The sequence below is a fragment of the Ambystoma mexicanum genome, chromosome 2p (genome assembly GCF_040938575.1).
Source record: "Ambystoma mexicanum isolate Mex_15411 chromosome 2p, UKY_AmexF1_1, whole genome shotgun sequence".
Taxonomy (NCBI): Eukaryota; Metazoa; Chordata; class Amphibia; order Caudata; family Ambystomatidae; genus Ambystoma; species Ambystoma mexicanum.
Window position 1 is genome coordinate 116,254,221 of NC_090923.1, and position 576,716 is coordinate 116,830,936.

General features: G+C 46.5%; 1 protein-coding gene across 1 annotated transcript; it reads left to right on the forward strand.

The window, feature by feature from the left end:
- Positions 1-40,932: 40,932 nt before the first annotated feature.
- On the forward strand, positions 40,933-437,572 carry RUVBL1 (RuvB like AAA ATPase 1). The gene is made up of 11 exons (XM_069643365.1): positions 40,933-41,292; positions 44,118-44,204; positions 90,565-90,697; positions 134,259-134,410; positions 234,109-234,198; positions 255,850-255,999; positions 263,920-263,983; positions 271,939-272,137; positions 364,503-364,605; positions 409,141-409,232; positions 436,803-437,572. Exons 1-11 carry the CDS (start codon positions 41,149-41,151, stop codon positions 436,960-436,962), a joined length of 1,374 nt encoding a protein of 457 aa, XP_069499466.1. The 5' UTR covers positions 40,933-41,148; the 3' UTR covers positions 436,963-437,572.
- Positions 437,573-576,716: the final 139,144 nt, after the last annotated feature.

The following is a 576,716-nucleotide window of genomic DNA, read 5'->3' on the forward strand; positions in this document are numbered from 1 at the left end:
GATATATGTATCATAATTGATTGTCTCCTCGCATGTGCAACTATCTGTCACCTATGTTGTTCTCAAGGATAATGTGCCGAGTTACTCCAGGGTTTGGCAGCGCTATACAAATAAACAAACTAAACTAAACTAAATTCTATTAGCCAGGGGTAGAGCAACCCCCTTTTCTTCGGATAAAGTACTTTCCCGACTTGTGCGCGCCAAAAGCTTTGACCCTGTATGGATAGGGTGTCGAAAATAGATGTAGGAAACACCGCTGAAAAACTGCTGAAAAACCATAATTTCATTTTTTTCAGTAATTCTTTACTAAACAGATCAAGTCTGGAAGAGTTCATGCCCACGAATCTTCATTGTAACCCTCCATCACTGAGCTGAGTGGATTCCCACACACACACCGTGTTGAACGAGAAACACACGTTAAGCAATCTCGTTGGGGATTCTCATAATGATAAAAGCATTAGGTGCTTATCACAATATTATAAATATTTAACCAAACGACCACATAGCATCTCATACAATCTCATCTGTTCTATTTTTCTACAGAAAAACAGAGGATTCTGCATTCAATGCTTCACTGCCAAATTTATTTCGTCTGACCTGCTGAAGGCCGCCCAATCCTTAGCACATTAGATCAGCTACCTGTGGCCGAAACACACGTGTTAACATCCTTTTTCCCAGTGTTTAATGTCAACAATGTTGTACTTTCAGTTGTTTAGATCAACCTGTTTAGAATTAGATTGTATGGTCCCATACGTCTGTGTGGGACCAATTTGTTCTATTGTCTCATACAATATGTACTGACAACAATGTCTCAATTTTATGTACCACATGTACAGTTAAACATTTTGTCCCGTGTGATTCTGATTTGTCATCACTCCATGTATCAAACTATTTTTGTTTTTTGATCACTAAAATGAATTTGTTAAACTCTATAAGAGTGGTATTTACTATAAGATTCCTTGAGTCACGGGCTGTGTGATTTCGTTTGGACGTCCTGATCAATTGTGTTTTTTACTATGTGACCTACCTGGGTAGATCAGGGAACCGCCAGGAGCCTTATTGACTATACTGTATTAGTACAGCCCGTGTCTGCAGGCTTTTTCTTAAAGACAGGTTTTTTTCAACCTTGTTGTACTCCTGAGAACCACCATGGAGAATGTCAACATTGTATCATACACAGATGAGCATTACCAAAGACTACTGGACACCTCCACCACAATGAATACTGACCAGGGAGTCCTGGCCCAAGGTCTCTCGAGAGATGAACTCGAGACCATAAATAAAAAAAAGAAGAAATTAATAAGAACTGAGATGCATGGCAAGTTCATGCTTGAACACTTGAAGGTCGGGATTATCCCAGAAGGTTTGCAAGTAAGGAGTTAGAGAGGCCTTTCCTTGAAAACCTTACCATCCAAGATGCCAAAACGAAATTAGAAAACTTAGAGGAAGAAATCTACAAGATCAAGTGCATCACCTTGGACAGAAAAGCACAAAAATTCAAGAAAGATCTCCAGAATTACAGAGAGGAAAAGACATACTCCTACCTGCGCGACACCTTCTACACCAACCAACAACAGGGTGACCTCAGTAGGCAGAACATATATGTCACCTTCTCTGGTATGTCAGCGTCATCCAGTGACAGCGATCCCAGCACCTCAGAAAATACTAGCAATAACTCTGGGCCACAACAGCACCCTTTTTTTAAAAGGGGAGGGCAACGGGGGCGACCCAAACAGAGAGCAGCACCATCAGGTCAACGCATGAGGGCGAGACAGTGGTACACAAACCAATGAATGATGACAGTATCCCGATTCTTTATTTATCCACATATTCCATCATGGGAGCAGAACGTCAACTACTAGGAAAAGGCCTATCTTTTGTCCCGTTAACCAGCTAGCCTTTTGAGACAGAGTTGGAATTGAAGAGGTTTTTCAGAAACACTGTGCTGAAATGTTTCTTTGGCATGTATCTCCCAGAGCGTCGCACAAACGTATCCGGTGAGGGTAACACTGCCACCGAGCCTTGGATCAACATGAATGGCTTTAAAACCAAATCAGTCTTCAATACCCCACCTCAAACCATTCCAGCCGAGTTTGATGTATTTGAGATGCTAGTCGCAACAACCGTTTTGGAAAATTTGAAGAAAAACAACTATTATCAAGATAACCTATCAAAAGAGAAGAGACCTGCTCTTACTTCCCTTAATAACGAGAAGGCAATCACCATAAAACCTGCCAACAAAGGCAGCAGCATCGTGCTCCTGAACACAGACAACTATGAAACGGAATGTCTTCGGCTACTCTCAGACACGTAGGCGTACCTGAAGTTAAACCATAATCCAACTGTGCAACTTCAAGATGAGATAAAAAGCTTGACGTGTCACGCTGAGCAAGAAAGCTGGATCTGTGAGGAAGAGAGGGTCTTTCTGAACAACACACATCCCATAATCTCAGCATTCTACATCCTCCCAAAGGTCCAAAAAAAAAACAACCCTTCCACCGAGATGTCCGATGGTCTCGGCCTGCGATTCACTTCTTGAACCACTGTCTCTTTACACAGATTTTTTCCTAAAACCATTTGTCAACAAACTGACATTGTACATCAAAGACACGACTGAAACTCTTAACATCCTGAGCAACATCAATCTACCAGAGGACTGCATTTTAGCAACCCTCGATGTCAAAGCCTTATACACATCATCCCTCAGCATGAAGGCTTGTAAGCACTAAGAACCCTCTTAGACTCAAGACAATCAATTGGTACCAACGTGTTTTATCTTGGAATGTGTCAGGCTCGCCATGACTGAGAATGTCTTCCTTTTTTCTTTTTTTTTTTTAAACTGTTTTTATTAACGGTTGGATCATGGAAACTTATAGCACATGAAATAATCATAGACAACATATACAGAATGTCCACAGTCAAGTGCATAAATCAGGATGGACAGTACTCCCCCAATTAAAAACCCACCTCAAATACCAATACCCTCCCCAACACACTGAGGACACCTCCACCAACAGGGAACCCCAGTCCGCAAATATAATCTGGCCATTCTGGGCTTAAATGTTAAGGCTGGAAGGTTTTGGTCGTAGTCCAGCAAGGGTGCCCAAATGTTCAAAAACTGGTGGTGTTTGCCTTCCTTTGTGGCTGTGACCTTCTCTACCACCAACACATCCCACAATTTAATCCACCACAAAGAGAGAAATGGGTGGCCCAAGTCAGTCGAACAATGGTTCATTTATGATGGACGAACAGACAGCATAACATACAGCATATCGGCTCTCAGGAGCCTATAGAGTTTAGAAACCCCCCGGCTCGGTCCCTCTGAGACAGTTAGCTCTATAGGGCTTAACTTGCGAAGCTGAGCATGTGGAAACCTATCCATCTCCGAGAGCTGGAATGCCGATTTGCAGTCCTCAAAGGAGCATCAGCGATCCCCCTCAAACAGCTGAGCCAAAGTTAGCAGCCAACCCAAGTCCAATTTCTGAACGCCTCTGGGTGCAAACCTGGGGAGAAGGCAGGATTATGGATAACCGGGGAGAGAGGGCCCAGACCTCTGGGGATCTTTTTTTTGACGCTTCAGTGCCCCATCCCACACCTTTAAGGTCACTTATGTTGAGGAGAGCAGATTCTGCCAAGATTTTCGTAGCCCATGGGAGACGTAAGGCAGAAAACAGAGGGGGACCGGGAGTTTAGATTGTTCAATCTCAGCCCATTTTGGGATTGGGCGAGGGGACATCCACGTCAGATGGTGCGAAACGTGAGCAGCTTCCATATATTTATGTAGATTTGGAAACCCCAGCAAACCCAGTCGGGCGCCTCCCATTATCACCCTCCCAGGAATCCTAGACCTTTTGCCCAGCCAAATACATTTCAAAATATTAAGTTGGAGACGGTTTCAGGAGTTTTTGGGGATTTCCTCCGGTATGGATAAACACATGTAGCGAAAGCGGGGGAGTAGATTAATTTTGACTGTCGCAATACGGCCCATCAAGGAGATATCCTGCTTTACCCACTTTTTCAAGTCTGTTTCCAGCATGTTAAAGAGTGGGGGGAAATTAGCCACAAATAACCCCTTCGGTGAAGCTGTGATCCGAACCCCCAAATATTCAATGGAAGTAGTATCCCAACAAATTGGACAGAGAGATTGAAAAGAGCTGATGTCTGACTGAAAAAGGCCTACCCCAAATGCAACCGATTTCCTACAATTCATTTCAAAACCCGCTGCCTGGTCAAAGGACTGCAGCTCTTGAAGGGCCACCTGTAGTGAGGGTCGAATGTTAGTTAACGAGAGTAACAAATCGTCTGCATAGAGAGAGACCTTATGTGAAGAGCCCTGACCCATAAACCCTGGATAGCTGAATAACTGCGTATTTGTTGTGCCAGAGGCTCCATAATCACAGAGAACAAAAGGGGGAGAGTGGGAGCTCTTGTTCAAGTCGGTACGTGGGAGGATGACACAGTCTTTTATGAAGGCAATATATTTGGGCGCACATAGCCAGAAGTCTATGCGGGAGCTTGAATTATGAGCAGAGGAGTGGAAGGTATCTCCTCCTCTTGGGGGTGCAGTTCCCGTCAGGCATCGGTGAGAGGTAAGTATGACATACCCTGAAGAATCATGTGTGCAGCTTTGGTGAGTGCACGGGGGTTCTTGGTGATCCTGTCCCTTTGCGGATTGAGAATATTGTTGAAATCGCCACCCCATATAACTTAGGTGTCACCAAGTGGTGATATCAAACCAATAATGTGTAGATAGAAATCATGTTCGTCAAGTACAACTTCCTGATTGCACATTGAACCCCAGACAATCACATACCGTCCCAGTGTGTCAGTCATGGTTTATGAATAATCTGTGCCCAACCGTAGTGGGCCCCAGATATGCGATGATTGAGATGAATTTAAAGAGACAGTGGGCCTCATTACGAGTTTGGAGGCAGTCATGGTGCTGTTAGCACCATGGCTGCCTCCAAACCGGGCTCCATTACCGGGTTCCTGCAATGAGGACTTACCAGGTCATTCCGACATAGGAGGACCCGGTAATTCCTCCTTGCAGGAACCATTCCCCATTCCCATTTGAGCCCCCATAGGGCTGAATGGGAATGGGGAGGGAGGTAATAATGGGCACATTACCAATGGCCTGTTATTACCTCCCTCTTCCCCTCGCGGGACCCGGAAAAGCCGTCTGGTTTTACCAGACGTCTGAGCCGGGTCCCGCAAAGCTCGTAATCGGCACTCCCCTAATGAAGGGGGCCGGTCCCGTACCGGCCTCCTTCATTACGGGAGCGCCAGGGTTATAATGAGGCACAGTATTTGCGAACAAAGTGGAAAGAGCAAAAATCAAAACACTTTTGGATAGTGTGGAAGCAAAGTGGTAACCAGGAGTAATACCACAAAGGAAGTGTGTGAGAGTCACATGTTGATAAAGGCAGGAAGCCGTTAAAGTGAACCAGACTAATACGTGGAATTATAACACAGATGCAGAAAGGAAAAGTGTGTTGTCAAGGAAGTGCTATGAGAAAGAGTGAACTGTTGTAAAGTGCACTGGGTTATTGGTTGCGTGGCCTGTGATGGATGGACTGTGTGGTCTGACACCTGCTCCCAGACCGAGGAACCCTTCCTTTAAAAAAAAATAAAAAAAATCTATGTATTGTTTTCCAATAAAACTTGTAACAAATGGTAATGTCAGGCAATAGTTCCATCCTATACGCAGTGGGAAGGAAGCCACCCTCCAGCACGATACATTGTTCATTGTTCAATCCTCACTCGTCTCCTACCCATCCTCTCCACACTTTGTGGAATTTCCAAGGACAACCTCTGGCATTATAAATTCATCTTTCCAGGGTTGCACATCAGTTAACCTCTGCGCCCCAGCGGCTGAGCCTTGGTCTTTCTGCAGAACCCCACTTTGTAGCTATGAGCCTCTTCCCCAGCCCCAGCCCCAGCGCTACAGCAAGGAATGTTTTCTCATGTCTGGTGAACTCCACTTCCGTCCCGGATTCCCAATAGCACCATTTTTGGGTCTTGCGGAACATGAGACCCCAGCACTCCTGATATCTTACGAATGCACTTTCGCCAAACGTCCTGAATTGAGTCGCAGCTCCACAACATGTGGAATAAGGTGCCCTCTGCCCTCCCACACCTCAGGCACACCCCACTGTCCGCCACCCCCCACATGCCATCGCTGCCTGGGAGTAATATGCCTGGAGTAGTATTTTATATTCGATTAGGCGAAACCTGGCAGCTAATCTGATGTCCTGCAGAAACATGAGTGCTTCCACCCACTCCTCAGACTACAGGGGACCCATATCCCTCCCCCACTTCTTTTTAAGTCGGGACAGCTTCTGAGACCCGAAAGCTGTTAGTACCTGATACAGCGTGGAAATTTACCTTAGTTGCAATTTGTTCTGGGAAAAGGCTAGCCTCCAGGGGGGAGCACATTGGAACCTCCTCTAACACAGGGATCTGAGAGCCGATGGAGTGCGTTAATTTCCGATGTCTGTCGTATTCCTTGTATGGTAACTTACATGTATCCTGTAGTGTCCTAGCCTCCAAACTTTGGAACACCCTCCCCGCTGCCATCAGAGCTGAAGACTCCTTCATCGCCTTCAAGAATAAAACCAAATCTTGGCTCTTTGACCAGCAATAGCTCTTTCAGACATCGGTCCTACTTACCCAACCCGCCTTGTTCCCCTGCACGATTTCCGGTCTGCTACCTTTCCCAACTACCTCAGGGATACTTACTTTGCAGAGCCTAGGGACACTATACCATGTGTAAGATATGTAAATATTAAGTTTGTTTATTATGCTGTTTTGTTATACTTTTTGTAATTTATTCCCCTGTATGTTCTTTTCTTGCAACCCTGTACAAATTGCGCCCTGATGCCCCCGGGCCTGATGGTCTGCGCGTTATAAATAAACAAATACAAATACAAATACCAAATGAAATGAGATGCCCCACCCACACTATGTCTGCAAGGTTCTGAACACCCTGTTCTTCCTAGCTCACAAAATGGCCCATTTTCAGGATTTCAGGGATTTATCTATTGTTTCAAAGGGGCTGGTCCAGCCTCGGTTTCCCTCCCAACTGAGGTAATGGTGATCATCCTCCCAAATTTGCTGATGTGCTGTGTCATCCCAGGCAATTATGCGATCCCCTTCCCATCCCCGTACAGTACTTGCAGGGGCGTTTTAAGTCCCATTCTCCTTCTCCCCCACCCTATATGGGGAAGCCTAGGGTCGCCATGAAGCCATTCATTCACTACCCCCAGTTGCGCCGCCCAGTTATACCTACGGAGGCAGGGCAGACCAATTCCCCCCTCCAAAACTGAGCGCTGAAGGGTTTGTAGAGAAATGCAAGTCTGTTTCCCCCCCAGAGCTACCCCCGGAGAATGCCATTGATGGATGTAAAGACCGCCTTGGGGACAAAGAGTGGGGCGTTCTGGAGGACATACAGGAACCTAGAGAGTGTCAGCATCTTATAGAGGGATGCCTTGCCCAACAGTGTTAGTGGAAGGGATTGCCAGAAAATGGTGTTGGCCGAGAATCTATATATCACTGGTTGTAGGTTGAGGTGAAGGAAATCCCTGGGGCTCAGGCCCACACGGATGGCTAGATATTCGAAGCCCGAGATCAAGTTTGTGCACTACCTAGGGATCGCCCCGTCCCCCCGTGAAGATTAAAAAGAATGTGTTTTTCCACAAAGCCCCTGATATTCTGTTAGCATGCATATCACCGCTGGGTTGGAGGTGACAGTGTTGCTTATGTAAATGAGAAGATCATCCGCATGGAGCGAAACCCGGTCTCCCTCCCACCCCACATGGCCATGTGAATCCCGTCCATTCCAATGCCGTCCTGAGTTTTATAACCAGCGGTTCTATGGCCTGCGTGAATAGCAGGGAAGAAAAGGGACAGCCCTGCCTGGTCTCCTGCCCCAGAGTAAAGGCCCTAGAAGACACCCTGTTCACACGCACAACTGTCCCTAGAGACTCATATAACAACCTGACCCATGACATGAAACCGTCCCCGAATCCCATTCGGCCCATAATGTCCCATAAGGCCTCCCACCCTGTTTAGTCGAAAGTCTTCACGAAGTCCACAGCTAAGAGTGTTAGTGGGTTTGGTATCTCTGAGGCATGACTGATGACAGACTGCACCCTGCACAGGTTTATCCGTGTGTATCTAGAGGGCATGAATCTGCATTGATCTGGGTGTATTAGGGAGTCTATCACCCCAGTAGTCGATTAGCTAGAACCCGCGGCAGGACATTGGTCTCCCCATTAATTTGTGATATCGCCTGTAGGAGGCACAGAGTTCCAGTGGTTTCCTGTGCTTGGGGAGCACCACGATACATGCCTTCCTAAGTCCGGGGGGAGGTATCCATTCTGTTTTCTTTGTATAAACATGCGGTGCATGGGGCCTACCACCGACTCTCCCAGTTGCTTCTAAGTTTCCACCGGGAAACCATTCGGTCCCAGGGTCTTGCCAGATTGAAGCTGGGAAAGTGCGGACGCCACCTCCTCCTCTGTGATCTCAGAATCGAGTCCCAGCGTCTGCTGTTCTGAGAGACGAGGGATCAATATTGAGTCAAGGATATTTGGGCCATCTACTATGGGCCCCACCAAAGGGGGGCAGTGCAGCTCCACATAAACATATGCGAATACCCCAGCAATGTCTGAGTCCTCCCGAGGAACCCTTCCTTGAAGTAAACCAAGGGAAGTCATGAGGCTGAGGCTGGTCGGCCTAAAGTTCTTCAAGTGATAAAAAGAAAAGGCAAACTAAACAAGTTGATTTGACTGTGAATTTGAAGTCTGAAGAGCTGCAAACGTGGGGAAGGGAACACCAAGACCATTTTGTGGAACTGTATTTAACTTGGGGGGAGGGAACCACGAGACTATTTTGTGGAACTGTGTTGAACTTGGGGGGAGGGAACCACGAGACTATTTTGTGGAACTGTGTTGAACTTCGGGAAGGAAAGCGAGAGACCATTTTGTGGAACTGTGTTGAACTTGGGGAAGGGAAACCTGAGACCATTTTGCTGAACTGTATGGAACTTGGGGAAGGGAACCCTGAGGCTATTTTGTTGGAACTGTCTTGAACTTGGAGAAATGAGCCTTGAACAAGCTTGGAGCTGGAAGAAGCTCAGAACTTTAGTCTTAACAATTTATCTTTGGTTGCTGACATCCCTACACATTGGTTAGCTTTAGTTGTGAGGGCAAATATAGGTTTTGGACACAGACAGACTTTTGAGTTGAACTAACTGACTCAAACTATCCATAGTTTATTTAGGTTGGGAAATCCCACCTTAGTATAGGGCAAGTTAGGCCTTATACCATCCTGACATTTCAGTTAATAAAAATCTTTTGTTTGAACTTTGAATCTGTTGTCTGTGTCTTGTTTCGTAATGCCTTCACAGTACACACACCTTAGCCGTACATGTTGTAATAGGTCACCTATCAGATGGATGGCATCTCGGTGCATCTGTCACCTTAATAGGACATGCACAACTGTAAATACATTTCCAAACCAGGATTGGTCAGTCAATATTGGTGACGGTACATTGGGGTTGTGCACAATGGTCCTGTATACCAAGGTGCATCTTGTAATATTTTGGTTGTTGTCTGGACTACAGAAAGGGTGGGGTGGGCCACTCGGCAGATGGCTGTGCTTTTGGGTGTAGTGGCATAGGAAGTCGGATAGGCATTTGTTTTATTGTGATTTAATAATTATGTTTTGTTGCCTGTCCAGACACCGATCTCACTTATTGTTGCGTGTCACAATAGGCAAGTAAGAAATAGGGCATGGGTTGTGTTGGCTGGCAGCATGTAGTGTCACAGGTGGCCTCACAAACACACCAACTCTCGAAGACAGTTCACGTTTTTTTATATTGGTTTTGTATTAATGGGGCTCTCTTACTGTCTTCCCTCTCTATCTTGTCTAGATATGGGCATTTCCTTCCCTAGAGATCGGTAACCCTACAGCTACCATCGTTTGCCTCTTACGGTGATGGCCTAAGGGAGAATGTCTTATCTTTCTGAATCTATACGATTACTGCGACCCCCATCACTGCGAGCCCGAAATTGCAGACTTTATTTTTATTTCGATCCCCTTTACATCGCAAATATATGCGGGGGAGACCCCCCGCAGACCACCCTACTTGCATTATATACATTACCCCCCCCCCAACTTATATATGTGGTGTAAATGGGTCAGAATAAAAAAGAATCAACATTTTCGGAGGTCGCAGTGATGGGGTCGCAGTAATGGTATAATCCCATCTTCCTAAGTCTCCATCAGGGAACGATCTAGGTGGTGCTAACTCTAAATCCCCAAGATGACTTAGGTTATCCATTTTGTGCCTTTCAGACACGCAGGCTCCAGTTGAATATATCTTACATGCTACACTATTCCTCCTCCTAGCTCTAGTTATTACTTACCCTTATTGCCTCCAACTCGCCTCCCTCCTTCTCCACCCACCATCTCTCCTATCTCTCCCTGACACTTAATTATTCTGTCCCTCCGATGTTCCTCTCTCTACTGCCTCCTCTCTATGAGGGTACTACCTACTACTCTCTCTCCCCGATCTCAACTACTCTCCCTTCTCCATCCCATTACTATCCTACCTTTTCCAATCTACTATTCCCCTCTCTGCTCTACTACTATCCTCGCCACTCTGCCGTTACTCCCCGCTCCACCCTATGATTACTCCCTCTCCACACTATTACTACTCACTCCACACACACTCTCTCCCACGGTCGTCCTCCTTTCACTTCCCCAGTCACCTTTCTTTCACTCTCTACTCTTCCCATTCTAATCTCACTCACACACCTTTCACACATGAATGTTATCTGTGGGGGGCATCTTTGGACAACTTTGAGACAACTTTGTAGCACCTAGAGTGAAGGGCGAGGGGCTCTGCTCTTGTGAGAGAAGGAGTTTGTCAACAGAGAAGGCGACTTTAAGAGGACGCCTGTAATCTTATGAATTGAACATGTGGGGACTTCAGATGACTTAGCTTGAATATGCATTTAGAATATTATGATGTTATGAGTTCTACCGTCTGTACATGAACACTTCAAGGATTACAGTCTGCTTTAGGCCTTGTAGTTATTGAATGGCCATTGAAAATAAGCATAATAGATGCTAGGGAGGCCATATGATTTACGATGGAAGTTGCATGAGATGAGGTTAAGGAATGCTGAAGGGGCAGTTTGGGATGCCAGCTTGTCTGGGGCGATACAGAGGTTATTGTGCGATCAAAGGAATGGTCACTGTTTTTTCCCTCTAATTTAGCAAATCTTATCAAGGCTATGCACATTGTGTACTGGGTTAAAATTTTAACTGCTGAATTGATTGAGATAATAAACCAATTACATTTCAAGGAAGTCATGATTGACTATGTAATGAGACCACGTGGAAAGGGGATTGTGTTTAGAAAATGTATCCAATGGGATTAGAGAATGTAGGGGATGATTAGATTTCTTGTCTACAGTAAGCCAATGGGGATTGTGGGATGACGTTGTAACTGGTATGTGTAATTATGTAAATTATCTAATTTGGTGTATAAGAACTGCAACTTTGTTGAGCACGGTAAGGAATTGTTTGTTTTCAGCTTTACTAAGCTGACTAACCACTTCTGGCCATTTGCATGTAATAAACTCATATTTGGTTTTGGGTTTAGCCTTCTACACATGATGGGGAGCTTGTGGCAGACTGCAAATATTCCTGTCAGGCATTCCTGGGCTGGTTTTGTGAGGTTGTGGCTTTGACGTAGGAATGATATGATATGGCATTCATAACGTGCCTATACACAAGTGTTTCAAGGCGCAGCGAGGTAAGGTGGGGGGAAGAGGGAAGACAGAGACAACGATCCAACTAGGTCAGGCGACATTGAGATTGCGCAAGTGCAAGGGATGGTGGAAGGGGAAAAGTGGAGGGGGGCAGTGCAGAACATAGGATAACAGCAAGTAAATAAATAAATAAATAAAGACAATAAATAGGAGTGCAGCCAGCTGGAGGCCAGTGCAAGGATAAGTGCAGACATCAGGTGTCAAGTGCTAGTATGGGCTGTAGGAATACAGAATCAGTCCCCGGGTGCAAGGGAAGCCAGAGGGCAGTGGAGGTGTGCAGCTGGCAGGGAGGGGACCTGGGCCCGAGACCAGAGGGTAACCAGGTAACCAGGGCAAGTTCAGATTCAGCCAGGAGATCAGCAGGGGAGAGGAGGAGAGAAAGCTGAAGCCAAGAGGAAGGTCTTGAGGTGCTTCCGGAACCAGAAATGGTTCTCTTCAAGATTCAGAGAGGCATGGAGGCTGTTCCAGAGGGAGGCCCCAGCAGAAGAAAGATATCTACCACCAACTCCCTGCTTGGAGAAGCGACTAACCCTGAGGAATTGGAGGCGGATGAGCGAAGAGCTCGAGAAGGAAGATATTTAGGAAGAGAGAGTTGAAGGTAAGGAGGTCCCAGGCCCCAGAAGGCCTTGTGGACAATGCAGAGGGTTTTGAACTTAATCCTCGCTGCCACTGGGAATGCGTCCCAGACACAAGACATTATTGCGGCTTTGACGATGTCACAATATGAGTCTTGGAGGGTGGCTTCTGCAATACCTGAAAGGCTGATGGCCTTGGGTTCATCGTGTCTACCACCAAGCAGATATGTTTCCTCGGTTTCCGTGGACTCCTGCACTTCCGTCACTGTAGTGGTTTGTGGGTGTAACAAGAGGACGTCTGTGGGGTTGCTTGCTCCGACTTGGTATGTGAGTTCGAAATCATACTGTTGCAGGTGGAGGAGTCATTTCTCTAGCTGCGCTAGTGGGTGGGGCACGGAACTGGTGAAAATAGGGATCTGTGGTTTGTGTTCTTGTATATGTGGCGAACAGTTGACCATATAGGTCGAAATTAAAATGGCGGCAAACCCAGAGGACTGTGATGGCTTCCTTTTGAATTTGCGAGTACCTCTGTTCGGGGGTGAGTACTCTGGATGTGTATGCTATGGGTTTGACATCCCCGACTGGGGACTTTTGGACTACCACTACTCCCAACCCTACTGGGCTCGCATCCACGTAAAGTTCTGTCTGTAGTTCGATGCTGTAGTAAGCCATTGGGGTATCAGCAGACAGGGATTCTTTGATGGCTTGGAATGATTTTTGTCATCTGTTGTCCCAAAGCCAGTATGTGAAAGTCTTTGTTAAGTCTCTTAAGGGTTCTGAGATTGGGGCCAGGTTGTTGATGAAACAGCCACAGTACGTTGCCATTCATAGGAAGCTTCTGACTGCTGTGGGAATTTTAGGGGGCGATGCTGCTTTTATGTCTGCCACTTTGAGCGGGTCTGCTGACACTCCTAAGCTGTTTTAAACCTAGCTGAAAAAAGATAGCTCTTCTTTGAGGAACTCACATTTATTGCTATGTAGAATGAGGCCTGCGTCATCCAGACGGTCTAGAACAGCTGGCAACCGCAACAGGTGTGCTGCTTTGTCAGCTGAGAATTTCAGTATGTCATCGCTGACATTGAGGACTCTGGGGAGTCCTTGCAGGGCTGTCTGTATGGCATGTTTGATGACTTTGGCTGCCAAAGAAATGCCAATATTTAGCCATTTGTATCTCCGTAGGCCGAGGTGCTACGAGAAGGTGGTAATGTAACGGCCGTCCTTGTGAAGTATCAACTGGTGGTATCCACCGTTGTTTAACACAAAAAGGGGATGGAAACCCAAAATCCTACTAGAAATATTGTTTTCTACTGCCTATTACTAGCTATGTCACCCTCACAGAAAGGATAGTTTCAATATATCTCTCCCTAATGATGGTGCTGTGCCGCCTATCTATGAAGAGGGGATAGAGGAAGAGTAGCTGAACCTGACTCTCCATCTAGCCTGAAGCACAATTCTGTGCAAAATACTGGGTAAAGTGCACCCTGATAGATGGACTGGTGTCTAAAGGAGAGAACACATTCACTGCTAAAAAATGCAGGTAACTGTCATGAACTACAGAACACGCCCCTTTTGGACTTCCTGGGCCTTGTCTCAACGGGGCTTACACTCTCTTGTACTCCCAACATAGCCGTCCACTGTGAAACACCTTCCTCGCTCTACACCTTGGACGTAGCGTGTTCTATTTATAGAACACGCTTCCCGCGGCTCCGCGCGTCTCAATGCTATTGCGAAGTAGCGACCTGACGTGTGCTCCGTAGCTCGCGGTATTGTTTTCCTTGCTTCTTTCCAACCAACCCCATTCCTAGTCCCTTTCCTTCCTTTCTTGATTCCTGGACTCGTGTGCTAGTAGCACACTCTGTATATTTCCCGGATTCCTGGATCCTTGCATCCCGGAACTTTGAACGCACGCTGGAGTCGGAAGAGACTCGTGCAGCCTTATTCAAGATTCGATCCGTCCGCAAGAAGGCATCGATCAAGAAATCCAGCAAAGATCGAACTCAGGTGAGAAGGGGGGAACTCCTTCACAGTTTGAGACGCCACCCAACGAACTCGATATGGACATAGAAGCGGCCGTCCAGTACTTGATGCGTGGCATGCAAGAGCTATCAACCGAGGTGCATATTCTAAAGGCGGAAAACGCTGCTCTCAAACAATTAGTTCTATCCCGTGATTCTGCCACAAAAGAAAGTGTGTTGCTGGGTGGTATAGTGGACAAATACGATGGGTCGGCAAAAACCCTTCACGGATTCCTGGATTCGTGTTTGGTCCATTTTACTTTTAAGCCGTACTACTTTTCAACTCCCAGGGCTAAGGTGGGGTTCATAATTTCCCACCTTTCAGGAAGCGCCTTAACCTGGGCTACGCCCCTCGTTAATTCCGGCGATGCTCTCCTAGATGACTATGATGGCTTCATACAAGCCCTTAAGACCATGTTTGACCGTCCAGAGCAGGTCTATAGTGCCCAGGAACGCCTGTTAGACTTTCAGCAAGGATCCCAGGATATGCTCACCTACGTTACCCGATTCAAGCAATTAGTCAAGGAAGCTGATTGGTCCCCTGAGGCGAGTTTTACCCTTTTCAGGAGAGGACTGAATGAGGAGATTAAGGATGAGTTGGCCAGAGTGGCTCGCCCAAACTCATTCCAGGCACTAATGGACCTTTCCATGCAAATAGATTTCTGTATCCAGGAAAGGAAGGCAGAGAAGAAGAAATCCAGAGGTAATCCTCTGAAGCTGTCTTTTGAGAGTACCACCAAGACGAACACAAACCCAGGCTCAGACTCTGAACCAGAACCCATGCAGATAGGAGCCTTCCGTGGACCTATATCCCCGCAAGAAAGGATGAGAAGGATTCATACGGGGTTGTGCATGTATTGTGCCTCAGACAAACACTTGGTTAGGGAGTGTCCTCTAGTCCCTCCTCGGCGTTCGGGAAACGCCAGCTCCCGATCCTAGATGGAGCAGAGCTTCTGTCGGGAGAGAGATGTTTGCTCTACATCAATTCCATCCTTGAGCTCTCCTGGACAAAACAATTTGGTGATACTACAGGCCTTCCTGTCGCCCTCCAAGAATAAGACCTATCCCATTCTGGCCTTGGTAGACTGCGGAGCTATGGAAATTTTCATTGATCAAGACTGGGTTGTTAGTCATTATATTCCGTAAGAGACATGAAGCACCATGCAGCCGGTGGAAGCAATTGACGGAAGACCCCTCACTTCAGGACCCATGAGCCTGTGAGACAAAAGAGATCCAGCTTTCCATAAACCATCACCAAGAGCAGATTACATTCGACATCATTAAGTCAGCTCATTAACCCATGGTATTGGGTATGCCCTGGTTACAGAAGCACAATCCGTATATCAATTGGACAGCAGGATCACTATTCCTAGGCTCAGAGTTTTGTATGTCCCACTGTCTATTCCTGGATCCCTCCTCGAAATCCCCTAAAGAACCACTAAGAGCCAGCAAACACCACTCATGGTTTCCAATATCATACAAGTCCCAGAGGCCTATCAGGGATATGCTGATGTATTTTCAACTGCCATAGTCCAGGCCTTACCCCCTCACAGACCTGAAGACTGTGCCATAGATACAGATCCCTCAGCAGTGATTCCCTTCGGCAGAATGTTCATCCTTTCCGAACCAGAGAAAAAGGCCCTCTGAGAATACCTGGATACCAACCTTGAAAACGGCACCATAAGACCCTCAAAATCTCCAGCGGGTGCTTTGTTGTTCTTTGTTCCCAAGAAGGACACTAAGGAACTCAGACCTTGCCTCGGCTATCATGGCTTAAATCAATGCACCCTCAAAGATCGGTACCGACTGCCCCTGATCTCGGATATCCTGGAAGCTGTGAGAGGTGCTGTAATATTCACGAAGTTGGATCTCCGGGGTGCCTATCATTTGATCCGTGTCCGGGAAGGAGACGAATGGAAAACAGCCTTTAGAACACCCTTTGGTCACTATAAATATCTAGTCATGCCCTTTGGACTAACCCCCGCAGTTTTTCAACGTTTTATGGATAGGGTGTTTTCTGACATGTTATTCCTCTTCGTCATTGTCTATCTGGATGACATATTGATCTTTTCCAAGGATCCTCTAAAGCATGAAGAACATGTAAAGGCAGTATTACAACGACTCTGTGAACACAAACTTTTAGCCAAACCCAAAAAATGCTTCACGTTACTTCTGTCCACTACCTAGGATTCATCCTTAGCCCAGAAGGAATTGGTATGGACCCTTCAAAGGTAAAGGCCATACTGGCATGGCCCGCTCCCACGTCCGTGCAACAAGTTCAATCCTTCCTGGGGCTTGCCAACTTCTACCGGAAGTTCATTTCTACCTTTTCCGAGATCGTTCAGCCGATCGTTGCCCTCTTGAAGAAAGACACCCCCTTTATCTGGTCTACACCGCAAGATAAGGCATTCCAACGTTTAAAGACAGAGTTCACGCAAGCCTCCATCTTGGCCCAACCCGACATAAATCGGCCATTCCTAGTGGAAACGGATGCCTCTAACTACGCCATAGGAGCGGTCTTGAAGCAGGAACTTGAGGATAAACTGGAACACCCCATTGCTTACTTCTCACGAACCCTTACTCCCAGTGAGGCACATTACTCCGTCCTGGAAAAGGAACTGTTAGCCATCCGCCAAGCCTTCACTGAATGGCGACATCTACTTCTGGGTGCTAGATATCCAGTTCAGGTCCGTACGGACCATCGGAATCTTCAAATTCTACAGTCATTGGAGTGCAGGAACAGTCGTCAGGCGCGTTGGGCCTAATTCTTTGCTCAGTACAGATCACAAAACCTGATTGCTGATGCCTTATCTCGACGTCCTGACTATGTAACTACTGAAGACAGGGCCTATCCTAAGATGTTTCCCCACACGATCTTTGTAGCTCAAGCAGTCAACCTCCTGGAAGAAATTCGAGTGCAAACCCAATCCTCTGACCTCTGGAAGGATATTTCAAGGAAGAATCCATGGAACCTAAGAGTTAAGGAAGGATATTTATTCAAGGACAATGCATTGGTCATTCCTGCACAGAAATTACAACAAAGAATAATAAACCTCTGTCATGATACCCTCCACTCCAGACATCGTGGCATAACCAACACCCTCCGTCTCATACAAAGACAGTTTTGGTGGCCTGGAATGAAGACCAACGTACAGCAGTACATCAAAGCTTGTACTATCTGCAGTCAAAATAAACATGATAACAAGAGACCGGCGGGTCTTCTACTGCAACCTACACTGCCAACAAGGCCATGGGAATTCATTGCTACAGACTTCATTGTGGAATTACCACCTTCCCGAGGATACACGACCATGAAGGGTTACCATAGACTTGTTCACTCATATGGCTCGTTGTACACCCCTGTGTAAGCTACCATCATCGTCCGAGCTTGCTGGAATCTTCCTGGAACAATATGTGTTCCTGGAACACATATTCGTTTACATGGACTTCCTTCCAAGATCATATCTGATCGAGGACCTCAATACGTCTCTCAATTCTGGAAACATCTCTGTCTCATTTTGGGAATCCAAAGCGCCCTCTCATCTGGTTATCATCCCCAAACCAACGGGGCCACTGAACGTGCTAATCAGACCCTGGAGCAGTATCTTCGATGTTTCGCCACCAAGGTTCAGGATGACTGGTCGCTCCTGATATCCGTGGCTGAATTCGCCTACAACAATTCCGATCATTCAGCACTTAAGACCAGTCACTTTTACTGTAGCCAAGGTTTCCATCCATCAGTTCTACCCTCTGTTCTCCCTCATCCTACACCAGTACCTACTGTTGACTCCTGGATAGAAACCCTCATCAACATACACCAGGAGGCCAAAGAAAACTTAGAGAGGGCCAGAACACAGACTAAGAGGTATGCGGATTTCAAAAGAAGACCAGGTCCTTCTTATGCAATTGGTGATCAAGTCTGGTTGTCCTCGAAACTACTACCCCGACATCTACGGCCAAACAAGTTGGCCCCTCGGTACTATGGTCCATTTCCCATCAAGGAAATGATCAATCCAGTTTCATACCGGATCAAACTACCAGACTCCTGGAAGAAAATTCACGTATTTCACACATCCTCATTAAAACCCTACACCCAATCCTCCCGGAAATCCTGCCGACCTCCTCCTCTGCTGGTCGACAACCAATTGGAATATGAAGTATCCCGAATATGTGACTCCAGGTATAAACAGGGTGAGTTTCAATACCTGGTTGAATGAAAAGGATATCCTCCTAGTGAAAAGACCTGGGAACCACTTTCTAATCTCAAGGCCCCTCGACTGTTCAGAAGATTTCACCTTATACACCCGGGCAAACGCGGAGGAAAGGGTCTCCGGAGGAGGCATGCTGTCATGAACTACAGAACACGCCCCTTTTGGACTTCCTGGTCCTTGTCTCAACGGGGCTTACACTCACTTGTACTCCCAACATGGCGGTCCACTGTGAAACACCTTCCTCGCTCTACACCTTGGACGGAGCATGTTCTATTTATAGACCACGCCTCCCGCGCCTCCGCGCGTCTCAATGCTATTGCGAAGTAGCGATCTGACGTGTGCACTGTAGCTCGCAGTATTGTTTTCCTTGCTTCTTTCCAACCAACCCCATTTCTAGTCCCTTTCCTTCCTTTCTTGATTCCTGGACTCATGTGCTAGTAGCGCACTCTGTATATTTCCCGGATTCCTGGATCCTTGCATCCCGGAACTTTGAACGCGCGCTGGGGTCAGAAGAGGCTCGTGCAGCCTTATTCAAGACTCCATCCGTCCGCAAGAAGGCATCGATCAAGAAATCCAGTAATGATCGAATTCAGGTGAGAAGGGGGGGAACTCCTTGACAGTAACTAAAAAAAAGACCCTCTACCAATAATAGAGAGCTGACCATTACAGAAGGGTATATCAAACATGGACCTATTTTAAATAGGGGTAATTTTCTGGCCCTTTGGGATAGATGACAGAGAGTTATAACGGATAAGATGTAACTTCCACGTGCACAGCTCTCTATTATTATTTATTTATTTATTTGTATGGCGCCGGTAGCCCGCGGGCATCGCGCGCAGCATAAAGACAGGGAAACAAAACAGGAATTACATATCAGACGGGACACTTGGCAAGCCAAACAATGAGAGAGACAGATAGACGTAAATTGCCATCATAAGACTCAGTTCATTTGAACAGATGTGTTTTCAGGCTCTTTCTGAAAGATAGATGATTAAACTCTAGTCTCAGATTTAGTGGCAGACTATTCCAGTTGAGGGCTGCACGTGTTTGAAAGACTTGGCCTAAGCCCTTTGCTTTCTTGTGTGGTCTAACCACGATGTGCCCCATATTTTCTGATCTAAGCGTCCGTGCTTGTAGATATCGGACAATCTTAGATTTCAGGTATGATGGTGCTTTTCCGTACAGGCATTTGTGGACTAGTATCATAGATTTAAAGAGGACTCTGTATTCTACTTTGAGCCAGTGTAACTTCCTCCTAGCTTCACTGATGTCCTCAGTCCTAGATTTCCAGATTTAATGATTCTCACTGCGCCATTTTGGATAGGTTGGTCTTTGGCCATAGATTGTTTGCTTGCCCCAAGCAGAAGCGCATTGCCATAGTCCAGGCGCGATAAGATGGTTGCTCTTGCAATGGTGATGCAGTTGGCTTCATTTAGGAGGGGTTTAATTGCTCTTAAGAGTTTAAGATAGTATGTGCAGTTTTTGCTTGCATACGACGCCTGAGCCTCAGAGTTCACAGATGCCTCCAAAGTCATGGCCAAGGTCTTCACCTTGTTCACTACTTGGATCTGCGTGTCTTTGATCTTAAAGGTGTTATATGAGGGCGATAGTTTGGCCAGTGCCTGGTATAAGCCGAAGGTCATCAACTCAGTTTTGTTACTGTTCAGACACATCCAGTTATGGTCCATCCATAGCTCTATGATGTTGTATAAATCTGTCACTGATTTGCTATCTTTAGTGTAATCCATGCTCAGCTCTATTACTAGCTGCGTATCATCAGCGTAGTTTTTTAAATACGTCTTGATTTTGTCCAGGACTTCACATAGGAACCTTAAATACTAATTAAATAGGAGCGGGGATACGCTTGCTCCTTGCGGAACTCTGCAGAAGATATTGGACTCTTGGGAGAATTTGTCTCCCCAGTGTACCCTGGATTTTCTGTCCGCGAGAAAAGAGACCAGACAGCCTATTGCCTCCTTGGAGCAGTTGGCTACTTTTTCAAGTGGCTGTTGGAGTAATTTATTGTCTAAGAGATCAAAGGCGGCACTAAGATCGGGTAAGATGAGTAGACCAGCCTTGCCTTGTCAATAATGCCCAGCATATGCGACTGTAAGTCAAGCATAGCCATCTCAGTGCTATGTGCAGCACGAAACCCTGACTGCTGAGAATGAAGGATCTCATTAGGCTCTACAAATGCTTGTAGTTGCGCAGTAGCGACCTTGTCAATTTTTTAAGGGTGAAATTGCAATTTGTAATGGGTCTATGGATCCCTGGTTCTCGTTGGTCAAGGTTGGGCTTCTTCACCAACGGGGTGACCGTCACCTTTTCGATGCTATTTGGAACCATTTTGTCCCGAAACGAGGTGTTAACTATTCGCGTGAACAGGGGCGCGAATATATCAGCGTAGTCGAGGATAATATTCAGTGGTAATTTATTTTCTGAACAGGATGATGGCCTCATTGAAGCTAATGTCTTTAGCAGGTCCTCTGTGGTGATCTCATGGAAGGAGAATTTTTCTGATTGTTCTGAGTGTTCTTTCATGATGGTTTGTTCCGAGTTGGCTTGCTCAGAGTTGATATTCTTTACTTGGGCACTTATTATTGATTCCCTTGCCTTGGAGATTTTGTTTAGAAACGCTACCTGGGTATTATCTCATTCTTCTTGAGTTGGAATGAATGTGGAGGTTAGAGCGGCAGGTTTCTCGATAGATTTCAATATCTCAAAAAGTTTGCTGGGTGCATTTGCAGCTGAACGAATTTGATCGTTGTAGTAGTTGCTCTTGGCCTCTTTTTATAGTCTTTCTCCAGCTCCTTCCAGCTTTCTTTATTGGCTTGTGTAGGGTTCTTTAACCATCTGGTTTCCCTTCTCCTTTTTTCTTTCTTTTGGACCGAAAGTTCGAAGTGGAACAATTTTTGGTGTTTCCCATTAGGTCTAACCGATTTAGTCAAAAGTGGTGCCTTTAAATCCACTAATTCCGCAATATTTTGGTTGTATTTAGAGATAATAACCTCACATGTGTCCTCTGTCTTAAGATCTGTTAGGATTTCCTTGATGCATTGCTCTAGGTGGGATTTTTCTATTTTCTTAAAGTTCAGACATGATACTCTTTTTGACTCATTGTTGTTGTGGCTAAGCCCGTGCCTCGGGCCACCTCACTCGCACGCACACACGCACTCACACATGGGGACACGGAGACACGTCTGCTGCTCGTGAAGTCCCGGCGGCAACTGCCATACGGACCGTATTTATTCTTACAGCGCATGCGCGGCCGGGAACGAGGCTAGCGCATGCATGCATTTACTCTACAATGTAAAATTCCTCCTTTTCTTTAAACAGAAACAACATAACCAAAACAACTTTGAACTGACCCAACGTGAGTCACTGATCTGGACAGGCCTTCGGCTCAGTCTCCTGAGTCCAGGACATAGTCTTTAAAACGCACAGGTAGTTGGCGGCCTTGTCTCGCCGGGTACCGGCTGCTACTCCCTGGGGTCGGCAGCAGTATCACGTCAAGGGGTGGTATGTCCTCTGGCGTGTCGGCTTTGGGGGTCTCTGCCCTTTCCTCTGGTACGGGAGCATCCTCCTGTCCTCCTTCCCGGTGGCGTACGTCTACCTTCTTGAAGAAGGACTTGCTGCGAGTTACGGTCCCTCTTTCGCTGGCTGCTATTACCATCGTCCCTTTTACGTGAGTGACTGTCCAGGGTTGCGGCTCATACGTGAGTGACAATTTGCCCTCCGGACGGCGATTCCTGACGAGTACAGAGTCCCCTACTGCTACCTCCTTTTCCAGAAGGCCTCTCCTCACGCTCTCCTTCTCGTTTCGGGCTGATCTCTCCTGTCGAACCCTGTCGTCGTCAATCACACCTGGCTCGCGGCCCTCTATTTCCGGAATGAGCCCCCTGGGGCAGCGTCCAAACATGGCCTCGGCCAGGGCGACCCCTGTCGACTGGTGTGGAGTCGTTCTGTATTTACGTAGGAACTCAAACATGTTCTTCTTCAGCTCGCCTCCTCCATTTGCCGAGATGCGGAATACTTTATTCAATGTTTTCATGAATCTTTCCGCTTCCCCATTGGCCCGGGGCCAGAGTGGTGTCACCTTTCTATGCTGAATCCCCCTCTCCTTCATGTATTGTGCAAACTGGTTCCCCGTGAAGGTTGGCCCATTCTCAGAGCACAGAACCCTTGGGAATCCATGAGTTGCGAACATCTTTTCAAGTGCTAAAATGGTGTGGTCACTTGCCGTTGAGTCCACTAGCTCACCTTCAGGGTACCTTGACCACTGGTCGACTACGGCCAAGAAATACATATCCCTCCCAGTCGAACCAAAGTCCACATGAACTGTGGCCCAGGGACTTTCGCTCCTCTCCATTGAGTTTATGGGCGCAGCCCTCTCCATTGGGCTTGCGGCTTGACACTGTAGGCACCTCCACACATGTCCCTCCACCTGGCTTTCTAGGTCAGGAAACCACACCTTTGGTCTCAGCCGTGCTTTCATTCTGGCGACACCCTGGTTGCCGGTGTGCGCTAGCTCCAGGACCCAGGATATAAGCGAGTGCGGGATAACAATCTGTCGCCCTCGCAGTAGTAGGCCGTCATCAGAGATCGAAAGCTCATCTCGTACCTTCCACAGAGCTTGTAGATCTCTCTGTGCCCTGTCCTCTCGCCTGGTGTTGTTGTTGAGCACCTCTTTCTATTCTCCGCTCTGTATGGCTGACTGTATGATCTTGAAGACTTCGTCATTGGTGGATTCTTTGGCCACGACCTCCCTTGACAGAGCTACTGGCATGGCTCCTTAGACAATATTGTGGACGAACTCCTGGCACTCCACCAGTACTCCTGGACCTTGTCCCCTTTCACAGTTCGGGTGGCGGGACAGGTAGTCGGCTGGGTTGTTTGTCCCGGGCCTGTACACCAGTTTCACTCCATACTCAATGAGAGCAAGCATCCACCATTCGATACGAGGTGGGGATTTCGACGACAAACCTGGCAGGATTGGTATCAGTGGTTTATGGTCTGTCACCACCACTACTGGTTTCCCCAGGATTTAGAGGCGAAAATGCCGGCATCCCCACAAGATCGCTAACGCCTCCCTTTTGATTTGTGAATAACGTCTTTCAGTGTCCGTTAGGGCTTTGCTCGCATAGGCAATTGGGCGCATGTTCCCTCTGACATCCGCTTGCACGAGTACGGCACCCAACACCCCCTGGGCTGGCGTCCACTGCTATCTCCAACTCGGCAGTGGGGTCAAAATAGGCCATGTTGTCCTGGTCTGAGAATGCTTTCTTTATGTCTTGAAAAGCCTCCTGCTCCCTTTTTTCCCATGTCCATGGTACATCGTTCTTAGTCAGGGCTTGGAGCGGCTCTGATAGTGAAGCAAGGCCTTTTATAAATCGTCCACAGTAATTGACCATTCCGAGGAAACTGCACACCTCGGTGGGAGATTGTGGCGCAGCGGCCTCCGGGATGTCTCGGATTTTCTCTGGGTCAGGTGATACTCCATTTGCATGAAATTTGAACCCAAAGAATCCGATGCAATCCCGAAAGAACTTGCACTTTCCACGATGTAGCGTGAGGCCCAGATCTTTCAGCCTCTGCGGAGTCATTTCTAGCCGCTTCATGTGTTCCACCTGGGATGCTGCAAAAACCAAAATGTCATTGCTCATGTTGAGCACTCCCTTTAGGCCAGCCAGTGCCCCTCTTATGGCATTCTGGAATACTTTAGCAGCAGAAGACACGCCAAAGCGGTGGCGTTTGAACTGGTAGAGTCCTTCATGAGTAGTGCACGTTGTTATATACCGCGGTCCGGGTGGAGTTCTAGCTGATGATACCCAGACCGCAGGTCAAGCTTAGAAAAAACCTTGGCCCCCTGCAGCTCGCCCACAATGTCGTCCAGCGTCGGCGTGACATGGTGTTCCTATTTGATGGCAGCGTTCGGGAGACGCATGTCCACACAGATGCGGACGGCACCAGGTTGTTTCGGTTTTGGTGCTACGACAATAGGCGAGACCCAGGGAGTTGGTGTAATGCGCCGCCTCCGGTGGACGTTATGGTCCAGGGTGTGGCTTGGGGGCCGCCATTGCAGCGTTCCACCACGTTTTCGAACGTCGCTGTAGCAGTCTAGTGTTTCCTTCACTGCTAGCCGGGATGCTTATCAGCCACGCCCCCCCGGCACACAGTGTGTTGCAACCCACTTGGTCAGCTCCCTGACTGCTTTCTTTCGGTTGCAGTTACGCTAGTTTTTCTTTCCTTTTTTCCTCTCTCTCCTCTGCCACCCCTTGAGCCACTTCTTGCCTTCCCATTTCCCGGTCCTCTTGTTATCCTTTCCTTCTTCCTTCTGCTCTCTTTCTCTCTTCGGTTTGCCTCTTTTCTCCGGCTCCCTTCCGGTTCTTTCTCCGTACTGTTGACTTTTGCTGGCCGTCATTATCGGCTACCTCTCGGTTCCTTTGGAGCCTACCTTCCACCTGGAATCCTTACGACGGACCTCCGCTGCTGCTGTTCCACCTCTGGGGTTTTTTGTGCCGGCTGGCCTTTTCCCCAGTTTGTCCCTCTCGGAAGAGGGGCCGCAGGTAGTGCTATTCACAGTAGTACACTGTGGCTTCCTTTCGTGAGAAAGACACTTTCTCAGAAAAAAAAAGAAAGGAGAAAGAAGAAGGATTATTGTGCTAGAAGACCACAAATATCATCCATTCAAGACCAATCTTCAGGTGAGGAGGAGGAAAGGGGAGAAAGGTTAAGGGTGGAGATTGAACATTCTCAGAGGGCTGACAGTTTGCAACGCCCAGTGGTCAGGATGGCGACCCCTGAACAATTGCAAGAGATGGTGGCCGCTGTTCAAAACCTCTCAGCAGAGGTTCGAAATTTATCCATGGAAGTGCAAACTATAAGGACTGAAAATAACATGTTAAAACAACTGGTTTCTAATCGTGAACCAAAACCAGTGGACTTGCCTCCCATGGCACTCCCATCAGGGAAATATGACGGGGCTTCAAAGAAGCTCAAGGAATTCTTGGAAGCTTGTAGTATCCATTTTGCTTTTAGACCTCATACATTTCCCACCGGTCATACCCGGGTGGGATTCATGATTTCCAACATGTCTGGTATTGCCCTGGCCTGGGCCACTCCACTTGTGTTGGGAACAGACCCTATACTGCAAGACTACGAGGCTTTTGTAGGCCGACTAAAACAAGAGTTTGAGAGGCCTGAAATTTCGTTTTTTGCAGGCGAAGACCTGTTAGACATACGACAAGGCCAGACTGATGTGCACACCTATCTAACCACGTTCAAACGCTTAGCCACAGAAGCTGGTTGGCAGGAGCTGACCCAATATGTCATCTTCAGAAGAGGATTGCGGGAAGATATTAAAGATGAGTTGCACAATCTCCCCGGCCTGCATCCTTTACAGAATTGACAACCTCAGCTTTACAAATTGAACATTGGCTCTACGAACGCCGAATAGAAAGGCGACGGAATAGGAATACTACCTTTCCCGCCCATATTCCTCCTCCTCCAGTTGCAGCATTGGCACAATCAGAAGAACCTATGCAAATTGGAACCACACGTTCGTCCTTAACTCCAGAGGAAAGAAAGCGAAGAAGAGACTTGGGGTTATGCGCCTATTGTGGATCAGACCAACATCAAATAAAGAATTGCTCCGAGATTCCTTCACAACGAGCGGGAAACGAGAACCCTCAGTCCTAGAAGGGACGGGAATCCGAGGGGAAGTAACTAGTCCCTATGTGTCGTTAGCAGTGGATCCAGTGAATCCACAGGAAGATTCGAGACTAATGGTACTCAAGGTACAATTGTTTATAGACCATCGGAAGATTGAAGCATTGGCCCCACTGGATTGTGGGGCCGCCGGCAACTTTGTGGACACCATCTGGGCCGATGCTGTCGGCTTACGACGCATGGACCGCAAGGAGGATCAGAAGGTCGAGGGGGTGGATGGTAGTCCCCTCAGTTCAGGCCTTATTACGCAGACTACTGAGTTTCTTCAAATGTTCATACAACATTCAGAAGCCATACAGTTCGATATCATCCGTGCGGCCCATTTTCCACTCATTTTGGGCATTACCTGGCTGCGCAAACACAATCCGCAGATTAATTGGTCCACCAACAATATTACCTTTGAATCAAACTTTTGTCGACAGACCTGCTTAAAGGACCTAAGGTTTATGGAAGCCAAGGCCCATACCGTTCCTCAAGCCAGTACCGTGGGTGTCCACTCTCTTCCCATGGACTTCTCGGCTTTCGAGGATATCTTTGCAGAAAAGAACCCTTTGGAACTACCTCCTCACAGGCCAGAGGACTGCGCCATTGATCTCCTTCCCAATGCCCTAGTTCCTTTTGGTCGAATGTTTTCCCTATCACAAACAGAAAAGAGAGCCCTCAGGACCTATTTGGACGACAACTTGCAGAATGGCCTAATCCGTCCCTCCAAGTCCCCAGCAGGTGCTCCCTTGTTTTTCATACCAAAGAGGGATTCTCCTGAACTCAGACCATGTATTGATTATCGTGGTTTGAACAAAGTCACGATACGGGATCGCTATCCCATGCCCCTTATCTCTGACATAATAGAGGCTGTACAAGGAGCAACTATTTTTTCCAAGTTAGACCTACGCAGTGCTTATCACCTTTTGCGCATACAATCAGGGGACGAATGGAAGATGGCATTCCGTACTCCATTCGGGCTATTTGAGTACCATGTTATGCCTTTTCGACAGGTCAACGCACCGGCAGTGTTTCAGAGATTTATTGACCGGGTCTTCTCAGATCTTATGTTTGTTTCGGTTATAGTCTATCTGGACGATATTCTTGTATTTTCTAGAGATTCCGAAAAGCATCAGAAACATCTCACCGAAGTCTTAACACGTCTGAAAACACATAAGCTTCTGATAAAAAAGGAGAAATGTCTGTTTGGGGTCAGCACTGTGCCCTATCTGGGGTATGTACTCTCATCACAGGGGGTTCTTATGGATCAAAGAAAGGTGGATGCCATTCTAAGCTGGCACTCTCCCAGATCAGTCAAGGAAGTACAGAAGTTCCTGGGAGTAGCCAACTTCTATAGGCGTTTCATTCCCTCTTTTTCTGAAGTGGTGTTACCCATTACTCAGTTGCTAAAAATGTCCTCGTTACCATTCTCATGGAATGACCAAGCTGAAAGAAATTTCAAACACCTGAAAGAACTGTTTTGTCAAGCTCCCATTCTGCGGCACCCGGACCAGACTAAACCCTTTATTCTAGAGACTGACGCCTCTGCTGCTGCCGTAGGAGCAGTCCTACTCCAGGAACTCAACGGAAATGAACATCCCATAGCCTATCTCTCACGCACCCTCACTTCCAGTCAACAGAATTATTCGGTCATTGAGAGGGAACTCTTGGCCATGAAACTCGCTTGTGAGGAATGGCGACACCTGCTGCAAGGAAGTAACTGTCCGTTCACCATTCGAACAGATCACAAAAACTTACAAGTCCTTCAGTCTATGGACTGCGTCAATTCTCGCCAAGCCCGATGGGCCCATTTCTTTTCCCAGTATGATTTCCGCATTACATACTTTCCTGGAAGTCAGAATCTCCTTGCTGATGCGCTATCTCAGAAGGGTGGATTGGAAGCATCCCATTTACCACCGGCAGAAAGACTGTTTCCCAGAAATCAGGTTTTCCTCTATGTGACCAGTTTTCTCCAGCAGGTTAAAGAAGCTACGATTCTGGCTACCCCCAAGGAGAAGATAGCTTTAATTGACAGAGAAGGGCTTTTGTTTCAGGACCATCGATTGTTTATTCCCCCAGGTCCTCTTCAACGACAAGTTATTCAATGGTGTCATGATCACCAGACGGCCGGACATAGAGGTCAGGCTGGCACATTGGATCTCTTCAAAAGGAATTTCTACTGGCCTGGAATGCGATCCGGAATCAGACAGTATGTCCAATCCTGCAGGATCTGTAACAGCAGCAAGAATCGCACTACCAAACCTTTGGGTTTACTTGAACAGAGTGCGATACCCTTACGTCCATGGAGCCACATCTCCACTGATTTTGTGGTGGATCTACCAGTTTCAAGTGCTTGTACCTGCATCATGGTAACAGTGGATTATATGTCCAAGATGGCTCATTTCTCCCCTCTTCCCGGATTGCCCACGGCATCAGAAATGGCAGAGGTATTTCTCAAGGATATCTTCCGTCTGCATGATCTTCCCGACAAGATTACGTCAGATAGAGGCAGCCAATATGTCTCCAAATTTTGGACAGCCTTATGTCATCGGTTGGGCATTGAACGGGCATTATCATCCGGTTTTCACCCCCAGACCAACGGGCAGACTGAGCGATTAAATGGCACTCTCGAACAATACTTACGCTGTTACATAAACCAGGAACAGGACAATTGGGTGTCTCTTCTTCCGACGGCGGAGTTTTCCTACAACAACACTCGTCATTCCGCTTCTGGGCTCACTCCGTTCTACTGTACTTATGGGTTTCATCATTGCACTATTTTCCCTGTTCCATCCATTGAATCCAACCTACCCGCTGTAGAAGGTGTGTTGTCCAAGATTCAGGAGGCTCACAAGACTGCCTAGTCCAGTCTTTTAGACAGTCAAGTGGCGAATAAGGCTCAAGCGGATCACCACTGTCAAACAGTGCCGGAGTGGAAGGTGGGCACCGGGGTGTGGCTTTCTACGAAATATCTTCCCCGGTGGACTCGTCCCTCCAAACTTTCCCCCTGTTTCATTGGACCCTATCCTATCATGGCTAAAATCAACCCAGTGGCTTTTCGCCTGAAATTGCCTCCCTGTTTGCACAGGGTCCTTCCTGTCTTTCATTCCTCTCTTCTTAGGGAAGCTCCCGTGGGATCCTCTACCCGTTCGGTTCCACTGAATCCACCGCCCCGGAAGGAAGCAGAGTTTGAGGTATCTCAAATATGTGATTCTTAATACAGGCGAGGTCGCTTGGAATACTTGATACACTGGAAGGGATACTCGAGGGCAGAAGATTAATGGGAACCCTCTTCCTTTGTTCATGCTCCCAGGTTGTTGCGGAAGTTTCACAGGGCTCACCCTGGAAAGCCGGGGGGTTGCAACATTGGAAGGGGGAATACTGTCATGCGCCGCCTCCTATGGACGTTATGGTCCAGGGTGCGGCTTGGGGGCTGCCATTGCAGCGTACCACCACGTTTTTCGAACGTCGCTGTAGCAGTCTAGTGTTTCCTTCACTGCTAGCCGGGAAGCTTATCAGCCACACACCCCCGGCACACAGTGCGTTGCAACCCGCTTGGTCAGCTCCCTGACTGCTTTCTTTCGGTTGCGGTTACGCTAGATTTTCTTTCCTTTTTTCCTCTCTCTCCTCTGCCGCCCCTTGGGCCGCTTCTTGCCTTCCTGTTTCCCGGTCCTCTTGTTATCCTTTCCTTCTTCCTTCTGCTCCCTTTCTCTCTTCGGTTTACCTCTTTTCTCCGGCTCCCTTCCAGTTCTTTCTCCGTACTGTTGACTTTCGCTGGCCGTCATTATCGGCTACCTCTCGGTTCCTTTGGAGCCTACCTTCCACCCGGAATCCTTACGAAGGACCTCCGCTGCTGCTGTTCCACCTCTGGGGTTTTTTGTGCCGGCTGGCTTTTTCCCCAGTTTGTCCCTCTCGGAAGAGGGGCCGCAGGTAGTGCTATTCACAGCAGTACACTGTGGCTTCCTTTCGTGAGAAAGACACTTTCTCAGAAAAAAAAAAGAAAGGAGAAAAAAGGAGAAGGATTATTGTGCTAGAAGACCACAAATATCATCCATTCAAGACCAATCTTCAGGTGAGGAGGAGGAAAGGGGAGAAAAGTTAAGGGTGGAGATTGAACATTCTCAGAGGGCTGACAGTTGTCCCCTCGACTCTCTCGATGATGTCCATCTCGATGAGCGACTGGAGCTCCTTCTCTACTTGTGATCTGAGGTGAAAAGGTATTCTTCTGTGGGCCTTATCGTCTCATCAATATGTAAACGTACTGGGGCTGCCTTTAGTTTGCCCACCCCCTGGAAAATGCTTGAAAACCTGTCGAGACGTTGTTCAACGTCCGCTTGGTACACTGCCAGTGCAAAATGACAATATTCAGGGCCTCTGATGCGGCACAGCTCAGCAGCGAGTGCGGACTGACGTCAGTGACGTAGAATCGTGCCTTAATTGCATTTGTCCCATGTGTCACAGGCGCGACAAACACACCCTGAATCGGCAGTGGTGTGTCGGCCCCAAAAGTGTAAATTCTGGCCTTCGATTTATCCAACGGCAGTGGGCCCGGGATGGCTTGGTAGTGCTCTGTGGCTAACACACACACGGAGGCCCTTGTGTCGATCAGTACTGGTGTGGGGGCGCCCTGAATGTCAACGACACATGTGGGTTGCCTCCTTTTCTTGGCTCCAGTGGCCAGGTTCGAGATAAAGAAGATCTCTTCATTGTCTTCTTCTTCTTCCGCAATGTTTAGCCTCTGAGCTTCCTGTTCCAGCCTAGCGATGCTCTGCTGTCTCCTGAAACCGCTTCCACTTGCTCTTGCAGGCCCTCTGTGCGTTGTCACTGGAGCGGCCGCACGACACATCCTTGCGTAGTGCCCCGGTGTGCTGCACCTCCCACAAACCCTTGTCTTCGCCGGACAGTCCTCCGAGTGTGGTAAATCGTACCCACAGTACTGGCACACTGCAGGGGAGCCCTGCGTAGGTGATACTTCTTGGTGCTTTTGGCTCCAGCGGGTTTTGGACGGGGTCGATTTCCATACGGCAAACTCTTCTTCTCCTTTGCATGTGCGTACTCCAGCGTCCATTTTAACGCCTCTGCTCTCTGCAAGCTCATACACCCTGCCATTGTTCAGTATCTGTGTCAACGTCAGGCCTGGCTTTCGCAGAATCTGCCTTTGCAGTTTGCTGGAGCAGCATCCCTGTATAACTTGGTTCCGAATCATTACCTCCTCATGTTACCACCTGCAGGTGTTCGCTAGTTGATGCAGACGTGCACAAAACTGGTACAGGGATCCGTCATCGTGTTGTTTCTCCCCACACATTACGAATCTGTCGAAATCAACGTTTGACAGTGGGATGAAGTGGTTTTGGAGCGCAGTTTTGACAGCAGCATAAGTCACTACTTGAAGGTTCAAGGATTCATATATCCGCAGAACTTCCGTACCTGCCGAATATAACAACGTCGCAACCTTCGCGTCATCATCGTCCTCCCCTGTCACTCTGAAAAACATATCCAATTTCTTTATCCATAAGAGCCATTTGGGGCCCAGCTTGGAGGGTGGGCCGGAGGTGTCAAACTCTTGCATGGGTGGCAGTGATCCATGCTGTCGCCGGGCCACTCTTGCTGGTGCGGGCGCTTCGCCGTCGCTGTCGCCCATACTCGCAGTTCACACCGGCACCTCCCTTCAAGATGGAGGCCACAAACCTGATCTTCCTGAGTGCAGGCGTACCTGGGCGTGTAGACGGTGGCAATGTGGTGGACCCCACCTTCAGTATAGTCCACTGGCTGTGTTTCTGGGCCTGGACAGCCTCTCTACCACCATGCCGTGAAGGAATAGCCCCCAGGGACCAGAAGCGCGGCCCTCCGGACTGGAGGACCACGAGGGTTCCAAAAATTGAGAAACATGAATTCTTTAGCACGTGGGCAGCGCACGAGCACCCTCGCAGGCCGCTACTGCGTCACGAGCTGAAATTCAAAGATGGCCGCCACCAATCGTGTCGGGTCTGGACTGCGTCGGATGAAAGATGCGTGTTTGACACGCTCACGCGTATGAGTTTGCTTTGTCGTGGCAGCCGTCCTCGTCACCAATCTTGTGGCTAAGCCCGTGCCTCGGGCTTCTTCACAAGCACACACACACGCAGTCACACATGGAGACACAGAGACACGTCTGCTGCTCGTGAGGTCCCGGCAGCAACTGCCGTACGGACCGTATTTATTCTTACAGCACATGCGCGGCCGGGAACGAGGCTCGCACATGCATGCATTTACTCTACAACGTAACATTTGACATCTTTCTGCTTCCGGCATGATATGATATGATATGGCATTTGTAACGCGCCTATACACAAGTGTTTCAAGGCGCGATGAGGCATGGAGAGGGGAACAAGGGAAAGACAAACAACAATCCTACTAGGCCAGGTGTCATTTAGATCGCGCAAGTGCAGGGGTAGGGGGAAGGGAAAAAGTGCAAGGGGAAGGGGAGGGGGAAGTGCAGTACAAGGTAAGTAGAATAAAATAATATATAGGGCCAGCTGGTGGCAAGTGCAAGGTAAGTGCAGGCAAGTGCTGGGAAGGGGGGGCTGTAGGGATACAGAGACAGTCCCGCAGTGCAGGGGTTGCCTGGGAGGCAGTGCAAGTGGAGAGTGGCTGGGCCCAGGACCGAGGTCGGTGAGAGTGACCCAGTTGCAGATTCACTGCAGTTTCAGTGAAGAATTTAGCAGGGGAGAGGGAGAGAGAAAGCAGAAGCAAAGAGGAAGGTTTTGAGGTGCTTCCGGACCCGGAGATGGTTCTCCTCAAGTTTCAGGGAGGCAGGAAGGCTGTTCAAGAGGGAGGCCCCTGCCGGGGAGAGAGATCTACCCCCAGCTCGTTGCTTCGAGAAGCGGCTGACCCTGAGGGAGTTGGAGACGGATGAGCGAAGGGCTCGGGAAGGAAGATATTTAGGAAGAGAGAGTTGAAGGTATTTAGGCCCCAGGCCCCAGAAGGCCTTGTGGACCATGCAGAGGGTTTTGAACTTAATCCTCACAGCCACTGGGAGCCAGTGTAGAGATTTCAGTCCTGGGCTTGAGGCCAAGGACAAGTCTCGCAGTTCTGTTCTGGATGAGTTGAAGAGGGCGGAGAGTGGAGGCAGGCAGATTAAGATAGAGGCTGTTACAGTAGTCCAGCTTCGAGAGAACCAGGGCTCGGGAGACAGTGAGCTTCTGGGGGAAGGAGAGGAAGGGAAGAATACCTCTGAGGAGGTGCAGCTGGTAGTGTGACTTCTTAGAGACGTCCGATATATGAGGAGAGAAGGTGAGTGTGGAGTCGAAGATGACCCCGTGGTTTTTTGCCTTGCAGGTAAGAGCAGGAAGAGAGCCAAAAGAGGATGGCCAGAGAGCTGCAGGGAAGGAGGTAGTGGGTGAGCCGATGAGTAGAATCTGAGCCTTACTGGCATTAAGGCAGAGGTCATTGGCGGCACACCATTCCTGGATAGCAGACAGACAGTCAGAGATGAGGGAAGGAGAGGAGGAGGCCGAGGGTAGCATGAAAATGAGCTGGGTATCGTCCGCATAGCACTGAAAGTTTGGGCATAGAGCGGCGATGCGGTGGGCAAGGAGTGCCAGATACTGGTTGAACAGCCAGGGAGAGAGATTAGATCCCTGGGGGACACCACAGGTGGAGAAAAAGATGTCAAAGAGGAAGGACCCCAGTTGGACCTGCGAGGGTCGATTGGAAAGGAAAGAGGTCAGCCACGCCAGAGCCTGACCAGTGATACCCAGGTTGACACGGAGACGGTTGAGCAGGATGGCATGGTTGACAGTGTCAAAGGCAGAAGAGAGATCGAGCAGAACGAGAACACACGGAGTGTTGGAGTCGAGGTTCAAGAGCAGGTCCTCACGGATGTTCAGGAGAGCAGTTTCCGTGCTTCTGGCAGCTCTGAAGCCAGATTGATGGTCATGAAGACTACCAACAGATTCAGCATGGAGGTTAAGCTGGGAGATGGCCAGTTTCTCCAGGAGCTTGCCCAGGAAGGGAGTGATGGAGATTGGGCGATAGTTAGCTGGGCAGGAGGGGTCGGAAGAGGGTTTCTTAAGAAGAGGGTGCACAAGGGAGTGCTTAAGGGGGGATGGGAAGACTCCAGAGGCGACGGAGTGGTTGCAAAAGTCAGCCAGGGCAGGAGCCAGGGAGTCGATGTGGTCCTTGATAGTTTTGGAGGAACAGGGGTGAACCTGTTTAGACGAGACTTTCATAGATCGGACTTGCCTGGAAACCTCGTCAGCAGAAAAAAGGGGAAAGGCAGAGAAGGAGGGAGGAGCGGAGGCTGCAGAAGGGTCAGAGGAAGAGCCGGGAAGAGAGGGAGGGAGGTGATAGGAGGAGAGTGAGGACAGGATGTCCTGAGTTTTAGAGATGAAGTGAGAGGCCAGTGCAGTGCAGAGGGCCTGGGAGGGGACAGGAGAGGTAGAGACTGCAGCAGGGTTGGCAAGCTCCTTGCAGATTTTAAAGAGTTCGGCCGAGTTGTTGGATGCCGCAGAGATGCGGGCTTGGATAAGGGCTCTCTTCTTGGTGAGAACGGAGAGACGGTATTGCCTTTGGAGCAGGCGGCAGGCCAGTTTGTCAGAGGATGAACATGAAGCACGCCATTTCCTCTCTGCCACCCTGCACTTGTGTTTTAGGGTGACAAGATCCGAGTCATACCAGGAGTTACATTTGGCTTTGGGCTTCAGGCGGATTCTCATGACGGGGGCAAGGATATCAAGAGTATCAGATATAGCAGAGTGGAGCATGGAGAGGGCTGTGTCAGGGTGGGAGTCAGCCGAAGGAGGAGGGTGGGGCGAGAAGGTGGCAGCGAAAGCCTCAACTGACACGCGCTTCATGGGTCGGATGACCGAGAAAGGTGGGTGGCAGTGATAAGTGTGGCTTTGCCTGTGGGGTAGGGAGGGTGAGGTTGGAGGATAGGAGAAAGTGATCACTCCAGGAGAGAGGAGTGGAGAGAGGGACGGAGAGGGGAAGGTCAGAAGAGATCAGAGCATCAGGAGTGTGCCCTGCAGAATGAGTAGGCCCAGACAGGAGAATAGAGAGTGGGAGAGAGTCACAGAGGTCACGAAAGAGTCCAGAGGGGGGACAGGAGGCATCCAGGTGGATGTTGAAGTCACCAAGAAAGAGGAGTTGAGTGGTTGAGGACAGGAGTGAGGAGGAGAGGTCAGCCCACTCGGAGAGGAAGGAGGAAATTTGACCAGGTGGCCGATAGATAGTAGCCACGGTAAGGGAATGGCTAGAAGAGAGAGAGAGCCGGCAGACAAGACATTCAAAAGAGGAGTAGGTCTGCGTAGGAGTGACAGTGGCAGGAATCCACTCAGGGAAGATATGGGCTACACCCCCCCTGCACGGTTGGGCCTGGGCACGGAGAGGATCTTGTAACCGTCAGGTAGGAGTGTGTCAAAGCTGGTGACAGAGCTGGCCGTGAACCATGTCTCAATGAGACCGAGGACGTCAAGGTCCAGTTCCTCAAGAAGGCGACAGATATCAGAGGAATGTTTGATGGCAGAGCGAGAGTTAAGAGTGGCAATGTGGAGAAGGTTGCCATCCTTGAAGGACTTCCGGGGAGGGTTACAGATCAGAGGTACGCCTTGCGGAGGTGTAGAAGAAGGAGGTGAAGAAGGAGCACGAGAGGGGGCAGGGAGGGAGGGTAGAGGCAAGGTAGCCGAGGACAGAGGAGGGGGGACAGCAGGAGAGGAAAGGAAGTTGATGAGGCGTGGGAAGCGTCTATCAAAGAGGTGAAGGTTGGCCTGAAGGCCTTGTATCAAGACGGTCCCATTAGCGTAGACATTAATGATGGCCTTAGAGGAGCGGAAGGGGGCCAAGAGGACATCCCAACGGGTGCCATCATTAAAGGGAGAAGAGGAGAAAGGAGAGAGCACAGAGACCATATGAATGGTCCATAGGTCAGGCAAAGGCACGAAAAAGAGGATGTCAGTGAGAGTTTCCTTGGAGCAGGCACTAGTGTAGGTGTCAGCGATAGGGAGGCCTGGGTTGGAGACCAGGATGTCCTTTTTAAACTTTTTCCTACCAGATTTAGTGAGGAGAGCAGGATAGTCAATAGAGAAGCAGTTAGAGAAGATAGGCGAGATAGAGAGCACCATGGAGTAGGAGGGAGTGGGGGGGGAAGACAGACGATACGAGAGCACGCAGACAGGAAGTGAGCGGCAAGCCCAAGTTTACCACATTTCAGAAAAAACAACAGTAAATGGTATTAGGTACACAGTGGAGAGGCCACCTAAGTTTCAGAATCCTGCGAGGGGAGAAAACCCTAGTTTACCACATTTCAGAAACAACAGTAATGCGTATTAGGTACAGAGGCCACCTAGGTTTGAGAATCCTGCGAGGGGAGAAAACACTAGTTTACCACAACTGTGGAACACAGTGAGGTGAAGACACCATGCGAATGAAGTGACCAGGTGTAGGTGGGGTGGGCCGGGAGAAAGTGGAGATAGCAAAGTGAAACTGGCGCCTGGCGAACCCCTGCGGACACCTGCAGACACACAGGGAGCCGCAGTCGTATGAGCCGCCCTTTGCCTAAGGGGCCCTTAGCCGAGGGGGCTGCCGGGCAGGGGGCTGCCCAAGGGGTCAGATTTAATCAGAAGGCACCCAATGGGAGGGGGACCAAGGGGGGGGGGGTGTGGGCGGGCAGGTAGGCGGGAGGGAGGACCAGGAACTGGCTGCAGGGGGAGGGAGGAGGAGGGAGAACAGAGCTCGGAGCGCGGGCCGGTTAATAATTTTAAAAGCACACAGAAATACTCACTGGAGGCCCACAGGGGCCAGGCAAGGATTAAACCTGCAGGCTGGGCACGGCTGACGGCTGCTCACACCCGCTCTGCTCGTGGAAAAAAGAGAGTATACTCAGGGAGAAAGACACTGTATAATGATCAGACCACATGCAGGGTGTTGTCACAATGCTATTGGTGTTTAAGTTATTGGTGATTACCCTATTAGTAAATAGGCTATCATAGTCCTTTTATCCACCAAGTGCATCCATAGAGAGAAATGTGCTCTCACCCACTGAAAACAAAATCTTCTCGTTTCACCCACCTTATTGACTCAGTCAAATGGCTGTTATATATAGTCTTGTACATTGTCACTGGCCTGGAGTGATTGCCAATAGAATGTGATGTATGATGCAGCTCAGGAGAATGTTGAGTGCATCAGTGTATGAATGTTCTGAGTGAGAGAGTTGGGGGCCTGAGCTGGAGTGAGCTGGAGTGAGTGGATGGCCGGTGGGTCTTCTCCCTCATGTGTACTGTACTACCCATCCCTGTCCATGTCCTGTCACCCATACTACTGCATATACCTAAGAGAAACTGGAACTGTATATACTGTATCAATAAAGCATACCTGGATCAACATCGGTCTCCACAGCTGGTCTGTGTGTCCTGTGTGACTAATAAGAGACTTTATTACATTGGCGAGGAGGAAAACCAGAAATATAAAAGGACATGGAGAAAGGGACTGGTCAGCGTGCACTGAGGAGCTGCATCAACATAAGACTGTACAGTAAGGAGTGCGGTGGGGGGAAGCAGCAGTTGAAATGAGTGACCCACCGTTCCCCCAAGGCTATAGTATAACCATCCTGCTCAGAAAAACAGAATTAGAAATGACATTGGACTGGACTCTGGGAGGGAGGTCCCCAAAAATTATAATGCCCCAGAGATCCCCGCAAGGTTGTAAAGGACCTGCTTGTAGTGTGACATCATCACATGACAGCAGAAATCCACCTGCTCTGCTGGAAATACAAATAAACTTTTAATGACTTTGAACTTAGATCCATCCTCGTCGCCAATGTAATAAAGTCTCTTATTAGTCACACGGGACACACAGACCAGCTTTGGAGACTGATGTTGATCCAGGTATGCTTTATTGATACAGTATATACAGTTCCAGTTTCTCTTCGGTATATACAGTAGTATGGGTGACAGGACATGGACAGGGATGGGTAGTACAGTACACATGAGGGAGAAGACCCACCGGCCATCCACTCACTCCAGCTCAGGCCCCCAACTCTCTCACTCAGAACATTCATACACTGATGCACTCAACATTCTCCTGCGGTGGTGGCTTTTCCAGATACACTTGCAAGGTTGTGAAAAATAATTTGAAACTTTAAACTAAGAGAAAACATGCTGGCTGGCCAAGCCACACATTTCTACATTTCACTTGTCAGTGTGCAGCGTTTGAATTGGCAGCAATATGCCACAGCAGTGTATGGAGCGTAAGGAAAGATAACACAGCAATGGATTACTGGACAACATGGTGACCTTTTATACTAAACTAAACGGAACTATGCATCCTGCAGATAATATACATACGGTCATATGATGCAACATTGATCAAGGTTGTGACAATTTTTTAGCATTCCCAGCGGGAGCATCGGAAAATAAAATAACTATACACAGTGGAATATAATTTCTTTTTGTTGCAATACTATGATGCTGACAATAACAACATTTTTATATATTTTTTTTTTTAAAAAGCCATGGTTTCAAAAATGCACAACTATTGACTGATGAATATTAATTGTGTGATATTACATTTTAATGCTGCTCAAGGGTTTTGAACACATGCTTAAGCTACACACTTTAAGTGAAATGTAGAAACATGTGGCTTGGCCAGCCAGCATGTTTTCTCTTAGTTTAAAGTTTCAAATTATTTTTTCACAACCTTGCAAGTGTATCTGGAAAAGCCACCACTGCATCTTGAGCTCACAATGGTGGACATAATGCAAAACATGAGTATTTTAAATGGAAATAACAATTTACATTCCTAAAGTGCAAATTAATTAAGTACAAAGTCAATGATGAATGTTAAAAAAAATATATTTTTTCAATGACAATTTATCACCATCACTAAGAAATGTTTACGTGATTGAAAAACCTATGCTATGGTTATGGTGTTTAGGGTCATGTTTACCCTTTGAAGAGATGTTGAACTACACATTAGATACCCTGCAATTGACGTTGGGCCATTGTCTTGCTCAGCTTGTGTAATGTTGTGGCCCACTGTTATGTGTCTCATCCCGACCATGACGCACGTGTTGCAGTCCATGGTCGCGGTGCAGGGTATTCCTGTTAATGTGCATTGATTAACAAGTCTTGGAGACTAGAGCCATAAAGGAAAAATGTGGCGGTATGTATACTCTTGTTTGAGGTACATAATATATGTGTGCGCTCTGATGTGAGGTACTGTGTTTGGGCAACTGAATAAGGGTTGCGCCAAAAAAGGAGATTGGGCAACTGACTGAATAAGGGTTGCGCCAGAAAAGAGTTTGGGCAACTGACTGAATAAGGGTTGTGCCAAAAAAAAAAGTTTGAAATTGCCAGCGGATGTACATAACTTGTATATAGTGCGCACTTTAGCATTAGTTATTGTTAAGTAATATACCACTGTCCTTATAGTAATAGTTTTAAGTTCAAGACCTCCAGTGCTGCCAGGAGCACCCCTGTGTTAGATGTAGTTTATCTGTGTGAGATTCTGGTTGTGTTTAGATTTCCGAGTGGGCGAGTGATGTGTGTTTGGCTGACCTTTACTGCATTCTGTATGAAAGCATGGTGTTGTGCCTATGAACCTGATACAAAAGGGAGATGTTATGCGTGGGTACATCCGGTATGAAAGGGAGATGTTATGTCGTAGTTGAATCTGGTAAGAAAGGGGTGCATCAGTGTATGAATGTTCTTAGAGTTGGGGGCCTGAGCTGGAGCGAGTGGATGGCCGGTGGGTCTTCTCCCTCAGGTGTACTGTACTACCCAGCCCTGTCCATGTCCTGTCACCCATACTACTGTATATACCTAAGAGAAACTAGAACTGTATATACTGTATCAATAAAGCATACCTGGATCAACATCAGTCTCCACCGCTGGTCTGTGTGTCCCATATGACTAATAAGAGACTTTATTACAATGGATGACAAGCATGAAACACAAATTCAATCCTATGTATATTACAGTGAACAACTGCAAAAGCACAAACTAGTGGCGTTGTCAATGCTTTTTTAATAATTATGTGCAACAATTCTTTATCTTGTTATAGACTCGTTATGCACGTTTTTTTTTTAATTCCAAGCTGAGATGGATGGAGAGAGGATAGACACATATGGAGATTTAGAATACTTTTCAGAAGGGTGAAGGGGAGGTGCTTGAGTGGTACGCTTCGGGAGCCTAGGTAACACACAATGTAAACTCACGGCATTGAAAGAAAGACTAAGCGAATGCTAGCTCATTGCCCAGTATTGGTGAACAGAATGTAAAGGAGCGGCCATCTTACAGTGGATAGTGTCGCCAAAATCCAGAGAGAAAATAAAATATTTTAAAGAAAAGCATTGAACAAATATATAAAAGACCATAATATACGATTTTATCTACCTTTAAGTAATAAATAATCATGAAAAATATATGTTATATCTCAAATATTTTTTCGGTAACATTCATTAAATAGTAATCTACAAAAAACAAGGTAAAAAGTTGCATAGATGTTCATCACAAATATTTAACCTAAAAATAAAATAAAAATGTATACATATATTTATGCTGGATCCATAATAAGAACGTCACGCTTTCACAAAATGGCCTGCAGCTTCGCCGGGTAACTTAGCAGCATTCCGCAAGCAGTCTGTCTTCGATTTCTTTGCCCGGTCCCGCCGCACACAGCCTGGCTCCCGCTTCCATGCTACCCTGAGGTTGTGACAGGTCTTGTCTACAGTCAGCGCGCACGGTTCAGGTCACCTCCTGTTATAGGTTATAGCTCATACCCTGTCGGCTTTTATTTTGTACTTCTAAGACCCCCAGCTATGAAGATCGAAGAGGTAAAGAGTACCACGAAGACACAGCGCATTGCTGCGCACAGCCACGTGAAGGGGTTGGGGCTGGACGCGGACAGCGGCCTGGCCAAGCAAGCGGCTGCGGGGCTAGTCGGGCAGGAGACAGCACGAGAGGTGAGTGGCCGTAAGAGGACTGCGCACCAAAGAGTCGGCAGGCAGCGGAAGCCATGGTAGAAGTCGAGACCACTGTGCCCCCATACCTGTGGTGCCATCACTGTGCCCACCAATGTAGTGCCACCACCATTCCCCCCACTCCGTGGTGCCACCATGCTCCAGTCCCACCCTGTGCGCCGCCTCCCCACACCCATGGTGCCATCTCTGTGGCTCTTCCCCCTGGTGCAATCTCTATGCCCCCGTGGTGCCATTTGTGGTGCCCCATACAGAACATGCCCACTAACTGGTACCATCTGTGTTCCCCTGCCCTGTCTGTGGCGCCACCCCAATGCTGCCACACCCCTGTGTGCCATCCTGGTATGCCCCCCCCCCCGCCGTGCCACCCCGTGTGCCCTCCATGGTGCTTTCCCCATGGTGCTATCGCTTGACACACTCTACTTCCTCTGTGCACCACCTCCTGTGGTGCTGTTTCTACGCCCCCCATGTCATGCCACCCGCTCCATGATAGAGAATTGGGTGGACTCAGGCTACCTCTCCCTCTAAACGCTTATAGGTGTATTACACAACACATCTAACAGATTTTAAAAGATTAATCTGTATTTTCATTGTCGATCACCACTATTTTATGGTACAATATTTTACTTTATTTTCCAAAAAAGGAAGACCATTTTTACCTTAAAAACATCCTTAGACTTATTTACATACTTTGTATATCTTATCGAACTAAACAACCAGTAAGTTTAGTGCCCAAGTCTTTTCATTATATTGTGCAATCATATAATGCCACTGCAGTATATCAACAGATAGTGTGAGGGTTAGTATTGGGTGACTTAGAGTGTAGTTCCTTAAACAATACACCTATCAAGTCGACAGGACACATTTTGTGTTTCCAGCATTGAACATAAACGTTGTGTTGTTGTAGTTCTAATGTTCATATGCCTTCCTCAGGACTGGTATACAGGAGGGGGCATTGAGTGGTGACTAGCTCATCCACACTTTGTCTTGGTTGAACAAATGACTCTATGGGTCAAACAAAATTAAAAATTAGGTGTATCTACATAAAAGTGAGGACTCGTTTCTGATATGTGTGTGTTGAAAACATACCTGTTCTTATTGCTTTTGTGTTTCGTGTCTGTGACTGATTTTTGGGTCCTGGCGTACCTCGTCTGCCAAGGGTAAGGAGCTGTTCTATAACTCAGGTTGCTGCCATCTTAGTTTATCTGCAACACATCGTGACTCATTTTTAATTTTGTTTGACCCATAGTTATTTGTTCAACCAAGACAAAGTGTGGATGAGCCAGTCACCACTCAATGCCCCCTCCTGCATACCAGTCCTGAGGAAAGCATATGAACATTACAACTACAACAACACAACGTTTATGTTCAATGCTGGAAACACAAAATGTGTTGTGTCGACTTGATGGGTGTATTGTTATAAGAACTACACTCTCACCCAATACTAACCCTCACACTATCTGTTGTTATACTGCAGTGGCATTATATGATTGCACAATATAATGAAAAGACGTGGGCACTAAACTTATTGATTGTTTAGTTCGATAAGATATACAAAGTATGTAAATAACCCTAATTAAGGGTGTTTTTAAGGTAAACATTGTCTTCCTTTTTTGGAAAATAAAGTAAACTATGGTACCATAAAATAGTGATGATCTACTGAATTAAAATACAGATTAATCTTTTAAAATCTGTTAGATGTGTTGTGTAATACACCTCTAAGTGTTAAGAGGGAGAGGTAGCCTGAGTCCACCCAGTTCTCTGTCCAGTGAGTTTACCCTCATGACTCAGGCCCCCTTTAACAAAAAAAGAGGGCCCCCCTCACCCCTTTTTTCAAAAAACCGGCTCCGTGATACCATATCTGTGCCCCCCTTAGCTCTGGTGCAATCTGTACCCCGCCCTCGTGGTGTCATCACTTCCAACAAACTGGTGCTGTTTCTGCACCCTCCTCCTTTGGTGCCATCTGTGTCCCAACCCGTGCCAACTAACTGGTGGCATCTCGGTGCCCCAGGGTGCCATCTGTGCTCCCATGCAGTGCCAACTATCTGTACCTTCCTCTGTCGTCTACTAATTTCAACTCTGTTGTGCCAGCTCGGTTGACCCGTTTTTTGTACCAAATCTGTGCTGCCCCCTCTGTTGTGCAACCGACCTCTGTGCTTCCAACCATTGGGACACTGGTGTGCCCCTCACCCCCTTGTTCCCTCTTCGATTGCACCACTTCTGTGTCAGTTGCGCCATCTGTACCCTTCACTCCTGCCATCTCCCTGCTGCCTCCATACTCTTCACCTTTGTACCGTCATGCGACATCTGAGCCCTGCCATTATGCCACCCCGGTGCCTCCTCCTATGGACTCATTTCTTGGTTGCCCAGTCCACCCCCCCCCCCCCTCTGTCAGGCTACCTAACCCCTCCCCCTGCCGCATCATCTCTACGGCGCCCAACCAAATCTTCGCTCCTTGTGTACAATCTGAGGGCCACCTTTGCACCTCCCTGTGTATTTCCTTTTCAATGTGCCTCGAGTGATCCCCATGGGTTTATGCCACATCATTGCCTCTCCTTTGCACCTCAGTGCTATGTGATTGTTACCCCCCCACCCTCTCGTATCCTCCTATCATGTTGTTCTGCACATATCTGTAAATGCTCGCTTGCTTTTCAAGCCCATTTGCTTGATTTCTGCTCCTAAAGTAAGGCCATCGGAATCTTGCCCTTCGATGTTGGTGGTTAAGCATTCTCCTATGCCTTTGTTTACTGCAGTTTAACATGTAACTGTTTTGTCTGTAATGAGTTTCTCTTATTGTTGATTTCCTTTAGGCATGTGGTGTCATAGTGGAACTCATAAGAAGCAAGAAAATGGCAGGTCGAGCTGTGCTTTTGGCAGGACCACCTGGTACTGGCAAGGTATGTGCTATTTTGCATGCTGCCAGAAATCTCCATTGTTTGGCGAGAAAAAGTGGAACAAACTATAGGAGATGACGAATTAGATTCTCCTATTTTGTTTAGGGGTATTTATTTTTACCCAAAATAATCCGTTTTTTTCTGTCAGACCTCGGGGTTTATTGCCAATAGATTGCATGTATCAACATCAATATTGTATAAGCAGGAGCTGAAAGCAGCTCCTAGGTATCCTACTTTAACAAGTAACCAAGAGCTCCCACTGGAGAACGAGGAGTTAATACATATAATTCTGCAAATCTAACTTCCACATGAGATACAAACGTATGTTTTCTGACCCCTTGTGCTTCTACATATCTTATATAAGTGTCCTAATGTTTATTTATGATCCATGATGGATTGTAACATTTAATAGCAAACCCGAAGTCTTCAATAATTCTTACTGGTTTCTCTCTAACATTTGGAAAATCAATTGCCAGGCTTTCAAGATTCTCTCTAGGTCCATCATTTTGTATGGTAACTAAATTGACCCCATCATCGGTATCTAACAGTAACCATTTTAAAGTTGCTTGATGTAAAGGTTTGTGGGGCCACGTTTTGTTCCACTTCTGGTATTTGACGGATTGAGAGAGGTAGACCCAGAGGTGTTGGCCCCCTTCCATCCAGTACATGGAGTGGGAGAGTGGGGAAAGAGAAAGAGGTCTTGCTTTGGGCCTTAGGTCACGGACTTGCAGAAAGCGATTGCTACAGGAAATGAATGTCTTCTGCCCATTTAACAAAACAGAAACTAAGAGGAGACGGCAGAAGTGGTTCGGTGGGTGGTCCTGAGCAGGCCCGACGCCCCATAGCCTTTTCCTTAAAATCTTTTACCCCCCCTTACTTGAGGCTTGTTAACACGTTTATAGGCTTCTCCATATCAAACAAGTTAACTTACCTATTTTCTAGGCACATTTGACCCTTTTTGATTGAAGTGTTTTCACCTGCACTAACTTGTTCTTATTGATGGTGCCTTCAACCAGGAATTCCAGTTCAAATAAACATAGCTACCCTCCAAAATGTTAGAAATGGCTGTTCATGGATGTTGGTGAGAAATTCGGTAGCTCTTTTTTTTCTTTTTTACCCTTTTCCCTAGCGCTGCTCAACACTTGCGCCAAAAAAGTAGCAGCCCGATTAACATAGAGCATTTGATGCTCTCAATCAGATGCGCTTTTCCACTAATAAAGGGGCGTGTCTTCACATTTAACTGCGTATCCCAAGTTCACAAATGGGATGCGGTTTTTAAATGATCAGATGAGTGGATCATCCACCTCCGGCTGTTGTTAACGGGGGCAGGGGAAATCATAAATCTTGGCCGGGCCATTTCTGATCCTGCCTAAGGGTGAGAGCCGCAGTTTAAACGGCAGCTGTCATACTTGCGCCGTCATACTTGCGAACCCCCTCCCTCCACTCCCCTGCACCTCTCCCAACAGCGATGGAAATGCTTCTGGTATTTTTCAACTTTTCAAGAGTCAGTCACTTTCCTGTGAAAAACTCTCCCAGTAGCTGTATGGTTTCTGGAAGCCTTTCATACATGTCACGGGAGAGCCCTCCGGACACTGATGTATGCAACCAGGCTGGACAGCGCACCTTTGTGCTACAGTCCAGCTCCTCCTGAAATTAATGTGCAGGTCACCTTTGAGAATAAAGCGACCTGCATATTTCTAACAAATCGCAAATGAAACGAGCGCCTTCTCTGCATCCTTCCGTTTGTGCTACTTTTTAAAAATCTGGCACTAATCAGTCTAGCTATGCTAAAAGCGTTTCAACATGTTGAAACTGTTTAGCTTAAGTCTGAACTTGTTTTAGATTTCTGTAACAATTTCAGGGTAATTCATGGAATAAATGTGTGCCCAAAACAGGCGCTTACACGGGTGAAACGCGCGCAAGCGCCTGTTTTCGTGCACATACGTATTCATGGAACACATTGCGCGTGGCTTACCTGACACCTGTGCGAAATCCGTGCGGGTCCAACACGTCCTTGCAACATCACGAACGCTGTGCGCGATAGGCCAATGAAGGTGCACACAACTAAAACGGGGACAGAACACGTGAAATGGGGAACAACACGCGCGAATGTGGGCGTTACGGGCAAAGCACCGCAGTAAAATCCTCACAACGCATGCTAACAAAACTTATTCATGGAATCGAACAGGGCTCACCAGAGCGTGGGAAAAGACGCACAAACCCAGAAACACGTACGCCAGGCAAAGTAGGCAGAAGCTCCCAGCGCGCCAATGCATAAAAGCGTGCGCAAACAAATGCGCGTATACAGCTACGATGAATGTACCATTCCTCGCAGCAGTGATCGTGGGACACCGCAGGAGGAGGATAGCCAGGACCCGCATTTATTTTACCCAGGACCAGCCTTTTTGGGATGCCTGATGACCAGGTCTATGGCAGGTATAGGTTTCAACCTCATATCATCCTAGACCTGGTCACTGAGTGGGAGGATGACCTCACATCACACACCATGTGCTCCCAAGCACTGAGCCCCTTGGAAAAGGTGCTCAATGTCCTGCATTTTTTGGCCACTGGGTCATTTCAGGAGACAACTGCCATAGTTGGTGGAGTCTCACAGCCCACGTAGTCACGCTGCCTACACCAGGTGTTGGCAATTATGACTGCACCTCAGTCCGCAGGCACATACATGCCCAGAACACCCACAGAAAACCGTGGTCCAGGACTTTTATGGGGTGGCACACTTCCCCAAAGTGCTTGGTGCCATTGATTGCACCCATGTGGCCCTAAGTCCACCTAGGGCCACTTATCACATCTATCGCAACTGCAAGCGCTGGCATTCCATCAACGTGCAGGTTGTATGCGATGCCAAGGGAATCATCCCCTCTGTCTATGCAAACTATCCAGGGTCCACCAATGATAGTTTCATATTCAGAATGTCACCCTTAAACCGGGACCTGGAAGCTGAGAGGCATGGCAACACATGGCTCATTGGTGAGTACAAATGCCTCTGTACATGCATGCATGTCACACACAGACAAATAGACAAACCCAACTAATGACAACCATTATCACCACCCCAGGGGACAGTGGCTACCCTCTTGAGCACCTATATGATGACGCCAATACAGAACGCCACCATACCACCCCAGGTAAGATACAACCCAGCCCATATTGCAACCAGGGCCATAGTGGAGTGCACATTCGGAGTGCTCAAGTCACGTTTCCGCTCCCTTGACCCCTCTGGTGGACAGCTACTATATGCACCCCCAGTAGTGTGCAGGATCATTGTTGCAGCATGTGTCCTGCCCAAAGTTGCAACACAGCGGGGCGTACTGGTGTACATGGTGGAGCCCCCACATCTGCAACCACATGCATGCCCACTGCGCATGGGAGGGGAACGGACACGTGGTGAGGCAGCCCGTACACAGCTTGTGGCTCAGTTTTTTACCTAAAATCCCACCTCTGTGGAGTCCACACAGACCTGCCACATTCCAGGTGACAATCGATGATGACAAAGGGACAGTCAACTGTCGCAACCTTACCACCCTGAGAATGTGTCCTTGAAAGTGCTACATTGTGTGCATCCCTAGCTACTTAAACCCAATACTGTATGACCAAAAGGCACACATTCATGGTGCATAATCCACTACCTCCTTGGAAAACAGCACATCCAAATCGTGGTATGTCACCTAAACCCTCCCAAACCCCATGTCACCTGCCCGACACGCCATGGCATGCAATGTGAAAACAGCAAAAGGAAATGCACAACACATGACACAACTGTCATAAGTGCACTGTGACAAATGGAAACAGGCCAGAGACAATTCCCTCTGACACATCAAAATCAAACCGTGCACATGAACATATATTTACCAGCATAACGTATCATGAACCCAGGACCCAACAGTGACAACGTCACACAGTGACCAATCACAGTACCACAAGTGTCTGAATGTGACAAAGCCACCACATGGACCCCTCCCATCCTGAGTCTGTCGCTACTACCTAAATGTGGCAGGGTACCACATACAGCATGAAGTGCATCAACAATGGAGACTGGCAAGTTAATACATGAAGATGTAACATTTAAACATGCACAATTAGCAATATACAAATGAAAATGCATGTCAATCATGCACTGGTGAAACCGCCATGAATCCCCACTAGGGGTTTATATACAGTTTGGACTTCAGACTGGTCACATAACTGATGGAAGCCCAATGCCTCTGTGTAAGTTAATGTCACACAGTGCCCTCCTTGCAAGCCCATGGAAAGGGGAAGCAGGAGTGGCATATGTGTCTGGACCCCAAGCCTCAAAGACGTGACAAGCCTGTATGGGCCCAGCCGGAACACACAGTGGATGCCTTCGGATGTCACACAAAGCAACACACTGTTACATGAATGCACAACAGACAAAACATAAAATAAAAAATGGCCGTGGTTGAACAGAGGGGTGGGGGGGAGGGACACCACCCAGGAGGGAGGAGGTGCAGGGTGCACCTCAACACCCACATGCATGCATGTTGAGAATAAAACAAAACTCCATGGACTCATGGCCTGCACGGCTAGCCTGTAGTAGTACTGTCGTCGCTTGTCGTCACCCCCTGGTGCAATATGAGAAGGTGTGCGTGGTATGGGAGGCTGACCATGCATAGCCCTGGCATGCTCCTCCATGGCAGCAAGCATGCAGGACTGAAAGGTCTGGTTCTGCAGGATGATGGTCCGGGTCCCCATGCAGCACATCACTTGTAGCACGGACTTCCGCCTACAAGGCCTCCCGTGACACACGGGTCTCCTCACGGCTTGCCTGGAGCTCAGCCGAGATGTTCTGTGTCAGCTGCTCCATCTGCTGTTCATCCCGTCTACTGTGGACCATCTCAAGTGCACCCAGAGTAGCTCTGAGGCAGGTGTTCTCTTCTCTCAGGGCATCCCTGTGGGCCTGTGCCTCTGCAGCCATGGCTGTGCGCAGAGCCCCAAGTTCAGCCCATCGGTCCCTGTTGGCGGCCAACATGTCCTGCCTGTGTGAGTGACACGTGGCCCGCATTGCCTGCTGCTGGAGCTCCACCTGCCTTTCGGGTGGGAGAATGGAAGTGGCCACCCTTTCCACGGCCTGAGCCATCTCACATGATGCCCCCTGTTGCTGTGCAATGGCATACATGGAATTCTCCCACACAGTATTACCTGGTGGCGCACGGCCACCGCGTTGCCGGACACCACACCTGTCAGGCCCCAAGGAGACGTGGTCCTTGCTGTGCTGGCGCTGCAGGACTGCATTCCTCCTTTTGATCTACTGCCCCAGGAACAGGAGAAAATAGTGTGGAGTGTAACCTTGCATCCGTAACCGCCACAGGCGGACATACCAACACTGAATGGACCCTTGAGCGGTCTACCCCCATTGCAGGTGTGTCGGACAAAACAGCATCCATGCCAGAATCGCTCACCTGCGACAGGACATATGGTTCAGTATCCGATTCCGCACCAGAGGCATAGAGATCCTCAGTGGTGTACGCGGAGAAACCCCTGGCCAAGATGGTCTGTAGCACCAAAGGATTTTCTTGCGCTACCACCCCACGGCCTCCACTGGTGCCTGGTTGGGACTCTGAAGACGCCATCTCCTCCTCCACTGCTTCCAGTGCCTCATCACCTGTACAAAATCAAAAAGAAGACATGACCACACATGTTAACAGCATAGGCCACACACATAGGTATTACAATGTTGACATCCAACCCATGAAGCAGATATCTCACACTTGAAACAAACTCGGGCATGCACGCAGTGGCAATGAAGTGGAAGGGGACCCTGAAAGGAGGACCTGGGTGAGTGTTAAATGGCAAAACAACACATGTGCTGCATGGTGCATAGCACCTGCATCGCACACAAGCCTGTGACTGGCATGGACCTTCAACAAACATGACAGATGGCAACACACAGATGGCACGTAGCATAGCCATGGCAGAACTGTGAACCAGCCCCAGATGGGAGTGAAATACTACTGTCTGTGATCCATGTAAAATGCATGGTCACCAGACAGTACGAAAACACATGTCACAGGATGCAACAACGCTAGGGTGTTGAAATACAGTGAAGGGAGGCACATGGATACATTAATGCTAGGTCACTTAAACATCACACAAGTGAATAGGCATGTTGAAGGGTGAAACAGGGCTCAGAAGTGTGTGGGTGCAGTGCAGTACATGTGTAGGGCCTCAACTATCAACAAAAAGACAAAAGCAGTAATTTCAATGTCGTGTTATGATGGCAGTGTAAGGGCAAGTGCAGTCATCATGTGCAAAGTGTTGGCAGTGGGTTGTAGGGATAGTGAACCTCAACCCCAGGGCCGGGGGATGGCTTGTAGGCAGTGCATGTGTCAAAATGGTCACTCGGAGTACCCTGTTGCAGCAGACAGTGTGGGCAGGTGTCAATTGCATTCTCAGTCATCTGGGACTACAGCAGGGGAGAGGACAGAAAGCACAACACATGAAGAAGCATCAGAAGTGCCCCCAGATCCAGAGAACCCACAACACCGGATGCATAGAGGCAGGAGGCTGTACCAGAGGGAGACATCCGCTCGACACAGACGAGAACCCCAAACAAATGGTGATGACGATCAACTGACCCTGAGTGAGCAGGAAAGGTATGATCAAATACCATGAGAAGGAGGAAATACCGGAGATGGAGTCGAATGAGGAGCTTGGGCCGGACCCATAGGGGCTTCCTTCCGTCAGCACAGTCAGAGTGAGAGACCCTGCATCAAGGCCAAAGGATGTCCCACACAGTCCATGTCTGCCACAGTTGCAGAGTGAAGAGTGTATATTCACAGTAATTTGGGAACATGCTGTTGCAGTAGTCCGCCATGGGAATCACCAGTCCCATGGAGACAGTGAGCTGCTGGGGGGATAGCGAGGCAAGGAAGGATGCCTCTGAGGAGGATCAGCTTGCAGGGTGACCTCACAAAGACGTCAGTCATGTGACGATAGAGGCAGAGTGGGCAGTGGAAGATCATTGCAGGCTATCTGCAAACATATTTTGGAGCAAGAATATGGTCAAGAGAGGCTGGCCTGTGATTGACATGGAATGAGGGTGCAGGTGTGGTGATGAGGATTCTCTCTGTGTGCAGCACATGGTCTATATGCAGTCTGCGGCACAACAAGCACGTATCAGTCAAGCATTGCATGGGTCACACATGGCATTCATGACTACATGACCTGAACTGGCAGTTAATCACAACACATCACCCAAGCAAAATACACATAGCCTGCGCGCACACACACACATGAACACTCACTGGACACCGTCTCATAATCCCGGAGTCCTCCCACACCTTGGATCTGACCCTCTGTAATGAACGCTCCAGCGATTAGCCTCATGTTCAGTGAGTTCATCGTCCTCTGGTGGTGACCCACTGCCAGTCACCAGAGTAGAGGTGTAATAAGAAGCCTGCTTGGCATTTGCTTAGCGTCGGAGGTCATTCCAACGAATTTGAGCAATCATCAGCTGTGCACCTCTCACATCCCAAGGCACTAATACTGCCTGCGATGCACTGCTAGTGGGCCCTATGCTGAGCAGGCGTAGTTTTGAACCCTGCCATCACCAGCATGTTACGGCCGCGTTCCGATACGTAGCCCACAAGTGCGTCCAGTTCCACTTCATTGAAACTCCGCTTCCTTGACGTGTTGGAGGCCTGAGCCGTGTCTGGGGTCCAAGCCTGTTCCGCAAGAGCACGCTTCTTCGTCTTGGGAGGTGGTGCGGATCCTGAGTGGCTTCTTCCGCTCCGTCAGTATGGGCTGAAGCGCAGGTGGACTGGCCACTGGAGGCAGGCAATGGCATGACGACCGAAGGTCTGACTGCAGGCATTGGCTGCTGGGTGCTGTCGGCAGGACCCAGCGCCACAACAGCCTTGGTGTGAAGGGCCGGGACCAACACAGTCCCAGCTGGGTGGCTCAGAGCCGGGGTGGTGTCAGCTGCAGCTGCCCCTGCATCTTCCACACCATGGCTGCTCGGGGGAACAGCAGATGACATTGCTGCCCCAGATCCACGTGGCCTGGTGACAGTAACTTTCACCACCACATGTGGCTTGGACTTCCTGACACGGAAGTCTGCCTGTGAGTCATCCCGTACCTGTTCCGTGACGAATCCGGGCCGGGCTAGCAGGCCCTGAGCTGGGGTGATGTCAGCTGCAGCTGCATCTCCCTGACCTGCTGTGGTGGGGGCATAGCTGTCCCTGAATGGGCCTGGACACACTTCCCTTGTGGGCTACCCTGCCCACGTTGCCCACCGCGGCCACCTCTGGGAGGTCGCCCAGCTTTGCCTCCCTTACCCCTTCTTGGCCTCCCAGTCATGGCACTGATGTACTCGTGCGAATGGGAGGTGCAAACAATTGTCCTGGGCAATTGGGGTGAAGGGGGCAGGGTATCTGATGGAAAACGTACCCCTCCAAGGCTGTCTGTGACCCCTGGGGAAAAATGACGGGTCACGCAATGCTCAGGCACCCCCAAAACATGCACGCAAACCCTCGGTAGCCCACATGTGTGGAATTAACGTCCCGCAGTACGCTGTGGCACCCAGAAAAGCAAAAATATGCATACGCGTGAATACGCAGCCTACTATGACCTCAAATGGGGTACGCGACACACACGGGCAACCACAGTGGGGAAAAATACGCACGCGACTCCCCGTCTGCCTGGAAAATTATGAACAATACATGCGCGTCGGCAACTCCCCCGCCAAAAGAAGTAAGCACTGCCGCTGTAGTGAGCAAATCGCGTGTGAACCCACAAGAAGAATCTCGCGCGTCGGTCCACACGAAAAGCACAAACAGTGCACTGGCTTCCTACGCGGACCTTTTACCCGTACTGAGCGGCAACGTTCCACATGTGTCACGTAACTTGCATACTTAGGTCCTTTCCTCTGATTACACGCTAACGTGCTGTTTCCGCATGGGCAGAGTCACTCTGCATCCGGCTGGCCACGCTAAAGCACACGGAAGACCCACGCTCTTGCCCACAAGACCATTTATCTGCCTCAGATGCCCCGAGCTGCCTCCTATGAGCCATCTGCTGCTGCCAGCCCACTCTGTGCCTGCTGCCCACATGGCCTGCAATTTGGTGCCTGCACATCAGCCATTGCCAGAAATCCTGTTGCTGAGACCACCTCTCCTGACCCAGAAGACTGACTGTCTTTCCATCGCTCCACAGCCCAGCCCCAGTACCCGGTTGCCCACCCACATCTGCCTCGGGGGTTGCCATGTCGGACCAAGCAACATCTGGGCAAGTGGCAACCCCCCGGCAGAGACGCAGAGAGCTGCCAGCTTCTCTTGCAATGAAATTGGCATCCTGGAGGAGAAAGCCATGGGGCATTATGATGCCCCCTTCCCTGGACCATTGCGACTCGACAAGGAAGGACAGAGTAAGATCTGGGCAGACATTGTGGGTGCCATCAACGTGGAGGGGGTGGCACCCCGTGACTATAAATATGTACTGAAGCGCTGGGAAGACTTCAGGTCCAGGACCCTCAAAAAGGCTTGTTGCGTCTGGTGATGGAGTGGGGCGCCAGGGCCGGTTGACCAACAATCGGATGAGGGTCCTGGAGCGCTGCACACCCAGGTCTTAGAGATGCAACTCCGTCCGGAGTTGAGTGGTAAGTGTCCATGTGTTCTTGTCCAGCATAGTGCATGTTGAGGTGTGGATGGAGTGGGCACCTTGGCCTTGTTTGGCATGCCTCATGTACAGATGTATGTGTGCATGTCCATGACAGTGCTGCATGTGAGTCCAATCAAGCGTGTTCCACATCAATGGTGTCTGTGTTGCAATGCATGATGTGCACCAGCATGTGCTGACGCACACATGTTTGCATGCCTGTGTATGGACTTGGCCATGCGAGAGTGGTGAGACATGGATGCTTATGTCGCCTTCATGTACGTGTGTGTGTGTATGAGTGGTGAGTGTTTGGCCAACCCCATGGATGCATGACGCATGTGCATCTTGATGCGTGATTGACTCGTGCGGCCCAGTTGTCCACAAGTGCGCCATGATGGGAGGTCTACATGGATGCATGACTGTCGGGTGATGCGTGTGCATGTAATGTGCCTGTTATATGATACATGTGAGGTTCAGCCCCTCTTCTGATGTGCCCGCAGTGCCTTGTACATGGATGCTAATGTTTGTTGCTCGTGGCGTGCATGTTTGTTGCTTGCACTAACCTGTGTGTTGTGGAGAGTGATGATGATTGTGACGTTTGACAGTGCCACTCTTGTGCATTTGCTTTGTGTCAAGCACATATTTGTTTGGTACACTGATGCCTGTGTTCAATGTCTCCGTATCCGCAGCGGCGATGGAGGAAGAGGGCGGAGACGGCCCCGCGGAGCACCGCTGCAGGGATGCCTCCACCAGGTGGAGATGCAAGGCCCAGTCATCCTCCCAGGTTACATCTTCCGGGAGCGAGGAGACTGGTGCTGCATCCACAACTAAGGCTGCAGCTGCTGAGGGGAGGCCCAAGAAGGTGAAGTTGGACGTGGGCTCTTTGACAACGGGGGGGACAGGTGAACCCCTAAAGGGGCAATCTGATGCGGAAGATGGTTCGGAGTCATCCAGGTTGGTGGTGGAAGAGGAGGCCGCATCAAACCAGCACATGGGGCCTAGCAGGGGTGTTGAGGCAGGTGCAACTGGTGCAGTCCAGGGGCAAGAGGCAGTGCAGGTCACCGTAGAAGGGCCTGTGCCTAATACTGTCCCTGAAACTGTGCCTGCATCAGAATGCACCTGCGGGCATGCCTCAGGCCAGACCCGTCCGCAGGTAGCGGCTGAGTCCACGGTAACTGACCTTTCACTACTTGCGGACCAGGCAATTCGTGACAGGGTGAAGCCCATGCTAGCCGGGATGGCGAGGCGCACAGGCGCCCTTCGTGATAATGTGCATGCTTCCTGTCAGGTGCTTGCACGTCATCACTAAGAAGTCTGGGCCCTCTTGACCTGGCTAGCTCAGCTCATTGTCGCGAGCTTGATATGTGTGTTGGGCACTGCTGCCACCCCACCCCCCTCCTCTTCCTCCACTAAGCACCAGTCATCCTCCCTGCCGTCTTCCGGCCCAGATGCCACCAGGGCCCCCTGTGGACCTGTCCCAACCACGGCGGTCAGACTGGTGGAGACCACATCCCTGCCACAGTGTGGAGTTGGAGGTTCAGCAGAGGTGGTCGCCCTAGGAACAGTGGCAATGGAGGTTGTGTAGGCACCGTGCAGAAGGGCACATGCACGACTGCCCTGGGGGTTGTCGTCATCCCGCAGGCCGTCCTGGAGGCACAGGGCTCAATGGCAGCAGCAGGCTCGACCTAGGGGTTCAGAGGGGCAGGTATCGGGCAGTAGGGAGAGGTGGACCTTTAGCCCAAGGATGTCTTCAGTGTTGCGGCAAGTGGGCCAGCAGATCGGTGCAGAGCGGCAGCGGGCACGGGAGGCACGACTCGCCATGGCCAGGGCGGGGAACATCCTGCGTCGGGCAGAGAGGCGGAGTTCCTCAAGGAGACTCGCAGGGAGATTGTGAGGAGCACGATTGAGTCCCTACGGGCCCTCGAGGAAGGCACACTGGCCCGCCTGTGGGATATTGACGCCGAGTTCGATGATGCCCTGGCCGAAACCCTTGGGGAAAATGGGGAGTCGTAGGACTCGCCCGCTACCTTTATACCTAGTTATTTAGTGGTAGGTTTCCTTTTTTTTATTTAATTATTTGGAGATAATGAACTTTGCTCCACATTTTGTTAATAGTTTTTAAGGATGTTTATTTGGGTTTTGGGATCATGGACCCTTCAGACTTGTACATAGTTGGACATCTTTTTAATTTTTTTTTTTTTTTTTCACCATGTAGGAACGTTTTTTTATTATGATTTTGATTTTCCTTTGGAGGACAAACATTGAACATGTACCACTTTTTGGAGATTCTCATTTTTTAATATCACTTTTTTATTTTTGTTTTGGATTTCGTTTTCATTGGTATTACTTTCATTTTCAAGGTTATGTTTCAGTTGGTGTGGTTTTTTGTTCTTAATACATTTTTATTCATCCCAATCAAAGTGGTGTCTGCTCTCAATGGTTTGGTGCATGTGTCACACTCTTCATGGGCTCTGTTACGTGTCCCTGCTGGTGAGCGATGTTGGTCATGTGTTTGCAAACATGCATGTGTGCATTTGTCATTCACATGCCATGGGGCAGGTACTGGGGAGTAGTGAGTTGCACTGTGGGGGGGGGCAGCGTGTGGTTGCATTTCGGTGCACATTTGATACATGATTGCATGTTGGGTGTTTGGTGGGGGGACATACGTCGGGGCCTGCCTGCAGGTTTCCGTCACTGGCGGGGGTGGGAGGGACATGAGTCGTAGCCTGCCTGTGGTGTATGGTCATGGGTAAGGGGGAGTGGAGGAGGCTCCTTTGTGGTGTGGGCTGACTGTGGGGTATGGTCTCGGGTGATGGGGGGGCTCCCTTGTGGTGTGGGCCGCCTGCGGGCTACCGGCCCACACCACAAGGGAGCCCCCCATCACCCATGACCATACCCGCAGCCAGCCCACACCTCAAGGGAAAACACCATCACCCATGACCGTACCCGCAGGCCGCCCACACCACAAGGGAGCCCCCATCACCTGTGACCATACCCCGCCGGCAGCCCACATGAGACTGTACCCCGCAGGCAGCCCACACCACAAGGGAGCCCCCCCCCCATCATCCGTGACCATATCCCGCAGGCAGCCCACACCACAAGGGAGCCCCCATCACCTGTGACCATACCCTGCCGGCAGCCCCATAAGACGAATACCCCACAGCCAGCTCTCACCACAAGGGAGCACCCCAACACCCGTGACCATACCCCGCAGGCAGCCCACACCACAAAGGAACCCCCATCACCCGTGACCATACCCCGCAGGCAGCCCACCCCACAAGGGAGCCCCCATCACCCGTGACCATACCCCGCAGGCAGCCCACATGGGACCATACCCGCAGGCAGCCCACCCCACAAGGGAACCCCCCATCACCCGTGATCGTACCCGCAGCCCGCCCACACCACAAGGGAGCCCCCCATCACCCATGACCATACCCGCAGCCAGCCCACACCACAAGGGAGCCCCCCCCATCACCCATGACCATACCCGCAGCCAGCCCACAGCACAAGGGAGCCTGTCAAGGGATGGCACTCTGTTAAGAGTGGCACCGGACACCCAGGAAGGGTTTGTGTAGTTGTGCCGGAGTAAGATGGACAGATAAGTACACACACACAGATGGCTGAAAGTAAAAGAGAACAAAGAATAGGCAAGTGTAGCAAGGGAATAAGGTACAACAGTTTGGATTCCCTCTTGGGGTGTATGCAGATATAGGAAAAGAGTATTCCACGGACCTTAGGAAAAACTCTAGCCTTCTGCACAGTTTGCTATAACAGAGGCCCACGCTGTTTGCTCATGGCTTGGAACAACAGCTATGGGTGTCTGTAACGCAGAAACAAGACGAGGGAAGGGGCAGAGGTTGCCTGACGGAAACCAACCGACAAGCTCTGTACAAAGGGGCTGCAAACAGTACAAGAGAAGACACTAACAGACAAATCCAGGAAAAAGGAAGTCGATGAGCAAACTAGCAGAAGGAAATGAAAGGAAAGCCATATAACAGGATTGGATAGGGATAAATAACAGAGGGTTGAAAACAAGGAAGAAAGCAAGGGAGCATCAGTCAGGAAACAGGGGGACTGCAATAACAAAGTAAGTAATGTAGGTAAACTGTTGTGGATAGCAGAGGACGGTAGGGTACAAGGTTGAGAGCTCAGAGGAGCAGGGAAGCAATGAGCAAGCCCAAAGGAGCAGGGCTGTAAGGAAGGGAGCCCAGAGGGAAAGGGCTTAGGGCAGCGGAGTGAAGTAGGTTGCACGGATAGGAGCCCAGAAGGGCCGAGCAGCAAGGAATGAGCCCAGAGGAGCTGGGCCGCTGACTGTAGAAGGCTGCAGAGGACTATAGAGGGCTGCTAGGCTGAGAACCCAGCGGACAAAGGCTGTAGGTAGCAAGCAGCGGAGCGTGATCGGCTACAAGGTAGGAAGCCCCAAGGACAAGGGCTGTTGGCAGCGGAGAGAAGCAGGCTGCGCGGCAAGGAGCCAGAAGGACCGGGCAGCCAGGAGTAAGTCCAGAGGAGCAGGGCCGATGACGGTAGCAGGCTGCAGAAGACTGTAGAGGGCTGCTAGGTTGGAAGCCTAGTGGACAAAGGCTGTAGGTAGCAAGCAGCGGAGCGTGATCGGCTACAAGGTAGGAAGCCCCAAGGACAAGGGCTGTTGGCAGCGGAGAGAAGCAGGCTGCGCGGCAAGGAGCCAGAAGGACCGGGCAGCCAGGAGTAAGTCCAGAGGAGCAGGGCCGATGACGGTAGCAGGCTGCAGAAGACTGTAGAGGGCTGCTAGGTTGGAAGCCTAGTGGACGAAGGCTGTAGGTAGAAGGCAGCGGAGCGTGATCGGCTGCAAGGCAGGAGCCTGGAAAACACAGGCGGAAGGTAGCAGCGGAGCGTGATCGGCTGCAAGGCAGGAGCCTGGAAGACACAGGCGGTGGAAGCATAGCTGATCCCTAGGGCTTCTGGGGATTGTAGTTCTGATGATGACAAATAGGAATAGTCAGGAATAGATAGTTATAGCCAAGTGCATTGTGGTAAGTGTAGTTTGTTGGGAAAAATAGAAAAGCACCAAAGTCTCGCAAATGGGAAATAAGGTCCAAGAAGTGAATATCGATTGATCCAAGAGTTTTCCGCAGATAAATGAATAACAATTAGTCCATATTGATCGCCAATGTATGCGCCCATGGCGCAGGCATGACAGAGCCCCCCATCACGCATGATCATACCCGCAGGCAGCCCACACCACAAAGGAGCCCCATCACCTGTGACCATACCCCGCAGGCAGCCCACACCACAAGGGAGCCCCCCCATCACCCATGACCATACCCGCAGGCAGCCCACACCACAAGGGAGCCCCCACCCCATCAACAATGAACATACCCCGCAGGCAGCCCACATGAGACCATACCCCACAGCCAGCCCACACCACAAGGGAGCACCCCATGACCATACCCATAGGCAGCCCAAACCACAAGGGACCACCCCAACACCCGTGACCATGCCCTGCAGGTAGCCCACACCACAAAGGGATCACCCGTGACCATAACCCACATGCAGCCCATATGAGACCATACCCCACAGCCAGCCCCTGTGTGGTATGCATGTGGTGCGCCAAAATCTCGCTGGGCTGTCCTACGTTCCTCTGTGAGCTTTTTGACTGCTTCGCTTTTTGATTATCTTGATTCGTCTTGAGCCCAGCCTTTTCTCTTCTTCCCAGCTGCTGGGGGGTACTTTAGTGGTTCTACCTCTAGGCTATGACTTTCCATTTTCTTTCTTTAGGTCTTGTGGGAATTTTCTCTGTACTTCACACTGTTCTGGCTTTACCATAACCTGTTCTGGTGGGTTTGAGGCTTGTGTAGGTTCTTAGTGCACTATGTCCCTAGATGCTTTTGTTAAAAATGTAGATGCTCTGCTGTTGGATGAAACTTCTTGCCCTGTCTAAACTACTATGGTATATCTCAGGGGGCAGAAATTCAAGTTGCAATCTACTTGTCAGTCCACCACCTCAATTCTATACATGCACACAGCACACCATTTCGTGCTCGCCAAGACTCGAATATCAGAAGCCAGTGGTGAGTGCAAACTTTGCACCCTGGTCTATTATTAATTTAACAACCGCTGCTTGCACTGTTTGTTTGAGACACCATTATTTTTACAACCTTGAATCCTAACCAAGTTGTGCTTGTTACTATGGGATGCTTTACCCCACTAGTCTATGCCCTGCAACATTACTGTGCCCTGCTTGAATCAGAAACATCAGAATGGCAGCCAAAAAGATCTATGTGCCAGAGATCGATGAAAGTGCGCAGGAAAACCTGGGAAAATAGGCCGCCAATCCATTTTTGCCTATGTCAGTGGTAACTCATTTGGCTGCCCACAGAGGAAAATGAAACTACTTGAAAAGGTAGTGCTGCATTGCAAGAGAAAAACAGAGCTGCTTGAAAATTCGTTTTTCCTTGGCTGTTAAATTTGCAAAAATCATGGTTCCCAAACCTCACAAAAGATCCAACCTTCTTGTTGGGTGTTAAACATCACTTTACTTCAAGAATCAACCCAAGTACAATGTCAGCAGAAGTACATTTATCAGAAGAAAATCCACATTTAAAGATGCTTAATTGAAAAAATATGTTAAAAATGGACGCCGGACCGCCGCTCGCCTGTCAGAAGCTGGCGATTACTTAACCTGTCTTTTAAACTGGTACATTAAAATCAAAGTGTGGGGAAAGAAGAGACTTGCCATCAAATGCAATATAGGTTGCCACTATTTAATTTCTATGTTGAAAAAGACTGGGATTGAAGTTATGTTTGCTTGTTTTTAAATTTGTAACTTTAATTTTCACAAAGAACAATGTCACAATTTACTGTAAAGTAACCTGATTCAGCTAAACTTCAAAGCGGTTTCCCCCACTGAGGAACACACCACCCTTCTCCTTCCCACCAAAAGAACAGGAAATCTCATTTGGGTGCTGATGAGAGGAGGAGGGAATTTGCTCTGCTGCTCTGGTAAAGAGACAATGGGCTTCTTGAGCTGAAAGGGAATGCTAATTTGGGGTGTCAACAGAAACCAGACCAGGCAGGAACAAGCTCATGTTACTCTCTGGCTCAGCCAAGCCTTGGAGGCGGGGCTAGACTGAAAATGTGGATTTGGAACTGAAGAAACTATATGTTTGAGAAAAAGACTTATAGAAAATTGTGCCGAACTGGTAAAAATATGGAATTTAGATGTTATTAAAATGAAAATGTTGCTCACAGTTTAAAACTACTCTGGAATCTGTGCGATATTCAGAGACTGAAGCACGAAAATGTTGATATTGTAGCTATTGTGATTATGCTAGGAATATGAAAATTTACAGGAGTATGCCCAGATGATACGTGCATGTATGTTGAAAAATGTGTACAGATCCGACAATGGGTAACCAACCAAAAGCGCGACAAACTGTCATTTGTGAACCAAAACTCTTAGGAAGATGAGACTTTGACAGATATGTGCCTTATTTAATCTGTAATGTAAATATGTATAATTAACAAGTTGGTGATATTGGAAATATGTTTTATATGAAAAATAGATTTTCTGTACTGAAACAAAGGGGAGGTTCTTCCCTGGATTGTAAATGGTAGCATCACTATGTCACATTATGCCACTCTGGCTGCTTCTCAAATCAGGGGAGAGCAAATACTCTGACCTATCGGCTTCTTAGGGGGTTGGGCATAGTATAATCAGCCTCTCCACCCTCTTGGGAAATACATAAATAGGGACTGTTGAGGGCCCAGAGGACACATTCACCCATCAACTGATATACCAGCGAAGCCCTCTGAAGGAAGGATCCAGACTCCAGAACCCTGAAGCAGAAGGCCCAATCCAAAGCGGAACCCTTCTCAGCTGGCCTTTAGAATCTTGCAACCTGATTTTTAACCCCAAACTTCCACGGGGCCAACCAATTCAACAGCCTGGCTGTGCTGTTTTGCTGCTTCTTGCCAAGAACCTTGATAGAACCCAGAGATCCAAACCGGTAGAGCAGAGCTGTAACCCAGATCCAGTCCAAGAGGCCGCGCAGAGACCAGAGTGCCTTGCTGAGTGCAGAACCAAGCGCCTGAATCCTGTCCGGTGGCAAGCGAATTCCAGTCCAAACTTTTGACCAGATCTTGACGGGCCCATTCCAAGCCATAGTTTTGAGTATTTAGCATAGAACTGTCCATAGCCATCTCTTAGTTTTAAGTAATCCTATCCAACCCATTCCAACATATCCAGAACTGAATTGTAGAATCTCTTGTGCCCATCCTGAATCCTTCTCTCATCCATATAATTCTGTGATGAATCATCTTTGCGCTAATATAGTTTTGTAGAAAGGCAAGCATCTCGGCAGGCCCAATCAACCAGTGGCGCCACTGGGCATGTGGGTGCGCTGTCGTGTAGCTTGTGGGTGCGCTGTCGTGTAGCTTGCGGCTTCATAGACTCTCTGGGTAAAGAACCTGTTTGTAATTCAAAAGCGCATCTCCCATTTGAAAAATTTAAATGTCAAATTGAAGCTAACACCCTCAGCTTTCAAACTAAGAACTAGTTTTTCTGTAATCGCATTTCTCAAGCGCTGAAAAGTTTGCTGCGATTCTGCATTTGGCTCAATTTCATCCCATAAATTGCTATTTCTTGCATTCAACCTCTGAATTCAGTTTCCTATCTGCCAGTCATTCAAACATCATTGCTAGTTTCTACATGAACCTATCCAAAGCGACTCCCACTAGTTTTGAATCCCTTTTAGTGAATTAGTCATTTTAGCATTTTACCCATTCATTTCAAATCACATTCAAAAGCATTTGACCTGTTTAAAATCATTCCTGTTCTCTAAGCCTGCTGGGGGGATTGGGATTGAATTTGCATTTGTTGATTGTATATTCCTGAAACCTGTGTGCCCTCATTCCATCTCTTCATATTGCATATTAGGGGGGATTGAGTAGTAACAGGAGGAAAGAGTGATTACATTGTCTTTGATTGAATTCATATCAAGTTTCATTTCTGTGCTGCATTAATTTCATATCATTGCATTTCATTGAACCCAGTTTTATTCCCTGCTACATTATTCTTCTCACCCATACTCCTATTGATTAAAGAGATTCTTGATTGTTATATCGCCCATTGCTGATCAGTGTATAAATATTAAGTGCGATATCTATATATTGTTCATATTCATAAGTGTGATTTTATATATATAATACATTTAGTTCATCAAATCTTATCTTTGCAAAACAAGCCTACTTTTTGGTTCAGTGAGACCGGGGGGAGCGGGGATTCCAAGAGATGGGCGTGATATAAGGGTACTCCATTCAGAAATAAAAGAACTTTTGACATAAAAATATATATTAAGGGTTCCAGCTGGGCATCTCACACTAGGCATGGACTTAGTTGGAGTGCTGGGTTGAAACCACTTACAGATTGGGGGCTCGTCCGGGATTCCGGGATTAGATATACCACTTGTGACAGCTTAATACAGTGTGCTAACTGGCAGGGTACATAAATCCTGTTGGGCTACCACGCTGAGTTACACTGTAAAAGCACCCCTCAAAAGGGAACGCTCTAAGGAAACGGTCTGTTTTGCAAAAATAAAAGAAAACTTCTGTAAGTCAGGAAGGAAATCAACATTTCCAGAATGGGGACAGTGGTAAAGATCAATGTGGCTCGAGAATACCTTTTGCATACGTTATTTGTGAGAGGTGAATGGACACAGCAGGATCAGAATGTGTGGTTGCAGGCAATCACACAACAGATCACTGCAACAGGGTTAGATATATGGAAAGATCAGGGTCCCTTACATATGGCCCTGACTGAACTATATATGACCCCCAAGGTAAAGGAAGAACAAAACAAGATTGCAAACATAGCGGCATATCTATACCTGCATATTGGAGCCATACAGGATAAATATGCTGAAGGCCAAGATCTGGCAAGTAAGCAACTGCAGGCATTAGAAAAGGCCCAAACTGATCTGGACTCTTCCGAGCAGAGGCTGCAGAGGAGCCAGGAGTCCGAAAATGAAACCAGGCAGTATATAGTCAAAATAAATAAAAGAGGACATGGGTATCATCCTGCAACAGGAAAAGGCAGAACAGGATACCAGAATTCTGGCCTTGCAGAAGGAGTACCAAGAAAGTTTGGACTCCCTACTGCAGAGCCAGAAAAAGCTGGAGCAACTTTTCAACAAGGCATGCGCAAAGCAGGTAGTCGACCTGCAAAGCCAATTAGATAAAGAGAAAGAGGAGAGCAATAAATTGACTTTGAAAGACCTGGGTACCCAGGCAGAGTTTGATGAAGGCGCCAGAAAGCTAGTGCGCTTCAAAGACAGAGGGACGACCTGGCGGCACAGAGGCAGGCTCTTGCTCAGGAAAGGGACACCTTAGGCCAGGAAGTCTGTTATTTAAAAGAGAAACTGGAAGAAAATCACCTGGCCCTCTGGGGACCGAGTGACCCCCAAAAAGACCATCAAAAACTGTTAGAGCACACCAGGAGGGTGGAAGAGGCTCTAGCAAGGAAGGACCAGGCCAGTCTGGGCAGGACTCGGGAGGGAACCCTCCTGCAGCAAAGACTGGCCCAGTACTCAAAAACAACCCAGGAAGCACAGAGAAAATTAGGCTCTCTGTGAGAACAATGACGGGCTCCACAGGCTGGTAGCCATGCAAGAGAGACTGATGGAGACTAGTAAGGCCTTGATTGAGGAACAGAAAGCTCAGGTACTTGCATGGCAACAGGGAGCAGGGGCTGATAGAGATGAGGTTCGCTGGGAAAGGGAAACACCTGAGCATAACTTCAGGAACCCTAGTACCAGAGGCCTTCATCTCTCCCAATCCCTGGACTCTGCCAACCCCATGTCCACTGGCGCACATGAGCACAGGGCCACGGGGATGGCAGATTTCAATCCAATCCGAAGTATGGGGCTGATAGACCAGCACCTCCCAGGAATGGATGGGTGGGAATCTGGGTATGGGTTGCCAAGTACTGTAAGATTAGTGGGGAACCCCATGAGATTAGGCCCACTAAGGGCATCCTGAAAACCTCTGCCCAGCTAGGACAGTGGGGGGGGTACCCATCAAATCCTGGGAGCAAGGAGGAATCAGAAGACTCCTCTGAGCGTCCCAGGACACAGGAGACTAGGTCCCCACATTCTGCCAGCCATTCCAAGGCTTGCAGAATCCAGGAAAACCTAGATCAGACGGGCACCTCTGGGAGCAGTGCCTCTTGAGTCAGAGGAGGAATGGACCAGGGTTACCCGAACCAAGAAGGCCAATAAGGCAACAAAGAGCCTTGCTTAAGGTCCCCTTAAAGCAAATCAAGGCGATAAGGAGCGTCATCACACCTTATCAGAAGAACGCCAAATATTCTGTTTGGGAGCACTTGGAGCTCTTTGAGCAGATGATGGAAACTACCCATTTGAAAGACAGCAGTAGCTGCATTCAGTATGTGAAATGGACCTTCTCATCAGAATACTCCAGTTTCTTTGTGGGGCTGGAACACCAAAATCATTCTAGATGGTCCACCTATAGGGCGGCCATCTTGAAGCATTTTTCTGTTCACAGAAATCCCCAAGAGGTCCGCAGGGCAGCCTACAATTTAGAATGTGGGGAGGATCAGGCCCCACAAGAATTTGTGCAGACTACCAGAAGGGTGTGCACGGACAACTAAGAATTTGCCAATACTTTTTTCCATGCTCTACCAAAGTACATCATGACCCAGCTAGTGTGGGATTTTCATGGGAAAAGATCACTAGACTGGGTCATTGAACAGACCACCCGAATCTATGAGGTGCAAAAGCCCATAGAAAACAAAAATACTCAAAGCCCCAAAGCAACCAACACCCCTGCTGCTGCTAAGGTGGCAGAGGTGAAGGTTGCCCCCATTTTAGATTTGGAGATGGGGGAGGGCTAAAACCTGCCTGCACAGCAGAATAATCCCAAGCCCAGAAGGATCTCGGACCAGTCACAGGCATGGATCCAAGGAGGTAGTCCCACAAATGGGATCCCTCACTCCCCTGACTACATAAGTCCCGCTACAAGGGGACCCGACCCATCCTGGGTTATGTGTGGATTCTCCAGCCCAAGGGGGGGGGGGAATCCAACCAAGCACCAGCTAACCCAGGGAGCTTCCCTCCTCACTTCCCCTAGGAAGGCAGAAATTCCCCAAATCCTGGACAGAACCTTTTCCCCAGGTACCCACAAAACTTTCAACCCCAGAACAATCCATCCTTCTTTCCCCACTTTCCTGAGCCCAGACCACCCAATCCGGAAGAGGGGAGGCCAAGGGTGGAGGGGTAACCAAATCTTCCAAACACGGGGTATTTTCAGTGAAGGCATAGCTACCCTTCCCGGGATCAGCCCAGGGGAGACAACGAGTCCCCGTCACAGCTAGAGCGCCAGGTCCAAAATATGGCACAGGATCTGGGTCGCATGCTGAGGGCTCAACAGAACCCTCAGATGAGCATGCCAGCACAGAATACCCCAAACTCTGGACCTGGTGCTCCAGAGCAATGACGAGGGCAGAACCCCAACAACCCACCGGTTCCCAGGGAGGAGGCACAAGGGGAAGGGGGGTGTAAAGCCTTGGAGGAAGCTTCCTTCCCCACTTGTAAAAAGCCCCTGGAAACCCAGGAACCGGAACCGAAATCTCCTGCCCCAGAATGTCTGCCACCCAAGGAGCAGAGAGGGGGTAGGAGAAACAAAGAACAAATCTTCCAATTTGAAGGAGAGGGGTCCTCAGGGGATCCTGGGAAAAGGATCTTCTCCTTCAGAGATGGGGGAACTCCTCCCAAAGAAAAATGGGTCCCAAAGGATTTAAATCCAGACTGGGTGGATTTGGGGACTGAGGTAGCGCCGCCTATCATCCAACCCCAGAACCAACAACACGAAAATTCCCTGGTTCAAACCCATCCTGGTGACTGCCTACAAAAGGGAGGGGGGGTCGGCACAGAACCAGGGTGACCCAAAACTTCTCCATCTCTAGTTGCCACCTTTTTCTTTCAGATTCCCTAGGCTCCCCACAGAATTATGCTCAAATCGCCTCTCTATCAGTGTCCAAAACTAGAAAACTAACCCACCAGTTGTCCACAAATGTACATTCTCTGTGCCCCCTTGCGGAGAAAGAGGGAAGATACTATGCCCCGGTTCAAATACAGGGGCAGGGTACAATTTTGGCACTGGTGGACACTGGATCCCAAGCTACCCTTCTGTCCAATAAGGCCTTTGACAAAGTGAATTCAGGAAGGGGGGGGGGGGCGGATACCAAATTCCTCTCACCCCTCTTACTGGATAACTTCGGAACTTTGACAGGAAGGAAATTCCCATCGAGGGGACTGCGGATTTGGACATTGAAATTGGGCGACACAAGGTGAAGCACCCGTCATAGTTGTAACTCTCGAGGGCACCCCTTGTTTACTATGGAATGACCTCATGCGAAGGTTGTCACCCCTAATGGACTGTGTCACCCAGACTAGCCGACCGATAAAATTAAAACAGAGTGTCAACCATGTTAGTTTAAACGGCACCTGCCACATGGTTGAACAAAAATCTGACCAAGTAGAATTTCACTTCCAGAACAACCAAATTCCAGACGTGACCGTAATAGCAGTAGGACAACAAACTGGTGATTGGGTGGGGGGGGGGGTCCTCTCTATTTCTGGAAATCAACCTTCCAGTTTAAGGTGGCATTCCACACTGGAAGGAAACACTCTGAAATTCTTTTCCAATCCACAATCAGACATTCCCACTCCTATAGTCCAGAAAGGTGAGAAATCAGCTCAGAGCCTGGCTTATATTCAGCAAATTGGAGAGCAGTTGTTCATCCCTGTTCAGTTAAATGGAGGGAAGGATTCTGTTTTCGCCCGAGTATATGTGAACAACGGTAAGAGCTTCATCAGCGAAGCCATGTTCCGCCAACTCCCAAAAGATCCAGACGTTCCCACATTTAGACTGATAGACAAATGGGAAATGGATCTGGAAAAGCCCAATTCCAAACATCTCCTGCCAAGCAGGTGTATGCTCAAAATCTCCATAGACAACAAGAGCATAGTCCATAATTGTGGGGTTGTGCGAGACGTCACTGCCGCCTTTTACTAGGCAGTGACATTCTCAATCGCTTTGCCATTAGTTTGGACTTAATAAACTCCAAAGCTTGGTCCCAATTGGTGGATAATCCCATGGGCTTTGATGATCCAGAGAAAGCATTTAGGTCAGCTCAACTGCTGCCTTATGCAGTTGAAAATCAGATTGGAGAGGAAGTCGCCGTCCCAGAAAGGACACGACAATTCTCCCTGGAAGTGAAAGTTAAAAGAGGACAGAAATTGAAGAACCCTGATGCCTATATTCATCTTAATGCTTCTCTCCAACAGCAAGGGTTGTGGGTAAACCCAACACCACTAGTCAATATAGACCATGACACCATTCCAATAGAGGTGGATAACAACGACTTAGAGTATCACTCTAGCCGCAGGCACCATTATTGGAATGGCGGTTGATGACCAACATTTTTCCATAGATGGGAAATGAACTGTTAGGACCAATCCCCAAGGACTGTTTTGACAGTGATCGTGACGACAACACAACACCAGACCAGACAGGATCTTTACCCGGCATGGGGGGAACGTCCTGCTGTACCCTTCCTGCCCTTATGGTAAAGAAGATGTGACCTGTGACTTCAGGAGGGATGAGGTGATTTTCCAGGTCCATGAGGGCTGCCTTCCCCACCTGAAGCCACCAGTCCAAATCAGCACTTTGACCAGGGACTTCTCCACCCAGCTGGAGGAGGCCGCTGAGATGGCAAAACCAGAAGTCTTTCCAGGCTTCAGGCAGATGGTTGAAGAGAGAGTCAACCTAGCTGATGCCTGTGAGACTCTGGAGCAGAAGCAAAAGTTGAAACAAGTTGATTTTCAAGATCTCTTTGCGGTGGACTCATGACTGTGGTCGCACCGACATCCACACAACAATTCCCACGGACCATGGCATGACTCCAGTGTTCAATGGAGTCCCTTACTGAAATAATTACGAACCTTGAGTCCCGTGGGATAATCCGTCCAGTCCACAGCACCTTCAATAATCCGGTGCTGGGGATTTTGAAACCAAACGGCCAGTGGAGACTCTGCGCCGACCTTAGGGAGCTCAACAAACTGGTCCATACTTCCCGATGGCCTCTTAACTACATTGACCAAGGGCTGGCCCAGATCCAGGGGTCACAGGTATTCACTGCAATAGACCTGACCAATGGATACTGGACTGTACATGTCAGTAGGGAGGACCAAAACAAGCTGGCCTTCACCTTTGGGGGGCAGCAGTACACATGGACCTGGACTCCCTTCGGATACATCAACTCCGGCAATGAATTCAACATTTTTCTACATAAGGCCATGCCCGATCTGGGTGAGAGGGGTAACCTGGCCTATGTAGATGATGATGATCTCATCAAAAGCTCAACTGTGGAGGAACACATAGTGGAGATCCGTTATGTTCTGACACAGTTGAGGGCTGCCGGAGCAAAACCTTCCTTTCAAAAGGCACAGCGGTGTAGAACCCGTGTCAATTTCTTGGGGCATGAGATTACCCCTCTGGGTCTCTGTCCCCAGGAAAAGAAAGTGGAAGCGTTTCAGATATTGAAAGACCACACAACTCTGTGGGAACTAAGGAGCCTCCTTGGACTGACTACAGTAGAAAGTTCATTGAGGAATACGCAGAGATCACAAGACCCCTGATTCATCTTTTTAAGGGGGGGGGTCAAGTGGGAGTGGGGTCCAGAACAAGCCGAGGCAGTAAGACGACTCAAAAGAAGCCTCTTACCAGCGCCTTGCCTAGCTTACCCTGTCAGAAACAAGGAGTTCTTCTTGGAGACAGGGTGCTCTAATACATGCTTGACGGCAGTATTATACCAAAAGCATGACGAGGTCAATAAAGTAATCTCCTATGCGAGTAAAACATTATCCTCTGTGGACGAAAAATTCAACGATTGTGAGATGGCACTCCTGGCAACGGTGTGGGCATTGAAGAATTACCGCCCGTTCATCCAGGTGGAACACAGCATAGTGGAGACTCCACACCAGCCTCTGCAATATCTGCAAAGTGATAGAATCCGGGCCGGAAATGTGGGTAATTCTCGAATTACTTCCTGGATTCTGTCAATGAAAGGCTTTCCTGTGGAGATCAGAAATGACTGAAACAAGAAGCGTCCCCTCGCGTAAGGTCAGGCTGACTTGCACGATTGTGCCAGAGAAAACTGTCTCGAGGACTGGAGTCTAAAGATCAAGGACAACATGGAGGCATACCTTAATTCCCCACACAAAGTCTTTGAAGAAGGCAGTGTGAGGGAATGCCCACTGTCTATGTGGATGGATGCTCCCACCATGTTGACAACGGGGAAAAATAACTTGTGGCCGGCATAGGGAATGCATGGGTGAATTGAAACCCCAGAACCCTCCGCTGGGTACAAGATTGGTCTCCAAAGTAGTCAAGAGGCAGAGTTGATGGCTGTGCATCAAGCCATCCTCACTGCTGTTCAACATCAACTCCACGAACTGGTCATAATCACAGATCCGGATTATGTACAGAACAGGTTTGTGGAGCACCTGGTTAACTGGAAAACCAGAGGCATGTTATGTGCTAATAATAAACCCTTGAAACATGGGAAATTAATCCAAAATATTGATCTGCTAACCTTGAATGGGATGACCATCTACTGGAAAAAGATTAAGGGACATTCCAAAGTAAAGGGACCAGACAAAACTGGAAATTACTTAGCTGATCAGCTGGCCAAAACCGGAGCCATCCAAGGGGATCTACTAGAGATCGAGTCCCTGTTGGGGAGATCCAGGTCACTGCTATCACTAGGTCCCAGACAAAAGCTCACAATGAACTCTCAACTGCACAATGGAGTGAGGAGACCCCAGATGCTGATTTGATTACGGCTCAAAAAGGGGATCCAATAATTTAAGCTCTATCAACACATTGAGGACCCTGAGAACTTCCCCTGATGGATACCGATTACATAGGGAAAGAGGACCTCGGAGTGTTGATGAAATGTCCAAAAATGTTCTGAATCCAAGACTATTTGTTGGTAAGGAGATCCCTAGCTGGCCATGATCAGTGGGTGGTCCCTACCTCATTCCGAAGCCTGATGTTAAGTCACGCCCATGATGCGGCCACAGCCGGTCATAGGGGGTTTCATACAACACTTGAGATCTTAAGAGAGGTTGATTACTGGCCACACATGGGGCAGGACCTCGACCAATACTTGAAGGGGTATCTTGTGTGTGCACAGTTTCAGCCAACATCCCTCACACACCGTGCGCCTCTCCAAAAGAGGGGGATAACACTGCCACTGTCAGCTTTACGAGTCGATTTCATCGGGCCTGTGATTCGCTCCTCTAGGGGAAACAAGTACATGTTGACCGTGACATGCTTGTTTACTAAATGGGTGGAATGTCTTCCGGCCCCAAACTGCAAGGCAGAAACAGCAGCTGCCCTGATGATCAACCACATCTTTTTCGCGTTTTGGACTACCCCAAAGGATCGAGTCAGACCGAGGTAGCCATTTCACCAGCGAAGTAATGACAAAGATGTGGGAGATACTAGGGGTAAAAAGGAAGCTACACATTGCTTACTGGCTAGCCTCTAGTGGCTCAGTAGAGAGATACAACAAAACAATTGTGAGCATATTAAAAAAAGTTTGTGGCAGATTCGGGGCCAAGTTGGGATATTTGATTGCTTCTTGTCCTAATGGCCATCAGATCTACCCCTTCATCTGCAACTAAAATGTCAGTTTTGTTGACTGGACGCAGGATGGTGCTTCCCCGGCATCTGCTCTACAGAACCCAAGAGCAGACATTGATCAATGCCTCCACAACTCATGAGTATATTGACAATCTAAGAAAACACCTTCAACATGCTTTTGCCTATGCTCAGCGAAATCTAGAGAGATCTGCAGACGGCATGCAGACCCACTATGACTTAAAGACTACCAGAAAAGAATACAATGTAGCAGACCGGGTCTACTTATACAATTTCCAAAGGAACCAGGCCAAACAGCGCAAATATTTGCCTTCCTGGAGGGGTCCTTTTGAAATTGTAGACAAAATCTCACCAGTCACCTATTACATCCCTGTCAGATGTCCCAACATGTCAGTCTGAAAAAAACAAATCCCTAACCATCATCTTGCCCCACCCCCCTTTCTGGGCAACCATGCACCGGTATGGACACTCTTAGACAACCTCCTAGGGGGTTATGGATCACTATACCCCCCACCCCCTCTTTGCTGCATTCGTATCTCAGGCCCTATGTGCACTGTTACTCCTATCTTACTACTGTGGACACAAATAACATAAGACACAAAGAAAACACTAAGTCAATTCAATTATAACAATGGGATACTTTTATTTATGATCACACAGCTAAGCATAATGCAGGCAATGCTAAAACTCTAGCTACTCTCGAATTTGTACCTTTTATGCTTCTGGTGCAAATCTACCATGCAATAACTATAAGCTTTTCAGGTCTCTAATCCAAGCCTGTAATGTCTAATGCAGTCTAAATGCAAGCGTCAGCATCCATCTCCTTCATGGACAAATCCACACCAATCCTTCACACTCTCACTCTAAAACAATCCCATTCTGGTTTCCCCTTCACCTCTTATGTGAGTGTCTGTTCTAATCAGTCAGTTAGTCTAGGCCAATAACCATACTTCCCATTTGCATGTCTCTTGGTCTCCAGTTCTGTTTTTGCCAAGTCTCTCCTCTATGCACGACTCTGCAATCAGTCAGTCAGTGGCAGGCCTCAAGATCTGGTAACTGCCAGCTGCCATGCTCTCTCTCTCTCTCTGCCAGATCAGGTTCTGCTGCACCAAGACACTTCTCTCTCTTTCATCGCATCTCGTACTCCATCTTGCACCATCTCTAGCCAACAACCTCAGCAACTAACTCCAGCCAATTCCAGCCTCCTTGGTTATACTATTTTCCTGACACACTCATCCCTATGGTTACTTGCATTCTACAAGCTAAGAATGTCTGTCAGCGTATAGCAAAATGCCTGCTAGTCTGTGTTATGTTCTTGTCGCGTTCTGGTTGCTGTGTCAATCTGACATTGGACATCATATCTCTCCCATGGCCATTCTGTGTGCTGTGAAAAACACCACCTATTTCCATTCACTGCACTGTTGGCTCTCTCTGCATTACGAAATACTCTTAGTGCCCGTTTTCAAAGCAACTCCTTGTGTGAAAAAGGCTTCCCTCTCCTCTCTCTACCCACTCCATGGCCCCAACCTCTGTTGTCTCAGCGTCACACCAGCTCAAGCTGATAAGCCTGGGCCGTCTCTCCACTCTGAGAAGGGTGACTTCTTATCAACCAAACTGTTTACAAATTCCTTCTTTCACAGTTCCATAACATTCTTCGCGCAGAGCCCAGTGGCGCAGGCAACTTCTGTGTGTCTCCATCAGAAATGGCTTTCAGATGCCTCGTGCTAAATGCTTCCTAGCGTTTACACTATTCTCTCGCAATGCAAGCGCTAACTATATACAAACTAATTCTAAGTGCATAATCTACATACATACATACATACATACATACATACATACACACATACATGCATGACAGTCTCTTCATGTGTCTCTACAAAGCATAACAATGCCATTCTAAATGGCTCTTCATGTCATTTCAAATATACACTGTGTCATTTCCAGGCCTCATTCGTTCTGCTCTCCTGCAAACAATACATTTCTCTCTCAGCCTAAGCGCTATAATGCATAATATGGATGCATAAATATACAGCGTCTCTGAAGCACCATCATGGCACTTTAAAATATGGTGCAAGTGTCATTCTATTGCAAATGGCAAAGTGTCTAGCATGTTTCTCTCCTAATGGCAAGCACTATAATCATAAAATGTCAATCTATAAGCAAATTGCAAATGCCTACAAAGGTGGCAGTCTAATATATGGGTAACTGTAATGATGCAACTTCTGCAATGTACAATGGATAGCTAAACAGGATGAATGGTTCTTAAACAATGGGTACTAATTCTCTCCAATGGGTCTTATGATTGTTCTAATGATAACAATCCAGGCTCCTTATATCAGATTCCACAACCTATAAAATCTGCATTCCCAAAGGCAGTTTGGCGGTGGGGGGAATAAAAGTGGGTCCATATTAACCAACTAAATGCTGCCATCCTAGGCACACTCTCCAGCAACTGGAGGAGTCGTCTGGAACCCCAGAGGGGGGGGGGGGTCACTCCAGCTCCCTAGAATTCCAACTATAAAATATTCCATCTTTAGCCCATGATTTACCATAGAAAGTGTGTCTTGATTTATCAAAATGTATGTGTCCGCCCCACCACATTAATAGTGGTGGGGAAATGTCTACAAATATGCTTTTGCTTTGTCATCATAGTTGATTGGAAACCATGGAGACTAACCAAGGAGGACTACCCGGGGACCGGGAGGAAAGATCCAAGGGGCCCGGAGTATCGCTCAATACTCACATCAGGACTGGGCCAGGAGAACTGGTTGATCCACCCCTGATGGAAGAAAAAATTATGCGCTTTGCCATTTTGGAACCAAAAGAAATTAGGCTGACATCCCAGTCGTGTGACTTCCCATTGATGGACGATCAACGCCAAATCGCAAGAGAGGGGCTTGTGGGATGCTTTAACCCACTAGTCTATGCCCTGCAACATTACTGTGCGCTGCCTGCATCAGAAACATCAGAATGGCCGCCAAAAAGATCTATGCACCAGAGATCGCTGAAAGTGCGCAGGAAAACCTGGAAAAATAGGCTGCCAATCCCCTTTTGCCTATGTCGGTGGTAACACAGGAGACCACTGCCAAAACCTATCATTTGGCTGCCCGCAGAGGAAAATGAAACTACTTGAAAAAGTAGTGCTGCACTGCAAGAGAAACACAGAGCTGCTTGAAAATCCGTTTTTTCTTGGCTGTTAAATTTGCAAAAATCATGGTTCCCAAACCTCACAAAAGATCCAACCTCCTTGTTGGGTGTTAAACATCACTTTACTTCAAGAATCCACCTAAGTACAATGTCAGCAGAAGTACATTTATCAGAAGAAAATCCACATTTAAAGATGCTTGCTTGGAACATTTTTAAAAATGGGCGCAGTACCGCTGCTCGGCTGTGTCAGAAGCTGGCAATTACTTAACCTGTCATTTAAACTGGTACATTAAAATCAAAGTGTGGGGAAAGAATAGACTTGCCATCAAATGCAATATAGGTTGCCACTATTTAATTTCTATGTTGAAAAAGACTGGGATTGAAGATATGTTTGCTTGTTTTTAAATTTGTAACTTTAATTTTCACAAAGAACAATGTCACAGTTTACTGTAAGCTAACCTGATTCAGCTAAACTTCAAAGAGGTTTCCTCACTGAGGAACACACCACCCTTCTCCTTCCCACCAAAAGGACAGGAAATCTCATTTGGATGCTAATGAGAGGAGGAGGGTATTTGCTCTGCTGCTCTGGTAAAGAGACAATGGGCTTCTTGAGCTGAAAGGGAATGCTAATTTGGGGTGTCAACAGAAACCAGCCCAGGCAGGAACAAGCTCATGTTACTCTCTGGCTCAGCCAAGCCTTGGAGGCGGGGCTAGACTGAAAATGTGGATTTGGAACTGAAGAAACTATATGTTTGAGAAAAAGACTTATAGAAAATTGTGCCGTACTGGTAGAAATATGGAATTTAGAGGTTATTAAAATGAAAATGTTGCTCACAGTTTAAAACTACTCTGGAATCTGTGCGATATTCAGAGACTGAAGCACAAAAATGTTGATATTGTAGCTATTGTGATTATGCTAGGAATATGAACATTTACAGGAGTATGCCCAGATGATATGTGCATGTATGTGGAAAAATTTGTACAGATCCGACAATGGGTAACCAACCAAAAGCACAAAAACTAATTTGTGAACCAAAACTCTTAGTAAGATGAGACTTTGACAGATACGTGCCTTATTTAATCTGTAATGTAAATATGTATGATTAACATGTTGGTGATATTGGAAATATGTTTTATATGAAAAATAGATTTTCTGTACAGAAACAAAGGGGAAGTTCTTCCCTGGATTGTAAATGGCAGCATCACTATGACACTCTGGTTGCTTCTCAAATCAGGGGAGAGGAAATTCTCGGACCTATCGGCTTCTTAGAGGGTTGGGCATAGTATAATCAGACTCCACACCCCCTTGGGAAATACATAAATAGGGACTGTTGAGGGCCCAGAGGACACATTCACCCATCAACTGATCTACCAGTGAAGCGCTCTGAAGGAAGAATCCAGATCCAGACTCCAGAACCCTGAAGCAGAAGGCCCAATCCAAAGCTGAACCCTTCTCTGCTGGCCTTTAGAATCTTGCAACCTGATTTTAACCCCAAACTTCCACAGGGCCCAACCAATTCAACAGCCTGCCTGTGCTGTTTTGCTGCTTCGTGCCAAGAACCTTGATAGAACCAAGGGATCCATACCGGTAGAGCAGAGCTGTAACCCAGATCCAGTTCAAGAGGCCGCGCAGAGACCAGAGTGCCTTGCTGAGTGCAGAACCAAGCGCCTGAATCCTGTCCGGTGGCGAGCGAATTCCAGTCCAAACCTTTGACCAGATCTTGATGTGCCCATTCCAAGCCATAGTTGTGAGTATTTAGCATAGAACTGTCCATAGCCATCTCTTAGTTTTAAGTAATCCTATCCAACCCATTCAAACATATCCAAAACTGCATTGTAGAATCTCTTGTGTCCATCCTGAATCCTACACTCATCCATATCATTCTGTGATAATTGTAGTGATAAATCATCTTTGCGCTAATATAGTTTTGTAGAAAGGCAAGCGTCTCGGCAGGCCCAATCAACCGGTGGCGCCACTGGGCTGGTGGGTGCACTGTCGTGTAGCTTTTGGCTTCATAGAGACTCTAGTGTAAAGAACCTGTTTGTAATTCAAAAGCGCATCTCCCATTTGTAAAATCTCTTTTTGAGAAAAATTGACCTTTACTAAAACCTTCATAACTTTTGAACAGTACGTGCTAGGAACTAAATTTAAATGTCTAACCGCCTCAGCTTTCAAACGAACTATGAAGCGCACTCCAACTCCTTATAGTTTTTCTGTAATCGCATTTCTCGCGCGCTGAAAAGTTTGCTGCGATTCTACATTTTTCTCCATTTCATCCCATATAAATTGCTATTTCTTGCATTCAACCTCTGAATTCAGTTTCCTATCTGACAGTCATTCAAACATCTTTGCTAGTGTCTACCTGAACCTATCCAAAGCGACTCCCACTAGTTTTGAATCCCTTTTAGCGAATTAGTCATTTTAGCATTTTACCAATTAATTTCAAATCACATTCAAAAGCATCTGACCTGTTTAAAATCATTACGGTTCTCTAAGCTTGCTGGGGGATTTGGGATTAACTTGCATTTGTTGATTGTATATTCCTGAAACCTGTGTGCCCTCATTCCATCTCTTCATATTGCATATTAGGGGGGATTGAGTAGTAACAGGGGGAAAGAGTAATTATATTGTCTTTGATTGAATTCATATCAAGTTTCATTTCTGTGCTGCATTAATTTCATATCATTGCATTTCATTGAACCCACACAAAGTTTTATTCTCTGCTACATTCTTCTTCTCACCCATACTCCTATTGATTAAAGAGATTGATTGTTGTGATATCACCCATTGCTGATCAGTGTATAAATATTAATAAGTGTGATCTCTAGATATTGTTCATATTCATAAAAGTGTGATATATATATATAATGTTTAATTCATCAAATCTTTTCACTTTGCAAAACAAACCTACTTCTTGATTCAGTGAGACCGGGGGGGATTCAAAGAGAGGGGCGTGATATAAGTGTACATCATTCAGAAATAAAAGAACGTTTGACATAAAAATATATAAATTAAGGGTTCCAGCTGGGCAACTCAAGCTAGGCATTGACTTAGTTGGAGTGCTGGGTTGAAACCACTTACATTACAAGACGCTTCATTTTGGGTCTTTTGTGTATATTATGTAAATGTGTCCAACCACATGTGCGTACCTGCTTTTGTGACATAAAGCTTGACTTACCTGTAACCTTTAGTGTTTTTCCTATGCCTTCAGTTATATACACATTATTTTATTTTAGGCCTTCTAGTTTATTACAAACCCACCTTTCCAAGCATTAAAAGGTAAAATTAGTTCAATCCTAAAATCCAGCCACAAAATAGAAAGACAACCACAATATTGAATTATTACCAGTACATTTAAATCACACACACACACACTGTAATTCATCATAAAACATGCTCTTTCCCAAAGGAAATCAAGCAGTAGACAGATTACATTACCAATCCCACAGGATTTACATTCGGCTTAACAATTTCCCTACTTTCAATGCCCCCAAACACTTTGACATTTTATCCCCGCAAAAATCTGCGGTAAATTTTCACCCATCTGCCACCAGGTTTCTGCATCTACAGTATTGAGACAATCCACACATTTCCCCAGGTACCTTGTTCTCAATTGGGTCAAGCCCACCTGCGTCCTGTCTCTACACTTAATAAACATGGGCTTAGGCCCTAAGTAAGTGACTGGTGGTTGACCTCTGACCTCCAGCATTGTATGTCTTTTTTTAGTTTGCTTTGGAGTACAGATGGGGAGGAATGGTATCTGAGGAGGGACACTCAGTCGCTAGGTGGTGTTTGGTTATGTGCCCAACCATTCGCTACCCTTGCTAATCCGTATGGCCATTCCTGCCTCTGCCCTCCCAAAACACCTTCTCGGGGGAATTGTTTTAGCCTTACTATCAGGCTTTGCATTCCAGTGCCTACCAGTGTTTGTTCAAAGCAATCTTCTGCGAGTTAATAACTTATTTGCAGTTGTAAACACGCTACTGGTTTAATACTACTGGTATAATAAAAATGTCTTGCCAGTCCTTCCTTCAGCCACTCGATTTATAAACACTTTGCATGTCCTTCACTGAAGTCTTGTTTCAAACCAGCATTGACAAAGCCAATATTTTGGGCTTAAGTATACGTTTTAAGCTCTTGCCGGGTACTGCTGTTAGGTACCCAGATACTCGCACCATTTTGCACCTACTACCAGGAATGGATAGTTAATACCACTATGGCTGCCCAGCAAATGCCTTTCCCATGCCTACACAAAAGCCCAAACTGTTGGCAGTGCCAATGCTCGTTTCAATGGAGGTGCCTCGCTCTGTAAAGTGTAAGCCAGCAGGTTGATTTACTTTTCCGGGTTATCTTTCCTGTTTGCCCCCGGGGAAGGGCGCTCAGACAATCGGGTGTCTAGAAACCTGGGCAAGAACGCAGTGACTCGCCCACGTTTTCCAGCCACCAAAGACCCTTCCCCAGGCTCCATCTTGATTTTAGGGAGGCAATGTGGAGCCCTCTCCATGTTACCTCCTCAAGCTGCCACGCCACCTAGAAATCCTGAATCTTTTCCCAACTCGCCTTCCCCATTTACCTGCTGGAGCAGAGCTTTGTGCTCTGTTCCTAGCGCTGCGCTCGCCCCTTTTGGGTTCTCTGGTCTCTCAGCCATGGGGGTTTTGTTTCTTTTACCGCACCCTGGGGTCTTGGGGTCTCACCCCGATTGGGGGTAGTTTTGGGTCAGTCCTCCCCTCTCTCGGTTTCCTGGAAACACCACCTACCTGTGTTCCTGGTCCGGTGCTCGTCAAGAGTCTGGGAGTTCTGCTGCCGCAGTACGTTCTTGTTGGTGGTCTCCAGATGACACGTACCGGGCGGTATTATCCCTTTCTCAGTCGCGGTCCTGGCTATGGCATCTGTCTGTGCTGACTCTACTTCTCTGTTGGAGGCAGTCCCGCATTGCTAGTTTGGGCTGAGTGCTTCCGGTTCCTGGACCAGAAGGGTTGCGTACTTTCAGCAGGCTTGCCCGTGGCTCTCATTGCCACGCCTTGTGTACTCTTTCTTCTCATTCATGCCCTCCCAGGAGTAGATCCCGTCTCCTCCATGGTTCCTAGGGCTTCTCTCACCTGGTTCATTGCGTGCTGGGTCTTTATCCCTCAGCCTGTAATGGGGGTGAACATGGGCCTTTCCAGCCGCTCCTCACGCCAATTGAGTCCCATTCGTAAGGAGGGTCGGAAGCCACGCCAGCCAGTAAAAAAGGAAGTGAATCTCCTATCCCAGTGGGATCAAGCATTCTGTGTCCCTAGGGGGTCTTCAGCTTGGCAAGCTCACCTCCCTAGTCCCAGAGCGGGTTGCTCTATCTTGGGGGGGAGGGTGTAGAAGGAAGGTGGAGGAGGGCTGGGTCACGAATACTGTTGATTCGTAAATGCTTTGGAAGGGATATTCTGATTGGGTTTGAAGTTCTTCCTTAGTTTTGTTAAAAAAAACTCCATAATGAGGTTTGTGACGGACCTGCATAACAGGGCACTTGTGGGTTTGCATTGTTTTATATTTTAGCGAATGGGTTGACAGTGGCCTAAGCTTTCAAAAGCGATGTGCAAGGAGAAGGAGTTAAATGCTGCTTATATTAGGATGACCTTGTTATAATTTTTTTTAATTATAGTTATTTAGACACATGGATCTAGACGCAGGGGATCAACATTGCACGTAACTAGCGGTCAGTAGACAAAAACATGTATGCAATTTATATAATTTTTCGTGGGGTAATTCTGTATGCATAGTGCTCTATCCAACACCTCAAAGGTCTGCCCTCTCAACAAATTCCTTCAGCACCTAAATGACTTTGCTTGTTAAGTCCACAAAGTCCTTCACATTAGCAGCCACTTGTATATTTATAACGGATCAACGTAAAATTGGCTTATTGATATGGGTTACACCATCAAATGTGAAACTGTCTGAAACAAGCCCTATTTTGGTGGAGCTTAACCCGATTTTCCTCCGTCAAGGATCTGTTCTTCCCCACACCTCTTTATTGCTGAGCATGACTCTTTGCACTAACTCAAACTTCAGTGCCGAATGTAAGCCACAGGTGGGCTGAATAGTGATTTCTCCTTCACAACCGGATGCTGTCTTCAAGAACATGTTCCACTGGATTTAATGTGGCCTTAACACCCGATCAGGCCAGATCGGGTGTTGAGGCCATTAACACCCCAGGTTACCAAAGCGGCAAACCGGGGTGCTAAAAAGTTTTTCCTTTCTATTGTACGAGGGAAAATCCTTTACCAACCGTACGGAGCCCCTCTTCATTTTCCATGGTGGCCGTTCTGAGCAGAGGGGAAGGTGTGGCAGCAAGTGCAGCCACAATAAGGTACGTTTGGGGCTGTGGTTAAAAATAAATAAAGGGGGACAGGGAAGATGGCGGCGGGGGAGAGGCTTAGAATGCAGACTTACACTGGAAGTTCAAGCCTGCTTTCCTAGCTACCTGATTGGCTGGCTCCCCCCCTGCCAGGTGCTAATTGTCAAGCTCGGTTCTTTCCCCCGATACATGCACTCCCTCTACACACAGTTTATTCTCGCAGTTGTATCTTCCCGCTATGACAAATGCAACTGCTTACGTTATGTGCTATTTTTGTCTATTTATACTGTACCCATCACCACTGCAGTGGTCCTATGGCACCTAAACCTTGTCAAAGAGGAAGCATGCTATGACCTAGGCAGTGACATACTACCACAAAACGCCAGACCGTAGTCTGTGGATGGTAAAGAAAAGGGTTGGGTGGAAATGAGTAAGGGGGTGTGGATTTAGCCAGCAGGTAAATTAAAAAAGATACTTTCCAAACTAAAATCATGCTTTCTGGCTGATCTTTGGAATAAAACATCCACATAACACTGGTAATGAAGTCTTTATACTGGCTTCTGATAAAATCTCTCAGCCTTGGATACTTCATAGGCCTGTTTGAGTCACACTAGCCACCTAGACACCTAAGCCTCCAACCGGAACCTATTCTCCACCTGAGGATCATATCCATCATATGCAGATTGTACTAGCATCGAACACCCTTCTGCCATATGCATGACCTGAAGTAATCTATCTTAATTACCATACACCACTCTTCTGCTCTGCATATAGTTATGAAATCCTCAGTATACCTGGAATCTCTGCTTTCCCTCGCTCTGGAAAAAACACCTCTTGCTCCATGTCTTAATAGAATGACATTACAGCGTCCTGATGGTGTAGAGGAGGAGCCCCTCCAACTGCCACGCCCCTATTACCTATAGAGTTGGAACCAAAGTATGCTGGTTCAATTGTTCCACATACGTCACAAAGAGCAGAGCGTGGACTCTGTGCAGTGCCAAGAGTACCTATACCTAAGAAGATCTAGGAGGCAAGGTCCCCATTGAGAAAACCGTACCTGCATACAAGACAATATGAAGGCCGTTTAAATGTGATTCCTGAAGAAGCAGAGCAGATGAAGGGCAAAGATGAATGATGACGTCACACAGAGAGATGACTCGCACAGAAGAGATGCAGAGACCAGAGAATGCAGATATTCTAGAAGGCATCAAGAAAGTATCAAAGATAAGTGACATCTTGGGATCAAGGTGAAGAAGCTTATGCCACAGAAACAGATGAAGATATTAAACTAGTTTAAACGTGTACAGATGCAACAAACGCAAGCAGCAAAGAAATCTTGAAAGCTAGCTTCCAGCTTTATAGTAAATCGATTCTGGCAAGCGTCAATATATATAGATGCATATGGACAAGTAAAAGATAGGTTTCAACCACGCATTATAAAACGGTGCTGAACATTAACAAGAAGGCCTCACTTCAGTGTGTCACACATAAAAGCAATTAAATTACAGATGAAATCTCAGCAGAAGGAATTGAGTGAGACAAGAAGCCATGGTCTTATCAAACAGGAATTGGCTGACACTGGATACAAATTGTGTGAAAGAACAGAGACTCCTGTTCAGAAGGCTTGAGCAAAACAAAAGATGTCAGGACTATTAGAAAATATTAAATGCACGAAAAGGCTCGATTTCATGGTGTCCAGTCACGTGGAAGAAGGAAGCTGGACGGTCGAGTTATTCCCACCTACGCACAAGGGCAGGCTGTGCCTACACTCCTTAAAAAAAATTCTTAGAGCACAGTACAAACTCAAGGCCAAACTTCAAAGCACTAATTGACACTGAACCATTGAGGTGATGATGGATTGATATATTAATTGGTGGGAAGCTAGTGTTAAAACGAGCCCACCAGCACCTGGACGTTCAATCTGCATGCTGCTAGACATAGGTGGAAAAATACTGACTGGCGTTAGAAACCAACCAATTGTAGAGGACCGTGTAATCAAGGGTCCTATAGTTTGTGTAGCCAATGGAACGTCGTATATTTAGTGATGTTCATAGTGGCCATTTTGAGGGGAGGGCGTAGTTGCCCCACCTGATGTTGAAGTACCCTATTATCCTCCTTCACGGTTCTATACTGATATGGAACTTATATTCACATGGAGCCTATCACTTTTCTCGATAGGTTTTGTAGTTTGCCACGTAGGTAGTGACGCAGGTCAACATGTCACTGATGATTTTTTATTATATAATCTCAGTTTCTACTAAAATGAGTCGAGTAAGAAGACCAAGCGAATGCTGATATTTGTTGTATTCCCTGTTTTTAGACCTTTTTGATATTAAAACGGACTCCCTTTTGCCAAACTACCTGAGTCGTCCTGATTATTGATGTATGAATATAATCTGCATATCCATCCATCTCCAGGTTATTGCTACTCATCTTAAAGGGCTGGGCTACCCAGTTCAATGGAATAACCAATGCTAGCAGAACCTGCCACATGTCTGCCAGCGCACCACTACAATAATATATGAAGTTCTGAACTAGTGTCCACTGATGGTCATCCTCCCTTGCATCCACTTGACACCTACATATCTTTCAAAACCCAAATAAATACAAGTTTGGCGAAGTAATGGTGAAAATACGTGGTAATACATTTTTTTTTTTAAACTTTTTATTAATTCAATAAATTAATTCAAGTCAACATTCCCTACCCCCTTTCCCCTTTGGCGACTAGCATAACCCCTTCATCCATCGTTCAGACGGGCAAAGTTTCTACAGTCAGTGCAGATCCAACAGTCTCAATCGCTGTGGGTCCCATATCACCTTGAAATCGTCTTTGGGAACGTTCAATAATTCCCCCCCAATCTGCCGCAAAGCGCTGGATCTTGTCTTCCATGGCGTAAGTCGCCCATTCCAAGGCCACTATCTCCCACATTTTTCGAAACCAGTCTTGAATCATAGGGACCTCCGAGCCCTTCCACCTCTGGGCTATTAACAACATTGCGGCAAGCGTCATTACAACTTTGGCCTTTTCCCTTCCTCTGGGTTCTCCTGTCTCATGACCCTTCCGGACGCCCAAGAGGATTTGCGCTGGTGTCCTCTTGTCTTCCAGTCCAAAGGCCTGCCCCTGAGCTTCCCGTACTCCCCTCACCCCCCCCTCCCAAAACGATGCAATTTTTGGGCGTGTCCACCAAATATGTTCTGCAGAGCCTGCCATCCCACAGCCCCTCCAGCAGACCCCGGACACTGTAGGGTACATCCTATAAAGTCGGGCAGGGGTATAGTTCCACCCGAACATAATCTTGTACCATGCCTCTTGCAGGTGGGGAGCCTTGGCCAGTTTAGGGATCCTTCTCCACAGCTTCTCCCAATCCGTCCTACTGACCTCACACCCCATGATCCGCTCCCATTCCCGCATATAGGCCCATTGGACCTCTACCCTAGCGCCAACCAAAATCTTATAGATGTTGGAGATGAGGCCCCTCGCCCCATCGTTGGTGAGCAGGAATTTTTCAAAGGATGTTGGGTTCCTTGTGGCTGCCTTCTTGACCTCTGGATGTAGTACCCAGTGGCGTATTTGCGCGTACCTTAACCTCTATCACTCCTGAACCGCAAAGTGCCTCTTACAGTCATTAAATGATAACAATTCCCCCCCAGCAAACATATCGGATAATTTCCGGCAACCACCCTCCTGCCAGTTCATGAAGGCCCCCCTCTCCAATCCCGGCGAGAAATCCCCGTTACCAAAAATGGGGGTGAAGGGAGATGGGAATGTGGTGATCCCATTGGTGATCCCCTCGGAGCCTGCCAGCCTGTCCCAGACGTCAGCCATTAATTTAGTTATGGAGCTCTCGTACAGGTGCCGAGGCCTATAGGGTTTCGGGAGCCACAGAACTTCCACTAGGTTGCGATAAGCTACGGCCCTGTCCATCCGCACCCATAGTTTGTCCTGCATCCCTTCCTCCCCCTTCAGCCATTCCCTGATAATTCGAAGCTGGGCTGCCTCGTAATAACGCCTAAAATTGGCAATGCAAGACCGCCCTCGCCCTTTGGAGCCATCAAAAGTCTGACACCCACCCTAGGTCTTTTCCCCTCCCAAATGAATCCCCTGGTCAGTGTTCCCAACTCCCTGAAGTAGCTCGCCGGGACTGGCTGCAGGACTGCCTGAAATAGATATAAAAGCCGTGGGAGTGTGACCATTTTGACCGCTGCTATGCGCCCTATCGTGGACACCCGTAGATCTCTCCACCTTTTGAAAGTCCCTCTTGATTGCTTTAAGAAGCGGGGGAAAATTTGCCGAGAACCAACCCGCCAATGTCGCCGTAATTCTCACTCCCAGATACCGAATCCCACTAGAGCTCCACAGGAAGCTAGTATTCGCTCTCAGGCTCTCCCTCTCTGCCACGTCAAGCGTTAAGTTCAACACCTCCGATTTATTAGCGTTAATTTTTAGCCCTGAAGCTGCCCCAAAGGTCTCTAAAAGGGCCATACTCGCCTGTAAAGATTCCCGTGGGGCCATGAGCATGAGCCGCATGTCATCAGCGAAAGCTGCTACCTTGTGCTGCTCTCCCCCGAAAGGGACACCCCGGACCCCCTCCCTCCGTCTCCCGGAAAGCCTGAAGCAGCGGCTTCCAATAGATCGCGTACAAAATCGAGGAAAGTGGGCAGCCCTGCTTTGTCCCCCTCTGCAAAAATATCTTTCTGGAGGCGACCCCGTTTACCATCGCTCTAATAGAGGGCACCTGGTAATTGGCCTTGACCATCGAGGGAAAGCCCCCCGCCCCCCAAAACCCATCTTTTCCATTACACCAGGACCGCAGGGGTGTGCGTTTTCTGCACTTTTTCTATTATGTGGGCTACTCTACGGATGTTGTCCGCGGTTTGTCGCCCCTGAATAAACCCGGCCTGATCGGGGTGGATCAGCTCCGGGAGGATGGAGTCGAGCCTGTTGGTTAGTATCTTAGTGTAAATCTTAGCATCAATGTTGATCAACGCTATAGGGCGGTATGAGGCTCTCTCCTCCGGATTTTTATTTGGTTTCAGTATTAGTGACCTTGGCCTCTTCCGTGGAGGGCGAAATTCTGCCCGTGAGGCGAAAAGAGTTAAACAACGAGGTGAGAAGCGGGGTCCACTGCACACTGAACAACTTGTAAAAGGTAGCCATATAGCCGTCCGGGCCTGGAGCTTTGCCAGATGGAAGAGCTCTTATCACCCCCCGCACCACCTCCTCTGTGATTTCCCGATTTAGGGCTTCACTCGACTCCCGGCTAATTTCCGCTAACTGGATTTTTTTGAAGCAACTCCTCCTGGCTATCGCCTGGGGGATGTTGGGAGGAGTAGAGCGACTCGTAATACTCAGCGAAGGCCTCATGATCCGTGACTCGTTCCCCCGTGGCCGACCTCAAGGCTGTAATCGCGTTCCTCGTCCTTTTACCTCTGAGCAGTCGCGCCAGTAGGGAGCCAGTTCTATTGGCCTTAGCATAATATTGCTGCCGTACAGATAATAGAGCCCCCTCTGCCCTCTTAGTACGTAGGAGTTCCAATTGCCCAACCACCTTCCTATAGGTTCGCATTGCCCTCCGCGAGGGGGTGCCCCCTGCCGCCCGTTTAGCCACCTCCACCTCCGCTTCTAATTGTGATTCCAACTCCCTCAGTTGTTTCTCTCAATGGGCGGATATCGCTATCAGTTCCCCCCTCAGGGTGGCTTTGAAGGCGTCCTACCTCATGTCCTCCCCAGTGTCTCCCTTCCTATTGGTGTCGAAAAAGAACTTGATCTTCTCCTCAACCCCCTTTCTGATTAGTGGCTCTCTCAGGATGGCCCCTGGGAGTTGCCAGCCCCACATCCCCCTTCCCCTCTGGCCCACGTCGAGCTCCAGAGAGACTATTTTGTGATCTGCAATCCCTATGTGCCCCGTACACCCCCCCCGGATGGCTCCAACTAAAGCAACCGAGACCCATATATAATCGATTCTTGATTGGGAGCCATGAACGCCTGACAGTGTGCCCCTCATCGTCCCCCCTTATCTCCCTCCAGGCATCTTAGTCCCAACCTGTGGACTCTTTCCTTCAAGTCCGCTGACATCATGGCTCCTCCCCCTTCCCCCTGCCTCCCGTCCTATCTTTTCTCCTATCCCAAGCAGAGTTAAGATCCCCCAAAAGGACGATATGACCCCTCGATTGGTCTTCCAGCAGATGCAGAACCCCTTGCAGAAAATGTTCCTGTCCCGTATTGGGAGCATACACTACCGCTATCGTCAAAGGGACCTCCTGACACGTCCCCTGTACTACAATGTACCTCCCTTCCTTATCCGTAAGGACTTTGCAGGGCTTAAAGTCTACCGTGTTCTTGATTGCCAGGGCCAACCCCTTGCCTTACATGGGGCCGAGGCGTGGAAGATCTGATCAAAACCTCGCAATTTCAACCTGCCCTGGTCCTTATGGAGCAAATGCGTCTCCTGTAGACTCATAATATCTGGCTTCTCCTTTTGTGTAAAGTGCTCCAGCTTCTTCCGTTTAAGAGGGGTATTCAATCCCCTTACATTATGTGTTAGCCACTTAAGGGAACCCCCAGTAGAGTAGAATTGCCATTAAATGGGAGTACCTCCCCACCTAGCCCCTCCAGCCTTTGCTCGTCGCTGCCCCCCCCAAACTCCCCCGAGTACCCCCCTGCCATCCCCCCACACCCCCTTGAAGGCTAAAGCCTTCCCACCCACTCCCCCCGCAAACCACGGGCATCTACGCCCTTTCTGCTTCCAACATGGTTGCACCCCCTGCGACCCCTGAAAACTACACCCTAAAGAGGCCCACCACCTCTATCAGTCAGTGTCTGCTCAAGACTGCCCCGGGGAGCTGCTTCTGACTTCGCTGGATGATCCATTACTCCGCCGAGTATTTCTTCTGGGTCCCCTTTTTCTCTTCTCTCTTACAGTCGTCCAATCCCAGGGCTTGGGTCCCGAGCGACCACTCGGGCCCGGGAGGCCTGCACCGGGGGGGGGGGGGGGTATCCTCCAGCTCAACATGTAAGAGAGCAGCCCCTTCCTGAGGGGAAGTGATTCGTCTTTGGGATCCCTCCCATTCGAAGAGCAAGCCAAAAGGAATGGTCCATCTGTAACGGATCGCCTTCTCGTTGAGGACCCTCACGACCGGGCCCATTTGTCGCCTCTTTAGGAGCGTACTGCTCGCCAAGTCCTGGAAGAGAGCGATCTGCTGGCCCTCAAACATGATGGGTTCACGTAGTCTCGCTGCTCTGAGCACTGCCTCCTTCTGGGCATACTGGGAAAATGCAGCCAAAACATCCCTTGGCCTCGCCGTCTGACCCCTACGTAACCGACCAGTTCTATGCACACGATCCAGCTCCACCACCTCTGGGCTACCCTCTTCCAAGATGTCCGCAAAGATTCCCTGGAGAGTCGCTTTCAGAGCCTTATCAGGCACGGTTTCAGGCAGCATTTTAACCCGTATGTTGACCCTGCGGGATCTGTTTTCCAGGTCTTCCACTTGGAGTTTGAGATTCCTGGTAGCAACATCCAACCTCTCTATGGCCTCGCTGTTTGCTGCGTTGTCTTTATCCATTTCTTGAAGACCCTTCTCCAGGATATCGGTCCACTCCCCCAGTTGTCGCAATTCCTGCTTCAGCTCCCCCACAGCTTCATTCAGGTCGGTGCGCATTAATTGAAACTGTTCCTGAAAAGTTTTAGCTAGGTTGGCCTGCAAGGCTCTCCAATGAACTCGTGCCTAGGCATATTTGCCAAGACCTCTGCCCACCTTGGCGCGGGTTCCTCCCTTGTGCCCCCCAGGGCCTCGGATCCCTCCTTTGAGTTCTGCACCGACCACATGGCTTGAGGGGTGCCCGTGTTGTCCCTGAGGGCCTGTGGGTGCTTTCCCCCTCTTCCCTTAGGTTTGGTAGTCATGCCGGCCCCCTTCCCCCCCCACTGGCTCGTTCCAACCCAGCTGCGCTTCACTGACCCCTTGCTGAAGCAGGATTTGCAGGCTGTATCGGGCCTCCTCACAGGTTGAGTCCGTCTCCGAATTCTGGGGGACCTGCCCAGCTATCTCGGGGGGCTTTGCCAGCTTGCCTCCTCCCGTGCCACCCGGGCCAGGCGCAGCAACCCCTTAAGGGAGGGCGAAGTCCACCAAGGGCTGAGTGCGTCTCCTGCGTGCAGTCGTGGTCCTCCTGCCGCCTCACCCGCCCCAGGGGATGCCAAAGCCCCCTGGGCCTCTCTCCCCACCACCGAGGGGCAGAGGGGAGCAAGTCTTCAGATCGCACACACAGCGGAGCGAGCCAGGTGGATCAGTTTTTGAGCACTCCTCTTGGGTCAGCGACGATCAGTCCCCCGCCGCCAGCCGCCCTCCAGGCTGCGGCCCGCAAGGCAGGAATCTCCCGTAGCCCGGGCTCTTCTCTTTTCTGGGCCCGGGGACCCGGTACTGGGCCGTCCGCCTCCGCTACGCGGCTCACAGCCCCACAGTCCCAGCTGCCGGGCCCGCTGCAGGCACCGTTCTCGCAGGCCGCTTCTAGTCACAACCCGCTCCCTCCAGGGGACGCCGGGCCCCACCGCCCGGGGATCCTCCAGCGCCAGAGGACGTCCCCGGCCGCGGCTCCCCACACTGCCAAACGCCGGGAGTTCTCCTCGTCTCCTCTCACTCTGCAGACCCGCTCTCCACAGGTCGGGGCAGCGGGCACTCCCGTCGGAGCCGTGAAAATGATTTGCAGGATGGGTAAGCAGAGGAGGGCTTGGTAGCGTAGTATATATGCAACATCACAAAACAAGACTATATCCATTTTACAGACTGTGCTATCCTCTATTGCTCATTCATCAGCGTCCCAGTGTTCCTTTTGACTGTTCTCCTTCCCTCTTCAAAGAACATGCATAGTTCCACTAGTGTTCTGGAGCAAACCTCCTTTATCCATGTCAGAACTACGTGCTAGCTCACACTCTGCGTTAATCAATTACTGCAATGGCAAATTTGTAGGCCTTTTACATGGAATCCTCTTTTTTGATGCAAAGTATCCAAATGGCAGCACCTGTGACTTCTTCTGAACCATATGACAACAAATGAGCTACAAAGTGTCCATTGGCCAACAATTGTTAAGCCACCTGTCTCTGATATGTTGCCTTGCCTGGACTGCTCTGTAAGCGCTCATCCAGAACACCCCCTCCCCCCAACGAATCGCTAAAGGTGGGCAGTTGTGGGTTTGTGGGTAGGTGTGCCACCTTCTCTGTTCTTTCATACGGTTGTCCAGTGCCATTCTGGATAAAAGTAGACTAGTTTGGTTCATGAAAAGAAAAGTACTAGTGGCAATGCTATTATTTCCACTTATTACTGTACAATGTGTTGGTCTTTATTTTCCCTGTACTGCGTATTTGGACACTGAAAATATAACCTGTTTAGCACACCCCTTTTACTAAGGTATAATAGTGGTATGTATAGCATATCATTTTTGCGGTTCTACTTCTGCACTGCAGACTAAGCCAATGTGCAGATCTAGTTTAACAAGATGTAAATTAAATTTTGATGAAACCTATTTTCTTTCTCAGACTGCATTGGCTCTTGCAATTGCCCAGGAGCTGGGCAGTAAAGTGCCATTCTGTCCGATGGTTGGCAGCGAAGTCTATTCTACAGAGATCAAGAAAACAGAAGTTTTGATGGAGAATTTCAGGCGTGCTATTGGTAAGTTACTCCGCTTGTAAGCTGTGTAAGCTGTCATAACTCTGTTGGTGCATTTGCTTTGAAACTATTTGAGAGATGGAAGTCTGGGGCCCATCTTGGTTGGTAAGTTTAAGCTGGTTACGGTGGCAGTAGTTTTAGTTTCTGTTCTCGGCATTACAGGTTCTAATCCAGAAAATGGCAACCCAGATGTTCATCCTTTAAAAAAAGATGGAATTGGTTAAGATGGATTTCTAAACTTTGACCAGGTGGACAGAAGTTTAGGAGGCCACCCTCAGTTTAGTGAAACAGAGGAACCTTCTGGACAAGCCAGACCAATCTAGGTAGATTGGCAGGCGGTGAAGACTAAGTCTCGGAAGGGGTGAGAGTGATTGGAAGCCCACAATGAGCATACACGGCAGCAAACCAGAAATTACTCTTAAACAAGTGTATATAAAAAATATATATACATTTGTCGGCCGGACCAAATAGACATAAGTAACTGTAGAAAAACCGTTATCACACAAATCCTAAATCTATACAGTGTATATACAATGCATTTCCTAATGCAATTCAGTTACAAGATATAAGCACAACCTGTGAAGAGAGGGTTAAGTTAGTACACAAATGGCATTCAGTAATTCTTCAGAGTTAGTTCCCCAACTTTTGAGGTCTAAGAAGTGGGGAGCATTATGCTCAACAGTACAGCTGTGCTTTAAAACGCACGATCGCACAGATGAACAAAAATTGGGTATTTTTGAAGGGGATGTAGCAAGTCGGGAAGAGGCTTGAGGCGATGAAGAATTGGTTCCCACTATTCGAGTAGGCCCTGCCCTTGGCGGCAAAGCAGTATTCAAAAAGGGAGAATAGCTAGGCAGAGCAGGTTAACCCAGCCAAGTTTGAATACCTTTAAGGGATACTTGTGCGTAAAAACATTCGGCTGTGCTAGCGGGGGGGGGCACCGGTAAGTTATGCAAAACCCTCTGCACAGTCCGGGTCAAACTGTGCCAGTTTAGTCGAGTTCACTGGTAGGTTCGAATCCTGCAGTTTCGCGGTGCTCCAGCTCTTAACGGCTGCGTTAGAGAATGATTGTCCGTGACAGGACAGTTAGGAGGTATGAAGAAACCTCTGGTGCAGCTGGCTTCAGGGCACAGGAGAGAACAGCAGCAGGGAAACTATAGCGACTGTCGCCACCAGGGAGTGACGCAGGAATCGTGGATGCGGGCACCGTTGCTGTTAATTCGGGATCGAGAGGAGCTAAGCATGCAAAATCTGGCAGGAGAATGCACAAGACCACAAACAAGCGATGCCCCAAGTCTCTGGTCTGCACTCGAGATGGCGGCGTTGCTGCAGATTATCTTGAGGTAGAACTGGACAGTTTGCTGGATGGCCCAGAACACTTCCGGAGTGGTTCGTTCGGTGGGTAAGCAGAAGGGGCCGAGAGTAATTGTTCCGGATACACCAAAGGGGCAAAGCGTCTTGGCAGGCCTTCCTGATGGAAGAAGCCAGCAGGGGTCCGACGGGACAGCAGTGGGGGAAGGGTGCCAAAACCTTCCAAAGCATCTCTGGCGGTTTCACAATTCTGTTTCTTCGTGTAGGAGACATGGCTCCTTCTGTAGTTCGGTGAGAACCCAGGTGATCGACCTGGAATGGCTGCAGTGCCCATTCTCCTATCCAGGATTAGCTTTGCGCCAAAATCAACAACTGCCAATAGAAGATCTGCTCTTTGCAGGCATCCCAGATGTGGACCAATCATGGCCCTTGATGGTCTGTAATTCAGGCACCCCAGACATCCTGGCACCAGTAGTGTGGTTGGGACTAGACAGTCCCAGCCCTCTTCCTGGGCGCACACAAGTGGCAGGCAGAAGCCCTCGAAAGAGATCGGTTTTCGCGGGAGGCTGCATGACTAAATAAGGAAAACCCAGATTACTCCACCTGGGTGAAGGCAAGGGACAAAATTACCGTGGGACACTTTGTGGCTTGGCCATTTTCAGACCTGGCCATAGTCTTGAGCCAAAGGCGGTAAACGCTGTTTAACTCAGTAAAAAGAAGCAAAACATGATGAAAATTAACTGCTGCCACCAGTTTGTCCCAGGCACACTCGTACAATCGCCCATAAAACGAAAAGGGACCCCAGCGCATGCTACTGGAAGGTACATTGTAAACTGTTAAAAAGTTACCAAATAATGGCAACATTGTTAAAGACGAAGGGAAACAGTTTCCCAGTACTCAGCCTGAAGGACGTGTTGGTTTCCCTATAACAACAATTGTACTATTATCTGACACAGAAATACCGTTATGTAACCAATATGTAAATGTGGTGATATAATTGCGTGACTAAGCATATGTAGCGATTGTCTTGAGCTAAGAGACACAGTTTGGCTTTCCTCTTGAAAGGTTCTGCTCTAAGAGGGTTGGGCAAGGTATTCAAAGGTTTGGTAGCTAGGACCAGGAAACTCACCCCATCAGCTTTCTGAAGTTTGAACCTGGGGAGGAAGAGGCAATGGGCTTAGGCAGCTCTCTGCGGTCGCGTAGAAGTGTGGAGTGTGAGTCGGTTGGCCAGGCATTTGCGGGTGAGGGCAAGTGTTTTCATTTCAAGGAAATTCTCTGTGCTACCAAGAGCCAGTGTAGATTACGTCTATGGTCAGAGATGTGCTGATTCCTATGAATATTTAGGGCGCCCCTGATAGCATTGTCCTGTGTGACTTGAAGTTTATTTAAATTGCGTTGGTGAGTCCCTAGATAGAGGGCATTACAATAGTCGACCTTTGACATAATAAGTGTTCTAGCGAGAGCAGTGCAGCTAGCAGTAGTCAAGAAGGGTCTACAAGCTGTGATGAGCTTGCACGTATAAGCAGAAGCTGAAATAATGGCATTGGTTTGTCTAGACAATGACAGTGTGTGGAGTCAAGGTAGATGCCTAAGTTTTAGTGTCATTGGACACCTTGCTGGTGTCGCCGTCAATGGTGAATGGCTTGAATGAGGGATTTAGGTAAGACATTGATGGGATCCCAGGATAAGGAGTTCCGTCTCATCGTCATTGAGGCAGAGTTCATGTTGAGCCATCCACGCCTGAAACCAGATATACGTCATTCAATGATTTAGTGTCAGTTGCGTGGTCACCTGTGATAGGGATGAGTATCTGGGTGTCATCAGCGTAATTAGTGTAGGTGACAACCAGATAATAAAGAATATCGAAAAGTGGTTTGGTGAACACGTTATAGGGTGTCGGTGACGCACACGATTCTTGAGGGACACCACAGTGAAAGGTTGAAGGCTCAGCTGATACTGACGGGGAGAATACCTGCATAGATAGTGATAGTGCCACAGGGGTGCACCCTGTGTTCCATGCGGATCATGCAGGGTTTGTTTGGGTCTTCTGTGGTACCGCGATGTGCACTGGATACCCCAATTGATACCATCATCTTGGCGCTACTAGGCACTACTTTGGCACAAAATCTGAGGCCCAACTGGCAGGTGCAGAAGATGACCAGCACGAACACAATCGCAGGGACCAGCATCTTCACTATTGCTCTCAGCCAGGAAAGGGCCCACGAGGAAATGTTTTGTAACAAGTCCTCTCTCTGTATTCCAGCTTCTTTTTTTCAAGCTCACTCCCAGGGTGCGTATGGCTCCTATTTGTCTGGGGGAGCCGTTCTCTGCATCATTAGGAGGCACAAATGTGCAACAAGAATCCTGATCTTGAACATAGCGGTTCTGCATAGTCATCAGTCACAGGGCTTACAATTCTACTTTTATGGCGTTGAACCTTTGTTCAGTGTCATTGCCAGCTGTATCAGTTCCCAGCTGACAATTTGCAGCCATTTGGCGTTAGCTGTTGCTTGGACACCAGGCAGCAACAGTGACGCAAAGATCGCTTCTGGGCCACTGAACAGCCTGTACTCGTTAAGTATCTTGCTGAGCAGTTAGGTTTGAGTCGCGAGATAGGTATTCTTTCGCCGCAACTGCTCTTTTCTTTGGCTTTCAGGAAGGATGTGGAAGTCCGGGGCCTGCAACGGGTTTCTGGTATGCACACCAGATGTGGTAACTGCCATTGATTGGGGGCCGAGGGGTAAGTCTGCTGGCCCCCTTGGAGGCGGTCTTCTGGTATTAAAAGCAGTGCTGAGTGCAGGGTAGCGAGCGAACAGTAGCCCCTCCATTATGGTGGGAAGTGCAAGTACGCCTGCTGACCACGCACCCATGTAATCGTCCATCACTGCGGCTGTGCCTTTCTTGAGTTCTGGGATGAGCAATGTCTTGTTGCAACCAATTATTGGCCCCCACAGAGACAGCCCCTTCATTGTAAAAGCAAAGTCCATATATCGCCTCTGTGTACTTTCACGCATGTTTCTCTATTGCCTCTATACACATCAAGTTTGCAGTGTGATCAGTCCAGAATGGTGCACATGCTGTATTCACTCTGGACAGGATCTTTTCTTCAAACCCTATCAATCCTCCCGCTATGTAACTCCGTGTTTGTTTCGCCACATATTTCAGCCATTGTACCATCAAATGTGGCCTCGGCAGACACTGGGTACCTTTTGAGATTATTGTTGCACTGCAATTGGTCTGGGTCCGATACATCGAGCCTTACACTGTGTGCCTGGAATTGCCTTGTATCCTACATAGCGCTAGATGTATCAGATAGTGAGCCTCTAGAATGGGCCGTTTGAGCACGTTGGTAACCTCTTCTGCTGTGCCTGAAAGGCAATATCTGTGTGTGTGTGTTTTTGTGTTATCTGTTAAAGTGCTTTATAGTGCAGGTGTGTCGTGAGAACACTGGCACGGAGTGGCCATATAGGAGGTAGTTAAAATGTCTTGGTATGCTCCTAATCAGGAGTGTTGGGCACAGACAGTCACTATGGTGTGTTCAGGGGTGCTCTCCGGATATCTAATAGGTGGATGCAGTAGCGCAGCTCCTTAATTTTCACAGCAAGGGGGGGTGGTGAAGACAACCTGATTTTGTCCGTTACACCTGGGGTCTTTCCACTGGGGATGAAGTTCAGCACGTAGATTAGGTCACCTGGGAGTAACAGTGGTCCGATTGTGCAACAGCTGCAGCGCCTGGTGTTTCCTGTGACTGGGGTGGTGCAATCTGTTGAGAGACAAGTTTAATGGCCTGTGTTAGGGTGGTCAAGTAATTGTGAAATTCTTCTCCTAAAACAGATGCTGCCCTGTGTGCGTCTAATGCCCTTCTAGCAGGAGACAGGGGTGTAAGCATGTGACGACCAATACTGTACTGTAATTTGGCCCTATCAACTTTGTACCCCTTGCGGGCCAAGAGTTGCTAGTGTTATTGAATCTTTCCGGCATTGGAGCTCGCTGTCCCTGCACACCAGCAGATCGTCCACGTATTGGATAATGGTGCTGGGTATCTGAATGTGCCCCAAGTCTGTGTGTAGTACTCTGTTGAAAATACTGGGGCACTCAAGTCCCTTTGAGGTAATCTAGTGTGTTTGAATCTCAACCCCCACCATGCTTAAACACGGTTAGATATTGTGAGTCGGGGTGCAGTGGAGCAGAGATCCTCTACAGTAAAGTGGGACGTATTGTCGCAGGGTTTGGAACCACAGAAAAGTCTTGCAGTACCACGTCATTTAGGGGGCGCAAATCCTGAATCCTCCTCCAACTGCCTCCCTTTGCCTTTTTTGATAGGATTGATGGATGTGTTGCTTGGGGGGGGTGGACGGGAGTATTATCCTCTGGTTCAATAGTGTAATGATGGTGTCCCTAATCCCCTTCTCTGCCTCCCTGGATAGGGGATACTGTCACGCTCGGGGCACAACGGCAACTGGTATCTGTTATATTCACACTCGGGTCACTCCTTCTAACAGTCCTACATCATGGGCATTTGTGGTCCAAAGTCGCTCCGGTATATGTTCGTTCTAGGTCTACACCAATAAAGTGGGGTGGGGCAGCAATGGCCATGAGGGGACATTGTACTTTCCGTTATTGCACCATAATGTCACAGTGGATACAAATAGCCAATACAATCTCACCATCATTCGGTTGGTCCTTCAACAACTCTGCATAGGTTACCTCCCTTGGGGATACCGTAGGATCGATACGAAGCACTGTGCGCCACTCGCACCCATCGGGGCCAGTCCCTAAAACAACAATTTGTTGTGCCGATATCACCAAACATTGCAAATATAGGGACAGCCACCAACTCGGACATCACCGGGCAGAAAATGATGTCCGGAACTCGGCAGCAACCCTTGCCAATCTGGGGTATTGCCTCAAGAAGCACGGTGATCCCGTACATGAACATGTCTGGATGTACAGGAATAACATGAACCACAACCCACCCTTCCCCCTATCTCCCCACTGTGTACATATGATCACCATCTCCCTCATGGCACACATTCCTGGGGTGGCACATACTATTCCACTGTCTGTAAAGGAAATGGTCATGTTCTGTTTGCTAAGCAAGTCACGGCCGAGCAACTTTATTGGGGAACTTTCTGAATGTAATAGGGAGGCCCTCACCTCTTTCCCCCCTAATTTTAATGTCCATCTCTTTAGTGTACGGTACCGTGGCGACAGCCCCAGGGAAGACCTGTGTCCCAAGAGCTTCACCTGACAGTGGGAACATTCCCTCACTGATGCATGATTTAGTGGCACCTGTGACATCCATGAAGATGAAGTGTTTGTTTCCTATCTTGGCTGTGTCATGGATAGTACTGGGCATGCAAGGGCTTTTTGTGGGCTCTCCTAGTCATGGTATGTGTTAGTCCCTGGTTGCATGAAAGGGTTTGTCCACATCACACACTCGTCCATATGGTAGAACGGTGACTTCATGTTGTTGGGGCCCTGGTGGCTGGTGGCTGCAGTACTTGTGGGTTATGCTCTTGAGGGCTTGGTGGTCGGGGTGGCAGCTGTGTACATCCTTGATGTATTTTATAGGGAATGGATGTCGCCCTTGGTGTTGGTACCTATGGTTGGGGCTGAGATGGTGGATGATAATTGGTATAGGAGCCGTATCCCGCCCCAAGTCTGCTGCAAAACTCCCTTGAAAAATGTCCCCACTTTTCACAGCTCAACATTGCGAAGGACCTATTCCAGTGGTCCCATCCTGCCAAATCATCCCCGTCCTCCTCTGAGAAACACTCCTCCCGTGCTGCTGACCTCCTTGCTGCCACTCTGGGTACAGGTACTGAGGTCCGCCTTCCCACTGTCTTTGTTCTCGCCTGGCCAGAATCCAGCTATCCGCACATATGCGGGTGTCTGTGCATTCCCTGTCGTTTCTATCAGTGCAGGTGCCGTCCCTTCTAGAGCTATCTTAGCTAGTTTCTTGTGCACCAATCTTGCTTCCTCTGCCTGTATCTGCTGCAATGCTTCCTTTTCACGCTCCTTAATTCTTTTACAATGGTCTATTATTCTATGAATTACCGCCCACCCTTTTGCTTCAATGCCCACTATTTTGTTGAACGCCTTCTGCACCTCTTTGGGTAAACCCCTTTTTATTCCAAAGTAAAAAAGAGGAACTGATCAGTCCCACTGGTCCCACGTCTCCACCCTCCACATCTCTTGGAGTTTGATAATGTACTAATTAAGTCCTCATCCTCTCCCATAGTATATCGCATTATAGACTGCAAGTCTGGGGTGTCTGGATATGGTCGCTGTAGCGCATTCCCACACTTGTGCCCCAAGGTTGTTGAAAGGTGCCCCATTATGTGCATCGTCGTCCAACTCAACTCACGCCTTGACCCATATGTCCCCTGCCTGGTCACCAACAATGGCTACCAACTAACATTTCATATCCCCCACCGCTAAAGGAACGCCCGCCGTCTGTTTTATACATGCGTAAATCCATTTCCCAGCACCTGCAGTGAGGGGCGGGAGCGCCTTGATCAATTTATTTGTATCCATTTGTGCCCAGGGTTACGTACTGTGCTCTCCCTGGGCCTCTGCTTGCCTAGCCCTCCCCGCCCCCCTCCTTCCAGCACTGCGCCATTTTTCCTTCCTGCTTCCACTCGGCCAAACCTACTTAACCTGTCGTTCCACAGGCCCTCTGCCCTCAGTGTTATTTCTGGTGCCTGCTGTCCCTCTTCTGTACCGCCCTTGTCTTCCGTATCCCATTCTTAATCTCTCGACTCTCCAGTTTCCCTATCCGACCTTACTGTCCTGTATCCTGCGCTCCCTACTCGCCTGCCCTCGCCTTCCTTGGTGTGAATGTGCACATCCTTTATTGCTGTACTGTCTAACCTAAATAAAATGTCCCGAGCCCGCTATTCTAGTCCGCTTTCTTTTACTCTTTGTTCAGTCTGCACTTCTTTTAAGCGTGCCAGCTCTGCTCTTGCTGCCTCCCAGTGCCTCCGCTAATTCCTTTGTCTCCTTGCATTCTTGATACGGGGCGGTAACTAGGGTAGGAACATACAGTGGTGGCGGGGCGGTGGCCGAGGTGGGCATGTAGGTCGGGTTAGTGAGGCACGTTGCTGGGCAAGCCGCTAATGGATACAGTCCCTTACGTTCTGTTGATCTCTCACCCATCTCTCTTACGGTAGCTCCCCTATGGATATCTCGCACCCCTCCCTCATCAAGGTCCTCTACATCCTCAATCATTTTCCAGAGTTCTAAATTCTCTTTGCTCTTCTGTAGTTGTTTTCCTTTGTATTTCGCTGCTAAGAATGTACTTGTGTGTTCTAGCAGTCCCTCCTGGCCAGGAGCAGCGCATCACCCCTCCCCCCCTCGTGTCTCTACCACCCACTGCTTGGGATACTGCTCTATCCTGTCCCTGTATAATGGCAGTGCACCATTTTGGCCAATAATGTGCTCAAATCTCCTACGTTGCGCACAATGTAGTTGTGAAAGTCAAAACAAGTTTTCTGTCCTCTCCTCCCTGTCGCCACCAGTCAAAAGTCCCTCCTCTCTCCTTCACTCACCCACAATATCACAAGATACTAACAATGGCCCATGTGGGGCCTTCACGCCCTAAAAATAAAAATCTCAAGACACTAAACCAACATTAAAACTACTACTATGTCTGAGTCTACTAATCATGCAGAGCTCCTACTTTTTTTACCTCTGTTCACAAAGTTAATGGTACCATCGCCTCCCCTCACTCGGGAAGGCTCCATACATTCCTTTATTTTCCTTCCATATTATTCCTTATTGATTTAACACGCACCCACATCCTTCTTTACCACACAATCACGCACGCCACATCTCTCATGCACTGCTTCCCTAATTGTTATCTCTTGCAAGGGTATACTCACATATGCGTGTTCACCCAAACTCCTCCGTCACAGGATTCCAACAATGGCCTGCACTCTCTTCGGTGCTGCGCCTTTTTCAAAGAGCAGACAGAAATTCTGTAAAAAAAACGGTTCCTGCACACCTCTGGGACTGGTCGCTGCAGGAGGGCACAGCCCCTTTTGGAGAAGCGGTCTTGAAGCCTCCATTGGCGCGCGGGTCACTGGGATCACGTCGGGGTCACCAAAGCAAGGCACACCCCTGCACGCTCCCAGCCAGCAGAAAAACATATAACCTGCTAGGGAAAAAAGGGCCAAGTCACCACTTGCAAGGATAACAAGTATTTATTCCTACAAAATGAAAATCCATCAGCAAAGAACTCTGCTGACACTGAACGTTCTGCCAAATTGGGAATGTGCAGCAAGTTAAAAGGACATAATTGTCATCATATACAGTGAAAACCCGCAAGGCTGGTTGGAGCGACCCCATACATGGGCGGCCCACTCCATAGGGGATACTAGGCTATTGGTCACAGCCATCTTGTCCGTCTCCGTGAGCACTGCAGGGCTCGGAATCTGCGTTAAAACAGGGCCTAACAAGCAATTACCTATTCTAAAAACAATGCTATTCTATCACTGTAATGGTGCACCTGGCAGACACTGGGATGGTCCCAGAGGCAGAGTCAAGGTCATACCAACTTGCATACTTCACTCACTCTTAGATGCGCCAGCAGCTTCTGAGGTTCTCCACCTTCATTTCGAGCTATAATTTCATACCTCCTGGCACCTTTCAGCACAAATCACGTGACCCAAATGTGAAGGCAAGATAACATTGCTTTCTGATCGATCTGGGCTTTTACAGCTTTATGGTCGGTGGTCTGGGCCTGGCTGGTGCTGTGGTATGTGGGGGTCTTGTGATCAAAGCATTGGAAGGCTGTAACTCTTAACGTGTGGGTTGTTGGCGCTTAGAGGTCCACTGCCCCCTTCTCGTGCCTTTGCAGAGCACATTCTTTATTGGGTGTGAAGGCCTACAGCCTCTGAGACAACAGCAGGCTTGGAAATCGCAGAAGCTTACTCGTGGTGGGGGTTATTTCTGTGTGGGCCATGCAAATCTACGACTATCATGGTTGGTACTTTCAGCGGAGCTTTGGCCTCTGTAAAAAAGAAAAAAATGGCTGCAAACTAAGATGGCGTTTACACTCTCCTCTACTATATGTATAGCTCCTCATGCATGCACTAGACGATCATGCACTCTCTTGTGAGTACACTGCCCCTCCCCCTGCTCTCTCGATATGTGGTTTACAGTTTTTATCATTATGAATCGCTTAGGGGGGTGGGGAAGACCCTCTCTCTTTCCCAACATTTTAAAAGGATGAACAGAGGTCAATGTATAAAGCTGGCCATAAAGATCCTAAGCGATAAAGACCCTAAGCAAAAGATAAAAGAACAGGCGAATGTTGGATTACCAAGAGCACGTAAGGTAATGCACTCCTTTGTTGGCTGCGTGAATGCGACCGAAGCATGAATTTGCAGAAAGATTACCAAACCATTTCTCTTGCACAGTGGCCCAGCATCTCTATCGGGGAAACAGTTATGGTAATCCCCTGTGTGCGCAAGATGTTATAAAGCGCACACTGGCACCCATCATAAAAAATAGAAAGTGCATTGGAACAGATTCAGATCACAAGAGATAATGGACTGAAACATGTAGCTAGAGAAGGCTATTTAGGAATGTGTGAGTGTTAAGGAACAACTGATCTGGGTCTTGGAGTAGTCTGTACCTCTACAATTAATATAAATTGGGCTGGAAATGGAGAACCGAGGACGGAAAAGGCATAAGCAGGAAAAGGCAGAATAAGCAGGAAACACATTTAGAGAGCAGCATGATCTCTAACTCTAAAAAGAACATCAATGAAGGGAGAGCCTTATACCACACTTTGGGACTAAAATAGATGCATAAAAAAAAATCTGGTCCAAGCAACAGAATGCTGTACATGGGGCATGCACCCAGGGGGTGAATAAGGGTGCAGGGATAGCAGACTGTTCCTTTCCAGTAAACCTCAGATGCCCCATCTAATACCCTCTCTGATACAGTCTCCAATCAATAAGCTGCCATGCGCGCTCTCAGTTGATACTGAGTCGTTAGTGTATGAGGTGGTTGCAAATATCTTGATTTCTTCCATTGTCCTCTGAATCCTTGTTTTCTGCAGGATGTTCAGTCTGTGTCAAGCATTTAAAGAGCATGTGTTGCTTTGTCGCTCCTTGACCTCTTGCCAACTTGGCTCCGTCTCAGAAAATGAATGGTTCCCTTAATTTGTTTCTTATCGACCTCTGTACCCTTTTTTCATATTGGTAGGACTTTCCATTGCGCAGGTCGGCTAGTTTCTAATCTGGTAATTGACTCAGCCAATTTAGCAGCAACAGATGCAGTCACCGGTTTCTCTCTGCAAAGGGTTTCATGGCTGTGCCAGTTTTGACTCTGCATTAAAAACCTATAGTGCAATGTGACAAAATCTTAGATGTTGTCACCTCTCTCTGAGAGGGAACTCCTATCCATGAGGCCCAGGAGGAGAGGCTGCTACCCGATAGTCTTGTCTGCAGGAAGATCTCATGGGGAGAGATGCCCACTCTGAGGACAAGGATGATTGTCTAGGGGAAATGCTGTATTCCTACCCACCTCAGATGCTACACATAGCCCTTACGCCCCACCCCCATGTTACCTCACTATCCCATGTATGTGTTTAGGGTTGTTGGGCTGACCCCTACTGAGAGGATGCAAGAGGAAAGATGACCCAAATGAAACGCATGCGCCATGAAGAAAACATGGTTTAATGGTAATCAGCATTCCAGACAAAGGACTTGCAGAACTGTCTGAGAAGCCAGAGAAGGACCGCCCAGCCATGGAGATTTGAGCAAGACATGAAGAAGAAATCCCTGTGGTCTCGGAGGAACAAAGAACCTGGTGATGTGGAGCAAACTGCGAGCAGCCTGCGAGTGGGAGACCGGTACCGGGAACGAGAAGCAGGGAAACCGAGCCGGTGGGCAGAGAAACACCCACTGTTAGGCAAGATTGTGGGCAGTACCCTTTGGGAGACTTTACCAACCTTGTCCTCCTGGCAATAGGTGTCCCAACCTTTGGTATAAATCTGTACTAGTTAGTAGTGTGGCAGAGCAGCCAGGCTTATCTCAAGAGGGGTCAATGTGAGCAGTAGGGTTTTTACACAGATTCACAGTGACAAGTATTCAAACTCTTATACTCAAGGTTTCTTGCTTAACCAATTATATAAGCCTTCTTCAGAAGGGAGCAAAACATGTAACACTTAAACTATACTTCAGAGCACACTCTTGTTTCTCTAAATCAGATGCTACCCACTGGGGATGGCACACACACTTCCTACACCCTCGGGTGACTTAAATAGCTGGCTCTGTGGACATTGATTTATTACTGTTACATTTAGAACAATATTGGTGTCAAAGAAAAGGGTTTTAGAATAAGAGGTCAACCAAATATTCTGAAGCAGGTAAGTTCTTTTGAACCCCCCAATGCAAAGTAGATTAACCCTTTCCTGAAGGCACAAAGTCAGAGGGAAGAAGAGTATTTCAGGGAGCCAGGCCAGCCAATGTTAATTGAACAAAAGTCTAGGTGAGCTGAAGCACTTCTTTCAGATAAGTAAAAGTCTGCACAATGTTTTAGAAGTCTGTAGAAAAATCACTGTAGGGTCACAAGCTGAGAGGCTTGTGAGGGGCAAAGCTGCAGGCAACTCTGCAAAAGCAACCAACACAAGTCTCAACTGAGAACAAGTAAGTATACACAACAAGAGGTAAGGCCTCTTAACTTTACCGCACCTTTGGTTAGAAGAAATGGTTCCAGCTGTTCCTGTGTAGCTCTGCAGATCCTGTTGTTCCTGGGCCTCAATCGTGGGGACAAGAGGGAGGACGTCTGGGGACTCCTACACTACAATTTGAAGGTCGGCGGCAGCAATGGGTAAACTTCAATTCACAAAACAAACACTTTTTTGAGGATCGCACTTTGCGGTTTCAGCTCCTCGCGTCTATCGCAAATAGCACCACCGCGATCTCTCGAATACCACTCTGGACTTCCCTTGCATCTGGGGTCCAGCACTCTGAGGTGGCTCAGGCTTGGTCAGTCCTGCTTCAAGGGAGTCCAGAGGATCTTCCTGGAGCTCCGGTCGGACTTAAAAGCGATGCACTCAGTCTGATGTGCCTCTCCCTGGCACTTCGGTTCCTGCAGCAGCAATGGAAGTACAGCCACCTCTGAAAGGATGTCCAGGCGAGTGCACTTTGGGGTTGATTGGTCCCACCAACCCAATGGGAGAAGTCGTCCTTGCGGGGTTTCTCTAGTCGAGGCGAATTCGGAGCTTAAGCACAGCAGGAGGGCTTCACCGGGCAAACCAACGGTCCAGGAGTTGCAGCAAGCATCTCTTCAAGTTCTTCTTCTGATTCCTTCGTCCAGTGGTCGACTCGCCTGCCAAGCAAAAAGCCTCGCCTTTTTTATGCAGGGTTGTCTCATCATCCGCTGCCTAGTTGTCAATCACATAGCAGGATGGCTGTCCTCCGAGGACAGCTCTCCAGCCAATCACCCTTTGTGCATTCCTGTAACTAAGCACAGGGAGTTTCGGGCACCTCCCTCGCTTCCTGCCCTGCTAGACACGCTGGAGCCAGTGATGGGCTTCACCAGAGAATCGCGCCAAAGACAAATGAACAAAGAGACCAAATCTGGTTTGGAGTAAATCTCAAGAAGGACCTTTCCAACAAGAAATGGCAAAAAAAAGACTGGGGCCATTTTGACAGAATGGGCACCCATGTGTGTTTTACTGCACCTGCACTTGTAGCCCGCGGTAAAAACACACAATGGTAGGAAAAAGTAAACCATTGCCACCAGCCATTAATTGTAGAAAGGGAAACATAAAAAGTGTTACATGAGAAACTAGACAAAGGGGATACTAAGTAACCCCTCCAGGACCTATTGTAAGATGGTGTGTGCTGGGTCTAGAAAGTTACAAATATAAATAAAGTCAATTTCACTTCACTGCTCCTGTAAACAGTAGTTTACCTAAGAGAAGGTATTTAAACCTTTGGGAAATCTGAGAGACTTCCCGGTGTCACTACCCTGAAGGTGCTGTTACACCATGCAAAGATGATGCCTATGGAGTTTGTCAGACTCCAAATCACAGAAAAATCATGAGTGTGGGGAAATAAAGGTCTCCCTCTCTCCAGGTTAGGAATTAAAGTCCTAGAGTCCAGCAAAAAGAGCTGGGGGAGGGTCTCTAAGGTAGAAGGGAAATGGCACATTTCTGAGAATTCTCCCTAACACTCACTCTGCACCGCGAACAACCGTAAGCACCCAATGAGGCCTGCAGATGTAAAGGGCTAGATTCCGGTGGGGGCTTGGAAAGTAGGGCCTGGGACCCGTTATACAGAAACAAGGTATCTATCTTGTGAAGGTACTTGGCGAGGGAGGGGGCCAAGCTGGTCAGAACAAAACAGAAGCGAAAGCAGGGTCTGTGGCTCACATGCAAAAACAGGGTGTCTTCCTCCCAGAAAGTTTTGGCAAGGTGGGCCAAACCGAATAGAGGAAGAAGAGGATCCGAGATCCCTTGAGCAGTTGTCAACTGTGCAAAGTAAACTTGAGGAAAGGGATTTATTTTTATTTTTTTATTTTATTACATTTGTTATACGCCCAGACCCGGGGGTATCACGGCGTAGTTACAGACAATGGGATAATGCAATCTTAGAATAAACATAGAGGTGTAAAAGTATAACAATCCAAAGTGTACAATAATAGGAATCAATAATGTACACTAATATACAAAGCAGTCAGGTAAAATAGTTGATTGGAGGGGATTAGTGCACTGGTTCAGTTAGAACTTGTTGAAGAGCCAAGTCTTCAAAAGGCTTTTGAATTTGGGGAATGAGGTTTCATTCATAATGTGGGTAGGTAGCACATTCCAATGTCTGGGGGCCAGTGTTTTGAAGCTGCTGCCCCCTGCTTTCTCTCTTTTGTATCTGGGGGTTTCAAGGAAGGCGTTTTTGTTGGACCTGAGGAGTCTGGTCTGGGGCTTCATCATGACTGTGTTGTTGAGGTATTTGGGCGCTTTGTTAGCCCTGCATTTGTGGGTGATGCTCAGGGTTTTAAATAGAATTCTGGCTTGTATGGGGAACCAGTGGTGGTCTCTTCTGGTGTTGGATATATGTTCAGATTTTTTGATGCCTAGAGCTGCTCTGAGGGCTTTGTTTTGCATGAGTTGAAGTTTAGCTATGTTGGCTTTGGAGGTGCCAAGGAATAGGATATTACAATAGTCTAGCTTAGACAGTATGAGTGCTCTGGCTAGAGTAACACAGTTGTTGGTAGAGAGGAATTTACGGCTGAGGGAGATGAGTTTAGAGGTGTAGGAAGTGGATGAGGCTAATGTGTTTACTTGTTTAGACATGGAAAGTGTGGCATCTAAGTACACGCCGAGGGTCTTGACTTGTTTAAGAACAGGGATTATGGTTCCATCGATGGTGAATGATTTAAAGGCGGGCTCAAGGGTGTTGATTTTGCTGGAGGAGCCTAGTATGAGGAGCTCGGTTTTGTCGTCGTTGAGACAGAGGCTGTTGTTAGCCATCCAGTTTTGGATGAGTGAGTAGATTTGGTTAACCAGGAGGGAGTCTTGTTCATGGTTGCCTGTGAGAGGAATGAGGATTTGGGTGTCATCGGCGAAGTTAGTATAGATGACACCCAGAGCATCCAAGGCTGCAAATAATAGCTTGGTGTAGGCATTATACAGAGTGGGGTATAGGCAGGAGCCTTGCGGTACACCTGCAGGGACAGACACTGGGTCTGCTGATTCTTTGCCAATGGATATTCTGGAAGTTCTGTCAGCCAAGAAGGATTTGATCCAGTTGGTAGCGTTCTGAGCTAGGTTGAAGTTGTTTGCTAGAGTGTTACAGAGTTTGTCGTGGTCAACCAGATCGAAGGCCTCCAAGAGCATCAGAAGGCAGAGTTTACCTGCTTCTCTGGTGGCATCCATTTGGATCTTCAGATCAAGGAGGGCTGTCTCTGTGCTATGGTTGGGACGGAAACCTGACTGGCGGTCTCCTAGTAGGTGATGTTGTTCCAGGTGGTTCTGAATTTGGCAGTAGGCTATTTTGTCGATTATTTTTAGGAGAAATGGGACCGTTGTAATGGGTCGGTAGTTAGTGGGTATTGTTGGATCCAGGGAAGGTTTTTTTTAGAAGTGGTGTCACCCAAGCTTTTTTGATGCTGGTGGGGACTGTGTTTGTGAGGAAGGAGGCGTTAATGAATTCAGTGATGATAGGTGTGAGAGTGGGGTCGCATAGTTTCACTAGATGGGATGGGAATTGGTCTTCCTTGCAGTTGGAGGCTTTGAGTTTCATTATAGTGTCGAAAACTTCTTTGTTAGTCACTGGTGAGAATTGGAATGGGGGACCAGTAGTGGCGTTTGAGATGGTCGTTGATATGGTGGGTGGAGTTTTGTCAGCTAGGTGTGTTTTTTTACTATCGATTTTGTTTTGTAGTAGGAGGATTTTGGATGAGAGTGCGTTTTGAATGGTGGTGCACCAGTCTTTGCTAGCGTTTGAAGGTGCTGAGATTTGACAGGGGTTTTCGAGCTCTCTAAGAATGGTAAAGATGAGGTGGGGAGAGATTCCCCCTGGTGTTGGAAACTGTGACGTAAGCTTGACGAAGGTCGGTGGAAGGGAATCGTTCCCCAAGGGTGCAGCAGTACGAGACTGACACAAGGGTGGCTTAGTATTTGCTAAAGACTGTTATTTGTGAAAAAATGAAGAGAAAGCCTGTCTTGTCTATATGACTAAGAGCGGTTTCCCTTCGTCATTGTCTCATCAGAATGTCCTTAAATCAATAGTTCACCTTCCTGTGTCAAAATCCTAATTCTGTCCCTTACACTCTTAATTAAACTAAGGATAACGTCGGCCTTTTTGGCCCAGAAGAATGACTCCTTTCTTCTAGACTGAGGGTTATTGTCCAGCTCCTGGTGACGACGAACTGTGTTCTCAAAATTGGGCAAAGCAAAAGTTCCAGTAGTGCTCTTGGGTGATTCTTCATAAACAAAAAAAAGCAAGTCTCTGTTTTTCAACTCGCAGTACCGAGGGATTGGCTCCCTTCCACTGGTTTTCTTTAGGTTTGCAACTCCCAATGTTATGGGGGAGGGCACCAAAATTGCCTCCCCCCACCCCCCCACCTTCATGTTCAGTTCCTGTGGTTTTCAACACTGGGGTGGGGGGTGGGGGCGGTGTCTCCCTTCTCCAGGCTTTTCTCAGGCTTCCTTTTCTGAGTTATACACATCACAATATGATATGGCATGTCTCCCTTCCCCTGGTCTTTCTCTCACTCTTCTTCCCCCGCTAGGATTAACTCCGTTTTATGGGTATGGATCCCAGACCAGTGTGATTCTCTGTTGGTATTGTGGCAGACCTGGTTCACTAACCTGCCAAGTACTGTGACTATGAAGATGACCTATGATGATCTTCTTTATTGGTTTTCTTTCTTGGAGATTTGGGAAATTAACTTTTTCCCCACAAGTTTATTTTCTTCTTCTTTTTGGCTGAGTCAGGGTATCCCACTGCTCCCTTCTGCCCCTACCAACCGGCATGGTCACCACGGTCCCTTAATGGTCTCTCCTGGTAGGTTTTGGTCGGTCTCATGGTCTTTCTACTTTGGTTTTCGGGCCTCTGTGGTCTTTGCCCCTTCTCTGACGTGCTGCAGCGACTCTGCAGCATTCGATCGCTGGCAGCGAGCGCGTCTTCTTGTGACTGTGTGCGGACCGTTGACTTCACCCGTCTGGACTGCTACTTCTCCTTCTGGTCAGACGGTCCTTCCACATTGGACCACTTGGGAGTACCTGTGTAGACCCGATAAGTCATGGTTCTGCAGCCCCTTCTGTTGCAGCTTGAGCATTCCCCATGCCTGCAGTTCCTCCAGGGAAGGCTTCTCTTCTCTTTGGTTTTCCCTCTTCCATTTTGTATTGGCTTTGGCCATACAAGACTCCTGAAACACTGTTTTGAGGATCGCTCTTCATACCTCAGCAGCTCCTCCTCGTCCCAGTTCTTCATTGAGAGCTCTCTAAGTTGGACCTGACTCTTCTTGGTCAAAGTACCTTGACACATAGACTTCTCCTGGGTTGACTATGTTCTTCCTCGTCCCAGTACTGTTACTACCTACATGACATATGTACATGGGATGGCAAGGTAAAGGAGGTTTGGGTGAAGGGGATTGAGGTGAAGTATTCCACGTTCTCCCTGGTTAGTCATCCCTAGTCCCATGGGGAGGGAGGTCACTCCCCATGAGATCTTCCTGTGGAGAACCACCTCTAGGGGTGCTATTGGGTAGCGACCCCACCTCACTGGCCTCATGGGAAGGGGCTCCCTTTTGGGGTGAAGCGACATCCAAGGATTCGTCACACCTGCCATTGTGAAAACAGACAGCAAGATTTCTGGAGAAGGGAGGCATTCTCCAGGAACCCAATAGTGAAGAAACCACTAAGGAATGTTGTTTGAATTAGAAATGTACCTCTTGAGTTTTAACTGAGAACGTTACTGCTTTACAAACTGGGACATTGTGTTGTGCCTTGGAGAGAGATTGAAACCTGGGGAAGGGAGTCATTCCCTCAGGTAAAGATTCTGCCTAACAAATGGAACTGTGAACAGTTGTCCAGAAGAAGGGAGCCATTCTTTTGGACAAAGAAGATCGACTGCCTTTTTAGTTTAGTTACAAATGTAAGGGACAGAAATTGGCTTTCACACAGGATGGTGGACTCTTTATTTTCGTGTACATCCTGACCGATTCCTTCGTTTTTTTAGTTGAGGCAGAGAATCCCCTCTTGGAGTCAGCGAGAAGTAGGTTTTCTCTTCATTTTCTGGTATAAGTAGTTTATGCCAAATACCATGCCACTTGTGTGTCAGTCTCCTCCTTCTGCACTATTACAGCATATAAAAAAGGCAACTTGCTATGATCTAGCAGCCATGGACCCAGGAGTATCAGCCCAACCAAACAATATTCAGTAAAAGATGTATAGTGATGTTATTTATCGCCTTCTGCAGCTCATGAAGGCACCCTGTAATGCCACCACCAAAGCAACACTTTTCCACTCGCCATGTTTAGGAATAAATAATAACTGTGCTAACCTTGTTGAAAAGCAGGTAATGTCTTCAATCTACTCAGTAATTGTACCTGTATGCACTGTTCTTTCATCCTTTCCCAACGTCAGACCAGATGTAGTCGTCTTATGCACTAAATGGGTAGTGAGAAATCCTGCTCCATCAGAGAAGAGAGTTTATTCAAATGCACACAGTGCATCATTTCTTCCTTGCGCATTGTCATGTCATAGCTTTCAAGTGCAACTATTGAGGCCTGCAAATGCTGTGCTTTAATTATCCTCCCTATATAATAAAAGGCCAGATGTATATTTGTCTGATGCAGTCATGCGCAATGGAGACTGCCCGCTTGGCCTGTTGTCCCGCTAGAGGGAGCTGTTGCCTTACGATATATAGTGGTCCTACTGTGTCCATGAAAAACTACTGCATAAGATTACATTGAGACATACCACATAATATATTAACACTCCGAAAATATTAACACTCTGAAAATATTAACACTCCGAAAATATTAACACTCTGAAAATATAACGCTCACTGCAGACTGAATTGCCTCTTGGTGCTAACAAAAAATAAGTGGGGGGTATGAAACACGTGTGACAGGGGCACAGCCCTGTCGTGAGCGGAATGGAGCCTGAACGCTAACAGTCGCATGGGTGCTCGGGTGAGTCTGTGCATGCCTCCTCCTTCTTACCTGAAAAGGCAATGGCGGGCTTGATGTGGGGACCCTTGAATACCGGTGCAGGGAGGAATGCCTGACTTAAGCCTTGCGCAGAAGCGGACTCTGCAGCACAGAAGGGGGAAACGAGCAGCACAACACCAGCCTCAAGAACAGATGCGGCAGAGACCCTTTCAAGTCATTGCGACGTCCAGGAATGGAGCCGGTACAGGAAGACAACCTACTAAATCGCCAGGGATTGGGCATAATAAACCAATCCACTAAACCACCAGGGATTGAAATAAACCAAGGCCTGAAGGGAACCCTGAAAGAACAATTGTGACCTGTGAGCCATTACAAGCTCCAAATCAGAAAAGCAGTGAGACTGCCTGAGAAAGGGGGCAGGTCTCAAAAGCCCTTAAGAAGCTTCCCAACCCATTCCCCTGTCTCACCCCCTGGAGTCAAGTCATTGGACAGGGTACGTAACCAATCATGGTGGAAGGGGAATTAAAAAAGGTATGTGTGAATGGTTGAGTGCAGGGTTAGTTGGGTGAGGACAGGATCGGAGGATGACGTTCGAGAGACGAGAAGGAAAGTGCAATAGGAGTGCGGCGGCAAGAGAGTGAGGAGACGTGGATTGTTTGTGTGGGAGTAAGTGTAGCAGAGGTAGTGTAGAGGAATAGTGGTGGGAGTGAGTGATGGCAGTGAGAGGTGGTAGATGGTAGAGTGGTGATAGTGAGAGTAGATGGGGAAGTAGTAGTAAAAGGTAGTGTGAGAGGGAGAGAGGCACTCTCAGCATCTTGAATTTAATCATGGAGCCAGTGGAGACACTGTGCATAGACTAATTGAAACCTCTCCTTCAGCTCAAAGAAGATGCGGGCGGCTGCGTTTTGGATTCATTTTAGGCAAAAAGTTTGGTATGGTGGGTGACCTAACACAGGGCATTACAGTAATCTGCCCACTTCAATGCTGTAGTTTTCATGGTGAATGTAATGGAGTACCTTGCGCAGTAGTTTAATATGGAAGAAAGAGAGTTTGATTACAATGCTGATTTCAGAGGAAACTCATATTGGCGTCTTGTTAGAAGCCTAGGTCAAGCACAGAGGATTTGTTTGTGAAAGGTTGGCCAAACAATGGAGAGGTGGGCTTAAGTGATCCACTTGCTTAAGGAGGAGACCCAGATCTGGAATTTCAGTTTTACCCCGTTAGGCTTTAGGACATTGGTGCTCATTCAGGATTCAACATAAAGCAAACTACTGGACATCGCATTGAGGTGGTCCTACATCATCAGATTGGTACAGATAATTGCCTTCCAAAAAGGAATTAAAAAGGAGTTGGAATGAAGGTCATTACAGGTTTCACATATATGTTGAAAAGTAAGGGTAAGTGTGTATAGCAAGTGGATACGCTACATAGAACAAGGCTAGTTGATGAAGTAAAGCTGCCCAGACTTGCGCGCTGCATCCTGATTTCAGTGCAGTAGCTGAGCCATTGATGGCCCTGTAAGAAACCCCCGCCATTGATTGAAATCTCTACAGCAGGATTGGCTTACTTCGTAGAGGGCTGTTACGGAGATGTATACTTTTTATTCTTCATCTCCTCTCCTCCCCTCTCCTAGTGAGACCCCCCCAGCACTTTTTGCTAGACTTCTGGACCGTTTTCTTTCTATCCTGAATGAAGGGAGCCTTTTTCCCCCTCATTCAATCTAATTTGCTCTGACCTTTGGAGCTCTGTTCTGTGTTTTACCTTTACTATGGAGTCTGCTTTCTTCCGTATCTCTTTAAATGCATCTGTGTTTAACTTTTTCAGCACACAGCACCTTATGTGCAGTGTTGCTGAGAAACATTTGGGTTCTCCTTTGAGATGTTTTCTTTATCCTTACTATAGTTCTTAAGGATAGAGGGATACTTTGTATCCTTCCTAAAACATTATTCAATGTGAGATTAGCGCACACACACCACCTTATGGGGGAAAGTAGGTATCCCCCTTCTACCTGCTCCTGTGACATTTTGGTCACATAGACCACCCTGGTGGCCGTGGATGTGTTCTACCAACTATTGTGCTATTTTGTACCACAGACTGTATTCACAGTCTCGGTTATGCACAATAGGGTCGCCATTTCTATTGTGGTAGTTCTTTGTTAACCCTCTACCATTCTGGGAGGGGGAGGTCTGAATGTGTGTTTTGCTTTTGGCGGGAACCCTTGTGTGTCCCCCCACCTAGGCTCCAGTGTGTCTGCGAAGACAGGAAGCAGGGGAGAAGTTTAACACTCCCCTGCTTTTTGTCTGCTAGAGTTCCTGAATGGAACAAGTTCCCACAGGAGGGCTGTCTCTCCTGGTTGGACAGCCACCCGCCTCTTTCTGTAAAAAGCTGAGGGTTTGCAGAGGAGTGTGTGGGAACACTGAATAAAAAGTGAGGTTTCTGAGGTGAAAGGCAAGTCGACCACTGGAACTGAAGTAACCGAAGCTGAAGGCGACCAGAGATGCCTGCAACCCCTTCCTATCAGAGTGCAGCGACCACTGCTGTCATGACCCAGTTTTTTCTAATCGACAGAAGAACTCCGATGAGGACAACTCCTTCCCTTTGACTACTGGGTCCAACTTGCCCCGAGACAAACTACTAATTGAGCCATCTCCCGAGGTGCTGTGCTTTTTTGGAGCTGCAGAAAACCAGGAGAGCTCCGACCCATTTGCAGTGCAATGTCTTTGCAAGGCTGAAATTTGAGCTCCAGTTGGAACTCCAGCGGCGCGATCCGACTCCTCCAAGTCCCCTCACCAGAGTGCAGGACTTCAGAAGCGAAGCTGATCGACGGGGCGAATACCGTCCTTTGTTGGTGCTGAGAAAAAGTTGCCAAAACCACAGACCGACCAAGGAGACTAAAGAAATCTGCGCCACGGGTTGTCTCTCTCGAGACCGCTGCTGAGCCATCCCATTCAGAATCCATCTTTTCTTCACCAGACCGAGGAATCCGAAGACTGAGTGTTGCTGGTGCACAGAGGAGAATCCAGCTACAAGCTTTTCTTCTAACCTAAGGTACTGTGGGGTGAAAGGTATAACTTGCCCTGAACAGAGAAGTCGCAACCAGAGTGACTGGAGAGCATGACGAGGTGTCTCCGTTGTCCACTCTACCTCTGACCATGCTTGATAGCTTATGTGCCTGAAGGGAGTGCTTTCGCAGGGTTCTCCTTGTTGTGTTGATTTGCCAAGTAACTTATGCCATAGACTAAAAGTATCTTTAGGAACATTTGCTGTTCTGCTGCTGCTTAAGACTTTGAATATACTCCTACACTGTCTTTTTCGTATAGTTAGGGATTGGACTTTTAAAGCGTTAGATTGTCTGAAAAGTGTCTTCCGTACATTAAGCTATGCTACTGTGTGATTAGCCAACCTTTTTCCTTTTTAGAAGACTTTTCTCTTATGTGGTTTTGTGAACTAAATACAATTACTGTATATCTTTGTCTTACACGAGAGCGCTGTAGTACGGATAAAACGGTAGAACCGTCATTAGTGTCAAACTTTTAACAATTGTACCGCAAGGAACTACCATTAAAGTAATGGCCTTTGAAAAGTATCATTAATAATTCCCATGTGTGTTTGCTACTTGAAATAAGTATTTATCCACCTTCCTTGTGTAAATATAATTTATATTTTAATATTACATTTTATGTGTTTCTTTGGACTACTGTATTTACTATGGTCAGTGTACTTACAGCTCACATCGTCCTCCTATGATAATCCTGACTACTCTGCCACACTACCAAAGTTCCTTGTGTAGTACAGACTTCTACGAAGAGTTGGGGACCTGTATGCCAAGGGCTAGTTTGATGCAGCCTTTCCTCCAGTGGGCTTCAGGAAAACTCCCCCCAACGAGGGCGACTCGGAATATTGCGGTTAAGTTGCTGGATTGTAGATCTAGTAGTATATTTTCTTCATCGTGCTTTTGTTGGGCAAAAACGTTTTCTATTTATCTTAACTTTTTCTATAATTTTGGCTAGCCAGGGAAGAACAGCGGTTGGCCAGACGTTTGTCTAGAGAGGGGTTTTTGAGCATAGGGGATAACCGGAAACGTTTGAGGATTGTGCCACTCGTAATGGAACTAATGTGAAAGTCTGAGATGTGGGCAGTGAGAATATCGGCACAGATAGCCGCAAATGTCACCTGAGTGCTTTGAGCAGCTGATAGTAGTTGTCCAGGGTGACTAATGGAAAGTCGAAAGTGCCTTTAACTGATTCAGATGGTAGGGAAGTAGTCCAGTGGACTGGGTTTCAAGTGACTTAGACTAAATCGGTAAAGTGACTTTAAACGCATCATGCACGCCCGCAATGCTGCCTGCCCACCCAGCCACACCCCTCGTAAATCACTACTGCACGCAGGAGATGATCGGCATGACTAGGTAAGCCCCCATTCTCCCCATGGAATCGTGATCATCCCAGCATTGAAGCCATTTTCACATAAAACCATGGATTGTTAGATGGGTAGGTGGAGGCAATGCTTTTTATTTTTTTTACGGTTATCTCAATTTTTCCAGCAAATAATTTCATTGCAGAGAAGCTGGCGCTGTCGACTAATGATGTAATGAACGATTACAGTCTTAAAGTTCTTGGGGGAGGTTGCCTATCTCACTTCGGAAGATAATGTGTCCCATTTGGCACCAAAGAAGGTTTTGTAAGAAAATAATGTTTTGTTTGTCTGGGTTTGGTTTCCAGAAGATGAACTCCTCTTCAGACAAGTGGCCTCATTTGTGATCTTTATGGCGTTTGGTGCTGCATTGCAGGTTAAGTAGATTATCCACAGTATTAAGTTAATACCAATGCAAAACTGTGCTCAGAGAGGCACAGCTCCACCTCACTGATGAGGCCCAACAACGCTGACACGTGTAAGGGGTTCCTGTTGGTACTCTTGTTCAGAAGGGAATTGCCCAGTGCTCGACTGCTCATGTGGGCGGGACAAAGACTGATATGCAAATGGTTATTTCCCCTCAGTGAAGGGTACAGTGAGCAAAAAGCAATGGCTGCAAAGTCTCATGGTTGGGAAAAAAAACAGAAGACAGGTTATCATGACATGCTCTTTCTGGAGAGGGGCGGCGGTTACCTTTTTTGAAAATGTTAAGTTAATAACAAGTAATGTTGCATTCTTCACATATCACCTGACCTGCATCATAACAAAATGATTACCTTCATCGGTTAAATCATTTCTAATTTAATATCAAAATGACACTATTTTGAAATGATTTTCCTCTAGCATAGATTGATACTGTAGAACGGCGTGGCAAAATTCTAAATGTTAATTATGCGTTTGTTTATATCATAATGCTGTCTATAGCAGAGCTAATCCAAAGCATCCGACAAATGGGAAAGTTAAACCAATGCGTCATCGTGTTGGATTATGGTGGATTTGTGGTTATCTTGAGAATATACGTCTAGAGCATGCGTAACCTCCTTGTAGGATAAATACTTTTCTATTGTAAATGATGGGCTGAACTTGTATAGAAATCTAGTTTGATAACTGTCCGGTGTGTATTTTTGCCATTTTCGCATCACAGTGAAAACACTGCTGACACTGCTGCTAACTTCAAGCGCTCTGTGGGAATGACTGGAAGATAAATCTTTCTTAATCCTGATACTGAGTAAAAGTGACCCTTTATTGATTTCTGTAAGAAAGGGACTTTCAGCATTATCTGGTCTGTAAGCTCCTGTCACGGCCGGCATAGCAGAGAGGGGGGAACGAGTGAAGCTGGGACGAAACAAAGGGGAGAGGAGTCGGAGAGATTTCCTTGATGCGATGAAGGATGCTGTCAGGGTGTTGGAAATTTGAACTCGCAGATGAAGCCAGTGTCATTCCTGTTGTCATTTGTAGAGATAACCGCAAGGGAGTTAAATCATTGCTAACAGCCGCCCGCTTTGTTGCTGCCCCACATTCTCTGAATGTCGGCACGGGGGGCTTCAAATCAAACACTCTTTCACTGATGGATCAAGGTTTCTATTGAACATATCTTTCATTGGCCTACTGTTTCAAACATGCTTGGGTTGTAGCAGATGGAACAGAAACGTACATATCTATTTTTGCAATCGTTTTTGTACATGTTATTTGAAGCAATGTGTGTACGTTTTGACTGTTTGGTTTCATTGATGCTCCCTTCTGGTTCCTTATAACTTGCCATTTTCAAAGATTTGCATAATTAAATTTGGCTTGGGATAAGGTGCGGTACAGGGTGGCAAATTTAGGGGAAAAGGTTTTGTGGATTGTATGACAAATGTTTACAACATTTGAATGTCTGAATATGTGCAGTATGAAAGTGTTTAATTGTGCGTGAAGCATTGTTCAATGCTTTATTGTTGGGGACATCCCGGTATCATTTCAATTGTTTGTTTCACTTCTCAGCTGATTCTGAAGGCATAGTGCTCTTTTGCCTCTATACATGGCACTACTGATGTTCTTAGTTCGTCTTTCTATTTGGATCATCTCATTCCCCAATATTGGGTTTTTTGCAGATTATCATGCTTTTGAAAAGAAATAGCTACATTAGATACTGTCAAACTAAATATTGTATCTTGCATCCAACCTACCCCTGGCCAACTAGTGCTGCTTATTGGTGTGCCAAACAAACCTTGCTGATTATTTTTTGTCATTTTCTTTTTCTGCATTTTTAAAAAATTACTGATGGACTGTGGCAGAGCTGTTTGGATCATTTTCTTTTCATCGCCTGGCATAAGCTTCCTGGGTAGCTGTGGAGATTTCTTTTTAAGGCCAGTGTTTGAGGAAGAACATGGGTCATTAAACACCCTCATGAATCCTGCATATGATGATTGTATCATCTTGAAGTAAATGTGTGTGATTTATGTAACGTTTGTTTACCTGGAAGAGACAGCACATAATCTATGGCTGGACAGAACTGAACGGTTGACACCACTACGCACTTCACAACACTCGATATGAAAACAAACCACACACAATCACACCAAGACCCCATGATGGTTACCGACCTAAACTGCACCAACGCTCAGTGACCAGTTTCTCTTAACTGGAGCTGCCAATAGCGCATCGAAACTCTCTTGCTCTTCTCCCTCTCAATCCCACTAACAGACCCCACAATCCTCCTTCCTTTGGAGACCCACCAGCGCGCCAAGACACCATGCAAGGGGTAAGTGTGCGGTACAAGCCCTATTAACAAACCTCAACTAGAGTTTATTTAAGAACCTTAGAGTCCAATGTTAGGATCTTGATGGGTTGCCTGGCTTGCAGACCAGCATCACAATTTTGAGTTTTTGAAAATAGCGTTCATTCACAGTTTTAGTATATTTCAACAGATTGTCATAAAACTATCCAAATGAATGCAAATCTTAAAACATACAAAATAGTGTGTACATACATGATTACAAATTAACTCCTCATACCAATACATATTCTCACGTTTGAATGAAATAGTTGATAGCTTGGTCCATTGTAAGCTTATTGTAGTTTGTTAGGGGGATTTATCAGTGTTATGCTTAAGCCCTCCCCTTGTGAGACCACCCACACTTTTTGCTGGATTTCTGGACCTTTTTTTCTGTTCTCGTTTATGACTGGAGCCTTCCGCCCCACCCCCCCTTTCATTCATTCTTACTTGCTCTAACGATGGGAACTTTTTTCTATGTGTTACCTTATTTAGTCTTGCTTAAAGGAATCTGTTACACTTTTGCAGAACACAGCACCCCATGTGCAGTGTTGCTGGGGACCCTTTGGGTTCTCCTTTTACATTCCTTTATTTTACCCTAGAACTACTGTTCTTAAGGAAAGAGGATACTTTGTATCTTTTATGAAACGTTAACTTATGAGAGATTAGCACACCCCACCTTATGTGGAGTGCTAAAGGGATACCTAGGATCCCTCTTCAGTCTGCTTATGTGACTTTTGGGTCACAGTGGCAACCCTAAAGTCATGGCTGGTCGCAGTGGATGTGTTCTACCAACATTTGTTCTGTTTTCTACCGCAGACTATATTCCCAGCCTCGCTTAAGCACAAAAGGGTCACCTTTATTCTAACATGGTGGCTCCTTTCTTTTTTCTCCATTTGTATGGTTAGCCCTTCTACCATTCTGGGAGGGGGAGGTCTGTGTGCGAGTTTTGCCTTTGGCAGAAACCCTTTGTGTCCCTGCCTAGGCTCCAGTGTGTCTGTGAGGACAGGAAGCGGAGGAGGAGTTTGACACTTCCCTGTCCTTTGTCTGCTCATGTGCCTGAAAGGAACCAGTTCCCACTGGAGGGCAGGGGGAACTGGCTGTCCTGATTGGACAGCTACCCACCCCTTTATGTAAACTGCAGGGGGATTTGCAGAGGAGTGAATGGGAAATCCTAATAAGAGGTGAGGTTCCAAAGGCAGATGGCAAGTCGACCACTGACACAGAAGATCTGAAGCAGAAGACGACCAGAGATGCCGGCAGACCTTTCCAGTAACCGCAACGAGACCAATGCTGTCCTTCCCCCATGTTTTCTCATCGACAGCGGAGCTACAAAGAGGACTCCTCCTTTCCTTTGGCTGGTGGGACCAACTAGCCACTAGATGAACTGCAGATCGAGTCATGCCCCGACATGCTGTTACCTGACAGGTCTGCATACCGCGAATACCAGGGGACCTCTGACCCAATTGCAGTGCAGCGTTTTTGCATGAATGAAAACTCACAGAAATTTGGTGAGTTCCAGTTGGCCCTGCAGAAGCACGATCCCACTCATCAAGTCCTCTCACCAGAGTGCAGGACTGCAGAGTCGAGGCAGATTAACCGGGCGGTAACCGTAAACAGTTGGCTATGATAAAAAGGCACCAAAACCGCAGACCGAGATTGAAGAAGTCCTTGCTGAGGGTCCTTTTTCACGACTGCTGCTGTGACAGGGCTGCCAGAGTCCCGCCTTTGAGAAAACTGGAGACTGGGACTGTCGCTGCTGCACTGAAGCCTGCTGCATTTTCTTCAAATCACCCAAGGTACTGTGGGGCTAAGGGTACAACTTAACTGAAGCTGAATAGTCACTCCATTGTAACGGTATCAGGTATTATAATTGCGGCAAAAATGTTGCGGCAGAAACAAATCGCGGCAAAAATGCAGCCGTTTGACTCGGTAAAAGTGTGCCCCATTATACCATTTAAAGGGAGCAGGGGTTGTGGGGGTGTCCCCCGCTTCCCTTAAATGGTATAATGGGTCCAGGGGTTACGGGGGTGTCCCTCCGCATGTTTTACATGGACTGCGGCGCAAAAACAGCAGAATTTTTGCCGCAATATTTTGATACCACTGCAATTTTTGCCGCGATTATATCACATGGAACCATTGTGACTGGAGTGCGATACTAGGGGCCTGGGTGTTCATCCTTTGCCCAAGCCTAACGGCTTGTGTGGTCAAAGGGAGTTCTTTCCAAGGTCCCTACTAACTTTTCTTCTAATACAGCATTCCTCTTGAACGTAACTAAGTATCCTGAGGAACTTTTGCCTTTTGTACTCTTACATGACTTTTGCATAATGCCTCAACTGACTTTGGAGAACTCTCAACCTAGTTAGGGAATTGACTGTAAAGTGCTAGGATCCTTAGTCTTACTAAAGTACGCATTGCTGGTGTGTTCAATTACCCTTTTTCTTCCCAACAGACACTTTCCTCAGTGACAGATGTATGGCTCTAAAATTGGCACTGTCTACTCCCTTGAAATATTTAAGACTAGAACTTTGGATTGTCTCTTTTAGTACTCAGTTATGTAAGAGAAGAGCTACTCTATACCTCAAGTCGAAATGTCCCCAATATATCCTTTATTAAGCGTGTTGGGCAAGCACTGTGGACTTTATCTTAGTACAAATGGGAAGAACTGAGACTTTTTAAATTTAGAATTCTTCTACTATAGACTGGACACCCAGACCAAATTCCTGGGTCAACTTTGATTTGGTCGAGGCTTCCTGTTTTTTTTTTTTTTTGCGAAAAGACAATAAACTGGTTTGGCTTAAAAACTCTACCCAATTAACAATCCTCTGTAGGTGGTCAGCTGCCGCAGGTTGTACAGATACATGAAGCCACAAACATACCTCCTTCAGAGCTCTTGCCCTGCGCTACTTTATTTTTTATTGAGACTAAGAATTAGCCAATTGTCACTACTAACAATAACAGGGTTGCAAATAGGTATTCCGAGTTGAGTCCGTCTCATCTATGCAAATCGCCTGAACACATGAAGACTGTGCGACACGTGATAACCGAGTGTAAAACACTCTGTTCCGTTTACATGTGTTTATTAGGTGATACACAATTATGACTCAATAAATTCAAACTCTTTCTGGGAATACTGTTTAAATTTTGAGCCAAGCCAAATGTGCATTGCACTTTACCAAGTCAGGAAAACAATAGTAAAACAGTTGGGTATTAAGTCAACATATAATATGTAGCAATAGAGGTGGTCTGGCAAATAAGAGTACGTGGTAGAGAATGTTGTATAAACTTGAAAGATTCTTTTAAGTATGTTCAATGTTTTGTAAGTCTTGTACAAATGTGTCGGTCTTATCTGTCTTGATCCATGATTTTTAATTGTTAATGGAAGATAACGGTATGAATTTACAATATTAATTGTATGGAAAAACACTTCACAAACATTTTTAGTAGTATTAATAGTTTTTGTATTAATTGTATTTATATATGAAATGATATAAATGTTCACGTTCGTTTGAACTATAAACAAAGATAAATAAAAAACAATATTTACTTACCTTGTGTGTATAAAATAAATGTATATTTTACTGTAACTTCAGTGTGTGTTTCTTTTAGGTTTACTGGCTTCTCTGTACTGACCTACAGCTCACATCCTCCTCATAAGATGAGCCTGGCTGCTCTGCCATTCTACCAGACATATACTAAGAGTTGTGGCCTGTATACCAAGGGATAGCTTTATAGAGTCTAACCTCCAAGTAGACTTTAGGAAAACTCCCTAAACACAGTTCTTTCAAGCTCACAAGCGTTGCCATTGTTCCTCAGTTCATTTAGTGACCTCAAGTGGTCCTATGATTTTTGGGCCGCTCGAGCCATACTGTAAAAATAGATGCATTTGCAGCTTGAATTTTGCAAACATTTTCTGTTAGTCTCCAAGACAGTACTAATTTAGGGAAAAATGTGTTGAATTATCGTTTTCATTTTATGTTTAAAACCTTTGATCAACCGCATCATACATCCAATACACCATGTTCATTACGTTAAAACGTCCTATAAATTAAAACGGTGTTCCTAATTTATCCTTAAACCATCCAGATCAAGTGTCCTGTAGTAGACATTGTGCAGAATCTGACAGGATTCCCCCCAGGAATCTGGTCTGGGACCCTTCTCATGTGGCCAGGGGAAGGCAGGCGCTCTCCCGACCCTGGGCTTTGTGTACTGAGGGAAGAGCACATGGGATGGGGCGGGGGGGTTCAGACAAGACTTAGAGGAACTCCTTTTTAACTGCCCCACCCCCCAACTCACCCTTCTGATGGTAGTTTGCCATTTTAAAGTAGGAAAGACACATTTCTCTAAAATGGACTAAATGTCCTAGAATCGCTCCGGGACTGTGACGAAGAAGAGGGCTGAAGAGGCATGTACGGACCAATGTCAGGCATGCAGGCCTAATAGCGTTTGGCAAGTTCAGCCAATTGGTACCAAGGGCCTGTACCTAAAGCCATTTAGTCCACCTGAGGGGCATAAAAAGCTGCAGCAGGAAGGAGCAGTAGAAAGAAGCTGCAGTTGATGCTGTAACAATTTAGAGAATTTTATCAATTGGTTTAGAGAATTTTATCAATTGGTTTATCTGCTGTTTCTCTATTATCTTTTTGTGTCTAGCACTATGGCTGATCATTTGATGGCTTTTTTCTAAAAACGGCACGATATTGAAGGTGCATGCTTCATATCATTACTCTTGTGTGTGCTGCCCCTGTGGAGGGGATTAACTAATGAAGCACCGTTGCATGACTCTTTATGGTGGGCAATATGCCTAATTAGAGAGATCACTTTAGCTTTACTATCGCTTCCGTTCCCCTTTTTTAGTTTATTACTTATTTCCTTCGTTTCTTTTACTTCCCGGCATTGTTTCCGGTGATCTGGGGGCCTCGCTGCAATATTGGTATGATAATTGAGGTCTCTGCTATTAGGCGGCGTAAATATGCGCTTTGCCCCTTTAAATCCACTAGACTAAAATAATACTAAGTCACATGACAATTCGCGTCAGTCATGTGACAGGTTGAGGCGTTATTTCATCTAGCTAAGAGTCCTCCCTGAATTCGGAAGCAGCTGCTTTGAGCTGCGCTTCGTTACGGCGACTATCCTGCACATGGGACCAGCGGTAGCAGCTAGTTTGAGCTGTGCTTTGTTACGGCGGCCATTCTTGAATCCTCCTTGAATTTGGGAGCAGCTGCTTTGAGCTGCGCCTCGTTACGGCGATTATTCTGCACACGGAACCAGCGGTGGCAGCTATTTTGAGCTGCGTTTTGTTATGGCCGACATCCTGCACACGGAATCAGCGTGAGCAGCTGTTTTGAGCTACGTTTCGGTACGGCGGCTATCCTGCATACGGAACCGGCGTTACTTTGAGGAATCTGGCTCCATAACGGCGACAGCTCTGCGACCGCTCGTATTACGTCGTATATGCCGACACAGTAAGATCGTTTCTGTTTGGTTTGTATTTCTTTTCCTGTCGCTGCTGATGTGCCGAATTTTTCGGATTCTGTTGCCTGTTCCCTAGTATTAACTAATGTAGGAAGAGATAAGGGAAGGGGCTAGACTCCATTGTGGGTGCCCTTTCTCTCTTTCCCTTTTTTTCATTTTCTAATTTCTTTCCGTTTCTCTTTCTCTCGTCTTGCCTTCTGGCTTTTCCGTTATATAATGACTTCTGGAGCTACAGGAGACATATTGCCTGAGTGGAGTATCCAGCGTCCAGAAATATCTCCTAGAGCAGATTTGTACTACCTGAGGAGAATGAGATTTAGAGGCTTTTTCCAGCATTGTATCTATTGCACTTATCATGTCTATTACTAATGCCGTTGAGACTGAGGGTCCATTTTTAGGAAGGAATGATATGTTTGAGCGCAGGTGATTTTCTCATGGCTCTCTTCTATAACTCCTTCCCATCTTATTCTATGCTCATCTCTTTTCCTTACTTCTATGCAGGATCGGACCTGCACAAGATTACCGGTTGATGGGATGTTTTCTCCCCACTTAGCCTGAACTACTGTGCACCTGGACAAGATCCCAGGGAAGTGTCATCAAGAGAAATTTTATTTATTTCTTCTCTCTACCCTGATGGCTATTTTTCGAATACACCCAATGGGAATTTCTCCCTTTATAGGTATGGAAATGGTATTTATACATGTATGGGACTGCCGGGAAGTCTCTCACTCTGCATTTTAGCTTTATTGCCACCGGGAGGACAGTGGATTCTCATATTGACTCTGGTTTCCCTCTCCCATGCCATGTTGGATTACACAAATTTCTTTGGTATATTCATGGCTTTGACATAGGGACTATAAGCCCCCCTGTTACTTTTTACTAATTTAATTGGGTTCCCCTTGTCTGATTTACGTACAGTGTATGGGGCGTATCCTGAATTTTTACTAAGGAACCTAGGATTATTCAACTGCATGGAGGATGCTATGTGTGGGGTTGTTAGATCGGGTCAAGGAATGTTTTAATCAAAATAAAAAATTTTTTTGTATACACACTTCTTGATTTATGTGTTGCCTTACATTTGCTTTTCCCTTTTTCTTTTTTCTCCCTTGGTCTTTTATATATCCATCTTCAATGCAACCCTTACTTCCGAACATCAACAAAAGGGAATTTATTGAACACCTGGGTGCATTAAGGAAGAACCAACTGAAGAAGATTGGATATATGGAATAAATTCAAAAGACACTATCTGTACTATGTGGCCCTAGAAAGTTATTGTTTGTACTAGGTGGCCCCAGACGGTTCTTGATTATTCAAATGTAGAGAATCTGTATGTTTAGATTTTAGAATTTATCACCAATTCTGCCCTGTCCTGAGGAAGACGATTGTCAAGCCTTCTCTCTCCTGCCACGACGAGAGATAGACAGCTTAGACATTGTTATTTGATCGTCGAAACTACCTATGTTCAGATACCAGTACAGCCCACGATACGTTTGGGAGCTGTACTAGGTACCGGTTGTTGACTATTTTGGTCAGATTGGAGACAAGCACAGGTTGCTGTTTGTTCTCTATAAAGAAATGTTGGGCTGGACTAAGGTACAACCCTTTTCATCTCGCAGAAAATATTGTTTATTGTTGATCTGCGTGACTTTGGTGTCCTACATAACTCTTTAAGCCTCACTAACTAACTCTTACATATATACAGAGATTAGTTATAATATATCCCCCTGGCTAAATACAATTTGGGGTTTAATTGAGGCTCTTCACTGTCTACGGAATTTATGCACTTTTGAACTAAATTAGGCACATTGCACTTTTTCTTACATCCTAGGATGTTTAGTAAAATAATATGCACTTTAACTAGATATGTTTAGTATCAATTATGTGTTTTTAAGCTGTTTTTAATTGTATGGGAATTGTATATGTGTTTTATTAAAGATTGATTGAATATATCTCTGATTCCTTGACCTGATCTGTCCCCATAGTCAGCTCCCTCTCAGTGGGCAGCTTACTCCATTGATTGATTCTATGGTTCTATTCCCATGAACTTCCTTTTTTCCCCTCTGGTGGGTCTGTCTTACTTTGGTTCTCCCCTGGGTTCATGGTGGTGGGGACGCCTATTTTTGATTAACAGTTCAGTCGGAAGCATGACCACAGAAGGCACGCTGGAGCAGAGGAAGAGCAGATTGCGCTGGCAGGCTCTGAGTTTGTCCTGTGCTCACAAACCCTGTTTGGCTGTTTATGCATTGGAAGAGACTGGACGAACCTGGCAGGTGCACCCAATTGCTGTGAATGCAGAGCTGAAGTGGTGCATCCACCCAAGACCTGTGTGCAGAAATGCTTGTGTACGAGTGCGATATTAATGAAATATATCATTTCATAAGAGCAAGCTGAGGGAAACTGGAGAAAGGAAGACTGTCCATTAATGGATCAGAGACACTGTGTTGGAGAGGGGTGTGGGTCCAAAGAGTGCCTGTAGCAGAAGAAGAAATAAACTTGGGAGCAGAAGCAGTCCGTAGCTGCTGCGATTGTGGAGATGGTGAAGGAAGCTCAGTACTCCATATCATTCGGAATACACACCTTGCCGGTAACTGTAGTCAGCTTGATTTTTAACTGTTCGCATGAAGTGGGAAGTCATTTTAACATAGGGATTGTATCATGCGCTTATATCATTAAAGCTGAAGTAACCGTGTGAAGAGAGCCTCCATTTCCCATTGTTCGCTGTAAACTGTTGCTGAACGGTCGCATGTCTCCTATTAGAGGAGAACGTTGTCGGTAACTCTTATGAAGTAGAAGCGGACTTTCCCAAAATGTTCCAACCCCATTTAACATGAAAAACGGTTGCGCACATGAAACTGTTTCCCAATTTTCTTTTTAAGCATTACGCTGACCCAAAAAAGGGGACCAACATCTTTAAAGTGGTAGTTCATTCGCAAAACGAAATTGCGTGCATCTAATTTTGTTTCCACAGAGGACTCCTTGTAACCTACTGAATACTTAAGTAGCAGTCATAGAAGTTGTTGAAGTCAGACGAACAAGTATTACAGCCAGTAGATTAAACCCTGTTAAAGTGAAACCAGCTCAATTAAGAACTGAACACCATTGTTATAAAGATGCTGGAGCTGTTTTAAATGCATAGTTCTCTGATACAAGGGTGACCAGGTTATCCAATGAAGAGTGGCAATACAGTTTTGGGGTAACTACTTAAGGTGTATATGAAACTTGGAAAGTGAGCTGGGTGCATGTTAAAAATTACTCATTAAAATCTGTAGGGCTGAGACTGTTCAAGTTGAGAAGAAGCAGTCTGGGAGCTAAAGACAGAATTTGTGGTAGCTGCAGGCTGCAGGACAAAAAGGAAAGGCAAAAAGGCTGCAGTTTCTTACCATACAAGAGAAGAGTGCCTTGTCAACCTTTAGAGGTCGAAGAGTCTTGTTGAAGTTGCCTGAAAGATAGTCGCAATAGAGCTGTGGTTGTCGATCATTTTGTCAGAATATTATTATTTGAATGTAGAAGCAAACCAGGGAATCTGCTCTCACGGTACCAGTTGCTAGAGAGCAAACAAGCCCTAAGAAGAATCATCCTGACAAACTGTATACAAAGACGCTGCAGAAGTTACAAGAATAAACGTTGTTTCTAGGCAGAAGTGGAAGTTTTGTCCTAAACTTTATCCATTCTTTCCCGGAAGGAGGTTATCTAAGAATACCATTGGAGCTGTTTTTTTATGGAACTTGAAAAGGGAATCTTCATCAAGTGAAGGCCGAACTTAATTGTTACCAGTGAATATTTGTTTGTGTGAATTTCTTTTGGAACGTTTCAATACTTTAAAACTTTCTTTTCCTGGAGAAAATTGACTTTGGGACATTCCTGGGGGTTGGTGGGGCAGTATCTGTCCAGGACAAGTAGAACTCATCCAAGACACTGATCGTTGGGCAACCTTTTATTTATGTGTATGTTCATTTAAATGTTTTTGTTTAATGTGAGGGTTAGTTTTGTGTATACTAGGTTTCCCCTTAGATTCTAGACTAGGTAGGGAATCCCCTGTTAGAGTAGGTTTAGATGGGGTTTCAAATAAAATGTCATACCTTGCGAAAACTAAACCTATTCGTAAGTCTCGTTACTGAACCCTCCCAATCTGCAACATTTTTCCCCAGAACTGCCCACACCCTCAGCAAGAATCAAGGGTGGTATCATGAAGATTAAATCCTCTGTCAGCAAAGCGGAATTTGAGGTGCGCTTTGCTCAATTCCTTTCACCAGTAGTAATTTCACCAACCATGATTTGTGACAGGTTCAGATTACCAATAATGGCCCTCTGCAAGTGAATGCATGGTTTCAATGATGTGACATTGCATCAAGCAGCTCAATCCTGAATCATCAGGAAGCCCCCAGGTACTTGCGTCTGCCTATTTTGCTTATCCATAACTTCTACGTATGTTAAGCCCCCAGTCTGTCTCATCACGTTGTCTGTGTGGCCTCTTTAAAAGGCTTATAGTAACTATATGCCTTTTGGGGTGGTGGGGAGGGGAATAATTTGCAGTCCTCAGGGGCCTAGTATGTATACCTGAGGAACAGTCTGTTTTGGCTGGAGGAGAATTGCCACAAGGCCAAGAGGTTTTGTCTAATGGGTTGTTCCAAGAGGGGAACCAGGCGGTTGGGTACCCCCCAAAACACGTGCTAACGGCAACTATGCAAGGATTATTGTGAACTATGTGCCTGCCTAACGGTCCATCAACTAAAGATTTGGCGCGTGTTCCACTTGGACCTTGAGCCATGCAGAATTCACATCTTGCACATCTGGAAAGGAGAGTAGAACCAGTGAAACAAGAGTCTCCCCTTGAAAGGGGCCCTTAGGGGTCCCTGTGCGATATGGAAACAAGGCAATAAACATACACGAAAGGATGCGCCAGACACGAGGGTCAAATTCCCAATGCTAGGGTTTATTGCAAGCAAAATAGTCCCAATTGGCCAACTGTGGTCTCACGCCCCGCGACGTGTATTCTCTAGACCTCGAGGGACGCAAGAGAGCGAATTACGTACATCAGTTACATATATACAAAATGCATATCATACAATCCGCTATGACATGTTTAACACCCACCCTTTTATTGAGTTTCTTTGAACTCGGGATGATGGACATTTCCGACGAGTATGACACTTTCCATGTCTATTCTAGTAACAATGTGCAATTTAGAAAGTGCAGAGGCATCTTCTAGTTGAACAGAACACGGTGCTTCTGTTCTTGGAAGCAAGCTGCACACGGGGGAAGAGTCGCATTCCAAGCTTTGCTATCTGAGGTACCATTCGTGTCCTGGGAGCCGACACGCTCCAAAGGGTTTTGTGAAGGGGGCCGTAAGAAGAGCATAATTCAAGCCTTTAGCTGTTTTATTGTAACATATTCTACCACAGTACAAGACTGGCTGGCAGCTGTGAAATGATTAAATGCCCTGCAGCTCTCCCTCAAGGCTACAGAGAGGGAGCGTGGGCATTCCTTTCTGGGCTGCTCATGAGGCCTTTCAACGGACTCCTCAGTCCCACAGCCTTGCCCTTTCATATTCGGACAACAATCTTAACAGTTGAGCAGAGTAAGCAGAATTCGCAAGAATTGCAAGCTGCAAAGCAGTTTAGACAGAAAGCAATGAGCAATGGTTAACAAGCAAAATGGCAATTCTTGCTACATTTAAAATGGCCGCTTGTTGGTCAAGCATAGCAGTCTGTATTTCTATAATTCTGTGCATAAGACGGTTGGGTATTCACTTTTTTCAGATTGACAAACCCTCCTTTTGGCCGTATGCCAAACGTCTTATTCATTCATTGTATCCTCCTCTGATGAGGATAAGTCTGGGGTATCTATGTCTGAACCTTTCATGCTATCATAAGCATCATCTTCATCATTAATGTCTAAAGCCATGAATTGTTTTACTGTTTTTGTTTCATCAGTGTCTCTGTTATTTCGGCCATGCGTTTGTTTTCCTCTGAACACCATGTGCATACATCCCTCCCTTAGTACATCCCTCAGTTATCTCAGTGCAAACTATTGGTAGGCATTGTATGCAACAGCAACATGTTATGAATATACCAAGTACCACCACTAGTATCGAAATTAGCTTCCATCCCCAGGGACCGCAATAGTCCACAAAACCAGGATCCTATCCCCCAACCCCTTTTTCAGTAGAGAGTGTGGAACTTAGGACATGTAATTTCCGGATTGCTTTAAATATCGTAGGGGAGTAATCATCTATAAACACACCGCATGCAGTTTTTACGAGTTTGCAAACTCCCCCACGATCAACTAATATTATATCAAGAGCCATTCTGTTTTGTAGTGCCATTAGACTAATTCCTTTTTCTTCCAACGTCATGTTGTATAAGATATCCGTTGTATCTATTGTATTTTTTAATATTCTAGACAGTTTTCTTATATTATAGGAATTTTCTATTTGGGCCAAGAATGGTATAAACGATTTGGCTACATCCATTGCTATCATTCCGTCTTCGCTACTCCTTTGAGTTCTACCTTTTGTTCGTCTGGCTACTTCTGCTGTTTCCAAGAGGAACACTCCTGGAAACAGTAGACCTAGGTAGCATGTACCTCCCCAGTTCCTAGGTAACCATGCATATGCTTTTTCCCCACATATAAAGTAAACGGGGTCCCCTACGTACACTGGTTCTATTTCGTGCTTTAGAACCACTGTGTTCAGGCAGCTGCTAAACGTACCTACTTTATAGGAACCTTTTTTCTTTAAACATAGGGGAGCAGTTTTGGGGCTGTAATCCACTGTATAGGTAGGGAGCACAGCATCTTTATTCCATTCATCCCTCATTCGAAATGTCATTACTGATGTTTCTTCTGCTGGCGGGGTCAGTCTATTCTGCTTATGTAATCTATCTAGTCTTGTCTTTCGTGTATTTTTCCTCATGGGATCTGGTGAAAATACGCGAGCTTTGTGGAATATGGAACAACCAACAGGTCTCATGATCATTTCCTCAAATTCATTCATATTGGTCTCATCTAGCTGACCCGTATTACTCTTGTTCCATTTCCCAAAGAACATTGCACTCAACGATACTTCACATTAATAAACCAACGATAACGGTTGTACATACCAGCCTATCCCTTTCCCACCGTACTGTGGTAAATGGGCACAAACCCAGCAATCTTTTTTCTTTAAAACCGCATGGGTCATGTTAATGATGAGCAACGATGTATTGTTGCCATATCCTTCTCTGTCTTTCTTCCATTGGGGACAAAGTACCAGTGATTACATGAACTGGGCTTTCAGTAGCTGCTTTTGGCAAAAGTGTTTCTAATGGGTACGCGGACTCCAGGAACCATAGTGTAATAGCTATTATTGTTGGTACTACCATACTTCGAGCACAGGACCAATGTCCAAATCAGTACCTTATTCCTTTTACCATGCTTTTTCCCTAAATTTACAGTCTCTAAAATGATCATCTTCTCAGCAGCGGTGCAGAAGGAGGCTGAAACAGGTCTTGATTTGCTCTTCATCATCCTTCTTCTTGCTGGCAAAGTTCGTCGCAAATGTCTCTCGTTCTTGATGCCAAAAGTTCAATGAAAATGTCACAGTTCAATTCTGCCAGCCCTTTCACAGCCTATATCACTTATCCCCTCCGAGCAAGATTAGTTGTTCTTTCTCCCACTGCTTAGACGATTTCTGAACAGTTCTTTATTGACAGAGTACTATGTGCATCCAGCTTGTCCCGCTCTGGCTTAGGACACATGTACTTTATTATAAGCGCACTGAGGAGCAGTGAGTCTTGAATTGTCCGACTTGCACAACTCTCACTTCTCTCCTCTACGCCCCTGGTTCCTACTCCGTCCGTGAGTGGAACCAAAGGCAAAAGAAAAGCACCAAAGATCTGTGAATCACTTTGCCTGTTGAGGCCGCAAATTATACCGTTTCACTCCTGGTATTGTATGATACGTGAATAGTGCCGCTGCACTTCCAGTATCAGTGTCAAGCTTAAGAACTTCCTCCCCCTCCTCCTCACCTGGCTCCTCCGAGGTATACTCTATTGGGATAGTCTCGGTCTTCCTTCTTTCCTTCCGTGACGTGGGGGTGTCTCTCTTGGGTGTCCTGATCTTCTTTTCGTGCAAGTAGGGTCTGGCCCCTCCGGAGGCCACCTTGGCAGAGAAGAAACCCTAACCGCGGGGACCCCCAGGGGGCCAGCCCTAAACAGGGAAAAAGCACAAAGGCGGAAAAAACCCTGTAAATTCAGATGGGTTCAGTTGGCTGTGATCACTTCCTTGTTGACCTGAAGGCAGCCGGTGTTGGTAGAATTCAAGGGAAGGTTTGATTGTGGCAGGATTTTGATGAATAGCTGGAAAAGGAGGGTTAACAAAAATGGAAAGGAGTCGAAGAAAAACCCGATAGTGACGGGGACAAGGGAATCGAGAGAAACAGAAAGAGCAAGTACCGAACAAGGAGCAGTAAGATGCTTACGGAGCGGGAGACCGCTCAATAAACGAAATTGAGGTGCCGGGACCGGCTGCCGAAAAGGGCGTAATAAAGGTAGTTTTAGCAATGAATAAAACAGGAAGACAGAAAACCAGGAAGAGTGTACAAACAACTTTAGAAAGGAACTAGAGAGAAACAGGAGGAAGTAAATAAATAGGACACAGGAAACCAAAAAACTATACAGGAAAGACTGGAGGTGGCAAGAATTGCAACGGATAAGGAGTAGGCAAAGGGAGGATACGAAAGGTAGAAAGGAAGTAGACGATCCGACGAGACCGACCAGGAAGGCTGAAAAAGGAAAAGACGGGAAGAGGCAATGAGAATTTCACGGACGAAGCTTCCTCACGAACCGTAGCGTTGGTAAACAGATACAACGCATCGGTCGGTGGGAGGAGTCAGCATATAAGGACTCGTCCGCCATCTTGGGTGAGGACTGAAACGCGCGTGCGACAATAAATGCCTCCAGCGTTTCCAGACCCTCCAATCCAAGTTCCTGACAATCAGGCTCAGTGTCAGCCTGCGGCACAATGATGGGTAGCGATGAGCGCTGTGGCAATGATGTAGTTTCTTTCTCTGGCCTTGGTGCATTTGCAGAAGCTGGTGGGCGCCAAAGGGGTACACGCGTTGTTTATGCTCGTGTTTGCAATGCAGAGTTTGTGTCGCTCGGCAGTGATGTTTCTGCTGAGCAACGTTGGGGCACTTTTCGCCCTTTCCCCTTCCTGGCAGCCTCCTCAGGCTCTGTATCAACTTTCACTTCTCGCTCAGGCCGATGCTGTGGCAGTGGACTGGCAACAGTTTCTTTAGTTTCCGAGACCGTTTCCTTTCTCTGGTCGTCGAAAGTTGTCAGCAGTCCTGGGAATCTTTTGGCCTGTGTCGCATGGATCCATGCCTTGCGACCGTCCACTCGAATGGCCGTCTGTGTCACCAAAAGTACTTGGTAGGGGCCGCGCCACCTGGGTGCTAATGACGTCTCCGTTTAAAGTTTTTAATCAGGACCCAGCTTCCAGGCTCCAGTGCGTGCCCCGGTCAGGTGTATCGCACTGGTAACGCCTCCGGCACCTGCTGATGAGTCAAACGCAACTTCTGCATTAAAAGGCCACAGTACGTGCTTAACACAGGATGCTCGACCTCGCATAATCTTTTGGGCTGCGGTGCGCACCATACATTTGCCGGTCTCCCCATGATAATTTCATAGGGAGAGAGCCCAGTTTTAGCCTGCACAGACGTGCACATGCACAATAGCGCTAGGGGTAATGCATCCACCCAACTCAACTTGCTCCCAGCACAGATTTTAGCTATCTTTGACTTTAAGATACCGTTATGTCTCTCAACAAGCCCGGCGGAACTCGGATCCCTGGAGCTGTGGAATTGCTTGTCAATCTGCAGACCTGCACAGATCTGTAGTACTACTGCGCCCACAAAGTGTGGGCCGTTATCTGACTACAGGACACGGGGCCGCCCGAACCGGGAGAAATACTCCTTCAACATTACTTTTGCCGTTGACATGGCAGTACAGTCTTTTCAAGGATATGCCTCCACCCACTTGCTAAATGCACAAATCACCACTAACACATATTTGTAGTTCTGGCACCTTTCCATTTCTATGAAATCAAAATGGATCACCTCGAATGGCATAGAGGGTGGGCCAAAACTACCTACTGGAGTCACGGTTCCCTTCCCTACATTGTGTTGCAGGCACGTAATACAATTCTGCACTAGCCTTTCTGCATTCTTTTTTATGTGCTTCACTTTTATAATACCTGGATAGTACCTTGCAAATTGAAATGTTTCCACCTGTACTTGGTGGGAATATACAGATGTAAGTAGAGGGATTTATTTTAGTGCAAAGTTGGGCTGCGGGTTGAAAGTTCTTTACGAGTTGGGACATGCATGTTCTGTCGTGAGGGAGTTCTTGAGTTTCAATGATGAACTAGAGATGTGGCTGTGGGCTTAATAATTAATTACCTAATTGATCTCTTGCCTGAGGAGATGGCTGCCAGAGGCTTAAAGGATCCGAGTGTATAATACTAATTGCAAATGCCTGTAAAATGCAATCAAGAGGCACATTTGGATGCTGTGGACATTCTGTAATTACCTACTACCCCTTACCAGTATCTTTACTTGTACCATATCACATGTTTCACATTTATTATGCAGATGCCCCTTTTCGTCTTAAGAGTTGTAGAGAGTTGTGGTGTTGCTACTTTTTGAAAGACATTTTGTTTACTTTATTCTAGCTGCAAACTTGACCATGAATTTGTATGGAACGTACATTTATTTACAGAATGACACTTGCAAACTCTATGTACCCTTTTTCTATTCTACTTATCAAAACATCTTCAACTTGCTAACAGAAGGAAAATGTGAATCTCATATTCAGCATTTGTTTAAAATATACATCATATTTTAGCGTGCACAGAATTCTTACTATGCTGGAACATTTTTCATTGTCAGTTTTCTGAGATGCGTCTAAAAATGGCTGAATGTGTATTTCATAGGTTTGAGGATAAAGGAGACCAAGGAAGTGTATGAAGGAGAAGTAACGGAGTTAAGCCCTTGTGAGACAGAGAACCCAATGGGAGGATATGGAAAGACGATCAGTCATGTTATTATTGGACTCAAAACCGCAAAAGGGACCAAACAGCTAAAGGTATGGTGTACATCCAAAATTTGATGTGCTTTAGAGTCAAGAGCTACTCCAAATTGTATTAGTAGATCTGTTTTCTTTACCCACTAGACTGTAGAATTGATTTCAGTATTTGGTCAAATGTACTGTTACCATAAATGTTAAAGCTACTAAAAGCATCCAAAAAGAGCCACATAATGAGAAGTACAAAAGGTAACTTGACATTTACTAGCAAGACACAATTCATGGAAAGGTATCATACTGCTTGTATAGAATCTGCATAAGTGTATTTAAGGAAGGATTGGATTGCATGGCACCCCAGATAGGTATGTAGCATAACTTTCAACGTTGTATAAACTATTCAAATTCCATACTTTGGTTAAAAAATAACAAAACTTTTACACTGTCTCAGCTCTTGTTCCACAGCCGTTGCCCATTAACCAGCACCCTGGTATCGCCATGACTGTTCCCGACATTGCCCATGTCAACGTAAATGACATGCATAAATCACACTTCATATGGGACTTGAGCATGAAAAAGAACTAAGGAGAGAGAGGAGTAACCTTAAGTGGTTAGGGCCATTAAAAGAAACCCTACGCCTGAAAAGAAAATGTGAAAACAAGATTTCCCTGGGGAATTGGCACGACGAGTGGCAACCTTCATAGCAAGTGCACAGAGATGGCAGCTGCTGCTTTAGAAATCCTAATTGAGGGTGCGTGGCCAGGCAGGGCACCATGACGTCATGCCTGCTGTAAGCTCCGGGATGGGCCTCGATATTACAGCTTTTTAACTCCCTTTAATCCCCTAAATTTGGACACAGAAGTTGCGGAGAGTACCTAGTGTCGCGGCTGCGACGGGATGTGTTGCTGGCAGTTGCTGGGGAGCTGTCTATCCCGAGTTTGAAGCCTACCGGAGAGAGGCGGATGGCGCGCAAGATGGCGGGCGCTGAGGAATCGTAGTAACTGACTTTGGCCTTGGAGAAGTAAGCAGCGCCTGAAAACTGCGCGGGGCGGAGGAGAGGTGCGCAGCCGTGAGCTGGGGGGCGCCGATGTGGAGGACTGATGGTTGCAGCCCGAGGCGAGGGGTGTGATTAGCGGCGGGAGGTGTGGAGAAGCCGTGGCGCCCTGCGACACCCTGTGAGCCCAGCATAAGTTAGCCGGAACGAAGAAGCAGACCCCCAGTAAAACGGGCTGGACTATCAGAGGAACGGGCGGCTGGAGGAGTGAAGGCTGGGGGAGCGGGAATGCGGGGTCCCGCAGTCTGGCCGTTTGAAGAGCAAAGCCCAGGAGAGAGGCGGGGCACCGAAGCGAGTGGTCCGGGGAACTTCAGCGATGGAGTGCTGAGGAGCGGATCGAGCCGGGGTGCGCCTCCCCCTGCCCACGAGTTGTCGGCTTTGGCTCTCTGAGAGGAAGCTGCGGGCGGCTCGCGCTGGGCTGCCTGGGGCCGCCGACTCCATGAGGCTGGAGTGTGCCTGGGGCTGAGGAGCGGTGTGGCGGTGTTTACAAATACAACTGCATCAGCTCGAAGTTAACCTAGGAGCTGACAACCCCGTCTGGCTGCTATGGAAAATGAGACCCTGATGTAAGAAAGCGTTTGGGTGCTGCATGAAAAGATAGGTGATGGGGGCACACGCCTCTGTACACTGATTTCAAGGGAACCTTGAGGAGCACTCCATTATATTGCGCATCTCCTCCCTGGCGATGCCCAAAGCAGGAAACAAGAACAGAGGGAGCAAAATTACAACTTACCTGACCGCAGCAGCGCCTACTCCACAGAAAATGGAAACCGTGGTGGCAGAGGTTCAGGCCTCAATGGGGTCTGACTCAACCCTTGATCCGGCCCTATTCAGACAAGAACTAGAAGGGATGCTGAGAACACTTAAGCAGGATATTACGACGGCAATAGCAATGGAGATTCAGTCCTCGAAGGACTCCTGGCGCGGTCCATTGCGGAACTGAACTCCAACTTGAGTGGTCTCGAGACTAGGGTGGACGAGTTGGAGAATATGGCATGTGAGCACGAGAGGGACAATGAGGACCTCACCAAAAGGGTGCAGAATGTGGAGAGCTATCTGGAGGAAATGGCGGCAAAGCAGGCGGATTTAGAAAATCGCTCAGGGAGAAATAACATTAGGATCCGAGGGGTGCCGCGACAGGTCCAGGACCAGGAACTTGCTGAATATGTGCGGGATCTCTTTAAGACTTTGCTGCGAATTCCAGATTCTGAAGAGCTGATCCCGGACAGGACCCATCGAGCATATTCCTCTATCCAGCAAAAGCGTAATCTCCTCCCTGATGTCCTGACTAGGGTCCACTTCTTTCGGCAAAAAGAGGAGATAATGGTGGCGGCTAGAAAGGCGGAAAAGATGGAATTTCGTGGCTCTGCCATATCATTGTTTCAGGACCTCTCGCCATACACCTTGGCAAACCGCAGACGCTTGCAGAAAATCACCTCCTGGCTACAAGTGAAAAAGATCTGCTACAGATTGGGATACCCGTGTAGGCTACTGTTTGAATATCAGAACCGCCCCTGCAGCATAGGCTCTGAGGGAGAGCCTGAGGAGTGGTTGCAAAGTGTTGCGGGTGAGACAGACCGTGCAGGGGCTGTTGCGGAGGGAGAGCTAATGGCTAGCCCCACGGTGAAGGATAAGAGGCGAAGACCCAGGGGCTGGACACTGATTAAGGCACGCAAGATACCGGACGTCATTGAGCAGAGGGGCAGCACTCCCTCTGGAATAGATGGTTAAAGTTAACGTGGCGAGCCCATACGCTTCAACAGGGAGTTTAAAGAGGTGATGGAAACACAGCAAGCTGGGTGAGTGATGACGGCCGGGTGCTATACTCGGTAACACGTAACTGCCTGTATATATGGAAGATGCCGGCAGGAGGTCTTATGGGAAGTGCTGAGACAGGGTCGCGGAGCCTTCCAGGGAGGATGGCCACTTGTATAAACTGGGTTAATGCAGCTATAGATTCGCCGGCTCTAGACATGGCCATTTGGTGTCTGCAGAAATGGGACAGGGTGTGGACCCCGAAATGATTGACTACGAAGGCAGCGCAGGTACACTGATAAAGAGATCTGCCTATCTCAGATCAGAACATATAAAAATGGCACAAGGTTGTAAAGGGATGCATAGATATGCTCATTGGCTGCGTGATTATTACAAATGTGGGGATATATATGGGAACGATTTTGAGATCTGGAAGTTGGGGCCCGTCTCACGGATTATGCCCGACATTGTTACCCTAGAAAGGTCACTGTTCGTATCAGTTATGTTACGAGTTTGGCAAGTATTTGAGAATCTATATTTGGTTATTTTTCTTCTTTTCGGTTTGTCTTTTGGGGAGCCTGATCATCGAAGGTGATGAGATTCGCAGTGGTCTGCAGTGTTCGAGGTGTTATGGGAGCTCTCGTGGAGTGCCTGATTTACAGCAGAGGGCGATAGACAGGAATTTGCTCCTGGTTATGCTGGGACCTTTTTTGAGTAAGAGGAGGTGGGAGAGAGGGGAGGGAGGGAGAAAGGGCATTTGTAACTAGTAAACTTGATTGGAGAAGGAAAAGGCGGGAGATAAGGATAAGACTATGACCACCCCAACTTGTTGCTGTCTCTCTCTGAATGTGCAGGGGTTGAATTCCCCGATTAAAAGAAGGGCACTGATGCACCGCATGGCCACCTTAGACTCCTCGATCCTGTTTCTTCAGGAGACTCATTTCGGCTTATTCCAGCGTAATAGCAAATTATACCCCATAAAATTCTGCACCTCTTCAGGGAGTAAGATAGCTGGAGTGGCCATCCTGGTTCGCAGAGGAATCTCCCTAGGGGTCTGTAAGACGCTGAAGGATGTGGGAGGCAGATATGTCTTAGCAGTAGCTGATCTACAGGCACGGAGGGTGATGCTGGTCTCTCTATATGCGACTAATGCACAGCAGGATATGTTTTTTGAATCTGTCTCGAAGCTGCTGTTTGAACATGCGGAGGGTGAAGTGATAATTGGGGGGATTTCAATGCTGTAATTGACCCTCTGATGGATAAGACTCTCCCCCCGATTAGCGCTGATAAAAAGAATTTTCTGGCACTCGCTACGCTCCTGCTGGAACATTCCCTTATAGAGGTGTGGAGATTCTGTCATCCAGGAGAGCAGGAATACACATATTATTCTGCGGTGCACAGAGGATTCTCCAGGTTGGACATGTTCTTGGTGTCCGATAAGTTAATAGCCCAAAAAATTGACCTTGATATATTGCCCAAGGCATTGTCAGATCACGCCCCGGTCCTGCTCACGTTGGCTTCTTTTCAGGCCCAGCCCAGCCCACCACGGTCCTGGCAATTGAACAAATTCCTCCTGGAGGATCCTCAGTTCTGCTTTTGTATTTCGGAGGCTATTAACCACTACTTTAAGGAGAATGAGACAGAGGCACTGCCATATACGAAGATATGGGATGCGGCGAAGGCTGTGCTCCGGGGTCAGGTAATTGCTTACTCTGCAGAGAAAAGTAGGGCCAGGAAACAAATACAAGCCCAGCTGGAGTTGGAGCTCCGGGAGAGGGAAGAAGCACATAGGTGTAGACCTACTCAAAGTCGGAAATGAGAGGTGAGAATGGCCCAGAGATCCCTTGAGACCCATCATATGAGCCGTGCAGCGTATGCTATGATGAGTTAGGCAGTACTATTATTCTAAGGGTAGCAGCCAAGTTGAAACGACGGGCGAGCCGCAATAGGATTGAGGCACTGGTGGATGGGGAAGGAAAGAGGGTCACATCTGAGAGGGAGAAACTTCGAGTAGTGGAGGAGTATTTTAGGGCTCACTCGGCCCCCCACCAGACAGATGTAGGTATGGCGGAGGGGTTCATACGAGAAGCGCATTTGCCACAGCTGCCTCAGGCAATCCGCGAGCTCCTAGAGGAGCCAATTACAAGGGAGGAGATAGAAAACGTAATTCGCTCCCTTCCTCTGGGTAAGGCCCTAGGACCTGATGGGTTCTCAAATGAATTCTATAAGATTTTCAGGGCTGAGCTTTCCCCTTATTTGACAAAACTGTTCAATAATATCTGGGCAACGGGGCTGATCTCGGAGTCTATGGCAGATTCCACCACGACATTAGTTTTGAAACCCGGGAGGAATCCGATTGAATGCGCGTCTTACCGCCCAATTACCTTGCTAAATATGGATGCAAAACTACTAAGTAGGGTGATAGCAGGGCGCCTTGGGGAGGTTCTCCCGACGCTTGTGGAGAAAGATCAAACAGGGTTTATACGGAATCGTTCGACACAAGATAATATACGTCGGACGATAGATTTGATAGCCCTAGCCCCTAGACTGCCAGGTAAATTGTTGCTGTTCTCATTAGATGCCCACCGGGCTTTTGATAGTATGTCTTGGGGTTGCTTACAGTTGGTGCTAGAGGGATTCGGGCTTGGCCCTAGATTCTCAAGGTTAATCCTTTACAATTATCTGTTTCCCTCCACTAAAGTCAGAGTGAACTCGAACATGACCACAGCGATCCGTATATACAGGGGCACTAGGCCCCTGTATATACGCATTATACAGTAGGCCCCTGTGAATTTGCAGGACAATGCCATAAAATAGCATTATACTCTGATGACCTGCTGTGCTTCCTAAAGGACGCAACTAAGGCCATCCCGCCCCTGATGTGCCTATTGTCCAATTTTGAAAAAAATTCAGGGTTTGGAGTGAATGCAAATAAATCTGTGGGTATGGCATTGACTGAGCTCACAGAGAATCTGGCGGAGATACAGGCGGCCTTTCCCATTCCCTGGTCTTCAACAAACATTCCCTATCTAGGGATTAAATTGACCCCGACCTATGCAGGCCTATTTAAAGCGAATATACCGGCACTATTTAGAGAAGCTAAAGAATGGCTTCGTCGATGGGATTCGCAGGAAATGTCTTGGTTAGGCAGGGTGAGTGCGGTAAAGATGTCGCTTATCCCGAAGCTCCTATATGCCTTCTACTCGTTGCCAATACGGATTCCCGAGAGGGATCTTATAGATATGCAGAAGGAGATGGGGCGCTTTGTGTGGGGAAATAAGAGACCTGGAATAACCTATAAACTTTTGACGAGAAAGGCGACACAGGGGGGTATAGGTCTGCCTTCGGTTCAGCGCTACTATAGAGCGGCACAGGTGGCCCCTATGTTGGCCTGGGGGAGTCCCGGTGAAACTCCTAAATGGCAGGAAATAGAGCAGGAAGCCTCTCTATTGATGATAGAATATTTCCCTTTCTTGCCCAAAGAGGCGCGTAACTATCAGGGGGGACCTCTGCCTACAACACTTGCTACGCTCCAAAGCTGGGATAAGGCGAAATTGCAAAGAGGGATAGATTTGGGTCTGGGTCCACTGTCCCCTGTGGCACAAAATCCGGCATTTACACCGGGATTGGCTCCCAATTCATTCCAAGGGTGGGAATCAAACGGACCACTGAGTCTTAGGGCCTTATACGTAGACCAGGAACCACTGACATTCCAGGAGTGTAAGGAGAAGTTTGGGCTGTCGGAGTGGGAACGGTTTAGGTACATACAATTACGCCACTGGCTGACTAACAGGGAAACTCGCCAAGCTGTCAGCAGAGTGCCATTTGGTATAGAACTGAGAATTCTTGAGGGACAGAGCTCTCATAGATTGGTGGCTTGTTATGGCCTAAAAAATGTCTGAGGGTGAAAAGCTCCCCTACATGTTATCGTGGGAAAGAGAGCTGGTGGGTTGAAATTCCAGAGGAAGCATGGCAGCACATATGGCATAGGGCCCACAAGAGCTCCAGATGTACATTGGTAAAAGAGAACGCAATTAAGATATGCTTCCGTTGGCACTTCCCGCCGACTAGATTGCATGCCATGAACCCTGGGTATCCGGATACATGCTGGCATGGGTGTGGAGAAAAGGGTGACTTGGGGCATATGTGGTGGCATTGTGCGGTCATCCAAGATTACTAGTTAGAGGTCCGTTCCAAGATCAAGGATGTTATGGGCACGCTGCTTCCTATGGACCCGCGTGTACTAATCCTGGGGGATGTGCCGGAGGATGGGTCCTTCCCGATATCGGGGTCCAGAGCAGCCTAATTGCGCAGCTACTTATGGCGGCACGAATCACCAGGGCGTGATTTTGGAAGGCGGTGGAGGGACCACAGGTGGCATATTGGTGGATGAAGGTGTGGGAATTGATGGGTCTTGAAAAGTCCACAGCCATACTAGAAGGGAAGCTATCGAGGTTCAGACGGATCTGGACCCCTTTCTTGGACTATGTGGAGGATAGGGAGCAGATGTACTTTAGGCAGATCTGATGAGGCACTTTATGAACTCCTGACAGACTTGAAGCTGCGTACTTTGCACAGAACTGATATGGTTACGAATTGCACAGGCTCCGATTTATGACATTTTTATTTTTTTCCGCTGTTTGTTTGTTCATGATCGCACTGTTCTCCAATTGATTTCATGAATTGTTCTTGACTTAGTTAAAGTTGAATTGATGAACTGATAATGCAATGTTAGATGGACTCGAGGGAAGGCATTCTGGACTGAAAATTTGATGAATTGACATATGTGCTCCTTCCCCTTGCATTATTACTGTTGGATTAATTTGTTTTCTTGAAAATGTATAAATAAAAAAATTTAAAAAAAGAAATCCTAATTGGACTGGTTTTCGTTTAGTTGTTTTGCGTCATCAGTCACAAACCAAGATAAACTCCTTTGTTCAGTCCCCTTTCCTCATTACCGATGGGTTGTCCCCATTTGGGAACAGAACCAGAGTCTTTTTTTCAGCATTAAAAAAATATATATATTTGGACAGCGGGTTTGGTGTGCATGCGTAGAGTTTAGTCCCTCATTTCATGACCCGCCCACTGGCTTCTCCTTCCATTCAGTTAAACCGCGCTTGGTGGGACAGGCAGCCTCCTAAGCATGTAGGTTCCTGCCACATCACTAATTAAGAAACAAAAATATTTTATTCACTCAGTGCTCCCACTAATCAGGGCTGGAGATTGTGCCCCAGTAGTATAGTTTTGTACGTCAAGTGATTGAACCATTTCTCCCTCAGATCTTCATGCAGTGTCTCTTCAGGGTCTGTGCCCGACCAAGTGTGGGATCTGTGTGTTTTCTGCAGCGCTCTTTCCTTGAAGGAACTAAGTTGGTTAGTGCTCTTGAGTCTTTCTTTAAGAATCATCCACCTCAGAATCTAAACAACTGGGAAATGTTGGCTGGATTTATATATTTTGTTTGTTTTACACATACAGGTTAATTAATGATGCATTGGGAAACGAGCCCGGCTCTGTGCTCTCCAGCGCCCAACTGTCTTCTCTCCTTCCTCGCGCTCCTCTCCCCAGACTCGCCTATGACGCGATGCCAAAGCATGATGAATCCCAGCACTACACATCCCCTTTCTTTCACAACAATGCTTCCTCTGTTGGTTCTGCTGTAACCTCTACTCGGCATAGTCGCCCCGGTAACGTGGTCTTCTATAACACCTTCCCCATCTCGAAGAGGACAGCGTACTTGCTGATGTGCCTGACATGGCAGATCTTCCACTCCCTTCAGACGGTCTCGAAACCAGCAAAATATATGATGTACCAGACAAGGAATATTCTCCAATCCTTTCAGACAGTCCCTTTTCCATCACCCTTTTCTATATTCCACACCCTTCCATCCTTCGTCCTCCGCGCATGCTTAAAAACCTCAATCACTTCAATGGGTTTAGACCATCGACAGCCATCACCACGTAACATTCCTGGCAATCTGATTCTGACTCAACTCCCCACCTGAGGAACATAACGTCTCCTGAACTATCTTTCCTGGGCAGCCTTGTTCTTCAATTGGCAATTTCTAATCCTCTCTTCCACACCACACAACTTACCTCCACTCCTGACACAACCACCATCCATCCAGGAAAAAGTCTGTTTATCCACTTTCTTCCTCTACTATGTTCGAATGGGGGAGATGCCTGTGGTGCAGTGCAGAGTAAATCTATGGGCACCAACCGTTCTCCTCACCATTTCCTTCCATTCCTTTCCATTGGACAATACCCATCTGTTGGCTTCCTTAATTATCCTATTCTACCTTTCCACAAACCATTAGTCTGGGGATGGTATTTGGCACTCGTCTTATGCACAATAGCGCTCTCTTTTTCAAAATACATTTCCATTTCTTTTGATTGAAATTGAGAACCATTTTAGGTGAGGACCACACCTGGGTAACCCTCCCACAATTACTCTAAAAACTCAATTATACTCTTTGTAGTGACATGAGCTTTCGTCTTCAGCTCTACCCATCTAGTCAACACATCCACAACCACACTGCAGTACACCTGATATCCTTCACTCCATATCGGCCCCATCACATCATTGCCAATTTCTCCCACGGTCTTTCAGGTATATCCGTCAAGGCCATGGGACACCGCTCACTCACACACACTTTGTCACTAAATGTGCAGATTACTTTATTTTCGATCTGTGCATCACACCCTGGCCACCAATAGCTGTTCCTTATGTGCTTCGTCTTCACAATTCCTTGATGGCCTTCAAGACCAAGACATATCTTCTTCTTCAAACTCTGGAGGTATCAATTTGTCCCCTCTCATGAGACTACCATTACACAGGTGTAGTTCATTTCTGAAGTTCCATGGCCCTTCAACACCCGGCTCTTTTGGTGTGGCTTTACTTAATTGTCCTTCTAACAAATCCTTAATTACGATTTGTAATTTTTCATCTTTCTCCATTTCACTACGCCACGCCTGTTTTGAAATTGCAGATTCCCATACTTCACAAATTTGTTATTGCTCCTCATCGTCCCTTCCCATTTCCATACTGTTAGTCATGTGTGACAGGCAGTCAGCAGCATCATTATTTACTCCTGGGGGTATCTGGACTTTGCATTGAATACCTTTCCATCAAATGCATTTGCATCGCAGGGTTTGCAACGAAAAGATATGCATCGAATGCATGTTTTTTGGGGGGTAAAGGGTTAATTTTTGTTGTGGTGGGTTTTGAACGGTAAAAAATAGGGGTTTGTGGGGGGGGGGGCCTACCCAAAAAAGAGAAAAATGCATTTAATGCGCATTTTTTCATTGTAAAAAATTAATGGAAATGTCCCTCGATGCAAACAATTTGATGGAAAGACCATAAACCGCTCCTGGGATATATAGATAGATATATATATATATATATATATATATATATATATACATATATATATATATATATATATATATATATATATGCACAACACCGAATGCAACATTACTGGCATCCGTGTAAATCGCAATCTGTCGAACCCTCTCCCCCCTTTTATAATTTTGTTATGCTGGTACTAAAACTTGTTTAATATACTGAAACTCATCTTCACAATTGACACTCCATGCAAATTGTACCTTCGATCTTAGTCAATTTCTTAAGAAACTTGTGTGATCAGCAAAGCCTTTGATGCCTTTGCTATAATTTTCAGCCATTCCTAAAAATGTTCTTACTTGATCTTTACAGTTGGGCCTTGCCATTGTGTTAACTAGCTAGTTCTTTGGAGAAAAACCCTCTTTGGAAAATACATGACCCAAATATTCACCATCTCCTATCAATCTTCAATTTCTCCTTGCTCCGTGTCAATCCAACTCGACATTTTCTTGAACATTCTCCAGTCTTCCATTGCGCTCTTTTTTTGTTGTCTTTGCCTTAAATCAAAACGTCATCCTGGAAAAAGATTACACCCTCTTCTCCATCAAATATTATGTACGTGACCTTTTGGAAAATGGAGGAGGCCGAAATGAAACCAAATATATCACAAGAGGGGTTAGCCGCCTAACGATAGTTGAAACATACTCATTGTTCTGTATGCCATTATTAGAAAAAAGAGGTGGTTGTGGTGTTAACAGAGATCACCACTGGTCCGTACTTGTGACTAAGTCTAAGGGACCCCATGGGGTAGAGGCTTCAGGCACATTCATTTGTACATGTAAGCACAGAACTGAAAGAAAGTAGTAAGCTTTACGTAGTGCAAATTTATTACAACAATAAGCTGTAGGTATCAGGCCAACAACAATCAAGGTAGGGTAACTTGATACCTTAAGGAGCAAACAAATAACATTATTAAAGCATGTACCCTAAAAAGGTCATCTGCAACATTGAGTTTCCAAAAGTGAGTTTTCCCACATGTAGTTATACTTCAACAAAAGACACATTCGTTGTAAACTGAAGAGTATGGGAATCAAGAAAAATCAAAAGATGACATAGAAATTCATTTACAACAGTTAGATAAGGTGCAACATAAAAATAGACTTGCTTATGTTTCACTGCAGTCTAATAGGCACGAATTTCTAGTGTAAGCGTAAATATGTAGAGGAGATGTTTGTCCCTCTAAGGTCGAGACAAGTCCTATATGTTTTAAACACTAGTCTGTTCACTATGACCAACCCTTGGTCTCAGTAGTTATTTGAAAAATGCAACCAAATGGCATTCTGTGATACTGAAATAATCCCTCTGGTGTAATAAACGCTGTCAAATTGTGAGATTCTTTGTGCAGCTTAATCTGGTGATAAGCCGACAGAAGGTTGAGTGTCGCAGAAATTGTGCAGGACCCATTGTGGCAATTAATTCCTGAATATTAAGCAGCCGGTGCTTCTCCGGTATGACATGTTTAATTAGTTGCTGGAGATCCACGCATACCCTTAACTTTCCTGAGGGATTCTGCACCACCCCTGGAGGTGACACCCATTCTGAGGCATCAATGCTCTCCATAATACCTTGCTTCTCTTATTTCCTCAGTTCTTCTTTTACCTCTTCTCTCATATATAACGGGTACGTAGTTTTTGTGCAATTTGTTTGCATACTTCTTTCAATAAAATGCGATTCGTGCAGTCTTTCAGGCATCCAATTACTACTTTTGAATGAGTCATCTCCAGCCATTTTCTTCTGCTGATTCACATCTTCAATTGCAAACACTTTTTCATCAGAATTTGGATCCAGTCGTACCTTCAGGAGTCTTTGATGCCTCCAACTCAATAGCGAAGACTTGCCCTTCTTTGATACCTATTGGTCCTTCATCATGCCTCCCTTTAAAATCAAACTTCGCTCTGATCCAGCCGAGCAACTCAATCTTCACCCCACCATATGCCCTGCGGTTTATATGTACTTCATGTAAATAGTCACGATTGATTCTTTTCCACACTCCCTCTGGAATTAGAGTGTATTTAGCACCGTAGTCTGCCATCATCGTAATCGGAGTACCATTAACATGGACCATTGTCATTGGGCTATCCGTCGTATCTTCATCCGCAACAGCCGATCTAAATTCTTCACTCTCATCCCGATCTTCGCCCCAATGCAATTGTTTCCACAGCACTTTGCTATGTGACCCTTTCCCTTACAAATCCTATCTATCATTGTTGATGCTGGACATGCTGTACTGTTGGCAAGATGTGAGGGGCTGTCACACCTATTGCAGGTTCTGAGCATTCTCCATCCTATTGTGCTTTGACCGCGGCCTCATCGTCCTTCCATTTTAAGCATCCTTCCAGAGCCCCTGCTCATTTTCTCACTGTTGTATCTGAAACCCCTGCCATCATTACTCCATGTTCTCACTCCACTCTGGTTATCTATTACTGCTACGGATTCATTACTTGGCTGTGGAATGACAGCTCCAGGTTTGACTGCTATTTATTTTACTCCATCCTCTAAGGTCTTTACACATTTCTCTGTATGTTCAACCTCTTTGCCGATCCTTAATACTGTTTCCAACGGTGGTTTCTCTTCTGCCCACAGCCTTTCACTTACTTTACTACTTCTACATTCCAACATAAATTGGTCCCTAAGTCTCTTGTCTAAATTGGTGATAACATCTGTAGGTTCTTGCTAGTTTGCTGTAAAGCCTAGATGTATTGCTTTGCACTCTCCCCTTCCTGTATGCGTTTACCAGACTCGTACCGTTCTAAAATTGTACTCATTTTCTTTTCATAATGTTTTTTAGTTTTCATTATGGCCTTCTCATATTCATTCATATCCTGACCCTCATCCACACTTAGGTCTGGCTAAACCTCAGATTTCTCCTGCCCAACTGGTCCTAGGTAATGTAAAAACAAGGACTTCTTCCAATCTACACTGTAGTTTGTGCCACACACTACGTTGGTGTAGTGCTCGAAACAGTTTAGCCATCTTTTACAAGGTAAGGATGGTTTACCAGCCTCCACTAAAAACATAGCTGGCGGAGGAACACTGTGCAGGCCCATGTTTCCATCACCTCTGTGAGTAGCCGTGATGCTACGTTATACAAGTTCTCATTCACTATGTCGTATTTTATTCTTCTTTCAGTGAGCAATTACTTTGTTCCTATCAGGCTTGCAACAAAACAAAAAAATGAATGTTCACTGGGATGAGGAGGAGTGGGAATGTTAAACACAGATCATAACCTTGCCTGGCTTCTGAAAATTGCCTCTCGTCATGTGATTTCGTCATGTGGGGCTGGGTGCTTTCCTTTGTATTGGATTTCAGTAATGGAGCTTCCTCCGTATCCCTTGCTACAAAGGCGCTCCCTCTATTTCAACATCAGGGGCGCCCACATTAAATCTTACCTTGGTCACGTTGCTGCAAGCCCACCACCTCACTTCATGTTCTTGCAGCGGACTGTTTGCAGGCAGCGGGGCTCGCTCGCTCGCCGCTCCTTGAAGTAAGCGACTGGGAAACATTGGCTGGATTTATGTGGATTTATTTTACAAAAACAGGTTAATTAATGATGCTTGGGAACGCGAGCCATGCTCTCCAGCGCCCACCCATCGTCTCTCGTTCCTCGCGCTCCCCTCTCCCCAGGCAGTACGATCTCCTTTGCGGGATTAGTTAGGGGTGAACCTCCCAAAAATAAATGTAAAAAATTCGATGGGTTTTTTCGTTAATAACATGGTGGTAAAAAACCCAGCGAAAAAACATCCCGCGATGAAATAACATGGAACCCCTCCAGGCTCGCCCTTGCATAGTCATAGGTTCTACGGCGCGATGCACATAGCATGATGAATCCCAGCACTACAGTTATTCAAGGGCAAGTAGAGAAAAGAGCTGGAGGTAAGTTTTTCTTATTATTTTATTTCTCCTTAGCACCCTGGACCAGTGACTACCTCCCGAGGGGTACTGGGTCTGGGAGGTTTCCTAGCGAGTGTGGTTTGGTTGGCCAGCAAAGTACAGATGCCTGTGAGGTTCCCTCTCATGGGACCAATATCTGCCTCTGAGTTGAAGGCTCCTCTGAGCATGTCACCAGTGGGTCTGTCGAAGTTGTGCTTTGGCATACTAAAGCCCACAAAGTGACACTAATACCAGGAACACTGTACCTGAGGGCCATCGGCCTGTCACTGGCAGTCACCCGGCAGTTCTCCATCAAGTTGATAAATTGGTCTTCGTATACCTCAGCCATTTCAACCCCTCTATGATTTCCACCTGTGATGCAGATCAGAGATGTGTGTACGATAGTGGGGCGTTTTCAGAATGTTCCTCCTGTTGGAATTTCTTCTGAACCTGTGGTTGGCTCTACCATGGCTTCTTCCTCTGAAGCTTTGGTGACTATATCATCCGAATCTAGGGGTGATTCTGTCTCTGTCCTTGCGAGGACTGCTGGATCAGACAATTGCTTGCCATGACAACTGAGTGGACTGTTCATCTGTATCTACCATGTAGTCCGGTCCTCATTTTCTCTTGGTCTTTACAGACATGTTGGGGTGAGGACCATATTTCCAGGTCTATTTGTGCAGAGCACTCGCCGCAGCGAAGTACAGAGGATTTATTTTTCGATGTGCACTAGATGCTGATGACTTCTTCGGCTATGTAGAATGACTTCAAAGGGTTTATAGCGGAGGTAAAGTCCTACTCAAGCATGGAGGTTATTGGGTAAGATTTTCATAGTAATGGTAAATCTTCCTGACCTGTGTCAACCCCAGAACATTTTGCTTTACTGGTGGATTATTTTTCCTTATACCTTTTGTGAGTGGGAACCTTTTTCCACACTCACAGAATCGTTTACTCGTTTCATGGGTGTCATTTTTTAGACTCTCCATAGTGTCTTTTATAAGTGATCCTCTTTGACAACTTATTGTCAATGCGTGCCTGTTGATGCTGGGTTCCCTAAGGGGCTCCCCTTTTAACTTTCCCTGCCTAACCTGAGAGACCTACAGTTCCCAAGGGTAGAGATCTTTATGGATTTTTATGGTTATACCAGCACACCCCACCTTATGTGGAGTGCTGGGGATATGCAATGTATCCCCTTTCACACTAAAACTGTACCAATTCTGTTACAGGGATAAGCTTACCTTCAATGGCTGGTGGCAGTGATACTTTTTACTAATTCGGTGCACCTTTACTGCGGGCTGTGTTCACAGCTGCAGTAAAAGCACCAAAGGGTGCTCATTTTACCACCATGGCCCGTGTCTTGTTTATTCGCCATTTTAGTGTTTCTTGTCCTTCCTTCTTCCTTCCCCTGACATCCAGGGTGGGAAATTCCTTTGTGTGTTTATCTTCGGCAGGAGTACCCTGGACTCCGCGCCCAGGCTCCAGTCTCTGTGAGGGCAGGAAGCGAGGGAGGAGTTCAAAACTCCACATCCCTTTTGTCTTCCTCCTTGCCTGATGGGGACAAATCCCAGTTGGGGGCTTGCTGTCCTGACTGGACAACCAGACTGCCCGTTGTTGTAAAATGCAGGGGGAGAATGCAGACGTTGTGCTGTAGTTCCTGTTAAATACTCCAAACCAATACTCCAACCCTGGAAACTGAAGACCAGTCGACCACTGGAACCAAAACCGAAGAGAATGGAGGAGGAAAAGCGGCCGAGACGATTTCCAGCGATCAGAGAACCTGCTGTGTGAACCGGAGCCTGCTGTACCCCTTCTTTCCAATCGGCTTGGGGACCCCGTAACGACGACCCCGACCCAGAGCCTGGTGAGACCCACTAGACCCAAGAAGACCTGCATTTTGAGCCATCTCACGCCGTGCTGCGACCTTGCAGGCTGCAATACCCCAATACCCTGGGAACTCGAGCCATTTTGCACTGCACTGTCTTCTGAATCTCGCTGAAACTTCAAGGGCATCCTACTGGATCATCAAGTCCGAAATGTCCCCTCACCAGAGTGCTGGACCTTTGTAACAACGAGAAACCGACCAGCAATATTCTGTCTTCTGTGCTCCTGAAAAGGCACCAAATCCACAGAGCCGCATCCAGCCATAAGGAAAACCTTGCCTAGAGCCTTCCCCGTTGATCCCTGCTGCAAGTCCATTACAAGGTCCTGTTTTCAGTTACCATGACAAGCAATCTACCGACTGGGTTTTTGGCTGCGGATTCTGAAGTTTTCCTGCTGCAAAATGCAAAATCTTCTTCTGTGCTGAGGTAATGTGCTAACTTGGGTATTTACTTACCTTAAGTATTTTGTGATTCCTGTGTAGTTGCGGGATGTTTTCTGTGATTGGTAGGCCTCTCGTCCAGTTCACCCAGTACCACTGCTGGATTCTTCCTACAGTGTCTTCTGTGAAGCCCCTGGACCCTCAACTAACTAAAGTAAAATACTCACCTGTTTGTGCAGTCTTCCTAAGGAACTCTGACTTTTGCTTCTTAAGAACCTATCCTGACATGGCCTGTTGGAAACTAGACCCCAGTGACCCTCTTATGCCATTGAGAACCCTCATGCTCTAAGAATAAGGGAAAGCTATTTAAGGGATTGGGCCTTTTGCCTAGAAAAGAGAATACGCGTTTAAAAGGTATACTTGTAATAGAGTTGGTGGGTAACTGTAACTCTAAGAGTGAACAGTTACAAAAGTTCTTACTTACCTTGATTGTGTTTTGCACTATTCTGAAAAGCATATGTAACATCTTTCTTTCCTTAAACTGTTTCGCCATTCTAACAGAAAGGAGATCTAAGGGTATATTGCTCACCTGTGATTTGGTTGTGCCTCTTCCCAAAAGTAATGCTGTTCGTTTCACTTTATTATTCCTGTTAGGATAATTGTATGAGTGTTCCCCCAACTGGGTCTTGCTTCCCCTGACTTGCTGTTAGCCTGTTTAGAATAAGTCTGCATTAGGTTTTACCTACCTAGAATAACTGAGACATTCATAAGTGTAACCTTGAGAAGTGGAGTTTGTCGTAGTTCGTCGGGTCAGTAGAAATCAGCACAGGGCCTGCCAGCTGCAGTGAATGCTCGTTATTACCAGCGGACCGGGATCAGGAACGCGCCTCCAGGTAAGAAGAGTGGCCATGAATAGAAGAGTGTCTGTTATGCTTGACGCTATGGAAGGAAACCAGCACTGTGCGAAATCACTAAATACGCACTCCTCTATGGAACGTGCAAGGGATGTACAGCGATTTTCAGGTGAGGGGGAGGGAGTGAGACCGGCGTTTGAAGAGTCCCCATTGCAGAACCTTGAGGCAAAATCCCAATTCGGGGGTGTGTGGGGGGACAGTGCAAGGGGGAGAGGCGCAGACCCTCAGTCAGTCACTGAACAATATTTCACTGGCAGGAGCGGTTGAAATAGTGACTGATGATGAATCTACCCTGAAGATTCGTCGTGGAGGGCAAGGAGACGGCATAAGTGATACCGAATTATGGATCCAGCGCCAGCAGTATCAAAACCTGAGCTAAATGGGAACGTTTCTCATGCACCTGTGATGGACCCGGGCGAAGGCCATAATGGACTGGAGCGGGTCCAAAACCAGCCTCAAACAATCGGTCTGGAGGCTGAGTTAAAGTTGCAAGAACTCAAGAATATTAAGGATCAGAAGGATGAGGGGGATCGCTCTCCAGTGAGGGGTAGAAATACGGATCTGGCAGCCCACTTGTCCAAAGAACTAACAGAGCTGACGATTCAAATGGCTCAGCAGAAACAGTATTGTGTGTGAATGATTGCTTGCATTGGACAAGTCCCTAAGATCGGCTGATAGAAGTGTAGAATCAAAACTGCTAGAAAATGGACTAGGAGCTCGCCATCCAAGAGAAAAAGAGCTCTGTTGTGGGGGAATCAGTTTACTAGCCGACGGAAACTTGGGACTTCGAACCTCAGTTTAGTTTATTCATTTGTATTGCACACCAGACCCGAGGGTATGAGGGCGCAGGAGCAACAAGGTTATTCGCAGCTTGGTTACATGTTACAATGCAGTACAGTAATTACAATGGTTTTATGGATGCAATGCAGTTAATACAATGGATAATAGATGATTGAAGCAGTCATGAAAAGGCAAAAGTTTACAGATTTACAAATATACATATTTACAGGTAGGTAGTGGTGAGGTGGGATGAAAGGAATTAGCGGTCATTGTTCTTTATCCAGTGTATGTAGTTACGTCTGAAGTGTGTGTAGGTTTGGGGTGTTCTTGGAGAAGGTGGTAGGGGGTTCCAGTGTTGTGCTGCTTTCACCTGGAAGCTGTTGCCACCCATTTTGGTGCGTTTGAATCTGGGAACCTCAGAGGGAACTCATGAGGGAGGGGGTCGTCCACTGCACAAAAAAAGCCATTTATAAGCTGGGAAGAAAGCAATCAATTGGAAAGAGAAGGTAGCGTTGTATTTGTATCTGAGGATCCCGATCATGAGATGGAGGATAAGGATGATTCCTCGACCTGATTGTCGGTCTCATCAGCATCCTCCCACCAGAACTCTGCGAGTGCAAGTAGAAATAAAGTGTGAGGAATCCCGGCGAACTGAAGAAGGTTGCACTTCCAACAGATGATGATGGCATCCCTATCAGCCTCATTAACATCATATACAAGGCATTATCCAACACTCTACAGGATCAATCCACCCGTATCATGACTGTCAAATAGGATGATTGGGCTAGAAAACCTGGTGAATAAGATGGATACCAGATTGGATAAAGAGGTGGAAAATTCCATAAATAGGCAAAATCGCCTGTGCGATCTTGCGAGGAGGGAATCTGACGACAAATCTTTGTTGATGGATGCTCTCTTAGCCGATTGTAAATGGATGCAAGCTCATTATAAAAAGGAAAGAGCCCCCTCCAGTAAGCCATTAATTGAAAAAGAACAAACCGCGTCATGTCAGGAGATTTTAATTTTGCCCAAGCCGATTGAGTCCTTGAAACCGATGGACGAGGAAAATCTTTTCAATGTTTAAATCGACAAAGCCTTCAGTTGCACAAAAAGATGCATCAAATTGTATTAAAAAAAATTAGCAGCAGTAAAAAAAAAATCTGTCATTGAGATCAAGATCTTTCTTAAGAAACTTGTGCACCCCACTACCGACGGACAATAGAATATCAACTAAACGTGCAAGGAAAGAGCTTAAGCTCTCACTGGTGGAAATGGGGGGAGAACGGCTACAAACACCAGATTTTGAAACTAGGGAAGAAGCTTCTGCTCTTTCGGAGAGAGTAGAGGAGGATGACGCCTGGAAGTAGATGAGCAGATCAGAATGGACAGAAATTGAGAATTAATTGGCCATTGCGACTCAACCCTCAACCCTCAATTCTACCCAGCCAAAAATCCATCATTAAATCTGCGGCGGAGCAGGGCGCGAAGGAACCAGTGTGATTCAGACCCCTGGAAGATAAGCGAATGAAAGGCTTGCAAATGGGGGCTTCTAGGAAACTCTCAAAGCAAGAGTAAAAATACTAAAAGATCATGTTAAAAGGTGCCCCTGCTGAATACTCTGAAGTTGTATCTGGAACAAATTATTGTGGGACTCACTGCCCCAATTTTAAATAGGATGAACGTGCTGAGACTGCTACATTGTATCCTTCCAGTTCGACAGATATCCACAGCCGATATAAAAGTTGTGGAATTTGTACTTGAGAAAAGGCCTGAGTGGGTAATGCTCCATTTAAACTCGGAACAAAAAAGTACTTTTTGCTGTCACAAAATGAGAGACTCTTTCCGTTAGGATATGAAATAAGGGGGGACGTGGCTTGACGCTGAAGAAGATGGATGTGTAGATCTGTCACTCCCTCCCACTTTCTATTTACAAACGGCATTTGGTGTGTTTCTTCACTTCATCTTTCCTACCTTTCTGCTGCGGCTCAAGAAATAGCTCTGCGGGTTGAATGTGGAAGTTCCGACGCGTGCCTGCATGTTTGAAGTCTGCTCCACGGAACGAGTTAACACGACCGCCTTCTACACCTTGCATGGACCACCCTTCGTGAAGAAAGGCTCGGCGTCAATTCTACCGTGGTGCGCCGGCTTCGGCCTCTGCAGCTCCTCCCTCCTCCTGTACGACGCCACCACAGGCGAGCGGAGTAAAGTGTACTGCTACCAGCAGTGATTATATGTGAAAGCGGTATCTAAGACTGCAATCAATCCTCTCTTCCTGTCATTTGGATTCATAACAATGAATGGACACACATCCTCTCCAGTAAACCCCTCTACCTCATCTGTCACATGAGTTTTTGGTCATCGCATCTATCCGCTGAATCTCACTCTATGCAGTTATCATTAACTTTTTATCACTACCTTGGTGGGACGGACGTTGTCTTAGCGTCTCTCTCCTTTTGTTTGCCATCTTTTTTTCTTTTTGAGGGCTCCGCAGGTGTCACCTACTCCTGCTGCATTATTTTCCCTTTTTTCCCATTTCCTGGTCTGATCTTTCTTTTTTATCCTTTTACTACATAAAATAGTTGGTTTTGTTTTTTTTTTGTCCCTGAGCTTTTTTTCCTCACTCTGTCTTCAAATATGTAGTTCTTGATCAGACCCCCTCTTCTTCTCCCTTATCCCCTATGTGGTTTCCTTTTGTGTCTTCCTCCTGGTATACGGGGTTACATTTGTATCTTTACCTCTTTGATTTTTGCAGTTGTTATAGTTTCATACCATGTCTCTATCACCATTCAAGTGTTAAATGATATTTAAATGTGCTACTTGGAATATGAAAGGTTACAACAAACCTATTAAAAGATATAAGATTATCTCCCATCTTAACAAACTCAAACCATCTATTGCCTGCATACAGGAAACTCATGTATCTAGCAATGAGGCTATGAAGCTCAAATCCCTTTGGGTCAAGGAGGTCATTACTAGTTCTGCAGTAGCTAAGAAAAATGGGGTTACCATCTTGCTTAGCAAAAAACTACCTTTTTAAAATGTTGGATCAGGGTGCTGACTCTAATGGTCGTTGGGTGTGGGTCAAGCTCAGGATTAATTCTGTACATGTTTCTATTTTGAATATCTATGGGCCAACCCTACTCGATCCTAATTTTTGAGCATCTGTCAAAAACAATTTCACTAATCTAATTGTGTGTGGGGATGTCAATCAAGTCCTAGACCCTTTTCTTGATCAAAAATCTCAGTTGTGCATTTAAAGCTTCCAAATCTCCCAAATCCTTTGTAGCTAATACCGTCTTAATAGATTCCTGGAGGCTCTCCCACACCACTCAGCACACCACACCACGCCACTCAGCTTTCAATCTTCGCCTCCCAACACTCTCCCGCCTTGACTATATTTTTTCCTCAAACACTTACTGGTACCATTGTTGACTCTACGATTTCCAACATTATCATCTCTGATCATGCCCCTGTATGTACCTCCTTTAATCTTGATGATATATATGACATCCTCCCGTTGTAAATAATTTCCTATTACAAGACCCGCAGTTTATTCAATCTGTTCAATCATTTTTACATCAATTCTACGCTGACAATCAGGACAGTGATACTTCTATAGTGATCAATTGTGATTCGTGTAAGGCTGCACTTAAAGGCCACATTATGGCTTACTTGGGAGTCTGGGGGGGGAGGGGGATAGATGCGTAAGAAGCTCCTCGATCCTTATTTGCAACAATGGCTGAAAAACAATATTACTGAAATTCCAACAATGATAACCTTTGAAAAGTTATGGCCTTACGCTTCCAAATTAACAATGAGCTTACAGATCTACTTACAGAAAATCTACCAAACATCTAATAATGCTGATAAAACTCTTGCCTCCTATCTGAAAACAAAAAAAGAAAGGCACTATATATCGGATATTAAGGATGTATCTGGCACCTCTCATAATCATCCTGATGAGATTTTAAACTGTTTAAAATTTTACGAAAATGTATATAGCCCGGATAACATTAACCCCCGATTCATTTCTCAACGAAATGAACAGATCCTACCCACAAATTGACCTTTCTTACTTAGACAATGAAATCTCACTCTTGGAGATCACCCGAGCTATCAAAGGATTAGGTATAGGTAAAGCTCCTGGACTGGACTGTTTTTCTACTGAATTTTTCGATAGTCTAGCTCAAACCCTTAATCCTAAACTTAAATCATTATTTTCCTACTTCAATTCCCAAAAATCCTCATCCGGCTCATTATCTGAAGCTCTAGTTATATTATTCCCTAAAGTTGACATAGATACCACGCTTCCCAGTAATTACAGGCTAATATCGCTCATCAATGTTGAAAACAAGATTTTTGCAAAAATTCTCGCTAATGGAATTGAACCATTCCTCCCTAGTATGATTAAATCGGATCAAGTTGGCTATGTGAAAGGATGCAAATCTCCTCTAATGCTAGACTATTATTAGATGCTATGCATATAGCTTCAGAAGATAAACAAGGATATTGCACTTGATGCAGAAAAGGCATTTGACAGGGTCAACTGGGATATGTTGTTTAAATCCCTCCAATGGCATGGCTGTGGCGAAAAATATTCATTTCTCTAGTCAAACTCTTTATTCCTGCCCAAAGTCTGCTATTTGTATTAACAGCCAATCTTCATCCTTCTTCCCCTTACTCATAGGTACCGGACAGGGGTGTCCCTTTCCCAAATTCTATACATTCTTTCACTGGAGCCCTTATTAGAACTTATTAGATCTAACAAAAACATACCCGGAATTATGGGCGGTGCATCACATATCAAAATTGCAGCATATTCAGATGACATCCTTATCCTTATTAAAAATCCCAAACTTCATCTCCCTAACCTGCTTCACACTATATCAATTCGGCCAGGTTTGGGGATATAAACTTAATAAAGACAAATCTGAGATTTTACCCCTTAACGCCTATTGTCTCAAACACGAAATTGATGCCTTTTGGTTTTAAGTGGTGCAGTGAATCTATTAAATATCTTGGCATTCATTTTGTCTCTACGATTCATCACACTATTAAACTTAATTCACAAATACTTTTAGATAAACTTAAAGATCTAACGTCCAGATGGTCTCCCCTTTATCTCTCATGGCAGGGTCGTCTAGACACGATTAAAATGCTTTCCCCAACTATCCTATATTTGCAGATCCTTTCAGTCTCATTGCCTCTATCCTTTTTCAAGCCTATATATTCAGTCTGTCTTAATTTTCTATGGGGTAATAGTAAATATAAAAGAATTGCTGTTGCTAAGTTAAAAGCCTCCTTTGATAAGGGTGGAGTCAGGTTTCCGGATTTAAAATTATATCACTCTGCTTTCCTCCTTAAACAGTCCTGTTGCTACTCATCGCCTGATGTATCTGATGTCCCCTCTTGGTGTATAATTTCATACCTCATATTTATCAAACTACTCCTCCACAGCTTTGTCAGATCCCATTAACGCCTCCATATTAGCCTTGAAATTATTTCTTTTTCCTCACACTGTCCCCTAACAAGAGCCTCTCCCCTTTTCTTTTGTACAATAAAAACATTGTAATCAACAATAGAGCCCTATGTCGGAGATCCTGGTTGAAAAAAGGCATCAGATTCATTCAATAAATCATAAATGGGCCTTCTTTTTTTTTTCCTTCCAACAATTGCAACACCTGTTTTCTGTTTACTTTGCTGATTTTTTTTTTTTTTTAATAAACTAGTCAACTCGTGTCTTGATGTGCTCCAGCATTTCTCAGATATCCTTTCACCTGATGCCTAGTGACTGCTGCAGTTGACTATGATATCCGAGGTTACAGCTTCTAAATTCTATAGCATCCTCTCCTCCTCAACGTCTGTGGTTGGGTCAGTCCGTCTATCATGGGGGGGAAAATGATTTTGGTTGCACTCTTAATGATCACACATGGCCCCTTGCACTTTCTAAAATCAAATGTATTTCTGTATCAGCCAATATTAACCAACATCTGTTCTTTTTCATTCACTGAGCGTTTATCACACCCGTAAAACTATCAAAATCTAAGAAAGACGCTAATAAGTGTTTTGACATGTGGGTTCACCCCTGCCTCATATAAACATGTTTTTGACTGTCCTTTTATTTTAGGATTTTGGCAGGACATATGGAAATATCTCAGATTAATTTTCAAGATTGATGTTCCACTTTCTTTCCTAAATGTCTTTCTGGGTAGTCTCGCCATCAATTCCAATGTTCTGCTTGCCACAGCCAAACTTTATGATTTATTCATTGTTGTCGCTTATAACTTATTACAACCAACTGGAAAAACTCACAATGCCTTACTGTCAGAGGATGGTGGAATAACATCTGTTGTGTATGGCTAATGATCAAAATTCTATTCTCAAATACAAGGCCAAATGGACTTTCTTTATTCGTTATTTAGACTGTTTTAATGCCTCTTCGCATGGAACCTGAACCTGTGTTTTTACATTTATTTGTTTTTCGATTTCTCATTGACTGTGGTACCCATCTGCTAATTATGCTTATACCACCTTTATTGTATTTCTATGAACTGCTTATGTGATAATACCTTATTCTACCCCCCTCTTTTCCTCCCTATGTGCTCCAGTATGTGTCGTGTTAGTCTCCCGTTTGTCTCCCCTTATGCGTTTTTGGTTATCTAACACTGCAGAATACTCAACCTTAACATTCTCTTAATTACATGTTGTAGTTTATCAATTCTTCTAAACTTATATGATGGTTTTACATATAGTTCTATTATATAGTTCAACTTGTTGCATTTCATGCCCATATACATTTCTGCATTGTTCTAAAGATGTATTGTTGCAAAACCTCCATTAAAAACCTTATTAAATGTTTTTTAGAAAGGATATGAAATAAGTGAGAAGATTAGAGAAAGCTGGACAGAGGCGACGGACTGCAGGAAAAAAAACAGAGAGGAGGGTGTGTGAAACTTAAAAAAGGGGAGAAATTGGCAAAGAAGCAAATAAGTGAGAAAGATCCAAAATCTCGTCTTTTTGTTGCCGTTAAAATTAATTGTGGAGAATATAAAGGGAGTTGTGCAGAAGGACTCAAAGGAGGAAAATTCATGGGATTGGTTAGCCGGTGTGCTGGATAGGCCAAGCAAGAAATAGACTAAAAACCATCCTTTGAGAGAATCCCTTCGTCTTGCCTCATGGGACACGAGAGGATTTTGGTTTTTATTCCTGGAATAGTCCCTCTTGTTGGAACAGTTTGACATATTGTGTTTCCAAGAAATATGGCTCTGTAAAGTTCCCATTTGTGAAGGTTTTGCAGCTTATCTAAATCCTTCTCCGAAAGGAATCAGCGGGCGCCCCTTCTGAGGCCTTTTGACACTGATTTAAACTGGAGTCTGGCCTGAATGTAACTTGCATTGAAAATCCTAGCCCCTTCGTACAAATCAGGTCTCTCAAAAAATCCTGTGTTAAAGGTCCCCCCCACCTCCTAATTAACATCTATTGGAGAGTGAATATGAATAAAGAAATTAAGTTCCTAGACACAATGAGGCCGGTGGACTAGGCAATAAGGGACGGGGATGACACGAGGATTATCAGATGTGGTGACTTGAATATTAAACTTCTAAATAAAGAAGGCTGCTCTCTGAAAGATCAGGAGTGGGAGGAGAGAGCACTCAAGTGGATGATAAATATGAGAGGGATGAATATACAAATGCCTAATGCACAAACTGAGGGTGATACTGCGCGGGGGACGTACTTGGAAGTATGGGGTACTAAAATCTTGTATTGACTATTTTGTGTCAGATAATTTGCGAGAGAAGGTCGATAGCTTTGAGATGATCCAACAGAAATCGAGTGATCATGACCTACTGGCAGTTTCGATATCCTTATTGGAATCAGTGAAGTGTTTGGAAAAAATTGGGAGGTCGACTTGGAATGGGGCATGAATTGCTTAAGGTTGGGAGGTGAAGATGTGTCCCGAATACATAGTCAATATATAGCATTTATCCAAGAAAACCCTGGAGACTACCGGAGTATCTTGAAGGAATTTTCCCAAAGGGGGAGTAAAAAAAATACAGCAATTGGTGAATTGGTTCTAAAATGCTCCAAGAATTCACGTAACCTGTGGGAGTTGCTAAACGATGGGGGCACGTTTTAGAGCGGCCAAAATGATCGGCATGTTTGCGGAAGAAGTCTGGGTTTCACATTATACCACCTTATTTGAATACCCGGTGAGGAAGGGTACTGAGAGACTCCCAAACCCTGAGTTGGAAATTTTCATTTGATATGGGGAATTCCCAATTAATTATTGGCAACCTAAGTTCTTCTAGAGCTGCAGGGCCCGATGGGTTATCCAATCAAGAACTGAATAAAAATAAGGAACAATGGTTAAAGCTGCTGCTTATGTTTGTACAGATCATGCACAAAAAGGAGATACCATCTACCTGGAGAGAGGCAAATATTATTCCAATTTTTAAGAAGGGGAATAAGGCGGGTCCAAAGAACTACCGCCTTATCGCTCTCCTCGCTTCAGTTGGGAAACTTTTTTGCAACTTTACTATTGGGAGATCTAAGGGCATGGGCAGTTAGGAGGGAAATTCTTGACCCAAGACAAACTGGGTTTGTCAGGGGAGTTGGGACAACTCTCAATCTCTTCATTATTAACATTTTTAAAGAGAGGGCCCTGACCACGAAAACCTGCCTATACCTAGCATTCATGGACCTAGAACAGGCTTTCGACTGTGTACTCGGAGAAAAGCTTTGGGCCAAGTTGAGCCTGGAAGTGCCCAGCTGATCTTGTCGGGGCCATGGCGGTATTATATTCCAACACCTCAGTTAGGATCCGATTGTCCGGAAAAGGACATTTAACAAGACTGATCCCTACTTATCAAGGCTTAAAACAGGGGTGCACCTTAGCCCCCCTGTTTTGCCTCTATATTGCCGATCTAGCACGGTCACAGGTCGATGTTGCAGCCTTCCCGCCAAAGATTAATATGACTGAAGTACCCTGGATTCTATTTGCGGATGACTTGTCTTTTTAGACCAAACGACCCATTGGTCTTAAGAGGAGAATTGTGGCATGTAAGAACTACCCAACAGAAAATGGGATGAAGGTCAATGTGGCCAAGTCAAAAATCTTGACTATGAGATCTGCTCGCAAGAAGAAGGCAAATGGATTCACGTGGAGAGTGGGTGCTAAACCTCTTGAAATAGTTGAATCTATGGTGTATCTTGGGGTAGTTGTAAATGGGAATGTGGACAAAAAGGGCCAATATAACCATCTAGGGGCATAACCTATCAATTTTAATAAATCGGGTACCAATTATTTCCTTCTATAAACAGAAGGTGACTCAGACTCTGACTTGTGGGTCAGAGGCCATCTTACAGCTACCCTGGCAAATCTGGGAAAGGCTAGAGGGTTTGTTTAGGCAGAAAATATTAAGACTGCCTAACTCGCTGTCTATGAGCTCGATTAGGCATGAATTGAGGCTGCAATCGCTTGAGTCATTGGTCTTGTGGAAGTCTGTAACTCTCTACAGAAAGTGTACATATGAGCCTGCAGTCATTCCATTTGCTATTTTTGATCCAGCCAAAGATGTGCAAGATAGATTCCTAATTGAATGGCGAAGGAAAATGGAAGCTATCCTAGAAAGAAATTGGATCGAACTGTGTGACTTGGCGGGAAATCCGACTCAAGTAAAAAAAAACTCCAAGCCATAGACTGGACAGCAACAGTCGAGAGATTGGGAGCAGGATAAATTGAGACAGCGCCTTGGCTTCGAGCGAAAAAGGTTTAAACTGTCTTCCGGTATATCTTCAAACATTTCCCTCAATGATATACTGTGATCTCCTGCTTAGATGTCGGCTAAATGTTCTTAACACAAGAGAGGTTCAATGGGCGGGAAAAATGCCTGGAATGAGAAATGCCCGGTGCAGATTTTGTAACTAAGTATGAGGTGTGGAAATACAGTTTCATTTGGTAGCAGTGTGGAAATCTCTAAGGGAAGTTGGAAGTAATTTCCTAGATGGGGAAAATGCATGGGTGAGAGACACTGGGGCACTCACAATGGTGGGAATGGGTTCTCCAGGGGGAACAAACTGGTCTTGTGCTAGCCATGATTAAAATGGTGGAATTTATGCTAGCTAACACTGGAAATGGGGAGGGAATAAATAAGAAAAGGTGTAAAACAAATGGAAAACAAATTGAGGCTTTCCCACCTTCTCCGATGTTTCGGAATTCTTCTCCTTTCTTCTTCCTGGGCCCCTTTCTCCTCTTCTAATTGTACTCTGTGGTAAAATTGAAATACATTTTAAGGACGTAGTAAGTGACTACATTAGCGGATTATATTTTAAACTAATTCATTGAATATGTGGAAGAAAATGTGGTGATTTGACAACAGAGGTTTTGTATATTAAAGGTTTTATTGTGTATGCTGTTTTAACAAAAGATCAAGGAAAAAAAAGAAAAGTGTAACATCGGGAAGTGTAACATTGGGTTTTGCGTTCCCTGGTCTGTTTTTATACAGACACAAAACGAGTCTTGGGTTTATACCTGCCGCAAGTTGCCGATAGCTCGTTGAAAAAGTATGCGTTTTAATTACCTTGAGTTGGCTGTGTGCCATCAAAAAATAAGTTGGGAGTTACTGCTTATCTCAATCTGTGTTTCACTGATCTCAAAAGCACCTGTAATTGAATATTACATCCTTAGGTTTTACTCACCAGGTATAACTGTGTTATCGCAAAAGTAGTTTTTTTTCTTTTCTGTACCTAGAATAAGTGTTCCAATATTCACAAAACGTATATTGTCCAGTTGACTGATGATGTGATTTGTTGCTTAGCGTCACAGTAAAACTGATAGGGTTTACTACCCTTGAATTACTGGCTGTAATCTGAAAGTAATAACGTTTCCACATGAGTTGTTTGATGTACTGCAAAGAAGTGTGTAATACAATGGTGTGTACAGCTATGTATTGGTCAATGAACTACTTCCCTCTTGGTAGCTCTTCCAATGTTTGATAGTTTTTTGCCACCATAACAACAATCCCTTGTGGAGGCTTCTCATGAAAAATAAATGCACTTGTGATGTCATCAGTGATGTCATGAATGAGATTTGTGATGGCGTCTTTGATGTCATAGGTGTTAGTCCTTGCAGTGCACACTGGTGGCACAAGTTATGGTTGCTTAGCTTATCATAACTTGCAAATATGTGGGTTTTTTAGGTTTTACCTGTAATCATAACGTCCTTGTAGCAACATTTTCCATTTAATTTCATAGGTTTTTCCGAGTGCAATTTAACCATTGTGTTCATTTTAACAACGTTTTTGTTTGTGAATTTCATAGCCTTTTAGTAGGGGACTGTAAGCAGAACATTGCTTTATTATAGTGTATTTAGAAATGATGCTATGTTTGTAGTACCGCAGCTGCACCATAACGTCCCTTTAGCAATATTTTTTCTGGCTTATTATATAAAGCTCCTTGTAGAGTGTCAAAATGTAAGTGGCAATGAACAGAGGCAGTGTGACGCGCATCGTATACCCTCCACACAATTGTGTGCTAAATGGAAGTAACCGTGGTACGGTGGAAAACGCTGCAGTAGAAATGGGTGGCTGTTGAAACAGATGGTTGTGCGTGTTGCAGTGTGTTTTATAGAGCGAAAGTGCGCAACAGAAAGCACAAACATTATTCCTATACTTCCAAAAAGGGCAGCAAGGCAATGTGTTTAGAGCGTGTAGAATTCGGAAAATGCACTAATATCAGTAGGAACGATATTAGTGGGGAAAACTGTTTGTGATGTGAAACGATAGATTCCCATTTGTGCGGTACCACAATGGCACAAGTTGTAAAAAGACACAAACACACCTCTTCACCACGCATTATCCATATCTGGACCTAATAAAATATAACGCGCCTACATAGGTGGCTACATAATGGGATACACAATTATGCAGGATAACGGAAACGGAAGCATTACCTGGCCTACTGTCTCCCTCAGCACAAACGGCACAGAAAATCGTGTTACATGGTGTTCACTTGTCCCTCCACAGTCAACAACAATATCATCATTGTGATTGAGTGTCACCAAAGTCTCACACAGACAAACCAAAAGTAATCACTTCAGTTTAGTTGCTCCATACATGTACAAACCCACATGATACTCCACACAACTCCCACGTTTTCCATTCACTGTCAAGTAATGTATGTGCAATTCACCCACAAAGCATACCCTGTGGCTCGTACAACACACAGGCATAAACTCACCCTCTGCATTTAGGTCGACAAATATATTGTATACCAGTCTGTGCGTGCACTCCACACCCAGAAAGCGTTATTGCGCAATATTGTGCCCGCCACAGTCCCAAATGTAAGGTGGCCATGTGCAAAAGGGGTGTATGTTACACAAACAGCCCTAAAACTATCGCGATTCGCGCTGACTTTTCCAGGTGTCTGCGTGCGGGAATAGGGGAATAAATTTCAACCAGGGTAGGGGATGTCCTTTGTAGTGGTGGCTCGTAAAAAAAAAAAAAAAAAAAAAAAGCTGTTTTGTTTCTATTTTTTAAAACCACTTAGAACTCCTTTTTTTCAGGCTTTTATAATTGTTTTTATTAATTGCACTGCGCCTCACATTCTTACAATACCATCTTCAATGCAGTCTGTAGATTGGAAAACCAAATGTCATTGCCACTGGACGACAATAAAATACCATTTCCATTGAGAAGGTGCACATATCTATCACCAGTGTTGTCATTGTCACAGGAGTACATCCCAGCAGCAAGCAAAAAGTTACACATGCTTCTGTTGCTAAGACGCCTTCCCGCCTCTGGCTGCCGACAACATTCATTGGGATAGTTATATAGTGTACTTGGTGGCATTCATGAGAAAAGCACATTTGCAGTGGCAAAAATGTGTTGCACTTTTTCATCTTTTGAGTTGACGGTACACACTTGCACAAGCTATGGAACCCAAAAGCAATTTCACGACGACAACGTGGACAGTACCTAAACTGGCCACTCGTTTACATTCTGCAAGCAAATGGTCGAAAGTACAACAGCGACACCGCACCAAGAAGTCTCCACTTCGTCCAATTGAAATTGCCATTAAGGCCTCTTTCCACGGCAGACTGGAGCAGATCTAGCACAAAGCAATCGCCAACTATGAAAAGTGTACATCTGGCCATCTCTGCCAGCCTCACTACACACAGAAATGAAACCAAATATGGTCGCCTTTTCCTGTGATGCCCACTCTAAACACCTGATTGGACAAGTGCAACAATCGCCTTTCCATTGGCCAGCATGGTCAAAAGTGCAGAATGTAGCATGTGCGCCGTGCAAAGTATCGTAATGGCTGCGCCCCAGTAAATCATGACTAGTCCTTCTTCCCTTTCCACACCACACCCTTATTCGGTATTGCTAAGAACGCACACATGAATCCACCAATGCGCTCCAAGACTTCAGCATCTTACAATGTCAAGTTTTCCACAAGACTTCATATGTACCGTTACAAAATCGGCCTGCACGTGTGCTGTTATTGGAAAGCACGTCCAGTGGAAAGGTCCGTGAAACATTGCATGAGTTATACATGCACATTCATCCACATAAGCACCCATCACCACAAAAGAAAGGTATCAACAGTTGTTTTGCAGTATGTTCACAACTGTCTTATAAGTGCCTCTGTGCACGATATCTGCCTCTAAGCCTCCACTACGTGTTTAAAAAACATACTGGTGTTCCTCCCATCTCCTTCCATAAAGTGGCAATTTGTTTGTATGTGCTTGCAACGTTTTCATTTATGCATATCATAGACTATATTAGTGAAACATGACCTCTATTCTTTCCTTCCGCCAATGCTACGAAAATTGTTCCCCACTACCCCACCTACTACATAACTCGTAAAAAGAAGGCAGTAAAGCCACCACTAAATGTATTTTAGCAACCTGCAGTCACCTTCCAAAAGGTCAGTGTCTGCACGACTGTGGTGGTTTGTACGCTGCACTGTTGCCACAGGCTCTTTTTAATCTCCCAGCTTCCCATCTGCGCCCTCAGCAACTCCTCCGTAATAGGAGTGCACAATTTGTCCTTTACCATGAATGGCAGGGATCGTATCTCTGCTGGACTAAAACGTCTGCAATACCTCACAGTGGCTGTGAACAATAAACTAAAAGCCCTGTGCATTATGCAGAAGGCCTTCTGGTCCCTGGAACCTCAATACCTTGCACTGTGTTAGGAAAGATTTCGTAATTGTAGGTAATTTTCCTTCCATGTGGCAACCCCTAAACTTTTTGCTATTGTTTTTAACCTTGTTCTTGACTTTGCCAGAGAAGTACAGCCTTCTGCCGCACTTCTCTGGGCTTTCGCTCCTTTCTTACGGGGAAACTGACATGCCCTTAAGACAGTCAGTACCGGGGAACGCTGTTTCCCGTAGTTTCTTTTATCATGTTGCGGCTTTAGTGCAACATAACACAAGAGGGCACTGTAAGCTAAGTTACAGCTCTCTTGGGTCTCTAGCCTTCTACAGACCGTAGATACTCTTTTAGGATGGTATTTTGATCGGTGCAAGTCATTCAGGGACTGGAATGGTGGCAGCGATCGTTTTGTTTATTTTGAGCTCCTTTTGGCGTTCTGAGCACGTTTTTCGCACTGAACCCAAAATGGTGGCCTGGCTCCCAAAATGGCCAGTCCACGAGGCTCCTTTGTCCTGTCCACTGATCGTCTTGCTCCCTTCACCTTCCCCAGGTCGGGCGACCCGGGGCCTTCCTTATTTGGGCATGTACTTTCCCGCGAAACGTAGTTGCTTTCGCGGGCTTCTACATGTCTTTTGTGTGCCTCCAGGGTGTGGGCTGGGATGTCTGGTCCCAATACACATCCTGGGTGCCAGAGAGTCTGGGGTGGTGTGAATGCCTGGGACCACTGTGGTCCGTGATTGGTCCACGTATGGTGTGTGTGTTGATGAGCGGATCTCCCATTGGCTCCCCTCCGTTTTGGCGCGAAGGGAACCGTGGATAAGAGGAGGCTGGAAACACCATTACCAGGTCGATCTCCTGAGTTCTCACGAACGAAGGAATACAGGAGCCAAGTATCCTGCAACCAAGAGGCTGGACCGAGGAATCGCTGGTGACCCGCTGAAGGAATCCTCCTTTGCACTGCTGTCGTCCTGTGAAACCCTTTCCTCCTTGGATCGAACCAGAAGGCCTGTACTGGTGCTTCGACCTTTGGAATAGCAGGAACAGCTATTCCCGGCGACTTCATCATCTCCTGCCAAGTAAGCCTTCGGAAGTGTCTCTGGGCCATCCAGTTGACTGACCAGCTTACAAGGGAGTCCTGCTCTGTAACTGCCGCCAGGTTGTGCTGTATTTCGAGTCCTTGTCACTCTCCCACGCTTCATACACTTGGCGTTCCCAAGTCTGAAGGGAGGAGTGTACATTTGGCTTGAATACACACGGCCGCTCCGTTGTCCTGCTGCGGCAACAAACTGTGCTGGTTTCGTCGATTGGGACGTCTTTTTGCTCTACACGACTACGAGGCGTTCCCTGCTCTTCTGAACATGCCAGCTGCTGAAACTAACGTGGAGAAGCCTGGGTCTGCTTGCTTCGAGGACCGGTGAGTAGTTTAGCTAGGATCTGGTCGCCCTCCTGCAGTATCCCATTGCTTTTCCCTGCTGTGTAAAAACAGCACCCTTTTGGCCGTACTCGCGCTCTGCTTCTGCCCGCTGTGGAGGCTGCGCTTGAGTTGCGGAACCTGTTCTCCTTCTGCTGTGCACTAACCCGAACTGCCTGACTTCCTCCGAAGAGCTTCCCCTTTTGCCCGTTGGCACCGGCGTGGCAGGTACTTTGAGCACAAGGCTCCACTCTTCGCAGGGCTCGGACTTCCATCTAGTTAGGTGCCTCTGAAGGCGAACTGAGTCTAAAGCGTTATCGCACTGCCTGTTTTCCTTTCCTTTCAGGTGGACTACATATTTCGTGCTTTAAACGCTTGCGACTGTGTATTTGTATATATATTGTGTTGATATGGTATGTGTTGGTTTAATATTGTGATATTGTGATTTTCTCGCTACGGTCATTATTTTAAAGGCCTTAAAATAAATGTGTATCTATTTTTGATATAACAACTGTTTGGAGTAGTTTGTAAGCGCTCTTGCTTTGTGTGCTCATTGCGGGCTTTCAGTCACCCTCACCCCTCTTGAGACCTAGTCTTGACCGCCGCGATCGCTACCTTGATTGGTCTTGCTTGTCCAGAGGTTACCCTGTTCCAAGTAATTAGGTTGGCCTTCTGAACTTCTGCGCCACCAGGACAGAGTTCAGAAATCCGTCTTAACACACTGTCACTTCCTAAATATCTGCTTGCTCCAGCTCTTCCCTCATCCGCCTCGTACTCCCACAGGGTCAGTTGCTTCTACACACAACCACGTGTTGGTAGATATGGTTCTTTTGCTGCAGCCTCCCTGTGGAACATGCTCTGTCTCCCTGGACCTTGAGGAGAAGCATTGTAGGGTCTAAAAGCACCTGAAAACCTTTCCATGTGCTTCTTTCCCCCTCTTCTCCCCTACTCACGTCCTAGCTTAAAAAGTATTGCGCACTGTTTCCTACCCACTCTATAATCTATGCCCCAGTCCACCTCCCTCCCTACAGTTCCAACCCTGCACTGGCATTCTAACAACCCCCGCACTTGGGGACTGTTTTCTATAACCCTAACCGCGCAGCCACCACTTCATGTGTACACTTATCTTTGCACTTGCCAGTACCGGCCATAGTTGCATATATTTATATTTTATATTGTTCCCATGTACTGCACCTTGCCCTCCCCCTTCCCATTCACCTTCACACTCTCAATGTCATCTGGCCTAGAAGAATCAATGTCTCTGGCCTCCGTTCCGCCTCCCTTTCCTCGGCACGCCTTCACACACTTGTATGTAGGTGCGATACAAATGGCATAAAATACCATAACACATCATATAATGCACACACTGCATTCATAACATGCCTGCCACATACCTTGTAAACTTCATAATATGGTCTTCCCACTAATGCATGTACTACAAATGTCGGAAAAGGGAACCCACAAAAGCAGCAGGGACTCTATATTAGCAACGTTAAGCAAGTGCGTGCAGTGCATGCATCTGAACAGGATGCATGCCCCTTACCTTGCACACTTTCACCATAGCCTCCTACATTTATCGGTACAAACGAACCTATACACACCACAACCAGCCTCCACATGGCCAATGTCATAGGTGCCATCCTCGAAACAGCCAGATGTGCCACGTCTAATCCTCAAAGTGCTGCAGAATCTGCAGCATTACTTTGCTAGAAACTGGACGGGAAGGGGGTTCAGTTGGTGTTTGGGGGGTGTGACATGTGAAACGGGTGGGGATTGTGTCTTTAGGATTGTCTCTCAAAACACTTCTATTCTCTCTTTTTGGCGAGTTTTTTTTAATGTACGGGCATTCATACTGTTTTTTTTTCCTTGTTTTTCTCTTTTGCTCACTGTCTGTTTGCTTCCGCTCCTCACATTTTTCTCGACTGAAGATAAACGACTGTTACATTTCTACAGAATCCTCTGCAACGCTTCGTGCAGAGTGGCAAACAGAACAGCATTGCCAATGGAGGTTAAAAAAATGCCATTTCCTTGAAACCACTGGAAATTTGGCTGGTTAGTCATGCTTTCATAGTCTGTGCAGAACATACCAGCACTGCACATAAAGTCGCACATGCTTTTGTTTATCCAACATCTCCCGACCTCTGGCTGTGGACAATTTACACCAGCATTCTCCCATTGTCCTCTTGGTGTCATCAATGAGAAAATCACCTTCGCAGTAGGAAGCATCTGCATCACAGCTGTCCAACTTTTTTGTAAGCGAGCAAACGAGAGCACGATATGTGCGCCAAATGTAGTCCTCCAAAATGCACGACCACCACATCCACAGTACCAACCGAGGCCACACATTTGCAAAGAGGATCCATGCACCCGAAACCCCACTCATAAACTGTGCCCCAAAAAGCCTGCACTCCTTCCAACTGAAAGTCTGTATCGCAGCCTCTTTCCATGGCATACCTGTGCACAAAGGTATCACCAACTATAAGCACTCGCCGTCTGTCCATCTGTGCCAACCTCACTGCATTGAACTTTGGGTGAATATGTCACCACCCCTTCCGGTGAACCACACTCTTGAATCCTCATTGGACAATCCCCACAGTTCCATTTGCGAAGCCTCCATGCTCAGAAGGCCATGATGTTAGCACATGCTTTTTTTCAGCTACAGCCAGGGCCACGCCTCAGTAAAGCAGACACAATACTTCTTCCCTTTGCACTTGAATTTTCCAACGCTAACTTAGTGCTGCCTACTGCCGAATATAATATTTCCAAAACTCCTGCACCAATCACATACTTAACCTTGCCATTCCAAACTATCATTTCTGTACACAACTCCATATTTCCTGTTAAACACTCTGAGAGCACGTTCCCTTTCCATCCAAAGCCCCTCCACCAGAAACGTTTCCTACAGGATGCCCAATTTCATCATCCACAATGATCCTGCGGTGCACCCAGCACACCTTTCGCCATGCACACAACACGCCACCCTTAACCACACCCAGCACAAGACTATGAATCCATGCATGCGACCATGTGGGCAGCTAACATTGTGCACATACGTAACGTATGTCGCGGCACTGCAACCCAACTCCCTCACACCATAGAACACCCATTCATGAAAACGGGTTGCAATTAGCAGCATCCAGAAACATACCACAGCCTCCATCACCCCTACCCGCTGCCATTCACAAAGTATTGTCACTACCAACCTAACCAAAACATTTTCATAGCATTGGCCCTACTTCAACAAATCTGCACACAGCATACTGAAGAACCCCTACAAGCTACACTTCAACCATGCACTCTGCCATACTGCCAGTATGCACACACGCCACGCAGTGTGGGCACTGGGTGCAATTTCGTTGCACCATCTCCAATCGCACTTCCAAAACGTTACCTTGTCCTACCAGCGCACTCACCTGCGGAACCAAGCATACACACCTGCCAGCTCACCTCTGCTGCTCTATAGCATCTGAAATGTACTGCACAGCCATTCTTTACAGTCACCACCCTCTACCCGATACACAGTCAAAATTGCATTAGTGGCATGGGTTTCGTCAAGAGCTAGGCTCTTCAATGCATGGCCTACGACCATTCACCCAATAGGCTAAGCCTTTAACACAGGCAACGTAATGGCACCATGCATGTAACCGTATCACCAACTATGCCTATCCACATACACACCACTGCCACCAGCACTCTTACCCAAACTGCACCCACCAATCACATACTGACCCTCTGCATTGCACCCAATCACACGCACCCACCAATCACATACTGACCCTCTGCATTGCACCCAATCACTAAAACGGGTCGCGATCTGGCCAATCCACAAACATACCACCACCTCTACTCACACCCATTCACAAAGTATTTTGTCACTACCAACCTAACCACAACCTTTTGCACAACATTGGCCCTACTTCAACAAATCGGCACACAGCATAGTAACCAACCACATTTAAGGTGCACGTCTACCATATCCTCTTCCATACTGACAGTATGTACACCAAGCACCCAGTGCCCACACTGCATGACTTTTCACCTCACCATCGCCAAGTGCACATCAAAAACTTTAGCATCTTGTAAGTGTCCTCGCCTACTAAACAAAACATGCACGCATGACAGCTCAATTGTGCTGCTGCAATGCACCCAATAGGCTAGGCCTTGAACACGTGCACTGCAACGTAATGGCACCATGCATTTCACCATATGACCACTATGGCAATCCATATACACTCCACTGCCACCAGCCCGCCTACCCAACCTACACACGCATCCACCAATCACATACTCAACCTCTGCATTGCACCCATTCATGAAAACTGGTCCCTATCACCAGAATACACTAACCGATCACAGTCTCGACCACCCCTACCCACACCTATTCATAAAGTACTTTCACTACCAACCTAACCGCAACTTTTTCACCACATTGGCCCTACTTCAACAATGCAGCACACATCATGGTAACCAAGCACAATCAAGGTGCACTTCTACCATATCCCATACTAAGAGTATGCAAACCCAGCACCCAGTTCCCACGCTGCATTACTTTTCACAGCACCATCGCCAAGTACACATCAAAAACTTTACCATGTTCTAACTGTGTCCTCACCTGCAAAAACCACACATGCACGCATGGCAACTCGCTTCTCCTGCTGTATTGCGTCTTAAATATGCTCTACACCCACTATTTACAGGTCACCACCCGTTAACTGCTGCACAATCCGAAATGCATCACTGTCGGGTGTGTTGGAAACTCCTAGCCTCTTGAATGCATGGCCTTTGGCCATGCACCCAACAGTCTAGGCCTTCAACACTCACTGCTACATAAAGGCACCATCCATTGTACCATGTCACCAAATTAGACTATCCACATGCACACCACTACCACCAGCACTCCTACCCTACTTGCGCACCGCCATGTAACTATGTAGCAACAAATTGCACCAGTTATCGCATGCATGCCAGCATGTGCCCCACTACCACATTCCATCCGCATAGCACAGCCACCCATGCTCCCATCCAACCTGTGTCATGTGCACTTCATTCCTCTTCTAAAATTGCTATACCACCACTCAGCACGGGGAAAGGTATTTGCAAACAGGTCGTGGCACAAGGGATCGGGCCATTACAACCCCTGCCTCCAATCACCGCACAAAGTACTCGCTACCCGCGACTTGGCATAGTACGCACAAACACTGCAGGCACTCCTCTGTCTTCTTCCACCTATGTCACATTAACCACTTCTCCCTCTCCCACCCGTTCCCTCCCTTATTGCTGCCAATGCATGCCGTACGGTAAAATTTCTAGACCTTTCAGTCGCCGCACTGTCCTCTTAACACCATGGCGGCTTCCCCAAAAAAGTTTGACGCACACCACGCTTTCCTCCAGCCAACCACCGATCGCGTTCAAACTTCTCCGACAGCACGCCGTACCGCCAGCCAATGACACTTCTGTCCGCGGAACAAGCAGGGAAATGGGTATGCGCAGCGGATCCAGATATCACTAATTTCTTGGGACGTGCATTTCAGTTCTTTGCAACAAAAGTACTGGTCGGATTTCCACCAAACAAACAAAAGCACGCTTTCGGACCCAAGCCCCCGCTCCTGCCGCAAATTTGATGAAAATCCGTCCAGCTGTTAGGCCTGTCGCCGTGCGCAGTTTTTCCCCATTCAGTCTATGAAAAGAGACATTTTTGGGACCCCCCCATATCTTTGCACCCACCGCACGAAACCTTCTCCAACTTGGCGAAAAAATTCAGAGCTGACCATATACTTTTTTTTCAAAGTTTGGTGAGGATTCGTCCAGGGGGAGCGAAGTTATAAGCCGCCAAAGAAGTGCTCTTCCTGTGAGTTTAGCAACTTAACCAGAACTACACGCCCGCTACTGCGCAAATTCACTCCTCCACCCTGTGATAGACCAAACTTTCAAAAAGGCCATCCTCGTGGCACAAAAATAATCCTTTATTTGTGGATCCCTCAGCAGGGACATTAAAGCCAACAATAACGCGTTTTGCAACGCCTTGTGTATATGTTTTAAATGGGTGTTTTATCGAGTGATTTTGTTTCCGTAAAAAAATCCATCGAAGAAAAATGTTCAGAAAATCTCTGGATACCAATTCAAAGCAATGTGTGGGAGACCAGGTGTCTCTATTAACTAGTCTCTGGGTAACTGTTCGAGGACCCTTGAATTCATTCAGTAGATTCCGTCCTTCATTTGACCCCTGTTCAACCTTCTCTCGCACAATTTGAGTGTCAAGAGATTTACAAGCTCTTTAATGAAGGGTATCGAGAAAGTTCCCCTTTCAAAGAAGGCTTCATGTTTTCCCACATATTCTTCAGCTTTTGGAAAAGTAATTGAAAAGAATTCTGGACCTTTACCTCCTCAATCTGTTTATCTCCCTTCAAAACTTCAATATTATCATTCCAGTGCATATAAAACCTTCCTTTTACTCTATGGTTCGAAGGGATTGGTTCCTCCAACGTATTCCACATCTGTGACAGGTAATCACCACAGCTGTGCTGCTTCGGAAAATATTCTGCTTTGATAAACTGTCCTCGAGGGCCTCCGTCGAGCCGACGTCACCGGATGTTATAAGTAGGACGCATGACGCCCGTAGCCTCAGTTCTGTTTTTTCTGCGAACGTGTTCGCTTCGGAGATCTCGGCGCGCCTCGGTTCTTCTGAGTCATACTGTCGGTTCTTCAAACTTGTTTGTGAAGATATCATGTGTTCGTCGTCTTCTACCTCGCAGCCGGGATTCAAGAAGTGTCGGGACTGCAGTTCCAAGATGTCGCTTATGGACCCGCACAATGCCTGCTACTGGTGCCTCGGTGAGGACCATGCCACGGATGACTGTGACGATTGCCAGTCGTTAATATGGAAGGCCTTGCGGGAGCGGAAGAAGCTTTCTGTCGGTAGGGTTTCCAAGCCCCGAAAGTCGAAATCCGCTGGGCCTTCGACCAACTATTCGAGAGGCGACTCTCTGCGTCGTTGGCGCAAGTCCAGAGGGTCTCGTTCCCAGAGTGGTTCCCGCCATTCCTCTGCCTCTTCGAGGCACTCGCGGAAGCGCCATCACCGGTCGCCTTTCTCGTCCGAGGATTCTGCCCGTCGGCGGATTGCTTGTCCCAACAAGCACTCTTCTCCTGCGGAATGGGATGCATTTCGTACAGAGATGATGGCGATTTTTCAATCGCAGGGCTCCGTTCCATCCGCGCCTTCGAAAGACTGTGGCAGGGAAAGTGCTAGGGCCACCGCTCGCACGCTTTCGGGCTCGGTTGGTCGGCGCGATCGGGAGCCGTCGAGGTCTCGATCGGACAAGGTGGATCGCTCTAGCCATGGCCGCTCCAGGTCCCGGACCTCGACGCCCTCAAGACAGTCGGAGACATCAGCGCCATGTCCGTCGAGGGACTCTCTCGAGGCTTCACCTCCGAGGAAGCCATCGGCGCCGAGGCCGTTGAAGGACAGGCTCGGGCACCGCCCTAGAGGCCTGTGTCAAAGCCATTGGCGCCACACTCGACGTTGATGCCGATTCCGTTGATGCCCTCGACGCCTTTAGAGGATGCTTTATCGGAGGTACCCCGGAGGCCGGTGGAAAACCCCCAAGAAAGCTCTGGCTAAGTCGAAATATGTGTTCCTTTTTCTGTGCCCTCATCCAGGGATTTATTCCAGCCTCTTGATTACATTTCTGAGGTGGATGAAGGGTCTGATGAAGGTTTGGTTCCTGATGAGGTTCCTGACGAACTATTATCTGGTCATAGCCAGATGGAAGACCTGCGTCATTTTTTGCACGACGCCAGTGGTCTGGACACCTCTCCGGAGGTTGAGTTTGGTAGGCCTGAGCCTGGCACGCACGCCGAGTCTTCGTACCGGTGCTAATGTCGAGGGTGACTGAGTACTTGGGGTGGTCTGCCCCACCAGTGGATTTTCTGCAGGATGACATGACAGATATCTTGGACCAAGGTCCACCAACTGACCCGGTACTGCTATTCCATATGGCCTTGCAAAGAAGGGTGGCGGCGGCTTGGACTGCTTCGAAGAGTCACCCGGCAGTGGGTAAGTCGTTGCCGAAAAAGTACCGCCCAGCCAGTGGCGGCCCCGGCTACTTGTCCATTCACCCTACTTCGGAGAGTTTGGTGGTGCAGGCGGCTACGGCCCCAGCAAAACGGGCGTCGTACCCTACCATCCCTCCTGATGGGGGCGACAAACATTTTGACGGTTGGGCGAAGAAAGTATTTTCTTCAGGGGGTATGGCTTTGAAAGCAGCCAACTCCGTGTGTGCCTTAGCACGTTTCACTCACACTCTGTGGAATTGTTTCATTGGCGGCTGAACATATTCCCGAAGGGGAGGAACACGATGGCTTTCTTGCCCTTGTACAGGACGGCAAGGATGCCATGTGTGAATCCGTTCAGTCAGGTCTGGACGTGGCAGACTGTGTCAGCCGGTCCATGGCGGCGAGCACCGTGATGCGCAGATTTGCGTGGTTGCGGAAGTCGGGGTTTGCTCCGGATGTGCGAGCCCAGCTTCTCAACATGCCTTTTGATGGTGACCATCTTTTTGGCAGCAAGGCTGACGAGAGCCTTGAGAGGTTGCAGACCTCCAAAGCTGCAGCAAAGTCGTTGAGCGCTGCAGTTCGCCAACCTCTGCCTTTTCGTCCTAGGGGACAGCAATAGAGGGGAGGTTCCTTTCGATACTACTCTACCTTTGTTGGATTGAGGGGAGCTGCAAGTCAAAGGGGCCAACGTAGGAGTACCAGAGGTGGAAAACAAGGTACTCGAGGTGCCAAGGCCGCTCGTGCTGTTGCCTCTGTGCCCTAAAGCCACTGCCGCAGCCACTTCAGCTCAGTCATGAGGCCAAGTCCCATGGTTCGATGGTTGGGGGAAGGCTGGCGCAGCATCTTGTAGAATGGTGTGCCATTACTTCAGATGTGTGGGTTCTGGAGATCATAGCCCATTGCTACTGTCTTCCGTTCCGGCAGAGGCCTCACGATAATCCACCAGAGAATTTCTCTTTGAGGAGTCCGGATCCGCTCCTTGCACAGGAAATCAAATCCCTGCTGGAGAAAGGCGCCATAGAACTGGTGCCTGTAGCGGAGAGGAACAAGGGATGGTATTGCCCATATTTTTTTTGTTTGGAAAAAAGACTGGGGATTGAGACCCATCATGGACTTGCATGGTTTGAACAAGCTCCTCAGGAAGGACAAGTTCAAGATGGTTACTCTCTCTCAAGTCCTCCAGGCACTTCAACTTCAGGACTGGTTGGTGTCTCTCGACCTCAAGGACGCTTATTTTCATGTGCGATTCATCCCAAGCACAAGAAGTACCTGAGGTTTGCGGTTGGCAACTCGCACTTTCAGTTTCGGGTCCTGCCGTTCGGATTGACCTCCGCCCCGAGGGTCTTCACCAAGCTCATGGTGGTGGTGGCAGCGTATCTCAGGAAAGGGTGGATTCCCTTCTACCCCTACCTGGATGATTGGTTGATCAGGGCGCGCTCTCGCAAGCAAGTCCTGGGTCATCTGTCAGTCACCTGCCACTCCCTTCACAGGCTGGGCTTCTCCCTCGACTTCAAAAAGTCCCACTTGACACCAACCCAGCGGCTCCACTATATCGGAGCAGTGCTCGACACGTCCCTGGGGCAGTGTGTCCCTCCCCAGGTGAGGGCTCATCACATTCTACAGATGGTGCACAGGTTTCAACATGCCCAGGGTCTCCCGGCATTCGAGTTCTTGAAGTTGCTAGGCCTCATGGCATCCTGCATTCTCCTGGTGCCAGAGGCCAGGCTGTGGATGAGATCTCTGCAGTGGGCTCTCAAGATGCAGTGGTCGCAGTCCTCCGGCAGGAAGTCGGATCCCGTTCAGGTGCTGCCCTCGGTAGCCCAGGATCTTCTGTGGTGGGCCGTCAAAGGCAATCTGATGAAGGGGGGGGGCTCCATTTTGGCTACCCTGGCCGGAGGTGACGATCGTGACGGACGCATCCCCCACGGGATGGAGAGCTCATGCCAACGAGTTGACAGTCAGTGGTCGTTGGTCTCTGTCGGAGTCCAGACTCCATTTCAATCTGTTGGAGCTGAGGGCCATCAGGCTAGCCCTAAAGGCTTTTCTGCCGTCTGTGTGGGGAAGAATGTCCTGATTCTGACGGACAATACAATGACCATGCACTACCTCAACAAAAAGGGGGGGGGGGCAGGGTCAATCCCTCTGTGCAGAGAGGCGATGCAGCTCTGGTTCTGGGCCATCCAGCAGGACATTTCGATCTCGGCAGTTCATCTGGCCGGAGACGAATACGAGGCTGCGGACGCTCTGAGCAGGCAGAGCATGGTCTCTCACGAGTGGGAGCTGGCTCAGGAGATTCTCATGGAGATCTTCGCCCTTTGGGGGACCCCTCAAGTGGATTGTAAACCGGAAGTGCGAAAGATTCTTCTCGCAGGAATTTCCTCCAAGAGGAGCCTTAGGGGACGTGTTCGTAGTGGTGTGGTCCTTCCCACTGCTGTACGCGTTTCCTCCAGTCCCCGTCCTTTCGCAAGTGCTGTGGATGTTACGGAGGTTCGGTTCCCGAATGATCCTCATTGCTCCGGCATGGGCCCGGGGAACGTGGTACCCGGACCTTCTCGACATGTCCATCTGCCCTCCACGCCATCTTCCCTACCGAGACTATCTACTCTCACCGGAGGGGGACAGGTTCTCCATCCAGAGGTCCAGTCCCTCAACCTTCATGCTTGGCTTCTGAAAGGTTGAGGTATACGGATTGGGACGTCCCTGAAGACATGATGGAGGTGTTGTTTTCGGCCAGAAGTCCTGCAATAAAGTCCCTGTACAGTTGCCGTTGGAGAAAGTTCTGCGACTGGAGCAGGGTCAAGAATGTGGATCCTTTTTCATGTGCCATTCCTGTGGTTCTGTCTTTTTTGCTTTTCCCACAAGGGCCTGCAAGTGGGTAGCATTAAAGGTTACCTGGCGGCGCTGTCCATATTTAAGCGCTCGTCTGAGGAGTGTTCCTATTTTAAGATTCCTTTTGATTTTTCAGTTTCTGAAAGGGCTAACTAATGTGTTCCCACCGTCACCTTTCCAGGTGCCCGGTTGGGATTTGAACCTGGTTCTAAAATTCCTAATGGGTGCTCCATTTTGAGCCTTTACATTCTTGTCCTTTGAGACTGTTCACCCTTAAAACTGTATTTTTAGTTGCGGTTACTTCTGCTCGCAGAGTGAATAAGTTGCAGGCACTATCTGCTAAGCCACCCTTCACAGTGTTTCATAAGGACAGGGTTGTCCTTAGGGTTCGTCCTTTTCTTCCGAAGGTTGTGTCGGAATTTCATTTAAGCCAGAAGGTCATTCTTCCGGCGTGCTATCTTCCTCCACATCCTCGTACGGAAGAGGAGAGGCTCCATAGGTTGGATCCTAGGAGAGCTTTAAGTTTCTACATCTCCCGTATGTCCCGGGTCAGAGTGGACAATCAACTCTTTGTAGGATACGCTGGAAGGCGTTTGGGACAAGCTGTTACTAAGCAGACTTTGTCTAGATGGATTATCTTGACAATTTCTGAATGTTACCACTTGGCGGGTAAGGACCTTCCGTTAGGCTTACGGGACCATTCTACTAGAGGCGTGGCTGCCTCTACTGCTCTGAAAAGGGGTGTTCCCATTCGTAACATTTGTGAAGCAGCCACATGGGCCTCTGTCCATACTTTTGTAAAACACTACACCCTGGATTCTATCCCTGGGCAGGACTTGGCTTTTGGCACGGCGGTCCTCTATTTTTCAATTTATTTGGGCATTCTAAAATTCTAAATTCTCCTCTATACGTTGGTACTGCTTTGGGAGTCTGTCATAGATGTGGAATACGTCGGAGGAACCAATCCCTTCGAAGAACAACTTACTTTCTTACCTGGTAACGTTCCCTCCCAGCCTGCCCCGCTACAGAATTTCTTATGCGATTGCAGCTTAAGTTTCCACAAGGCTTTCTGTGGTCATACTTGCAGACGATTGGTGCCACATGTTCTGGGAAAAAACTACAACTGTGGCTACGGGCGTCATGCGTCTTACTTATAACATCCGGTGACGTCAGCTCAACGGAGGCCCTCGAGGACAGCGTATCGACGCAGGACGCAGAACATTTTCTGAAGCAGCACAGCTGTGGTGATTACCTGTCATTGATGTGGAATACGTCGTCGGAACATCCCATCGAAAGAACGTTACCAGGTAAGAAAGTAACTTGTTCTTTTGGATATGTGCTGTGGATCTAAATGATGATCCATTTGGCCACCCTGTCACCAATACATCTGGTTTTCAAATGGAACATCGGTACCAGTACAGGGTCCTTCTGTTTTTGGTTTTAATGCGGCACACAGCACACTAGTGTGATCAGATCACTATTGCTCTACAGGCGAACAGGAGTAGTGGTTTCTAAACTCCATCTAAGCCCCCACTAGTACTGAAACAGCAGTGATCTCGCTTGTAACTGTGCAAAGGGCACAACATGAATGGTAAACCTCCTTTGCCTTCTAATGTGGCCTGGGCCAAGGGCAGGCTGTACTCTTCAAGAGCGTAGCCAGCATGGAAGCATCCAAAACAACAATAATAGCAAGTGCCAAAGTAAATGTCCAATCATGGTTCATATAAGACTTTTAGTTTAACTAAACAACATTCAACCTATAAAAACAGTAGCTGTAAGGAAAAATAGGTATGCAGACTTTCGGCGAAAGCGGCACATTGGTCATTGAAGAACAAGGATCTGCAGCTAAACAGTCTTTGAGAAACGTCAAACCAGCTCATGAATGTGTCTTTGAGCATAAAAGGAAAGATGACACGTCCCTAGGGCAGGTTGACAGAACCACTGATTTTTAACTTTTGTCTTCTTTCAGAAGCTCGATTGCTTCAAGCCCAGTTTCTGGGTGATTTCTGGTGCATGAAATCTGGTTTGAGATGTTTAATTGGTTCAATGGGATTCAGCAACGCAGTGCAGTTCATCAAGGGGCAACAGCACTTGGCTTGAGCAAGCATGGGACAGGCAGGTAATGTTCGAATGAGCATTGGTCGAAGGCTCAATGGGTTTTGATACAGGAAGCATCGATTTAGACTTTATCAGTGAGATGACTCGCCTGGGTCCAATCCTGTGATGCGGTTCAACAAGTGCCAACTGTTTGAGGCTTGACAAAGCTTGGGACAGGAAAAGATGTTTGGGTCAGCATTCTTTACCCCATCAAGGTCCCAGTGAAATCTTGTAGGAAGCTTCAAGCAGATGGGCCATTGTGGCTCGCCCGTTTAGTAATTTTGTCACAGCCCAAGGGGTTAATTGAAGCCTTTTAGAACGGGCCAGTCATTACTGCTATAGCAAGATATTTCAGCTCCCAGAATGCCTTGAGGGAGCAGGGGTAGGATTCCCAAGGAACAAAGGGTGCACGTACCATATTCAGGACAGCTGCACCTTTGTCCTATTAAAATGTCCTCACCTTTTCCCTATGTATCAGAGAGATCATTCCTCTCCCTAAAGGCAGAAGCCCCCTCTTACCGACTAGAGCGGTTAGACAGCTATGCTTAACGCCCCTTAGGGGACGGGGTAAACTGGATCCCTCTGTTGGTGATTCCATTTTAGGGAACATGGGCCACGCCCCCCCTTAGTAAAACCACCCTTATCCACCCCACCTCCCCCCTTCTTAATAAAACCTTTTATAGTGTGTGTTGGGGCTAGGTTTTGTTTTCACCATATACAACCTTTACTGATGGCCCCTGACCCAATCTCCCACCACAAAGAATGTGGATTGACAAGTAAACCCGCAACCTGAAGCAGTGTCGGTGAGACGACCAATCATGGAGGAGCCTCAGCAGGCCCCTCTGAGGTTAACCGTGCAAAAGACCGAAGGAGTTGTGCTCAGGAACATGCTATAGAAGAGTGTAGGGGTGGGGTGCAACAGGAAGACACTCTCCGTTGGCTGAAGAGGGACGGCACGCAACCGGCGCCTGGAGGGAGCAGAATTGAGAGGCTGCCACGAAGCGAGAGCAGCTCAAGACGAGCTGTGCGGCGCTGAGTGCAAGAGCCGTGTAAGTGGCTCTTTGTAAATACAAGTTTGTTCTGAGATGAAAGGTTCTATGTGCCTGAGCAGCCTAAGATAGTATTGCCAGTTTTTTGTCATCTGGTTGACATGTGCCTCTGCACCGAGGGTGGATTCCAAGTAGACGCCTAAGGTTTTTACTTGCCCAAGTGTGGAGATGTTGCAATCCTCGATACTAAAACTAGAGTATCTAGAACCTAGTTTAGCGCAGGCTTGCGAAAAGCCAAAGATTAAAAGCTCAGTATTACCGCTATTGAGTCACTTCCAGAGGTTGGTCATCCAATGTTCAGTCACACTATAGACCTGGGGAAAATTGGCTGTATCAGTGTTGTACTCCCATCCAAGCTCGAGCTTCGTATCAACATGCCACAAGTGATGTCAGAAGTGGCATGCATACAACCCTATACAGAGATGACCCGCCTTTTGGTACAAAGACTGGACGCTAGAGCCCATCTTCTTGAAGTAGTTATACCCCAATGTGTAGGGTTTGATCTCTTTAGCATGGCATAGTAGAAATGCCAGCACACAAAAAGAGGTAAATCTTTACGGCTCTGGCAATCTCACCACCGACAGACTTTTGTACGCTTGGCAGCTATGTCTGGGTTGGTTTGGAAATACTCCTTTGACGTTTACGCAGGGGTTATCAACCCAGATTATAGGGGGGGCGAAGTTAGTGTTAAACAATGCTGGTGCCTGAAGATATATATTAAAACCTGCAGGCCCCGACCTCCTTAACTCTGGGAATGTAAATCTGTCCAGTGCAGCGTGGAGGCTGATTGAAACTTAACCGTTGTACCCCAAGCAGATTTGGATGATGGGGCCTCTACTCAGAGAAACTATCAGAAACTGGCTGAAGCATTTGATAATGCTATACCCGAAGAGCAATGCGTAGAACAAAGGGGACACTTCATTTTTACATGAAAGGGCCTCTTCTATTGAGGATATGTAAGGGAGGATGGGGAAAGAAAGAACCAACTTACTCAGTCATAGGAAGATGTGATGGAGTTAGTCCACCCGTATCCAACATCTGGGCATTAGGGGATAGGAAAAACCCAAGATCAGGTCCTTGCCAAGTTTTACTGACTTGGTTTTTATGCCGACATCAAAACATCTGTAGCGGCATGTGAAATTTGCCAGAAGACCTTGAATATCCCTGTGCCCCCTTGCAACCTCTACCTGTTATAGAAGTTCCCTTCTCACAGATTGGGATGGGCATTGTGCGACTGCTTCAACCTTCTATACCGGGAAATAAACACATTCTAGTAATCTATTACACCACCAGATTCCCCTATGAGAAGCAACCCTACTCGGCATATTCTAAAACATCTGATTCCCTTTCTGACTAGGGTGGGAATTCCTAAAGACATTCTTACAGATCAAGGAACAACTTTCATGCCCCATGTGATTAATCTGGACATTTTGTCCCTTCTCCCCAGAGGGGACCCAGCTGCCCTTTAAGGGTAGGGAGGGAAGCCCACTACGGAAGACCCTTTCTAGGGGTCTGGACAAGTGTGAGCTCACTGGGAGAGGCTCCCCTCTTGGGGACACGGACCCCCATTGCAGAGCGGGACTCCTAGTCTAAACCACCTTGTTTGCATATATGGGTGTGAAAAATACTTTAATATGTCCTGCAATTACTATATTCTACAAAGATTCTTCTTTACATGCATTGGCTACAGGCAAGGCTGAACACAGCCTGAACGCCATGGTTAGCGAAGGACAGTGTTCTGGTATTCCTGTGATGTGTATAACGGAGTAAACTCCTACTGAGGAAAGGGTACCATTGACTTCCTGGAGGGGCGGAGCTATGCTAGGCTGAAGAGCCATGCTGGGCTGCTGATCCAGTGGAAGAGAGAAGTGCAAGCAAGCTGCGAGCCAGAAGCCTGAGAGTTGCCATTCCACCCGACTTGGGAGCCGGTGTCCGAAGGGAGCAAATACGGGAATCCGCACATCTCATTGGGTGGCGAGGACCACAAACAAGTGCTGGTGGGTCGGTAGACCGGTAATGGATGCGGAAACAGATCGTGTGAGGTAGCCCGAGTCCCTGTGCTCTGCACACGTCTGACTTTAGCTACAGAGGCATGTAGCCACGGGGTAAACGGACGAGGTTTACGGGAGCCTGAGAAATCCGACAGAGCATATCGTTACAAGGTACGAACATTGTGAATAGCAGCTGGCAAAGCTATCAAGATTACAGGGGCCTGAGAAACTTGAGTGCGCAAATACCCTATGAAAGGGGGATTGAGGAAGAAATATAACATTTTTGAATTAAGGCTGAGAAAGCAACAGAAGGTACAGATCTCTGATAAGACTGGGTGGACAGCCACTCTATGTGAAACAACTTGGACTGAAGTCAAATAACTGGTATAAGGATAACCAGCTTTGGGAAAAACCCAGTGCCTCGAGGGAGGGAATGGCTTTTGCTTGAGAAATCCTGAAGGAATTTAAATGTTCACAAGAGACCGTTTTCTTTATTAACAGGAGAGATGCAAAGACTGGGAAGAGTATCTGTTGGGTAAGATTTTAAGGTTTGTGCTAAATCGCCATCACTTGTGAGACCCCTAGAACATTTTCCTGGACTGGTGCATTATTTTTCCGTATACCTCAGTGATTGGGAACCCTTTTCCACGCTCACATTTGGATGTCATTTTTCAGTCTCTCCATAGTGTCTTTTTGATTTTATTATATTTAATTTTTGCAATAGCCTATTGTTGCTGGGTTGCCCTTTGGTCTAAACATGAGAACTACATTTCCCAAGTAATAAAGGGGATTTTCATCCCCCTTTACATTTTATATAGTGAGGAGCCAGCACACCCCACCTTAGGTGGAGTGCTGGGGGATACATTGTATCGCCTTTCTTGCTTACATGTAACATTTCTGTTACAATTGCAAGTTTGCTTGAATGGCTGCTGGCAGTGGTTTTACCTTAATGACTGTCCTTTTTACTCGCCGGCTGTTAATTCAGCCTCAGTAATGCACAGGAGGGCCACCATATTCCTAAAATTGTGTGCTCCTTTTCTCGCCAGTTCTTGCTTGCTTGTAGTTTCTGAGGTCTTCGCTTACCATACTAGGCGGGAACCACTTCAGTGGGAGTTTTACCTTCAGCGGGAATCCTTTGCATTCCAAAACTCAGCAGCCCTTTGTCCTTCACCTTGCCTGAAAGGAGCCCAGTCTAAATGGGTGGCTGGTTGTCCTGATTGGACAGCCAGACCGCCTCTTGCTGTAAAATGCAGGGAGAGATTGCAGAAGTTGTGCTGTAGTTCCTGTTAAATACTCTGAACCTGGAAGCTGACAAGTCGACCACTGGACATAAATTCGAAGAGGAAGATGGAGGAAACGCAGCTGACATGATTTCAAGTGACTGGAGATACTGCTGTGTAACTGGAGCCTGCTGTAGCCCTTCCTTCCAAGCGACCTGTGGCCTCCGATGACCCCAACCCAGAGCCTGGCTAGATCCACTAGTCTCAGGAAGACTTGTATTTTGAGCCATCCCACGACATGCTGCAACCTTGCTGGGCTGCAATACCCAAATACCTTGGGACCTTGAGCCATTGTGCATTGCACAGGCTTTTGAATTAAGCTCGGACTTTAGTGGCATCCTGCAGGATCTCCAGAGATGCGATTTGAGTCCTCGACTTCCCCTCACCAGAGTGCTAGACCAGATTAGAGACGGAAATCCGACCAGCGATATTCAGTCTTCTCCTGAAAAGGGTGCCAAAACCACAGAGCCGCATCCAGCCGTGTAGAAACTTTTGCCTGGAGCCTTCCCTGTTGATCCCTGCTGCAAAATACCTTGCAGTGTCCCCTCTTCATGACAAGAAATTCGACTGAGATTTTGGCTGCAGATCCTGAAATGTAACCCGCTGCAAACTCTAATTCTGTGCTGCGATACTGTGTTGGCTGGGGTATTTACTTACCTTACGCCTGTGTAATTTCTGTATAACTTTGTGTTTCTTCTGTTTGGGAGTCCTCTCATCCAGTTCACCCAGGCCTGCTGCTGGAATCCTCCTAGGGTGTCTTCGCAGAAGTCCCTGTACCCATTCGACCACTCTAGTGAATTATTTACTTTCTTGAACAGTCTTCCTCTGGCACTTTGTCTGTTGAACACTAGAGAACTAGTGACCCCCACTAAGAACACTCATGCTCCAAGAATAGGGAAAGACTTCTAAAGTTCGGGCCTTTTGCCTAGAAAAGATAACCAGTGTTTAAAAGTTACTGTGAAAGAGTTGGTTGGTAACTGTTCCTATGAGAGTGAGCAGTTACAAGAGTTTGTACTTGCTTACCTTGAATGTGTTTTGCCATTCTGAAAAGTATATATAAGGTTATTTTACTCACCTATGCATTGGTTGTGCCTCTTCCCAAACGTAATGCTGTTTGCTTCACTTTACTATTTCTTTTAGGATAAATGTAAAAGTATACCAGCTGGGTCTTGCTTCCCCTGACCTGCTGTTTTGCTTGTCCAGAACAAGTCTACCTTAGGTTTTACCTCCCTTGAATACCTGTGTTCCAAGTGTCCTGCAGTGTAGCTGACTGGGCTGCCTGGTGCAATCCTAAATCAGTGTAGAGCGTTATTGCTTATCTTGGTCTGTGTTCCACCGATCTCGAAAGCAGCTGTAATTGTATATTACACCATAAGGTCTTACTCACCTGGTATAACTGTGTTATCTTGAAGGTAGTTATATTTATACTGTTCCATGAATTAGTGTTTCACTATTGGGAAAAGTATTCTGGTAACAGGGTTGGTTTACTGAGTGTCCCTGCATGACTGACCAGGTCTACTATCTGGACTTACTGTAAAATAATCTAAAAGTAACTGATGGTTTTACTCCCCATGAATAGGTGTGTCCTAGAAATACTGTTAGTTTTCTGAACAGGGTCTATTCTCTGGTCTGTGTACTTTAAAGCATTGTGTTGTGTTTTTATAATGTGTTTGACTCCATGAAAAAGTACTTGGCCCCAAGACTTAACTTGGCCTAATTCTATTAATAGTAAACCTTTAATTCTTTATAATACTTCTGGTTGTAAGTGTTCCTGTTGACCCTTGGTATACTACAAGTTCTTTGTACCTTCCTACAGCCCTAAACCTGGCTGCTCTGTTTACGCTACCAAATACTCTGGTTATACAGCATTGTATTACGAGCAGAGGTTTGAACTGTCTGTTGTAGGGTTTTACTAGGCCCTTAGTTGGACTTCAGAAAAACTGTCCTAATACTATCTTGTTGTGAAAAATAACTTTGAAACCCAAGTGCAAACCAAGTATAAATTGGGCCAGGCAGATGTTCTGCTGAGGCTATTGTAGAAAACCTCTGCTTTCACATTAGTTTGATATTTTTTCTAAAGTAGTTGGATATGATTATTGCCAAAGAACCTTATTTTGGATTTTAAATTGCAACCTTAGTTTTTGTTTTACTAGGTAGGGAACTTCCCTCATAGCAATAGGGCTAGTCGGACATTTTGGTTTTTATTTTAAATAACCTCTAATCATCTGAGTCCTTCTTCTTGTTCACCGTATATGGTGTCAGTAGTGTGATGTTAGGCCAGTTGATATAAACTGGGGAACTCTCCTCTTCACAAAGATCATTAAGGATGTCAAAGCCCCTACCCTGGCACTCCCCACTCTATTGGTTTTGACTTGTACAGCATGGAAACCATCTCGATCTTCCTAAAGGAGCGACTCTTAATACCAACAGGTATGTTTTTCCTTTCCACCAGGGACATATCAGGCTAGCAAGTAAATCTGGATTAGCTTGGTGATACAGCCTAGATGTTGCCGCCGGGGTAGTAGATCCCGATGAAAGGGTGTGATGTTAAGGTGATCCTCCGTAAACATGGGACCTCCTGATTATTTAGTTGAGGAAAGGGAGGCTGTAGCTCATGAAATCCCCAAGAGAGCAATCACCCAAGTAACCCAGGCAATCGAAACCCTCCCTGAAACCGAGATGGGATGAATGGGATTTAACAATGCCGATCTCAAAAGAGAGGAATGTGAGAAGGGAGAAGCAGAGGAAATGGTCCCATTGACCTTGTTGCCCTTGCTATATGTAACGAACCCGACCTAATAGTCGTCTTTGCGTGGTTAACTTTGGAGAAGCGGGGTCGTAGCCAAGCTGGTCCCTTTTTTATCTTCCTGAAAAAGGAGCTACTATACCGAGGAGACGCATGAAAAGATGCACTTCACTGAGCACTACAGGTGGTCTCGCATTGATCGAACGGTAGTGCTGGAGCTTGCCCACTCCATCTCGTGGCTGCCCATCAGGGGTTAGGGAAGACACAAAGCCAAGTGATCCCTCGGTTTTACTGGTCTAGAGTGTTCGCAATTATAAAGAACTATGTTGCTACATGCGAAAATCTGCCAGAAGACTGCAGCCACTTCAGTTCCCACTGACTCCATAACAACCACTTCTCATTATTGACATCCCTTTTCTAGAATAGCCATGCATATAATGTGCCTACTAGAACCATCAAAACAAATGGAATTAAATGGATATTGGTGATATGACGCAACCTGATACCCTGAGGTCTTTCCTCTCCGGACACAACACAAGTCAACAGATCCTAAAACATCCTGTTCCTTTTCTATCGAAAGTAGGGTTCTCCAAAGAAATCCTCTATATCTGGCCTGGGTCTTGGAGCTGAAGTCCCCTGGAACAGAAGATCTGATGAAGGGGAGAAGACTGCTCTAGCTACTTCCGGCGATGCCTGCTGTGTAACCGCTGCCTTTGCTGACCCCTTCTTTGAAGCAATATAGGAGTACCTAAGATGGTGACTCTGACCCAGAGACTTTTGGGATCCTTCAGTCTTGAGACAACCTGTATTCCGAGCCATCCCATGAAAAGCTGTGACATTCCTTGGCTTCAAACCGCCAATAGTCTGGGACCTCGTGTCGGTGTGCTGTGCATCATCATCCAAAGTCCGATTCTCGATGAAACTTTGGTTTGACTCCTGCTGGACCTCCACAGACACAATTCGACTCCTTGAAGTCCCCTCACCAGAGTGCATGACGGAAATAGTGAGGTGAATCCAACCAGCGACAACCGTCCTTCATCTGGTACCTTAAAAGAGCACCGAATCTGAGCCATGAGAAGCACTGAAGAAACCTTTGTTGGAGCCTTTTCTGACGACTGCTACTGCAAGTTTTCATCAGTGTCTGTTCTTTCGCTACCATGACCAAGAATCCAGAGGCCGGGCTCTGTGCTGCTGGATCGTGAAGGCGTCCATCTGCAAGCTCCTCTTCACTGATGCAGTGCGTACTGTGTAGGCCTGGAAAATACTTACCTACAGTCTTGTGTCGATCGTATGCAGCTGAGTGATTTGTGTGTTTGGGAGTTGTCCCATACCGGTCGCCCACGCCGAACGCTGGAACTCATTTAGCGAGACTTCTACAAAGTCCCTGAACACTTTCGACTAACTCTAAAGTCTGTATGTACTTGCTCGTCGAGAAATCATCTGGAACTCTGACTTTCCTGCATTTGAGCCTCATCCTGATGTGCCCTCAGTTGGCCACTAGACCACTAGTGTCCCCCTTCTGCCTCGACGATCACTCATGCCTTAGAATGGGGAAGGTCTTTAAAAGAGAAGGCCTCTGACTTCAAAATAGAACAAGTACTTACTTGCTAAAGGTGTTCGTGTTGTAATAACTCGAACTGAAATAAAATAAGTCAGTGTTGCACAGTTCTTACCTGTGATTTGCTTATTGCCATTCTGAAAAGTATAAGCATTTATTTACTTTTTGATTGTGTTCCACTCTTCTAGAAAGTAATTGAGTTTTTTCTTTATTTCTTAATTATTCCTGAAACTGAAGAAGTGTAAAAGTCTACCCATAGGGTTTACTCACCTTGAATAGATGCTGCCATTCTAAACGTGTAATATTGGGGTTTGCTTACCCTGACCTGCTTAGTGCCTTTCTAAAACAGCCTTGGAGTTCTCACTTCTCCTAGAGTTTCCGATTGCTCCTCTGAAAAGTATAGAGTTCTTACTTGCCTTAGAATTGTTCCACTCATCTGCAACGTAATATTGGTATAACTAACCATTCCTGTAATAGGATAAGTATAAGGGTTTATGACCAATGGGGTTTTACTCACCTTGAATAGCTGATTGCCATTGTGTATCCTGAGTTCTTACTTACCTTTGCACTGTTAGGAAAATTATTATTGGTGTAACTCTATCCAATCCTGAGAGAAGAATAAATTACATATTTTGCAGTGTGGTTTTATTCCCCATGAATCGCATTCTGCTATTCTAAAAGTATATCATTAGGTTTAACTCACCTTGAACTGCATACTGCTATTCTAAATCAGGTTTATACTTTGGTTTGCGTACCATAAGTATTGTGTTGCTTTTGTATAATTATGTTTATGAATGATAATAGTACTTACCTTTCTAAAGAATTCTCTGTGTGTGTGTGTATTTATATATATATATATATATATATATGTATATATCATTATTTTTACAATACATCAGTGTTTCTTTGGATCATATGTATGCTACAATTTCTTTGTACCAAACCTCAGCCCTCTTTTCCTCCTAGAATAAGCCTGGATGCTCTGTCATTGCTACCATTATGTCGTGTGGTCTATCCCTCCGCTAAGGTTCTGTATTGTCTAAGGTATACTTTTATAAAGCCACTGTGTGGACTTTAGAAAAACTGTCCTATCAAAATTGGTGGTCATTCTTAAGTTCAAAAAACATACTTTGTTTCTATGCAAAGCAGCCTGCATCCTATATACAGGGCACGCACATCATTTGACACTTATCACAGCTCCCTTGGGTTCCGCCCACACCACTGGCAATCGGGCTCCAGTCCCGCCCACACAACTGGTGATCCGGTCTGGTCTGCCCCGGCCCCCCATGCGCAAAAGGGGTGCGGGGGGTGTGTGTACGCCCAATATATTTCTTTCCATTTCCAGCACTGCAAAGGATTCTCCACGTTTGTAGAGACTGATGCCAAGAATTGGGATGTTATGATTCCGTGGACAGTCTTTGCGATAAGGTAGGCCCTCGGGCTATTCACCGTTTGAACTAATGTATGGAACAAGAGCCTCGAGACTTATTAGTTATGTTGAAGGAGACCTGGAAGGAAAGGGAAGAAGTCATCCTGCCCATTTCCCAGACAGCCCAAAAGTTAAAATCCCATATGGATGCAAAAAGGTAAATTGCCAAATCACCTGTGTTAGGGCACAGGAACAGCAAAAGACCCTGCATGATAGGTAAACGGTAGCAAGGTCTTTTTCCATTGGGAAATCTGTCCTAGTTCTCCTTACCACCTCAGGGAACAAAATGATATCCAAATGGTATGGTCCCTATACAGTTCTTAAAAAGAAGGGTCCAGTAAACAATGTAGTGGCCCAGCCTGACAGAAGACCGAAAATCCAGGTGTACCATGTCAACCTTTTGAAAGTGTATTTGTATTCATTGATTTATTAAGCGCTTTACGCCAAAGCGCTGTACAATTGAACAACAAATTACATAAACAATAACAGTAGAAGCAAATACACTATGAATCAGTCGACAAACAATGAAAAGAGCAATTAACTGAGGGAGTTAGGTTGGGAAGGGGAGAGGGAGTGGATGGGATGGGAGGGGAGTGGTGAAAAATGGTAGGAGGAGGGATGGGGAGGGTGTGAGGGGGATAGTTAGGGGAAGAATAGGGAGGAGAGGGGGGAAGAAAGAGGGGGGATGTGATTCAGGGAGGAGAATGGCGGAGGAGAGATTTAAGGGAAGAGCGGAAGGAGGTGAACGTGGGGGTAGAGCGGATGGCAAGAGGAAGGGCGTTCCAGTGTAGAGGTGCTAGGAGTTGTAAGGAGCGGAAGCGAGAGGAGGCACAGGGGGAGGGAGGTACAGTGAGAAGGAAGTGGTCAGCTGAACGAAGGGAACGGGAGGGAGAGTACGAGATAAGGGGGAGCGAAACTATAGAGAGATTTAAAGACAAGGCAGAGAAATTCAAATTTAAGTTGGGAATGGAAAGGAAGCCAGCCAAGGGAAGAGAGAGAGGTAGAGATGGAGTCCCGGGTGGTAAGTAGACCGAGGGTTTGAACTGCAGAGTGGTAGATTTAAGAGGGGCAAGGTGAGAAGTAGGAAGCCCAAAGAGTAGGGAGGAGCAGTAAAAGAGGCGGGAGAAGATGAGGGAGGAGATGAAGAGTTTAGTAGCATGGAAGGTGAGAGAAGGACAGATTTTGTGCATATTGAAGAGGTGGTAGCGACAGGTGCGGGAAGTGAGGGAAATATGTTGAGAGAAGGGGCGAGAGGAGTCAAAGAGAAACCCTAAATTACGAGCTTGAAGAGATAGGAAGATTGGAGGGAGGAAAGTGAATGAATGGGGGAGGGGAGGGAGGAGGAAGAGAGTTAGAGGGAAATAATAAAACTTCAGTTTTGTCTGGGTTAAGACAGAGAAATCGGGAAGACATCCAGTTTTTAATAGCAGTAAGGCAGGAGGAGAGTTTTTGGTGAAGGTCAGGTAAGAAGGAGGAGAAAGAGAAAGAGTTGAGTGTCGTCAGCATAAAAGTGGTGGGAGAAACCAAACGAGGAGATAACAGGGGCAATGAGGGAGGTGTAAAGAGAGAAGAGGAAAGGACCAAGTACCGACCCTTGGGGTACTCCGTATTCAAGAGGATAGGTAGGAGAGGAGCGTCCTCCCCAGGAGACAGTAAAGGAGTGTGAAGAGAGGTAAGAGGATAGCCAGTTGAGGACAGAGTCTTTGAAGCCAAAGCAAGAAAAAGTGTGAATAAGGAGGGGATGATCGACCGTGTCAAAGGCTGCAGAGAGGTCTAGGAGAATAAGTATGGAGGATTGTTTGGCGTGGCGAGCAGAGAAGGGAGTTGAGAATAGAGGTGAGAGCAGTTTCTGTGGAATGTTTGGGACGGAAGCCAGATTGGTAGGGTGGTAGGAGAGAGGAGTTAATGACAAATGATGAGAGCTGGGAGTAGGCAAGGCGCTCGAGAAGCTTGGAGAGGAATGGGAGAAGAGAGATGGGTCTAAAGTTAGAGGTGAGAAGAGGATCAGCAGAAGGTTTCTTCAAAATGGGAATGATTGTAGCTTGGTTGAAGGCAGAGGGAAAAGTAGCTGAGGAGAGGCAGATGATGAAGGTGAGGTAGGGGGTAAGAAGAGGGTAAATCTTAGGGATGAGAAGGGAAGAGCGAGGGTCAGAGGGGGCAGCAGTGGGGTTGGCTTTGGATAGTAGGGTGGAGACTTCAGAAGGGGAGACAGGAGAGAAGATGGACATGTAGGATGAGGGGGGGGAGGGCGGAGGAGTAGAAATGAATTCAGAGGGGGTGTGGATTTGACGAAGGGTAAGAATCTTGGAGGAAAAGAAGTTGGTGAAGTCAGAAGGGGAGAGTGTAGAATTGGAGGAGGGATCAGGAGTGGGGGAGAGAGAAGTAGAGAAAGAGTTTGGAAGATACGGCGAGGGTGAGTGGCTTGAGATTGGAGTAGGTTAGAGAAGTAGGAGGATTTAGCCGAGGCAAGACCAGAGTCGTAGAGTGCATGGTAAGAGAAGTAAGAGGTTTTTGTTAGAAAGCGAGGGAATTTTGAGCGAAAGTCTCTCGAGACAACGGAGATAGTCATGGAAAGCCGACTCCAACCTCAACCAACAACTAATCCCTAAACATCTACCACTCTCCAAACAGGAGGTCTTCCACATCCTTTACGACCAATTTCCAGAGGTCTTTTCTGAGCAACCTTGCAGAGTGCAGAATTTCTTTCATTATATCCGGACACCAGCCAGCCAAACAGTAAACCTAAAGCCTTACAGAATCCCAGAGGCAAGGAGGAAAAATATTGAAACCGAACTCGAGGAGAGGCACAATGCCAATATCTTTGAGCACTCTTGAGAGTCCTGGGTTGACTCGCATTGTTCTAGTAGCCAAACCGGACAAGTCTTTGAGATTTTGTATAGACTTTAGAAAAATAAATTCCATCTCCACTTTTCACAGTCGCCCTATTCCTAGAATTGACGAGCTCATTGAGAATCTCTAGTCCTCCAAATACATCTCCATGCTGGACCTAACCAAAGGTTATTGGCATGTACGCCTGAATTGCATCAATAGGGGGGGTGCCTTTTCTACCCCTCAATTTAAGGTACCATCCTTTTGGGTTGCTCAGTGCCCCTGCCATGTTTAAGACACTATTCCAGCTTCTCCGGAGCTTGTTTATATTACATCATTATCCATAGTAAGACCTAGCCTGAACACATGCACCACCTTTATGTGATTGCAAAAGCCTTCCCGAGATCAGGTTAGACAGCCAATCCAAAGAAGTCACCTGGCCCAGTTGAATGTAACATACCTGGGTTATTTTTTGGGAAATGGACTGATCCCCCACCCCCAATCAGAAACCTGTGGAGAATCCTGTGGATCGCTCACTGAAGCCCTGCTTAGTCTCCTTCCAGGCGGCCAGGAGAAGGCAGATTCTTCCTGATCCCAACCTTGGGAGTGTTGTAGTGTGGGAAGATCACCTCGGTAGAGATGAGGCCCGGGGTAGTGGGGAGATTCTGTGGGATGAGATGCAGTATTTGGCCTCTAACAGGGACACTCTTACCACTGTACCAGAAGAGGTTATGGCTTACTATCATTTTAATGTCTCTCAGCCTCCTATGGATTCTAAGGTTGAAAACCCTAAGGTTGTAACACCAAAGGAAAGGGTTATTTTGCTTCCTAAAATCAAATGCCCTCCTCAATACCAAAGGTACACTACAAGGAATGGTGGAAATGTCTTCTATAAATCATTCTCTCCTAACAAAGTTAAAACCTACAGCCCCTCTGTTATAATTATTAAGGGAATTAAATCTACCCTTTAAAAATACTCAAGAAGTAGAAAAACCTGACTTTGACGAAGTAAACTACATGTCCAAGAAACCTATACGGACTGAGACGAAGAGGGTTAAAGATGCATGTAGATTTAGTAGTCGGGAAATTTGGCCTAACAGCCTTTGAAAGGGTCAGGCAATTGAAAATAATGGCTCACACCTGAAGCCATTTGCCAAACCTGAGATGCATGAAAGGCTACAGCAGGAGAGCGGAGAAGGAAGGAGCTGGAGCTGGAGCAGAAGTCTGAAGGCTTGCAGTAGTAGAAAAGCACAAGGCTGGCAATTCATGAGGAAGTGTGATCACAGAAAGGACGCCAGAGCGTGGAGACAGCAGATTTCGCCTGAAAATTCTGAGAGGATCCTGTGGTCTCAAACCCTGCATTGCTGTGGCCGCACTGAGGAAGACTTACTGAGTGGAGCTTTCCACAGGTGTGCCGTGTGGCTGTGATGGCAGAGCAGCGACCGTCCTGAAGCCCGAGGCCCGAATAGTGTTTGTGTAAGACGAAAAGCGTATTATTTCCATTGTTGAACAACTGTTGTCGGAGTGGCCGCGTATCTCTCATGAATAGGGGACGCCTGTTGACGAAAACGAATGTGGACTTTTACAAGTGCAACAAGTGAAAGCCGCATCAAAGGAAGGTTGCATGAAGCCAATTGTATTTCTCTAAAGGAGTCTGAAACTGTCTCTGCGATAATGAATAAGAAATACGATCATTGGTAGCTCTTTAAGGTTAACAATCTATCTTTTAGTGATCACGTTTGCCTAAATCTGTGTTTCCTTTGAAGACTGAACCTTGTAGTATTCGGAACACTTATTCTTTCTTTAAAGGAGAGTTCCGGGACTTTTTTTTTATTGTCCCTACGGGTCGGCCATGTGTTTGTAAGCATAAATCGGTAGATCGTAGGAAACTTTCCTATGGACCTTACCCGACTTTTCGCCCATTATCGCACTCGAAATCAGCCTCCATTTTGTGATAATCCTATCATTCCGCCGCATCGACCTGGCTCACCTGCCTTTGCGGCACTAAATCAAATCCCCCGCCCCTGAAACAGACTTTATCAAAACATTCATATTCCCCGCCTCTATCCGTGACGTGACTGAGCTGCGTAGGCAAACGCGCCCAGGCGTCTTCTACGCGACTCCACACAGACCCCGGAAATCAACACAGATCAGCTCACAATACAGCGCACCACAATTCGGAATATGAAACTGTACTTTGAAATCAAACCGCAAGATTGTAAATGTGGTAAAGTACATTTATTTGACATCAAATGTTTAGAGAATATTCAGCGATTTGCATTTTTATTTGCTCATGTTCCAAAAAGTTCGTATTGAGGAACGCGATGGTCCTTTGCTGTACACAGGGTCTTAGAGCATCTCACAATACAGCACCACAATTCGGAATGTGAAACCGTGGTTTAAAAGCAAACGGCAAGATTGTACATTTGGCAAAGTACGTTTATTGGACATCAAATGTTTAGAGAATATTCAGCGATTTGCATTTTTCTTTGCTCTCGATCCAAATTAGTTTGTCTTGAGGGAAGCGATGTTCGTGTGCAGTACACAGGGTGTTGGTTTACGATAAAAATAAAAATAAGCTCTTCGGTCGCACTGATAATCGCATGGCTGTTCCAACAACGAGGCACTAGGCCACCACAACGGTAGGTATGTTGCATCTAACCGTTAGTACCGCGTAAGGGCATACTTGTACTTGGCGATCGTCCCATAAAATGGTCAGGGTGGTAACGTTGTTCACGCGGAGAAGCAACTGGCGGCTGTAGAAGCCGTCCGCCGGTGTCTGGTACTCGTGACACAGACAGTAGTGAATGATGTACCTAAAAACATAAAAAATGAAATTAGTCTCACCATCAGATCCTTATTAAAATTATTCATTTCATAGCGAGGACAGCGCTACTGGGTGTACACAAGTGTTTAAAGGAGTGGCGAGGCATGGAGGGGGGGGGAGTGGAGTACAAGGTAAGTAGCATAAAATAATAAATAAATAGGGCCAGCTGGTGGCAAGTGCAAGGTAAGTGCAGAACAAGTGCTGGGAAGGGGGGGCTGTAGGATACTGAGACAGTCCCCCAGTGCAGGGGTTGACAGGGAGGCAGTGCAGGTGGAGAGTGGAAGGGCCCAGGACCGAGGTCGCAGACAGTGGACCAGTTGTAGCAGGGGAGAGGGAGTGAGAAAGCAGAAGCAAAGAGGAAGGTTTTGAGGTGCTTCAGTAAAAGCAGATGTTTCTCCTCAAGATAGTGCGCGGTAGAAAACAATATGCCACATAGAACGAACAAGTACAACTGAACCCGTCTTTAAAGCCACTGTATAGTAATGAAATTGCGGTATAAACTCATCAAAAGTTACTTACATTATATTTGCATTTTCCATTGTGTCTCTGTGTAGGGCAGACCCGAAACACCACTCCTTCTTTGCCGACGTTACTTCTTCTAATGAACGTGGCTCATCGTTTCGTTTCTGAAATTTTATTCATTATCTTTTCTTAGTCTTTCAGGATGGTCCCGGCCTGTCAAGGTCAAATCACAATAGAACCTTATATTGGGTCGTGGGCCGTTCCGCCACCCGAGCAAAACATCAAAGCAGCTGACCTTCACTTTGAGCGAGCACACATTTCTAGTTAGCTGCAGTTAGTTTTAGGGACATCTTGTCTGCGTGCCTTTTTTTTTATTGTCCCTATGGGTCGGCCATGTGTTTGTAATACGGAAACATTCTATAATTTTTGTAAAAATGATTTATATTACTGTTTGGTTTAATTGCAATGGGCCTGCAACATGAGGAGACTCGAGAGAACAGACAATCAAATTACAATCATTTAAACCGTGATGTGTATTTCTCAATGAGCTCTGCTTTAGGTGGACATGGAACAGAGGCAATGTTGGGTGGCAATGCAGTTGTCCCCTGCATAGGTTCGTTCACCACTCCATGTATGTGCCTATCGAGGACATCTACGATAAGTCTCTCAATAAACTCATATTGCATATCCTCAAACACTGGTTTGATCACCCATTGTTTACTTCTTTTAGTGAAGGCCTTATTGTAGCGAAGCGTCCCTAAAGTTCCGGTCGTCCTACTTTGTTGACGGCCAACATTATGGTTATGTGCCAAGACCGCTAGAAGAGTCCGATTTATCATGCCTTCCATGCCAAAATGCAATCTTTTGGGCCTGTACTTTAGGCACATATTGTGGAACACCTCCAAATCTCCTGTGTGGCAGAATTCCGTGAGTCCCCTCAAATCTCTTGTTATAGTTTTATCAAATACAATCTTTTCAATGGCCTTGTGAGTGGGTGATGAAGGAATCAACCACTTCTTCTTCCGTGCCTCCTCTGTGGACAAATGGCCATGTTCACATTTGTGGAAATGTTCATTTGTCGACCATCGATGTACGTTGCTACAGTGCAACATTACTGACCGCCATTTTTCCAGTAGAATTTCCAACGACCCTTCACATGTTTTTGAGCTCCACCAAAGATGGTTGCTGATTGACTTGGACCACTGTGAAATACCTTGCAATTCTTTTTTTTTACCTGCAGCCGACAATTTTTTATTGATTGATTTTGCAAGATGCCAAACGTCAAATTGGTGATTTATATTTTTGTACTGTTCTCTCATTGTCTTGGCAATTGAAACGTGTCTGTCAGTGGCTATCAGGTCGATCACCATTCCCCGCGATTGTAGTTCTTGCAATGATGCTACAAAGCCAACTTTCTCCATGGCCACTGAGGATGTACTTTGTGACACCTGCACGACCACCGAACTCACAATTTTCTTACTTTCCATGTCCTGAAAGTGGTAGGTGCAGTACTTGGCTGAAAATCCTGGGCTGTCGCACTGTCCATCACCGGCTAGCCTGAAGCGTTTGCCCGCGAATGTACTTTCCATTGACATTTTTTCCATTCTCCAAGCTTCGCTGATGGCTGGAAATAGATAATCGGTTTGGTATTTGTAGAACTGACTTTTCGCAATGAAATGGATTCCCACAAACTGAAAGAAATACTGTAACTTTTTAAAACTTGAACCACTAAAAAGTGCGGCCGCTGCACAAAGTAGATTGCCTGCTGGCAGTTGCCCCAGCATGGGTTGTGCAGACCATGCGAACGGATGATATTGTGTACAGGTGGCATGTATTTTAAGGTTAGTGCCTCGAATTGCACGAGTCACATTAATCAATGGCTCCCCACATACTTCCCCACCAACCGAATGCCCACATTTCATCATCATAATAATATCCATCAAACAGCTATCGAATACAATGAATTTGGCCTCTTTCCTTATACTGTCACTCTGCATCCCAGCTGGTTCGGCCTGTAACGTTGAGGACATGTCACTCGCATGAAAGGTACAATCTCTGATATCGTCTTCCGCTATGCTGAGTGATATTGATGGTGTTTCATTGTCGTCCATGTCATTCTCTTCCACTGCAACAACTGTTCCTTGTCCGGAGATGGGAGAAAAAAACAATGTCTTCAACTTTCGCGCGCTCTTATTTTTTGCGGGTGTGGATTCTGTGAATTGATCTCCGACTGCATCCAAACTACCAGGAGGACATTCACTATCAATGGCTGGTGGTGGTATAGCTCCGTTGTCAATCACTTCATATTCTTCCCATTGGCACGATGCATCTCCAGTCTCAAGTCCCTGCCAAAAGGTTTGACAAGCAACATCTCTCGTTCGCTTCACTGTCTGTGTAGATCTAGTTCTTACACCCACTCGCAACTAGAGGACAGATTAGAAAAGGGATGTTCAGTTTAAACACATCTTACAGTATTGAACTATTGACAGTGAAAGACAACCTAATATAGTGAACAGGACACTAACCTTCTTTTGCTTTCTTTTCTTTGAAACTTTCTTGCCTCGAACTTCAACATCTGGACGCTGTTGCTCCGACTCGTGTGTGCATGTCTCCACTTCCTCTCGCGCTGCAACGACTATATTTTCATGATGAGCACATCCATCACTCACTGAGGCTCCATCGACTCCCTGAAACATAGAACTTTCATTAGTATGTATAATAATATTGAAAACACAAAATGTACTTGGGGACCAATACCCATACGTACATCTCAATAGCAAAACACGAATGAACGCATTGTGTAGAACATTCAAACGACAATAGTTCACGCATTGTTGTTCTAGTTAGATTGAACTGTCAAGATCCATACCTCGGGCTCCGCATAGACTTCCATTGATGATATTATTGAAGATGACGCTTCAGCAACTCCCTGAAACACAGTAATTGCATTAGTATGGTTTTCTATTTTGTTTAAAAGAACATAAACTTTCTGCAGGCGTCAACGGCTCATCTAAATAGACCTGCACAAATGATCAGTTGTCTAAAATAAATAATGGATATCTAAATATTATTCGATTTGCTCCATCGTTGGAAGTGTCACCACCCAGAGATCTGCATCAACTACTAGGGGTGATGTTCTTGTTGAAGAAGCTCCGTCAGCTCCCTGAAACATAGTACTTGCGTTAATAAAGAAGGAAGTATAGCGGATGTAATCACGTCATTTGATCTCGCATGATTGATCTGTCAGTATCCATACCTCGAAATGCATAAGAACATCAAGGGACGCTGTAACTGCGGTGCACACTTCTGCAAGCTGTTGCGCCGACCCGTAACTGCATGCTCCCCCTTCTTCTTGGACTAATGCTCCATCGACTCCCTGAAACATAGGACTTTCATTAGTAATGAACACAATATTGAAAAAAGAAGACACATAGGAGGGCGACGACAGAAGGACATACCAATGGCTAAAAACGAAAGAAACATTGTGTGTAACAATCACGCTACAAGAATGCAAGATCTGATGATCTCCATCGATGGAACTGTCCGGAAACGTACCTCGAGCATCTGAGTGACATCAACGGTTGTCGTCAATGCATTGGACTCCTCAGCATCTCCCTGAAAGACAGTACTTGCATTATTTTGGATAACAATAATTATAACTGAAAACAAAGACTAGAGGACGAGTACTGTGGTGTACCATTAGGTAAAATAATTACACGATCAATTAAAACTATTGATTTACATGCCTAAAACAAGTCAGTGTCAGAATAGCTAAGTAAGATTACCCGATAGGCGCTTGAAGTGGCTGATGACTGCAATAACGACACGGATGGAGAATCTTCCGCCTTCATATTGAGTGGATACATAAATGGGGAAATTATTGTTAGCTAATGCTACACACTACCGCAAGGCCGAGAGCTAAATACGTAAACTTGACTCACCAGTGGAGGGATGTGGACGAATAGAGTGGGAAGAGCGTTTGAGAGCAATTTTCGCCTCGCTCGCGGTGTTTTCTTCTTTATTAGCAATGATGTGGAGTACATGTCTGGGCTAAAGTGCCTGCTGCAGATGCGGTATCGATCACCCCTCTTGTCCGCAAAGACTTCTAGGACTCTACTTTCTAGCTCAGAGGCTGGATATCCGCAATATCGGACCCATTCTCTTATCTGATCTATTGTCTTAGGGAAAACATGCATTATAGTACCTTCAGATTTGTTATGGGTCTTCGAAGGGCAACCGCCAATGGAACAGGCAGGCATTATGGAAAGTTCTGAAAAGTTAAGATCAACAATTCTCTATGAATACCAATGTGTTAAAACATTAAATGACACATAAAAGGTTCAATGCAAGGTCCGTTTTGGTTCTCAGAACATGTGACTAGTTCCTTGCATGTACTGTCGTGAACGAAAAGAAAACATGGATGCAATTTGATGACTACTAGCAAATAGATATAAATTAAAAAATTGGACGCAAAATGATTATGGTACATGGACTTACCTTGACGAACAAACAGTTAGATGCAGGGATCAGAGTAGTTTCTTGTCGTAGAACAGGGAGCAGTTCACAGGTTGCAAACTGACGAGTTTGCTCAAAGTGGTCACGGAAGTTCACAGAGACGAAGAGCAGATAACCAGCACCTTCACGGGTTGACTAGCAAAGCGCAAAGAAGTTCTCATTAGAAATATGAAGTGGGTTATAAAGAATTCGAAACAGGGGTGTGTTTGTGAATGAATGACGTGTATATGTCGTGGCATTATGCGGTCTGCAGGGGGCCGTCCAGCGTGAGGGGGGATGCTTGGCAGGAGACACGGGGTCTGGAGGTAGACATGGGAACAACAAACCCATGCTCTATAGACCACTTTGAAGTGTACATGGTCTTTGGCACCTCTTGGCCTTTATCGCTCCCTGACAGCTCCACTTGCCAGCAGCGCAAGTACCCCGGTGCGAACTGCCTTTGATAAGGCGGGGGGTGGATCGGGGCGGTGGTCGTGCAGACAAGACACAGGAAGACTCGTGAATGGAGACACACTTATGTGGATTACAGGGGGCCGTCCAGCGTGAGGGGGGATGCTTGGCAGGAGACACGGGGTCTGGAGGGTAGACATGGGAACAACAAACCCATGCTCTATAGACCACTTTGAAGTGTACATGGTCTTTGGCACCTCTTGGCCTTTATCGCTCCCTGACAGCTCCACTTGCCAGCAGCGCAAGTACCCCGGTGCGAACTGCCTTTGATAAGGCGGGGGGTGGATCGGGGCGGTGGTCGTGCAGACAAGACACAGGAAGACTCGTGAATGGAGACACACTTATGTGGATTGCAGGGGGCCGTCCAGCGTGAGGGGGGATGCTTGGCAGGAGACACGGGGTCTGGAGGTAGACATGGGAACAACAAACCCATGCTCTATAGACCACTTTGAAGTGTACATGGTCTTTGGCACCTCTTGGCCTTTATCGCTCCCTGACAGCTCCACTTGCCAGCAGCGCAAGTACCCCGGTGCGAACTGCCTTTGATAAGGCGGGTGGTGGATCGGGGCGGTGGTCGTGCAGACAAGACCCGTTTGCCGCAGGGCCTCACCAAGGAGAGGCCATCTAACTGAATGTAAGAGGATGGCTGCAGGATCTACTACATGGAAGGCAGGGGGGTGAGTTTATAAATACCTCACCCTCCCAGGAGAATATACACTAGATTCATTTAAAAAATCAAAACAACCATTGTTAAAATATATGTTGGGCTTTATTTTAGATTTTAATTAAACATAAATAATAAACATTACACATTGTAAAGTTGAGGTTGCAGCACATCGAGGGAAAATCCGCGGTATTGTCCACTGTCACTGGGGAAATGTTGTCTAATGGCAAGTACCGCACAGGCAGGTATTACTCTCCGAACGCGGTGTCCGAGCCTCCCGTGAAGCCACCAAGTGAAGCAACGATAGGCCACCAGCCTGTACCACCTGTGAAAAAAAAAGATGCAAACTGTATTAAACTGACCAAACTTTCTTATCAATGTCGATTCAGGTAACACATGTAATTTTTCTTAGAAAAAAATTATATCTAGAAAATGCACTATATGGAACCAATTTACATGCGTTCGAATGATATGTAAATGTAATTTTATATGTGGGAGACGACCATGAAATAGTGGTGGCATCACTGACATCACAAACAGAGTATACTTACTCGTTACTCGGATTACGCGGACGAACAGTGCCACGAAGTTCGTGCATAAGCACCATCATCATCCTCAACACTGTCCGTGAGAGGCAGGCTTCCCTGAACTCTGGCAGCTCGGTGATGCATTGCGGACTTTGCTCGCCTTCCTGCTGACTTTGCTCGCTTTCCGAAATGTAGGCCAAGCACCCGGAATTTTCACGTCAGCAGCAGTTCTCCTCCTCAGTTGGCATTAGCTCGCACCGATTGCACGTGCACCAGGTGGAGACGCCGTCCATGCGACATGGTCCAGGCTCTTCATCCGTTGACTGGTCCTCCCAACTGCCGTCCGAATCCCCATCGTTTTCGCGTGCTTGCCTTTCCAGTAGTTCCTCCTCGGTGTACTCGGGCTCGTACATATACGGCATTATTGTGGCCATTGTGCGGTAAAGATAGTAAAATAAATTACAGAGATGGTACAGGTGTTCACACGGGCTACAAGCGGCGAAGGTAGCTGACCAGAGCACTGAAACGAGTCACAGAATACTCAAAGTAACACAGAGAGAGGAATGGAATCGAAAATCTGCTGCTGTATGTTGTGAAACGGTCTGTTTATACTTATTGGGGAAAGAGGCGTCCTGCCATTTCCATGGCAACACGTCAATAGCTGAGGCGCAGCGATTGTTGACACGAGACGTGCTTGAAATGGGCAGTACGCGTCTGCTGATGTCAGGCTCAGGGGCGGGGGATTTGATTTAGTGCCGCAAAGGCAGGTGAGCCAGGTCGATGCGGCGGAATGATAGGATTATCACAAAATGGAGGCTGATTTCGAGTGCGATAATGGGCGAAAAGTCGGGTAAGGTCCATAGGAAAGTTTCCTACGATCTACCGATTTATGCTTACAAACACATGGCCGACCCGTAGGGACAATAAAAAAAAAGTCCCGGAACTATCCTTTAAACCGAATTTGCCTTTTTGGCTTTAATGCAGCCTGAAAAACGTTGTTTACTCTGAAATTCGCCAAGCCACCATTGAACACCATGAGGTGCCCCAATCTAAGATGGCCGCCACCTTACTCCTTTGATGCAGCCTGGCCCCGATTGCCTCCAGGACCTGCAATCCGCCCTGATTGGCTACCTGTCGTTTATGTGCTCCAATCCCTCACCAGCAGGCGAACGCCGGCCCACCTGTCCTGACCCTGTCCAGAGCCGACAGAGGCCAGGGCCAGGAACACTGCCCATGTGACCAAAACCAGCTTTCACCCTTTGCTGCCAGCCTCAACTGTCAACCAGGTAAGCAGTCCTAAACTACTTTGCAACTTCCTGGAAATAACTATTTCTTGCCCACCGACCGCCCGTAGTCGGAGGTCGGCAGCCCAGATTATTTACCCTCTGGTCATCTTCACTGTGCCCACTGCGTTAGCCTTGTTCACCAATGACACCCGAACACTGCCCACCCCATTTGTACTATTGAGGCTGCATATGCTTATCCTCAATACCTACTACCATAATCTACCTGCTGCCACTGTTACTGCATCATGCGCTGTACAATTGCCTACCTATTATGCCTAACGACTGTAATGTGGATTACTTTGCCTACTGCTTAACTGATTGTACTTACAGCACACTATGTTTCATGTTAACGTACCTGCTTAGACAAGGCTATATTACAACTAAACTTGCATTCAGTGCCCATGCACACCTTGCGTACTAATTCACAGCCTTGCTAGCTCACCAGCCTGCAAGCGACTACTAGTGCTTTTACTCTTGCCTCTGCTCGCACTGTAACTACCATTACACTGAGCCTTGTTGTCTCCAGACTACTTTGATTGCTTATGATGTTCGACTCAGCCCCAGTGTTCAGGCCACTGCTTTGAGCCTACTTCGCCATTGCTACTGCATTTGGCCCACTGTGTCATTGATGCTGTATTTAGCCCACTGTGCCATTGCCATTGCATTTGGCCAACTGTGCCATTTATATTGTATCTAGTCCTTTTGTGCCCAGGCCACTGCACCCTGCCTTCTATGCCATTGCTATTGCATTTAGCCCACTGTGCATCTGTTATTGTATTTAGCCCTTTGTGCCCAGGCCACTGCATCCAGCCTACTGAGCCTTTGCTATTACTTACAGCCTACTGTGCCATTGCTATTGCATTTAGCCTACTCTGCCATTGATACTGCATTTAGCCTACTGTGCCATTGATACTGCATTTAGCCTACTGTGCCATTGATACTGCATTCAGCCTACTGTGCCATTGATACTGCATTCAGCCTACTGTGCCATTGATACTGCATTCAGCCTACTGTGCCATTGATACTGCATTTAGCCTATTGTGCCATTGATACTGCATTTAGCCTACTGTGCCATTGATATTGCATTTAGCCTACTGTGCCATTGATACTGCATTCAGCCTATTGTGCCATTGCTATTGCATTTAGCCTACTGTGCCATTGATATTGTATTTAGCCCTTTGTGCCCAGCCACTGCATCCAGCCTACTTTGCCTTTGCTATTGCTTTCAGCCTACTCTGCCATTGATACTGCATTCAGCCTACTCTGCCATTGCTATTGCATTTGGCCCACTGTGACATTGATATTGTATTTAGCCCATTGTGTCTAGGCCAGTGCTTTCTGCCTACTATGCCATTGCTATAGCATCTAGCCCACTGTGCCACTGCTATTGTATCTAGCCTACTGTGCCACTGCTATTGCATTCAGCCTAATGTGCCTTCGATACTGCATCTAGCCCACTGTGCCGCTGCTACTGTACTTAGCCCATTGTGCCCTGGCCACTGCATTCAGTCTACCGTGCCCTGTTGGTGTACCCAGTCTACTGGAGTGCTGCATTTAGCCAACATATGCCTACCACTCTACTCTGATAGCCCTACTAAAGTGATCCTAGTGTTATTGACACAAGCTCTGACCCTAAAGCATTCCGAACAAGTCAGAATTTTTATCACAGCTTACTTAGACGTTAGGGACTCTTGCCTGTCCTCTAACCACACTAGCCGACCGGTAACTACTGCTAACCTGTCTAGCTTGGCACATGAACACGAGTAGAATCCCAAGGACCCAGATAATCCAATTTATATTAGGCCTCCTTGCCATTATGGCTACCATCCCTCTGGCTTCATGCCCACCTAAGGACAGAAACTTGAGACTGAGATCAAGACTGCCACGCCTCTGCGAACCTAAAACGAACTATACCAGCAGGGATTCCATACGTAATGCTGTCCAATGCTCAGAACCATCTAATAAACGTACTCGGCAATACAACTCCAATAACCTGACCAAGGCATATCCGACCATTATGCCCATAAATCCTCAAAGAACTAACCGACCTACAGCCAAACATCCTCCTACTACTAAACATACAAGTACCCTATTACTTTCTGGGTCGCTCATCAATGCCAGATCTATGGTGGCTCATGCTGCTGATATCGCTGACATCCTAACCAACGGGAACTTAGACCTGCTTGCCGTAACTGAAACATGGCTCCATGAGGCTGCAGGCCCCACCCTCATGTTTGCTGTACTGAATGGCTACCAGATACTTGGAGCCAACAGGCCAAATGCCAGAGTTGGTGGTCTTGCCATTATCCATAAAACTAACCTACCCATCAGACTGTCTACTATCTCCTCGTACCAATCTTGTGAGACACTCTCAGCTAAACTTCACCTCTCCAATAATCGTACCCTTACTATCCATGTGGTCTACAGACCTCCTGGACCATTAGGTTCTTTTGAGGACGACCTAAACAGTATCCTAGCTAATAACACTAAAGACCATGCACAAATCCTGCTTCTGGGAGACTTTAATCTAGGCTTCAACGATAATAATGACAAACATGCCCAATCAGTAGCTTTACTCCTGAAAGACTATGGGCTGGCACAAAAAGTTACTACCCCTACACACACCAAAAGAAGGACCCTAGATTGGGTTGCTGACCTGAATTGTAACACTACCATTACTAATATTACACCTCAATCCTGGACTGACAACTATCTCATCACCTTTTCTGCCTCTCGACCTCCACCCTAACACGATAGTTATGGCACCACCACTCCCCACTAGAAGCAAAAAGGACATTACTGCTGAAAAGTTACTACCACATCTTTTCCTTGATCTTAACAATCTAGATAACACTGACCCCACCTTACTAGTGGAAGTCTTGACAGTGCTATGACCAAGGCACTAGATACTATTGCACCTGTCAAAATTCGCTAAGGTAGACAGAAATCTCACCTTAATGCGTGGTTCACACCCCAACTAAAAGATCTAAGGACTCAAAAAAGAAAATTGCAATCTATCTGGCGCCACTCACCCACTGAGGAGAATAAAGTTAAACTAACAAACCTCTCTAAACTGTACAAGAAGGTAATAATTGGCACAAACATTTAACAGAATATCTAAGGCAAAATAGGACACTAAGGAACTATTCTCTATCCTTCGGGAAACTGAATCACCAATACCTCAGGTTGATAACACTCCCAAGGACAAGTCTTGGAGTACCGACATACAAAATGCTCTCTCGAATAAAATCACTTCCCTCCAAATTAAAATAGCCAAAAAAAAGCTTCTCTACTCTTACCTCCGGAGCCCCTGCCGCAGCAGCAACTCCCGGTAATCACCCACGACAGCCCCACCCCACCCTTCAGCTTCAAGAAAATATCCATAACCGAAACAGAAAAAAATATACTTTCACTTAAAGCCTCGAATTGTAAAGGAGATAACTGCCCATCCCAAGTTATAAAATATGCAACTAGAGAACTAGACCCTTTCATCTCGAAGCTCATTGACGTCTCTTTCAAGACAAACCTAGTGCCCAATAACCTTAAACAATCTTGGGTGCTCCCACTGCTCAAAAAACAAACGTTAGACCCCCTCTATTCCGACTAACTACCGACCCATCACCACAGTCCCTTTCCTACTTAAAATCATCGACGGAGTAGCTTACCTACAAATACAAGACTACTTAGAGGCTAACAACCTATTAGGATCACGTCAATCTGGCTTCCGCCCCCTCCATGGCACTGAAACAGCCTTGATTGACCTTAAGACCCAAATTGACTAGTTGAAGGACAATGGGAATTCAGCTATGCTACTCCTCCTTGACCTATCGACAGCCTTTGACTTGGTGGATCATGCAGTCTTATGCAACCACCTCAGGTCAGCTGCCCATTTCTCAAGTGATACCATAACCTGGGTTCAATCCTTCCTAGCAAATCGTACAGTGAGTCTTCTCCCCTTTAGCAGCTGCCGACCCCATATAAGGCGCACTCCAACTATGTATAACATCTTTACTAAGCCCCTGTTTGATAAATTGGACAGATTGGGTGTCACCTACACTAACTACGCTGATGATACCCAGATCCTCATTCCCCTTTCGGGCAACATCTTGGAAAACTCGGCCTTATTAAACCAGATATACCTCCTCATTCAGGCATGGATGGCCTCCCACGGCCTATGCCTGAACGATGGTAAACGGAGCTACTGATCCTAGTCTCAGACAGCCATTAAAAAACGTAATCCCAGCTATGCATCCTTCAACATTGACAACAATGTCATTAAAGTGATGCCTGCAGTCAAAACCCTTGGCTTCTATCTCGTCTCGGCACTCGCCCTAAAGAAGCAAGTAAACTCACTAGCACCATCTACAGCATATACTTGCAAATTGATCCGAGCCTGCAGACCATTTCTCTCTGAAACTAGCAGTATCACCTTAGCCAATGCACTTATATTATCTAGACTGGATTACTGCAACGCATTATACGCAGGATCCAATAAGTACATTACGGACACATTGCAAATACTCCAAAACAATGCACTTAGAGCAGCTCTCAACATCCCAAATAGAGATCATATCTCTGCATCTAGAATAGATGTCAACTGGCTCAAGATTAAGGACAGGATCCTCCTCAAAACACTTTCACTTATGGCCAAATGTCTAAATAACATAGCACCACCCTACCTTGTAGAAAGAATAAACAAGAGAACGTCTGACCGTCCCATGAGATTAGCCAACGCATATACTTTAAAGGTTCCTAGATATAAAAGGAGCACGGCTGGAGGATCTAGCTTCCCGGTTTTAGCTGCTCAATCCTGGAATAAACTCCCGTTAGATCTCAGAACAGACCAACCCTACCCCAGTTTCAGACGTAAAACTCACTTGGCTATGGACCAAGGACACATCCTCCCGACCTTTCCACTTCCCACCTTAACCCTACTCTACCTTCTCCTTTGACTGTATAATCGTCATAAGAACCGCCAGGCCCTACCACCCACAACTATGTATGTTCTACTTTACTACTTGATTGTACTCCTCTGGGATATCCATTTGGGATAACTTCTACTACTGTAAACTGAAACTTAAACCTCTAGCAGTAGCTATGTTACTGTATGTACTATGTCCTCACTGTATGTATGTATTTACCCACCCTGTAACTAAGCTTCTAAGTATTCTTGTAAATGTTTGTGCCCAGCTACCTGAGGGTTTGGTTGCGCTTTATCAAATAAACAAGCAAACAAACAAATCCAGAAGTTGCTTTACTGACTAGGAGAGCAAGCATTATCCAAGACAAGAGGCAAACACTTTCCATAGTGAAACCAATCTTATTAAGATATATAATCCTGATCTGTGAGGTTGTTTAAGGTCCAGTGTCCTCTGATACAAGTGTGGTGTTGTTGCTTAAAGCTGTAAGAGTTCCAATACAGCTTTAGGATTTTTACTGGAACCAAGAAGGTGTGAACAAAGTAGGGGAAGGGAGCGGAGTGCTTGTAAAAGAGTCATTCAGTGACAGAGAGGCAGACAGAAGAGGCAAAGCGGCTGCCCTTTCCTTGGTGTATAGGACAGAAGAGTGCCTTGCCTAGATGTAGAGGTCGAAGTGTCTTGTCTTTAAATGCCTAATAATTCTGAAGTGTAGAAATGGCAGTGGCAGTGAGGCAGATGGAAGAGGCTGCCCTTTTCTTCAAATATAGGAAAGAAAAGTGCCCGGCCTCCATGTAGAGGTCGAAGTCTTTTCTTTATATGCTTAATTATTCCAAAGTTTAAAGGTGTAGAAGAAATAGAAGTACCAGAACTGTGGTGGTGTATAAACTGTCAGTGGATCTCGCATTGAAGTTTATTTATTTATTTATTCACATTTGTTGAGCGCACAGCAGGCCGAAGACATCGTGGCGCTTGTTACAGGGTTGCTTATACTTAGTTACATGCAGTTCATGTCCGTAAGGTTACATTGGACAACTTATATTTTTCAGATATGCCTGGAACAATAGGAGAACATGCAGATGGAGTTAATTGAATGGAACTGTTTTGAGTTTTTTACGGAAAGAAAAAAGGGATGTGTCAGCTCTGAGGTCCGAAGGCAGAGAGTTCCAAAGTTTGGGTGCGAGGAAGGGGAAGCCTATGCCTCCTGCCTTAGTTCTGTTGATGCGATGTATATCTAATTGATTGGTGTATTGTGATGATCTTGGTCTGGTGGATTCAGTGGTTGAAGTAGTAGCGTACTGTGGAACAAAGGCGACTATTCCCATGCTATATGGCATTCATAACACGCCTATACACACGTGGTTCAAGGCAACAGTAGTAGAAGGGTGGTTGTCAAGAGGAAAGCAGCAACCCAAAGAAAAGCATCCTGACAATTATACCAAATGTACTGCAGGGGTCGTAAAAGAAGAAGCTGTTAACCTAATCTTTTAACTGTGGCAATTAATCTTGGAAAGAAGACATCCAGGATTACCGTTGGAGCCATTTTCTTGGCTGAAATTGGAAGGCAACTTTTCAGCTGAAAGCTGAAGAAGTTAGCAGCAGTGGATATTTGTTTAATTAACTTTTTGGTTGACTTGAAATTGATAAGAACGGTTTCAAGACTTCTTTTCCTTTGAGCATTTGGAGAATTGATGTTGGAAAACCCAGGGCAAGGGATTTACTCAGGACAGGTGAAGGTCATTCAAAATACTGGTTAAATATTGTTTTTCTTTTAGATTTAATGTTTTTTTTGGAATGTTTTGTTTAGTGTGAGGGCCAGCTCGTTTATGTCAGGAGTTATTCCCTTAACCTTTTAGACCAGGTAGGGAATTCCCTGATAGAGTAAGAATAGCTAGGATTTATTTGCCAAATCATAGAATGTGAACGGAGGATAAAACCGGGGCAACACAACACGCTGGTCTTGGAAGCAAGACCAGCCAGAGCAACATAGGTTTGAATCCCGGATCTGCGCTTAGGAAGCAAACTTTTTTGTAATTTTTTTTTTTAAAATAAATTTCTTCATTGGTTTTAACAATATAACAAACATAATCGTCATCGCTTGTGATATTTAACGCAAATCAACAGGGTTACGCATCCCCACCCTCCCCCAATTCAAGACCACTGTCAACATTATTGTTCATACTTATTGGACCGGATTGATGGCTAGGACAGTCCGAACCATCCGAGGTATCGACCATATTGTTAGGATGGAGTATTGGCACTGTTAACGCCACCCAGCGATGCAGTTCCCCACTGGAGTCCAGCCTCTGTTCGAGGATTGCCGTTTCCCATGCGCCGGTCTCAGCCGTTATCCATTTCGTAAAGTCCCCCCACCACTGTGCCTCGATCGGGGCACTTGGGCTCTTCCATCCCAAGGCTATGCGTCTCTTCGCTGTTATGTATATCAAGTCTTTGAGTTTGTTTAGAGGCTTATTTTTGTGGTTACGTTTGCATCTGCCCAAGATGCAGGCTGCGGGGTTATATACTTCGAGCTCAATGTCTGCGTCCGCCACTCTTTCCTGTACTTGTGTCCAAAACTTGCGTATCTCTGGGCAGCCCCAAAACATATGAGTCATTCCCGCCCTGGGCTCCTTACATTTGGGGCATACTTGGGTATCAGCTCCCTTGAATTTAGATATGGCCTCAGGTGTTAGGTAGGCCCTGTTGGTGATGTATAATTGGATGAGCTGTAAGCGGGCATTCCTAGAAACCTTCTTGTGGTAGTGGGTTATTTTCTCCCATTCTTCATCCGCAAGGTCCTGGCCTAGTTAGGTTTCCCACTTTTCTTTACTTTTGAGCTTGTTCCTTGTCGTGCCCCGCAGTAGGGCTTTGTAAAGTCGCGAAGTTTCATGGCCTCCTTCGGCAGTGTTTAACAATGTTTCTATGACCTCATTTTCCATCGCTAGGATGGTAGCCGCTGGCCATCTAACCTTTATGGCTTGTATCACTGCTCTATGGAGCAAGAATTGACCAGCAGGTAATCCCGTGGTCTCAGTGAGATCGGGAAAAGGTATGATCTCCTGGTCTCATATTAAGTCTCCTAGGGTAGCCACTCCATAGGGTTCCCACTGGACACGCGTTTCCAGAGAGCCCCACGGCTGGTTGGCCATAATTGCTGCGATGGGGATTTGTGGGGAGTAGGGATCAGCTGACCCCACTGTTCTGCATGCTCTGTTCCAGAGCTTTATTCCGAGTTTGGCTAAGTATGGGAAGGGCTGCGGGAGTATGTTCTGGACCCAGAGTAGATCCCTTATGAGCAGGTTGGGCAAAGCTGGTTGGAGGAGCCTGGTGTCTGTGGAGATCTCGTCGGCCATCCATCGCATCACATGCCTTAGTTGGCTTGCAAGATAGTACAATTCGAAGTTGGGTACTTTAATTCCCCCTCTTTCGTAAGGTCTTTGGAGGGAGTCCAGCGCCACCCTATGTTTGCCTCCCTGCCAGAGAAACCGTCTACATAGTTTATTGATATTTCTGATAAAGGAGGGGGGATATTGAAGGGAACATTTGTGAAATTGTATAGTAAGCGGGGGGAGTGCAACCATTTTGAGGAGACCTGCCCTTCCAGCCATCGAGAGCGGGAGCTTGCCCCAGAAATCCATAGATTTTTCAAGAGTGTCTTTTGCTCTCACCGTGTTGAGGATATGTTCCGTGTATGGATCATGGTGTATAGTGATTCCCAGGTACCTAAAGGAAGTTACTTGCCATTTTAGGTCAAGGGGGGGGTAGGGATCTTAGGTCTTCCTTATATAGTGCAGCTAGTGGGTAGAGGCAGGACTTATCCTTGTTAATTTGGATTCCGTGTATTTACTGAATCCGTCCAGGGTCTCTAGAATGTAGGGCAGGAGGTGTTCGGGGTTGTGTAGGTACAATAGTGTATCATCCGCATACATGGAGACGAGATGGGTCACTCCGTCGATCACGATGCCCCCATCTCCGTATTCTTGTCTGAGTTATGCGGCTACGGCTTCAGTGGCAATTATGTATAACATCGGGGAGAGTGGGCAGCCCTGACGGGTGCCCCCGTGTAGGGACCATTTGTCTGAGAAGGTCCTGTCCGTGCGCACCCTAGCGGTGGGGTTGGTGTAGACTAGCTGGGTCAATTTCAAGAAGGCGGGTCCGATTCCCATTTTAGTCATAGTGGCATATAGCCATTCCCAACGCACTGAATCGAAGACCTTGGTGGCGTCTAGTGACGCAACAGCATATTTCTGAGGCCTCTGTTCCGTGCTGTACATGATATGGTGCAACCTGCGCAGGTTCTCTGTTATGGAGCGTCCGGGCACATATCCCGTTTGGTCCTGATGGATCAGGTGGGGATCACCCTTCACAGTCTATTCGCTAGCAGGGAGGTTAGGATCTTACTATCAACATTTAACATGGAGTGGGGCCTGTAGGAACCGCAATGCGTTCTGTCTTTACCGGGTTCCAGGAGGGGGATAATTACAGCTTCCCTCATGGAGTCAGGGAGGGCACCACGCTCGTAAGCTTCGTTAAACACCTGTGCCAACAGTGGGGCCAGGGTCTCCTCGTACAATTTATAAAATTCCCCGGGGAGGCCATCAGTGCCAGGGGATTTTCCAGACGGGAGAGATCTAATGATTACCTTAACCTCATCTGGGGTGATGGGCTCGTCTAGGATGTCAGTCATTTGAGAATCAAGCCTGGGAAGGTCGATGTCATCCAGGACATCCTCAATGCCAGAGTCGGCCATGGGCGGGGGTTCGGAGTATAGTTTGCAGTAAAAGTCGGAGAACACAGAGTTAATTTCTATTTGTGTGTGCACTAAGGAGCCGTCTGGTTTGAGTACTTGGCAAATGGGTGTTCTGGGGGTCTCCCTCGTGTAAAGCCAAGCCAGGAGTTTACTGGGTTTATCACCTAGGGCATGGGTTCTCTCAATGTGTTTGGCGTAGCTCAGCCTTCCCAGGGACTCCCAGTGCGTTAGGCAGGTTTGTTTTAGGTCGATTACTTTCTGTAAGTGTTCTGGGGATGAGTCTAATCTACCTTCCAGTTCTCCCAGCTCCCTCTCTGAGTGTTCTAGTGAGGATGTAATAGACCTTAGGGCTCCACCCATAGCTGCAATCATCTCACCCCTCATGGCCACCTTGTATGCCTCCCAGGCGGTGCCTATGTATTTAACGCTGTTAAGGTTTCTTTCCCAATAGTCCTCCGTCCTGTCTGCTATGTGTTCGCGGAGGGCTGTGTCATGGAGGGCCTCGGCCCTAAGTCTCCAGGTGGGGACAGGGGGTCTAGGCGGGTAGATCTCCCAGGCGGCCAGTAGTGGGGAATGGTCGGACAGCACCCTGGGCAGGTACTGAGCCCGCCAAACATTGCTTGTTGCTCTTGGCTTACGAAAAGATAGTCTAGCCTAGTGTGGACCGCGTGTGGAGGGGAGTAAAAGGAGAACTCTCGCAGGTCTGGGTGTTGTTCTCTCCACAAGTCTGAGTTGTAGCTGCTGTAACAGCCTGGATAGTATTTTGGCCGGCGGAGAAGGGCGTGTATGCTTTTCATCTGACCTGTCTATTAGGGGGTCTAGGGTGCAGTTGTGGTCGCCTCCCCATATCATGGTGTTGTCCCTGTAAGGGCTGAGACATGAATATAGGGAATGAAAGAAAGCTGTTGCGTCGTGGTTAGGTGCGTAGGTGCTGATTAGGCATATCTCTCTGCCTTCGATTGTGCCGCACGCTAGTGCCATCCTACCCTCGTCATCTACTTTGGAGCTTACTAATCTGAAGGGGACAGAGGGGTCTATCCAAATCAGGACACCTCTGGCATAAGAGGAGTAGGAGGATCCTATCAGAATTCCACGCCATGTTTTGGCCAATGCCTTCAATTTGTCCAACGTTAAATGCGTTTCTTGAAGTAGGACTATTCTAGCTTTACTTCTTTTGATGTCGGCGAGTATGCGGCGTTGCTTCACGAAGCTGTTCCTGCCTCTGACGTTCCACGTCATGATTTTTATTGAGTCAGCCATAAGAGTCAGGGGATCCAGTGTCCATTTCAGGCTTACCAGGAGGCTTTGCAGGTGGCGAGAGGCACGTGGAGCTCATTTGAGGTCTAGGTGGTTTTTGGATGTGGGTCCCGACTAAGGTGCCTGCGCCTGCGTCGCTTATCTTTTGCTTCGATAACTGCAAACCCATCCAGCGTAGGGACAATGCTTCATCCGTGCTGTATGCAATGGTTGTTGGTGGGATTGGTTTTTCCCGAATCCGGCACCTAACTTCTTTGCCAACTCCCTTTTTCCCTCCCCCCCATAACTTTGAACGTCCCAAACATAAAACGGGTCGAGCAAGGTCTCCCTCACTATGACAGTCCCGTTTACGCTCCTTTAGACCGTGCATCGGTCGCTTGGTGCCCTACGGGCGGGTATTTAAGTACTCTTAACAAGAAAGAGCTTCAGGGGGTAGGAGAGTGTTCGTCCGGGCGTCCCGCTTCGAGGAATCAAGTCAGCTGCGGTGTGTGTAGCCGTTACTTGGTGGGGCCCCTGAGTCATTGTGTCAAGGTGTAGCCGTTGAGGGGCGAGACTCGGCGTGGTTGTCGCTTCTTAACTTCGATATCAGGGATCTGCTCACTGGCCATCCAGTCCTGAGCCTCGGCCGGGATATCGAAGAGATAGGATTTGTTGTTGCGTATCACCTTCAATCTGGAGGGGTATAGGAGCATGTAGCGTAGGCCGGCAGACTTCAATCTAGCTTTGGTGTGTATAAACAGTGCCCTCTTCATTTGGACCTGAAAGGTATAGTCCGGGTAGATGGATATTTTGGCTGAGCCCCTGCAAATCTGGCCGCCTGATCGTGAGAAGGCGAGGATGGTTTCACGGTCCCTGTAATTAAGTACCTTTGCTATCACTGGTCTGGGTGGGTTACCAGCGGGAGGTTTCGAGGTGAGGGATCGATTTGTGAAACCCTGGGAGAGTTTCTCTGCACCTATCTCCTGTAGTAGGAGGTTTTCAACGTAGTTCGTGGGGTCCGATCCCTCAATGCCCTCCGGTAGGCCCAGAAGGCGAATGTTGTTACGGCGTGCGCGCCCTTCTGCCTCCTCGGCCATGTCTTCCAGGTTTTTCACTTTCTGCAGGAGTGCATCTACATCTTTGAGGAGCACAGTTTTGGCTTCAGTGTTTTCGCGGACCTGGGCTTCCAGCGTATCTGCCCTGCTGGCCAAAGAGCGGACGTCCTGGCGTAGGAGGCTCAGGTATATGGCGACTGCGTCAATTTTATGTTCCACGGCCGTTTGCGATAGTTTGATAGCTTCGAGGATCTGTGTGTTGCTTGGTTCAGTTGTTGGCCCTGAGGGAGGGTCGGGCAGATCTGCAGCGTTTGCCCCGTTCATGGTCTCAGGCGCTGTGGGCCCCGCCGCCGTGAAGGTATCAATGGTGGTCTGGCGTTGCTTAGCCCTTGCCCCTTTGGTGGACATATCAACTGGTCTACAGGCGCTTCACTGTGCCTGGCGCGGGCTTAGGGGTGGCTAGGGTGTGATGAGGCAGAGAGGCCGTAAGTTCCCTGTGCCAGCGCTAGTGGTTGAGCTATTGTGCAGCCCGGTCCGGCTGGAAGCTGTGGTAGAGGGCAGCGGTATGCTATAGGCCGCTCCAGAGGCCCAGATGGATGGCTAGTGTTCAGGGGCCAGACCGTGTCATCCGGCAGTGTTCGTCGGGGCCGCTCCTCAGGGTTTCAGATGTAGTGGTTAGGGCTCGACCCGCGAGTCTCCTACGTTTTGCTGGGCGCTTCGTGTAGGAGGACACCGTGCATATGTAGGGTGGTGGAGGGTGGGGGCAGCTCGTGTGGGCCAGCGGTAACAGCCGGTATATAGCAGTTGGATTTGTTCCCCCCCGCTCACCTCGAAGATCCTACGACACCCAGGCTCACGGTTCCAAGTCACGGTGGGTTGCGCACGTATCAGGCTGGGCTCTGCATCCTGGGTGCTCCTCCTCTCGTTTGTGCACTCAGGCGGCTTGGGCATTGCAGCGCGGAAGCGGCCTTAGAGTTCGGGCCGCTACACCGAGCTGGGTGAGGGAGCCGCCATTTTGGCTCCGATCCGCTGGATCGTGTCGCACGGTCTATAAGGCGAAGCCGGTCGCTGAGAACCACGGGAGTTGGCCCGCAGGTGCAGGAGGGTATCAGCCCTCAGTGAGGCGGTTTGCGGGCTTCAGGGGCCCGTAAAAGTGTAGTTAATGGCAGCTTATGATGGTCGCATCAGGCGGAGCGCACAGAGCGAATGTCCTCTTCACATGGCGGTTAGCCACGCCCCCCACTTAGGAAGCAAACTTTGGTACTGTCTTGGGCGCGTACTAAAAAATCTATTAAATTAAATAAAACAATTGAATAAAATGTCTAATCTTGAGAAAAATGATAGTTGTCTGCCTCGCATTACTGACCGCTCACAAAAGGTCAAAGTGGTACAAGAAACACCTGTACCAAAACCAAAGGAGAACTACGCGCTTTCCTTGGGTTGGCCGACTGCTACATAGGGTCCATAACAAATTATTCCATTGTCGCCGCCACTTATTGACAAGCTCAAGTTACTCCCCTTCCTCCCACAGCTTTCCTCGTCTATCTCCCAGCGTCAGCTGCTCTTCAGAAAATGTTCCGCTGCCAGGGAGGCAGGGCGGTTCAGTTCTGCCCAACGCCTCTACACTCCCCGTGCCGGACTGACCTCTGGGCCAGTGTGTATATATAAAGGTGCTGTAACCCGTTACCTTAGTTCCTTTTTCTGCACATTCTGCTCAGTACTTGGCACACCACTATTTTAGCTATTTAATTGATTTGAGCATTTATCGTGATGCTGAATCAGACTAGGTCTTCAGGGTTCAAACCCTGCACAGATTGTGGGTGCCAAATGTCCATGTCGGTCTCGCACCGCATATGCCTTTACTGCCTTGATGAAGGCCACGATGTGCAAGACTGGGCATTGTGCCAGTAATGCCCCCAAAGATGCTCCGAGAACACGAAGCTGTTCTCCTTTCTCCACAAGGAGAGCAAGGTTAGGCGGACCCGCTTGAGGTTGCTGGCAACGGAGCGCAGTACCATGGAAAGGCCCCTAATCTGGAAGGACAAAAAGAAAAAGGAGCACTGCAAGAGGTCGTGGTCGCCCAGCGGTATTATCTGCATCACTCGCCTTTGTCCTCGAAGAAGAGGAGCCACCCCACTCCAAGGAAGCCCAGGAGAAAGAGGGTCCACAGGTACGTTTTCTCACCAAATACTCTTCACCAGAGGAATGGAAGGCTTTCCATTTGAATATGCTCTACATATTTTCTAAGGACAGGCAGCTGCAGCCAGATGGCTGCAGCACCGTCTGCTTCAGCCTCCGCGTCTACTGCTCTGGCTTCAGCCGAGCCAACGGAACCCACCACGCTTGGAGGTGCCTGCAGGGAGTCCGCAGTGCAACACTACTAGATCTCAATAAAGAGGGCGCACCGTCTGACTTCGGATGTCGGTCAAAGAGTTTCTCCAGCTCCCAAGCAGGGCATTTTTCATATTTGGAGCCCTTCTACCCAAAAGAAGTGAGTCTGACCCGATGAGTTTTACAGGGTGACTTGGTGAACCTGGCAGACGACTTGCAGAAAGCAAGTGGCCTGGACACCTTGCCAGGGGTCAACATGAGGCATGATGCTTGCTGCCACACATCGTAAACCACAGGCGGCTTTTCAGATCCTGATGGCGAAGGTAGACAACCCTGTGAGGCCTTAAGATTTTCAATATGACCCGTGCAACATTCTGTGCGAGGGTCACAAGAAGGAGATCTTGATGCCTTTCAATCAGGCAGTGGATGGGCCTGTGGTGGATCTGTGGGCCTAACCAGCATCAGTCCTCAGTGGACCATGACCTGGCCAAGAAGCACAGACCGGCGCCTTTGGATCCCTTGCTCCTCTCTGACCACGCTTCTCAAGGGTTTGGTGCTACAGGCTGCTAGGGCGAACCTGAAGTCCACGACTTTTCTATCGTCGTTCCTGGATAGCAAAGGGTTAGATGCGTGGGGTACGTTTTCCGGCTCCTTGAACCTAGGTCTTCAGTGCATGAACGCCTCTTGTGCATTCGCCAAATTCTCCTTTGGTCTCTGGTCAGTATTGACAGAGGCGGCGGAGCACATCTCAGAAGGCAAAATGCGGGACGGTTTGCTGGCCATTGTTACAGATGTTACGGAGGTTTCACATGAGCTATTGCAATCTGGTCTGGACACCGCAGACTGCGTTGCTAGGAGGATGGCTACCAGCATTGTCTTGAGGCGCTTTTCTTGCCTGAGGACATCAGGTTTGCCACTCACGTCCAAGAGAACCTCCTGGACATATCCCCTTTGATGGCATGAACTTGTTCGGCACCAACGCTGATGAGTCACTCAAAGTACCAGGCCTCTAAGGCGATAGACACGTTGTTGGGGCTGGCTGTGGAGAAACTTCATCCGGCGGGCAGAGGTTTTCGTCTTTTTGCCTCTTATGCCCAGAGGGGTAGAGGTCAGTCTTCCTTGAGCGGGCAAGGAAAATGTCGTCCCTACAAGGGGAGGGGTGTGACGGAAAAACCTCTGGGACACCAGTGGTCCTGGGATGAATATCGGTTTCCAAATCATCAATCAGCCCCACACCTCTAGTACATCCGAACAGATTGGAAACACATGCAAAATACCTCCTTGTCCAATTTTGGTAACGTGGATGGAACGGCAGGCTTATCTCCAACAGGTTGTGGATCGTTAGTTGCAACACAGCGAAAATACAATTGTTACCCAATCATAAAAAGGACTGTCCAAAAAAGGTTGTATAAAAATGTCTACTTAATTATCATCACAACACAGTTCTAGCAACACTATAAAATACAACCCAGCCTGTAAAGGAATGCAGAGGACTGACCGTTTCAAAGAAGGAAAAGAGATGCACTCTGGATACTGACCGGAGGATAGTTGGTATAGGAAATAATCGCAACAGTTCAAGGATAATTGGTTTCAGTACAAAGGGAGCAATGGATCGTAAAATGTCTCTATTGGTCTTCAGAGAAGGACCAGTGGGACAGAACCACAATGTACCTTGTGCTTGTAGGTGTTCTTGGTGCTCGACGGGGTGGAGTCGGTTTCAGGGAGCTTTACAGCTTCTGCAACAGAGTTGAAGACGGGAGACAGCTGCTGCTATCAGCGGACAAACAGTTCGGTGAGCGAAGCAGGACGGACAGCTGCCGGCTAGCCTACACCACGACTCGGGATTCGATGTCTCCGTGCTGATCGGTGGTTCTGAAGCACTGGTCGAGACGTCTCAGATGTCTTTTAGCGACTGCGGCGTAACAACTGTCAGCGTTGCAGTCTGTTACAGCTCTAGGGGCAAATCGGTACTGGTCCTGATTGACAATACTGTAGCCATGCATTACCTCAACAAGGGGGGGGGTGCCGTAGCCATGCATTACCTCGAGGGGGGGGGTTTTGGCTCCTTGCCGCTGTTCAGAGAAAGAATGCGATGGTGGTTCTGGGTTCTGGAGAACAGCAGGTATCTGTGGCTCACCTGGCTGGCAAAGAGAACACTTTAGCAGACACACTCAGCATGCAGTCCTCAACTTCCTACAAGAGAGCTCTGCCAAGAAGTTCCAGAGGAGGTTTTCTCCTTCTGGGGTACTCCCTAGGTAGACTTCTTCGGTTCCAGTGTTCTATTTCCTCGTCCAGGTGCTCCGAGGGACTCCCTGACGGTCGAATGGGACTTCGATCTGCTCTATGCGTTTCCGCCGATCCTGTTAATTCTGCCTGTTCTCAGGAGATTACGTCTGTTCGGGGCCACAATGATCTTGATCACTCCAGACTGGGCCCACAACGTGGTACCTGGGTGGTTGGACGTGGCCCCGAACCCTCTCTCCCCTGCCACCACCTGGCATCTTCGGCAGAAGACAGACCGCATCTCCCACTCAATGAGGAGTGTCCTGCACCCGAACCTCTGCAGCTTGAATCTTCATGTCTGGCTGCTGAACGGTAGAGCCATCCTCTGAAGCCGTATCCTGTGCCCAAGGACGACATGGGAACACTGCACCACTGGCAGCTGCTGACTGCAGTGGGCCCAACCACTGACCTGGGATCACTGGATCGAGAATAATTACCCTTATCAAAGATCTTCCTCCTAAACTGTTGACTCTTCGTTTTTTGTACTGGTCTTAAACATAACCCCTTTCCACCTCTGACAAATTAGCAGCATGACAGTCTGAGTTCACTTTCTGTGGCCCCACCTCTCCCCTGCCTCTGTGCCCACATCCAACCCCAGTAGGACTTCTTCCGGTGATACGACGTCCTTGTCCAGAAAGGCCTTGGTTTGGGCCTCCTGTACCTCTCCCCAGAAGCACTCCAGTTTCGGGCCTCTCCACCCATGTGTTCTTTCTATATTTCTCATTGCTGGACCTAGTCATCTTCAATGAACTCTTGAGGACTACAGGAGTTGCTCCTTGTGGCACTTTCACACAAAGGTGTGTGGGAAACTACTTTTCAGCGTGTCGGCCTGTGTTCTCAAATAACTTAGATAAAACACCAGCGCCAGAGATTGTTCAAAGTTTGAGAGACCGGTTTATTCTGCTTTTTAAGTGTGCCCAGCATGGTTTTCCAATGGCCCTCTCAGTTTGTATATCCGTCTTTAGGTGAGGCAACAATCCTTCTACAAAATGTGCACAAAAGGCTCTGTCCCCCTCTGAAATAGCCATGTACATTCCACTAAACAAGGTAAAAGCTACTTCCTTTAACGCAGAATATCTTTTAACTGATTCCCCTTCTTCCTGTCTGCAAGCAATCAATGTATCCCAATTCATTTGCTTGCGGGGAACCACTTGCTGGGTACATGTTGCCAGTAGTTCTGGTAGAACATCTTTCTTTGGACAATTCCCCAGTCTTCCCCTTTTCATTCGCTGCCTCTGTAAGTTCTTCCCACTTTCACAAGTTCTAAACTGTCGTGCATTCTGCATTGGCGCCATATATCTGCTGGCAGAATACATGAAAACTGATCGATATTTCCCAATGTGAGTGGACGTGTTTGAACTACCCGGTCTGTCTTGGTGTACTACTGAACTGGATTTTGTCTAATATCTGGATAATCTTTAGTAAAAGACAGTAATTCTATCCTATTTCAGGGAACATGTACCTGGTGCGTCGGATTATCAGTGTCAAACCCAGGCACTTCTCTCATTGGAAACGGTTGAAGGGGCACTTATGATCCACAATAAAAAATGTTGACACTATTGCAGGACATGCATGAATCAAGCGTATACTCTTGCATGGCTTAATCTATATCCTCATGGTCCTCTGGCAAGGGGTGCACTTCATTGTTCTCATTCACATTTTTTGTAACGGCTACATTTGTTTGCATAGCCTTTGTACTATTGCAAATATAAGCGTATCTCGTTGCTGTGGCACACACACTTTAGCGTGTTCTACTCGTACCACCCCATTTTTTATCCATGCTAACACTACCTTTTTCTGCTGTTTTCGTGTTGTGAGCTGTAGTCCTGTGGCTATGAGGTGGCGATAAGACCGCCTTAGCAGCGGGTATCCAATAGGGGAGGCCTTTTAACCATTAAACATTCTGATAATTCATCGGTCTCCTCCTCTAAGGTCATTTTTGATTTGGGTGTCGGGCCTGAGGGGCAAGCTTTGGCTAAATACACACCTTTTAATCCTCGTATCTTCGCGGTCTCTCTCATCCCAATGTTTTGTCATGCTTCTGATCATATGCGCGTGTTTTCTTTCCCAGATTGTGGCTTACATTTTTAACTGTGCTTCCCATTGTTTACACGTTTCCCATTGTGGGGGGTCTAATGGCCTTATCACCCTTAAATATCCTATTTTTTCTAGGTCAAAAGACATATGGACTGGGAATTGTAAATCGGGGTTGTTGGCAGTGTATTCATGCAATTTTATTTGCAAAAACACTACTCCCAAGCCTCTCCTAATCATTAATTCGCATCCTGATGTACCTTCCATGCGAAAAGGTATGTGTTTTTCTAATTCCGGTCCGCTCTTATACATTGCAATCCCATTTTTGTCCTACTTTGTAGTCACAAAGCTGCTTTGAAAATGTCCCACTTAAGTGCAGTGCGCCTACAATCAATGCAGTCTACATGCTTATTTCTCTATGGGCCATTAACAATATGTTCCCATAGAAAATACATTGTATTTTCATCGCATCAGATCGTACATCATTAAATCATCACATTCTGTGCATGAAACAGTCCCATCCTTTTTTCTGCTGTCTTCTGTGCCAGTGCTTCACCAGGAGTGTATATCGTCTCTCCAGAGATCAACGTGTCAAAGAGGTCAGCTCGTGAGTGAAGGTGTGGCTGCTGCAAAACTCTTGTCCAAATAACTGCAGTGCGTTCCACGCCCGAATCCCCACCTTTGCCTTCTCTCCGACCGTGGCATATTTGGTCCAGCTGGATCTGAACTGCAATGAGATTCCATCTGGGGTTGCCAATTTGTGGGAAACTACTTTTCAGCATGCCTGTCTGTGTTCACAAATAACTTAAAATAAATAAAATACCAGCACAGGAGATTGTTCAAAGTTTGAGAGGGACAGAATTATTCTGCTTTAAGCGTGCCCAGCATGGTTTTACAAACGACCATCTGAGTCTCCTACTCTCTCTGGCTCTCCATTGACAAGAGGCACATCTTTATACATTTACAACTCCTATTACAACAGGCCATTGACTTGGGACTAAAATTTAACTCCAGCCAGGGTTTCACCTTACTTCACGCAACTGCTCCTTGGCTAATATAACACTCTGGGCCTTGCTTCGAGAGCACGTGTGGACAGCTGAATCCTAATAAGGACATTCTGTGTTTTTGCAGGCTAAGTGCTTCTGTAGAAAGAACATTTTTGCAGCTATCCGCTTAGAGAACCTATGGTAAACAACTTACAAAGCCTTTAATTTTAATACTTATTGCTAACAGGTGTCTCTCTTCCGCCATGACTGCGCCTTTTCGCTCTACTGGTTTTCCTTGGTCTTCTCTTGAAATTGCCAGCCTAGAAAGAACCTTAATTAGTTATGTTTTACTGCTTTTTTCTTTCTAAGTAGGACTGTCGTTGGACTCGAAAGACCGCTTTTTACAAACTGTATAACTTACCTGATACACTGTGGTTGGTGATTGTCTTATTTTTTCGTTTTGCATTTTCATGCATAAAGATTATATTGTTATAAAATATATAGTGTGAGGATTTTCTCTTGCTTAGTATTAACAAAGATCCTGTGAACCACCCCACTACACCTTTTTGAGGGTTAGGCCTGAGCGTCTGTCATGTCTAGCACTTGGAGAGCCTGATTATCTTGTGGGTATCACTAGCAGTGCCAGAGGCGAGCATTATGCTTCTCTTTCTTTGTTAGAACACGTAAAGAAAGCTCAGCAGCAAGATATTTTTGTGCACCTGAGCGCAATAAATATGCATAATGAGGTGCACCAAAAAATATAACAAACACAAGAAAAAACATCAGACAAGTCCATAAGAGTGTCTGGGGAAATAAGTACTTCATTACCCAGGAGACCTCCCTAAAGTTCATCCAGAGCTCACCAACATGTGACATCAGTCCTCCAATAGATATGAAGATATCCTCAAACAGTCCTGAACATGATATAACTTACTCTTTCGAGGCTGCAAACTTGGCTGTCCATGAATCAGTAACTAGAATTGCAACTGTAGTCATCTTATAGAAGGAGACAGAGTCGAGTTACAGGTCAGGCGGGCTTGTCTGCAGGCGCTGCAAAAGAGATAAAAGACTAGAATTACTTCATGCGTATGACAACCCTAGTTCCCCTTGCAGGGAGGGAGAGAAAATCAGTGTTATTCTGAAAAGTATACATAAATTCCAAATTACCAATAATCCATAGCAATGCACATAATTACACTCAAGCGTGATATGTGCCGCTATTTTCTCTCACCGGGTGGGATAATGCTCGACTCTGTGTGTATAATAGAATTAAGACTTTCTAGTAAGTTATTATGGAAAATCTTTATTCTATGCCAAGACCAGAGGCTCACATTATGCTTGTTCAAAGCTTACTTAAAACAATTGATGCAGGCTGATCTACCGGCTTCAGGTAGAACTGTTTAAAGATTGACTCGCCTGCCTAATCAGCCATCCTCCTGATGTCTTCTAAACGGACACCGACTTGGAAGGCTTTGGAGGCCACGGCCCCTCTCACGGAGTGGGTGCCAAAGTCAAGAGTGTCTATCCTGGCCTGTGCTAGAGTCCAACGCAACCAGCGTGCTAAAGTAGGGGCACAAACTGCTCTGTGGGGTTTGCGAAGAGCTATCAGTAGCTGCCCGCTAGGAGAGGTTCTGAGGGGAGCTGTTACCTCTTAGTAGGTCTTCAAACATTTGACTAAGCAAAGCTTGGGTTGTTCCCTAAAAGCGGGGTAAGAAATCATTTTTGAATCGCATTTAGTTCTGTGTATGTGGAACACAATACCGTCAGGAGAAAAGGTCCTGCCTGCTACGTCTAGAGCAAAGTAGTAAGCTTGCCGGAGAGAGCCGTACGTGATAACTCCTCGTTAGTTGGCCATGAAAGAAATAGATTGAGTACCCTATTGATGCCCCAAAGCTTGTCATAACGAGACAGAGGCGGCACTGTAAGCCTAATACCCTTTAGCAATCTGCGAACAAGGTGATAGCCTGTTGAAATCGCTGAGCGCTAGGCGTTAACTGTGCTGTAGGTAAGGCCTCTTTCTTGTATGGGTGCTGAAACCGTGTGAAAACCCTGGCCCTGGCACCAGGTCCTCCAGGCGCTACAAGAGTTGGAGTATCTTTTGTGTAACGGGGGCCCAGCTCTCCTCGATGAGACTGATCGCCTTGGGCGACATGCCTGGAATTCTCCATCTCGCCCTGAAATCCTCCGAGCAGCCAGGGTCAGGGACCCGCTGAGGAGCAGGGGGTTATTTTGTCCTAGTGGACCAAATAGAAGATCTGGAAATTGGGGTAGAAGGATTGGAAAATGCGTAGAAAGTTCCAGAAGAACTGAATACCAGGTCTGAGAGGTCCAGACTGGGGCTAGGAGGACCAGCTCTGTTTGCTCCTAATGGTCCTTCGCCAGGGTCCTCGCTATCATGGTAAAGGGGGGAAACGCATAGTGAATTCCTTCTGTTCAAAGCTGCAGGAATGCGTCTGTTGCAGAGGCTATTGGATCCGGTCTCCAGCTGTAAAACACTGGAAGCTGAGTGTTGAGGCGGGAGGTAAAGAGATCCTTGGACATGGGGCCCCAGATTTGTTGGAGGCCGAGAATGATGTCTCTGTTGAGCCTCCAGTTGCTGGAGTCGGCGTAATGACGTGTTACGCTCACTTGGCTCCCACAGGGGCGTCGATCGGACCTGGACAGCTGCGGTCTCCTCCAACGTGAAGCGTAGTGCAGAGATGATTGACTGGACTGGCCTGCCTAATCTCGTCTGTTTGACCCATAGAAGTATTCTCCTGCAAGTGGAGAAAGGGATTTAGCCACCTGTGGCGAGATGGAGAATTCTGTGGATTCTAGTAATGGCACCCCACTGTTCTCCCCACTAATCACCTCCGATATTCCCTTTCAGTAATCTCACCTTATGTTTTTGAATGATGAGCTCTCCATCCTGCGTGGAATGCAGGGGCGCGTAGATACCATTTACTTCACTGGTTCGAAGGCGTTGGAAGAGTTCTGGATGAATATTGACTCTGAGGTTCCTGGCAAGAACCCGTAAGTATAAAGTCCAAAGAGTTCAATATGTCCGATGTTCACTCTTGTCCCATTCCCTTCTTGTGTTGCAGCTGGGTCCAAGAGAAGATTGTCTTGTTGCAGCTGATGGCGTTCAGGTAAGAGTCTGTATTACCCAACACTGTCCGGTAAAAGATGCGTGTATTTAACTTGTTGTTTTCTCTCTCCTTACAGGTGCGGCGTAAGAAGTTGCGGGATGTTAAAGAACAATGCCTCCGGTGGTAAATCAGGTAAGTCTATGGTGGTAAAAAGATTGTATTTGTTGACTCTCTCGGCTCGCCTTATATTTCTTTTGTCCCCTAGATGCTGGAGTTCGGCGAAGAAAATGATGGAGGCAGCGCTGAATCGAAAAATGCTGTGAGGACTGGTGAGTATGGCGCGGCGCTGCAGCTTGCGATGCGTGCAGAAATAATGTCCTTTCCAAGTTCGAAGACGTGATGGATCCGGAATCGGGTAAGGAATTAAAATAATGTCTGTGTTCTAACCTTTCCTTCTTCTTTCCTCTTTTTCTAGGTGCTCTGGATTTGAGGCGGGCGTGGCAGAAGACTGGATGCTGACTGCAGGCACGGTGAGCGTTACGCTGCTGGATGCAGAATAACACGAAGCATGTGCTGCTGTTCGGGCGTGGTTTAAATAGCCTTCAAAGTAGTCCCAGGTAAGAAGTTCCCCCAGAACCACACCTGAGTAAAAAAATAGTCCCTGAAGTAAAGTAGTCCCATTCAGGCCTCACGTTGGCTTAACTCCATTGCAGCATGGTCTGCATGAGGTAAGGAATGTACATGAGCCTGGCGCCTATGACGCCAGGACTGATTTCCTCCATGAGCCTGGCGCCAATGGCGCCAGGACTGTACCCAGACAGCCCCTAGCCGGGGCTGCTGGGCTTTTAGTAAGCATCTGGATGCCTGCTCCAGGGTCTGATGGGCTTGGTCCGGATGCCCGGAGGTAGGCATCATGACATGACGGGAGTTCCAGTCCGCCACCACGTTCCTGAGACCCGGAAGATATTCTGCCGTGACAGAGATCCGGTGTTCCAGACAGAAATGCAAAAGTCTTTGGCCATTTCTGCTAGCGGACGTGATTTGGTACCACTTAGATGATTGATGTATCTTACTGCGGAAACGTTATCCATTTTCATCAAGATACAGCAACTCGCTCTGTCTTTGGCAAAGGAAGGAACAGCGAACGAGCCCGCAAGGAGCTCCAGGCAGTTTATTTGCATCTCCAGTTCCTGGGAAGACCAAGTTCCTCCCGTGGCTACCGAGCCACATCTCGCTCCCCAACCGGAGCGACTGGCATCTGACTCGATGAGGATATCTGGGGTGGATCCGAAGATGGCTCTGCCGTTTCAGGCTTCCATGCGAGTGAGTGAGCCACCACTTGAGCTCTATTCTCGCCTGAGGCGAAAGTATCAGGCGCTGGGAGTAAGAGAGGCTTACCCTTCAGCCTCTGTAGCTCTCGGTAGTGAAGGGAACCGGGAAATATCGCCTGGATGAAGAGGATAGTGGACCTATTACTCTCGCTAGTTCTCGAAGAGAAATGATGTTCCTCTGCAGGAGTCTGCGAACCTCCCGTCTGGTGGAGTGCATCTTGGCCGCTGGGAGACAGAGTTGTGAATTCTGGGTATCCTCTACGAACCCCAGAAATTCTGGATTCCTGGATGTACAAATAATTGACTTCTCCCAGTTTATGAGAAAGCCGAGACTGTGCAGTAAGTCTATGGCCAGCCTGGTCTGCTGTTCTACTAGCTCTTGAGATTGAGCCATGAAAATAATGTCATCCAGATAAATTATTAGCCGGACGCCCTGTTCTTTTAGATGAGCTACTGCGGGCCTTAGAAGCTTGGTAAAAGCCCAAGGTGCTGAGGAGAGCCCAAAAGGAAGACTCGTTAACTCCCAGTCTCGGTGTCCCCATGAGAACCTCAGATATCTTACGTGTGCCTGATGAATGGGCACTGCGAGGTAAGTGTCCTTTAGGTCCAGGAGCATGAGCCAATTGTTCGGTCTCAAGATGTCCCTGAGCAGTGTGGATTCCTTCCATCTTGAAATGGCGGTAGACGATAAAATCGTTGAATGCTCTTAGATTTATCACTGGCCGCACCATCTGCTTTCTGCGCACCAGAAATATGGGGCTGAAGAAACCGCCCTGACTTGAGCAGGGGCAAATCGCTTGCTTTTGATATAAGCTGTGTATTTTGCTGTCTAATGCTATCCGATCTATTTCGGACAGCACTATAGGGGCGGGCGATAGGCTTCAAAGCGTTGCGCAAAAAACTCTAGGCGCAGACCGCAAGCTGTGTCCCTGACCCAAGCATACCCAGATAAGGTATCCCAAGCTCTCTCAAAGATGGCTAGCCTCCCCCCTATGGGGGCTTGCGGCGCTGGCGCTGCTATGAGTACACTGACCTGAATGTTGTTCTTGGGCCGGATATCTAGCGGCTCTTCTCCAGGCACGCCCTCTTCCACCCCCTCTTGAAGGAAAGAAGGTATTAGTGCGCTCTTGCTAGGGATTCTGCTGATCCTTGGAGTGTTGAGGTCTTCTATCAAAGGAATAACGGCTGGAGGAGCGACCTTGACCGGCCCTGGAGAAAATTTTAGAATCAGAGACTCTTGATGGAGGCCTGAGCTTTGTCCAATGCGGTGAAGGTACCGACAATTTTGACATCTGCTTCATGAAGGGATCTCCGAAAAGTAAGCCCTGGGCAGCAGCCACCTGACTGTGTCCGCTAATTTGCTCAACTTTGCGTCGATTTTAAACAGGATGCCTTTTCAACGTTCGGTTGATAAAGCACAGCTGGCATTTCCTAGTAGGCAGAGGGCCCTTTGGGCCCAACCCACGAGAATCACCGGGTCAATGGGGTTGGCTGTGTCGATGGCTGCTTCTGCCAGGTCCAAGATTTTTGCCAGGGGACCAGTGACGTCCAGGACCTTGTCCTGACAGGACTTCCAGGCGCGGTCGATGCCTTTCCTAGGGTCCTTCACATTTTTTCCAAAAAATGTCATCATTTTGGAGTCTAGCTCTGGAGTTGGAGCCACCTTGTCTGGAATTTCTGGACTGGGGCATTTGGCCTGGAGTCTGGCTATGACCTCTTTATCGAGGGGCTTGCGCTGTCTGGTCAAGATGTATTCAGTTGTCCCAGACGACGGCTCCCAGTCAGTGGATCTGGGATGTACAAGATCCTCAGGCGTGACCATCCTCATTGAAGGAGACTGTTTCCCGGTTGTCTTTGGGATGGGGGCTGCCACAATCCCCGAGCTTGAGGGTTTTGAACCCACGATTTGAATGTCCTCATCTAAGGAGGTGCGATAGTGGTCGTCGTACACACCTCTGTTTCGGTCGTCTTCCATGCCCTGTCTATCTCCCTCCGGGCTTGAGGGTCTAGTACCCCTGTTGTCCTCCTCGGGTTAAGAGGGGCCATCATAGGAAGGGGTTACCTTCCTGTTCATAAAGGCTCTTTTTAGCCTGGAGAAGGTGTCCGATACGGCCGCAGTGGCTGGTTCTGACTGGCTCGGGGGCAGGGGAAGGGGAAGGGGGGGGTTGAAGAGCTTCTGCTCTTACGAGCCGGAAAACATTCCCCCTTCTGAAAGGTGCTTTCTTTTCTGGGTCTTTTTTCTCCGTGGTGGGAAGGCCTCTGGCATGTGCTCCTTCATAGTGTCCAGACGCTGCTGTATAGGCAGGAGCATATCTGTTAGCCTTTTTAATGCTGGTCTCAACAGTAGATGCCAGCACCTTCTGAAGGCGTTTTGGCATTGCCACTTCATCAATATAGCAAGTATCTTCCTCACACTCAGACCAAGCTTGATCTGATTGAGGGGAGTACTGAGCTGGCATGATCTATGTCACTCCTGTCACTCCTTTTTTCTTTTCTTTCTTTCTGGGCTTACTGAACGCCTTCTCTCTAGCCCAGCAGTAAGAATAATCAAGCTGAGATGGTTCGCCCAGTCAAGCTTGTAAATGGTCTTTTGTTCTTACTGTAGTTGTCTTTTATAATAAATACTTTATTGTGATATAATCCAAATTGTTAGGATTTTACACAACTTAACATTAGACCTAGGCATAAACACCAAAACATGAAACATGTGTACTGTATCAAAATATAAAAGAAGAAACATACCATAGATAAAAGTAAGCAAGTGGGTAAGTAAGTAAATGGGTAAAGTTTCTACACATATATATAAGTAATAAAATATTTAACCGCTGGGTCATTCGGGGAAGCGGATCGAGTGTCAACATATTTACTGTCCAGATTCGACTAAAGGAAGGGATTTTACTTGAGACCATGTCCTAAAAAGAGGCCAGTTGAAGTCCCAAAGACTCAGAATTTAGACAACTAATCCATAAGTCTTCCTCCATTATGGTCTCATAATTATGGACCCAGTTAGAGAAGGAATACATGTATATGGGCCAAGTTTAGGGCAAAGTATTGACATGTGCCGGCTGGTTTCCAGCACTCCAGCGATCTGGCATATCCGGCAGTTTCTTGCTTCAATCTGTATCTTCATGCGACCCCCAGTGATGGAAAGTACCGGGAGCTGGTTGTTCCTAAGGCTCAGTATAAAGTGCCTCACGTCTGGCACTGGGCACAAGAGCAAATAAGGCTGGGGTTTCCGATATCTATGTATTACGTGAGCTACAGCCTCGTACCCACTAAGCTTGGCCAGATGGGTGGTGTTCATACTCCAGTCCCACCTGTTAAATTTTTCTTCAAATTATCGTTTCTGGTGGATGTAGGACAGATGTCTTATTCTCGTGTGACCAATCGATCTCCCTAGTTTTCCTTTTTTTTTTTTTTTTTAAATCTGTTGAATCTGGTAATCCGAATGACAAGATAGTTGTAGAAAGAGGCTCCTGCGCTCGCGTTCGCAAAACCGTTCTAATCCCTAGCAGAAATGTGTTTGCGAGTGCCGGAATTCTGAGGAAAGGACCGGGTAGAGCAGGAGCCTCCCCTGGTGGAACATGCACGCCGCCACGGGCAGTGGAAGGGTGTGTCTGCTTCCCTGAGCCGGGGGTGGGGGGGGGGAAGTCTGCTGGGAGAACGCGCAAGAGTCCGCTTCAGCGGACCTTTCATCAGCTGTTTGGAACGCTGAAAATAAACAGATTAAAGACACAAACAAGGATTTCGTATCACAGCGGTCTCCGACGCCAGCAGGAAACAGCTGGCGTCGGAGGAAAACCAGGAAAATAAGTCACGGAGCCGCAAGCTGAAAGTTAACTAGTAAGAAACACGCCCTAAAAACACTTGCAGTACGGCAGCAATATAATCGTAATATTAAATCCAATGATGTAGTAATGATATAAAGCAATGATATAAAATAATGCAAACGCTTCATAAACAGTGCTGAACATGAAATGTACTTCTCTCTTGCTGTGAGCAGCAAAGAAAGAGGAAGTTACATCATGTTCAGGACTGTTTGAGGATATTTTCATATCTATTGGAGGACTGATGTCACATGTTGGCGACTTCTGGATGAACTATAGGGAGGTCTCCTGGGTAATGGAGTTCTTGTTTCCCCAGAGACTCTTATGTGTTTTTGTTATATTTTTGTTATATTTTTTGGTGCACCTCATTAGGCATATTATTTATTGTGTTCAGGTGCACACAAATATCTTGCTGTTGAATTTTCTTTACGTGTTCTAATAAAGAAAGAGAAGCATAATGTGAGCCTCCGGTCTTGACATAGAATCTCTGTAACAACCAATAGACTAATTCCCAAGAAATACCTTCGAAATTTCTTGATGGAATTGTTAGTGTCTGTATAAACATGACTTGAGGCCCTGTTGGCGACTGATGGAAATGAAGGTCAGTCTATTCAGATGATTCATTAAAGAAGTGTTACTTTTGTCTGAAACGTTGGAAATTTCTAGAACAGGAAATCTAATTCTGCTTTATCGATTAATAACTTAATGATCCACCCCTCCAAGCTGCCCCTATAATATTGTTTTAAAGAACACGTGTTAACTTTTAATAAGATGTCCTCTTTAATTGCCTTCATCCCTCCCCCAGCTATTCCGCACTTCCACACACTAAATCATTGCCACCCTTACCAAAGGGCTTTATAATAATTGCAGGATCCTCTCTAAGGCATTCAACTGCTTCTCATTGCTTTTTGGACAGCCTATGGTTGTCCATTTACGTCACACCATAAAGTACAGATCTTTTAGTTACAAGTCCTTTGGAAATGTGACACTGTATAATCATCCATAAGTTATGGAATGAAAGTACATTTACTTCTAAAACATCTTCCCACAGATAGTTTCTAATCAATACCAAAGGTTACAATTGTAATTACGGAGCATTTGTTCTGCTCTTATGGTAATTAGGAAGTTCGGAATACAGGCTTTAATCCGAACATAACAGAAGTCCACTTTCTATGCTTCATTGGCTTTCTAACAGCTTCTAGCACTGTAGCCAATCAGCAAGTCTTGAGTGTAGGCTTTAACCACCTGTAAAGTCCTGCATGACAAAGTGATGTACACTGACCAAATAGACGATTGCTGAGGATGTGGCACTGCTGACTCACTAAACGAGCATATACATCTACTAAAACATTCATTTTGCCAGACCCCTTTAACAACCCTTTCTTTCCTTGCTGTGAAAGCCATTCTGTAATTGGTGCCAAGACCGAGATTACATAGCACTATGAACTGTTCTAAACAAAATATTCAAATGCTTTTCCTTTTCTTTTGCTCCTTTGTAATCCTAATGTTTGCAATTATGAATTGTATGTTGAGAAATTAAGTTGTACTTAAAAAGATGGCTTTTGTTTTATGTTTGAAATGTGTTGGTTTGCAGACTCCATAAAATGTCTGTTCTCATTTCTTACCTCTATGCATAAGGCCTGCCTCCTATTATGGTTGTTTTTTCATCCTCAATTCTTTTTCTAAAACTGCTTATATTGATGCCCATTCCAATTACTGGCACTGTAACTCAAAACCTTTATTTCTTCAGCTTGACCCTAGCATCTTTGAAAGTTTGCAGAAGGAGCGCGTTGAAACTGGAGATGTGATTTACATTGAAGCAAACAGTGGGGCTGTCAAGGTATGGCATCACGTTTTTCATTCGATAAGCTCTGCGGGCTCATCAGTTTATCATATAATGTGTTGGACTTCATTAAGGTTTTCAAAAAAACGGTCCTTAATGACTTTCAGTTTACAAGTGAATCATGTTGCCCGGCTCCTCAGTTAAGATTGTATGTAAACTACCAAAATGTGGGAAATATTGCTTTGTTGTACAACCAATATAACCTTAACTTCCCCAATTTATTTTGTTGGCACCTTATTTTCCTTGGATTGTTACCATGTGGCATTTCAGTTGTTTTGAAAGAACCGATTCTCTTTAGCTGAAGTTTCAGTGAGGATGTCTGCTTAACAGCTCGCCTACACACACGTGCCTCTTGTGCTTGATGCCCATAAATCTCGCTCAAATGACACCTCTTTTATTCGCACATGTCACGGATCAAAATACAAAGTTGATGAGGTAAAGGTAGGTCCTAGGTATAAGACGTCAAGCAAGTAAGTGGCAGAACTGGGAGCTAGTATTACATATAGGATGCAGTAAATCTAAATACAAGCGCATATTCACACTTTCATACGATTGGCACATTCACATTGTTTTTGAGTAAAATCTATGTACTGCGAATATATTGACTTTTAAAATAGAGAGGTTTCTAGATTATACGCATTAGTGCTGCTTAACAACATTCCTTTTCAACGGGGATAAAGCAGTGAGGGAGTTAGGCTGTCGTGTTAAAGGAAAGGTCTGTGTCGTGTTAAACTACCCAGGCTGCTCGAGCATCCCATGGAAATCACAGCAAAAGTTGATACTCTTATTAAGGTGTTTGAGCCTGTGAAACCGGGATGATACCTGAATCTATTTAGCTGAATAACGTCTCAAAATGTCAGTTTTTTTTAAAGTGTTTTTGGCATCTTCAACGACTTTTACAGGCACCTAACGTTTAGAATCATTTTTATTGAGGTGTTTAGGCTTTTTCACCTGTTTTTCTCTAGTCTAATGTCAAACTCTGTTCCATCAGTACGAAGTCTGCATTATTGGATGAGTTGCTGCTAAGTTAACAAGTCATCAAGCAATGACCATGCAATATTATGCAGTGCCTGCCTTCCTGAACACCATTCTATTGAGGAGCGTGACGTTTGTTAGATAATGTTATTTTAAAGACTGGGACCGCATCATACTCTGTGCAAAGCTGCCGGCATCCCTAGAGCAGTCTGAGGAAGCCAGACCACAGATGGATGATTGTCTCTCCTCCCTCACTTCGGACGTCCCAATTGGCGTCACTTTATGTAGGTTCCACAGATTGCTGTTTGTATTCTCAGTGTCGCAGTGAACACAGAATGTCCTGCGAATATATTTGTTTTGAGTTTAAATTCAACACTAGCTTGTAAGCAGCATTCAGCCCCTCTGCATTTGAGCTGTTGCCGTTATCTAGGGAATTTGTATGATTGCTTTGATCAAACTTTTTATTTAAAGATTTTAAAAATGAGCTTTGTATAGCGATTGAGAAGTTAGCTTTGTGCCCAGAATTGCATAGAAGAAAGATGTTACTTTATTCATTAGCTTTTTTTCAATTTCTAATTCAGCAGATAAGTATTTACCCAGACACCAACCAGTCCATGCACACCCTTCCCATCTCACGCTCCTAGCTGAGAAATAGAGCCCCCGTTCCATGAGATCACTATGGTTAAGAACTGCCCGTTACTTTTGCATCTGGGCTACTGTGTGTCGTCACATCTTGTTGCTCCACTATACGTCACGGTATAAGCCTGCATCCGGAGCAAGCTGAAGGTTGCTTGTGTTCTTGACTGTAACCCCACACTCTCCGAACCCCCTCCACCTAAATAATGCAAAATATCAAAAAACAAGACTACTTAAACCTCCTTGCTACCATTGCTCCCTCATCAACACTTCTCTGTTCCAGCACATATGTTTCCCGGTACATTGTTAATGGAAGAAGGGCTCTGGCTGCGCCCCAGCCTCTTGTCCTGTCTGGGCCATCTTAAAGGTAGTCTTTCCTCTTTTTGAAGGTGAAAGAGTTGTAGTCTTCAAGCAGGATCGTTTTCACACTTCCAGATTGGCCCATAGCACCCCAGTTGTTAACCCTGGGTTGCTATTGTTAATCAACAGGTGTCTCTGGCTGGCAGGCAGATACAGACTGTCGGGGAGAATATTCAGATTCTGCGCTAATTCCCTTTAAGCTTGGAGACCCGCAGCCCTTTTCTGGAATCTGGAACCTTTTTGATTTTAACTTCCCGACTGAGGGGGCCTATTTGCCATCCACTCTTGCCTTTTCTCTCAAACTAAGATTTTGTGTTCCTTATGTTTTAATGGAGTCTGGTAAACTCCATAGGCATCTGCTTTTTATATAGCGACACAAAACACTTTTGGACTCCTCTAAATGTTTAAAAGTTTCTTGTTTGAACTACAGTTTCCGAAAATAGTAGACCACTTTTGTCTTACTTTCCATGTGTGGGTCCAGTACACACCATTTTATGTGGAGTGCTGGGGGTGATTACATAGTAACTACTTATCCCACATATCATGTAACTTTTTGTTACACTAACTTGAATTGCCGGTGGCAGTGGTTTGTTTTTACAACCTTTGTGCAATGCATCTGCAGGCTGCTTTATCAGCTGCAGTACAGCACCAATGGGAGACCATTTTACCAAAAATGTCCCCCGTTTTCTTTTTTCGCTATTTCTTGTTTGTTAGTTGATTCTGGGCTTTTACTCTGAATCAGGTCCGAGTCCTTTAGTGTTTTGCCTTTGGCAGGCTTCAGCCCTTAAGGCCTCCCAGGCTGCAGTGTGTCTGGGAAGGCAGGAAGTGAGGGAGGAGCCCGAAACTTCACTGACCTTCGTTTGTGTGCCTGCCTGGCCGTAACCAGTTCCAACTGGGTGGGTGGCTATCCTAGAGAACGACCCCCCGTGTGATTGACAGCTTAGTGCTGTGAATGAACGGGATTTTGCATATAAGGCGATGGTTTTGGGACTACAGGCAAAGTCAAACACTGGAACATCAAATCCGAAGAAGACGACGCAGAGAGAAGCCAGCCACACCTCCCAGGAACGCGAAAGCAACGGTGAAGTCTTGCAGCTGTGCTGACCCATTTTTCCAATCGACAGGTAAGCTCCGCCAAGGACGACTTCCTCCCTTAGGCTGGTGGGACCAACTAGCCTCAAGATCTACTACATTCTGGGCCAACCCCTGTGTCGCTGCAAACCTCCTGGGCTGCAATTTCCCAATACTTGAGGTAACTGGACCATCGACTAGTGCAACGCCTTCCGAAGGATGAATCCGGCTGAAACTTCACATACATCCGTGTGAGTCTACAGAAGCAAGAACTCTTCGTCCAGAGTCCCTCACCAGAGTTCGGGACAGAGGAAATTCCAACCAGGGATATTCGTTCCGCTTTGCGCTGAGGAAAAGGAGCCAAAACAACAAAGAGCCGCTGAAACGAGTGGAATCCATTGCTGCAAGAGCCCCTCTCCAGTGTTGCTGCAGAAGCTTGCTAGAAGTCCTTCCTTTCGTCACCATGATCAAGTTCCAGGAACAAGGGTCTGCATCGCTGCATCAAGAAGTCAGCTGACACATCTGCTTCAATTCTAAGGTACTGTGCGGCTTTCGGTTTAACCACCTTTAGCCAAATCTAGTGCTTCCTAGCTTGGAGAGTGCTCCTTTATATCCTTTTGAATTACTGCAATTCACTTGTGCAGACCTAACAGCCTGTGCACATCAGGTAGGCTCTCCTGAGCTCCTGGATTTTTCTTCAATGAACTACTGACCGTTCAACTAACTTTTTCTAAGAAGATTGCATCAGAACTAGAGCTGTCATATTGACTTGGGCTGTCCTGGCTCCCCAAAGGCATTCCTTCTGAACCTTACTGGGTTTGGCATTGCTTGTCTCCTATAAAGGTTTTAATTGTTTTACACTCTTATTGCCAATTACGCAGCCGATACCCAGATCCTCCTCCCACTCACAGGGGACTATGAAAAGGACCTAGCACTGATGAACAGAATCTACAGCATCGTTCAGGCATGGATGGCCACCCATGGCTTATGCCTGAACGATGATGAAACTGAGCTTCTCATCCTAGGTACTGCATTCCTCATCAATAAACTAAGTACAAACTACTACTCCTTCATCATCGATGAGAACTGCATCCAAGTAGCCAAGGAAATAAAAATGCTAGGTATATACCTTGACTCTACCGTATCATTTTCCAAGCGGGTAAATACCGTAGCCTCATCAACAGCTTACACATGTACACTAATCAGAGCAGGAAAACAATTCTTATCTCAGCACAGTTGCCTAACACTAGCAAGCGCTCTAATAATCTCCAAACTAGACTATTGTAACGCCTTGTACATTGGAGCTACCAAATCCACCATCAACAAAATTCAGATACAGCAAAACAATGCTCTCCGAGCAGCACTGAACATTCCCAAGAGAGAACACATTTCAGAAACGAGAAGGAAACATAAATGGCTTACCACCTATGAGAAAATCAGACTTAAAACTGCATCCCTCACACACAAATCACTATACAATAAAGCCCCACAATACTTAAAGGACAGATTCACCAGAACACACTCCATGAGACAAACAAGACTAGCCAACACCAATCGCCTTCAAGTACCCCGATTCAAACTCGCCACTATAGGTGAAGCCAGCTTCCCAGTCAAAGCCGCTCAATTGTGGAACGAGCTACCTGTCGCAGTGAGACTAGAACAATCCTTTACCAAATTCAGGCAAAATGTGTCAACTGGTTGATGACAACAAACGTTAAATGAATATATGAACTTGCTCCCGCCTGCCTTTACCCTCTTGCCTGCTACAAATGTTACTTTGTCACATGTATAACACGCTGGTAACCTATGACCTTGTAAGCTCTACATTTTCTTACCTTCTGCACCCTTATACCCTAGGGTCCGGTGCGCATAATAAATACTAAACAGATTAATTGCTGGAGAAAAGGCTATTGAAGCAGTGTTACAGTGTTCTATTCTACACTTACACTTGCCACCTCCAAACTCAATGTTGTATGGTGATACATACGTGCTACTACTGACCTTGATTGATGTCACTCTGTGTGCTGAAAATGTTTAAGTTCAAAGAATGTACTCGCATGCATTATTGTTGCTTGAATGACTTGATTCTGAAATTCTTCTTGATGTTATTATTAGTTGCTGCATATCTAGAGTGAGTCTCTCTTTTTGTGCATATATAAATAATGTTAATATAATCTATAAGGGTGTAAGTGTTTACTTGAATACTTGTGATTACTTATTTAATTGTACTGCTCTACAGCTCAGTGCCCCTTCAAAGATAAGCCTGGCTGCTCAACCACTCTACTGACTTGTGTAGTACAGGATTATGTTAAGAGTTGTGTCACTATTAACATCAGATAAGTCTTGCACAGTCCCACACCATTTGGACTCAACAAAATCTTACCTAACACAGACTGCTATCAGAGGGTTTCTATTACATTCAAAGCATTCACTCCGACATTCACTCTTTACATGACCGTATTGTCAGTACCTTCATTAGCATGCATACTAAATGGTAAGACCCAATACAAAACTAAATAATAAAATGCTGCCTTCCTTGTCCCATCCTTCAGTATGCAGTGTTTCCCCATGATGACGCCCAGTCGTATGGTTAGACCCTTGTAGATACTCTACAGTGCAGCTGTTTGGAGCAGCGGGAGTTCACTAGAGAATGTTCTCTGCTCCGTCACCAACTACCTTGCTTAACACTATGCGCTATTTTCTTCATTCAGATATATTCTATTTCCCGACTTTTCCTCGGAGCATTTTCTCATTTTCACTATGGCACTACCTGAGGCGTTGCTCTCACCAAATGTACCGATGCGGTTCCATTTGACTGCTTAACGTTGTGTGAGATGTTCATAATGTGGCTAGTAGCATAGAACTTAGTTTGAGGGTGTCCGTTTCTGCAAGCTTTGTGATGGTACTGTGCAGCGAACCCCGAGTGCTTGCATAGCCTGGAGTGATTGTTCTTGAGAAATCTGGAAGCGTTTAAAGTTGTGAACCAGGCAGTAGGAAAAGACAAAAATCGAGGACTGCCCGGTGTTAGCATGTCACCTGGATCAAGCCTCATATGTACATCTGTCTCAAATCGGCACTTTTGAGACATGCTATGGTTTGGAGCTTCTCCCAACTTCGGTCAAATTGCGGCTATAGTTAATATTTTAACTTGTTACCTGCCGTACAGATTAATTATTTTGCCATGTTAGAGGAACAAGTGCATACGCGACAAATTGTATTTTGTAATATTAGATTCATGTACATTACCCGTGAATGTTCTTAATTCTAATGCAGAGGGATCGGTCACTGTCGGCCCACTGAGCTTTTTTGCTCAATAATGGGGGAAATGAAGGGCGCTGTGTAAAAGATAATATGATGCATGGTATTAAGAACTACATTGTAAAAGATGAACTTGCAAAACAATATACAGAATTAATACCAATTCATATTCCTTTGTCGTTAATAAGAGCATCAAACATTCCTTGAGGTATATCTTTATTATACCTACTGGTGGTGCTAGCCAATATGTTAATCGGTTGCACGCTCGTGCGGTTTACGTTTTGTTACTTGGAACCTTGAAGACAAGGTTGCACTACAGGGTGTAAATACCAAGGTTGTAGCGCTGCATAATGGTGTGCATTATAGAGCATGCTCTAAAATGGCCATGTGCAAGACAGAAATGTTAAGCAGTAATGTATACTTCGGATTCTTGTAGAAAGTGATAGTGCATACTGAACATACATGAAATAAATAGTTTGTGCCATAGGAATACTATTTACTCAGTAGATTGTGCAAGAAAAATAAATAAAGTGGCCGATTTATGGAATAAATGTGTGCTGAAAAGGGGAGCGCAAGCGTGGAAATCGCAGTGCACGCGTGCCAAAGCCGCACACATCTATTCATGGAAATCAGTGCGCGTGTAAATCGTGGGATGTGCGCTAAAATTGTGGGTAGCGCACGCGGGCACACACGTCATTAAACGGCGTGCGCTACGCACACATGGAAAGCGCACATAGCGCAGCGCACACAACAAAAGTGGACGTAACAGGGGGCGTAACATGCGGAATGGGTAAAAACAACGCGTGAAAATGTGGGCGTTACAGGGGAAGTACAGGAGGTATAAATGCTTGCAATGCCCACACGCGCGCCAACAACACATTTTTGGAATCTAACAAGGGAAAGGCGTGCGCCAAAAAAGATGCGCTAATCCGGAAACACGTACGCTAGCAGGAAGCAGGCGTTAGCGGCACCGCGCAGCATAAAAGTGCGCGCAAACAACAAGGACACACTACGTTGAATATACCGTTCCTCGCAGCAGTGGTTGTGGGACACCGCAGGAGGAGTAGGTTAGCAGGCCCCGCATTTTTTTACCCAGGACCAGCCTTTTTGGGATGCCTGATGACCAGGTGTATGGGAGCTAAAGGTTTCCGCCACACAGAATCCTAGACCTGGTGAGGGAGTGGGTGGATGACCTCACATCACCCACCCTGTGCTCGCAAGCACTGAGCCCCTTGGAAAAGGTGCTCAATGTACTGCACTTCTTGGCTACTGGTTCATTTCAGCGGACAAGTGCCATAGTGAGCGGGGGGTGTCACAGGCCACACAGTCAAGCTGCCTACACCAGATGTTGGCCATCATGACTGCACGCCCCTCGGCCCACAGGCACATATACATGCCCAGAACACCTGCAGAAAGGCAGGCTGTTGTCCAGAAATGTTACGGGGTGGCAACCTTCCCCAAAGTCCTAGGTGCTATTGATTGCACCCATGTGGCTCTACGTCCAGCCAGGGCCACTGAGCAGATCTATCGGAACCGTAACCACTGGCATTCCATCAACGTGCAGGTTGTATGTGATGCCAAGGGAATCATCACCTCAGTATATGCCAACTATCCAGGGTCTAGCCATGATAGTTTCATATTCAGAATGTCACCCCTAAACCGGGACCTGGAAGCTGGCCGGCATGGCGACACATGGCTAATTGGTGAGTATAAATGCCTCTGCACATGCATGCATGTCAGAAACTGAGAAATGGGAAAACCCCACTAATGACAACCATTATCACCTCCCCAGGGGACAGTGTTTTCCCTATGAGCACCTACATGATGACGCCAATTCGGAACCCCACCCCACCACACCACCCGAGGTAAGATAAAACACAGCCCATATTGCAATCCGGGGCATAGTGGAGAGCACATTCGGAGTGCTCAAGTCACGCTTTCGCTCCCTTGACTGTTCTGGTGGGCAGCTGCTATATGCACCCCCAGTAGTGTGCAGGATCATAGTGGCAGCATGTGTCCTGCACAATGTTGCAACTCGGCGGGGCGTGCCGGTGGACATGGTGGTGGCCCCACAGCCCCAACCCCATGCACGGCCGCTGCGCATGGGAGGTGAAATGGCACGTGGTGAGGCAGCCCGTACCCAGCTTGTGGCAAATTACTTTACCTAAAATTGCACCCCTGCGGAGTGCACACAGGCCTGGCACATACCAGCTGATAATGATGATAAAAAGGACAGTCAACTGTCACAACCATACCAGCCTGAGATTGTTCACCTGGAAGTGTTACATTGTGTGTATCCATACCTACTTAAAAACACCCAATGATGTGTCACAAAAAGACACACATTCCTGCAGCAGGAATGACTACCCCCTTGCAAAATACCACATCAAAACAGTGCATGTCACCCAACCCCTCCCTATCTCAGCTACCCAACACACCATGGCATGGCATGCAATGTGAAAGCAGCCAAATGAATGTACAACACATGACACAAGTGTCACAAAGTGCACTGTCCCTAATGTAAACAGGCCACAGACAATATGCGCTAGGCAATTAATAAGAAACAGCACACATGAACAAATACTTACCAGCAACACAAAGCATCAGTTCAGGATGAAACCGTGGCAATATATGACAGTAATAAATTGAAGTAGTGCAAGTCTCACAACCTGACTAAGGCAGCACATCGACCCCTTCCAACTGCAGAGTGTTGCAGTCAGGCAAATGTCTCAGTGTACTGCATACAACATGAACTGCATCTGCTAAGGAGACGGTCTTCTGAAGACATGAAGAACCTACATGTATATAAGGAGAAAGACATGGATGCACAAGCACATACCAATACAACATGCAGTGTAGAATCCAACAACAATCCCCACTAGGGATGTACACACAGTCTTGACTACAGACTGCCCACACAACTCATGGAAGCCCAATGTCACTGTGTAAGTTACTGTCACATGGTCACACCCTTTGCAAGCCCATGGAAAAGGGAAGCAGGAGGGGTGTGCGCGTCAGGAAACCAAGCATCTAACCCAAAGACAGGACAAGCCTGCACGTGCCCAGCTGGAAAACACAGTGGATGCCCACGGGAGCCACACAAAGCAACACACTGTAAAAAAAATATATATAAAAAGAAATTAAAAAAAAATGGCCCTATGGACCGTGGGGGAGGGGAGGCCACCCAGGAGGTTCGATGTACAGGGTGCAGCCCAACACCCACATGCGTGGATGTTGGGGAAAAAGAAAATACCTCCATGGGCTCATGGCCTGCACGGCTACGCTACAGTGGGAGAACTGCTGTCGCTCTCTTCACGCTCTGCTGCTACATCAGGAGGTGGCCGTGATATGGGAGGCAGCCCACACAAAGCCCTGGTATGGTCCTCCATGGCAGCAAGCATGCAGGTCTGGAGGGTTTGGTTCTGCAGGATGATGGTACAGAGATCCCCATGCAGCACGGGTTGCCCGCATTTCTGCCTGCATGGCCTCGCGTGATGCCCGGATCTCCGCACAGGTTGCCTGGAGCTCAGCTGAGAGTGAACGTGTGATCTGCTCCAGCTGCTGTTCTGACCTAAAATTCGGGGAAGCCTCAAGTTCACCCAGAGTATCTCTGAGGAACCCATGTTCTAACCTCAGGGCTTTCCTGTGGGCCTGTGACTCTACAGATATGGCTTCGCGCAGTCTCTCCAGTCCAGCCCGTCGGTGCCTGTTGGACACCACCATGTCCTCCCTATGTGAGTGGCAAATGGAGTCTGTTGCCTGCTGCTGGAGCTCCATCTGACTTTCAGGGGGAGAATGAAGTGGCCACCCTATCCATTGCCTGAGCCATCATTTCACACGATGCTCCCTGTTGTGCTGCAATACTGTACATGGAGTTCTCCCACACAGTATTGCCTGGTGGCGCACGGCCACCGCGTTGGCGGGCACCACACCTGTTTGGGGCAAGGCGATCTGCACCTTGCTGTGCTGGCAGTGCCTGAGGCTGCAGGACTGCATTCCACCTTTGATCTGCTGTCCCAGGAACAGGAGCAAATATTGTGGAGTGTGACCCTGCATCCGGAACCGCCAAAGGAGGATTTACCAACACTGAAATCCCTATAGCGGGGTCTACCCCCGGTGCAGGTGGGTTGGACAGAACAGCATCCCTGCCAGAAACACTCACCTGCAATGGCACATATGTCTCACTGCCCGAGTTAGCACCTGATTCATAGAGGTCTGCGGAGGTGGACCCAGAGACACCCATGGACAGCATGGTATGTAGGACAAATGGGTTTTCACCCACCCCACGTCCTCCAGTGGTGCCCGGTTGTGGATGTGATTCCTCCTGGGTCTGCACCATCTCCTCCTCCTCAACAGCATCAAGTGCCTCATCACTTGCAAAAATATGAAAGATAAATGGAAACAGGCATGAGCACCATAACGCACACATAGGCCTGATGAGGCAGAAATCAGTACATAAATTACACATGTCCCACATGACTATAACCCTGGCATGCATGCACTGTCAATGAGTTGGAAGGGGAGGCAAGAAGCAGACACTGAGGAATCCCAAGATGGAAAAGCAACACATGTGCTGCATGCTCGATAGCACTGGCATCACACATTAGCCTGTGAGTGGCACGTCCAATACACATACATGACACATGCCAGCGCACAGATGGCACGTAGCATAGCCATGGTACATCTGACAAGTACTGCCATATGGTAGGAAATAAGTACTGTCACCCATCCATGTGAGATGGACATCATGAGATACAACATGCAAAATAGTGTGACAAAACATGCATGTGCCACACGCTGCAACAGATCCAGTGTTCAATTATACAGTGATGGCAGGCAGATGGATACATCAATGGTTGGTCACTTCAATATGACAGAAGACAACAGTCATGTTCAACATTCAAATGGGGCCCAAAAATGATTGTGTGCAGGCCAGACCATTACTCAATCAGTCTGAATGGTTAAATCATTCCCATAACAAGGGAATTAAATGTGGGCGATTGTGGGGTGTAATCTATGACAGAAGGATTGAAACAATCAGGCTGAATGAACAGGAAAACATTTTGAACAATGTTGATGCAAGATGACCGTTGTAGGGCAACTACAGTAATCTGGTGCTAATTGGCAACTGTGTCAGAAGGGATAATTTCATACCCAAACCCAAGGCCGGGGAATGGTTTGGAGGGACCACATGGGTGACCCATACCAGTCATGACTACACAGCCTCACCTGCCACTCAATCAGAACACATCACCCAAGCAACATACACATGGATTGCACACACATGCATGGACACTCACCGGACAATGCTTCAAGATCTGGTAGGTCTCCCACGCCTCAGATCTGATCCTCTGTGACGAAGGCTCCAGCGACAGACTCATGTTCAGTGAGTTGGGTGTCCTCTGCTGGAGACCCATCGCCAGCCACCAGAGTAGAGGCATGATTGGAAGCCAGCTTGTTCTTTGCTCTGCGTTTCAGGTCATTCCACCACTTATAGCAATCATCAGCTGTGTGTTTCACAAATCCAAGGGAACTAATGCGGGTGGCGATGGTCTGCCAGTGGGCCCTATGTTGAGCAGGCGTAGTCTTGCAGCGTCATTGAAGCTAGGCTTCCTTGACGTGCCGGAGTGTGTTGCCTTGTCTGTGGTCCCAGCCTGCAGTGCAAGAGCACCCTTCTTGTAAGGTGGTGCGGATCCTGAGTGGCTTACGCCGCTCTGGTTGGTAGGGGCCAAAGCGCAGGTGGACTGGGTACTGGAAGTTTCCAGAGGCACAATGACCAAAGGTCTCGGTGCAGGCATTGGCTGCAGGATGATGTTGGCAGGACCAACCTCGGTGTGATGGACTTGGACCGACACTGTCCCGGCTGGGAGACTCGGAGCTGGGGTAGATTAAGCTGCAGCCTCCTCACCCTGGCTACTTGGGGCAGCAGATGACCTTGCTGCCCCAGATCACCTGGCCTGGTGACGGCAACTTTCACCGCCACGCGTGGCTTAGACTTGGTGACACGAAAGTCAGCCTGGGAGTCATCCTGTACCGGTCCAGTTGACAATATGGGGGCGATTTAACAAGGCCTGAGGTTGGATGGTGTCTCCTGCATCTCCCCGACCCATTGGGGGGAGGGGGCCATAGGTGTAACGCTCACCTGATTCCCGCAGAGGCGCCGGTCTTGACTGGGTGAATGCCGTATCTTCAAAGGTGATGTGTAACACACGGTTGGCTCTTTGGGCTGGACCTCTGTGCACTGTATGTCTGACTCGAAGAGTAAGATGTCTGCAGATAGAAAATATGGGATTAATGAACTGGGGTTATTGGGTGCCTCTCTCCTCTTCCCTTTCTCTTCTCCTGTAGAACCCCAAAGGTTAACGCCCTCACCTTAGGTAAGTGAACGCCGAGCTCTCCATCTGCCTCGGGGCAGGGTGCCGTAACCAGTTTCTTCACTGGATAAGGGTGCAGGCCTCTTGACCTCAGAGGACTGCTGTCCGTCGTTAACTGCACGAACGGTAAGTTCTGGGCACTTCAAATGTCTTAAGTCTTTTGTAATGATATCTCTTGTTTTGCAGGGTTCCGGCGATGGCGGATGGCGGGCTGATGAGAGTTGAGGATCGAACCCGCGTGAGGAATAGAAGCGCCTGGAAGCACGTAAGTAAGCGCTTGTAGCCTGCTTCACGATGCGCACTAACTGTCCCTTTTATCTTGCAGGTACAAGTTCGGAGCTTTAGAGAAGCTGAAAGGTGCTGGAATACCCACTGGATTCGGCGTGGGAAGGAGTAATGGCAAGTGAGTAATAAAGTTGCCCAATGTCTTTAAACGCACCTTCTTTTGTCTTTAAGATGCGGGATGCAGCGCCGAAGGCCTCCGGAGCGTGCGAAGAGCTGGTAAGCTTTTGTCTTTCAGATGCCGGAATGCAGTGTGAAGACCTCCGGAGCATGCGAAGAGTAGGTAAGCCTTTGTCTTTCAGATGCCGGAATGCAGCGCGAGGCGTTGGTGACAGCCGATGGACCAGGTAAGAGATGCGCTGCCACTGAAGACCGTAGTGCTAACCTGTTCTTTCTTTGTCTTTACAGGTGCTGCTGAAGACTGGATTCCAGGATGGTAAGCCTTTGTTCCCTTAGGCCCAGGATCAGAAGCAGAAGACACAATGAGCGTTCTGCTGCAGAGAATGCAGAATAACGCAAAGCAAGATTCATCCATCGGGTGTGGTTTAAATAGCCTCCTGTAGTGCTTAGGTGTCTCCTTCCACAGCCACGCCTAGGTAAGAAAAGAGTTCCTGCTTTCCAGAAGAGTTCCAGTGTTCTGAACCTAGGGAGTGGCTCTTGCCCCACCCAACAGGAAAAGTAGTCCCAAACAGAAGAGGATCAGGGGTTCAACTGGCAGGTAAGTAAGCAGCATGGTCTGCTGCAGGTAAGTCCACCCAAGCATTATGAGCCCGGCGCTTCCAGCGCTGGGACTGGGCATCTTTATGAGCCTGGTGCCACTGGCGCCAGGACAGGGTCCAAAAGGTCCCAATTGGGACTGGCTGGCACGCGGAACCAGGGTTATGGGTCTGCTTCCAAGGGAGTCGGGCAAGTCCTGATCTTTTGGAAGCAGAGTCATGACAATAGGTGTCCCTGATTGGTCCTCCACACACTGCCCTCTTGGGCCACCCTGAACATCCTGGCCACGTCCCCTACCGCGCCAACCTTTTGGACGTCGGCCACCTTTGCCTCCCTTACCGTTTAGTCGCCCGCCAACCATGGCACTGATGTTGTTGTGGGTATGGGAGTTGCAGTAAACAATTGTCCTGGGCAATTGGGGTGAAAGGGGTAGGGTACTAGATGGAACCCTAGTCCTCTAGCAAGGCTGTTTGTGACCCCTTGGGGAAGATGACGGGTCACGCAACACACAGGCACCCCGAAAACCATATTAAACGTGCAGGCAACCCCTGGTAGACCACGTGTGTGGAAAAATGAACCCGCACTACGCTGACACACCCAGAAACACAAATAAGCGTACGCGTGATACACGCATTCTACAATGACCTCTGAAGGGGTACGCAACACACGGGGCCAACCACAGTTGGAAAATACGTGTGCCACTCAGTCTGCCTGGAAAAAGAATGTGAAAAAGACGCGCGTGTGCGTGTTGGCAACACCCCCGCCAAACGAAGAATTGAACGCTGTCTGAGGAAACAGGGAGTACGAACTGGAACTGCTGTGAAGTAATCGCGTGTGAACCGACAAGAAGTACAAGAATCACCCGCTTGCTCTCCACAAAAAGCACGTATGAGAAAATGGCATACGTGTGCCTTTTGAGCCAGCCCACACGTGCAACGTCACTTATGCGCGTACACGCTAAGGCCCTTACCTCCAATTGCACGCTGTGTTCTTTTTTCACGTGCTGATTCACTGTGCACCGGTGTTGAGGGAAACGCCCATGCGCGTAACGTCACAGACGTGCTTACACGCTAATGGCCTTTCCTCGAATTACACGCTGACGTGCACTTTTTTCATGTGCCAAATCACTCCGTATCAAGCTGGCCACTCGTCATCACATGGAAGACCACGCTCCTGTCCTGAAGTCCATTTTACTGCCCCCCCCAGAGGCCCGGGCACACTCCCACCTGCCATCTGCTCCCTGCCTGCAAAACACCTGCCCCGCTTTTTGTTGCCTGCACGTCCGCCATCTGCAGGGGTCCAGTTGCTGTGACCACCCCTGCTGGAACAGAAGGCTCCCTTTTGGTATTCCATCGCTCCACAGCCCAGCACCAGGACCCAGTTGCCCACCCACACCTGCCTCGGGGGTTGCCATGTCAGACACAACACCATCTGGCACTAGTGGCAACCCCACAGCAGAGAGGCAGAGGGCTGCCAGCTTCACTGCCAAAGAAGTTGGCATCCTGGTAGAGCAAGTCCTGGTGCATTATGGTGCCCTGTATGGAAGTTCATGTGCCGACAATGGGGGATCTGGAAGGACATCTTGGCTGCCATCAACGAGGAGGGGGTGGCAGCCCGCGACATGAAACCCGTCCGGAAGCGCTGGGAGGACTTCAGGTCCAGGACCCTCACCAAGGCCTGGTCCCTCTTGAAGGCAGAGTGGGGCCGGGTCCGCCTGACCAACATGCAGACGAGGGTCCTGGAACGCATACGCCCAGCACTCCAGCTCCTGAGAGGCAGACCCGTCCAGAGTCTAGCGGTAAGTGTACATATGTACTGATTGGACGCTGGGCATGTTGAGGTGTGTGCAGGTTGGACATATGTCTTGGAAGGCCCAGGTATGGATGTGTATGTACAGGGACATGTGCCTGCCACATGCGAGTCCAGTCATGTGTGAGGCACATCAATGGTGTATGTGTCGGTACACACGTTTGGAATTGTGTATGTACTGTGGCATGGTTGTGGTGTGGCACATGGATGCTGGTTTCACCGTCATGTATGTGCACAATGTACATGCCCGTGTGTGTGTGTATTTGTCATGTGTGCCACTGTAATACACCATGGATGCATGTGACACCAACGTGTAGGAGGCTGATTGGCAGATGTGACATGGATGGGGATGATTTCACTGCGACAGGTGGTGCCGATGTACAGATGCATGTATGTCTGGTTGCGTGTGTGCATGTATGTGACACTCCCTGTGTTGCATGTGACGTCAGGTTTACCTTCGGATGCTCGTGCTGTTGTATTTGTATGGATGTTGCTGCCAGATGCAACAGTCCTGTTAACTTGTGCATGTGTGTGAGTTCTGATGATAGGTGTGTTGGGTATTGTGATGCCATGTGTGAAGTTTGAGACTGCCCTCATGTGCAACTGTCATGTGTGTATCAGACCATTGTACAGTGCCCTGATGCCTGTGTGTTCTCTCCCTGTCTGCAGCGTCAACTGATGAAGAGGGCGCAGACGGTGCTGTGGAGCAAAGCGGCAGGGATCCCACTGCAAGCCAGAAACGCAAGGGCCAGCTCCCCTCCAAGGTTTCCATCTCTTCGGGGAATGAGGCGTCTGGTGCCGTGTCTGGGGCCGCAGCTGCCGAGGAGAGGTCCAAGAGGGGGAGGTCGGAGGTGGACTCCTCGGCAGCAGAAGGGGCAGCTGAGCTCCCACAGGGGGCTATGGAGGTAGATGGCACAGTCATCCAGGTTGGTGGAGGCTTTGGTTGAGGAGGAGGCCGTGGAAGGCCCATGCACAGGACCTGGAGATGGGGATTCCAGTGGTGCAGTCCAGGGGCAGGGACAGGAGGCAGCACAGGCCACTGCGCAGGTGCCTGTGTGTAATCCTGTCCCGATCCTGTGACTGCATCATCCTGCTCCACCAGGGATGCCTACGTCCAGTGAGTATAAATGCCTTCAACCCGTTCGCAGGGATGGGATCCGCGGACAACTGGCCTTCCTCTACCTGCGGACGTGGCAATCCGTGAACGGGTTGAGCCTGTCCTATATGGGATGGCGTTGCGTCAACATGGCATGCAGGATGACTTGCAGAGTTCTCGTGAGGAGAATGCAAGTCATTTTGCATGCCTCATTGACCGCGTCAATCTACTGGGACAGGTCGTCACCTCTGGATTCCACTGTATGTTGTGTATTCAGCCGACCCCCACCTCAACTGAACCCCCTATGCGCCAGTCGTCCTCTGTGCTATCTACTGGCCCAAATGTCACTAGGCAACCCTGTCGAGCTGCCCCTGAGCCAGCGGCCGGGCTGGTGGAGGAGACATCCCTGCCACAGTTGGGAGTCGAAGGTCCAGCAGGGGTGGCCACCCCAACAACTGGACACCAGCAGGAGGACGACGTGCAGGCACCACAAGGCAGGGCACATGCACGGCAGCAGCAGGCTCAAGGTGGGAGCAATGATGGCTCGGGGACATCAACATCAGAGGAGCAGGCATCGGCCAGAGGACAGGAGGACCCTGGATTGGGAGTGTCTTCCGTGTGGCAGCGGTTGGGCCGGCCATAGATGCGGAGCGGCAGCGGGCGGAAGAGGCACGGCTCACTATGGTCAGGGCGGAGAACTCCATGCACAGGGCACTGAGGCGGGCTGAGTGCCTCGAGGGAATTCGCAGGGATTTTGAGGTGAACATGGCGTTATCTGTGCGAGACCTCAGGGCCAGTGAACAGGCCCGCATCCAGGAAATTGAACTGGAGTTAGATGATGCCCTGGCCAAGGACATCAACAAGTGAGCCGTTGGACTTGCTGGCTGCCATTGTATATAGTTCATTAGTGTTAAGTTTCCTTTCTTTTTTATTTCATTTGGGGCGCATGGACTATGCCCCACATTTTTGTATATAGTTATTTATTAGGTAGGCTTTTTGGTAGGTTTCATTTATATCGTTGGGCTCATGGACCCTGGATTTGTTATTTTATAATTTATTTGTATATAGTTAAACAGTGGATTTATCATCATTCTTTTATTTCTTATCACCGTGGAGCAATGGATTTTATTTATTTCTTTCCCTTTGGATTTGCTTTGTTGGACGGAGACTTTGGACACATTTTCATTTGCATTTTTATGGATTGTGAATTCATGTTTTCTCTCATTTAGGAACATGAAGCATTTCATTTCTTATCTCAATTATTGTGTGTTTTCATTTGATTCACGGCATTTTGTGTTGAATACATTTTTGTTTTATTCTCTCATTGGTTTCATGCATGTCACAATGTGGGTTCTCATTCACATGCACCCTATGTGTGTGTGTGTGTGTGTGTGTGTGTGTGTGTGTGTGTGTGTGTGTGTGCGCCCCTCCCCCATACCGTGTATCCTCCATATAAAGTAACTGTAATAAATGGCTGCACCTTGTATGTTGGTCAGTTGGTTTTCTGAAATGTGGTTAGCTAGTTGGTTTTAGAAATATTTTTTCTTTGTATGAATTTTTGTATTCTTTTAATTTTCTGTTTTCTCTTTTGTGAAAAGTCAAATTGACTGATCCACAATAAAATACAAAATAATTAGCTAGTTTGTGTGCTGGAAGACTTCAAACTGAGTTTGTACTAATCTGCAGGCAGATCCCATGTGTGTGTGTGTGTGTGTGTGTGTGTGTGAGTGTGAGACGGACATGTGTTGATGTACATACATGCCATTTGGGTTGTTTTATGTAATGGCCATTTCAATGTGGGGTGTATGTAATACTTGGTTGGTTCTTTTGGCAGGGGTGGCGTGCGGTGGGATTTGGGTGGGCATGAGGGCCATGATTGTGGATCATGATGACGTGTTGGGGGGGCATGAGTCAGGGCCTGCTGGCAGGTGTCCGTCACCGCTGGATTGAGGGGGGGAGTCCAGGGGGTCATGAGTGGGGGCTGCTGGCAGGTGCCAGTCACTGCTGGGTGGGGGGGCGCAGGGGGACATGTCCGGGGTCACTTGTGCATGGTGACATGTGAGCTGGCTGAGGGGCATGGCCAGGGTGGATGGGCTGCCTGTGGGGCATGGCCAGGGGTGCAGGGTAGTCCCCTGTGTTGTGGGCTGCCTGCAGGCCCTGTGGAGGGGGGGGGGAGGGCTCACCTGGGAGGACACACACTGCCAAATCGCGTTGGGGCATCCCAGGAATACATGTACCCCACTCGCACCCCTCACTATACACGACCCACTCGCACAAGGCCAGTAGCGTTTAAAACTCCCTGCATACCGCCCAAATACACGTACCCTGCGAGCACAGGGCATATTGCGTGTAACACGTCCCGCGCACCCCCAGAATACATGAACCCCGCTCGCACAAGGCCTATCGCGTGTGAAACTCCCTGCACACCCCCCAATACACGTACCCCGCTATCGCCTGTAACACGTCCCGCGCACCCGCAGAATACAAGTACCCCGCTCGGCCAAGGCCTATCACGTGTAACAAGTCCCGCGCACCCCCAGAATACACGTACCCTGCTCGCACAAGGCCTATCGCGTGTGAAACTCCCTGCACACCCCCCAATACACGTACCCCGCTATCGCCTGTAACACGTCCCGCGCACCCGCAGAATACAAGTACCCCGCTCGGCCAAGGCCTATCACGTGTGAAACTACACGTGCAACCCCAGAATCCGCGCAGGCAGCCCATCCACCCTTGGCATGCCCCGCAGGCAGCCCATCCACCCTTGGCATGCCCCGCAGGCAGCCCATCCACCCTGGGCATGCCCCGCAGGCAGCCCATCCACCCTGGGCATGCCCCGCAGGCAGCCCTTCACCCCTGGCCATGCCCTGCAGGCAGCCCATCCACCCTCCCCATACCCTGCAGGCAGCCCATCCACCCTCCCCATACCCTGCAGGCAGCCCATCCACCCTCCCCATACCCTGCAGGCAGCTCATCCACCCTCCCCATACCCCGCAGGCAGCTCATCCACCCTCCCCATACCCCGCAGGCAGCCCTTCACCACTGGGCATGCCCCGCAGGCAGCCCATCCACCCTGGGTATGCCCCGCAGGCATCCCATCCACCCTCCCCATACCCCGCAGGCATCCCATCCACCCTCCCCATACCCCGCAGGCAGCCCATCCACCCTCCCCATACCCCACAGGCAGCCCTTCACCCCTGGGCATGCCCCGCAGGCAGCCCATCCACACTGTGCATGCCCCGCAGGCAGCCCACTCCACAGGGGGGACTTTTCCCACGTTTTACACGCGATTTCGCAGGCGCGAGCGGGGTACGTGTATTGTGGGGCATGCGTGGGGAGTTTTACACGCTATTGGCCTAGCACGAGCGGGGTACGTGTATTCTGGGGCGTGCGCTGGGAGTTTTACACGTTATTGGCCTAGCGCGAGTGGGGTACGTGCATTCTGGGGCGTGCGCGGGGAGTTTTACATGCTATTGGACTAGCGCGAGCGGGGTACATGTATTCTGGGGCGTGCGTAGGGAGTTTTACACGCGTTTTCGTGGTTGGGGGGCTGTGTGCTTGTCCACTGGCCTTTGCGCCATGTACTGGATTTGTGCGCTGTTCATGGTGCATGGGGCGGGATTGAGGGCGTAACTGGCGCTGCTGCAGGGTCGCGCCTCCACTCTGTGCCGCGGCTGGTTATGGATGTTGAAATCCATGAATACGCTGTGCGCTGAAATGGGTTTTGGTGCACGCGGCTGGCACAGACTGCCGCACTCGCACAGTGTGCGCCAGCCGCGTGCACCACTTGTGCGGCGAATTCTATGAATTACCCTGAAAATGTCAGCAAAATATTGTCCACTTCTATCGCGGTAATGCTTCTCTAATATGTATTGAGTTTGTACCACGCATCCGAGCACCCGTTTCTCTTGTTTGCGTCTCTAGATACTGTATTTGGTATTGTGTAATTCCTTCTTCGTGATCTTGTGCAGTGTGCTAGCAGAAAGATTTACCTATTGTTGATTTTCAAATTCCAATAATTGAGGCACATTTGCAACTGAAAAAACGTATAGCAGCAATGGCTTGTCTGTGTAATTTTTCATTTATTTATTTTTATAACCTTAGTGATTTGTAGAACGTTCCACGTAGTTTGCCAATGGTTCTAGCTTTCGTGGCGAGCCAGTGACACCATGCAGGCCTAGGGAATTGATGGGCTTTTTGTTACCTTTTTATTTGTGGCTGGCAGTGTCGGACGCTCTGTTCAGAAGATGCACCAGTCCATGGGGACCTGATGTTTTCACTTGTGCAAGTTTCTCTCTGATCTTTGCTCAAAAAGAGCTGTTGCGTTAGAATGGGGATCTACGGACCTCCAAGATTATTTTAATTGTTTTAGTAATTTTTTCAGGTCTAAATAAAGTCGCCATAATCTATTTTAAACTTGTCCACATTGAGTGGGATTCGATCTGCTTTGCGTCATGTGGCAATATGTCTGCAGTGCTTAATTAGTGTATTTTAAATGCAGAGACTGTAAATATTTATAGGAATAACTGATGGGTGCCCTGTGGTTGTCAGGTCATCAGTTGTTCATTCTGTCATGAAAGCTTTAAACCATATTGCATATCCAAAAGGAGTGATGGGCGGCAGCATTCAGGTCTCAGAAGGCGAGAATGACCCCCGGGCAAGTGCACAACTTCGTTTGTTGACCTTGTGTTAACTTTTTCCCTGGCTGAGTGCTAGGGTGGGTCAGACCTCTAGATGTGATTATCCGTTTCCTGGGTCATCTTCCTTTGCTATTTAGTTGCTGGGAAGCATCATGAGGTGCACATCATCCAGAGGGTCTAAACCTGTTAGTTTTAAGTAACTAGCCTGTGTTCCCTTTAGCCAAAGCTAATTTAAAATCAGTCAGCGTCGCTTGCCAGGCAAGAGGGTAGAGCACAGTGGGAGCTGTTGACAAAAACTTGTCAGGGCCATAATTGTGAACCCAACCCTTCATCTTTATCAGTCATCCGTCACTCAGAGGCCTGGCAACATGACTCCCTGTGCACCTGTGGCTGCCCCCGCTCACCCATCTCCCCTCCCTCTCTCCTGCAGAGGCAAGGCAGGTGCGATACCTACGCCACGGAATTCGACCTTGAAGCAGAGGAGTATGTCCCGCTGCCCAAGGGCGACGTGCACAAGAAGAAAGAAATTATCCAGGATGTCACTCTACACGATTTGGACGTAGCCAACGCAAGACCGCAGGTATGGCATGCCGCAGGTTCCACGTGGTGGAGGCGGTTGGGTTATGGGTAGTGCAGAGAGGGTTTTGAGAGGTCATCCCATAGACCTACCTGTAGCAGAAGCATTAGATTGCCTGATTAATATTTCCAGCAACTGCTGTTCTGATTGTTTTTCTGTTGTGCACTGCAAGACGGCTTAAAACCCTGCAAAGATAAGCCCATTGAAGTGAAAATTAAAATAACTGTCAGTCTTCTGGTTTTAAAGCATATATGTTCACACCTTATTTGTATTCAGTAATATGTCCATATGGTACAGGTCTGATTCTGTTTAATGTTGCATCATATACTGAAGTAGCCAAGGAGCATCGTCGAACTAACACACCTCTCCCCCACCCCCGATTATTGAACCAGTGCACAATTATTTGAGTGGTAGAAAAGCCTTGTCCTTGTTTAGTTCTTGCCTTTTCCGTTTTCAAAGTAGCCTTTCTGGTTTTCTACTGTATCCTCCAGAATTCTCCCTTTCAGTGCTCACTTTGGAATTTTGACTTTATAACTTTGCATCCTTTAGTCACGCATTTTAGGTCCGGATTCTTGTTTAGTTCCACAAGAATTTGAGAATTGCCCCCAAACTGCTAAAAAGACAAACCACTTAAAGCTAGCATGCCATTACCGAACTCTTGCCCCTCCCCCCTACCGTGTATCCTCCATATAAAGTAACTGTAATAAATGGCTGCACCTTGTATGTTGGTCAGTTGGTTTTCTGAAATGTGGTTAGCTAGTTGGTTTTAGAAATATTTTTTCTTTGTATGAATTTTTGTATTCTTTTAATTTTCTGTTTTCTCTTTTGTGAAAAGTCAAATGACTGATCCACAATAAAATACAAAATAATTAGCTAGTTTGTGTGCTGGAAGACTTCAAACTGAGTTTGTACTAATCTGCAGGCAGATCCCATGGCGGGCAGAAACTTGGGAAGACTCGTCCGTTAAAGACAATATATGGACAAGCCTGTCTGACGAGCACTACTGGGCGGGTATTCCGTATGCCAGCTGCAAAACATCCATGTGACCTAGCCTATTTTAGTGGTAATCATTCCAATTTGCGAGCTACTGGTCAGGCATAAAAACATCACTTGCCCCTTCAATTCTGCGTATGAACACTATTGCTTACTGGCTACAAGTAAATTATCAGTAGCCAATGGAAAAAGGCACATTTTGAGTTGAATTATGGGGTGAAAGGTTCTCTGAGCTTGTTGCATTGCCTTTGAGTTAAATCTTAATGTACCCTTTACCTGAACCTTTAAGTCAACTCCACGAATATATTTTGATTAAAAGCATTCTGATACAAATCTTCAAACCCTTCTGTCCATACAGACCTATACATAATTCTACAAAGTATGCTTAAAAGTATAGAAGCAAGTAAGGGAAAATGTAATCTTGTGATGAAAACTTGTAACGTTAGAAGAGCCTCCTCGATACTCCTCGCTGTCCCCAGATTTCTCTGCCTATTACCTGTGATGTGGGAGTCCATTACACTGGGACCATCTCTACAGTATCTCATTGAGTTTTTGTTCCTCTAATCTCCTTTTGGAATGCGTCTAGTACCGCACACACCCTAAGTCCAGCTGCTTGTATGTTCAAGCTGTAAATGCTATCAACCTAAATGGGCCTAGATATGCCAACCAGTAGACATATCTTAGTCCAAAAAAGCTTGAGGTAGAATAAACTGTACCTTTTATAATCTGAAAATAAAGTCCAAATATCGAATTTCTATTGAATACTTTGCACCTGATGCACAGATACCTACCTCTATTTGACTCTGTGCCACAAGAAAGCTCAGTTGCTGCTCCTGCAAACCTTCCCCTGCGTCTACCCCTCTCATTCTCGCTTGTTCAGCACCCTCCCAATGCGCTCCAAGCAAATTCTGTTCCTTGCAGACTTTATTTTACTCTTTGTTTTGACATTTTCAATATTTGCACTTTCTTTACACCCTCTTAACATCATTTTCATATGCTTGTCTCCCATAATAACCTCGCCAGTATCTCCATCCTTTCCTCGCTTCCACCCCAATGGCGCTTTCTCTTTCTCCTATCTTTTCCAACTGCTTCTCTATTGACTATCCTTCCCTTCTCACTAAGTCTGGTAGGAAGAGGTTCAAAAAGGATATCTTGGCCTCTAACCCTGGTCTTCCTATCGCAGACACCTACGCCAATGCTTCTGCCAGACAGACCCTCACCGACATCCTCTTGTCGTTCCTTCGCCAGATCTATGGACTCCTCATATGGTGTCTGTGCTCTGCCCTATCTCCTCCTCTCCCATTAATGGTGGCACTCGCTGGGAAGTTCTCATGGCTTCCTTCGACTCCTCTAAAGTCATCATTAATGTCAACCTAAATGGCACTGTCCTGGTCCAAGGCCCTCGGGCCAATCTCCTCCTCTTTGATAGGTGCTTCCCTCGCCTCATCAATTTCCTCTCATCTCCTGCTGTCCCCTCCCCCCCCCCCCTTGGCTACCTTGCCCTCTCTCCTCCACCTCCTCCTCCTGCCCCTCCTAGGGCTCTTTCTCCTCCGCAGGGTGTACCTCTAATCTGTACCCCTCCCCGGAAGGTCTTTCAGGCTGGCAACCTTCTTCATATTGCCACTCTCAACTCTTGCTCTGCTGTCAAACACTCCTCTGACATCTGCCACCTCCTTGAAGAACTAGACCTTGATGTCCTTGGTCTTACTGAGACATGGTTCCCTGCCAGCTCTGTCACATTCTTTGACACTCTCCTCCCTGATGGCTACAAGATCCTCTCAGCACCCAGATCCTCCCGGTCCGGTGGGGGGCGTAGCCCTGATCTTTCCTGAATGGATTCCTGCCTCTATCATTCCCACTCAGACCTACTCCTCTTTTGAATGCCTTGTCTGTAGGCTTTCTCTCTCGCCTACCCATTCTCTTACTGTGGTTACCATCTACCGGCCTCCTGGTCAAATCGCCTCATTTCTCTCTGAGTGGGCAGACCTCTCCTCCCTCCTGGCCTCTACCACTCAACTCCTCCTCCCCTGTGACCTCAATATGCATTTAGACTCTCCTTGCTCTGTACTCTGTACTCTTCTGTGACCTCTGCGACTCCCTCTCTCCCTGTCCATCCTCCCCTCTGGCCCGACTCACTCTGCAGGGCACACACTCAATGTCTTGATCTCCTCTGACCTACCCCTCTCCATCCCTCTGACCACTCCTCTCTCCTGGAGCGATCACTCCATCCTCTCCTCTCTCCCTCTCTTCCCCCCAAGCCAAGCCTACCCCAATACTGCCACCTACCTTCTCGGACATCCGGCACCTGAAGCGTATGTCAGTTGAGGCTTTTGCCGCTACTTTCTCTCTACCCCCCCCCCTCCACCTTTGGCTGTCTCACATCCTGACACAGCCCTGTCTCTCGCTCTACTCTTCAATTTCTGATACGCTTGATGCTCTTGCCCCTGTCATGATGATCCGTTTGAAGTCCAAAGCCAAGTGCAATTCCTGGTATGACTCTGACCTAGCTAAACTTAAACGTAAGTGTAGGGTGGCTGAGAGGAAATGGAGGACTTCCTGTTCATCCTCTGACAAACTGCCCTGTCGCCTGCTACAAAGGCAATACTGACTCTGTCCTCACCAAGAAGAGTCCACATTCAAGCTCGTGTGTCTGCGGCATCTAACAACTCGGCCGAACTCTTTAAAATCTGCAAGGAGCTGGCCAACCCTGCTGCAGTCTCTACGCCTCCTGTTGCCTCCCAGGCTCTTTGCAATGGCCTTGCCTCTCACTTCATTTAGCAAACCCAGGACATCCTGTCCACCCTCTCCACCTACACCCTTCCTCTCCATCTGTGCTTACTGGCCCTCCTTTAGCCCCCCCACCATACTTCTCGTACTTTCCTCTTTTTTCCCCAGACGAGGTCGCTAGACATTTCCGATCTATGAAAGCCTCGTCAAAACAGGTTCATCCCTGTTCCTCTAAAACCATCAAGGACCACATTGACACCCTCGCTCCGGCCTTTGCTGATTTTTGCAACCATTCCTTTGCCTCGGGATCCTTCCCCTCCCCTCTGAAGCACTCCTTTGTGAATCCTCCTCTCAAGAAACCCACAGCTGATCCTTCTTGTCCAGCTAACTATCGCCCAATTTCCATTACTCCCTTTCTGGGCAAACCCCTGGAAAAGTTGGCCATCTTTCAGCTTAACCTTCATTCCAATTCTGTTGGCTGACTCCATGACCACCAGTCTGGCTTCAGAGCTGCCAGAAGCACAGAAACTGCTCTCCTGAACATCCGTGAAGATCTGCTCTCCAACCTTGACTCTAACATTCCCTCTGTCCTCATCCTCCTCGATCTCTCCTCTGCCTCCGACACGGTCAACCATACATCCTGCTCAAACGTCTCTGTGAAAACCTTGGTATCACTGATAAGGCTCTGGCGTGGCTGACCTTTTTCCTCTCAGATCGACCCTCCCAGGTCCAACTTGGGTCCTTCCTTTCATCTATCTTCCTCTCTACCTGTGGTGTTCCCCAGGGGTCTAACCTCTCGCCCTAGCTTTTCAACCAATACCTGGCAACTCTCGCCCACTACATTGCCACTTTCTACTCAAATTTCCAGTGCTACGCTGACGCAACTCATTTTCAGGTTGCCCTCTGCCACCTCCTCTCCCTCTCTCATCTCTGATTGCCTAAGTGCCATTAAAGATTGGTGTTCCGCCAATGATCTTTGTCTGAATGCCAGCAAGACATCGGCACGCCTTCACCATCCTTTCCCCTCACTCTCTGGCCGGCATCCCTTGGCCCTCCCCCTACCCCCACCTGCGAGGCTAAGAAACTCGGTCATCTTTGACTCCACCCTTTCCTTCTCCGGCCACATCTGAGGTCTCTAAAAAGTCAAATTTCCTACTGCACCTCCTCGGAGGTACTCTGCCTTTCCTCTCCTTCCCCTAGAAGCTCCTGGTATCCCAAGCTCAGTTTCTCTCTAGATTGGACTATGGTAACAGCCTCTTTCTAAATTTACCGACCTCTACTCTTTGCCCTCTGCAACTAATCTAGAACAGGACTGAGACTTGTTCTTGGCCTCAAGCCCTGGGAACGTATCTCCCCAGCTCTGAAATCTCTCCATTGGCTCCCAGTGGATAAAAAGATTAAATTCAAAACCCTCTGCATTGTCCACAAGACTTTCTGGGGCCTGGGTCCAAAATACCTTCAGCTATCCCTCCGCAAATACCTCCCCTCCCGAGCTCTTCACTGGTCTACCACCAACTCCCTCAGGGTCTGTCGTATTTCAAAGAAACGAGCTGGGGGTAGATCTGCCTTCGGCTGGGGCCTCCCTCTGGAACAGCCTCCCTGCCACTCTAAAACGTGAGGAGAACCATTTCTGGGTCCGGAAGCACCTCAAGACTTTCCTCTTTTCTTCTGCCTTTGCTCCCCCTCTCCCCTGCTGATCTGTTCTCCCTTGGCACCGTGCACCTGGCCACCCTCTGTCCTCCGGGCCCAGGTACCTGCTCACCCTGCCACCCTCCCGCACTGCCTCCAGGCCACCCCTTGCACTGGGGTCTGTATCTGTACCCATACAGCCCCACCCCTTTTTCTTCCTGCACTTATCAGACCTACCCTGTCTGCTGCCTTAAACCTAGCACTTGCAAATTGCTGGCTGCACTACCACTGTTTGTTGCCTTTATTATTTATTTATTGTTATTTATCTGTTTCTCCTCTGCTTCGCACTTTCCACTTCTCCCCCTTCCATGTGCTTTTCCCCTCCCCCTCTCCCATGCACTTGCGCGTTCTCAATGTCACTGGGCCTAGTAAGATTGCTGTTTTGTTCTCCCCTGTTCCCCTTCCTTGCCTTGTCGCACTCTGAAACACTTGTGTATGAGCGCGATAGAAATGAAATATCAATATCAATAATGCAAACTAAATTTCCTTCACCGCTCCCCAGTTTGAGGTTTCCTGCCTGTGGTAGATTTCTGGACATTTCCTGAGCGCCTTCATATAGGTTTATTGAAATATAAAAAGGCATTTCATCCAGTAACAATTCTTCATGAAATCTGTGCTGTGGCTTTGTCAATACCAAGCAGTGATATGATTTACTGGTGCTGTCTAGTCCCTGTTAGTTGGATAGTATGATTTACTTGGTGATTTTTCGTAAAGTCTACTCTTTGTTTCACAAAGCTTGCCCTGCCTTTGTCAAACGCAAGGCTTATATATAGAAGGGATGCTAATTTGAATTTCTTGCCTTCTGGAAGATGTGGATGGAATGCTGCATCAGTGCCAAAAGATATTGTACTCATTTTTGGCGTTACTGTTGCTTTTTGTTCCTTTTGAACCCATGACGTTCACCTTATTAATCATTCCCACTCCCTCCTTCCCTGCGGCTCTCTGGCCGGCCTCTCTTGGCCCTCTTCCTGCCCCCACCTGCAGCGCTAAAAACCTTGGGGTCATCCTCGACTCCACACTCTCCTTCTCTCCTCACATCTCAGACGTCTCTAAGAAATAACACTATCAGCTGCACCTCCTCAGGTATTCTTCCTTTCCTCTCCTTTCCCCAGAATCTCACCGTCTCTAGAGCCCTGGTTCTCTCTTATCTGCCTGCCTCTACTCTCCGCCCTCTGCAACTTATCCAAAACAGGACTGAGAGACTTCTCCTTGGCCTCAAGCCCAGGGATCGTATCCCTCCAGGACTGAAATCTCTGCACTGGCTCCCAGTGGCTGCAAGGATTAAGTTCAAAACCCTCTGCATTGTCCACAAGGCCTTCTGGGGCCTGGGGCCGCAATACCTTCAACTCTCTCTTCCCAAGTACCTTCCTTCTCGAGCTCTTCGCTCATCTGCCTCCAACTCCCTCAGGGTCAGTCGCTTCTCCAAGCAACGAGTGGGTGGACGAGCTCTCTCTTCAGCAGGGGCCTCCCTCTGGAACAGCCTTCCAGCCTCCCTGAAACTTGAGGACCATCTCAAAACCTTCCTCTTTGCTTCTGCTTTCTCTGCCTATCTCAACTGCTGATTTTCTGTCTGAAACTGCACTGGTTACCTGGCCACCCTTTCTGATCTTGGGTCCAGGCCCGGCACCTGCCCTGCCCCATTGCAATCCCCCGTACTTGGGGACTGTTTTTCTGTATCCCTACAGAACCCTACCAGCACTTATTTTTGCTCTTAACCTGCACTTGCCACCATTTGGCCGCTTTTATTGATCGTATTTATTCTTCTATCCCTTGCACTGCATTTTTTCCTTCTTCCTTCCCACAGGCACTTGCCCTTTCTCCCTACCCTTGCACTTGCGCGATCTGAATGACACCTGGCCTAGTAGGATCGTTCTCTGTCTTCCCACCGTTTCCCCTCCCACTGTTCCCCTCCCTTGCCTAGTCGCGCCCTGAAACTTTTGTACGGGCGCGTTATAAATGCCAAATCATATATCATATATCATATCATATATCATTCCAATGAAGTGGATCAAGCCCTGCAGATAAGGGGTGTATCAGCCACATTTATTCTCTAAAAATAGGCAAATACTCAAAAATAGGGAGTACAAATACTCCCAACAAAAAATAGGAAACAGACCTTGTGCCCCTGCTTTTATCTACACAGCTGGGTGGATAGTTTTGGACTAGTAATGCATGTACTACCACAGGAAGAAACTGCTGCTATAACTGTATGATCAGGAGAAATAAACCTGTATTTTTTATGTGCATGAATAACTAGGTACAAAAACATTATTACAAAAAACAATCAATTTTCTAGTTAAAACGTATTTTTACCCACTCATAAAGTACTCTCATTGGGAATACGTATTGCATTTGTACTCCCTAATAAATCATTTTAATCCCAACTTTAAAAAAATGAGTAAAATACTCCCACTTCCAAATCTTATCTGGAGCACTGAGTGGATCAAGCACTTCTTTGTATTGTCTGCTGCATCGGTGCTATATATGCAGTAAACATTTTCTTTTGTTTTGCAGGGTGGGCAGGACATCCTCTCCATGATGGGACAGTTAATGAAACCTAAGAAAACAGAAATCACAGGTACGGGACATTCTCTGTAATGTTGCACTTGTGGTGCTGAGTAACAACCTATGGTTTATCAGAGTTTAACTGTACTAAGCACTGTGCCTTCAAGAGCTAAAGCAAAGACTTTTATGAAGTTCCACCATGGGAAGGCATTGTCTTGCTGCTGAGCTGGGAGCATTGGCAGGCAAATCTGGTCCTGAATAAAAGCCTGCTCTTTCATTCATAAAGGAAGGGTATTTCAAATGTGGCCTCATATTCAAGCCTACTAATGTGATTCGAATACATCCCTGTTATGGCCCCTTCCACATCCTACTCATTGTGTATTTTTTTAACCTCTTCCGTCCCTTACAAACCCAATTTGGCCTTGCCACTCTAAATGCCCTGATGTCCCATTGATAGTCCCCTCTTTCGTAGTGTCCAGTTACTCAACACTTCAATTACTGGCCTGAGTTCTGGATACCTTCAGAAAGGACTTGAAAATTCACTTCTTTGAGAACTAACACTTCATACGGTTACTGACGATCATAACCCATAGCCTGTAAATTGACATTACATACACTAGATATAGATTATCGCTCACTTAACTGGTATATCCATTACTGTCCCAGTCTCCTTTCCACATCTTGGGTTACGTACACAGAGACTTGTGTACCGTTTCATGCTACCTTTTTGCAACATTTATGTTTGAGATGCAAGAGCAAAGAAAATAATGGCAGCAAATTCAAATTACCCAGATGGTGACGTGACCATTGTTACAGGGGAGAAGGAACAAAGGAGGAGAAACGCACAAAGTGTGGGCAAACACAATTGTATTTTATGCTCTCTTAAACCACATATCTTGATGTTGGTTTCAACAAACCAGGATTTCCCTATCTGTAGAATGGGATCAAGGTGAGCTGATGGATGTGTGGAAACTTTAGGGTGTTCCCTTTCTTGGGCTTTCCTCAAGCACTGTCTAGAGATTTTTCTTCTTGCCTAATAGCCACCATCAGCCCTATTCCCCAGATGGTAAAGGTCTGGTTGGGAAAAACGACTATGGATACTAAGATGGACCAACTAACACACAGGATATTCTTGGGAATACAGTGTTGGGATGGAGGAGTAACATGCTCATGAATATTCCCTGTCGTCGGGCTGGGAATCCTCGGTAAAGAAAAAATCAGTATCAGTTTCGTTTCTGATCTGTCTTTCTTAGTAGTAACCAATCACTGATGCCTGGGTCGTACTGCCCCCAGCCAATGACTGCCCTCTCCCTAAGCCCCTCCCCTGGCAGCCAGCCTCAGATTTTTATTGCACGTTCAAGTGTTGGGAGTCCTCGTGCAATAGCTCTCGAGCTTGTACTGGGTTTTCGCGCTTTTTCAAAGAGATTTTCTAATTTTTTCGGTAAATCAAGCCTCAAGCTCCACCGTTTCTACTTCCGATCAACGGGGACCCGTTTCGGAATTTTCTACGCCCCTCAAGGGTGAAGTTTTCACCGAGCTACGCTTCTTGGAGGATTCCAGAAGTTTCTGAGGCCTACCTCGTGGACATGGCCCAGGAGAAAGGAAGCTCGACACCCGGATCCAAGCTGTTCAGGAACTGCCCTGGATGCAAGCTACAGAATATGTTCAAGGAGGACGTGCATGCGAGATGCCTCTACTGCCTCCTCGAAGACAAGACGCACGTTGTGAAGGACTGTGCGTTTTGCATGAACATGACGGAACGGACCATGAGGGATTGTCGGACCTGTCTCGCCAACTGGCTGGAAGGCCAGAGCCCGTCAGGTGAGAAGTCGTCGTCCGAGCGGTCTTCTAAATCCTGTGAGGGCGCCCTGGCGACGGGGGCCCAACAGAAGGCAAAGCACTGCAAGTCCGCAGGCCCCGGGAGCGCCGAACGGTCGGGCTCCTCGGCTGCCAGGCAGGGCGCATCCTCACCGGCGCCATCAACCACGAGCCAACGCTCTGCCTCGGGGAAGAGGGAATCCGAAAACCCGGCTAAGCTTCTGGAGAGGCCCCGGTTGATCTCGAAGGAACCAGCCGTGGGAAGCGAGGCAGTGAACCCCCCCCAAGATGAAGGCCGCAAGCACGCACAAGGTGGTGAAGGCCTTGATTCACCCGGCAAAGGCCTCTATCGAGGAAGTTGCTACGGTCCTGGAGCTGCCTGTGGAGGCTACCCCAGTGGAGGCGACCTCGGGGCCCAGAGTTTCCCTGCAACCGCGGAGGGAATACTCTTTCTAGCCCCTCGAGAAGACCCCATGAAGACCCCGGAGGAAGAAGAGGGGGGGGGGGGCGGTGGCCATTACGGACACAGAGACAGCCTCCGTGGAGGCGCTGGTTGAAGTCTTGGAGGGTGTCAACAAGCACATTGAGGAGGCCCGGTCCCATGGGAGGGATCCCGACAAGGAGGACGACGAGAGCGACGGTGGGGCCGACGAGCCCCCAGTGGAGCAGCCATCCCGCCCGTCGCATCCTGAGCCACAGGACAACTTGGCGGCCATTTTGATGGCAATCCAATCCTTATGTATGGAGATAAGGACAAGATTGCCCCTGTGCCCGACGGACGAGCCAGAGCCAGGCCCGTCGGGAAGCCCTCCAAACAAGAGGAGAATTCATCCACCCCCGCCTTTTCAGCCCTCACGGCCTTCTCAGCCTTTGTCCCAGTCCCTGGGGACGACACAAGAACGGACACGGCCACGACAGAGACGGATGATGACGACGATGGTGGTGACGATGGGACGGATCTCCCATCACCACCTCCTCGGTCCTCCCCGCCCGACGAGATCGGCTCCTTCCACGCCATGATTGCCAGGGCATCCGAGCTTTTCCAGATCTTCCCCGAAGAGCAGAGGGAAGGTAGGTTTCCTCTACCAACAGCGCGAGGCCAAGAGGAAGACGGTCCTCGCGGTGCCTCTGCTGGATGAAATCTGGGACGAGGGACGAGCCCTTCTGAAGAACCCGTCCACGACGCCTGCGAAGAGGGACCGGTACGAGAAGTAGTACCCGGTTCTCGAAGCCGCCCCCTTGTGCCTTAGGGCGCAGCCGACCCCTGATTGAGTGGCCAAGAAGAAAGCGGGGGGGGGGGGGCATCGGCCTCAACGTCCACTTCCTCGCCGCACAGCGCTGGAAAGAAACTGGATGCCATGGGACGAGTCATCTCGTCCGCGGCGATAAAAATTAAGGCGGCCAACGCCCTAGCGATCGTGGCCCGCTACGACAGGGAATTGTGATACAAAATCGCCCCCTGTTCGACTTCCTACCGGACGACAAGAGGGCAAAGGCCCTAGCGATTGAAGGTGAGGGGGCCATAACGGTGGCCACGGACATTGCTGACACCGGTTTCCGCCAGTTGGGCAACGGCGTTTGCCTTAGACGGCGAGGGTAGCTCAAGGCGACAGATTTTCGCCAGGACGTGCAAGCCAAGGTTTTGGACATGCCCTTTGACAGGAACAATCTGTTTGGGAAGACGGTGGATGAGTCCCTCCAAGCCATCAAGACCGACACGGTGACGGCTCGGGCCCTAGGAGCTCTTCAGCAACGATGGCCGTCCTTTTGGAACTCCGGAGGCAAGCAAGGTGCCTCCAAGAGATTCGGCAGTGGCTCGTCTACGTACCGCCAGGCGGCCAGCTCCTCGTCGCAAGAAGCCTACAGGGGACGAGGCAAGTCGGGTGGATCTCGCCGTCGTCGCCAGGGAGGCCAAGGCGGCAAGGCGGCCGCCAAGCAAGACTGAACCGACCGTGGCGTCGGCCCCCCACTGAGGGAGGTCGTCTGGCGAAGTTCGTCAGCGTGTGGGAGTCAATCTCCACCGACCTTTGGGTGCTAGATGCCCTGGCCCAGGTACACCCGCTCAAAGAGACTCCGGGGCTCCGGAGTATACTCGAGATACTTCCTCGTCAGAAAGAAGACAGACGGTTGGCTCCCCATCCTGGACCTGCGTCAGTTGAACAAGTACATCAAGGCACAGAAATTCAGGATGGTCACCACTTGCTGGGACAGCTGGAGGAGGGCGACTTCCTATCGTCACTGGACCTGGAGGATGCTTACTTCCACATCCCCATTCTAAAAGGACACAAAGTTCCTCAGATTCGTAGTCCAGGGGCGTGACCACCAATTCAGAGCCCTGCCGTTCGGATTAAAGTCGGCACACAGGGTGTTCACCAAGTGCCTCGCACCTGTGGCGGCGCGGCTGCGCCTGCAAGGGATCCACGTCTACCCCTACCTGGACGACTGGCTAATCCGTGCAAGGTCAAGAGAACTCGCCGAAGAACACACAGCGAGGACCGTCCGCCTGCTCACGGAGCTGGGATTCACCATCAACCACCCCAAATCCCATCTGGTCCCGTCGCAGGTGGCACTGTTTCTGGCAGCGAAGCTCGATACAGTGAAGCGATTGGCATCTCCGTCGCAAGAAAGGACGATGGCCATTTTGGGCAAGGTGCAGCGCCTGTTAGCCACAGATGTGACCAGCGTGAGGTCCATCAAGTCCCTCCTCGGGATGATGTCCTCATGCATCTACCTTGTGCCCCTTTGCAGACTTCGGATGCGTCCGGTACAAGAGTTCCTCGACGCCCGCTGGATTCAAGCGGCTGGCAGCTTCGAAGACAGGATCCCGCTCGACGAGGCGTTCCGTCGGGCGATTCTATGGTGGGGTGCCCATGCGCACCTCGCGGCAGGCATGGACTTTCAGGCCCCGGCGTATCAGGAGACGGTAACGACGGACGCCTCCCTGGAGGGATGGGGGGCCCACACCGGAGATCTCCATGCAAGAGGCTTCTGGCTCCCGGAGGAGAGGTCTCTCCACATCAACATCCTGGAGCTACGAGCTGTGTTCTGGGCACTCAAATCGTTCATTCCGTCCCTCAAGGACAAAGTGGTGAGGATCTTCACCGACAACACCACCCCGATGTTCTACATCCGGAAGCAGGGAGGCACCAGATCGCCAGCCCTATCCAAGGAGGCCCAGGATCTGTGGCACTGGGCCGTCGCCCAGGGGATGTTTCTGGTTCCCTTCCACCTGGCAGGAATAAAAAATACGAGTGCCACGAGTGGGAACTACGCCAGGACCAGGTGGATGAGCTCTTTCAACGGTGGGGCAAACCCCAGATCGACCTTTTCGCGACGGCGACGAACTCCAAGTGCCAGAGGTTCGCCAGCAGGTTTGCACAACGAGGAGCATGGGCGATGCTTTCTCATTCCCTTGGGACCGCCTGTTCCTGTACGCGTTTCCTCCGTTGCCGTTGCTGCTCCGTCTCATCAACCAGCTCAAGATGTCCAGGTGCAGGATGATCCTCGTCGCACCAGCGTGGCCGAGACAGATCTGGTTCCCGGACCTTCTGGACTTGTCAGCGTCCCCACCTATCAAGCTGGCGACGGATGCGGATCTTCTCTCCAGAGAAGGAGGTGCCATTCTTCATCACGATCCGGAGTCGCTGAACTTGCAGGCTTGGCTCCTGCAGCACTAGAGTTTGGAGGATACGAGATCCCCGCTGACTGCAGAGAGGTTCTTGCAAAAGCCAGGGCGTCCTCAACTCTCAAATGCTGTGGACATAAGTGGAAGAGGTTCTCTGTCTGGTGCCGTGCACAGAAGATTAACCCTCTGCGGGTTACGGCCTCAAGTATTGCTGTACCTACTGTCGCTGGCCAAGACTGGACTGGCTCACGCCTCCATCAAGATGCATCTGGCTGCCATCTCCCGATACACCAGAACTACAGGACGGGTGTCCTTGTGGTCTCCGCCTGGTGAAGGAATTTATGAAGGGACTATTCCGATCGTTCTCGCTGGTGAAGGCCCCTGCCCCGGCGTGGGAGCTCAACGTGGTGCTGACCAGGCTCATGGGGGGGCCCCATTCGAGCCTATGCATTCAGCACCATTGAAGTTCCTGTCGTGGAAGACAGCATTTCTCGTGGCCATCACCTCTGCACGACGAGTGGGAGAGATCCAGGCCCTATCTTGCAAGCCTCCATACTTGACCTTTCACAACACAAGGTGGCGCTGAGGGCGCACCCCTCCTTTATGCCCAAGGTACCGTCGGACTTCCACCTCAACGAGCCCTTGGTGTTGCCAGTTTTCTTCCTGTCGTCTCCGGCCGAGAGGACTTTGCACTCGCTGGATGTGGCTAGAGCGCTGAAGTTCTACGTGGACCACACAAAGAGTTTTCGGAAGACATCACAGCTGTTTGTGAACTTTGGACATGTGAATCAAGGGAAGGCTCTCTCGAAGGCTTCCATTTCCAGATGGCTCTCCAGCTGCATCATGCACTGTCACCGGTTGGCAAACTGACCGCTGCCCGGCCGTCCGAGAGCCCATTCGACCAGAGCGATCGCTGCTACCACGGCGTTCCTGCTGGTGTGCCCCTGCTGGACATCTGCAGGGCTGCTACGTGGAGATCGATGCACACCTTAACAAGATTCTACTGCGTCGATCAGGACTCCAGGGAGGAGTCCAGGGTCGGCCAAGCAGTGCTGCTCAACCTGTTCGCTTAAGGTGAGCCTGGTGAGGAGGTAAGAGATGCTTACTGTTGAGTTGTTGTATTGCTTAATGTTGAGCCTGTTGCCACCTCCCGTGGTTGTGCATGTGTATACTGCTATGTATTCTTATATCATGAGCATGTGAATCCATGCCAGACCCCATGCTGGAGAAGGAACAAGTTACTTACATGTAACTGTTGTTCGCCAGCATGGATCTGGCATGGATTCACATCCAAACCCTCCCTCCTTCCCCTCTGCGGCTCTTCACTTGGTCATACTGCCACTTTACGTGCTACCAAATCTGAGGATGGCTGCCAGGGGAGGGGCTTAGGTAGAGGGCAGTCATTGGCTGGGGGCAGTATGACCCTGAGATCCGTGATTGGCTACTACTAAGAAAGACAGATCAGAAACAAAACTAATGCTGATTCTTTTCTTTACCGAGGATTCCCGGCCTGACTACGGGGAATATTCATGAGCATGTGAATCCATGCCAGACCCATGCTGGAGAACAACAGTTACAGGTAAGTAACTTGTTCCTCATGAAGATAAAACATGGGGAACACTAAATTATATTAGGAGTCTAGAGCCTTTGAATGTAGTTGGCGCACATGTCATTTGATTAGTTAACAGTTTTTTGTGCTCAAATGAAATGAATATTTGGTCCACTTGATAATGTATAATTTGGTCAATTACATGTTGGATGGTAGCCGTTTTGAGAACAGCATGTGGTTTAAACAAAATGAAAAAACTGCGTATCGGTCATGGTGGCATTACAGTTGCATTACTAGTACTCTGTGGGAACTGTTCCGCCCCTCGGTGAATGATCTATGCTCAAGAACTCTGGTGCATTGGTGGCTCAACTCTTTTCATGCAGGTCGCCGCTTTCATGTCTTTGTAAAGTTTTGTAGTTGGTAATCCTTTCCACATATACAGCTGTTGAAATGGTCTTTGATCTGGGCGTGCCTTAAATACCTACATCTTCCGAACTGATTTCTTAAGCAATGGCTAAAGTTTTAAGAGATTGAACCATTCCAGGAAAGTTGACTTTTGTGTAATGTAAGCTTTAGGAGCACTATTGACTTTAAACAATCACTTTATCCTACTTTCTATCTATCACACAGTACCATCCCCAACAAACCCAACACAATTAGCACAGCAATATAACAGTCCTAGGGCCGCATTACGAGTGTGACTTCCTGGTTCCACCGGGACATTACAAGTCCAAGCGGATCAGGAAGTCAGGCGCTGGAAAATTTGAGTCCCAATTCCCATGGGAATGCAGACACGGAAGTACCAGCACTGTTTCTAATAGTGCCGGTGCTTCCGTGACAAGTCTGCCTACCGGAACAAGTTGCGCCCGGCCTGTCAGACCTGCCGGGTGCACTGGCCGTTGCAGGCAGACTCGTAGTGTGGTGGTCCCGAAAGGGTGCTGGTACATTGTAATGAGGCCTAGTCCTATTTTGCTGTTTAATGGGACGGTGTGTGATTAGCTATGAATTTTACCTTTGCATTTTGTTTATCTTTCAGACAAGCTGCGAAGCGAGATAAACAAAGTTGTTAACAAGTACATTGACCAGGGAATTGCCGAGTTGGTTCCTGGGGTTCTCTTTATTGACGAAGTGCACATGCTGGATATAGAGTGTTTCACATACTTGCACCGAGCTTTGGAATCCGCCATCGCACCCATCGTTATTTTTGCGACAAACCGAGGAAACTGCATTATCAGGTAGGTGGTTCACAGCCAGTTGTTTCTTTTGGGTCATCTCTATTATTAATGCTGTGCTTGAGACCCGGGCGAGAGGCTTCTCGACTGTAACTATTTACTCTGTTCTCAATATATATTAATGGCATTTACTTACCACAAACCTCGCTAGCAAGCAGCAGAGCGCTGAATAGGAAGAAAAAGGCAGGCAAGTAACTTTGAAAAGAACTGAGAAAATGCAATTGCAATCTAGGACTCCATACCTTTTTAAATTCATTCCACCTACCGACATGGCACTTTACACTGGCAGGTTGAAATGGCAAGGCAAATAAGGGCATTCACGCCTGTAGTAGTTCAAACACTTGCCCTGTTGTGCAAATAGCTAAATTTTGTTTTTTTACTCTAATTATGGTACAATCTGTAAATTATGGGGAGCCACAAGTGTTCTGTCTACCCTTGGAGTGTTTCTCCCTTCTGCTCAGGCACCCGGAATGGGGGAGGAGGGGGTTAAAGTGTGTGCCTGTGGGTTCCTGGAATCTGGAAATAGGGGTTGGAAGTAGGATGATATGTACGTAGTGCTCGATATTGAAGGGGCACACAAACAGTTAAGAAATGTGTAGTGGCTTTGTTACTGTCCTGAAACTGGGGGACCTGTATTCTAATCCTAGCTTAAATGCTAAATGCACAATTTTTTTTTAATTCTTTGCAAATTGCTTTTTTGTGACTTTCTTTGTGAGTAGATAAAATATAAATATGTAAAGCCGAAGTGTACAGCGTGCTGCATAGTACTGGCCATATTACGTTTCAGCAGCCACCCCTTCAGTTGCATCATATATTCTATAACAATAGTTCATTCCCGACACTGCACGCAGAACACTCTAATGTGAGGGGTGAAGGCCTCATTTTCTAGATACCCCTACCAAAGTGGACGGTCTCTGTTGGGCACTCTGCTTCTTGTGGAGTTATCAAATTCCCTCAAATGCATCACTCTGTGTTACTGCCTGTGTGGATGAATCCTGACCAGTGGCAGATTCAATGCAGCCTGCAAATCTTTAATTGGAGCTTAGCTCCAACGCAGCGCAAGCAGTGTATGGCGGAATGTAATTAAAAATGATTACCGCCTCCTACACTCCAGTGGGTAGAACTGCAATTAAACACGGCACACAGAACTGAAACAGTTAAAAGTTCTGTGTGCCGTGTTGTCGTTGAAGCGTGCCTGGCGTGGACACGCACGCTCAAGGATGTTAACTTCCTTTCATTTTCGGTCCGAAGTGAAGTGCTGACATAACGTCTGCACACCGACATAAGTAATCCCCCATGTATGCCGCTGCAATAGCGTGGCTTGTAAATCATTAAATAGCTGCTCACCACTTTTTAGAGATGGCTTGCGCTGCGACCTTCATAATGTGAATGCTCTGGAAGCATTACGTTGAAATGAACACGTTGGGCTGCTGTGAAGGGCTAGTAACACACAGCAAAAATGTAAGTAGGAAACACTTTATAAGTAAAGTTAATGCTACATACTAATTATGGTGTAAAAGCAATATTGTGCTGTTTTTATTTGCGAATGTCATGTGACTAATGTGTAAGTAGTTTAGCCCTACATTTGCATACATACAAAATAGAACACCTGCAGCATGTTTGATAATTCGGTACTCCACCCATCCACTGCTAATTACCACCCACAAGCACATTAACAAAGCCACAACCAGAAGAACATCAGTTGGAAAGCTCCTGGTACTTTCTACTCCTATACTGCGTGAATATATACTGCAATTACACAAGTATCGTTTATCCTGTTTGGAGACCGAACCTTAGAGTGGCTGAATGAAGATTCAGAGGAAAGAATGGAGAATATGACATGCCAAAAAGACATAATTGTGTGTCAAATGCAGATTTAAATGCATTAGAAATTAATCGATGCAAAGCCAATATCCAAAGTGCTACAAAGTGGGCCACAGACATATTCAAAACCTGGCTAGCACTTTCACTCCCAAATTTGATTAACTTCCTGCGCAAATCCTATGTAAAAGTAAGAAATGCAGCACGTTCACAATATCAACCTTCAAGCCTAATTTCCATCCGTGCTGGGCTAAATAGATATTTGAACAACCCTCCATTTTCACGAAATGTAAGTCTTATGCATGGTGAAGACTTCCAGAGTGCCAACTATGTCTTCATATCCATCATAAAAAAGGCAGCACCTGAGTGCAGAGATCGAACCACTCACAAACCATGCATCACTGAAAATGACCTCCAGACACTTAGAACAAGTGGAATCTTCACTACAGACCATCCCATTACTCTTCAATACAAAGTGTGGTAAGATATCCAACTACATTTCTGCACGATGAGGTAGAGAAGGACCATGTGCCCTACCAACGGATGCCTTCTGTATTGGCACAGATGAAAGCGGGCGCAAATATGCCACATTAGCATTCTATGAAGCTACCAAAAACCACCACTATCACTGAGAGAAACTGAGATAGCCTTTGTTGGGAAATGTATGAAGTTCAAGGTGAGGAGGACTTCCCCATTAAGTCGCTGGAACTATATCTACAGAAGCTCCCCCAGAATGCTCCATGTTTGTTTGTACTGGCCAAGAAAATGGCAATTGCTGAAGCCAAACTGAAACCCATTTGGTATACCTGCAGACCACTTGTGGAAATATACACTGGCCTTAATGATGCAAACAATCGGCAAAAAGCCAAATTCAAGTGCTATGTACACAAACCACTCCTTGCGTGTGACAACTGTGAAGATTTTAGCCAATGCAGATTTGGAAACGCGTCAAATAATGTCTGTTACTGGGCACCAAAATGAATCCTCCATCAAAGGCTACCGGACCCCACAGTACAGCGGAAAAAGAGAATGGTCTGGACTTCTACATAATGTAGGAAAACCTAACACAAAATCTTCAACCTTAGTTTCTACCACAAAACCAGACAGAAATGCACCTACACCAAGCAAAAAAGGCAATTTGCTGCAGTATCTGAAAGCACTGGAAAACCAACTGAAATAACTACCAGAGGAACTTCCAAGCACCAAAGCCCAATACTGTTACTGCTATTGTGCACTCCTGCAAGAAAAAAAATAATAAAGATCCTTAACTGTCACAGAAAACAAACCAACTTAAACTTTTCCAGATGTACCAAGCACATCATCTGTTTATCATAAAGCTATAGTATAGCATTGTCAGTAATCTTTTTTTTTTCTTTTTTCTGGAGGTATTTATCCAGTACTTTTAACTAAATTTGGAATCTGTATTTCTGATGCTTGTTAATCTGCTTAGAATCACATGCTGTGCATATGGTCCAACATCCAGTGGTAACCGCGGAGTATTGCATCTTGTCTTTCGGGGGACCGAAAGGGGACGTCGGCATAGGCGTGTCTGAAACACTATCCCTATCGTGACGTGTGTAGTACCCAAAATCCCTCACGCGTCGAGGTCCCTCAGATTGTTTTTTTCTGCCCAGTTAACTGGTCGCCCTATAGCGGAGCTCTTCATGAGACATTGTTTATCTTACCGAATTGTCGGTTTAATCCCTGTTAAGTCACTTCTCCTTTCAAGAACATCTTCAACGAAGACTACGGGGGAATCGTCTACGGCTGTGGGTTCCGGCACCTAAGATCCGGTGTTCGGACCTCCACGTGGTTGGGCCTTCTGGCCGGCCTACACAGTAGGGAGAGTGGGCTCGGGGTTTGCCATACTGCTATGATGGCTTTCCTCTTTTCCACTTCTTTCCTTTTTGGTCTGGTCACCCTTCCCTTCTGCTATGGAAAGGACTCCATTTAGATTCTGCCCTGTGTGTAGTGTCAGATATCCGTGGAAAGACGAGCACACGTCGTGTAACGCTTGTCTCCCCCTAGAGCACTAAAGCGGCCCTAGAGGACTAAAGCAGTGTTCGGCGTGTAAACTCCTAAACCTAAAACCCTTAAGGAGCGCCGGTCGAAGCGGTGGGCCACATACGGAATGTCACGCGTGGAGCCTCCCTCCCCTGCCGCGACACCAGCCGAAAGTGACGGGGGTACATCGGAGGACCAAACGTCCAAAGCGGATGTTATAGACCTTGAGGCGGACTATTCTAGAGCCGCCATGCCCGTCCCCGACCCTTCCAGGCTCGACTCCGGTCCTGCTACAGGGACCACACCCGGTGACAGGGGCGTACAATCGCACCGCACAAAGCACACAACCCAAGCACCCTCGTCGAAGAAGGCGAAAGCGCCATCGGATCGATCTGATCCGAAGCCTTCCCCGCTTCCGCAGCAGCGCATGACGACTGGGCTTAACAAACATAACAAGGGCCCTACTCCCCAAACTACACACGCCGAAGTTTCTGAACAGTATCTTCCTTCTCAAGCTCTTGGCTCATCCGCCTGCAACTCCCTTAGTGTCTGTCGCTTCTCCAAGCAACAAGTTGTTGGTAGATCTTTCTTCTGCTGGGGCCTCTCTCTCGAATAGCCTCCCTGCCTCTCTGAAACTTGAGAACCATCTCCGGTTCCGGAAGCACCTCAAGACCTTCCTCTTTTCTTCTGCTTTCTCACCTCCTCTCCCCTGCTGATCTCTTGGTCTGAAACTGCACTGGTTACCCTCTGATCTCGGGCCCAGGTCCCCTCCCCGCCAGTTGCACACCTGCAATGCCCCCCTGGCAACCCTTTCACTCTGGGACTGTTTCTGTATCCCTACAGTCCCCTACCAGCACTTGACACCTTATTTCTGCACTTACCACAAGTTGGCTGCACTATTTATTCTTTGTCTTTATTTATTTCAATGTTATCCTGCATTGCCCCTCCCCTTTTCCCTCTCCTCCCTCCCCTGCACTTGCGCAATCTCAATGTCACCTGGCTTAGTAAGATCGCTGTCTGTCTTCCCTCTGTTCCCCCTTCCATGCCTCGTTGCGCCTTGAAAAACTAGGCGTGTTATAAATGCCATATATCATATCAAAAAGGTAGAGAAGGGGGCTTAAGTAACTGTTATCCCAAAGAGTGGACCAGGAGTCCAGGGTATCTTCTCAGTACCTCCTTGTCTCTGGTGCTTAAGTGTCTGGGCTGCTAGGTGCTTTTGTTGCTTTTGCGCAGGCGTCAAGACTTAAGAGCCTGTGCGATCACACTGTTAGTCTTGTTTCATGGCGGTTTGCAGGTGGACTCCCGATGGCGTTTGAGATGACGGCTTCCAGCGGTTCGGGTAGTGGTCGTCTTGTGTCAAGACAATGGTTCTGCTTGGTCGAGTAGGCATTTGAGACGGGCGAGTCAATGGCTCCAAGTATTCGAATCAGTGCTAAAGTAATTTGTTCCCACAATTTCGAGCACACAGTCTGGTCAAGACGAGTCTGTTCTGCTTCACTGTGTCAAGCCAGTGTCTGGATCTCTCTAAATGCAGCAAACCATTTGAATGTCTGCAGAGTGGCAAAAGGTAGCACAGTGGGTTCTTTTGCGGCGGAAAGTGAATAGAGTGCTGTCGGTCTGGTCCAAAGATGACCTAAGGCATTGAAAAATAATTCAGTGCTGCTTCTGGACCTTTGGGATGCTGGGGATCCAAATCTTGGGGCTCCAGGACAAGTTGAGTCCTCCTGTTCTGCTCTTCCACTGCAGGGAATTTGACTGGCCCTTACAGGGAGTCTAGGACCCCTACAGGGTCCTGGTTCCTGTGCAGCCAACAGAGAGGTCTTGGTCCACAGTGTTACGGAAGATTTCAATTTCTATGATATATCTTCCTCACCTGTGAAACCCCCAGAACATTTTGCTGGACTTGATTATTTGTTCATGTTCCTGGGTGAGTGGGAATCTTTTTTCCCTCACCCTTTATTGTACTCCTTTTTATGGGTGACCTTTTTATGCATGTCCATGGTGTATGTTTGGATTTCTAGTTCCCTGGAACGTTTGGGCTGAATGCATTTTCCTATGGCCACACGCAGCACCTTATGTGCTGGGTTGCCCTTGGGCTTCCCTTTTTAATTTCTCTTGATGTACCTTGGGCGAACTAACGTTCCCAAGGGTAGAGAGGGATTTTCATCCCCTTTATATTTTATATTTGAGACCAGCCCACCCCACATTATGAAGAGTGCTGGTAAGATACATGGTATCCCCTTTCTCACTGGCCCAGTAATATTTCGGTTACTGTGGCAACCAGCCGCTGTGATCTACAGAAGGGTCACCAATCTGCTAGAATGGTGGCTTCTTTCGCCATTTGTAGTAGTTGCTTGGGTCTTCCTCTGCCGTCCTAGGTGGTGGAGGTCCTGGTTGAAGTTTGGTCTTCCGCAGGAGACGTTTTCTTTTCCTGCCAAGGCTCCACAGTGAGGGAGGAGTCTGAAACTCTGCAGCCTTTTGTCTTCTGGTGTACCGGAACAAAACCAGTTCCCACCGGTTGGTTGGATGTCCTGATTGGACAGCCGCCTGCCCCTTCCTATAAACTGTCGGTAGATTTTGCAGAAGTTGTGTGTGCGTTCCTGTATAAAAGTCTGATTCTGGAAAATGAAGACAAGTCGACCACTGGTGCTGAATCCGAAGAGGAAGAGAAGACTACTGTTACTGATTCCAGCGACCGGAGATGCCTGCTGAGTATCCAGAGCCTTTTCTGACCCTTTCCAGCACTTATCTTCTCAATATGTGCTTTTTCACTAGTTCTTGGTAGCTTTCTATCAGTTTGTTCAATTCTTGCCTCACTTTACTATATGTATTCTCCACCTTAGATGTTTTTCTTTGGTCAGATTGATTTATCATAAAGACTGCTTTGGTCTTCAGCTCTCCATATTCTTTCCTTTAGGTCACACTCTTCTTTTTGGGACATAGATGTTATCTGTTATCTATATTCCCAAGAGAAAGTTATTCACTTTATTATTCCTTTCTTTGGGTATTTTGGTGTCTTTCTGTCTTTTATTCAAAACACTTAAGTTAATGTTGACGTTAAGCTTTTCTCACTCCTTCTGTAATGCTCACCTGATTCCCGCAGAGGCGCCGGTCTTGACTGGGTGAATGCCGTATCTTCAAAGGTGATGTGTAACACACGGTTGGCTCTTTGGGCTGGACCTCTGTGCACTGTATGTCTGACTCGAAGAGTAAGATGTCTGCAGGTAGAAAATATGGGATTAATGAACTGGGGTTATTGGGTGCCTCTCTCCTCTTGCCTTTCTCTTCTCCTGTAGAACCCCAAAGGTTAACGCCCTCACCTTAGGTTAACGCCGAGCTCTCCATCTGCCTCGGGGCAGGGTGCCGTAACCAGTTTCTTCACTGGATAAGGGTGCAGGCCTCTTGACCTCAGAGGACTGCTGTCCGTCGTTAACTGCACGAACGGTAAGTTCTGGGCACTTCAAATGTCTTAAGTCTTTTGTAATGATATCTCTTGTTTTGCAGGGTTCCGGCGATGGCGGATGGCGGGCTGATGAGAGTTGAGGATCGAACCCGCGTGAGGCATAGAAGCGCCTGGAAGCACGTAAGTAAGTACGCTTGTAGCCTGCTTCACGATGCGCACTAACTGTCCCTTTTATCTTGCAGGTACAAGTTCGGAGCTTTAGAGAAGCTGAAGGGTGCTGGAATACCCACTGGATTAGGCGTGGGAAGGAGTAATGGCACGTGAGTAATAAAGTTGCCCAATGTCTTTAAACGCACCTTCTTTTGTCTTTCAGATGCGGGATGCAGCGCCGAAGGCCTCCGGAGCGTGCAAAGAGCTGGTAAGCTTTTGTCTTTCAGATGCCGGAATGCAGTGCGAAGACCTCCGGAGCATGCGAAGAGTAGGTAAGCCTTTGTCTTTCAGATGCCGGAATGCAGCGCGAGGCGTTGGTGACAGCCGATGGACCAGGTAAGAGATGCGCTGCCACTGAAGACCGTAGTGCTAACCTGTTCTTTCTTTGTCTTTACAGGTGCTGCTGAAGACTGGATTCCAGGATGGTAAGCCTTTGTTCTCTTAGGCCCAGGATCAGAAGCAGAAGACACGATGAGCGTTCTGCTGCAGAGAATGCAGAATAACGCAAAGCAAGATTCATCCATCGGGTGTGGTTTAAATAGCCTCCTGTAGTGCTTAGGTATCTCCTTCCACAGCCTCGCCTAGGTGAGAAAAGAGTTCCTGCTTTCCAGAAGAGTTCCAGTGTTCTGAACCTAGGGAGTGGCTCCTGCCCCACCCAACAGGAAAAGTAGTCCCAAACAGAAGAGGATCAGGGGCTCAACTGGCAGGTAAGTAAGCAGCATGGTCTGCTGCAGGTAAGTCCACCCAAGCATTATGAGCCCGGCGCTTCCAGCGCCGGGACTGGGCATCTTTATGAGCCTGGTGCCACTGGCGCCAGGACAGGGTCCAAAAGGTCCCAATTGGGACTGGCTGGCACTCTGAACCGGGGTTATGGGTCTGCTTCCAAGGGAGTCGGGCAAGTCCTGATCTTTTGGAAGCAAAGATCATGACACCTTCACCTCCATTTTCAGGATCGCTCTCATTCCTGATCTTTTCTTTGTTTGGTTTTAACAAGGATATCGCACTCCAATTCTCCCCTTCAGGGATCTATATTCTCTTTCTCAGACTGTACAGTTAACATTCAACAAGAATATTCCACTTCCATTCAATTATCTGTCAGTGGTATTTCTCTCCTCATCGCCTTATTACAGTTCTAATTCAATCGATTTATCTTCAGGTTTTTTTCATTCATACTATTGTTATTTGTGTAATAAAATACTTGTCCGTGATCTTCCTGTGCCTCCCCTGTCCCTGGTTACCTTTGTTCTCACCAATAAACATCTTCAGGGATCTTACGGGTCTGGCGACTGCTTTGTTTCTCCACCGCACTATTGATCCGACTTCCTCAGCATGCCTCGCATACGCTTCTCTACTAGGTTATTCAGAGTCTCAACAGGGAGAGGAGTGCTCCTTTCCATTTTCATCTAGTCACATGTGCTGGAAACAGAGACGGATGCCCTCTCAACTCTCACCCTGCGTCTGGGGATGGCCTGGCTCTGTCAAACACCTTGGTAGGCCTCCTGCTCTAGTTTGAGGCCCCCCCCACCCCCCCTTGCACCCTCCTCAACAGTGTCAGTTCTCAGACTCTGTCGCACAGTACTGTGGCTGTATAATTATGGGCTGCTAGTAGTCGCCATGCTCCAACCAGGCATGGCTTATATATTTAAAGATGTATATACCACCCGACTGACTAAGGGATACAAATATGATTGCAGAAAATCTGAAAGCCATCTCTGCCTGCCGGAAAATATTAATTGCAGCTAGGAATCCTCATGTGACCTTTGAACCTGCCCTATGCCACTGCAGGACTGGTGCACAAAATGCCAGGAAGCTGCCTCAGCAAAGGCACATGGTGCACTATAATGTTGGCCTGACGCATTAATAAAAGGTTGTTTGGCAAACCTTCCTTTCAGAAGCAGAATTAGTCTAATGCCGGTCTTACCAAAACCTTCTTCTTGGGCCTAATGGACTTGGCTGTAGGTGGGTTGCTCTTCACCATATTGTCTTGTGCAATCTTTGCCAAGCTTACTCCTCTTGTTGGTGTTCTAGCTACACCTCCTCCAGAACGTCATCTGCATTTCCTAACATTGCTAGCACTGGTGTTGCTTTGAGAGTGTCAAATCAGACTGCCCACTTGTGCATACATACCAATGCCTCTGTGTTCATGGTCATGCTCGCATGGATTAATCTTCTCTGAGATAACCGAGGTAGGGGGATGCAGCATTTCCGACTCCCACTGAGTACATCTCTTCCAGTGAGACTACAGGTAGATGGGTCAAGTGCTGGTAATAGAAGGGTTCATACTATCGTCACCTAAGATCCACTTGCAAGCAACACCCGAGTCGGATGTACTTCTCGTTCGACGGGGTTAGTCATGGTGGGCAAAATGAGGCCAGCCAGGGTGGAGTGTCTTGTGCATTGGCAGCTGTCGAGCCTGGCACGTGAAGTTGTTTTATTGGTGGTTGGGTTGCAGAACGAAATCAAAAATTAGTCATGGGCGCTCCTCTATGAGAACTAACATGGCGAAAAATGTCCTGTTCTTTGGGAAGATACCCACTCTAGAGTCTGCAGCCACACTTTAGCTTACTGTACCTTTCACAGATGGGAAATATCCATTTGCATATCAGTCTTTTGTCCAGCCCACATGGGAGTCCAGCACCGAAATGCAATGGCAATTCCCTTCTGGACAAGAGTACCAACAACAACCCCATACACCTCTTTCAGCCTTGTTGAGCATCATCAGTGAGGTGGAGCGGGACAAAGACTGATTATGCAAATGGAAATGTCCCATCTGTGAAAGGTGCAGTGAGCTAAAGTGTGGCAACACAGGATCGATCCCCGATTCTGCGCATGGAAACCTCTGGGTATTAAGCGTGTTACAAATAACCTATCGGAGCATTACAAAAACAAATGTTCAGAAAGGAGCTCGGGGTTTCCCTTCCCCAAGCTTCATGCATTCTTCGTAATTTTAAACTATGCTCAAGTTCATGAATTACAGGGTTGTCCTCGTAACCCACTTTGGCCTCTTCTTCAGTTTGACTCCTTATCGGCTTTCAATTGGCCAGCTTTCACTTGTCAATATTGCCCATTCAGTGTTTGCTCCCTTTTTACTTTGCTCCCTTTTCACTTTGCTCCCCTCGTGATTCTTATTCACGTATTTCAATTTTTTTCTATGGAGGCTTTCAAAAACATGCTGTATGCACGCGATCACTCAGCTACTCTGTATTAGTTCCTTTAACAACCGCGCCAGTTTTCTCTCAGACTTAGAAACTCACTGGTAGCAGCGCTTGTCATTCTTGCTTCCGTGCTGCTGTCTGCCCGCAGACACCCCTAGACAGTTGCTTCCAGTCAGGGGGACGAGCATCTGTCGGTCACAGAAAAGGTACTGCCTGCTTCCAAGGCTCCCTTCTCCCCTGCTCTCCGGCTCCCTGGAGACACAGCTGCCTCGCCACGCAAAGACACCCTGCTACATTGTCTTCCTCCAGCGTCTCAGCGTCCCATTCTCCTCTGGTTTCTCTGAGGTTGTGCTGCTCCTTTATCTTCAGCTCACTGTGCTGGAGGTTCCCACACCTGTGTCCACAATATGGCCTACTTGCCTTGGGCACCACAAGTCACATGGGATCTCTGCCGGTGACCTGGCGCTGGTTCTAGTCCCAACACTGCTATATCCACACAAAAAGGATCCTCTGCTGGATTTGCAGTCTCCCTGTTGCTCTCCTAGATGCTGACTGACACTGTTGTGTGCTCCACCATGTATACACCTAGGCCCTGTCAAGGGGTGTCAGGTGTGAGTTCTTGGCCTTCTATGCCTGACTTGCATGACGCCAATTACAGCAATTATTGGGACATGCCTGACCTGCAGCTATGTAGTCTTCAAGACCCCTCCTCTTCATCCAAGTACTAAAGTGGGTGTTTACTATGTGTAATCTCATTACTTTAGAGGTTATCTTCCTCTTCTCAGTACTTGGCTGGATTTCAAGGAGAAAGGTAGGATATGGAAAACAATATCATACGAAAGCTGAGGTATGGTAAGGTAAGTCGCAATTAGAAAAGGGGGATACCATGCCTCGCCCTTAGGCATCTTCTTCTCACTCCCCAAGAACCACCCACTCGCGTGATCCTGCCTTGCTTGTCCACCCCCAAGATCGGGATCCAAAAGCGATGGCCCTTCCCATGCCACATAAGCAAAGTATCCTAGAGGAGTAAATGGGAGGACGCCATCAGGTTTCTCACAACCGTTTAAGGAACATCTATTGGGAAAGTTTGAAGAATACTATGGGTTAAATGTGGGCAGTGTAGACAGTTATGGCTGGCATGGTGTGGGAATCATTCAAGGTGGCTATCTGCGGTGAGGTGATTGCTGTGGATGGAGGGATTAAGAAAAGGCTAGGAACTGTCCAATATTGAAATGGGAATCCCACGGCTAGAAGGCTGTCTCCCGATGGGCCTTTGGAGTGTGACTTGAGCACATTGAGACAACAATGTATAGGGGCGTGGGAGAGACTAGCAAATATGATTGAGGTATATGTTGAGAAAATGCATGAACACTGGGATAAGGCAGGGAGGTTGCTTGCTTGGTTTTGCCATAGGGAGACCCTCCGACATGCAATGTGATCCATAGTAGATGAGTGTGGAGAGACGTGGCATTCCCAATCAGAGATTAACAATATTTTCCAGAAATTCTATGAATCTCTTTATAGGGCGGTTGAGAGTACTGAAATGGCGGAAATTGAATTTACGCAGTCCCAACACGGGTTCCCTCTGCTGTCATGCGAACTGACAGCTATGTTGGCTGCATCCCGGAATTTTCGGGTGGTTGTGGCCTCCCTGCCCTCTGGGAAAACACCAGGTGGGGACGGATTGCCGGCGGAATTCTATAGGCCGTACAGTGGAATTTGGAAACTCAAGCTGTTGCAGGCAGAACAAGGAGGCAGAGAAAGCCTTAGAGTTTTCCGTTTTTTGCGAAATGATCGAAGCTTGTCAGTCCTGCGCAGCACTAGCAGGTGATGATTCCAGACTTTAGCAGTCAGTACAGTGCAAGATCGCCAAAGTGCTCTAGATCGTTTGAAACAAGGAATGTACATATGGTTAAACCGTGGATGCCGTGACGGACGGGTAGACATCCGCAATTTGTATCTTTGCTTATTATAATGGGGGTGGATCCATAAAGAGCCTTGTGTGCTAACGTCAAGAGTTTGAAAGAAATTCTTATGTCCGTAGGCAGCCAAGGCAGTTTATGGAGGATGGGGGTAATGTGAGCATATCTCGGGGTGCTAGTAACGGATGTATGTTAATATCACAAACTAGAAGAGAAGTACAAAATACAGAATTAGGTGAGCGGGGGACATCGCTGCAACCCTGCTCCCCTAATTCGGGACTTTGGGTGATGCAGGATTTTAAATATGGTATTTTCATTGAATAACTCTAGTAACTATACTGGCCAAGGAATTAATTAATCACTAGAGAGGAGTTGCAGTAGTCCAGTTTAGAACTAACCAGAGCAGATGCCAGCATGTTGCAGTGATCCTGATCACTGCATACGTAACATCAAATAATACTTGGTGTTTTTCAATGTAAGATTTATTTGAGACTGCATCGAGCCAGTAGAGACAAATTAATTGCCTAGAGATTTGTCTGGTCTATGAAAACCTATTATAAAGTCTGGATAGGTTTACAGGGACTAACAGCAAGACTTCTGTCTTGCATTGATTTGGTCCCAACCAGTGTTTAGCCACCCATGATTGGTTTGAATGTGCAAGATGTTGGTGTGGGGGTCTTGGTCAAGTTAAAATACTAGTATGGTATTGTCAGCATAATCTTAAAATACTGCACCCAAATGAGGCAGTAGGTCATGTAAAGGCTTCATATAGATGTTGAATAAAGTTGGAGGGATGCATGGTCCTTGTGGGACTCCAAATGTAACCAATTCAGGATTGGAGGTGTAGGGACCCATTTTTACTCGCGACATGCAGTTACTTAAGGAGGATGAAAGTCTATCTACAGACATGACGGATGACAGAGCGGCAGCTCTAAAGTGTTGGCAAAGTACAGTATGATTGGTTCATCAAAGGCCCACGTAAGATCAATAAGCATCACTAATCCTACATGGCCATGATCTGTTGCATGCAAGAGAGAATCCTTTATTTCAAGTAGAGAAGTTTCAGTGCCTCTTCCTGGAAGCCAAAAAGGGGTATTTGTGATGGGATGATAATTGGCACAATCAGCAGGACCTAATTAAAGTTTTTTCAAGAAGGGTGTCGCCCATGCCTGTTTAAGCTTTTCAGGTACAGTTCCTTCACAGAGCGAAGAGGACAAAATACGGCTAATCAATGGCGCCAAGGAGATGGCACAGATTTTTTGTTATCCAGGCCGAACAAGGGTCGATGGGGAAAGTAGTGGATTTAATACAGGTAAGAATGTCAATGGGTTCACATTGGAAGTGGATGCAGCAATGGAGATCAGCGAGGCTGCCGGCTTACCAGCCCCATTTCTTTTATGGTCCACGAGGCAGCTAGATTTAATGCCATCTAAAATCTTTTTCTTTTTTTTTTTTTTTTTTACTTTTCTTTGAGGAAAGTTTGAATTTTGTCTGGCCAAAGAGTAGAATAGTTGTCAGGTGTGGGATGAAGTCCGGCATTTTTTAGTGTTGAAGATTAGTTCTCTAGTAGAATTGGTTCATGACTTTTTTGTGCAATCAGTATAGCAGATTTATAGGCAGCTTGTGGTTATTATTGTTGAGATTTCTTTTCCATCTGCTAGGCGCCTAAGAGAATGTTTTAAGGCGGAAAGTTCAAGAGTGAACCATTTCTTGTGAAGGTGGTTGACTTTGATCAATTTAGTCTTTAGAGGTGCCATTGAATTAACAGTATTTTGATCTGAGAATTGTAGCATTCTATCATATCCGTGGTATTGACATCTTTATCAAAATTGATAGGAATATTAGCAAAAATAGGATTCAGTGAACACACGGTTAATGGATGCTTATCACGAAAAGTTAAAGGTAGGTGCATATTAGAAGCAGGTTGTCTTAAGTTTGAGGTGGACTAAAGTGAACAGTGGTGTGATTGGACCAGTCCATGTGAATTGTAGAAGAGTATGCAGGATTTGCATTCCACTCTATATAATCCAGTCAAGCGTACAACCTCAGTTAGGAATAGTAGGTGTGTGCAAGAAAGAAAAATCGAGCTCAATGAGAATATTATATAGAGCGAGTCCTTTGCATCAGAAAAATCAAGATTCAGGTCTCCAAGTAAGATTAATTGGGAGTTTGTTTTCAGAAAGGACAAAACCAGTTCTAAAAGAATATTGATGAAAGTGATGCCCACAGGAGGGCAGATGATATGAAAATGTAGGGTGTCTTAGAGTGGGACATTTTAAGTGCAGCGTTGAGTGTTTTCGCAACCAGGGGGCTCAAGGCAGGGGGTGAAGATGAGTTCAAATGATTTTTTAAAATACTGTCATACTGGTGTGCCTCTTGTGCTGCGCAACATAGTTATGCACGTAACTAGTGCAAAACGTACATTGTTCAATTCAAGGAAGTGTAAAGGCCTTGCAGTGTTGTGGGAGGAGTGGGTAGGGGAGGGTGAAAACATATTTAGGAGTGGAAGGCTGTTTAGGAGCAAGGAGGGAAGAGGAGTGGAGTCACTTCCAGTGGTATCCCCTAGATAATGACAGCGATTGCCAGTAACAGGAGTTTGATATGGGAATATGGTGGCTGCTGGGCCTGGCGGTATGTATACCCTAGCTTTTTTCACACATACGACAGGTCTGTAATTCTATTAATTTGTCTTTTTAAAGTTACCATGTTTGCATCTTAGAAACTTGCCCCCCAACCATTCTATCTGATCCCTCCTGTAGTGTATAACCCTAAATTGTGCTGGTGTGTCGCTTCTAGGGTTAGGGGACAGATGAAAGAGGATTGCCCTAACTCGTTGAGGCAATTAAGTGTTTAATCAAATCCCAATATTATAAAAAGCACATCTATCTATGGGCATTAAATAATGAACCATAGGATCTGCTGGAGGTCATACAGGTGAATCACTGTCTTTTTTAAAATTATTTTTTCACTATTTTCAGTATCTCTCTTCCAAATGGTACTTTTCCACTCGTTTTTCCTCTGAGCATTGGTATTAAGCCCTTGACAAGAGGATATATACCAGGCCTATCGGTTTCAGTGGTTTTACCAATGTTCCACTTTCTTCAGGGCATCAGCACCCATGGGGGCTGCCGACACAAAAGAGAGAAGAGGCTCGGCTCCAGCTGATCACTGCACTTGTGCGACGACACAAACTGTGAAGGTGGAAAGAGAAAGAGGTTCTCATTGTACTTTGTGTTTTTAATACACAATTTCACTCCCCCCCCCGTTAGTGTAATTACTCCTTACCCCAGTTGCAGTTTCGTCAATGCCAAACAATAATGGAATGCCTCTTCTGGTTTAGGGTATACATAATTCCCCCATACGTACCTATAGGGATACGCATAGTACATCTTTAAGGTGCATGGGTATGGAGGGATGGATTTGCATTGATCATATTCATTAAAAAGTATGCAAAACAGAGGGGGGTCTGGGAAACTCTCTACCAGCACGAACACAGCCCATTGACTTGTTCTTGGGTGGATGGCCCCTGGGAGAGTCTCAACCAAGTATTTAGCTCACTATTCTTTTCAGAGTTGAAATGTCCCCGCACATCAGTCTTTGTCCTTCCCAGGGAGGCACAGCTTCACCTCACTGATGAATCCCATCAAGGCTGAAACATGTGTATGGGTTTGCTGTTGGTACTCTTGTTCAGAGGAGAATTGCCTTGTATTTCGGTGCTGGACTGCCCCTGGGCAGGACAAAGACTGATATTCTGGGACATTTCTTCTCTGTGAAAGGGATAGTCAGCTAAATACTTGGTAGTCTCTCCCAGGGGTTATTCACCAAAGAACAGGTCATTGGGCTTTGTTCGTGCTGGTAAAGAGATTCCCAGACCCCCCTTGTTTTTCATTAAAAAGTAGCAGTGCATAGCATGACTTTATTGATGGCAAATGTACAGTTTTGTTTTTCAATTAACAATTCCAAGCACTCGACTCAGGAGGGAAATGTAGAGATTACACTTCCTCAGATGTGTATCAAGGCTCCTTGTTCTTACCTTGATCTGTACTGGGCAAGTCCAAAGGCAATTGGGGACCTCCATATGCTCTCGTCTCGCTCTCTGCAAGATTGCCGAGTGGTTGTTTACTTCCGTAATCACCCCTGCAGTCCGAACGCATGCGTGAAAAACTGCTGCGTCCGCAATAGACCTATTCAGCAACCATCTTGGAGTATATGACAACTGTTAAATGTTAAAGGTATTTGTACCGCGCACCGTCACCAACGGAATTGGTCCCCCAGGCGCTCAGGCGGATCTGCAAACGATAAAGGTGGGATGGGTTAGTAGGTTGAAGAAGGGAGTAGGATAGTGAGAGAAGTGGTGTGCTGTTGGCAGCTTCAACTCAGTATACACCGGGTGCTGAGCTTTGGTGCAGGTATCGGATTGGAGTCAGTCCACGTGTGCTGTTGTTCCAGTTTATGTGTTGTTGCAGTGTTGTGAAGTGCGTGCGGTTTGTTGTGCGAGAGATAGTTGTGTGAGTTTTTGAGTGAGATAAGTATGCAGAGTTTGAGCTTATTGGTTAGTGGGTTACCTGACCTTTACCAATGCTAGTACTCGCGGTTCTGGGGAGAGTGGCACTTGTTGGCCCTCGCATTCCCATCTAGGCGCGGCGCAGGCCAATGATTGGGGCTCCGTACTGGTGTGATCATGCCAACATTCACACTTTTATCTGGTCGCGGCGCAGGCTAGTGTTTAGAGATCGGTCCAGGAGTGGGCAAGCTAGCGTTCACAACTCCATCCGAACGCCACGCAGGTTGGTGTTCACGGCTTTGATTGTGGCATAAGCTAGCATTCACGTTTCCTAGGCGCGGGCGTGTTATCCTTCGAACAGTCCTATCCACATGCGACACAGGCCAACGTCTTTCTAGATGCGTCTGCCAGTCTGGCTGTGTTCGTCCGGTGCGTAAGAGCGGGAGAGTGCAGGTCTAGGTTTCGTCTGGGTCTAGTTAGGTGGTCAGTCTATGTAGCCTTCCTTTGCGGCTGTCTTCCATGATGTCTTATGCTCTGTCGAGTGGTTGGTTCTTTGGCTTGAGCGTTTGTTCAATTTGAGAGTGGCCGAAGTTGGGGTTATTTTCATCATTGTTTTAGTGTATGGGCATTCCGGTGCGTCTCCGTGGTGGTTACGCTTTGAAGAGCCATGATTTGAGGAGTTTCCTGAATGCTAGGTGGTTTGTTGTATTCCGTATATTCTTAGGTAGGTCGTTCCAGGTTTTGGGTGCCTGGTAAGAGAAAGACGATCCTCCAAATTTTTTCCTGTTGTAGGGTTTTGGTTCCAGGCGTATGTCTGTGCTTGATCTTAGTGTTCTTGACGGTTGATGTAGGCGCAGTTTTGCGCTTAGGAATTCTGTGCCTTGTTTGTGTATTGCTCTGTGCGTGATGCACATGGCTTTGAACTTTATTCGCTGTTTCAGCGGTAGCCAGTGTAGTATTTTTAGCGCGGGTGTGATGTGTTCTCTTCTAGGTAGCTTGAGGAGAAGTCTGGCTGCTGCATTGTGTATGTGTTGCAGTTTTTTTAGAAGTCATTTACAGGATGTTACTGGGTATAACTGTAGAGCCCACGGTGCTAAGGCTGAATATCCTCATTACGGTGGGCATGTCAGCAATCCTGTAATGTGCCTCTGTCTCCTTCAGACGATTGAGAAAAAAATATATAGATAATCGTATTCTCGTCTTTGTGGCCATATGACCTTGTCCCTTTTCAAGTTTCAAAAAATAATAATGTAATATTTTGCGGCTACCACTAGATGTCGGTCTATGCATAGCATGTGAATCGAAGCAGATGCAAGCATCAAAAATACAACTACAGTGAGTAATGTATCATATATATATTTCTGAGGCTTGTGGAATCTGCTTAGATCACATGCTGTGCATAGGCCGACATCTAGTGGAAGCTGCGGAGTATTACAGTTTGTTTTTCGAAAGTCGAAAATGGGCGTCGACACAGGCGTGCCAGTAATACTATCCCTAGTGTGACGTCCACTGTACCCAAGATCCCTCACGCGTGTAGGATCCTCAGATTGTTTTTTTCCGCCATACTGGTCGGAAGCATCTTGCGGAGTTCCCTGGCCTTAGCCATACTTTTGCTGTTATTATAATTTTAATTCTTATTCATTCCCTTCCCCACCCCAACGTCGACCCTCAACCTCGACGACGGCTGGAGAAGTCATCGACCGTCGACTGCTGCACGACGGATCTGGGCCTCGGTAGGCCGCTGGCCTCGGCCCGGGCCTAGTAGGCCGCTGGCCTCGGCCCTTACAAGTAGGGAGAGTGGGGGGTGGTACATACTCTTCACTCTTGATATATAGTTACATTTATATATATTCCTACACTTAGCAGCCCGCTGCCTTAAGGTGCGTATGGAGGGTACCCCTTTTCAATTCTGCCCCAAGTGCAATCGCAAATACCCTTGGGTCGACAGGCACGCCACGTGCAATCTCTGCTTGCCGAGGGATCACCCCGAAGCGAACTGCAGAGCGTGTAGTAGGTTTAAACCTAAGACACTTAAGGACCGTTCGACAAAGCGTTGGGCCCACCACGCCAGGCAGGAGGCCATGGCAGCGGAGGGCGCCTTCAGCGATGGCAGCGACGCCGTACTTTCGGACGGCGAGGGCATTACGGCGTCGAAAGACAGCCGACGAGCGCAGGTCCCCGACCTCGGAAGGTCGTCCGGCAAGGCGGCTATGGGGAAGACCCCCGGCGACGCAAGCGCTACACACCTAGCACACACTAAACACACTAAGACCAACCGGACCTCGACGACGTCGACTTCCCGGAAAGAGGCACAAAAAGAACGGTCCGACTCGGTGTCCTCTGGGCGCTCTCGATCGAGATCGCCTCACGACGCAAGGCAATCATCCACTCTTGCCAAGAGTGCCTCGCTACACACACTAACGGAAGTTCGATCGTCGGGAGACGAAGACGACTTCCACCCCCAGGCCGCGCTCCAAGATACCGAGACCGCGGTTAACATCAGTGAGGCCCCACGCCCGAAGCACACAGATACCTCTCCAGACCCTCGACGCCAAGCGTCGAAAGTCTCTGGGGCCCCCAAGGGACAGGGAAAACATTTTTCCACGCACGGAGAAGGGGGGAAACAGCGGAAAGCACAGCCTTCCACCCCTGTAAAGCCTAAGCAGACAAGCAAACACAAGTCTACCCTTGAAAATAAATCACCTGCTAAAGTAATACCCTGTTCCAGGGAATGGTCCAGTGAAGACATAGACAGGGTTATGTCTAGGATGTCTTCCTTGGCTGATTTTTATGATAAGAACCCAGAACACTTTCTTTCATATAACCCTCAAGGGGCCACACCCTCAGGCTCCTCCGATCCTATCCCGCTAAGTAAAGAGCCCCGGGTCGAAAGACCTGAACCCTTCAAGGTTCAGCCTTACTCCACTCCATATTCTACTCCACTCCCCAGTTATCAGGGACAAGTTTTCCCTGAAGAGGACCAGGAGTTTGCATTTATGGAAGAACAAACCGGGACAGATTACTATGCAGAGGATGAGGACCTGGAGGAGGGAGAAGATGAGCAGGAAATTTACAGAGTAGATTCCCCAGTACAAAGCGAAGCCCCAGTTACTGACTCTCCAGTTGATAACCAGCCCCTCCTTAACGAGGTTCTCGCTCGAGCAGCGGAACACTTCCACATCGACACCCACGGTGTACAGGAGGAAAGGGACTTCGCGGAGGAGTTTGTAGGAGAGAGAAGACCGGTCGCTCAGACCATCCCTATCCTCAAATCCATCCAACGAAGAATAGATCCTTCCCTGGTGAATCCTAACCTCACCAGAGCTGTCAACCCCAGAATTGAAAAGATTTTCCGGGCAGCCCAGTCTGACCCTCTGTATATAAAGGGACATCTTAAACCAGATTCCCTAGTGGTGACCAACACTAGAAAGAGGGCTGGCACGCCCTTATCTTCATCAGAAGCTCCTCCCGACAAGGAGAGCAAAAAACTTTACGGGTTTGGCAGAAAGGTAGCCTCAACGTCCGCCTACCAAGCAAGGATTGCGAATTCCACCACCCTGTTGGCTAGTTACAATTGCCATCAATGGGAAGAAGTCGCGGCGCTCATTGCCTCTGCTCCAGAACCGTTAAAGGGCCAGCTGGCTCGGATCTCGGCAGAGGGGAGAGCCGTGTCTGGTTGCATTTTAAAAGCAACTTTCGACGCCGCTGACAACGCAGGGAGATTGATAGCAGAAGGTACTGTTATCAAGAGACATGCGTGGTTACGGCAGTCGGGATTCAAGACAGAAACCCAGGCTTCTTTAATAGACAAGCCAGTGGAACCCGACCTATTGTTTGGGAAAGCGGTCGAAGACGCACTTAAAAATGCCAAAGATGAATATGAGACTCTCAAATCCCTTGGCCAGCTTACCAACAAACCCCCTAACCAGAGGGGGAACAATAATTTTCGTCGCCCACGCGGCCAAAATTCACAAAGAGGCAACTATGCCCAGGGACAAGGTACACAATGGAAGAACAACCAGCAGTCTACCCAGAGTTACGGCAGGGGTAACAAGAGAGGTCGTGGAAGAGGCAGAGGCAGCCCCAACAAGGGCGGGGGCACGCCTCCACCAAAACAGTGACGCTCAGTTCAGGGTCCCTTGCCACGCAACCCCAGTAGGGGGACGCATTTCCACCTTCACCCAGGCTTGGGAAGGGATCACCTCAGACAGATGGGTGCTGTCAACAGTATCCGCAGGATATTGTATAGAACTACTGCAGCGTCCCCGGAATCATCCTCCACGACAAAGAGTGCACTCCCTAGAGCATCAAAGGATCCTTCTCGAGGAGATCGCCATTCTGCTAGAAAAGGACGCGATAGAACTCGTCCCAGAACACCAGGTAAACAAGGGTATCTATTCAACTTACTTCCTTGTGCCAAAGAAAGATTTGACAATGCGCCCAGTATTGGACTTACGGCCTGCCAACAAATATGTCAAGCCCCAAAAATTCCGTATGACCACGCTACAAGAGGTAATCCCCCTCCTAAAAAAGGGGGATTACATGGCAACCTTGGATATGAAAGATGCTTATTTTCATATTTCCATGCTCCCAGCGCACAAAAAGTACTTGCGCTTCAAGGTGGACAGTCGCCACTACCAATTCAAGGTACTGCCCTTCGGGATAGCTTCAGCACCAAGGGTATTCACCAAGGTACTGGCGGTGGCGGCTGCACACCTACGCAGGGAAGCAATCCCGGTGTACCCTTATCTGGACGACTGGCTCATAACGGGGGAAACCCCAGGAATTTGCAGGTCAAACATTCAGAGGACTATCGACCTCCTCCACGAATTAGGCTTCTCCATCAACGAGAAAAAGTCAAGTCTGGTGCCAAGCACCTCAAAACAGTTTCTAGGAGCTATCCTAGATACTCAGAAAGGATTGACCTTCCCTTCGGAAGAGAGAATTCGGAATATACTTCTGCAAATTCCGCATTATCAGTCAGGTCAACAGATAACAGTACGCAAAGCTATGCGGTTACTGGGCATGATGGCGTCATGCATTTACCTGGTCCCCCACGCGCGTCTGCGCATGCGTCCCATGCAGGAATGGTTGGCGAAACAGTGGTCTCAGGCAAGTGGTCATTGGGACGATCTAGTGGTCGTTTCGCCAACACTCGTACAGAGCCTACACTGGTGGACAAGAGAGAATCTCGCAAAGGGGAAACCCTTTTACGATCCCGAAGTACAAGCCGTGGTGACTACAGATGCATGCCTGACTGGGTGGGGAGCTCACCATCTCCACCACACAGCTCAGGGTCTCTGGTCTCACTCAGTAGCCAAGAACCACATCAATCTGCTAGAGCTTCTGGCAGTATTCCGAGCGCTAAGGGCGTTCGAGCCCCATCTACTGAACTTGTCGGTGCAGATCAGAACGGACAGCACGACAGCCATGTTCTATCTGAACAAGCAAGGGGGGACTCGTTCGCCAAATCTGTCCAAGCTTGCCCAGAAAATATGGATATGGGCACTCAGACGGAACATCTTCCTGTCATCGCAACATGTTCCAGGGGAGCTCAATTCCCTAGCGGATGCTCTAAGCAGAAACTCCCTCCCAGAAGAACACGAATGGGTCCTTCACAGAGACGTAGTAGAAGATCTCTTCTCTCAGTGGGGTTTCCCCACTATAGACCTATTCGCCACAAGCGAAAACAAACAATGCCCAGGATTTGCATCCAGGTTCCCCCAGCCGGACTCCCAAGGGAATGCCCTGTGGATGAACTGGTCAGGGATATTTGCGTACGCTTTTCCACCAACTCCTCTCATCAGGAAGGTGGTGTACAAGATGAACAAGGAATCTATGACGCTCATCCTAGTTGCTCCCATGTGGGCGAGACAACCATGGTTTCCACACCTACGCAGGATGGCGGTGTGCGAACCCATCAGACTCCCAGCCTGGTACAACCTACTGTCCCAGCAACAGGGTCAAACAGTGCATCAGGAACCCAACTCTATGAACCTAGCAGCATGGCTCCTGAAGTCATAGAGTTTGGACATCTCAAATTACCACAGAGGTGTATGGACATTCTAAAGGAGTCCAGGAAACCAAATACAAGGCACTGTTACTTTGATAAGTGGAAAAGATTCGTTATCTGGTGCCAGAATAAACAAATCAACCCGGTTGATTGCACTCCTTCCAACGTTGTGACATACATGCTCCACCTGCTGGATGCAGGGTTGGTTTTTAACTCGCTGAAAGTACACCTGGCAGCCCTCTCGGCTTACACCACATCCCATAACAAGGTCTCGTGGTGGAAAGTACCAGTGGTTAAAGCCTTCATGGAAGGAGTAAAGAGACTTCACCCTCCTATTTCGAACCCACCGCCAGGATGGGACCTCAACGTGGTGCTAGCTAAGCTCATGGGACCCCCATTCGAACCCATGCATAAAAGTAGTCTCAAACACCTGACTTATAAAACGGCCTTCTTAGTAGCCATTACCTCCATAAGAAGGGTCAGTGAAATTCAGGCTCTGTCAGTGCAGGATCCTTTCTTTACTATCCACAAGGACAAACTGGTTTTACGCACACACCCTAGGTTCTCACCTAAATTCATATCCAAGTTCCATGTAAACCAGTCCATCGAGCTTCCGGCTTTCTTCCAGAACCCGCAAAGCTCGGCTGAGGTGAAACTACACACCCTAGATGTGCGTAGGGCGGTCCTATACTATGTAAATAAAACCAGACCGCTAAGGAAAACAGATCAACTGTTTGTCTCCGTAGCTACAGGCAGAGAGGGGGATCGCGTCTCTAAGGGCGCTATCTCGAAGTGGATTATCAACTGTATACAGCTGTGTTACTCTCTTTCTGACAAGACTCTGCCTTTTACGCCAAGGGCCCACTCTACTAGAGGCATTGGTGCCACTCTGGCTTTCATTGCAAATGTTCCCCTCGACACCATTTGCAAAGCGGCTACTTGGAGCTCTATTCACACTTTTACTCAGCATTACTGCATTGACACTCATTCCAAGACAGATACACAAGTGGGACAAGCGGTTCTAAGACACCTGTTTGCTCATGACCCTTCTCACATCCCACCTCCTTCTTCTGGTACTGCTCGCTAATCTATGCACAGCATGTGATCTAAGCAGATTCCACAAGCCTCAGAAGGGATACATTACTCACCGTAATCGTATTTCTGATGCTTGTATCTGCTTAGATTCACATGCGACCCACCCTTCCTCCCCTCCGAGAGAAGGCGCATGATTGCTTGTAGTCTTACCTTTTCTGTCTATCTGCTTGGATTATCTGTACTCACGCTACTCCTCATGCTTCCTCATGTCAGAAAAAATACAATCTGAGGATCCTACACGCGTGAGGGATCTTGGGTACAGTGGACGTCACACTAGGGATAGTATTACTGGCACGCCTGTGTCGACGCCCATTTTCGACTTTCGAAAAACAAACTGTAATACTCCGCAGCTTCCACTAGATGTCGGCCTATGCACAGCATGTGAATCTAAGCAGATACAAGCATCAGAAATACGATTACGGTGAGTAATGTATCCCATATATATATATATATATATATATATATATATATATATATATTCAATGAAAAAACTTTGTTAAAGGGACGTTATGGTAAAGTTGCACTAATAAAAACCTATGAAATTCAGTAAAAAAGTTGTTAAAAGGACGTTATGGTTACAAGTAAAATCGAAAACCCCCTGAAATTCGCCAGTTATGGAAAGCTAAGCAACCATAACTCGCGCCACCACCGTGCACTGCTAAGACTAACACCCAGGACATCAAAGATGACATCACATTGATGACATCACATGTCTAGCCCCTTCATTTTTGTTTTACTGCCATATCTAGGCCAGGTGGGTTTATTTACTGACAGTCAGAAACTTAACTTTCTAAAGGTATTACAATTAAAGATATTACTATTCTCACATGTTCTTACACTACATTCCTTAGAATTTAATTGCATTTTATGATGTACATATATAGGGGTATAAGCAGGCCTGAAACACAGCAATCATTTTTGTGCGTGAATACAATCATGTAGATTATACACAATTGCTAATGGTACTGTCCCTCTTGTTGCTTACTTTACTCTCCATATATAAGCCCCATATTTGTATGCATTATAGTCTGTTTTATGTGCATTAGTAGAAATATGTAGTAAGTGATGCATTATTAGCTACTTACATGTTTCACAGTACGCGGAAAAGTCTGATACGGAAGCATTCACTGTTTTATTATATAGCTTCGGAAAATTAAAAATATAGCACCACTGTGGTGTATGCTGCAGCCAATACCCACATTTCTGTATGAGCAGGTTCCTGTACTAGAAAGAACACTGCAATGGAATGTTCTTTAGAATGCTACATTGCGTGATGTATGTAATTTATTACACATCTCCCGATAATCCCTGATACGTTTTTACCAACATTACATTCACAACCCCTTGTATGAAAAGTAAATGCACATGTGATGTCATCAATGATATTTGTGATGTCATCTTTGATGTCCTGTGTGTTAGTCTTAGCATTGCAACTATTTCAACTAGTTTTGCATCCGTAGATATCTAGGAACATCTGACTTCATTGCGGACCTTCCGGACAGTGCCACATGCCCATACGCTGGTGCGCGGCATGATGACGTGTCCGAGAACCCGTCTGCACTTCACGATACGATCCGTCCTTCGCGGACAGTTCGGAACTGCATTTTCTACTGATCTAGGAACTTCCAACTTCAAAATTTCCCTTGCACACCTCCAACACCTTTTCGTACTCATTATCCATTACCAATCTAGTACACAGTACTTACTTGGAAGAATTTTATCAAAACTGCTCTTTATCTTAAAAATGGCATCAGTTATTCCCATCCCTCATCCCCAAGAGCCACCACCACCAGCTAAAGGACCTTCATAACAAAAAAAGCACAGTACTTTCAAAGAAAATGAAGAGGACCAAGAAGATGAGGTAGAGGAAGTGCCTACTTCTAGCACCAAGATCGAATCATGGGTGTACCAGTTCTTTGCTACTGTTGGGAGTGTACCAAAGGCTAAAGCTACCAAATGCACTGAGTGCAATTTTGTACTCGGTCACAGACTACCTGGACAGTACTCCTACGGGACACCTCCATGCGCCGCCACACCAAATCCAATGACCGCAATGCTCTCAAAGGTTATCTCAGAAAGGTTATTCCTTTCTCAGCAAGTAGTAAAGTGTCTTCCTCCACCTCATCTTGCTCAACAAATACTGTAAGCACACAGGCTGATGTCTGCAGGCATTGGTGCGTTATAAATAAATAATTAAATAAGGAGGGCTACGGACCATTATCGTCCATTGCAGCCCCTGAAATGGGGAATAAAGGCCATTAGCACCCCGGGTTCCCAAAGCGGGAACCCTGGGTGCTAAACCATAGATTTTTCTTCCTGTAGCGGGACGCCTGTGGCGTCCCGCTGTAAGAAGGAAGGATTATTCTGCGGCGTCCCGCTGTAGGAAGGACAATCCTTTTCCAAGACAGCCAACATGGAAAGAGAAGGCGGGGCTCCATACACAGCACCACTTCCCTTGCCATGCCAGCCCACAAAACCCTATGAACATATTACCACAAGCACTTTATTTCCCTTTCAAACCTATCCTACCTTCGAATATCTTTACCACATAGCCGGTCCCAGGTAGACCTAGCCACTTTAACACCATTTTTCGTCCGTAGCGGTCATGGCCATTAGCCAGATTGTCCGTGCAATAACCTTATGCCATGACCCAGACAATCTGGCTACTGCCCGCAGCCTCAGGCTATACCTCAGTCACCAAAGGTATATGACTATTTTTTGTACCTACATTAGTACACTTGTCAAATAATAAAACACGGGCACATTTGCAAAATCATGCTTTAATGTCCTTGCCAATGCTCCTCACGAGTTTGCTCGAAATCCGCCATGTTTTATTTTTTTAAAAAGTGTCGAAATGTATATACATACAATAGTCAAATAACTTAGCCCACACTCGACAAAATCCATTCAGTCTTTACACAAACATTGAAGGTTTGGTCTGTAATCTTTTTCTAAACCTTTGTCCACATTTGTCAAATAGCATCAAAGTTATAAGCCATCAAAAAATGTTGAGACCTCCCCCTCTAATTTCGCCCCCTCTTGAGAAAATCCCACCAAACTTTAGAAAACCATTTATTATCTAGATCCAAAATCGTTTTGCCAAATGTTGTGCAGATTCGTCAAATGACAACACATTTATATACGCCTTTACAATATTTTGGGACCCCCCCCCCCTCTAATTGTGTCCTCTCTTGACAAAATCACAAAAGAATTTGCAAAACCATTCAGGATTAGTTCTAGAATAAAATTGCAAAATTACATGCAGTTTAATTGAGTGGCGCAAAAGTTATAAGCCATCCAAAAACTGCTTTTCCCAAACCATGTAATGCAGAAATAGGTACAGATGTCCTAGGACATCTGAAGTGTCCACGAACACCACAGGAGTGTCCCAGGACATCCAGAGTGTTTGCGGACCTTCGGGTGGTGAAATAACCTGGTTTTTTGCTTCTTATGGCCATATCCAATCGAATCCTCACCCCCCTCCACCTCCCCAGAGATTGTTTGTCGAGTTTGACAAGTGAAATGCTGCTTTTTAAAAAAAAAAGTTTTCACTGCGCTGTTCGCGGACCCCAAAAAAAGTCAGTGAATCCAAGATGGTGGGCGTTTCAAGAAAACAGACGCATTTCACGTTTTCTCACCATCCAATCAGCGGACGCGTCCCGGTGTTTGCGGACTATGCAAAAGTCTGCAAATTTTTCTGGCCAATCTGAGGCCAGTCCGCGGACAGCACAGCCAATCTGAGGCCAGTCCGCGGACCGCACAGGGAAGCGAGTCTGCAGAGCGGACATAGATATCACAAATTTTTTTGCTTTACATTTTGGTCATTTAAAAGAAATTACTGGACAGATTTACACCAAATAAAAAAAGCTAAAGCTGCAGAGTATTAGTTTGTTTTTCGAAACTCGAAAAGGGGCGTCGAACTAGGGTGTGCCAGTAATAACTATCCCTAGTGTGACGTCCACTGTACCCATGATCCCTCACGCGTGCAGGACCCTCAGATTGTTTTTTTCCACCATACTTGTCGAATGCATAACCCGGAGTTCCCTTGGCTTTAGCCATTTATCAGTATTATTAAAACATTTCCCCATTTCTCCCACCCTATGCCGAAGATAGACGTTGGTGAATCGAGATTGAGGAAATCCGCCGTCGAGACTACACAACAGACTTTGGGCCTCAGAAGGCCTCTGGACTGTGTAAGTAGGGAGAGTGGGGGGTGGTCATACACTCGTTTCCTACATATACCCGCTTGCTGCCAATTAGTAACATATGGAGAGTACTCCCTTTTAAATTCTGCCCGAAGTGTAACAGGAGGTTTCCCTGGGTAGACGAACACAATACATATAACCTGTGTCTCCCACGAGACCATCCCAAGGCTACCTGTAGAGCTTGTAAGCTCTTCAAGCCCAAAACACAAAGACCGCTCGACAAAGCGCTGGGCCCACTACGCCAGGCAGCTAGAGGCCATGGACGCTGTGGGATCCTTCAGCAATGACAGCAACGCCGCCTTATCGGACGGCGAGGGCACAGAGGTGACTTCAGACACCCACACGCAAGCCCCCGACCTCGGAGGACTGACCAGCGGTTCAGTTATGGGGACAACACCCAGCGGCGAGAGCGCAACACACACCACTTCCACCAAGCACATTAGCCCCAGCCGAGATACGACACGCATGTCGAGCGATCGGCAACAGAAGGCATCGAGAGAGTGGTCCACTGATTCTGTGTCCTCTGGGCGTTCACGGTTCCGTTCGCCTCACAACAAACAACCGTCCATGGTTGGGAAAGGTGGCACATTACCAAAAGTCATTGAGGCCTGGTTCTCAGAAGACGAATCCGACCTCTTCCCCCAAGTAGCACGTTCGACATCTACTTCTGAGATTCAACGCCCCTCTTCCAAGACTTCCAAATCTCGTACCACCTCCGAGCCTAGACACGATGTGTCAAAAGCCACCTCCGAATCTCGACGCCAGGCGTCAAAGCACTCGGAAAACCCTCAAGGTTCAGGAAGACATTCCTCTAGTCATGGGGAGGAGGGAAAAAACAACATAAAAGACCTCAGAACACCAGATTCAAAAGGAAAAACAAAAAGACCCGTAATCATTAGGAAAATGCAAGGTCCCTGACCCTGTCACCAAGGGAAAGATTGTTCCTCCCACTGCTCAGGATATGGGCATGGAGGAAGAGGATGAGAATCCTGTAGTCATTCCTAGTTTAAAAAGGAGTTCTGACGACATTGATAGGGTAATGAGAAGAATGCCCTCTCAACCCCCTACTAAAAGGCTCTGCTCTGAGGCTTCAGCGCAGGGTTTGTTTTCAGACCCTTTGCTAATTGAACCTTACCATCAAAAGTCCTATGGTGAGGAAACAGAAACGTATATGCTGGAGGACCAGACATGGGTTTCTTACTATGGGGACGATGAGGACCAGGAAGAGGAGGAGGAAGATGAGGCGGAAGCCTACAATCTCAAGACTCCTATTCAGAAAGACCCCCCGGTGAACTACTCACCGATTTGATTATCAGCCACTCCTCAATGAGGTACTGGCGAAAGCAGCAGCTCGTTTCCAAATAGACACACAAGGTGCCCAAGAAGATAAAGATTTTGCGGAGGAAATCTTAGGTGACAGAAGACAGAAGAGCCATTTCCCAGGCTATCCCTATTTTAAGATCCATCCAGCGCAGAATCGATCCCTCGCTGGTAGCGCCTAATTTTACTCGTGCAGCCAATCCACGAGTGGAAAAATTATTCTGCGCCTCACCCTCTGATCCCATGTACATTAGGGGGCAATTAAACCCCGACTCACTCGTAGTAACAACTACTAGAAAGAGGGCAGGTACACCACTCGCTTCTTCCGAAGCACCTTCCGACAAAGAGACCAAAAGAATATACGCTCTGGGTAGGAAAGTTGCCTCCACGTCCTACCAGGCACGTATTGCTACCAGTACCACTCTGTTGGCAAGCTATAACTGCCATCAATGGGAACAAGTAGCTGCTCTAATAGCCTCTGCACCTGAACCACTAAAGGGACAGTTAGCCCAAATTGCAGCAGACAGAAGGTCTGTGTCTGGGTGCATCCTTGAGACAAATTTTGATGCAGCAGACAATGCTGGAAGGTTGATAGCCGAAGGCACAGTAATAAAGCGCCTTGCTTGGCTAAACCAGTCCACGTTCAGGCCCGAGTCCCAAGCCACGCTCATAGACATGCCGGTAGAGCCGAACGTTCTATTTGGGAAAGCAGTGGAAGAGGCACTAAAGATGGCTAAGGACGAATATGAGACCTTAAAATCTCTCTGCCAACTGACAAATAAGCCCTCTGGTCAGAGGGGAAATAATAATTGTTGTCGCTTTCGCTGCCAAAGCTCCCAGAGTGGTTCCAACTACTATCAAAATCAAGGAACCTCATGGGGCAACAATCCGTCCCAGGCTACACAGGGTTTCACCAGAGGTCAGCGCAGGGGCCGCACTAGGGGTAGAGGCAGCCCTGGCAGAGGTGGTACGCCACCCAATAAAAGGTGACGTTCCGCTCCGGGTCCCTTCCCATGCATCTCCAGTAAGGGGGCGCATTTCCACCTTCACCCACGCATGGTAAGGGATCACTTCGGACAGATTGGTGCTGTCCACAGTGTCCTCAGGATACTGTATAGAGCTACTAGAACGCCCCTGCAACCATCCTCCAAGACAGAAAGTACACTTCTTGGAGCACCAGAAAATCCTCCTCGAAGAGATCGCCATTCTACTTGCAAAGGACGCAATATAACTCATCCCGGGCAACCAGGTAAACCAGGGTATTTATTCAACCTACTTCGAGTGCCAAAGAAAATCTAAGAATGCGCCTAGTATTAGACTTGCATGTCAAGCCACAGAAATTCAGCATGACTACACTCTCAAGAGGTAATTCCCCTACTAAAAAAAGGGGGAATTACATGGCAACATTGGATATGAAAGATGCCTATTTTCATATTTCAATGTTCCCAGCGCATAGAAGATTCTTGCGTTTCAAGATAGACAGCCAGCACTACCAGTTCAAGGTGCTGCCCTTCGGAATAGCCTCGGCTGCAAGGGTATTCACCAAGGTACTGGCGGTAGTGGCGGCGCACCTACGCAGGGAGGCAAACCAGGTGTACCCTTACCCGGACGACTGGCTCATCACGGGGGAAACACCTGTAATTTGCAGATTAAACATTCCAAGAACAATCGACCTCCTCTTCCAATTGGGCTTCTCAATCAACGAGAACAAAATCAAGCCTGGTGCCAAGCACCTCAAAACAATTCCTAGGAGCTGTCCTAACCACCCAAGAGGGGTTGGCCTGTCCATCAGAGGAAAGAATTCGAAATCTGTTGCTGCAAATTCCTCTATCAGTCCAAATAAGGGTACGCAAAGCGATGTGTTTGCTAGGCATGATGGCATCTTGAATTTACCTGGATGCCCACGCGCGCCTGCGACCCATGCAGGAATGGTTGGCGAAACAGTGGTCTCAAGCAAGTGGTCAGTGGGACGATCTAGTGGTCGTTTCGCCAACACTAGTACGGAGTCTTCGCTGGTGGACAAGAGAGAATCTTACAAAGGGGAAACCCTTTTCCGGTCCAGAAATACAAGCCATTGTCACAACAGACTCGTCCCTGGCAGGGTGGGGAGCTCACTACCTTCACCACACAGCTCAGGGTCTCTGGTCTCACACAGTGGCTCAGAACCACATCAATCTAGAACTTCTGGCAGTCTTCAGAGCGCTTCGGGCATTCGAACCCCTCCTATCCAACCTGTCAGTGCAGATCCTAACAGACAGCATGACAGCAATGTTTTACTTAAACAAACAAGGGGGGACTTGTTCGTCAAATCTGTCCAAGCTTTCCCAGAAAATGTGGAAATGGGCTCTCAGATGGGAAGATTTCCCTTGAAGGCGAGCGTCCCCAGATAGCACGACCCTCCCCACAATGAGAGGCAGTAATGGACTCTCCCAAGATGGGAATAAGGCTAAGACAAAGTGCGGGTGAGCTTAATGGGAGTTTATATAAGTCAAAAATAGGGCATGCAAAGGACTCTGCAAACTCCGAGAGCGCTCTGTCTGACACTAGCAAAGACAGGCGTATATATTTACAAAAACGCGTCATAAGAACCAACACACTTTAGGGGGCACATGTTTGTGGGGATTGGGTGGCGACGACTAACTATAGGTGCAGCTGTGATGTGTTACGCCGTGGTTGGTGGACGTCACTGGGTGCCAACGCGGGGCGGGCAGGTCAGCTGGGCTCATCCGGGCGGTGCCAGGCGTGGCCAGTGTCATTGATGAACGTCTTCCTTGGCTTTCTGCCCTAAGGGCCACGCACACCCCATTCATTCAATACCGCAATATTATCTTTCCCTGTAAATCCTACAATAGGTTATTTTACAGGTTAATGCAACACAGGAGGAATACACCTAGAGCGGGGTCCTTTGGTGATACATCAATACATGGTTACCACCATCCTGTTGGCCGGGTATCATAGGTCACGAGGTTGGGTCTCAGGGCAAGGGGTGAGCTGTCCAAGTTTCCATGTCTCGTTAGAAGTCATTACGAATGTGTTCCTACAGTGTTGCTATAATATTGGGTGTCCTAATTTTACAGGGGCCATTAACCTGGGGTGAACTGGTGGGTCAGGGAGTCTAAGACAGGGCACCCCTGGCCTGCGTTTATGGCTGGGGTTTACTGCTGGGTTGTAAATAATTCAGGTGGCTGGCCGTGGCAATGTGAGCTGCGGGGGAACAGGAATGCTTGAAGCAGCTCCAGCCGAATTGGGGGAGGTGAGGCGCAGCAGCCCGGGCCTCTGCCTTTCGTCTGGCAGGCTTCAATGGGGAGGGAGGGGAAATGGCCTTGGATATGCCCACAATGGTATTCTCCTCGTGTGTTGCAGATTATATAAAAAGGCATAAACATTCATATAATGTATAATACTCATTGAGTTCTTTTAAAAGCTTACATTTCTACATTGCTAGTACCTTTACATGGCCATTTCAAATGCGTTACCTATACCAATTTTGGTATTGATAACTATATGTTAAGTATTTAACAACCCCGACATTTTGTTACACTCTATGCATACACGATAAGCGAGGTAGTATTAAGGTTGGTGGAGTGCGCAGGAACAACTGGCCAATAAGACTGATGGCAGTGACACATGGTGAGCTTGAACATTCAAATACATTCTATGCGCTTTCTTACACAATTTACATGAGCTCCCAATATAGTTGCACTTGATTTCCGTTGCACTCTAGTAGCATTAGTTCAGTTATGGCATAGGGCCTTGGAGTACATTCTTCTCGGAGAAACATATAACATAGAATCCGGGACACTTCTACCATTTGCACATAGCTAAGGGGATATGGGTATTTCAACCAGGATGCCACATGAACCACACACACTCTGCCATCTTCATGGAGTTTACATATTTTATCAAAAGAGTCATGGAGAAGAGAGTTTCATCACAGGCAGTTTGCATATTGGTATTTAGGGTCTCTACTTTTGTCAGGGGACCATTTTACAGTTCTTTTCCACCCCGGCCCTGCTGGCCGGGTCATACTGTTGACAGTGATACACTGCGGAAGGTGAAAGTTGCAGTGTTTGCTTCTAGCACTAGCTCATGTCTGTCTGTTCGTGGGAACGGGCTCTCAGCGGATCTGCCAGGGAGCTGCGGCCACAGGGACCAGTGAGAACTCTCCAAGGTGGGGGGGCCGTGCTGCGGCGCACAGGGGCTCATGTCATTCTGGTTTCACAAAATGGTTTCCAGGGCCTAGCTTAATACAGCACGTTTGGTCAATGTGTCAGCCAGTGGTCCACCCACCACCTGGGCCCTGGTGGCAGGGGGGTCCCCTGACGAGCCATGGACGCCATAAGGGGAGCTATCTCTTGGACCGATCCTCCCATACACCTGTCATCCAACATGTTCCAGAGGATCTCAATTCACTAGCGGACGCTCTGAGCAGAGATCCCCTCCCAGAGGAACACGAATGGCGACTACACAAAGGTCGTAGAAGATCTCTTCTCTCAGTGGGGTTTCACACTATAGAGCTATATGCCACAGGCGAAAACTGACGATGCCCAGACTTCACATCCAGGTTCCCCCAGCCAGGCTCCAAGGGGAACGCTCTATGGATGAATTGGTCAGGGATGTTTGCCTACGCTTTTACACCAACCCCTCTGATGAGGAAGGTGGTCAACAAAGATACACAGGGAATCGATGATGCTCATCCTAGTTGCTCCTATGTGGGCGAGACACCCATGGTTTCCACACCTAGGCAAACTGGCGGTGTGCGACCCCCATCAGCCTCCCGTGCTGGTACAACCTACTCGCCCAGCACGAAGGACAAACCTTGCAGCCTCAACCCAACTCAATGAACTTGGCAGCATGGCTCCTGAAGTCATAGAGTTCGGCCATCTCAATTTACCACAGAGATGTATGGATATCTTAAAGAGTCAAGAAAACCTAACACAAGGCACTGTTACTTTGATAAGTGGAAATGATTCGTTATTTGGTGCCAGAATAAACCAATCAACCCAATTGATTGTACTCCTTCCAATATTGTCACCTATATGCCCCACCTACTGGATGCAGCGTTAGTATTTAATTCCTTCAAGGTACATCTGGTGGCGCTGTCAGCCTACACCACCTCCCATAACAAGGCGTCATGGTGGAAAGTGCCAGTTGTCAAAGCCTTTATGGAAGGGGTAAAGAGACTCCGCCATCCAATTTCTAACCCACTCATGGGATCTGCCTTTGAACCCATGCATAAAGCTAGTCTCAAACACCTGACTTATAAAACTGCCTTCTTAGTAGCCATTACAGCCATAAGAAGGATCAGTGAAATTCAAGCTGTCGGTGCAGGATCCTTTTTTTTTACTGTTCATAAAGGATAAACTGGTTTTGCGCACTCACCCTAGGTTTTCACCTAAGTTCATTTCAAAATTCCATGTTAACCAGTCCATTGAGCTACCGGCCGTCTTCCAAGAACCCAAAGTTCTGCTGAGGTGAAACTCCACACACTAGATGTGAGGAGAACGGTCCTTTACTACGTAGATCAGACCGTTAAGAAAGACAGATCAACTGTTCGCCTCCATAGCTCTAAGCAGAGAAGGAGATCGCGTCTCTAAAGGTGCCATCTCTAAATGGTTAGTCAGATGTATCCAACTGTGCTACTCCCTTTCAGATAAAACAATGCCTTTTACGCCAAGGGCCCACTCTACAAGAGGTACTGGGGCCACTCTGGCTTTCATTGCAAATGTACCCCTTGACACCATTTGCAAAGCAGCTACATGGAGCTCTATTCACACCTTTACTCAGCACTACTGCATTGACACTCATTCCAAGACAGACACTCAAGTGGGACAAGCGTTTCTAAGACATTTGTTCGCTCATGACCCTTCTCACATCCCCCCTCCTCCTTCTAACACTGCTCGCTAATTTATGCACAGCATGTAATCTTAGCAGATTCCACAAGCCTCAGAAGGGATACATTACTCACCGTAATCGTATTTCTGATGCTTGTATCTGCTTAGATTCACATGCGCCCACTCTTCCTCCCCTCTGAGAGAAGGCGCATGGATGCTTGTAGTCTTATCTATCTTATCTGCTTGGATGCTCTGTACTCACGCTACTCCTCATGCTACCTTATGTCAGAAAAGTTACAATCTGAGGGTCCTACACGCGTGAGGGATCATGGGTACAGTGGAAGTCATACTAGGGATAGTATTACTGGCACGCCCTAGTTCGACGCCCCTTTTCGAGTTTCGATAAACTGTAATACTCTGCAGCTTCCACTAGATGTAGGCCTATGCACAGCATGTGAATCTAAGCAGATACAAGCATCAGAAATACAATTACGGTGAGTAATGTATCTATATATAATTTCTGAGGCTTGTGGATCTGCTTGGACCGACATCTAGTGTTAGCCGTCGAGTGTTACATTTTTTGTATTCGAAACTCGAAAAAGGGACGTAGACTAGGGTATGCTAGTAATATTATCCCTAGTGTGATGTCTCCTCTACCCATAGTCCTTCACGCGTCAAAGTCCATCAGATTTATTTTTCCAGCATCATAGTCTGATGCAAGTTGCGGACTTCCTTCTTGCTAACGCCTTTACTTATACAAAGTTTAAATTTAGAGGTTCTTTCTATCCTTTCGACGACCGTACAATGCAAGATCTCCGGCGATGGCTTTCACGGACAAAATGTTATGACTTGATGGTCGTGAAGATTATAGGGCCTCTGTCCACAAGTTCCACTCAGAAAGATACAAATAACTTCCTGAGCGATCCTTGAGGCCACAGGTACCTTGAGTGCCGAAGAACGCCAGGAACCAGGAACACCGGTGACCCCTCGACCGCTGTAAAGCAAGCAATGGGTCAGTACAATGGCAAACAATGCACTGAATAGCTAGGTAACAAATATCAAGGGGCTTACCAAGGGTCTGGGGATGGGAAGAGCACAGATGAGAATGGAGGTGTTCCGTGTGGCTGCAGAGTGTAGCAAGCGGCAGCGGGTAGGCGTAGATTGTTGTAGAAATAGACCTGAATGGAAAGGGTACTCCAAAAGGTAGCAGAGGAGGAAATCCGAAAACAGTCCGTTAAGAGTTCCAAGGTCAAAAGCCAGCCAAGTTCGTCAAAATCAGGGGTAATCCAAAAGGAATCCAAAAATACAGTTCAAAGGTCCTGAAACGGCAGAGCAAAACAGTATCCAAGGTCTTGACAGAGGAATCCAAGAAGAACAGTCCTTAGTCCAGAATCAAGATGTGGAGGCAGGAAGACGCCGAACAGTGCCTGATTGGGTCAGCTATGAAGCACTGAATGAGCGTTCCCTCTCCGGTTTTGAAGGGGCCTAGGAGTGTCACATGACCCCATCATGTGACCGATGATGTAGTACGTTTCCTTGTCACATGACCCAAGTTTTCAAAACGCTGCCGGTTCTTCCTGGGGGGCGTGATGAAACAAAGAAAAAAGCTGGCGTCTCCGTCGACTGTCTCCAAGACGCCAGGGGAGCTGCCAACGTTGCAATGGGCGAGTATGACATAGCGCGTTAGATGCCCTCGTGTGCGCCGCTGCCGTGCTGCTTGAGGGAGTGGGGACATGAGGTCAGAAGGGGAAGGCAGATCAGGACCCGAGATGGAGGGCTTAGTGGCTGCACAGGTATTCGTGTGCGTAAGGTGACCAGTGGATGGTGTAACAGAGCCCCCCCAAATGCCCATGACCCCGTGGGCAAGCAGGAAAATCCCGATGAAACTGGGTCACCAGGGCCAGAACCCCAGAACTCCATCCCACCACGTTTCTCGAGGATTAGCCGCTCTTCCCCCTTTGCGTATTTTGTCTCCTGTAATAGGAGAATCTTTCGGACCTCCAGAATTCTCTGGTCACAAGTGACCTCTTGGTTGGTGAGTTGAGTCCTTTTACATTAAGTGTCCCCACCCTCAGGGAATCCCCCCCTCTTGCCTCAGTGTTTGGTACCATTGGTTGTTTCTATGAGGAGATGGCCTCTGTTACATGACCTATGTTGTGTTTTCCCATTGAATTTCACACTGCATCGAGTACTTCGAATTACTGACGGCGTTGCTTCGACCCTAACCCCTTTTATCGCATCTCCCCTCCTCTCCCCCTTCCCATTTGATGGTGCTCGATCAAGCCCAGTTGGTTGCACCAGACCTGAATCAAACCACCTGCGGGGGTCTTTACTTCACGTCCCTTGACTAAATGTAACATCAGAGTTTCAATTGAGCCCCCCTCCCCCCACGGTCCTCCCTGGGTGCCCTTGTTGCGACTGTGTTAGTGTCTTTGACTTGGCACCTCACCCTAGTCACATTTTCAACAGCGGGTTAAATTCTGTCTTACCAAGTTCGTGAGTGTTCAGTTGTCCCCTTCCAGGGAGAGGTTACCTCTTCGATATTTTCTTGAAACTTCCCGCCTCGATTCCTCTTGGCTGCATCCTTCTTCCCGAGGGCCGATTAGCTCGGAGATGCAGGCCTTGATTTCTTTTTCAGATCTCAGTCTGATCTTGGTTCCTTCGTATTCAAATGAGAGGTAGAAGAGGTAGCCCCACCTATACCAGATGTTCTTTTCCTTCAATCGCTTCGTGAGAGGACCACACATCCTCCTGAGGGCTAGTGTAAGAGAGGATAGATCCTGTTATATTTATATTTGAGCGCCACCTAAAGTGATAGTCTCACTCCTTCTGGCCTTCTCGAGCATCCTGGCCTTGTCCTGGAAGCGATGGAATCAGGCGAGAACCGATCTTGGGCTGCCCGGGCGGGCCTCCGGCCCTGTGGATTCATTCTGTTATGGGCTCATCTATAGCATCGTCTGCGGTTAAGAGCTTGATTATGTCATGAAGTGTTGTCTTCAGATTGGTTTCACTTTCACCTTCGCGTTCTGGAATCCCAAAAATGCGTATATTCCATCTTTCTCTATTTTAAAAGTCATCGAGCTTGAAGTCTTCTTCTCGTTGTTCTAGTTCTGTCATCCTCAGGTCGAGTTGCGCTTCAAGGGTGTCCATGGATGCCTGGTTATCTCCACTCCTCCAAGTCTTTCTTCCATGTTGTCCAGTCTTTGTGTGATCTTGTCCATCTTTCCTCCTATATTAGCGCCCATATTTTTAATGTCCCTCAATGGGGCTGCAATGTATCCTTTAGTGGCCGCCAGTGCGTTTCCTATGGTGTTACTGGGCGCCATGATGGGTTTATCTGTTTCACTAGGTATGGAGGTGTAAGCGAACGGGGCCAATTTTTGTTTTGTTTTCCTTTGAGTTCAATAGAACTAGGTCGTTTCTGTGGTCCTTTTCAAGGGCAGCGCAGTGTGTTTCTTGCTGGGTGCACTGTCACTCTTCCCCAATGTATGTTGGTGTAGTTTGTTCTTTAATGTCTCACTCTGGGGTGTTGTTCAAAAGGTTTAGCCTTTTTTCAGGGTCTTTCACACTTTAACTAGTTCTGTAGTAATGGTTGGGCTCGCTTGTTTGCTCTCTGGCAGTTTCCTGTCCCCTTATGCTGTTGAGGTGAGAGTCACTTATGTGTATTGCAGTGTTTTGATCTCTGTCGAGGTCCCGTGGGGTCAGAGTCTTCTAAAGCTGGGCTGTATATTTCTTAATTACCTCCTAGTCGACTTCTCCTCTACCTGGGTTGCACCTTGTGGGGGAACGATGTCTGCAGTGCTTTGTGCGAGCACAAGGGGTTCAGGTGCTCCTCCGGCCGCACGGTGTGACAGTGAATGGGTGAGAGCTGCCAGGCTCTCCGCGGTTGCTTTCTGTGCGGTCCAGGGGGGTCCGCAGGGGAACGGAGGCAGGGGGACACCTGTATATCGCTTGCTGGGGCCGCAGCCTCTGGGTTGGTGAGGCGTGGCTCACGTTTCGGTGGGGGGGAGGAGGTCCACAGGGTCACAGATGCCGCAGCCGTGTAGGATGAGGGGCGCCTAAAGGTGCAAACAACTACACTATATGGTAGCAATTGGGTTCACTTGTTCGCTCACTCCTCCTTATGTTGGAGTGAGAGCTTCTTACGCGTAATGCAGTGTTTTGGTTTCTTTAGAAGTTCCATGGGGTCAGGCCCCTCTGCAGCCGAGCTGTGCACTTCCTCGTTACTTCCTGGTCCGCTTTTCTTCCATCTGGGCACCCCTTGTGGGGGGGGACAGCGTCTGCAGGGGCGCGTGTAGGCACTGACGGTTCAGGTTCTCCTCCGAGTGCACGGGGAGTCGGTGGGTGATATGAGTGTCCTGACTCCCCGCAGTTGGTTTCTGTGGGGACTGGGGGTGGGGGAGGCCTGGAGGGGTCCGTGGGGGAACGGAGGCCAGTGGGCACCAGTATATCCTTTGGCGCCTGATGGGGTGGCGGCCTCTGGGCCGGTGAGGCCCGATTCACGTTTCGGTGGGGGGAACCTCCGGAGCACTGGTGCCGCAACCGCAGAAAGTGAAGGGTGTGCAGATGGACGGGCAGTCAGCCGTGCCAAGGGCGCAGGCTCTCTTCGAAGTGGGGGTCTCGGCAGTAGCTCTCATTTGTGCCGGGTCCTCGCTGCGCGGTGTGCCCTCCAGGGGGTTCAGGTGCAGAGAGTAGCCGGGGCTGTTCCGGCAGTGGTCCTCTAGCGCCAGTCACTCAGGGGGCACGTCTCAGGTCGGGACAATTTCCGCACCGCTCCGTAAGAAGCCCTCACCTCTTTAGTCTGTCTGGCAGCCTAGATCTTCACCGTGCTTTCCTCGTATCCCAGGGTCGTGGGGATGTGCTTTCTCAGGAGGCACGGTTGTGGCGCCGTGAGGCCTGCCCTCCGGACTAGTGTCCTCCTGCACGCGTGTGCAAGAGAGCTTTCACTTTCGCTGTCCCGGGTCCGGGGGGGCTTTAGCTTCTTTCTTTAATTTCAGGGGGTATTCGGATTCCGATTTTCTTTGGGATTTCTCCCACACAGAGGGGGAGTATTCCCACGACAGGAACTCGCTTTATTTCCACAGCGGGGGAGAAGTGGGGCTCAGTCCATCTTTCGGGGCAGTAGTAACGGAGCTCATGCAAAGAGCATAGTTACCTCTTCGCCCCCTGATGGCCAGTTACTGTTAGCATTTTTAAATGTTAAATCTAGAAGTTATTCCCAACATCAATGTCTGTGCCCTAATAGCATTATCTTAAAGTTGAATCTAGAAAGTGTACCTAATAGCGTCCTTGTGTTAAAGCTGTACTTAGAAAGCGCACCCTTGTAGCATCTCTGTGTTAATGTTGAACCTAGACGGTATTCCCAACATCATTGAGTGTTTCGCTAATAGCGTCACTGTGTTAAAGTTCAACCTAGAAGCATCCCCTATTAGAGTCACTGTATTAGAGTTGAATTACGATGGTATCACCAACAACATTGAATGTACCCTAATAGCGTCACTGTGTTAAGTTCAATTTAGTAGGTAGGTTGTGCCTGATTGCATACACTTCACTGATTACCACAATATCGCACTACTACACTTACTCTCTCCTATACACCACCATTCAACTAGAACACAGCAGTACTAACATGACCCATCAAACCACCCATAATCCTAATAAAACACAGCTAGCTAGCACACACCGGCTAGCTTAGGCGTCACCTCGGGCCTAATGCAGCCATAACTAAGTCTGGATGTCCACCCTCCAGACTGAACACATTCAACTGATCTCATCAGCACCACACCTACCGCTAAGAAGCAGCTAGCATGCAACAACCACACAAGTTGCACACATACCTGGTGCGCCCATGCACTTTACGACTCTCTCTCTCTCTCAACTGACGTGAACTGCGGTTCCCGAGGGCGTTCAACCTACCAGCGCCTTGAGATCATACCAATGGTACATAAGGCGCTATACAAATGCAAAATAACATAACATTTCCTTTCAAATTCGATTTTGCCATCTGACTTCCCAATATTGTCTTGCAGCCATAGTTAGTTTCTTGTACACAACAGTCTGTACAAGGCAAAGGTCTCCTGGAATGGACATGTGCATAGAGGTATGATTTCTTTTGCAGGGTCCATTCCTTTGACACTTTGTAGCACAAAATCAAGCGTTTCCCGTGCACGGCAGAAAGTGAAGTTTTTTGTTGATTTTTCATAGTTTTTTTGACAGAGCCTGTCATTCAGGAATCATGCCTACTTTTTGCTGAAGCACAATGAGATATCCTGGGCATGGCAGGGCCTTATTGATCACAGTGGTTTCAGAAGGAACAGATGGAATAAGCGTCAAAGCAGCATTTTTTAAAGGTGAAAATGTTTCCTTTTCAATGGGGATTTTGGGTTTGTAGCAAAGCAATGCTGCTTTTTCACTTTCTTCCTTTTGTATTTCAGAACACACTGGCACGCTCTGTGTTCCCTGGTTCTATCCTGCCTGATGTTGCTTGGCAGGATAGTGCAGCCATTTATTTTGTTGCTGCAAAACGCAGTTTTGAGGCCATGGCGCTCGCAGGAGCCAGTGCTGCCATTTTGCTGTATCTGCGCAGATGTAGCTTGGTGATGTGGAGAAATACTGTTGAGTGGGTCAATATATCCCACAATGCGGTGTCGAAGGGAAGGGCCGAAAAGTTCATGTCCTGGGCCATTGTTTTAGTCACATGACAGGCCCTCAAAACAGACGCCAAAGTACTTGCGTACCGCGACCGTGCGTCAAGACACATCGGCCCTTTGTAATAATTCTAAAATGAGAGAACTCATTAAAAAAACACACCCCAGAAACACTCCTCAAATCCAAGACTTCCAATAAATTCCAAATCTTGTACGCCCCTATCCTCAAAAGCTCCTGTTTCGAAGAGCACTCTGCCCCTAGTAATCCCCCCTCTCAGGGGCAATGCACCACAAACAACCTTCTACGTCAGAGGTGTTCCCTACCCCTGTTCCCACAGTTTTACGAAGCTCCACTCAATAGATCCCTGAACAATTTGTAGAGTAATGAGGAGAATGTCTAGCTTTGTTACATTTTTTTGATCAACACAATGATCAACTGTCCAGCCTCCAAGGGGCCTCCCAAGGGAAAAGAGCTAATAAGCAGCCCAGCGCCAAAAGCCCCCGCCTAGACTCTACCCAGCCTAGTACCTATTTTAACACTTCAAGCTCTATAGCAGACCAAGCGGACATGGATGATACAGACCAATATTAGGATGATAATGATAAATATATCATTCAATCTCCCAGCCATCTTGACCAACCGGTGGCTGATTCCAGCTACAATATAATATTTTTTTTAAAGCTGCAGAACATTATAAAATCGATACCCAGGAGGCACAATTCGACGATGACTTTGTAGAGGACATCCTCTGGGATCAGAGATCTGCGGCATAGTTCATTCCACTGCACTAATCTATCCAAAGACGCATTCAGACTTCTTTACTTACCCCCAACCTGACCAGGGCAGTCAACCCTCGCATTGAGAAAATGTTCAGACTAGACCCATTATACATCTGGGGGCAGCTAAAGTCTGACTCTCTTTGTGACCACCACAAGAAAGAAGAGCGGGCACACCTTTAGCCTCTACGGAAGCCCCTCCTGACAAGGAGAGCAAATGTACACACTGGGTAGGAAAGTGGCTTCCTCAGTGGCATACCAAGTAAGGATGGCCAACAACGCTGCTGGCGAGCTATAATTGTCACAAGTGGGAAGAGATCTCACAACAAATACTCTGCCCCAAAGCCCCTGAAGAGACAGCTTTTAAAAAACAGTAGCTGAAAGCAAACAGGTGGCAAGCTGCATCCTGAAAAATAATCTGGACGCAGCAGATAATTCAGGTCTGATAGTAGCTGAGGGTACTCTCATGAAGCACCAACCATGATGGCTTTGACCATCAGGTTTCAAGCTGGAAACTCAAGCTAACCTTTTAAATATGCCAATTGAGTCAAACGCCTTATTTGGAAAAGCGGTCGAGGACGCCCTGAAAAGTGCTAAAGAGGAGTAAGCCCCCCTCAAATCCCTGGGACAGCTCACAAACTCTTTGTGCAGAGACAAAACTCCCAGCGGTTCTCCAACTACAACCAGGGCGGGCAGGTTTCATCTTGGGGTTTCTCGCATGGAAAGGGGGCACAAACTCTCTCGAAGTAGGGGCACATCCTCCTCCTCCTCCTCCACCAGAGGCTTCACCCCACCAAAGCAATGATCATATGCTCCAGGTCACCTCCCATGCTTCTCATTTTACCTGCGCATGGGAGGGGATCACGTCAGACAAGTGGGTACTTTCCACCGTGGCAGGAGGCTATTGCAAAGAACTCGTAAAAACACCATCCAACCACCTGTCAAGACAAACTATGCTGGAGGAACAGCATATTCTGCTGGAAGAGGTCAAGGCACTGCTACTAAAGCATAGAAATGGTCCCAGAAAACCAGGTAAACAAGGGTATCTATTCAATGTACTTCCTTGTGCCAAAGAAAGACCATGCAATGCGCCCTGTCCGAGACAATCGCCCTTCAAACACGTCAAGCCACAGAATTGTTGCATCACGTAACCCCACTGCTAAAACAAGGGAACTACATGCAACTTGATATGAAAGATGCATACTTTCATATTTCAATGTTGCCAGCGCACAGAAAATTCCTGCGCTTCAAAATAGCAAATCAACACTACCAATTCAAGGTGCTACCCTTCGGCATAGCCTCTGCTCCAATGGTATTCACCAGGGTATCAGCGGTAGTGGCGGCGCACCTGCGCAGAGAATCGATACCAGCGTACCCTTATCTTAACGACTCACTGATCACAGGTGATTCCCATCAAATTTGAAAGCAAAATACCCAAAGGACAATCAACCTTCTGTTCCAATTGGGATTCTCAATCAATGAGAAAAAATCAAGTCTCGTTCCAAGCAAAACCAGGAGCAATTATGAAAACAGAAGAGCGGCTAGTCTTCCCCTCAAACGAAAGAGTCCAAAACATACTGCTGCAAATACCTCAGTATCTGGCCTGTCGACAAATAACCGTTCGCAAAGCAATGCGCTTGCTCGGGATGATTGCTTCATGCATTTACCTTTTTCTGCACGCACGGTTGCTCATGCGCCCAATGCAAGAGTAGTTAGCAAAACAATGGTCTCAGGCAAGCTGTCAGTGGGACGATCTAGTGGTTGTTTTGCTAACCCTAGTACAAGCGCTACACTGGTGGTCAAAGGAAAATCTGTTAAAAGGAAAACCTTTTCGCAATCCTCCAGTGCAAGCAATAACAGACGCCTCACTCAGGATGGGGAGCACATTACCTTCACCATACAGCGCATTGCCTGTGGTCACAGATCACATCCCAAAATCACATCAACCTTTTGGAGCTACTAGCTGTACTCAAGGCCGTACAAACCTTTCAGGTGCATCTAACAGGTCAAACAGTGCAAGTCCTCACAGACAGCCCCACTGCCATGTTTTACATAAACGAGCAGGGCGGCACACACTGCAGGTCCATCCAGGCTAGCTCAAAATTGTTGGAAATGGGCACTCAAGCGGAACATGCACTGTGGGGTGCATTTAAAGGCCCCAAACAGAAGTCCCTTTTCACCTGAACAGCAGAATTTAATCACTGCAACTAAAAACGGCCCTGCTTTGCTTTCCCGGTCACATGAATGGCAAGAATTTAAAAATCCAAACCAAAACCGGCCTGGCTTTTTCTTTAATTTCATATCAAATTAAAGAACCATGGGGGGAAGGGGCCTACCCATCATTATCAATGGACCAGCAGCATTGTTAATTCACCCAAGGAGGAGGAATCAAAGAATCCTGTGACCTGCAAGACAGGATTTGTAAACATTAAAAGCAAAAACGGCTTGCACGTGTGTTGAAAATAAAAACAGCTTTAAAAAGCCACAATGGAAAAAGATATCACTGCTCACATAGAAAATGTCAGAGAAACATGATGTGGGGGGTTACCAAAGCAAATGTATATTAGGTTTCACCCACAAAACTCCTGTAACCTGTGAAGAGACACTACTTCAGGAAAAAGCAGTTCTGAATGAGGCAGGAACTTCACAATGACACGCCCCCACATCCAGCTGGATATCGCACCTCTCCTCTAACAATACTGTAATAAAATGTGATGCTGCTGGAGGTGTCATAATTTCCTTTTGTTCTGCAGACATGATGGCAGGAATGCAGGGATTTCAAAGAAGGCAATCCTTGACTAAAGCATGACGAAAAGGTACGAGTCATTGTAGCACCCACTTCAAAGAGCAAACTGCCAATTTCAAAGGGACTCATAAAAAACCCTCTGGTTACAGGCTGACCATGGGGAACAGGTGGCTGTGGGGGGATGAAGCGACCCTCCCACATGTTGAGCAGATACTCACAATTAATATTAAGACTTTTCGTTTTAGTCATTTTGCGCAGCCATCAGACTAAGGATTGATTTCCAGTTTATGCCATTTTTCATGTAATTTCCAGGCGGTTTTAAGGATATAAATTGCATTTACCTGGGACTTTGGGAACTGTACTGGCCAGTTAGATTGGGTTTCTGGCTGATCTGAACACAATTCTGAGATTTGATGAAAAGATGTAAATTGAAATTAGTAATATGCTTGTTGATTTATATATTCATAAATGTACATTAAATGTGCCTCACGGCCATGCTACATCGTACAGATTTGGCGATCGGCTTATCTAATTCACCATGATTAACGATAACCGAATGTTTCATATGGCAGTGGCTGGTATAATTATGAATTTATGATATATAGCTAGGTTTTGACAAAAAGTGGTAAGGGGAACAAAAGGAGGATGGCAAATGCAAAAGACAGATGAACAATCCCAACTGGGAGCGAGGGATGGTAACTGTCCAATCCTTGCGGCAGGGATAATTACCGGGTACTCCCCCCAGATTGTAAAGTTAGTGATGTCATTACTGCTATATAAGGGGGACTGTACTAGGACTCAGGACACACAAAAACCGGGAAGACAGGAGGAGGACGACGGAGAGAAGGCTGCGGAACCTTACAATCCTAGAGAGTGCAGTGACCAGATCCCTTGCCCTATCTGTCCAGGGTGTCCTGAGACCACAAAAGTGATGGGTGGAAGGTTTCGAATGAATCTGAACCACTGGCAATTGCTCTGGGCAACCTTCCACACCACCATTTTTTAGCCTGTCTGCGCCATTGCAAAAGGGATCCAGCCATGTGCAAATCAGTCAGCTGCTGCCACCAATGGTAGCAGCCCAGCCAGAACTGCTAGGCCAGGTCCCCTCTGCACAGAAAACCAAGCAACCCCAGACATGTTTCGGCGTTGTTGGACCTCCTCAGTGAGGTGCAGCCTGGTTCCCTATGGCGCAGCGAGCAAGGGACCCACGTCTGGGCATGCCCTCTCTCACATGGAGGGACAAACTGTGACCACAAAAGTGATGGGTGGAAGGTTTCGAATGAATCTGAACCACTGGCAATTGCTCTGGGCAACCTTCCACACCACCGTTTTTTAGCCCGTCTGCCCCATTGCAAAAGGGGTCCAGCCATGTGCAAATCAGTCAGCTGCCGCCACCAATGGTAGCAGCCCAGCCCGAACTGCTAGGCCAGGTCCCCTCTGCACAGAAAACCAAGCAACCCCAGACATGTTTTGGCCTTATCTGGGCATACCCTCTCTCACATGGAAAGACAAACTGTGACCACAAAAGTGATGGGTGTCCTGAGATCCAGCTGGCTTTCCTGAATCCTAAACCAAGGCTTGCTTTGTAATTGGCATATAAACCCAGCCCTAAATTGCATAAGCCCTTCATTGTTGTAGTAGTACATCCAATATTTCCCATTGAAATCCCCAATTGCCCATGTAGTCCAGTCCTCTCCCCATAGAAGAATCTCTTGTTTGCCTGTATATTTTAACATATCTCCTTTGAAAAACCTCTCAGTTGTCTGTGTAAAACCTTAGTATTTTTTTTTTAAGTAAATCAATGAGTTCCCCAATTGAAATTTACGGTTTGAGATTGTTGCAATTCGAAATAAACCATCTTGTCCCTGTTGCTTTTATTTAATTGTAATAGTCATTAAAGTGTTGCCTCAAAAGAATGATTCTCCTTGTAACTAAAAACTGAAGGTGTCTGTGTATTGTGTACATTACCAAAAAAATTCCTATTTGCATCTGTCAGTTTAAAACCCAACTGGTTTCATTAGTGTGAGCAATCTATTTGCCTAGAAGTCTACCTGTTATGAGCTTCTGTCCTTGTCACTGAAAACCAATTTTCCTATTGTAAATTACCCCTTTCCCCAGAAGCCTGCTTGTCATTGTAAGCATCAGGGTAAACTAGTTTCCGTTTGCCACTGTATTTTCCCTTTACATTTGCTATCTCCCAAAAAACGATTTTCCTACTTTATTTCTTTCGCCCCGGTGTGCTGATTAGTATTCTCTAAAACTTGGCCTATCTCCTAAATGTAAGCAATATGGATTTTCTTCTATTCTGTCCCCTAGCAGTTGTGAGAAATAATCGAAACCCCATTCTTCCATTTTGCTCCAAAAACGGGGTTTCCCTTTCTTTGCTGGCTTCCCATCTTGTGGTGGTGGGCTTCCCCCAAAATGCGATTTTCCACCTATGTTCCTACTCCTTGCCACTGCCTTCCATTCAAAGTAATCACATTTAATTGAGGTTTGGGATGAGTGTTGCAGGGGGAGTGCTTAACTGTAGGTGCTATCACTTTGTGGCAAATTGTTCTTTTTCTGTTTTGCCATTAAAAAGGTGAATTAACTGTAATAGGATATCTGTACCTGGTTGTTTTGTAGAGATTATTGCATTTGTGTTGTCACAACTTTGGTGGCTGCTGTATTTTGATTATACTCATTTACATTGAATAATACATTGATAAATATATTATTAACACACCGTCCAGGTTCCTAGTCCATTGTGGCACGGGGTGTTTGTGGAGGTTGGGTGTGAGACGGGTTGGAGGCCTACTCAAAAATAATCTGTAGTATATTAAAGATAAAAAGCGCTTTATTGTGCGCCACATCCATTGTAGGGGAAGGAGTTCCCTAGTTGGTGTGTGCTGTGTAATATACTGTGACATGTTGCAGTGGAACTCAATTCTCTAGCAAACTCTCTAAGCCGAGATCCCCTACCCGAAGAACACGAATGGCAACTCGACAGAGGAATCTTGGACAATAGCTTTTCCCTCTGGGCTATCCTCCTTTAGACTTGTTTGCCACAAGCCAACTTTGCATCCAGGTTTCCCCAACCACGATCCAAGGGGGAACGCCCTGTGGATTAGTGGTCAGGGAAATTTGCTGAGCATGACAGTGCACAAAATGCACCAGGAACAAGCAACTCTAATCCTAGTTGCTCCAATGTGGGCGAGACAACCTTGGTTTCCGCATCTGCTCAAACTGGCGATGTTCAACCCAATCAAGCTCCCGTGCCCTTTCAACATGCTCACCCAACACGGGGGAACAATGTTACACCCACGTCCACAGTCTATGAACTTAGCTCCTGAGTTCAAATTTAGTCATTTAAAACTACCTCAAAGGTGTATGGCAATTCTCAAGGGGGCACGTAAACCTAACACCAGACACTGTTACTTCAAAAAGTGGAAAAGATTTGTAATATGGTGTCGGTCAAAAAATGTAAACCCGATTGAATGTACTCCATCTCACATTCTTCACTTACTAGACTCCTGCCTAGTATTCAACTCCATCAAGGTTCACCTAGCGACTCTATCTGCATACACCACTTCACAAAACAGTGTCAGGGTGGAATGTTCCTGTTACGGCTTTCATGGAGGGAGTAAAGACTTTGCCCCCTCATCCCCCATTTCCAACCCACCTCCAGGGTGGGATCTCAGTGTGTAAGAACACAAACTAGGTTTTCACTTAAGTTCTTATCCAGGTTCCATTTAAACCAATCCATTGAACTACCCGATTTTCTTTCAAAATCCTTCAAACTCAGCTGAGAACCTCCATACACTGGATGTAAGGATGGTGGTTCTTTACTATGTAAAGAAAACAAAACCGCTAAGAAAAATGGACCAACTGTTTGTCTCCATAGCACCTAGCAGGGAAGGTGATCATGTTACTAAAAACACCATCTCCAGATGTATAGTGAAATGCATACAGCTCTGGTACTACCTATACAACAAAACTTTGCCTTTCACACCAAGAGCTCACTCTACCAGAGGTACAGGTGCTACTTTGGCCTTTATTGCAACCGTCCCTCTAGACGCCATTTGAAAAGCAGCTACATGGAGTTCCATACATACTTTTACTCTCCATTACTGCATTGACACACATTCTAAAGCAGATTCACGGGTGCGACAATCAGTGCTAAAACATCCATTTGCTGCTGTTCCTTCTCACACCCCACCTTCTCCAATCACCGATTGCTAGTCTGTGAACCAAGCAGATCCACAAGCCTCAAAGGAAATGTTACTCGCCATAATCGTATTTCTGATGCTTGCATCTGCTTTGATTCTCATGCACCTGCCCTTCTTCCCCTGTGTAGTAGAAGGTGCATAATGCTTTCTGGCTTCACCTACTCTTATTTGCTTTATTACATCTGTATTCGCACTAAACTTCATGCATCCTCATATCAGAAACAAAACAATGTGAGGGACCTCAGCACGTGAGGATCATGGGTACAGGAGATGTCACACTAGGGATAGTATTTCTGGCACAACCTGCTGATGTCCCTTTTCGAGTTCCGAAAACAAAATGTAATACTCGGCCTATGCATAGCATGTGAATCTAAGCAGATACAAGCATCAGAAATAAGATTACGGTAAATAATGCATTATATATATTAAAAAGATGATATACAAGTAATGCTTGCCTGATTTCACTAACCTGATCATACATTTGCCATAAAAATTCCCAAGGAACCTGGATACATTTTCTCATAGTATTGAATAAGTGATAATATATCAAAAGCATATATTTCCTTTTTAGCTGGCGATCATACTCCTAATTTTGTCACACAGTTTAGACTATTCCCAAATGTCCTTTAATATAAGATAATCACATGTTGGTCATATAAGCCAGGTAATTACTTCTCTAAAGTCCATAAAGTTGTGCACATTCCAATAATAAATGGCGTGTTTCCAAAAAGGATTTACATAGCCTTCATTTAAATACATCCGGTGGGATGTTTAGCGTGGATATAATTACTGTAAATGATGGTGATAAATTGAGGTGCAGTAACATTTAAAAAACATATGTAATATAGCAATCACTCCAGTTTAGGGCGGCGTACAGGGCTGGCAATGTCCTGCAAGACTGAGCGTAGGTTGACCTCAGTGAAGCGACGCCCTGGGGCTGTTACCGGGCCTATGCTTCCCCCTAAGCGGAGGTGATTGCTATTCACACCCGGGGTTCGTCCGGGGTGCAAATGGTTGTACCCTTTTTTGTACGGGAGACGGCCTCTGCGTATATTAAAACGCTGCTATTGTTGCAAATAGAAAAGTGACTTAGTCACTTTTTCTTTTTCTATGGTTATGCCGGCCGCATGCGGGAGGTGTGCTGGGACCTGACCAGAAAGCTCTGGTCCAGCAGGTAAGTGGGGATGGAGAAAGAGTGCAGGGTGTCTAGAAAGGGTAGGGGTAGAGGGTTGGTGGGGAGGCATCTGGGTGAGGCTCACGGTTGCCTTTCCACAAACAAGACAGCGCCATCTGGGGAAGGGCCTCAGGTGGCTGGCAAACACCAGCGGTACACTGTTTTCGCCACGTTTCCCGCCACCTGGTTTACTGAGCGCCATTCTCCAGGTGCGAATGTAGCCATAATGAAGAGTTACCTGTGCTGTACCAGGTGGTCATGGCCCGAGTTAACGAGGGCCCCAGGAAGTTACTATCGGCACCCCGGGTTTACGTCCTGGAGTGCTAATGGCCATTTATTTCATTGAAGAACTAATTCCCGACAAGCACGCAACCCGTTCTTTAAAAGAAATAATCGAATCTGTCCGCCATGGAATTGGAAGCAAAGCTCCAATCAGAGCCCCTCGTCCATTTCCATGGCCGCCGTCTGACTTGAGAGGAGCATGCTGCAGCCGCTCTGAAGTTGCTCAGAACGCAGGCTTATACCATGAGGTTCAGAACTCGATCGAGCAACCTGATTGACTGGGGCACTCGCTAATAGAGCTTAAACACCACTAGAGAAGACAGGACAGAAACTACAGACACAAGAGGAGTTGGGGAAAGGATAAGAAGGCTATACATATATCCTATGATACATTTATGGAGGTTTAGGTACATTAGATTGTAGATCGAAACGCTGAATACCTGCAATAGGTGGGTTATACTTTAGAAATTCGATAAATGAAGCCCATTTCAATTCAAATGTGTGGAATTGATGAGAGCGAGTAGCAATACATAATTCAATGCGTAGAGCACAATTCATTCTACCCTTCATTAATGTTAATATGAGATTCATTCCATTGTTTAGTGATAATTCTAAGTACAATAAAAAGATTTAACCGATTAGGAGGTGTAATGTGGCTTAAATTGGAATTAACCAAAGAATGAGTTGGAACATTCGCGAATGTGAGGGGAACTTTAAATGTGACATTTATTGGCAAGATCACCCATACATGAGACCAAAAAGATTAAACAAAACGATATTCAAATACCATGTGTTTAAAGGACGTACCTGTATTGTACAGGACCATGTTGTGCTGAGGATCTGTTTGCAGCAACACTAGTGTTGAATGAATGTATACTTTTATTTCGGTTAAAAATGTACATAAAATGCAAACATTTAAAAGCGGAGATTAATTGAATTTATCAGAGATAAAATGCACAATAAAATCAATTCATGTTCACGTTAAAAAGGAGAGCTGCCTCAAAAATACGACATTGACATTGCTAAAAGCTCTGTCATTTGGTCACTGGAGTTAAACTTTAGATCCAAACTGTCTTCTCTCAGTTTGGGTAATCTTGAGTGTATTCATGGCAATGCTGGGAGTTTTATTACTCCACAGTAATTTAAGCAAAATATAATCATTTTTCTTATAAAATAATCCGAGTAAGCATCAAGATGATGCTTACAAATATTAACTTCTGACTAAAAACATGTTACTGGTCTTAACGTAGTTGACACGCTTCTGTCCACTGTCATCTAGCGCATCCCTTCTCCATTTACTGGGATTTCTAAAAAATATGCTGTCCCGTTTCAGATGCTCAGCTGAGGCGCCCGTTATTTTGCTGCCTGGTATAACGTGGCCGTTTAATGTTCACTTTCTCCAGCATGGAGTCTGGCATGGATTCACATGCTCATGAATATTCCCCGTCGTCAGGCTGGGAATCTCCGGTAAGGTAAAAATCATTATCGGTTTCTAATCTGTCTTTCTTAGTAGTAACCAAACACTGGTCTCTGGGTCATACTGCCCCCAGCCAATGACTGCCCTCTCCCTAAGCCCCGCCTCTGGCAGCCATCTTCAGATTTTTGCCACACGTTCAAGTGTTGGGAGTTCTCGTGCTTTAGCTCTCGAGCTTTGCTGTGTTTTCGTGCTTTTTTCAAAGAGATTTTCTCATTTTTCGGTTAAGCAGAGCCTCAAGCTCCACCGTTTCTCCATCGAATCAACGGAGACCCGTTTAGGATTTTTCTACGCCCCGCAAGGGTGAAGTTTTCGTCGTGTTACGCTTCTTGGAGGAGTCCAGAAGTTTCTGAGGCCTACCCGGACTTGGCCCAGGAGAAAGGAAGCTCGATGCCCAGAAAGCGGTTCAGGGTTTGTCCTGGATGCCAGCTACAGAATGTGATCAAGGAGGAAGAGCATTCGAAATGCCTCTACTGCCTTCATGAGGCCAAAACGCACGTGGAGATGGACTGTGCGTTTTGCGGGAACGTGTCGGAGTGGACCATGAAGGATCAGCATCTTCGCATCTCCAACTGGCTGGAAGGAAAGAGCCCGTCAGGTGAGAAGTAGTAGTAGTCCGAGCGGTCTTCTAAGTCCTGTGAGGGCGCCCCGGTGACGGGGGCCCAACAGAAGGCAAAGCCCTGCGAGTCCGCGGGCACCGGGAGCGCCGAGCGGTCGGGCTCCTTGGCAGCCAGGCAGGGCGGATTCTCTCCGGTGCCATCAACCACGAGCCAACGCTCTGGCTCGGGGAAGAGGAAAGCCGAGAACCCGGCAAAGCTTCTGGAGAGGCCCCGGTCGGGCTCAAAGGATCCAGCCGAGGGGGAGCGAGGCGGTGACCCTCCCCCAAGGTGACGGCCACAGGCCCACAGAAGGTGGTGAAGGCCTTGACTCACCCGGCTAAGGCTTCTATCGAGGCAGTCGCGGCGGCCCTGACGCAGCCTGCGGAGGCTACATCAGTGGAGGCGACCTCGGGGCCCAGAGTTTCCCTGCCATCGGGAGGGAAGCCTCTTTCAGGCCCATCAAGAAGACCCCCATGAAGACCCCGGCGGAAAAAGAAGGGAGAGGGGGCGGTGGCCATTTTTGATACGGACACAGCCTCCGAGGAGGAGCTGGTTGGAGTATTGGAGGGCCTCGATGAGGGTGTTGAGGAGGCCCGGTCCCACGGGAAGGATCTGGACGAAGAGGACGAGAGCGACGGCGGCGAGGTTCCAAGTCAACCGTCGCTTCCGGACCCGCAGGACAACTCGGCGGCCATTTTGTTGGCAATACAATCCTTATGTATGGAGATAAGGACGAGATTGCCCCTACCACCGCCGGAGGAGCCGGAGCCCTGCCCGACGGAGGAGCCAGAACCAGGCCCGTCGGGAAGTCCCCCCAAGCAAGAGGAGACGGACCCATCCAGCCCCGCCTTTTCAGCCCTCTCGGCCTGCTCAACCTTTAACCTGTCCTCCGTCCCTGGGGATGACACGGGAACGGACACGGCCACGACAGGCACGGATGACGATGGCGGTGACGACGGGATGGATCTCCCATCGCCTCCGACTCGGGCCTCCCCGCCCGACGAGATTGGGTCCATCTAAACTATGATTGCCAGGGCATCCAAGCTTTTCCAGCTCTGCCCCGAAGAGAAGGAGGAAGGGTTCCTTTACCAACGGCGCGAGGCCAAGAGGAAGACGGTCCTCGCCGTGCCTCTGCTGGATGACATCTGGGACGAGGGACTCACCCTTCTCAAGAACCCGTCTACGACGCCTGCTAAGAGGGATCGGTACGAGAAGAAGTACCGGGTCCCCGAAGCGGCCCCCCTGTGGCTTAGGGCGCAACCGACCCCTGACTCGATCGTGGCGGCCAAGAAGAAAGCGGGGAGGGCATCGGCCTCAACGTGAATTTCCCCGCCGGACGGCGAAGGAAAGAAGCTGGATGCGATGGGACGAGTTACCTCAGCGGCGGCAGCGATTAAGGCGGCCAACGCCCTTGCGATCGTGGCCTGCTACGACAGGGAATTGTGGTACAAGATCGCCCCCCTGTTGGACTTCCTACCGGACAACAAGAGGGCATAGGCCCTGGAGATCTTGCAGGAAGGTGAGGTGGCATCGGACCACGCCATAACGGTGGCAACAGACATTGCAGACACCAGTTTCCACCAGCTAGGCAATGGCGTTTGCCTTAGACGGCGAGGGTGGCTCATGGCGACGGATTTCCGCCAGGACGTACAAACCAAGGTGTTGGACATGCCCTTCGACGGGAACAACCTGTTTGGGAAAACAGTGGATGAGTCCCTCCAAGCCATCAAGGCGGACACTGAGACGGCTCGGGCCATAGGAGTTCTCCAGCAACGACGGCCGTCCTTTCGGAACTCCGGAGGCAAGCAAGGTGCCTCCAAGGGATTCGGCGGTGGCTCCTCTACGTACCGCCAGGCGGCCCGCTCCTCGTCACAAGAAGCCTATAAGGGGACGAGGCAAGTCAGGTGGATCCCGCCGTCGTCGGCAAGGCATCCTCCAAGCAAGACTGAACCGACCGTGGCGTCGGGCCCCCACCGAAGTACCCCGGTGGGAGGCCGGCTGGCGAAGTTCGTTAGCGTGTGGGAATCCATCACCACGCCCTGGCCCAGGGGCACGCCCTCGTGTTTCTAAAAAAGTGCCCCGCATTCATCCCGTGGCCAGGAAGGAAAACCACGTCCCTCAACTACTACTGGAGGTAAGGGCGATGCTCAAGAAAGGTGCCATCAAGCTCTTCCCGAAGAGGCTCTGGGGCTCCGGAGTATACTCAAGGTACTTCCTTGTGAAAAAGATGGCGGCCAATCCTGGACCTGTGACGACTGTACAAGTACATCAAGGCACAGAAGTTCTGGAGGATCACCCTCCAGCACGTGCTGGGACAGCTGGAGGAGGGCGATTTCCTGTCGTCGTTGGATTTGGAGGATGCATACTTCCACATCCCCATACTAAAAGGACACCGAAAGTTCCTCAGGTTTGTGGTCCAAGGACGGCACTACCAGTTCAAGGCCCTCCCGTTCGGATTGAAGTCGGCACCCAGGGTTTTCACCAAGTGCCTCGCACCAGTGGCGGCACGGCTGCGCCTGCAGGGGATCCATGTCTACCCCTACCTGGACGATTGGCTCATCCGTGCAGGGACCGGGGAGCTCGCCGTAGAACACACAGCGAAGACCGTCCAGTTGCTCACGGGCCTGGGGTTCTCCATCAACTTCCCGAAATCCCACCTGGTCCCCTCGCAAGTCGCACTGTTTCTGGGAGCCAAGCTCGACACAGTGGCGCATCTCGCCTCGCCATCGGAGGAAAGGACAAAGGCCATCCTGGGCAAGGTGCAGCGCCTGCTGGCCACGGACGTGGCCAGTGTGAGGTCCGTCAAGTCCCTCCTCGGGATGATGTCCTCTTGCATATATCTTGTGTGCCTGTGCAGGCTTTGGAGGCGCCCTCTACAGGAGTTCCTCGACGCCCGCTGGATCCAGGCGACGGGTGGCTTCGAGGACAGGATCCCTCAACGAGACCTTCCGACGAGCGATCCGGTGGTGGGGCACCCACGCTCATATGGCGCAGGGACAGACTTTCAGACCCCGGCCCACCAGGTAACGGTGACGACTGATGCCTCCCTGGAGGGGTGGGGAGCGCACACCGGAGAGCTCCATGCGAGAGGCTTCTGGCTCCCGGAGGAGAAGCCGCTCCACATCAACATCCTGGAGCTCCGTGCAGTGTTCTGGGCCCTCGGGTCCTTTCTCCCGTCCCTCAAGGGCAAGGTGGTGAGGATCTTCACCGACAACACCACCACGATGTTCTACATTCGGAAGCAGGGCTGAACCAGATCCCCTGCCCTATCCAAGGAAGCCCAGGATGTGGCATTGGGCCGTTGCCCAAGGGATGTTTCTGGTGCCATTTCATCTGGCAGGGATAAAAAAAAAACACCATCGCCGACTCAGCAGAGCTGCGCTCGTGCCACGAGTGGCAACTACGCCAGGATCAAGTGGACCGACTCTTTCAGAGATGGGGCAATCCCCAGATCGACCTGTTCGTGACGGCGACTAACTCCAAATGCCAGAGGTTCGCCAGCAGGTTTACCCAGCTGAGGAGCATGGGCGATGCCTTCACGTTCCCCTGGGACGGCCTGTTCCTATATGCCTTCCCGCCGTTGCTGCTCCGACTCATCAACCAGCTCAAGAGGTCCCGGTGCAAGATGATCCTCTTTGCACCGGTGTGGCCGAGGCAGATCTGGTTCCCGGACCTTCTGGACTTGTCAGCGTCCCCACCGTTCAAGCTGCCGACGGACGCAGATCTTCTTTCCAGAGAAGGAGGCGCCATCCTTCTTCACGACCCGTAGTCGCTGAACTTGCAGGCCTGGCTCCTGCAAGACTAGTGTTTGGAGGGTACGATATCCCGGCTGACTGCAGAGAGGTTCTTGCAAAGGCCAGGGTGTCCTCAACTCTCAAGTGCTACGGACATAAGTGGAAGAGGTTCTCTGTCTGGTGCCGTGCACAGAAGATCAACTATCTACGGATTACGGCACCTAAAGTGCTACCATACCTACTGTCGCTGGCCAAGGCTGGACTAGCTCACGCCTCCATCAAGATACATCTGGCTGCCATCTCCCGATACACCAGAACTACAGGACGGCCGTCCTTGTGGTCTCATCGCCTGGTGAAGGAATTTATGAAAGGACTGTTCAGATCGTTCCCGCCAGTGAAGGCTCCAGCCCCGGCGTGGGAGCTCAACGTGGTGCTGACCAGACTCATGGGGCCGCCATTCGAGCCTTTGCATTCGGCTCCTTTGAAGTTCCTGTCGTGGAAGACAGATTCCTGGTGGCCATCACCTCCGCACGACGTGTGGGAGAGATTCAGGCCCTATCCTGCAAGCCCCCATACTTGACTTTTCACAGTACGTGGATGGTGCTGAGGACGCACCCCTCCTTCATGCCCAAGGTGCCGTCGGACTTCCATCTTAACAAGCCCTTGGTGTTACCAGTTTTCTTCCTGTCGCCTTCGTCGCCGGCCGAGAGGACTTTGCACTCGCTGGATGTAGCTAGAGCGCTTAAGTTCTACGTGGACCGAACGAAGAGTTTTCGGAAGACATCACAGCTGTTTGTGAACTTTGGGACTGTGAATCAAGGGATGGCTCTCTCGAAGACTTCCATTTCCAGATGGCTCTCCGGCTGCATCATGCACTGTCACCGGTTGGCAAACCGACCGTTGCCAGGCCGTCCGAGAGCCCATTCGACCAGAGCGATCGCTGTTACTACTACGTTCTTGTCTGGTGTGCCCCTGCTGGACATCTGCAGGGCTGCTACGTGGAGGTCGACGCACACCTTCATGAGATTCTACTGCGTCGACCGGGATTCCAGGGAGGAGTCCAGATTCGGCCAAGCAGTGCTGCGCAACCTGTTCGCCTGAAGGTGGGCCTGTGGGGAGGTAAGAGTTGCTTAATGTTGAGTTTATCTAATGCTTAATGTTGAGCCTTTTGCCACCTCCCGTGGTTGTGCATGTGTGTACTGCTACGTATTCTTATGTTCAAGAGCATGTGAATCCATGCCAGACCCCATGCTGGGGAAGGAACAAGTTACTTACCTGTAACTGTTGTTCTCCAGCATTGGTCTGGCATGGATTCACATGCTCATGAATATTCCCCATCGTCAGGCTGGGAAACCTTGGTAAAGAAAAAATCTGGAGTGGAGGGGTTGGTATTGCTTGATGGCTGTAACCTGTCTGGCTCCTCAGTTATCTTTGATTCAGGGACCGTTTTGCTTTCTGATAGTGAGTACGAATCATCAAATGCAGAGGGCTACGGGCTAAAAAAGCAATCGCCACGTGACGGCTACTTCCTACTGTCACCCACTTGCACTGTATGGGTGCTTGTGAAACATGCATTCATTCACACGCTCATCCCGCCTCTTTGGTTCTTTGCATTGCTGGACCCGCACTTTATGCGGCTAGAATCCAAGTGCTCAAGGTAACCGAATGCCAAGATAATAAACCAAACTAAGGCGACTGGCACAACCTAGTCCTGGTTTTTGCTTTCAAGTGCATGCTGGAACTTGTAGGCCCACGCTTGCAATTGGAAAAATGAAACCACAAGTCCCAGCATGCAGTGTGTGAGGAAAAAGGGGACTTGCTCAAAGATTCCGTATGGAACTGGGAAACCTGGCAGCTATGCATACGTTAATGAATCTAACCCACTTGTTTTGTTTTAGGACTTCTTCCAAGCTTGTAGTTTGCGTTTCTGGTGTACACGTAGGGCTCGAAGTGACCCATGCAAGGCAGAACTGGAAGTGCTGCTATTCACGGAGATGGGACAGCATTAACATAGCGGGGAGATCCCCATTGGACACCCCCACCTCCTTAGGTCATTATCATAACACAATGAAATGAATAAATGAATACTCAGACACTGTATTAAAGTTCTTTGGAAAAACACAAGGTCACAGTTTATTTTGGAGCAAGACAACTTGGGACGGTCCCAGCCACATTACAAACAGTCAGATACGGGTGATCCATGTCACCACTTTAGCCACTGGCCAAACTGACAAAACTGCTGGTTATTCCAGCTACACTGGCACAGCCAGCAGGAATCAGGGGCACTGACCAGGATGATTGTTGGCCTAAAGCCCTAAGGAAGGGAGTCAGTGCCCGTCGAGGGATCGGCTCGAGCCCGGCCAATCCCGAGCCGCTGCAGCGTGAAGTACCTCATTGGCTAGGACCGCCCCGATACTCCGCCTGTAACAAGAAACGAAAATATTAGGAACAACTCAAACAACACACTAACTTATTTTATCAATACTTCTACTATGGCACTCTACTAATTCTAGTGATGATGCGAAAGCGTCACCCTATTCCTACCACCGGTCTGCACGTATTACTCCAGTTTTAAAACTTACCAATCTTCAACCTGTTTAACCTCAGCATTATATTCTCAGGCGTGGGTGGGTGGGTGTCAATTCACACTGGGCGGGAGCTGCTGGGCAAAGAGACTGATGGCCAGCAGCTCCCGCCCTTATAAGTGTCCACAGGGGGACCTGACCGGAAGCCAGGTCCCCCTGGGAACGCCTCTTCCCCTTCAGAGGAGGAAAGGAAGAGGAGAGAGGCCTGACCAGCGACTGGAAGGGGGTGGCCAGAAGGGACAGCCCGCTATGTAGGCTGTCCCTCTAGCGCCCCCTGCGGGGGCCGGTCAGCCTCTTACACGTTTCACCGCCTTGTTGAGCACTGAGAGCAAAGGCCAGGGTTCTGCAAAAAAAGACATACTCAAGAAAACGATGACAGTCAAGGAAAAAGTATTTGCTGTATCTTTCCTTGTCAATGTAGTCACTTCGGTGCAGTGGAGAAGATTTCTCTCTAATTGCAAATGGCCCATCAGTGTTGGCACCAAACACAGCTTTTAGTGTAGATGTTGATCTTTCATCTAAATGGTTTACTTGATATAAGCTTAACGTCCCGATTCTTTTGGTCTAAATTGCTGCCTACTGGGTAGTCATCCGTCGATATGACTGGAAATCTCAGCTCGGCGAACATTTCCGGAATTAAACGGATTGAGAGCCCAGTACCAGCTTTGATGCAGTCCAGTCATGGCAGCTCAGGTACTGTACCCACAGCGATTGCTCTTCACCTGACGACACCTGGGGGTAACCTGGTGTGTGGGAGAGGGAGACTTACAGGACAGCACTTTCTAGAAAGCCAGGTTAATGCAGAGTAAGCGATTGACCTCCGACCTTTGCAGTAGTCGCTGAAAGGGGCCGTTGCAATTGGAGACTTCCTGGTTTTCGTGGAATGTTGTCGTTTTCCTGTGAAGCCAAACGCAGCGGGAAATCATGCTGGGCGGGTGACATTTCACTTGCGGATAGTCAGACCCTTAACAGCCTGGGCGGCTGAAGCAGTTCTCCTCCCAACTCGTTGCCGGCCGTGTTCTGGATGACAAGCTTATTGTGTAAGACATACGGTGCATTGCTGGCAATGCATAAGAGCAAAAATTGTGTGCGCCAACGTCGCATCGAACAAATAGCCCGGCTGTCTACCTATTCCTGTATTCTAGGTTAGAAGGGAATTTTTATTTTGCTTCGTACATTTACAGGGCCTCGTTGTAACGCTCACCTGATTCCCGTAGAGACGCCGGTCTTGACTGGGCGTATACCGTATCTTCAAAGGTGATGTGTAACACACGGCTGGCTCTTTGGGCTGGACCTCTGTGCACTGTATGTTTGACTCAAAGGGTAAGATGTCTGCAGATAGAAAATATGGGATTAATGAACTGGGTTATTGAATGTCTCTCTTCTTCCCTTTCTCTTCTCCTGTAGAACCCCGAAGGTTAACGCTCTCACCTTAGGTAAGTGAACGCCGTGCTCTCCATCTGCCTCGGGGCAGGGTGCTGTAACTAGTTTCTTCACTGGATAAGGGGAGCAGGCCTCTTGACTTCAGAGGACTGCTGTCCGTCGTTTACTGCACGAACGGTAAGTTTCGAGTAATTCTAATGTCTTTAAAGTCTTTAGTAATGATGTCTCTTGTTTTGCAGGGTTCCGGCGATGGTGGATGACGGGCTGAAGTGAGTTGAAGATGGAGCCCGTGTGATGAATAGAAGCGCCTGGAAGCACGTAAGTAAGCGCTTGTTGCCTGCTTCACGATGCGCTCTAACTGTCTTTTTATTTTGCAGGTACAAGTCCGGAGCGGCTGCAGGGTGCCGGAATACCCACTGGGTTAGATGTGGAAAGGAGTAATGGCACGTGAGTATTAAAGTTCCCCAATGTCTTTAAACGCACCTTGTTTTGTCTTTCAGATGCGGGATGCAGCGCCGAAGGCCTCCGGAGCGTGCGAAGAGTTGGTAAGCTTTTGTCTTTCAGATGCCGGAATGCAGTGTGAAGACCTCCGGAGCGCACGAAGAGTAGGTAAGCCTTTGTCTTTCAGAATGCAGCGCGAGGCGTTGGTGACAGCCGATGGCCCAGGTAAGTGAAGAGCTGTCACTGAAGACCGTAATGCTAACCTGTTCTTTCTTGTCTTTATAGGTGTTGCTGAAGACTGGATTCAGGATGGTAAGCCTTTTTCCTTAGGCCCAGGATCAGATGCAGAAGACACGATGAGCGTTCTGCTGCAGAGGATGCAGAATAATGCAAAGCAAGATTCATCCATCGGGTGTGGTTTAAATAGCCTCCTGTAGTGCTTAGGTGTCTCCTTCCACAGCCACGCCTAGGTAAGAAAAGAGTTCCTGCTTTCCAGAAGAGTTCCAGTGTTCTGAACCTAGGGAGTGGCTCCTGCCCCACCCAACAGGAAAAGTAGTTCCAAACAGAAGAGGATCAGAGGCTCAACTGGCAGGCAAGTAAGCAGCATGGTCTGCTGCAGGTAAGTCCACCCAAGCATTATGAGCCCGGCGCTTCCAGCGCTGGGACTGGGTATATTTATGAGCCTGGTGCCACTGGCGCCAGGACTGGGTCCAAAAGGTCCCAATTGGGACTTTTTGGCACTCTGAACCTGGGTTATGAATCTGCTTCCAAGGGAGTTGGGAAAACCCTGACCTTTTGGAAGCAGAGATCATGACACTCGTGTTGAATGTCATTTTATACACAATTTGTCTTGAGACTTTAACTAGGGTCTCTCTGTGACCTTAGCAGCACAACATGGAAGCGTAGAGCTAATAATTAATTTCTGCAGCTGGCCTTTCAAAGCAGCTATATAGTAGCACTAGTGCATAATTACATAATCTGTTGCAAAATTGGTCATGTGTTCTCCAGAAGTGCAAATATTTGAGTGGACCAGCAGGAAGTTGGGTACATCTTTCATTGCCCCAATCTTAACAGTCACAGCAGCTTCCTTCCATTTCCGATTTCTATATGCAGGCGTGCAGATTTTATGTATAGCAAGACAGTGGATTACATTTTGCTTAAAGCAGGTTTTGCCTTTTAGTACATTGCCAGCGTGTAATTCTAAAGCCGTACCATTGATAGCTTTGTAAACTGGGGGAAGGAACTTAATAAGAACGGTTGTAAGGAGAGAGCCAACCAGCTTGTTGATAGTAGGTAGAAGTGGGGGAGGATCTGTTTAGATTGTGCGGGTAGCCAAATTGAAGGCTTGTCTAGAGGGAGGAAAGAGTAGATGGGAAGACAAATGAGTAGCCTTAAGTAGTATTTGAGTTTGAGCACGAAAGTCGAGATTAGTTTTTGTGGAGTGGTTGGTATGAAAAAGATGAATTTCCCGAATGTTGCAGAGGTTAATAAGAGCAGCTGTAGTAGTGATGAATTGTTTCAGTCATAGATCGCTTTTAAAGATTACCCCAAGAATGCAAGCCTTGATGGAGGGAGCAAGGACAGGCAGGAAGCCAAGAGAAAGATGACTTCTGTTGTTGAAGACTTAAGCATGAGGCACTGGAGAACCAACTAGTGATGAATTGCAGTGAGACTGATCATAATCCGTTCCGAGATTGCAGCATAGAAAGAGGGAAATGAGAAAAATATTTGAGTGTCATCAGCATAAAGATGGTGAAAGCCAAAAGATGAGACCTCTTCATAGGGCAGAGGTATAAAGGATGAAGAGCAGAAGTCCAAGAACTGATCATTGGGGGACACAGATGGGTGAGTGGGGTTGGGGAGGGTCAGTGGTTTGTGTGTTCCAATAGACTTTAAAGTGTTGACATTCCTGTAGGCGGTGATCCAAGCAAGAGCAAATTTAAAACCCAAGGTCCTGGAGAGTGAGAAGGAGAAAAGTAGTGGTCATTAGAATTGAAAGCAGCAGAAAGGTCCAGAAGGGTGAGTATAGCCGAGCATTAGAGAGAACATTTCTCACATACATGAGTGCAGTCTTGGTGGAGTGTTTACTGCGTAAGATGGATTGAAGTTGATCTCCAAGGCTATTGTCCTGAAGGTACTTAATGATCTGGTCCAAAACCACCTGCTCAATGGTTTTTAAATAATGAGGAAGGAAAGAAACTGTTATAGTTTACTCCGGTGATTGGGTCAGCAGAGGGTTTCTTCAATTGGTGTGAGACATTTGCAGATTTGATGCAAGCGGGTAAGAGTCCAGCGGATAGAGTGAGTGAAGAGCTCAAAGCGATAATGGCTATTATTGAGACAAGTGTTTGACCATTTGGCGAGCAAAAGGGTCGCTAGTAGAGCAGGATTGGTTGGCACAGCGAAGGATGGGTGTAATTCAATAAGAGAGGTAGGGGAGAAGTAGTCCAGAGTAAAAGAGGTCGAGGGAAGAGGTGCTGGGCAGGTGGAGGGCTGGTTGAGGGAGAGACGAGGGCAGTGAGAGTGTCATGGTTTTTAGAGCTTTTAAAGGCAAGGTAGTGAGTAAAGTCATTAGCAGAACGGGATGAGACGACGGATATTTGCTTGGGATGTGTGAGCAAAGATTGGAGGGTAGATAAGTTTGTGGGTGCGGTTGCAAAGGGAAGAAGTTAGATTTGTGAAGTAGTATGATTTGACTGAGTCCAGTGCAGAGGTTTTTTTGTAGGCTGTGTGTCTGTGATTTGTGCCAGCGTCATAGGTCACAGTGCATGTTTGTTTTGACGGTCTGAATTTCAGAGGTGATCCAAGGCTGGGGATGGGAAGGTGTGAATGTAAGAAAGGATAGTGTTTGGATGGAGTCATAAGTGCATAGTGAAAGTCGGAGGAAAAAAACGCTTAGTGGCAGACAAACGCGAATAGAGGAATGAAACAGGTGGGGGGTTCTCATATCATTGAATTAAGGGGGCAGTCAAGTCTTTCCTGACTTATCAATCATTGAAGGGGGCAGGTGAGGAGTATAAGATGGAGAGATCGAGAGGTGCAAGTGAACAATAGAGTGTTCAGAGGGAGAGGGTGGCTCAGTAGAGAGATCAGAGGAGGAATGAATTAAAGAGAAAGACGAGGCCAAGAGAATTCCCATCAGAGTGAGTCGGCTGGCCTTGGAGGGAGTGGTCAGATTTGAGGGATTTATATGGCTGCAGAGGGTTTGGGGGAGGTTCAAGTCTCCTAACATGGCCAAGGAGATTTTGGTAGGAAGTGACTCAAAGGGTCAGATCAGGGAAAGAGTGGCACGCATTTGGAGGAAGTGCTTTTGAGAAGTGCTGTTGGCTGTGGAGGAGCTCGAATGCCCGATTTTCTGTGGATGCTGAACTACAACATTTGGCTTGAACTACAAGCCCAAGCTCCGCCCCCTTCTCCCATAATCCTCTTTAACAATGAGCCGCGCGCATTTGGCACGCGCGCATTTGGAGGAAGTGCTTTTGAGAAGTGCTGTCGGCTGTGGAGGAGCTCGAATGCCCGATTTTCTGTGGATGCTGAACTACAACATTTGACTTGGTAAAGATACAGAGAAAAAAGAGACTATTATAGCATTTAACAAGGACACAATTTGCAGTATTATTTATATAATATACCTTCTTATTTCACTCATTTTTAGAACTACAAGCCCAAGCTCCGCCCCCTTCTCCCATAATCCTCTTAAACAACGAGCCGCGCGCATTTGGAGGAAGTGCTTTTGAGAAGTGCTGTCGGCTGTCTGCTGGCTGAGGGTCTGAGGGCTCTAAGCAAACGTAATATTATTTTTCATCAGGTAATCCTGTGTTTAAATGTATATCTGTTAAGTTTGTCTACTGTGGTAAACATGAGCATTACTTACTAACAACAGTGATCTGGGGTGATAACATATTTAAATAATCACCAATCACACAGTCTGGCCTGTCTTGAATTCAAAAGCGAGTGAAATCGATCTTCTGTTTATAACATTTATAACAACTAAGTGGTTGACCCCAAGCTATTGTACTTTAAATGGTGATGACGCTGCGCACCGGGATGCCGCAAAAAGAAGCAATCACCATGTGTGCGCGTGAAGCTATTTCCACGCCCAAAACATCTTCAAGGACAATCAATCTTGTACGGGTCAGCAAATCAGCCTCTAGTATAAGAGCTTTTTCGGCAATGGCTGATATCAGAAAATGTTGTGCTCTAGGGGGGAAAAAGTGGAAAAACAATTGAAAGTATTCAAACCGCAGGGCTGGTCGAGCTTCCAACTAAGCGGGATTTAATATGTATAGATACTCGGGGGAGTAGCGTCGATACTCAATCGTTCCTACCTGATTCATTAATTTCGGCAGGAATACTGAATGTAATTGATCTCCAAGAACGGGGGGGGTTGGAACCACAAAATAAGGCAACAGAAAGCCTGCCGAGTACACAAATCAATACAGGCTTAAGTGATGATGGAAAAGAACAGGATGCCTCTGTCGGTAACACTGATAGCGAGAATGTAGAGGAGGTAAGAAGGGAAGACACTCTGAATAGAAATAGTCAGTCCATCACCAGTCACCTATGATGTTCTCCCCAACGAATAATGCCTCATCGGTTTTGTCCTGTTCTTTTGCTCAACCGACCTCGCGGCGGAATCACTCTGCCCCAAATGAAAAAATACAAGCAATGCCGGGAAGCTTTGTAATAGGCCTAGAAACTTCTCTACAAACTATGAATGCAGCCCTATTCTCTCTTACACGTCTTTATGACACGCTAGATACTAAAATTAACGATCAACACTCATTATTAATCAAACTACTTCAGAAAAATTCAGTTAATGAGTCCTACTGTGTATGCTGCGAAAAACAAAATAATAGACATAATAACTGAACTATAAATGTAGAATTAAGAACTGAAGCAACAAATTCACAGGCTGATGACATACTGCTAATTGATTGTACGCAAGATCAACTGACTGCATTACAACTGGGGGCAAAAACAAAAAAAGCAAAAAAGGAAGGAAGGAAGTTCAATAGAACTTGTACAGGAAAACATTAATATTAAATCCCTTAATGCCGAAGGTCAGGAAAGCGCACTTTTAAGTTGCATTCAAGAAAAAAAGGAAGAGTGCATATCTGGACAATCTTGTTCTAAAAAGAAAAAAGACAAAGCAAAGAATCTGGAAATCTGATAAGCAACCTCTGATACAGAAGAAAGATAGTGTTGCCCAAACTGTTACAGGGGTAGAAGAAAATGATAATGCCCCGACCTACAACATCTTTGATACAAGAAAGAAAGGACCAAATACGAATGCTGAAACTACTACAAAAAAATCAAAAAATGTGCCAACTGTTGCCAACTCCAAAATCACAGGAACAAAACAGTTCATTCGTACTCTAACACTGCCCAAAACAGCTGCAGCGGTGGCTCGCACGGCTATCGCGAATAAATATCGGAAAGCGATATCCCAAAAAAACGAGCCAAGGACGAATGACACAAAATACGCCTTCTGAATATGAACCCTTAAACAACCTAATTCAATTGGCTGATCAGCAAAAGGAAGTTGAAATTGACAATATTACAAAGGACCATCCCTGTAGGGTGATTAGCAGAGAAGCAGTTGATGCACCAAATAGACTACCAAATCAGATAAATGGTGGCCCTAACAATACTGAGATACAGCCAATAAGTGAGAAAGCAGAACATGCTAATAAGAGGGAGGAATGCCATGACTCTACAAAACAAAACCAGGATAAATTTATGCATATGTCAGAATGGAAATCGGAAATAGAGCAATCCCTAAAAAGAATTATTGTTCAAGTAAATATGAAAGAGAATCCAATGGGAAATGACATGGGTGGGGGAGTATATACACCGGTGAGTAACACCGCAAGACAATCGAATAATCCACCACAGCCCAAAGCACACTACACAACCAAAGCTGGGTACCGAACTCCATTGAGAGATGCTAATACAAATTGTCTAATGATGTAGTGTCGACCTCCGCCCTGTCAAAGCTTTGACCTGAATAGGCAATCTGTGATGAACATATTTGCTGAGGTACATGCTCTTAAAGGAATAAGCTCGAGTGATATAGATCAGATAGAATTCCCTCACGGAAATGATCTGTCTATGATAAAGCTATGGATGAAATCTAACTTTGTTAAAAATGCAGTATGGGAGGCGAGAGATGATCTCTATGAATTGGGCTTCATCCTGATAAATCCAGCCCTGTGGGATCAACAACCACCTAATTCCAGAAATCAGTGTGTGCCCAAAGTTAATGTATATCAGAAAGGTCAAAGCTGTAACTCGCAGATAAATGTCCCAAGTTTGAACGGACAAATGTTGGATGAGAGAGAGTTGAGAATGAATAATAACTAACTAGTCCAAAATTCAAAAAATTTAGCGCTAGCTTCCTGGAATACAAGAGGCTTTAAGCATCTTACTAATTCTAAAGATAGCTTATTGTTGAAATATGACATTCTGGCTTTCCAGGCAATATGGCTGTCCATCGCTCCGGTGGGTGGCCATAAAATCTTCACCCAATATGCAAATTGAGCCTTGGTTCTCTCCCAACAGCTTTTTGCAACTGGTAAGGATAAAATTTAAGTCATCTGACATTGGGTTGTTAAACGTTTATTGGAATCACTCTGTAATATCTGATTCTGATTTCTTTGATGCAATGGATGAAGTATTAAAATTAACAATACTAGACCCGACCTGCAAGCATGTAATTATAACTGGCGATTTGAATTTAACATGCTTAACCCAAGTGGGGAAACCTCTGACGCCGATAGCTAAAAGATGGAATCCTTATATGTTGGAACGAACGACAGTTCTTAATGTTAAATGGAGCAAAAAAAGGTGATATGCCATCTAACAACATTTGGCATAGAGGTTTACAAACAGCAATAATTGACTACACTTTCGTAAACCGAGATCTGTTTAATCATATAATTGAATTCCGAATCATACCTCAGAAAATAAGTGACCATGATATTCAATCTACAAAATGGACCTGGTTTGTAGATGACAAAGTATATGACTCCGCTCTAGCTCGTAATTTAACAACCAATTTGGCGCAAAATAGATTTTATTGGACTCCTGTCTCCCTACAACTTTTATGCGAAACATTAAACCATTCCCTGCATGATGATACATACTATGGTTCTAATACTTGTCCTTCCTATGTCGAAGAAATGCAGATTTTTAGGATCAAGAGAAATGATCACAACAACAGAAAGCCTAGAACTCTGCATATATTTGACCTTGAGGTAGCTACTTATAAAACTCGATATCGAGCTGATAGAAGGAAAATCATAAAAGAAAATTCTCCTGATTGCTTACGCCAATTGAAGACATTAAAATGCAAACATAAGAATTGGTTAAGAGCAAGGAAAGCCCTAATGTATTAACGAGACGCAGAGGCCATGCTAAACCATCTCCAAGAGAAGAACTCAGCTAAAATATGGTCGCTTTTAAAACGGACTCAAACGAAAATCCAAATGGTGAATCAAATGAATCCTATTTCCCAAGAAGTATGGTCTGCCTTCTATAAAACCTTGTATGCTGACACCAAGACTATCAGACACCAAGATATTTTTGAACCAAATAAAACAGAGAATCTGGTCTTTGATATTGATGACATTTTACTGTTCATCTCGAAACTGTCTACATCTCGCGCTCCGGGCCCTGATGGACTGTCCAATTTTATGATAAAAAAAAATCCTACTGCATGGGCACAAATTCTAGTTACCATTTTTAACCAAATTGTGCTAACTCAGTCTATTCCTGATTCCTGGAGGAAATCCATTACTATACCAATCCATAAGAAGGGGGACAATCAAAATCCCAAGAATTATCGACCTATATCTCTTATGGATATACCGGGCAAAATTTTTGCCCGATTATTATTAAGAGATATCAACAAATGGCTAAATGATGCTGGAATTAGAGACCCAAATCAAACTGGCTTTATGCCAGGGATGGGGACAGCTATTAACCTTCATATTTTGGAGGTCTCAAAGAAGCAGGAACATCAGAAAGGGCAGGTAGTCTACATGGCCTTTATTGACTTCCAGGCTGCCTTCGATTCAGTATGCAGAAAATTGTTAATAAGCTACGGGAAGCGAAGTGTCTGAACTATATCACATTCTGGATTAACGAATTACATTCTAAAACTACAGTACAAATCAGATTGGCACTAGACGGTACCTTGTCAGACCCAATTGAAACATTCCGGGGGCTAAAGCAAGGATGCATATTGGCAAGCACCCTGTTTAATTTCTTTGTCGGCGGTGCAACAAAATTTTCTGAAAACCATATCCGATGCTCCCCGTTTGGGAGGTCATGTGGTCCCCTGGTTATTCTATGCTGATGATTTAGTGCTATTAGCTAAGACACCAGGGGGCTTGCAAGCACTCTTATGTAGCTTAAGCAATTATGCCGATGCAAACTTATTAACTATCAATCAAGACAAGTGTAAAATTATGATACTTGAGCCAAAGAAAAAAGAAATCTCTAAAATTAGAGAGTGGCAAATCCAGAATGTTAATATAGGAATCATCTCTGAATATAAGTACTTGGGAGTGACAATTAGTAATAACCAACAGGATAAACCATACTACTGTGAAATTGAAAACAAGGTTAACACTGGTATAGCCCAGTCAAAGATAATACAAGCCAAATTTGGCAAATTTTCGTTACTCCCAGCCATTACTTTCTATAAGCAAAAAGTTACACCCATAATAACTTATGGAGCAGAAACTAGAGCGATCATCTTAGAGAATGTTTGGCTAAGACTTGAGGGTCGCTATTGGAAAAGAATTTGTGGACTCCCAACGTCTACATCAATGTGCCTAATACGATATGAATTGGGTGTAGTATCACTATATGCAATTTACACATGGAAAGTCTTGACGTTATATCGAAAATATCTAATGGCTGTCAGAGAAAATGGAATAATGTATACAATGGGAAGATACATGTTGGAATCATTGAATCCTAAAAATCTTGAAATGGCGAAAATGGGTGAAAGCATTGATGGAAATGTCCGGTATTGATTTAGGATTTACTCACTAACAATCCCAAGAGGGCAAAAATGAAACATGAGTTATATGACTGGATAAAAACTCGAGAGGCATGTATAACATTACGAGTGTTTAAACAACAAACTTTTGCAATCAAAAAACTTCATGTAATTGAAAACTATCTACCAAAGTTTCCTGATTCCAAATCTAGGTATACATATATGAGAATAAGATTGAATATTTGCCAAACGAATGAAGTGCGATTCATGAGAAATAACATATCTAATGCCAACTGTAGATTTTGCCTTGTACCAACAGCTATAGAGACACTAAAACATCTAATCTATGAATGTCCTGCTCTATTACAACAAAGATGCAAAATGTTTAAAAATCTGTTCGAGAGTAATCTCATGTTAAGCAAGGACACTTTCTGTAATATTCTGTTTAACAATCTGCTAAAATGAACATCGCAAGTGTCGTGTTTGAGTCATTAGCCCTGTTGAATCAAACTGATACTATTCATTTTAATACTAAAGTGACATAATTTTAATTTTAAAGTGACATAATTGGCTAAGTAATTGATTCTAAAAAAAAAAGTGGCTTTATGCAATGAAATGAACCAACTCGGCCTTGAACTGTTGCCAAACTGCACTTCTTCTTCTTAATGCAATAACATGTACTTCTTAATTTCATTTTCTTTGTGTATAACATGTATTTTATATTTTATAATGTATTTTTGTATAACTTTTTGAAAGGCTGTATTTTACAGCTAAATCAAAATAAAAGAAAATAAAGAGTGGAGAGGACCAGCAGGTCGATAGTCACAACATTGAGAGGAGTAGGAGGGATGAGCTTTGAATAGTGGCATATTGAAAAGAGGAAGAGTTTGTCAGAGAAGGCAGAAGGGCATTGTTGATGGTGGCCTTATTGATAAGGGACCCCACATCGCCACCTTTCCCAACAGGTTGGGGAGGGTGGGAGAAGGTAGCAGAGTCTGTTTGGAGAGCTGGTAGTGTATCAGTCATGAGGGGGAAATCCAGGTTCTGTGACTGCAAGAAGTGAATGTGGAGGGTGGTAAGAGTCGAAGTGGTCGGTAATGTAGGAAGACTTGAGGCAGAGGAATTGGGCATTCCGGAGGTCAAGTGAAAGAGTGATAGGAGGTGGGGGAGATGAGCAGGTGCTGTGCAGTATGCAAGGGGAATAGATGAGGTTGGAAGTCCTGGGAGCACAGAAGCAACTTATTTGAGGGGTGCAAGTCCAAGGAGGAGGGCAGATGGGGAGGCCAGAGATAGATGCAGAAGTCACATCAAGTTGCGACTGAAAGCTCTTGGAGAAGTAAAGGAGAAGAGCCAGTATGATGAGGACTGGAGCAAAGTCAAGGTGCATGATGGAGGGTAGAGGAAATGGGCAAGTGAAGACCAAGAAGAAAGGGGGATGGAGGATAGGTGGGAGAGCGGAAAGCAAGGAGTGAATGGTTGGCTGAGAAGCAGGTGTAAGTTCTGAGTTGGCCTAGAATGGTGCCATAGGTAACCATACGACATTAACGGTTCACAAACCGCAATGCTCCTTGGTGCTGTGTGGTAACATGTTCTGTGGTGAAAGGATAGTCCATGAGTAGAAGGATCCCTATGTGTGAAAGCAGTGGCCAGGTAAAGGATATGCTTGTCGAGTTCCAGTTTTGATCATGGATTCTGGCCCTAATAGGCCCAAACAGGAGCAGATGTTTGCTGTTTTTGGTACTTGGCTGTGGACGCGTAGGGGATAATGAATAATGGAAGCACGGTCACAAGACTTAATGCGTTTTCAAGGGATCTTCAGAGTTATTTGCACTGAGGTCAATACATTCCGATAAAAGGTACATCTGACTATTCCTTTCAAACGCATTTCTCATGTTCCTGCAATTAGGCACCCATTGGCTTCACTTGAGTTACCTGCACTTCACCACCCCCTGGCACTTTTCCCGTCCTCTTCCCTGCACTTACGTGATCTGAATGACACAAGGTCTAGTAAGATCGTTGTTTTGTCTTCCCTCCGTTCCCCCTCCTTGTCTTGTGGCGCCCAGAAACACTTGTGTACAGGCGCGTTATAAATGCCAGATCACTTCATGTATGCTTGTTTCCCTGTTTTTGACGGTTTCGGAAGTTAAATTAGATGTTGGCCCTTGATTTACGTTCTCATAGGATCCGTTTATAATGGATTACTGTCGTTTTCTTTGTTTGCCCTATATATTAAGATATATAGCGTTATTTCCTTGAAATTGACTTCAAAGCACACCTTGTTATTACCGTTCAACTCAGTACAAAGTAAGTACAAAGTAAGTAATGAGGCGATAATGAATGTTTAAAAAGCAGTTTTCCAGCTAAATTCAAAGCAGCGCTCGGGCTGTGGTGCAGTCCCGTCACGACAGCAGGGTCGGCCTTAAGGGCAGCAGCGCCCTGGGTGAATTGGCGCCCACCTCACCCACCTGGCCCCTGGTTAACAGGGGGCGGGGCAGGGCCAGGATGGGCCACTTTTGTTTAATATAACCTCCTCGTTCCTGCGAGGAGGTTAAATAGGGCGCGTTAGCACCCCATTGTCATTGAATGAGCCCGCCGCCGCTGGTTCATTCAATGACAATGAGGCGCTTGCCACTACGCCAGCTCGGGGAGCCCTTGAAAGACGCCCCCCTAGCTGGAGTAGTGTAGGGCTAATAGCGCTTTTTCTTATGAAAAGTGCCGTGGCGGAGGGGCGCATTTAAATGCACCCGCCGTCGCGTGCACATTTTACAGTAAAAGGCCGCCTGCTGCGCCTTCTCCCACAACGCCAGCTCGGGGGAGCCCTTGAAAGACTCCCCCCAAGCTGGCGTGGTGGGGGCTAATGGTGCCCTGGGGGGCGTGGCGCCCTGTGCGCTCGGCCCCCCTAAGGCCGGCTCTGCACGACAGCAATGGTTTTCATGATTCAGCGATTGATTCATGGGACCACGAGTTTTGTGCTTTAAGAACCGTTCTTTTACAGCGCTGTTAAACTCAATGGACTGCCCTGAATAATCGGTTTATACCCTGTATGCGAGGCGTGGTATTCCACGCTCTCTACCTGTAGTGGTTTTCCTCATGGAATTCGGAAAGACTTTTTTCTTCTTCTTCTTATAGGATTTTGTGTTTAATTGAACACAATGGCTCGGAATTCTAACATTTATGGATATGTCCACTGAATGTTAATGGTGGAGGAACAATGTCCTCATCTGGGCGAAATATGCACTGCAAGTCGTAATTCAGCCTTAATAGATGCTGCCATAGTCATTGTTGTGAAATTATTCGTTGACGAATGACAAATGATATTATCGATGATGGCTTAAGGCTGTGTCGTTTCTATTTAGCTTAAGCCCTATCCCACTAGCGCCTCGAGGGCAGTATGTCGCAGCACTTGAAGGGCCGTGTTTGATGATGAAGTGACCCATTTTTAAATCTTGTTCATGTTTATATGCGTTTCTATTGTGGCAAATCACCACCCAAGTACTGTCGGAGTGCCTAGGCTTGTCCATAGGCTGTGGCCCCGCTAGAGGTATCTAGGTATTTCGCCCACAAATCCCTGCGCCTGCAGATTTTAAATCGTAAGTTTCAGATTCATAAAGGTAATTTGTAAGGGGAAGGGAGGGTTGGCTGCTGGCGCAAGGGACTTGGACATTTAGATGGGGCGGGCTAGACCATGTATGCGTAGAACGAGTCATAGTGCCTTGGCTTCGAACAGCCACACAACGACTCAAAGCTGCTGGCATCCTGCATCTGCACCCCACCACAAAAGCCATACCTGACCCACTTCCTCCTCCTCCTCAAAACAGAAAATGCATACACAGCATTGCATCACCCTACCCCCACAACGCCACTTAACCCGTAGCTTTTTATTCTGTTTTTGGCCGATAGGGCACACTGAGGTAATTGATTTTTCCCAGGATCACACCCTGGTTGTTTAAGCCGGGTCTGCACTTTAGACACTTTACCACATATTTTCTCAGATCTAGCTGATGCATATGTCTTCATTCCCCATTCTGTTTTTCTTTCCATTTCAGGTATTTGTTGTCCCTGATGCAGGACTAATAGTCCTAGAATGCAAAGTAAACTCTATAACCTACCCCGATGGTCCCCCACTTCTACAAACACCATGCTGATTGCCTCTGCATGCACAACTGCTCCCCTTTCATGTTCCTTCTCGGAGTCTACAAAGCTGTTAGTGGTCTTGTTCCTCACTATTTCTCTGACTGTATCTAATGTCTACTCCTCTGCCGTCTTATGTCTGTTAGCATCTTCCCTCCGTTACTACTCTGCACTAAATCTCATTATAGCCTGCCCTCGTGTCTCCATTCACCTGCGCCTTGTGTCCCTCCTCGCCCGCTCCATTGGAATCTGCTGCCCATCACAATCCAAGGCAGTCCAAATGTGGATCTTTTCAAAACTCGGTCTAATCTTTTTATTACCTAGAGGGAGCTCCCTGTGCCCCCTATTCTCCCTGTCACCACCACTCACTGCAGTGCCACCTAATGATACTATTTTGTATATTTCTATAATACCCCTTTAGTTTTAAGCACTCCCCTCCCCTAGTTTAATGTGTTTTTCATAAGCCACCTCTTTCTTATATTTTTGTTTATTTAGTCTCTGGTCTATGTCCCACTTTGTTCACACCGTCATGTAATGGCTTGCCATGTACTGGCCTGAGGCACCTTCCTGAGGAATGCCTAATCATCTGATTGAAATGGACAAACCTGTTCTTCAAATAAATACAAACATAAAACCTAGAGCAACCAAAATCAATCATGCACAGATGCATTGGAAAATGTCAGTTAGTAATTCTTGTAATTGATCATATTGGAGAAAATATTTTGACTGCGTCTTGCAAGTCCAATCCTTTGTGCAGAATTGAAGGTTTGTGATTACCATGTAGGGATCTAGTCTAGAACTTTCCACAACTGGTTTGCTAACCTTAATTTTCTGCATCTAGGATGTTCCTCTTATTCTCATCACTGATTCCTGTGATAGATTTTAGTTTGATGGTGGAGCATAAGGACAGTTCTGTCATAGGACCAGACTGCTTATAGTTTTGCTAATTTCTGAAAGGTCTTTGCATGATTTGTGTGGTTCTCTTGAAGATAGCTATACATTTTGGGTTGCTATTCTACTGTCAAGGGTTTGAAAGAAAGATTTGATGAGCAGGTGCTAAAAGCAACCACTGGGTATCCGCCGTCGCCCAGTAACTACTGCTTTGGATTTAGGAGCAAGTGCTTTGCGTGCCACAGATCTAACTTCCATGTGAGATGGAAACTAAAGCTCTCTGTACTTTTGTTTTAAATGTCTTCTATATGTGACCTAATGCTCCATGATACATATAAAACAGAGTTAATGTCACTTTGGTATGTTTATATGGCACCAGTGAGGGGGTCAAAAGTAGCTTCTAGTTGCGTTTGCTGTCAAGCTAACCAGACTCTTCTATGCAACAAGAAGTGAGAGCGAATTAGATCCTAGCTCCCTTCAATATCTATTGCTGCAAGGGAACAACACATCTATGACGTTTTTTATTTTTGTTTCATAAGGTCCAAATTCACTCTAGTGTATAAGGTTCAATTACAACAATGGCTGTAGACCACTCTCCCTTGGACTTTTTTCTCTGTCCCAGAAGTTGGAGGGTGTGTTGTAGAAATGAAGTACTCAGTGATTATGTTGTACCTACCCTTAAAACCTGGGCCCCTCCATCCCATGCACACAGGTTCCTATGCATATCTTGCGGCGTGGCAGATGGCCAGCCAGAGGGCTAACGAAAAGATGTTCTTCAGCATGGTCTGAGCAAACCAAGCAATAGCCTCACTAAAGTCCATGAACCAGTATTTACAGGGCACATGAAGAGTAACACTGGTGGCATATACGTTGCCGTAGATTTCTTCGAATACCATTTCCCCTAATGTGATTTCACTGAAAATGCTAGGGGAAATGGTATACGTAATAGGTGGGGTGTGTGAGGTAAGGGTATAAATTCGGGTAGGGAGGGGTGGGGGCCTGCAAGGGGTCTCCTCCCACATTAAAAAAAATAAATACAATAAAAAAAAAAGTCTGTTAAATTGATACATTCTGGTGTATTTGCAGATTGCATGAAATGGGATAGTTGTCTGGATGGCCACAGAGGCTGCTTTGGCCCTGATCACACAAGTCTAAATCTCTGTTTGACATGACTTTTGTTGTATTGGCCATCCTACAGTGGTTTAGGGAATAAGACAGAGACTGGTTACAGGCAGCTTCATGGGCCATCAGATGTGGGCCATCAGATGCCCGCCATGCCTACCAAGTAGTGTCGGGTGACTTCTGAACATAGACTGTGAAAGGGTCCACTCAGCCTAAGAAGTGGAATTAGAAAAGTTAAAGGAAAACGGGTCTTTATTAAAGGCGTTATTAAACGCCCAAACCTAGGGATATCCCAGAGTTCCTTACCGCATGTTTCCAGTTTCAGGTAAACGTACAGATTCAAGTGTCCATATACAGGTGGCATCAATCACATTTTTCAAAAAGCCATGTTTTGATCAGTTTAAAAAAAAACTTATGGTAAGATTGTTAACGAAGTGGTGCAGGTAATGTGTTCCAGAGTGAGTGAGGGAGCTGCAACTGGGAGGCTGGTGCTTCCCGCTCTTTGGCTCTTGTAATGAGGAATGTCGAGCGAGATGATGGCACTGTATCTTAAAGTCTGTTGTGTTGATTGTAGGGTGATACTGTCATACTCTTCATTTTAGAAACACCCTTTATGCATTTGAAACTGTCAACTGAAAGAGCCTGCATCCCGCATCTCCTGTGGTATGATGGATATAACTTTTAAAAAATTGTTTATGTGAACAGTTTATCACTGGAGGCCATGGGATCACACGCCAGATCCACAAAGACTCGTTTCAACTTAGAGGAGACTGTTTTGAACTGGAGGTCATGAAAATGTTATCACTGCGTTGTTTCTGTGGGATTGATGAGGCAGACCGCGGTTAACCGCTGGCCTTGCTAAGGTGTTGCCTAAATTGTCACAGCGTGTCAGGGACCTTGAATGAAGTAGACGGGGGAGGCGCGTCCTTAAAGGACCTTAGCTTTTTGGCCACGTCATGAGAGAAAGATGACAGAGTGAAAGTGGTATGTTGCATTGGGGACGATGGGGCATTTTGATAAAACGAATGACTCCGGGTAAGTGCAGTCAACTCTGTGTTTATTCAGCAGACCCCGTGGCACACCGCCACCCAGCCCAACCCTACATTCTGATGCGAGGCTGGAATGCTGACTACACAAGACGAGTCAGCATTCCAGCTGACACGCACATTACATTATGACACATCTGCCCCCCCCAAACCCACTTGGTGTGAATAGAAAATGGACAATAATTCCACACAAAATTAAAACTGGAACATTCCATGGAAAAAAAAGGGGAAGAGCTCCACACAACACAATACAGAAACACAAAAATGTAAAGCATGGAACGAACAATAAATGTACGAGAATATCTTAAAGCAAACTAAAATTTGCTCACTACTCACTCCACTCCCTACCACACATAATCTCTAATTTTTACAGGTGGCCTACATACCCTTGCAAGACGACGACCACGCACTGCTACAGAAGGAATTCCCCCTTCACTCGACACACTTCTTCCATCTTCCTGACCATCTCCTCCAAACGCCTCATCACCACGATCCCTAGAAACATGCACACGCTGTTACACGGGGAAATCACACAAAATACCTTTCAATCCATTTTCCTGCTGGTGCAACAACGGTGCACACCCTTGCCTAAAACCACAACTCTCCTCTTGCTCCGCCTCAACCAGTCATCAAGAACCACATAACCTGTCCCCACACCTGTAACCACACAAGGAGACATGAACGCGCTGCTCCCCTTCGGAACAAACCTGGGATTCTTTACACAAACCTGATCACCCACTTTGACCCTAATAGGCTTCCTTCCGCCCTGCTGCAGCCTCACACTGTCCTGGCGAGACTGCACTCTCCGCAACACCTCAGCCATATTCACTTCAGTCACCACGCCACCACCCAAGGCAACAGTCCTCAACTTCAAACGCGCCTTCCTGCCCCCCCCCCCATCAGTTCAAACAGGTTTCTACCTGTCATCAGCGAAAGGGTTCGTCTGTAGGCTGATAGTCTCCGACAATACATCCTGCCACGATAACCCATTCGCTATGGCCAACTGAATAGCCCCTTTAACAAAACCATTAACCCTCTCAACCAATCCATTCGCGTGAGGATTGTACAGAGCGGTCCAATGATGTCTGATTCCATAATACCTAAGAAAATCCTGCATTTGCTGGGAAACAAATTGTACGCCGTTGTCAGTAACCACACTCGCCGGCACCCCTTCTCCATCAAAAATCTTCTTGAGAAAACCAATCTCCCTATCGGTGTTGACACTTTCGAAAGCGGCAGCCTCCACCCACCGCGAGGTGTAATCCACGAACACCACCAAGAACCTCAACCCACCCTGCAAACATTCCATTGGCCCCATGATATCCAAAGCCACCTTTTAACCACACCTCGTTAGGCACAGCCACAAGATACAGGGGTTGAGGGCATATCACTCTACTCTTCTCACCAAGTGCGCAAGTCACACACTCTTACTACTGCTTCCATCAATAATCTTCCCGCAACCTCCTCTTTGTCAAAGACCTGCCCAAATATCCGTTGTGCGCCAGCTCTACCAACCTAGTTCTCCTACTCGCAGGGGCAACCAGTCTCTACATCTTTGTAACGGCCACGGTCCCTCCGCCAACTCACACAGAACGTGCTTGTACACCTTGCCTTCCGCCCTGCCTTTGACCGCATCCCAGCCTCTCTGCAGGCCTTCAGCATCCTACGCTGATTCCACTTCCCACTCACTCTTGTCCACCGCAGGAAGTATACATGCTACTTGCGTACCTACATCGCTATTCTCCACATCACCAGGCACCACCACAGGCAACCATGACAAACAGTCTGCACCAAATTCTTCTTCCCGGGAATATACTCTCTCCTAAAATCAAACTCTTGCAAGTCAACCATCCATATCGCTATTCTGGTAGACACTGACGCCGTGCCTGTGGTCGTGAGCACTTGCGCCAAGGCTTTATGATCTGTCCTTATCAAGTATGGGATCCCCCACAAAAACGTCCTAAAATGCTTCGAAGCCCACACTGCGGCAAATGCTTCTCTCTCAATAACCATGTGCCTCCCCTCTGCCTCCCTCAAAGCTCTAGATGCAAAAGCGATGGGTTTACATTCACCATCTTTCCACTGTTCCAACACTGCCCGGACGCCAACCTCACTAGCATCAACTGTAAGCACAGTCCTATTTTTCCGGTCAAAGGACCCCAAAGACAGAGCCCCAGCCACATCCTTCAACAATTCAAATTCATCCTGCCAGTCTAGCATTCTTTTTTGAACAGTGCCCGCATGTATACCGTCTTTTCCGCATAGGACGGTTTGAATTTCACATAGTACTGGGTCATGCCCAAAAAGGACCTGAGTTGTTCTTTATTGATGGGGGACGGAGCCTCCCTCATAACCCTCACAAGCTCCTCCCTCGGCCTTATACCAACAGCGCCCAGTGTATGCCCCAAATATGACACACTTGGCACCCCCTGACATTTGGACAGTTTTACAGTGAAACCGCTCTGCTGCAGGATATACGCATTACTTGGTGCACCCTGTCATCATGTTCTCTCCTACTCTTTCCGCAAACCAAAATGTTGTCCTGAAAATAGCTAACACCAGAAACCTCTCCAAACCAAAAGACATGTGGCAGAACCTATAAGCGCCAAACGGTGTTACAAAAGATGTCAAAGGCCGCGACTCTGCATACAAATCAATTTGGTGATATGCTGACGATAAATCCAAGGTAGAGAACCACTCTGCATGCCCTATCATCAAAAGCAACTCATTGATATTGGGAAGAGGATGGCGATCGGCCCAAATACTGGCATTTAGTTCTCAAAGGTCAACGCACATCCTCAACCCTGCATCCTGTTTCCAGGCCAATGCTTCAGGGGATAGCCACTCCAACCTCTCTTTCCTCTATGTTGTGTGCAATTTTTCCAACTTCGATTTTAACCCTTCCCTGGCCAACACCGGAAACCTCTGACTTTATGCACCTTGGGCACCACGCCTCTCTTGAGCACAATCCGGTGCGAGAACCCCCATTACATCCCCAGTCGTTCGGCAAACACCACCGTGAAAACTTTTTCCCAGGACGTATCTCAATGTCCTGCGCGGCCTGCTCATCCAATCCCAGCACACTGGCACCCTTGTGCGCTACATGGAACTTAACCTGTATGCTGCGTCCCTTAAACTCAATCTGCGCCCACTCATGTCCCATCACCTTTATGGGCACTTGACCATTGTAGCGCTCACCTGGTATCCACGGGGACGTCACTCAGTGTGTTCTGACCTCTTACGACCTCGAACCCTTCCCTGGAGTCTACTCGACTGGAGACTGGGCCTGAAACACAGGATTGGTAAAGTTTAACTCCCTATTGTCTGTGTGTGCTTGAACCCCTTCTTCCCCGGGGTCAAACCCTTCTCTTTGATCCACAGCTCACCTTGTTTTATTGGAAAGTGTACTCTCCGTCCTGCACAGGGGTGCGTTGATTGATGCGGGCTCGTTGCTGCCTAGTTACTTAACTGGCAAGAGTCCGACAGGTAAGTATAATGAGTCTTTTGAACAGTTCTCTAACTTGGTTCCTTTCCTTCCTTAGTTGATGGCTGGCGTCCGGGGATAGCGACGTGCTGCTGAGATGAGTAGCGCTAAAGTTGAGTGAGAGCGCAATGCAACCTTTTCGTAATTGTATTTAACTTGAGTTCTTTTTCTGTGTCTTTTAGGTGGCGCAACGTTTTCAGCGTGGATGCCGGTTATGAAGAGGAAATGCGGTGAGTAAACGCGGTATGCAGCGTCTCTAGATGTTTCCACGCTAACCTGGAGTGTCTTTTCCCTCTTGCAGATGGATGAGAAGTTCCAGAGACAGAGTTCCCCCCAGAGCGGCTGGGATTCAGGTAAGCGTTTGAAGCTCGTACAATCTTTAAAAATAAGCGAAGATTTGCTGAATGTTTACTAATGCCTTTTTTCTGTTCTTTTCTCTTTTCCTTAGGAAGCAGCATGCTGGGATGGGAATGACACAGCCGAAGATGCCCGCAGAACAGAAGAAGCAATGAATGATGGGCAGAAGCGCCGCAAGGTAAGGCTGTTCCTAACGGTGTTCTTGCAGGAGCTGAGCGCAGAAGAAAGATGCAGGCCTACTGGAGACCGATCCGAACACGGTGAGTGTCACGCTGCAGGTGCAGAAAACACAAAGCATGATTCTCATCCTGGGCGTGGCTTAAATAGTCTCTGGGTATCCCAGGTGTCTCTAGGCTGAACCACACCCAAAAGACTAGACTCCACATGCAGTTCTGGGAACCGAAATATGTGGGGGCATTCATCTTGTCCCCATCAATGCACTACAAGTCCAATCCCCAATGTTATCCTATGGGAGTGAGTGAGTCTGGTGCCACAAGCGCCAAGTCTGACTCCAAGTGGGTCTTTGGAGGGATGGAGAGGCCCTTGAGGGCCATGTAGGTGATTGTGGCCTTGCTCCAGCCTGACATCTTGGAGGGCTGGGGACATGAGGGGCAGGAATCATGACAACCATATGGACTCGGGTTTATATCTGAGGGATTGAGATCCGCCACCCTCTTTCCAAACCTCTTCCTGTACATCCCAGGAGAAATCATGGTGTGCGGAGAACCAGAATCCACCAACGTTTTCACAGTTAATATATCCCATGTCCCCTTTTTGGTCACCCCTTCAACATGCAGGATCACCGCTTGACTCATTCTGGTGCTATCAACCACATCTTGACACCCTTGACCCCCTTCTGATTCAATCATCCCAATTGTCTGTCTGCCTTCCCTGTGCACTGCCCTCCACCAAGTTCGCTCTGCACATCCTAGCATAATGTCCTCTGGCTTGGCACCGTCTGCACTCCACTGCTCCGGCCGGACACTCCTTGGCTCCGTGGGATGACTGGACCAACCGCATCTCTTGCATGCCTCCTTCAGTTCAACCCCTATAGTTCGCTTTGCTTGCCTTGCGTATTGCCCCTCGGTCTTTTCCACTTTCTTTCTGAAATCGCTGGCGCCCCTCCTGTATGACCATAAAATGGCTTGAACCGACTCTGCTTGACCATGCTTGTCCACTTTCTCTGTGACAGTCTGGACACTAGCACGTGATTCCTCTTTTGCTCTGGCAATTTCTATCAGCTTGTCCAGCGGGGGATCTCTTTCTATCCATATTCTCTCCCGGACTTTGGAATTACTGGTTCTCATAATTTGATCCCTAATGTACTCGTCCTGCACACCAGTAAACCTGCATGTGGGCTAGCAGTGTCTGCAGTGCCATGACGTAGGAGTCGATACTTTTCCCCAACTCCTTGCGCCTTGGAGAAAGTGATCTTGTTCAAGCACCACATTGATCCTTTTCCCAAACCGTCCTTCCAACTTCTTAAGGGCAGTCTCGTAGGCGTTCACCACTCTCTCTCCCTTTCCGCCACCAAGTACGTACACCTCCTCGCCTGGCAAGTGCCTGAAGATCCGGAGTCCTTCAGTCCCGATGCAGTTCAAGAGTGCCGCCTCCTTCTCATCGTCGCTGTACTTTGTTCCGCCAGTGTTCCTCTCATGTACACCCTGAAGGCATCCACCCATAAGTCCCAAGGGCGGTTCACCAGGAGCCACTAGGAAGGCCGGTGGGGTATTGCTGTGTTGAATGACTGCAGGGTGTTAAAATTTGCTCCTTTCTGCTCAAATCTGCCAGTTCAAGCACAGCCTCCCCACCCACCTCCGCTATCTCATGCAAATATTTGTCCACCTGCAGCCCTGGACGAGATGGTTCACAGATTCCCCAGAGACAGCTTTAACAGACAGCTTTAAAGAAAATTTGCAGGGTATTAATGTACCTTGACAATCTTGCGGCCAAAATGCACAGGCGCATCCTGGGGGCTCTCTGGTACCTCACCTCAGCCGCCCTGGGTGGAATTCGCGGAGAGGGGGCCTGGACTCTAACACCACCCCTCGATCCGCCGGTGCGTTTGATCCTGCACGCATGGATCTCCACACAGGGTCTGCTCCTCCTTGAGATATCTTTGTTGCCCGTGATAAAACGAATGACTCCGGGTAAGTGCAGTCAACTATGTTTATTCAGCAGACCCTGTGGCACACCGCCACCCAGCCCAGCCCAACCGTCCTTTCTGATGCGAGGCTGGAATGCTGACGACGCAAGACGAGTCAGCATTCCATTACGACACATTTCTTTTAGGAAAGCCTGTAATGCAATATGAGGTTGTGTGACTTAGTCCTTTCCACTGCCAAATTAAAAAATGGGAACTATGCCTCACTACAGATGGCTTGCTGAAACTGGGCGACCTGGGGCAAATGGAGGAGGTTCTGGGGACCCCTCCATGTACTTATTCCAGCTAGCACAGAACAGCACACAGTAGGTGGGTATCCCTGGTCTCAAGGGTCCCTCAAGGTGCAATAGGCCGGTCAGCAAATGCAACTTTGTCATAAACCGCTCTTTTTGGAGTCTGCTTTTTCTAGACTGCCCCTCAGATGCAGGCTGTCACAACTATTTCAGTTTTGTTTTAAGATGTATAAACCACAAAGTTCACCTGTAGGCATCTTGGCACTGAAACTGCCACCAGCACAAAACCTAGAAATCAAACCAGGAAAAAGGACATTAACGATTGGAAAAGCGGGATTATTTTTTTCTTTTTTTGTTTGTGGAAAACACGATGCTCCTCACATTTCTTCAGAAAGTGAGTTCCACAGGTTTGTTAGAAAGAAAAACATGCTGCTATGTCATGATCGTTTAAAACATGGGATACACTTCAATTTACCTTTACTTGATCTTAGGTTCCCATTTGGGACATATGCAGAGAATTTAGCTCATAGACCGCTCATCCTCCGATTTGGGATGCGGTGTACCAGGCTATTATTATTTAGGTGTCTGATGAAGGTTTCTGGGGCACACACACCAGTAAACGAATGGACTTTAAAGAGAGGAAGGAGAGTAGTTAATAGAGAAATTGTAAACCGCCCCTTCTTATCAGTTAGTTTAATAAATGTATTTACAGGGTTTGGTTTCACACTTGGAATTCCTGTTGTAGGCCTGAAAGATGGAGCACCATTGTCTAAACACTGCAGTTTTGTTGTAATGAAGCGGGAAGCGTCCTCTTATTGTCCTTGGTTCGGTACCCACTGGTTTATAGGGTAGAACGGCACAACACATAGTTAACACGCCAGTCACTGGGCTCCCCACACCCGTCGAGCCACCTCCACTCAACAGTCACCACGCACTCTGCATTCCCATCGGAGCCCACAGTGACCTCATAGACCCACACGCACCATTATGACCAGTTTGCATTCTAAGTTGATCAGTTAAGTGGTGGGTTCAGAGCTTTCTGCTGAGGTGTCGGACTTGAAATCCCTCAAGGCCTACTTGGCATTTCGTCTTTCTAGGATTGATAAATAGTGTACTATTAAATTGGTTAATGCGAACATGTTTACAGCTCCACGAAAATGCTGTGCCAGAAAAAAGGAAGGTATTCTATTAATATCTAGTGACCAGTAACCAAAGCAATTTGCTTTAATACTTTTTCAGACTATGACTCAACATTGCTTGCCGGTGTTAGGCAAGATTGTGTGCAGTATCCTTTGGAACCACTACAGCAACCTTGACCACCTGGAAAATAGGAACCCAACCTTTGGTATAGGTCTGTACTACACAGGTTGGTAGTGTGGCTGAGCAGCCAGGCTTATCTCAAGAGGGGTCAATGTGAGCAGTAGGATTGTAACACAGAGCTTCAGTGACAGTTATTCAAATAAACACTTACACTCAAGGTTTCTTGATTAAACAATTATTAATTTAACAGTCAGTTATATACGCCTTCTTCAGAAGGGAGCAAAACATGTAACAATTATAATACACTTCAAAATACACCCTTAGTTTCTCTAAATCAGATGATACCCATTGGGGATGGCACACAGACACTTCCTACACCCTCAGGTGACTTAAATAACTAGGACACTATGGACATTGATTTATCACTGGTACATTTAGAGCAATACTGAGTTTGGTCCAAAGGTTAGATATGGGAATAAAACAAAGGTTAGCAAATAATTCATAAATGGGCAAGTACTTTTTAAACCTTCCACTGTCAAGTAAATTTAACCCTTTCCTGGGGGAAAGGTAAAGGCACAGAGCCGGCGGTAACATGAGTCTCTCAGGGAGCTAGGACGGCCAATGTTAGTTGGGCAAAATCTAGGGGAGCTGAAGATCTTCTTTGCAGGTAAGTAAAAGTCTTGCACAATGTTTTTAGAAACATTTGTAGAAATACGATTCACTTGATGGGCCACAAGCTGGGAGGCTTGTGAAGGGCAAAGCAGTAAGCAGCTCTGCAAGGGCAAGCAGTACAAGTCTGAACTGAGAGTGCGTAAGGCTACAAAAGAAGTAAGTCCTCTCAGGTTTACAATACCTTTGGTTAGAAGAAATGGTTCCAGCTGGCTTCTGTTCCTGTATAGCTCTGCAGATCCTGGTGTTCCTGGGCCTTAGTCGTGGGGACAAGAGGGAGGACGTCTGGGGACTCCTGCACTGCATTGGGAAGGTCAGCGGCAGCAATGGGTAAACTTCAATTCAGCGGCACTTCGCGGTTTCAGCTCCTCACGTCTGACGGCAAATAGCAACACAGCGGTTCACGGATACCACTTGGGGTCCAGCACTCTGTTGAGGTGGCTCAGGCCTGGTCAGTCCTGCTTCATGGAAGTCTAGAGGATCTTCCTGGTGCTCGGGTGCTACTTAAAAGCGATCCACTCGGTTTGGTGTTCCTCTCCCTGACACTTTGGTTCCAGCAGCAGTGGAAGTACAGCCAGCTTCGAGATGATGTCCGAACGAGTTCACTTTGGGGTTGATTGGTCCCACCAACCCAAGCGGAGAAGTCTTCTTTGCAGGGCTTCTCTAGTCAAAACTAATTCGGAGCTTCAGCACAGCAGCAGGGCTTCACCGGGCAAACCAACGGTCCAGGAGTTGCAGCAGGCGTCTCTTCCAAGTTCTTCTTCGGATTCCTTCGTCCTGTGGTCGACTTTGCCTTCCAAGCTAAAAGCCTTGCCTTTTTATGCAGGTTTCTCCAGTTCAGTTCTTTCCAGCCTTGCTGTCAATCACACAGCAAGGTGGCTGTCCTTGCCGGACAGCCAGCCAGCCAATCACCTTTGGGTGCATTCCTGTAACCAAGGGGATTAAGCACAGGGAGTTTCGGGCACCTCCCTCACTTCCTGCCCCTGCCAGACATACTGGAGCTAGAGGCGGGCTTCACTCGTGAATCCCGCCAAAGTCCAAATGAACCAAGGGACCAAACCTCCGACAATGGCAAAAAAGACAGGGGCCATTTTGACAAAATGGGGAACCCATGGGGGCCTTACTGCAGCTGCGAACGCAGCCTGCAGTAAAAAAAAACACACAATGGTAGCAAAAAGTAAACCACTGCCACCAGTCATTAATATTGGAAAGGATAACATAAAAATGTTACATGAGAAACTAGACAAAGGGGATACTAAGTAACCCCTCTGTTACAACGCAAGTTGAGGGGTTGCAATGATGAGCCAGGAGACCAGGTTGGGTTAAGAGACTTTAGTGGGTTCGTGGTACATAAGTCACAGGTAATAAGTTACAGGCAGGATAAGTACATAAGGGAGGGAAGCATCCACCGGTCCCCCCTCTGTTCAGCTCATTTTCCAACTGAACAGGGAGAACCTTGGCACTCACACAAAACATTCTAGATGGAACACTATAATACAAGCATTCCAGGCACAGGCTCACATATACTTAGGAAACAGCTAATGAACCAGGATAGGTAAGACATAACACATCTCCCCCCTTACATGACAATACAATGAAGGAAGGAAACAGAAGGAAAAGTAATAAATGGGCAATATATCTAAAAAAAACTATCCTTCCATATCCCATCCAGCAAACCACTAATAGTCATATGCTATTCCCTTCCAATTCCATGATATAGCTAAAAATAGCTAATCCACTACAAGACACTCGCCAGAACCATAATGGCCATTTATGGAACTCAGCTACAGGGAACCAGCCCACACTCTAATAAACAAACTTGACCACCTACATCATATCATTAACCCTGTTACAACATTCTCCAACATCAAAAGCTTCTTGAAAGAAACTACAGGGTTAATACCCTCTATCTGCCTAATGCATATCATTTAGAGACACAAATTGCCTCCACATAACATCCTTCTGAGCACCAACCACATTAACGGTGACAAATAGCACCAATGTTGATACCCAACCAAATGATCAATCATTAACTAACTAACACATTGACACAAAAATGTGCCAACATAAAACCAGGTCTGTAACCTAGCTACTAACCTTGAAACACCAATGCTCACCACTGAGCACATTAACATTTGAACCTATGTAAGTTCACTACCTGAACAAGAGAATGCTCGCCACAACTAAGCACATTAAACATAGGCATGCTTAAAGGTCAAGGAACTAACCTATTACTAGACAATGAGCAAACCATGCTCTCATACTGGCAAACAGACGTTCACACAACCACAATCACACAGCTGACTTATTAATAACCTACACAGTTTGTTAAATAAACTAATGAACGAATTCAGCTTGAAAAATTTGGGAATATAAAACGTTTTAAGTTACACCACCATAGCGAGTCCCAAAAATCATGCTTGCAAAGTTCAGTTTTGACATACACCTGTGGAAAATTGTTAGGTTAATAAAAACATTGTCAAAGTGAACATATCCAAGAAATGCAGTTGTTCTATGGCACTCACAATGTCCACACAAAAACAACAAGACGAATTCAGCATAACAAATTTTGATAATCCGAAAATTAGGTGCACCACAATAAAAGTTCAAAATGTTATGCCTGCAGAGTCTTTGTTGATATGTAACTGTGGGTCAGTTACTGCAAAATATGCTATACATTTTGTTACCTGCCATTTCTTTGATTGCATTAATTCCATTCCATTACCACTTAAAACCTGCTAAAAACATTGGTGCTATAGCCATTTCCAATTAAAACTTGCCAATAACCAACATTGGCACCATAACTTTAGGTCCAATGCAATTACTAAAACACTTGCCAAACAAAACACATTGGCACCATAATAAAACAATGCTTATTGGCACATAGCCACCATATGGCTCCAAAAAATAATTCAATTGCCCACCCTTGGGTAACACTCATGCTTACAGTTTGGCGCACACCAATAACTATATTCACACCAATAAAGAGACCCACAGCACATGGCCACTGTAAATCAACACTCCTGCCAACGCTATTGGCACAAAAAACAGGAAACTCCTTTCCCAGAAGCATGTTATAGAATGCCATATAACAAACCATAAAAACTACACCACAATGCCTGCAAAATGTGACCCATGTTTTCATATATCACATTCCCAAAGTGATGCATTGCCTTCATTTTCATTTTCCAAACAACATTTTAGCATGTGATGGCCTTTGCATTTACAATATAAAGAAACGTTGTATGGGTACATTGCATGTTGCTTTCAACTCTTAAATATCAGCTGAATAAAATGGCAATGTCACAAAAAAAAAATTGCAATGTACATAAGGCAAAACATTTTGGGTTTGCACATTACACTTTCAAGAAAATCGAAAGGCAGAAACACTTTCCTGAAGATCCGATCAGACAAAATGGAAATGCTAATAGAAAATAAATGCCTGCCGCTTTCATTTTGATAGCCTTGAAATGCATCCTCCAGTCATTGCAGTACATGTAATGTTCCAGTAATGCCGAAGGTAATGAACAGTCAAATCCAGCTGCGCAGCCTGCGCCTTTAACTCCTACTCAGTGTTAATATGACTTGCAGCCGCTCCTTTTTACAGCATGTTCAAGCGCAGCTTGTAAAAGTCTTAGGAACGTGGGCGTGCTGTGAAATGCCCGGCTACTTCTATGCGCTCTCTCGCTGGAGCCATTTGCACTGCTGATAAGCAGAGTCTCTCTTTTGTTCCCCCGACCTCTTGCTCTGCCAATAACACGCCACTGACTTCTTGTGAAGCGCCAAACTAAAAATGCGCCTATGCCTTCATATATTAAGAAGCCCTTGCTGTGGCAGATGCAGAACAAATGAAAGTGAGCAGCGCTGCCCCCCAAAATCACTATAAATGTCCCTCACTAATCAGTCATGGAGGACATGGGGTGCGCTCACCTTGGGGGCCAAGGGGCGGAGGGGGGGGGGGCGGTGGATGCTTCTGGTTCCTCACTCCTTTTTGGTGGGCAACTTCTTGTGCACCATATTCCTTCTGACACAGGTTTGCTTCTTTTCTGTCCTTTCTTGCTGCTTTTCAGCCCCGGGTACACCTCAATCACCAAAATCCTCGTCGCCAGTGTTACAACGCAAGTTGAGGGGTTGCAATGATGAGCCAGGAGACCAGGTTGGGTTAAGAGACTTTAGTGGGTTCGTGGTACATAAGTCACAGGTAATAAGTTACAGGCAGGATAAGTACATAAGGGAGGGAAGCATCCACCGGTCCCCCCTCTGTTCAGCTCATTTTCCAACTGAACAGGGAGAACCTTGGCACTCACACCAAAACATTCTAGATGGAACACTATAATACAAGCATTCCAGGCACAGGCTCACATATACTTAGGAAACAGCTAATGAACCAGGATAGGTAAGACATAACACCCTCCAGCACCCTATGGTAAGATAGTGTGTGCTGGGTCTAAAAAGTTACAAAATGTAAATAAAGTCAATTTCACTTCACTGCTCTTGGAAACAGTATTTTCACCAAGAGAAGGTATTTAAACCTTTGGGAAAATCTGACTTTCCCTGTGCCACTGCACTGAAGGTGCTGTGTGTCACAATGCTGTGTGTCACAATGCAAAGATGATGCCTATGGAGTTTGTCAGACTCCAAAGTCAAAAGAAACACTGTCCCAATCGCAGGAAAATACATGAGAGAGTGTGGAAAAAGGTCTCGCTCTCTCCAGGTTAGAAATTAAAAGTCCTAAAGTCAGCAAAAGAGCTGGGGGTCTCTAAGGTAGAGAGGAATTAGCACATTTCTGAGAATTCTCCCTAACAACCGGTAAGGCTACATGTATCTGTAACCCTTGTACTTTAGTGACCCGAATCTCCTGCCACCCTTCCTCTCTAGTGCTGAAACTTCAAAAAGCTGTCGCACTGTGAACCTTGGAGCACTGCAACACTAGAGTGCATCTGGTAACATTGTGTGTGAATCAACAGTGCCCTGGAAGTGAAGCCCCACACAATGTAATTTTGATATGAGCTGTTCCAACTCTACTAGAGACAGAGGAGAGAATTAATAAGATGTAGACTTTCTTATGCCAAGATGTTGCAGAGTTACAGCACTTACAGATTTAGTCCCAGAGGAAAATTGAGGCCTGTGCCTACATTTCGACTAATCACTGGAATCCTCGGGGCAAATCTTGGTGTCACTAGCTTCTTGCTGATGTGACCTCTCTGTACTCTGGAACAAGCAGGCAACGTTCTAAGAAAAACAGCCACCAGAGGTAGAAAGGAGCCAGTTGGTCATATTTCTTCTGCAAACAAGGTCAATTGAGAACCCACGTCTATTAACTAAGGTGGGTGCACAGGCTTCTTCTTCCGAAGCAAGCAGAAACCGAGTGCTTACAGGTCTGGGGATATAGACCCTGTATTATGTGATGACATTTGGTAGACCACCTTGCGTCAAAAACACAACCAAAGTTGGCCATGTTTAGCTATGCTGTTATCTTCCACTTTTTGCCCATACTGCCTGTTCTTTCCATTTTTTATTTTCACCCTTTCTCCACTGCTCAATATATTTTTCAAAATAGCCAAATTAAAGCTTTATTTTTGTGAATGGTGATGTCGAACACAAATATTATCCCCATCCCTAACTGGAGATACAATAGCTTTTTGATCTGATTCAAGTTGCCGTCCTGAAAATGTATTGCATTAGAGCCCATAAACCACAGAGGATACTTGCGGATATTAGTAAATCCAAAGGGTTCACAAAGGGAAGACAAGGCAACCTACACAACACTCGGGAGTTTGACCACACACATCCTTTCTGTTTGCATGTGAATGCAGGGGGTCGATTGCAATTGTGAGGCCAAATATATTCTGGCTTTCATTTTCCTCCCAATAGTGTTCTCCTGGTCAGGTACCATCCAATGAGGTTGGGGTCTCATTGCTTAGGATTTAATTCTAGAACGTTAGGTAGATGAAATCCTTGATTGAAATAGCCTTGTTTTCATAGCCCTCTGGATGGAAAGCAGAACCACAAAGTGTTGCATATCAGGCTCTAAGCTTTTACAAAAAACAATGGCTTTTATTGAAAAAGCGTGTCCCTCCTTAGTTTGACATTGTAATCAAGGTGTAGTTATTTCCTTCTATACACTTCATTGGAGCAATTTCATCAGCTGGTTCTGTGACGTTTTTTATGCTCTGTATTGTCTGGTGGGTAGCTAGTACAAAGCTCTCAATTACCGTTTCTCAGGGATGGATTGCAGCATTTTGCTGTGTCTAATTCATGTTTGAGGTCGATAATGGGTGATCTACTTTTTGGTGTCTGGCCGTTGATTCTTTGGTTTGATTTGTTTCACGAGCGTGATTGTTTGAATTTAATCTTTTTATTCCAGTTGATAGTTGATTTGTTAGTCCCTCAATTCTGCTAGTTGTGGAAAAGTATCTAAAAGTTTGTTATATTAAAAAAAAATTATATTTTGGTTTCCAGGGGTACAGAGGATATTTTCTCTCCTCATGGTATACCACTGGATCTTCTGGACCGGGTGATGATCATCAGAACCATGCTGTACACACCGCAGGAGATGAAGCAGGTAAGAAAATCTAGCTGCACCTGAGGTTGCTAGTTTAGGTCCAGAAAGTGATCAAACCCCTGTACACCTGGAGCTGCAAGCACAGGTTGCAAACATTAATCTGGCAAGTCAATTCATAACTGGTGGTGCCAGCACAATTCCAGGAAATAATGCACGCCTCTGTATAATTAGAGTGGTATAACATGTTATGGAAATAAAGCTGCTAGCCTCAACTGATGGTGCCAGTACAGGTACAGGAATTGAAGTCTTCAGTAGTGGTCTAGAGGTCAGAAATACCATGTTCACCCTTAGTCAGCAGTATGGGCCCAGTAAATGTGCAACTGGAGTCTCTGCTACAAGTCCAGAAAATAAAGCAGGTAAGCCAGCACTGTGCAATTTGGTTCTCTCAATACAGATTCAAGAAATGAAACTGTGGCAGAAGTGCAGGTAAAAGAGGGGCCATTACAAGATCGATTTTGTGATATGCACTTAAAGGTCTTGATTGTATTAACTGCTTGGACACAGAACAATTGTAGTCTCTCTTTGTGCCTAACAGGAGCTGCAATTTCTGAAATTAAAACTAACAACTAAATTACACTTCTCATAAATCTCTTGTGCATCGTGTGATGTGACTCTGAAGTTTTAGTCCTCTGGGAAAGGGAATATCAAGGATAGGGGGAGGAAGGATAGCTCTGGGGTAATGCGTTTGCCTTGGAAGCAAGACAACGCGGCACAACACAGGTAAGAATCCCAGTCCCGTGCTTTGAAACCACTCGCTGGTATTAAGCGCGTTGTAAACTAACAATAAAATATAAATATATATGAAAATGTGTTGGAGGTGGGGAGTTCGGCCGGGGAGTGTGGTCGGTCTGTCAGAGGTTTCTTTCAAGTCTCTCCTTTATGACTTTATTTAAAATAATTATGACTTTAAAGCAAATGACTCAAATCTGTAGTTTATGAAACTCCTCAAAAAAAGAATAATTCAAAGTTCAAAGCTCACCAGCTTTTGCCCCAAACCAGCATAGTGACCAAACGAAAGGGATCTTGAGGTTGATGCATAGCCCAGTTTCTCCTCTTCAGTACCTTATCCACGCTAACTATGCCTGCCCCCGGCATGCTTCAAAATCAGATGTCACTTTACACCTTCAAATTAGCTTTGATCAAGTGCGTACGAGTAGTCGCATTAACTGCGAGGTGGGGTTTGGCAACGCTTATGAACAGCACATCCACCTCATGGTGTGTAATAACTAAATAAGCAGAAAGACATTCTAGGGTTCCATGTAATAATGTCCCCGCAAAAGTGTCGCCTGGCAAAAGTCGCCAAAAAATTGCTATTTTTTGCAGGGACATTATTACATTTAACATGCAGGGGACACTCCTGCAACTCCCAAAGCCTTTATTTGTCAAGCGGAGTGGGGGGGACACCCTTGCAACCCCCGCTCATCTTGACCCGATATATATGGTCACCATATATAATGTTGCCACAATCTTTTCCCTGCAACGTGTATGGCGACCATATGTATGTAAATAATATTACTTTATACTCACTCTAGAAGGTTAATGTAAGATCTATAGCTGAACAAATCAGTCTGGACACAGTCTTAGACGTTTACTTGAACTCGCGTACAAGATCAAATATAGTAATATTGCAAGAAATAAGATATATAAGGAAGAGAGAGATATCCACCAGCCCCTCACTCTGGCTAGGTCCTGATCAACAATAGAACCCAGAGCGGGGGCTACATTCCACACCTACATTACTAACATAACAACCCTAGTCAGAACATACCATATCTTCCCCCTTAAACAATACAAACAAAAGGTGAAACAGAGCCAACAAAACATCACAACCAACTCCACATCACCTATCAGCAACTGACAGAACTTCCATTCCACTCAACACATCCCATCTACGCAACACCAAAATTATGTACGCTCACAAACCAAACCATCATCCATCCAAGCATGCAAGCTCTACAGCTGGATTCATACCAAGGAGACAAGCTCCAATCCATCTCACAACCAACCACTTCACTCAACAATACTCAACCAACCCACTACCAGATAGCACCTCACTCTCCACACTCGGGACCCAACCTGGCCATCCTGGAAAACCACAGCATCAGATATTCAGGACCCAACCCGGCCATCCTGACACTGCAGCATCATAATGCACGCACCCTCAGGGCCCAAACTGGCCATCCTGACATCACAGCACCATGCTGCCAAACAACCTCACTGCAACACATACACACACAGGACCCAACCCGGCCATCCTGACACTGCAGCACCATACTGCCTACATCCTCCTTGCAACAGCACATGACCCACCCGGCCATCCTGAACAGCACAAAAACCAAAAGGAGGAAATTTCCAACTGTTACTTTTTCATACTCAAAATCCATAAATTACTCTACCTGTAAGAAAAGAAAAATATGCTGCACTTCATATTTAAATATATTATCACCTCACCAAAAAGTCATCAGTTGCCTGAAGAAGAACCTGAAAAATAAAAAAAAGTCTTTACCCATATAAAATGCACCTCACTATGTAATGCCCCCAAAACAGAGGCCACAACACACATCCTCTCTGCACTACATACACAACTCACAGCTTACATCCTAGCAGGTTGCACAAAATTACTTCACAACACAGGCCTCACAATACAAGTCACGCATTGCTGTTCCTAAGTGAAAATAACAGCAAAACTCCATTTAATAGCTCGGACACTAATCAGTGCTAATTGCTCTTTTTGCTGAAACGAAAAAATTCCAATGTAAAACGAACAAATGGAATATACTTCCCACAGCAATTGTCGACGTTGATCTCTCCACAGTGAACCCTTCATGGTCCTGTTGGCTTATACGCCGCTCTGCGCCGCAACCTCCAATTTTTGTACCAACTTGTGCGAATCTCCTCCATTACACACGGCGTCTGCTCCTTTTCGTGAAATCTTTATAATGTACTCCATTACGCCACACATTCCGCTTGTAAACATGGGACACCAGAGGAAAGAACCTCAGGAAAAACTGACGCAACGTTCAGAGATGCCGTGACATTGGAGGGTTCTTTTCTTTTCGTCATACGCTTCTGTATGAGCAAGCTCTCAGAACGATGACACCGTCACCTCAATGAAACGATCACCGTCATCTGCATGAACTTGCTGACGTCATCAATCACAGGAAAGATACAGAAGAAAACAGAGCTCTTCGCCCAACAGTCCCCGCAGTAGGACCTGTCCTCCCACTGCTGCTGGTGCTGGACTCAAAGTCCCAGAAATCGCACGAATCGCAACAGCGCACTGCCTCCAATTCTTCAGGAGCACGACCAATGCAGCACCTCAGACCACATCCTCTCCCTCACTGCTGACCGGTAAGGACTGCTACCGCTTGCTTGTAATCTCTACCAGCACAACTCTCTAGACAGCACCAGCCTGGATGCTGATTGCCGCGCTAATGTCCCTCAGTGCCTTTTCACTTTTTTCTTTCTTCTCTCTATATGAGAGAAACTTCGCACTTCCTTGGCAGCTGCTCAATCTCCTCTTAAGGTGCACCCCCAAATGCCCCTAGTTTCTTAGGGTCCACTTTCTCAATGGTCCGGTGTCTTCTCACCTTTTGGCTCTCCTTTGGAGGCCAGAAACTCTCACCTTTGGGGCCCGGGACCAGTGGATGTCTCCCCATCTTCGCTTCCGTCTTCACCTTAGGCGCTGCCCACAGCTCTGCTACCTTCTTCCTTGCAGTTTGCAGTGTCTCTACCCTTTTCTATTTTACTTCTGGCCTTGTCACGCAGTTCTTTCGCATCCTCGTCGCCAATGTAAGATCTATAGCTGAACAGATCAGTCTGGACACGGTCTCTTAGTTAGACGTTTACTTGAACTTGCGTACAAAAATATTATAATATTGTAGGAAGTAAGATATATAAGGAAGAGAGACATCCACCAGCCCCTCACTCTGGCCGGGTCCTGATCAACCGCCAACAATAGAACCCAGAGTGGGGCTACATTCCACACCTCAACATTCCAAACCTACATCACTAACATAACAACCCTAGTCAGAACATAACAGTTAACTTGTTTGTCAAACATAAGTGTATGCAAATTATTGTTTTTTATGTGATTGAATGTAAACGAGCTAAGTCGGTATCCCTAAGAACGGGATATTTTGTTGCAGGAAGGGCCATTAAAAGTATTCTTTTAAGACCCTTTCTGGTGCAAGCCCACAAACGAGGTTGTTGCAAAGGTCTTTATAAAGATTGAATGAACTGACGAAAGAATGAATAGGTGACAAGTGAACTCCCAGAAATCTTTGTTTTAACAGAAACAAACCCATATAAAATGATCTTTTCGAATTGGAATAGAGGGAGATGCATTTTGTGTGCTGCTGTTCACCCAGGAGAAAAATGCTGCACGAGCAAGGCCTGATAAATTGACAAGGATTTAGTATCGACAAAATTCCCTGGTTATAATAGTCTTTGTATTTGTATTTATTTTATTTGTAGCACGCACCAAGTCCAGGGGCATCCGGGCGCAAAGAACTTGGTAAGGATATTTACATAGGTTGCACAAACATATACATAATAACAGAATAAAATGCTATACAGTATAATACAAGGTGTTTCAGTAAGCAATAATCTATCTGCATAAGTTAGTCTAAACAGAATTTAGATGAGGCATCAGCTACATCTAGAGGTGGTTACTACAGGCATAGGCTACATTAGATTTGCGTAGTAAGCCAAAATTTGGTTTTCCGTTTGAATGAATTGAAGGAAGGCTCAGTCCTGATAGTGGTGGGAAGAGTGTTCCAGAGCTTAGTGGCCAGAACGGGGAAGCTCACGCCCCCTGTTTTTTGGAGTTTAAATCTGGGCCCGGATAAGCTGTGTGTCTGGGCAGTTCTTGGGGTTGAGAGGAGATGTGGAGGGAGAGGCGGTTGGAAAGATAGGGCGGGAGGGCCTTGTTCGCCACGCATTTGTGGATAAGGGTCAGTGTTTTCAGCGCAATTCTCTGTTTGACAGGGAGCCAATGTAGGTTGGACCTGATGTCGGAGGTGTGTTGGCTTCGTGGAATATTTAACTCCGCTCTAATGGCGTTGTTCTGGGCAATATGTAGTTTAAGGTTGGCTTGGCTGGTTCCCAGATAAAGGGCACTGCAGTTGTCAATCTTGGACATAAGCATTCTAGCTAAAGTGATACTATTGGGGGTGGTCAGGAAAGGTCTGCAGGCTGCAATAACTTTGCAGGTATATGCCGACGCTGATCTGATGGCATTAGTTTGTCTTGTCAGGGACAGGGTGGAGTCAAGGTAGATACCCAAGGTTTTAGTATCCTTGGATACTTTCATGACATTACCATCAATGATGGACTGATACAAGTAACCTAGTTTAAGTCGTTGGGAGGAGCCCAGGATGAGGAGCTCCGTCTTATCGTCATTGAGACAAAGTTTGTTTTGGGCCATCCAGCCCTGGACTACCAAATATACTTAATTCCATGCCTTGGTGTCTACAATGTGGTCACCTGTGATGGGAATGAGTATCTGGGTGTCATCCGAATAGTTGGTATAGGAGATGCCCAGATGGTCAAGAACATGAAAGAGCGGTTTGGTGAACACACTGTAGAGTGTAGGTGACACACATGAGCCTTGAGGTACCCCACAATGGATAGGGGCTGGGTCAGAAGCTGCTGAGGGAGAGAATACCCTCATGTGTCTTTTACTGAGAAAGGAGTTGATCCAGGCAGTGGCTGAGCCGGAGAAATGAGCGGCAGACCTGAGGTGCTGGTACAGGATTTTATGATTGACCAGATCGAAGGCTGCAGACAGGTCTAGGAGTAATAGTAAGGCTAATTTACCATTATCTTTCAGGACTTCGATTTGCGTTTTCAAGTCTATCAAGGCCGTTTCGGTCCCGTGCCTAGGACGTAAACCAGATTGTCTAAGTCCGAGGAGGTTATTAAGTTCTAGATAGTCTTGGATTTGCAGGTAGATCGAGTATTTTGAGCATGAACGGGACAGTTTTTGTGATAGGCCTGTAATTAGTTGGTATATTCGGGTCTAAGGAAGGTTTATTTAGCAGAGGGATCACCCAAGCATCCTTTCGATTTTCGGGAACAATACCTGTTTTAAAGGAGGGGTTAATAAAAGCCATTATGAAAGGGGCGATGCCATGAGCCGATTTCTTGATGATAGAGGCAGGCCAGGAATCACCTTGGCAATTGGATGGTTTAATTCTATTGATAATGGCTTGCACTTCAGCAATACTGAGTGGAGAGAAGACAAACGGTTTGATTTTAGGTGATGCCATGGGAAGAGTCCTGTGAGGAGAGGTCAGGCGATTGTCCAGCTTCAATCCAGATTGTTTTTCTTTAATTTTATCTTGGAGAAAAGTAATTTTATTCACGAAGGCTGTCTGGATATTAGCGCACCACTTGCAGTCTTTCATACAAGTGTCGGGCGGTGTGGCGGGGGATTCAAGTTCCTTTAAGATCTTGAATAATTCTATGGTATTTGAATCTGCTTGCAGGATGAGGGTATTGAAGGATCCTTTTTTGGCAAGATAGATGGCTTCCTTATAGTTAAGGGTGGCTAATATAAGGCCATCCTTATGAGCATCTGATTGAAGGCTTCCAGCGCAACGTTTACCTTTGCGTAGTATTCTTAACTGCGGGGTAAACCAGGAGTTAAGATGCGCATGCGGTTTAGGCTTTCTCAGTTTAATGGGGGCAATGGAGTTTAAAGCTGAGAGCATCGCTTGGTTATAAGTATCTACGAGGATTGTAGGATCAGAACAGGCGTATGTGATCTTGTTAAGAGCGGTAAGTAGAAGAGGGATTCATTTCTCTCTGGTTATGTCCCTTTTATTTCTGGTAGGGAGGGCAGGTGCCATTGTAGGAAGAGGGCGTGGGGCTGCTTCAATTGTAAAGGTAATGATATGGTGGTCAGACCATAGGAAAGGGTATATTAGAGAGAACCTCAATGTTGCAATTGTTGTCAGCAAGCCAGTCAAGTGTCCTTCCTTTAGTATGTGTAGGTTCTAAGATATGCTGAGTGAATCCAAGGTCAGTGAGAGTATTAGCAAGGTCCATGGCGGTAGGGTCATTGATGTCACGGAATCCTAAATTAAGGTCCCCTGGTAGAATAATTTGCGAGTTGGTTTTGGATTTATCTATTAATAAGGTAGATATGTCATCCGCAAAGTAGGAAGCTGGGCCAGGTGGTCTATAGATAAGGTGTAGGGTGGCAGTTTGGTTGGGTGATAGAGGTAGCTTGACTGAGATTAATTCCGTAGTCTCCAAGTTGACATTTGGTACAGCTCTTAGGTCGAGTGAGTTTTTGTGGATGAAGGCGACTCCACCCGCTCTAGTTTGGGCCGTTTTACGATCACAACACGTAATACTGTAATCAGGCGGTATGGCAAGAGATAATGAGGGACCAGATGCTGCATGTAGCCATGTCTCGCATATAGCAATAAAGTCAAGCTTTTGGGTCGTGATAAGATCAGCAATGTCAAGCGCATGGGCAGTGACTGATCTAGCATTTTAAGGGCTCCTTTGATCGGAGTAGCTTTGGCTGTTGGGTCTGCGGTTGTGGAGTTGTTACCGGTGTGGGGCATAGGTATGTCAAGGGGGCTATGACTGGGTGAGGGGAGTTTGGGCAGGGTGCAGGCAAGAGAGTAGGAGCACCTATTCACATGGCAGAACCTGGATCCTAGTCTCTTATTTCTGAGGTGGGTGGCACAAGGTTGATTCGGGGTAGGTTTCTTGGCAGTGTTCTAGCCAAAGAGAAGGGTCATTGAGGTACTGGTTAGTGGTGTCATCGTTATGATTGTGCTCATTAGCCACTGGCTGGAGGTAGCCCATGGTATAGTAGAGTGGGCGCAGTAGCTGATGCTGAACAGGGTATGCAGGTGCTACAGTAGGTGATGGCTGGCCGGAGAGGAGGATGGGTGGTGTAGAGGAGAGCAGCCAGGCCAAGATGGACGGTATTGTAGGCAAGAGAAGGATACAGGTTAATAGGATGCGCAGGCGCATGACAAGGCGTAGTGTTGGGAGTACAACTGGTGAACCTGAGGGCTGAATCTACGTCACAGCTAGAGTCACAGCCAGATACAATCAGGCTAGATGTAGTTTCTAAAATTAGCAGCAGGATAGGCACAATAGATTCAATCTGGCTAGATGCAGTGTCTAGAGCTAGCATCTGACAGGCACAATAGATTCAATCCGGCTAGATGCAGCGTCTAAAGCTAGCATCAGGACAGGCACAATAGATACAATCCGGCTAGATGCCGTGTCTAAAATTAGCAGTAGGACAGGCACAATAGATAGTCAGGCTAGATGCAGTGTCTGATACTAGTAACCAGGACAGGCACATTGGAGTGGATAATCAGGCTCAATATAGAGTCCATACTGAATGCAAAGCCAGGCACTAAGGACTAATGCAGGGTCAGGTGCTGATTGCAGTAACAAGGAGATATGGCTACATAATATGACGGATATTAGGAACCGTGGCAGGCACGAGACAAAAGTTGATATGGCTGAAAAGCAATGTCTAATACTAACAATCATGGCAGGCATAGAGGAAGCGAAGTCCGGGCTAGATGCAAGACTATACTAGATACCATGTCTGTAGAGCACCAGGCTCCTGGATAGGGAGGGCAAGTAAGAGCAGAGTCAAATGTCGCAGTAGGAGAGCGGCAAACGCAATATCGGTAATACAAAGTGTGCTAGGCTAGACGTGACATCAAGGCTCAGTACAGGCTAAGCAGAAAGGGCCTAATGGGCAGATGTCAGCGTACAAAGGTAGGTTTAGCTGCACAAGAGGAAGCTTTACAATGCAAGTATACATTGCTGGTAAATGCACTTTACAACGTAGTGAAATATTACATCTCATCAACAAACCAGGAGAAGACTAGCAATTGTCCGACAACAGTGGGGCTCACTGCATAAAGGGATCTGACAATGGGAGGATAGGGGTCTGGAGGGAATGCGGACAGATTGCAGGCCAATGGTCAGGTGGATGCAGAAAAGGTGCCGGCGGCCCTCTTGGATCAGGAACACCTTGTGTGTTCCAATGTTGGCTGGAAAATGGTGTGAAAAATAAACTTTTGGGCTCGATTCGGAGCCAGAAAGGATTTTATCCTGGTCAGCCACAAATTGTACAGCAGAATGCAGCGGTCTCCGTCTTGGGGGAATTGAGGCTGTCAGGGTCAGGAATTCAGGCAAGGTGCCTATCTTAAGCCAGATAATAACAGCTGGGATGCTGGTCCCACTGCTCCTGCAGTGGTAGGTGCTCCTGAGTCAGCTACCACTACGATCGAAGAAACCTATTAGCCTGGCCTGCGTTCACACAGGGGAGTGCACCTGATAATGTTATCTTTGCTGGATTATAATGCCTAGGAAAGGTTCTTTCAATATACCCAAGACCCCCCCCCCAATAGTTTTTATTATCTAAGCGTAATACTGGGTGCCTGAGGACTTTAAAAAACAACCACCATTTAATGTAATATCATTGCTGCACACATAAATCCATGGCACCACATAGTTATTGTAAATTGAGAAAACCCACGGGATGCTTTTCACCCGGGGACTCACTGGCAGTCTTCAAGGCGCGCACTGCACACCCATCTCTTTTTCCGAACCCAGAGGTACCCAATAGCTTAGCACACATTTTGCAGGACCCCTGCAAGCCAGGCTGTGGGGAATTCCCCAAGCTCCTTAACAAAGCACAGGGCACGCCCCACCCCGGACCACCACGTATGCGCAATGTTCATGATTATGCCGGTGCAGGGGCATGCACCACTGCAAGTGAAAGAAGTAAATGTTTTTTAATCAATGCTTAAATGCTTAATTTAACATAAAAAGAAGGGGGCGGTGCCTGTGCACAAATATACTTTACAAGTCATTTATAACGTTCCTGTACACAAGTGTTTCTAGGCGCAACAAGACGAAGGGTATACCGAGGGAGGGCAAACAATGATCCTTCTAGGCATTGTGTCATTCAGATTGTGCCAGTTCAAGGGGGAGCGAAGAGAAGGGCCTGGGGTGGGGGGAGTACAGTGGCAAGTGCTGCCAGACGTGGTAAATGCTGCCAGGGTTGTGGCTCAAGTGGAAAGAAGCAGGGGACTGTAGGGTTGCAAATACAGTCCCGAAGTGGGTGGGAGGCCCGGAGGCAGTGAAAGGTGCTACTGGCCGTGCAGGAGCCTAGTGCTCGTGAGGTTCAGTGGGTGGCCAGGTAACCAGTGAATGGAGGGGAGAGCGCTGAAGAAATCGACCCTCGGAGACTCCCATCAACAGATCTTTCCGGCCTTGATGGGCTGCTTCGGGCTTTGGCCCACACAGTAGGGAGAGAGGGGCAAAGGACGTTTGAAAATGTATTTACCCCTTTTCATACATTAATCTCGCCTAGCTGCCGTTTCATTTCATTATGGATAGAACCCTCCTTCAAGTTCTGCTCTAAGTGCAACAGAAAATTCCCTTGGGTCGACAAGCACCTGGTGTGCAACCTTTGTTTCCCTCTGGATCATGTCAAAGGGACCAGTCGAGCCTGTAAGTTCTTTAGACCCAAAACATTAAAGGACTGTGTTGTAATGTAGCTTGGAGTGTTGTGAGGTCATGGTTTGCTGGAATGTGGTGGTTGGAGTGTTCTACAGTTGACCGTTGGGCTTGGAGTGAGAGAAAGGTGTAGTGCCGGTGTTTCTCTTTTTATGTCTCGTCCTCCGTGTCCCCTACCATCCCTTGTGCATCTTAAAGGAGTACAGGACCAGGACAATAAAGCATTGTATAACTTGCCTTTGGTGTCCAGGATACGTCTATTTACCACACTGGCGACTAGGATGGGATGGTAGGTGGACTGCCTCCTCCATCGGTGCTTCTTGGGGGGGGGTGCAGCACTTGAGGAACACCGCCCCCGTGGAGGACCCCCACACCCAGGCGGGTTCCGTCTTGAGTTGGCCCGCCATGCGCATTTCGCTGCCCCTTTGGTTCTCCTGGTGAGGCCCAAGTCGAGAATCTGTGCTGAGGAACTCCTTGCCATGTGGTTGGCGGCGCTCGAGAGTGGGCCTGGAGGATGTTGGGCGTGGTTTCAGCTGTTGCAGCCCAGTGTGCTGCAGACAGAGTGCAGACCTGCGCCACCCGTGTTTTCCCGATCACAAGGGGGTCGAGCGCGGCAGTGGAGAAGTAGAAGTCTGCAGCTGCTGGCCGGAAGAGGACCCGTGCCTCGCCCCCGGTTCCTCACTGGACGGGTTGCGGGCTGAGTGGTGCGGAGGCAGGTGGCAGGGCGTCTGCAGCTGTTGCCTTGGAGAGAGCCGTGCCATTTCCCCAGCGTCCCCGTGCCCGTTGAGAGGAGTTTTGGTCCGAGTCTACGTGGGAGCCCCCTTGGTGCAGGGACAGTGGCCCAAGGGAAGAGTGCTGACGTCACAGCAGTGCCGCCAGGACCTTTTGTGTTTCGACGTTCTGTGCCGCGCGTGTCCTGGGTTGGAAGTAAACATCATTGTCGATGAGATGTTTTTCTTTTTTTAGTCCCAGGAGTATAAGGAGACCCTGTTGGAAGTACTGACTGTAGTGGAGTTTTCAGCCTGAATCCAGTGGAAACCCTCCTCGTTGAAGAGTTCATTTGTCTAAGAGCTAAGGGACTTTCAAGAACTGACAGGTCGTGGCCTGGTTCATGGGACATTCTATCAGGTTAGTGTTTTGGGCCGTATGTGTGGGTGTGAGTGTTAGTATATGTTGTGGCCCACTTTAATGGGATGGATACAAGGCGTCCCCATTTTATGTCCCCGGTTGTAATGTTAGGGGTGGTGTTATTGACGGCCGTTGTCTGTTGCCTGTGGTGTGTTTCGTTGTGGCCTTCTGTTTAGTTTAATGCCCCGGCGTAGAGATATAATTTTAGGGCTTTGCTACTCTCTCTCTCCTCAAGTATGGGGGGGGCGTGGTTGGGGGTCCAGCGTTTTCTCTATAATGACTCAATGGCACGTATTGTACTATCTCATTGTGGTCCATTTGAGGGGGCTGAACGCTGTTACATCAGGAAGTGTTCCTTTAAGAGATTTGAATGCAGAGCTACTCGTGGACTGAGAGTTCTGGAACATAAGTTTCATGCAGCGTGCTGTCCGATACCTGGAACATATGTTTCGTGCAGCCTGCCGTCCCGGACCTTTCTTCGGATGAATTTACCAGTGACTTGATGCCATTCCTGATTTTTCCTGCACCTACCTTTTGCCGTTGTGCTTATGTAACGTCAGCGGCATGTCATATCATCGCATGGTTAATGTTGTGTCTCATGGGGTGTGGAGTGTGGTGCATGTGCGAGTACAGTAGAGAGGGTGTACGTGCGGCATCTCGTGGTGTAACTCCTCAGTGGAGCTCAGATTGTGTGTGGGCAACAAGGCCGTGAGTTTGTTCGCCCTTTTGTTTCCGCTATTAACATGTGTTTTGGGTATGGTACAGGAGAGTATGTTAGGTGTTCATCATTTTTGGCCAGTAGCAAGGGGTGACCTGGAGTGCCTTAGGAGCGCTTTGGGGCAAGTTTAGAGAAGGAAGCTCTATTGTTCTCATAGTGCCTGGTTCAAGTGCTGGGGTAGGTCGCTATGTGTATGTGGATATGCCTGACTTCTGGGTGTTTAGTTGGGTGTGTTGTCTGGTAGTGCTTTAATAGGGGTGATGCTCTGTCAGATTTGTTCGACATCCATGGATACCTGTTGAGGAGTGCCTGGGTGCGCCTAATAAGTCTTGGTCAATGGAGTTTCATAGCGCTTGGTCTAAGTGCTGAGGTAGGTCGCTATGCCTAAGGGAGTATTTCTGTTTTGTTGACCGCTAAAGCAGTGTTGGTCAGTTGTGTTTCATAGCGCTTGGTCTGAGTGCCGAGGTGGGTCGCTATGCCTGAGGGAGTATTTTAGCTTTGCCTGTTTCCATAGTACCTGGTCATGGCCGGGGTAGGTTACTATGTGGATCTGATGTATTTGAGTTTCTTATCTGATTTCTAAGTTTGGTAAATCAGGTTGTCTTACTGGTGGTGTAGCATGAGAGAGAGAAAATTGCCATTTGGTACGTGGCTGTGGAGTAGTATTGTGAATGGGGGTTTCTGTTGTGGTTCACCAATTAGACTATGTGGGTCCCTCTGTGATAGTTGGGCATTCGTTGTTGCTCCGTTCAGGGAGTTGTTGGTTTGTGCTCAGAGGGGCAGCTCTGAGACTCACGGGGGCAGACCGGAGTGGAAGGTGTTTGGTGCGCAGGTGGCTAAGCTGGTTAGGTTGTAGTGTTGGTGTTCTCTAACAATAGTTTGTCTAGGGGTGGCAGCCCTTGGTTCCGAGGGGCAGCTCGGGACAGGCGGCAGTGCATAGTTTTATTGTTAAGTCCTCGAGGTAGTGAGCCGAGGGGCATGGGTAATAGTGTTTTCAAGGTTGTAGCAGGTTGATGTTTTTGGAGTTAGTGGGGAGGTGTCCACTGTAGGCCGTTGGCATTTTCTATGTGGTCCAGTTGGCCTGTGAATGGTTCCATGTGTATGGTTCCTTATGCGTTTTTGGGGTTCCCGGAGTTCTGGGCATAGAAGGCCGCTGTGTGCAGGATTGCTGGAGCCGTGTGTGGTCTTTGGATGATTGGGGTTTGGTGCTGGTCACAGTTTCCTTTTCATTCTGTTGTGTTTTCCCTAGGGAGGGAGAGGTGTTGTAATTTAGCTTGGAGTGTTGTGAGGTCATGGGTTGCTGGAATGTGGTGGTTGGAATGTTCTACACTTGACCGTTGGGCTTGGAGTGAGAGAAAGGTATACTGTATGAGTGTGGGGGTAAGCCCGGTGTTTCCCTTCTTATGTCTCCTCATCCGTGTCCCCTACCATCCCTTGTGCATCTTGAAGTAGTACAAGACCTGGACAATAAAGCATTGTTTCTTACCTTTGGTATCCAGAATACGTCCTTTACCACAGACCGTTTAACCAAGCGCTGGGCCCACCACACCATGCAGGCTGAGGCCACCATGGACGGGGAGGGGACCTACAGCGATGGCAGCAACACTGTTTTTTCCGACAGCGAAGGCAACAGGGTTACTTCGGTTTCCCAAGCACTAGCTCTTGACCCCACCAGACTGACCGGCGGTCTTGTTACCGGGACGACCCCCCGCGGCATCAGCGCTCACACACTACCACTACGCACACAGCCAAGGGCCGTGACTCGACGTGCACGTCGACGAAGAGCCCACACACAACGTCTAGGGAGAGGTCCACAAGTTCCCTGTCCTCAGGGCACTCAAGGTCCTAATCGCCCCATTGTAGGCCCCGGCTGTCGAAAGACAGAGCAGATGTTATGCCTAAAACCGTGCCCGCATGTCGGCTGACGAGACGTCGGCTCACCCCACGGTCGAAGTTTGACATGCCCCGTCGAAATCGGCGAAAAATCTGAAACAATCGGGCTTAGCCCATCTGGTCGAAAAACATGTCCCGAAATGCCTAATGAAGGGGAAGAAGTCCAACAAAAGACCCCTCATAGGCAAAGGGCCCATTCATCTTCCAGAGAAAGGGATTTGCATCCAAAGGAAAGGGATTCAAATCAGCCTCCTCCTCGGGTCCCAGTCACACCTCAAGATCAGGTTCTCCCACTGGACCCTGTGTCCATTCCAACCTCTGCCCAATGCAAGACATAGACAGGATCATGAGAAGGATGACCTTTATGGCAAACTTTTTTTGGATAAAAAAAAACAGATTCTTTCCAAAGCATTCTAACCACCCCACCCACAGCAGCTGCCTGTAGTTCTCAGGCCCCTGCAAATGCCACTGCTTCTCAGCCCCCTTCCAAAAGGTCTCGTCCTGAGACCCTGGCTATCCCATCCCAGCAGGACCCTCCAGTCATTGACCTGTATGACCCGAATTCAGACACTGAGGGCCTCTACGTAACCCAGGAGGCTGCAGATCCAAACTATTTTGATAATGAAGAGCAGGACATGTATAACATTGACTCTCCCGTCACCCAGGATCCTCCGGTGGCAGATTGTAGATAACCAGCCACTACAAAACGACATGCTCATCAAAGCTGAGCACATAGCAGATAAAAATGATAGAAACTCAACAAGACAAGTACCTTGTAGACAACATTTTAGGGGATAAGAAGGCTTTCGCACAGTTCATTCCCATCCTGCCTTCTATCCAGCGGAGGATACAGCCCTCGCCTAACCAGACTCAGGCAGTTAATCCCCGCATTGAGAAGCTCTTCCGCCCTGCTCCCTAAGACCTTCGCTATATCAGGGGACAGCTCAAACCTGACTCTCTTGTAGTTACAACAAGGAAAAGAGCAGGAACACCCCTAGCCTCTTCTGAGACACCTCCGGACAAGGAGAGTAAGAAGCTGTACATGATGGGGCGGAAAGGGGCCTCTTCGGCTGTCTTAGAAGCGAGGATCGCTAATAATACCACACTTCTGGCGAGTTATAACTGCCATAAGTGGGATGAGGCGTCCGACCTTATAATCGACAGCTCCTGAACCACTTAAGACACGTGGCTGCAGAAGGCAGGGCAGTTTCAAGCTGCATTCTAAATTCTAAATTGTAATCTTGACGCTGACAATGCGGGCAGATTTATTGCAGAAGGAACAATTATTAAGCATCATGCTTGGCTACACCAGTCCGGCTTCAAGCAAGAGACGCAAGCTATGCTTCTCAATATGCACGTTGAGCCCAACATCCTCTTTGGCAAGGCCGTTGAAGTCGTCTTAAAAACTGCTAAGGTGGAATACGACACACTCAAGTCGCTGGGCCAGCTAACTAATAAATCCACTGGCCAAAGAGGCAATGATAGTAATTTTCGTCGCTTTCGCAGACAAAATTCACAAAGGGGATCAGGCTACAGTCCAAGTCGGGGAGCATCCTGGGGTAACGATCAAGGCCAAGCCTCACAAGGTTACCAAAGGGGACAGCGTCAATCCCGCGGCCGTGGGAGGTGGTCCTCGTCTAGTCTAGAGGTGGAGCCACACCTCCAAAACAGTGACTACCCGCTTCAGGTGCCCTCCCATGCTTCTCCAGTAGGAGGGCGTATTTCAAACCTGACCCAAGCATGGAAGGGAATCACCTCAGACAAATGGGTGCTAGCCACCTGTAGCGGGTGGTTATTGTGTGGAGCTAATCGAGCGACCCTGAAACCATACCACGCGCCAGACGACTCACTTGAAGGAAGAACACATCCTTCTCGAGGAAATCGCAACGCGGCTCCAAAAGGACGCCAAAGAAAGATCTTCTAATGCGCCCTTCAAACACACGTCAAGCCACAAGAATTCTGCATGATGACGCTACAAGAAGTAATCCCTCTGTTAAAACGGGGGGGGGGGGGAGATTACATGGCAACATTGGATATGAAAGATGCTTATTTCCATATTTCAATGTTCCAGCGCACAGAAGATTCTTGCGGTTCAAGATAGCAAACCAGCACTACTAATTCGGCATAGCATATGCACCAAGGGTATTCACAAAGGGACTGGCGGTGGGGGCAGCGCACCTGCACAGGGAGGGAATCCCAGTGTACCCTTACCTGGAAGACAGGCTGATTATAGGGGTGACTCCCCATATTTGCAGTCAAAACATTCAAAGAACTATCAACCTTCTCTTTCAATTGAGCTTCTCCATAAACGAGAAAAAAAGTCAAGTCTAGTGCTAAGCACAACCAAATGGTTCCTAGGAGCTTTAATGGACTCGAAGGAGGGGTTATTCTTTCTATCAGAGAAGAGTCCAAAATATGTTACTGCAAATACCTCATTATCAAGACCGCTGCCAGATACGCGGGCGCAAAGCTATGCGTTTGCTAGGCATGATGGCATCTTGCATTTACCTGGTACAACACTCGCGCCTGCGTCCCATGCAAGAGTGGTTGGCGAAACAGTGGTCTCGGGCAAGCGGTCAGTGGGACGATCTAGTGGTTGTTTCGCCAACACTAGTACAGAGTCTTCGCTGCTGGACAAGAGAGACCCTGACAAAGGGGAACCCCTTCTACGATCCAGAGATACAGGCCGTTGTTACAACAGACGCCTCCATAGCAGGGTGGGAGCCCACTACCTGCACCATACAGCTCAGGGTCTCTGGTCTCAGTGGCTCAGAACCACACCAACCTGCTAGAACTCCTGGCAGTCTTCGGGGGTTCAAAAATCTCCTACCCAACCTGTCAGTGCAGATCCTAACAGACTGCACTAGGGCAATGTTTTACTTAAACGAGGGACAAATCTGTCCAAGCTTGCCCAGAAAATTTGGAAATGGGCACTCAAACAGAAGATTTACTTGTCATCCCAACATGTTCCAGGGGATCTCAATTCACTGGCAGATGCTCTGAGCAGGGATCCGCTCCTAGAGGAACACGAGTGGCGACTAAACGAAGAAGTCGTAGGAGACCTCTTCTCTCAGTGGGGTTTCCCCACTATAGACCTATTCGCCACAGGCGAAAACAGGCCATGCCCAGAATTCGCATCCAGGTTCCTCCAGCCAGGCTCCCGGGGGAATGCTCTATGGATGAATTGGTCAGGGATGTTTGCCTACGCTTTTCCACCAACCCCTCTGATGAGGAAGGTGGTCAACAAAATGCGCAGGGAATCAATGACGCTCATCCTGGTTGCTCCTATGTGGGTGAGACAACCATGGTATCCACACCTATGCAAACTGGCGGTGTGCGACCCCATCAAACTCCCTTGCCAGTACAACCTACTCTCCCAGCACGAGGGGCTAACAGTGCATCCTCAGCCCAACTCGATGAACTTGGCAGCATGGCTCCTGAAGTCATAGTTCGAACATCTCAATTTACCTCAGATATGTATGGATATCCTAAAAGAATTAAAGTCTTAACACGAGGCACTGTTACTATGACAATTGGAAAAGATTAGGTATTTGGTGCCAGAATAAGAAAATCAACCCAGTTGATTGTACTCCTTCCAATATTGTCACCTCTATGCTTCACTTACCTGATGCAGGGTTAGTGTTTAACTCGCTCAAAATGCACCAGGCAGCTTCATCAGCCTACACCACTGCCCATAACAAGGTGTCATAGTGGAAAGTGCCAGTTGTCAAAGCATTTATGGAAGGGGTAAAGAGACTCCACCCTCCAATTTCTAACCCACCACCAGGGTGGGACCTTAATGTGGTACTTGCTAAGATCATGGGTCCTCCCTTTGAGCCCATGCACAAATCTAGTCTCAAACACCTAACTTATAAAACTGCTTTCTTAGTAGCCATTACATCCATAAGAAGGGTCAGTGAAATTCAAGCTCTGTCAGTGCTGGATCCTTTCTTTAGAGTACATAAGGATAAACTGGTTTTACGCACTCACACTAGGTTTTCACCTACGTTTATTTCCAAGTTCCATGTTAACCAGTCAATTGAGCTACCGGCCGCCTTCCAGGAACCCAAAAGCTCTACTGAGGTGAAACTCCACACACTAGATGTGAGAAGAGCGGTTCTCTACTATGTAGACAAGACCAGACCGCTAGGAAAGACAGATTAACTGTTCATCTCCATAGGTCTAGGCAAAGAAGGAGATTGTGTCTCAAAGAATGCCATCTCTAGATAGTCAGATGTATACAACAGTGCTATTCCCTCTCGGATAAAACATTGCCTTTTACGCCAAGGGCCCACTCTACAAGAGGTACTGGAGCCACTCTGGCTATAATTGCAAATGTACCCCTTGACAGCATTTGCAAAGCAGCTACCTGGAGCTCTATTCACACCTCTACTCATTGCATTGCATACTGCATTGACAATCATTCCAAGATAGATACTCAAGTGGGACAAGCGGTTCTACGACATTTATTTGCTCATGACCCTTCTCACATCCCACCTCCTTCTAACACTGCTCGCTAATCTATGCACAGCATGTGATCTAGGCAGATTGCACAAGCCTCAGAAGGGGTACATTACTCACCGTAATCGTATTTCTGATGCTTTTATCTGCTTAGATTCACATGCGCCCGCCCTTCCTCCCCCCTGAGAGAAGGCGCATGGATGCTTGTAGCCTTATCCATCTTATCTTCTTGGATACTCTGTACTCAGCTACCCCTCATGCTACCTCATGTCAGAAAAAGTACAATCTGAGGGTCCTACACGCATGAGAGATCATGGGTACATGGGACGTCACACTAGGGATAGTATTACTGGCATGCCCTAGCTCGACGCCCCTTTTCGTGTGTGTGTGTGTGTGTGTGTGTGTGTGTGGCGCGTGTGGCGCCGGGGGTCTTCCCCATAGCCGCCCTGCCGGACGACCTTCCGAGGTCGGGGACCTGCGCGTGATGCCCTCGCCGTCCGAAAGTACGGCGTCGCTGCCATCGCTGAAGGCGCCCTCCGCTGCCATGGCCGCCTGCCTGGCGTGGTGGGCCCAACGCTTCGTCAAAAGGTCCTTAAGTGTCTTAGGTTTAAACCTACTACACGCTCTGCAGTTCGCTTCTGGGTGGTCCCTCGGCAAGCAGAGATTGCACGTGGCGTGCCTGTCGACCCAAGGGTATTTGCGATTGCACTTGGGGAAGAATTGAAAAGGGGTACCCTCCATACGCACCTTGAGGCAGCGGGCTGTTAAGTGTAGGAAATGTATAAGGTGTACCTATATACCAAGAATGTAGAGTATGTACCACCCCCCACTCTCCCTACTTGCAGGGCCGAGGCCAGCGGCCTACCAGGGCCGAGGCCAGCGGCCTTCCGAGGCCCAAATCCGTCGTGCAGCAGCCGACGGTCGATTTCTTCTCCAGCCGGCGTCGAGTGTCGAAGTTCGACGTTGTGGTGGGAAAGGATGTCAATAGATTATTATTTTAAATTCTAGCAAAAGTACAGCATGTGAATCTAAGCAGATACAAGCATCAGAAATACGATTATGGTGAGTAATGTATCATATATATATATATATATATATATATATATATATATATGTATATGTTTGGGATTGGCTCCAGCATCATAACAGTTGGTGAGCTGCAATTTTGGCCCACGATCGGCATACCACTCTGGGGTAGGGTCCGGCCTATCGGTATTGGCGATTTCGAGACATTGTCGATTTTGCAACTTATTCAAAAATAGGAAGTTGGGACACAATATAACATACACAAGGCTATAGCAGACTGCCATGTTAGCTACAAACCCGGGGAACGCCATGTGGGTACTGCTAGCTTATGAATAAAGTGAAAAGCAAGTAATGAGCACTTATGAACAAGGTGAAAAGCACGTGATGAACACTCAATATTGTGAAAGCAAAGTGGTGAAAAAGGGTTAACACCACGAAGGGAGTTGTGTGGAAAACGCATTGTGACAAAGAACCAACCGACCACCAAGGAGAATCATAAATGAGTGTTAACCAATGGCACAGGTGTTGAGGGAGAAAACCTGTGTGGGCAAGAAAGCCCAAAGAATACAGGAATATAACAAGGGTTATCAGTTGTGTGACCTGTAATGGGCGGACAGTGTGGTCCGACAACTGCGCCTAGACCGTGTGACCCCTGCTTGGAAAAAGCCAAGGAAAGCAAAGATATAGAACCTGTATTTTATAAACGGTTGCTGAGGTGAATGAGAAAGAAAGCAATCTGCGTGAACTTTTTCAACTTGGATGATCACAAAATTGAACTAGAACTGTTTTTGAAATCCCGGAGATTTGAACTGGATTTGAAGCTGGAAGAACTGACTTCTTGGGGAAGGGAACCACAAGGCCTTTTTGAATTTGAACTTGGGGAAGAATCTGGATAGTAAGGCAGGAGCTGGAAGAAGCTCAGAACTTATTTGGAACACTTTATTTTGTTGCGGACATCCCTACACATTGTATCTTTAGTTGTGAGGTCTAGTATAGGTTTTTAGACAGATATTTGAGTTGAGCGTACTGACACATACTATCCTACACTCCACCTTAACAGTAGGGCAATTTAGTCCTTACTCCATCCTGACATAAGAAAAATAATCCATTTTGTAGAAAATTGAATCTGTTGTCTGTGTCTTAGTTAATGATGTCTTCACATTTTACACTTTTTCATTTTCAGGCATAATAAAACAATACTAACACAGTTACTTTTCTAGAAGAGTGGAACACAATTCAGAGGTAAGTAAATAACCTTGTTATACTTTTAAGAATAGCATTAAGCAATTCACAGGTAAGGGAGAACTTTAGGACACTTTTGTAACTTATTTTATTTCAGAGTTAGTTACAACACTAACACCTTTAGCAAGTAAGTACTTTGTAAAACTTGTTATCTTTTTTCAAGACAGGGGTTTATACTTTTAAAGTCCTTACCTATTCCAGGACATGAATGATCTCAGAATCAGAAGAGGGACCCTAGTGGTCTAAAAGCCGACAGTAGGTAGATCAGGATGAGGCTCAGATGCAGGAAAGTCGGGGAGTTCCAGATGATTTCTCCTTCAACTACAGACTTCAAAGTTTGTAGTTAGTGTTCAGTGACTTGGTAGAAGGCTGCCTAGATGCGTTTCAGCGTTTGGCTTGGGCGAACGATATGGGCGAACTCACAAATGCACAAATCACCCACTTGCTTAAGACTTTTTAGGTAGGTATTACCCAAGCCAGCATAGTACCTCAGCAGTGAAGAAGAGCTTGCAGACAGATGCCTTCACGATGCAGCAGCACAGGAACCAGTCCCTGGATTTTTGGTTGTGTTAAAGAGCAGACACTGGATGGGAACTTGCAGCAGCTGTCAACAGACAAAGCTGACAACAAAGGATTATTTGTTCCTTTTTGCATTTCAGTGGATTTGGCACTCTTTTACAGGTACCAGATGAAGGACGGTTATCTGGTCGGATTCTCCTTGCAAATCTAGTCCTGAACTCTGGTGAGGGGACTTCAAGGGTTTGAATCGTGTCTCTGGTGGTCCAGCTGGATTCAACCTAAGTTTCGGGAAAAATCGGACTTCAGAAGATGTTGCACAACACTTTAGTTTTAAGAGCCATGGTATTGGTGATTTGCAGGTCATTGCAAGACTGAGTCTCACCAACCTCTGGGTAGGGTTTGTTGTCGCAAGGAAAGAAGGGTCAGAACAGGCTTTGTTTACACAGCATCATACAAAAATTGCAATTATCCGTGGATAAGTGCACCCCCTCCATTCTTTTATGGAACAAGTCATGCGTAAAAAATGCTGACAAACATCCTTTCCAAAAGGGGAGCCCTACTCAAAGGGCATGTGTTGTAGACAAATCACAATATGTATGCTTTGTATTCATTTATTGCATTATTTTCTCAAAATTCATTATAAAATATCCATTTCTAGAAAAACCACACATGGCACAATGACATTTCATATTTTAAAAACCAATTTTGAAGATACACGTCACATCTAGAAAAAACACCTATAATATCAAAAAACAGTGATCACATTTCACCCATCCTTTACTCGCATCCGCGTTCATACCATCCAACATTCGTACTGTGCAACAAATCGCAGTTCTAATCACTTTGTTCTAGAAGTAGAACATCCATCTGTTAGGTCTCGAATATTATTATGATTACGAAGGCCTATTTGACAATACATTTTTTAAGAACTTTTTTTCTTTTTTCACGTGGTTAAACAAGACAAACGTTCAAAAAGAACATACTCATGAACATGTTATTAATTGCCTATATACTCTTACAGAAACTCAGAGACCCAACTCCACGAGGTGGGCTCTATGGTGTTGTCTACTCGAGTTTCAGGCACCACAATAGACATATACTGTTTCTATCTGGTATACCTCATCAGGACATATACATTGTTAGATACCAAAAAACATCAGTTCATATCAACATAGTTCGATTTGATATGTAATGCGTGTCATCTAGGTGTTCAAAATATAACTTCTTTCTATTGTCAAATAGAGTTTCATGCTGTGTTTCTGTGAGAGTCTAATATCCCCCTTATTTCTGCAGTGAAACAATTTCTTATGGTGTCATCATACATTAGCATGCGATCTCTGGCCCAAAACCCACATACAGAGTGGCGCTTTGTGGACAGGACAAGTGCTGGTAGATGTCTTCCAGCCTTAGTAGAATGCACACATCATCAATGACATTCAAATGTAGAGCTACCAGTGCTTGCTTAACTCGCTTTTCCAAGTAGTTGCCGACACGCTACTTCTCTCGTACACAGCAGGCATCTTTGTTCGCTGGAATTAGTTACCATTTGTATTTTATTGAATTTATATAGCGTTTTAATCCAAAATGCTTTACAAGAGGAACCAACAATATACAGCAAGCATTACAAAACAATTGAATGAAACCAGAAAGCAGTGCAAAAAACAATTTACATTATTGAAGGGGAAAAAGAGAAGGGAGGGGTCAAGAAGAGACAGATAGTGGGTGAGAGGAAAGGCGAGGGTAGAAGTAAGGCAGGCAGAGGGAGAAGGAAGGGAAGATTAGAAGCGTACAGGACATAAGGAAGGTGGAAGTGGAGAGAAAGGGAGAGAGGGAAGGGGAAAAGGAGGTGTGGGAGAGAGTACTAATAGAAGTAAGAGGAAGCAAAGGGTTTAAGGAGGTGAATGAAAGATAGGATTTTAGAGAGGTATGAATGTAAGTGAAGGAAGAAGTAGAGTGGATGGAGAGGAAGGCAGTTCCATTGGTAAGGGGCAAGGAGTTGGAAACAGCGGAATCGAGAAGGCGCACAGGGTGGAGGTGGAGAGGAGAGTAGGTATAGATTGGAAGAGCAGAGAGAACGTGAAGGAGTGTAGAAAGTGACGAGGGAGGAAATATGGGGGGGGCGGGGCAAGACCATGGAGGGATTTAAATACGAGACAGAGGAAATTGAATTTGAGCTGGGAATGAACAGGGAGCCAACCTAAAGAGGAGAGAAGAGGAGATGGAGTCATGGGGAGAGAAAAGGCAGAGGGAGCGGATGGCAGGGTGGTAGATAGACTTAAGTGGGGAGAGGTGAGAGGAGGGGAGTCCAAAGAAAAGAGTAGAGCAGTAGAAGAGTCTAGAGAAGATGAGGGAGGGGATTAAGTTTGGTAGCGTGAAAGGTTAGGAAAGGTGAAAGCAGCAGGATCTAGCAGTAAGAAAAATATGGTGAGAAAGGGAGAGGTGGGGGTCAAGATAAAGACCAAGGTTACGTTACAGCAGACTTTTCTTCATTTTCCTCTTCATATTCAGTGCCACTGGTCGACTTGTCTTCCAGAATCTGACTTTTATACAGGAACCCACACTTGACTCTCCCTGTAGTTTACAGAAAGGGGATGGGTGGCTATCCAATCGGGACAGCCAGTCCACCAGTGGGATCTGGTTTCGCTCAGGCACACTAGAAGGCAACGGGCTGTGGCGTTTCGGACTCCTCCCTCACTTCCTGCCTTCAGACACTGGAGCCTCGGCGTGAAATGCAAAGCGTTCCTGACGATGATGAAGCTTCAACTAGGGCCTCCCTACCCACTCCCCCTAGGACGGCAGAAGACCCAAGAAAGGACAAGCGCACTACGAATGGCAAAAAAAGAAGGAAGCTACCATTCTAGCAGAATGGTGACCCTTCTATGCATTACCACGGCTGGTTTAACAGTCATTCAAGTATATCCACTCCCCCATCCTTAAGAGTTAGCTTGTCATAGTAATAGAAATGTTATGGGTCAGTGAGAAAAGGAATACCATGTATCTCCCCAGCACTCTACAAAAGGTGGGGTGTGCTGGTCTTGCATATAAAATGTAAAGGGGATGAAAATACCTCTGTACCTTTGGGAACAGTAATACACATATAAGGTACATCAAGAGAAAAAACAATGGGAAGACTAAAGGGCAACCCAGCAACACTGCACATAAAGTGCTGTGCACTGCCATAGGAAAATGCATTAAGCCCACACGTTAGAGGGAACTATAAAGCTAAACATACACTATAGAGAAAGATAAAAAGATCATCCCTAAAAAGAGTAAATGAAAGGGCGAGGGGTGAAAGATTCCCAATCACCCAGGCACATTGAAAAATAACCACCAAGTCCAGCAAAATGTTCTGGGGGTTTGACAGGTGGGGAAAATTTAGTATAGAATTGAAAATCTATCCTAACATATAATTTTTTTTTTATTATTTGTTATGGTTTATATAAACCTTTACGAAACTTTAAGACAATAATAACATATAAAAACACATAAAATGTTCAATACAATCCTAAGAGGAGAAAAAGCAGAAAAAGAAAAAAGCAAGAAAAGAAGAAAATATAAAAAGAACTTTTCGTCTTGCAATTAGGATTTCTTTCCAGCAACTTTCTATCACGAACACTGCGCATTTGCATGCTATTCCAAATTGCAGATATTCTTTAGATGAGCGTTAATTCTCATTTTCGATACTACTGAGTTACCGTGCAACATTTCATGCCCCAATGATTCCCTATTCAATTGAGATATATCATTGAAAAATTGCGCAAATGATTCAATCCTTTTCAACAGCAATTTAGGGCAAGTTAATAACAGATGAGGCAAAGTCTCTCTTTCACATGCAATTTGACAATGTCTACAATATTTGTAATCTGCCGAAGTAGGTAGGCGGATATTACACATTTCTTGTGTTTTAAGAACATTGCATCTAAAATTCATAGTAGTGTTTTTAAACAAACGCTAGGGATATTTTAGCATGTAGGCTTCTGGTTCAGGTACTATTTCCAAAAGGACACAATTTGCGAATACAGTTTTGAGTTTAGGTTCACTGAATTATTCTCAACACAATCAAATGCTTTTATCAGCATTTTCACTTTCATTGGATTTGCAATCAACGTTCCCATAGAGATACCCACATTTGTTAGTATGCAGTCGACTTCCTCTTTCAACAAACGCATATATACTCCTGATTTGACATCACCTAGTTTATGGTACATTGAATCATTGTCACTGATTTCACATTTTCTAAATAATGTGAATTTTTTCCAGTTCATACAACTTTTCAGCGAGAGCAAATCAAACTCATAGCGAATAGTTTGCATGGGAGTACATTTTGGCATAAAGAACAATACATTTCTCAGTACAATTCCTTCAATTATTTGAAATATGATGTTAAATGCTTTGGGAAGAAACCCCAAACTGGAAGAGTCGTGGAATAACTTTCCTACAATGGAATTCTCTGCACACATGCATAGAGCCTCTCCCATATTTTCGCTCAATGACTGTTGTTTGGAGGCATCAATAGCCTCCAGCCTTGAACAGTTTTTGATAGTTATTAGACAAAACACTGAAGAAAGAATAACCTGATATCTCGAGGTTTTCTGCTGTTTGATCCTTGTGTCTCCACAGTACCAATTGAGTGTCGCATTCTTTTTGCTACATTGACCCAAATTTATGATTACAGTTTTTGCTGAGTTTATTTTCAATTTCAGGTCAGCTGTAAAGGTCACAAACGCATCAATAAATCTTTAATCCAATTTTAGTGCAGTCGAAAAGTAAAAAATAGTCTGCATATGCGACCCATTGCACTTTTAATTTGCCCAATTTAGGAGCGACTAATCCAGTACAGTCCAGGTATGCACTGGCTGCAGATACGTATAGGTTGAATAAAATAGCAGCAAGTGCACATATTGTTTTAACCCATTGCATGACTTTTACATTTGACATGAGACCTTCTTTATTAAGTCTAACCCGCATCACTGTTCTAGAATAAAGGTGTCAAAAGTTCTACTAGAGGTCAGTAAACTTGAAAAACAAGAAATACCAATATATCATAACCACTGACCACTGCTGAAAAGGAAGCAATGGAGTCTCTAGCAACGAATTAATATCTAATTAAAAGAGCAGACAAAGGGGGAGCAATAGTTATGCTTAACAAAAAGGACTATATAGAGGAATGCCAAAGACAACCTGAGAATACAATATATTACAAGAAATTACCAACTGACCCCACGAACGCACTCGAGTCTAATTCACCTGAAAACGACTAAAGCTCACGAAAGAGGTTGGATTAGCAAACAAGAGTGGCTCTTTCTTAACACATAACCAACGATGCCTAAATTCTACTGTCTACCTAAAATACATAAGTCATTAGTAAAACCACCAGGTAGACCTATAGTCTCAGGTATAAACTCGATCCTCGAGCCGTTATCCAAATTTGCCGACCATTATTTAAAGGGATACGTGATGAGTATGAAGTCTTACCTAAAAGATGCAAAAGAGGTGATTAAAAAAGTATTCTCTCTATAATCCAGAAAACTGTTATTTGGTAGGCTTGGACATTGTCTCCTTTTATACTAACATTCTGCAACAAGCGACACTGGAAACTATCAAAGAAATACTGCTCAATAGAACAGATAATGACCCAGTCGCTAGTTCACTTATTCTCTGGTGTGTAGAAGTAGCTCTAACACGAAATTACTTCGAATTTTTAGGTATCTTTTTTTTTTTTTTTTCAACAAGTCGAAGGAACGGCTATGGGAGCCACCATGGCCACAAGTTTAGCCTATCTATTTGTTGAGCACTTCGAGAAAAAATTCATCTACACACAGAACCCATTCTCTCCCAACATACTGTCTTGGGCGAGATACATTGACGACGTCCTTATGGTATGGACAGGCACGGCAGAAAAAGCAGAAGATTTCCTTATCTGGATGAATAACTGTAATAGACATCTACAGTTTACAATGAACGTTCAAAAACTCTCTATTGATTTCCTAGACTTAACTATCTTTCATGAAGAAGGTAAACTGCAAGTAAAACCTTTTCACAAAACAACCAAAAAAAATTCTCTCTTACACTATGGAAGTCACCACGTAAAGCATCTAAGAGATAATTTACCGTATGGCCAGTTTTTGCGCCTCAAGAGAAATAAATAGTCACTACAGCATTCGAAGAAGAAGCAAAGATCTTAACATCGAAACTTAGACAAAGAGGGTACCTGAAAGAATTGATTAAAAAATCGGCTAAAAGGGCAGCCAATAATAATCAGGAGGCCCTTTAAGAAGACAAAATAAAACAGCCTAAAAAAGACCAGTTAGTATGTGTAAATACATTTACCAATCTGAGTTTAAAAATTAGCCAAATTGTAAAAAAACACTGAAAAATGTTCAAAGACTCGAATTCTGACGTGCCCACACCGATATTTGCCTACAAAAAATCGACTACGATCGGCAAAAGGGTAAGCAGTAGTAGATTGAAAGAAAAAATACCAACCACCAATAGTCTAACTCAGGCATGGGGTTTAGCTCCAGTGAATGGACACTATCCCTGTGGGAATTGTGCTATATGCAAACTTAGAAACACATCTAAAGAAGTAAACCTAGGATTACCAAAACTATGGCAACAAAAACAGATGACAAATTGTAATTCCGAATATGTGATCTACATGATCACATGTCCATTTAACAAACACTACATATAGGTAAAACTAACAGAAAGGTAAAAGTGAGGATGCTAGAACATAAAAGCTGCCTAAAAAAATAAGGTGCTAACTGCACCACTAGTTAAACACTTCATTGAAAATAACCATCATTTTGAAGATTTCAACTGGACAGTACTTCTAATGGTACAGGGTAATAATCACAACACCAAAAGTAAAGTGCTTTTTGAAAAAGAACAAAGATTAATCTTCATCACAAAAAGTGACAGAGTGGCTCAATGAATCCAGAGAATGGTTAAAAATCTGAGATCCACCTATTCATACACATTTACTAAAGTGAAGGGTCTAACAAGAGAATTTTTTTTTAAAAAAATTCTAATACCCTGCTTCAAAATGATCGTATGCTAGTGGATATAACTAGTATAAAAATGCGAACTGCTCCAGCTTGCTAAAATCTCGACCATGACTGAGGTCTGAGAGAAAATACTGGTATATATTCTCTAAACCCACACGGGATATATTTTGCATTAAAATAAAATCTCTACTATGATTGAGGTCTGAGAGAAAACGGTATATAATTTTTAAACCAATACGGGATATGTTTTGCCCTTTAAAAATATCTACAGAACATTTATGGCTAAGAACATTAAAAAAAGGACTTCGATAGAAAAAACGACATCCAAAAAGGCACTTCAAGATGGCGCTCACATACGAGGCATAACTGGCATTCCTCGCCAGCGTCCGAGTAGTCACAAAGAAACAGCCTCACTAAGAAGAGGTTCGAGAAAGGAAGGTAACTAACACAGCGAATTTGGAATGCCTACTGATTAAGACGAGATCGCTGCATAAATCAGGTAAGCCAGAGCGTTTTATCTGGAAAATGTCTGAAAACGTGCATATAAATGTTACGTATTAAAACCCAATTAAGAACGAGTGCGCACATTAATGCATTTTTTCACTTCATTAACAAAGGACAGCGGCACTAAGATAGTTAATATTTTGACGCCTTGATAGAATTAACTGCGTACCCCATATGAGAGAGCTTAATATATCCGTTGGTGAAAAGTAAAAGAATAGTATACAAATGCCCACTATCTAGAGGCTTAAAAGAATGCTTTTGGAATTGACACACCTAAGTACGAACTGTGACCAGAGTCTTTGCGTGACTCTCTTCTGTACAGATTAACTTCAGCGGTATTTGTAACTGAGCTCCATATCGGCTCGTCTAGAAACAAGAGACCTAGACTATCCAGCCTCATCAAACAGAGGTAAGAAGTCCAGATGTTCTTGCTACCAACAAAAGACCAATGTATAGAAGCCTACTATTAAGAGGCTTACGAGAATGTTTGATTCTAAACAATGAGACGCACTTAAAAACGGATTGTGACTCGAGTCTTTGCATGACTCTCTTTCAAATGTGACACCTCTGACCACGAGCACAACATCCACACGAATTGAAATAAGAAACCAGGACTACCTATCCTCAATATATAGCGATAAGAAGCCAAGAATTCTTAATATGATATGAAACTAATGCCTATTAATTTAATGGTGCAAATAGGTATATAGTCCTGTTTAATTCAGGCATCCCAACTGAACGTGCTATGCTAGTTTACAACAATTTTGAAAATTAGTACTAAATGTCTAGGAAATACTAAGTCGCCTATTAGGATACCCAGGCCTTTTTTGTTGACCCCTCTAAATGTTGTGAATTTATTCATAGGAACCCGGAGAAGAATTTATCTCCTCTTTTGAAAATTGTCCAACTTCAGTTGCTTTTTTCTCTTTCCTTGAGGGCTCAACTACACTCGGGAATTCAGGTAAATCTGTTTATCCTGAATCTTGCCCGCACATTAATTGTGGTAAAAGAATATAAGCCAAAGTGCTGATTCTTTTTTCTGGTTTTTTGTCAACAATTACCTTCCCCGTTAGTGCTTGAAGCTTCACTAAAAGAAGATTTTATAAAAGCAATGCATCCACTCTTAACACAACTAAAGATTACTCCTGAAGAAAGTCCCATCACCACCTAGAGGACTGAAACATGTCGAGTTTACAGTCTAGAATAAATAATAGATTGTTTTTAAGAACCTACAGATCATAAATGATCTAAATTAAGACCTAATAGGATTCTTATTATAGGCTGAGTTATATACTGATGTGAGAAGCCCATTTGCTGCTTTTCTATTTTTTATAAAATTGTGTATGTGTTCTGTCTTTTTATGTATTTAGTATATTTTTAGAGTGTGATGATGATTACAACGAATATGAACTTTCTCTCTATTTTTAAGAGACTTATGCTGAAATTATTAAAATAAAAAAGATATTTTTGTATAAAACGTATGTAGTTTCTACCTATGGGAAGTAACTGTTGACCAAACCATTTTTCTACCTTCCTCTATACTAAATTTGCCTTTCCCAAAACAAAGGTAGGTATCCATTCCGCTATAGGAGTGGATTTTCGGGTCTCCCCCGAAGTTTTGTATCAAAAGTTCCAGCAGACCTTTGTCATTTCCCAATTCAATAAGCCTTCACCATAAAGTCGGTCTGTCGACCATCGAAGGCCATTGATAGATCCATCGAAGCTAAGTAAAGAGGAGGTTGCCCATCAACACATGCATTACGCTGTAATTGGGTAACGAGCATACCACCAGCATCAGTCCCCATGCCTTTTCTAAACTCTGTTTGCCTGTAATCAAGGATATCGTTCTCTTCTATCCACGCGAGCAGTTTATCTAATACTATCAATGTGAAAATCTTAACATCAACTTTCATTAGGGAGATTGGGCGGTAGTTCGTTGGACACAACCGATTGCCCTTCTTAAATATTAACAGGACATAAGATATTTGCCAGGACTCGGGCATTCTCTTAATTGCTATTACGTCGCTAAACAGAATATGCAATATATAAGCCCACAACAAGACATTCTGTTTCAGGGTCAAAAAGGACAGATTGTTAGGACTTGGGGTGTTCGAGGACTTGGACTTTTTAATGTAGCTTATATTTTCCACAGATACGTCCAAGTACCAAGTTGAGTCCCATGGTTGGATTTCCAATATTCCGGAGTCAGGTGCTCTACATAGATTTTCAATGTATTCGGACCATACGTTGTCATTTATTGGGTTAATGGTTAACTGAGTTTGTGAAACTTTGGTGCTGTTTATTCATGACCAGAGATGTCGGGAATTGAGACCTCATGGCAGTAAACAAAGCCTCTGAGTCCTTTTGTTGGATAGCAGAGCGATGATTGATTATCCAATTTTTGTTCCGTCATTTGCAATGTTTCATTTTCTTTGCACTTAGAGCTTGCTCTTTTTGTTTTTTATCTCATTAATTTCTTTGTTTAATTGCGCTTTACATAGTTTGATTTCTTCATCAAACATGTGTATGGGTATGTTTCGTAGTTTTTTTGGCATGTGACATTGTTGCAGAATTTTCGCAATGCATAATCTAGATCATTGAATTCATCAACGGAATAAGTCACAAGTTTATTTTCCAGTACTTGATTCAAACTCATATAACAGCATGTTAAATGTATCTGTTTTTAAAGGATTCCATTTTATACGAGTACCTCTAACGTTGACCTCCGTGTTCTCACAGTATAGCTTTTCTTTGTCTCCCTTTTTCACCCAAAGAAGATTGATGGATAGCATTTCATGATCGCTGAATGTTGTAGAGTGCACATTCATGTTAACCAGTCGTATATAGTTGTTCACTAACAAACATAGTCTATTATTTAAGACTCCCCGCGTGCCTGCCATGTTGGTTTATTATTATGCATCAGGTTTAAGCCCCAACTGCTGGCGAAGGCCAGCCATAAGCTTCCTCTGTACAATTTACTTCCATTTGTTGCAATCACCTAAGGAGGTTATAGTGAATTTCCATGTTGCATTCCCCATATAAATCCCCGGCTAAAAGTATCAAACCCCCTAGGTTCATGCCGAGCCAATTGTCAATCATAATATCTAGTCTTTCGATCACTTTCACCAATTGCTTATCGGAAAATTCTAAAGCTTTCTTATAAATATTCATTAGCATTAAGTGCATAGTACCATGACCCGTTTGTACTTTTTCACTATCATAATTGAATCAAGAATTCGCTCTTCAGATGCCATAGCGATTGATTCATCATTGCGGTATGCAAGGGCTAGTCCACCTTTAGTACGGCCTCTAACTCAACATTTAGCTGGTAAACACAGAACCTCAAAACCATCCCACACCAGGAGACAGATCCCTTGCCCATGATTCTTGGATTAAAATAGTCATACTCGGTAAAGGCTTTGCATACTTTGTTGTTCAATACTAGGTGGGAACATCCTCTTGAGTTCCATGATACTAAGCTAAAGGTACTTGCTTCGCTAAAGTGGTTTTCCTATTGATTTTAACTGCGCGATTGACTCTTAAAGATACAGCTAGGATATGCCATTGATCCATTCTGATCTATCGTCAGGACACCTTCCCCTTTCCGGGGGTTCCGAAGCTTCCGTTGGATACAGAGTTGGTATATCTAAGGAACCCAGGTTCGTAGGTTCTTGATGAGTATCAAATCCCCTCTTCTGTAGTGATCCAGCTTCCTTCAGGATCAGAGATCTGACTAGAGGGGATGGAATTATCAAACAAACAATCGTATCTGAAGGTATGGATATAATATACCAGCTTTATATCGGCAGATGTTATCAAACTAAGCTCTGTAATATCGGCAAATAAAATTAAAATAGAAGTTCTGTTCAATGACCATGGACCTCCATCCTCAAATATATACTGCAATATCAGACTTGGCTCTTGCGGATATACTGGGGAGCGCAAGCCATATGTGTACTCATTTAACTTTTTTCTGTCATAGCAATCAAAATCGGGTACAGCACAAGACTCAGTTATGATATTGCTGTTAGGACAGGTTGTTTCATATATTTGGTCTACCCTTACATCATGGTGGACACATGAACCTATATTGTGTATTACCATGCTCGATGTTGCATTGATTCAAAGAATTAATATGAAGTCCTAACTTCACATTGTCTGAGGTGGTCAAACACTGAGTGTGACTCAACTTTGGACTCAAATCTTTTGACTCTGTATATTTGCTATTAATATTCGGACAGATTCCTCAGACAAGACCTTTTTCTTTATAACTTCGGCAGTGCCTATATCCAAATCATTGTTATTAAAGGGTATGCATGCTTCAGCAAGCATTGGTTTTGGAGATGCTGTGTTTCGTGTCTCATCACTCTTCATTGTTCCACTGGCGTCTTTACGAATACATTCAACTCTAATAGGTGTATCTGTTTTACTTTGGTGTGTCGAACTAATATCAGCTGCACATCTTCTTTATTACTTTAGTGTTTGTTGTATTACAAGAATTTAGATTAATTTGGACGGGTATTACAAGATGTTCAATGATATCAATACTGTCAGGACCAGCGGAGGTTGGCGTGTTGGTTTGAGAAGTCACTTCAGGGTTCTTAAAGATATCCAATATCAAGCGCACCCAGTTCAATTGATTTTAGATGTTTATCGATCCTTCCTGAGGTCTCTTTATTCTTAAGAGCCTCGGATAAGCGGATGGTGCCTTCCTAATACTCACATTGGGTCAATCTCATTTCTCTATGCCCTTCATTTACCAGTGTCACAGGCACCGTGGACGAAGTCTTAGGTAAGACTTGTTTAAACGAGTCGGAGATCAAAATGACGTCATTGTCTATTTGAGTAGCCTTAAATACCTGTCATAAATCATGATCTCGCAAAAAATTGCGAGATGAGGTATTGAGTATCTTCTGAGCCAGAGCCGGTTTGTGCTGCATTCTTTTTCTCATTTTTTTTTAGATTTTTTGTGTGAATTTCTCCAGAACCTCACTTCTGATTGTGGCCTCAGCATTATGACTCCCCGGAGGTTCGTCATCAGTCATACTAGGCTCCTTGATTTGACCAATAAGCACTATTGGCTCAGTTTTATCAGCTTTTTGTTCATCGCATACCAGCACATCAAATCTTTTTGTGGTGTGAGATAATGCATCAATAGACTCAGGTGTGTTTCTAACATTGCTTAATAGTTCAACAATGCCATGCTTCTGGTTCATACTTTGCAAGGTTTTACAGCACACCTCCGGCATAGACGAAAGCACCAACACTTTCTCATTTAACATACATGTTTACTTCTTTAGTTCAGCTAAAAGCATCAAATTAATATTCCCTTGCAGGGGAGTATCATCACAAGCCTCGTTAATTGGACTTAATCTGTGGGCTTCAGAGTATTGTGTTAAGGGGTCTATATGTTGAGAAACTCTCAGTAGGGAAATTTCGCCTGTCATAAAGATCGAAGGTGTATTCCGAAATAAGTGACTTGAATCGTTATCACTCGTACCTACAGTATTATTTTCGAATATATCCGAATAGCAATCTTCGCCAAACAGTGATTGTGAAGTCTCGAGGTTATCAACTAGCTTTGACTCGGGTTTATTAATGTTGGTGTTTGCACAAATGATGGAGCACTGCTGAGCACACTCAACAAGATAGTCATCTGTATCAGATGACCCGGGGAGAGGAAGTGCGGCCGCATGAGAAATGCTCATACGACGAGTCGAAGGAGCAGAAAACATGGCAGCGCTTTCGTTTTTAGCATTTTTAATGATTGTGTGTTTGCATTTCATTGTAACTTGTGCATACAACAGCCAACTGCGCAAACGAGATACACCATCCAATACTCGGATACACACGCAATGTTCCAGCCGTGCACTTACAATGAATACAGTCACAGAGTGTGTTAACAGAGAAGCATACAGTCACCATTTCATTGAAGTATGAAGTAGCAGCCCAGCTCCATGCCTAACAGGCTTAACCGGCCACTTCAAAGGGTGCGCGCATGGCTTTTTGAAGACTCACGGGAGCTGGGGGGTGGTGTCTAAATAAAATAACAAAAATGAAGCGTGCAAGTATGGTAAAGTAAATTCTTTTAGCAACAGTAGTTGCTGTATGTTTGAATTTGAAGAGTAAACGTTCTTACTGGCACTAAGTCAATAGAAAATGCAGATTTTGGAATCCTTTATCGGGAGAGCAGAAATACACCAGGCTTAACAGGCCACTTCACAATGGCGTGCGCCTAACATATAGCCAGTCAAGTATGAGTCGGGAGGATAGCTCAGGGCAACACGTTTGTCTTGGAAGTAAGACAACGCATAGCAACACAGTTTCGAATCCCAGTCTCGTGCTTAGAAATTGGTCCCGGTATTAAGCAGGTTATAAAAGAATAATTCTAATCCTTGTGCATAGGGTCCGTACTAACTTGCTCAAAATCCAAATTCTCCAGTAATTGAATAACGGTTAGGGCTAACCGGTCCTGCTGGTCCTTGAACCAAAGATTACCATCCCTGACGATTATGGTTTTGGAGGATGGTTTAAGCAGTGAATAGAGCATAGTAGAGACTGTTCCTCCAATAAAGGCATGTTTTGGGCAGTTTGGGGTGTAAACAGTAAGCTAAAACTGTAAAAAATACAAGAGTTGGTCAGCAGCGTAACCAAAAGCAATTCAACGCCCTAAGGCTCTGCTAATTCAACTTGATTAACATTCAACGTCAATCGTAAAATAGCAACCCCACCCCCAATACCGCTAGGCCTGTTACAAATGATGTGATACCCAGCTGGCACGGCCAGCGCTAAGTCTGGGCTGGAGACATTAGAAAGCCACGTTTCTGTTAAGGTGATATCAATATTGCTGTCTTGAGAGGAGGTCAAACACCTCCACCACATGTCTGGGCAGAGAATGAGTATTGAGATAAACACATTCACGTTCCTGCCGCACAGCTGTAGAGAGTAGCAGCCTGTGGACATTCAATGATGTTATCCCTCATCGGATTCTCCTCAGTCTGACGAGAGTTAGATAGTGTAATGGGACACACTACGGGAGGATATCTCTTTATTCATAACGCCAATGGAAGAGTTCACATAGGAAGAATTCCTTTGTGACATGGATGCCTCAATGGGCATACAAGACAGCACATCAACAGAGCAACCCAAATCAATCTCTGCATTGAAAGAAACCAAAGTGCTTTTCCAGACTTCAGCAGTTACTACTGCAGTGTCTTAGCAGCACAACAATGCATATTAGGATCTCGAGCAGAAACGTCAACAACCTTGCAGTAATCCAGAGTAGGTGTTTTAGGAGACATATTGAAATAAGGCAGCAGAGCTATAACTATTTAGCAAGGATGGATTTGCACTGAGTACTCTGAGTATGTACCAGGCATTCCATAACCTCCTAAGGCAAGGAAAAGCCATTTGAGAAAGTTAAGGTAAAAACAGACAGCATACTTGGCTCTGCACTCCCAGACACAGACCAGTGGCACCTAACTGACGCACCAGCATTGCTGTGCATGAAGTACAATAAATAGGAGCCCAGCAGAGGGGCATCACAGGAATCCTAGTTTTCCAATAATGTCAGATACCAGTGAAGTAATTGTCCTGCAAATCCCTTCAAGTCCCTGCTTCTGGTGCATGTAAGTGGCAGACAACTTGATAATGCACCTCTTTACCGTAAAGAGCAGTTTCAGTGCCTCATTACACGTAATGGATTGAAGGTGGCAAGAGCATGGTGGGTGCTGCTCTACTGATATTCTGTAAAAGCTTTATGGCCCTCATGACTTCCCTAATTCTTACGTTCTAGTACACAAGGTTTGTCGCAAAGGATTGATCCCACACCATCTCTTTATTTCATCGCTTACTTGATCCTGGTTCCAAATGCTTTAGCTTAAGCAATCTTGAACTTCTCCAGCATAGGGTCTGCATGGATTTACATGCCCTTGAATATTTCCTGTCGCCAGGCTGGGAATACTCGGTAAAAGAACAAAGTTTGTTTCTTTCATACTGCCACTAGCCAATGGCTGCCTTCTACCTAAGCCCCGCCTCAGGCAGTCATCTTCATATTTTCACCACACATTCAAGTGTTGAGAGTCCTCGCATTTCGCTCTTCGAGCTTTCTGCGTTTTTTCATGTTTTTGGGAGGAAAAGTCTGTTTTCTGTTCAACTGTGGCTATGTGCTCCATCGCTTATCCTTCCGATTAACGGGGACCTGTTTTTAGAATCTTTCACCGCCCCTCAAACGCAGAAATCGTCAAGTGTTTTTTCTTGGAAGATTACAGAAGTTCTCAGGCCTACAACGTGCCGGATCATGTCGAAGGTGAAGGACTGAGCTTCCCTCTTCAAGCTGTGCACCAGCTGCTGTTTGCAGGATGTCTTCTTGGACGACCAGCATTTTCAGTGCCTGTATTGTCTACACCCGACGCATAAAGAAGATTGTGAGATCTTCTTCACCTGTGGGGTACATTGACTAGCCCAGCAGAACTACCCTACATCACCAAACTACCTCTCAGCAGTCACCAGCAGAATGGCTGCACTGGTTCTGTTGAGCACTCCTCCCTTGAATCAAAACTGCACTTTGCAGTCTCCAAAATGATGGCTGCGCCGTTTTCCAGCCACACATGGGGCAAGATGAAACACTGAACTCCCCGAGCACTGCTATGCTGCCAGCTCAACACCTTTTCACTGAGGAAGAAAATATTCTGCCTTTTAAAATGACTGCGCCCTGATGCTCTTTCATCTGTTGAACAGTACACCGTTCTGATTCAGTAAGACCCAGCTAGGTCCCTCCATATTCAGGTTGTGCTTCTTGGATTAATCTGTGAAATAACAAAGAACTTCACTTCAGCTGTAAGCAGAAACGCTTTACCTTTGCAACAAAATATCACAGATAAACCCTTCATAAGAAGCTTTCTCTCTCTTTGCTCATGTCAGTTTCATTGGACTCTTGCTTTGAACAGATTCCCGTGTAGTAGAAATTGACTAAGGCCATGGAAAAGCTCAGAATAAAGATACCAGGAAAAATTGTTTTTGAAAATGACAGCAAAGGAAAATTAACGACGTGTAAAATGGTGCTTTTTCCAAACAAGGAAATGTCTTATTAAACATAGATTGGTAAGGCCCTGTCCTTGCATAGAAATGTAATTGGGGGAGGGGGGGTTGTTTTAAAACATTTATAGGATGTTTAATTCCAACAGCCTTGATTTCTGGTTCAGGAAAGAAAAAAGAAATACATACATTTACTATGAAACCAGCAGGACAGGTTTTTTAGGCCCTGGCTTCAAAAGACTGACTACAGGATCTACCTCCCCCCAAGTGTACCTGCATCTGGGGCATATGAATAGGCAAGGGTAAAGTATCTCACACCCTCATCAGACTCTGTGGCAGTGCTCCCGCCTGGTACAATGGATTTCTAGGACACATAGGTGTGACTTTTTTTAAGCAGCACCTCCCCTCAACCCAAACTGGAGAGCTTCAAAGGCAACTCCAGAGCAACATTGGGAAGTATGCCCTTATTTGGAAGACAATGCTGGCCATTTGGGGCAAAAGACTGTTGTGAATTAATAAACTTTAAGACTTTTATTTCTGCAACCGGAAAACGCAGCAATCTAAATGTTTAACAGTTTAAGTGTAATTTTTGTGGCATTAAAACAAGACATTGTGGCTTTCCCTAGCATGTATGGGACGCAAACGGCAGAAAAATGTAATTAATGGGAAATGTGTACATGGTACAACTTTGAAATGTAATGCAAACATGCTCTGTGATAATAGGTACACATATATAACATTGTAGAATTTTAAGTGAAATATTTCCCACCAAAAATTGCGAAAGATTATTGGAAGGGCTAAATGATACTGTATAAACTTGGGAGTTGGAATGCCATAGTCTGTGTGAAATATGTAATCTGCCTATGGGATTTTCAAAAGTGCGACAACTGTAAAAAGGTGTATTTTTGTGTCCTAACTGATTTTGGTAAAAGTGACTGTGGGATGGCCCTGTACCTCATAAAAACACACCCCATAAAAGTTGACATACATAGTCTGACCTATCCAGTTGTTAGGCATGTCCAGCCAAAGCCGGCCCCATAGTATAATCCTGTGATGTCATCGGCCTTTTATGAGATAGTCTCACAGAGACAAGGGACACTCTTCTGAATTTTCCAGCTCCTGTGTATCCAGATATTCCATCTTCACTCTGCAAGATTCCAGATTCCACTGCCAGGCCAGAGCATTCGACGGAGGTGGTAACGACATGGGCGCTGGGCCCAGTGACCCTGTCCCCAGGTGCCTCCGAGAGACATATTGCAGGACATCCTCTCGATCTTCCACACGCTGGTGTTGGAGATTTAGAGGAGGATGCCAACGACGCCACCAGCGGCACAACCATCTGTGACCCCGTTGACACCAGGGCAACAACTGGAAAATAAGAGGAGGCATCCTACACCTCCATTTCAACTGTCACCCCAGGGGGACGGACACAGAGATGACGGAAAAGGACGACGCAGGGATGGGAGATCCTGCCTCACCGCCGCAGAGAGCTTCTCCACCGGGCGAAGTGGGATCCTTTCATTCCACGGGCATCAAAGCTGTTCCAGCTCAGCCCAGAAGAGAAAAAGGAGGGCTTCCTCTACCAGCGCTGGGAGGCGAAGAGGAAGACCATCCTGTCGGTCCCGCTCCTGGACGACTTCTGGGATGAGGGGCTGGCTCGGCCCCAGCGAAGAGAGACCGGCTTGAAAAGAAGTACCGGGTGCCGGAGTCTGCACCCAAGTGTCTACGGTCTCAGCAGTTGTGGACTCGGTGGTCTCGGTGGCCACTAGGAAGAAGTAGTCGAGTTAGTCGTTTTCTTTATCTGCACCTCCGGACAACAAGGGGAAGAAATTGGATTCCATGGGTAGAAAGGTCATGCTCGGCCAGCTGGAGGCGGGAGACTGTCGTTGTTGGATCTAGAGGTCGCGTATTTCCACTTCCCCATACACAAAGGACATTGCAGGTTTCTGCACTTCGTCATTCAAGGGAAGCATTACCAGTTCAAGGCTCACCCCTTCGGACTGAAGTCGGCGCCCAGAGTCTTCACCAAGTGCCTGGCTCCAGTGGCAGCCCATCTACAACTGCAAGGGATCCATGTGTATCCTTAACTGGATGACTGGTTGAACAGGGCCAGGTCAAGGTACATCACTGTCAACCACACAGTGAAGATTGTCCGACTGCTGGCGGACCTGGGGTTCTTGGTGAATTATGCAAAGTCCTGCTTGACTTCATCGCAGGACGTGCTGTTCCTGGGATCCAGGCTCGTCCTTGTCCTGCCTGATGTCACCGTCGGAGGAGAGGATAGCGGCCATCTTGGGCAAAGTGCAACGGCTGTTAGCACTGCGGGTCGCCACGGTGAGGACCATCAGGGCTCTGCTCGGCATGATGTCATGCATATACCTGATTCGCTCTGCAGATTGCTAATGCGCCCACTACAGGAATTCCTCGACGCCCATTGGATCCAGGTGTCCGGAGGCTTCCAAAACATGATCGACGAGGAGTTCTGTTGTACGATAAGGTGATGGGGCATGTGCTCCAACATCGCCGGAGGCACGCACATCCAGAGCCCCCCGTACCAGGAGGCGGTCACGACGGACACTTCCCTGGAAGGATGGGGAGCCCACACCGGACGTCTTCACGCCAGAGAGTTATGGCTGCCAGAAGAGAAGACGCTGCACATCAACGTCCTGGGACTACGGCAGTGTTTTGGGCCATGAGGTAATTTCTGCCATCCCTCAAGGGCAAAGTGGTGAGGGTCTTCACAGACAAAACCACCACAATGTTTTACATCCTGAAGCAGGGGGGGCACCAGAACCCCCGCGCTCTGCAAAGAGGCGCAGGACTTGTGGCACCGGGCTGTCGCCCAGGGGATGTTCCTCATCACGTTTCAGCTTCCAGGAGTAAAGAACACTGTTGTTGATTCTCGCAGCAGGGAGCTGCGCACTTGCCACGAGTGGGAGCTTCGGCAGAATCAAGTGGACAACCTTTACCTCAAATGGGGCAGTCCCCAGATCGATCTGTTTGCGACGGTGACGAATACCAAGAGCCAGAGGTTCGCCAGCAGGTTCCCCCAGCCGGAGAGCATGGGGGACACATTCTCATTCCCTTGGGAAGGCCTGTTTCTGTATGCGTTCCATCATTTGCTGCCACTACTTCGAGTCACCAGGAGGAGGCAGGGCAGTTCTGCACCACGACCCAGAGTCTCTGAACCTGAAGGCTTGGCTCCTGCAGCATTAGAGTTCAGTCGCTATGAGCTTTCCGCGGACTGCAGGGAGGTACTCGCCAAGGCCAGGGCGTCGTCTTCTTTGATATGCTGCGGACACAAATGGAAGCATTTTGCTACTTGGTGCTAGTCGCAGAAGATCAACCATCTGATGGTCACGGCCCCTCCGGTACATCCGTATTTACTTTCATTGACTAAATCGGGGCTGGTGCATGCCTCCAATGTACATCTGGCAGCGATTTCCTGCTACACCAGGTCTCTGGGACGGTCTTCACTGTGGTTGCACCATCTAGTCACAAGGGACTGTTCCGCTGGTGAAGACTCCGGCCCCGGCGTGGGAACTCAACGTGGTGCTGACTAGGATCATGGGGCCCCACTCGAACCTATGCATTCAGCACCGCTCAAGTTTCTGTCGTGGAAGACCGCTTTCCTCTTGGCCATCACCTCTGCGAGACGAGTGGGTGAGATCCAGGCCCTTTCTTGCAAGCGGCCCAAGGTTTAGTCGGAATTTCATCTCAACGAGCCCCTGGTGTTATCTGTGTTTTTTCCGACGCCTTCGTCGCCGGCTGAAAGGACTTTGCACTCGCTGGATGTGGCCCAAGCGCTGAAGTTTTATGTGGCCCGCACAAAGAGTTACTGGAAAACTTATCAGCTTTTTGTGAACTTTGGTCCTGTGAACCATGGGAAGGCCCTGTCCAAGGCTTCCATTTCCAGGTGACCCTCCGGCTGTATCACTCATTGTCACTGGTTGGCAATCCGACCAGAGCGATCGCTGCTACGACTGCATTCTTGTCTGGTGTGCCCCTGCTGGACATCTGCAGGGCTGCTACGTGGAGGTCAACGCACACCTTCGTGAAATTCTACTGCGTCGACAGGGATTCCAGGGAGAAGTCCAGAGTCTGCCAAGCAGTGCTGGGCAACCTATTCGCTTGAAGGTGAGCCCGGTGAGGAGGTAAGAGATTGCTTCTGTTGAGCCTTGTAACCTCCCGTGGGTGGGTAATTATGTACTGCTGTGTATTCTTTATTCATGAGCATGTGAATCCATGCCAGACCCCAGGCTGGAGAAGGAACAAGTTACTTACCTGTAACTGTTTTTCTCCGGCATGGATTCACATGCGAACCTTCCTGCCTGCCCCTCTGTGGCTCTTCTCTTGGTCCTACTGCCACTTCATGTGCTACCAAGGTAGGTAGAGGACAGACATTAGCTTGGGGGGCGTGGAGGGAGGCAGTATGACCCAGAGTTCAGTGATTGGTTTATAGGAGAAAGACAGTATAGAAACAAAACTGCTTTTTCTTTTACCGAGGATTCCCAGCCTGACGGCGAATATTCATGAGCATGTGAATCCATGCCAGATCCATGCCGCAGAACAGTTACAGGTAAGTAATTTGTTCCATGTCCTAGCAGAACAGAAAGATTGTGTACATCCAGGCCTGACTTAACTTGGAATGATGCACAAGCAAGTGATATAGTTTGTCGGTGGCCCTACAAAAGAGGATTATAGCTCTTTTAACAAATATTCAAAATGTCATTTAATAAAATATTCCTGTAAAATGTTATTTGTCTAGCTTTGATTCCCATCTCAATAAACTGGATGACACCTTTTCTGTAAAATTTGGAAGGTCTGTTACTTTTCCTCATTATTTCGGTGTCCTAGCTTCCAAGGGCACTTTGACTTAGTTTCCAGTCATAAATAAGTCTTTTTCACCCACAACCTCTTGTGCCTTGGACCTTCCCACTTGTACAGCAGCCTTTAGGTGGCAATAAATTGGGCAAGATTAATAAGGCTAATACAACTTTAATTGTGTTTTTTATTTATTTTATTCTTTTTTTTTTTTTTTTGTTAAGGTATACCTCTTTTCTGTCTTTAGCCAGAGATCATGCTCAGCATTTTTCTTTCAAAGACTTGTACAGCGTTGGAGTACAACGCTTATGTATTCTAGGTTTTCTAGGGCTCTCACTGGGGTAGAATTAGCTTCTTTAGCCCATCTCTAATCTATAACGTTTTTACATAGCCCTGCATGCTGGATCTTTTCTGCCTTTAGGAGCTGTAATAATTAAGCACTTATATCCTGTCACCATGGGATTATGGGCTTGGAAGAGCCAACTGATCCTGAGCTGTAAGAGAGGGTGTATAAGTATGGATTAGCTTCCATTATTTATGGTGGTGTCCTGCAGTGCTGGGTTTGAGTCCAGCAACAACTTCAGCTTATTCTATGTACCTTTCGGTGCATATGGGTGATTGCTAAGAAATCCACTATTGCCACCACAGAACAGATGCTTGGCAGCCGCAAAGGATTCCATTCTCAGTTGGCAGCTTCGGCAGGACTGCAGAAGCTGCCAAGGAGAGGCGAAAACTGATACTAATGGCAAAAATGTTGGGCCAGGTAAGTGCAGGACCTGGTCTGGGAGAGACAGCAGAGATCCTGACCACCTCCAGGATCTGTCGAATGTTGGATAATGCTGGAGATAATTTCTAGGAAGCACTGGATCCTGATTAACTGTCTACATCTCAGGCTTCCACTCTGGTTGCCAACATTGCCTGGTATGGAACCTAATACCATTTATCAACCTCTGAAGGATGAAGGCCTGAGTTTCCCCTGCTTACAAACTGACGATGGGACATGTGATTTAGGCAAGGGATTCACTCACCAGGCTACACTTACACCTCTAGTGTGGACCTTGCCAAGCAAAGTTTTTCCAGTATGTTTAACAATTTTGAGATCCCTGAAGTTCTGGTTGGTCAGACTTCATGCTCTTTCCACCAAGTTAGCGTCCCGGGGTGGACTTGCCTATAAGGAGACTCGGGAGATTTCCTGGTAGACCTCTGCACACTGGGCCTCTTATTTCCAGCATCAGTGATGTTCCTAGGACCTGTGCCCATGTCGGAAGTGACGGGCATCATCGACTCCTCATGTATGTTATAATTGGTCTGGCCCTCTATTGACTCCAAAAACAAATTGACAAATTGGCCTTCAAGACTAGAATGTTCCTTTTTTTTTATGTGTGCACGCACACACCCAGGTGTAATGTAATATTGGTCAATGTGTCAGTGTTCCCCAGACAAATATTTAGAAGACTTTGCTCAGTTACACTATGTGCCTGGATCTAGCAAATACTCCACGTTTAAAGTTTGTAATATTTGGATCCCATGTTCACAAGGGATGGAGATTGGTGCTGCTGTGGGTTTCAGAATTATAATCACGGCAGCCTCTTTATCATGATTCTGTATCTCCGGGTTCTGCATAGTGTGGGCTTTTATACTGTGTTTCTATTCCAACAGATCATAAAAATCCGAGCACAAACTGAGAGCATTAACATCAGCGAGGAAGCTGTAAACCATCTTGGTGAAATTGGTACAAAGACGACTTTAAGGTAAAACCCATACTTGTTTGTATTTTCATTCTCAATAAGCAGCCACTGTACAGAGGCAAATGATCGAGGGCAAGGGAGCTTTACAGAGAACAGCAGAAAGGTGGTCTCTTAGGGAAAGTCTGATTAGATGGGCTTAACTATTCCTGTACTTTGTCACCTGAAATTGAATTTGTTCACAGTACCTTGATGTACAGTCAGAAAAATGCATGAAGAAGGAAGCCCTTTACAGTCCACTTTGCATGCTCCCTTCTCCTCTTGATGGGGCATCCAACTGAACGTGTCTCAAGGTGTTTTATAGGTCTGAATGTGTTCTCTCTTACACATACCTGCTGGAGTCATAAATTATTTCTTGGGTTGGGAGTTGGAGATGAGTGACTATCACAGCACATCTTCCGTCTTGTTGGTGCGTTCTGGACAACGTCCTTTGCCACCACTTCTCCTCACGGCAAAATCTTCCCCTGACGCAGAGCCTGGATTATCTCTTTCCTGCAAGGCAGGACCATGCAAGTATTATCTGACTCAGCCTCCGCCTCACCTACTATCATACTATGTGGTGTGCCCCAAGGATCCTGCCTCTCTCCAACTCTTTACAGCATCTTTACACGCCCTCTCTTCCTCATCCTCGACACACTGGGTATCTCCTACACCCAGATCCTCCTCGCCCTCACAGGGAACTATAACGCAGTCTCTACAATACTCAACATCTACAACACCATCCAGACATGGATGGCAGCCAACGGACTATGCCTTAACACTGACAAGCCAGAACTCCTTCTGGTAGGATCCTCTGACACACGCAAAAGCCTTGACACTCAGTTTAGCCATTTCACCATCGACTCTATCAAAATCCCAGTATCTAAGTCAGTGAAAACCCTCGGAGTCTATCAGGATTCCGTCCTTTCCATAAATAGACAAGTCATTGCAATCACCTTCAGCTGCGTACCATGCAAAACTCATTAACGCAGCTTGGACTTTCCTCTCCAAGGAGAACTGCACTAACATAGCAAGAGGCATCTCTGGCTCAGGGCTAGACTATTACAATGTACTCTTCTTGGGGACTTCCACTAAAAACCTGGAAAGACTGCAAGTCATCCAGAACAATGCACTCCGTGCAGTTCAAGGCATCACCAAAAGAGAGCACATCACGGCCGCCAGAAAATCGGCCCACTGGCTCCCAATAAAAGAGAGAATCATATATTCAAAGCGCTGACACTGACCCATAAGTGCATCCACCTCTCCGCACCCGACTACCGATCTCAAAGAATCCACCCTTCCACCTCCACAAGGCCAACCAGGACACCTTATGCCAACATGCTGAGCGTGCCCCTGGTAAAAAGAGCTAGAGCAGGTGGCACCAGCTTCCCCTACCTTGCACATTCACACTGGAATGCCCTACCTCCTACTCTGCGAAGCGAAGTCTCTCTCATGGCTTTCCACAAAGCCATGAAAACAGCACTTTTCACCTGATGGGCACTTCACGCATCACCTGTAATTGCGGAATGCATCTCTTGGTAACCTGCAAAATGTTTTATAAACTGTACCCTACTGTATTATTGTATAACATGTAAATGCATTACCTACCTGTATCTGTACCCCCTGTAACTAAGTTCCCTGCAAATAACAGCGCCTCGATGCCCAAGGGCTGTTTGTGCACTATATAAATGTTTTTTATTTTATTTTGTATATTGTTTATTGGTTTACATAAACCTTTACAAAAAGTATAAATCACAAATGACAATTAAAATGTCATCAAAAAACAAAACATAACATTACATTCCACTTTTCTTGCAGAAGTGCCGCCTTTCTTTCTTAAAATAACTGTCTACAACAATTTTTACTAATCATGGATGGCGACTTATATTTTAAATGACTTCATCTGGTCATAATGAGAAAGTTCTTGAGTTATAAAACATAATCAACAATACGATTAAAACATCTTCATAAAAACACCAAACATTCCATTTTTCAGAGAAATAGTCCCTTCTTCCTAACTTATCATAACATTCATAATTAGTACATAATTTATTGCATAAGTAGCCTCATAGACTTTCTTGTCACAATTTCACAATTTTTCGTTGGAATTATAATGTCTATACAAGGAAGTATTTAAATTGGGAATTATCTAGTAAAGTTATCACCTAACTTTGATCTTGTAAAGCTTCATTCCTAAGTGAATACCCTCAGGTAATTAGCTACTTTTCTAAGTCACTTTACAAACCACCTTTAAAAATTCGAGCACCCCGATCTTTAAAGAGATCGACGAGCCGTGTAACATTTCATACCAGATTATATCCCTTTGAACATTAGCAGTGTCTTGCACAAATTATGAAAAATACTCAATCCTCTCCTTACACAATTTCCGGCAGGTCAGTAGTAAGTGCATCAGGGCTTCCGTTTCACCACTAATCAGACAAAATCTACACACTTTCTTTTGCTCAGGTATTAGATTAGGAATAAAACTAATTTCCTTGGTGCGTAACACGTTACACGTAAAACGCATCACGCTGTTCCTCAAGGAACGCAATGGGTATTTGGCCAGGTATCTCTCTGGCTCCGGGTACCGTTTTCATGCTGACACAATTTGACAATAAAGCTTACAATTCAATATGGTGGCATTGTTGGCTACCCAATCAAATGCTTTAATTAACATTAATATCAATAAGACATTGCATGGTTACACCAATATTTAATAGTATTCTTTCAACTTCATTTTTAAGGTTCCTCATAAATTCCTCCAATTCATTGTCTCTAAAAAAGCTATACATTAAATTGCCTTTGCCTATAACACATTTCCTGTATAAGGCTACTTTCCTGCATTCCATGAGTTTTTCAATGAGCTCAGTCCAAACTCATAATGGATTGCTTCTATCGGAACACATTTGGGCAGAAAAAACAAGACTTTTTTTCCAAATTACAGCTTCTAATGTTCTTAAATAAGGATTGCAGTTATCTGGTAAGAATTCAAACCCGTATGCAAGTCTAGGCATGACCTTCTTGGTATATAAATCTATGCAAGTTAACATAGTAAACTTCTCAAATCTTATTTCAATAACCCTAATCTGCCTCGCGGCTTCAATAGCCTTGGTTTTCAGGCTATTTTTAATAAAGCTCTGGGTCATTGAGCTAGGGAAGGGATACCCCAAATTTCTGAACGCCTTATGGAGCTGAATCCTTGATCCTTCAAAAAAACCAGATTGGCCTCTTTACTTTCTTGTTAACTTGTCCTAGATTATTGATAATTGTTTTTAGCTGATTTATTTTTAGTTTCAATTCTCTTATAAATTTGGTTAATTTTTCAATTAGTCTTTGTAAGCAAATTTTGCTTTTTGTCGAAGAGCATAAAATCGTCCGCATAGGTAACCCATTTTATAGATGTCTTCCAACTTAGGTGCCACTAATCCACTATCGTCAAGAACCTCTCCTGCACCGGATATATATAGATTAAATAATATGGCCGCCAATGCGCAGCCCTGTTTGAGGCCGTTCTTTACCTTTATTTCTTTGGACATTAGTTCCTTCAGGTCTAGTCTCACTTTCATCACGGTATTGGAATATAGATGGATCAATATATCCAATAATCCTCTATCAATGTTAAGTGCTATCAGCCTCTGCCATAGTAAAGGTACCATATCAAAGGCCGCAGAGAGGTCCATCGAAGCAGCATACAATGGAAGTTGTCCTGAACATTGAGCTTTCTTTTGTAAAATGGAAACAAGGAGGCCCCCAACATCTGCCCCCATCCCTTTTCTGAACCCGAATTGTCTGTCTAATATTGCCTTCTCATCCATCCATATTATTAGTTGTTCCAAAACTAAGGAGGCAAAAATCTTAGCCTCCACATTCATTAAAGAAATTGGCCTATAGTTTATGGGACAAAGTCGGTTACCTTTTTTGAAAATCAGAAGCACATAAGACATTTTCCAAGATTGAGGTATGCTCAAAGGGGCGTGGCCAAGTTCAGGATGTTAACACTGCAAGCAGAAGGTAGTTCAGAGAGCATTCAATTTCAGCAACAGCAAACAGGACCACTTGAGGACCACTTTTCGGAGAGCGATAAAAATAAGTTGCATGTTTTTTTCCAGAGTCCCAGCACATGGATAGTTTGATTTTTCTGTGAATGGCACACTCAAATACTAGTAGTAGTCTGGGTGTGCATGTTCATACTTTGTGTCCTTTTACATCATGCAGGTAATGCACATTCAAGGATAGTTGTTAGGACAGTTTTTCTAATGTCCCACTAAGGGCTTCATAAAACAATATCTGAGGCAGTACAAAACTCCACTCTTAATATAAGGATGTACCACCTGAGAACATTTGTTAGCATAGAACGAGCAGCTAGGCTTACCTTAGAAGGGAGAGGGGGCTGTAGCTTGCTACAAATTGTAGCATACATATGTTCTAAAGAAGCACTAAAGCGCTGTGTATTGTAAAAAATAAATGGTTTATTTAAATACAGTAGACCAAGATAAATCTATTAAATATTATATAAATATGATTATAAAAACATAAGCAACACTCTTTCAGGTGCTTGCTTAAATAGTAGTGGCTCACGCCTACAATTGTTAGAGAAATTATAGTAATAAGTTTCCCTGTTGAACCAGTAGTGGCTTGCACCCACAATTGTTAGAGAAATTACAGTTCCGCTGTTTAACTACTAGTGACTTGAACCAACAATTAGCGCTGTAACAGTTATAAAGTGTCACTATTTTGGAAGAGCCCTAGAGCAGTTCAAGAGAAGCATAACAGAGTGATACACTTTTAGAAAAGCAGCAGCTATTCAAAGTTAGTATGACCTATTGGTATTAAACCTATTACACCATTTCCCACCGCATCTCCAAAACTGCTATGGTGGTCTTATCAAAAATTAGGAATCCTTTGGAGGGCACAGTCCATTAGAAGAAGAATTACTTACCCATGGTAATGTTATTTTTGATGGATGTTCTTCCCACAGATTCCTCATCGCCCTCCCACCCTACCCCTCTGAACTTGCCTTTTTCAACACCCATGCCAGGTTATCTATTCCTCAAGAATGGCTCCCTTCTTCTGGACAACGGATCACAGCTCCAATTCTTAGGTGGGATCTTTAACTGAGGGAATGCCTCCCTTACCCAGGTCTCAATCCCTTTCCCAGGCACAAAACAATGTCCCAGATTGCAAAGCAGTAAAGTTCCAGTTCAAGCATAAACATTCCCTATTGCCCATAGTTGTTTCTTCACTATTTGGTTCCTGGAGAATGCCTCCCTTCTCCAGGTTTCTTGCTCCCAGTATTTTCACAATGCCAGGGGAATGATTACCTTCCCCTGACTTTCCTTAGCTTTATTCTGACACTCTTGGCTTTTACGTTCAGAGTTCACACCACAGGGCAGGGGTGGGGGGGGGGGTGTCTCCCTTCCCCAGGCCTTTTATCAGCCTTTGCACAGCTCCCAATGCCAGTGGGGGGCTTTGGGGGAAATGATTCCTTTCCCCTGGCCGCTTTCTCTGATTTTGTACACTTCTCACCATTGTAGACTTCACTCCCACTCTTTTGGTCGTGGTTCCCAAATTTGAGACCCGGGGTTACCATCCCATTGAACTTGAACAAGCAAAACTGAAAGCAGCAGTTAAAACAAGAAATGTCATTAGAAACTGTACAGAAACGAGAACCACTGGCTTTGGTGTTGGTCTCCAAATACTGAACACGAAGCAATAAGATTAAGAACAGTATCAATAAACATTGGGATATACTCATGATTGTAAACATAATTAGATATTTAAAGAATATCCTGATTTTGCATAACAACGCAGCAATTAGTTGACTTGCTTGTTTGAACAGATACGGAAATTAAATTAAATGGTCATAACACCAAAGTGAAAGATACTTTTCCATGCTTGAATTGTGTAAACTGTAAAAATGTTAAAGAGGGCAATGCATTTTATACAAAAAGTTGTAAAATTGTTTTTTGAAAAACGTTGCAACTTGTGTTTCTAAATATGTTTATAGTATAAGGTGCCCTTGTTGAATTTACTATGTGGGACAGACGAGCAGGAAGGCAAAGAAGATGGTGTGAACATCGATCAAATGTAAGAACTAATAAGGCAAGGTCTCCAGTTTCAAGCTGTTTCAACAATAAGGCATGCATTCACGCACGCATATGAAATTTCAGATTCTTGAGGTCCTGGATACCAAGATGTTCAATATGGATAAAGAGATGACCCTGAAACGAAGAGAGTCACTATGAAGACCTATTGGACTCCCTTTATCCTGTAGGGATGAATGAAGAACTAGACTTTCTATGCTTTCTATGAAGTAACTAATCATGTTGCGTTGGTACTTATTATATATAACGTTTTACTCTTAGGGAGATTTATCAGTTTTATGTGTAATCCCCTCTCCTTGTGAGACCCTCCCAGCACTTTTTGCTGGACTTCTGGACCTTATTCTTTCTATCCTGAATGAGAGGATCCTTTTTCCCCCTCATTCAGTCGTATTTGCTCTGGCATTTGCAAACTCTATTCTTTCTGTTTTACTTTATTCTATGGAGTCTGCTTTCCTCCATATCTCCTTAAGGCATCTGTTAAATTTCTGCAGCACACAGCACCCTGTGTGCAGTGTTGCTGGTAACCCTTTGGGTTCTCCATTGAGATGCTTTACTTTTCCCTAAGAACTACTGCTCTTAAGGAAGAGGGATACTTTGTATTTTTCCTAAAACTTTATTTTTTGAGACATTAGCCCACACCACCTTATGTGGAGTGCTAAGGGGATAGCTATTCTCCCCCTCCCTTTCTCTCTACTCCTGTGACTTTCTAGTCACAGTGACAACCTTACAGTTATGACTGGTGGCAGTGGACGTGTTCTACCAACTATTGAGCTATTTTTTACTGCAGCCTTTATTCAGTCTTGGTTGTGCACAATAGGGTCACCTATGGCCTAACATGCTGGCACCTTTCTTTTTTCGCCATTTCTCGTGCGGTTGTCCTTAGTTGGCCCTACTTTTACCATTATGGGAGGGGGAGGTGTGTGTGTCTGTCTGTCTGTCTGTCCTTCCTTCGGCGGGAACACGTGGTGGCCCCGCCTAGGCTCCAGTCTGTCTGCAATGGCAGGAAGCTGGGGAGAGGCTTTACACTCCCCTGTCCTTTGTCTGCCAGAGTGCCTGGATGGAACCAGTACCCACTTGGAGGTTTCGGGGGGGCGTTGGCTGATTGGACATCCACCCACCCATTTCTGTAAACTGCTGGGAGAGTTTGCAGAAGAGTGAGTGGGAAATCCTAATATACGGTGAGGTTTGTGAGGTAGAAGACAAGTCGACCACTGGAACAGAAGATCCCAAGCTGAAGACTAACAGCCGCCTGCAGACCCTTCCAGTAACCGTGAATTGACCACTGCTGTCCTGACTCTGTTTTCTTATTGACAGCGCTGTCCGAAAGAGGACTCCTCCTTCCCTTTGGCTGGTGGGGCCAAACTACAAATCAGCCATCTCCTGAGGTGTTGTGACCTTCCAGGGCTGTAAACCATGAATAACAGGAGATCTCCGACCCATTTGCAGTACGTCTTGGTGTGGACGTAACTGCCCAGAACTTCAGTTGCAGCTTCAGAGGCACAATCCCACTCATCCAAGTCCCTCACGAGTGCAAGACCGAATAAGTGAGGAAGATCGACCTGGCAATAACCATCCTTTGTTGGAGCTGATATAAAGGCACCAAAACTGCAGACCGGCGTGAGAGGCATAAGAAAGCCAAACTGAGGGTCCTTTCTCGTGAATGCTGCCGTTGAATCCCAGAGTCCTTCCTTTCCTAACCAGACCGAGGAATTAGGAGACTGTGTCCGCCGCTGTGTGACTGGAGTGCGTTACAAGGTGTTAGGGTGTCCATCCATACCTCTGGCCCAGGAGTGAAAACTTGTGTCCTATTAGCGAGTCCTTCGCCGGGTCCCTATATCTTTTGTTAGCTTGCTAGGCATTTTTATTATAGTGACTAAAGTATCCCGAGGACCTTTGCCTTTCCTGCTGCTTCATAAGACTTTTTGTTCTAATCCTACACTGACTTTTGGCTAGTTATGTGTTGGATTTACAAAGCATTAGAAGCCTTGTAGTGTTACTAGAACGTATAATATTGCTCAAGTGTGAATAACTATCCTTTTCCTTCTTACAGACTGTCTGATGTGACTTTACTACATGAATGTAATGACAGTTTATCTGTAATCAATGCAAGTGTGCGGCAGTACCAGTAATACGGTAGAACCGTCATTCTCTTAACATTTGTAACCGTGAGCCAGAACAATTGAAGCAGTTACCTTTTGAAATGTATTGTGATTAATTCCTTTGTATAATGTATATTGGTTAGTCTAAAGAGTTTTTCCTTACCTGCCTTGTGTATATAAAAAGCATCTATATTTTAATATAGCTTTCAGTGTGTAAGAGGTTCTTTGGTCTATTGTATTTCCTGGGTTCAGTGTACTTGCCTACAGCTCGCATTCTCCTCATAAGGTAAACCTGGCTGCTCTGCCATTCTACCAAGATCCTTTGGGTAGTACAAAATTGTACTAAGAGTTGGGGACCTGTAGACCAAGGGATAGTTTTATTGCCTCCTAGTGGACTTTAGGAAAGCTCCACTAACACTTACTGACATACTTATCAAAGTTGTCCGTAATATCAAGATTGATTCATAATTGTTTGGCTGAAGGTGGTGGAAAGCGTACAAACCAAGATGATGTTCCTGGGGTTTAGATGAGACCAGATGTATTCCCTTGTCCTTAAGAAACCAAAGGCTGTATTTCGAGGGGATTGGTTCCTCCGACTTATTCCACATCTATGACGGGTAATCACCACAGCTGTGCTGCTTCGGAAAATGTTCTACGTCGATACATTGTCCTCGAGGGCCTCCGTCGAGCCGATGTCACCGGATGTTATAAGTAGGACGCACAACGCCCGTAGCCTCAGTTCCGTTTTTTCCGCGAACGTGTTCGCTTCGGATATCTCGGCGCGCCTCGGTTCTTCTGAGTATTCTATCTGTTCTTCGAACCTGTTTGTGAAGATATCATGTCTTCATCGTCTTCCACCCCGCGGTCAGGATTCAAGACGTGTTGGGACTGCGATTCCAAGATGTCGCTTAAGGACCCACACAACACCTGCCTCTGGTGCCTCGGTCAGGACCACGCTACGGATGACTGTGACGAATGCCAGTCGCTAATGTCGAAGGCCTTGCGGGAGCGGAAGCTTTCTGTCGATAGGGTTTCCAAACCCTGAAAGTTGAAATCCGCTGGGCTGTCGACCAATGATTCGAGAGGCGACTCTCTGCATCGTCGGCGTAAGTCCAGGGGGGTCTCGGTCCCGGCGTGGTTCCCGCCAATCCTCTGCCTCTTCGAGGCACTCGCGGAAGCGCCGTCACGGGTTGCCTTCCTCGTCCGAGGACTCCGCCAGTCGGCGGGTTGTTTGTCCCAACAAGCATTTTTCTTCTCCTGCTGAATGGGATGCATTTCGTAAGGAAATGATGGCGATTTTTGAATCGCAGGACTCCGGTCTGTCCGCGCCTTCGAAAGACGCCAGCCGAGACCGTGCTAGGGCCACCGCTCGCACGCCTTTGGGCTCGGGTGGTCGGCGCGTTCATCGGGAACCTTCGAGGTCCCGATCAGACAAGGTCGATCGCTCTAGCCATGCCCGCTCCAGGTCCCGGTCCTCAACGCCCTCGAGCCTGTGAGGTCTTCAAAGAAGACGTTGATGCCATCGGCGCCGAGGCCGTCGAAGGACACGCTTGGGACACCGCCCTCGAGGCCTGTGCCGAGGCCCTCAACGCCTTTTGAAGAGGCTTTATCGGAGGTACCCTGAATACCAGTGGCAACCCTAAAGAAGGCCCTGGCCAAGTCGAATAATGTGTTTGTCCCTTTTTCTGTCCCCCCATTCCAGTCTCTGGATTATATTTCTGAGGTGGAGGAAGGGTCTGATGAAGGTTTGGTTCCTGATGAGGTTCCAGACGAACTATTGTCTGGTCATAGCCAGATTGAAGACCTGCGTCAGTCGTTGCACAATGCCAGTGGTCTGAAACCTCTCCAAAGGTGGAGTTCGGTAGGCCTGAGCCTGGCACACACGCAGAATCTTCGTACCGGCGGCTCATGTCAAGGGTGTCGGAGTACTTGGGGGTGGTCTGCGCCACCAGTGGATTTTCTGCAGGTTGACCTGACAGATATCCTGGATCAAGGTCCACCAACTTACCTGGTATTGCCGTTCCATATGGCGTTGCAAAGAAGGGCGGCGGCGGCGGCTTGGACTGCTCCAGAGAGGACCCCGGCAGTGGGTAAGTCGTTGCCGAAAAAATACCGCCCAGCCAGTGGCACCCCCAGCTACTTGTCCGTGCACCCTACTCCTGAGAGTTTGGTGATGTAGGCGGCTATGGCCCCGGCTAAACAGGCGTCGTACCCTGCCATCCCTCCTGATAGGGACGACAAGCGTTTTGACGGTTGGGCGAAGAAAGTATTTTCTTCAGGGGGTATGGCTTTGAAAGCAGTCAACTCTGTGTGTGCCTTAGCACGTTTCACTCACACTCTGTGGAATTGTGTTTCTTTGGCGTCTGAACATATTCCTGAAAGGGAGGAACGGGATGGCTTTCTTGTCCTTGTACAGGATGGCAAGGGTGCCAATGCGTGAATCCGTTCAGTCGGGTCTGGATGTGGCAGATTGTCAGCCGGTCCATGGCGGCGAGCACCGTAATGCACAGATTTTCGTGGTTGCGGAAGTCGGGGTTTGCTCTGGATGTACAACCCCGACTTCGCAACATGCCTTTTGATGGTGACCATCTTTTTGGCAGCAAGGCTAACGAGAGTCTTCAGAGGTTGCAGACCTCGTGGGCTGCAGTGAAGTCGTTGAGCGCTGCAGTTCTCCAATCTCCGCCTTTTCGTCTTAGGGGACAGCAATGGAGGGGAGGTTCCTTTCGATATTAATCGACCTTTAGTAGATTGAGCGGAGCTGCAAGTGAAAGAAACCAACGTAGGAGTACCAGAAGTGGAAAACCGGGTACTCGAGGTGCCAAGGCTGCTCGAGCAGTTGCCTCTTTACCCTCAGGCACTGCCGCAGCCGCTTCAGCTCAGTCATGAGGCCATGTCCCATGGGTCACCGGTTGGGGGCAGGCTGGCGCAGCATCTTGTAGAATGGCGTGCCATTAGTTCAGATGTGTGGGTTCTGGAGATCATAGCCCACGGCTACTGTCTTACTTTTCAGCAGAGGCCTCACGACAATCCACCAGGTAATCTCTTTGAAGAGTCCGGATCCGCTCCTTGCGCAGGAAATCAAATCCTTGCTGGAGAAGGGCACCATAGTACTGGTGCCTGTAGCGGAGAGGAACAAAGGGATGGTATTTCGTAGATTTTTTGATTCTGAAGAAAGACGGGGGATTGAGACCCATCATGGACTTGCGTGGTTTGAACAAGCTCCTCAGGAAGGACAAGTTCAAGATGGTGACTCTCAAGTCCTCCAGGCCCTTCAACTTCAGGACTGGTTGGTGTCTCTCGACCTCAAGGACGCTTATTTTCATGTGCCGATTCATCCCAAGCACAAGAAGTACCTGAGGTTTGCGGTTGGCGACTTGCACTTTCAGTTTCGGGTCCTGCCGTTCGGATTGACCTCCATACCGAGGGTCTTCACCAAGCTCATGGTGGTGGTGGCAGCGTATCTCAGGAAAGGGGGGATTCACGTCTCAACCTACCTGGACGATTGGTTGATCAGGGCACGCTCTCCCAAGCAAGTCCTGGGTCAGCTGCTACTCCCTTCACAGGCTGGGCTTCTCCCTCAACTTAAAGAAGTCCCACTTGACACCAACCCAGCAGCTCCAGTACATCAGAGCAATGCTCGACACATCTCTGGGGCAGTGTTCGCCTCCCAAGGTGAGGGCTCATCACATTCTGCAGATGGTGCACAAGTTTCAACATGCCCAGAGTCTCCCGGCGTCCGAGTTCTTGAGGTTGCTCGGCTTCATGGCATCCTACATTCTTCTGGTGCCAGAGGCCAAGCTGCAGATGAGATCTTTGCAGTGGGCGCTCAAGATGCAGTGGTTGCAGTCCCCCGGCAGGATGTCGGATCCCGTTCAGGTGCCGCCCTCGTTCGCCCAGGATCACCTGTGGTGGGCCGCCGAAGGCAATCTGTCGAAGGGGGCTCCATTTTGGCTACCCTGGCCGGAGGTGGCGATCGTGACGGACGTATCCCTCACAGGATGGGGAGCTCATGCCAACGAGATGACAGTCAGCGGTCGTTGGTCTCCATCGGAGTCCAGACTCCATATCAATCTGTTGGAGCGGAGGGACGTCAGGCTTGGCCTGAAGGCTTTTGTGCCGACTGTGCGAGGGAAGAATGTCCTGATCCTGACGGACAACACAGTGGCCATGCACTACCTCAACAAAAAGGGGGGCAGGGTCACTTCCTCTGTGCAGAAAGGCGATGCAGCTCTGGTTCTGGACCATCCAGCAGGAAATTTCGATCTCGGCAGTTCATCTGGCCGCAAACGAAAACGAGGCGGCGGACGCTCTGAGCAGGCAGAGCACGGTCTCTCACGAGTTGGGAGCTGGCTCAGGAGATTCTCCTGGAGAACTTTGCCCTTTGGGGGACCCCACAAGTGGATCTCTTCACCACCAGTGTCAAACGGAAAAGTGCGAAGGATTCTGCTTGCGGGAATTTCCTCCAAGAGGAGCCTTAGGAGACACGTTCGTACTGGAGTGGTCCTTCCCACTGCTGTATGCGTTTCCTCCCGTCGCTGTCATTCCGCAAGTGCTGCAGAGGTTTTGTTCCCGAATGATCCTCATTGCTCCGGCATGGGCCCGGAGAACGTGGTACCCGAACCTTCTCGACATGTTCATCTGCCCTCCACGCCGTCTTTCCTACCGAGACAATCTGCTCTCACGGGAGGGGGGGGTCAGGTTCTCCATCTAGAGGTCAAGTCTCTCAACCTTCATGCTTGGCTTCTGAAAGGTTGAGGTATAAGGATTGGGACCTCCCTGAAGACGTGATGGAGGTGTTGCTTTCGGCCACAAGGCCTGCAACAACGTCCCTGTACCGTTGCCGTTGGAGAAAGTTCTGTGACTGGTACAGGGTTCAGAATGTGGATCCTTTTGCATGTGCCATTCCTGTGGTTCTGTCTTTTTTGCTTTCTTTAGCCCACACGGGGGTACCATTGAAGGTTACCTGGAGACGCTGTCCATATTTAAGCGCTCGGCTGAGGAGTGTTCCTATTTTAAGATTCCTTTTGATTTCTCAGTTTCTGAAAGGGCTCACTAATGTGTTCCCACCGTCACATTTCCAAGTGCCCGGTTGGGATTTGAACCTTGTCCTCAAGTTTCTGATGGGTGCTCCGTTTGAGCCTTTGCATTCTTGCCCTTTGAGACTGTTAACTCTTAAAACTGTAATTTTAGTTGTGGTCACTTCCGCTCGCTGAGTGAGTAACAGGCACTTTCAGTTAAGCCACCCTTCACTGTATTTCATAAGGACAGGGTTGTCCTTGGAGTTCGTCCTTCCTTTCTTCCGAAGGTGATGTCGGAATTTCATTTGAGCCAGAAGGTTGTTCTTCCGGCATTTCATCCTCCTCCACATCCTGGTAAGGAAGAGGAGAGGCTCCATAGGCTCGATCCTAGGAGAGCTTTAAGCTTTTATATTGCACGCATGTCCCGAGTCAGAGTGGACGATCAACTCTTCATTGGTTACGCTGGAAAGCGTTTGGGACAAGCTGTGACTAAGCAGACTTTGTCTCGCTGGATTATTCTGGCTATTTCTGAGTGTTACCGCTTGACGGGTAAGGACCCACCGGTCGGCTTGCGGGCCCTTTCTACAAGGGGTATGGCTGCCCCTACTGCCCTACAGAGGGGTGTTCCTATTCGTAACATCTGTGATGCAGCCACCTGGGCTTCGGTCCATACTTTTGTACGTCACTACTCCCTCGATTCCATCCGTGGGCAGGATCTGGCCTTTGGAAAGGTGGTCCTTTGCTCTGCAATTTGATTGGGCATTCTAAATTTTTTTCGCTAAATTCTTTTCCCACCTCCTTGCATTGGTACTGCTTTGGGAGTCTGTCATAGATATGGAATACGTTGGAGGACCCAATCCCCTCGAAGAACAAGTTACTCTCTTACCTGGTAACGTTCTTTCGATGGGATGGTCCGACGACGTATTCCATATCGCTCCCTCCCTGCCTTTCCCGCTACAGAATTTCTTATGCGATTGCAGCTTATGTTTCCGCAAGGCTTTGTGTGGTCTGACTGGCAGAAGACTGGTTCCACACGTTCTGGGGAAAAAAACTACAACTGAGGCTACGGGCGTCGTGTGTCCTACTTATAACATCCAGTGACGTCTGCCGTCGGAGGAGGTCCTCGGGGGGCGTATCAACGTCATCGACGCAGACGCCGAAAAATATTCCGAAGCAGCACAGCTGTGGTGATTACTGTCATAGATATGGAATACGTCGTCGGACCATCCCATCGAAAGAACATTACCAGGTAAGAGAGTAACTTGTTCTTCTCGCCTGAAAGCCATTACTTGCATTTTTCAGACACAGTGGTATTATTGATAACCAACAACACAGCTATGTTTTGCCTTGACAAATCGGAGTAAGTCCATTTTTTATTATTTTTTTGAATTAAGGTCGGAGTACACCTAGCAGAAGTGAACATTGTAAGGGCAGACAGGCTGCAGATTTCTTCATGGCCACAGGAGAAAACCGAACCCTAGTCTCCAAGTTGGGTCTTATACTATGGGATGGATATGCCAAAGGCTAGATGTGTCGGTGTTCTTCTTTTCAAAGACAAATAAGTGACCCTTTCCATTAGCAAGCTTGATGGCATTGAAGGTTCTTCTGGTCACAGATGAATGTCCACTGGAAATAGGTACCAGCTACAAGAAAAGTCTGGATCTTAGTAGCAGAAATCCTCCAGCAAACAAGAAAGGGTACAAAGAACACACATACGCAAGTGGTGAATGCCCAAAAAATTTGCAGAAAACATGTGGGCTGGCAAAGAAATTGACACATAGCCATGTCAAGCATTGGGACACACCCACCCATTTATGGCTTTTGTGTTATGCAGAAAGGATAATGTAACTAAAGCATGCATCTGACTTCAAGAAACTGTAAATTGAGAGGAAAACACAGATTGGCCATCTTCAAACAGATGTTCTCTTTTCAGTGTCTTAAGTACAGAGACCTGTATCCCTCTTTTAGTGCTTAACGTATGTGTAGCCCTTTTGGGACCCAAAAGCCAGTTGAGCTACCACCCCAGGCTTAAATGAAATGACACTGCTGAGAAGGGTACCCTCTTTACCCTGTAACACCCCTATCTCTTTATCCCCTCCCCCCAGAGTTCCACTAAAGAGACGAGGGCTATGAGGCTTCTATGCCTAGGTTTCTGGCACCTGTTCTGATATGGTTACCCACTCGCCTCCAAAGCTGCGGTTCCTTGGACATGACAAAGGAAAAGCATTCTTTGTAGATGCCTACATGCACAGTTGATTTAAAAGTTCCTGTGCACCTTTTTGCAATTTCAAAAAAGGGGAGTCTTGACGTTCACTAGGCGCCTCTTTAGTCTGCTGTACGAGCCGTAGCTGGATGCTCAAACTTACTCCAGAGCTTCCTCTCCTCTTTCAGAAACGGAACAGACTCCAGTGAACTTTGAAGCTTAGTTTTTGAAGAACTACTTTATAGCAGTTCGTACCTTTCTGTAGCCAGCTTCGATTTTCTTAAGAAAGCAAGCACGGGTACAAAAAGATCTCCATATAAATATTAGCACCTAGAGAATACAATTTGCGCTGGATTGAAGAACATTTACCTGCTCTGTTGACAATGGTTTGCTTTATTTACCAAAGGGTAGCACACAATTTCTCTATTAAGAGTTTTGCTAGCAAGTGACCATTGCAGAACCACGTTGCGCGTTTGTCTTTATCCATAGCAGCGACAAAAGTGCCTCTTGATCTAATACAGGTTCTCTTCAATAAAGGAACTACAACACAGTAACTGATTGTACAGCCTCTTTTTGAACCCTTTGCTTTTTAGAGTGTGGTGTCTGGTTGTATCTTGGCCTTATTGGAGATAATCGCACGCACCTGGGGAAGTACCCGAAGTACGGCTGTTGGCTGGGGATCTCTGCTGTGGAATCTTGCTTTGGCGCTGCTCGCCGGGACTTGAAAGCCTTCGTTTTTTCGAACTGACCGGACGTCTTTAAAGGCAACACGGAAGTTGCCTGTCCTTGCTGAACACCAAGTACATACTTTAAAATAACCTGCCTTGTTAATGGTTAAAGGTGAAAGAAAGTAAGCAGTGTGTCTAACCCTCATTCTTTGCCCCTCCTCTTACAGAGACTCTTATTGGTCACTTCCTAATCAAGCCCGCCCCCACCCCTGGCCATTGGAAGCCTTTAAATACGCTCTGCACTGCGCACCTGCGCGCGCACCTGGGGAAGTACCCGAAGTACGGCTGTTGGCTGCGTTGCGCAGTGTGCAGTCAGTAGCATTTTGCCGGAATTTTGGAAAAAAAATCTTTAGGCATGGTTGTATGGAAATATAGCCACATGATTGGTGTGTGGTGAAGGAGGCTGGTTTGTGCAAGGTACGTGAAGAGTAAAACTGTGTACCCGCGTATACGAGCGTTAGCTTATACTTCTTTATTTCTTTAGCTTGTTGGTGAAGTAATGAAAAGAAAGCTTGTGAGAGGTAAAAAAGATTTAGCAATGGCAATGAATAATATAAAAACCCGACGCATGAGTATAGCGCATGCTAATGCAATCGCTATGCCATTGCCCTCTGACTCTGATGAGGATCTAATTGAATGCGCCCAAAATGAATCTGCTAGACTGGCTAATAAAAAGAGTGATGATGTAATCCCTGCCTCCTCGCAGTCTCTGTTCAATGAGGAGCCGAGGAAGGGAAGGGATTGAGACGGGATGGAATGTGGCGAAACAGTCACATCAAGGACAAAATACCGTCTCATTTATAGATACACCTCATATATTTGCTTCTGGAGAAATAACTTTACTGGGAATATCTGAACATTTTGATTCCTCCACACAATGTTCCAACTTGGTGGGTAATATGGTGAATACAGAGGAAGTTCTGAGTGAGTTTAGGAGGATTGGTGATGGGATTCATGTTGATATACTAAAAGAAGTGAAGTCGCAGACTTTTATTCTAAAAGAAATACTGCTTGCCTTGACAGCTTTCCCTGGTATGTTAGCTGAAAATATGACTAAGTGGAAAGTAATGTTAGGTGAAGGGCTGCCTAAGACTCTACCTAATAGAGCAAGTACTGAGCCACAGGACTCCAGTGAGTCGGATCTGCTTTTGACAAAACCGGACAATGCAGATATTGAGCAGTGTGTCATTGAGGTACATAGCGCATTAAATAGCAGTAGCTTAGCAGATGATTTGTTAATTCCTGCTGCAGCCAACAAGCCTATCAGGGTGGCGGATATATTTAATGTCAAGATATCCAAAATAAAAATGAAAAAAAATAGACAAAAACTGATGCGGGATAAAAAGGCCCTGAATGCATCTTCCTTAAAATTTTTGCGGGAGGTTAATATAGGCAACCCTGATGTGGCAACGACAGAAAAAAAAGATACTGAACAGTCGAAAGCTGTGATGGAAGTGTGTGTGGATGATGGTAAACTGGCGAAAGGAGGGACGATGACAATAAGCCCCCTAATAAATCCTGCTGACAAAAAGCAGGAGTACACTGCCCAGATGGGGAATGATTATGGTCAAAGTACTGAACCTAGGGCGATCCTGGTGTCTGTTATAGGGATAGATAAGGATTTAAAGGAGACTGGCTACTCTGATGCGGTAAATAAACTATCGGAGGCTATCAAGAATAAAATTGTCACCGACAGAATTGATGCTAATCTGAAAAACCTGGAAATGGGGATGCTTGACATTTTTGATCTATTCAAGAACCCTGAAGCACAGATGCGAAAAAAGATCCCTCTCAGTGATACGAGGATGTCTGAAAAATCGAACGAAATTACTGAGAATACCAGTAAGTTAAGGCAAATACATACAGAGCTAGTGGGTGAGCAAAGAGAGGGAATAAGGAGAGAGAGATATCATGAGAGAAGCCCTGAGAGAACTCATAAAGAAGGTACGAGTATAGAGCAGGCGCCGATTTCTAGAGGGAAACAAGTCATCTGTAACACTGTGGAGAGTGGTACGGATGGCATAGTTGGAATGCCCGTATCAGAGACCTTGATAAAGAGAGACAATATACTATCCAAAAAAGAGGATGGAGAGGATAAAGAGCGGCCTTTGACTGTGGCAAATGTGCGAGAAATAATACAGGAATTATTGTCAAATAAATCAGGAGGATCGGCGATGATAGAAAATACAATCACCGAGAGTCGTATACGGAAGGATGACATATATAATGAATTTAGTAAAGGCTCCAGCTTGAAATCTAGGCAGGAAGCGAGAGCACCGGTGGTGATAAGTTCTCAGTATGATGATGCTCCTAGGGAGCGAGGGGAGAACGCTTATAAAGTGCAAGATATGGCATATGAAAACTATGTGAATGGGAAAAATCAGAGTAGTAACCAATATGATAGAGTGCGGCGGACCAATCGATCTACTGAACCATGCTTGATTTATACTATGTGTTCGATGATGGTTACTACCCTATATTAAATAGATCTTATATCTTGAATCTGTTTAGAGAGATACCTGAATTAGCTCTTGTTTCATCTTGTGATATACAGCTAGTGGACTTCATTGACCCAAATAGGTTGGACTTTGTACGCCTAGTGATTGCATCACCAATGGTGAGAGCCCTTATACTTAAGGAAGCTGGGCTTTTGCAAAAGAGGGGGTTTGACATGTATGATTTTGTGGATTCGGGTGAGAATATGGAAGAGAGAAATGAGGAGCAATTATCTCGAAATAAGAATATAGTAGAGAAACAAAGGGTGATGAATCAAGTAGGGGGTGAGCACTTAACACGAAGTGAAATGGATGAATGGAGAGTAATGGCGGTTTCCCTTAGGGATACCCTGGAAAAACTAAAAGGTTTGGGTAAATCCCTTTAGTGATGATAGTTGTTTTAACTTGGTGTCGTGGAATTCAAGAGGACACACACATCTGGTACAAAACAAAAAAGTATGCATGAATTTAGAGAAATTCGATTTTGTCCTGTTACAGGAAACCTGGGCATGTGGACCACTGTTATGGGATGGCTTTGTTGTACTTTGCCTATGTGGTACAAAGGGACAAAGAGGGCGACCTAAGGGTGGCTTAGCGCTTGCGTATCGTAATGATCATGATATAGCATTGATAAAAGAGACACATGTTCAGGAGTCATGCCAAGCAGCAAATTTCCGAATTGTAACCAATGAGGGGAACACCCATCTGATGATCATTAATATCTATTGGAATGATGCGGAAAAGGGTTATTTTATGCTTAAAAAGCTGTTGTTAGAGTTGAATACATTGCTAGAAGAGTGGACAGTCTCCAATCCAAAGGGCTTGATAATCTTGGCAGGCGACCTGAATGCGGACTGTGATTTAACAAGTGATGAAAGAACGGCAATACTAAGTGGAGGTGGTAATCAGGGAAGGGGGCCTAATAACAAACAGAATAGAGGAGCGTTATGGTGTAATTTTGCTAATTCTTGGGACTTGACATGGTTGTTTAATGATTCACCGACATGGAATGCGCGTGGAGTATCTTCTGTTATTGATTTTATCTTTGCTAGTGATCTAATTGGAAATAGGCCAAATATGCATGTGGAAATCAATTCGGTAAGCGATCATGCAATGTTATCTATAAATTTAAATATAAAGAAACAAAATAGGCTTAATAAAGAATATTGTGCGCAAACAATTGTAAATGTTAGAGGATCGAAAATAAAGTGGAATATGAACAAAACAGATAAATGCAATAGCATGATGAGTCATGATTTTGAGAAATGTGCTCTAGAGGTAAAAAAAGACTCAATACTCGGTTGATAAATTTGGCGAGTTTTTGGACATAATGATGGACAAGTTAGAGCAACCAACGTCTAGAGTATTGTTAAAAAGGAAAAACCATAGGCACACTTTTGACCTTGAGATCAAGATACAAAGGGCCAGGTTGAATAAGGACCTCCGTGCCATAAAAAAACAAAAGCTACCCCTTAAGGATAACAGAGAGCTATGTAGAAAGAGGCGACAAGCTTACAGGAACTGGAGGCTACATCATCAAGCCTCTTTATTACAGAGGGATGGTGAAAAAATGCTGAAAGCTATGAAGGAAAGTAACTTGAGAAATTATTGGGCCCTTATCAATAGTACCGAGATTACACAAACTCAATTAAACACCAATCCGATAAGTGAAAAAGTATGGTGTGAGCATTTCGAGAAGTTATACACAAGCTCTTGTAATGAGGAGTTTGTGTTTGAAAAAAAGGCTCCCAATTGGACTCTTGATATATCTGTGAATAAGATACTAGCGATTATAAAGAGAATGAAAGCCTCATGTACTCCGGGTCCCATTAATTTATCTATGGTACTGATAAAGCAAAATGATTTGTTGTGGGCGAAAATATTCCATATGTTATTTAAAAATGTAATTGAGATGCAAACTATGCCAGTATCCTGGAAAATCTCCTATGTAATACTGATCTTTAAAAAAGGTAATCGTCAGAGTACGTTAAATTACAGACCGATTTCTTTAATAAACATTGAAACAAAGATATTTTCAGCTATAATACTTGAAAGTTTACTTGATTGGATGGAGGAAAAGGATATTTTAGATGTCCGTCAGATTGGCTTTCGTAAAGACCTGGGAACCGATGCTGGGGGTCTTATAGTGACTATCTTGCAGAATCAAAGATCTAAAATAGGGAATGGCCCCATATATGCTGCATCTATGGACCTCTCTGCTGCATTTGATATGGTGGATAGGCCACTTCTATGGCAGAAACTGGTAACGTTAAACATAGAGGGGGGCCTACTCGCAATGATTATTCACCTATATTCAAATACAAAGCTAAAGGTTCGACTGAATAATGATGGCCTGATGTCCAGGGAAATTCTATCAAAGAATGGCTTGAAACAGGGCTGTGCCTTGGCAGCAATTTTATTCAATCTGTATGTCTCTGGAGCAAATGCTAGACTGGAATCTGCGGGCCTATTAGCTCCCAAGGTCGGTGGAATTGCGATTAGATGGTTAGCCTATGCGGACGATTTTATGCTCCTTGATAGAACTAAGATCGGCCTATTGATGCTTATTGATGCCTTTGTTAGTTTTATTAGTGATTTGAAACTGAAAATCAATCCACATAAAACAGTGGTGATTAACCTAGGGGAAAGCAATAAAAAATCTGCAAATTATGTATGGTACGTAGAGGGAACCACAGTTCGCCTACAGAAAGCATTCAAGTATCTGGGCTACTCTTTTGTTAGCAACATGTCATATAGCTTTGTGAAACAAAGTTTGGAAGTGAAAGCCATCGATGCAGCGAATCAAATGAGAGTAATTGAAAGCAAATATGGGAAATTCTCCATGAATGCTTGTAGGGATTTCTACCGCATGAAGGTGATTCCAAGGTTGGCATATGGTTTGGAATTCTATCCAGAGAAAGAAGTATTAGTTAAAAAATATTGAATCTAAAATCTGGAAAAAGCTATTATTCTTTTTGCCAAAATGCATACCGATGGAATTAATAAGATACGAGTTTGGTTTTAATTCTCTAAAATGTTGTATGGACTGTAAAAAAGCGATGCTTTATCGAAAATGTGTGCTTGCTAAGCATAACTCAATATATCAAGTTTGTATGAATGATACTGGGAGATATATGTCTGATTTGAAAGCCGAGGTGGAAAAGATGAGTAACATTGGGGTGACAATGATTTCCCTCTTGGAAAGACCCGACAAAATCAAAATGATTAAAGCTTTCGATTGGCTAGCGAATAATTATGTAATAACGAACTCAAAACTGTATGCACAAGTATTCTCCATCTGGAAATGGTTTCCTGAACCTGAGCAGTATCTGGTAAAATGTCCATCGCGGAAATTGCGCTGTAGTATCATGAGATTTAGATTTAATGTTATGAATACTAATGAAATAGGTGCAGTAAGAAAACTGATCCCAGAAAATATGAAAGTGTGCCGATTCTGTATGGATGAAGAATCTCCGGAATCATTGTTACACCTGCTACTTGGTTGTCCTATGCTAAAGGAAGAAAGACTTGCTTACTTTGCGGAATTTGTAACTGATGCTTCGTGTGTATTCAGAGAGCAAATATGGTTTGAAATGTTACATGGTCGCAACATCATATTGAAAATAAGGGTGATGGCGTTCTTGGCAAATGTATACAAAGTTGCATAGAAGGTTTCAAGTCGGTCTTTTTAGGTGAAAGAAATGTATTGAATTGAAGACTTGATTGAGTCTATTTTTAGAAAGAAAATGCTTATGTAGTTGTGGACTGAAAATGCTTATTTGATGTGTAAAATGTTGGTTTAAGATGTTTGTGTTAAATCATAACTGCATTTTTACTATTTTATGCTTTGATAATGAAAATTTGTAAAGGTTTTTTAAACCTATATACAATAAAAGGAAAAAAAAAAACATAGTTAAAGACACTCTTAAAACTCTAGTCACTACCTCGGAGCTGCTAATGTTTTTACCCCATAAACACATATTTTTTCTCAATGAATTAATGCACTTGCTGCAGAGATCCATATCTTACCCAACAGTCGCAAATGAATTGTGAACAGGCTTGTCAGAAGTTCATACTTCTGAGGTTGACCACTGAGAACTATAGAGTTGTTTATTTGGTGAACCTCTTAAGCTTTAGTTCGTAGTCTGTTCTGCTTTCCGAAGTTGTTTCAGGACTATGTTCACCTTGTTTCTCGCTGAGGGTCTGTTGAGTTTATCCGAGGAAAGGTGTTGCAATCCGGAAGTGAAAGTGTTGATGTACTAGAACAACCACCCTATAGTGTATTGCTGGATTATTTGTAGCATTTCTTCCCCATCACTTGGGAGTATGCTAGTTTAGTAGATTCAAGGCAGCCTCTGTGCTGCATCAAAGTAATCCGTATGCACCGATGGACATCTATTTGGCAGCCAGGTGAGCTACTCTGTAAACATTCTTTAAGCCTTACTATTGAAATGCCAGTTTCACAGCATATGCTCATTTTGTCCCTGCTGCTGTAGTTGATTTCTCTCACTGAAGCCTGACTTGTGGTTACTCAAATTATATATCCAGGAAAGCAGATACCTGAGTAAACCGTAATTACCCACCAGTAATTTCAATAACCCAAGTCTATAGCAGCTCTTGTATCTGCATCCCTACCCTCCTTCTCAGTCTTGGCTTTGATGCAGATTTAAAAATCACAGGGCATTATGATAAGGAGCCGAGCATAGGAAATTAGGGGCTTGTATAGGGGCATGGCATCACAGGAGGGATACACTTCTGGTTTCCTGGCCTCCCTTTTTCATATCTGTTTGAACTGATGTATATCTGGACTGCTAAATGTTGGTATGCCCGCTCATTTGTTAAATGTTAAAGGTATTTGTGCCTCGTACCGTCACCAACGGAGTTGGTCCCCAGGCGCTCTGGCGGATCTGCAAATGAGAAGGTGGGATGGGTTAGTAGGTGAAGCAGGAGTAGGATAGTGAGAGGAGTGGTGTTCTGTTGGCAGTTTCAACTCGGTATACACCGGGTGCTGAGCTTCGGTGCAAGTATCGGATCGATGTCGGTCCTCGTGTGCTGTTGTTGTTGCTTATGTGTTGTTGCGGTGTTGTGAAGTGCATGCGGGTTGTAGTGCGACAGATGGTTGTGTGAGATTTTTTGAGTCGGATAAGTCTGCAGAAATGCTGAGTTTTTTGTTAGTTGGTTGTATGAAGTTTAACAGAAGTTCAGAGATCTGTCAGAGTGTGACGCTCGCCGATCCTCCCAATCTCATCAGGGTGGGAAAAAGGGGTTACGCCTAGCAGGGTTTGCTTTGTGTGAGGCGCTCCCTGTGCTGTTCTAACACGCTTTAAGTTTTCTGATTGCTCCTCGCCGTTCTATTCTAGCGAGCTCTGGAGGTGTTCTAATGCTGATGGATTCATTAGTGTGGGTTGGGTGTCTGTTCTCCTCCTTGGGTGCTGGGGCTGGTGTAGTGGACTCTTCTAACAAATTTTCTATCTAAATGCGTCTGCTGGTTTGGATATGGTACGTCCGGTACGTACGAGTGGATGAGTCATTTAAGGGCTTTCGTCTGGGTCTGAGTATGTGATCAGTCTCTGGAGACCTCCTTTTGTGGCTATTTCCCATGATGTCTTGTGGTCTGTCATGTGGTCGGTTCTTTGGGTTCAGTGTGTGTCCATTTTGAGAGTGGCCGAGGTTGGAGTAAATTTCTTCGTTGTTTTAATCGATGGGCATTCTAGTGCGTCGCTGTTGTGGTTACGCTGTGAAGAGCCATGATTTGAGGAGTTTCCTGAATGTAGGTGGTTTGTTGTGTTCTGTATATTCCCAGGTAGGTCATCACCAGGTTTTGGGTGCCTGGTGAGAAAAAGAGGATCCTCCCGAGTTTTCTTCAGTTTTAGGGTTTTAGTTCCAGGCGTATGGTGGTGCTTGATCTGTGTTCTTGTCGGTTGATGTAGGCATAGTTTATCGCTTAGGAATTCTGCGCTTTGTTTGTGTATTGCTCTGTGTGTGATGCATATGGATTTGAACTTTATTCGCTGTTTTAATGGTAGCCAGTGTAGTATTTTTAGCGCGGGTGTGATGTGTTCTCTTCTGGGTAGCTTGAGGAGGAGTCTGGCTGCTGCATTTTGTATGCGTTGCAGTTTTTTTTAGAAGTCATTTGTATGAAGAAATAATATGCACAGGCACTTTGGAATTACTGCTCAATATTTCCTTGGTGAAACTGAATCATTGCAATGGCTGCATGTATTTATTTAAAAATCCCTATGTCTCTATGCCTACCTTAAGATACCGTTATATTGGGTTGTTGTTTGATTGGAATCTTGTCACTTGTAGTGGGTGGATTTTGATACTTTGTTTTGCTACCATTCTCGCTGGACGATGCCTTCAACTTCAGCAAATTTCATAGTGGCACAAGAAATACTTTCTGGGCATGTGTTTTCTACCCATAAAATCAATCGGAGTTTCTTCTGTAAGCATCTGTTGAAAGAAGAGAATATATTTCTAGGCAGAGTTCCAGAATAAAATGTCCTTCCAGGAACAAATTCAGTCAATTTCCTTATGTGGAAAACAGATTTTTATAATCCTGATTTTTAATTTTTTTTTAATTTTTATCCAAATCAAACAAAAAATGCGTAATTCTTTTCCTACTTTGATCCTGCACCCAGGCCATCTACAGCCCAAACGCCATATCAACTTAGTAGGGTAAAAAAAAGGTACACGCATTGTTGACTTTAGAACATTTGATTAGAAGACAGATTGCTTATTTTCTGTGCGCTAGAGACATACAATTTGGAAGATTAGGAGACAAGTATTTAATTGCGACCCTGTCTGATGCTCTGGTATATATTATATATAGTTGTAGATGAATATTTGTTTCTCTGGTGTTTGAGCTTAGTTACAGACCTCAACACTAAGGTCTATGAAGATTCACAAAATATTTCAGCAGAATTCCTTTAGCAGATATAAATGTGTTCAGTCTTTTCTTGTCCAATGGCTTATTTTTCAAGTGCATATATTCAGTAAAGGGAAAAAGCACTGCAGGATGCTGGCATGAATCAAAGGTTATTTGAGCTACCATAGCGGATCTGCACAACACCAGTCACCCATTACCCCACCTTCTCTTTCCTGAGCCGGCGTTTCTTGACCAGAAAATAATGGTAGGTGGCTTTGGCAGCAACCTAGATCCCAAGACTGAGCCACATGGATCATTTCAGGTTTTGATGTATTGTATCTAAAGTATGCGTCTGCGTTTTATTGAGTTTATGTATTTAAGGATTTTGTAAAGCACTGCACACCATTTAAAGCCTGCTTGGGGCTGATTTTTGGCATAGTTAAAAGATGTACCCTTTTCATATAGTAAGTATTGGCATTGTTAATATGCGTAGATGTTGGTTTCTTGTTTAGCGCTTATTCTGCCTTTAGGTCTCATGAAATTTTGAGCTGTAGCTGTTAATTTATAATTAAGCTATTAACTTATAATTTTGAAATAATAATTTTAAAGAAGAATATTGGCTTGCAAAATGCTCACCTAGCAAATTTGACGGTGCCAAACACAACCTACAATATGCTAAAATATATAATTCTTACCAAGACCTATATACAAGTTAGATAACCTAACCAAATATGCTGGAGTATTTATGTATGTTATCACCAGTTTATATTGTCATTTTTTTATGAAAAACTTGATAGGCAGGAAGGGGGTAGAGGTGAACAGACAGGGACTTGTTTGTTGCACTAAATTTATTGTTTATGGTCCTAGTTATTTGCAATACAGATTTAGCAGCTCTTTTCTTATCAACCCCTTCTTCTGTAGAAACAAATACCTAGCTTTGCGACTGTTTTAGAGGTCTGTTTTTGGTTCTGAAATGTGCTTTGGGAGAATGTTAACGCATAGGATCAAAAGGCACGCACAGAGAAAGGCAGGGTAGAAATGGAGAGGACTATGCAAAGGTGATTGGAGGATGTCAACGTGAGCGACTGGCACTAGATTAAGGCGCTATATAAATAACACATGATTATCGGAGGTTAATAGGAGAGGGGGCCCTTTTATCTATATCTGAAAAGTTGCAAGGATTTCGGTATGGGCAAAGTCAATAAAAGGTAAATGAAATAATTGGAAACATATTTGTACTCATTTTTCAATTAATATTTCAGTTTGCATTGATTTGAAATATACGCTTCGTATTTTTGTGGTTGATATGTATACAGAGAATTCAACAAAAAGCAATATCCATTTTGAAATGTGCAATTAACCAGGCGGGACTGGTGAATGGTCCTGACTGAGCACTTGTTGGATTTCTAATGTATGCACTTCAATTTAGTTTCAAAGAATGTCTGCATAATGAATCTGGTGGTGCGGGGAAACAGTGTTTCAGAAGCGACCATTCTTCTCCATTCACCCTCAACTTATGCTGGTGGTAATATCAATCCGTCTGGGCCTTTCTTCCTTCTATGGGACATCAGTTTTAACTGCTTCTGATACGCATGTACTGCCATCCTTTCTGCATTTTGTTATGTTTTACAAATCCAGAAATGGAGTAAAAAGAAATTGTTATACAAATATTTTTACTGCATACAGGCTTTCAAAAATACTAAGTAAGTCCGATATGTAGGTCTGATATGCTTTTCCACTCTTGCATCATTAAACTCGCAATTGGTCATGCTACATATACTGGAATCGGTCACATTGTTGCCACTCATAGTATTCCTATTGAAAAATACCCTGTAACCCGCAATTACCCTTATGCTCGTTTTCATAAAGCATCACCATGCATCAAACTACAAATTTGCAGTCCCCCTTTTCCTCTTGTTTGAATGCAAATGAAAGCCAAGCCTTTGGAAGGAGTTTGATCTTTTCAGATTTGACTGTTTTATATTTGGTATAATGTGTTAATTCTGCTTTCTTGGTTTCATTTGTAAATCACTGTCAAATGTCCAACCCTGTGAGTAACTTTGTGTACACTTTATCACATAGGTACTCTGTGCAGCTGCTGACTCCAGCTAACCTGCTCGCAAAGATCAATGGGAAGGACAGCATTGAGAAGGAGCACGTAGAAGAAATCAGTGAACTGTTCTACGATGCTAAATCTTCTGCCAAAATCCTGGCAGACCAGCAGGAAAAATATATGAAATAGTGGCTGAACATGCACTGTAGTCTTCACCATGGACAGTCCATGGATTGGTCCAGCCTAGGAGGACTTGCCGGAGTACGACGCTGATTGGTCTGTTGTGGTTCCCCCCACAATGCTAAAACGATGTCCAGCAACTGTACTCTCCGCCACAAAGGAAGCATAATGGATTTGATTGCAGTAAGCAACTGTGTTCTTCAGGAACATTGAAGTTAACCACCAATAGCCCCTTTTTATCAAGGTTTCTGGTGGATCTTCTGCCCTTTACAGACTTTATACAATTATTGTTCTGTTCCCAAATAATCGATTGAGTTGTATAAACAGTTGGTGCGTACTTCACCAACATTGACTTTTCTTTTGTGTCAATTCAAAATCAATTAAATGTATCTTTTATTGGACTGTTTAATTTATTGAAATCTGTGTTCAGTAGACGGGTCACGCAGATCTAACGCAGCCATATCCCTTTTTGGTTCTGTTCAATAAATGCTCATGCTTTATCTGTCTAATTGAATGCAAGCCCTTCTATTTAGAACTACGTATGTACTTTTCAAACCATCATTTGTGAAAGGGTATAGGTTTCTGTACTTTTTGTTTTTAATAAACGTTTTTGGGTTAATATTGTTCTGGTTCGAAGTTAAATACACCACCTTTGTTACACAGAGAAACCAGATATTGTGTTTTCTTTCGAAGTACAACTTTTGCATGAATATTTTTTGTGGCCGGATTTTCTTACGAAGGTTAGAATCTAAAATTACTCATTACAAATTCGCCCTCTCTCAACGCTTTGTTACTACAAGGGCATAGTATCCATTATAAAGAAAAATGTTCCTTCCTGCACAGTAGCAGAGTGACACTTCCTAAGACTAAACGTGAGTTTAAAAAAAACTATTATTGGACAAAGGAAAACCAAAACAGATGAAAATAATTTCATTTTCAACAAAACAAATATGGCTGTTAATAATGCAAAATGCTAAATCTTAAAACAAGGAAGTCACATTTAAAACTAATCCAAGTGATGCTGGAGATTTAGAAGGAAAGACACCGAAAATAAATACTTCCGATAACTCCAATCCACTCATGAGAAAGTATGCAAACATTCCTGATGTCGTTCAGGGGGCATGCCATTTTATAAATGCTCATATTCTTTCAAAGAGTTCATATTTTCTTCCATTGTAAACTCTCCCCCAAGATTTGAAATATAAAGTAGTAGTGGTCATTTATATAGCAACTTTTCCCATTTGTATGTCCTCAACGTGCTTTGGCGGGAACGCCCTTGGGGACCGAAGTCCAGGAATGGGAACATTCTCAGAAAAATGCACGTGTGCTTTTGCCCAAGATTAGTAATAGGTAGGCTGGGTAGTCTCCAGTAGGTAACCCAAGAGGTCAAGCGAGTGGGTTAGTGCAAGACACTTGTTATAGATTGTCGCTGTATTCTAATGGCAGAGGCGTTGAGGCAAGTCCGGTGTAAAGAGGCACGACGTAAGTGTCCATTAAGATCAAATTTTTCATATATGCAGGTGCATTGTAATGTGTGTGGGTGGATAGCCGTGCCTGTGACAGATGTCCACCGAAGTGGTGAGTTATATGTAACTTATGTTTGATCTCACTGTGTGATCAGATCGTCTGTGTGAATAGAGAAGCTACCGTCCTAGGCTCTTCTGGGCATTATGGACGGGCTACCCTCGAAGTCTTATAAGCGCGCTAAACTGGCTAACTTAGTACATCTTCTAGGCGTGACAGACAAGTTACCATAAGATCTTAGGAATCTCTAAACTCAATAGACAGGCTACCCTTATAGTCTTACTGTATATAAGTGCTATAATGGGCTACCTTCAGGCATCTTCTAAGTGCAAAATCAAGGATACTTGCAATTATCTTGGTGTGTTCCAAGGGGAATCTTAAAGATCTAAGTGCAATGGAAAGGTCATTGTTCGATATCTTAGAGCGCAATGGACAGGCTAACGTTATAAAGTGCAACACAAGTGCCCACTCCCAAGTCCATCTAAGTGCCGCAAACTGCCCACCCTCAAATCAGCCTAACCTTCACAAATCTGAGTGCAAAATATGTGCTGCCTTCCCAATTTCTTCTAGAGCAGTACATGTGCTAGCCTTCAGTTTTGATCTTGCAATACATCTGCTAACCTACTCAATTTCATTTCATGAGCAATACATGTGCTAGCCTTCACAGTTCTTCACATGCAATACATCTATTAATCTACACAATTTCTTCTAAACAAACACGTGCTAACCTCCCCAATATCTTCTACCCCCAAATCCATCTAAGTGAGACACATTTTCTGCCCCCGAATTACAGCTAGGTGTAATACATGTCCTACTCCCAATATCCGTCTAAGTGCAATGTCTTTCCTACTCCCAAATTACTGCCAAGTGCAATGCAGGGCCGAGGCACAGGGCAGCGCACATCCTGGTTTTACCCCCAGAATACAGCTAAGTGCGACACCTTTCCTACTCCCAAAATCTATCCAAGTGAGAGTAGGTAATTAATCCATTCACCCATTGGGAACATAGTGGTCGATTTTACTTATTCTCAGTGTATTCTTTATTGCTGAGAGGGAGCCGATTGGTTACCCCTTTCCCAACATACGACAATGTCATAAGGCCCTGCTTATGCCTTAACATTATGGTTGAACAGACCCTGTTGTTCTTGATCAGTCTCTTGAAACACCCAATCCATTGAAGGGTTTCATACTGCCAGTACGTTCTTCCATCAGTCAAAGTAGATGGCCCATTCAAATCATGAGATCAGACTTTTGTGAGTAGAGCAGTGTCCATCAAAAAGTCAAAACTGGTTCCAGTTAATGTTGTATGATTTTAATGCTATTTGAGCAGGTCAAAATACTTTCCAGTTGGTACATAATGGATATTTGAGCTGCTTGTGTTTTGTAATGCTTGTCCGAGACATATTCTTTGCATGAAGCAGGCTTTTATAGAAGTGCCATTTATGTTTGGAACGTAGGCGTATGAGAACAAGAAAATTGATTATTTTGTTACGCTCACCTGACTCCCACGGAGGCGCTGGCCTGGTTCGCGCTGCTGTGACCTCTTCTAAGGTGATGCGCAGGGTTCGGAAGACGGACTGGACCGGGCCCCCAAATCTGGCTCGTCTGGCTCGCAGAAGTATCCTTCTGTAGGCGAAAATAGGGGATTAACTGTTTGTGGGGTAATGCAATCAGCCTCCCACTTTCCCCTCTCACCCTCCTTGAAACCCCTTCTGTGATTTCTCGTAGCGTCTCACCTTAGGGTCTGGAAGGACGAGCTCTCCATTCTGCTTCTGGTACAGGGGCGCGTTGGTATCCAGTTACTTCACTGGATTTTCAGATTAGTGAGAACCAAACTTGCTTGGCTTCCAGGTAAGTTTTTTGATAAGAGGTTCCCCTTGTGTCCATGCATTAATGTACTAATGTTAGTGTCTTTTTCCCCAAAGGGGCCAGGGTACGGAATGCCGGGGAACAGGCACCGACCCGAGATGAGAGGTGAAATCCTTGTAGAAATCAGATAAGTCTTTAATGAGCGTTTTTTGATAATGTCTTTTCATTCGCTCATTAACGCTGATGTCTCTTTTTCCCCTTAGGGGCCGGGGTCCGGAAATGCCAGGATGCGGCGCGGACCCGAAATGAAGAGGGAATGAATCAAGAGGTAAGTCTTAACATGGAGATTTAGCTTTCCTTATTCCCTTCTCTCTCTCACCTTTTGTTCTGGTCTTTTTCTCCCTAGGCGCTGGGGCGTGACTGCGAATCCGGATGATCGCTGCTGAACATGGAGGCGCCCTGTAAAGGTGAGTGGAATGGGGCGCTGCAGCGATCGACGCGATGAGCTTTTAAATTAGTCTTCCTTTTCAGGATTGTCGGAGAGATGTCTCCGGGATGCGGATTTAGCAGGTAAGGACTCTTCCTTCTTCTGTTCTCTTCTTCTCTTCCTTTGCAGGTGATCCAGGATGCTGGCAGGCGTGGCAGAAGTCAGGATGCAGGAGCAGACACGGTGAGCGTCCAGCTGCTAGATGCAGAACAACGCGAAGCACGTGTGGCTGTTCGGGTGGGGTTTAAATAGCCTTGGAAGAAGTTCCAGGTATGTATCCTTCCTCCAATCAGGTATGTATCCTTCCCCGACCACGCCCGGATGGTAAATTAGTCCCACAAGTAAAGTAGTTCCTTTCAGGCCTCAAGGAGGCCGGGATCCTGCAGCATGGTCTGAATCAGGTAAGTGCACCCAAGTATTCCCATAATGAGCCTGGCGCCTATGGCGCCAGGACACTGTCCAAAGGGCCCCTATATGGGGTTGCTGGGTCCTTCCTTGGGGACTGGATGTCCTCTTTCGGGGACGCAAGGCTTGAACCGGCTCCCCGGGAGCGGGCATCATGACATATTTCTGCTACTTGCAAATGTTCCATTCAGCTGTCCCAGTAGCTGTTTAGTAATATTTTCGGGGATGATTTATCTTCAGTGATCTGTTCACTTAAATCTGATTAAAGTCTGAGACTCAAGATAATGTGGAATTCTCTGCTCACCTATTAATCTTCCTAGTTAAATAGGCAGTTGAAGATACTTCATGCAGAGAAAGTGATGTAAACTGAACGTTAATCATAGGTGGCGGTTGTACCTAGATACAGGTTTAGAAATTGCTCTTTGTTGCCCGGTAGCAGTAGGAAAGGCAATTTGTTATAAGCTACCATTCCTTAAATTGGTTCTCCCTCTGGACCAACTCTGGAACCACAGACCCCTTTCACTCTGAACACATTTTCCTTGCTACTAGGGGGTTGGAAGGGCTAGTTTTCCAAGCAATGACCAAATGTGACCGAAGACAAATGTATCCCAAACCTTATCAGGTAGGGCTACTCCTGGTGGCTTCCGGCAGCTCCAGTCTTCAGTAGGTGATTCTCTTTAGAGATGAGAAACTCTTTTCTCTAGATGCTATCAATGAAGTTCCAGAACATGAAGGAAACATTGATTTGATTCTTGGTGCTTCAGTACTCAAAAGCACAAGGGACATTTGTTCATTCTCTTGGAAACGCACCACATGGTGAAAATACTTGACATATTGGCGTCTCTACAAGAAGACTTGTTAGTGTCTCGACCTTCAGGATGCTTATATTCACATTGCTATCTGGAAGGAAAACTGTTTCTGAGACTGACAGTGCGAGGTAGATGTTTTAGTACAAATGTCTTTGCTCTGAATGATACCTTGAGTTGTTTCCAACGACCCTATTCACCAAATGCTTAAGGGGATTCGTTTGTGCACCTATTGGGACAATTGGCTAATCAGAGGCCCTTCCTGGACTCTCCACTTGTAGAATGTACTGAAGCAGTGGTACATTCCGATGTACTGAAAATCTGAGACTGAACATGAAGAGAAAGTGAAACTTCAGTGTAAAGGGTAATTTCTTTAGGACAGTTCTTGATACTTAGTTGTGGGGTGGCCTTTCCTCTGCTGGAAAGGATTATCACCATTGCTAAGAAACTGTCTACTGGCCTCTTCCATACATGTATTGCCTTTTTCAATGTTTAGGATGAGGGATTAACAGTTTCAGCTGTCCAGGCAATGCGATGCGCATCAATATTCTATGCACAAATTATTTCAGATTTCTCCACAGCTATTACGTTGAGTCTGGAGGCACACTTCAACGCCTCCCCCTTCATATTTCACTGAAATTATACATCAGAGTTCGGCTAGGGGAGTCCAATACGGCACACAAGTTGCCGCAGGGGAGGAGCATATAAATGTGTTGGAGCTCAGAGCACAAGTTGAGGAAACGCAGGGGTGGACGGTGTCCCCTCTGTGTTATCAAAGAACTTTAAAAAACACATGCTGCACCAAACTGAAGTAAGCGGCTAGGATTCGAGTCACCACAGCAAAGGCAAAAAAGCAAAATCCGCTTTGCCCTGGTCACAATTTGGAAAGACGGATAGAATTAAATGTGCATATTTCACTTTAGGATATATTCACTTCCTGTGACGCCACTTCCCATTCCCTCAACTTTTTTTTTAGGACTATCCCTGTAGTACCTGCTCGGCATTCTGCTGACCATGAAAGCTTTTCTTCTGTTCTGTCCTGCAAAGTGGTTCAGGTCCACACACAATACCTCTGCAATGATCTATGTGACCATGCAGGGGGGACCCACTCTTATTCTCTATGCCTAATGGCAGACCGGCTTTGGTTTGGTAAACAACCGCTTTCCAGTGTCGGTTCATATTCAGGGTATGATCAACACAGAGACAGTCTCAGCAGCCTGCGCCGCTCACCTTACTATTTACTTGAGCTCCACCAGAGGTGGTTTAGAAATTGTCTGCAGTGGGATTTCTAATGTATTTGTTTCAAGACTCATGAAGTGTGCATCTTGGAAGGGGGAAAGGGCGCAATTCCTTAGGGGGAGCCTTTCTTGTGGATTTGTCTGGTAAGGTTCTCTGACTTCCTTCCAATGCTGTTAACACACAAGGTTTTCAAAGTTTCGGACGCCACACAAGCTGAACGATGAAAGTGTTTGTGCCAAACTGGCCATGCAGTTTTGGAACTCCGATCTGCTGCAGTATTAGGACATCCCTCCTTTGCCAAGAGCGGTCTTAAGAGAAAGGGTTAATACTACTTCTGCCCCACAGCATTGCTAAACCTGACAGCCTGGTACCAAGGAGTTAGTTTATGAGGAGATTTCTGGGTCACCATTTGACTTGTTTGTGGTCAGAAAGGATTCAGATAGGAAACGGTGCGAAAGAGGAGGTGCTTCTCTCATTGGGTTTTGTCATGTCATGTCACTCGTGTCTCATTTGGCCAGCACTGGCATCAAAATGTACTCTTATAAACATTATCTTTCGGCTATTAAAGTCCACTTAAACAGGGGTGAGAAGGTTTTCTTTTTAAGAGCACATATAGTTAGCCATTATTTTGGTGGTCTACATCACCCGTCTCCTTCTGTCAGAAACCTTTCTCTACAGAGTGATCCAAAATTGGTCCTTAAAATACATTGCGTATAGGCGCTATATAAATAAACTATCATATCTTTGAATGAGGAAGCCATTCAAGCCTATTGCTTCGCCCAAACTTGAGACTACTTTCTTAGTTAGTCAATTCTTTCTGAAAAGTGAGCGAATTGCAGGCTTTATCATGCAAGGATCCTTGTATGGTTTTACATGCTGATGATCTGGCTACGTACTTTCATCCCTAAAGTCCTTTCTGGCTTCCATGTCAATCTGAGATTTAATGATTTTAGCTAAGGACAAATTGTCCAGTGGAAAAATGCTCTGCACAGTTTTAATTTGACCAGGACCTTTATTTGGATAGGTTAAGCTCTTTTGCAGAACAGACAGGATTTTTGTTACTCATGGTGGTTTCAACGCCACTTCCAGATGGGCTGTTGTGTATTTCAAAGACATACTGAAAGGATACAGCAGACGGGTGAGTTTCTTTCTTTCTTCTTTATTTAAGAGCTTATCTATGCCCCACTGGCTTCCTTCAAGTTGGCTTTATGTTACTCTGTGCTTCTTGTTGACCACATATGCCCTGAGTCCCTTCAGTGGTGATGACAGGAATTGCTCTGCATGTTCCCTCAAGTAAGATGGCTTGTGACATTCTCTTCTTGGTCGGCCTGTATCTTTATTACTAGATGTAGTACTAAACATAATTCTATTCTTCCTTTTCCCTTTTATTGACCCAACTGCAACACACTCTATTTTTGTTCCAAACTTTAACATCAGAAGTTCTGACAGCACCTTTATCACTTTGATCAGTTCTGACCAACTCACCACACCTTCTTTCCTTCCTTGGGGCAGTTTAATATTCACTTTATCACCCACTACAAACTTTCTTTTTCACAGCTTTTCAGACATCAAACACTTCTTATTCTGTAATTGTTTCTTACTAATGGTATTTCTAATGTTCTGTAAATCCATGCTTCTCAACCCTGCTCTACTAGGAGGTCGTGCAGCTCTGATCTTCATGAAGTGGGTCCATGCTTCTGTCATTCCTACACAGGCCTACTCCTCCTTTGAATGTCTGGTATGCAGGTGCTCTATTTCTTTTTTTTTTTTTTTATTACGAGTGTATTTCTCTGGGCCTCTCTCTGACAGTGGCCACCATAGACGGGCCTCCTGGCCAGGTTGCCCTCTTCCTCTGAGTGTGCAGACTTCTCCAGCCTCTGTGACTCTCTCTCCCTCGTTCTTTCTTTCTCTCTTTTTTTCTTTCTCTTTCGCACTCTTCTGAACACATCTTGGATGTTCTCATCTCCTCAGAAATCACCCTCTCACCCCTTCTTTCTTTAACTGATGACTTTCTGCTTTCCTCTAACCTGAAACTCCTCTGTCCCTCAGGAAAAGCCCACCTCAGCACTGCCACCCCCTACTTGTTCATTCGGCCAATGAAGCATGTCCCAGTGGATGCCTTTGCCTTCAATTTCTCTGCTCCTCCTTCTCCTGCGGCTGACTCACACTCTGACAGCCCTCTATAACCTTTATCATTCTCCAACGCTCTGGACATCCTTTCCCCTGTCGTGAGAATCCATCTGAAGCCTACCTCCAAGTGCAACTATTGGTATGACTCGAATCTCGCCACCCTGAAACGCAAGTGCAGGGTGGCTGAGAGGAAGTGGTGGGCTCTGGGCGCAACCTCTGGCAAACTGGCCTGCCGCCTGCTCCAAAGGTAATACAGACTCTCTGCCCTGTCCAAGAAGAGTCCACATCCAAGCCAGAGTATCTACGGCCTTTATCAACACGGCCAAACTCTTTAAAATCTGCAAGGAGCTGGCCAATCCTTCTGCAGTCTCTACCTCGCCTGTTCCTTCCCATTCCCTCTGCACGGGTCTGGCTTCTGACTTCACCATTAAAACCTACGGCATCATGTCCTCGCTCTCATCATCCTCCCCCTCCACTTCTCTTCACCCCCCTCCCAACCCACTCTGGCTGCAATTCCATCTCCTCCTCCATTCTCCCCTCTCTCTCTCTCTCTGATAACACCTGCCAATAAGTCTGATCTATTAAAGTGTTGTCCAAACATGGGCTCCCTGCTCCTCCAGAACCATTAAGTATCACATTGACACCCTCGCCCCAGCTTTGGCCGATTGCTGCATTCACTCTTTCACCACTGGGTCTTTCCCCTTTTTCCTTAAGCACTCCCTTGCACACACCCTCTTTAAAACGCCTTCTGCAGACCTGCCTGGCAAACTATTGCCTGATAACTATCTCTCCTTTCCTGGGCACACTCCTGGAAAAGCTGGCCATCTCCCAGCTTACTCTCTACACTGAATCTGTTGATTGTCTCCATGACCATCAGTCTGGCTTCAGGGCAGCCAGAGGCACAAACTGCTCTCCTGAACACAAGTGAAGATCTGCCCTCTAATCTTGATTCCAGTCTTCCTTGTGTCCTCATCCTCCTGGACCTTTCCTCTGCTTGCGACATGATCAATCACACCATCCTAACTATCCTAATCACTTTGACTCTGCGAGAACCTGGTTATCACAGGTCAGGCCTTAGACTGGCTGACCTCCTTCCTCCTGGGCTGACCCTCCCAGCACCAACTTGGGTCCCTTCTCTCCACCACCTCTCTCTCCACACGTGGTGTTCCCCAGGGCTCTAACCTCACGCTCTTCAATGTCTACTTGGCCCCTCTGGCCCACCTAATCTCTGCCTTCTCTAACTTTCAGTGTTATGCCAAGGAGACACTCTGCTCTCTTTCAGGCTCCCATCAGCCTCCTCTCTTGATTATGCCTGACCATCTATGCGTGATTCAGGAATTGGTGCGCCTCCAATGATCTCTGTCTTAATGCCAGCAAGATGGAGATCATTTTCATTGGGACCCCTGCTCCTGCTTTCCCTCACTTGCTGCCCTCCTTTGGCCCTCTTGCTACACCTTCCTGTGAGGCAAAAAACCTTAGAATTTCACCCTCTCCTCGCATCCTGGACCTAGCCAAGAAGACCCACTACCAGCTGCACCTCCTCAGAGGTATTCATTTTCTTACTTTCCCCCAGAAGCTCAGTCTCCAGAACCCTGGTTCTCTCTAGGCTGGACTACTGCAACAGCTTCTTTCTCAATCTTCCTTCTCTACTCTCTGCCCGCTGCAACTAACCCAGAACAGGACTGCAAGACGTATCCTTTGCCTCAAGTCCAAGGTACTGTATCACTCCAGCCCTTGAATCTTTCCACTGGCTCCCAGTGGCTGCAATAAACAACTTCAAGATACTCTGCATCGTCTACAAGGCTTTCTGGGGCCACGTGCCTGCACTACATCCAACGCTCTCTTCCCAAATACCTTCCTTCTCGAGCCCTTTGCTCAGCTTCCTCAAACTCCCTGAGGGTCAGACTCTTGCTCAGGCAGAGGGTGAGGGGTTGATCTCTCTCTCTCTCTCTCCTCTGCAGGTGCCTCCCTCTGGAATGGCCTCCACGCCCATCTCAAACTTTAGCCAGACCACCTGAAGTTCCGGAAGCTGCTCAAGACCCTGCTTTTCTCCTCTGTTTTATCTCTCCCCTCTATTGACCTGTCTGCTGAGCCGAATGGTTGCTTGGCTACCTCCTGAGTCTCACTGGGTACCAGGCTCCATGATCTGTCTTCCCTGCACTGTCTTCAGGCCTACCACGCACTAAGCGGTTGTAACTGTAACCTCTACAGCCTCCAGAGTCCTTGCACTTACCCAGAGCTGCGCTGCTCTGGCTGCACTCACTCAGAGCAATGCTGCCCTGATTGCACTTTCCTTCTCCCTGGCACTTCCCCCTCTCTTTTCCCCCCGAACTTTCATGCTGCCGCACTTGCTTGATCTAAACCACACAAGGCCTAGTAAGATCGTTTGTCTTGTCCTCTCTCTGTCTCCCCCTTGTCGCACCTAGAAACACTTGTGTACAGACGTGTTATAAGTGACAAATATATCATATCATATACTAAGCCAAGGAGGGCAAACCCTTGTATTTGGCTCCCTGCCCCTGAGCATCTCAAAGGGTGAAATGCCCATAGTGGAATGAGGAGTGAACCTATATGCTACCACCATTTCATCTGTAGATTTCCTCCAATCTGTCCCATCAGCAATGGCCCCTCTGATGCCATCCTTGATGACATGATTAAAACTTTCTATTAGTTTCGGGATGGTAGATGGAACTTGTTTTATAGTAAATCCCATTGCTTTTTAAAAATGTGTCCATTTCCTCTGACACCAATTGCACACCAATATCTGTAATGCTACTTGACGGATATCCTTTCCTCTTGAATACCTCATCTAGGAATTTAACAATGTCTCTTGTACAAATATTTTGTACTGATGTCTCCACCCAATGCTTATACAATACAGTCCTTTAAACCTGTTTGACATCGCAACAGTCCCACAATGTACAGACCTACCTGCTCCTACAGCATTTCAAGAATGGACATTAATGTCATTGGGGGGTCATTACAAGGTTGGCGGTAAGGGGTTAACGGCACCGGTAAAGGTGCTGGTGCCGTTAACCCCTTACCACTGCATTACAAGGTCCTTTAGCGGGTCCCGCTAAGGGCGTCTGGTTTTAGCGGGTCCCGCTAAGGGCGTCTGGTTTTACCAGGTGCCCTTAGTGGGAGCCGCTAAAGGACCCGCATGCTAATAACGGGCCCGTTATTAGCATGGTCACCAGTCCCATTGAGCCCTATGGGGGCTCAAATGGGAATGGGGGAAGTACCAGGTCCGGGTTCCCTGAATGGGGAAATACCAGGCACTCCAAGGTTGGAATGGGCCGGTAATACCCCATTCAGGGAATGTGGTATGGGGTAGCCATGGCGCTAATAGCGCCATGGCTACCTCCAACTTCGTAATGACCCCCATTGGCTCCATCCTTGTGACAGAGATTTGGCCAGATTCTTCAGATATGACATTCTCTCACCAACCTCTCCACTTGTACATCCATGCGCGGCCACCAATAATCTTGTCTCAACAACTGCTTAGCCTTTGTCTTACCCCAATGATGGCCTTCATGTGTTCTAGCCAGTGTTTTCTTCTCACACCTTGAGGAGGAACTAGCTTGTCTCTCCGCATCAGCACATCCCCCCTCCAGCTCATTAAATAGTAGCCTCAAGGCATCGAACCACCTCTGCTTATTTCGTTGCTTTTCATTCCAAATTCAATACGTTCTTGGTGCTCCTCAGTATCTCATCTTCTGACATGGCTTCCCACCATTCTTCCTCCAACACAACATCCTGATTCATTTCAATTACCAACACTTGATCATCTGTCTTCATAATTTGCATCTAGTTCCTCAAACACATTGGTCAATCGAGACAAACAATCTGCAGCTTTGTTTTTTACTCCTGGTATATGCTCCACCTCCCATAGATTCTCTCTTCTACTTTCTACCATAATCAGAGCCTCCAAACCTCTTCCTGCCTTAAACCAACTCCCAGAGCGCATGCACTGCTGGGGTAAGCATTTCTAAAATTGCGGTGTGCATCGCGCCGATTGCACAGATTTCCGCTTTTTCCACAAAAATCTGTTGCTTACTCAGGGCATTGTGAGGATTGCAGGGAGTCCATCCTTTGTGCCTTCTATCCATTTCCTGGGCTTTTAGGATGCTTTTTCTAACTTTGTAACTGGTGCCTCATTGCACCCCGGCCCTTCCAAGATAGCTGCACCACTCTGCCTGGACTGAGCAAAGTCTTAGGTTTCCATTGGGTTTGTGTAACCCATTCAGAGGACTCGGTCCTCTCAATGACAGCATTCTACGCCATTTCTTCAAGTTAATCTTTAACTTTCTGTTTAAGATGTAAGGGAATAGGTCTATCCTTTTGTACTACTGGAAGAGAGTCTGGTTTTATCCTAATTTTGTGCATGTAATTTTTTGAAACAACCTAATCTGTCTCTAAAAACCTCATGAGATTCAACATTCATCAAATCACCAACTGAGGTTACACTCATTCCATTAACTACGTACACCAGTGGGGTCTGACTTTATTAGTCTCTTTTGAGGAGACCAACTCAACAATGGAAGTGTACCTTTATGCGATACTTATACCTTTCCGTTGGCCATTCCATCTTTAAATTGTATGGTGGCACAAAACCAACCTAGCTGTAAGTGATTTCAATCCGGCACTTCACCGAAGTCAATGCGTAGTGTGGAATGCACAACTGAAACCCTTATTTATTTGTGTCTAAAGGTTCTTTTATTCTGAACGATGTACCACTTATATCATGCCACTCTCTTTGAACACCCCCGGTCACACTGAACCAGGAATCGGGCTGGTTTGCAAAGTTAAAATATTTATTTAGGTATTTTCACAAGATAATCGCACTATTTGTAATGGTTATGCAATAATCACCAATGGGGTGATGTCACACTAAACATTCTCTTTAATCACAAGGAGTAATAATGAGCAAAAACAATGCAGCACGGAATTAATACCTTTGGGTGTATATTCATATCAAATAGCAGTGTGGTTATTTCCCCCTGCACACCCCTCAATCCCCCAATATGCAATATAGAGAGATAGGAGGAGAGAGGACAGGTTTCAGGAATGCAGAATTCAAGCAAATATATCAATCCCAATTTTCCCCCAGCAAACACAAGAGAGAAACAACTAATTGGCAAACTGTCAAAATGGTTTTAAAGTTGGCTTGGAATGGAATAGGTAAAACACTAAAAATGGGCTAAATCACAGAAATTGTTGAAATGCTAATGGAAGCCGCTTTATCTGGTTGTAGACAAACACTAGCAATGATTGGAGAGCAAAAAGCAATGAGAACTTAATTTTGAGGTCGGGTGCAATGAAAAGCTATTTTACACGTTATAGATTTTGCCCAAACGAAAGATTTGCGGCCAACTTTTCCGCGCGCGGTAATCACGATCACGCATGAGGCAAATTGTAAAACAAAGATGCGCTTTTAAAAAGACAAACAGGATTTCTTTACACTAGGGATGGACTATGAAGAAGCAAACCACACGACAGCACAGCCACCAGCCCAGGACATCTCTGGATCAGGTTTTTGCCTGCCGAGACGCTCTCCTTCTTCAGAAAAATATATATCGGTGCAAAGATCGGTTTAACACTACTAGTACAGAAGATAACAGGCAGTTCGAAATATTCTAACAATGCAGTTCTGGATATGAGGATAGGTTTGGATAGGGATGACTATGGAAAGTACAGAGGCTAGTTACAGTCGTATCCTAAGGATACTCGCTATATGTTTGGACAGGACCATCAGGGATTCATGTCAGTCAAGATTTCTGGACAGGAATTCTGCTGGGCACACCGGACTGGACAGCAAGGTGCTCTGGTCACCGCACGTTAGGATTGGACTGGATCTGCAATGGCTCGGGTTCACAGCTATCTGGTCACAGCACGGCTCTACTGGGTTGGGTCTTTGGATTCTGGCAATGATTCTTAGCAGGAAAGCAGTACAGCACAACCAGGCTGTTCTTTGGTTCCCCTTAGATGTCTGGGGTAAATTCTGGTTTCTGGAATTTTAAGGCCAAGTTGATAATGGTTCAGCTATGGAAATGGGCCTTTCTGCTTGCTAAGTGTCTGGAGTCTGGAATATGGATAGTTCTCTTGCAAAGTGCTCTGCCAGCAATCGGTTGGTGGGTGAATGTGTCCAAGTCCTCAGCTGGTTCTATTTATGCATTTGATAAAGGGGTGTGTATCCTGAATTATCCTAAGCGCGCCCCCTTGGTTGGCTATAGGCTAGAGTCTGCTCTCTCCCTTGATTGGAGGAGAAAACAGTGTATCACCATGATGATGTGGTTTTATGAGGCAGGGAATCCTCCCCTTGGGGTTTTTAACATGAAATCTACTTTTCATATAATACATATTTACAATTTTACAAACTTGATAACGATAGCATATCTAGATCACATATTTTGTGGAGCAAATATTCTTCCAAGCCCCGTCTCTGTAGAATCTTGGGTCTGGAGTTGACAGAATTTTGCATTTTTTGTCCAGGACATATCTGGTTTGTCCAAAATTGGTACACATGTGCGCATTGTATCTGGGCATAAGCGTGTGAAGTTTCATGCTTCTGACATCAATACATTTGGTATAAACTCACAATTTCTACAGTTATGTCCCAGAACATAGCACAGAGTTCTGGCTCCTCTTAAAATATGCATCAAAAATGTAGGTTAAGAAGTCCAGGGTTCATATATTTTTTTACAATTGTCCACAGTAATTATCAGTCTTATTAGAAATCTGCTTTTTGTCCATTGTGAATCAACACAATTGTCTGTCCCCGCCTCCTCCTCCTTCTTGCAGCTTCAGCAGCAATCTCCGCCCACTTTCTTCCCGGGAGAGACCCTTCAGAATCCTTCCTGATTACCATCTCCATGCCTGGGAGGAAGCCCATTGTGCTCTTCCCAGAGCAGCTCAAGTGCCCATCCCCTCTTAATCAACACATGAATGTGAGTTCCTGGCCCAAAGAGCAGAAGGGAAGTGCCTTGCCCAGTGGGGAAGTCGTTTGTAGTTTTGGCTTGAGTCAGGCTTACTTTAAAAGTCACTTTGTTACATTTTTCTTTGTTGAAAATAAACTTGCATTTTTAAAACATCTATTTGATTCCAGGCTCTAAACCATGAAGTTTAAATAGTTGCAACCTAGGTTACTCTTGATGACAGGTCACTTAGATTTTTGACATTAGATCTGGTACAAGTTTACAGTTTTAAAACAGGCTTTTGAAATAGTCCTTCAGGCAGCCACTGGTACTGCGCCCAGATTTTGACAGCTTTCACAGGCAGGAAAACTGGCTGTGGATGTTTTTGTGACCAATTCAGCTTTCCTGGATATTGCAATTCCATAATGCTTTGTTGAAAACTGTGGGGCAACTACACACAGGGAAGGCCAGCATACGCAACAGGCCCACCCTGGTTAGCATAAAGCAACAAGGATATACTTTGCTGGAGAACCAAACATACATTGGAGTAACAGAAGTGAAGTCCAGGGAAGGGGTTGTTCTCCTGGCATAGGATGTTCAGGAAACTGATTGTTCTCCTGGCATTAACAGACTAAGGGAGGAGATAACATTACAGCGGAAGAGTACATAGGCATCACTGGACCAAATAGGCAGCGAGAGACCAAAGGAGCAGAACAGCTCCAGGAAAACTGCTGAAATACCTATTAATTTATTTCCCTTTGTAGTAGTTTCAAAATACTTGTGAGAGGGTCAGAATAGGTGGACTGTGGACATTTTGTATGGACATGCTGACGACCATCTCATTAGTTTTGTTGAGGCAGGGAAACCCCTCATAGGGTTAGGGATAGTAAGGCCTTTTTCCCAACCCTCTTATTTTAATGAAGTAATTGTGAACTACTTAAGACTGTCTGTCTCCACTTCTGGTGCCTCACAGTATTCTGTACCAATAAGATGGGAGAGCCAATGAACAAGGATGGGTTCAGACTTTCTGGGAGCTATTGGGCTTCTGCTTTAAGCTTAGGAGAGCCTGTGTAGCTTGAAACCAGCTACTAGTTGGAGCTACATTTGGCTCCCCAGGACAACTGGTGCCTAACAAACATGAATATGGGACATTAACTTTGAAGATTTGAGAATGTTAATAGAGACAAATTGGGAACGTCTAATACATAATGGATCATATAAAAATTAATGTTAATATTAAAGGATATTTGTACCATGCACTATCACCACCGGAGTGGTCCCCTGGCGCTCTCGCGGCTCAGAAACAGGAAGGGAGGGGTGAGTTAGTGGGAGTAAGCGGGAAAAGTGCAAGGGAGCAGTGATGTGCTGTTGTCAGCCTCAACACGGTTAACACCGTTCTCTAGGTTTGGGGTGTTTTCCGGTCGATGGACGTTGTGTGCTGTTGTGCGAGTCTATGTGAGGTTTGTTTTGTTGCGGTGTAGTGAAGTTTGTGCTGTTTGTTGTGGTATAGGATTGTGGTTGTGTCTGGTTAGAGTTCGAGAGGTGTAGGTGGAGAGTTGAAATGGTTAGTGGATTGGTTATTGGCATCGTTGTCTATAAGCGATGTGCTGAATTTCCACGTTTTCCTAGGTGTGGCGCGCAAACATCACTGCGTGTCATTCTAGCTCCGACATCAGCCGATAATCATTATCCCTTCCATAAATGACACTATTCACAACTGTGCCCAAAAATTCGGCCCTGGCCCACCATTGGAACCTGTTTGTGTGGGGCTAGGTGGTATTCGCAATTCCATCCTAATCTATCCTCGGTGGCATTCCCGATGCAGTCCGGACGTGGCTTCGCTCAACAACCGCTACTCTATCCAGAAGTGGCAATGGTCGGCAATCACAATCCTACCCGGCTCCTCACGCAGGCCATCACTCACAACCCTGTCATCCAAGCGAGGTTCATGCCAACACTCGTAGCCACGTTTAGGCGGAGCATCTGCCATCATTCATAACTCAGTCCGACCTCTGCGCATGCCAACGTCCATAGCTCTGTCCAAAAGTGGCAACTGCCAACATTCATAATTGGGACTTGGCGTTCATGGTGTGGGTGAGGTTGTAGGATGGAATTGGGTAGGCTGTTAATTCTATCCTCATTGGGTTGTCGCTTGTGTCCTATTCAACCTAGCATTGTCTCTCTTGTTATTGTAGGACATTCCCTTGTCGTTTCTGGGCGTTGTCTGAGTCATCCTAATTTTTGTCCGCCTGCTCTCTGTGTTTCCTGTTTGGTTGTTTGGTTGTTTAGTAATTTCAATTTGTTTCTAAGGGTTGAAGAGCCAGGTTTTTAGTAGTTTTCTGAATTGTAGGTGGTCTTTGGTGTTTATTTCTTTCGGGATGTTGTTCCAGGTTTTTGCGGCCAGGTGGGAGAAGGAGGTGCCGACGTATGGTTTTGGTTCCAGGCAGATTTCATTGCTTGGTCTGAGTAGTATTTTTGGCTTGTAGATTATTTTCTTTTGTAGGAATTCTGCTCCCTGTCCACTGATTACCCTGTGTGCTATGCACATTATTTTTAAGGTGATGCAATGTTTGACTGGGAGCAATGTAGTATTTTTAGCGCTGGTGTGATGTGGTCTCTTCTGGATAGTTTGAGGAGGAGTCTGGCTGCTGCATTTGGGATGCGTTGTAGTTTCTTCAGGAGGTATTCTGCCATCCCGAGGTAGAGGCTGTTTGCATAATCGATTCTTGACATGATGAGGATGACGATTGTGAGTGAAGGAGAGGAAAGGTAGGATTCTTCTTGTTGTGTGAAGGAGGAAGATGCATTTCTTGATTATTGCATTTATTTGTGGTTCTAAGGTTAGGGTGTTGTCCATCAGGACTCCCAGATCTTTTACTACCTTAGATGGAGTGGGCGCGGTTCCCATTTCCGTCCGCCAGGGAATGTAGGTGTTCTTCTCTTGGTTTTTTGATATAATCATGAATTTCTGTCTTTCCTGGGTTGATTTTCAAGTTGTTGGTGTTCATCCAGTTAAAGACTTCTTTTAGACACTCAATTTGGGTTGAGTGTCTTCGATTTTGTAGATGATTTGAGTGTTGTCTGTGTAGTTGTAGCATGTAATTTTGTATTTCTTTTGAAGATCTTTATTACTGGAGTCTGGTAGATGTTGAAGAATAGTGGTGATAGTGAGGATCCTTGTGGCACTCCACAGTCGTTAACTTGTGGAGTCGGTTTGAAGGGTTTTATCCATATGGTTTCTGTCCTGTCTGCTAGGAATGATTTAGTCCAGAGTACTGCCATGTCCGTTATACCTAGGTCTTCCAATCTTATGATTAGGGTGTCATGGCTAACTGTGTCGAAGGCTGCTGAGAGGTCTGGCAGAATCAGAGCTGAGGTTGTGTTGGAGTCTGCGTTCGTTTTTGGGTCGTTCCAGATGAATAGTAGTGCCGATTCTGTTCCCCTTGCGGGTCTGAGACTGACTTGTGCTTGGTCTAGCAGTTGTTTTTTTTCTACATGTTCTTGGGTTAATTTGTATACGTAGGTTTCTAGGAGTTTTGCCGGGTAGGGAATGTTGGAAATCGGTCTGTAGTTGGATAGGCCTCCACGTCGCCACTTGTGTTTTTTAAAAGTGGTTTGATATATGCTGATTTGAAGGATTTTGCTACAGTTCCTGTTGTGAGTGAGAGATTTAGGAGGTTTCTGTAGTATTCTGATGGCGTTCCATGTGCAAGGATTGATTTGTAGATGTCAGGGGGGCAGGGATCCATTGGTGATCCTGCATTCTTGCTGTTTTACCAGCTTGGCGAATTCCTCTGCTGATATTTCAGGAACGTTTTGGAGTTTGTGTTGTGGCTCTTTCTTGGGTCCGGTTGGTTGAGTGTTATGGTTGGTTGGTCTGTTTTGTATGATTTGTCGGATGTCGTTGATTTTGTTCTTGAAATGGTCTGCCAGGTCGTAGCAAAGTGTCTTTGAGAGGTTTGGAGTGGTGTCGCAACCAGGTGGGTTTCTCATTTCTTTAATGAAGTTGAACATTTCTTTTTGTGTGTTGGTTGTATTGGTGATTCTGTCATCATAATGCCTTCTCTTTGTATACGTAGGTTTCTAGGAGTTTTGCCTGGTAGGGAATGTTTGTATTTCCTTCTTGTATGCGCAGATTTGTTTTTGGAACAGTCATTTCTTGTCTTGTTTGTATTGTTTACTCCATTCCACTCGACTTGATTCTTCTTACCATTCAAGAACTAGCCAATGAATTGAAATCAATTGCAATTGATATAGAGGAAGTTAAAACTGAACTCAGTAAAAGTTTGAATGGAGAAGATATGAAAACCATGCTTGAGGATATTAACAACAAATTAGAACAATATAAGTCAGAGCTAGAAAATAAGAAAATCCATAAGTTTAAAAGAGACCCCTATGATTACCATAATGACAAGGTATACACTTGGGTGGAGAAATACAGGAATCCTGGGCAGCCACATCAACCACGGGATTCCACCGACCAATCCAGCTCAGACTCTGACTTGCAATCACGGCCAAGTACTTCAAGAGGTCCTACATCTGCAAACAACGAGGAACAAATAACCAGCACGGATGGCACTCAAGCAAGAGAGGAGAGACCACCTAGACATCCTTTTTTTAGACAAGGACAAAAGGAGAAAAGAACCAGGAGGGCCCAGAAGGAAAGGAAACAATGCAGAAACTGGAGGGCAGATATCCAAACAGGAGAGTCTAATTATTAACATATCAACCTGCAGATTCAGCAAATCCAAGAAGAGAATTCTACAAAAGGGTCTGAGTTTTGTGCCGACATTTGGAATGAATCTGTTTGACACGAAGGTTGAACTCTTCAAATTCATTCGTAAAATGAAATTAAAAGCCTAATTTGCAGACATCGAGATCCCAGAGAGCCAGACAACTACTCAGTACTTAGAATTTAAACCCAAAAGCAACTATGTACCACCATTACCACATGGCACCATTGACCTGTTTCATGAAGCCATCCTTTGAGACTTGAAAAAGATTTCCTTCAAGACGCCCAAATTTCATAATCTGAGCAAGAATGACCTCTCAATTATTAGGAATCTGTACAAAGATGAAACTATTACTATTCGTCCGGCAGACAAAGGATGTGCATTGGTAGTGATGAACACAGAGGATTATCAAGCTGAGTGTTTAAAACAGCTCAGCGACATCAATGTATATAGCATCTTACCTTGTGACCCAACCAAAGACATCATGGACAATTTCATAACTATTCTGGAGATGGCAGAAGAGAATGATTGGATAATGAAAAAACCAAAACATTTCTTACACAGAATTTTCTAAAAGTAGCACATCTTTATCTCTTTCCCAAGATCCACAAATCCCTGACCAACCCTCCAGGACGACCCATAGTGGCCGCTACTCACAGTATTCTACGACCACTTGGCATTTACGTTGACAAAATACTACAACCAATCATACAGAAGTATCCTTCCTATATCAAGGACACAACTGATTTCTTGAACAGACTCACAGATTCAACTTAATGAACAAGACATCTTGGTTACAATTGATGACAATAGCCTATATACCTCCATTCCGCACTCATTGGGACAACAGGCAGTTGAAAGGCTGCTACTACAAGAGGAGGAAGTGGGAGCATCCAAGGAATGGGTCATGATACTGATGGAATTTATCGCACTAAATGCTTATTTTCAATAGGAGCATACTTACTACTTACAAACCAGTGGAACAGCCATGGGGGCCACCATGGCAACGGCATATGCAAACTCATTTATGCTGAAATTTGAGGAAGATCACATTACCAAACACCCGGTCTGGCATAAGCACATCAAACACTGGGGGAGGTATATAGATGAAATTTTTTTGGTCTGGAGCAACACTCAGCTTCTTTCTGGTATATATAAATAGGATTGATCTGAGGGTTCAATTTACACATGAAATGCGACAACCAAGTGTGCATTTCCTGGATGTTCTAGTAACTCCTAATGCACCCTCATTTGAAACCAACGTATATCATAAATCCACAGACAGAAATAACCTTCTACACAGGATGAGTTTTCATCTGCCTTCTACCATCAAAAGTCTGCCATATATTCAACTGTTATGTATAAAAGGAATCAGCAACACTAACTGCAAATAAGAAAAAAAGATGTTAGGCAAATTCAAAGGAAGAGGAAATAAGGAGGAAGAACTCTGTACAACATCCAACAAAGCATCACTCCAAGAAAGAACTACCCTACTGACTCCTAGAACTACCACTACAACTGAAAATCCATTAGTCTTTGTGAGCAACTATAGCATACAGACATCAAAAAGATCATATTGAAACATTGGCCCTTGCTAACCTGTGATGACAAATTCCAGAACATTTTTCAAAACCAAACGATATTTGCCAGCCAACGGAGCAGCAACCTAAGGGACCTGCTTGTGAAGACAAAACCAACAGTAACTAAAAAACTGAAACCAAGAAAATAAGTAACTTTCCCATGTATGTCATGTAGCAATTGCAATAACATCATAAAAGGCAATACAGTAACACACCCCTGGACTGGAGAGAAAATCAAAATTAAAGATCATGCGACCTGTATATCCCAAGGAGTAATGTACTGCATCAAATGCCCATGTGGCCTCCTATACATTGGACTAACTACTAGAAAAGCAAGGCTAAAATGGAACAAACATAAATCAAGTATAACGACCCACAACCAACACTCAACAGTTGCAAGTCCTTTTGACCAGGCTAAACACCAAGTGGCACAAATAAGATTCCAGATTTTAGAAGTGGTACAGACAACTAATTTAAGAACCTTTTGTAAGCTATATTCAATCAACACTGCAGCCAAGTCAATGCCTAGTCTGGGATGCTGAGGAAAACCCTTATTAATGTATTTTTATGTCTAGTTCAGTACTCTGGATGACCACCCTTGTATAACACCCCCCTCTTAGAATCCCCCTGACCCCACTGAGCCAAGAAGTAGGGTTGCTTTGCAAATTAAAAGGTTTATTTGAGAATTTAAACAATATATATATATATATCACACTTTATAATAAATTAATATCTGACAGTACACTTAGACATATGATGTTGATCAACAATGGGTAATCTGGCACTAGCACACTTCTTTACAATCAATGAGGAGTTAGTATAGGACGGATAAAATAGCAAAAATACTTTTATGATTTCAAGGGAAAAGCAATGAGGAATAAAATGCACTACAGAAATACTTGATATGATTTTAGCAAAAGATAAGATAATCACTTTTTCTCTGGCAATTCACCCCCCTCCCCTATGCAATGTAAGAAATGGAAGGAGATGGAAAGAGGAGCACACAGTTCTCAGTAATGCAATCAAATACAATACAAAATTCAGTTCCCCCCCCAGCAAGCTTAGAGGAAACAGGTAGGAGTTTGAAACACAGGCCCAAAATGCTTTTTAAATGTGATGGCAATGGATGGGAAAATGTGCCAATGATTTTAATTCCCTCTAGAGATTCAGGGTGAGTGGCAGATGCGTGTTGATATTAGTTCAGGCTCACTTTAGCAATGCTCTATGAGTTATTACCAAGTTGAAAACGGATTTTAACAAAAGAAAGAATGGAGCTGCTATTTTGGCAAGTGGAGAAATTGAGCCAAAATCGCAAATCGCGGTAAATTTCGCGCGTGCGTGAATCGTGATTGCTGAAAAAGTATACAGAGTAGGAAGTCGGTTCTAGGCTTGTTGGAAAGCTTAGATACTCGTTCCTAGCCCAAACGGTTCCAGAGATACGGACGATTAAATAAAGATAGTTTTTCGGATTTAAAGTAAAACTCAAAATGACAGGTGACAGCTTGCAGCTTCAGAATTGACAGGTGACAGTTGTGCAGCTTTACAAATGACAGATGACACGATTTCTAGGAGGCTGTTCTACTTAGTTTAAAATAGTTTGGATTAGATTAAGAGATTGGTTCTGCACAGTTCTGCTAGGTACTCAGAATATAAATTTCAACTAGGCCTCGTCACGGATCTGGTCAACACGTCCGGCTGCGGTTCTGACTGCTCGGCGGGTCAATCAGGCACCGGTTCTGCTCACAGCGATCTGGGTCAGCTCTGATCTGCTGGTCTAGCCTCTCTGGATTCAGCAGCCTCTGGTTCTGGATACTGCTCTGCTTTCCGGTCCGGATCAAGTGGATTCTGGATGTAACACTGCTTTCTGTGTACTGGCAAGAGTTCTTGGCAAAAGAATTCAGACAGCTTGCCCGGCTGTGGAGAAGTTTGCAAATGATTTTGAGGCCTGATGACAAATACTTTTGCTTGCAGTGGGCCTTCTTGGTTCAAAGTTCTCTAGTCTCTGCTTAGCTTGGAAGTCTAAGTGTTGGATCTCTGGATGTGAAGTCGTCGGTCAGCATGATCCGCAGCAAATGGAATTGAATGTCTCTACCTGTCCCAGCAGTCTCTTTTTATGTGTTTTGGAAATGGGTGTGTGCCTGGGCCTAGCTAAGCATGCCCCTCTCTAATTGTCATTGGCCCAATTCTCCCCTCTCCCATGATTGGGGGAAGGAAATGGATTGTCATCATGATGAGGTCTGTTTATGGGTCAGAGGATCCTCCCCTGGTCAGTTTGCCCACAAATCTATATTTGATTCAAATACATCTTTCCCAGATATACAATTTGTTGAAATTACATGTGCACATTATATATTCCTTATGGTCCATGCTTGTCCGCCTCTGATCTTCCTGGGGGCTTGCATTCAAAAATGACAACATTTTGTGCTTTTTGACTGGTTTTGCAATATCGGACATTTACCCAAAATTACACAAATGTGCACAAGGAGTATGGACATTAATTGATGAAGTGTCAGATTTTTAACATGCAGACATTTGGAGTAAGACCCTATTTTCCGCCAGCAACCCCCCAGAATACACCACAGGGTCCTAACGCCTCTCAAAATGTTCACAGAAAAATCACAAAAATAATGATATTACTTATATAATTCTGACCGCACTATGAGTTATCTATCTTTTTAAAATTATGCCCTAGTCAAAAAGGGGTGTGGCTTCCCACATCACAGGGTGGAATAACTGGTTTATCCACTTCCCCCAAGCTCAGCTGCTAGCAGAGGCACTGCCCCTCCCAGTTTCCCCTAAGAGGAAGCTATTTTACGACGCCCCCAATATAACATTTGCCTGAGTCAAGCAAGTTGCATTGTTCTGTTCTTTCCAGTTCCCAGGTGCTCCACCCCTAATCTAATCAGAGAGGTGACAACTCCTTTTGGTAAGGGGCAGCAGGATGCAGCTAGGCCTGGAAAGAGTGGCTGAACAGGTTTCTCCTGTCGGGGGTAGTTGTCAGGCAGAATCCAGTTTCACTAAGCCAGGTTTCAGCTAAATGTCACTTTTTGTTCCCAGTTTTCTACATTCAAATCAAACTGACAATTTGTACCTATACATTAAATAATTACTTCCTTCAAGTCATTTCAGAATATGGTTTTACATTCTTCCACCTCTTAGCAAGTCTTTCCTTGGTCTGGTTTTGTTTCATTTGTGCAGTTTTACACAAAAGTCTGGTGGTTTTAAAACGCCAGATTTCTGATAGTGGTGAGTACTGGTAATGCAACCATTTTTGGGATAAAGAAAATGAATTCCCCACAGTTCTGAGTTGCTTTTTTGACAATCAGCATTGCCATTCCCAATGGTTTCAGGCTACTGTGTGTGTAGCCCAATGGTGGTTTTAGGCAGTGCCCTCCTGTGCTCACAACATAGGCAAAAATGAGGAGTTCTGGTCATCATGATGTTTTCCATGCCAGTACTGCACAGTTTTATGGTAGGGCTTGTATGCATGGGTAAAAACATCCCACAAGCGTTTCTAAGAAACTTGAACAGAGGGAAGCATATTGGATCGAGAGACTCAACACTGTATCCCCTCGCAGACTTAACGAAGAATTGAATTTGCATTGTTTCCTATGAAAAATAAAGGACCTTAAGGTGGGAAAATACAAGAAACGCACTTGAACAGAAATAACCAGACTATCATTGAATCAATAACCTCTTACACACTTTGTGCGGACATTGGTCCTAACCCGAACTTCCTTTTCTGAGATGCGAATGTTCTTTACCAGATTCCAACGGGGAGATCAGTTCCCCATAAGAAGTTCACTTGTATTGCACCACCTAAATATTATGTGAAACATATGGAACCTACTAACCTCATTTTTCTGATGTACATGTTGGCTTAACTTTCTCTGATGTACATATCTGTAAAAATTGTAATCAAGAGATGTATATTCTATTAGTATTTTGAGTACACGCATTTGCCTACATTAAAGTCCTGTATGTCTCCAATGAGAACATAATGAATGCCAACACACTATCATTTCTGAATACAGAGATACATTTTGATCTATGAATACGGCGCCATAGACACCTAGTTTCCTGTTAATACTAAGATCCAGTGATTCTATGTCATTCCACTGCCAGGTTTTTTTTGCAGAGCTTTTTGCAGCCGATTTTGGCCTTAAAAAACGAATTGATTTTATTTTCAATTGGGGAGGTTCCCCCCAATAATCCCTTCTTCCCAGTTTTTTACTACCTATTCTCCACACCCCTAACTCTTATATGCCTTTACCCCTCCCACCCCCCATATTTTTCGATGAGTTTTAGACAAAAATCGGCAGCAAAAAACGAAGCGTAAAAAAACATGCGATGAATGAACGTCGTACAGATCCAGCTACGTAGTCCATTTACTTAAAGCAGCAACTGACAGAAATGAACCTCATTTTCTCCGACAACTGCTCTCAATGAAGATCGCAGTCATTCCATGCAAGTCATTTATCACACTGGCGGCATAAGACTCGCGATAGCATCAATCAACTTGTTTTGATTTCACTAAATGGCATTAGGTAGTAGGCAGTGCACGGGATCACCTAGCTTTCTTATGTGGACAGGTAATGAGTACCCCAACACCAATTGACGCGTCTTCATTTCACTAAATACCATTATCTAATAGGCAGTGCACAGTATCACCTTGTATTCTAATGGGGACATCCATTGAGTACCCCCATTAGATCCATCTTTCCGATTGTTTCAATACTTAATATGTTTTCCGTTTTTATGGTAACATACATCTTAGTGATTTAGCTGATTCCTACTTTATACAGCAGACCACATTTGTTTTAACGTTGGCGCTTTACATAGGATTACGGCTACACCGTTCCCTAGACTACCAGCAACACAACGTGTCATGGCTTCCTTGAACGTAAGCCTTGACAACACTTCATTGACAACGTACGCATACCCGATTGTCAACCGCGGCAGAACAAATGCAGTTTTGAGAGCATCCACCCGACAAGAATTATTACGGTAAGAAATTTGCCAATGACCCTTGGCAGTGCATTTAGTCATTTTCTTTGATGTAGACAACAATAGTAATTTGCGCATTTTTAATAACCCATTAAGGTCCCATGCTGCATGGCAACTAGACAGGGGCTTGACTGGATGCCGCCGTAACGTTCGCCACTATCAGATCAACCGAAGAATACACCGGTGGGAGATATATTCTTTGTACAAAATGGTAGGAATACTTATGCTTATTAGAGACACTAGAGACAAACAGTTCAACGCATTGGAACTTAATACCATAATGGACTCAAACATAGTCCCCTTGTTATGTGTTTTTCAGATGCGGAGTGATCCGGTACATATTGGTCAAAACACGTGGTGGAGACAAACATATGGTTTTCTGCCTTAGTGATGGAAACTTAGTGCGGCCATATAGAAATTGAATTTATGGAATTGAATACAAGCATACACAGTAAATGCTTCAAGTAAAGACATACTGCAGGTACTTTGTATGAATGAAGCTGTGCGCTACCGGGTCCTTTAGCATAAAAAGCTCCTATATGACATACATTTGCCAGTAACATGTTTTTCTGATTGATTTTCACTGATTATGTTGAATTAACAATTTTTTTCCCATATTTCCATATTTCTTGCATATTGTTTGCTTTAATTTTGTAGAATCCACCCTGAAGAAGGGCCAACTAATAGGTCCGAAAAGCATTGCCAGTGTTTGGATTCTGCTTCTTCATCAAAATGAGTTTTAACTATACAGCACCACGAGAAAAACTACAATACTAGACACAGCTAGATTTAACAGTGTGGGTCGAGGGAGGCAGTGGAAATATTTACAGTGTTTTAGATAGGTTTGATAAGTGGCTAGGCCTCTGGGGTAGAGTAATTGCTCTACTCCCCACCTAGACAACTCCTACCATACTGGTACTGGTCGTTGCTGGTTGACGGATGGCCACTGGCTTCCTTTGTGGACATCTGCTGACACTTTCTGGAGCCGCCTAAGTTGGAACCGCCCTTTGCCTTGGGGACCTTAGCCGCGTGGGCTGCCGGGCAGAGGGCTGCCCTGCAGAAGGCACTTAAGATCTTGGTGGAGAGCCAATCATGGGTGGTGCGCGGGATGGGAGGCAGGAGGTAGGGAAGCAGGAAGGACTGCAACGAGGGATGCAGGTGCAGGGGATACTTTCTTTTTTTTAAAATGGATTTCAAAGGCCAAGATGGGTCTGAGGGCCTAAAGCACTCACCTGCCTGGTGTTCCTGGAAAGTGTAAAAGGTTAGTGTGTATTATGTGGACGTTAGAGTTGCAGTGTGTTGGGTACTCAGTTCCTGCCTAATGAATGATGCCCGACACCCATGAGCTAGTGAGCTAGTTTTAGCTCCTGCTCATTGCATTCTAATTTCGAGACGAGCAAGAGTAACCATACAATCTCTTTTTAGCCCAAACAAAATATTACAATGACACACAGTGAAAACAACGGCTACCATAACAAACACAACACAGCAATTCCAAGAGTGGACATTCTGGCTTCAAGTATACTCTTGTCTGTGACTCCCCACCATGTACGTTTGATATTACCCAAAATTATTCGTATAACAATATAATCATACTCCAAAATTGCTTGTTGATTACTGCTAGTTATTAAGTAGTTTCTATATGGTATCCATATGTCTTCAGATCTACACGCCGTTGAAGTACTAGACCTATAGCTTTCTTTGCATACATAACAAAATGTAATGTCTCGCAGATACCGCTGAGTAGTAGTAGTGGTGATAGGACATTTCCCCCATGTCACAACAACACATATATTTGCTATTGCAAATAGTCACGGAAGTCTCTGCACTGTGCTTGACAATTACTTTGTATAACCCAATAGACCTTTCAACTAAGAGGGTGTTACTTGTATATCAAGAATATCACTTACTATTTGAAAAACCTAATTCCAAAGTGTTGTTTATTGCTTCAGAGCTATGGCAAATTACAAAAATGTGCATTATCAAGACGGCATCTTTCCTATATCTCGGGGGCAACGTGCTCGCCTTGGAAGCAAGACAGAAGCAGCACAGGTTCGATCCCCTGGTCCGCAGATTAGAAACCTCTGGGTATTAAGCTATAAATAACCAATCATATCTATATATGATTAATATCTGGATAACTGTGTAACTGTATTGGGGTGTAGTTCAATTGATGAATACATTTGAAATGCATGTGTTCGAATCGCGCATTGAAGGACAACTTTTTTGTTTGGCTGAAGATGTAGCTTTATCCTTAGTCTGTGATTTGAACGTCCAATATTTCTCCAACTTTCTGCGGGATGATGTAGTAGTCACTGCAGCGTCTTTAACTATTTTATAATGCATCAATCATCTCAAACTCCCTTTGCCTTGCAATAGCATTCCACAGTTCAGTAATTCAAAGGTATTCAGAGAAGAAGATAATGAAGGGAACATAGTATGACGCTTATTACGCCATCTCGTAAATATTTCAAGCGGAAACGTCCTTCCCAATTCCTTCAATGCTTCTAAAGAAAGAAAGGTACCACTCGGAAATCGACCCCTCTCCCCCATTGTGCCAAGACAAAGTTTTTTCAGTTTTGTTGTACAATTCTTCTGTCATGGGCATCCAGGAATATGAGTTATTGGTAATAATAGCGAGTATATCATCCATCTGCTTTAGTTTTGCCAGGCATTGGGTGTGAAGACGACCATTAATGTTTTTTTTCTCTCCTGGCTTGACTTTCCTATTGTTATTCATTTTAATAATTCTGGAGCAGCAATCGCTCTTTCCATCTGAACATGTGGATGATCGGTTCCTGTTTGCATTCAAATTAAAAACAATAATGAAGTCAACTGAGAGCATGCGGCTAACAGATTTTGTAAATTTAGGTTGTAACGGTTTCTCATTCCACACACCAGTGGGAAGCCACTGGAGCAACACCTTGTGACTCCCTATCTGTATTGTACTACCTAAGTGATTTACTAAGGACAAATTACTCTGATGATGACTGACAAAAATGATGTAGTTCTGCATATCCTCTCTCTCGTGATATCGCGCATGTCCTGTCCAGACCTTTTATAAGTTGCTGTGTCCAGGTAGAGAGAATACACAACATAGTTATCTGGAGGCACAGAGTTCCGGAAAGTCATCTGAGGATTTCCTGTTCTGTGCACTGGCTTGGCAGGACTTGGTGTGGCTGGGCAAGATTTTGTCAGTGACGGTCACAAAATACTACGCCCCAGGTGTTGACTTGCCACAAACATCAATACTATATGGTTCCCTTCCATTCGATGCCAGTAAAAGATATCGCAAGGTCACTGCAACAGTGATCCAGTGAAAATGGGGCAAGGCATGTGGTTTATCAAGCTAAGCCAAGTACCCAACCTTTTCCTGACTTAACACAATGTGCTTGGGTGATTAAGAGAGCCCATTAAAGACTATTAAGTCTTTAGAATCATCATTGCCATGTCCTTGATTACATATAGAAGAATGGCATAGACCCTACATCTTCTGAATAAGCAAGCACCACTAGGTGAATTGGGATCCTATCATCCCTGTCACCACTATGTATAAAAGGGTTGCTATCCTTATCCCTGCCACCACACTTAACTTTCTTCTTGTATCTCTACAAACCTATGATTCCAAAATGTGAGTTTGGAAGGGAACCACCAGGTTCCCCGGGTGAGTTAAGGTTCCAACAATGTTGAGATTATTTCATTTTATGTTTTGAATTTATTGTGTCTTGCTTAGTGTCCAATTCTGTGTGAAACCTCAACATTGGCATTCACAAGCTGTATACCGTGCAACATTTTATAGATTGTAATGTTAGCATTTACAACCCCTCCTCCCCCCACCCTGATCTCTGAAACTGGTTCCATAATTTTTTCAAGTATTGTATAAATTGTCTGTGAATTATGCTGAGAAAAATTCTTGGAGGCCCAAGGTTTTAAGTAGGTATTATTTTTGCGAATGGCTATGTTGATGTGAGCATACTATGTAGAGAATGCTTGAAGTGGTGGTTTATGCAACATACTGTGGAAGGGTTCGGTCTTCTGGTGATGTTTCAATATAGTAGTAACCACTGTTTTAAAGTGTTAAGATGCACTGTTTTTTTGTTTTGATGCTGTTGTGTTTGAAAGTGGGTGAATTGTTTTATTTGTATACTTACTTAAACATGAATGAAAGTGCACCAGTGGAACACGAGTTGACTAATTCAACCAAAATTGGGTTGGTACTTTTTAATGCTCATTTTATGTAGTTTATAAGTGTAGCATTGTTGATTGGGCTAAGTTTGGTATGAGAAAACTGGACCATTGGGTTGCTGTGCGTTTTACATTTGTGCTGACTCCTTTCCTTGCATTTTAGCAAAAAAAATGTATTTGGCTTTTAGGTCTCGCTAAGCCACAATATCACATTCGAATATTGCATGGGTGTAGATGGAGGCGGACACAAATCTGGCATGTTTAAAGACTTTTATTAACCAATAAAGGAAGAAAAAAAACTATATTAACCGCATCCTAAGAGAGGGATCCCTGCCTCAAGTAAAGATCTAAGGCGGATGGATGACTGTTGACGTAAAAGTGTCCAGCGTTCTGTCAAGAACCTTACTTCTGTCCCTTACACTAGAAATTAAAAAATAAGCCAGTACTGTTCTGGTCCCAGGAGAATGACTCCCTTCTCCTGGGTTAAGGTTAAAGTCTCACTCTGCTTCCTTGGTGGGTAAGGAGAATGCATCCCTTCTCCTGATGTCCAGTCTCAGAAAGGCTGAGGGGGGAATGACTCTGTTCCCCAGGAGACAAGGTTCCAAGCAATATCTCATTGGTGGGCCAGAGGAATGCATCCCTTCTAGTGTTCAGTCTCGGATAGCCTGGGGTTAATGACTCCCTTTGCCATGCCACAAAGTTCCAAACAAAATGTTCTCGGTGGGCCAGGGACGTTTGGTTTCAGTCTCAGCCTGTGGGAATGGCCCTCTTCCTCAGGCCTGTTGGACCTTACTTCCGGTCCGAGCTACCAGGAGAATGACTAATTTCTACTGGTAATTTTAGAGCAGTCTCTTACAACCAGGGGGAATGGCTCCCTTCCCCTGGCCTTGTCTTTATTAGGCTTCACACCCACAACATCTAACTCTGAGTGTTAGGAGGTTCTGTGATCCTGGATTCTCTTCTTTGATCTGGCCCACTTTGCCAAGTACTGACACGAGGAAGATGACTTGTTTCTCTTTGAGGGGCCCCCGACCCTTCTCTGGTTCCCAGTGGGTTTATACCCACCACTATTGAGAGGGACTCTCCCCCTAAAGTTCTCTTTATGCTACTTGGGGTCCTCGACCCATCCCTGGTGATCAATGGGCTTTGTTTCACCACTGCAATGAAGAGAAAGTTAGTAGGCTTTCGGGCCCTGCCACGCCACAAAGTGTTAGAGTTGCAAAGGGATCTAGGGACAACTACATGTGCCTTCTTCGAAAGCCGTCTGTATCCCCGCTGAGTCTCCCATACAGCCCTTTACCTTGTTGAGGGCTTTGACACGTTGCCTGGGATGGTGGGCGTTCCATTCGTATTCTCTAGCTTCTTGCCTTCCCTTTGGCTATGCAACGGCGTTCCCGGCTGCCTTCTGCTTTCCTTTCCCCTCTTCTCGACGCTGCAGGGCACAGGTCTGCTCCTGCAGACCTTTGGATCATCAGATGCAGCGGACTGTTGGTGTCCTTGAGTCCTCGTCCTCCGGGTCAGCGATGCAGGTTTGTATCTCCCACGATAGCTGCGCAGCACACCTGCCGTCTTCCGCAGCTGGCCAAGACAGTGTCAAGTCCTTTTTTGATTTTTGTTGTATACAATGTGGCTAGCAGTGTCTGGGCCCATTGTATAAGTCTGTCATCTTTCACATGTTTCATCTTCTGTGCTCCGCAGGGCCAACCCGTTCCAGTACTTGGATTACCTAGTACCTTAAAATCATCTGCCTTCTAACAGTACATAGGTCTACTGTCTACAACAGAGGTAGGCAGGGGAAGGAGAGGCCAAAGTATGTGGGTGTGTAGCTCATAAGGGCTGTACCCTAGATGGTTGTCCTTCTCCCCAGGGAGTGGGGGGGGCGTGAGTCCGCATGGGAAAGGGCTCTCCCTTGAGGAGGAGTGACATCTAGGGATTCATCACAATACAGATAGGAGTGTGGCGGGATGTGAGGGGGACCCCAACATGTGGGTGCTGTTTGAATATTTACCCATCCATTGACCGTCTACTGCCATGCTAATCTTTAGGGCCATTCTCGCCTGCTACCTGCCTCTTCACAACTAAAATGCACCCTGCTATGATCTTTGAGCTAGCTCCCTCATGCAGTAACATCAAACCTTGTGCTGTTTAGGGCCAGACAGTGTTATTTCCACGCAGCCTTGAGAGAGTTAATAGCTTAATATCTGCTGTAAATAATCTTGTGGTATAATAAGTGTCTTAACCAAGTTTGCCTTTAGCCACTTTGTTTATAAGGAATACCGGTCTCCTCGCATCCGTTGCTTGTACTGAAGCATTGGCAAAGCCAAATGTTTTGGCTTGTGTTTATGTATTAGGTATGCATTTGCCATGAACGGACTTCAAATGCCCATGTCCTCACACCATTTTCCGTCTGATGCCATCTTATGGACAAGTAGCTACCATTATGGCGTTGCCTAGCAAATTCCTATAAAACAGACAAAACTGTTGTCTTTTTCAATGCTTGACTGTTTTGTGGGATGGTCTAGTTTCTTAAGACATTGATGAAATAATGGCCTGTGGGTAAAATAGCTTCTTTTGATAGAATGTATTAATTAATTTATAGTGGAGTTTGAGTAATGCCTATAATGTTCGATGGCCCTTAATGGTTTGACATTTCCATTGGGAAGTGGTCTTTGCTTTCAAGTACACTAGATAATTACGTTAAACGTTTAGTTACTATGTGTCTGTTTTTTATAATTGTAGTTTGTATAACAAAAAGAAACATGCATGTTTGTGTGCATGTGTATTTTTAATAGGTAGTTATTATTTGTCATCCTGCAATGACTTAATGGCACTTTTTATATCGAATCAAGAGTACATTTAAATTGTTTAAGTTTGTATTTCATTTGCTGTTGCTTTATTAGTTCTCTCCATTTCTCACAGTATGTCACATCCAGTGATGCAACTTAGGCAATATATACCTGCTGATTTGTATTCTTTTTCTATCTTGAAAAATATCCTTGGTTAATAAGCATCGCTCCTCAACACAGAGTTTGGCAGTTGTTTGGGTGGGTGTTTCCCTGTGGATGTGTACCTGTTGTGAAATACTATCTCAATGTGGAACCACCTTCTAAAGCTATGACTACATTCTCGAGACCATTTTATGGAATTGTGCATTTGGGTGTGCGTATGGATGTTGCTGCAGCTCGACGTGTCCAGTTCCCTTGCATTGTGGAGGCCCTCGGCAAGTTCCAGTAACCTTGCCTGATCTGCCACGAAATCGGGCAACTGATCCAGGGCTACACCCCTCCCCCTCCCCCATTGGTCCAAACCCAAAAGGTATCGAGTTGCCCTGCTCATAGAAAATGGACTGAATTCAGTCTAAGAAAAATGATCTAGAATCAGGCATGAAGGATCAATCCTGCAGAGCTTCCACAGTTGATGGGTTTCTGACGGTATTGGAGCAGGTCTATCCTTTGGGATCTCGCTCGGGGGGCATTTGACCTCCCTTGGCTGCCTTTGTGCCGGACACAGTGTAGCCGGACAACCTGTGGCATAAAGGCCGAAGCTGTACCAGCCCAGGCCTTCTCAAATACCTTCATCATTTGTCTTTTGAAATTATCCCACTGCTCCCTAGATGCACCCTTTGCAGAGTACGACTTACCTTTATTGTCCAATGAATCACATTTGCGTCAGTGCATCTTTTTGTGCAACGAGGATGAGGAAGAGTGGTGAGACTTCTGGTGACACCTTCCCACTCAATGTTTGTCAGGGGTAGGATCCTCAATGTCGTGCACCAAGAATTTAGAGAGTGACTGCACCGGGAATTCCGACGGTGGTCTATCGGGTGCCAGTTTCGCCAAGCGTTTTTTCATCGCTTTCAGGGTTCATAGCCAGATAACAACCACATTTCTCCATATCATATCTGACACACCAAGACACCACACATATATAGTGTACGGATCTGTGAAGGACATTTTGGAGTTGCAGTCCTTGCAGCATTTGAAACTGGAGAGTTTAGGCCTCGACATACTGGCATAATACGAAATGGATTTCTCATATTCAATGTATTGTGCCGAGTGCGCAGAAAAACGTAACGGAGGGAATGGGTCTTGGTGCATGCCGTTAATACAGCAATCAATGTCACGTCTGTTGTCGAGTGTCTGAGTGGCGCGGCCGAAAAGAGTTAGTCGGCGAGACGGCACTGAATAAAGTTAGTCATCGAGACGGCACTGAATAAAGTTAGTCGTCGAGGCGGCACTGACCCCCCCCCCCCCTGACGAAAATATTTTGAACAGCTGATGCTGGGTGGAACTGTAGCAAGAGAATGAGTCTGTGGGCGAAGATTTCTTAGAAGTAACATTACTTGTAAAATGAAATGAAATTATATTTTATTTATATTGCGCTCGTACATGAGTGTTTCAGAGCACGACCAGGCAAAAAGGGAGGGGAACAAGGTAGAACAAAAAATAAAACTGCGATCTTACTTGGCCCAGTGACATCTAAGAAAGGGCAAGTGCATGGAAAAGGGAAAAAGGGGAAAGTGCAGAGCAAAGGAGAAAAATCAGAATAAATATTAAATGAAATTAATAAATAAGGGCGATAATTCCATGGTAGTGCAGCCAGAAAGTGGCAAGCGAAAGTTGGTCAGATAAGGTATAACTGATAAGTGCAGAAGAAAAGTGGGAGGGGGACTGTATGGGTACAGATACAGAACCCCAGCACCGAGGGTGGCCTGGAGGCAGTGCAGGAGGGTGGCAGGGTGAGCAGGTACCTGGGCCCCAATGACAGAGGGTGGCCAGGTGTACGATGCCAAGAGAAGAAACAGATCAATATGGGAGTAGGGGGGCAAAGGCAGAAGCAAAGGAAGGTCTTGAGATGCCTCCACAATCAGAGATGGATTTCCTAAAGTTTCAAGGTGGCCGGGAGGGTGTTCCAAAGAGAGGCACCAGCAGAAGACAGAGATCTACCCACAGCTCATTTCTTTGCAGAACGACTAACCTTGAGTGAGTTTCAAGTAGAAGAGCGAAGGGCTCGAGAGAGGAGGTATTTATGGAGGGATAGTTGAAGGTATTTTGGAACCAGGCCCCAGAAAGCCTTGGGGACAATGCAGAGGGGTTTTAAATGTAATCGTTGCATCCACTGGGAGCCAATGAAGGGATTTGAGGGCTGGAGAGATACGATCCCAGGGCTTGAGGCCAAGGACATGTCTCGCACTCCTGATCTGGATTAGTTGTAAAGGGCCGAGAGTGGAGGCAGGTAGATTTAGAAAGCGGCTGTTACAGTAATCCAGTCTGGAGAGAACCAAAGCTTGGGAGACAGTGAGCTTTTGACGGAAGGAGAGGAAGGGCAGAGTACCTCTAAGGAGGTGCAATAAAAAGTTTGACTTTTTGGAGACATCAGAGATGTGTGCCGAGAAGGAAAGTGTAGCGTCAAAGATAACTCTGAAGTTCTTGGCCGCGCAGGTGGGGGTACGATGAGGGCCAAGGGAGGCCAGCCAGAGAGTGAGAGGAAAGGATGGAGATGGTGTACCAATTAGGAGGATCTTGGTCTTGTTGGCATTTAGACATAGATTGTTGGTGGCACACCAATTTTGAATAGCCATTAGACAATCCGAGATGAGGAGTCGGCTGAAGGAAGCCTGAAAATGAGTTGGGTGTCGTCAGCATAGCACTGTAAAGTTGAGCAGAAAATGGAGATGCAGTAGGCGAGAGTTGCCAGGTATTGGTTGAAAAGCCAGGGCGAGAGGCTAGACCCCTGGGGGACACCACATGTGGAGAGGGAGATATAAGATAGAAAGGACCCAAGTTGTACTTAGGAGAGTCGATCAGAGAGAAAAGAGATCAGCCAGGCCAGAGCCTGATCAGTGATACCCAGGTTGTCACAGAGACGATTAAGCAGGGTGGTGTGGTTGACTGTGTCGAACGGAGAGGAAAGATCAAGTAAAATGAGGACAGAGGGAATGTTAGAATCGAGGTTGGAGAACAGGTCTTCACGGATGTTCAGGAGAGCAGTTTCCGTGCTTCTGGCAGCTCTGACGACAGATTGGTTGTCATGGAGGGAGCCAACAGAGTCGGAATGAAGATTAAGCTGAGAGATGGCCAGCTTTTCCAGGAGTTTACCCAAAAAGGGAGTAATGGAAATTGGGCGGTAGTTTGCCAGACATGATGGATCAGCAGTGGATTTTTTGAGGGGAGGGGAAAGAGCCAGAGGCAAAGGAGAGGTTGCAGAAATCGGCAAGGGCCAGAGCAAGGGTGTCAATGTGGTCCTTAATGTTTGTAGAGGAACAGGGATGGACCTGATTTGATGAGGTTTTCATAGATCAGACTGGTCTAGCTACCTCACCAGGGGAGAAAAGAGGAAAGGGGGCGGGGGAGTAGCTGAGGGAGGGTCAGCAAGACGAGAGGGAGGAGGAAGAAATGAGGAGGAGGGGGAGCGGAGGAGTGGACAGGATGTCCTGGGTTTTAGAGATAAAGTGAGAGGCAAGAGCATTGCAAAGAGCCTGGGAGGCGAGAGGAAGGGTGGAGATTGCAGCAGGGTTGACCAGCTCCTTGCAGATTTTGAAGAGTTTGGCCGGATTGTTAGATGCCGCAGAGATGCAGGCTTGTATGTGGACTCTCTTCTTAGTGCGGACAGTGTGTCGGTATTGCTTTTGGAGAAGGCGGCAGGCCAGTTTGTTAGAGGATGAGAAAGAAGCACTCTGTTTCCTCTCCTCCTGCCCTACACTTCTGATTAAGTGTAGCTAGGTCAGAGTCATACCAGGAATTGCACTTGGATTTGGACTTCAAAGTGAGCTGGGCCATAGGGAAGGATAGAGAGGGAGAGTGAATCGTAGAAGTCGCGAAAGAGTGCAGATGAGGGACAGGTAGAATCAAGATGGATGTTGAGGTCACCAAGGTTGAGAAGTTGAGTGGTTGAAGGCCAAGAGGGAGGAGGAGAGGTCAGCCCACTTAGAGAGAAAAGAGGTGATTTGACCAGGGGGCCAGTAGAGGGTAGCAACAGTAAGAGAGTGGCTAGGAGAGAGAGAGAGCCTGAAGACTACGCATTCAAAAGAGGAGTAAGCTTGAGTTGGAATGAGAGAGGCAGGAATCCACTCAGGGAAGATCAGGGCTACACCCCCTCCAGGCCGGTTGGATTTGGGGGCTGAGAGGATCTTGAAGCTGTCAGGGAGGAGAGTGTCAAAACTTGTGACAGAGCTGGCCGTGTACCACGTCTCGGTGAGATCGAGGACATCAAGGTTGAGTTCTTCAAGGAGGTGACAAATGTCAGAGGAGTGTTTAACAGCCGAGCGAGAATTGAGAGGGGCGAGATGGAGAAGGTTGCCAGCCTTAAAGACCTTCCGGGGAGGGGTACAGATCATAGGTACGCCCTGCAGGGGTGTGGAAGGAGCTTGAGATGGGGCAGAGGAGGATGTGCAGGAGGGCAAGGTAGCCAGGGGAAGAGAGTAGGGGACAGCTGGAGATGAGAGGAAGTTGATGAGGTGAGGGAACTGCCTATCAAAGAGGAGGAGATTAGCCTGAGGGGCTTGCACCATGACAGTACCATTTAGATAGTCGTTAATGAAGACTCTGGAGGTGTCAAAGAGATCCATACAGACTTCCCAATGGGTGCCACCATTAATGGGTGAGGAGGAGACAGGACGGAGCATAGATATCATATGAGGGGTCCAGAGAGCTGGTGAGGGAACGAAAAAGAGGATGTCAGTGAGGGTTTGTCTGGCAGAGGCGTTTGAATAGGAGAAACAGATAACGCCATGGGCTAGTAGAGAGCTGAGACAGTAGAAGAAATGTACAAGATCAGAGGTATTGAGCAGTCACTGGGCTAGCAGGTTGCAATTGAGTGCCGAAGTAGGCCAATTCTGATTTACAGAAACACACCCAAAATATGACTTTCCCAAAGACACCCAAGTTTGACTTTCCCAAACAGACCCAAAATGTGACTTTCCCAAACAGACCCAAATTTGACTTTCTCAAACAGACCTAAATTTGACTTTCAAGGCAATTGCTAAGGCATCGATGGGTAAAAGAAATGAAGTAGGAGGTGGAATTACTTGTAAATGTCTCCTTTGTCGTCCTGTGGGCCATTGAGTTGTCTCAGTGTTTATTATGGGAATGTAAGCAGGTGCAGAGACTTTTTTTGAGGGATGAGAGCGGTTAATTTTACTATTGATCAGAAGATACGTTTGTCTGCTGTGAAATCTGTTTATCCAGAATTGGATCTTTCATGGATTCACATGCTGTGAATATTCCCCATTGGCTGGCTGGGAATCATCTGTAACATAGAGAAGTTTAAACTCAAACTGAACATTTTTAGTAACTTTTGTGCTTTAGTACAGTCATTTTGGTTCATACTGCTCACAACCAATAGGAACACCTCCCTTAACTCCTTCATTGTCAGCCATCTTCAGATTTTTTACTGCACCAACTATTCTCGATAAAATGTTGACTTTAAAATCATTTTTGAGGAAAGATGTCATCTTTTTGACGTCTTCTCGATGACTGCCGCTGACGGCGACACTGCTAAGTCGTGGACCGTTGCTTCCGCCGGTAATCTTTGCCGACGTATCGACTGCATAGTTAGACCTACTGCATGCAGAGTCCGCGAGCAAGAGCCGGTTCAAGGCCTAAACCCACTGCGGATTGAAACATGTCTACATGGAAGACCACCAAGATGACTGCCTCTACTTCCTTCACCACCGCAACGTCATTCTGGACTGCAAAATCTGCCAGTCTTTGTCCAACGAGACGCTAAGAAATCATCATCGTTGTCTGGTTGCGTGACTCGAGGATGCTAGTGGGGCCTCTGACTCCACGTCTGTATGGAGCCATGGCTCGCTACGGCAGGGCAGAACGGCCCAGTGAACCACCTATAGAAAGAGGTATAAGTCGCATGAAGTACATGCCACCAGCAAGAGGAAGCACAAGGAAGCTTCTGACGATGAGCCGAGATCTTCGCACAAGGACAGGTCATCACCTTAGGTCAGTGCCCAGGGGGTGTGTAAAGAAAAGAGCAACCAGGGCCTTTTCCACCGCCCCACGGAAGCGGCCCTGTCAACCACGGCCACGTCAAAGTCCAGTAGCCACTCTTGGTTGTTGTGGTGAAAGCTACCCCGTCGACGTCTTCAAGATCATAGCTGAGTAAGTCCTCGTCGATGCCCAGGCCTGCCACCAGGTGATCTACGCCGAAGCCATCGACACCGTCCCCCTGCCAACGAGTCAGTTATTGACTACTACCATGATGATGAGCAGACGCGTGACTCAGTCAACTACTTCGACTGTGATACCTTCATCGACTACCCCGTTGACAGAAAACACTGTGCCTTCTCACATGAGTACCACCACCGCAATTGTGACAAACATTTCCGCCACCCCCACCAACACAGTGTCAGTGCTGGTGGCACTACCAGGAGCATCATACCTAATCTCGGAGTGGCAGTACTACCAGAAGGCACTATCGTAGCAGAACCAATTCTTTGTTACTCTGAGTGAATAGAGGAGCGGGATGAAGAGGCTGTCATGTCACCTCCATCTTCTCAGCAATGCAGGACACAACCTCCTAGAAGGCAACCTAGGAGTTCTCCATGGGGTGAGGCAAGACCAATCAGACTGCCAGTATTACCACCCCTGCACTCATCCCCTAGGGGGGATGAATTGCCTCTGATGTAGCAAGCGCCACCATTGCCTCCCCAGAGGGACATGTCACTGGTCATTTTATCCACCATGACCCTGCTCGTGTGAACAATGCAACAAAGGTTCCCTGCACCGGCTCCAGTCCCTATGTCGCCTCAATGGCCTCCTGCAGATGTCCCTGGGCCATCCAGGAAGGATGGCATTCCATGACCCCTCAGGAGGGTTAAACACCAGTCAAGGCCCTGGCAACTGTCAGATACAGGGAGGGACACAGATCCAGACCACCTGGAGAATTTGGTGTCCACACGTTTGTCGCACACTGACGAATTTGAAGACTTCATCACAGCCGATGGAGAACTGGATGATATTCTGATTAGAGACTCGCCCCCCAATGAGGTGGGGGACTTCCACGCACTTATCGCCAGAGCGGCCAAGATGTTCGGCCTTACCCCAGAGGAGCAGCACAAGGACAGCGTATTGTATCAACGAAGAGAGCAGCACAGAAAATCAGTGATTTCTGGGAGGATGTCTGGGAGGATGTCGTAGTCACCTTGGCTCGCCCCAGAAAGAAGTACCTCTTTGACAAAAAGGACAGGGCCCCGGGGAGCGCTCCCGCCTGACCCACACTCTGCCTACACCAGACTTCATTGTCAGGAAGAGGTCAGCCAACATGTCGTCCTGCTCCGTTCCCTCGGACAAGAAGGGAATATGCATGGATGCCTTTGTCAAGAAGATCATTACCACTGCAGCCATGGGCTGTGAACGCAATAGCCATTCTCGCAGGTTATGATCGCAAGTTGTGGTACAAGGTGGGGCCCATCCTAGAGTTTCTGCTGGATGACGAAAAACAGGAGGCTATGTACATCTTCCATGAGGGAGAATTGGCATCAGACTATGCCATCACGGTTTCAGTGGACATCGACGAAAATTGATTTTGCCAGCTTGGGAATGGAGTGGTCCTTCACAGAAAAGGAGGACTGAAGGCCACATACTTTCGACCTGATGTCCAATCCCGGGTTGTAGACAAGCACTTAGACGGAAAAGAACTATTAGGAAAGAAGGTAGATGAGGTTTTGCATTCTATTAAGACATACACAGAGTGCTCGCTCCATGGGCAGCACAGCAAAGGCGCCAGTCTTTTTGCCCTGGGAAAGGGCTTTATGGTAGAATTGTATGGGACAACCGCTCCACGTACCAGTTTTCGTCTTCCTCACCGTACTCCTCAGGGGACCAGTATAGGACGAAGTCCCAATCCTACAGAGATTCTCAGCACCACCGGCGCTCCTCTCAATCTAGGGGCCTGTCCGGCAAGCATCTATGACCAGCCCAGGGCCCAGTCCTCCCGCTTCAGCACCCCATTGGGAGGACAACTGGCAAGATTCAAGTAAAAGTAGACTTTCCACCAGACATTCCACGCACGCACGAGCCAGAGAAGTTGCGACACCTGCTGCAAGAAATGCATGCTCTGCTACACAAAAGGGCAGTGGAGAAGGTGCCAAAGGACGAAGTGGCCACTGGAGTCTACCCCTGCTACTTCCTGGTAAGAAAAAAGGCACTGCACAAGAAGTCGGGGTGAAGGGGGTGAGGCCCATATGAAATCTAAGGGTGCTCAACAAATTCCTATCGGTACTAACGTTCTGTATGATGACGCTGCAACAAGTACTGTCCCAGCTGCAGCAAGTAGATTTCTTGGTGTCCCTCGACCTAGAGGACGCCTATTTTCACATCCCTATTCGCCGCTACCTATGCTTCATGGTGGCAGGAGTACACTATTAAATCAAAGCCCTTCCCTTCAGCCTGCGTTCTGCCTCACAAGTGTTTACCAACTGCCTTATGCCAGTGGTGGCACACCTGTGGTGGAGAGGCATCCACGTATACCCGTACCTAGACTACTGGTTGGTGAGAGCCCCCTCCTACCCGCTCATAGAAGGTAACACCACGGCCAACATCCAGTGTCTGCAGCAGCTAGGATTCTCCATAAACTTCACAAAGTCGCACCTAGTTCCATCAAGACAGGTGCTCTACCTGGGAGTGAGACGCGACACCCACTCGTGCACTGCCAGGGCCTCGGACAAGAGGGTGCCGTTTCGTCCGGTGAAGGTGCGCTGCCTCAGCAGTACTCAGGTGACCCCAGGCTGCAATTACAAGTCTTTGCTGGTGATTTTGTCATCAGGCATCCCTTTGATCACTCACTGCAAACTGCGCATGCAGCCAGTGCAGAAATTCCTGGACGCCCAGTGAAAACAAGCTTTAGGGTCCTGGGACGACCGCATCATTCTGACACAGGCTTTCAGGCAGAGCCTTCACTGGTGGTCGGTGAGGGAACATCTGGTGAAAGGTGCCCCTTTCAGGCCACCGTTACGACGGATGCCTCGCTGGAGGGCTGGGGTTCCCACTGTCAGAGCCAACACACAAGAGGCCTATGATCCGAAGAAGACGATAACCTGTACATCAACCTGCTGGAGTTACGGGTGATATTCTGGGCTCTGAAGTCTTTCTTCCCCTTGCTAGCGGGTAAAATGGTACATATCTACACTGACAGTACAACATCAATATTTTGTTTCCACAAGCAAGGGGAAGCCAGGTCCCCACAGCTATCCAAGGAAGCTCAGGCTCTCTGGCATTAGGCATTGCAGCACGACATGTTTCTCATTCCCCTCCATCTGCCGGGGAACTTGGAATAACCTAGCAGACTCCCTCAGGAGGAAGTTGCACTTTTGGCACAAGTGGGAGCTGCACAAAGATCATCTTCACCTGTTGTTCCAGACATGGGGCACACTGGAGATGGGCCTTTTTGCCACCTACAACAACATTGGTGCAAGACTTTTGCCAGCCGATTCCCCCATCCGGAGAACTTGGGGGACGCCTTTGCATTCCCATGGGAGTGGACGTTCCTGTATACATTTCCCCATATCCCGCTGGTACCTCGAGTCATCCACACCTTCAGACTATATCGGTGCAAACTGATATTAGTAGCCCCTGCGTGGCCGAGCCAGTTTTGGTACTCCGACCTCCCCGCCCTCTTGTCAGCTGCTCCTCTCAGGTTGTAGCCACACCAGATTCTCCTGTCTAGGAACCAGGGGGCAGTGCTGCACCACAACCCGGCCTCTGTCAATTGGACGGCCTGGCTGCTGTGTTCTTAGAATGTGGATCCTTCTCCTTTCAACAAGACTGCCAAGAAGTCCTGGCCCGAGCAAGAGCTCTGTCCACTTTGAAGTGCTACAAAAGCAAGTAGAGACGTTTTCAGGTGTGGTGCAGGAAGCATCAGCTGCGGCTTCAGGCCATCTGACCACAAGATATCTTACCTTATTTGTTGTCTCTGGCTTAATTGGGCTTAACACATTCTTCAATCAAAGTACACCTAGCTGTAATCTCCAGGTACAACTGCTCTGCAGGTGTGCCATGCCTGTGGTCCCACAGCTGGTGGAGTTCTTATGTGGGCTGTTCCAGTCTTTTCCACCCGTCAGTCACCCAGCTCCAGCATTGGAACTAAATGTGCTACTCGCAAAGCTCATGAAGCCACCCTTTGAGCGTATGCACCAGACATCCATAAAGCATCAATTGTTTGTGTTGTTTGGACCTTCTGGGCCCTGGAAGGCTTTGTCGAAGTCTTCCATTTCAAGATGGCTTGCAACCTGCATTTCCCTCAACAGGCCGGCTGGCTGCTTCCTGGCAGGCCATGGGCTCACTCAACCAGAGCGGTGGCAGCGACCACTGCTTTCCTCTCCCGGATCCCGCTGCTTGACATCTGCCGTGCAGCCACCTGGAGGTCTCTGCATACATTCATCAGGTTCTACTGTGTCGACAGAGATTTCACAGAAGAGTCTTAGAGTTGGCCAGTTGGTTCTGCAGAACCTTTTTGTTGTGCTAGGAGCTTGCCTTGCCTGTATGTATGGTTTTTAATATTGCTTTGTAATCTACTCACAGCATGCGAATCTATGAAACATCCAATGCTGTAGAAGGAATAAGTTACTTATCTTTAACTCTGGTTGTCCAGTATTGGTACTTTTTGTAGATTCACATGCGACCCTCCTACCTACCCCACATGGCTCAAACTGTCTCTCTTACTGCCCTCACGTACGCTTGACAAATGTGAAGATGGCAGACAGAGGAGTAGTTAAGGGAGGTGTTTGCATTTGCTGTGTGCAGTATAACCCAAATGACTGTACTACAGCACAAAAGTGACTGAAAGTTTTCAGTTTAAGTTTAAACTGCTCTGTTACCGAGGATTCCCAGCCTGACGATGGGGAATATTCACAGCATGTGAATCTATGAAAGATACCAATGCTGGAGAACCAGAGTTACAGGTAAGTAACTTATTGTCATGACCAGTACCTCCGAGAGACAATGCAACCCTGCCCTCAGGACTTTACGGCTTAAAAGGCACCCTGTCCGGATTAAAAACCGCAGAGATGAAGAAAGGCCCACCTGGACCCTGTCCTGGAGCCTTTGGCACCAGGCTCATGGTGTGAAGCCTGTTCAACAAAACTAACACGGTCTGTTTGCAGGCCTGAACATTCTTAATTGCTGCTTCTGGAATGAGTGTGGCAAATATGGGCGTGGCCAGCAGAACATGCTCCAAGATCTTGGGTGTGGCCGGGCCTGGCTATATAAACCCCACCCAGGCCTTGTTAGACGCTTCACGTTGAATTGCCCATGGCAGCAGAATGCTCTCCGCTGACATCTGATCCACGGATAAGAAATTCCAGCAATCTATGAGCACGCGAGGATTCCAGTTTACCTGACACTTACCCGGTGATCCTCGGCATCCGCAGCGGTCCCGCTGTCTTCTTCCTTCCGCACAACCTACTTCCTTCCGCACAACCTCTCCGACGTTCCGCTCCATCTTCTGCATAGCGGCGGCACCTGCGGGGAAAGAAGAGAAAAGCAAAACAAGGTTAGTTCAGGAGGAAAAGTTTGCAAGTAAAGTTCTCTCTCGCGACCGCAGCTTACATACCTTCAACAGCGTCCGACGCTTAACGCGGCAGTTCCATCTGTGCTTTTGCTGCTCACACATTGTCCGACGTCCAGAATCTGTTGGGAAGAAGAGACATAGGAATTAGTGAACATTGCATTAGGCACATACGAGAAGATAAGGGAACAGTGAATAACGGACAGTGATTCTATTGCATAATTAAACAAGAGAAGACTCACCTACTGCACCGGATCAGTGGAGCAACTCGATCCAAGTACCCTTGTACCGGCTCTGTGGAGTAACTCGATCCAAGTACCCTTGTACTGGCTCTGTGGAGTAACTCGATCCATGAGAACATTGCACCGGAATCAGTGGAGCAACTCGATTCAGTGGAGCAACATTGCACCCCTGCCGAGACGAGCAGGAAAGAGAGCACATCATTACAATCTCCAAGGTGAGCAAACACCGCATTGGGTAACCAGAACAACAAGAACTCTTATCTGGGGATACAAGGGAAGGGTCCACCGGGGAAGGCGCCAGTCCCCTTATATTTATTCTGTTTACCCATCAGGAGCTGACTACAGGCCAGTTCAAGCAGAGACAAGGGCACCTGAGCAAACCAGCTAGGGAGTGGAGCCCAACCACGCTGGAACGGACCACCTGTCCTCGCTCGCATTCGACGCCCCCACGGAGACTAGGTGAGCGTAACACTTATTCCTTGTTATGGATTTGGATAGTTGGAAGGTGTGCTGGTGAGCCTGCCATTCGCCATGGGCATCCACGCCTTGAAACTGCTTCCTATTGAATTTCACATCAGGCCAAGCTCTTGTCCCTGACCCACTGTTACATAAACAATAGTGGACCTAAATTGATTTAAGCCCTCTCCATTACTTATTATTCCAACAGAATCAGTAGAGTAGATTCAACATATACCATTAAATTCAGAAGAATCCATAGTGGGGGTAGGAACTTGCATGTAAATTCAGCCAAATATGGAATTAGCTACCCAATCCCAGACAATATAATTTTCTTTATGCCTTTATGCCTGGTACAAACAGGTGTTGAAAACTATTTGTTTGAAAAGAGCTTTCCCTGCTACTCTTTCATTCCAGGCTGGCCCTTTCAAAATGGCAACCCCAAAGATTTACTTTTCATTCCCCTTTTTTCACACATTCCCTCAAAATAAATCTGTCACACATGGTCACCCTGAGGATTTCAAGTTACATACATCTTAACAACCTGCTTCTACGCAACAAAGCCTGATGTATGTAAAGCGCAACACAAAAAACAGTGTTTTGCTCAATGCTTCCTTTACAAAACGCCAAAGCTTCAGAGGTCGAGTGACTATTTCTGCCCGTAGCATTGGTTTCAAATAGCGTTTCCAGAGGTAAGCATACTCAACACGAAACAATTAAAAATGTGTTACTGTTTCATCCCTGTTATTGCAAATAGGACATAGGCCTGATTCACACTTTCATAATAAAGGCAACTGTACCCATCCTAAAGCTAACAAACAAAGCTTGAGCGTATGGGCCTGTAGGGTTAAACATCTAGATATAGTTCACGGCCGAACTTCCCTTCATGCAAACTCAACCTCTGAGCTGAGACCATGATTTTCCTTGTATTGCTTTTTAAGGCAAAGTTATTGATCCTTGTGCGGGCAGCTCTGTTAATACTTGAGGGATTGAGAGATATTCCCACAGACCGGGCTCATTAAGGTTAACACCTTCTTAAGATGATTAATCCAAGGCAGGCTTTTGCCCCCACCAACTCAAGAATTTGTTTAAGGAAATCACGATATTAGTCAAGGCCTGCAGTGCTCCAAATCATGATCCAGTACAAAACTGAGTATAGGTGAATTATGTCTTCTATAGGACGTACATCGAGTTCCAGGTGAACCGATACGTTCTGGGAGCCCTGCGGTAGTAGCAGGAGATTCATCAGGAACTTGTTTTCCACTATTACACAGGCCCTAGTTTTATTAAATCCGCACAACTCGGCCCCCAAAAGTGCTGCTGGGATTGCTTGCTTTTCTGGGGGTTCTAATGTCGGGAACACAGCACCCCAAATACGGTTAAGACACTCACCCTATTGCAGTTGAAAGACTGAATTCTTGTTCCTTTGGTATAACTAATGCTTAGCTCCCAAACTGTGGATACCTACGGTTATGTCTGTGTAAAGTTACAAAATTCCGCACACCTATGAGATCAAAAGAAAATAATGAAGTGCCTTCTTTGCTTGAAACAGTTATATTAGCAAATGTTTAACCCTTTGCACTTTATATTGTATGAACCACATATACTCGGGTCCTTTACAAAGTAGTAGACACATGCCACTGTTAGGGTTTCATAATTGGACACACAACATAACATAAAATAACATTATTGCCAAACGTAACCTATAATAAACTCAACATTGTGTGAACCTTAAATCGCCCTCAGAAACGGCAAGTAAAAAAAGTAACGTCATGGATTTTATTAATTTGCACTAACCGAGTTAAACCAATCGACCTAATAATGTAACTATTAGACCTTCAGGAACAATAAGGTGCCATCTACCTAGACCGACAGTTAAAAAAAAGAAATCCTCGCATAAATGTTATTAAAAGATTTTCTGGTTTTTCTCTCCACTCATTTCTCCTCCCCTCTGCTTCCTTCTCATGATTGGCCAGGACACTGCTGTTGAATTTGTCAGCACGCCAAAGCTGTACGGTAGCTAATGGCACTTCTCCAAAATGCTATGCTTGCAGCATTCTCAGCCTACTTATCTTCCACGGACGCCCTCTCCAATACAGTATAACTCGGCACAACATGCTTTCTGTAATTCTCTCCCTGGCTTCGACTCCTATGCTTTCCTATGTTGACACTGAGCCGTATGACTGGAAATCCCACTTTGAAATGCCTCTCCCTAACTATCTTCAAATCATCACAACCTGAGTTTCAGAAAAAAAGTAAAGATTGGGCCTCATAAGTTTAAGGGGAGAAGGGTTGGTGCACACCACTTGTTTATATTCTGAAAGTGTAGTTTTACAAAAACCAGAGGCTGGTGTTAGCAATGTTTAAGGTGCAGGGAAGGAACTAAGGTTATGGCACAAAACCCTATTGTAGAAACAAGAAAGAAAAAATACCCAAAGTTGTGGTCCACCCGTTCCCTGCACACTTTTTAAGGTTGCCAGAAAGCCAGTCAGTAAATTCAAAGCAAACAGTAATGGTATAACGTATGATTCAAAATCGAAGTGCTTCAGCAAATATTACGCAGCAACCAGTAGTTGATTTAATCCAAAACACATGTAGAGCAAAGGAAACGTATCAGTTCGTCCAATAGTCAAGGCCGATGCGTTTCGAGGTGGGCCCTCTTCTTCTATGGCCTAATTGAACAGTTGAATCACATACATAAAAAGAAAAGAAATTTGAATGGACACTGTCATTAATACAATCACTAAAACTGGTAAATCAGTTAATATCTTACAGTCAGACAAGAGTCTAGAAATCGCATAATTCAATATTTGAAGTGGTTGTAATGGTTAAGACAAGACACATGCTAGCGAGACCCGGGGGACCAGTAAGGCATCAATCATTATGTGCAAACAGATGAAAAATCGAGTCAAATTGAAAATACAATGAGAAACAACATTTTGGCTGTGCTAGAACTATATAATACGAGATGATATATAATAAGCTGAAGAAGAAAAAGAAAGGTAGATATACCCCTGCTCACCATGGTGTATATAAAAGATAGCCAGATGTGAAGAGGAACAAAGTAAAGAAAGTTATGGGGATAACGTGGATCTATGTCAAAGTACTGACTACAAGAGGAGAGCTTAAGTATATTGCGAAGTGTTAACTTCAATTGAAGGACAATCATCATTGACAGTGAGTGTTACTCGTGGTCTCTGAGGTAGGTATGCCCATCATAGTTTGGTAAAGGTTGCACTGAGTCACAGGAAGTAAGTCAAGAAAGGAATCCACAACCTTCATATACTGGTTAAAGGAGAAAAATGGTTAAGTATAAGACCTTTGGTGTTAGCCGGCAAAAGAACTGCATAAATGAAGGACATATCGTGGCGTATTTATCAGATAGCACATATAGGCTTACTTAAACTTACCCTAAATATAGATATTGCGAATTAAGTATTATGCCTGAAGACCCCCTGTCGTAATCAGTGGGTATGCAATATATTCAGAAGGGCGGCCATCTCATAGAGAAAACAATGTCATCAAGGTGCCATCAAGTTCAGAGCCGTGGCATGTGCATCAAATGTTGATACTACTGATAAAGTGAAACAACAAAGATAGCTAAATTACATGGTGAAAAGTGACCGCATGTAGCATTAATGAGTATTAAATGACTCATATCAGAACGTCAGAACAATGGTCGGCAAGTTCCAGATTTAAAGGTAAATTGTACCTAGGTCAGCAGGATTAACACAATCTAAGTAGATGCGTGATGCAGGGTATGAGGACAGAGAATCCACGTAGAGTTGCACTGAGTGCCGCTGTTTTGTGTTAAAGGCGGGCCAACTGGAAAAAGTGAGGGGATGTATTGAGCAAGGCTGTCATTTTAGACAGAGCGTTCATAATCGAACGGTAGGTAAAAGGTGAGAACCTCACATACCTTTTGAAAAGACTGCCTTGGTGCAGTGTGTTCTATGCTCAGGGACAAGTGGCATCCGTATCCAAGGAGATGGAACGCTTTACGGGACACAGATGTCCTCTTGTGCTCACCTCGTAAATGAGGTCCCGAGAAACGTACTTGAGACATAGAGAAAGGACTAAAAGGTGGGCACCACTTGCCCTGCCGGCCATCTTGGAGTGGACCTCTCTGAGAGACTCTCTGAACATAAATCGACTTTCAGGTGTAAGAACTTGAGGTCGCAAGTCGCTCAACACTTTATAGATCATCAACATAACATTGCTCAGTTGAAATTTCAAGTTGTGGAGGTCGTAAAATGACCAGAAAGGGGTGGGAACTACTCTGCCCTATTATCTCAAAGAGAAAAATATTGGATCCATTTGTTAGACACAGTACACCCAATGGGCCTCAATGAGAAATTTTCGTTACATTGTTTCATCTAACACTCCTACATAATCATGTGAACCATTTTAAACAAGATATGCATGTTGAACAGCATCATCCTTTTCAACACTGTAAATAAGTTGTCACTGTATGCATTGCTGGTCATTGGTCCGGCTCTCGGCAGATCTGAGATCCGGCACCAATTTAAGGAGCCGGATTTTAGGATCCGGCCAGAGTCAACTGCCCAAGAACATGAACCGTGCTGGATACTTAAAAAAAAAAATAATAATGAAGTGCCCACGATGGCAGCATTGCCTTTTACCGCCGGCTTTGGCACTGATTCCTTTCAGTTGTATGTGTAGGGAGCATTGTGCATTACACTCCAGTGGCAAAGCCGGCAGTAAAAGGCAATGCTGCCGTTGCGGGTGTTTTTTTATTCATTTTACGTATTGCTGGATGTCCACTATGAGCCCTGCCCCTTCTAGACCATGCCCCCTCGGGCACCGCCCCCCAACTTCTCCCCCACCCGGTCCTTGTGTTGTGGGATCCCCCACCACATTTTTTCCATTTCCACCACTGACTGTACCAACTGCATATTTTGAACATGTAATCCTGTGTAACATTGTTGTTCCACCAATATGGACCGTTAGGCCATTGATCAGTCATACCATCATTCTTTTAAAAATCCTCATTCTTAACAACTGCTTGGCCCTGATGCAGAACACTATATATATGTTTTTTTCACAGACAGGTTCTTATTTTGAGTTTCATTTAAAAGGTATAAAGTTTAGCGGCTTTGGTGGAGGAATTATTAAGCATTAAGATTAGTGGAGGTGAAGGATATGTTTGCATCAAAGTAGGTAAATATTTGGATAAGGAGTTAATAAGAGAACAGTGAAAATTGAAATCAGAAGCAAGATATTCATGTTGATGGCATAATTGTGCAAAAGGGATTTCAACACAATTAAAGAATAAATTATGTATTTGTTTAATGCCAGAAGAATACCATTTATTAAAAATAACAGAATTTGGTTTATTAGAAATAGACTCATTAAACTAGAAAAAAAACATTACCAAACTCAGTTTGAGAAAAATAACTGACTGGAAGTTTGCCCCAAACAGACTTGAGAAAATGCAGAGAGGGGTACCAAGAGATATTTGGCCAAGCGTTGGTGAGAAGAAAATGAGAAAGAGTGAGTGTTGCAATTAGATTAGCTTTGACATTGATCCACTTGGGTGCATTTAATAAGTGGCTCTCATAATGAAAGAAAGAAGTCATTTTCTTAAGAGCAAAAGCTCTGTGCTACAAAAAGTAGTTGGGGAATTTTACACCACCAGCAAGTTTGGGGAGCTTACGTGTATTAATGGCAATTCTAGGTGGTTCCATAAGAATTTGGAAAGTATAGCATTACGTTTTTTGAAAATATTAATAGGTATAGACACAAGCCTCATTGATAAAAAGTAAAACATTACAGGGCTTAACATCATTTTAATGGTAACAAGGCAGACCCACCAGGACAAATAAAGTGGTAACCAGTTAGAGATCAAATTGTTAGTTTTATCCAACCTAAAGTTAGCATTGAGGGTAGTAGTAGTATGGAGGCCTTTGCAAAATGCAAACCAAGATATTTAATAAAGGAAGATTGCAGAGTCATACCAAATAACAGAGTGTTAGCTAAAAAGCAAGCATTCGTAAGTGGCATCATTTCAGAATTCTCAAGGTTTTGTTTGTATCCAGATAGAGATAATTCATCTATAGTGGAAATTACATTTTGGATGGAAGAGGCAGGATTAGATAAGTAGAGTAAGATATCATCCGCGTAAGCATAGACTTTGATTTCAACATTACATAAAATATTGCCCATAATACTCTTATTAGATCTACTATTTTGCAAAAGCGGGTCGAGGACGAGGTTAAAAAGTAGTGGTGAAACAGGGCAGGCTTGGCAACTGTCTCTAGTTGTATGAAAAGAACAGGAGAGAGAATTATTAAGAAGAATTTGGATGGAAGGCGTAGAATAAAGAATGCGGGCAAGATTAATGAAATTGGGAGAAAAGCAATGCCATTTCAAGGACTCGAACATAAATATCCAAGAAACCCGATCAAATGCTTTTTCAGCATCTGAGGTAACATAGGCTAAGGAGTCTAGGAGTCTTGCGATTATATAAAGGAAATAATATTGAAGAGCAATCTCGTGTTGGACGATGCAAACCGATCTTTGATAAATCCATACTGGTCAATGTTTGTGAAGGAAGATTTCTTAACTTTTGGCTAGAATGTTTGCACATTTTTTGGCATCGGAATTAAGTAGGGAGATTGGTCAATAGTTTTTAACCTAGGCAGGATCTTTATCAGGCTTTGGAAATAGAACAAGAAGTGCTTCACCAAAACAACCACAACTACTACTACTCTCTCAGAAGTAGTTATGAAGTTCTAAATGCTTGGGTGAAAGAGGGTCAATGAACAACTTATACAAATCAATGGAATAGCCATCATGGCCAGGTGCTTTACCTGATTTAAGATCAGAAATGGGATGTTTAATTTCAAGTAAGGTGATGGGGCTGTTGAGTGAAGAAGGATCAACAGGGTGTATAGAATTTTGCTTAATTTTGTCAAAAAGGAATGAATTTCGGATAGCTTAATAGAAGGGTCTGCAGGGTATAAATGATAATAAAAGTTTAGGAATGCATCACTAATATCGTTTTCTTTGGTTAGTCTCCCACCATCGGGGTCAATGATAGATGAAATGAAAGATTTCTTTCCTATTCTTCAAATAAGAGGCTAAGATTTCGCAAGCTGTATTAGAGCCACTATAGAATTTAGATTTAGAATGGAGTATAGAATTGGCAGCTTTATTGATACACAATTTAGTAAATTCAATGTGCTTACTCATGAGAGTTTTAAAAATATTTGGATCTGGGTTACTGTGATAGGATATTTCAAGTTTTTTAATAGAAGTCAATTAATAAGACAAGATTCAGCTTTGTTTCTTTAATGCTGCGAATTGGATAATAAAACTACACAAAGCTGCTTCAAAAGCATCCCAGTTATTATGCACCAAAGCGATTGAAGCAGAAGAATTCATTAATAACGATATTCGTTTTCTGAATAAAAGTGGAATCTTTTTGAAAAAAGAATGAAATCAACATCTTGGTGAAAGTTTGGGGAAATGAATCTCCTCTAATATAGTAATGACAGGGGCATGGTCTGAGATCGTGATGGAGCCAATTTCTGAGTTAATTATAGCTGAGGCTAATGAAGGATTAGTAAATATGTAATCTATTATAGATAGGGACTGATGAGGGGGTCAAAAAGTATAATCTTTAATATATGGATGACAAAAACGCCAAGAGTCTACTAAACTCACATTTTTAATAAATTTAAGTTGCAAGTAGATTTTTGAACTAAAGTGAAATCATATATTTGGTTAAAATCACCATAAACAATAAGGCCCTGATTCATGGATTATTTGCACCGAAAGAAACAAGATTTGTGCGCCATTCTGCCCGCAAATCCCCATTTGTTAAACAGGGATTTGGGGCAGAATGGCGCACAAATCCCGTTTTTTTCGGCGCAAGTAATCCATGAATCGGGGCCCTAGTCTTTTAGAGTCTTTTTGCAAATGTTTTAGTTTCAAGTCTGACCAAAATATAGAGTTAGGAGCCGTATGACCATAAATATTTACCACAGTAACAGATAGATTATTGACAATTACATCAATTATAATCCAGCATCCTTCTAGGTCCTTTTCTTCTTTGATCAGAGTAAAAGAAACTTGTTTGATTACCTAAATAGATAGACCACCTTTTTTCCCCCCATAGCATTTGAAAATAAAGTGTGAGCAATCCAGGAATCTTTAACTTTCTTATTCACAGAATCACAGTCCAAATGAATTTCCTGAAGGCAAGTGAAGTCCACTTTAGATCTGGCAAGTTGGGAAATGATTTTATGGCATTTGATGGGATGGTTTATTCCCTTAACATTCCAGGTAACAATTTTGATTGTCATTTGTGGGTATCATGAGTAAAGTGCAGAAAGGAGCAGAGTATAACCAGCAGAATATAAACTGTATTATAATGCCAAATAAGTAAGTATGGAACATTATCAGAAGAGCAATACAAAAACAATGAAACAAAGGGAGAAACGCATGAAGAAGGGTAAACGGAAAAAGGGTAAAAGATGATATAAGAACAAATAATGATTTGGTTGAAGCCATAGTCAAAAGGAGGTATAAGATAAAAAGAAAGAAGAGACAAAGAAAAAAGTAACAATAAAAGAATACCATGGGATTTTCAGAAGCACAAGATGAGTGGAGCAGACAATACAGCAGAAGACTTACAGGAGATAAAGAGAATTCATAATAATATAGGAAAATGAGACCATAGAGAGAAATAGAAGCATGTCATACGTGATGGTATAAGAGAACAGTAAGCATGACACCAGGTCAGTTACTGGTGGTCAATGAGTGATATAACCACAACATATATGAAGTTAACATCGCAGGACAGAGCTAGAGAAGGTTCAGATACTGATTGATGTAAGTTGAAGAGTTCATTGGGTCAGTACATTCTTTAGTAGAGCCATCTGGGATCGTTATGATAATTTTAGCAGGTTCTAATAAACCACATCTGATACTCAATTACTTAAAAAAAAGAGGTCTCATGTCAAGAAATGTTTGTTTTTTTTTTTTTTAGCTTGTGTGTTCTTAGAGAAGTCAGAAGAGATAAAGATTGTATGTCCCTGGAACAGGATAAGGGAATTATTTTTGGCCCATAATAGTGTTTGACGAGCTTGTTAATGCCTGAGAAAACAAGCAATAAAAGGTCTGGGAGTAGAGTTATTGGAGGAAAAACGAGGTTCAATTTGATGAACTGGCTGTAGCTCCAGCAGAGGAGAAAAGGTAATATTTACCTCTTTGAGGATCCAATTAAGTTAATTGGCTCATCGGATTCAACTTTCTCAAGAATTCCATAAAAGCGCAGGTTGTCTCTCTGATTTCTGTCCTCCAATTCCTCTGCAAATTGCTGTTTACTCTAGCAAAGCCCCAAATGCGCATCATTTCCGTCCAAAGGTTACCCTTTTTAATTGCTCTTATTCATGTTGTGCTTCTAACAGAAGGGCTTAAACCTACCTCCAGCAAGTTAAAATCAAAATCCCCTCCAATAATTATAAAACCAGTTTCCCGTCTCGGGTATCATCGCTCCAAAGCCATTTTAATGATCTCATGCAGTTCTGCTAATGACAATCTTAGCATGTTCCAATATACATTAAACAGTTGCAATATATTCATATTAGGATACAGTGAATTGTCCTATGATACTATAATTTGCACAATGTCATTAGGAGGGTGCCATGCTTTTGCCATTATCCCAATCCCTGATCGAATCCTGTTAATAGACCAGACACTGGACGATCCTTATGGCCCCTTATCGCCGGATTTAAGGATAACACAAAGCCATCAAGAGCTGGTACTTTCGGTCAGCCGTGTTTCCTGTAAAATGAAGATGTTGTAGCTTCCAAGCTGTAACTGTTAGACTGTAACAAAAGGGGAACTACCTCTCATATTCCACGTAATGATCTTAATGTCATGATAGCGAAGCTGGTTTAGTTGTTAAATTGCATTGTTCGTAGAAGGTTGAAGAGATTTTGCCACTGAAAGTGACTTGCATCTATTGGATTTTTGGATACTGTATTATCGCAGCAACTGGCAATGTAGGGGATCTACTTTTTATATAATGACAATACCTGACATGCAGCTATATTTGGCATAATATGGAAGTAACTGACCATACAATGCTGAAGTGGTATATATATATATATATATATATATATATGGCAGTGCCTCTGCTAATTTTTTTTGTGTTTATAGTTTACTAGTAAAAAGTACCTGTTGTCCGAACGGGTTCTGTGGACAGACATGACAACACTCCCATCAATTGTTGAAAATCAATGATCCTGTAGGTCGTTGTTCTGATTCGCTTATCGCTTGATGTGCCTTGCATTCTGAAGTAAACTACACAGAGAATGGGTGTGTGTGGCTGCCTGACATACCCTGGAGCAGACGTTGGAGGGAGACGAGAGTTGGTGTGCTGCTGCATACGGTACCTACTGTGCTCTCTCCCCACCCGTTACCTCACAATGGCATAGTGCACTTTGTTGCAGTGCATTGAGGTGTAAACTTCCCAGAAACCGTGCATACTAGGCTTGAGGACCGGTTCTTTTCCGACCACATAGATGTTTAGCCGATTTCAGGCAACTGTTTCATGTGTGAAGGTGCTGAAATCCGGGGAAAGGAGTGGGGTCACCAAATGTCATGTAGCCAATAATGTCTGCAGGGTCCTAACAGGTAACTATGCACAATTTGGTGCAGATTGGTAAAACAGTGTGGCATTAGGAACAATGCTTTGCCAAGCCACATACCCAAAAACAAATGTTGACTTTTGCTGAAATCTGGGGAACGGGGTGAGGTGTCCAAATGTCATGTAGCCAGTATTGTCCGGAGGGGCCTAACAAGTAACTGTGCAAAATGTGGTGCATATCGGTGAAACAGTGTGGAATTGTATAAGGAAAAGCGCTTCACCACAAACGTTCACTTTTATAAATATAGATTACAAACTTTAACACATTTGTAATCATCTATTTCAAAACTCTTAGTTAATTACATGGCAATACATTTCTTCAGACACAACATTCTAAAACAAACATTACAGACATTAATTCATTCAACGTGATACAATATAATACCATATAGTATACATCCACCAGGGCCTCCCTTTCTATCCCCCAAGATTCCATGTCCACCTATCCGCCAAATTCATCCCTTCCCTACTTCATTATGGTAGACTAATTTGGAAAACCATTTTCTCCCAACTTTGTGTGTATCGCTATTAAAATATTCACTAAAGCAATGGCCATTAAGGTAGAGTATCCATACAAGAGCCTAGCCCACATGACTTCACTGTTTAAATCTTCTAATCACCTTATGAACTTTCCGAACCACATTTTCTTCAGCCAAATTGTTGTGCTACATCTAATCAGCCAATGTTTTAGGGTTTCTGCCTCCTGCGGCTTTTAACAGAGCTGACAATTTCTTCCTTGCCATGGGATACCTCTTACGGAACCCCACCTTTGTAGGAAGCCTAGTAAATGAAGATGAAAGTGCATATAAATGTAACGATATTTCAGCCCTGGGAATCTCATCAGGGAGGACTGTCTCCTTATATTTCCTCAGGTATGTAGTTAGCTCCCTTAGTAGTTTATACAATGATATTCTCTGTATATATTTCCCCCATTGTACAATTTTCATTTTGTTGTACATCTTCACCAGGTTTACCATCAATGTAAGTTTGTTTGAGTCCATTTCAGTGAGAATCAGGTCACAGAACTCCTTAAAATTGCTCAACATTTTATCATAAATATTGTTTAAAGATATAATCGAATCTTCAAATAGCGAACCCGATGGTGGAAGCAATATTGCTTCGGCCTATGCTGTTCTATTGGGTCTATCACTGTCATATCATGAGCCCATCCATGGCATATGAAGGCAGCAGATTTGTAAAAATGTGGTTGATATGTAAAATATTCTTGACTGCTTTAGTATTTATTTGGTATTTAAAAATGTGTACGTTTATGAACTTTTTTTATGCCTGTAAACCACTTCCAGTGATGTCACCACGGTTAAAGAGGAACTGCTGCCTCCAGGCCAAAGGTCACATGACCTCACTACCTGTGATGTCATCAGGTCTGTGATCTCACTTCTGCTGTCCCTGGCATTTTGGTGAATCGAGTCCCTTGCATGCCTCCCTCACACATATGCACATCAACCCTGTGTGTCATGTTTCTCTCCCCACATGCACACCCAATACTGTGCGGCTTGCCCCCATTCCCTTCCTTTCTCACACAACACACCAACCCTATGCGGCATGTCCCTCTGTTCACACACACCCAGCATAGAGTAGCTTGTCCCCATTCTCTCTCACACACAATATGCTGTGCTGATTTGTACCCGTTCCCCGTGCACACCAACACAGTACACCATGTCCGCCAACCTGCCCACATAACAAGTATCAGTAAAGACGAATGGACCGCCCTCTTGTATGGCACCTTCCGAGGTGTTGTCCAAAAGTGACAGTTTGACTGGAATGTTGCTTTGCTGATTGTGAACAAATCCCAGTGCACCTCAAATGTCCTACCAAGCATGCCCTGCGAAGCAGCACTTCCACAGTATTTAAGCGACTCCCTCTGGAAACCTCTAAATATTTCAGAATTCATTTTCAGTCCATTCTATTTGTTGCTAAACTTTAACGCTAAGGAAAAAGCGACTGAATGTGCTCCTCTGTCAGAAACGGAATACCAAGAGTCTGTAGGAAAATGGACCTTCAATAATGTGTTGCGCATGCATTGCTTTAAGAAAGCCGTGGCCAGCCAGGGTGCAGCAATGGGCGAGACCAAAAATTGCCCTGCACCCTGGCTCTACCGATTCTCTGCAACTAGATTTGCCTAGAAGATTTCACTATCGCCCCTTTTCAGATCCAAATCATCTTTTTCAGACATTTTGAGCTATATTATTTGATTTGTGTGTGCATTGATTGTTACAGCATATTCTGCTGAAGTCTTGCCATTAGAATGATTAAATAAAATGAAGACATAAGAATAGTGTATTTCCTTCAAAAGAACCAGAGGGATTGGAACCTGCCTTGACCTATTTTGATCTGGCTTCATTTATTTTTGTCGATTTTTGGCTGACAATTGTTATATTTGCAACACCATTCAAAATGGATGTTACTCCTTTTCATTGCAGGAATAAAAGTTCAACAGCGTATGTTAGGCTGCTCATTTAGTTACATAGACCACGCGTCTTGGAAAAGGTTACTGAGCTACTTGTAATAGTGGTTTCTGTGTTTTGTGGCGTGTTAAGTAATTTGTTTGGTGTGATGTGGAACACGTGTTTGTGGGGTAGGGCCTGCCATTTCCAAGATGACCACTTGAGTCCCTGTGGCCATTTGTTGGCAGACATAGGGCCTCATTACGAGTTTGGCGGTGGCTGCCGCCCAACCGGGCTCCTTTACCGGCTTTCAAGAATGGGGAATTACCCGGCCATTCCGAGTTTGGAGGGCCTGGTAATTCCTCCCTCTGGGAACCCAGGCCCGGACCTTCCCCATTCCCATATGAGCTCCTATAGGGCTCCATGGGAATGGGAGAGGGAGCTAATAACGGACCGATTACGACCGGCCCGTTGTTAGCTCCCTCTTCCCCTTGCGGGACCCGGTAACAACGCCTGGTTTTAGCAGGCGTCCTTATCGGGTCCCGCGAGGGGACCTCGTAATTTCGCAGAACGGTTTTAACGGGTCCGCCTCCATTAGCAGAGCCCGTTAACTCGTTCCGCGAAGGTCGTAATGAGGCCCACAGACTTTTATTACTACAAAAAAACAAATGCGTTGTGAGACTTGCAGTCTTCCTTTCACTGGCATTGTATGTAAGTAGGTTTGCAAGTGACTCCATGTCAGGCGGTAGAGGTGGGGGGGGGGCACCATGTTCCAATACTGGCCTTTCACTTTACCATCAATTGCCTGCTGGGAGTTGTAGTTTTGGATCACTTTAATTGAATACAATGGACTGAATTAAAACTAAGGTGAGGCATAGCTCTCAACTCACACGCTTTTGGCGGGTGTCACCCGCCTTGTAAAGAGCGGACTCACCCGCCAAGCCTCGTGCACGCCCAATCATTTCAAAGGGCCTCTCACCCGCCAAACACAAAATCGGGTGATTTCACCCGCCTTTGCATCACAAATGGTTGAGAGCTATGGGTGAGGCAACCCCAGGAGTGGAGTAGGGTGTCCCTCATGGTATAACATCTGTCATTCCTGGACTTAAGAAGCAGATACCAATGGTTTAAATTAAATTTTAAAAAAAGACAACAGTGGAAAAGTCGTATCCTGATTAGTGACCTCAGCTTCACGAATAAGATATTATACCCATCATCTACCTTTACACACGTGTTGAAAGTATTGTCCGTTGTTCACATTTTCCATCTCTGACGTGAAGTTTCCTAGTTAATTCTTTCAGCAGATTAACTAAACCAAACTCTGCCAGCACACTTACCTGTCATTCCCCGCACAGCAGGTATGCGTGGGGACGTTTCCCGCCTTTCCTCGGAGACGTGGCCCTGACACAGAGCTGCGTTCGCGCGCGCGCCCTGTCTCGCGGCTTATTGAAAGGGACTCGTCGCGCGCACTTACACCCCTCTGCGGCGACGCGGGCCTCGAGGTGAGTGACAGCCTAATAACCTGCAGCCGCCACGTCCTTCCCTCCTGGGCAACAAGATGGCTGACACGCCAGCTCTGCGTCCAACGCAACCGTCCAGAAATCACTTATCAGCCATCTCGCCTTCAACAATGATTTATTATTTCCATAATTTGCCTATTACAATGTGGCGCGGCGCGAACGTATTTCTCCGCCCCCCGTGACAGCGACTTGACGCCTCTGCCCTCCCTTTTTAGTTAGTCCCTGGGCCCAATATGATCTGAATGCGGCCCCCTCCTCCTCGCAGCTTCCCACCCTCCTTTACCAAACCTTTCACTCGTCGTTTTGTTTTGTATGAGTGCGCTTCGTGTAACCCTGGGCCAGCTGACAGCACTTGTAAAAACTAGGAGTCCATCTTGCTGTGGCTTTTCATCATTAATCAAGCTGCCTCGGAATTGGAAAATAACACTGACAGCCTTTTATCTGAGAGAGGGGAGGAGGTCCAGGCAGATGTATTTTATGGCGGATGAGGCTTCACACACAAACACGCACGCAGATTCTGACAGTCGGGGTAAGGAGTTGGCACTGGCTCAAAATAGAGGTCATGGAAAGGGGTAGTTGTATGAAAAAATCTACCCCACTAATAGTGGTGTGAGGCTGGGGCCTACTCAATTTACATCCAGGCGCCCCCACAAATGGGTAGAAAACTAGGGTCTGCAGAGTCCCCTGACAAGGGGACTGAGACACAGGGGAGGAGGTGAATACAGAGAGATGGAGCTGGGAGGGGAGCGGCCTGCAGATAAAAAGATCCGTCAGTCATGGCAAGTGTGGAGGTCTCCAGGCAGGCCAGCCTTTGTGGGTGACAGAAAAGGCAATCAAAAGACAAAACAAATCAAAAGGTACATCTTATCAGCAGCGGTCCAGCTGGACTTGCGCGGCTCCTGGAGGCACCCAGAGAGGGCGAGAGAAATTAATCGTGCTGTCGGGGCCAGAGAAATTGTCTACGTCGAGGGTCCAAGTTCAGGCATGCAGAGGTGGCCGGCATTAAAAGGAGGGGTGGAACAAGAAAAAAAAAGAATTAAAAAAAAGCAGAGTTTCTCTTCCACCTCCGCTTGCGGCCTCGGTATAGCTACTGACAAGACCATTCATCCTGCGGTGATAGCTGGGGCACCTATGATTGGTACCTTTAATAATATAGGCCTTGCGCGGCTGTCACCCAAGAAAGAAGCATTTTTTCCATCCTCCCGGTTCCCCGCTTTTTTCCCTGATGCAAAGATACATAGGTAATAAGAAGTGTGACAGAGGGTGCGCGCAAGCAGGAGCAAGGCCAGGGAAAAGTTTTGAAGAACATTAATCAAAAAGTGGAAGCCTGTGAGATGACACGCCGCTGGTGAGACCGGAAGCCTCATCAGTGCACCGCAGGTGGGGATGCAGGGGTCTTTCGTTTCAAAATACCCTGTCATATTAATTAATGCCTCTACAATACTTGTCATTTACTTAATGAAGGAAGGCTGAAAAGTTAAAAAAATTATCTAACTGAACACAATGTCTTCCACCAATGAATGCCGCTAAATGGGAGTGTGTTTGTCTATCAACTGATATTCCTTAATGGTTGTTAAAAAAATTGGGATTTATTTAATCTGTACTATTAGCGATAGTTAGAGGTGTTGTATGATGACTTGCAATGAAGCCAAAAAACTCAGTTAATCCCTCTACTTCATCTGAAACCAACTAAAGGTCTGTTCCATCAATACAAGGAGCAGATCGTGTATATTTTTTATTAATAGTTTTCTGAGATGTGAATGGCAAAGGATCCTGAATAAGACAACTCCAGTCCTTCTCATTGATTGGGTCTTAAAACGTAGCCCACTGTCTCAATTTTAGGCTATCTCAATGCCCAAATTCACTTAACTATGTTTAGAATTTAGTAAACGGGGACCAGGCCATAATGTGCATCATTGCACTGAACAACGGTAATTGCAACAGTCCAATGGTGAAAATTGCCAATACTCCTGATCCTTCCTTAGTTGTCACTGTCCTAGAAGTTTGACAGGAGAGACAGATTTTTGAGTAGATCTACCCTAAAAATACATAGTTTATTCCAGTCCATAAGCACCATAAATTCCCCCTTTTCCGTTCACATGTAATGTATTTTTTATTACGACTGCATATGTGCTAGCGTTAGTCACTACTATCCAGCAAGCTTGGTTGATATGTAGCCAAATGGTATGTGGCATTCATAGACTACAGTGCCATTTTTGACACTGATGAGAAATAGACTTTGGGTCAAACTTAGGGATTGGAACATGCCATCTGGTCACCTCAATATAATCATCGCATTATATAGTGACACTAAGGTAAACATATGCATGTATCACCATGGCACAATCACCCAACATGGGCCTCAAACAAGGATGTATCCTTGCTCCCACCTTATTCAACATCTATTTGGCTGACTTGGGAGCAGGTCTGGAAAATTCAGCATCCATACCTCCTAAATTGAGAGACGTGAGGCTACAGTGGCTCACATACAAAGACCTTGCCATTTTAGACTGCACTCCGAAAGGCATGCAGACTGCATTGGTCAAACTCTCAATATGCTGATCTTAACTCCCTTAAAATAAATATTGGGAAAACTAAAATCATGATATTCAGACATAAACATCCCAAAACGAGTACCAAATTTGTGTGGAAACTTAACCAGGTTCCTGTGGAAGAGGTGTCAATTTATCGGTGCTTGGCGATTATGATGGACACTGCTCTAAATTGGATGGTACACTTAGCGCATGTCCAGGTTAAATCATCCCAAGCAACTGGTGTTATACGTCTAATGTCTCATCGTTGTGGGGGGTACTCAGTCGGGGTAATTATCAGGTTTTACTTGGCTAAGATCCTCCCTCTTTTATTATATGGAGCAGAAATCTGGACAATTGATACAGCCTCTGAAATTGAATGGCCTGAATGAGACGCTCTGAGAAGATTGTTACGGCTCCCGTGGTATACCTTGGTGGAATATATATACTTAGAATTTAACAGTTGCATCCCAGGTAAGCTTTTACTTTACCTTTATTGAAAATGATCTAATGCCTGTCTTGAATCAAGGACTCCTATGGAAGGTTGTTGAGTCACGTACATCAATAATGAAGAAAAGTATCATCATAAAAATCAACAAAAAATGTGTACGCTGGGCTGTATGGTTGCTGAAGGATGCTTTTTGTGTGCTGTATAATCTCTTCAGAAGAAGAGTATGCAATATTTCTTTCATGCATATCTGGGATCAGACATTCGTAGATATGGCTACAAAAAGTCTCTCTGAGTTATGTGTTAAATATATTGCTCTCTGTGTCTCTACACTCAAGCACATTAAGGTTTAATAAGGTAATTACTCTGTGAAATATCTAAAAATACAATTTAACACCACTACTACACTAGAAGTGACAGGAGCATGGCACAATATTGCAAAGGGGGGGGGAGACTGTTGATTATGTGGTGAGCAAAAGATCGAAAGTGTAAAACATCGATTGTTGGAATGCCCTTCCTTGAATCACAAAGATATTTAGCAACTCCAGCTATTGGTTCTCTTAGTATTGATCTAATATGGAACATGCTCAGGAGCGGCAATAATCTTGCCTGTATTTATTTTATGATTCATTTTTTGATAGAAAACTAAAATATTTTAAGTATCCTACTTATTAACATAAATTCGTGTACTTCAGGTTTTAGGATTATGTATGGTTTTTCTTGAAAATTGATTAAATGGGATGTTTGTTCGTGCTTTGTATTAAAAGTCGACGTTCGTTTAACTGTATAATACTAAATAAAATTGAAAAGAAAAGAAAATAATTTTCCCCAGCATGACAAGGCTGGTCATTGCCTTAAGGGAGGGAAGTGAGGATTGTTATTCGGAAAGTAGAAGGAATTTTATTTATTGTTTATTTGTTCAACACCCTCTGAAATGGGTCGCTTTGTTGCACCGGATCGTATGAATAGCAGCCACTCGAACGTGATTAAAAAAAACGACTATGCAACTGAGTGTGCTGCAAATAAGGAAATTAATCATATATCAAATTTTACAAAGTAATAATCAAGGACTCGAGAAGCCAAGGAAGATGCGAGAGAGCCTCCTATGAGGTCTGTGGTGTCAGTTGAATGTATGTAGTTATGCCCAGGTAGGATAATTATAGATGCCTGCCACAAAACACTTGGAGCATCACAGAGCCGTAATTTTCCTTAATCTTCCTTCCTCCACCCTGCGACCCCTCCAGCTCACCCAGAATAGGGAAGCAAGACTTATCCTTGACCTCAAGCCCAGGGACTGCATCTCTCCTGCCCTACAAAGCCTTCACTGGCTCCCGGTCTCAGCACAGATTAAATTCAAATCCCTCTGCATCATACACAAGTTTATCTGGGGCCGGGGACCAATCTATATTCAACGCGTCCTGACCAAATACTCTCCTTCCAGACCCCTCTGTTCCTCTGGAATCAACTCCCTGCGAGTTAAATGCTTTGCTAAACAGAGATCTGGTGGGCGATCACTTTTCTCGGCTGGCTTCCTCCTGTGGAACAGCCTCCCACTCCTTCTACGTCTTGAGCAAGACCTCCCTAAGTTCTGAAAATGCCTCAAGAGCTTTCTCTTTACCTCTCCCTTCTCCTCCTGTCTTCCTTGTTAATCTTACAGCAGTATAACTGATGTGCAGGGCCCTTATGTGTCCTTGGAGCCTTGACCGCACATCTCTCATCCCAGCTGCTGTCTTTCTACTGCACTTGCTTGGGCTTACTCTACCCATCGGTGGTTGCACTTACGTTCTTCTCCTCTTAGCACTTACCCTGAGCACATCTCCTTGAGCATCATAGCACCTTATACCTCCTCCTCTGCTCTTGCACGTTCTGAACACTCATATGGCATAGTAGGTTTGTCTCCCCTCCCTTTATTCTCATTACTTGTTTTACTATTAATGCAATTATTTATGCTTGCTGTAATTCGTTGTCTACCTTCCCCTTTCCCCACCCTGCCTGCCATGTGGGCATGTTGAAACAGTTTTGCTAATTGTATAAGCGCCTAATAAGTGACCAACAAATAAATACATTTTCCTTGCACTGTACATGTCAGCAGAACTGGCATCTGGGAGTAGGCTTCCACAATTGTAGGATATAATCCTTTGTGTTAGGGTAGTTGAGATTGTTTTTTTTACTTTTGCAGAATAACCATAGGACACAAATAATCCACTTTCCTAAAGGATGCAGTTCAATTTTTGTGAAGAGAAGGTCTAGGACGCACCACTGCATGTCCTCTGATGACTGATAATCCTCTTGGAAGACTGTCAAACAATATCCTGATAATTAAGGCAAGTCTGAATGGAACGAATAGTAGTACAGGAGTAGTATATTGCTCCTGGATCTTCCAAAACACCTTGGACCAAATAGTACTACATGAGTAGTATAGTGCTCCTGGATCTTCCAAAACACCTTGGACAGCAAAGGACATTTAGAGTAGACACATTGAAGACTTTCAGGCCAATGGTACGCGAGGGCATCCACCATCCACGTGGGCCCAGATGAAGGGTGCATCACCAGACAAGGGAATTTTATAGTTTTGGGTGCAAATAAGATCCAAGTATGAAAACCCCCATTTGTCTTCCATGGTCAAAATAAATTAGTGATATGATGTGATAGGTTATTTATAACGCGCTTAATACCCAGAGGTTTCAAAGCGCAGACCCGGGGATCAAACCTGTGGTGATCCGTATCGTCTTGCTTCCAAGGCGAACATGTTGCCCCTGAGCTATCCTCCCAAAACAAGAGTGATATGCCTGACAATAATCTACTGATAATAGAAATATTTGATTTGGTCTGCTCAGATGTTCACCCTGCGTTGCATGCAAACAGATGCTAGGGAGTAAATATGCCGAAGCTCTGGGGCAAACTCTTCAGTTGAAGCACTCTCGTGCTCCCACCCTCCTGTTTTTTCAGGTATGCAATGTCCAGATGATTGTTGAATTGATTCATTGGCCTCTTGTCTGAGATTGTTGAATGTAAAGTTTATAATAATTTGTACCCTGCCATGAGCTCCCGCCAGTTGGAAGATTGAGCCACCTCTGTGGGTGAGTATTTACTCTTACCTGCCCCACTATTCTTGGTCAAACTTGATTCCCCTCAGGCTGACATTCGTAGTAATCACCACTGGAGTTGGTGAGTCCAAATCCACCATCCTCAGGAGACTTGTAATGCAAACCGCAGGCTAGGTCATGCTTGAAGTGTTCCCTTGTGGAAATCATCTGTTCACAATCATTTGGTGCTGTTGATGTACATGCAACCATGTTTTCCTAAATCCATTGCCGTGCCCTGGTTTAGCTGCCTCCAAACGATGGAGATGAGCCCGATGAGAGTGGGCTCTGTTGACTGGTAATAGAGCCTTTTGTCAATTTGGATAAACTGTAAATCCTTGAGAGTTCTTGAAGTTTATCCTGAATCCCTGAGCTTGAACGAAATCACACTCACCTATGGACAACATCACCTTCCCGAGTGAGCGCCTACCTTAAACTGCTGATGGGGTTATATACAAATCATTTCCATATGGAGCTGAACCGGCAAATTTTCTAAACCCTTTGTTAACTCACAGGGAGCTGAGGATTGCCGAATGGAAGTATTTGAACCTGAAAGATTGACAATCCAATCATGACTTTTAAGAAATGTTGGTGATTCTCCATATGTCAATATGCAGCTTTCAGGTCTGTCAATGTACCAATCCGTTTGATCAATCATGGAAATCACATGTCGAGGCGTTTACATCTGGAACTCTGAGATCTGCCGTAATCATTTTGCCTCTTTGGATCTACCACTGGACCAAAGATCCTAAACGGCTTTCGAACTCAAATAATTGTTTGAAAAACATAATTGCAGTCTATTGCCTTTTAAAATGGCCTATGAGGTGGCCTGTTCATCCATAAGCCATTGCATCCACTCTGTCAATGCTTGTCGCTTCACCAGACAGAATCATATGGGATAATATTGGATGCCAAGGGCATGTCTTGAAATTCTACTGCACAACCAATGGACAGGATTTCCTGCACCCACAAATCCGCCATATCCCGGCAAGCCACAAGCTAATCCTGCCCACTACTAGCTTGTCCACCCAAACTCCAGCAGGTCTGTCATTCCTTAGGAGGAGGTCTGAGGCAGTACACAAGATGGATAAATGGACGATCTCTGGGTTAACAATTTTCTAGATCTTCCACAAAAAGCTGCAGATGCACATGGGTTCTTTACTGTCATTCAAGGATTTCTCAAAAAGGAGTCTAATTAGGAGACACACAGGCATGGGCCAAGAAAGGGTGATTTTTACAAATACTTTTATGGGCTGCTTCCTCCTTTACGTTACGCTGCTCAACTGAGAATGTCGTAGTTCATGTATTAAAGATGCTGGAGCTGCCTATTCATGTAGTGAGCCTTCCTGGTGCACTGGAACAATAGACCGGCAATCCTCCTGTACTGACTGTGCTGTATATGGGGAAAAAGAGCCAGTGTGAATAACCAGGCGAATCACTGAACCTGTTGTTTTCAGAGAATTGTGTATCATGTGGTCGACAATGTCTGCTGGAATAGGCTCCTCTGTGGACAAATTGGATAGACTACTTAAGTCCCATAGCTGGGAGCTAACATCATCATTCGGCATCACATCCATCCTATGGATAGAGCCTATAGAGCGAACAAGGCAATAAGAGTTTCTCTGTCTTTCCACTTCTACAGCACATGTTAAATATCCTCATAGATGTGAAAAGCCACATGTGAAGCCTCTTTACATTGTTTAATTTTTTTCTCCATATCTGTGGAGGAATTAGGATATTCTTGATTAGAACTCAAGTGGTCAGTGATAACCTCAAGGTCTTTCTTTTTCACATATTTGCCTTTTGTCCTTCATCTACTAGCAAATGAGCATCCATTGTGTCTCTTGGGACTGGATCCCGAAACACTACCACCAGATGGAGGAGACAGAGGCTGATCATAATTCATAACCTACACCACAGATGGTTTAATACGTCTCACAATCTTTGCCTCCGATAGAAACCAGGACTTGGGGCAATGCTTTTGTCTGCTGTCCGGAGAAAGACAACTTGATATGGCTGGAGAAATGTGCTTCCTCTTCTCTTAACACGTGTACCCTCTAAATGGGCAGATCCACAAATATTAGCAGCCTTGATGGGTTGTGCAACCAAACAGGCTGCTCCAAACACCAGATGTATTCCACAGTACAAAGCTGCATTCAGAGCCACCTCATGGCTGCGTGGTGGCCGTCATTCTTCCCATGTCTATGCAGCCCCCTCATCAGCAGCTGCAAATGCAGACTGTGGGTGCTGTAGCTCATTTTTAACCAAAGAACCAAATTCCCTTTGAATCCAGAACGCTGCTGCTCTTGGCTGAAATCTGTTTTCAGTGTGGTTTGCGCCATTGTAATAAACACTGAAAACAAATTATAGCCAAGAGAAGTGGGATTCTAAATTTAGTAAATGGACTGATATTTCACACAGAAGGGGACAGTGGCAACACAGCCAAACACATGTTTATTATAATGTTTGTAGGTTTTGCTTTACCATTCCATAGGGGCCTAGCAGGGCCCCCTCAAACTCCACAATTGTTGAAGAGTGCTGAAGACACCACTTTTATTGTTGTCTGTGAAGGTTATTGTGCACATTTCTGGTGACTCCGAATGCTCGTTAGGAAGCTGCTGCATGCTTCGGCACCACACCGCACTGACATGGCACTACAGGTGCAGAGCATCCACTGGGCTGTGGTGTGGATGTGGGGCTTCCACTCACAATACAACGATAATGCTGCACAACATAATCCAGTGCACATATTCAGTGCTGTGCGCCACCCCCATAAAGAGGCTAGTGACTCCATTGTGTAGCATTCTATTTTCTTTGTTCATTTTCTTCACGGTGCACTCTATTGACATTGGTCAAAGGCCGTCCTTCCCAGCTCAGACATTGGCCCTGGTGGAAGGGTACTTGTGAGGTTCTTACAGAAATAAGTCTCTATTGCCTCTCTTCATCTCCTTGTTGCTCTGCGAAAGACAAATGATTGAAGTAAGGATGAGGTTTAAGACTACTATACTTCACTCTACTGGTGCTACATGTCCACAGGCAACATTCATGCATGTAATTTGATGTCATGGGGACTCCCTCCACCAAGGATCACAGACAGGACTTATGGCGGAAATGTCTCGCAATGTATTCTGTGGCAGAAAATGAGACAGATTACGTGGATAAGAAATTGTTGGATGGCTACCATGCACGATTATGCCACCTTGCACTCGCATGCATTCTAATCGATGCAGATGATGAAGTGTGAGCACAACTGATACAAGTATGCATCTTCAGCAACAACTATTTCTCCATCATTGGACCTTTTATATATTTACACGCTGTTTGAATATTCCCCGTTGTCAGGCTGGAAATCCTCTGTGACATTAAAGCAGTTTACATTTACAATTTAAAACTGCTGTCACTTTAGTGCTCTATTAGAGTCATTTTGGGTCATATTGCCCCACAGCCAATTGATGGATTTCCCTTAGCTCCACCCAGGCCATGTCTAGAAACACTTGTGTACAGGTGTGATATAAATGACATATCACATCATATATCACCATTAGATTTTTTTACTGCACCCTTAGTGTTGCATGTCCTCAAAAAATCTCTCCATTCTTTGATGATTTGTTGATAATTTCTTCATTTTGTCTTCTGTTTCTTTGATTCTTTACCATGGCGGGATCTTCCTCTGCCCTCCACTGGAGGTACCTTTTCGGTTTCCTTTGATTGCGGCCTTGGAATTGTGTCTATGAATCAATGTCCGAATTCCAGGAAGAAGAGTCTTTTCAAGGAAGAACGTTTATGTTATGTGGGGGTTTTTCACAACGACTGCCTCTACTTTCTCTATCCTGACCAAGAGAGTGGCGACTGTTCCAGATATGGCCTCTGTCCGTAGCCAAGCTTTGATTGATTTGGTATTTATAATTTGCCCATACAAAAGTGTTTCTAGGCGCGACAAGGGAAGCGAAACGGGACAAGATCATGCAAGTGCGTAAATTAGAAGTGTAGGGGAGAGGGTGCAGGGGGAAGTGCAAAAGTGAGAGTGTTCAGGGGGGAAGGGCAGCAGGGCTCTGAGTAAAGTTCGAGGGAGTACAGGGACTACAGGGTGCAGTCTCAGCTAGGAAGTGCAAGATAGGCCAGATGGCAGTGCAGGAGGACTGGCAGGGAGGGGCCTGATGCCCTATAGGACTCTGAGAGCAACCAAGCCACATGTCGGCAGAGCTGGAGGGTAGATTAGCAGGGGAGAGGGAGCGAGAAAGAAGAGGAAAAAAGGAACGCTTTTAGAAGCGTCCTGAAACTTAAGTAGGCCTTGCTCAAGTCTAAGAGGGGCAGGGAGGCCATTCCAGAGGGAGGCACCTGTAGAGGAGAGAGATCTACCCCCACTCTCTGCTTGGAGAAGCGCCTGACCCGCAGAAAGTTAGAAGTAGCAAAGCGAAGGGCTCTAGACGGAAGGTATTTAGGAAGAGAGAGTTGGATGTAGCGAGGACCACAGCCCAGGAAAGCCTTGTGGACAATGCAGGGTCTTGAACTTGATCCTTGCAGCCACCAGGAGCCAGTGGAGAGATTTCAGGGTTGGAGATGTGCGGTCCCTGTGATTGCGGCCAAGGATAAGTCTTGCATAAGTCTCCTGTCCTGGATTAGCTGAAGGGGATGAAGAGCAGAAGTAGGAAGGTTGAGAAAGAGGCTGTTGCAGTAGTCCAGCCTGGGGAGAACCAGAGCTCTGGAGACAGTGATATTCTGGGGGAAGGTGAGGAAAGGGAGAATACATCTGAGGAGGTGCAGCTAGAAGTGGGCCTTCTTGGCAAGGTCTGTGATGTGAGGAGAAAAGAAAAGAGTGGAGTTGAAGATGATACCAAGATGTTTTGCCTCACAAGAGGGTGAGGGGGGAGAGCCCAGGGCGGGCGGCCAGAGTGAGAGAGGGAAAGCGGGAGTAGCGGTCCCCATGAGAAGAACCTCTGTTCAACTGGCATCAAGGCAGCGATCGTTGATGGCGCACCATGCCTGAATAGCGGATAGACAGGAATGAGAGAGGAAGGGGAGGAGGCTGAGGGTAGCCTGAAAGAGAGCTGTGTGTCATCCGCATAACACTGAAAGTTAGAGAGTGGAAAGATCCAGTGGCAAAGTAGTGATTACAGAAATCTGCTAGGGCTGGAGCGAGGGAACCAATGTTGTCCTTAATGGTTCTGGAAGAGCAGGGGAGTACCTGTTTGGATGAGACTTTCATAGATCGGACTTGTGTAGTAACATCATCAGGTGTTGTAGGAAAGAGGAAGGAGAGAAGGAGGGGATGGTGAAGGGAGGCCAAAGGGGGCCCGAGAGAGGTAGAGGAGGAAGGATGAGGAGCAGATGAAAGTGGGGATAGGATGTCCTGAGTTTTAGTAGCGAAATGTGAAGCCAGAGCCATGCAGAGGTCCTGGGAAGGGGCAGGCGAGGTAGAGATTGCAGTAGGATTGGCCCGCTCCTTGCAGATTTGGAAAAGTTTGGCTGTGTTGTTAGTGGCCGGAGAGATGCGGGCTTGAATATGGACCCTCTTCTTTGAAAAGATGGAGAGTCTCTATTGCCTTTGGAGCAGGCTGCAGGCCAGTTTGTCATAGGATGTGCCCAACGCCCTCCACTTCCACTCAGGCAGAGCAGACACATGGAGCATACTTCATTGTCCAAGTGGTAAAGGTCCCACGATGACACTTCTTGTGAGAAAAGAGCTAAAAAGGGACATATGGCCCAAGCCCTGGCTGCCACCTCATCGAGGCCAGTGTCAACATCATCGTCCACAATCCCATCATTGAGGGTCTTGTTAGCGGAGTCTGTTTCTTCCTCTTCCATGAAATGTCTGTCTGCGTCTTATGCTGCTATGCACTCATCTTCTGCAAAGAAGCACTTGTCCACACCTCCTGCTGGCCTGTCGAACACGGCTTTGCCTACGACCACAGCGACGACCCATAAGCAGGTCAAGTTTGTTTATTTTATTTGTATAGGGCTCCAGACCCGTGGGTAGATGGGCGCATAAAGAGTTCAGTTCCTAGATTGAGGTATACATTATACATGGTACAACAATTACAAATTACAGCAATTTACATTATTTACAGAACTTCAGCAGGTTCATAGGAGATTCAGAGGTGATCGCTACTCTTTGTTCAGTAGCCAGCGAATAACCCGTTTCCTAAAGATTGGGAAGGACTCAATGGTTTATTGAGGGGTAGGGAGTTCCAGAGAAGTGAGGCAAGCATTGTGAAACTGGAGCCGCCGGCTCTATTTAATGTGAATCTAGGCACTACTAAGCATAAGGAGTTGGACGACCTGGTGATTCTGGGAGCGGATTTCATAGTGAATTTGTTGGTGAGATATGGTGGGGTTAGGTTGTTTAAGGCTTTGTAGGTGAGGCAGATGGTTTTGAGGTACATATTTTGTTGTATTGAGAGCCATTTGCATGCTTTCCTAGTTGTGGAAATGTGCTCTCGTCTTGGGATGTTGAGTGCTGCGCGCAATGCATTATTCTGGAGAACCTGGAGTTTGTTAATTATTTATTGGTTGGCACCTAGGTATTGGCTGTTGCAATAGTCCAGTTTGGACTGTATGAGTGCTCTGGCAAGTGTGAGGCAGCTATGGGGCGAAAGGAAAGGTCTGCAGGCTCTTATCAGTTTGCCAGTGTAGGCGGTGGCTGATGCGGTCATATTAGTTTGTTTGGTAAGGTTGGTGTTGGCATCAAAGTAAAAGCCTAGGGTTTTCACACTATTAACAATGGGGATGGTGTTGCCATCGATAATGTTTTTGTAGTGAGGACTGAGTTTGGACAGGTTGCTGGGAGAGCCAACTAGGAGAAGCTCTGTCTTATCATCATTTAGACAGAGGCCGTGAGTGGCCATCCATGCCTGTATGATGGAGAAGATTTCATTGATTCGGGTGATGTCTGTGTTGTAGTTGCCTGAGATAGTGAGGAGTATCTGGGTGTCGTCTGCATAGTTGGTGTAGGTGACACCCAGACGGTCCAGTTTGTCGAATAGTGGCTTTGTAAATATGTTGTACAAAGTCGGGGAGACGCAAGAGCCTTGTGGGACTCCGCATGTGATGGGGATGGGGTCTGCTGCTGATGTGGTGGAGGAGACTCTCATGGTTCTGTTCGCTAGGAAGGATTGTATCCAGGAGGTGGCGGAGGGGGAGAAATGTGATGCGCTAGATAATGGATGCAAAGGATTTCATGATCGACTAAATATAAGGTTGCCCAGAGGTCTAGTAGGAGTAGGATAGTGGCCGTGCCTTTGTCTGTAATTACATCAATCTGGCTTTTGAGGTCTACAAGGGCAGTTTCTGTACCATGTAGAGGTCTGAAGCCAGATTGACGGAATACCTAGGAGTTGGTTGGATTCTAGGTGCTCCTGGATTTGGAGGTAAGAGACTTTGTCCAGTATTTTTAGCAGGAATGGGACTGTTGTGATGGGTCTATAGTTTGTGGGTATGGCTGGGTCGAGTGATTGTTTTTTTAGCAGGGGGAGAACCCAGGATTGTTTAGGTTGCTAGGGACTGAGTTATTAGCGAAGGAGAGATTGATAGGTTTAGTGATGAAAGGGGAGAGGTCTCTGGCTGCATCTTTTTATTATCTGGGCAGGACAGCTGTCCCCTTTGCAATTAGATGGCTTTAAGGAGGAGATGATTTTTTGGACTTATATAGTAGTGACTTTTTTAAAGGTGAAGCCTGTATTAAGATCGGTGGGTGAGGATGAGCTTGGGCTAGTAGACTTGCTGCTAAAGAGTTGTTGGCGTTTGTCCTCAATTTTAGTTTGGATCCTATGATTTTGGAGTTAAGGGCGTTCTGGATGCTAGTGCACCAAGGCTTGTCTTTTATGCAGGTGTCTGCGGGTGAATTTGGGTTCTCTAGTTCCTTTAGAATTTTGAAGAGTTCTTTAGTGGAAGAGCCTGCCTGATCAATCCTGACGTTATAAGCATCTTTTTTGGTGAAAACTGTCTCCTTTTTGTATAGGGCGGATGTATTCCTGAGGTTGGATTTGTTTTCTGCTGATGGGTTAGTCTTCCATATGAGTTCTAGTTTAGCTTTCTGTTTCCTGAGTTGTTTAAGTTCAGGGGTGTACCACAAATTTAAATGGGCTATTGGTTTACTTTTGCCTAGTTTCAGGGGGGCAATGGTATCGATGGCACTGGCTGTGGACTTGTTGAAGGTGTCAACCAGTAGGTTTAGTTCAGCATTGGCCGGTAGCGCGTTTAGGGCTGGTAGGACCAGTGGTAGCAAGGCCTCGGCCGTAATGTTACGTTTGTTTCTGGTGGGGCAGGCAGGTGCCATTGGGCATTTTTTGGGAGCTACCTGATAGATGTTGATTTCAAGGGGGATAAGGTAATGGTCTGACCATGTGAGGGGTTGAGGGTCGCTGCATGTGGTGTTGCAGTTGAGCGTTGCCACCCAATCTATAATTCTACCTTTCTGGTGAGTGGGTAGGGTACTGTGTTGAGTGAAACTGTGCTCGGTAAGAGCGTTTGCTAGTGATGTAGCAGGGGCGTCGTTCGGGTCGTTGTAGCCAAGATTAAAGTCGCTGAGGAGAATAGATTGTGCTAGCGGCTTGGAGTTTTCGGCAATGAGCGACGTGATATCTTCTTCAAAGACTCCAGGTGGGCCTGGTGGTCTGTAGATAAGGTGAAGTGTGATTGTACTTGTGGGAGAGGTTTGTAGCGTGACTGTGAGTAACTCACAAGATTTAAGTGATGATGAGGAGACTGATCTACAGCCAAGTAGTGATTTAGAGATGAATGCTACGCCACCTCCCCTACCGTTAGGTCTATCAGCTCTGAGGATGGAGTAGTTGGCATGGATGGCTATAGATAGGTATGGTCCTGACGCCTCATGTAACCACGTTTCCGTTCAGGCAAGGAAGTCAAGATCATTAGTTAAAATGGTGTCGGCCACTTCAGTAGGGTGTGCCGCCAGGCATCTGACATTGAGCAGGGCTCCTTTAAGGGGCCGTGGATCGCGCTTGTTGAGGGTCTTTGGTGACTTCTGGGTTGTGGTGTTGTAATTGGCAGAGTGCCTGCTGGTTTTCAGATGGAGTCTTGTGGCAAGTCTGTTGTTGTGTGCTATGATGTTGGGGTTGGCTGTGCATAGGATGTTTTGGACAGCCTTTGGGATGGGGGGCTTAGTATCGAGTTTAGTTTGGTTAGGCTTGGTGGTGTCCGGGACACTGCCTAGGACATTAGGTCTGAAGTGATTGGAGGTTTTGTTGGAGATAGTGTTGGCTGGGAGGCTAGTGTCTTTGGCTAAGGTATGGTGATGGTGTCCGTTCGGTGAGAAGGGTGGCCAGGAGGGTAGGAACGGTGTGGGGCAGGGGATGGGGTAGTGTTTGGGACATCCGAGGTTGGCTAGGCCGTCCTTGAAGGCAATGAAGGCATTGCCACTGCAGGGAACATTGTTCTGTATGACACAAAAGGGGAACATGGTTAGAGTGAGCCAGATGAACATGGTCTAGTCACAGGGTTGCGCAGTGTGAGACCAATGCGCTTTAGGTTAGGGTGCGGTAGCGGGGCAGTACCTAGACTTGAGAGTGCATTAGTGGGCTGAAGTGCAGTAAGGCAGTAACTAGCGTTGACATTACACTTAGGCTAAGCTGCAATAAAGCGGCAATTGAAAGTGTGGGCGCATTGTAAGCTGGAATACAATGGGCGACAGCGTTGGCAGTACACTCTGAGCTGCTAAAGCAATAGGGCTAGAATACAGTAGGCAGCAACGTTGGCAGCACACTCTGAGCTGCTAAAAGCAATAGGGCTAGAATACAGTAGGCAGCAACGTTTGGATAAGTGGGCACATTGTTAAGCCGGAATACAATGGACAGTAGTGATGGCAGTGCACTTAAGGCTAATGTAATTCCAGGGGGCAAGATGTATATTTATTAGGCAGGATGCAGTGAGGTAACATACTGGAGGGGGAGGTACTTACAGCTATATGAGGAATTAGGATACAGCAGGCCTGCAAAGGGGTGATAGTACGCGGCTCTAGCAGTCGTTCAGGCTATTGCATTATCTGTGTCTTGTTGGGAATTATGGAAAGTTTCGAGATGTTCCATCTGGTTTGAGAGAGGTAGAGTTGCAGATAGTTCGAGTGATAACAGTTTCCTGTAGTACTTACAGATCGTGATGGCAGGTTGCATCTGGCAAGGGTGACATTGAGGGCTACGTGGTTTCAATGTTAGCCAAGGCATGCGAGGCGGTGCACTCGAGCAGAGAGATAGGACCTGGGCTCTGGCAGCCTCTGGTCTCAGGTCAGGAGCCTTAGTGAGTGCCTTGGGGGAGTGCCGGCTTCACCTGCTGGCGCTCTCCGATAGGGTGCTCAAATAGTGGACTGGCCAATGGGTGCAGGCGGCGTCTGGAGCCTGGAGCCAGGCAGGTTAGGTGAGTGTGGCGGCGGCCATTTTAGAAGGTGGCGAACTCATGGAGAATTGGGCAGATATGCCGGGTAGAGGCTTTCTTACTGCAGATATTCCGTTACACACCTCACAAAGTGGTCGGAAATAATTACAACACGGAGTACGGGCTCGACGCGTATGTGTGCAGCTGGACACAGGCATGCTGGAAGTTGGCTGTAATAAGCCTCAGGCTTACTTCGGCATCGGGGAGGGCCGCATGAGATGGGGGGGTAAGGGGGCGGTCTGCTTCACTGCAGCTCCCGAAAGTGGCGCAAGCTCCGGCTCAACCAAGTCTTCGTCAATGACCCTATCAACGGTCCCGTCGATGCCCATTCCGACGACGACTCTGTTGACTGTGCACCATACTCCAACAATATCTATGACCATTATGACCACCTCGTCCAGGACAAAGGTGCATTCTTCTGTGTCTCCGAGAGGGGTTTTCAGGTCTGGAGATCCAACATCTGCGCTATCGGCCTTGTCTAGGCCTACATGTACTCATCTGCTTTTTATGCTATATCCATATGTTCCTCCTACTGAACCCGGACCTTCTATGGCCAAACCTGAGGAAATATTGCAACCTGTCAGTGATGTGGATTTTGAAGGTTAGGAAGGGGTGTTTTCTGATGACGACAACTACCTAGAAGTACCATCAACTACTACAGTGGGTGCTTCAGCGACTATGCCACCTTCACGAGCAATCCGTGCTCCCACTGGGCCATCACCAAGGCAGAGCCCCACTCAAACAGAGTCTCTTTTCCTTTCTATGGACACCCCATCCACTCTACAGACTTTGGTTTTGGAATTGTTGCATAGGTTACCGGCCCCTTTGTTGCCTCCCTACCAGGATCTTCCTGCTGGCCCGTTGCCTGCTCTTCCTTCTCCCAATGTACACCCCTCACGTGCCCACATGCCTGCTCTTCCTTCTACCAACCTTACAGATACTGAATCAGTGGATGATGTCTCCCAAGTTAGTATATCCACTCACTCTTACACCTCGAATTTGATAATGTTCTATCAGGGGATAGTGAACCTGAGGATCCTCTGCTCAGAGATTCTCCCCCTGATGAGATTGGTTACTTCCACGCCCTCATGTCTAGGCCTGCTAAATTATTTGATCTCATCGCTGAGGAACAAAAGAAGAACTGTTTCTTGTACCAGCGGCGGGAGCAAACGAGGAAGTCTGTGATTGCCATACTCGTCCTCAAGGACTTCTGAGAAAATGGTCTCTTGACCATGAGTAATACATTTTCTGCCCCTCCCATGAAGGACAGATTTGAAAAAAAAAAAGTACAAGGCTCCTGATTCAGCAACTAAGTGTCTATGGATGCAACCCAGTCTGAACACAGTGGTGTCGACTGTGGCCCGAAAGTCTACAGCTAATCAATTATCTCCATGCTCAGTTCCGCCCAATAAGGAGGGCAAGCAGCTTGACTCCTTCGGAAAGCGCATAATCTCCACTGCCACAAGCACCATTAAGGCGGCTTGTGCTATGTCTATCCTGTCCCGCTATGACAGTGAGTTATGGTATAAAATGAGCCCTGTATTGGATTTTCTTCTAGATGACAAGAAGAACAAAGCGTTCAACCTCGTTCACGAGGAGGAGGCTGCTTCAGGCACGCAATCTCTGTGGCTGTAGATATTGTGGACACTGGCTTCAGACAGATGCAAAATGTCCCAGTTCTATCTGACAGGGATGGCTCAAGACTACTCATTTCCTTCCAGAAGTCCATTCGAAAGTGGTAGATATTACCACTTGGACCTGTTCGGCAAGAAGGTTGATTACACACTTCAAGCAATCACAGCAGACACAGATACTGCCCCTTCCCCGGGCACACTCCAGCAACGGCGTCAGTACTTTCGATCAGGCAAAATATGTTTCTCAAGGACGTCTCTCGACGACAGATCCTCATATTGGCCCCTGTCGTACCGGTCCAATACCTACGCTTCCTCGGACAGTTACAAGGGGAAGTTCCAAGCCTACTGAGGAAATCGGCACCACGACGGCTCCTCGCCCACCAGGGGCCAATCCGCCATACATGCCTGACCAGGCTCCGACACCGCCCTTCCACTTTCACACCCCTGTTGGAGCGTTTCTCTCCAAGTTCGTCTAACAGTGGTGTTCCATCACCATGGACAAATGGGTGTTGCTACTAATGCTGCAGGGACACACACTGGAATTCATCATGAGCCTGCCCACCATCCCTCTCTTGGTCGAGAAGCACTTGCCATTACTGCTGCGAGTAAGTTCAGTCCCTCCTTTCCAAAGCGGCGATCAAATTCATCCCGTTTCATCAGCGAGGCCAAGGGTTGTACTTGAAGTACTTTCTCATCAAGAAGAAGTCTAGGGCCTGGAGACCCATTCTCGATCTGCGTCTCTTCAACAAATTCCTGCAGCCCCAAACCTTCAAGATGGTTACCCTCCAGCAAATCCTAACGCAACTGCAGGAAGGGGATTTCTTTCCGTCTTTAGACCTTTCACCTCCCGATTCATCTGCGGCTGTAAAGGTTCCTAAGGTTCACCGTTGCCCCACTGGCAGCTCATCTCCATCATTCGAGGGTTCATGTTTACCTGTACCTCGATGACTGGCTGGTTCGGGCAGAGTCTCTTCCTCTAGCATACAGATACCACGATCCGTTGCTTAACATCACTGGGGTTCTTTGTCAACCATACAAAATCCTGCGTGGCCCCTTCTCAACACGCTCTGTTCTTTGGAACTCATCTGGACACGCTGTCTTGCATCACTACTCCATTGAGGGACAGAGTGGAAGGAATTCTTTCATAGACTCTCCTGCTTTCACAAAAGATATCTGTCAGTCCCAAACCTAAAATCCCTGCTGGGCAGGATGTCATCCTTCTTTCCCCTGATCCAGCACTGCAGGCTTCGGATAAGGCCTCTGCAGGAGTTTCTCGATGCATGATGGAAGCAGGTGTCCGGCTCTTGAGAGGACAATATCTTGGGGATGTGCCCCTTCGGCGACGCTCTGCTATGGTGGATGCTCTTCTCTAATCTCACACATGGGGCCCGCTTTCGTCTGCCAGACCATCAGTTCACAGTCATGACGGACGCATCTCTTGAGTGCTGTGGTGGCCACACAGGCCATCTCCATGCCAGAGGTCTCTGGTCCCAGGAGGAAAAGGAGTTGTACTTCAGTGTCCTGGAATTGCATGTTGTGTTCTGGGCCCTCAAGTCCTTTCGACCACAGCTTCAGGGGGCTGGGTGTTTATCGATCCGGATGTTGATCGCTGTTCGAGCAAGCCAAAAAGAAATATGTCGCTTTCCCCAGCAGATTCCCTCAAGTAGGTAGCATTGAGGATGCCTTCATATTCCCTTGGGCGGGAATGTTACTGTATGCATTTCCACCAAACCCTTCCATCCCTTGAGCAATCAGCGTCTTCATATTTCATCAGTGCAAACTTATCTTGGTGGCTCCAGCTTGGTGGAGGCAATTCTTGTTCTTGGATCTCATCAGCCCTGCCCATGAGGCTACCACTGCGTGTCAACCTGCTCTCCAGATACGAAGGAGCAGTGCTACACTACGACCCAGCCTACATTAATCTGACGGCCTGGCCCATGCTTTCTTACAGTTTGGAAGTATACCTGTTCTTCCTGACTGTCGAGATATTCTGGCCCAGGCTCGAGCTTCCTCCAGGGTTTCGTGCTACAAGAGCAAGTGGAAGTGTTTCTCCATTTGGTGTTCTGGTCGTGACCGTAACTCCTTCTGGCTCAGGCTGGTCTAGCTATTTCTTCCATCAGGGTACACCATGCTGCCATTTCCAGATTTATTTGTTCCAATGCGGCACCTTCTCTGTGGCCTCTCAGACGCCTAAAAGAATTACTCAAAGGACTATTCCGCTTGTATCCTCCTGTTTGAGACCCTGCTCCAGCTTGGGAGTTGAATCCAAACTGAATCCCCTCTAAAATATGTGTCCTGGAAGACTGCACTGTTGGTTGCCATCACCTCTGCGAGGCGTGTAGAGGAAATCCAAGTTCTCTCGTGCAAACCCCCCTATTTGATTTACCATAGATCCAAGGTGGTTCTTCGCACAAACCCGACTTTCTTGTTTAAGGTTCTGTCTGTCTTCAATCTTGACGAACCCGCAGTGTTACAAGTCTTCTTTAGTTCCCTCTCCGGCAGAACACTCTTTGCATTCCTTGGATGTGGTTGGAGCCCTTAAATCCTGCATCTCTCGCACTAAGACCTTTCGTAAAACCTCTAAGCTGTTGGTGGCTATTGGTCTGTCTGGCATGGAAAAAGGTCTTACAAAGTCATTGATTGCATGGTGGCTGTCCTGCATTTTGTAATGTCATCAGCTGGCTGGCAGGCCTCAAGCTCATTCTACAAGGGATGCTGCAGCTACGGTGGCTTTTTTCTCCTGTGTTTCCCTTTGGAAAGTTACAGCGCTGGCACGTGGAGATCAGTGCATACCTTTTCAAGGCTCTACTTTGTCGACAGGGACTCCACCAAGTAGTCCAGGGTCGGCCAGGCAGTGCTATGCAAACTGCTTGTATGAGGTGAATGTTTTTCTGAGGTAAGTGTTTTATTCAGGTGAGCTTTACGTCGGCACATTGTTGGTATTGTGTGTACTGCTTTATAATCCATTCAAACAGCATGTGAATATATGAAAGAGCCAGTGCCGGAGAAGGAATTAGTGACTTGCCTGCAACTCCTATTCTCCAGCATTGCTATCTTTCATAGATTCACATATGAGACTCTCACCTACACGGCTTGGCTCTTCTTGGCTCTACTTGCCATGTTCACTTGCCAAAATCTGAAGATGGCCTCCGGGGGTAGCGGTTAGGGAGACCTGTCAATTGGTTGTGGGGCAATTTGACCCAAAATGACTACCATAGAGCACTAAAGTGGCAGCAGTTTTGAACTTTAAATATAAACAGCTTTAATGTTACCGAGGATTCCCAGGCTGACGACGCGGAATATTTGAACAGCATGTGAATCTACGAAAGATAACAATGCTGGAGAACAGGAGTTATAGGTAAGTATCTTATTCCATAGGAAACTGGAATCACCTTCCAACAGATTCTGGATTTGTGCCATGCCCATCAGCTGGTTGATTTAAGTGCTACCTATATGGAGGAAACACTACTTGTTAATATTTATTGATTTCTTTATTGTGCGTTTTAGTACAAAACTGAACTTTTCACACATCGCACATCAATTACAAAAAGACCAATTAATACAATCAATAAAAAAATACAGTTCTTCTGCATTTTTAAAAAGCTTTTCCTTTAAAAACAACATCCAAAAATTCTAAAAATCTTAAAGATATGGAAATTTCATTTGTGTTTAAAATTCTGATCCATAGATCCTCATCTGTCGATTTAAAAAGCCCTTCTGTTTTTTCCCTGAAACCTAAAATTTCTGGATGGATGCTTCAAGTAGAGAGCCAGAATATTAAAAAATGTTATCGACCAAACAGAGTGGTCGTTAAAACATTGTTGTTCCATTAACTCAACCCTCAACTGTATCCAAGCGTATCTGAATTGTTTTTGTGTACCTTGTTTGGGTTCAGGGTCAGTTCCTCTATTGAGTACTCAATGTTCACAAGAACCTGCATACCCCATTGAACCCAGTTCACAAGCACCCTACAGTTGCCCACATGGCATTCAGGTACAGGAAAAAGGAGGCCTACGCGGGAGAAACTATACAAGCATAGATCTGCAATTTGCCCCAATATCTTAATGTCTGAATTGGCAGTTGTCCCAATTCATACAAAATCCCAGCCATGGGTACTGAAGCTGAGAGACGAAGGACCTTTCTTCACATTTTTGCCTCCAAATTTGCCCATGATGCGTCATTTTCCCTAGTCTGAGCCCCAAAGATTAATTTGGGGACAATTTGCTGACTAAATAACTTTGTCACAGGCATTAACGAAAATCTGCCAAACTTGAAATCAAATTGGATTAGCTGACTCGTCGCTGCCAAGAATTTGGACTTTAGATCTCCATCCGGTCTCCTCCTTCCCTTTCCATTGTAAATTAAGGAGCCCAAGTACTTGTACTTGTTAATGACCTTCAAAGCTTGGCCATTCAAGGACGAACCAAATGAATTCCATTTGGACCTCTCCCCATTCAGTACCAATATTTTTGATTTGGTGATGTTTGGTGAGAGGTCCAAATTACTCAGGTATTCATTAACAGTCTGTAAAGCCCTCTGCAGACCTAAGGGGGTCATATCGCAGATCACAATGTCATCCACGTAATTTAAATATTGCAATTTCATCTCCCCCAGTTTTGGCGGGTTGTTTTCCCACTAAGTTCCAACAGGCAACCATATCCTTAATATAAAAACTAAACGGGAATGGCACGAGTAGACAACTCTGGCGCAGCCCTCGATTCGTCTCTATCCAAACTGTAAAGGAACCAAGAGAACACAGTCTCACCGTTATTTTAGTCCACAAGTGGAGGGCCTCCCAAGATCCCAATCGGGGGGTAGAGGGATTCCATTAGCATTCAAGCTCTTCCACAAAATTGCACTGTTAATGTGATTGAAGGCTTTGCTTACGTCAAGGAATGCCAAATACACCTGTCTCCCCTGTTGCTTATCCTGTCGCGAAAGGAGAGCCAAAACAAAGCTGTTTAAGGATGTCCCCACACCCTTCTTAAAGCCTGATTGGCAGAAGTCCAGACAGTTAGCACACCCCACCAGAGTATGTAGCTCTTTCAATATCATCTTGGCAAAGATCTTATTTGAGGCATCCAATAATGAAATTGGCCTATATTGTAGCGGAGATAACCTTTCTCCACCAAGATTAAGACAATCATTGTTGCAGTCCAGGTCCCAGGGAGCTCTCTTTTTACCAAAATGTTTCTAAACAGATTGGTCAATATTTGGGTCCACAAGAGGACGTTTGAATTGAGAGTTAAATTCGACAAACCATCAGGGCCTGGATCATTGGACTTTTTACTCCTCTTTATTAAGAGGGCAATGTCATCCAGCTACCAACTAAGAGCCTCCCGCCAATCAACATGTAAAATGAGCTATGCGTATCCAGCCCTGTCTTTTTATATACCTCCGTAAAATGATTCACACACACTTCTTCCGGTATTGCCTGAGTCTGCAGGAATTGATCAGTCCCCCTTGGCCTTATCAATCCCCAGAATCTAGTGGTATTATTTCCCAGCATGCAGCCCAAAATCTTCTCAGCATCGTTGAGTCCCATAAGAAACCTATGGTCCTTTAGCCAATGTTTGTAGCCCTGTTTAACTTTACGTATTTCTGTGAGTTCTCCCTAAGGCCTCACCCTCTTTATCGCTCTAATTTCCGAGTGCATCTGCCTTTTGCGCACCTGTACCAGTGCATCAAACCCATGAATGAACCCCACCAGCCTTGACCTTTTTTCTAAATGTTTAGGGGGCAACAAACCTCCAAGCACTGTGGCAACACATGGGGCAAAGCCACGTGGGGAGCACAAACCGCTCCCCTTTGAGCCAAAAAGACACCCAATCTGGTCATCAAAGGCCAAGGCTATTCTTTGGGACCACTTTATAGCTTGGTTTCTAGGACTAACTTCAACGTTCATGATCATACCTTTGACACATTTTACCCCAGGGTATGACAAATCACAGCATACCATGGAGTGGTCACTAAAAGCCGATTGTTTAACCTCCAGCTTTCTGCCTCTCTGGAGCAAGTCAGCAGACAAAAAGAAATAGTCCAAGGTAGAATTCCAAGGACCATTACACCAGGTAAAACTCGGTGGTACATCACCCTTAAGATTTCCGTTCAGAGGCAACAAATCCCACGCCTCTAGCTCCTGTCGATTCCTTTGGCCCCCTATCACAAGCTGCTCTTGACGTGTTTTTCCTGTTTGGTTCCTGATATCAGGAGTCATTTACGCATTCAGCATTAAAGTCCCCCACAATAATAACTGACGCACCCCACCCCTTGGAAATTCCCCCAACATTAGGAAGGAAAGCGCAGTTAAAGCTTCCTCCATTCGAGAGAGGCCTCTAGGTTGAGGTATACATTTTTTATTAGTCCCCTCCCCCTGAATTGACCCTTCAAGCATATCCTTTCTACCCGAGTCTATTTTTTGGACAGCAAGGGCCTGGTTACGCCTGATGGCTGTTAATATAAAACCAGACGGACGACCCCTTTCGCCTCAATCTTCTTCAATAAACTCTACATCAAACCCCTTTATGATCGGCATACCCATTAATAGGGTTTCCTGCAGGTAAATAACATTGTATGAGGGAAAAAGGTCTTGATTGCTCACTATGTTTGTAAAACCTCTGGAATTCCATGAAACAATTACTAAATTCGAATTTCAAGCATTCTTTGCAGCTCTGCTTACCCCATCGGAGCCATAATCCCGCAAGAGCCCCCCAACGGATTGCCTTTCTTTGTGGGCTCTAGACAGAATGCCAAAGCCGCTCATCCAAATCCACTTGCATGGCGTTCTGTTCCCCGACTCCCTTATGGCCACACCATAAGTTTGCCGCGTATATCCCCTTGAGTGTTCTGGTGATCGTCACGCCCAATAACTTTATGCCTCGTGATATCGGAAAGAGGTGCCTTGTTTAGCCCGTGCCATGAGTTCCCTCTCGAGCGACAAATCCGAGCGAATTGCGATAAATACCCTGGCCATCTTCCCCAGGGCATTTGAGTGATATATATGCGGTAATGTCGCATTTTGAATCTATGCCGATCCTGCTTTCTAATGTGGGTCTTTAGGAGGGCTACAATATTGGGTGTGTACTTTGGAGGAACCCAACAACTTCTTTTCTTTTGACCGGGGGGAATTGAATCCCCTGCCATTAAGCGTTTAGGCATTTGAATTTACGCACATATGACTCCGGCAATCGCAGCGTCCCACACCCAGTTCCATAGATTCTGTTGTTCCTGCTTCCCATGCCTGTTCTCCCAGTTCCTGATCCCTCTCCCTGCCCTCCACCAACTTCAACCCCAACTGTAAGCTCTGCTGCCCCCGACTCTCCAACTCCCTGGTGCGAGCCAAAGTTCCTACACAGTCCTCGGGCAGGTCTACTACCCTCAGAATTGGCCCACCACTGATTCCAAGGACAAATAGCGGGGTATCCTAAAACCCTCTTCACTATTTAGTGAGTACCGGTAGGGAGTTGCTCCGAGTCCAGATGCCCCATCACTGTGGCTCTCAGTGCTGTGGTTGTCTGCTGTTTATCCATTGAGTCCCATCATTTCGGTGCGGTTTGCGGTTCTTCTATAAGACGTTTTCGTTAGGGCCATTGCTCGGGCTTTGAATTTCATCGCGCTCTTGTCATCTGCAACCATTCCCACTATTTCCTCCTCAAGGGGCATCTTCGACCCATACCACCTTTGGTCCACTGTTCCCATCGCCAAGGCATGATATGATATGATATTTTATTTATATCGTGCTCATACACAGGTGTTTCAGAGCGCGACCATGCAAAGGGAGGGGAACTGAGGAGAGAACAAAAACAACGACTAGGCCCAGTGACATTGAGAACGTGCAAGTGCATGTTCAAGGGAAAAGGGGTAAAGTGCATGGGAGGGGGGAGAAATTGGAAAGCGCGGAGCATAAGAGAGGACAAGATAAATAATAAGTAAATAAATAAATACAGTGATCCAAAACAGTGATAGTGCAGCCTGTGAGGGCCAAGTTTAAGGTTAGTCAGATAGGGAGTATCTGATCAGTGCAGACAAAGAGTGGGGGCGGGGGCTGTATCGGTTCAGATACAGGCCCCAGTGCAAGGGGTGGCCAGGGGGCAGTGCAGGAGGATGGCAGGGTGAGGATAATGCACTTCTTCCTCGCAGGTGGTGATTCTGTACTGCCGCCTGTCCCTAGTAAACAAGAGACCAATAGGGAAGGTCCATTTATAGCTGATCTGTTTGGCCACTAGTGCCCTCCCCACTGGACCCATTTCCCTGTGCTTCTTCAATGTTGACTAGGCCAGGTCCTGGTATCATTGGATTTCAACACTGTTGAAGGTGATAGGCTCTGCATGCCTGGCCACCCGTAGATTTCGTTCTTTCTGAGGGTACAACGTTATAGCTGCAGCTATGTCCTTGGGTTGAGGGCCCGACTCCAACCTTTTGGGGCCAGTCCTCTGTACCATATCAATGTGCATCTCATCTGCCTTTCTGTTGCCTAGCAGATCTGCAAAGATCCGTTGTGCAGTTTCTTTGAGGTTTTTGTACGCATTTCTTCTGGCAGGCTCTGTATGCATATGTTAGCTATTCAGGATCTGTTTTCCAGGTCTTCGCACTGGTGTTCAAGGTTATGGGAGATTCTGACCAGGTGTTCCAGGGTTTCTTTGGTTTTCCTATTATCCTCCATCTCTTGCAATGCTCTTTCCGTTGTGTCTGTCAGCTCATCTAGCCGCGCAACATCGTTATTCAGATCTTGGATTGCTTGCTTCACTTCAACCGTGTGTGTCCACAATTGGGTTTAGAAGGAGGCTGTGAGCATATTTTGGAAGCCGTTGAAACATGCTTCGAGGTCTGCCTTACTCATGGCCATTGAGTTGGTCCTCCCGCACCTGATCTGCGGCTGGTTGTTAGTGGCTCTAGGGTCTCTAGACCAACCATGTCGGAGAGTGCCCTCTTGTGGCGTGGCCAGTGGTTGTTGCTTGCCGGGTGTACTCAGACTCTTGCCGCCTGGCTTTGAGCTCTGTTGCGCAAGGCATTTGTAGGGGACTTCGGATTCTGGGATTATATGGGGGGTTGGCCTGCTGTGCAGCTTCTCACAGTTACTGCATGGGAGACACAAGACCAAATTTACAGTCCAGCTGCCTCCCTCCTGGCCACTGTAGGGGCAGCTGCCCCCTTCACAGTGGTAGTGCGGATACCGACTTTGTGGGGTCTCAAGGCAGTGTGTCGTTGGTGCTGAGTTGGCAGTCGGGGGAGAGGTCCGGGCCCTGCCTGCTTTCAAGGGGCCTAGTACTTTTATGGGCCACTAGCCGCTCACTGGGTGCAGCTTGTCAGGGCCCCCCTCTCAGCTGGAATCGGGCTGCACTTTGATATCATAGCCTGGAGCGCTCCCTCCTGCCGCCTGGGACTTCATGTCCTCCAATGATGCCTCCAGGCTGGCGAGTGCAAGACGTGGGAGGGGAACCCAGGGCCCCCACCCGGATCAGCTTGTTGTTTGGCCGGTGGGACGCCCCGCTGTTGCCTGCTGTTGCACCGCTAGCCCCACCAGCCTTGTTACCAGTGCCGTCGGGGGTCTGCAGCTCGATTCAGTCAAATCTCTTGCCTGCCAGGCGGGCGCTGCTCGCTCCTCAGCCCCCCGCCCCCCAGGGGTGAAGGACTGTCGTATTGTCGGACCAGTCCTGCGATCACACCTTGATGTATTTACATGGTGCACTGGGCCCCCAAAGGGTCTGGATTGCTGTCAGTACTGTAGGGAAGGCATGGTATGACAAATATTGACACTGACACAATGGATACAATTTGTAAAACCTTTATTGAAAATGTTGGGTTTGGAGAAACTCCTATTTTGCCCTGTAACTAAGATGGGAGTAGTCTCAACTTCAAACGATAAACAAAACAGTCATAGTGGAGTCTGTCACTAACAAAACCTAATGCCTGCCCTATCTTTTGTACAAAACGTGTAAAAAGGAGAATTGTATGCAAAAGGAAAAATCAGTGTTCAAGTGATAATGTGTCTGAACCAGCACTCTTCCCCACGTTAGGCCTCAAGGAGTAAGGCAATCCTTGTAGGCAGGATGACACATTCTTGCCCGGTTTCTAACACAATACACAGTTCAAAACCATGGCCTTCCACATTAAAGTCTCTTTCTCTGACTTCCAAAATAATGTTTCAACCAAAACGTTCACAAATGTCCCATTCTGTCGGGCTCAGACCTTTCACCACACATTTCTCGTATGTCCCCCCTTTTGTAGGTCCCCCTCTGTTGGGCTCAGACCTCCCACGATAAAGTTCAACACAAAGTTGCAATGGGACTCCCTTCCCCAAACTTATTATACTTCTGGACTCCCTCAGTCAAGCTCGGACCACTTTCTGATGTCGAAGTCTTTCGAATGTGCGTGGCTTTCTTTACAGACCAGCGCAGGACCACTTTAACTCAACGTTCACTGTTTTCCCTTCTCTAGGAATTAATCTTCTTTATTTCAACTTTGCTGTTTGTGTGCATTTTAGCTTCAAACAATGTACCTTTCACAGAGACTTTCGAATGGACTACTTCCTTTCATCGGACCACTCCGTCACTTGTTATCGCTGATCTCACAGCTGTATTTTACTTTAAAGTTCATTCACAGGTCTGCCTTTCTTTGTGTCTCGTCCACACACGTGAAGCCTTCACTTGTGATATAATGTTGCTACTTCATTCATTTTAACACACACCAGTCTCTCAGTTTGCTTGCCAACTCACCGGCTGTGTGTGCTTCTTTCTTGTTTTGCGATTTATATTTTACGAGTTAAGGTTTGTACCACAGGTTTGACCTCGCCTCCCCAACTCTGCCGTTCATTCGGGAGGGTCGCATGCGTCCTTGAAACACAACGTAATCTTCACTTGTGGGATCTGGCCTTCTCTGCATGTTTTTTGCGGTCTGTCAGAGGCAGCAACATCCACTAGGGAAGCCTTAGGGTTTTCGGCCCGCTTTTCTCATCCCTTGTTCTGTTGCTCTGCTCCAGTAGGTGTGCCTTTCTCCCAGAAGTTCTAATCGTACTCATGTTCCGCTTTGCTCAGAGTGTGTCTTTAGGTGTTGCCTTTTATTTGTGTGAGGAGAGTGAGCTGGTATAAGGTGTATGCACTTAGTGTAAAGTGGGTGAAGTTGCCTGACCCGATTAACGGTACATGTCCAGTACGATGTGAGAGAGTTAGTCTGGTTACTCTTAGTCACCCTCTTCCTTGGCCCAGTGTTTGTGAGGGGAGTTAGGACTTCGGAAAATCCTACAAAATAGGATGTGGTAGATGAACATAAAAGGGGGAATACTGTGTCTCACCATCGGCTGTCTCACCCCCACTCCCTGAAGACCCCTCACCCAGGTGATACTCCCACACTAGTCCACCCCCAGGGTCTGGATCCAAAGGCAATGGCCGTGCCCTGGCCACCAGAGAATGTGATCCACTGGGACTAGCGGGTGAGACACCCTCTGGTTTCTCAGAGTACAATGGCTGGGCATTTGCTGCCCTCTGAGAGCCTGGTTGTCGGGGCGGCCCGGAGATGGAGCTTGCATGCTCATGTCTGCCTACCACCAGTTACCATCTTGGAATCCCGGTAGGGTTGAGTTTGAATCTGTTTGCTGTCTACCATGAGAGAGAGCAGAGAGAGAGAAGAGAGATATGACCGGGCATTCTCGACTTGGTAGGTAAATTGTATGTCAACAGCGTAGTTGTAGCTGATGATGTGTTTGGATACACACCCAGCTCCCACCCCCTCCCAAACAATTTAGGCTGCGGAAAATATATCAGTGCACACAAAGATGAACATGCGCGGCTGCAGTGAAACTTGCAAAGTGGGAATAACAAATATAGTTGTTTTGCAGCAGTCATGAAAATATAGGTAGGCACAGGTAGAGGGCACAAGTGATAATGAAGTACAGTAGGTAAAATATAGTGTATAATAATGAAGACCTAGGCCCCGGCTCCAGATGCGAGAAATACTGAAGCACCGCCATGTTAAAAATGAGGCATAATATGTTGCAAACCCTGTTGAAAGTGGCAGCGTAATGCAATAAAGTGTTTTGAATCACTTTCCCATCACAATTTGGCCGATTAGTGTGTTCCTCGAGAGGCACAGGAGAAGTTCCGGGAAGGGGTAGCTGATAAGTGGGGAGCAAGGAGCGAAGCATGCCGTGATTTGTGATATGAGGAGCAAGAGGCAATGCCAACAACTTTAGTCCCACAATGGGGAGCCATGTTGGGGGTGGCTGCATGTCTGATATAAAGAGAAGTGCACCATTATTCTAGTGGGCCAGTTTGACCTCGAAGGTATCCACTGAGCTCATGTTAACACCATGTGACTCTGCCCATGGGGAGGGTAGCATTCCAGCTGGCTCACCAATCAGGTAGCAGGAACCCAAGATGGCGGAGTAGGGGGAGCACGTGTTAAAGGGTGTGGGTAGATTAAGATGTGGCCAATTTGGGGGTGGGGGGATGTGTGTGTGTGTGTGTGGGGGTGGGGGTGTGTGGGTGTGGGGGTGTGGGGGTGTGGGGGTGTGGCCAATGAGGGTGGGGCATGAACACTGTATATCGCATGCATCATTAATGCTGATGTCTTTCTATATAACCCCATGCTTTGAACTAAGAGATCTGTGGCAGTTTGGTTCTACAGGACCCTCTGCCTCTGTCACATGTTTTCCTTTTGTATAGAAAATAAATTTTTCCTTTGAGTGTTTTTTTCTTGTCTGTTTTTCTGGAGGTCTCACTTAACGATGTCAGATCAGTTTATGAGGTACAGCAGAGGTATCATGTAGATTTTGAATATAAGGGGTGACAGTGTGGATCCGTGGGGTGATCTGCAGGTTGGTGCAGATGAAAGGTGGGTTTGTGATTGGGCGGTATCTTTCTGGGTCATTTGGGTTGGCTGTGTGTATTTTCAGCAGGGGCTTGATGTATTCAGTTTTCAGTGCAGCTGGTGACTTCCAGTGTTGATGGAGTCATGGAGGAAGGAGAGGAATGTAGGTGTTAGTTCTGAGTGTTTTATGATTGATTTGTATACAATGGGGGCACATGTGCTCTAGGGATCTGGTTGAGTTGCAGGAGTTGACCTGAGCAAGTAGGTCTTTTGCATAGAAAAGGTGGAATGACATTAGAGAGACGGTGATGGGAGGCTTCAGTGACATGTTGGTAATGATGTATGAGTGTGAAAGCCCTTTACTGTTGAATTGCTCTTGGATATGGAGGATTGCTTTGTTATTGATTTGTAGTGGACGTTATATTGGAGGCTGCTGGGTTCTTCAGTTCTTGGATGATCGTGTACATTTCCTTTTGGTTGTGTTGCTCTGAATCAATGCATTTGGAGTAGAAAGCCTTCTTGGCGTTGATAGCTTATGCCCTGTAAAATCGTAAAGGTTGATGATGGGCTAATTTGCTTGTTTGTAGTACGTTTTTCCTCCCGATTTTCACCAGTTTACAATATTTCTTTTTCAACCCTTTTAGCTTGGGTTTGAACCAATTAACCAGGTGCATCTTTGGTTCTTTGAGCTTTTTTTTTTTTTAATAACTCTGTTTATTTGACTTTAAACAGTACAACAACAACATGAATATAAACATAGGCATTCATCAGAAAAACAAGACAATATTGACAGCGGCAAAGGGGACGCAGGGCCGAGGAGCCGTGATACAATCGCGAGACGGGTAATTTCAGGCACTACTGGTTGCGTCCTGTGTCCTCGAGTTAAGGGGAGGGTGAAGGGGAAGAGCGAGGAGGGGGGAGGCGGGGAGGAGGGGTAAAGGCAAATAGGGAGGGATGGATCTCAGTGAGCATCAAGCCATTTAGGCCATATCTTTTCAAATTTACGGGGGCAACCCCGCGCATTATAGATTCGGCGCTCCAGAGCTGCACACCTGTTTAGTTCATTGCTCCCAACAGTTCGGGTTTAGTTTGCAACAATGAGCCTTTTACCCGCTCCTACCCGCTCCTAGCGCCACCGCCAGAAACATTTTCTCGTACTTAGTCAAATCCACTTCTCCCCAAATGCCCAGAAGTGTCATTTTGGGGTCTTTAGGACAGTGGAGATCGTATTGATGCAATCCCCCCAGAAAACTTGTAATACTTGACAGTCCCAGATCATGTGGTAGAAGGTTGCTGGCTCTCGCTTGCATCTAATGCATGTCTCATCCTCGGTCCCTCCCCATCTGGCCATGGCTGTGCGAGAGTAGTATGAGCGGTGGAGGATTCTAAGTTGTATTAGTCTGAGCTTGGCTTCTATCCCAATCTCTCGGGGGGACATTAATGTGTCTATCCAGTCTTCTGGTTCCAGAACACCTAGGTCTCTTTCCCACCTTTCCTTGAGCCTATCTAATGGTTTAGCCCCGAAGGAGTTGAGGGCCTGGTAGAGGGTAGAGGTGACTTTGGAGAGGATTTGTTGCGGTAGAACATTGGTCTCTATGGGAGAGCAGGGGGATATAGTTGTTGTGTCTGGGAACTGGATGTGTATGGCATGAGCTAGTTCTGCGTGTCGAAACCAGTTCATAGGTGCTAAGCCAAATTGGTCTTGCATGGCATCAAAGCTTAGGAGGCGACCCTCTTGGATCACGTGCGCTAGTGTGTTTATCACTTTTGCTCCCCAGTGTTCAAAAGAGCCCATTTTCACTATTTCCGGGAGGTATGCATTGTACCATATGGGTTGGGATAGTGTTGGTTTTCCTTTCCAGCCAACCAGTTTGTGTGCATCTCTCCAGGCATGGCGGATATGGCGTGATATTCTTGGTAGCATCGGGAATTGGTTGTTGGTGGCATACAAGACCTGTAGTGGCAGTATTGAAAGCATGGTATCCATTTCAATGCGGATGTGTGGCAGTGTGGGGTCTGCGTATAACCAATCATTTACCACCCCTATCTGTGATGCTAAATAATAAGTGCGTATACAGGGTAGACCGATGCCTCCCTCCCATACCGATCTTTGGAGTGTATTAAGGGCGATTCTGGGTTGTTTCCCTCCCCATAGCTGTGTGCGGAGGTTCCTATCAATGAGTGTAAAGGTTTCCTGGGGGATGGGGAGCGGGGCATTTTGGAGAACGTATCGGAGTCTGGGGGGTGTCATCATCTTGAACAGCGCTGCCCTGCCCATTCGTGATAGGGGGAGTGATTGCCAGTGGGAGACATCTCTATTAAACCTCTCTAATACGGGTTGTAGGTTGAGTTGAAGGAATCCATCTAGTGTCGGGCCAAGCCGTATGCCCAGATATTTGAATTCCCTGATACAGACATGGGAGGGGAAAGTCTCTGGGATCGCAGACTCGCCTCCCTGGATCGGGAAGTAAATGGTTTTGGCCTCATTCACCTTTAGGCCTGTAAAGGTTTGGTATTCCTTAAGGATAAAGGAAACAGTCGGGTATGAGGTAATCGGGTTACTGAGGTATATAAGGAGGTAATCTGCATACAGCGAGAGTTGATCCTCCCCTCCCCCTGGCCAGGCGAATCCGGACCAATTTTTGTTTGATCTGAGTTCAATTGCTAGTGGCTCGATGGCGAGGAGGAAAAGAAGCGGAGACAGGGGGCACCCCTATCTAGTACCTCGGCCCAGAGGGAATGGTCTGGAGGACTTGCCGTTCACCCTCACAGTGGCTTCTGGAAATGCATAGAGGAGTTTGACCCACGATATGAAGCTTTGCCCTAAATTCATTCTGGCCATGATTGCCCATAAGGCATCCCACCCCAAAGAATCAAATGCCTTCTCAAAGTCCACCGCCAGGAGGGCCAGTGGCAACGGTATTTCTGCAGCTCTGTTCAGGGCAAGTTGAATTCTACGTAGGTTCATGCGAGTGGATTTATTGGGCATAAATCCACATTGACCTGGGTGGATGAGTGTCTCGATCACCTTGAGTAGTCTATTAGCTGGTGCTCTGGCGAGGACCTTAGCTTCTCCGTTGATCAGTGAAATGGGACGGTAGGGGGCACATTCTTCTGGGGGTTTTCCGGTTTTATGTATGACAACTATGCACGCCCTCCTGAGGTCAGGGGGGAGTGCACCTTGCTCTTTACTTTGTAGGAACATGCGGTGCATATGAGCCGATAGTGTGCCCCCAAGGCATTTCTACGTTTCTATCGGGAAGCCGTTGGGGCCCGGAGTTTTCCCCGGTTGGAGCTGTGCGAGTGCCTCCTGTATTTCATTCTCAGTAATTTCGGTGTCTAGGAGATCTGTTTGCTGTTGTGACAGTTTTGGAATTTCAATCCGGTCGAGGTAGCAAGAGGGCTCTAATGTGGGGTGTTCGGTAGGTGGAGTATAAAGTTTCTTATAGTAGGCGGCGAATGTTTCCACTATATCAGAGTCTCCCGTCAACCATGTTCCCTCCAGAGATCTGATAGCTCGGACCTGTCCTTTGCTTTGTTCCCGTTTCTCTAACCAGGCCAGAGTTTTGTTTGCTTTGTCTCCTTGTTCATAGATTTGGCTCCTGACCAGCAAGTGGGCCGTTTGCGCGTTGTCCAGAGCTATGTTGCTGAGGGCTTCCTGTGCTGTGGCCAGGGCTTCCTTTGCTTCTTGGATGTTATGTGCTAGGATTTGACGTTCGCATTCTTGTACTTGCGCTTCTGCCTCCTTAACCTTTTGGGCATGACGTTTCCGGTGGGCTGATACCGCTGAGATGGCTTCTCCCCAGAGGACAGTTTTATATGCCTCCCATATCGATATCGGACAGTCCACTGAGCCTTCGTTTATTTCGAAGTATTCTGTGGTCTTTTTCTTGAGTTCTTCCGCGATTTCAGGAAGCCGCAAGTGGTATGTGTTCAGGCGCCAGTTGCTATCTGGGCATCGGCAGGCATTTTTCATGGTTATAAGGAGCGGAGAGTGGTTCAAGATTCCTCTTGCTAGGAATTCAGCTGATAGAAGCCTATGGGTTGTGTTACGGGGGATGAAAGCATAGTCAATTCTTGAGAGTGATTTATGCACACTGGAGAAGGAGAAGCCGGCCTCATTGCTATGTAGTGAGCGCCATGTGTCTATTAGCCCCAATGCTCCGGTGAACGTGGAGAGCGATGTTGGGGCAAGTCGGTTTCCAGCTCTCTTATGGGACCTGTCGACTGTGACATCCATCACTTCGTTGAAGTCTCCTCCTATGATCCATAGGCTAGCTTCTTCCTCCAGGAGCAAGTTCCGCAGCTCAGCCAGTAGTTCTTTCGTGATCGTGAGGGGGGCGTAGATCGCTGCGAGACCCCATTTCTCACCCCAGATGTCTGCGAGCAGTATCACATAGCGACCCCGGGGATCGGTTCTTACTTTTCTGACCTATAGGGGAACTCGTTTATGGATGTACCCCTGGCGCCTTTTGCGAATCCAGCTTGGTAAGTGTGCGGGTAATTGGATATTTTGAAGAAGCTGCTTTCAGTGCCAATCAGGTGTGTTTCATTGAGGAGAACTATGTCTGGTGAGTATCGGTTGAGATACTGGAGTAACAATCTTCGTTTCACACTGGAGCCGAGGCCGTTGACATTCCAGGACAATAAGGAGAGCGTGTTGGTATTTGCTCTATCTGCGTGGGTCTCGTAGTGGGGCATCTAGGAGGATCATTGGTGGTCTCGTATGTTTTCGAGGTGTCCGGAGGTATACACAAGAGGGAGACGTGTGATTGTATGATTGGTAGCTGGGTAGCACGAGTATCATGGGCCCCGCCGGTAAACGGTGTATGGAGCCCGCGCCGGTATGCATAGGTGTCATGCCTTCTCATCCTGTGATTCCGATTGCTTACACCCTTAAAACTCCCCCCACCCTGTACTCGCCCCCCCACCCCCAACTGAGAGCACCTGTCGCCCAAGCATTGAACTTGCAACTATAAAAACTTCTTCGGGATGACCCGGACTAGGGTAGTGCCTACAGGATGATGAGCTTAAGGTTCCCATGTTGTTTCACTGTAGGCCGGTCCCTGTGTTGCGGAGGCCTCATCCATGCTCTGTGGAGCTGTTGGCAAGATGCTGCGTGGTGTCGACATCCGAGCTCGCCAGGGGTGGAGGGGGCGAGGGCTGTCCTGTCTTGGGTTTCTGCGCAGGCGGGTCATGCGGTGCGCGTCGCGCTCTAGGGTCATTGAGAACATGTGTTTCGAGCCAGTCCCATGCGTCTTTGGGGTTGTAGAACAGGTGAGTGGTGCCCTCGTAGTGGACTTTAAGCAGTGCCGGAAAGAACAGAGCATACTTGATTGATAACGACTGAAGTTTCTTCTTAACTGAGTCGAACGACTGGTGGGCCTTTTGAACTTCCTTGGTGTAATCAGGGTAAAACGCAACTCTGTAGCCGTTGTATGTGATTGGACCGGCGGCTCTAGCCATTTGAAGGATAGCGTTGCGGTCTCGATAATTCAGCAGGCGTCCAATTATTGTTCTAGGTGGGGCTTCAGGGGTAGGTCGTCCGGTGGGCACCCTGTGTGCTCTTTCTTTTTTTTAACTTTGTTTATTTTAAATCAAGGCAGAATGATAATTACAAACAATATCAGCAGTGATTCTTTAGGCATATTGATCCCCAGTCCCAGTCTCCCCCCCCCTGGGTTTCCTCCCTCTCCTCGTCCTTCGACCTCACTGCTCCTCAGTTTCTGGAGGTGGTATCTTCCCTCCTAGATTGCCCGCTTCTTGCCTCGGCGTCTATGGGTCTGCCTCGGGGGTCCCTTGGTTTTCCAGGATCCAGCGGGCCCGGGTCGGTTTATAAGTCAGGGCGGGGAAGCGCTGGTCGTATTCAAGCACTGGGGCCCAAATATTCCGGAACCTGTGGAGTATTCCCGCTTGTGCCGCCGTCACTTTCTCCGCGATCAAAATGTCCCAGAGTTTGGTACACCATTGGGCTATGTGAGGGCCTTCCGGGGATTTCCAAGTTCGTGCCACCACTGTTTTCCCTGCCAGGAGGCAGTGGGTTAGTAGTTTCGATCTGGGCCCGGAGCGCGGGTAGATCGTGGGGATCGGAGCTCCCAGCAGGACTGGTTCTGGTTCCAGGGGGATTGTCGTTCCGGTAATCTGCGTGATGGTCCCCAGGCATGTCCTCCAGAACTGTTGGATCTTTGGGCAGGTCCACCACATGTGGAAGAAGGAGCCTGGGCGGCCGCATCCTCTCCAACAGGAGTGGTCCACTTGCGGATTTATATGGTGAAGTCGGAGGGGCGGGTAATACCACCGGAGTGTGACCTTATATGCACATTCCCTGTTAGTGATGCAAGTAGATGAGGTGTGTGTTCTGGTCCATATGTCCACCCAGGTTTGGTCCTCGATTGGGTGTCCCAGGTCTGCCTCCCACTGAGCCATGCATCGAGTCTTTGTGGTCAGGAAGACGGCTAAGAAGCGTCTATATAGGGTGGATACTCTACCGCGAGTGGGGAGGTCTCTCAGTGTGAATTCCAGAGCGGTCGGGGGGCGTGTCGCTGCTTGGAGGGTCTGGGGATGCGAGCACCAGTGGCGTATCTGGATGTAGGTAAATCTGTCTCTTTCCTGGAGTTGGAATTTCTCCTTGCATTGGTCGAATGTGAGTGGTCTCCCTCCCATGTATAGTTGGTCCACCGTCTCCAGTCCCCCGTTTATCCAATTCTGAAAGTTGCAGGGATTCGCTCCCGGTGAGAAAGTTGGGTTGTGAAAGATTGGGGATTGTGGGCTTAGTCCCCTTGGCACTCCCTTCCGTTTTAGTGTCCAGTCCCAGGAGCTGAGGGTGTGTTTAGTTGATAGGAGGAGGTCTCCCCAATGTGACCTGAGGGGGGGTGGGATATGTGGCAAGAATCGTAGGGGCAGGGGTGTTCGCAATTGTTCCAGCTCAACCCATCTAGGGCGGTTTGTTATGTTTTGCCATGCCTGAATCTGTGCCAGTTGTGCCGCCACTCTGTAGGCTTGCAAGTCTGGGACCCCGAGCCCTCCTAGTTTGGAACCCCCAAGCATCGTCCTGAGAGGGATTCTCGCTCTCTTACCTTTCCAGATAAAGTTCAGCATTGTCCTCTGGAGACCTCGGAGCATTGTTGTGGGAATCGCTACTGGTAGGGAGGCGCAGGTGTACAGGAATCTTGGGAGGAGGTTCATCTTGCATGCTGTGATGCGCCCTAGCAGTGAGATCTCTTGGGTCTCCCATCGTTTCAAGTCGCCTTCCAATTCTGTGAAGAGTCGAGGAAAGTTGACCTTATATGTGTCTCTCGGGTCTGCCGGAATATGGACCCCTAAATAGGGGATGGCCTTTTTTTCCCATGTTATTGGGCATATCTTGGTCAGTGGCTCCTGCTCCGCTAAATTGAGGCCGATGCCCAAAGCCGATGACTTGTCGAAGTTTATTGAGAAGCCAGAGACTTCCCCATAGGTGGCGATTTCACGGATCGCGTGTTTTAGGGATGAGTGGGCCTCTGAGATCGTGAGCAGAACGTCATCCGCGTATAGGGCGATTTTGTGTTGCGTGGGGCCACTCTGTATGCCCTTAATTTGGTTGTTTCGTCTGATTCTTTGGGCGAATGGCTCCATGGTGAGTGCAAAGAGCAGGGGCGACAGCGGGCAGCCTTGTCGGGTTCCGCATGATAGGGGGATTGGGTCCGAATTGTGGCCGTTGATTCTTAGGCTGGTTTTTGGGTTGCTGTAATTGGCTAGAGCCATCCTTTGGAAGTTTGGTCCAAAGCCGAAGGCCCTAAGGGTGTGCTTCATGAATGTCCAATCGACCCTATCAAATGCCTTGGTTGCGTCCAGCGCCACCAACGCTAGTTTTTGAGAGTTCCGGGAGGCAAGGTCTATTAGGTTCAATGTTCTTCGTATGTTATCTCCTGCTGTCCGATGCAAAATGAAACCTGCCTGATCGGGATGAATAATTTTCGGTAGGATGTTATTCAGGCGGGTTGCCAGGATTTTTGAGTATATGTTTGCATCGATGTTTAAGAGAGCAATCGGACTGTAGGAGGTCAGGTTTCTCGGATCTTTTCCCGGCTTAGGCAGGAGGATAGTGGTCGATTCCTGCATCGACGGAGTCACCGATCCCGTTTCCCTGAAGGAGTTGAATAGGGTAACCAGGTGCGGGGTCAGTTGAGCTCTGAACAGTTTGTAAAACCTAGTTGAGAAGCCGTCTGCCCCAGGGGCCCGTGTTTTCAGTGATTTGATGGCTTGTTCCACCTCCTCCCCCGTTATGGGCTCCTCCAGTTCGTCTCTCGCTGCATCGGGGAGGAGAGGCACTGCTGCCTCCTGTAGGTATTCCATCTGTTGCGGTAGGCTCCGTGGGGTTGCCTTCATACTTTGGGCCAGGTAGTCTTTTGCGAGGCGTTGCTTTTCAGGCTCCGAGTAGTGCGTGACTCTGTTAGGATCACGCAGGCTGGTGATCGTGTTACCGCGTCGGCGTTTGGCTAGTTTGGCTACCAAGAACCTGTTGGCCTTGTTACCCTTTGCGTAATATGACTGCTTAGCTTTCGCCAATAGTTGAGCGGTCTGTTCCGCATAGTGGGCTTCCAGTTCTTTCCTTGCTGTGCGTATGATCCGTTGCGTTTTAGGGGACCAGCCTTTTTCCTTTTGTATTGCCTCTCCCTCTTTTAGTTCATTTTCTAGGGCTATTCGGGCTTGGCGCCTGTTTCGGTGGTAAGCCGCTCCTTGAGCTATTAGGGAGCCTCTTATTACAGCCTTCATGGCGTCCCAGTTGTTCGCTAGCGAGGTGTCTGAGGCGGGATTTTCTTCAAAAAAGTTTCTTATGCCTATTGCGATCTTGTCTCTGGTGGCCATGTCGTTGAGGATCGGGTCATATAGTGCCCATTTACGTGGGCTATGAGGGTTGGGGTTCTGTGCCCGGAGTTCCAGGAGCATTGGAGCATGGTCGGATATGGCCCTGGTGCCAATGGAGACCTCTTTGACAGAGGGGAAAGTTTGCGGGGAGATCAAGAACAGGTCGATCCTTGAAAAGGTGCGGTGGACAAATGAATAGAAAGAGTAGTCTATTTCGTTGGGGTGGAACACTCGCCACGAGTCTATTATCTCCAGGGACCTGAAGAGCCGGAGGAGGCTGAGAGCCTGGGCAAAGTCGCTTGGAGTTGGGGGGTGCGATCTGTCTTTGGGATCGGGAACCCCGTTGAAGTCACCCCCCATGATTGTTTGGCCTTCCACGAAGCCAGCAAGAGCTGCGCCCAGTGAGTCATAGAAGAGGGATTGTCCCGTGTTGGGGGCGTAGACTGAGACCAGGGTGTATAGGTCTCCCATAAGAAGGCATTTGACCGCTGTGTACCGGCCTTCCGGGCATGTTTTCGTTTCTAGGATTTGCGGGTGTAAGTCTTTCCGAAAGAGGATCGCAGTGCCTCCCTTTTTGCTTCCCCCAGAGGCAAAGAATTGAAACGGGAACAGCCGGGAACGGAGCCGAGTTACGTTCACCGGCAACAGGTGGGTCTCTTGAAGCATGGCTATCATGGCATCTTCGTCTTGGAGTTTTAGTAAAATTGCCTTTGGTTTGTTAGGGGAGTTTAGTCCGTTCACATTTAGGGAGAGGATCCGCAGAGTCTGGTGGTCCGTTGGGGTCACCTGTTCCGTCGTTTGGGTTGGGGGGGGTCGTGTGTTATTGCTTCAGCTGCCATGTCTATCGAGAGCTACTATGGTACCATTCTGCACTTGAGGTTTTAAAGCGGCGCCCCAACGGGGGGCCGCAACTTTAACTGGTGGGGGGACCGACCTTTCGGGTACGGGCCCCTCCCTGGCCAACGGGGCCAACTGTCCCATCTCGTCTTGAGAACTGCGGGTTTCCAGGGAACAGCTGTTGGAAAGTCTCCCTGGAATGGGTATGAACCATGGGAATGGTCCGCCGCCGCCGCTCGCTAGGCTTGTTCCTTCAAGATGAAGGTGGCGGATCTTGATTTTGGCAAGGTCACAGGTGCCCGGTGTGGATGTTGTCGGGACCGGAGTCCGCGGGGGCGTCCTGTTTCTGTGGTGTGCGTCATCCTTAGTTATCTTTTCTTGTGGTTTCGCTGGATCTTTGACCACGATGACCGCCTGGGCTTCGGGGAGGGAGGAGGTTCAGAGTCCCCAGCTTTATCCAGGTTTGGTGAGGAGGTCTCACTGGGTGAGGTTGGCTGCATGATCGAATTTGCGTCCTCCAAATGGCTGATCCGTCGAAGAGTGCCTCTGTATGAGAATTGCAGTGTCGTGGGGAACAGCCATCTGTACCGAACCTGTTGTTTTTGAAGAAAAAGCGCCAGGGGGCGGAGCGCCCTTCGTTTCTGTAAGGTGAGTAGCGAGAGATCCTGATAGATCTGAAGGGGGGAACCTTGGAACGAGAGACTGTCTCCCGTACGGCTGATTGCTGCTATGGCCTCCTTGGTTGTAAAGAAGTGAACCCTGGTGATCACATCTGGGGGAGGGTCTGAGTCCATGCCCCGGCGCGGGCGCAGTCGGTGGGTCCGATCCAGCAGGAGCTGGGATTTGTCTAGATCCGGTAATAGGGCCTGGAAGAAATCTCCTATGTATTCCGTTAGCTTGTTGTCGGGGACATAGGATGGGACCCCCCGAATCTGGAGATTATTGCGGCGTGCCCTATTTTCCAGGTCCTCCTGCTTAAACTCCAGCAGCTCATATTTGTCTTGTATTGCATGAATAGATTGTTGGATCTCCTTAAGGGTGGTAGTGTGAACTTGTGACCGATCTTCAACCTCCACCAGCCTCTGTTCCACCTCTGTTATTCTTTGATCCGTTTGTTCTATTTTGGAGGTGAGGTCGGCTAGGCAGGAGCGAAATTCAGACTTAATGTCCGCCATAAAGGCTACTAGGTCCCCTCTGTTGGCTAGAGCATCTTTTTCTTCCAGCTGTTTTTGCGGGGTCAATTTGATAGAGTCCTGTTTTTTGCTTCTGTCCGCGCCAGCAAACATAGTGGGCATGTCTGTTGTCTTATTGGCTTTCGATTGCCTGGACATGATAGGTGAGTGGGAGAGTTGCTTCAATGGGTGCTGCGTGGGTTTGCTGGATGAAGGTGTGGGCCGGGGCGCCCCAGGAAGAATGTGGAGGACACGTGGTAGTGATTATGGGATTTTAGCTGGAGAGGCTGGGTAGTAAACCTAGAGGTTGTGTCCGTGCCTCTGTTGTCCTTCTTTTGCTTAGGCTCTGCTGCAGTGGGGCCGCCTCCTCTGTTGCCGTTGGTTGACCCCAGAGGCAGGGACGGTGCGCAGTGTTGTGTTAGGCGGCCAATGGCGAAGGGGCCCGTTCTTGGGTGATTGATTAGGGTGCTTGGCGGTGTGGCCGAACCTCAGGCCGTCCCTGGTGACGCTTATATGGCGGGCCGGGTCTGTTGTGGGGCCCCCCGTATGTTTTTCGGAGGCCGTCTCAGCCTCTTGAGGCTCCAAGGGTTAGAGTCTGCTGGTGCGGACTACTCGTGGCCCTCTTGGTGCCTCCCGGTGCTTCCTGGTCCCTCGTACCCCCGGTGCCTCCTCCCACGTCGGGGGGATAATGCTGGTCTCTCTCGCTGCTGCTGAAGTGCCCTCCGACAAGGGCAGGGCGCCGCGCCTATGTTTCCCCCGGCGCGGGATGTTGCTGCCTCACCTGGGCCCTGACGGGGTCTGGATTTCGGCATCTCCGGCCGGGGGGCCCGGATTAATGCGGGAGACAAGAGGGGGAGGCGGAAAGCAGTCCGCCACGGGGCTGTCTGTCCCCGCCGGCGTTCCGAGAATCGGGAGGGTCCTCGGCAGGAGCTCCTTTGCGGTCGCCGCTGCAGTCGCTGCACCGCTGAGGTGGAGGTCGGAGCCGGGGCTATTCCTGGGTTGTCTCCCGTCGCTGGGTCCACTGCTGGGTCCACTGCTGCTCGGGCGGTGGTGAGTGTCAGTGCGCCCCCCTTCTTTCGGCCGCCGTCCGTCTCCTCCCTCCGGGCCCCCGAGCATCCGCCATCTTGGTTATTACGGAGGGCGCCGGGTGCTGGACTCGGAAGGTGGATTCGGGCACAACGCACACGCGTTAGAAGTTCATCCACGACCCAGACGTGCTTCAGTGGTTCCGATCACCTTGGGTAGCATCGGTGATCGTGTTACTTGCAGGAATCCGCATAATATTTGTGGCGGCGGCGGGTCTCCCGTGGGCGGCATCAAAGGAGCGACTGCATCGCTAGCGCTCCAAGCCACACCCGCCCCTGTGTGCTCTTTCTATAGAGAAGAACTTGGATAGTTTTTTTGGGGCAAAGACATGTGTCAGCCAGTCTTCAAGGAAAAGTTCAGCGCTGGGGCCTTCTTCCTTCTCCGGTATCCCAAGAATCCTGAGATTGTTGCATCGCGCCCTCCCTTCACTGACCTCAGCGCGATATTCAAGCTGCGTGACTTTTTGGGTGATTGTAGCCAGTTGTTGTTCCAGTCGGTGGACTGCATCTTCTGTGTCTGACACCCTCTTTTCCGCTTCACCGACTCTAGCCGACAGGTTGCGCAGACCTTGGCGAATGAGGGACACCTCTGTGGATAGGCCTCCAATTTTGAGTTCCAGTGATGTTCTCGAGTCCCCAATCGCTTTCATGAGGTCTGTCAGAGAGATTGGAGGGTCGTGGGGCTAATCACTGGCACCTTCCTCTTCTGGGGTCTGGGTCCCTGAGCGGGGTGGGGCCTCCATAGTGTAGAGGTCCATTTTACTTTGGAGGGTTTGTCTTTTGGACTTTTCCTTTCCCATATCGCTGTCGGCGCATCCGGTATGGTGTCAAGTCCGGGTATTTCTCGTTGTCGTCTCAGGGAGGGTTGGTGTTGGAGCTCAGGGGGACCTTGCGTGGCTCAGATTACTATGCCGCCAGTGACGAGGATGCCCCCGGTGTGTGTACACCAGGGCGGTGTTGAAAACAGTAGATCGTGTTCTTCTTGGGTGTGGATTCCACCTCCAGGGTTGCCTGTCTCGTTGGGATGGTGCTATGTGTATCAGGGAGAATTCGTCCTTGCGGTGATGTTGCCCCGTAGGAGCTGTTCCACTGCCAGTCCTCACAGGCTCCAGCCCACAGCGTAGTGATGGGGGGAGGGGGAAGCCAAGGGGTCCGCCGTGGTCGGAGGGTGGTTATGTTGGTTAGGAGGAGGGATGCCCCTAGCCACCACCCCCCCACTGCAGCCTGATTATTTGTATACTCTGTGAAGAGGGGGGGAATATGGTCTCTCCCACTAGTGTGGGACTATGCCCCTGATTCACTTATAAGCGTAGCACTGTCCAGTATTTATCCCCGCACCCCACAGTTTCGTTCAAGGGCTCCGTGGGCCCTGCTGCTGGACCGGTTATGTAGGGAGCCGTGGGGGGCAGGGGAGGAGACAAAACAGGCCCCCTACCCCTCTCACACGTGTACCTTGCTGTTGTCGGGTCCGTTGCCGGCATGTCATTCGCCAACAGGGGAGCACAGCACCCAGATCCTCTTGTGCCGCGACTCGACCCGGGTGTTGTAGTCTCGCTGACGGGGGGGTGGAAGGAGGAGATCACAAGGGGGAAGGCTGGCTGTGCAGGCCCGGGCCCCAGGGCAGGCACGTAGAATGATTTCCAGGCCCGTCTGCGGGATGTGACGGGGTGTTTCCCTCAAGGTCTTCCGCGGCCACAGAGAGGGGAGGCGCCGTGTCTCAGTTGCACTGACTGGGTCAAGAGAGGCGCGTTTCGTGAATGGTTTTGGATGTTCCGGCCCCTGCACTGTATCTCTGCTTTGTCGCCTGGATCAGGTGGATGGGAGGGACCACGATTGGCGGTCTGTCGGCGCCGGTAGAACGCCGCCGGGTCTCGCTTTCCGACCCACCTGCGTGTCTCCGGCACATCTCCTCTCCAAGTAGCCTCGGCGCCCACAGTGACTCGGAGGGGTGGGGGGTGGGCGGCTGCTCCCACCTGCGCAGCAATGGCCACAGGCCACCAGCCGGCTGTCTTCGGGTTGGGTCTGGTGACCCCCGGTCCGGTTCTGCTCCAGTGTGCAGCGACAGCTGCTCGAGTGGGTCTGCTTCTGCTTGTGAGCAGCTGGGGCGAGGTTGCTTCGCTTAAAGGGAATATAAGTAGGATGATTCTTGCGGCCGCCGGGAGCCGATGTATTTTGCTCCACAAAATAGTCCCTTTTGTGAGCTTTTAAAAGGATTCTTTGCACTGGCACTGTCTAAGGTGGAAGTAATCCAGTTATGAATGTTGTGGCGTTTCACCTGGGGCATGGCTGTTTGTCAATCTGTGTAGAGGCTCGATTTGGTTGCTTCTGATCTGCTCAGGAGAGAGTTCATGTGTATCTCCTTCCAAGGTCTCATCATTGCTCATGGCTCTGTGGATAGAATTGTATCTCATTCCACTGAGCCGCTTTACCATGCTGCCCGGGCAGCGTTATAGCTTCTCCACTTCCTCTATGAAATCGTAAGCCCCACTGAATTGTGGAATACTCTTTGGAAAAGCTGCAGAAAGGTTCAAGTCCATGCTTGAGTCACCAACACCATCTTCGCCTGCCCCAAACTAATGTCTTGGCTATTACTGCAAATGGGGAAAACATATTCTGGTATTCTGGGCCTCTTGACTTGAACATTAGACTTCTGTTCCAGGAATCCATGTGATAGAGACACTTGTGAAGGTTGTAAGCATCCCTTCTGTCAGCAGCGAAATCCCTCCGTATAGACAAAATCTTGTAAAATTAAAAATCCTCAATCTCTGCAGAGCCCTGTTATGGAAAGGACAGGGAGGAAGTGCTGAATTAAAGAGAACCACAATCCCATGATCCTAGCTAACCTACAAAGTTAAATCAAACCTCTCCAGATTGTGTGCCAAAGGTCTTAATTTATTAAATGCAACTTGAGGGCTGGCACTCCAAGGAGGCACGCCATCTCCACCATGCAATGTGGGAACGTCAGATGAAGAGCTGCAACCAATTACAATTCTTTTCAGTTGATGATAACGCCTGGCTCTTAGATCAGAGCTCTTGCTAATTTGTCAATAGCGTCCTGAGACTTGGCGATCATTTTTTACCAGTACTCATGCCCTGTTCTCTGAGAGGCGCACAATAACCAGTCTTATAAGCTTAGTCAAACACAAAGGCTAGGATGAGTGACCGAAACCGAAGGTTTGCAATTTCCAAGATAAGGACCAAATACTCCCACGTCCCACCCACAGCAAAATTAGAGAAACTGCATGTGAGCTGGCAAAATATTTAGGCCCTGATTCACAGAGCGTTTTCCAATGGGTTTTGCCATTATAAAATGCTTCTGTGAATTAGGCCATTAATGAAAAATGTACATCCTTCATATGAAAGTGTGCCAGATTAATGGTGGGCCATCTTGCAGAGTTTCTCCAACAACGGCCTCAACATTCACATCGACTGTAGGAGAAAAATGTATCCTGGTGCCTCCTGGCCAAGTATTGGGACACACACATCTACCAACTTGGAAACTTTGTACTCCTGTCTGGTTCCACCGAAAACCCAATGGAAGGAGTGAGCTTCATGAACGGTGGTATACTTCTTTAGCACAGAGGCACCCTGATCAGTGACCCCGAGCAAAAGCACCAGCTCCAGAAGAAGCTAAGATGCCTAAATCGGATTCAATTTTGATTAAAATACCTCTGCACCCCTCTGATGTAGAGTACAGTTGCCATTGCATATAAGGCAAACTGCTCTTTGCGTAGATTCTGCAAAAAAGCAGGATCTACTGGCTCTGCTGTGTCTATTGCACTTTCATCCAGAACTTAATTTATAGCAGGGGGCCAGACAGATCTAGCACCTTGCCATTGCCCATGATCAGTCCCACTGGATCTGTTTCGATCAGGATGTCTTTGGTGAGTGGATGGTAGAAACAGGATAGTGCTATGCCTTGTATGCGCCTAGTGGGCTTTATTGATTCATTGGGGACTTCAGACACTACCTGCCTGCCATCCTGTCTAAGGAACCACAATACACATAACCTCAATGAAGATGGGTGGTGTATATTAAAAGCTACAGGTAGGACATTGGTTAAACATTCTTGCTGACTAAAGTATTGGGGCACTAGGGCCATGCAAAGAGTTTATGTACACATCAGGAGGCAGACTTCTTCTATGGGTAGCAATTCTGGTTGTTTACCCAACAGTGATGGTAATTTAAGGTGTTCAGAGGAAGCATTTCTTTAAAGAGTCATTTGGATTTCACAAGATTGTTTTCATATCTTCCATATCCATCGGCAGGATATTCAGAGAGCTGAGTTACCAAGTCTAGATTTCTAGGGTCTTCCAAGCTGTAGTTGTTTAGTAGATGCTGATCTGAGGGTTTTGGTTGGCTCGTAATGTCTGAAATATTCAGTTGAGTAGTTTGCACCTAGTTTCCATTATAAATAATGCAGATGACTTTCTGTAGGATGCATTGTTCTATGGTAGCAGTGTACGTCCACCCTAGTTACGAGGACAAGATGGAGAAAGCCATGCCATCGGTAATGCCGAAGATTTGCTTTTAATTGTCCACCCAGATATCACTATGTAACTGGGCTAAAGAGAGGAGCAAGATTCTGCAAAGACACAATTTGCTTAATATGCAATGAAATGATGGACAATACACAGATGCACACCATAAATAATCATGTGACCGCTGCAAGTGCACATGAAGCATTGTCACCTACAACTTTGCGTTTTGCTGCCAGTGACGTCAATCCCAATATAATCATTGAATCGGTTAAATGTCTGTGCGGTTCTGAATATCCTACGGAGAAGAAGAGACCGGCCAGTGTTATGCATGTTCCTGCATGCCAGGTGGTATTCCAGGAAGTCATCAACTTCAGGAGTAGTAACTGCATGCATGCAAGCAAGCAGTGGACGACCTGAAGTAGAGCTTTCAAAATCAAAATGCATGTGTCATATTTGAAGAGAAGAGTGATAGTGTTTGGTGCTGTGTCAGAAACAGCAAAGGGATATCAAAAAGTGATCCCTGTCCCATGGCTCCTAAAGACCAAAGCAATGCTGAAGGCTTTAATGGATTTAGCCATCTCAGAAGTGCTACAAAAGGAGAGAATACAAAGGCACCTGATAAGATTGGGAGTATTCTCACCCTGATTTTAGGGGAAGATAAGAACAGCTTTGTTGCATCCTATCCAGTAGAACATTGCGTTTGCAGAAAAAGAAATTAACTGTAGGGAAGAAGCAGTCTTCTTCAGACACCATGGAGCTCATTTACAAAGTCCCTGGAGCATACATTCAAGGCGTAAATCGTTTGCACCATGAATTTACGCATGGCCACATAATGGTTCCGTACCCGATGGCCCTCTGACTTTACGCTGGCTAACATAGGCATAAGGACTCATTGTGGGATTGATCCCGAGATTTCGGTCGTGGCTCGATTCATCGAGAAATATATTGCAATTTGCCAAAGTGGCATGCTTAGGAATCGGAAAGCAATAACACCAACACCCATCATGTGCGGTTTTCTTTACCTTCACTAGATTGTTTTTCAGGATTACATAGATGAAATTGATATCTAAGTCTCTGCCTTGAAAACGACCAGCGTGTCGAAACACGTGTCGGCTGTTCACAACCTTATTAAAAACATCATTTACTTTCACACCTGATTGACTTTAACCACTTGTATTTTGGTGCTCGGCGCATTGCCATCCCTTACCCTGTAATCTTGTATTCATTTGTGCCAACCTGGGTGGATAGGTTGGTGGGACCCGAGTGTTTGCTGCCAGCACATACTCAATCACTATATTCAACCTGCGCTACAATTCAACGAGTGATCATTAGCGCACAGAGCCATATTTTCGAATCCACCAATTAACCTAATTTGTAACATAGGCATAACACTGCATATGTGAAGCGTAAAACCATGTATATTTTGCACAAAGTGAATTAAGCCATTGTTTTACACATAAAATGTACGCCTTCAAGTGACACGCATGGGAATGCTATTGAAATATGCCACTGGTTGTTACTCCCACATTTACTCCCAAAATTGTGCCTGCTCAGAGCAGATGCAAATTACCAGGTTAAAAATGGCCATGCACACAGCAAGCAATAATCATCCCAACAAGGCATGCAACTCTCACAACAAGCCACACATGCAAGATGCCACCAACCAGAGGGTAGGGACTGCTTTGGGAAGGAAGGATAGCTCAGGAGCAACGCGTTTGTCTTGGAAGCAAGACAACGCAGCGCAAAACTGGTTCGGATCCCGATCCTACGCTGGTATTAAGCTACTTATAAAAGAACAATTATAATTATACAAAGCACAATAAACAGTAGGCTCACTTTTGAAAGCACCAAGAAGTACCACTTTCGCTACAAATCAGAAATCTAAGGTGAATGATCACCCTCGCATAGGTTGGCCAGCAGCAGCCTGCAACCCAGCCTCTAGCCCAGCCAGCGCATCATACAGCAGCCCAGGCCCCAGCCCAGGCATCCCATCAGCCTGGAGCCCAGCCCCTAGCCCAGGCAGCCCATCAGCCGAATCTAAGTGATTTGCCAGTGGCTGAAACTACCGCCGGTGAAACGTTTGCATGAGAAAGGTGCGAACTACCAAAAGTTTGCACCTTTCTCATGCAAACACACATACATACTCGCACCCACACACACAACACACCCATAACACCCCCCCACCCACAACACCCCCGCCACCCACACCCTCAGCACACCCCCACCCACACTCCCAACATAAACAAACCCCACTTAGCTTGATCTTCACGCTGGGTTCCTGCAGCGCCAGTTCCCGTTCACTTCCGTGATTGGGAACCTGCACTGCAGGGTCCTTTTTTCTTTTAACGAAAGGCTGCAGGGGTCTCCCCCCGCAGCCCCCGCTCACTATACCATAAAGTATAGTGAGCGGGGCGATGCGGGGGACACCCCCGCAGCCCCTGTTTTGTTTTTACAATGCTACCACCAAAGGTTTGAACTTTTGGTGTTCGAACGTTTGGTCATTGCGACCACTTTTTGTCGGTAAAATCGTCCTATACCCATCAAGCCTGCAACCCAGCCCCTAGCCCAGCCAGCGCATCAACCAGCAGCTCAGGCCCCAGCCCAGGCAGCCCATCAGCCTGCAACCCAGCCCCTAGCCCAGCCAGCCCATCAACCAGCAGCCCAGGCCCCAGCCCAGGCATCCCATCAGCCCCTAGCCCAGGCAGCCCATCAGCCTGCAACCCAGCCCCTAGCCCAGCCAGCCCATCAACCAACAGCCCAGACCCCAGCCCAGGCATCCCATCAGCCTACGGCCCAGGCCCCAGCCCAGGCATCCCATCAGCCTGGAGCCCAGCCTGCTGCCTATCAGCCTGAAACCCAGCCCCTAACCCAGCCAACCCATCAACCAGCAGCCCAGGCCCCAGGCCAGGCATCCCATCAGCCTGGAGCCCAGCCTGGAGCCCAGCCTGCAGCCTATCAGCCTGCAACCCAGCTCCTAGTCCAGGCAGCCTAACAGCCCGCACTCCAGCCCCCGCCAGGCATCCCATCAGCCTGCGGCCCAGGCAATTATTTATTTTATTTTTGACATTTATATAGCACACCATAACCATGGGGGTATCAAGGCGCATTAACTTCAGGATGTGGTTACAGTTGCAGTTACATTAAGTGCTTCAGGTTACAAAGTTGGTGAAGCTAAGTGGACAAATACATGATGCCAACCAGAAGCATTGTAAAAATCATACGGCAGGAGCATGGTGCCAGCCCCAAATTGTAGGACGGCAGCAACACACAACTGAAAAGTCAAATTAGTTAGGGCACATACACTAGAGCACGGGCGCAATGGAAGGTGGGGCATTCGCACCGGAACACAAGTGACCAGGGGAGGGGGAGCAAAACACACCAGAAACACATATATTAACGTGAGGGGTCACCTTCACAACAGAACGCAGGCATTATAACGAGGTCACATTTTGTTAAAATGAGCTACCTCATGGTGTCCTTGGGGGCATAGTATCAGGACCAAGAGCTTAGGGAAGCTCACTTGTTGTTGCTGAGGGTATGGGGTGGATGGGTATGTAGTAGTGAGTGAAGAAATGAAAACGTATCTAGAGTCTAGCATGAGGCTGATACCTTAAACGGATGAGGAAGGCAGATATGGTGAATGTAATAGTGCAGTATATAATCATGATGAAACAATGGTAGAAACGAGAAGTTGCGTAATAGACTTTGCCAAGGAGCAGGGGTGTCGCTTGGTGTGGGAAAGATCCAGGGCTACGCTAATGTCCGGACCATTGTGACTCGGGGCTAGCTAGCCTTTTGGTTGTAAACCCTGAGATTCTATCCAGGGCTACAACTAAAAGACCCAGGGCTATAGCCCCCGAAGCCCCCCCTAGCAACGCCTCTGCTGAGGAAGCTGAGTAAGTTCAGGAGTAGAGATGTACTTATTGTCATGGTAGGGTGGAGATATCCGTTGTAATGGGTATCATCGGTAACAAGAAAAGATCTTTGTTATGATAGGGAAGTGGAGCCGAAGATGCCGAGACTGGAAAGTATGTTGCTACAACAATCAGTAAGGAGGGGAAGGGAGCATGGACTGGTTCTGCAAAGGTTATCAAGTTAATCATGCGATTCATACAAGATTCCAGACGATATAGGTATGGGATGCACAATGTGGGCAGCTCTAGAGACGCGACTCGGATCGGGCATTTAGCATGAGGGGCTCAAGGGGGAGCTTAGGAGTGGAGATGGAAGGCTTTGCACGCCAGAATGGTATAGGCAGTGGTAGGTAAGTTACGAAGGAGGGAGGATAAGGGATAGCCAATGGAGGTGGGTCTCTTACCTGTGAGACAACAGTGTGCTGCAGAGTATGCGTAGGTATCGGACGGGGGCTGTTTGTCTTACGGACGATGGGCAATTGCAGGCAAGGACAGGGAAAGACAAGCCCACACGGCCCTTTCAAATAGGCCAGATTCGCCTCCTGGCTTGGTCGGGAGCGTGGATTTGTTGTGGGCAGCAGCCAATCGGCAGACAGCATGGTGGTGCGTGTCTCTCCGGGTACCTCCGAACGTCCGGGAAGGTAAATAAAGCATCCCATCAGCTTGGAGCCCAGTCTCTAGCCCAGGCAGCCCATCTGCCTGCACCCCATCCTCCATCACAGCAGCAGTTCCAAGACAGGAGGAGAGGTAGGAGGGCCTGTATGCCTTACCCACAGACGGTATTCAAGCCCATGATTTCACACCATGATCTTAAACAACAGGTCTTCACTGCCTACTGCCTTGACATGCCTACCATTTTTGGTCTACTGGCAGAAATCAACAGCTCAGTGGAACTGAACTGTAATACATTCTCAACTCAGAGCACTCTCTCAAGGGAATCTCACATTATCACACTTTATCACTCAGTATAAGTTTGGTATAATTTAGGGGATGTGTTAAAACATAATTGAGTATTCACAGGACCCTTATAGGCTCATATACATTACATGTCCTGATTGGATGAAAACATTTCCTGGACCATCACCCTCAATACCCTGTCATGATGTCATGACCCTTGAGCGTCCCTACCCTCCAATACATCATTATCTGCTGACCTGCAGAAACTCTGGCATGCCATTGGTTGGCATCCGCTAAGGTACAAATTGATAAATCCTGCATTGCGGATTGAACCCCCGCATTAGCGACAGCGTGAGCCACAGTATCCCACCAAATCTATCCAATTGAATTATGAGGGAACAGCAACAAGGACCAGGGCTTTCCTACAGCCCCTGCAACACCATATCCCAGTTCCCGGATTGGTTCCCCACTTCCCTTGCCCACCTGCACATGTGCACTCTGCCGTCTCCTGTCTTGCATCGTGCCAGCTCTAGATGAAAAAACTGTGCGGGACACCATTGATGAAACTGAATTTCTCCTATTTCATTCTCTTTTACTGCTGTACTCGCTGCCCAGGCCCTTGGTACCCATCCAAATGACCTTCAAAGTTTTGCATGGGCCTACACCTGGTATTCGGCTGTAGTTCTCTTCCCATGAGAAACATTTGCTTCTGCAATAATTAATTAGCTACTGTAAGCTTCTTGGTGTTCCACCCTTAGTGAGCTGATCTAGCATTTCTGTAAGTGTCAGCGGAATTTCAATTTCACAGTGGGCTGTGGCATTCCAAAACAATTCATTAATATACCTAACCCTTAAACGGAATGTACTTCTACGTTATATCAAAACAAACTATAAACATATTGCACTTTGCTGCATGTGTACGTTTTTTATTGCAGCAGCCATGCTTGCCTATCTCTAGTTATCTGCTATTTAAAGCTACATATAAGTTATGTGTTTTTGTGCATGTCCTTCACTGCACGGTGCCCTATTCCCCTAACATGTGGAGCACTAGGTGTACTATAGGTGTGGTATACGTGTGTCATGTGTTATGATGTCACCCTTCTCATTACTTTTGGCGTTACTGCGTTACTTCTTTATCTTATACGTGCGCCCCCCTTGTGAGCGTTGGATTTGCATATTCACAACATAGAGCTAGACAGGGACACAGTCACCTCCCTTACTCACCTGTTGAAGCTCCTCACAGTGCTCCATTTCTGCACTACGGGTAGTTTCCAGCATACTGTGGCACTGGTGCGTTACATTACTCAGTCCTGCTTCTCATGCATCCTTTCATATGTCACTTCTGCCATGGTGAGACAGATGTGCCACCACATTGCCTTCCCCAGAGACACTGCAGTCCTCAACTAGATCAAGGCCCGCTTTTAGGCCAATGCAGGCTTCCCAAGCGTGGTCTGAACCCTGGACTGCACACATGTCACCCTTGTTCCACCCATCGCGTAGGTGCACGTCTCCATCAACAGACACATGCAGCATACAATTAATGTGAAAACGGTCTGTCATGCAGACATGCGCTTCACAGACATCTATGCCAGATTCCCAGCGTCCACGCACAAACCCATTAACCTGGGCCAGAGCAACCTGCCACGTATCATGGCTGACCTACATCAACACCGGGCATGGTTGCTGGATATGTAGGGGACAGCACACCACCCCAGCAGTACATGGAAACACACTTGCCAATGCATGTGGCATGAGCACAACACATCCTGAATGCCAACCAGACAAGAAGGACCCCATTGGCCAGTAATGCAGGGTGGGGATGACTGTGGATGCCAAAACACAAGCGCCTGCAAGTACTGTTAACAGTGCAAGTAACATAACATGAGGACAAGGCATAGCAACACTCCTAAAAAACCTGCCCCCCCTGTGATGACCAATACTCCCCTCCAGTGTATGCGTACCTCCAGCTGCCAAATCACTCACTGGACCTAGCAACACCTGCTCACTCACAGCTCAGGGGGTAAGTGGAAGCCCCACTGTGTGCTCACTGACTGCGCTGTTCTGCCAAATCCATGGCATACCCTACAGCAGAATCTATGTGAGGAAATAGCCCACCAAACATGGAATGCTGTACACCCAAATGGTGCAAAACATCTGAATTGCATCTCAAGCACAACATTTGCTTGGAAACACAGCATGCCACTCATGCCCATACCCATGTTCGCCTGTATGACTAAGCACACAAGTATAGCCGACTTGAGCAGCATCACATACCCATGCATTATTTCATTGACCGCACCATGTTCGCATGAACCAGGTAGCAGCCCACAGGACCACAACACCTCTGTATAAATGTTGCAGTGAGAAGCCAATGACATGTGATAGGACACAACAAGCCCCTGCCGATATGACAACGCCTGTAGCTATGCATGTACCTTGGGACATCTCAATTGAACCCTACGAAAACACCATGGATGCACTATGGGCCTAAACATGGACAACATCACTGTTACCTGATTCCTGCAAGTCTGTCACCTGCCTGCCACTGATGCATGGGAGGGAATGGTCACCACAGGCATGCCAACTTCTTACCACCCGCCGTGCCCCTGAAGCAACAAGACAGTGATATAGCCATTCCCCTCCTCAGGTAATGCCGGATATCCAATTTGCCTCTGGTTGATGAGGCTGCTGCACAATCCAGCCAATCGCTGGGAGCAACACTACGACAATGACCACCCGTAGCCCTATCATACAAGGGCCATTGGTGCATTGCAGAATGGCTCCCACTTTCTATACCGATCTGGCAGGGCATTCATGTACCACCCAGTACATGTGTCAAATCATTCCCATGCGATGCATGTTGCACAATGTTGCCATCAGATGCAAAATTCCCATGCCAGATGATGAGTCTGATGATGAGGACAATGGCATTGATGTACCTTGTAAAACACTGTTTCCGTCGCCTGATATCCCGGTGCCACCGGGCACGCCAGCTCCAAAACACTGCAAACCATTCAACTTTTCCCCTCTCACCATCAAAATGGTAGAGGACATAATAGCCAAATTAAAACCATCAAGGTGCCAGGGTGACATTTGCCCGGCACCCATCATTAAAGAGGCGGCCAAAGAACATGCACTGTTCATTACGTCCCTCATCAATACATCTTTCGAATCAGGCATAGTGCCAAATAACCTCAAAGACGCCTGGGTCCTCCCGCTTCTTAAAAAACCTTCCGTAGACCCTGCCATTCCCACGAACTATAGACCAATCACCACCAGTGGAGTAACTTTTCTGAAAAGGTTGGGGGGGACATGACATCTGAATTAAAGGTCCCCCAGCCAAATGAATGGGGACACAATGGTGTGCCATGAAAGTTGGGGGGACAAACACCCCTGTCCCCACCTAAAATTATGCCCATGATCACCACAGACCCTTTTCTGTTAAAATCATTGAAATAGCAGCTTACCTACAAATCCAGGAACATTTAGAAGCCAACAACCTCCTTGGCCTCAGGCAATCTGGCACAGGCCGAGGCACGGCACGGAAACAGCCCTTATCGGTTTAAAGACAAAAATAGAGGAGATGAAAGACAAAGGTAAATTAGCTCTCCTCCTACTTTTCGACCCGTCGGCAGCGTTCGACTTAGTAGACCACAAAATCCTCTGCTCATCTCAGGACCTCAGCACATTTGTCTCACAAAGCCACAACGTTGATCCAATCATTTTTAGACAATAGAATAAAGATTGCCCACGCTAACAGCTCAGGAAGTCTTCATTCTATTAAAGACGAGCATTATGCTTTTCTTTCTTTAATACTGCCATAATAGCATTTAAAAAAACATGACTTTTTAAACTTTAGCATTTGTGCTTTTCTGTTACAACAAAGAAATAGCCAAACTGAGGTTTTAAAAGTCCAACTAAAGTGATCCTTCCTTCAAGATGCCTATAAAACTAAAACTCCCATGATGCCTATGGGGTGTTGTAGTCCTGACCCTAAGTCCTGCTCCAATCAGCTCATAGGTCAGTCTATAAGAACCTTGCCCCCCAGGTCCCTTCCTCTTTCTTTTGCGGTCCAACTCTCCGGTAACGAACTCAACAGTCTTATGAACAATCAACTCCGGATTTCCAATCTAACTGTGTCCCAGGTCCATGAACTGTAACTCTTTGCAACTCCTGGGCGAATAACTTGACTCCGCTCTGAAGACTCAGTGCTCGTGATCATGCTGCTTTCTGGTCGTCTCCTAGGGAAAAACGGAGAACCAATTATGAGGGTGGGTATCACGACAAGTTGAACATCTTAAATAAATCTTACATGAGTTCAACAGTTGTCTACACTTCGGGTGGGATATAATGCTCGCCTCCTCGTCTTTAATAGAATGAAGACTTCCTGAGTTGTTAGCGTGGGCAATCTTTATTCTATGACAAGACAGGAGGCTCGCATTATGCTTATTCAAAGCTCGCTACCACTCTATCAGGTATATCGGATACAGGCTTAAAATAAAATGTTTTAAAGGTCGATTCAGATGACCAATCTGCTGCTTTCATTATGTCTTGGAGTGGCACTCCGGCGGAGAATGCTCTAGAAGCCATAGCGCCCCTCGCAGAATGTGCACCAAACTGGGATAAGTCAATTCCTGCCCACTGTACGACCTCGCGCACCCATCTAGCTATTGTCGCTGTCGCAACTGCATGATAAGGCTTCCTACGCGCTATTAGCAGCTGTGTAACGCCTAGCGGTCTGTACTGCGCTGTGACGGTCTCGTAATCTTTGATACATTGCGCTACTCATAATTTTTTGTTTCCCGTAAAATAGGGGTATGAGATTACACGTGAATCTGATTTCGTTCGCTTAGTTATTGTAAAGGCCATTCCTTCGGGTTAGAATATTTTCCTATCTATTTCTAATGCCTTAACGTCCGATACTCTTCGGCATGCCGTGAGACACAATAACATTGCTAGCTTGCATGACAGCTGGGATCGGGATAAAATACCGTTATCTGGCCATTCCAGGAAAAGTCGGAAGACCTCTTTAACATCACACAGGGTTGTGTATCTCGGTTCTGGCTTTTTCAACTTCATACCTCTCAGGAGTCGCAGCACCGTGGGGTGTTCGCCAATGGCATTACCCTCTACTTGATCATGCCCTGCTCATATTGCGGACCGTAATACTCCTATTGTTCTAAAGGCGTTGCCTTCCTGAAATCTCATTGCTAAGAAGTTTAGCAGTTGTACTACAGGGGCAGAAACGGGATCCACACTCTGCTCTGCACACCAGTGCACCCAACTGTTCCATGCGGCGTTATAGCTCTTAATGGTGGAAGGAGCCCACAAATCTCTGATACAGTCTGCAGCGAGTCGCGAAATGCCAGGCAATTCCCATTTTCTCCTGAAACCCTGCAGGCCATTAGTCGTAGAGTGCCCGCTAAGATTAGCGGATGCGCTCTCCCGGTCGGGTCGAGTAGAAGGTCTGGCTGGTGCGGAACAATCCTCGGAAAATCCGTAGAAAGTTCCATCACTACTGGAAACCATGGCTGAGATTTCCAGATAGGGAGCACCACTATTAGGTCTGCTTGCTCTCTGCGTACCTTCGCTAGAGTCCTCGTGATCATCAGAAACGGAGGGAAGGCATAATGAAGCGCCCCTTTCCATGATTGGAGAAACGCGTCTGTGCCAGCTGCACCCGGGTCTATCCTCCAACTGAAATATGTCTGTGTCTGAGCGTTCAGTCTGGACGCAAACAGATCTATGTGTACTGGACCCCAAAGGTCTGTTAACTCTCTGAACACCCTGGGATGCAGTCTCCAATCGCTGGAATCCACCAGATATCGTGAGTTCCAGTATGCTACTTCATTCAGATTCCCTGGTAGGTATTCTGCTGTAACCGTTATCTGATTCTTCAGGCAATAATGCCAGAAATCTTTTGCTAACTCTGCCAGCATGCGGGATCTTGTTCCTCCCAGTTTGTTTATGTAACGCACTGCCGAGATGTTGTCCATCTTCAGCAGCACGCAGCATTGCACTTTGTCCTTCGTAAAGGCACGCACTGCAAACGATCCCGCTAGTAGTTCGAGACAGTTTATGTGTAGTTGTAACTCTTGTCCTGACCATTTTCCTCCTGTCTCTACGCTTTAGCATCTCGCCCCCCATCCAGATCTGCTTGCGTCTGATTCTATAATGATGTCTGGAATGTCTCCGAAAATCGCTCTACCATTCCAGGCTTCCATGTTGAGAAGCCACCACTGAAGCTCTGAAAGCGCTTCCTGATCCAGGGTTATCAGCTGGTGATAACCGAGTCCTCCCTGTAGATGCTGTATCTTGATCCTCTGTAATGCTCGATAATGCAGTGGGGCTGAAAAAATTGCTTGAATCGAGGCTGCTAGGAGGCCTACTACTCTTGCTAGAGCTCGAAGAGAGATCATCTCCTTTGCTATCAGTACTCTGATCTCCTTCTTTATCGCTCTTACTTTGTGGTATGGAAGCTCGAGTGTAGCTTTGATTGTGTCTATGTTGAACCCTAGGAACTCTATATTTTGCACAGGTACCAGCTGGGATTTGTCCAAGTTCACTAAGAAGCCCAGAGATGACGAGAGCGTGAATATCCATTGCACGTTCTAGGGTAGCGAGGTTTTGTCTGACCCTAGAACTAGAATGTCGTCCAGGTAGACGATAATGCAAATTCCTCTTTCCCGAATAGCCGCTGCTACGGGCCTCATGATTTTGGTGAAGGCCCAAGGCGCTGATGCTAGGCCGAACGGGAGACATATGAACCACCATATTTCCCCGCCCCAGCGGAACCGTAGATATCGCCGATGTTCCTGGGCTATCGGAATCGTGAGGTAAGCGTCTTTGAGATCTAATCTCGCTAACCAGCCCCCTGTTCGGAGGAGGTCTCGCAGTAAATGGATGCCCTCCATCTTGAAATGGTTGTAAACCACCCATTCGTTCAAACTCTTTAAATTTATCACCGGACGAGTTTTGTCCCCTCGGTGAACTAGAAACATATTGCTGAGGAATCCTGGTCCATGCTATCTTTTTCTATTGCATTATTGTCTGCTAGACTGAGCAACTCTCTGTGTAACAACTCTTCTTTCCCCGGGACACCTGGATGGGACGGGGTTCTGAGCCCTGAATGGGGTCCTGTATTAACTCTAGCTGTAATCCCTCTACTGCCTGTAATACCCATGCATCGCGCGATAACGCCTGCCATGCGCTCAGAAATTGAAGGGTTCTCCCTCCTACTTTCACGCTTATTACACTCACCTCCTGAGGCATTGGGTTGTCTGTGAGAGCCTCTTCCTCTACGGCCTCTGGGGAACTTGGCTCTAGACGGGAAGAAGGTGTCCTGTTGCTTCTCTTCCCAGAATTGTGCGCACGGCCCTTGGGGTCTACGGGAATAATTGAAGCGACCGGACGTACGACCCCTGTAACGTCCGGTCCCGGAAAAAACTTGACCCGGGAATATCTTCGTAATTGCGCTTTGCGCCCTTTCCAGCGCAGAATACGTGCCTACAAATTGCGACATTTCCTTCGCAAAGGCTTCGCCAAACAATAGACCTCTAGCTCCTTCACCAGCCTCATACGAGGCCAAGTCACTTAGTTTATTGTCTATTTTCAGAAGAACACCTCTCCTTCGTTCCGAAGACATAGCGCAGTTAGCGTTGCCCATGAGACAGACAGCTCTTTGCGCCCAGTTCGCCAGAGCCGAAGCGTCTACTGGTGTTCCTGTGTCCTGGGCCTTTTCCGCCAGGTCTATTATCTTAGCTAAGGGACCTGCAATGTCCAGAAGCTTATCTTGGCACCCTCGCCAGGCCCTGTCTATTCCTTTCCGGATATCTCGCGCTGTTTTCGTCACAAAAGTGACCATCTTGGAATCAAGCTCCGGTGTCTCCGCCAGTTTGAATGGCAACTCTGGTCGAGGGCATTCTGACCGCATCCTGGACCTTACCTCCCTGTCCAGAGGTTTCCTAATATGCTGCGCCATATAGGCTGCTACTCTGGGCGACGGGACCCAATCTGAAGATTTTGGGTGCCTGATCGCTTCTGGGTCAAACATATCGGTGGTACTGTCTATCTCCTCTGCATGTTGCGTGGAGTCAACGTCGTCTCCACCTTCGCCCCTGGCATATAGCCTTCATCATCGTCCCCTAGATTGTTCACCCTTGGGGTAGTGGGGTCTATCCTGGCTCTGCTTCTTCTTTTCCAGGAAGGCTCTTTTCAGCCTAGCGGCAGGGTCGTCTGGTCTTTGGGGAGCCACATCCTCCCTATCAAGATTGCTCGGGGGGGGTCAAAATATGTTTAGTTTTCCGAGCTGCTTTCCGCCCCTTATGTTCAATCCCTTCCGAGGGATGTCTGGCTGACAGCTGATCAACTGACTCTTCTGCTTTCCTTTTATTGGCAAGCTGGGCTTGCTGTTCTTGAATCATGGCTTCTAAAACTTCAAGCCTCTGCGCAATAGGCTGCACACCTTGCGATACCGCTTTCGATAATGAATCACCTAATACCATCTTAAAACTCTGTGAGAGATCCGCGTCCTGTTGGTATGGGCTCTCTCCCAACTCTTCCTCAGACCACTCCGGAGAGGTGGAAGGTGGAGCACCGGGGCTGTTGGATTGTGCCATCTCTAGTGTTGGTAATACCAACTTCTGGGCTGTCAGCCGGGAACAACAGCAGCTAGGCCCCTGTTCCACAGAGATATGTGTATTGCGGGGTTGTGCAGGGCTGCTTCCACAGAGCCTGAAAAGAAGTATCCGAACTTCTTGCTCTAGCTGTCCCCTAAATAGCGCTCCGATGAAATACGAGTTTTTTTTTTTAATAGCCGGTATTAGGTCGTTGTTTCCTCACTGTTCGCTGCGAACGCAATGAAATGACTTGCGCGCGCGTGCGGAAAGGCCCTGAGGGAATGCTGGGAGACTGAACTTTCCTTCCGTTCCCCTGGGTCCTACCGCCCGACTTGTTCGTCGGCGCGGAACCTCGAGGAGCGGGGCCGGGTGCCTGAGGCGAACGCGTTCGATCGCGGCGCCGGCCCCGCCTCCTCGGAACCTGAACAATGCAACGCCGCGGAACCACGACTAGTGAAATAATGTTCGGAACGTCCGAGCAACACGGATTACTTACTATATTCTCTTCAATTGTAAATATTACATTATATATATATACGCTCTAATGTCAATGAAGGACACACTCATATATATATAAGCGTTCTATATACGCTGCGCTGGGGATTATGAACATACGCACGCAAATATTCTAAAGAGAGATAATGTGAGGTACTTATCTTTGGCAGCAAAAAAGAAAGAGGAAGGGACTTGGGGGGCAAGGTTCTTATAGACTGACCTATGAGCTGATTGGAGCAGGAGTTAGGGTCAGGACTACAACATCCCATAGGCATCATCGGAGTTTTAGTTTTATAGGCATCTTGAAGGAAGGATCACTTTAGTTGGACTTTTAAAACCTCAGTTTGGCTATTTCTTTGTTGTAACAGAAAAGCACAAATGCTAAAGTTTAACAAGTCATGTTTTTTTAAATGCTATTATGGCAGTATTAAAGAAAGAAAAGCATAATGCGAGCCTCCTGTATTGTCATAGAATGATGAGAGTATTCTCTCAAACAGCATCAGCTAACCCTGAACTAGTCACATGTGGCGTACCACAAGGCTTCTGCGTATCCCCCACCCTTTATAATGTGTTCACCAAGCATCTGTTTGACGACCTGGACTGTCTAGGTGTCACCTACACTAACTATGCAGATGACACCCAGATACTCATACCCGTCACTGGCGACTATGACACTGACACCAAACGGCTCAATGAGACCTACAGCATCATCCAAACCTGGATGGCAAAACACGGACTCTGCCTCAATGACGAGAAGACAGAGCTCCTCCTCCTAGGCTTGAAACTCAAACTCAACAAACTCAGCAAGCTGTTTGACACCTTCACCATCGACGGCAATTCCATCAAGGTCTCCAAAGAGGTGAAAACTCTTGGCATATATATTGACTCCTCGCTAAACCTTATGAGACAGGTCAAAGTAGTAGCCTCATCCACTGCTTACACGTGCAAGTTAATTACAGCCAGCAGACCATTTCTCACTACATCTAATTGCATTACCATAGCCAGAGCGCTAGTACTCTCCAAGTTAGATTACTGTAACGCACTCTATCTTGGAACTAATCAACAAAACTCGAACAAAATGCAAGTCCTTCAAAATAACACTATAAGGACAGCCCTAAACATTCTTAGATCCCACCACATTCGGAGGTGAGACGGAACCTCAACTGGCTTTCAATCAAGCAAAGGATAGCCCACAAAACTCTCTCTTTGACATACAAATGTCTGGCCAACTTGGCTCCTCCCTACCTGACAAAAAACATTGCACGGAATAACTCAGACTGACCTAGGAGTTCAGCCCAGGCACACTCTCTCAAAATCCAAAACTTCAAATCTGGTGCCACTGGGATATTACAGGTGGCGATGGATCGGGATGTCAGGTGGCGGAAAAGGTAAGTCCCTATTCCTGTGGAGTCCATACCACCCCCCTGCCCTGATTGGCTACCTTTTCCAACTTGCCTAGCCCTATCTCTCTGCACTGCTCCCTGCTTGCCACCTTCTTGGTGTGCGTTGCAGGTGAGTACCAGCATTTTCAAGACCTGGGCCTTTTAATCCAGCTTTACTTTTTTTAATTTGAGCCCCATCCCCCCGTTTTCCACCCACGACTCTGCGGCCTTCCCCCGACCCATTTCCCCGTTCCTCTGACCTGCTCCCGCCTCCCACCCCGCCCCCTGCCCTGATTGGATCAGTACCAGCTCTTAACTCGCCTTCCCAGGGCAGCCCCCTGCCCAGCAGCTTCTGTGGCTAAGGCCCTGAGGCAAAGGGCGGCTCCAGGTTGTTTCTGCAGGTGTCAACACGGGAAGCCAGTGGCCAGCCATCAACCAGCAGCGACTTCCAAGGTAAGTATGGCCTGGGTGTGGAGTAGAGCAATCACCATACTCTGGAAACCCAGCCACTCTACCTACCCTCTGAAAATATCAGGCCAGGCTACTAATATGAACCGGCCTCACAACTGGTGAGATTCGTAACTATTACCGAACCACTTTAACACAGTATTGCGAATATTAGCCTGCATTGCACACTTAGAGAATTGTTAATATTGCATTGATTCAAACCTTGATAGTGCCACTCTGAGACTGTACTGCGAATATTAGCATGTGTCACACTCTTAGAGAATTGTTAATATTGCATTGATTCACGGCTAGATAGTGGCACTCTGAGACAGTATTGCGAATGTTGGCCTGCATCGCACTCTTAGTGAACTGTGAATATTGACCTGTGTCCCTCAACTTGAAAATGGTTAATACTGCATTGAGTCACATCTATAGAGTGCCACTATAGAGTTCCCCCTTGTGCTAGGCACTCTCTATCCAGGTATCCCAAATCTACGCGCAGCTAATCAAACCTACTGCACGCAATTACACCTGTAGCCAGATTCTGCATCTAATCCGATAGCACCGGCCATGGTTTTATATAATATTTGATACTGCATTTACTGGTGTCCCCGCGTTAGGCCTTTCTCCCCATCCAGATCCCAAATCTAAGTGCTGCTGTTTCATATAGGGTTATTGCATATTATTTGCTACTGCATTTACTGGTGTCCCCGCGTTAGGCCTTTCTCCCCATCCAGATGTCCCGGGTCTAGGCGCTGCTGTTACATCTAGGGCTATTACATTTTCTGTTACTGCATTTACTGCTGCCCCCGTGCCAGGCCTTTCTCCCTCTATCCAGGTGTCCCAAGTCTAGGCACTGCTGTTGCATCTAGGGTGATTATATATTATGTACTACTGTATTTTCTGTTGTTGTTGTGTTTGGCCTTTCTCCCTCTATCCAGGTGTCCCATGTCTAGGCACTGCTCTTACATCTATGGGCCGTTTATAGTGATAAAATCGAAAACAAAAAGGTTGAAAGTCAAAATATCGAGAAAAAAAAGGTCGAAAAAAAAGTCGAATGGCGAGCTCTAAAACCGATCTCGGCAGATCCATATTCACCCTCCACCACCGTAATTACAAATCCGAGATCCAAAAGGCCAAAAAAGCCTACTACAATAAACAAATTCTGAACTGTGGAAGAAGCAGCAAAGCACTACATTAGCTAATCTTTGAATTTTTGAAACCACCTTGCACCTCTGCCCAATCCACTTCCACACAATCACTCTGCGACTCCCTCTCACTACATTTCTACAACACTGCACTTGACAGGATGGCAACCCGTAACACCAAATTGTCCTCCCTCACTCCCTACCCTACACTGACCCCTCCTGATCCCATTTCCCCGACGCCCACTCTACCAAACTCCGACTCCTTCAAAACCATCTCCAGAGACAAGTTCCTTGACCTACTATCAGCCAGTAGACCATGCGGGTAACCCTTCGACCACTGCCCTGCTTCAGTTCTGGAAGAAATATTCTCCTCTACCTGTGCAGGAGAACATGCAAGAGCCATACTAAACGACTCACTCACTGGCGGCATCTTTCAAGAAGCCTTTAAAATAGCGCATTTCAAGCCACTTCTAAAAAAGGCATTCCTTGACCCAATGAATTACAGGCTGATCTCCAACACAAGATTTGTCGTGAAACTCATAGACCGAACTACTCCTAGCTCAACTGCTTCGTAGAATCTAAGAAATTCCTCGACCCCGCACAATCAGGCTTCATGCCTCAACATAGAAAATAAACCACTCTGATCTCGATCTGGGATGATCTCAAGGTCATGGCAGACTCTGAAGGCTGCACAGCGCTCATTCTCCTCGATCTCTCTGCAGCCTTTGACACCGTTAACCACTCCGTAGGAATCTATGGCTCGTTACTCAAATGGATTGCCTCTTTCCTCAGCACCAGGAAACAAATCGCCTTCCTCTCCCCTTTTGTCCCAACTGCTCGCACTGTGAACACTGGAGTACCCCAAGGCGCATGCCACTCTTTTCTCCATTTCAACCTCTATCTGACCACTCTACCAACCAGGAATCATCCATGCGCGCAATCTCTCCTGTTACAACTACGCTGACGATACCCAAAATATCCAAAGAATTCCCAAGACAAGCAAACCCATGTCCTGACCTTGAAGCTTGTCTCTGTGATATTGACTGATGGATGACATGTAACCACCTCCTCTTGAACCCTGATAAAACTGAAATCATGGGGTGCGGCAAAACTGCCCTTCTCCCACAACCGCTCCCATGGCCCCCCTCCCTTGCACCCCCCCTCCTCCGTCCAAAATAGTTAAACACCTAGGCTGCACTATGGACTCAGGCCTAACCCTCTCCCGTCGGATCAATAATGTTTCAAAATGCTGTCACTACCACCTCAAACTTCTTAGATGCATTTTTCCTTACCTCTTCTGCCCCAACAGACTTGCTGCTGTTATGTCTACAGTTAGGTCGAGACTGGACTATGCCAACTCCTTATACCTGGGAGCACCGGCATACCAACTCAACAAACTCCAAAGAGCACAAAACGCTGCCGCCAAACTCCTCCTCGCCCCTGGTATACAGAGACCACATCTCATCTGCTCTCTGCACCCTCGACTGGCTCCCAGTCAGACGGAAGGCCACCCTCAAGACCATATGCATTACCCACTGAGCAGTGCACAAGACCGGCCCAACGTACCTACAAGAGAAGATAAAACCCTACCTCCCATCTCGCACCCTAAGATCAAGCTATGCCCTCTTTCTAGTGATTCCAACCTCTAATTCTGTCAGGATCGGAGAATCCGCCTTCTCAACCTTGGCCCCAACTCTGTGGAACTCACTACCCCCATATATTTGACATACCCATGACTACATGGCCTTTTGCAAAGCTCTATAAACCTGTCTCTTTCCATAATGCTGATTAAGACCATCTAAGACTGCTGAGACCTTGCAACCTGCTGACAAATGTTCACAGAGATCCGGAGCAATGACGCCACTGAATGCGAATATTAAGTAGGCAGTAATCGCAAACGCGCAGCTTGAGATCCGGAATAGTGTGCTTGTTAGATCAAACTCCACCCAGACACTCACCTCTCCTATCACTATGCTCACTCTCTACTCTACACCAACACACAATAGAGCGTAGCTAAACCCTTCGATCAATTTCGGCCTAGCTGCTCACATACGAACATTACTTCATGAACACTTCAACATTCTGATAAAACGCAGCTATACCCCACGTAAATTGGTTTAGCTGCACACATAAGCACCCTACACAGGCCTAACGCAACCAGAACCCAGTCTTGGTGACCAACCGCCAGACTGCACACATTCAAATGATAACAAATACCATCACACCTAATGCTAGGGTGCAGCTACCATCAGGCAATCGCAGCAGCTGCGCACATAATCGGTGCACCCAAGCACCTATGACACCTTACTTTCTCGACTGACCTGGACTATGGTCCTTGAGGGCCGAAAACCCACCAGCGCTTTGAGGTCATACCAATGATATATAGAGCGATATATAAATGGCAAACAACATAACATATCACCTGCCCTTCATGTCTAATGGTACCATATGACAGATGTAACGTAATTGTGTATTTTAGTTTGGTTGTAAGAGCGACACTGAAGTGCTAGGCATAGTTACATATTACTTTCCTTCTCTTCCTAGTTACATGTTCAGTTACAGAATACATAGAAGAGAGCACCCACTGGACATGGACACACCATCACAACCAGCTCCCAGGACCCAACGGACTCTCACAGAACCTTTAATTGCCCGCTCTATCAGCATTATTCTGTGCACCATACACCTATGCCATAATTCACTTGGGCTATCACTCATTCACAGGATATAACATTCACATGATAAAACACCTTCCGCCAACACAGGACCTCTCCGGTGCACGCGCCAGTTTCAGTTCCAAAACAGCCTGCGCACCAGAGCTGTAGAGACATTGAGCTTCTGGGGGAAGGTGAGGAAAGGGAGTATGCCTCTAAGGAGTTAAAGTTGAAAGTGGGCCTTTTTGGCAAGGTCCAAGATGTGAGGAGTAAAGGAGAGGGAGGAGTCGAAGATGACCCCAAGGTTTCTGGCTTCAGTGGAAGGTGACAGAGGTGAGCTCGTAGAGGGCAGCCAGAGTGCAGGACGGTAACAGGGAACAGGTGTCCTGATAGGAAGAATCTCTGTCTTACTGGCATTAAGACAGAGATCATTGGAGGCACACCAAGACAGCATAGCAGACAGGCAGTCAGGGAGGATAGAGGAGGAAAAGAGGAAGAAGAGTTGAGCTTTAAGAAGAGCTGTGTGTCATCTGCGCAACACTGGAAATGAGGAGAGGAGGCAAAGATCAGGTGTGCAAGAGGTGCAAGGTAGATGTTGAAAAGCCAAGGTGAGAGGATGGAGCCCTGGGGAACACCACATCCCTACAGTCCCCCCACCAGCCTGACACCCGATGTCTGCACTTACATGCTGGCCATTACTTACTTATTGTTTATTTATTCCCATGTACTGCACTGTCCCTGCCCTCTTCCCACGCACTTGCGTGATCTGAATGACAGCTGGCCTAGTAGGATCGTTGTCTGTCCTCCCTTTGTTCCCTTCCCTTGCCTCATCGCGCCTTGAAACACCTTTGTATAGGCGCGTTATAAATGCCATATCATATCACATGTAGTGTGAGTGGTGGTGGAGAAGAATGAGCCCAGGAGCACATGGGAAGGGCGATCAGTGAGGAAGGAGGTCAACCAATCCAGTGCCCGGTCTGAGATATCAAGGTTTTCATGGAGTCACTTTGTGAAAATAGAGTGGTTGACCGTGTCAAAGGCGGAGGAGAGGTCAAGGAGAATGAGAACAGCAGGAGAGTTAGAGTCAAGATTTGCGACCAGTTCTTCACGGTTGTTCAGGAGAGCAGTTTCTGTGCCTCTGGATGCTTGGAATCAAGATTGATGGTTATCTAGACAAGCAGCGAGCTCAGTGTGTTGGGTCAGTTGGTGGAAGACCAACTTCTCCAAGAGTTTCCCAAGGCAGGGTGTAGTAGAGATAGGATGGTAGTTGGCCAGACATGAAGGGTCCGGCCGAAGGCTTTTTTAGGAGGGGGTGCACAAGGGAGTGCTTGTGAGAAGAAGGGAAAGAACCAGAGGAGGAGTGGTTGCAATCTGTAAGTTGATAAAAGAAACACTTTAAGAACTGGCTCAAAGCTTCCAAATATCTGTTGCTGCAAAAAGATGCAGGAGAAAGGCTGGGGGCTCTTAGTCCAAATAACACCCAATGTTTGTGGGATATTGTGAACAAGTCTGATCAACTACAGATTGCGGCACAAGTTAACCCTATAGATGAAACAGCCTGCCTCCAATATTTTTATATGCCCGCTCCACCCCACATATCGACATGGAGGTGGCTACATTTACAAGTTAGATTGGCTTAAAATACTCTGTGGGAGATATTGCTCTAATAATAAAAAAAAGGGAAGTCCTCCAGAGCTGCAGCTCCCAGTGGCATATGGAGCCGGATACTAAATGTTTTATTTGATCAAATCATTACTCAGGGTTTATTGCCTCAATCATAGAAGCATTTGCATCTCATTTTACTGTATAGTACTGTACAGCCAGAGAATTGCCAGGGCCATTGCGTTGCTGGATTCTTCCAGCAAAATCTTCTCTGCCTTAATTTTAGAAGAACTTAATCAATGATTGTCACTTAGGACAGTCTGGATAAGACTCAATCATGGTTCAGGAAGAGGCTGGGTACTTCCCTTAATGGGTTAATTCTAAATCTTCTACAAAATGAAGTCTACAGACTTGGCCATCCTATCTTTTTAGCGTTCATTGATTTAACCTCGGCTCTTGATTGCGTCAGTAGGGAACACTTTTGGATTATACTAGCGGATTGCCTTACTCGGTGGCCTAAACAGGAATTCACAAGTGCGACTAAATGCTGATGGTGGGCTGTCATCTCCAATTTCCACTGACAGGGGTTTGCGACAGGGCTGCGTACTGGCTCCGGCCTTGTTCAACATTTACACTGCTGATCTTGCTCTCGCCCTGGCGCAGTCTGATGCCTTCCAACCTCGTCGAGCAGGCTTCCATTTTCATTACTTGGCCTACGCTGATGAGTTAGTCATTATAGATCAAACTCCCATAGGTTTACAGTGCAGTCTGAATGCTCTGGAAGTTTACATGAGACAGTACAGATTAGGTATAAGCACAGCTAACTCAAAGGTTATGATGCTGCAGAAGAAAAAAAATACAGTATTCCAACCAGTGGTTTTTAAATGGTGTTGCTATGGGTAGGGTTGAGCAATGGAAGTATTTGGGTTACATTTTCTATAGTTCCTTAAACCAAAAAGACAGCATGGGTAAGATTTGCCTGTATGCGTCTGTGCTAACAGCTGAGATGAAAAATATTAACAGCAAATTCGGTAGATTTTTCTCTAATTATAACAATACGATTTTATAATCTACAAGTGCTGCCCAAAATGACATACGGCGCTGAAGTATTTCCCTTCAATCTTAAAATGGATTAGGTTAAAGTAGAATCAATTTTCTGGAAAAGAGTTCTTAATCTCCCGAATGGTTCCTATGGTCGTTCTCAGATATGACCTTGGTCTCACATCAATCCAATTTTTAATAAACTGGAAGACCATGTCGCTGTTCAGAAATATTTTAGACACACTTTCAAATTCGTTATTTATTTATTTTTGCATTTATAGCAGCGCACCAAACCCTCAGGCATCAGGGCACTAGTTACAGTAGGTACTTCTTAACAGTACAAGATAACATGTATTGGTTATAACTGGTGGTTTCTTAGTAGTGTAATTTGTCAAAACCACGCCTCGGTGCGGGGGGAGGAAAAGAGGATACATCAGGGATACAGATACTATAGAGTCGAGTCAAGATTAAGGTAAATGCACAAACTGGCAAAGCCACGCCTCATGGTGCGTGGGGGTTACATCAGGGATACAGACACTATAGAGTCAAGATTGAGGTAAATTAAGGTTATGTATGGATCTTTTCTGTCTCTCGCAATCCATGGCATCTCCTGCGCTTAATTGTTGGATACTGCAGTCTTTGGCAGTCAAACCTTGCTGGCTGTGTGAGTCTTTTTGGCAGTGACTATTGTTTGTGGGAAGACCCGCAGCTTTCAAATACTGCATTAGTCCGTGGAGCGGACGCAGAGTGGACTGCTGAGTGAACTGCAGTCTTTGGCAGTCACACCTTGCTGGCTGTGTGAGTCTTTTGGCAGTGACTATTGTTTGTGGGAAGACCCACAAGCAGCTTTCAAATACTGCATTAGTCTGTGGAGCGGACGCAGCGTGGACTGCTGAGTGAACTGCAGTCTTTGGCAGTCACACCTTGCTGGCTGTGTGAGTCTTTTGGCAGTGACTATTGTTTGTGGGAAGACCCACAAGCGGCTTTCAAATACTGCATTAGTCCGTGGAGCGGACGCAGAGTGGACTGCTGAGTGAACTGCAGTCTTTGGCAGTCTTTGGCAGTCCTTGAAGAAGATTCCTGCGCCCTGCGGAGTGGGCGCCAGCGAATAATGGAGTCGGGTGGAACTACAGCGAGTGAAACGATAACAGCAGCGACTTGTGCCTCCCTGCTTAGTAAGACTGGTAAGACTGGGGCTTTGAAGAGTGGAATGGAAGAAGGGCGGATGGGATCAATTAACCTGCCCCATAGAACCCCTTCAAATTGCCTTCCCCTCTGAATGAAAGGGTAGCGTCTGCAGACAATGAAACAACTATGCTGCTGAATACGCCGGTTTTGATCGTCCTACCGGCAATAGAACAACAAAAAGAAAACGCTCACCTTGCATGAGCGGTAACAGCGAGAGGAAGCTCTTCCATGTTTGATGGCTCCCTGAGTGGATGACTCGGTGTTGAGACTGGAAGGAGGGGTCAGGGGGGGTTGGTGATTATCCCTGTCGTCTTGAATGAATGGGAGGGTATGGTGAGATCTCCAGTTAAAACCAACATTTAGGCGCGCACACTGTCTGTTATCAACATTAGCCCGATAACAACGGCGCCGGCGGAAGGCTCTGCTCAGCTGTTACAGCCGCCGGACAGTGCGCTGTGCGTTTCCAATTCAAATTTAAACCAAACAATTAATATTGAAGTCCACCCGAGGATAGAAAGAGCAGAGCTCAACCCTCCCCCTCCCCCCCGAGGCAGTGTGCTTTGGGGCTAACCCGGGAAGGGGCGGTGGAAGGTGAAGCCCTCTTTGAGGCACAACAAACTCAAAGTACAATGGATACAATGGACGAAACACCCAGTAAAAGCACTGATGATTGGCGCAATGCTCTGGCAGAAAACTCTTGAAAAAGGCCGGACAATACAGTTTACGCTCCGAAAGACAAACAAGCAGAAATTGAGAAACCCTTATCGGAAAGGGAACAGAGAAAATTTCACAAAAGAAAATCCTCCCCTAGTGGGCATAAAACACTCGATGCGCAACAAATAAAAGGAAAACAGACTACAAAGAAAGTAGGAACTAACTTGAAATGCCCCAAAAATTATAAGAACAAACCTTTACCCTTCTCCACAGAACAACAAAGTACTATCAAGCACATTGAAACTCTTCTTCAAAAAATAATTGTTAGCAGAGGAAAGAGTTATGGAGGATGAACTCACTGACGCAGAGTTAATTGAAGGAACTTAAACTCTTAATTTGGATATACAACCTACGACAGCAAATATCAGTGGAATCTCCTCAGTGCCTAGAACATCACAAGAGGATCTTGTCGCAGACAAATCGGCACCTGACAAAGAGAAAGGAAGCCGCCAAGTCTGTGTTCTTTTGGATTCACCAACCCAAAGATGGCATTTTGGGAAACAACGAACCAATGTCCTAAAGGAGGTGGGGCTCTGGGAGAGCGCAAGAGCACCCTCATTATCAGAGACCGCCATCCCCCAAAAAACCAAGGATTGTTGTCAGACCCAGTTTGTATGGGGAGAGAAAGCTGTGCACGATCCTCCTTCTAGACAACAAAAAACACCACTAGTATCAAATATTCCAGGGTGGGGGAGGGCTCATTACTAGACCTAAGTGCGACAGTGGAGTGAGCCTATTATTGAGCCACCCGATCTGAGAAGATGAGAATGAGCAAATGATGGTGAAAGTATGTCCACTAAATAAAGTTGACAAAGAGAAATCCAAGAGTGAGGGAAGAGAAAAGGAAAAGAGGAAAAGTGGGGAGCAAAGTATGCCGTTTGGGATGACGCCGTCGACTCCTATCAACAGACGCACAAGTGAAATTCCACTATACGTGCAGAGAGAAACGCCCTCAAAGAAGCCCGACCTAATGACCATAATGTCAACGACACTATAGCACTGGCACCATTCTGCAAATTGTTTGAGACATCGAGTGATAACTTGAAAGAACATACATCACTGACTGCAGCAATGCATACAAAACTATCTTATCTGGAAGGCTATGTGATGGCTAAGATTGGAGATAAATCTCAAGATATAGAGGGCTCGATATTGAAGACCACAGCCTCACAAACGGACAACCCTCCAGGAGTACCTAAAAAGGTGCTCTGTTTATTGGTGGAAACACAAACTGATCAGGCACCAGTGATGACATTGCCTAAGGAGAGAGACCCTGTAACTGGATCAGCACCATCGAGGGGGCTCCTTCAACAGGTATCAGGAGAAATTGACACAGTGAGTGATGAAGGTACCCCGAATGGTCATACAAGAAGCTGTCTGAAGACGAGCATACAGAGGAAGGGGGACTCCTTGATTAAACGCAAAGGAAATGGCTCCATCTCCTATACTTCGGCATCAAGCCACGATATCGTTGCAATGATCGCAGAAGATCTTGCAGGAAAAACGAGACACAGGCCAGACGAGGGTAGGCAACCATCATACGGCATATTCTCGCAAAAACTCCATGGGAGTATAAGGGATGTGTCGAGGAAGGTATGAAATCCCGATTTAAAAGGCACTGTGGGGAAAAAGAAACCAAAAACATGGTACAAAGGAAGTAAAAGGAGCTTTTCTTAAAGTTGCAGGTAGAGAAGCACAAGACTCACAAAAGGTTATACAGATCCCTAATCGAACGAAAAAGAATTCACCCAGTAACTCGGACGAGGATGTAAATGATTCATCTGTGGATTTAATGGAGATGAGTCTATATACAATAGAAGACTCTGAGTCAGAGCTGATACCCCTAGCCCAGATGAAAAGAAAAGCAACATCACCACTGGATAAGGGTCGAGCTCGGGGAACCAGAATAAAAGATTAAAAGACAATAACTCAGGGAATTGCCCACCCAGCAGAAGGACAGAAAGCATCAGTTTCCCCTATTACCAGTGTCCCTTGGGGCGAGGAGAACACAGTCAAAATTAACAAAGGTGTTTAAAGCCCCAATGAAAACAGCCGATCTGGTAATAGAAGGGGGGGAGAGAGAGGGTGTTCTAAATCACCCCCAAAGAGAAAAACCAATAACAGAAAAAGTTACTTAGGGACTTTCTTGATCGAAGTTGTGCTGGATTAAAACACAGAGAAAAGGAAGAAAAGGAACATCACAATCAGAAACGGACTAGTCCACATTCTCGAAGTGAAAGGGAAAAACCCTCATTACATCGACAAGAAAAAAGGAGGGAGGGTGAGGCTAGAATTGAGGACACTTGATCTTTCAAATTAACGAAAATTTCAAATAAAATAGACAATCTGATTTTGAATCGACATACCATAATGAAGATTTGTGCCCAAATTCCGAGCTTCAGTCGTCTTCACTCAGATGAAATAAAGATTGTGGAGCCTATGCATGAAGGGAGAAAGGTCTGTTCATATCTGCATATAGTATCATCAAAAGTAAAATATCTACTTGGAAATTCAAGACGGAACTTTACAATCTGTCAAGAGAGGATTCAAGGGATGATTATAAAGGGGTATGCGATCAAAAACAAGATATCAAAACTCAGTGGGACCAGTCTAAACCTAAATCAACAAGGAACGGTTTAAGATCTCCTAGAAGACATTGTTCACCGGAAGTACGATCCCCTGAGTATGTTGAAAAAAAAGCTTATTGTGCTGGAAATACTGTGGAGAGAAGGCACAGGTGTAACGAGATTGATAATAAGGAGTGGGCACGACAGAGATGGCATTCCAAAAATTATGAAGGAGAACCACGTAGCAGTGAGTTGCAGAGATATCCTAAAGGGCCATTCTCCCGGAGATCAGCATATGACCAGGGTGAAATTGAAGTAAAAAGAGCACCCACTAACATCAGGGGGACTGACAACCTGGCCAAAGACTCAAAAATAGAGCCGAAAAACTGAACTTGGACTACTAGGGTCCACCAGGAGAAGAAATCTACTTAGCCACTAAAACGAGATAGTGATGGCCACGGCCAGAGTGGAAAGAACTACAGGAGACCTCTAAGAGGGGCTGAAAAATTGTGATGGGTTCCTGGAATACTTGGGGGTTTTGGCCATCTTACAACGAATTCTGATGTCAAGCTGGGAAAGTACGACATTCTGTGTCTGCAAGAGACCTGGTTAAGAACAAAACCGAGTTTTGATGGATGCGAATTAGCATTTTCACCTGCCGTCAAAGGATCCAAGAGGAGGCCTTCTGCAGGCCTTCTGATTGCAATTCGATCTGGCAGTGGTTTATCCCTTAAAGCTATATTAGTGACAACAGTTCTAATTCAAGCATTCCTGATTCAATGGCAGGAACAGAAGACCCCAGTTGAGTCCGGAACACCGTCAATGATTCTCCTAATTAATACATATTGGAATCCTGCAGTAATCAATGTGGATGTCTATCTAGAATTAATGGAAAACATCCTGGAAGATACGAATGCAACTCAAAAGATCGACTACACCATACTTAATCGAGATCTAAATGCAGTTTGTGATGAAAACGGGCCTCGGGACCTATCGAAGGCAAATGATCTCCATAATCTGCATAGCACAAGACAGCAGTCAGACTCTATAATCCCGACTTGGGAGTGCAATGGTAGGGGATTGATGATAGACCATAACTGTGTGTCGAGAGAACTTTTGGCACTTATCGAGAATTTCAAAGTTGTAAGAGCACTGAATACTGACCACAATTGCTCACGACTTGAAAAACTACTCGGCCAAAACTAAAAAACATGGCATCTGAACTGGAAACTTGCAATGGTAATTCTCGTCTACAATTAAGTGAACAGGATATAAAAATGCTTACAGCAAAATATCAGAATCAATCCGAGATGGGAACCATGCAGAGGAAGATTGAGACGGATTACCATCCATTGCTGGAAGTTTACAAAATGAACAAGAAGAAAATTCCTGGGACACAAAAATCAAGCCTTCACATGTATAATGCGACATTAGTGGCCAAGAGGCGAGTGTTGAGAAAGCTCAAACGGCGACCAAAAAAACTAAGAAACCCAAACCTTATAGAGGAGATGAGGCGCGAGGAGTGAATTTACAGAGCTTGGTTAAGACAACAACGATACCTACTCTATCAAAAAGACTCTGAAGAGATGCTCCATGCTCTGAGTGCGGAAAAATCAAGGGATTTCTGGTCGCTGATACGATCAAGGGGCAAAGAGTCTAATGAAGTGCTGCAAAACCATGTGGGAGAGGAAAAATTGGTAACCCACTTCACGGAATTGTAAAAATCTGGGAACAGATCTGTGTATTACAACTCAAAAAATGAAGGGAAGTGGAAAATTACATGTGTCAAGGGTTTTGACCCATGTTGAATCAATAGACTGGGTAGATGTGGAGATGAGCTGTCGCCGCCCACATTCACGCCAGAACCAGGAGAACCGCGCAGTTTTGCGCACAGCAAAGTGGTCCCCTGACCTGCCACCCACCAGTGCGAGCGTGAGGGGCCAGGAGTGCCATGAGTGAAATGTGGTGCCAAAGGAAAAACACTAATGCCATGTTAAGCAAGGATTATATATTATCAAGTAAAATCCCCTTTTTTTGGAATGCATTAATTCAAGACAGATCCCAAAAATGGGTGCAGTACAAGCTTTGTCCACAAACCGGCGCTAGCGGTCTAAACTCTGACAGGAGAACTGCTACTTCAGAAGCTAATCAGCCGCCTGAGACAGATGGAAACTTCAAAGGCCCGCTGGTTATTTAAAACTCTTAACCACCTGCTGTTCCCAGAGACAATCTGATTGCATTAACAGGCCAAGAGGCTGGGAAACCTTCTCACCTCAGAGACCCACACAACAGCCCAGGAAATCACAGGTTTCTGTTAATCAAATGCAGAGTGGCCCCCTGGTCTGTTGACCTCAGCCTGCCGGACACAACCCAATAGACTCTTTCCCTTGAATGGGGTATGTTGATTTCCAGTGTGAACTGTAAACAGAGCCCTGCCTGGGCGAGGAGAGACATGTGGTACTCCTAAGTTTCTGGGGGCGGACCCAGACACTTTTGTGGAATCATATTGCAGCAAATATGTTTAAGTTAATTGCTTCTAAAATATTGTATTAAGCTCACAAAAATGTGCAATTTGGAGAACCTTAATCTAAGAAATGTACCCACAATTCAAGACTTGATTCAACTTTGTACCATGTTCTGAGGCAAAACCCCGCTATTTATTGATATTACAGACACTGGGTTTATGCTAGAGACCTAGTAAATTACTGGAATGTGTGTAGAAGGAGGGTGTACATTTGTGTAATTTTTGATACAGATTTAACATTGGTAAACCAACTAAAAACGAAAATAAGTTGTCATTTTTTAATGCAAGCTCTTAGGAAGATCAGAGTTGAACAAGCATGGACCATAAATTATCTGTAATATGTACATGTAATGTCAAACAACTGTATATCTGGGAAGTATGTGTAGTTATGAAAAATGATTTCTAAGCAAAAGTAAAGGGGCGTTCTTCAATAGATCATAAATGGCTGACATCACTCTGACACTCCATTTCCTTCCCCCAATCAAGTAGGAGAGGGGAACTTTGCCAATGATAAGTCGTGAAGGGCAGGCTTAGCTATGCCCAGGCATACACCCATTTGCAAAAGACATAAAAAGAGCCACTGGAAGCCAGATAGGACTTTCTTTTCTTTTTCACTTTCTGTGGAGCATTTTGACAGACAACTCCACATCCTGATTTCAGACTTCACAACCAGAAACTCCAAGAACTCTAGAACCCAACAGCTGAACTCCTATCAGCAGGCCTTCAAAACCTAGCAACCAAACCAAACTATTCAGACAGCCGGGCTGAGCTGTCTGATTCTGGCTAAAACCCTGTGCCAGAAACACCCAGAAAGCAGAGCTGTACCCAGAACCAGAGACCAGACCGCCGTGCAGTGCCAAGAACTTTTGTCAGAACCAGAGATGTAGACCGCTGTGCAGTGCCGCTAGCAGAGCTGACCCAGATCGCTGTGAGCAGAACCAGGCGGAGATCATCCGTGGCGAGAGAACCGCCAGGAGTCCAGTCCAACCGGTTGACCTGATCCGTGACGAAGTCGCATTCCTGTCCAAAATCTAGTGTGAGTACCCAGCTAGCACTGCGCCAAAACCAATCTCTTAGTTTAAAATAATCTAATCCAAACTATTTTAACCTATTAGAACTGCCTCCTAGAATCGTGTCATTCTGTCATCTTTAAAACTGAAAACTGTCATCTGTCATTCTGAAACTGTGATTTCATTTCTGAAAAACTACCTTCACAAAATCGTCCGTATCTCCGGAACCGTTTGTGCTAGGAGCGAGTTTTAACTGTCATCTTAAAGCTACCCCTTATAGTGCCTCTGTAATTGCGCTTGACGCACGTGACTAAATTGCAGCGATTTGCGATTTGGCTAAATTTCTTCACGTGTTAAAATAGCAGCTCCTTGCTTTCCTTTGCTGAAATTCGTTTGCCTTCTGACAATCATTCATAGAGCATTGCTAAAGTGATCCTGAACTAATACAAAGTAGCTGTCACCCACCCTGAACCTCCTATAGGGAATTAAAAGCAATTTTAGCACATTTCTCACTTCATTGTCATCACATTCAAAGCATTTTGGGCCTGTGTTTAAAACTTCTACCTGTTTTCCTCTAAGCTTGCTAGGGGGGAACTGAATTATATTTGATTGCATTCCTGAGAACTGTGTGCTTTCCTTCCATCTCATTACATTGCATAAAGGGGGGGTGAATTGCTACCAAGGGGAAAAGTGATTACATTGTTTTGGTTGAAATCATATCTAGTTTATTTTCCGTACTGCATTTCATTCATCATTGCATTGTCTTTGAAGCCATGTGAGCATTCTCAGCTACTTTATCCTTTCTGTATCAACTTCTAAGCCATTAAAAAGAGTGTACCACCATAACACTATCCATTGTTGATCAACATCATATTCTCCAGTGTGATATCAAATATTAATTTATTATAAAAGTGTGATAGATATATATATATATTGTTTAATTTTCAAATAAACCTTTTAATTTGCAAAACAAACCTACTTCTTGGCTCAGTGGGGTCAGGGGGATTCTAAGAGAGGGGTGTTATATAAGGGTTGTCATCCAGAGTACACAAACTTGACATAATAATATATAAATAAGGGCTTCCCTTGAGCAATCCCAGACAAGGCACTGACTTAATGGGACTGCTTGATTGGAGTCTTTAACAAAGTGGGGGCTCGTAGCCTGGGATTCTGGATTAGATCTATCACTTGTGCAGATTAATACAGTGTGCTAATTGACAGAATATATAAACTCTGTTGGATCACCACGCCGTGTTACACTGTAAAAACACCCCTCAAAGGAACGCTCTAAGGAAACGGTCTGTTTTGCAAAATAAAATACAAACTTCTGTAAGTCAGGAAGGAAATCAAATTCCAGAATGACGACCTTGGTAGATATCAAAATAGCCAGAGAACACCACTTACATAAGCTATTTGTGAGAGGTGAATGGGCTCATCAAGGCCAGGCGGTCTGGTTGCAGGCAATCGCACCCCAGATCAGTGAAACAGGGTCAGATATATGGAGAGATCAGGGTCCCTTACATGTAGCCCTGAGTGAACTATATATGGCCCCTAAGGCCAAGGATGAGCACAACAAGATTGCCAGTGTAGCAGCATATTTATATTTACATATGGG

Excerpts from the sequence above, each read along its gene's own strand:
- RUVBL1 (XM_069643365.1), top strand. The coding sequence starts at position 41,149 with ATGAAGATCGAAGAGGTAAAGAGTACCACGAAGACACAGCGCATTGCT. Across the intron at positions 272,138-364,502 it reads CGAGGAAACTGCATTATCAG|GGGTACAGAGGATATTTTCT; the intron begins GTAGGTGGTTCA and ends TTTGGTTTCCAG. Across the intron at positions 364,606-409,140 it reads CACCGCAGGAGATGAAGCAG|ATCATAAAAATCCGAGCACA; the intron begins GTAAGAAAATCT and ends CTATTCCAACAG.